The following is a 486336-nucleotide window of genomic DNA, read 5'->3' as shown; positions in this document are numbered from 1 at the left end:
AAGGAATGTATATTCACTAATAAAGCTGGTCTTGGCTGGTTGAGCATGTGCCTCATTTGTGATTAATAAAAAGAAAAATGCAATCCATTTGCCTGGATAGTATGTATAGAGCTCCCTACATAGAAAGAGACTTATGGGTTTCAAACTTGCCTCTCATTCAGTAATATATATTTTAAGCCCTACGACGTTCTTCCTTAGAAAAGAATTTAAGATGGATATAACTTGTCTAATTCCTGTCTAGGCCACCATGATAAAGCAGGGCTGCTCACCTTGATAAATTAATTCCTACTGCCCAGGGTATGTGTAGGCCTTTGTGTTCTAATCATATACAAATGTTAAATAATTTAAATTACCACTTATTTTTAACTTAGCATGATCTTCAGCTCAGTATATTATGAGAATAACTGTGGGAAAATGAAATTTCTAAGAAATGGGGTGACTGGAAAAAGTGAACAAATAATTTCTTTACCTGTCGAACCCAAACCAAACCATAGAAACCCTGTGAAGTTCTGAAACACTTCTTTGGCTCAAATAAACCAAACGGGTTTTTTTTTTAATTTTTAATTTTCATATAGTCATCATTAATGTGATAGACCATAAAGAATTCAGGATCAGGAATCTGGATAAGTTCATGGTCAGAAATGTAGACATAAGTTATGCCACAGTGTCTAACCTGACGGGTCCTGGTTTAACAAGGCCTCATAGTCACATCCCTCCATACACTCAACTTGCAATTGCCTGCTTTAAGAGACAGGGCAATTAGCGATAAAGAGAGAGTGAGAGAATTATTGCATTCTGAACACATCTGGGTAAGAGGAAAGGTCTTCCATCCTAGGATGTAGCCAGACAAAGGATGCCCACCAGAGTGAAGAATGAAACATAGTCTTGATTTACAGATTTGCAGTAAACTAATTTGAAAAGTTAAGGCATGTTATCCAAAAAAGCTTTGCAATTGCCTCACCTCTCAAGGTAAGATGAGAATTTTAGGCGAGAGGTTTCTGGCAGTTTCCACTGAACTAAGTCATAAGGTGTTTCATAATTCCTTGTCAATCGATTGTGCAACTAACTGGCTTTTATTTTTCTGAAGCACAGAAAGCACCTAACTCTGCCCTCTGATGTGTTTATCTGCTTTACAGCCAGCATTAAAAACTAAGAGTCCAGATGGACTCTAGGACCCTGCAATTACTGTTATTTGGACTTCTCAGAGAAGAATTCAGGCCAAGTGTCTATTTCAGATTATATAATTTCAATATTTTGGTCTGGAATGTTCTCATCTGAATTCTCTCTTTCATGTCAACATATTCTAACACACTAATGCTCTAATGAAGAGCCAATTGCATCACTAAAGTGGCATAGTGCTTTACTTGGCTCTCTTACAGGTATAGATTAACAGTGTTCAGGGCCATCTGGTTCTAATGGAAGTAGGTGATGTTGATTCATTTCTTAGGTACTGGAGACTGAATGTGTGCACCTCCTCCCCCAACATTCATGTTTTAATCCTAACACCCAAAGTGATGGTTATTAGGAGGTGGGAGGTGATTAGGTCATGAGCATGGAACCCTCAAGAATGGGATTAGCGCCTTTATAAAAGTGACCCCTGAGAGCTCCCTGGCCCCTTCTGCCAAGTCAGGACACACTGGAAAGATGGCCATCTATGAACAAGGAAGCTGGCCCTCACCAGAAACTATGTCCGCTAGTACTTCAATCTAGAACCTCTCAGTCTCCAGGACTATGAGTAATATATTTCTGTTGTCTCTCAGCCACCCAGGCTATGATAGTTTGTCATAGCAGCACTAATGAATTAAGACACTAGATATGAGAGGAACAAGGACCATTGCTCTTTCCTCTTATATTTGTTCTCAAGCCATAACTTACATTTAATTTCTCATTTCTGGCCCTTTGTGCACTGCTATAAAGAGAGTCCTGCATTGGAGTCAGCCCAGAAGCATCAGAGCTGGCTCAGCGTCTTCAAGGTCACTCCCCAAACCCAAGGATAAGGCCACAGGCATTTGAGAATAGACCTATTTTTCCTACATAGGGCACTCTTTCCTAGTGTCTGCCAGAGGAATAGTCAAACCTGACTGCCATTCTAGAGCCTTTGCTTCAGGTCAGGTAATTTGCTATTGTTCTGCCTCTTTGAAGCTTAAGCGTTGCCACCAGTTGTCATTTGCTCTACACCCTGTGGCTATCTGCCAGGCTTTCCCCACCGGTATGATTAGCTCCAGCTTCCTGACTCCCAAGAAGAATCAAAATTCTTACAGTAGTTTGGTAACAAGTGACAAATACACACTTCCAACAAGCTCAAGCGAAAGGGGAATACATTGACTAGTAGAATCCAAAGACAGAACCCCAGCTAGTGGAAGGACAAAGCTGTAGCTGGACCCAAGATCAACTGTAGATTTTGTTTTTAAGGCCATCTCTTTCCATTTTTTTCTGTTTCCTCTGGATGTGAAGATCATTTTCTCTTATGATTGTTCTCTATTTTATGGGGAATATGGCAGCACACAGCACCTGAATTCTATTCTTATTGCTTTTGTCACTAAATTGGATTCATTTCAACTCTTAGATCCCAAGTTCTAGAAATCCTTGTGAAATGATTCACTGATGTAACCAAATATCACACTAACCATGAGGTTTGGATGTGTAGGAGGAAAGACCACTCAGGATAAAAGGAAAATGTTGGAAGACAATCATATTATAGATATTTTTTTTTTTGCCTCACAGTGAAGTTAAGATATTAAGTCTAGTGTTTTATTTCTAGAAAAAAATATTAGAGAACCTGATGCAATCTGCCAAGCTTGGGAGGGGATAACCATTGGAGAAGACCTTCTGTTCTCTGGGCAAGAAGTATTCACCCTTTAATACTGGTATAGAAAATAATACTTTTCAATCTATGATGGGATGTATGGAGTCTTTATAGCCTCCTACAAATTGAAAATTATTACTATACAGTTTCAATTTGGATTTTTTAAATGGTATATAGAAATACTCTTTTTTAATCTAAAGATACACAAGGAAGCAGTGACGAATTGCATTTGTTCCAATTCTTTGGGTAGAAAAAGACCAAAGCACAGTCGGAAAAAATATATATAAACACGAAAAAGGGGCGATTTATTTATTAAAAAAATGGAGTGTTTCATGGACCCACAGGCCAGGAATGTGTATGTGTAACTTTTCAACATAGTGGTTCATATTGCTGCTGTGTGGATGGGTAAGTGGAAAAATATTGGCCAGACAATCTGATGAGTGGACACTATTCCAGTTCAAATTGGCCAATATTTATTGAGCACATTTTTTATGTGCAGGGCATTACACCACTCAACTTTTCATGCTTGTCAATCTATATGCTGTATTATGACACTTAAATGAATTAACTCTTTTAAAATTAAATGTGGTGCACCACTAAAAAATATACTGATACATATTAAGTTTGATTTGTAGCACACTCTGCTATCATGAAACAAAATGGTGAGTCGAGTTATAAGAATGTTGAGATGAGCACATTTCCTCCCACAGGTTTTAGTAACTATTGATTATATTCAGTAAGGGGAGAGGTCTATAGTTCACAAAATAACTATTATTCAGTAATAGAGTTGTCCCCACATACTATTAAGAAAATGGTTCTATAACCTTAGACTGTACTGAGGAGAAAAACATATCCAAGGGAAATATATGTGTGATTCTTCCAGATAATAGAAGACTTAAGGCCAGGCGCAGTGGCTCACACCTGTAATCCCAGCACTTTGGGAGGCCGAGGCGGGTGGATCACGTGGCCAGGAGATCAAGACCATCCTGACTAACATGGTGAAACCCCATCTTTACTAAAAATACAAAAAATTAGCCGGGCATGGTGGTGGGTGCCTGTAGTCCCAGCTATTCGGGAGGCTGAGGCAAGAGAATGGCATGAACCGGGGAGGTGGAGCTTGCAGTGAGCCGAGATTGCACCACTGCACTCCAGCCTGGGCGACGGAGTGAGACTGTCTCAAAAAAAACGACTTAAATAAGTTCATGGATAATACATCCAATGAGACCAGGGAGGACACTGTTTCCTGAACATAACCCTGCCCTCACCTGCCTCCAGGCCTTGGCTCAGGCTGTTGGCTCAACCCAAACGTCTTTGTTTCCAATTTGCTTATGTCTTCTATCCTTCCTTCAATATTCGACTGAAATTCTACCCACTCTTAGAAGCGCACCCCCAACAAATTTCCCAGCCAGTGTTAAGTATTCATTTGTTTACATCTGCTTAACAAAATGTTTGTACAAATACGTTTTTTTGCCTTTTCAGAGTTGGCCTTGCATCACACTGTGTGTGTATTTGTGTGTGTGTGTAGTTGTGTGTGATTTGTGTGTGTGTGTGTGTATTTGTGTGTGTATATACGTACATATATGTTGTCTCCACTAGATGCTGAGCTCATGGAAGATAAATGCCATGATGTTTTCCCCATTTATTTCTTTAATCATTAAATAAGTATTTCTGAGTGTCTATATTCACTGTGCTCAGCATTGTGAAGACACAAAAATAAATCAGTGTTTTATTCTCCAAGAATTTACAATATAGAAAATAGAAGGTAGGCAGAAAAAGAAATATAATGCAAGTCATTATAACATAAGTGACATAAGAGAGGTAGAGATGAAATGTTAGGAAAAATAGGAATGAGGAGGAGATCATTCCAACAATGATAGAAGGACAGGGACAACTGGTGAAGATGTCATGAAACAGGAAATAGTTTGAAATTGTCCACCGAATACGGATAGCTTTGGAGGTGTGGGGATGTGGGTTCCCCTGAATAAGAGAAGCAGCAGAAGGAAAGGCGTGTATAGAAAGAGCAAGAAGATCAGTTTGAGTACATCATGAAATACATAAAGAGAAACAGTAAGAAACTCTTGGAATGCTAGCTTGGAAACGAATGCCATTAATCTCACCCACAAAAGAAGTGGACAAAAAAGGAGGAGGTTGGGTGTGTTGGAGATGCAGGTAGGGAGTTGGTCAGTCAGTCTGCATCAATATTGCTAGAAAAGGATAACATGAACCAAAGCTGAGACAGTGGCAGTGGGGGCAGAGGCTCTGGATAGAGTCTTAATGAGACTTCACTGTTGGTTGCATATGGAGGGAAAGGGAGAGGAAGGAAGAGGTCCTCAAGAACCGAGGGGATGGTGATGCTGACTAAAGCAAAGAACATATGAGGATTACACAGATTAGATGGGGGCAAGAAATGATTCCCAGTAGAGGCATCAAGTACATGCTCTTCTCTTATATCTGCCTCCCATTCCAGTGCCTGACAGAATCACACATAAAATAAGTCAAAATAAGTGTTTACTGAATTCATATGGATCTACAATAAGCATTAAAAGTATATGAGGACAATGGTGAAAATAGGATGTTTAGAGACATCATTAAAACTTGAGGTTGTCATCAAGGGAGACAACACCACCATTGTCCCATGTCCCGCTATCATCATGGAAAATTCACATCCATTGGAAAGTAGCTGTTATGCACTGGGGGGCCGAGGTGGGTAAAGCATTTAGGTACTTTATGAACTATATGGCACTACATCATCCAGACTGTCTTTTACTAAAGAGGTAAACAGGATTTAGTTATCCAAGAGTTTTTAAATAGCAAGTTACAGCAAATTCTTCCCCTGGCAATGTTTCAATTCCTTTAAAATATTAAGCCTTTTACTTCTCATAACTCCAGGAACAAGAATTATCTCCATTTGGAGTATGAAGAAACCCTGGCATAGAAAGTTAAGTAATTAGTGAAAGACCACACCACAAAAAAAGTGCCAGAGGCAGAATTCAAGCTCAAGCAGGCTGGTGCTGGGGTCTCTGAGCCTCATGGTCCCCTTACACAGCCCCTGCAGACTTCAGCAGGACAGTGTGTTTGGGACCCATGTCTGGCTGGTGCCAGAACTCACTATTTCCTTCCACTTTTGCCCAGAGATAACTCTGCTGGAGAAGAAGAAAGAAGGAGAAGAAGAAAGAAGAAGGAGAAGGAGAAGGAGGAAGAAGAAGAAGAAGGAGAAGGAGAAGGAAGGAAGAAGGAAGAAGGAAGAAGAAGGAGAAGAGGAAGAGGAAGAGGAAGAAGAGGAAGAAGAAGAGGAAGAAGGAGAAGAAGAAGGAGAAGAAGGAGAAGAAGAAGGAGAAGAAGAAGGAGAAGAAGAAGAAGAAGAAGAAGAAGAAGAAGAAGAAGAAGAAGAGGAGAAGAAGAAGAAGAAGAAGAAGAAGAAGAAGAAGAAGAAGAAGAAGAAGAAGAAGAAGAAGAAGAAGAAGAAGAAGAAGAAGAAGAAGAAGAAGAAGAAGAAGAAGAAGAAGAAGAAGAAGAAGAAGAAGAAGAAGAAGAAGAAGAAGAAGAAGAAGAAGAAGAAGAAGAAGAAGAAGAAGAAGAAAATGATGATTGAATGATTGGTGCAGGATCAAGTGAAAATTAGTAGTGATGTCTGTAAGTCATGATTCCTAATATTCAATTTAGGGTTTTACCCAGTAGTTCATGTTGCCCTTTTGTCTAAGGATTAACAGTGAACAGACTATAATCATTATGTTGTCTTTATTTTAGGAATGTCTTTCAAAAGATGTAAACATGCATGTTAGATATGTATAATGAAGGAAAGCATTACACTTAAAAATCTTTGGGGCAAAGGCCAATACTTGATAAATGTAATCAGTAATTTTCTGTGATTTTTAAAAATCAAATTTTTATGGCAAATTTCTCAAAAAGGTAATTTTATTTATTTGCATTTAGATTTCTAGGTACAGTATATTATCATGAATCCCCCAATCATCCTTTAAAAACACTACAATATAGGGTTTTATTGTAGCTGTCTTTTGAGTTAGCAAATTATTAACATCTGTCTCTTAGTATTTTTTTTTTTTTTGCAATACTCTAAATACTCTAATCTCTGGTTATCCTGCTAATACCTGTAATTTTCTAGTCAGCTGCTATCTCACACAGTAGTTTAAAGGTCATTTTTTGCAATACATTAAGAAGCCTGTGAAGAAAGTGGATGTGATTTATTTTTAGCAAGTTGAACTCATGTTTGGATTTGCTTTTGTGTCCAAGAGGAAAAAATCTGCCTAGCTATTTTGCCCCTATTCCTCATTTGGTCCCAGTATGATCAATTTTGCTCTCTTTCATTACATTTTATTTCTGTTACCTGATGTTATTCCTAATAGAAAGGGAAAACAGATATTACTTTCAGGATCATAATTAAAGGATACATTTATATTGTACATTTTATATTCAAAGTACTGGATAATCCATGCATTATTTCTACAAGATAAAAACATGCTGCACTTCGCCCTGGAGAGGTATGTTTCTGAAAACTCTCTTAATCAAGATTTAGAGAATTAAATCCACTTCATTTGCTACAACACCAACCACACTTGCTACAGAAATTATGACACTTGAGTACATTTGTGTAAATGCATATATTTTCATATGGAAGGTGCCAATAAAACAATTAAAGAAGCATAAGCATATAGTGAACATACGGTGAGTTGTTTGTTTGTTTTGTCTTCTCAGCATCCACTACTTTCTTGTACAAAAAAATAAAAAGGCCTGGGTAAAACTTTCCTTTGGGTAAAATTTATCCTCATTGCACACTTGGCCTGCATCTCCAGAGCTTGACCTATTGCACACGTATAATGATTGGCTCACAGACAAATATGTGATCTCTGCTTGAACAATGGGATGCACAGTCAGGAGCCCGCAGAACTGTTTCAGAAATGAACATGCATTTTATTTCCATTGGGTTGGTGAGTATGTAGGGTATCAATACAGACCTGGCCATGTCAAATGGCTACATGGGGAAAAATTATGTCTGAAAATGCAGTCAAAGTGGGAGAAATTAGATTATGGAAGCCGAGAGAGGCAATACCCTGCTGCCATCATCTGAGGTCCCAGATCCAACCACAACTGTTGTTACATGAAATGGGCTCCTTTCAGTTGAAAAATGAATGATACCCACTTAGTATATAAGCACAATCAGTGCTTATAGGCATAAGTAAGGATCCAGTTTTACTACGATAGCAGATGGTAGGTGTGAAGGAAATTTTAGTGAAATATTTTAAATCAAAAGAACTACATAGGATTAAATAAGAAAGGCAAGACATTATAAACAATGTTTTAACTACATCAAAGAAGTAGAAAGTAATAGCTCATATATGTGCATACAGTAGGAGTTTATATAAGTGTTTGTTATGAACTGAATTGTGTCTTTCCCTCAAAGTTTATGTGTTAAACTCCAACCTCCAGTATGTCAAAATGTGACCTTACATGGAAATGGGGTTATTGAATGTAATTCCTTAAGATGACGTCACACTGGACTAGGGTGAGCCCTTAATCCAATGTGGACTGGTGTCCATAAGGGGAACCAAAGGGGAAATTGTCCCAAAGGGGAAATTTGGAAAGAGGCATGCACAGGAAGGATGCTAGGTGGAGCTTAAGAGAGGTAAAGGGTAATGCTTCTATAAGCTAAGGAATGCCAAAGATTAGCAGCAAATCACCAGAGGCTATGGGAGAAACATAGAGAAGATTCTTCCACATAGCCTCAGAAAGAATTAACCCAGCTGACACCTTGATCTTGGACTCTGGCCTCTAGAACTATGAGATTACCAATTGCTATTGTTGAAGCCACTCAGTCTGTGGTACTTCATTAAAGCTGCTCTTGCAAACTAACACAGAGTTTAAGGACAATTACAGATTAAAAATGCAAAAATTCCTTGGGATAGAAAAAAAGTTAAAATTAAATAGGAGAGCACCAATTAAGATCTAAAACAATAGGAGATAGTTTTCTCTTTTTGGATCAGAAGTAAACTAAAATTTTAGTTGGATATTGTGATGGTTAATACTGAGTGTCAACTTGACTGGATTGAAGGATACAAAGTGTGTCTGTGAGGGTGTTGCCAAATTAAATTAACATTTGAGTCAGTGGGCTGGGGAAGGCAGACCCACCGGTAATCTGGTGGGCACCATCTTATCAGCATCCAGTGAATGAAAGCAGGCAGAAAAACATGAAAAGGAGAGACTGCCTAGCCTTCCAGTCTACATCTTTCTCCCATGCTGGATGCTTCCTGCCCTCAAACATCGGACTCCAAGTTCTTCAGTTCTGGGACTCAGACTGGCTCTCCTTGCTCCTCAGTTTGCAGAGAGCCTATTGTGGGACCTTGTACACATATATATATGTATATATGTGTATATATATATACACACACACACACACACACACACATATATATATGGAAGTTTATTAAGTATTAACTTACATGGTTACGATATCTAGAGGGACAGAACTAATAGGCTATATATGTCCCTCTAGAGAACCCTGACTAATACAGATTTTGGTACCAGGAGTGGATCTAGAGGAACAGAATATTAAGGATGGAGTTATTTTGTTGGTTTTGGGGTTTCTGGAGTTGGCTGCTTAATATGATTAGACCCAAAAATGCTAAGGACTCTACTTATAATAGTATGGGGAACTCTAATAGTCCTTGGTGTGAACTGTTCAGAGAGTTATGCAAAATAAGTAAATTTGACACTCCTGATTCACCGCTTATGAGAGGCAAGGAGTTTAGTGACTCTATACATAATACCTTTGAACATATTTGGAGAACCAAGAAACATAATGAAGCTGGTTGGTTGCTCGTAATTTCAGTGGACAAAGTGATGAAGAGAATGATGAATTCAGGGATTCTGTCTCCCAGCTTCAGCTTCAAATATGCTAAGACTGCCCCAAGTGAGAGTCTTAACTCCTGTAGAGAAAGAGCTGAAATTGTGGAAAAACAGACACAAGCTCTTATCATAAGAGCGGCTGACCTGTAATGAAAAATGCATGTACAGCCTCGCCAGGTGTCTACTGTTAAATTGAAAGCACTGATTGGAAAAGAATGGGACCCTGAAACTTGGAATGGGGACATGCGGGAGGACGCTGATGAAGCTGGGGACACTGAGTTTGTAAACTCTGATGAACCTTTTTTGCCAGCAGGAGAGTTTCCCTGTCCCCAGTAGTGGCAACATCCCCTCCGCAACCCATGCTGCCATTAGTCTTTCCACTTTGTCTGAGGAGATAAACCCTGCACTGTCAGAGGCAACAATGATGGCCTCCCCTGAGGCAGTTGCCAGGCAAATAATGTTGATTCTCTTCAGGAGTCACCCTCAACATTCCTGTTTGCTTCTAGATCTATAACTAGACTAAAGTCCCAGTGGGCCCCTGGAGATGAGGTTGAGGGTGTGACCCATGAGGAGATGTGTTACACTTGAAAAGAACTGTTTGAATTCTCTAATTTATATAAACAGAAATCTGAAGGACAGGGATGGGAATGGATATTAAGGGTATAGGGTAATGGTGGAAGGAACATACAGTTGGATCAGGCTGAATTTATTGATTCGTGCCCACTAAGTGGGACTCTGCTTTTAATGTTGCAGCTCAAGGAGTTAAAAAAGGTTTTAATAGTTTATTTGCTTGGTTAGCTGAAAGATGGATTTAAAGATGGTTCACTGTGAGCAAGCTGGAAATGCCTGGTCTCCTTGATTTAATGTAGTGGAAGGGATGCAAAGGCTTAGGGAGATTAGGATGGTATAGTGAATTAGTCACTTTAGACCTACTCATCCCAGCTGAGAGGGTCCAGAAATATAATCTTGACCAATGCCTTGTGAAATAGATTTGTGAGGGTAGCACCTGCATCTTTGAAGAACCCTGTAATTGCTATTTTCTGTATGTCAGATCTAATGGTGGGAACTGCAGTCACTCAACTACAAAATTTAAATACAATGGGAATAATTGGATCCCAAACCAAGTGGCGGCACTCAACCGTCAAAGGCAAGGGGGGTGTAGCTACCGTAATGGACAGCAGAGGCAAAGCGGCAATCAGAATAGTTTGACTCATATATAGCTCTGGCATTGGCTAATTAATTATGGTGTTCCTAGAAATGAAATTGACAGGAAGCCTATTGCATTCCTATTTAATTTATACAAGCAGGAAACTTCTAAGTCGAATGGACAAAAGACTAATTTGAATTATAAAAACAGATAATCCCCCTCAATCAATTTCCAGACTTGAGCCAGTTTACAGACCTAGAACCCCTTGAATGAAGAGGAGGCTGAGTCCTCTTGAGGAAGGACCCCACTACACCACTGACAATTTATGCAGTGAATCGTTCTCCCATCCTTCCCCAAGGAGACATCCAGCCTTTCACCAGGGTAACTGTGCATTGGGGAAAGGGAAATGATTAGACATTTCAGGGACTACAGGACACTGGCTCTGAGCTGATAATGATTCCAGAGGACCCAATGTGTCACTGTGGTCCTCCAGTCAAGGTAGGGGCTCATGGAGGTCAGGTAATTAATGGAGTTTTAGCTCAGGTCTGACTTACAGTGGGTCCAGTCAGTCCCCAGACTCATTCTGTGGTCATTTCCCCAGTGCAAGAATGCATAATTGGCATAGACATACTTAGCAGCTGGCAGAACCCCCACATTGGCTCCCTGACTGGTAGGATGAGGGCTATTATAGTGGGAAAGGCCAAATGGAAGCCATTAGAGCTGCCTCTACCTAGAAAAATGGTAAATCGAAAACCATATCACATCCCTGGAGGAATTGCAGAGATTAGTGCCACCATCACGGACTTGAAAGACACAGGGTTGGAGATTCCCACCACATTCCCATTCAACTCTCCCATTTGGCCTGTGCAAAAGACAGATGGATCTTGGAGAATAACAGTGGATTTTTGTAAGCTTAACCAAGTGGTGACTCCAACTTCAGTTGCTGTACCAGATGTCGTTTCATTGCTTGAGCAAGTTAACACATCTCCTGGTACGTGGTATAACGATTGACTTGGCAAGTGCCTTTTTCTCCATTCCTGTCCATAAGGCCCACCAGAAGCAATTTGCCTTCAGCTGGCAAGGCCAGAAATATACCTTTACTGTCCTACCTCAGGGGTATATCAACTCTCTGGCTTTGTGTCATAATCTTATTTGGACAGACCTTGATCGCTTTTTACTTTCGCAAGATATCACACTGGTCCATTACACTGATGACATTATGCTGATTGGGTCCTGTGAGCAAGAAGCAGCAAACACACTGGACTTAGTAGTGAGACACTTGCATGCCAGAAGATGGAAAATAAATCCAACTAAAATTCAGGGACCTTCTACCTCAGTAAAATTTCTAGGGGTCCAGTGGTGTAGAGCCTGTCAAGACATTCCTTCTAAGGTGAAGGATAAGTTGCTGCATTTGGCCCCTCCTACAACCAAGAAAGAGGCACAATGCCTAGTGGGCCTATTTGGATTTTGGAGGCAACACATTCCTCATTTGGGTCTGTTACTGTGGCCCATTTGTTGAGTGACCTGAAAGGCTGCCAGTTTTGAGTAGGGTCCAGAACAGAAGAAGGCTCTGCAACAGGTCCAGGCTGCTGTGCAAGCTGCTCTGCCACTTGGGCCATAAGACTCAGCAGATCCAATGGTGCTTGAGGTGTCATTGGCAGATACAGATGCTGTTTGAAGCCTTTGGCAGGACCCCATAGGTGAATCACAGAACAGGATTCTAGGATTTTGGAGCAAGGCCCTGCCATCTTCTGCAGATAACTATTTTCCTCTTCAGAGACAGCTCTTGGCCCGTTACTGGGCTTTGGTGGAAACTGAACATTTGACTATGGGTCATCAAGCCACCATGTGACCTGAACTGCCTATCATAAACTGGGTGCTTTCTGACCTATCTAGCCGTGAAGTGGGTCATGCACAGCACCATTCCATCATCAAATGAACGTAGTATATACGTGGTCGGGCTCTAGCAGGTCCTGAAGGCATAAGTAAGTTACATGAGAAAGTGGCATGCCTATGGTCTCTACTCCTGCCACCTGCCTTCTCTCCCCCAGCCTGCACTGATGCCCTCATGGAGAGTTCCCTATGATCAGTTTACAGAAGAAGAGAAGACTAAGGCCTGTTTCATAGATGGTTCTGCGCAATATGCAGGCACCACCTGAAAATGGACAGATGTAGCACTACACCCCCTTTCTAGGGCATCCCTGAAGGACAGCATTGAAGGGAAATCTTCCCAGTGGGCAGAATTTCAAGCAGTGCACCTGGTTGTGCACTTTGCATGGAAAGAGAAATGGCCAGATGTGCAATTATTTACAGATTCATGGGCTGTAGCCGATGGTTTGGCTGGATGGTCAGGGACTTGGAAGAAGCATAATTGGAAAATTGGTGACAAAGATATCTGAGGAAGAGATACGTGGGTGGACCTTTCTGAGTGGTCAAAAACTGAAGTTATTGATAGGATGACCCATTCTGTGGACACTACTCAGCCTCTTTCCCCAGCCACCCCTGTCATCACCCAATGGGCCCATGAACAAAGTGGCCATGGTGGCAGGGATGGAAGTTACACATGGGCCCAGCAACATGGACTTTTACTCATCAAGGCTGACCTGGGTATGGCAGTTGCCGAGTGCCCAATTTGCCAGCAGAAGAGACCAACACTGAGCCCTCCCCTCAATATGGCACCATTCCTCGGAGTGATCAGCCAGCTACCTGGTGGCCGGTTGATTATATTGGACCTCTTCCATCATGGAAAAGGCAGAGGTTTGTCCTCACTGGAATAGACACTTACGCTGGATATGGGTTTGCCTATCCTGCACACAGTGCTTCTACCAAGACTGCCTTCTGTGAGTCATGGTATTCCACGCAGCATTGCCTCTGACCAAGGCACTCACTTTACAGCTAAAGAAGTGCAGCCATAGGCTTGTGCTCATGGAATTCACTGGTCTTACCATGTTCCCCATCATCCTGAAGCATGTGGAAGGGTCTTTTGAAGTCACAATTACAACGCCAACTAGGTGATAATACTTTGCAGGGCTGGGGCAAGGTTCTCCAGAAGGCTGTGTATGCTCTGAATCGGCATCCATATGTTTCTCCCATAGCCAGGATTCACAGGTCCAGGAATCAAAGTGTGGAAGTGGCACCACTCACCATCACCCCTAGTGATCTACTAGGAAAATTTTTGCCTCCTCTGACATTATGTTCTACTGGCCTAGAGGTCTTAGTTCCAGAGGGGGGAACACTGCCACAAGGAAACACAACAATGATTCCAGTAAAATGGAAGTTAAGATTGCCACCTGAACACTTTGGGCTCCTCCTACCTTTAAGTCAACAGGCTAAGAAGGGAGTTACAGTGTTGCCGGGGTGACTGACACAGACTATCAAGATGAAATTAGTCTACTACTCCATAATGGAGATAAGGAAAAGTATGCATGGAATACAGAAGATCCATTATGGCATCTCTTAGTATTACCATGCCTTGTGATGAAGGTCAATGGAAAACTACAACAGCCCAATCTAGGTAGGAGTACAAATGACCAGTGGCACCACTCACCATCACCCCTAGTGATCCACTAGGAAAATTTTTGCTTCCTCTGACATTACATTCTACTGGCCTAGTGGTTTTAGTTCCAGAGGGAGGAACACTGCCACAAGGAAACACAAAAACAACAATTCCAGTAAACTGGAAGTTAAGACTGCCACGTGGACACTTTGGGCTCCTCCTACCTTTAAGTCAACAGGCTAAGAAGGGAGTCACAGTGTTGGCTGGGGTGACTGACCCAGACTATCAAGATGAAATCAGTCTTCTACTCCATAATGGAGGTAAGGAAGAGTGTGTATGGAACACAGAAGATCCATTAGGGCTCTCTTAGTATTACCGTGCCTTGTGATTAAGGTCAATGGAAAACTACAACAACCCAATCTAGGCAGGAGTACAAATGACCCAGATCCTTCAGGAACGAAGGCTTGGGTCACCCCACCAGGAAAAAAACCCACGACCTGCTGAGGTGCTTCCTGAAGGCAAAGGGAATACAGAATGTGTAGTAGAAGCAGGTAGTCATCAGTACCAGCTACGACCATGTGACCAGCTGCAGAAACGAAGACTGTGACTATCATGAGTATTTCCTCCCTTCTTTTGTTAAAAATATGTTTGTGCATTTATACACTTGTACTAAGAAAATATCTTTATTTTCTTTCTTTGTCCTTTATCATGTGACATAAGATTTATTGACTTCATATCAGCATTTAAGTATTGTTAATTTTGTGTAATCGTATTTTGGGTTGGGGATTGGTGCATTTTTGGTTGGATGAAGGACAGTTGTATTATGTTAGGCATAATTATGATCTTTTTATTGTCTGTATTTAAAGATTATATATGACCTCAGGAGGTATGTATGGGTTCAAATTGACAAGGGGTAGATTTGTGATGCTTAATACTGAGTGTCAACCTGACTGGATTGAAGGATAAAAAGTATTAATCCACAGTGTGTCTGTGAGGGTGTTGCCAAAGGAGATTAACATTCAAGTCAGTGGGCTGGGAAAGGCAGACCCATCCTTAATCTGATGGGCACCATCTAATCAGCTTCCAGCGAATATAAAACAGGCAGAAAAATGTGAAAGGGCGAGACTAGACTAGCCTCCCAGCCTATATCTTTCTCCCATGCTGGATGCTTCCTGCCCTTGAACATTGGTCCAAGTTCTTCAGTTTTTGGACTCAGATTGGCTCTCCTTCCTTCTCAGCTTGCAGACAGCCTATTTTGGGACCTTGTGATTGTGTAAGTTTATACTTAATAAACTCCCCTTTATATATATTATATATTACTATATATTTATATATATATATTTTTATATATTTTATATATTATATTATATATATTATAATATATATATTATATATATATTACATATCCTATTAGTTCTGCCCCTCTAGAGAACCCTAAAACAGATATAGTAGGTGAAACTGATGAATAGCATGAAATCTCACAATTAAAGTTTAGTTTTACTTGAAAGATAATTTTCGTATCAACTACATTTAATACAAAGAATATGACCTATCAGGTTCTTACAGCTACCACATTAGCAGCTAAATATCTTTCCGAAACATTAACTTTATTATTGAATACATATAGAATGGAACCAAAAAAGGTAGAAGGTGGTGTGGTGATGGAAGATAAGAGTGTGGCCTATACATTTTTTCAGGAGTTAATAGACTAAAACTTTAAGGAATAAACTAGTATTGTGGTTGTATAACTGAGAGAAAAGAATATCACTAAAAATAATACAAAAGTGAAATTTAGGATTAGCAAGAGAACAGATTATGAGTGTGTAGGCTTAGATTAAAGGGGTTTTGCTTATTTTTGATGACTTCAAAACTATGTATCTGGAGAATTAGAAATTGATGAAGGCATTGTCAGTAAGAGAGGTGGGAAAGAATTGTGGTATGGAGAAGAAATTCTAAAATAGCTTGAGTTATATCACACTTTGAGAGTGTCATAATCTGGTAGACATCTCAACCATCTGACAAAATTAAATACCACCAACTGTGGAGTGACTGGCATTATATATCTCCTGATATGATACACTGAGAAGAACAAAATATCACCTATTTGTACTGTTCCAAAATTATTTAACCTGCATTGATTGTGAGCAAACAATCAGACAAATATAAACTGTGGAACCTTCTAAAAAACAACTTGCCTGGACTTTGCAAAACTATTAATTTCATAAAAGACAAAACGTTGACAGAACAAATCTAATGCAGGTTAGAGTGGTCTAAAGAGATATGACAACTTAATGAAATGTGCAATCTTTTATTAGATCTTGGATCCAAAAAAAAGTTCAAAAAAGCATTACTGGAATAATTTGAATATGGACTTTATATATTAGATTAATATGAGATAATAATGTTAAATTTCTTGAATGTGATCATGGTATCATGGTTATGCAGGTTATTTAGGAGACGCAGTAAAAGCAGAAGTATTTAGTGGCAAAGTGTCAAGGATGCCTACAGCTTTCTTTCAAATGGTTCACCAAAATATAAAAGTATATGTGCAGTATATGTCAACACAAACACACACACGCATAAACTTTTTTTTGACATTGTTGATACTCTGCTTATATCCTCTTAGATTCATTTTACTATTTCTGTGTGTCTATTCACCACCTCTGTGCTTTTTCTCCTAGCATTCTGCCATTGTGGTATCAGAAATCTACATAGGATTAGGGCAAGTCTCAACTCACCTGAAATCACACCCTTATTTAACTTCCTCCTGCTCCTAACAATTTTCTTTCCTTTTTCCTCTATGATCATATTTTTAACAAATCACTTTCACCCAAATCCTCATCTCAGGATCTGTTTTAGGGGAATCTAATCTGAGATATATAAATATATACACATATTACAGAGAGAGGAGATGATGTAAGATATTCTCAATAGTGAATCTAGGTGAGTTTATTTTATTATTCTTCCAGCTTTTCTGTAGGTTTCATACTGGGGAGGAAGGACTTAAAATAGTGGGTCTGTGACCTCTTTCTCTTTTCATTCCTAAAGGGTCCTTCCCCAGGGGGAAAAAAATGTTGGTAACCTTATAGTCACCCAACAGACTCTTCCTGCTTGCTGCACAGACAAAAATCAATCCATTGAGACCATGGCATTGCATTAGAGAAATAGTTTAATTGATATGAGTCTGGCCCACTGGCCCATGCAAGAGAACTGGAGTTATAACTCAAATCAGTCTCTCTGAAGTTTCAGAGGTTAGGGGTTTTGTGGACAATTTGGTGGGTAGGGGGCTAGGGAATGAGTGCTGCTGATTGGTTGGGGATAAACTCACAGGGGTGTGGAAAATGGTCTTCAGGCACTGAGTCCACATCTGGGTGGGGCCACAGATCAGTTGAGTCACAAGTCATGAGTCCAGGTGGGGTCAGTCTGAAAGATATCTTGAAAACCATTCTTAGGTTCTACAATAGTGATGTTATCTATAGGAGCAACTGGGGGAAGTCATAAATCATGCGACCTCTGGCCACATGACCCCTCAGCAGTAAGGGATTATACAAACCATGCTTATCAGAATTCAGCCCCCTCTTGTAATTTTAACCTTGAAGCCTTTTGTTAGTTTTACAAAGGGAGCTTTAGTTTTGGGAGGGGCTGTTACCATCTTTGTTTTAAGTTTAAACCATAAACTAAATTCTTCCCAAAGTTAGGTTGGCCTACACCCAGGAATGACCAAGGACAGCTTGGAGATCAGAAGCAAGATGGGGTCAACTTGCTTGTCATATGTCAAGCAATGTGTCATATTTCTTACTGTCACAATTTTGCAAAGGTGGTTTAAACCTGGTCTTATTTCCTTACAAACAAGCTGAACCTCTTGGTAAATATACTACTGATATTGCTCAGGAAGGGAGTTTGTATTGATTGCATAATATCATCTTAGTAGGATAAACCTGGTTTAGGGTTAAGGTAAACAAACCCAGGACTTATGAATTTCCTTGAAAATGTCACATAAATTAGGTGACCATCTGGGGTATAAAATGGAGATATTTTATAACCAAAATGTTTTCTGCTATGTGAGGCAACCTGCATCCTTCCATTAGAGACTTCATCTGATCATGGTGTGTGTGTGTGTGTTTGTGTGTGTGTGTGTGTGTGTGTGTGTGTGTAGAAAGTCACAGGGAGCCTCCATCAAAGTCCCAGACCTGTCCTGTGCTTTGCATGCACCTTTTGAGTGCTTATATCTTTTTGGGATTATTAATAAAGCTGGAAACTGGGGAAGATCCTTGACTTGTGAAAGTCTGACTTGACAAACTGATCTTTTGTGTTAGCTTAGTTATTTTACAAACTAAAAAGTTCTTTTGAGAACACAGAGTATCAGTTTCTAAAACGTTCTCATACAGGATTTGGACTAGATCTGTAAGTTTCTCTTCTAAGTTTATATAACAAAGTACACAAATGCTGTAGATTGGTCTTCCAAAGTGTATGTCATATTGACTCTTCAACAAGACTGTGCTACTACTGCTGTTTCTTCTGTTAAGTGAGGTCATGGAGATGTGAGTGATAAGGGACACATTCCCATGTTGAGTCAGCAGCTTCTGGGTGTCAAGGGTTAGTGGTGGCAGATGCAGCATCAGCAATGCAGTAGCGGTGTTTGGCCACTGAGCTGTCTCCTCAGTGTCCCCTGACATCCACGCCTCCAGCCTTCCCAGTAATTTTCTAAGCTCTTAATTTCCTGCATTAAATTCCTTTCTGTTTAAAATACCTAAGGCAGTTTCTGTTTCCTGCAGCAAACCTCAAATGATGTAGTTAATTACTAAGACAAATAGCTATTTCATTTTGGTTTGGAGGAGTGTTTTTCAGCAACTTGATTGATATGCACCAATATTGTTTATCTTCAATATTTTTTAAAATTTAAAATAAAAAATAAAGGGTAATAGACATATTTCTTGGGCAAGAAAAACAAAGGCAGGGGAATCATATTTTTACAACCTATATGTTTTATTTAACATATATATCTTTTTAGATAACTTTTTATGTAATTGCTGGATTTTTGTTTTTGTTCTTTATGCAAGTTTAAATATCTGATTTCTTATTAAGAAATGTAACAAATGCCTTGGGATTTTTCCTGGACATGAAAATGGTTTGAAGATTATTTGAATCTATTTTTTTAATCAACAGATATCACTGCAAACTAATCCAGAATCTAAAATTGTTAATGCCATATGTGTCATTGATTTCCATCTTGCCAATTAAATAAAGGTTACCGCCTGGGTGCCTCAAAGATTGCCTCTCTCCCTAGGCACCATCACAGTAATTCAGCTCAGCCAGGGTACTCCTGCTGGTCGTCCCCAAATTCCCTCTGCAGGGAATGAGTGGCAGAATGCCTTCTGGGAAAAACTTCACTTAGGGAATGGCAAATCTGCAGTTGACTGGAACTTCAATTTGCTCACTAGAAAGGCTCATCTTTTCTGTTTTCACAAAGGGCCACGGATTAGTTCAACATATATGTATTGTGCATCTAGGATATACCAGGCACTGGGTCAGGCACTAGGAATACTAAGAAACAAAATGTAAAGCTATGTTTCTGTCCTCTATAATGTCTGACTTTAATAGACGGCTGCATATCTAATTTTAAAACAATGTGATCCATTCCATGCATTAAATGCTTTTGGGAAACAGAGATAGGAATAGTCTAATGTCATTATGGAAGGAGAAAGAATTGAGTTCACAAGTAGAGAAGATGGTAAGGTTTGAACTCAGTTGTGAAGAATAAATAGGGCTTTTCCAGGACACAGCAGAGGAACAATGTGAATGAAGAATGAAATAATCTAAAAAAAAAAAGAAAGAAATTCAATATGAGCCAAGGCAAGAAGACACAAGAGGGCCAGCTCTGTTGAGGAAATTGCCAAGAGTCTGCTGAGCTGGCACAGAGTGTGGTTAGGAAGGTGTGATGGTTGATTTTATGTGTGTACTTGACTGGTCCACAGAGCGCCCAGATACTTGGTAAAACATTATTCTAGGGGCTTCTACGAGAGTGTTTTGAATGAGATTAGCATCTGAATTAGTAGACTAGGTGAAGCAGATTACTCCCCCTAAGGTTGGTGGGCCTCATTCAATTAGTCGAAGGCCTGAATAGAACAAAAAGGCTGACCCTCCCTTGAGTAAAAGGAACTCCATCTGCCCAAGTCTCTTCAATCTGGGACACTGGTTGTTTTCTGCTGTCAGACTCAAACTGAAATATGGATTCTTTTGGGTGTCTAGTCTGCCAGCCTTCAAACTGGAGCTATGCTATCTGCTTTATGGGGTCTCCAGCTTGCTGACTGCAGGTTTTGGCACTTTTCAGTCTCGGTAATTAGATGAGCAATTCCTTATGCAGGTTGAGTATCCTTCACCTGAAGTGCATGGGACCAGAAGTGTTTCAGATTTGGGATTTGGGTTGTTTTTTTTTTTTTTAAGTATTTGCATATACACAATGAGATATTGTGGGAATGGCAACCAAGTCTCAACATGAAATTTATTTATGTATATACACTTTATACACATAACCTGGAGGTCATTTTCTATTTTAATATTTTAATAAATAATTTTGTGCATGAAACAAATTTTTGACTGCATTTTGACTGTGACCCATCACATGAGATCAGGTGCGGAACTTGCCACTTGTGGTGTCATATTGTTCCTCAAAAAGTTTCAGAGTTGGAAGCACTTCAGATTCAGACTTTTGGAATAGGGATGCTCAACCTGTAATATATGTATTTCCCATTGGTCCCATTTCTTTGGAAAAAAAACTGACAAATACAGACAAGTTGGCATAACATGAGATTGTAACAGTAAACATGACTGGAATGTAAAAACTCCAAAGGTGCTGGGTGCAATGACTCATACTTGCAATCCCAGCAGTTTGGGAGGTTGAGGTAGGGGGATGACTTAACGCCAGAAGTTGGAGACCAGCCTGGGCAACACAGCAAAACCCTGTCTCTACAAAAATAATAATAATAATAATAATAATAATAATTAATTACCTGGGCATGGTGGCATGAGTAGTCCCAGCTACCCAGGAGGTTGAAGTAGGAGTATTGCTTGAGCCCAGGATTTCAAGTTTGCAGTAAGCTATGACTGGGCCACCGCACTTCAGCCTGAGTGACAGAGTGAGACATATTAAACACAGCCAATATTTATTTTAGATATTATAATTGCTATTATTGACAAACCATACTTTTTCTGCTATTCCATTGGTGATCAACATACTCTTCTGAGGGCTTTACAGATATCCGTTTATTTATTCTTGATGGCCCCTTTATAAGGGAGGCACTAACGTTATCCTCAATTTATAGAGGGAGGAATGAAATACAGATAAGCAACCTGCCTAAACTCCCCAAGCTAGTAAGTGGCAGAGTCCAGAAGAGTGGAACCCAGGTGGTCACATCTCCAGAGCTTGCACTTTCTTGCTGTCTTAGCAACGCTCTAATATTGGACTTAATTCTACAGGAATTTTCAAATATAGGGATATCTACCATCTTTGCCATTTTTAGAAAGGTGATTCTGTTGGTATAATAGAGAGCAAATTAGAGAATGGGAGTACAAAGTATGCGAAAAGCTAAGATGAGACGTAAGTGATAAGGACCTAGCTCAGATTAGCAGTGCTGGGAGTGGGCAGTGGGTGATGACCCACACAATGTTTTCAGGATACCAAATGTGAAGAATCAGATGTGGAGAATAAGAGAAAAGAGGTAAAACCCAGTGTGATTAAGAATTGGTGAGTGATTACCTGAACTAGGAAGCATATTGAGGGGAGGGGAGAAGGCAGCTAGTGGGGATTTGGGAATTGCAATTGAGTCACCCACAAGATAGAAATTTGAATCTCAATTCAGAAGAGAGGTCAGCATTAGAGAAATAAAGTTGGGAGTTGTATTAGTTTCCTATGGCTGCCATTATAAATTATTCCAAACTGGCTTAAAACAACAGACATTTATTCTCATAGTGCTAGAACCTGGAAGCCAGGAATTAAGGTGTTGATGGAGCTCCGCTCCCCCCAGAGGCTGCAGGGAAGCAAGCCTCTTTCAGCTTCTGGTGATTACCACTTTTCCTTGGTGTTTTTGGCTTGTGGCCACATCCCTGCAGTCTCTGTCTCCATCTTTGTATCTCTTCTTCTGTGTTGTATTGAATCTCTTCCCACAAGTATCACAAAGACACTTGTGATAACATTTAGGTCCCACCCAGATAATATAGGATAATCCCTTCATCTCAATATTCTTAATTTAATTACATCTGCAAAGACTCTTTTTACAAATAAGATAAAATTATAGGCTCCAGAAATTAGGACCTGATATATTTGGATTGCCATTATTCAGCCTACTGCAGAAGTTATCAGAATATGAATGATTAGTAAGGAAGGAGAAAAATTCCCAAGGGTGAGAGATGGTAGGAAGTCACCTTGTTATAGGGGTAGAAATCTCTGAGCTGAGATCCCACTTGGTCACTGCTTGTGTGTCCCTAACCAAATGGCCTCAGCATTTTAGACCTCATTTCTCCCGTTGTCAAATGATGGAGCTTGACTGCCTGATTTTCCTCGAGTAGAAAACCTCAAGCATGCCTTTCCTCTAAATAAGTGTGCACAGCAACTTGGAGGCTATGGCTGTTTAAAATAATATTATTTTACTTAAATAGCAATATTAAAAAGATAAATTTAAGGCAAAACTGTCCATAAACCTGTCATTTAACCAAATCAATATTTTCTTTGTAGGGCATTTTCTTTTTTTTTTTTTTTTTTTTTTTGAGACGGAGTCTCGCTCTGTCGCCCAGGCTGGAGTGCAGTGGCGGGATCTCGGCTCACTGCAAGCTCCGCCTCCCGGGTTCACGCCATTCTCCTGCCTCAGCCTCCCAAGTAGCTGGGACTACAGGCGCCCGCCACTACGCCCGGGTAATTTTTTGTATTTTTAGTAGAGACGGGGTTTCACCGTTTTAGCCGGGATGGTCTCGATCTCCTGACCTCGTGATCCGCCCGCCTCGGCCTCCCAAAGTGCTGGGATTACAGGCGTGAGCCACCGCGCCGGGCCTGTAGGGCATTTTCTAGTCGTTGAAAAAACAGACACTTAATTTTTACATATTGGCCACAATTTCATAGATAGAATTCTATAACTTGCATTTTAATTTCAACTGTCACCAAGATTACCTTTCCACTTTGCTACAACCCACTTTTTAAAATCTCCCCCTCCCTACCCTGCCCGAGCTGACACATTGAATAGCTGAAGGACATGCATTCTATGTGAGTGGCGTCCCCCTAGAGTTGTGCACTGGCAGCCCCATGAGAATGGGAATCTGCCTTCTGAAATGATGTACAGTTTCTGCCCATAGGAATACACCCAACAATATCAACACTACACAGCTTTCATTAAGGTTCTTTTCAGCTCTACATTCAGATTCTAATTCCTACCAAGGTGACAATAGATTCTAATGCAGAGACTTAAAGAAACTTCTCATAAAGCTTTTGTGTTAGGTAAAGCTTGAAACAATAGTTTAGAGAGCTAAAATAAGTCCCGTATTGAACTTGTTCAACTTTTCACTTAGGCGATATCTCAACTGTTGTTGCCCAAAGGATTAGATCCCATTCAAACATAACTACTTCAAACTGTATTGACATCATTTTCCATGACACAAAATCACTGCTACGATTCAGCTCTAGCACCAGTCATTCTCTACTCTGCGTAGAAGTGCTGAAAATAAGGCAAGACTGCCCCAGTTTTCTGTAATAAATAGCAATCTGAATATAACTGGAAAACTTCAGAAATATTCTTAGAAATCTATTTATTCTATTTAGTCTTTGCTTTTTTTTTTTTTTTTTTCCAAGCATACTCTCTCCTTAAATAACCTCATGATTCATGGGCACATGCTTGCATTCACACATTCCTCTCCCTCTCTCACACACACACAGATTGGTGGAACTATCAAAGTGTTATAATCAATTTTTGTTCAGTCTACACTAAAATTTTAAATGGTACCAAAGAGCATGAAACTAAAAGAATCGATCATCCTTTATCATCTCTGCTCAGTGTGAAGTTAATGTGAAATGGTCATTCTTGTTTCTTTCTAGTGGAATAGAAAACAAATTATACTTGCCACCTGAAACCTAGAACATTGAACACCTCCTTTGGAGGCATGAGGTGTCCTCTGTGCAGGGATTTAATGAAATTAATTTAATGATATTAAAGGTGTTACAGTTCACAGAGGTGTGCATGTCTGGTTGAAAAGGCTGTGTACAGCTCAGCACTCATAATGCTGAACAGAGTTAAACTTGCGCTTTGGGTCTCGTCTGCAATTAGCTGCTATTCTGCCTCTTCATTCACTCTGGAGGAAGCTTCCTGGGTAGGTGTGGCTTTGGGCAAGTTACTTAACCTCTCCATGCCTCAATTCTTTCCTTTGTTGGTGAGAATTGGGCTAACAGCACCTTCCTTAAATAGATGTTCAGAGGGTAAGTCAAATGATGCTTGTGAAATACAAGATAGTGCCTGAAGTATAGTAAGTGCTCAATAAATGTTTGCTACGCTATCCAACTCCTCATTTCATCAAATGGTTTAGTCATTCATTTAATCAACCCACTTTACCAGGGGGTCCATGTGGACAATTTGCAGAATTTCCATCAGACTCATTCATTTGACATATTTTTCAAATCTGATTACAGTTGCCCTGCTTCATCATGTAGTAGCAATGTGAAAATTCTATGGTCACCCAGTGGGGCCATTTTGTAACATAAAATTCTTTGAGGAACTGGAAGTCCAGTTATACCCCAGAGACTGTTGGTAAAGCTGGCTTGCCAATTCTGTGTTAGACATGAAACCCTGAATATCAGGGGGACCTAGTTTGGGAAACTGGAGTAGGTGCAAGTCTCCCAGTGAGTTAAGTGAAACCTATTGCATCTGAACCTCTAGACTGGCCTGTGATTGAAATGGCTGGGCACGATGCTGTTTGCCAGATTCCCAGGGGATACTCTGATCTTTTTATTTTCATTTTCTATTTATCTGTTATTGAATACTTTTGGACACTGTGATGCCAACATAGCAGATCTCAGTGGTAGCTTCCCTTTCTATTACAAAAAAGATCAAAGGACATTAGAGCTGTGAAAAATATCTTACTTTAAAACAACATAGGCAATAACTGTTTTTGAAAATAGTTTTTATCTTCTAAAACTCAGTGCTGGTTAAGTCTTTAAGTCTTTACATGCAATTATTTCTTTTACTCACTTAGAAAACTGAGACCCGGAAAGGTAAAATATTTTTCATCCAGGGGTACCCCTAATTATCCAACTCTGGGCTATTCTTTGAGGACTTGCTTAGATGACTGTCTGTCTACATTAATTTGATTGGCTACATCACTAGTCAAGTTCACATGTCATCCGTGCAAATGGCCAATCTTTACCAAATTGTAATCAGAGCTTACATTATATAATGCTCTGCAGTTTTGGTATGTCATCTACATTATGCTTCACAGAATACTATAATACACCTATGTTGTGTATGCCAAGATGGGGGATTATATTTCTATGTATATTAAGATGAGACATTCAGATAAAGAAAGTGTAGTTTATTTACCAGTGGTTCCATAGCTGATGAATGGTATAGTTGAGCCTTGCATGCAGGCCTCAGATTCCCTATTACATGCTCCTCCCTCCTAAGGAAATTTCCCTGGGTGTAAGGAATAGCTTGCCATAGGGAGTTATCTTAATTAGCATAGAACTAGACCACCTGGGAATGGAACACATGTTGGGATCTTGTGGTAAAGTCAGTGACACCAGGAATAAAGACAGGGTTTAGATAAATACATTTATTCATTAAATAGAACCTTTAACTCCTTACCAATATTGAGGAGACTCAGGCCTGCTTACACACAAATTTGGTAAGAAAAAGGTATTTAATTGTGTTTTCTGGACTCCTACCGTATTTCCCCATATTAGTTCATGCATATATAAAAAAATTTGAATCCTAACTCAATTACAACAGCCCCCCACACCAAAAAAGTATTTTAAATCCTAAGAATTTCATTCTTACCTGTCCTGCAGTATTGCTGTTTTTCCAGAAGCCAAATTACAAGTTGTAAAAGAGGAAAGCTTTTTATGGGAACAGCTAAACAGTGATAGAGTCATTTCCTTAAATGATACTTATCTTTTAATAATAATGCCATAAAGATAGATTAAAAGCAGTTGTTTGTTGGGGTATTAAGTTCCAGTACAGAATTAAATTGACTGTGCCTAAAAAATTCACAGCCCCACCTTTGGTGTTAACGTATCTTTACAGATTCAACTTTATAAAGATGTATTAATTGTGATTAGTTGCTACAATCTACATAATATTCTTGCTTATATCATAGCAATTTCTTTTTTAAATTTAAAGAGCTGTTTGTTCTTTCATATTTTAATTATATTGGTTAGTTAAACCAGCTGTAAGTGAAAAAAGGTAATGGCTGAGGATTTTGCACTGACACCAACTCTGTTTTGTAGTTGCAAACTAGAAACAGCCTGGTCTGACAGGGGTGGAACTGGCCACATGCGAACAAGTAGGAAACTGAGGATGACTGAGGGCCCTCTTTCTTCCCTGCCACCCTCAAACAACACCTTTATTTAGAACAACTTCAGTTCATATCCACAAGACAACTCTCAGAGATCTGTTCTACTCACTGAATTGTGCACTTAGTCCCCTGAAAATATCCTTGGAGTGTCACTTTGATTCCCAGGAGGCAAAGAAATGTGGCAAAGGATGGGAAGAAGAGAAGATGAGGACAAAAACTCCAGTATCACTCAGTTCTTCTAGTGATGGCAATAGAGAGTTAGGTATGTACATGTGTATGCATGTATGTTTGTGTCTGTGGGTCCATGTTTATATCTGTGCATTTGCCAATTATTTTATTTATTTATTTATTTAGTTAGTTAAACAGAGTCTCATTCTGTCACCCAGGCTGGAGTCCAGTGGTGCAATTTTGGGTCACTGCAACCTCCACCTCCTGGGTTTAGGTGATTCTAGTGCCTCAGCCTCCTAAGTGGCTGGGATTACAGGCGTGTGCCATCATGACCAGCCAATTTTTGTGTTTTTAGTAGAGATAAGGTTTTACCATGTTGGCCAGGCTGTTCTCAAACTCCTGACCTCAAGTGATCTGCCCACCTCCGCCTCCTGAAGTGCTGGGATTACAGGCATGAGCCACCATGGCAGCCTTATTTTAGTTTTAAAGAAAAAGCTCAGCGCACAAAGCACCTCTTGGTTTACAAAACCATTGATCTGTGCTCTATAATATGCATGTATGTATATATGTGTCAAGGAGGGGATGTTACCCTCAAGATACAATGTACTCTACTTGAGCAGATATGTACTATACCCCTAACCTAAGGATGGCAATTCAAAATCCTAAACCCATTTTTAAACTATTCCTAGACTGAGATTCTTTTTATTATACAGGGCTTCATAGTTTGGATGTCTGTACCCCTCGCCAAATCTCATGTTGAAACGTGACCCCCTACTTGGAAGGTGGGGGCTAGTGGGAGGTGTTTGGGTCATAGAGGTGGATCCCTCATGAATAGCTTTGTGCCCTCCTTGTGGTAATTGGTGAGTCCTTGCAGTATTTCACTCATATGAGAGCTGATTGTTTGAAAGAGCCTGGCACCTCCTCCCTTCTCTTGCCATATGACACATCTGCTCCCCCTTTGCCTTCCACCATGATTGTCAGCTTCCTAAGCCCTCACCAGAAGCAGGTGCTGGTGCCATGTTTCCTGTGCAGCCTGCAGAACCATGAGCCAAATAAACCTCTTTTCTTTATAAATGACTCAGCTCCAGATGTTCCTTTGTATCCATACAAAGTGGACTAACACACGGCTCCTTTATCAAAATGCCATTGCGTGGTTACCACTCATGACAATACTGAGTTCCCTAATAGGCAGGTTTCCAATCTGGGCTCATGAAGATGGATCTTAAAGAGAAAAGCCAAAGATTGATATCTTTCAAATTTAAAAAGGGATAGTCTCCCAACACCAGTAATAATCAATAACAATTGACCAAAGGTCTATCTTGTGCTGGATAGCATGTGAGGACCTTTATACAAATCACCGAGAATCCTTAAGACCATTCTGCAAGGCAGGAGTTACTCACCTATTCAATGGATAAATAAGAAGTTAGATGGTTGACTGCTTTGTCCAGGGTCACACAGAAAAAGCCAAGAAATCAAACTGGGATATGTCCAGGTCCAAAGCCCATGCCACTTCACTTGGGCAGGACTACTTGCTCTTACAAATGTCTCTTGGGGCTACTTTTTTCCCACTTATTATTATTTATTCTGAACTTCACAAAAAATACATAGCAATTGTAGAAAACTTAGAAGATATGGATTAACCAAGATATAAAAGAGAAAGAAATATTATTACCCTAATTACCAATAAATTACCACCATTAACATATTGAAGTGTATTATTCCAGATTTTTCTTACCTCTATATCTATATAGTGGTACATAGATAACTATATAGTAACTATTTTATAGGCACTATATCTATCTATTTTATATATCTATATATCTATCCAAGTAGCTTATATCTATAAGTGTTAGTCTGTTCTTGCATTGCTATAAAGAAATACCTGAGACTGGGTAATTTTGAAAAGAGGTTGAATTGGCTCACGGCTCCACAGGCTGTATAGGAAGCATAATGCTGGCATATTCTTGGCTTCTGGGGAGGCCTCAGGAAACTTACAATCATTGCAGAAGGCAAACAGGGAGCAGGCATGTCACACAGCCTGAGCAGGAGCAAGAGAACAAGGCACCACACAGTTTTAAACAGCCAAATCTCACAATAAATTACTCACAATCATGAGGACAGCACCAAGGGATGGTGCTAAACCATTTATGAAAAATTTACCTCCAGGATCCAATCACCTCCAGTCAGGCCCCATCTCCAATACTAGGCATTACAATTCAACGTGAGATTTGGGTGGGGACACACATCCAAACTATATGACTACATTTTGTGCCATCTGATCTCTTTTAAGTGTCGAACATTCCATCTAGGTATGTGTTTTTTTTTAACAAGAAATAAAAAGATTATAAATACTGCTTTTTCCTTTTTTTTTTCTTTTTCTACTCAGTACATTCTGAACTTAATATATTCTTAGGCATAATTTTTGTTACAGCAATTTGGTGAAAAAACATCAGTCTGCGTCTGTTTGTGTGACCACAATGTGCAAGTTGCCATCAATTCAGGGGCCTCATGAACATATAACAGAGCTGCACAGGATCAACTTGTGTAGCTGCAATATAATGCACTTTACCAATCTCCTGTTGTTGGACATTTAAGCAGCTCCCAATTTATTTATTAACAATGCTGCAATCAGTATCCCTATATATTTAATATATAATCTTGTACATTAATAGAATTACTTTAAGTATTTCTTTAGAATAAAATTTTAGAGCCATAATTCCTCAGCCAAATACTCTTCAACATATACTTAAGATTTGGGAAACATATTACCAAATTGCAGTATGATTGCTATTCAGTAATATTTTATCAATTTACTCCCTTACAGGTCAATGTGAATAAAGCTGTTTTCCAGGATATAGTGGCTGAGTAGAATAACAGATTTATAGCTATTCAGTCCCCATATCCATGCCAATTCAGGGAATATTATTAGCCTTTGAAGTTCAAAGAAACAACAACACAAAGGTATATTATTTTTATTTCTATTTCTTTGTTAGGCTGACCATTTTTTATATACATGTAAGTATATTCATGCACCTATTTTAGTATGTGCATGTGTGTGTGAATTGCCCAATACCTATTTTAAGTGGGTAAACTCTCAAAAATCAATTCAAAATTACATATTCATCACCTATATGAGAATAGTACCTCTTATTAACTAGTACCTCATTCAACCAAATTTCACTGAGTGCTTACTAGGACTGACATTCATGCCAGCACACAGATTGTCTATAGCCTTCTGATTGTTTGCTGCCCATGTTGAACTGGTAGTTAAATATTTTAAATATCACCCTGGTATTTACTATCTGCTAAAGTTCCATTCTGACATTGGAAATTTAGCAGTGAACAAAAACTTAAATCTCTGTATTATGACACTTACATTCTTACCTAAAGATACATGTATAAAATATATAGTATCTCTGGAGAGTATACCAAAGGTAAAATAAGGCTTAAGCTCCTTTCAGCTCACATAGAGACATGGCACATAAAATATGCAACAATTATAAGAAAAGATTATACTCAGCTTTAGGACATATTCATTTCATTGTAAGGCTATGAATACATTGATCAATCTCAGCAGAACCCTGCCCAGATCTGCCATACTTTCCATTTCTCCTATTCTCTACCTGTGGGCTGAAACGCCACATTTTCTTTCCTTGGAAGCAAGTCTTTCCCAGTAAGATTTTGGGCAGCATATTATGCCACCCCCAGGCCTGCTGGCGGCGGAGGAGGACATAGCATCTCCAATCTGCTCTTTTCTTTGAGGCATTCTAATTGGAAGTCCTGCCTGGAACACATGGTCAGAGTGAGGAGCCAAGAGCAGAACAAAGGACAACCACTCACACGCATTTCTTCTCAATCTGGTCCAGGCTTTCTGGCTCAGCAGGGAGGTCAACGCTGCAAAATACTAAATGGTGAAGGGTCAGCAGGTGGTAAGTGGTCACATCCCTGACAAGCCCTGGACATGAGAGAAGAAAGATTGGCTAGACAGATTTTTAAAGGAACTAAAATGGAGACTGGAAAATTAAGATAAAATGGAAGAGGGAAATTTAATGGGAAATTCACTACTCTAGACTTCCCTGCCTAATGCCCTTCCAGGATTTAAAACTGCTGAGAGAAGCTACAGCTTTTCTTTCCTTAAAAACTAAAAAAAAAAAAAAAAAAAAAAAAAAAAAAAAAAAATTGCTAAGGAGATATACTCCTGACATTGTGGAAAAAAAAAAAAAAATTGAGGTGGAAGTAGCTAGATTTGGATTTTAAGCCAAGCTCTTAAATAAACTTATTTTGTGGTCTTGGGGATATATTGTTGCTTCCAAGGGCCTCAGTTTTACTTAGTGTGAAATGGACTATAACCAGTGGATTGTATCAACAGCTCTAACTCTGTTGTCTAAGGACCTCTCTCACCAACCCTGTGAAATCTTTAAAAAAAAAAAAAAAAAAAAGGTGCGTGAAATACTGTGTGAATGTACAGTTTTCTTAGAATAGAAGGCTTTCCTCAGACTTGCAAAGGGATGCCCGATGGTGAGAAAGGAGACATTGGATTGATGAACCCTATGATTCTTTATAATGCTTAGAGAATAGGGTTTTACACTGTCATGTGGGTCCCGACTGTGAAATCAGAATTGTTCCAAGGAAGTTGTCTACATCAGGCAGTCTCAAGCCAATAGAACTTTACCCCAATACCGAGTCCACTCTACCTCCAGCAAGGGGAGGACTTTGCTAAGAAGTGAAGCTCAAGGTTTTGAAAATCTGGGCTGCCAACCCTTCCCCTCCCTGAAACTCACTGTCCAGCCTTCTTGCTAGCCTTCATCTTTCCCATTCCTCCTGGCCACTGGAGAAGTACAAATCCTACTCATCAACAAAGACAAGTCACCTGCTGACTCTTTCATGGCCAGAACGACAGAAGTCAGTGAGAAATAATGTATGATCTGATCTAGGAATGTCTTTACCTAATTGTTTAAGAATAAAAACAGTCAAATATCTCTCCTACAGATAATCCACATGTCAAAGACTGATAGATGGGAGTAGAAATAGAAGTCTACTTGCAAATGTTTCATGAAGCTTTTTCCAAGGCAGCCAATCCTCAGATGTTTCATTCCACATTGCCTTAAAAACTCCTGGTTCTCAGCAAAAACTTTTCTTTCTACCACCCCTATTTGAAGCACATGTGCGTGGACATGCACACACACACACCACACATAATTTTCGTTAAAAAGTAAAGTAAATATTAAAAAGACAGAAGGAACAAGAGTACATATCTGAAATTCTGGAGACGCATTTTGTTTTGTTTTGTTTTGTTTTGTTTTGTTTTGTTTTTTGAGACAGAGTCTTGCTCTGTGCCCTAGGCCAGAGTGCAGTGACACAAATCTCAGCTCACTGCAACCTCTGCCTCCCAGGTTGAAGCGAGTCTCCTGCCTCAGCCTCCCAAGTAGCTGGGACTACAGGTGTGCACCACCATGCCTGGCTAATTTTTTCTTCCTTCTTTCTTTTCTCTTTTTTTGTACTTTTAGTAGAGATGGGGTTTATCCACATTGCCCAGGCTGGTGTCAAACTCCTGACCTCAAGTTATTGCCTACCTCAGCCTTCCAAAGTGCTGAGATTACAGGCTGAGCCACCCCACACAGCCTCTTTTTTTTTTTTTTTTTTTTTTTTTGCATACAGAATTTTGAAAATTGGATTGAACAAAAAGGAAGAAAAGGAAACAAAGAAGAGGAAGAAATGGAATCCTCTAAAAGTTCCGTAACACTCTCATATGCCCTTCACAAGAAAACACTTCAATTGAGAATCTTAAAAGTAATAAATATCCTCACATTAGCACAGGTCAAGTTTTACCAAAAAGGTTTCAATCAGGAACTAAGTTACAATTTTTTAAGTGGTTAGAGCTGTTTAGATTTTGGAATTGTGGCTAATCTACTACGGGTTCCCAGTCACTCTCTCTGTTTTATTTTATTATTGGTTGGGATCTTAACCAAGATATGAGATAATTATCATAATCTATAAGTATTTATTATCATTTGTAGAAGATGGGGCACTTGCTTAAGATGACAAAGCTTTTCTCATTAGCTGTTTATAAGCCATAGACAATGCAGAAATTAGAAACACTGCATGACCATAACATTGTATAAATTCCATGTCATTCACAATATAAATTTAAAGTGCTTCTGTTTTAATGTGAAATTTGGGAGGGAGGACAAATTTGCTGCCTGTCTAATATCCACTCTTCCATTCCTTTTCTGGTTAATATTCCTTCCCTTCCTCTTCCATTCTTCACCTTGGTCATTATTTTCTCAGGGAAGTCTTCTTTGCCTGTCCTAACTAGTCCAACTTGCCTTACTAAAACTTTTCATGGTCATGGTATCATGTATGTTTCCTCCACTGAAAATACATAATTATTTGCATGATTTTTTAAAAATAGTACCTCACTCCACACGAGACTGTAAGTTCCCTGAGGCAGAGACTGATTCTTTTTTTTCTCACTATGATTTCTCCAGCAACTAGCAAACATTAGGCATACAGTAGGTACCTAATAACACAAATTGATGGGATGGGTGGACGAATGGGTGGATGGATGGATAATTGATTTACTATCAGAGAGGTCATTAGTGTCAGACTTAGATTAAAGTGAAAATAAGGCTATGTCTCATTTTACATACAGATAAGAGCAAATACATATGGGTGAGAGATTCCAAGACGTTATTTACAGTAGCTACATCCAGTGCCACAGTTCAGGTCTCCAGGTGTGCTGATAATAAGAGAAATAATTTGGAAATTTCAATCTCCATTTTGAACAGAACCAGTTTAGGAACTCCGAAAAAGAATATAATCCAAAAATGTACTAAACCTTGAAATAAAAACAAGATTAATCCAGAAAGATCCTCTTTAATCTTGGGCATATTCTCTTTCTTTTTTCTTTTTGGGGAAAATTGTAGGAAAACTGAGCTTGGGAAAGATTTATTGGCAAGTGATGATGGGTGAATTGGGTGAAGTTGTATCTCAAATGAACTCATTCAACAGCTTTAAAAAGTAGCCATTAAAAAAAAAGAACAAAAAACTTTTTCTGCAAAGAGATTTTCTATTCTTTCTCTCCTGGTCAATATCTCAAAAATAATTAAGTGCATGCAAATAAGTAAAGGAAACCAAAGAACTGGTAACTAATAGGAGTCATCCTAAGTGTATGAACAAAAAGAAACAGAGAAGAGGAGGGGATGGAATCCATTAAACTCTCCAAGTATCTAAGACCTGCCAGCAACAGCAAAAATGAGAACGAAAACCTTACCTTTTTGAAGTTCATCCATTACTAATTGAAAGGTAAGAAGTCTGATTCTCTATGCCTTAGGAAATAAAGACTTAACGGATGTCTTTATTGAAGACTCTGCTGTTCTAAGGGGAAGGAAGATGGATAACTCTTCCTAAGCCCTTTTGTCATGTCATATCCAAGTCCTGTCACCTAAACCTGATACACAATTAAACAACTGGCTGGGGTGTTGTCTTGACAGATTATTTGCCAGGCTGGAAATGAAGAGATATTTGCAGCACTATTCACCTCTCTTTCTGGAAGTGTTCCTAATGAGCAACATTACCAGCAGGAATTATTCTGTGTTTGCGAACATCTCTGTAAATGGAATGGGGAAAGTCAAGCTGAAAGCTAAACTACACAAATTAAAGGAATAAATAAGTATGCTAAAATAAGAGAATAGCATGAAAGAGGGAGATTAAATGGTTCTGTCTTTCATCTGAAAAATACTTCAAATTAATCAGATCACTATAAAGTCCATTAGAGACTAATATTTTTATTAATAATATTCCAATTTGTTCATTTAGATATTTTAATGAATTTTACTTTGCACCCATGTTTTAAACATTTCACTCAAAGCAACCATCTTTAAAAGATCATATTGCTTTGATGTGATAAAGGACTTCAACAACATATATTAATGAGGCTTAAGGACTGAAAGAAATCATGTTTGCTTCCACACATGCCTCCAACTTCAACAGATGTGAGAGTGTCATCTGATAATTTCTACTTCATTCTATGTCAAAACATCTGCATGGTATGGAATCAGCAATTATTCTCAAATGAGCATTTGAGCATTTTTATCACTATAATAAAGAGCTGCCAAGCAAGACTTTGTGCATGTACTGGTGCATGGGCATGTACAAATGTATCCATATCTAAACATTTTCATATATATAAAAGTGTGAGACATTCATACGTGTGTGTGCATATTCATATACATATATATGCATATTCATATATACGTACATATTGCATGCATCTAGAATATTATGCAAACATGGTTGTATAAATGTGTCCATATGTGTTTATATATGTAGTCTTGTCTCAGTAATTACAATTAAGACCATGTCTGCCATTTAACTTTTCTTTCTTCTCACAAGCAAAAGGGGAGAAATCTGGGAAAAGACTACCTAAATACTGAATACGTAGTTTTATAACTTTATTATACATAGGCTTAATCGGGACTACTTGTAAAATTTACTAATTTCTAAGGTATAGGATTCTGCATTGTAACAATTCCCTCAATGGTGCTAATGCCTGGTAACACACTATAAATACACTGACCTTGTGGCCAAGCCAATTTTAGGAAACATTACCATAAGGGATGTTTGCCTCTAAGAAAAGCTCAACAAACTCCAGTCTACTGTCTATTTTTGTTCAGCCTGAGAGCTGAGAATGATTTTTACATTTTCAAATGGCTGAAAAAAGTCAACGAAATAATATTTCATGACATGTGAAAACTATATGAAATGCAAGCATCCATCAATAAAGTTTTATTAGAATACAGCCACATTTGTTCTTTTATGTCTCATCTATGGAAGTTTTCTGGCTACAACACTAGAGGTGAACAGTCATAACAGAGACCATATGCCTCCACAAAGCCTGAAGTATTTGCTCTCTGGCCCTTAACGGAAAAAGTTTTCCAACCCTGTCCTAGAGCTGCCTCCCTACTCTGTCAGTGGTCTTTATGCCTACATGGGGCATACTGTTCTGCCTCTTCCAGCCTCCCCATGTTCTTAAAGAAGGAACTGACAGTATACACTCTTCATCTTCAGGAATTTTCTCATTGTATGTCTTGGCTCGTATCATCAATTTAAATATTATTTCCACTATTAAAAAAATAAAGTAAAGCTCAATGAAGAGATTAGAGAAAACAGAGATTCCCCACTGGTATCCTTGAAATAATACCATAACAGAATGAATGGCTCGATGGTACAGAGACTTCCTCCTTCTCAGAGTTACCCAAGGAAAGTTAGGGACTCCAAAACGTCAGGAGGAAGGTAGAGAAAAAAAATCAAGATTCTTTGAAATATTGACTTCAAAGTTTAGTTCAAACTCAAAATCAATGATTTATTGATTTATATTTTCTACTCTGCCTAGCTAGAAGTCTATAGAGATATCTTCCCCTGTGCCTTCTACCTGCAAAATGCATCCAAAAACCAACTTCTGACTCCAATACAGAAACAATACCTATATAAAAAGGAACTACATTTGAGGACCCTGAATCCTTCTTTTGTAGCAGTGATCAAAATGTAATCACAGTGACACTTCTGTGATTATCTCTTTAATATCTACTTCTTTCCAGGCTTTCTCATCTTGGGTCCTCATCTGAACCACAAAACCCCCAAAAATGCACAGAGATTTATTTTCTCAATTATTTCAAGAGATGTGACTCTATGCAATTGTGGGAGCTAATGATTCTGCTGATGTGAGTCTGTTATTTGTTTAACTGAAGCCTGCAGGACAGGCAATTAGCTGGAAAGGTAGGCTTGAGGTGGGTAAGCAAGGGCAAGCTAGAATCAGTCACAAGACTGACCTGGAATTCACACTGGTCTTTGATCATTTCCAAGGCTCAAACCTTGAGGACAGAGGTTCCTGCTATGGCCCATGCAGCCATACAGGGTTCTTTGCTTAGAAGAACCTCATGCTTATTTTAATGCTCTGCTATTTCTATCTTAAAATTTTAAATAACTTTTGAATAAAAGAGATCTCATTTTCACTTTACGCTGGGCTCCACAAATTATGTAACCAACCATGCCTGCTGCAGAAACTGGTATCCCTCATCATACACTTGGCTTAGGAGCTGGAGGAGCAGAAGCAGAAAATCCAACACCATCTGCAGACACTGAGGACCCAACCATCTCCCGACACCCACAAGAGAAGCCAGCAGGTAAACATGTGTGAGCTCCAGTGTGGTCTCATGCCTAGCAGTGACCTCCTCACAGAAAAGAAATATGGCTGCTCCTTCACTTCCACCTTCCAAATCCACCCCCCTCCCCGCCGCCCCCAAAGCACACACACACAAAACATCTTCAGTGGCCCACAGTAACAAGGAACTCTACAGAGAAAAGAATTCTGGGAAATGCAATTCAAGCTCAATGACATCACTCTGCTGCAAACCCACCATTCAAGCAAAGCCTTTGTGTGGACAAACCATTTCAGACAAATCCAGTGGGAGGCAGTAAGTGGAATGGAGAAAAAAAAACAAAAAAATTGGATTCAAAGCTCAGATCCACCACTTATTGACTAAAACTCTAAGCAAGTCGATCTCCCTGAGGTTCAGGTAACTCACCTCTAAAGTAAATGTTACAATACCTACTTGAAGAATCATTGTGAGAATTAGATAAAATATTTTTAACATACTTAAAACTGTTCCAGGAAATGCTGTTCAAGCTTAAGAAAAAAATTCTGCATTCACAGGTAAAACATATAGACAAATAATCAATCTAAAGAATGGTTTATGGTACTTAGTTGAGAGGATTAGGGCCCTTTTTAATCCTATTGCAGTCACCACTAGTGCAATCTCCCCAGATCTCCCTGGAATACCCCAAATGACAGAAAAAAGTAAATGTGTTCCTCCAGCAGCTTCTTGCTATAAGTGCAAAACTCCAGTAAGTCTTATTTTATCTTGAAAAATCCATGTGACTCTTATATTCTGTTATAGAATTGTATTTGTTTTAATGTAAACATTTTATGTTAAATTAGTTAGCAATTAGTTAGCAAATGCAAATATTTTAAGGATGTACTGATGAACAAAGAAGCAATGATCCCATCTACCTAGAAAATGAAAAGCACAGAGGTTCTAGAATAGGGAATTCTGCAGCCACAACTCCAGCTCTCAGTAGAGTCAAGGCGAAAGCCAATGTGAGTATGCAAATAAGCTACTTTGAACATAAAACCCTCAACAAGTACATAGGCCTCCTCCAAGAAGCCCTCTTAGAACCAGTGAATCCTGACCTCTTAGTTTCACAGCACTTTTTACCTAGGCTTCCTTCAACATAATTCATGGGCTACCACCCTCCCAAAGCCCAGATTCTGCAGCCCTGGAAGGCTAGGACAGTATTTAAAAAGTAAAATAAATTGCTGAAATCTTTTATTATTAAAGCACTGAGTGAAGCTTCACTCAGTGCTTTACTCATACAAAGCATGCTCAATAAATATGTATTAATCACCAGATGACTACTCTTCTCACCATGAATAATTGAGAAGGGCAAAAATTATCCAAACCAAAACTAAGCTTAACAACATTTCAAATCTAAGGACTGAAAGGGTGATTAAAAGCTATTGCATTATGAGAAAATGTGTTTCCAGTGTAAAAAAAAATTCATTTGCCAAGCATGCCAGGTTTATTTTGATTCAAAATGGGATTAGACAGCTAAAAAAAAAAAAAAAAAAAAACGTGATTTTTTGTTCTTTACAATTTTGGTCATCCCCAGGGGGTAGAAACTGTTCTGGTGTCACCTTTCCATCTTTATTCAGTGAGTTTTATCAGTGTGACTCAGATAGAAAATGTCCTCTAAGAGCTGGATTTACTTTGGTCTAAAAAGAGAAAATCTGTGAGACTGTGACAGTGTTGCTAAATCAAGAAAGATTTTTTTTCCTTTCTTTTAATTAACAATAAGTGATTCTATGTGTATTTTTTAGTGTACTTTTTCCCAGCCGAACACTGGTCATAAACCTTGACAACCCCTGATTTTGTTGTTTGTACTGACATTCTCTAGTCCATAGATTTTAGTAAAATTACCAACAACTTTTCTTGATTCTGTGATATTCAGTGATCACTGTATGTACAGATTGAGTTCCACAGTGGCAAATAAGTATGAATAAATATTTTAGGTACCTTAATAGGCTTATTTGTATCATTTTTTTTTCTTAATAAGAGAACATTCTTGCCACATTGGTCAACTGCAGCTACCAAAAGTGGTTTTAGATGGTTTCCACAACGCGGAATTTGAATAGCTTCACAACTGGCTCCCTTGATGCTCTGTTCACTCTGTCTTCAATGTCCTTACTCTATTTCTGAATATTCAAGTGTTGCTGCCTTTCATTTTTCAGCTTACACACTGCCGCTTCCATGAGGTCTTTCCAGACATCCCCTTCACTGTAATTGAGCCATAGACAGTAGTTAGCATTATTAATACTATTACTGTCAGCGATGTGTACCTCTAGCTTGACTGCCCTAAAACACAATTCCAAAACACTAACCCATGCACTTGGGGCCTTCCCACTGTCCCTCTCTGCACGCCCCTCTTGCACCATCACCTGCCACACATTTTGGACTCACTCTGACTCTGGTAGTGGGAATTGGAAAAGCAAAGTCTGAGAAGCCCTGGTACCACTGCCCTGATCTATCACAGTGGCTCATTGCCACCTTTGATCATCATGTGAATTTCTTGCTCAAGTTAGAGATTATAGCAATGAGCAATGCTTCCTAATTTCATTTTTCTCCCCCTTTTCAGGATCCTTGATATGCCACCATTTTCAGTCTCTGAACAGCCTAAAATCTAATTTTTGCCAGCTGATCAAATGGACTGTGAGGAGAAAATCCATAAGTAAGACCTAGATGTCAGACGAATAAACCTGCAGAGAATTGTGTTTAAATTCCATTGAGATGATACAAGTTTGCTAACTAGAATCCACGTATAATGACAGCATATTTTTCATCACTAAAATTCCATTGTCATTAACTCATTATCTGAAAGATTAGCCCATGATCACTTCAGATGAAAACTAACTGAAAATGTAAGGAGGCATTTCAACTTATTTCATTAAAAATGTTACATCATTAGGTGTTATTGATGAGGTTAATCATGATAATAAATTAGACTTTATGAAACTTTATTTAAAGAATTTAGATTGTTTTCTACAACAAAACTTGTTTGAATAATCTCCTCCTGTAATTACCAAAGAGGGCACTGACTGCTCATATTTTAAAGAGAAAAAAGGAACAAATTAGTTACATGATATACCATCTATGTTTTGGCGGAGGAAGAAAAATGGGAGACAGAAAAAAAAAAAGAAATTTGAACACAAAGCACTAGCTCTGAAATCCAAACGTACAGACCTTACCCATTTTTATCTTTACCATATTCTCCACCTTCAATGTGGCCCTTAACACAATGTAAATATAAAATTTGCTTTTTGATACAACTCATAACTAGTTTACTGAAAAATATTTCATCAGTATAATTTTCTAGGTAACTTTTTAAACCTTTATTTTATTTTTTAACTTAAAAACCTTTAAAAAAGCATTAGTGTAATTCTTAAGCTGTGTTTGTCAATACAGTATATGAAACACGTAAACTGTGATCTCAGTGAATCCATTTTTTTTACCACATTTTAACCTCCTTGATGATAAGAATATTTCATGTATCTTTTTATCCTTAAGAAACTATATCACAAAGAGTCAGTGTTTAAAATCATTTATATATTCCCTAGTTTATTTTAAGAAGGCTTAGGATGAAATTCTAAATTGGTTAACAAACAATGCAAACATCTTTAAACACTTAGTCATGGATAAACTCTATAGTATTGTTAAAATCACTGATATAAAGATAACTTTAGAATATATAATCTGAAAAATATTTTTTAAAATACCACCTTAGGAGCAGACTTTTATTATTATTATTTTTCCCTTTCTATTAATGTTGTCAATAAAAGTCTATTTACTTAAAGATTCCAAGTGGGAGACCATCAACTTTCAGATTTAGTGCTGCCAGTCTGAATATCTTCAATCCCTCACTGCTAGCCCAGCACATAGAAGGTGTTAAGAAATGTTCTTAATTAAAAATAAAGATTCACTGCATATTATATTATGTGCATGTGGGCAAAGACAAAAGTAATGATACAGGATTGTAAATTTATATTATTCCTGAAACAACTTGGTGCTTTCATCTTCATCTTTAGCAAAGACCTATACATGAATCAGCTAACTGGTATTTTGACTTGCAGTACAATTCAGAATCATGACACTCATTGGCAGGTGCAGAAAGTATGGTAAGGACTATGTATATTGGAAATCAATGCCCCTTAAGAAAATAATACAGTAAGATATAAATCCAGATATTCTGCCAGCTGACTCAAGTTCACTTAAACTGAACACTCGAATGAGGAAGGCCTGATTGAACAATCAGGAGGAGGCTGTGAATTCTGTCCCCTGCCACCAAGTTGTAAAGGTATCCCACTTTACATGTTTTCAGAGGGTCACCTTTGATGTGAGAGGGAGAGAAGGAGAAAGAGGAGAGAGGATGATAGTATGATGACTTGCTTTGGCAAGAAAAATAACTTCCTATAAACATTGGAGGTAGAAAATTCTCCCTGTATAACAGGCATAGTTTCATAACATTCCTGAAACAGACAAACCATGAATTGCAATGAATGTTTCATTCTTTCAGAATGCCATAAGTACTAGAAGTTAATTTATGGACTCGCCTGAAATGCAGATGCTCAATCTGAGTCCTCTGACAGCCTCACTATTTTAAAAGCAAGTTGGATCCAGCGCTCTTGAAGATGGAGAGGCAGCCGAGAACCACCTTCCCTAATTGCCTGATGAAGACTCCTCTTGAGTTGAGACACCAGCTTACTGGTTATTGTGTCTAATGAGTAAATTTGCAAGCCTCCCATTTTAAATGAGTTGTGTGCATTTATTTTACACAAATGAAGAGGTTGGGTAAAAGATTTTCTAATTTAGCCTTATCTTTTACACAATTTTAGACAAAGCAGAGAAAAACAACTTTTAAAAACTGGCCGATGTATTTTAATGTTTTTGTTGTTATTTTCTTTTTGGGGCAGGGAGATAAATAATAGGGCAGGGAGTTCTTTGTGAGGTTTTTCTGCCCATTAACAATTATATAACAAAGATGCCCCAATCTGCATTTTATAACTGTATGTTATTGACATTCATACTCCTAGGACCTGTCTAGCTGTCGAAGACCGGCTTTTATTTTTTTCCTAGTATTTGGAGTCTCAAATGGACAATGACAGCAGTCCCAGCCTTACTGAAGCTCATCAAACTGCCTCATTCAAAGTGATGACTGAGTTGGATTCAATCCAAGGACTCAGCTACCAGTATTAACCCATCAAATGTTGCAGCTCCTCAGATGCTCTAATCATTAGGGTGGGATTAATAGGCACGCTCTGCCACAGCCTCAATGCCTAGGAAATCATGCCGGGAGAATGCAGACGCTTAAACAGGCCGAACTTTAATCACACCAGGCAAAAAATGACAGTCTGGAAATTAACTCAGGAGGATAAAGTTGGAAAGGAGATTAAAATAGCCTGGGTGTTTATCAACAGATTGTACAATATTAGCCAAGCAGATTCCCCAAACTTCTAGTGAGAATCCCTGTGGTGGGTGCCTTCCATGTTCTTTCTTTGAAAATAAACAATGAAGCGTTTGCATAGCCCCCCCCACAAAAAAGAAAAGCAGGTAAGTAGCTAGTGGGGTAATAGGTAACAAACACAAATTTCAGAGAGAAGAAACACATAAAGACAGAATTGTAAGGTTCTTCAACAGAATTTAAAATACTTTCTGCTCCAAGTCTGCACATGTCCAAATAAATCACCATGCACTTGAGCTATGCTGGGCTACTTCTTTTTTTTTTTTTTTTCCTGGCTGTAATAAGCATGCTTGATTGTCAGGCCCTGCTGTTCTCAGGGCCAAATCAAAAATACAATATTAACTTCTTTAAAAGATGCAGCCACCAAAGCAACAGAAGAATGCAAATAAATCAATTCTGCATGCTTAAGCCCATCTCCCTTTCATGCAAGCCTAGTGATGGAGAGTGATTCTCTTTCCCCAACTCTGCCTTATCATTTTGAGGTATGAAAAATAGATTGTGTCACCGTAATGAAGCACAGGAAAAGGGAGCTTGTTATAAGCTGATTACAGTTTAGATTGAAGGACTGGTTCTCATTAGCTATTTTAGATTGGACAGCATCCTTGAGCTGTAGTAATTACTGAAAGTAATTTTTGAGAGGGAGGGTGGGGCAGCTGGTGCAAGGAGAAATTCAAACAGTTGCATGGGGGTTGGAGAGAGGAGTGGGAAAAGAGACCCGCAGCCTGCCAGGTTATTACCCCAAATGCTAGGGCACAGTGAGGCAGCTGTGCTAGCCACTTTCTTGTCAGGCTATCCAGCAATGAGGAGAGAGTGCTTTGCATGAAGAAATGAATACAGCATAAGAGGCCTATTGAAGGTTCAAGTGGCAGGGTGGCTCACTGGAGTTACGCCTTCAATATGCAGAAGCTTGGTTTTCATCCCATAATAAATGTGATGAAGGCAGGTTTCATTGCTATTTATGGAAGCAGACTTAAAAAGAAGATGCCAAGTGATAGTCAAGGTAAAATGACCGATTTTCTTGCTTCATTAAGGGGATTTGAGAGACTGACCATTTCCCTCATCACAAATAGGATGAAATATGCAACCTTGCCAGTCTTGGAGGTATGCTGAGCAAATCTCTACGTGTGTTGTGCCAAAGGCAAGTTTTTGATCCAGCATTTTCTTCAGTATAGGAGAGAAGCCTCAGGGAAGAAAGTGTGTTATTTGTTTGTTGACTTGGGGGAAACTGGGAGTTTGGGAGGCCTGGTTTCTAATTCTAGATCTGCCACTCACTAGACAGCCAGAGACCCTGCATAAACCATTTAACTTCTCAGTGTGTCTGGGAAATAAAAGAAGCAAATTAGATGTTTTCTGATGTCCCTTACAGTTATGGACGTCTCTGATTCCAGTTATTATCTCTTCTAGCTAGCTAATTTATTGACAGTGAGATAAAAAATATAAAGAGGAAAAAATTCTTCCCTTCTAAATCAAGGAACAAATTCTGCAAAAAACTAAAATGAAGGTTTCTTCTAAACATAAGAGATCTGGGTTGCACTTTGATGGGAAAAGAAGCAGCATTTACTGAGATTCTGATAATATGCCACACTTTATATGCATGTTATTTAATTTGATCCCCCAATAACTCTACAAAGGACAGATGAGGAGACCCAAAAGTGCTATGTCACATGCCCATGGTGACACAGCCCACAGTGGGAGAAAAATGACACAGCCTATGAGGCTGTCCACCCAAATGAGCAAAATAGCCATGAAACAGAAGACTGATTCAATCAAAATTAGAGGAGGCATGGACAGCCACATTTGTAGCATGATTTGAGCAGCGTCCAGAGCCTTCCTTTGCTCTAAATACCCCTTAAGCTGTCAGAATGTTGCCCGGATTCCTTCCACTAAACTCCTTCCTTTGAGTTAATGAAGCCACCATCTCCAGAAAGCCCTGATTAAAATACAAATGTGTTACCTGGGAGGAATAAATTCATTAAGCCATTAGTAAAAATTAACAGTCTTTATAAAATTAACAGGCTGAATTTATCTGATTAGCCAGCTGTCATTCAGGAGAAAACAGATACCAAGGGGAGAACACCAAGTCAAAATTTCGCCTTCAAAGAAGAGATAGAGAAAGTCTGACACTGTGGCCATGGTTGCAAGGGGTCTGGCCATGCGTGTGCCCCAGTTAGGGTTCCTTGGCAGCTAGACAGCCACAGGGAGGGCAGGAACAGATGGAGAGTGAAGATGAGAACAAAGTCGAAGAAGGGACTCCAGTGGGGGAAATGCAGGAAGAGGGGAGCACCAAAACACATTTAATCGCTTGACTGTTTGCTAAAGACTACAGGTAGCTCTCAGGATTCAGGACTTCTACATACATCATTATAGTTATAGAATTTAAAAAATAATTTAGTTCAGTGACTTTCAGATTGGAAAACCGAAAACCACTCCCACATTCAAACCTTCAAAATAGAGGAGGCCTACTTTTATCTGTGTTCTCTACTGGGCTTCTGTGTAATATATTGTTTGGAGAAAGGATTCAGTTGCTAAGAAAGAAAAATATAGAGAAGTAAGAAAGGAAGGAAGGAAGGAAGGAAGGGAGGGAGGGAGGGAGGGAGGGAGGGAGGGAGGGGAGGGAAGGAAAGGAAGGGCTGGAGGGACGGAGGGAGGGAAAAAGGAAAAAAAATGGAAGAGGGAGAGGAGAAAACAGAAGTTTAGAAACTAGTGATCTAATCCAGGAATTGGCAAATCTTTTTTAGTAAAGGGCTGGACAGTAAATATTTTAGGATTTACAGCCATTAGTCTCTGTGGCAGTTTTGTGTAAATGAATGGCTATGGCTGTAAATAAAATTTATAAAACCAGGCAGTGGCTGACCCCTGATTCTAGACCAAGGACCTATCACCTTACAGCTAAAGGCAATGGCGCCCAAAATAGTTAACTGCACAAAGCTACTGAGTGGTTCTGTTAGATGGATACTCAGATCTTCTCCAGTGTATTTTTTTTCCTACAGAATCTCAATATAGACCTATTTGAACTTAAAATATTAGTTATACCTTGAAAAGAAGGTGCTCACAGATACTTGGAGATACAGGTCTGAGTTCAGGCTTTCACTCAAGAGTAAGGTCTATTTAGGTTAAAATTGTGGTCACTACCTAGAGGCAACAGTAGAAATTGTGGGCTTGGACAAAGTCACTGAGGAAGAGCAGGAAGCAAGCATGTGTTGAGGCATGCAGGGAATGCCAGGTTTGCAGTGTCTTCACAGAAAAGGAAGCCAGTTTACACACACACACACAGAGACACACACCTGCACACACACACACGCCTGCACACACAGAGAAAAATGATACGAGAATCTGGACAAGTCATAGCCCTGAGGTACTTCTTACATTCTTATGGTGGGAGTTGACATGAACTGTCTGTTTTATTTAGAAAACGAGCTGGTATGAACTCAGCAGCAGGGCTGGGGCTCCCACCAGGCCCCTGGCTGTGAGCTCCATCAACAATGTGAAGCCTTTCCCCATTCTATCACTTTTTATTTTATTAACTTATTGTTGAAGCCAGAATTCATATTTTTCACATCAAAGCTTGGTACAAAATGTCTCAAAATATCCTTCTAAATATCCGAGAATTACCACTTGGTTTTAGGTTACTTAATCTTCTCTCCATTCCAATGTCAAATAAGGAGATGAAGAGAGATTATTCATATTCAGTGATTTTCTAGAAAAGGATAGAATAGTGGATAAACGCAACTGAGGTGTGGCCATATGGTAAAAATATTCATGACCTAGTGAGTTCACATAATACAAATATACTTGTATTCACAATGTAATAAGTACCCTGCTTTTCTAGATGAAAGAATTATGTATTAGTTTTTGGAATTTTGTTAACATGATAATAATAACAACAGTAATGTTAGTAAAGGCTAACTAAGTGCAGATCTTGAGTCGGGTACCTCACATATGTGACCCCATTCAGCTTGCAGAATAGTGTTAGCACCAGCTGGAATGAAGAAGCTGAAGGTGAGCTGTATAAGAAACTTGCCCAAATTCATGTGGTTACAAAGCGGCTGGGCCAAGCAAGATTTGAACCAGTTACATTTCATTTTTGTAGCTGTTGTGTGAAAAATGATCGAAAAGTTCTACAAACAATTTTACCTGAAGCATATATTTCTTTTTATATATTGTCCTATATTAACCACCCTGATATTAAAAGAAGAGACCACATTTTAAAATTTATTTTTATCATTATCTCAGATTTGAATAGCTAGCTCTAACTTTAAAATCCATCCTCTCAATACTTTTAATTCAGTTTTTGCTCTTTCTATCAATATATATCTCTCCTCCTCTCCTTCTCTCCCTTGCTGTCTCCCTGCCTCTCTCTCCCTCTCTTGCTCTGTCTCTCCCTCTCACACACACACATGCAACCACACAAACACACTGTCTCTTTCTGTCTCTTTTACCTTCATTATCTCTTTGTCCTCGTGTGTATGAGTGTGTGGTGTGTCCCATAAAATAATCTTCACCTAGACAAATGCTGTAGCCTGCCCACTGATGATCTCAGCCCCACTCATTTCCTTGTTTACTCTGCAACCAGAATGATGTTTTCACAATGCTTCAAGGACTTCCCTTTGCTTTGAGCTTGGCTTTAACACAGCTTCCAGCCCTGCCCCTTCCTCCCTCCTTACACTCCTGGCCTCCCCTTTCCCCGACTGCCCCTTCTCTCTGTCCTCCAGTGACAGAGACCCACTTTCATTCCTCAAAGGACTCTCAGTCTCTTTGTCCACAAGGCCTTTTAAATGTGTTGTCCCTCACAGGGGAAGCTGTTCACACCTGCACTCTGACCCACCTGCTCTGTCCCATCCCAAACCTATTCACTCTTCAGATCTCCATCAAAACAGGCACCCTAGGGGCTGCACTCCCTCATTTCCAGGCTAGGGCATTCATCCCCATGATGCATCTCATAGCAAACAATAGCACTTCCATAATTAGAAATTACATATGGATTGGCTTGATTATTTGTTTCTGAGCCTCCCAGGAGACTTAAATTTCTACAAAGGCAAAGACCATGTTTGTTTTCCCTAATCTTGCATTTTATACGGGGTCTGACATAAAATAGGCAAAAACCATTTGTTAATTAAATAATTACAACTTAATTAAACTGCACCTCTACATTTTCAATACCACTGTTGAAACTTTCTTCCCCAAATTCTGAGCTAGTTATAAAATACATTTTAAATTGTATCCTCACGTCTTAATATCAGGGTGGTTAACATATTAAAATGAACAATTAGAAAGACAATGAAAAATGCCAGGTAAAATTGCCTTATGTGCTTCGATATCTTTTTTTTGTAGAAAAACAGCGAAAAGATGAAATTTAGCTGCTTGACATATTCCCAAGCTACTAGAGAAAAATATATATTGCCCAAGAGAATCAACTTTTTTTTCCTTGCATAGCCACTGGATGTTTCCTGGGAGAATTCAAACTACTGTGCACAAAAGCACTTTTTCATGGTGCATAGCCTCCCAGGTATACAGAAATTCACAAAGCAAAAGTCAGAGATCCATTAGAGAAACCGAGAGGAGAACTTCACCAACAAACAGCCTCAGGGCCTTGGCCCCATCATTCCCATTCCATCCTGTGTCCCTTGATATGGTTTGGCTATATCCCCACCCAAATCTCATCTTGAATTGTAGCTCCCATAATTCCCACATATTGTGGGAGGGACCCGATGGGAGATAACTGAATCATGGAAGCGGTTCCCTGCCTGCCCCCCCACATCCTGTTATTGTGATAGTGAATAGGTCTCACAAGATCTGATGGTTTTATAAGGTAATCCCTTTCACTTGGCTCTCATTCTCTCTCTTGTCTGCTGCCATATAAGATGTGCCTTTTGCCTTCTGCCATGATTGTGAGACCTCCCCAGCTATGTGCAACTGTGAGTTCATTAAACCTCTTTTTCTTTATAAATTACCCAGTCTCAGGTATGTCTTTACCAGCAGCACAAGAATGGACTAATACAGCCCTAGAATTAGGCTGGTCTAGAGTTTGGTTTTAAATATCTGCACCCACTGGAACTTTCTGCAGAGATCACTGGATGGAATTACTACTCAGCATGGCCCAAACTTGCAGCTTGACTTTACAAGTTTACACATCATGTCCCCATATGATTAATTTTAGTAACTGCCTTTTCTAAACACCTACACCTGAATTAAAATGCTAACGAGAAGGCACACTCAAATCATTCCCCAATGAACAGATGGGCCCCAGTGTTTCCAGCTATGGACTGTATGAAGCAACAGATTGTGCATCTTTTCACAAATCCTCAAATTAGAATTTTTATGGCATCACGAATTCAAAGATGAAGTCTGTTTTCCTGCAAAGGAGATTTTGTGCTGACCTGATGCCAGCCTCTAAGCCTCTTCCTCTGGCAGGGCACGTTGCAAATAAAAAGTGCTTTACCATGTATTCAATTAGCTATCGCTCACAACCATTCTGGCAGTTAAGATAACTGTTATTTATGTTTTATGATTCAGTTAACTTGCTCAAAACGTACTCTGAACAATTTCTTGGTGTCTGATTTCAGACCAGTTCAACTGGGCTAGACCCATCTGCAGCAATGTATTCTACATCGTCTTAGGAACACACCTGACTATCACGGTATTAACAGTGGGCTAGGCACCTGAATGCCCCTTGGCATTTGCAAGATATGCATGCAGAGGACTTCTGCTGCGACCTCCTGCTAATCCAATCAATTAGTAAGCAGGAGATGGAAGTCTGACGGCACTCATGCAGGTGTACCTGCTCTGGCAAAGGAGGAATCACATCCAACCCAGCAGAGAATGGGAAACTTGCTTAAAGGGCTGGAAACTTCAGTTTCAGGGAGTAACCTCTCTCTCATGGCATCACTCAAACACCCTTCTGCAGGCTTCTTAAGAGGCAACTGGAGAATCTAGAATACTCACCAATATATAAAATGTGCTATATTTATTCACTGGAATGGTATTCAGAAGTTAAAATCAAATAATTAAGTTGACATAAATCAACATGGATAAATTTCAAAAATAAATTGTTGAGTAAAATACAACTTGCAGACAACATACACAGTATGATGCGATTTGTGTACCAAAAAGCACATATGCACTTCATAGTAGAAAACCTTTCATTTTCTATGCACAGGCATACCTCAGCGATTTTGAAAATTTGGTTCCAGACCACCGCAATAAAGTAAATATCATAATAAAGTGAGTCATATAAAGTTTTTGGTTTCCCAGTGTGTATAAAAGTTATGGTTAAGCTATACTGGAGTCTATTAAGTATGCAATAGCATTATGTCTTAATAATGTATACACCTTAATTAAAGAATATTTTGTGGCTAAAAAATGCTAACAATCATCTGAGCCTTAAGGGGAACATAATGTTTTTGCTGTTGGAGGGTCTTGCCTTGATATTGATGGCTGCTGACTGATCAGAATGGTGGTTGGGTTGCTGAAGGCTGGGATGTCTGTGGCATTTTCTTATAATAAAATAAGACAACAGTGGAGTATGTCACATTTGTTGAGTCTTCCTTTCACAAAGATTTCTCTGTAGCATGTGATGCTGTCTGATAGCATTGAACCCACCATAGAACTTCTTTGGAAATGAGTCAATCCTCTCAAACCCTGCTGCTGCTTTATCCAATAAGTTTATGTAATATTCTAAAGTGTGTTGTCATTTCACCAGTGTTCACAGCATCTTCACCAGGAGTAGATTCCATCTCAATAAACCACTTCCTTTGCTCATCCATAAGAAACAACTTCTCCTCCATTAAAGTTTTATTATGAGATTGCAGCGATTCAGTTACCTCCTCTGGGTCCACTTCTAACTCTAGTTCTCTTCCTACTTCCACCACATTGGCTATGACTTCAAAGTCATCCACGAGGGTTGGGATAACTTCTTCCAAACTCCTGTTAATGTTGATATTTTCACTTCCTCTAATGAATCATAAATGTTCTTAATAGTATCTAGAATGATGAATCCTTTCCTGAAGTTTTTCAGCTTATGTTGCCCAGTTCCACTAGAGGAATCACTATATTTCATGGCAGCTATAGCCTCATGAAATGTATTTCTTAAATAATAAGATAAGACTTGAAAGTCAAAATTACTCCTTGACCCGTGGACTGTGGAATGGATGTTGTGTTAGCAGGCATGAAAACCTCATTAATCTCCTTGTACATCTCCATCAGAGCTCTTGGGTGACCAGGTGCATTGTTAATGAGCAGTACTATTTTGAAAGTAATATTTTGTTCTGAGCAGTAGATCTCAATGGTGGTCTCAAAATATTCAGTAAAACACGCTGTAAAAAGATATGCTGTCATCCAGACTTTGTGGCTCCATTTATTGAGCACAGGTAGAGTAGATTTAACATAATTCTGAAGAGCTCTAGGATTTTTAGAATGGTGAATGAACATCTGCTTCAAAAAGCAGCATTGAAAGCACCAGCTGCACTAGTCCCTAACAAGAGAGTCAGCCTGTCCTTTGACTCTTTGAAGCCAGGCATTGATTTCTCCTCACCAGCTATGAAAGTCCTAGATGACATCATCTTCCAGTATAAGGCTGTTTGTCTACATGGAAAATATTTGTTTAGTGTAGCCACCTTCATCAATTATTTTACCTACATCTGGACAGCTTGCTGCAGCTTCTTAGCACTTGCTGCTTCTCCTTGCACTTTTATGTTATGGAGTCAGCTCGTTTCTTTAAACTTCATAAACCAACCTCTGCTAGCTTCAAACTTTTCTTCTGCAGCTTCCTCACCTCCCTCCTTTGTAGAATTTAATAGAGTTAGTGCTTTGCTCTGGATTAGGCTTTGACTTAAGAAAAGGTGGTGGCTGTTTTGATCATCTGTCGAGGCCACTAAATAAAACATTTTCCATAACAGCATCAAGGCTGTTTTGCTTTCCTATCATTCATGTGTTCACTATAGTAGCACGTTTACCTTCCTTCAAGAACTTTTCCTTTGCATTTATAACTTGGCTAACTGGCACAAGAGGCCCAGCTTTCAGTCTGTCTGGGATTTTGGCCATTCCTTCCTCACTAGGCTTAACCATTTCTAGCTTTTGATTTAAACTGAGATATGTGTGACTCTCCCTTTTACTTGAACACTTAGAGACCTTTGTAGGGTTACTAACTGGCCTAACTTCAATATCCTTGTGTCTCAGGGGGTAGGGAGGCTGAAGAAAAGGGAGAGATGGGGTGTAGGGTTCAGTAGAGCAGTCAGAACACATACACTTATCAATTAGGTTCATCATCTTATATTGGCACAGTTTGGGGTACTCCAAAACAATTACAATAGTAGCATCAAAGATCACTAATCACAGATCACCATGACAATAATAATTAAAAATGGTATAATAATAACGAAAAGTTTGAAATGTGAGAATTACCATAATTTGACAGAGACACACAATGTGAGCTCATGCTGTTGGAAAAATGATGCTGATAGACTTGCTCAAGGAATGGTTGGTACAAACCTTCAATCTGTAAAAAATGCAGTATCTGTGAAGAGCAATAAAACAAAGCTCAATAAAATGAGGTAGCCTGCATGTAAATACACATGTGTAAACCATAAAAAAGTGATTTTTGTGCATATTAGTTGGAAATCTTTCAAGAATATTTAGGAATATTCTAAGGGAAAAGTGTATTAATATCCCAGAAAATTAATTTTTTTCCCAGTAGCTTAGGAATAAGTCAAATGGCTAAATTTCAGCTTTTGTTTTGGACATATTATCTAAATATATACATAGGTATTATATATATTCTTATATACTATATGTATTCTTATATACTATATGTATTATATATAGTATATCCATAGGGGATTGGTTCCAGGACCCTCTGTGGATACCAAAATTGTGAATGCTCAAGTTCTGCAGTTAGCCATGTAGAATCCATAGATACAGAGGATCAACTATATATAATTATTTTAAAATCTAAAAGGACATATACTAAACTCATCAGCATAATTTTATCTGGATGGAGGGTTAAAGCTGATTGCCAAAGAGGCTATCCATATAATAAACGATTAGTAAAATTTCAAACATTAAAAAAATACAAAATGGAGTAAAATAATAATAGTAGCTAACGTGTACTAAATCTTCATCATGTCACACACTCTTTCAGCTGTTTTGCATGTTTTAATTTATTCAATCATTACACAACTCTTATGAGGCAGGCACTATCATTATATATAAACCCATTTTGTAAAAGAGGTGATCAATGCCCAAGGGTTAAGCATTCTATCCAAGAGCACCAAAAGTTGAAAGATGGTGAGTGGAGGAGCTGGGACTGAGATCCAGGCAGACTGGCTCCAGCTTTGTGTTTAACCTCTGTGCTCTGAATGGCCCCTGAAGCTCTGCTCTGACTCACCAGAGGCCCTGCCAGCTCTGTTAGGAGACAGGCAGTTCCATCATCTGAGAGCAAAAATGCTGCGACATGTGCTTCACAACACTTGACTCTGCTTCTGGTGGGAGATCAGCAGCTCTTCACAGAAAACTACTCTCAACCTAACCCACTGCTATAAAGGAAGTCAAAAGCAGAACAAAGCACTGTTAACAAGGCAGAGAAAGGCCTGCCTCTTGACATTCCGGGGAACTAGCTTCTCTTAAAATAACTGATCAAGTTTCATGAAATATGGAATGTTTTCAAGACAAAAAAATGTAAAGTAGTACTTTCTTTTTCATTCAATGCATTTTAAGATTGGCTTTAAAGATATTGATCTGGCTTATGTGTTTGTTTTTTTCTCAAGGGAAAGATTGAATCATCTAAGATGTAGAGGCATAACTTGATTGGAAACTCAAAATGTAGTTTTTATCTGATTCAAAAATGTAGATAAAATAGGATGTCTCTTTACCTTCTTTCTTTTTGTGAACAGGTTTCAGATCAAAGGTCAATGAGCTGCTAAACATGGCAAATATGCATCTATTTCCTCTCCCTCTCCAAACTGTACAAAACTGACATAAACTCTCAGAGTAAAATCTCCAGTGGGAAATGAGAATGATGTGTTTAAGCATTTTAAACATTTTGTTGATGGGCATATGATAGAGATGCTGAAGGTCTAAAAGTACACAGAAAATAAGGCAAAAAAATTAAAAAGTCATTTTTAACTCTAAGAAAAAAATTAAGAGGGTTAATTAAGAAAAAAATGGTATCTTTCTAGGTTATGACCTGGGTTAGCAGAGCATTATTTATAGCATCCAAAATGAAGAAAGCAAAGATGATGGATTTAAGCAAAAGAGAATGTGATATAACAAGAGTGGAAAAGAGATTGGAGAGGAAGTATAATGAAGAGTTGAGGGAGATATAAGTCTCCAATCTTCCTCCACCATAGTGGGAAACCAATGTCCAAAAAAGGGAGCAGCTTTCTAATCAGGCTTTCATTTCCATTCCTTTCTAGAAACTAAGACCACAATTGCCTTCCACAGAGCCAAATCCAGTGGTCAATGCCAGTTTCATCTTATGTGGCCCAATGTAACGTCTGCACATTTTGCCATGCCTCTTTCTTAGCTGGCTTTCCACCTACATCATTATCTATTTATTCATTGTGTCTCCTTTGCTGGTTTTTCCTCATTCCAGGCTCTGTACCCAGCACAACCACTTCATGAACTCCACACTCTTATGTCTCTTTGACCTCCTCAGTCAGGTGCCTGCAGCAAGGTGAACATATCATCTGAACAGGGTTAGTGTTCAGGGTGAAAGGAAGATACTGATAATCAATACAATATTGATAATTTTTCATGACAACAAAGTAAACTAAGACTTTCCTAGGCCAACCAAGCTGTGAGTCACCCTTTCCAAGAGACATTTCAAAATTAACTAGCATGCCCAACTCTCATGTCTCTCTCAAACTTGCTTTTCCTAAACTCTTACTTGCCTTTGTTAGTGGAAATCCCATTCTTCCAGTTCCTCAGGCCAAGAAGCTTGGAGTCACCCCTGTCTTCCTTCCTGCTAAGGTACTAGCATTCACTCTATCGGCTACTCCTTCCAGCTTCTACCTTCAAAATATGTTCTAAGTCCCCCCATTTTCCACCCTCTCCTTGATCAGAGCAAACATTAACTCTTGGCTGGGCTGCAGAAGCATCCTTCCTGGTTCTTTCAATCCTGCCCCCCAATCCCACCTGTTCTGATTCCAGGAAGCAGAGAGTTTCTTACTAAATCTAAGTCCTATCTTAGGATCTTGTCTCTTCCCTACTTGAAACCCTCAGAGGCTCACTCAGAGTGAAAGCTTGAGGCCTTGACAGGTGCAAGGTCTTATAAAATCTGTCCCTGTGTACACCTCACGTGTCCTGTCTGGCCACATTGTCATCTAGGCACCCCTGCTCACTCTACCCCAGCCTGTGATCCTCCTGGCTGTTCTTCATGCAACATATCCTACACATAAGGACACTGCATTTTGCGTTTTCTCTACCTGCAGTCTTCACCCTTAGATATTGTGATGGTTAATATTGAGTGTCAACTTGATTGGATTGAAGGATGCAAAGTGTTGTTCCTGGGTGTTTCTGTGAGGGTGTTGCCAAAGGAAATTACCATTTGAGTCAGTGGACTGGGAGAGGCAGACCCACCCTCATTCTGGGTGGGCACAATCTAATCAGCTGTCAGTGAGGCTAGAATAAAGCAGGCAGAAGAACATGGAAACACTAGACTGACTCAGTCTTCTGGCCTCCATCTTTCTCCCGTGCTGGATGCTTCCTGCCCTCAAACATCAGACTCCAAGTTCTTCAGCTTTTGGACTCTTGGACCTATACCAGTGGTTTGCCATGGCTCTCGGGCCTTTGGCCACAGACTGAAGGCTGCACTATTGGCTTCCCTATGTTTGAGATTTTGGGACTTGGAATGGCTTCCTTGCTCCTCAGCTTGCAGTCGGCCTATTGTGGGAACTTCACCTTGTGATCGTATGAGTCAATACTCCTTAATCAACTCCCTTTCATATATACATCTATTCTATTAGTCCTGTCCCTCTAGAGAACACTAATACAGATATGTTTACAAGTCACTCTCTCCGTTTTCTGGTATTTTTTTCAAATTCAAACATTACATTCTTCTTTTAACCTCCCTTCTCTACTGTGTTGAAAATTGTCCACCTCACTCTAACATTCCCTGTCCCTCGTGCCTGTTTTGCTCTTCACATATAATATATGGTAGCATTACCATATATTATATATTTTGCTCACTGTGCTCCTCCCACAATGAGGATGTCAGCTCCATGGGGACAGTGACTTGACAATTTGATTCACTGCTGGGAGCCTGCACCTAGAGCTGAGCCTCATTAAATATTTGTTGAAGGAATGAAATAGGAATGTAAGCATGTTATTTAAAATATGAAGGTAAATCATCGAGGACACAGCTAGAAGAATTGAAGGAGGTTGCTACTGAGGAGGCAACACTAGGCTGGGGCAGGGGATGGCTATTTTTATCATAAGCATTTTAGTACTAGCTGATTCAAAAACACAATTTTTCATTTCATTTCTTTAAAGTAAATTAATCTCATGAGCACAGGTGGATTAAGTCCCTCACAGCCCCAAACTCCTGGACTTTGTGTCAGTGACGCCAAGACGTTATCTTCAAATACTCACACTGTCCTGGAGTCACCAAGGCCACAGTCCACACCCCTCATGCTGGCGAAGGTGACAACAAGATGTGCCTTCCTTCACCTTGCCCACCCACCTCGGTCCACATCACCAACAAAGCTCTCTGGACCTCAACTACCACTGTAGCTGTTCAGAGCAACCAGGTAAAAGCCTCCAAGGTTCACACTGAGGAGAGATGAGGAGAGAGGCACGAAGATTCTTGGGGAAGATACTTTTTTTCAAAATGTATGTTAAAGAAGCAGAGAAAAGATTCATTGTGTTATTCACAAAATGCTCATCTGGTGACTGGGAAATACCCTTTTGTTGAAAATATCTGATCTAAGGAATAAAGAAAATGTTATCTGTGCAGAGACATGATTTCTGCTATGAGAAAATTAATTTGAATGTTAAAATAATCACTTCTCTTTGTCATTGTTGATGATAAGGAGAAGAGGTAAGTGTAATAATGGTCTTGGTGCCACCTCAGTGTACAGCTTTTTTTTTTTTTTTTGCAACTAACTCCTGGCATAACTAATAGCAGTTCTCTAAAATAGATTTCACAGGAGACCAGGCATTTAATTTTCTCCCCACCCTTTTGTTAACTCCGACTCTTCCCCTCAGGCTATTTGGTTAGCTGTAGAATTAGGGAAAGCCAGGGTTGAGATGTCCCCTTGAAGAAAACTGACAGAGCTAGGGTTGGGAATAATGAAAATCAAACTTGGCAAAAATGTCTTTTCAGTATATTGAAAAGAGGATTGAATCCACCACGGATCAAGAAATCCCCTCATCAAATCCAATCTTGATTTTTACCTATGAACTGATTAGTCCCACCTGTCACTCAGCCATTTTATCTCCCAGGCTCAGTGTATGAGCAATTTTGCTGTGGTTTGTCAATTTGGTGTCAGTCCACCGAGACCAGAATATTGTTCAGGGTGGTAAGAATCAAAAAGAGAGTTACTTAAATGCATTTTATATTGCCATAAGCAGATATTTAAATCATGTTTGTAAAGCCTCAACTTTTTGAAGAAATTACAGATTACAGCAAAAATGCAAAGATAATTATGAAGTCCCAGTGATGCCACTGAATACAATTTTATTTTTATAATTTTTATAGACCTCAAAGAAGGAGAAGTTTGATTTGAAAATATAGGTAACTACAAGAGTTCAGGGCCACAATATCCATACATCTTTGTAGCCTTTAAGTATCCTGCAAGTGAAACAAATTTGGAAAGACACTGCATGAGCAAATAAATCACTTTAGAAAAAAAAATAATGATTTTCTGTTTTTCATTAGCATTGTGCCTTAAAATTGTTATTTCACATCTCACATTTTATCATAATATTTTTCTCTTGTTTGTTCTGCTGATAATGATTATCTTGATTTATGAACACAGCTAGAGAAGTTGAATAAGCCAAATACCTTTCCATATTAAAGACACTAAGTAGGTATAAACCACTGGGTGAGGAAAACAGATTTTCCCAACCGAAGCACTGATTACAGTCTTGGTTTCAGAAAACAGTAAGCAATATAATGACCTCCCAGTTATCCTCTGCTGATGAGATATAATCAACATTTTCCTTTTTTTTTTTGTCTCCAGCAGAGCATTTATAAATGGTCACCCTATTTAAAGTAAGTTATTATAGAATGAGAAATAATTATAGAACATTAGGAGAGAAAGTTATACCCATAACATTAAAGTTTGTTTTCCTTTACAACACATAGGGCTATCTCAAGCTCAATCTCTTACTTATATTTTTAACATACAGTTCACACTTTACACATGAATGTCTATGTAACAGATCCACTAATTCTATTTGTAAATGCAATAGAAAGGAGTCAGCCGAAAATATTATCACTTGGCATTAACTTATTTAACTGGATGTCCAGGCTTGAATTCAGAAAAGCATATTCTATTGGCATAATTCTCCTCCGCGGAAATTTCATTGAGAGGAAAAGATACATCTTATTTTGAACTTAAGGACTAGTAAAATGATTCAACATTAATCACCAACATTAAGTGGTTACTTGATGCCAAGCACCCTGCATATATCCCATTAAATATATGCTAAACCTTGCTGTAGCCCCATTTCTCAGATGAGAAGCTTGGGTAAAAAATAGGAATACTCTGGCTACAACTAAACTAATTTGACTGACCCAAGTATATTTTATTTTCCTTTACCTAAAAAGCAGTGAAAACGCGATGCTGTCGGGATCTGGGGCAGTGGCTCAATGACATCGTCTGAGAATCTGTTGTCTTTCTGTCTCGGAATCCTCAGCATGTTGGAATATTGTGAAAGGATTGTCTGCAAGATGATGGTTGCAGGACCTGGCACCACATTTTCTGTTTGTATCAGTCAAAGCTGGTCAGGAAAATAGAAAATTTTCTAGGCATTTTAAACAGAAGAAGGATTTTACTGGAATTGAGTGCTTACGGAATTGTTGGCAGGGAGGTCTGGAAGAATGGAGGTCTGTGCAGATTACTGCTGGAGTGTTCAATACCTCACTCATGACCTAATAAGAGGAACCACTTAATTATTTCCAACAAAAGGAAGATGTTGCCCTCAAAGCATCTGGGTCTTCTGGCTCCTGGTCTGGGTCCTCTGGCTCCTGGTCTTTCATCTTGTTAATCTGTCTTTCTCTGTTCCTCGGAGCTACTCCATCAGTCAAAAGGATTTTCTACAAAGTCCTTTTAATTTTCTAAGAGAGTGTTAAGAAATAAGGAGATGTTATCTGCCTAGGTTTCTCAGCCCTCTGCTTGTGAGGTTTCCTTCTTTTTGTTTCAGTAGTTCTCCCTTTCCCTCGATGAGGAGGGGCAGAAAGAGAGACCTGTCACGTTCTAGGGCTCGCTGCTTCCTTGGAACACAGCGGAAATGGACTCTCTCTTTTATTTCAGGGCAGATTGGCAGTGATGACATCCAAGAACAGCTATCCTTTTCTCAATTTGGATCCTGAGAGTGGGGTGTTCTTTCTTCTTCAACAGAAATATTCGATGCAGCCAGCAAGCGTAATTTATCATGACATAGAGCAAAATAGAAACATTCTTGCTGAACACGCCCGGCCTTTATCTCCTCCTCTTATTGATACATACAGGGTATCCCTGGAGAATCAAAGCCAATCTTGGTGGCACATGCTCCACTGGTAGCAGTTTTATCAAGCTCATATTTTTTTCGCAGATGAAGGAATGATGACCACCTGACAAAAGGACAGCAGAAGCAGAGGTTTCCAAGGATTTCCTAGCAAACTCTTAAAACAGTGACTGACTCTGTGACTTTGGACAAGTTACTTAACATCCTTGAAGGTCCACCTACTCTAAAAATAATGGAAATATTTCCAAGCACACAGTCACTGTGAGGGCTAAATCAGGCATTTAGGAGGAGGGGTAAAGCACAGATGACAGTATTTGTATCACCTGAAGCTCTTACTCCAAGTCACAGGCAGCTTTTACTTCCCCAGGTGACACTCTTGTTTGGACTCTTGTGTAAAGGTCATTCCTTGGGAAAACAGGGCATAAATCCACGTGATTCAATGATTGTAACCTACATCTATGTAGCTTCTTTTCAAATAAAGAAACCAACCTCCAGTAACCTCACTTTTATATTTCACTGAAGTCACATTACATATCAATATTATATAAGAAAATGCAGCTACGTATGCTTGCTCCTTTTTGTACCTTAAAGGAATCTAAAGTTTCATTTTGCTATGGTGTTCTTTTATTTATTAAATATTTTTATAAGCATTACTTGGCAGTTGTATCCATACACCCAGACATAAAAAAGTATGCTGTATTTTATAGCCAAGTTAACAGTATCTTTTGACTATTTTTGATGTTTGCCCCATGCCCCAAGAACTGAATTGAAAACCTAACTCCTAATACAGATGATACTCGGCTAAATAATTGATATTCATGTGAGTGGGCTCTGAGTCCAATGGGTTGGAGTCCAAGCTCCACACCACATTGTATATTAGTTGAATTATTTAAGCTCTCTGAGCCACAGTTCCAATATCTATATGAATGATTAAAACAACGTCTGGTAATTTGTAAACACTCAATAAATATTAGCTGCTATAATATTATTATTGTTACCTTGTTATTCCTCACTGATACCTAGCAATACTTACATTACCCTAAATAGGCTCTTGGATTCTCTAAATATGTTTCTCAATAAGCATGCAGCTTTTCTGTTCCAGTTTATTATTGGTAGCTTTTTTTCCCCCTAAAGTTCTTTAAGCATGAGAAATATTAAATTCGAAAGAACTAGTTTTTTAGGACTCTGGCCTGGACATTGAGTTGGAAGACATTATTGTCACTGAAGAAGAGAATAACAAAGAGGAAAGGCTTCCTTGTGTCCTCATTTTCACTTTGATGTGCCACAAATAAAGAATAAGCTGACACTCCTAAAATATGACGACACCATATTGTTGTTACTCCGTATCCTGGCACCTCAGTTCCCCTGCATGCTGCACAGGCTGCTGAAGCCTTTGAAGTTAGAAAACACTACTGCCTGATCGCCAGCGCTCATAATGAAGACACAGTATGGTAAATCAAAAGAGACATGTCACCTCATGTCTACACTCCCTTCCCAACAGGGAGAGGCAGGAAGGAGGAAGGAGAGGAAGAGGAGGAGGGGGAAAGCAAGCTCAAAATTGTGATTATAAATCAACTGGTCCTGCCTCTCAGGAGTAAAAGACCAGCAACTTTTATATTACAACTCAATCCCATCTTGCGTCTTCAAATCAATTTCTCTTTCTTTTTTAATGTTTTATCATCTTTAAATTTTTTTAATAAATAATTTTTCTTCTAAAAAAGAAAGAGGAATGTCATTTCTTTAAAGAAAAAAAAGATGTGTCATTTGTCTTCTTCTGGGGGAAATAGATGCATTTTTTAAATTCATTTTTCTTTGTCATAAGCAATTGTTGTGTCATAAATTTAAAACAGGTTGTGCATTTGAGGTTCCATTCAAATCTGAGCAGGGGACATGTGGGATATGAAGGTTTATTAGTATAAATGGATAAATAATGCATGTTGAGCCTCAGAAACCTTGTGTTCCAGCTAGTTGACTCCAAAAACATGTCATAATATATTTTTTAAAATTCAACTAGGCAATATCGTCACAAAGATAAATTGATCTAAACTCTAATTGGAAAGGCACAGAAAACATATTGCTGTGTTCATTTCTTTACACTAAATAATCTGAGTCTATGAACTCAACTGTGATTTATTTGTAAGTATATCATAATCATCAAAATGGATACCAGACTTTTTGGAAACTCACTCTTAGATGTGTTCAGAATCAAAACCTGTTAGTCCATAGCACATTGTCTTGAGTAATACTCTGCCATTCTCCTTCTGGACTCTGACATTTCTCTTTTTACTGCAATATTATTTAAATGGAAGGATTCACCACAAATTGCATAGTGTTGCAAAAATACTTAGAGTGATCTTTAAAGTCAAAGGAAAATCCTCACTTGACAAATGACAGTAAATTCCGCTTCTTGTTTTCAAAAGAAAATTTTCAATTTGTCAAGATAACAATTTTCAAATTTCAGATTACTTGGATTATAGGACTATTGATGAATTGTCAAAATCATAGGAAGAAGTATTTTTAAAATAAATATTGAGCATTCATTGGGTGAGATTACAAAGAACCCAATTGTTTTCATGATTTCTTTGTGCAAAGCTGGGATTAGCAAAAAGCAATTCCTAGAAGACAAAACTTTGAATCATTTACAGTCCTGAGATGCCATTTTAAGCAACGAAAAAAAGCAATAGTTAGGTCTGGGTGGGATGGGAAAGAGAAAAGGGAGGCAATATAGTTACTAAGCTCCCAGGAGTCAAGTGTATGCAGACAAAAGCTGCCGTGTAACATGTGGTCTTACTAGTTTGTGTGTCATGTAATACTTGACTGTGTTTTAATCATGAAAGGGAGATGACTGAAGAATTCCAGACCTTAAATAGATTCCAGACCTTCATTGTCTATACTTCTTTATATTTGGTAAAGGAAGGAATGTTAGATGTAGCTCTAGGGACATCTTAGCCTAGTGTCAGACAGTAGTAGTAGGTATGGGCCTCCCACCAAATGAGGTTACCAGAGTAATCTGAAGACTGGGCCAAGTACAGCAGCTATGTTTATCGTTACTGCTGCTACTGTGTTTCACCTAACATTGCTCCACCCTCTTATAGCTTACCATTATACATATTTATGCATATGCAACCTCATTAGACCTTCCCAGAAGTCTACCAAATGTGGTGGTATTATCAACACATTATGAGCGATCTGAGGACAAAAAGGTCAATGATTGGGCCCAAGATGACATAGGCACCAGCAGCGGACCCTGAAACAGATCCCAGTCCCTTTGATATTCAATCTCGTATTTTCAGATAAGCTGCATCACCTTTGAAAATGCATTACTGATGAGACAAACTGTGAGGGGAGACACTCGGTTTGATGAAAGGAATATGGAGAAGCTGGAGAAATCCAGGAGAGAAAATTGTACAATCCATTTAATAACCACTTACATAGCCCGTGGTATATTTTAGGCAGTCTTAAATATGTTATAAATATTGACTCAGCAATGCACATATCAATCTTATAAGGCAAGCACTATAGCCTCATTTTAAAGATGCCAAAACTAAAACCCGAGGATGTTAAATAACCTTCCCAAGAACATGGCAAGCTGGCTTGAACCCATGCTATTAATTGGAGGGGTTTGCTGCCTCTTGTGTAATGGCTTGGTTGTTGGAAGGGTTAAATAAGGTGATATAGGTCAACTGTTTATTATAGACCTTGGAAAAACGATGTTTAAAAGAAGTGAAGTCCATCATTAGTGATGTGAAGAAGACAGATGACAGACTTATCTAGTTCAAGTGAAGAATATATACTATGGTGCTACACAAAAGGATGGAAGTTGAACAAAGTGGAATGAGAGTGGTTAAAGAGCATCCTTCACACAAGAAGTTTTCTGGATGGGTTAGCCTCAGTCAGGGTCCTTTCTACACAGATTTTGACCATCTGTTGAGCTTGGCACAGTTCATACAAGATCAGATTGCCTCAACATTTTTTTCCTCTTAGTTTCCAGTTCATCCTTACTTTAACCCAAATCTAGAACTAGTTTGCTGAGTGTCCTGAAATAATTCTACAACTCATGCAATACCAAGTTTTCAGACCCTCAAGATACAAAGATTAAGAGACACCTGCTTCACCCTTCAAGCAACAGAGTTCCTATAAAGTTATTACAGACACATAAACCAGTAATAACCGCCATTACACTAAGGGCTAAAATAAAAGTTTGCCTAAGGACCAGAGGGAACACATAAGAGGAATGTTGCTTTTGCATAAGACAGATTTCCTCAAGGAACTGGACTTAATAGGGCTTGAAAGGGAAAGAAGATAAGAAGGGAAACGAGAGTGCAGAAGATAGTCCGAGCCAATCACACAGGCCTGTGAATTATGGTGTGCTTAGGGAAACACAGATCACTTGTTATTGTTAGAAAATAAGTTTAGGGAGGGGGCAAGAAGAAACGGAAAAGGAAGCTAGGTAGGTGCCCTATCAGGAGGCTGTGTCCACCATGTGAAGCCACACAGGAGAGGTTTAGAAAGAGGTAAAGAGATGAGATCTGTATTTCAGAAAAATACAAAAAATATAACATTCCTGAAAGCACAGTTGACAAATTCATGCAGGAATAAATTAGATGCGGGAGTCTATTTCTATCTGAGAAGTGTTAAGAGTTTGGCCTAAGATAGTTCAGTTATTAGGGAAGCAGAGAAACAAAAAATCGGTTTGTAAGTTATACAGGAAGACAAAAGGAATATTGGAGCTGGCAAAGACTCTCAGATTATTGGCATGGTGACTTTGTTAGTGGGGTCACTGATGCAGATAGCGAATACAGATGGGAGAGGATTGGTGATGAAGGAGATGTGATAATAAGACTTCTGGACAGATTGAGTTTAACGTGATTGTGAAGTATTCAAATAGAGATGTCTAGTAGGCAGTGGAAAATACAAGCAAGTAATAGGTATTCAAAATATGTTTACCTGAGTGCACTGATCTCTCCTGAGATGTTAGTTGTTTGGGATATATCCACTCTACTGGAATCCGCAGTATCTGGGTGATGCTTTTCACCCCACACCTCTGTGCCTCTGAATGTCACCAAATTTATCACCAAAGTACCACCCATTGTTTTCCCTCTTAAGGTATCTAGTTGTTTGCCCTGTGTTTACTCTTCCCACTCCCAATCCCATTTAAGGATCAACTGTAATTTCCTATCTCAATATATCAGTGGTTCTTTCCAGACAAGCAACAGCACCAGCACCTAGAAACTTGCTACAAATACAAACTCTTGGTCCTCATCCCATACCTACTGAATCAGAAATGCTGGGGGTAGGATTCCACAACTTACATTTTCATAAGTCCTTCAGGTGACTCTAATGCTTGCTCACTGCCATAGAACATCCTTTCTATAACCTAAAAAGTTTAGATTGCTCTAGCCTCAAATTATTCTTGCTCAAATAAGTCATCCACTCTTCTGGGGGGGAACAATTACTGTTCTAAAATACACATATGTTAGGGCTACTCTCCAACCACATTTAATTTTTAAATACTGATTCTTTTTCTCATAGGCTGAGCTGATGTGAATGACATTTATACATTATTTTGTTTCTAAGCTGTTTTAGGTACTTTCCATGGATCAACTTCAACAAACAAATTGGGAAAAAGACTAGAATGGACAGAAGTGTGTGAGAGGGGAGAAAAAAGAAAGGGAATGAGAGAAGAAAGTCAAGAAAAAAGAAAAAAGAGAAGTAGTTAGGAGACTGATAGGAATATGAAAAGCTAAGAGGAATTACGTAGATGAAGAAGTAGAAAAGACAGAAGAGAGAAATAAATTAACGTATGTAGACAATGATTGCAGATTCTCTAGTTGGGATCTCTTGTCTCTTGCTAAGCACCTCAATAAAGATATAAGCAATAAAATCTGGGGGTGGATTCTGCTTCATATAATTCTCAGTTATTATCCTGTTAATGGCTTTCTTCACTTGGTGAGCTGAATATCCACCAGATATTTGCCCGTCTAGATCCACTACTCACCCTTCTCTATCTTGCACTGTGCCCTGGGAGACTGACTGGTACACACCAAGTCAAAAGGCTCTCTTGCCTTCTGTCTTCTGGTTGAATTTAGCAAATGGCCAAAGATTGCAAGATGAAAGAAAAGGGAGGGTGAATTACCAATTCCTTGCTCACTCCCTGCAGCATTGCTATGGATTGGCTTCTTTAAACCAAGAGCATATTTTCTCTTAGGTGACCTCTCCCCACAGTTCTCTCTTGCTTTCTCTCTCTCTCTCTCTCTCTCTCTCTGTCTCTGTCTCTCTCATCCCTTTAGACTTAGCCTTGGTAACCCCATTTTTACCCCTTGAATAACTGAAGTTCTTCCTTGAGCTTTTCCCTATACCCTGATCACACCATCACATTTCCTTTATAAGACTCTCTTCTCAGCCAGGCACAGTGGCTCGTGCCTGTAATTCTAGCTCTTTGGGAGGCTGAGGTGGGCAGATCGCTTGAGGTCAGGAGTTCAAGACCAGCCTGATCAATATGGTGAAACCCCATCTCTACTAAAAATACAAAAATTTAGCCAGGCGTAGTGGTGGGCACTTGTAATCCCAGCTACTCGGGAGGCTGAGGCAGGAGACTCACTTGAGCCTGGAAGGTGGAGGTTGCAGTAAGCCAAGATCGTGACATTGCACTCCAGCCTGGGTGCCAGAGTGAAACTCCCTCTCAAAAAAAACACAAAAACAAAAAAAATCAAAAATCCTCTCTACTCTTTCTCTCTTGACTACACAAACTTTTACTTGCCAAGACTGATAAACTTAGCTTTGAGATATCAGGCTCTCTTGATTTCCCTCCTACCTCACTAGCCACTCTTATTTTATTTTATTTTATTTTAGACTGAGTCTCACTCTGTCACCCAGGCCGGAGTGCAGTGGCGCAATCTCGGCTCGCTGCAACCTCTGCCTCCTGGGTTCAAGTGATTCTCCTACCTCAGCCTCCTGAGTAGCTGGGACTACAGGCACCCGCCACCATGCCCAGCTAGTTTTTGTATTTTTAGTAGAGATAGGGTTTCGTCATATTGGCCAGGCTGGTCTCGAACTCCTGACCTTGTGATCTGCCTGCCTCGGCCTCCCAAAGTGCTGGGATTACAGGCATGAGCCACCGCACCCGGCCCAGCCACTCTATCTTAATGTCACTTTCTGGCTTCATCTCATCTTCCCAACATTTAGATTTCAGATTGCCCTGAAACTCACTTTTCGGACTCCTTTCCTCAAGGTACCCTCAGTGCATTGACTACCTCATTCAGATGACATTAGATACCATCTATACTCTAACTGCCACATTTAGTCTACAGCCTTAAGCTTTCCCCCGAATTCCAAACTCAGCTACCTATTTGGAAGTCGAATAGACAAATAAAATTTAATTTGCACAAATCCAATTTTCTTCACCAAAACTGTCTATACCTTGGTCATTTCCATATCAACTGTGGTACCATTGTTTATCTAGTTGGTCAGTTCGAAATCCTAGAAGTTTCCTTTGATTCCTCTTTGCTGCCTGTCCTGCAGACAATACAGCAGCAAGTACTATCAACTCTACCTTCCGGATATACCCTGAAACCAACAATGTCTCACACTTGCAGCACAACTGTTTTAAACCAGCACCTTCATCTCTCACTTAACTACCTAACAGTCTCCTATCAGGTCTCTACCCTCCATTCTCTCCCCTACCAAAGCCAGAGGAAGATCTCTCTAAAGCACAAATCAAAGCGTGCCACTCACCTATCCACTCAACTTCAGTAGCGTTCTATCACAAGCCAAATGAAATCCAAACATTTTCCCACGGCTTCCAGAGTCCTCTGTCATCTGGTTCCAGTCTAGCTCTCCAACAGCTTTCTTCGTTTCCAGACAATCTGGCCTCATTATGTCCAATGCAGCAGCCACTGCCACATGTGCCTACTGAGCACTTGAAATCTGGGTAGTGAGACTGAGGGGCCAAATTTCCTATTTTATTCAATTTATGTTTAAAAATTTAAATTTAAAAACGGCCAGGCACTGTGGCTCATGCTTGTAATCCCAGCACTTTGGGAGGCCAAGGTGGGTGCATCTCCTGAGGTCAGGAGTTCGAGACCAGCCTGGCCAACATGGTGAAACCCCATCTCTACTAAAAATACAAAAATTAGCTGGGTGTGGTGGCGGGCACCTGTAATCCCAGCTACTCAGGAGGCTGAGGTGGGAGAATTGCTTGAATCCGGGAGGCAGAGTTTGCAGTGAACTGAGATCGTGCCACTACACTCCAGCTTGGGCAACAGAGCAAGACCCTGTCAAAAAAAAAAAAAAGAAAAAGAAAAAAGAAAAATTTAAAAACCAGTACTTTTTAATTATCAGAAAACTCTTAAATATGGTCAGATGACATAGATATATGAATCTATGTTATCAATGATAGATTTCATGATCAATTATTTTTATAAAAATTTAGTTTCTGGCCAGGCGCGGTGGCTTACGCCTGTAATCCCAGCACTTTGAGAGGCCGACGCAGGTGGATCATGAGGTCAGGAGATCGAGACCATCCTGGCTAACAAGGTGAAACCCCATCTCTAAGAAAAACACAAAAATTAGCCGGGCATGGTGGCGGGTGCCTGTAGTCCCAGCTACTCGGGAGGCTGAGGCAGGAGAATGGTGTGAACCCAGGAGGCGGAGCTTGCAGTGAGCAGAGATCAAGCCACTGCACTCCAGCCTGGGCCACAGAGCAAGACTCCAACTCAAAAAAAAAACCAAAAACAAAATTTAGCTTCCAAATTGAGATGTGCTTTAAGTATAATATACCTGATTTTGAATAAAAGTATAAAAATAAACTATTACATACATAATTTTTATACTGATTACATGTTTAAGTTAAAACCATATAATTAAATTTTACTTTGTTTCTTACTTTTGAATCTTATTTTATTTTCACTTCTTTAATGTGATTAATTAAAAAATGTAATTCCACATGTGGCTGTCATTGCCATATTTCTGTCTATTGTAGAACAGATAGGCTGTCTGCTCCATCTAATTCAGTCCTGCCTCCAGGGTTTTTATACTCGTTTCTTCCTATGACTAGAATGTTCTTCCAGACCTACATCTCTTGTCCATTATCACTCATTTGCAATTTTTATTCCGATCTCTGCTCAAATATCAACTCTTCAAATAGATTTCCCTGACCGTACTAAGACAGCCTCCATCCTCTTCTCCTTACCTGCTTTTGTTTTTCCACATAGCACCCATCACTACATCTATTTGCTTACTCTCTGACTCCCCTACTAGGAAGTAAGCCTTCTAAGGGCAGGGGCAGTTTTCCTGTTCAGTGCTGTATTTCAAGGGCAGAAAAAGGATTGTATAACGGGCACTCAGTATTTGTTGAATGAATGAATGAATGAATGAATGAATGAATAAATGAATGAAAGAAACCACCAATACTCAACTGTGGCACAGCACGGACAACATCTATGTGTGTACTCTACGACTCTTACCTGAATTCAGCCTTTAAACATCTCCACCACATTAGAGCTCAGTAAGCATGAAACATTTATCTCACAGAAATCCAGGACCTTGAGATGCTGATGGAAACGGCACTTCAAGCAATGGCAGAGTAGGTGGGAGGGACATAGGCCACTCTTCACACAAACTTTTCACAGACATAGCCAAGAGCCACATCCTATGCTCAATGCCAATGAGTCAATCCTATTTAAGAATCCTATCATTTTCCATTACTTCTCTTTCAAGGAATAGATATCAAAGGTGCATGGAAAAATAATACATGGAAGATACAAACTTGAAGTCTTCTACAATGTGTTTTGCCTGAGATGCCTTAAAAGTGCACTGGAACTGCTTCGCAATGTAGCTACAATTCTAAGCACATGTTATGGTATGTTCTTAATTTTCAAGAGTCAGTAGCAGGTAATTCTAAGAAGGAAGGAAATTAGAATAACAAAACAAACATATTCTAGGTTATCTCAAGTGTAAACTATAGAAGGCTCATAATTGGCACACTGCTGGGAATCACTGTGAATTTTCAACAGAAATTTCACTTTGGGTACTAAGACAACCCGCTATTTCAAATGAGAAGTTGTACATACATTTAGCGTGGAAGCCAGGGAATTTCAAATTTTTCTCTCAAATCACATCAATTTGCACCTCCTAAACTACAAAGACAGGGCTAACAGCAGCATCAGCACAAATGTCAAAGAACATGCTATCTCCTACAGTTTAGGAATTTCAGAATTGAAGGGAAGATAAATGCATCAGCATAGCGAAGAGGAAGAAAGATGCATTTTATCTTGCTTTCCAGAAGTTGCATAACTTTCTGTAATTGTGAGGTTATCATCATGGATAACTGGTAAGGAATTTTAACAGATCCAGGCAATAAATCTTCAGCAGTGGGATGAAAACATGGGGAGAGTAGAAGTAGGTCTCCCTCCAAAAGGTCACAAAAGTGGGAATGTGTATGAAGACAGCTGCCAGCGCAGCTCATGGCCAGAATCTAAAGCCATTTTGGAGTCACTATTATGTTCCTCGTTGTAGACATATGGGTAATGAGTCCACGAGGGATGGGGGTGGAAAATCACATTAACCGTCATTTCTTGTTCCCATTCTGCCAGGCATGATATTGCTGCGTTATTTTTCTCATCTGCTTTCTAATCTGCGATGAGTTTGTGAAGGGGGTTAACACTGTGTGTGAATAAGGAGAAGATGTATTTTATTTCAGGTGTTTGGATGTCTTTTCTGCACATTTCTGAAGATGAGCACTTTTTACTTGTAACCTTTGTCTAAAGGCCTTTTAGTCCCATTCAGACTTGCTACTATATTAAAAACAGAAGCGTTGAATTTGGTGAATTGTGGGTGAAAGAGGTTATAATGTTACCAATTATCCTAATTTTGGGATGGGCTTCTGGAAATCAGGCTGCAGAGGCCTGCCACAGTGTCTAGCAAAAGCAACAGTGGCCAGGTGTGGTGGTTCACACCTGTAATCCCAGCACTTTGGGAGGATGAGGTGGGCAGATCACCTGATGTTGGGAGTTCGAGACCAGCCTGGCCAACATGGTGAAACCCTATCTCTACTAAAAAAATATAGATACACACACACACACACACACACACACACACACACACACACACACACATATAACTAAAAATGCAACAGTGAGGCAAGGTGTGGCAGTTCATGCCTGTAATCCCAGTACTTTCAGAAGCCAAGGCAGGCAGATCACTTGAGGTCAGGAGTTCAAGACCAGCCTGGCCAACATGGTGAAACCCCATCTCTACTAAGAATATGAAAATTAGCCCGTTGTGGTGGCACTCACCTGTAGTCCCAGCTACTCAGCAAGCTGAGGCAGGAGAATCACTTGAACCTGGGAGGCAGAGGTTGCAGTGAGCCGGCATCGCGCCATTACACTCCAGCCTCGGCAACAGAGAAAGACTGTCTCCAAAAAAAAAAAAAAAAAAAGGCAGAAAAGAAAAAGGGACAGTGATTCTGGGTTCAAATCATGATGTTGGACAGAGGCTTCCTGTCTGCAGAATATTGCTGGATTGCCACATATCCTCTTGAACACATGTAAACTTTGGACAGACTGCTCTCAGTGGGTACAAACATTCAGGAACATAAGTAAATTCCATCTCAAACCTCTGAGATATGCATGATTTCGCAGGATTCAGCCTCAAATTACAATGCCTTCTAGATAGTCTTTCAAATCAAAAGGTTGTTTATTTGGAAATGAAAATTTTTTTTTGTTTGTTTGTTTTTTTCTTTTTTTTTGAGACGGAGTCTCGCTCTGTCGCCCAGGCCGGACTGCGGACTGCAGTGGCGCAATCTCGGCTCACTGCAAGCTCTGCTTCCCGGGTTCACGCCATTCTCCTGCCTCAGCCTCCCGAGTAGCTGGGACTACAGGCGCCCGCCACTGCGCCCGGCTAATTTTTTGTATTTTTAGTAGAGACGGGGTTTCACCTTGTTAGCCAGGATGGTCTCGATCTCCTGACCTCGTGATCCACCCGCCTCGGCCTCCCAAAGTGCTGGGATTACAGGCGTGAGCCACCGCGCCCGGCCGAAAAATTTTTTAAAAGACAAAAATATTCAAAAGTGTTTTTTTTTTTAAAAATCCCTCAAGATCTACCTTTGTTTTCTTTCTTCTTTTCCAGCTGGAAATTGCTTTTCCACCCATTTTTCATGATTACTCCACTCTTGTCCTGTGAAATCCTACACTGGGATGTCCACCTTCTACTTGAACTGATATGATAGTGGTTAAATCTGACAATACTTTCTCCTCATGAGAAAATATTCACAACTGTTTTCTATGCCAGTGATTTGTGTTACTTCTGATATCAAATAGATTTTACTTTACATCTCTGGCAGTCAAATGCATATACTGTTCCCCTTCTCAAAATTTAAAATCCAGTCAAGAGAATGAAGGAGATAACGTCTCTTTTATTACATTTTGGGGAAAATAATAAAAATCATTATGGATATTGAAATATCCCATGAAGCACTTGGATATATTTTACTCTGTGCTCGGGAAATTGTAGACAATATAGTCAAAGAAACAGATGTCAACTAAATGCTGTGTTAAAGCTATGATGCCCCTATAGTCACCCAGAAGTTTGAGGATTCTAAATTGAATCAGCGAACCACAAATAAATAAGCACAGAGAAAACTAATTGCCTAGAAAAGAGTGCTCCACTTGCTTCGTCATTTGCTACTTGAAATTCTCCACAAGTGCAACTTAACTGAAATCTAAATTGCAGAATACAGATCAGACAGATACTGAAACCAAGACCTAGGTTTCTGTCTGTCTTCTCATCTTCAATCAGGGCAGCTAGGACTCAGGAGAAACCTCATAAATGCAAAGGAAATTTACCATTGTTATGCAGTTTCTTTCAGAGAGCAGTCCTCCAAAACAGAGAGGTCTAGTTCAGGACTGCTCAAATGTTAATGTGTCTTTGAATCATGTGGGATCTTGATAAAATGCAGATGCTGATTTGGTAGGCTTGGGGCAGGACCTGAGATTATGAATATCTCACCAGTTCCCAGGTGATGCCCATATAGTGGGGTATCCACTGGTTAATAATTTCTCTTGGAAATCAAAAAACAATTCTCACTCTTCTAGTACTCCACAGTATGATTTTAGAAACATTGTCTGACCTAGCTGTGCCTCAGTTTCTCATCTATGAAGAAGAACTGCTAAGGTTAAAGAGATCATGTTGCTATAGAACCCTGAAGAGAATTAAAGATGTTATGTGAACAGGTTTGGCCAAACAAATATGTTCCAGGACATGAAAAACATCAGAAGAGAGAAGAAATAAGGGTCTTAAAGACTGAGAATAAAAAGTAAACAGATAGATCTCACTTAAAGATAAACCACAAACAAGAGAATTTTTTAAAAAGTAAGGAAAAAAATCAATAAAGCCAAGTGCCATGAAGAGAGTCAAGTGAAGGGAGGTCAGACTTCAGCAATGTAGAACAAAGAAAAATGTGAAATATGCTTTAATATCTAAAAAATCATGAGCACAGTGTTTTACAGAGGACAGATCTGTGGAGAGGTAAGGAAGAAGGTGATGTAGCATATATACGAAAAAGAAAAGATAAGAAAATCTTCAAATAAAATTAAACAAATTATTTAAAATAGATAATAAAAGTAACAAATTCAACCGCCTCTTTCCCCAAAATGGTAGATTGATTTTTAATATAATTTTTTCTTTGCTTTTTGACTTATTATTTTTTTTGAGACAGGGTTTTGCTCTGCTGCCCAGGCTGAGTGCAGCAGCCTGATCACAGCTCACTGCAGCCTCTACCTCCTGGATTCAAGTGATCCTTCCACCTCAGCCTCCCTCAGCTGGGACTACAAGCATGTGCCACCATGGCCAGCTAATTTATATTTTTTAATTTATTTATTTATTTATTTATTTTTTAGAGATGGTCTTGCTATGTTGCCCAGGCTGGTCTCAAACTCCTGGACTGAAGCAATCCTCACACCTCAGCCTCCCCAAATGCTGAGACTGCAGGCATAAGCCACGGTGCTACGCTGATATTTTTAAGTGCCTGGGGCATGCAAAACTAGCCCATCTTCCGGTAACTGCTCAGACATATCTTGCCTCAGACATGAGATGAAGTCAAGTTATGAAGTTTTCAAGTACACTAGGGGTTAATAAGGAGGCTCTCTCTCTTGATGGGCCATTCCAAGAAAAGCAGTCTGCCTTCTAAGCCCCAAAGTCTCCTTGAGACAGGGAATACCTCACAGAAATCTGGGTGGCAGAAAGAATGTAGGAACAAATATATATTTTATTTATTTTGTTTGTAGGACCCTAATTAAATGACATCAGCAAAGCTGGAAAATCCTGCCTATCAGGTTTAACACTTACTCTGGTAGTCTTCTCAAACCTTTCCAAGGTTGAAGTTACTGATGATTAACTTCTGAGAATACCCGTGGTAACTATTTCAGACCTGTGAACTATCACACCCTCTTCATGTCACACAAGGCATGTCAGCAGACACCTGCATCAAGCGAGTACCTTTTTAGAAGGCTGTAATGTTAGATTTTGTTTTTGGAAGTGACAGTGACCGTTCTAGCCACCAAATGGTAATACTTCCTCTGAGCCTTCCAAGACCTTAGCCGACTTTCTTCCAGATAAAGTCACTACCTGCATAAGACTAACATTACCAGTGAATCAGCTGTTCCTGCAGCAGAGGCTGTACCTGAAATGTAACTGGCAATTTCAGCTCATCTATAGATGAGAACAAAGGGTCACATTTAAAAGGTTTCCAGCCCAGGGAAAGCCAGTTAGAGCATGTGCAACACAATCAGCTGTACAACAGTGAAGGGAAGATGCAGTATTACTCACAGATAAAGAGTAGTCCAAAAAGAGTAACCTGGCTCTCTAAATTTACCAAGATTCACTCAAGATTCTACTGCAGTGTTCACAAGCTTTTATCTCTCTGACAACCAAACCCAAGAGGTTTGCCAAAATAGAATTCCAGTGTAGAGGGAAGGAAGCTAAAGAATTATGCATTAATAACACCTTTACCCACAGGCAGAACATATTTTCATCTGCACACATCACGAATGGGAGATCTCAGGTTATTAAAGGTGAAAGAGGCTAATAGTCTTTGGGATGGCTCCCTTGGGACAGTTATTTGCATAATGAAGGCTAATACACAGTAAACCAGCTCAGCAGTTCTTTTGGATCACCTACTTGTAGGCACACACAATATTTTAAACTCACTAACTAAATTACTTGGTGGAAGAGTTGTCCATAGCTAATCTCAAAACTATGTCTACAAAAATTCATGACCATATTTACCAATGAGGAAAAAGCCTAATTGGTAAAGATGTATGTGTTAATTAATCTCTGTTTTAGAATATCCAAAATGAATGCCTATATAAAGATCACCATTGATAAATATTCAGATGCTGCCAAGGTCATCTGCATAACTTAAACTCAGAGTCAGAGAAAGGACCTATGCCTTGCTCTGGATACCCAAAGTCCAGGACGCCTATGTCAGAAGTCATCTTAGAAACCACTTATCAAGGGAAAGAAAGCCAAAATTTGTGGGAATGATCATCTTTTCATATTTAGTCATACAACTTTATTTAAAATATTTTAAATAAAGACATCTTAATGTAAAATATTTTAAATTAATGAACCCAAACTGTAAGAAAATTTAGCACAAAAGATAGAGGCAAATGTATAACTTTGTTTTAAAAGAGATAAATGGAGTTATTTACTACATAGGAACCATTTAATATTTTGCAGTTAATGTGTTGAGTGAATTGCTCTAGTATTTTTGTTGTGCAGTATTTTTACTTTATAAAATAACTTGTGGCTTACTCCATGCCTAAAGCATCATGAATAATAACAGTATTAAAATTAATATTAAATATTTATGTACTAGCATTCTACTCTGCTAAGTGCTTTACCTAGACTAATTCTCTTATTTCTCATTTCTCTATATCATAGGTGTTCATAATATATATACTTTACAGATGAGCACAAGGAGGGTAAATATCTTGCCCATGATCACACAGCTAGTAAGGGGCTGAGCTGGGATTCAAATCCAAAGTCTAAATTACACCATCTTCCAGGAAGTCCAGCTGCAAAAGCTTTGTTTTTCCTAGTGCGCTGCTTTTTCTGAGTGCCTATTATATAGAAATGTGTGTATTTCAATCTACAGCTATATATTAGGTTGGTGCAAAAGTAATTGCGGTTTTTGCCATTGAACGTAATGGCAAAAGCATCTCAATAAATAACACACACATACTGGATATGTACTTAGTGCCATGTAACAATTTAGGAGATGAATGTAAAAAGATCAATAAAGAGGGGTCTGCTCCCCTAAGAAGCTCTGTATCTCCCTAGATTCTCTTTCCAATCCTCACATCGCAACATTCATGGGGTAGTTAGTCCATGAAATCAGTTGTTAACTCGTGAAGAGAGTTACCTCTTTATCTATTAAATCTGACTTAGACTCCTTGTTTCTTCATCAATAATTTTCTAACCCAACACACCTCATCTTTCAACTCAAAATTTGGGGAACTAGAAAAGTAAAGTAGTTGTGCTATGCCATGCCGAGTTTCATCAGAGGAAGCCAAAATCAGATGAATGCTGCTGAGAATAGATGCTGAACAGATGAAAACTGGAAAGTTTTAGAGAGTTGGTCTCAAGAAAAGGGAAAAAGGGAAGTGCATCGAAAAGGAGTAGAAAACTTAAAATAAATGTGGTCCATCTAGTGGTGGAGCTGCCTAGAATCCAAAAGGAAACAACCTTACAGGCAGAGATGAAATAGGTGAAAAGATTCTAGGTTATAGCTTAATTCTCCCTCCCCTGAGTGTGGGCTGGACTTTGTGACTCACTTTGAAGAATAGAGCATAGAAAGGGAAAAGATAGTAAATTTACAGAGAAGGAACTTGGTAAACACTAACTTAGCCAAGTAATTAAACTTGACATCATACTCCCTGAAATGATGTGACGAGAAGGACACCTCACCTTCATGACATTTTCCCCTAAACCTCAACCCAGTCTGACCATGGGAAAAATATCTGCTAAACCCACATTAGAGATGCTGTGGCCTGAATGTTTGCATCCCCATGAAATTTATATGTTAAAATCCTAACCCCTAATGTGATGGTTTTGGTGGTGGGATCTTTGGGGGTTAATTACAGGCTACATAAGGATGGAACCCTCGTGCATGAGATTAGTGTTCGTATAAGAGACACTAAAGAGATATTCTTTTCTCTTATTCATGTAAGGATACAATGAGAAAATGGTCATCTGCAAACCAGGAAGCAGACCCTCACCAGACAGCAAATTTGCTGATACCTTGATCTTGGACTTCCCAGCCTCCAGAAATAAGTGTTCATTGTTTAAGCCACCCATGCTATGGTATTCTGCTATAGAAACCCAAACAGACTAAGCAAAGGGCATTCTACAAAATGCTTGATCAGGGTTCTTCAAAACTGTCAAGATTATGAGAATTAAGAGAAATTGAAATTGTCACAGATTGACAGAGAGCATGAAGACATGCTGCAATGCAGTACCATCAGTTGAATCCTGGATGGAAAAAGGCCATCAATAGAAAACTGGTGAAATACAAATAAAGTCTGCAATTTAGTCAATAGTATCTCCAGACATTCATTTCTTAGTTTTGACAAATGCACCATGGTTATATAAGATGTTCACATTAGAGTAAATGGTATAAAAAGTATTAGAAACTTCTATGTGATATTTTTACAGCTTTTTTGTAATTTTATACTTGTTCTGAAATAAAAAGTAAATTTAAAAATAATTATTAATTCATGTTTTTATCTTATTTATAAGGCTTTAGAGCATACTTTTTTTTCCCAAATGGCTGTTTTAAAGAAGATATGTAATTTTCTCTGGGTAAGAAAGACATGAAAAAAAGGCAAACATTATAGGAGTTGAGCTTTAAGAGCATATGTGTTCAACAATAGTAGTGATTACTAGTTACAGAGAGCCTTTGTGCCAAACAGTGATAATAAGTTACATGGTGATTCAGGTTGAAAGCAAGGAATAAAGTCAAAAGCATATAGGGAGGGACTCCTGCTTATCTGAGGGTGACCGCTCCCACATCAGCCATCTTCTGCTTGTCATTGGATAATTAGGTAAATATTCTAGGCAGTCACTAAGCCTAGTTGAGATGGGAGTTCCAGAAATTAAGAATTTAATATTAAAGAATGAAGAGGAGAGGAGTAAGGCATGGATTAGGGGCCAACTCTGGGCTATAATGAGCAACAACAAAATATGAAAGCCAGTGACCCCAACGTTGGTTCCTTGTAAGCATCTCGGACTTCAAGGTGGCCAAAAAGAAATCAAGCAGAGGAGATACAGTACTTTACAAAGTTGTTTCAAGCCTGTTTCCAGCAGAGATGGCCATGAGGAGGCTGGATCATAAACAATTGTCTCCTGTATTGCTTCATTTCCTTCCCACCATTTTTCTCAACAGCATAGAGTGGAGAACAAGGCTATGGGTTCTGAGTAATGGAGATCCCAGTTCTGCCACTAATCGGATTTGTCATATTATGGAACTCTCTTAATGTCTTGAATGGATCTCAGTTTCTTCAAGTGGAAAATGAGTAAGTTACACCTGATCATTGCAAAAGTCCCTTCTGAGTTGTAAAGATTGTGTGATATGATCATCTTGTGGACCACTTTTGCTATACAATACCCCAATTTGCAACCCTTGATCATTATATACAATGACAGGTAGGAACGAATAGAGTCAACACTTACATAACTGGATCCTGTGTGCACCTGGGCTCTGTCAATCTGATCAAAGATCAGTCTCTTTGTTACCAGATGGGGACATAAGCATCAAGACCATGTTGCTACTTCCAGGGAACTCCAGTATTCTGTTATTTCAGGTCTTCAAAAGTGTGTCATAAAACTAAGCTGCTTCAACTTGAACTTCAAATCACAAAAGTATAGGCCATTGGTATAGAGATAAGAGGAATTTCCCAATGAAAATAGAAATGCAAATTATCCGGAGGTATTAATGATCATTTCATGGTCATAAACTAAACATTGAAACGAGAGCATTAAGAAGAAACTGTGTGGCCCTAGCTGCTCTCTCATAAGGTAAGACAGCAAGTAAGAGAGGTGGGTGAGAGAGAGACAGAGAGAGAGAGAGAGAGAGAGAGAGAGAGAGAGATGGAAGGGAGGGTAGTTTTAAGAAGGAAATAATAGTCTGTAGACTAACAAGAAATAGTACCTAAAAGACAGAAGAAAACGAAATTGGCCAAAGAAAAGCTAGTTGTGTTAGAATTGGAAGGTGGTCAACCATTCCAGGTTTAAAATAAATAAAATAAAATAAAATAAAATAAAATAAAATAAAATAAAATAAAATAAAACAGCAGGGGGAGGTGTCATCTGGAAAGAATTAGGAGAAAGATAAGATGACCAACTCATCCCAATTTGCCCAGGAATTTCCCAGTTTGAGCACTGAAAGTTCTGCATCTTGGGAAATCCTCCAGTTCTCAGGCAAATGGATATGGTTAGTCACCCTCAAAAAAGACTATAATCTAAGATTACATTCTTGTTTTATTTTAATATGACCCTCACATTGAAATTGTTGCATTCCCCTCTCTGTATTTAGTTAGATGCCAATTAGTTTTTGTTCTATATTTATTTTATATAGTGTGGAAATTCTTAAATAAGGAGTACAACATGTAGATATATATTCACATAAACATATATATGTATAAAACACAAACACACACACACACACACACACACACACTGCTCTTAAGAAAATGAAGTTATCTCTACCTTACTCAGCATCACCTCACATTACATGAGCCAGGAAGTAACTTAGATTTATGATCAAATCTAATCTTATGACTGAGTCTAGTTCTTAAGATTAAAAATGTATAAAATGCTTTGAAAACTTAAAAGCAGCATACATGTGAGGACATAAGCCCATGCTATTAATGATCTGATTATATTAAATACCACTAGGGAGAAACTATTTTTGTAATCACTGAACTATTTTAAATGTATAGGTCAGTTATGATAAGGACAATTGATTTCATATATGAGGGTAAATTCTAAGTTGAAAAACAGATGTAGTAAAAGTGTCAAGAGCAATACACTGGGTTATTAAAAATATAGCCATAATATTAAGATTGAGAAAGGCTTAAATTCAAGAATTCAGATAAATAAAACATCATTAACAAATAATGCAAAAGCATGAGAACTTGACTCCTATCTAAGATCACCTTTTCCATCTTCTACTTCTATCATAATGATTTTAAAACTGGAAAATGTAGGTAACAAGCACAATTATCAGGGAACCAGAAGTAAAGATGGTAGAAGATAGTTAAGTAACATCTCTCTGTTTGAAATGAATAGAAGTCATTAGACCCAAATGACTTATATACAAGGCCAACTTATGAACACATGCTTACATTGCTCTAAAAGCAAGGTGTTCTAGTAGATGAAATACATTTTAAAATAGAGAAATACAGTTAGGAACTAGTGACTACATACAGCTGAGCTTGATGTTGACCCTGGCTATATTCTGAAGCCAAAGAGCCAACATAGACAATCAACCAATCATGCTAAGCTAATTTTCATTACAAAAAAATACAGGCAAGGAGGTCAGAAAAATACCATACAAAGAATATATTTTGATATCAGCAAGTTGAAAATACTTTGTGATTTGTTTTACAGTTTCCCTGTATATCTATACACACATGCACACATGTTGTCTGTTGATAATGGATCAATAACAGACAAGTAGGGTGGAACAAGATGTCTGCAATAGATGTCATCCAGTATTTTTCTTAATTACTACAAGTCAAGATATGTCCTTGTCAAGTTTGTATTAAATACACATCTGGTGATAAAATCAGTTTTCAAAAAGAATTTGACAAACTAGAATTAAAGATTGTATTGATTCCTATTAAAGTCATGCACTTGGGCCTCAGAAAGCAACTGAGTCAGTGAAGTACAGTGGATACCTGATATCACTATGAGATTGTTTATAAAATGCTTGGGAATTTTGGTTGATATCAGTCTCTTTATGAGCCAATGGGGTGGCATGGTTGCCAAGAAAAACTAATGCCTACTTAGCTCACACCAGTAGCAGTATCATGTTCGAAACAAAGAAGACAGTGCTCGTACAGTGGCAGTCCTTGGTTTAATCCTTGTGGTAGTCCATTTAGACTTACATAACAAAGTTCTGTAGACTGGGTGGCTTATGAACAACAGTCATTTATTTCTCGCAGTTCTGTGGCTGGGAAACCCAAGATCAAAACATCTTCAGTTTCCATGTCTGGTGAGAGCCCACTTCCTGGTGTACAGACATTCCTCATGTGGTGAAAAGGGAGAGGGAGCTTTCTGGGGTCTCTTTTATAAAGGAACTAATGCCATTTATGAGGGCTCCACCCTTATGACCTGATTACCTCCCAAAGCCCCCATCTATTCATGCCATCACATTGGCGATTAGGTTTCAACATATGAATTTGGGGAGTGGGAGGTGGACAAACAGTCAGTCTATAGACGTGTGAATAAATATTCACATATACATACGTGTGTATGTCACACACTCACACATATAGCAGTCCAGATTAACTGAGGCTTATCAAGAACAGTGATACCAGAACTGTGAAGAGACTAGAAACTAGATTATAGGAGGAGTAATTATTAGAGCAAAAAAAAAAAAAATACTATAACTGGAGACAGAGCACAGTGGAGGCATGATAATTATTTTCAAATATCTGAAATTACATTTTAAAGAAGAGGAATTGAGCTTATCTCACAAATCTCCAGTGAAGGAAAGTCTGATCAATAGATTGAAGATTTGGATAGGCAAATGTCAACTCAGTTCAAGAAAGAACATTTCAAAAATTGTAGCTTTTTTAATCAAAAGAATGAAAAATCAGAATTGCTAACGGTATGAAGACATGGATATTTTCATATAATTGAAATGGGGATGGAAATTGGAGTTCTTTCTAGAGAAGCAATTTTAAAAAATATTTTTAAAACATTAAAAGCCTATATCCTTTAGTCTAGAAATTCCACGTACATTGACATGAATAATTAGAAATGCTGGAGAAAGTCTGTAAGAAAATTAATTGCAGCATTTTTTGTAGGGGGTGAGTATTTTGAAATAATCTAGCCATTATACACACATACACACACACACACACACACACACACACACACACGAAACATATAACATATGGGATACAATGTTTCTTAAAAAGCACAGAGGAGAAAAATGTTTTGTAGAGACAGAAATATTCATAATACATTATTAGTAGAAAAAGAGATTCCAATCTTTTAAATGTAGAGAGAAAAAAATTAAAATAAGCCAAAGTATTAACATTGCCATCTGTAAAATAAAGAGCTAATTTTTTTCTTATGTGTTTTACTATTTTTTCTCAATCTGTCTAAAATGAAAACATATACATTTTGCCATCAGAAACAAACAAGTGAAAAACAATGAAAGCACAGAACATGTGTTTGTGCATTTCCAATACCTGACTCATAGTAAGAGGGCTACACATTTTTGTTGAATAAATGAATAAATTAATTAAATGTTATAAATATTTTATGAAGTTAACTCTCTAAAAGAGTTAATAGCTTCCCATTACTAGAAGTGTTTAAGTAGACGCTGAATGACTCTCAGCATATTTGGAGGGCATTCTTATTTTGATTTAGATCAGTGGTTCCTAAACAGAGGCACCTGGAAAACCTAAAATACTCTCCTGTTTCACAAAATACAAATTTCTAGTCCCTGCCACAGGTTTATTGCATCAAAATCTGTAGGAATTGAATGGAATCCTTGGAAAATCTGCAGGAGTTGTTAGAATTTGCTGGGGTGGCAGTGTATTAATCTGTTCTCACACTGCTAATAAAGACCTGCCTAAGATGGGTAATTTGTAAAGGAAAGAGGTTTAATGGACTCACAGTTCTACATTGCTGGGGAGGCCTTATAATCATGGAGGAAGGCAAAGGAGAAGCAAAGGCACAACTCACATGGTGGCAGGCAACAGAACTTGTACAGGGGAATTCCTTTTTATAAAACCATCAGATCTCATAAGACTTATTCACTACAATGAGAACAGTATGGGGAAACCGCCCCCATGAGTCAATTATCTCCACTTGGTCCCACCCTTGACCATGAAGATTATTACAATTCAAAGTGAGATTTGGGTGGGGACACAGACAAGCCATATCAGAGGGAAAAATACCTTCTGAGATTATTTTCATTCAGCTTGAAAACCAACCTGTGGTGCTGAGCTGGTGGCTAAGGTGGGACCCTGTAGAGATTGCCCAAAACCTTCCTGCTTGCTGTTCTCTGGCCTGAAACATTCTTCTTCCAGGCCCAAGGAACTCACTCCCTTATGCTTCTCATCTTCATTCAGATGCCACCTCCTCAAAGAGGTTTCCTTTGACTCCCACAAATTGCAACCCCTTCCAAGGCCCTCCCACCTAGGCATCCCTGCTCTAATTTTTCTATAGCACTTATTACTTTCTATAATATAATATAATTATTTATTATCGTTTTTGTTTAGGGTTTGTCTCTCCTGCACTAGATAGTAAGCTCCATGAAGATAGACATTCTCATCTAACTTTTTGCAAACCTAAGCATCCCAAAATAGTGCCTGCCACATAGGAGGTGCTCAATAATTGTTTGCAAATGAACAAAAAGAATGAATAGATCAATGTTTACGGGTCTAGTTGTAGGTGCCCAGCTGCTGCTTCGTGATAGTTCAGTGATATTTCAGTCTATGCCTTTCTTTTCAGAAAAGCAAACATTTTCCATAAAGGACCAAATGGAAATATTTTCAGCCTTGTGAGTCATAAGGTCTCTGTGGCAACCTCTCAACTCTGCCATTGTAGCGAAAAGACAGCTACAGACAATACGTAAACAAATGAGTACAGCTACAGCTATGTTCCAATAAAACTTTGTTAAAGACAGATTTGGCCCATGGGCCATAGTTTGCTGACCTCTGCTCTGTCCACATTTCTGGAAACCTCATTAAGACAGAGCTCTCTGAGGGGGCTGTGTATCTGGCTTTGCTAACCCCATGCACAAAGCTCTTGGCTCTAAAAGATGGGATCTTGGGGCAAGTATCCTTTTATACTAACACTGGACAGGGTTCTTTAAGTTGGTCACTATGAAGACATCAAAGGATTTTGCTGATAACGGCAATAAAATTCACACCCAATAGGAAGTAAATGACATTTTATATAATTGCTTAAGGAGAATACGGTGGATGTGGATATGAACCTCCAGTCCCTCCTCACTAGTTGTGGTGGAACTTTTCCAGTCCTGCCTGCCTTCCAGAGTCTCTGTGTTTTGCCTTGTGTCCTGGCTGCTTCTCCTTTCGGGAATTCTATTACATTGATGACACAATGTCTCGAAGCAATATTTTAAAAATGATCCTCCCCAGTGGGATTTTGTGGAGCCTCTTAATGGCCTTCAATATGCCCTACTCATTACAGGTGTGTGAGGCCGCAGCACTGTGTCAAATCATCTCAGGGATTTTGTTATGGAAGTCTAGGGGTTCAGCATTTTCTGGAGAGAATGGCAAGCTAGGGTGGGGGCACATGACAGGGAACAGAGTGTGAATCCCTATGCTATGAAGAGTTTCTCTGTGTTTTGTCTGATCTTAAAACACTTACCCCACTTGGCAGAAACAATCCACTGCCTGGCAATTTCAGTATAACTGTCAGTGACAGATCCCTTGCAGGAAGTAGTGCAGGACATTGCTGTTTAATTACATTGCACCCAATATAAATATAGTGCGAGATATTTGGATGAAATCTAAAGGATTCAGTCAATTTTGTAGATATTCTCCTTAAAGAACCACAGTAATTGCTAGTTTTAAAATATTATTACAAATAATATTTGTGCAATCTAAGTTTGGGCATCACTTGAGACCTCCAGTAAAGGTGGCAATTCCATTTCCAATAGGCAGGCCAGCAATTTCTGGCATTCACCTGTTGGACCAAATAACTGGAGGTTGTGCCTGGGCAAGGGCAGTGTCTTGGTCTGCCTGCTGCAGGTCACGTTTATGACCTATGGAAAAAAGAGGTCAAAGGTTTTGGCCTCTAGATCAATCCTCCTTTCAAATATTGCAACTTGCTAAAGAAAACAATGTACTGATTTTGTCACAGAAAGTATTGTTCTTGCTATCAGACAAAAAGGAGTCAGAATGGAGAACAGACCTCAAGAAAACAGATTTATATTATCCCCAAAATGCCAGCCTTGTCCACTCATAATGGCCTCCAATTTCTCTTTAGGAGAATGAACTGAAAAGACTCTTTTCTTGGATGTTATCTTTTGGAATCTATGCGAATTTTTTGGCCATCATTCTGTGCAAAAAGACAATATGTGGTGTTCATTCTTACAGGTGTATTGCTTCTTTAAGGCAGGTACATGCCCCAGCATTTCTTTATCCTCCAGAACACGCCATCCTGGGCCCTGGCTGGGGAAACTCCTTGTTCCCACAACATGCATTGGCCTGAGGCTCCATCCAGTCAGGCTCTCAATCCTTGCTCATTCCTCCCCAAGGGAAAAGTAGCTGATTTTACTGTGTTAGCCTGTTGGCTGCTGAACCACCTCACTGATGTTTAAGGTCACCGCTCTGTACAGCCCCACTCCTCTGCTTCCTGTCCGCTGTGACAAGCCTCACGGCCCAGGACCAACTCCCTGCTCATTCATCATCTCCACTGGTGACTTACTGGGTGAGACAGGAGAAGCCATTAATACAGACACAGGTCCCAAAATATAAATCAGCCAGAAAGCGAATGGGTCTCCCTTGCCTACCAATTCCTAGCGTGCAGCCCCTCCAGCCCATTTAGAGTCAGCACTCTAAAGAAGAGGAGAAATCCCTAACCACCAAAACCTTGAACTTGAACAACTCCATTTTCAAGTTTCATTTACAACTCCATTGAGTAAATGAAGGTTCTAGTTGCCGAAATCCCTCCCTCCCTACAAAACACTATGCAGACTCTAAGTAAGCAAGGCAACATTGCTGACTATCAATCCAATCCAATCTGCCCTCTGTCTTATGTGTGTTCTTTTATTTGCTTTTATAGGAATCAATTCAAATGTCTAAACCATAACAGACATTATTTGTCTAAGGGTTATATCCAGATGCTCACTTGTTTCCTATGATTGTTGCATCAAAATCACCTATTAGTTTGGAAAGATACTATACATATTTTTGTGGTGATAAATTGGAATATACTCATCCAATTTATTCTCCAGCCTTTTTTCTTCAGGTAATATTGGCATGTGAAAACAAACAGCCTTTTATCTCTTTTAGATAGCAGCTTTTCATATCCATTTATAGATGGATTAAAAATATTCCCCAAATATTACTTGTAATTGCAGGCAAAAGGAACTCTCTTTCTTGTATACACACACACACACACACACACAGTTGCAGGCACTTATGATGGAATAGATGTTAATGCTGCTGCTGACACCAAAAACTCCAATTACCCCAGGATTTGAGTACTGACTGATTCCTGATTTATTTTAGGCAAATTAGGCAGCATAATGAGTAAAGCAAATACTTCAAGGATCAAATTTAAATGAATAAACTTAAAGAAATTCAGGTGTAAGTCTGACTTGCATAGCTATTTCTTCAATTGTGGTAAAGTCTTGGCAGCTGCAAACGTCAATTAATGATCTGCAGTTCCAACAATAACAGAGTCCTGCTCAGAATGGATTTACGGAAAATTTGGCCAATCTGATCTAAAGCTACCAAACTGGCAAGTTTACTACAAGTAGATGTAACAGATTATACTTCACAAGACAGTGATGACAAAAAAATCTGATTGTCTCTGGGAAATTGGGAAAGAAAAATAACTTCTTAGCCATTACTTGTCCAACTGGCTATAATGACCAACATGTGCCTTGTGTTTAACAGTGTAAAATCTGTTCTCACAAACATTATCTCATAAAAGTCTCACCACAACCCAGAAGTTCATGAAACACACTTGATAAAGACACAGAGGCTCTGGGCAGTTAAGTAACTTCCCTAAAGTCATGCAGATATGGTTCAAACAACTATAAAAACAGCTGAAACTATGAAATAAATAACTAAAAGCAACTGTATCAGTCTGTTCTTATGCTGCTAATAAAGGCATACTTGAGACTGGGTAATTTATAAAGGAAAGAGGTTTAATGGACTTGCAGTTCCACATGGCTGGGGAGGCCTCACAATCATGGCAGAAGCCGAAAGGCACATCTTACATGGCTACAGGCAAGACAGAACGAGAGCCAAGCAAAATGGGAAACCCCTTATAAAGCCATCAGATCTCATGAGACCAATTCACTACCAAGAGAACAGTATGAGGAAAGAGCTCCCATGATTCAATTACTTCCCACCGGGTCCCTCCCACAACACACAGGAATTATAGGAGCTACAATTTAAGATGAGATTTGGGTGGGAACACAGCCAAACCATATCAACAACCATTCATTAGAATTTGCCAGATTGTGACACAGCCTCTTTTTTTGTGGCTAAACCAGACAATCTCATTCACTGGCAGTATTTTCCCAATCAGAGATGACCGATTGGTGGCCTGTGGAAGACAGCAGACCAGTAGTGATCAAGAGCACTCTTAGGACAAGACACTCCAAGATAACAAATGCTGACGAAACCTCTTCATAGCCAGCCTGTCGTGAATTCGTCTGTTGCCAGGACTCAAACACATATAATACTTCCCTCCTCAGGTTTCCAGGGGCTCAGGGATGTGCTTTCAACAAAACAGCCTTACACACAAATTACTGGTATTGTCAAATTCTGTGTCTTGCTCCCTTTCTCACCTCTCTTCATTTCTAGACACCTGTGTCTGGGAATAGAAGCAAAACCTATTTGAAAAAATATCTGAGCAAAAAATGTTACCCTTAAAAATACAATTTTTAATTTGAATAGAGGAATTCAATATATTAGTAGTCCTCAGAACAGCAAGTCCTTCAAACACCTAATACCCAGCCAGCTTCCTACACAGCACTTCAAGTGTGGAGTTTTAGAATCACAGATGTTCAAATCTGAAGGGAATTTAGACCTGCTAGTCTAAGCCTCTCATTTTCCCAAGGAGAAAAGCCCCATGACAAGAAATACCATTCCGTAGGTCACACATAGCATTAATTCTGAGCCAAATTTAAAAACAAAAGTTCCCAGATCCATGTTTCCAGATTTTCTGATATGACTTCATACGAAAAAGATGGCTGGTCCCCTAAGCAACAATTCTTAGGATCAGTCGACTCATAGCTAGGTGGATGTTTTCCCTTTCCTAGGAACAGGGACCAAGAAAAATCTTCTCACCTATTGCCCCTGAAGTTTCTCAGGGAAAATAAACAGCTCAAAGTAAAAAAGAGGAGGGGGCTAATATACATATTTTACCAGCTCCATTTCTAGGACTAATCTTTGGTATTATCTTTAAACATACCAGATATTTTAAAACTGACCTTGCACTGGAATATTCAAGTACTGGAGACAAAGGCATGGATTATAAGAACCACGAAGCTCTACCATCCCATTATTTATAATGTGTTAAGTACTACAATAAAAGAAGTATAAAATACTAGAGAAACAAACTTGAGGGGTGCCATTAATTCCTTTTGCGGGAATTGAGAACACGTGTATGGCATGTCTAACATTTGTGATAGACCCTGAAAGTCATCCGTCACAAGCTGGACAATGGCAGAGGGCAGAGGAAACAGTGCAAGCGAAGGCACAAAATGATGTCATGGTTAGAATCAGCATATAACCTGATGTGTTGAAAAAAGTGAAAGGAGATTGTAAACATGCAGGATGGGGCCAGATCTGGAAGTGTATTAACCACCAAGCCAAGAAATATTGAAAGCCTGAAGAAGAATTATATGATCAACCCTGTGTTTCTAAACTAATTAAAGGCATATTGCAATTATTAGCTCATAAATATTCCTCTTGGATTAGGGGTGTCATAGACTGAATGTTTGTGTCCTTCTAAAATTTACATGTTGAAATTTTAACCTCCAATGTGATGCTATTAGGAGGTAATTAGATCTTGAGGGTACAGCCTTCATTATGAGATTAATGTGTTATATTATAAGGGAATAACAGACAAAAGATCTTTCCATATCCACCATGCAAGGACACCATGAGAAGACAGCCATCTGTGAACCGGGAGGAAGGCATGGTTCTCACAAGAATCCAACCATGCTGGCACCCTGATCTCAAACTTCCAGCCTCCAGAACTTTGAGAAATAAATGTGTTGTGTAAGCCACCTAATCTATGGTAATTTATTGTAGCAGCCTGAACTAAGACAATGGGCAAGAGAGAGGTTAATTCCCATTCAGTATCTAATTCTTCATGGCAGCAAAAATCCAAAATATAGTCAAAAAACAGTTCCTATTGCCAATAACAACATTCTAATTTGGTCAGATTGTAATGCTAAAAGTAGAGGGCAGGTCCCTGAGGTTCAGATTGTTATAAGCCACACACTGGGTCTTCTCTGGGGTACTTCCCAGCAGCATTTTGCTGTAGGTTCCCATGGCCCTCATCCAGTCACCCTAAGTTCCTTGGGCATTCGGAAGTCTCAGACCTAGAATAGAATGGAAATTCCCTAAGGCCACAGAAGACCTTTGAAATTTTCAAGAAGACCTGAATCTGCATCAACTGACTTGGTTTATTTTCCATTCTGGTGGTGGTGGAGGGGGTGCACCCCCCTCCCTCAAGACTCAAGTAGATCTTTGTATGTCAAGGCAGAAAATAATCTAGGACCTGAGTAGCTCGGAAGAATGAGTATTTGCTGCTCTGAAATCATTGACCTGTGAGAAACTTACTTGTGAGTCTTCATTTTGTGACAAGTGGGGATTTGTATGACTCACTGAAATCAAAGTCAAAAACAGGATTTGATGTAATTTTGTTCTTATCTTTTATATTTGAATCCCTAGATACAAAACATAATTCTTCATTTTTATGGTTTGTATGAAAGTACAAGTCTATGCAATAGATAATTCTGACTAAATTGGAATTGAATTCAAACATTTAGTATTGCTTTTTATTTTGCTGAAGTAATCTAGTTGACTAATAAACAAAATAAACATTTTGATTGAACATCATCCACCTTTATTTTTAATGTTTTGAGTGGTTATTCCAGTTATCCCATGTAGATATCCTTCAGTGACTCTGGTAAGGAATAGAATATAATTTTGTTGAAAATCATTTTCATGAGAGGATTGAAATTTCTTGTGTCTGTTTTTCTTTAAAAATATAAATGTCTCTGTTCTCATGGCTTCAGATGTTAATACTTATTTCCCTGCTAGGAAATGTATTATGATGTCCCTCAGCGGTCTGTTAGATTTACCTGAGATGACCTCATGGATCACTGGGAACTAATTTGTAACTATAAAATAGAAATACATCTAGTTCAGACTTATAAACACCTATTTTGTCTTAGAAGATCAAACATTGACTGGAATTATAAACAGAAATTACGAAATGGCTACTGAAATAATATTTCCACTTTCAGATAATTACACCATTAATGAGATTAATATTAGTTTGAGAATACTTAGGATGTAAATTTCTACAAAAGTCAACAGTATATTTTACTTTGGATAAATCAGTCACTGCAGGGTATACATATAGTTGGATTTATTTAAATCCACTTTGCATCAATGAAACCTATAAAGGAATATGCCCATTTTCTCATTTTGAACCTCTCAAAAAATAAATCTCTTCTGAATGAATTGCAATTATGTATATCTTGAATTACATCTAATTGCAACATGGAATTAGATTATGGGGAAAGATACAGCACAAGTGAACTGAAATTTCCATGGGGACTTCCCTGTTTGCTTACAGACTTTAGGTCTGTCAGTTTGAAAATTTGGACAACTCAGATTTGAAGGTCTTTGGACCTTTATGGTGCCTGTCTCCAAACAAAATTGAGACTGTTCCCACGCATACTTACCTGTCGGAAACTGGGAATTATGCTTTCCCATAAGGCCGTGGGGCAGTTCTCTAGCTGTCACCGTGTGACATGTCTGACAATGGGTATCTGCTGAAGTGCCAGCCCATGTCTGCTTTATCTCCAATCCATCTCAGTATAGATGGATGTTTGCAGGGCCTTGAGACCATACGAATCACCTCAGGCAGAATAATAATTGTTCTTGTAGCAGCAGATAGGCTATTTCATGGACATATTGGGTTGACAGAAAAGTGAATCAATTTTAAAAAGAGTGTGTAGCATTAGATAAAGCCCAAGGCCCCATGGTCTTATCTGATGGTTTAGTTTGTTTTTCAAAAGTGAGGTGCCCAGAGGTATTGGTGCTCTATTTTCAGCAGACTGCAAGTTTAATAGGAAGGTTCTGACAAGCACCTGTAAGGTCGTCAGTACACACTGCTGTGCATCTCACTGGATTGAAAGTTTGCGTCATACAACTGCATCTAGTGTAAACAGGGCTATTGTTTCAGAAGATTCTAGAACAGAGCAGCCAGCTTTGCTTCCCCAAGGTTATGCCCCTATTGTATCAAGAGGCTGAAAGTTATCTAAATCTCTCTTATCATTATTATTCCATTTTGAGAATGAATATAGCCCTCACCACTGGAACTGGGCACTAAACTGAGAACACGTAGCACCAACTGGAAGCAAAAGGAGAAACAGAGAAAATCTCTGAAGCAATATCATGACAGTGGTCAGCAGTTAAGGGAATTGAGGTTCATAAATAAAACATACAATGTACAATCTATTTTGTTCCTGAATGCATTCCTGGGGGTGAAGTAAACCAAATAGATCTAGTCTGATGGAGGAAGATTAAGAAATCCAAGGAGAGTCTCATCAACGATCATCAATGGAAGTTGCATGAAAAAATCCTATTATATAAAAGGAAAGAACCAGGGGAAATAGCAACAAGAAAAAAAAAAGAATGGTGGAACTTAATCTCTTAATTGGTCTCTTTGTTTCAATTGTCTCTCTGTTCCCATCCTTACTCCTGACCATTTCCAAAGTTAGCATTCTGAAACAAAAAACTATACATATTACCATTTTGTTTCAAGACGTCCAGTGACTCCCTGATGCCTACAGAATTTCATAATTTGGGATTCAAATGCCCCCATTACTCGGTTCCTACCCATTGTGCCAACCTTATCTCCCACGGTGCCCCCAGTGGAAAAAGTCTTTCCAAACTTCCCTTTATACATCCTGCAACTTCCTGCTCAAATCCTTTCTCCTTCACAAAGCCCCTTCTGCTTCTACTCCAGATGGCGAGATTTAAGAAAGTAGAAAATGTGTTTTAATTACAGACAATGTCTATGAGCTTTATTGGGTACAAAGCACTTTGCTAAAAGACACACTTCCATTGTCTTCTTTAATATAAACAGCATCCCTATGAAGTGATCCCTTTTTATACATGGGAAAACTTCAGGAGCGAGAGTTTAAGTAACTTGCCCAAGGTCACATAGCTAACAAATGATGGAACAGAAGCCAGATTATCTTAATGTCAGAGCCTTTGCCCTGATTCTCTTCAACAAACTATCACATCTATTTTTGTAACCAGCTCTCCACCCGCAGGCAAAATTTTTAGGTGCAATAGATCAAATAATGGTCAATAAAATGTTGTTAAACCAAAGCCTCACTACGTAATATACAGAAATAAAATAAATTGTTTTAAAGGAGAGACGAACATATTCCCAAGAAACAGAATGAAATATTGACTTCAGAGAAAAGAAATGTAATGAAAAAGGAAATACAAATCCAGGCAATTGTTACATGGGTTAGGAAGGACATCAGAAGGAGGGGTAACTTACTACCTCTGGACTAAAGGCTAGCAACACTAGCTCCTCTAGTGTTAAAGGAGGGAAGTGATGAGTGAGCTTGAGACTTAACCTAAGTGGGAAATCAAGATCCAATGCAGGACTTCAAATATTGATGAAACCTACATTCTAGTAGAAATTGAGGGGATCCCAGTGGATTTAATAATTGTCAATGAAAGGTTAAAAACTGAACACTTCCTATGTAAAATAAAATCAAAGAAGACAAGTTTAGCATGGCAAGAGATCCATTAAAATAGTGAGGACATCAAGACAAAAAGTCCAAGAGACAATACAATGCAAGTGATACAGGCCAATTGAATCAAGAGAAAGAACCCAAGCACCGGCTGGGGAGATCAGGGTTGGGTTGGAAAAGGAACTGGAGTTGCACTTATTAGAATGAATAGAGTTTGATTAAGTAGACAGAAGTGAGAGAGATTTCTCTACTAAATGTTAAAGAATAGGAGCCAGAGGCTCTTGGAGATATATCTGTCACAATGTTTACGAAATGGTATTCCAAAAACCCTGACTCCAACCAGATGTTCTGCAGAGAAAGCATTAGTGGTTAAATAAATGTTGAACAGGCTGAACTGTACAGGTCTATTCTATAGACCTATAGCACTCATTGGCAGAGTGAAGGCACTGAGAAGCCCAGTAGTGTTAGTGACGGTAACAGTAGCAGTAGCAGCAGCTTATATCTATTGAGTTTTTTCTATGTGCCAGCCACTGTACTATGATTTTACATGGTTGACTAATATGTAACTGTCCTTATGTGATAGGAGTATTACTATCCCCATCAGACAACTAAGGGGTCTAAGGTTTAGACAATAAACCAATCCCTCAATGTCATGTAGCTAGAAAGTGGTAAAACTTGGATTCTAAATCAAGCATTCTGACCCCAGAGTATATGCTCTTAAATGTCACACTATTAATGCTTCCCATTAAACACTGCTATTTAACATTTTTAATGCAAACTTTTTGAACCATAATACATCCACCTTCTTTCTCATTGTTTCCTGTAACTTCTCTTTGGCCTTAAAAATCATTCTTCATAAGTCAATTTTATCCATGAGTACTGTGCGGAGAGAAAGTGCCCTGTGTGCTTGTGTTTGCCTGTGATTTGGGTCTGGTTGTCTTCCTAGATGAGAAGTCTGCCATCCTGATTTATGAAGTATTCCACAAATTTGGAAATACCAGGCTTGAGGAAGGCCTGATTTTCATTCACAGACTACATCATCAGAGTCAAACTTACATTCCCTCATCCCTTCCCACCAACCGCCACCTCCACTGACAAAAGCAAAATGTAAAACAGCCCTTGGCTAGTACATTTATGACAAGTCTATTTAATCACCCTATCAGAAAGCTTCCTGGACTACCTAATATCTATGGCACTGTCTTTCCCTTTTTGTAGGTGTGTTATACTTCATAATTAACTTGTTTATAAAATATATCTGTAGTACAAAAATACCCTTTTGCACTGGCCAAGGATGTATGCTTTTAAAATTCCTTCCAGAAAAATGCTGACTGTTAGGCAATCTAACATTAACCTGATAATATTGGGGGCTTGCAGAACAAAGGCCTTGTGAATTCCCAGGTGAATGAAAAGTCTATTTAGAAACAATATCAGCATCGTCCCATAAACTATGCATTTGGCATTTTCATTGCACACCTGAAATTAACAGTAATGCAGCAAAGGTTTTTCTAGGAGAGGCTGGAAGATCAAGGGAGGGCAAAGGCAGGGAGTGAATTTCTGTAACAGTGATGCCTATAACCCTGCCAGGTAATGCCCTAGGTGAAAACTCAGTGGCAGCCATCAGAAGATAAGGATCTTCAGGTCAGCAGATGAGAGGGAGACTGACCCTCCTGCAGTCTAAAGAGAGAAGAGAATCCAGGCTTTCCCCAGCCTTTCATTGCTGCTCAGAACCTTCTCGCCTGTATCGCTACACTGTGTGCTCCTTTAGTGAAGGCCTTAAGGTTTCTGCCATTCCATGCATCTCGATCTGTTTGAGTAACTGAAAAAACAGACACCCCAATCAGCCTCATAATTGATTCCCAGTTGATGGAAGGCAGCTGACTTTCTGCATTTACCCAGCATTTCACTAAAAGATGAAGCAGTAAATTTCTCAGGACCTGCCAAAGGAATTATTAACTTGGTAAGCCCTCTGAGTTTCTTTCCTGTTGACAGCTGGTTTTCTTAAACAAGTTAGTACCTGCTGAGATGGGTGGGATTTCATCTGATTCACCAGAGCTGATATCTATAAAACACACCAACAGTCCCACACTTTGATTATTTGTAAGCCACCACCATGTAGTTAAATAGGTGCTCCATGAGTAAATAAAGGAAGGAATTGCAGTTCTGTTCAAGGAGCATGAAATACAGCTTGCTAAGTTGAAGTCTATTTTTCCCAGGCAAGGCACACAGTCTAATTTTTTCCTTTTGATTACATGATGTCAGTGGATACTCCATCGCCTCCTGTATAGACTTGACAGGCCTATTTCAATGTATTCCAAACCCGCCCCAGCACAGTTATTGTTTCCAAGCTCCTAAGCACAGTCACAGAAATGGGAGTGGGTTTGGTTTGATTACCAGGCTTGGAGGGAGGCTCTGAAGGAGCCAGAACTGCCTCCTTTACACAAGCCTTCACCTCAAAAGCGTCCACTTAACTGCCTTTAAAAATATCCCACCTTAGGGGGAGGTAACCTCTGTGGTTCTCAATGGTTTCAAAGAAGAAGAAACACGTATTCAATAACCATGCATCCAGAGCATAACAAATACATGCTGGTCACAATCACAGCAGATCATATTTCTAAATAGGAAATCTATAGAGTTTAATCTGTGAGTAAGAGGACTCCATTCCTGCCCAAGTTTTTTTTTAATTGATCCATATAGTTGTACATATTTACGGGGTACATATGATTTTTGATACATGCACACAATGTGTAATGATCAAATCAGGGTAATTGAGATATCCATCACCTGAAACATTTATCATTTCTTCGTGTTTAAGACATCAAAATCTCTTCCAAAGGTTTGAGCAGGTTCTTAAGACACTTAGGCACCCAAATGAAATTGGATCCTAGTTAGCTTTTTACTACCACTTATCTAGCAAGACATCTCTTCCTTCCTACCTATCACCATGTCTAGTATGGCCCAACACTCATAATTATTGCCCAGGGAATGTCACCTGTTTGGGAATTCATGAAATGGACTCCATGAACAGCATCAGAATGAGGATAACCTCTAGAATATACTCCTACAAGAAAGTTACTGTCATCACTTTATGGTTACCTGCTACTCTAAAAGTCTTTCTTGTTAACATCTTTCCAGGTCAGGACTTCCCTGAGCCTGAAGCAGAGAAAATGTTTTCATTCCAGTGACCAACTGTCAAACCATAAGACAGGGCACAGTCCTCCGTGTAGTAATCCTGTCTGGGCCATTGTCCCAAGAAGTGGGGTGTCACTTTGACTGAACAGCTTGCCAGTGAGACCACTCAGAGAGCTCAAACTACCTACAACTCCTGCAGGCTGCAGCCCCTAAGAACTCTTCTGCAAGAGTTGGGGGAGCAGAGCATAGACTTCCGAGCTACAAGCTGAGGTCTGCATTCTTTACTGACCCTTGATGGTGATCAAATCACTTAAGCTTTTGATACTTCAGTTTCCAAATCTACAAAATGAAGTTGAAAACACTCCGAGGGCTGCTGTGAGAGTTGCATGATGTAGTTTACGACTTTCTGAAACACAGTGGTTCCAAACACATAATCATCCCCACCTAGGAAACTTGGACCTAGGAGTAATCATGTTTACAAAACAGAGGATGCCTTATCAGTGGATGCTTAGGCTGGGACAACACCTAATAATTCTTACAAACAGCCTTCACTTGCCAGCAGACAGACATCTGCTTCCACCCTCTCCAGTTATTCAGAAGACCTTGCTACCTCCCTCTCAAAGGCAGACCAGCCAGCACAGCTAGCAGTTCTTTTATGGATTGTTGGGAGAACCTATGAGAGTCCGCTTTCTTTCCTCCCAGTGATATTAGCACACACACAGGTGGATTTACCTTTAATAACACTTAAGCTTCAGGGCCCTCAAATTGCAAGAGCCCATTTCAACACCTTATACCCAACTTAGAATTCATAATATTTGTATTCTTGTTCTTAGAGATGGCCTCTCAAATTGCATAATTCCTGGACCCCCAAATATATGGATTTGTCCCTGGGCTCACCACAGTGATAGTGTCCTCATTATTTTATAGCTAAATAAAGAAAGCCCTGAGATGACCAGGAATAAGATCTGCGCTTCTTTGCTCCAACTTCAAGCTTAAGCTTCTTCTTAAGTTGCATGCCTTAGACAGGCACCATCTCCCTCTGGGCCACATCAGACTGTAAAACCCACCCCCCAGACTATAAAAAACCTAATTAGGAAAAAGAAAAGTGGAGATTCTATAACCCCACATCTTACTAATAACCACAACTAAGAAGCTCATATTTTTTTGTCAGTGTAAGTGGTAGGTAATTTTCATTTAAGTATAAATATCAGATTTTGTCCCAGACTAAAGCAAACCCTGATAATTATACAGTTGCAAATTATTGTGTTAACAAAAAAGATCTAAATTATCTCCTTCCAGCACTTAATGAATTCAGCCACTTAATGAATTCCCGAAATGCATTGCTTTTCCCCATTCCACTTTCTCCTTGCAACAGCGGATTTGTATGCCTGTTGGAAAGAAGAGTGATTCCCATGTCATCCTTCCAGAGTACTATTTATTTGCCAAAAAGAAAAATAGGAAAAAACAAGGACTAAGTTGCCTTTGATCAGTGGGAATTAGTTGCAAATGCTCAATAAAAATAAAAGCTGGATTTGACTCTTAGTATGTTTAGGACTTCAATGATGCAATCACCCGAATTTAGAATTTATAAGGCTGCTTTGTTCAGCTCCTTCAGCTCAGTTCTCATGTAATGTTTGCTCTCAGGGCACAAACATGAAGCATCTGGATGGAATCTATTCTGGCTTCAGGAAGAAAAAATGCCTACCCTGTAGAAAAACTGTCCATCTTTAAATTAAATTCAAATCCAAGCAACTTGCACCCTAGCCAAAGCCTGTTTCTCTATATCTTTATAAACTGCATGATTTAAATCATCTGTGTGTGATTCTTATTTTCCTATTCTTCATAAACTTTTGGAGTAAATGTGGTGCTTGTTAACATGAAGAATTGATAGTTTGTTGCCATTTTCCATGGTCTTAACAATTGGGAACATTTGTAATCAATAAAGGGAGACACAAGGAAACAAATTTGATAACTGTTTTTAAGGAATAAAGATAGAATATTAAAACAGGATTGGAAAGAAGTGCTCCTACCCCAAATCTAATAAACCCGTGGATTGACATTTTTGATAACTATATGGCATGCCATCTAACCTCCTACATTTTTAGCAGAGCTTCTCTTCATTCATGTTTTTCCACATTACACACCCAGTATTATACTATTTAGGCATCAGTGACAAATTCATTCACTAATGTCCTTTAATTCCATTTGATACTTGGAAATGACAGCCAGCTGGTCCTCCAAAAAGTCATGATGCAGTGAAAGCCCAGTGTATGTACTACCATGGTGTGTGTTTGTTGTTGTTGTTGTTGTTGTTTGTTGCTGTCGTTGTTGTTTTTTCCTAATGGAAGTTGTCTGCACGTCTTCCTTTGGCATTTAGTTACACAGGATGCCCCATCATAGCTGCAGAATCTGCTGCCATAGACAGTATCTCCTGTTAAAGTTAAGAAAATGTTTCATACCTCTCCCCACATCAATACCTCTCTGTCTAATGCCTGATCTCACAGAATCACAGTCTACAAATCACAGTCTCACCTACGCTCAGCTTTGCTGGTGGAACAGACCTACCCCATTTCTATCTGTGTCATGAAAAAGTAGGCACTGGGCATGCAATGATAGGTTCAATTTGAATATGGTGATCATCTGAGATAAAGTTTTGTTTTCCTAACAGAAGCCCATAATAGCAGTAGTGCCAAAGAAATAATTCCAACGTGGAAGTGATAAACAAAAATAGGAGAAAAGGGTGCCTAGCAGGGCCCCATGAGGCAGAAATTGCTGGCTCTTCTCAAGCCAGATCTCCCAGGAGATTCCCTCTGTTTAAACTTTTCAAAGAATGAGGCTATTAGGATTTCAAACATATGATATTATTACTTCATCAGAGCATAATTTTTCATTTTTTTTTAGAGCTTCTAGGCTTTTACAGTGCCCAAGTAGCTTGAGCAGCAGTCTGAGAAACTACCAAGAAACAGGAAGAAGATGTGTGCTCTGAGCACCCCACCCTAGCAGCATCACCTTAGAAGGTCCACTTTTTCCTTATTTATGAATTGGGATTAATAATGTTTCATTTGTAAAAAAGTATTCGGATAAACTACCTAGAATATCCTGCTGGGCTGGGCTAAGAAAATTTATGAAGAATAAAAGGAAAATCTAATTCTGCCCCCATCACCTCTCTCTTTGTGTCTCTATCTCACTTTCTCCTTTCTGTCTCTCTTTCCCCTTCTCTGTGTCTCTGTCTCTCTCTCCCATTTCTCTCTGTCTCTCCCAGCCCCACAGTGTGTCTCACTATTTGTCTCTCTCTCTCTTCTCTGTCTACCTCCCCTTTCCCCTACATCAGCACAGTCCCTGTAGTTGTAATTATTCTGCACTGGTTCTAGAAGTGATCTTCTTGGAGAGTCAGTCTTCTTTCTCAAAGCTCAGAGGCCAGGACTTTGGAAGCTCTTTATATGTGAGGCATTCCTGTCCTCCTGTGGAAAGCTGCAGGGATTGTGATTCCAGCTCTTGTGAACTATACTTTTTAGCTAGGGATAGAAAAAAATCAGACACATAGACTAATTAGGGCACCTAATGTCAAAACTGAATCGTGATGGAAACGGCATGATCCCAATCATCCCACAATATTAACTAAACTCAAGAAAACAGAAATATCCCTTTAATGTCAAGTTTTTAAAATAATCCTGATAGATAGACAGAGGTCCTGTGAGTTCATTGTTGCCCTTGGTATCCAGAAAGGTGAAAGTGCCTTCCACCCAGTAACTCTAATGCTCACATGAAGTGGCTTCTGAGTGGGAATGACTTAATCACCTATACTTATTCCCAGCTTACTTAGGATGGATAATAAATATAGAAACCAAAGAAGAAAAGGAACCTTTTGACAATGTTGGTCTCTAAGATCCCTGTGGCCAGATGGTACCATTGTATTTGAAAATAATCTGACTCTTTCTACATGATCTGTATTTAAAAGACTATAGGGCCAGGTGTGGTGGCTCACACCTGTAATCCCAGCACTTTGGGAGGCCAAGTGGAGCAGATTGCCTGAGCTCAGGAGTTCAAGACCAGCCTGGGTAACATGGAGAAACCCCGTCTCTACTAAAATACAAAAAATTAGCTGGGCGTGGCAGCGTGTGCCTGTAGTCCCAGCTGCTCAGGAGGCTGAGGCAGGAAAATTGCTTGAACCCAGGAGGCAGAGGTTGCAGTGAGCCAAGATCGTGCCACTTGACTCCAGCCTGGGTGACACAGCAAGACTCTGTCTAAAAAAAAAAAAACAAAAACAAAACAAAAAAAAAACAACAGACTATAAACCTGATTTTTTCCAGTTGTAGAACTCTGAAGCAAGGAGCTGGAATAAATCCAGACAGAACTGCAGTAAAGCTTCTGAGGAGGAGGGCTTTTCTTGTTCTCCATTTGTGTGGGTGAAACATAGCATGGCACATATTTCTTAGCACATTCTGCCTACTCCCCATCCCTGCCTGCTTCCTTAGGAAATAGACTCCTCCAGTGATCTCTAATGGGATAGAAATGCAGGCTTCAGAACAGGCATTATTTCCCAGTATTCGATAACAAACAAAGAACAATGTAGAAAATGTTTTAAAGAAGGTGGAGCATCTCCAAACAGAAAATAAAATACAGTAAATTACCATTTTGACAGCTTGCAAACAATTACAAAAACAGAAACCAAAAGCATTTTTGCATGTTTTGTACTCTTTTATGAGAAAGAGACAAATGATAAGTAAGCTGTCATCAGGGATGTATTCAATACCCAAAACTCAATAGCAATTGGGCCCCATCTTCTGAAACAACCATGTTCCTTATGATTCTGAAATGAGTCTGTGTCCTCAGATTCTTCTAGACCTCAAACTCAATATGCACAAAATGGTTTTAGTGTCTTCTTCTTAAGTCTTTGAAATCTGGAAGTTCACATCCATAAGCATAGATACCTGTCACCTTCTCATATTGTATATGCTGATCTCTACCATGGATTAAACCATTAACCAAATATTGAACGGTTGAGTTTTCTCCCTTCCTACAGATTTTGATACTCTAGTTCTGGCAGGGAGCAAGGAAAAGGAGCATGAACATGCCTGTGTCCTCTTTCATGGTAACTCAGCCTTTTAGGGAATGGCAGGATGGTAGGTAACCAAGTAAGCCAAGATAATTAGTTGTAAGCAATGAAAACCAACTCTGACCATCTTAAGTAAAGCATAGTACTTACTGGAAGCCTGTTGGAATCTCATAGAAATGATGGAAGACTATGCATGGCGCATGGGAAGTGAACATAACATGGACAAAGCAGCATCACTTGGGGACAGTCATCACGAGCACCATTGCCCTCCTTGCCATCTTCATGGATGGTGGCATGACTTCCTATTGTCCCCATTTCCTCATGTTCCACACTTCAGCTTCAGAGCCCTAGCCAGCAGTCAGTTTGGTCAGGGTTGGATGTGTGCCCATCCACCTGCCAGCAAAGAGGTAGAAGAGGGATCTGGCACCTAATGCTGAGAGCAGCCCTGGGAGGCAGGTGCCAGGATTTCCCCTTCTTCCTAGAACAAACGCTCAGGGACAGAGGAGGAATTACTTTCAGGGAAATCCCAGGGGTTTGTGGGAAAGGGACAGGTGCTGACCGAGCTCTGGATACCTTGGGACTGCACATCTACCATCAGGGCCCTTGCAGCCCCCTCCTCTGTATTTCACTCCTGGGTTCATAAACTATTCCCTAAGCCAAACGACACATTGGCGACTCAGGCAGGTTCATGTTTTTGTGCTCTTCTAATCCAATATCCTTTATTAGCTATTTACCTTCTATTTTAAGGGGCTTTCTATTCTTAAAAGTTCTATTCATCTTTATTCATGATCAAATGAAGGGATTTTCCTGAGAATAACAAATCATTTTGATTCTTTGGAACGACATTCCATTTTACAGTTTTTCCTTCATCCATAACTGGATAGCATTAGTCACTCACACTCACTTAGGGTAGAGGTAGCTAACCTGTATATACTTCCGAAGGCTTATTCCAAATACATATAAAAGTTTCTTTCACTAGCCAACATAGGCTGAGTTCCCTAGGAAACAGACTCTGAGATTTGCATGCAGGGGGTTTATTGGGAAACACACTCACGAATAAAACTGGCAACAGATGAGAGAAGAAGGACTGGGCAGAAGAAAAAGTTGAACTGTGATCCAGTTGCAGAGGAGACCTCAGCCAATCCTATGAGGAGTTCTGGAGCTGGAATAGCCCTTCAGAACTATCCCATCTAAGACAAGGTCCAGGACTTTGTACCCCACATCAACCAGTGTGGGCTGCCACTATAGAGGGAGTGTAACACTGAACAAAGCAATTCCCCTCAAGTGGAGGATAATTCCTGAAGAGGAACTCAGCCATGGCCGTCAGTAGCTAACATTCCTGCCAGCTGGAAAATGAGTCCTTGGTCCTGAAGAGGAATCTGGATGGAATAATAGTATCCATTATCTTCTAATCTTCCACAATCTGCTTGCCTCTTACACTGAGTTCATCCCATGTGAAAACGACTGCTCCCTGACTTTGGTCTCTTTTCCTAGAGAAACTTATAGGAGGAAAATTAATGGGACAAATTTCAATTGCCACCACTGAAGCTGATTTTTAAACTGCAATTGGTATGCCTCTTCTCTCTCCTGTAGTGCCCATTCTAGACTCCTATCATCCTTCATTAGTACATTTTCTGGTCTTGGTAACTCACCTGGTGGTGTAACCAAGGCTGTCATCCTTGAAGGAGCTGAGCTTCTGTTTACCACACTCTTCTGACACAGGGCATTTGTCCAAGAAAAGTAGGCTCTCCTTATCCACAGGTTCAGCATCCTCAGATTCAAACTACTGCAGATCAAACTATCTGTAGAAGAAAAATTAAAAATACAATGAAAGGCCAGGTGCAGTGGCTCATGCCTGTAATCTAAGCACTTTGGGAGGCCAAAGCAGGTGAATCACGAGGTCAGGAGATTGAGATCCTGGCTAACACAGTGAAACCCCATCTCTACTAAAAAATACAAAAAAATTAGCTGGGCGTAGTGGCAGGCGCCTGTAGTTCCGGCTACTCGGGAGGCCGAGGCAGGAGAATGGTGTGAACCTGGGAGGTGGAGGTTGCAGTGAGCCAATATCATGCCACTGCACTCCGGCCTGGGTGACAGAGTGAGACTCCATCTCAAAAAAAAAAAAAAAAATACAATGAAAATAGTACAAATAAAATTACAGTATAACAACTATTTACATAGCATTTATATTGTATTATGTATTATAAGTAATTTAGAGACTAAAATATATGGGAAGATGTGTATAGGTTATATGCAAATACTATGGCATTTTGTATAAGGGGTTTGAACATCCTCAGACTTTGCTATGCACGGGGGTCCTGGAACCAGTGCCCTCAAAATACCGAGCGATGACTGCTCTATCAAAATGAGTAAGGGTGTGCCAAGACTTGCCCCAGTGAATCATCCGGTGCCAAACAAATTCTTCCTGCCTTCATTATGTAAAAGTGGTCTTATCTTTTTTGGATGATCAGAGTCAATTATTCCTTCCAGAACTGTAACTCCGTTTCTTGCCTGCTAGTCTTTTGGCACAAGTATCTCAAAGTAATTTGCAGGCAGCCAAGGTGTAAAGCATAATGAGATTTTCACTGTGTCCTCAGTGGAACAGCTACTGAGAGGGTGGAAGTGCTCCTTCTCAATGGCTCAGGAATTTCAAGACCCTACAGAGCCTAGAGTTGTGGAAGCAACAAATTCCCCAAGGAATCGCTAGATGTGATGATAGGCAAAGCCACTACTACCACCATCCCTTGGTCCTGGACCAAATATTCCTCATCTTTGGGGCATAGCACCATATAATTGATACTCATTGTGAGTATATACTGCAGCCTAGAGGAGGGCTACCCTCCCCTTGGGGTATCATCCCTAATCTGGTACCTCATCTTGGCCTTCAAAGGATCATTCTATCACTCTGTCAGGTCATCAGAGTTTATGGTTTAAAACAGGACCAGTGGATTCCATGACCAAGTGCCTGCTGCCACATTCCCTTTTACTGTGATGTAGGTCTCTTGGTCTGATGCAATATTATGGATCAAACTGTCTAAGCTTTCAATGCTGCTGGCTAAAGTCCTGTGAGCAGGAAAAGCAAACCCATACCCAAAATATCAGTCTACTCCTATCAGAATAGATATTTTCCACTTCCAGGGGGAAGGGGTCCAATCTTATGAAATTCCTACCAAGTAGCCACTTGGTTTCCTCAAAGAATGATGCATCTTCCCCAGATCCTTTATCCCCAATTGTTTCCCTTCCAGCCCTTGACCAACCAGCTAAGCATCACAAGTGCCTTTTCCCACCACATGTACCTCTAGTACTATAGCTTTTGCTGGATAATATGCTTTGATCACAGCCTGGACCTGCTGCAGAGCCCTGTCCTGGCTGCTCTGTGTCCCACTCAAAGCTGATAGCTTTTTATGTTATTTGGTCAATCAGAGCCAACATGATAAGGAACCAACATTGGTGTTCTTCAAACTACCAAGTACGTCCATGCCATTTATTTATTCAGGGACCCCCTGGTTACGGACTCAGAAGACTTGTGAGCCAGAAGACCTGGGCCAAAAATCGCTTTATTGCTTGGTTCTCAAATGTCCTCACTCTTTCCTGACAACTCAGATCCTATATTGAAATATCTTTAAAATGCTTTGATATTCCCCTACCTTCATGTATTAGTCTGCTTACATGCTGCTGAGAAAGACATACCCAAGACTGGGCAATTTGCAAAAGAAAAAGGTTTAATTGGACTTACAGTTCCACATGGCTGGGGAGGCCTCACAATCATGGCAGACGGCAAGGAGGAGCAAGTCACACCTTATGTGGATGGCAGCAGGCAAAGAGAGTTTGTGCAGGAAAACTCCCCCTTATAGTATCCATCAGATCTCATCAGACTTCCTCACTATCACAAGAACAGCAAGGGAAAGACCTGCCCTGATGATTCAATTACCTCTCACCGGGTCCCTCCTACAACATATGGGAATTCAAGATGAGATTTGAGTGGAGATGCAGCCAAACCATATCACTTCAATATATGAGAATTTGAGTAAACGGTTGTAGATATCTTTGAGGAAGGCTTGGAATAATCACTACTGAGAATATTTGCCACGATGTTGCAGAGTTTATCCTTGTGAGGACCCAACATCTCCCTCTTACCAATGGGTTCTGAGTTAGAGAACTGGTCAAAAGATTATGACTTTTTTATTAGAGGAGTTGGCTTCTCTCTACTGATCATACATTCTTGTTTTCTTTTCTTGTATAGACCAAGCGATATTCTTGCTGGCTGACCTTTTTATCCTGTCAGTCTTAGTTTGTTCCATGCTGCTATAACAGAATAGTTGAGACTGGACGATTTTTAAAACTAAGAAATTTGTTTCTTATGGTTCTAGGGGCTAGGAAGTCCAAGGTTGAGGGGCCAGGATCTTTCTACTGAGGGATTTCTTGCTACATCATACCATGGTGGCATGCAGAAGAGCAAGGGAATATGCATTAGTGCATTAATCCATTCATAAGGGCAGAGCACTCCCGGCCCAATCGCCCCATAAACGTCCCACCTCTCCACGCCACTGCATTAAATATTAAGTTTCTAACACATGAACTTTGAGGGACACATTCAAGCCATAACACTGTCCCAAGGAACACCATGTTCTATTCGTCATCTACATAGCTCTTTTTAGGTCAGGCTCCCTGGTTCTACATTGCTCTTCATTGTAATAAATGTACCCACTTTGCTTTTGCCAGTTAAATACCTTCAGCTAGTATCTATTCGTACAAAATCCCATCAACCACATTGCTTTCACGGAACCCAATTCTATAACAGCATCTCCCTCCATCAGTGATGATCTACAGAGGACAATCCGCTTTGTACTTGTTGAAAAATTCTGGTGCCCCTCTCATTAGCACATTGATTATTATTTGGTAAATGAAGTGTCCTCAGGTCCTTGGGAGAGGCAGCTTCCCTCAGTCAAGGGCAATTCCTGGGGAGTCAATCAAGGGTAATCAGTCAGCAGTGTTGGTCCTGGGGATGAGGGTGAGAAGTCTGATGGTACCTTGGTAGTACATTACTGCATCTACTGTTCTACCTCATGGCCAAGCCACTTTCCTTACCCTCCTTCCAAACAAAAAGCATTAAGTCCACTATTGTTTCCCATAATAGAGCCTTATATGTCGTAGGAAATGCTTGATGGTCTTGGACATTAAGATCACAAAGGTCTATGCATTCTACATGGAACAGTAAAAGAAATAACTTCTATTCCAACTGAAGCTCTAAAGATAGAGGAATATCACTACAGAAAAAAGAAAAAAAAAGGAAGGAAGGAAAAGAAAAAGGAAGTGAAGAAGGGAGGGAGGAAGGGGGAGGGAGGAAGGGAGGGGGAAAGGGGGAAGGGAGTGAAAGGGGAAGTGAGGAGGGAGGGAGGGGAGAAGGGGGGAGGAAGGGAGGGGAGAAGGAGGGAGAGGGAAGGGGGGAGGAAGGGAGGGGGGAAGGGGGCAGGGAGGGAGGGGGGAAGGGGAAGGAGGGAAAGGGGAAGGGGGAAGGGGGGAGGAAGGGAGGGGGAAGGGGCAGAGGAGGAAGGGGGCAGGGGGGAAGGAGAGAGAGAAGTGGGGAAAGAGGGAAGGAGGGAAGAAGAAAAGAGGTTAATTTTCAGTGGGTCACTGTATTAGTCTGTTTTAATGCTGCTGATAAAGACATACCAGAGACTGGGCAATTTAAAAAGGAAGAGGTTTAATGGAGAATTCACAGTTCCACGTGGCTGAGGAAGCCTCACAATCATGGCGGAAGGCAACGAGGAGCAAGTCAAATCTACTTGGATGGCGGTAGGCAAAGAGAGAGCTTCCGCAGGCAAACTCCCGTTTTTAAAGCTATCAGATGTCATGAGACTTACTCGCTGTCAGGAGAACAGCACAGGAAAGACCCGCCCCCATGATTCAGTTATCTCCCACAGGGTTCCTCCCACAACACATGGGAATTATGGGAGCTACAAGATGAGATTTGGGTGGAGACACAGAGCCAAACCATATCAGTCATGCCACTGTCTCTGTACAGATTATCATGGAGAAATATAGCACATTTCTGATTTTTTTTACCAGTAGTACTTTAGTATGTGCAGAAGATTGATGCTGAGCAGCTGTCGGCTTACCCACAGCTCCTAACCTGAGTTTGGATCCTCCCTGCACGGTGGGTGGTTGCTCTGCTGTGAGTTTGGCTTTGCTGTCATTCATTTCTTACACCTAGTGTTGCTTATACTTCTCCTTTTCTGAAGACCTCAAGAAAGCAACAGGTAGAAGTGATCAATACCAAAACTTGTTTCCACTTTTGGGAATTTAGAGATATTACAGTTTCTTTGGAAGATCCAACATTTTTTTCTTCATTTTCAAGACAGAACATAGCTCCCTTAATACTCCCTAGAATTAGCAATCTCTCCCCAAAACTGTCCTCTAAAGTTGTTTCAGGGTAAAGTGACTCACTTGTTCTAAGGCTTGACAATATCCTAAATTCTTCACATTCCACACCTTCATTTGACATGAGGGAAAGCATAAGAATTGAAATCTAGCAATAGTTCTGGGATTCCACACACTTGGCCCAGTTTTATTATTAGTATTTTTGAATCATTCAGCTTGCCTATAATATGCAGAACATTAAGTCTGCCTGCATACATCAATCCTTCTGAAGAATTAAAATGATTTAATTGTATAGATTTCATCAGGAAAAAAAAGGTACTACAAATATTTGCAGTAGATTCTTAGACTCTAAAGGAAGGGTCAGGTTTTGTAAACGTATGTAGTAACAATACGCAGTACATGGTTTTGTTTTAATGTGTTAAAACATAATCGATTCTAATATAAAAATTATATCATTATGTTTTCGTGCTTCTAGTAGCATACACATAATAGAAAATGCTCATTATAGCTCTTTGGAGGTTGTGGCAAAGTACAAAATGTTTTTTACAAGTATCTGTGAAACTATTTGATCTATAAATTGTCTGGCAAAAATACTTCTATTAGTGTTAGAAGCAAAGATTTTCTTTTAAAAAGTCTAATCAAGATGTGTTTCTTCTAAGAACCAATACCAATATAAATATGAGATAAAATTGCATTGAGTTCAACAGAATGCAATAAACAACACTGTGCCAGGCACTGATTGGACCAAAGGCATACAAAGATGACTATAATTCATTTGCTTATGGAACTCACTGTCTGTTGAAGAAGAAAGGAATATTTGATTACCACACAAGGGGTTTCTGATGGGCATTAACACTGTTTTCATTACAACCTTTTTGTCAAGGACCAGAAAAGGTGAATCATAGTACTATATGTCAGAAACTTTCACGTTTAAGGTTCCATCTGGTCCCCATTACAACCCCAGTAATAGACATTATTATTTTTATTAAGTTTACTTGAGATTATGTAGCTAGTAAGTGGCTTAAACCAACTATCTCTAAAATCTTCGATCTTTGTACAATATCAGGGGTTGGCAAGCTATAATCTGTGGGTCAAATATGATCTGCTGCCTGTTTTTATAAAGTTTTATTGAAACACAGTCATGCCTATTATTTTCTACATATTATCATCTATGGTTGCTTTCAAGCCAAAAGAGCTAATTTGAGTGGCTGCCCAACAACAAAGACCATGTCACAAGCCTGAAAATATTTACTATCTGGCCCTTTAAAGAAAAGATTTTTCTGATTCCAGCATTATATCATACCACAATAGGTCTCAAACAGAGAATTTTGGCAGTGTCTGGAGACTTTTTCTGGTGGTCTCAACTTAGGGGTGCTACTGGCATGCTAGTGCCAAACACGTTCAATGCACAAGATGGCTCCCCACAATAGCGAATTATCTGGCCCAAAATGTCAATAGTGCTTGACACCCCAAATCCTTCTCATCTGATGAAATCTGCAGTTTCATTACAAAACTTCATAAAATGTCCAATTTTAATTCTGTGGAATGGCTAAATATTTAGCAATTTTAGTATATGTTACTACATTAGTGAGTTAAACATCAGCTAGAATTTTCAAGATATTTGCATCTTCCAGAAAGTAATTTGCCGGCTGTATGTTTGGTGTTATTGCATTATGAAAATATAAATTCATAAAATAGACCATCTGAAGACTTCTGTGTAAGGATGGCTGATTGGACATAATCCTCTATTTTTACATTCTCTTAAAAGCCAACTAAAATGACAGTAAAGAGATATTTTGAAGTTATAACCTTCAAGAACAGGGATGATGGCAGTGATTGTGGCAATAACACTTTGGAAGCTGGGGAGCAGATGGACCAGTGATAAATGATAGCAGACCTCAGGAACTGCGTTTCAAGACAGAGTGAGAAAAAGCTGAGAACTAACCAGATTTTCACCAAATAATTTCTCAAAACCTCAGAAACTGGCAAAACAAGTCCTTTGGAAGGACGGCTGAAGCCAGTGGCATGGCAAACGTACAAAGGATTGAAAGTCTGGAAAAGGAAGAGTCAGAGGCTCAGATCCCCTCCCTCACTCTGAGCAAATGGGTCACCATCTCCCTCCCACCCTGCAAAGAGTTAAATGCAGATATTCTCTGGAGTAGAGCATACCAGATCATGATTAGTTGGTTAACCCTGTACTGAGAACAGAGGAGTCGGGGGAATAAAGGCATACTGGATGCTGAGGACCCATCCACAACTCCGTATCTCATCGTCACTTGATTCCCAGCATGTTGGCATAGATAGGAAAAAATACGCTAATGCTAAAGAAGAACAGAGGCATATTTTTAAAAATTCAAAAAGAAAGAGACAAAGGTTCCGAGAAATGTAAAACTATAACAGAAATGAAAAGTTCAATAGATGATTTGAAAGATAAAGTTGAAGAAAACTTCCAGCATATATACAAAGGAATCAAATGAATAAGACACACAAACAATCAGCAAATTAAGGGCCAAGTTTAGAAGGTTCAGTATCTGAGTGATAAGACTTCCAGAGAGAAAACAATGATGAAAATCAGCAATAAAATAATCCAAGAGAACTGAATGCCCAGGACAATGAATGATAGACCCAACAAAACACAAATTTATGAATTTCAGATTGAGAAAAAGAGATGATCCAAAAATCTTCAGAAATGTAAACATAAAAATCAAGTTACATAAGAGAGTTAGAAATTGATTTTAGATTTCTCAATAGCTGAAAGCTAGAAGGTAATGAAACAATGCCCTCAGGATTCTAAAGGAAAATTGTTTCCAACCTTAAATTCCATATAAAGTCAAATTCTCATCAACAGTTAGAGTAAAATAAACATGTTTTCAGCCATCAAGTTTACAAAAAAATTTACCCCCCATGTACTTTCTCTTAGGAACCACCTTTCCTCTGATACAACAAGGCAGAAAAGCAAGAAAGTAGAAGACAATGTGTCTTAGCCCATGTTATTCAGAAAGAATAGCCAGAGATGAGTAATGTGTAATTATGAGATATGATCCGGAGAATAACAGTGAGTTTCATAGAAAAAAAGTCAAGGAAAGAGGAAGAGGGATTTTTCAGAACACCTGTCCAGAAAATAATGAAGCATTTGTGGTTTCATTCCTGTTTGCTGTTGGTCAAATATCCCCCCAGGCAGCTAACTCTCCTGCCCTTCCAGGGGGCACATGTATGAGCATCTAGTGGGTTCCAGGAGTATCTGCCATTCAGATGACCAAGATGCTCAAGACCAGAAGAAAGTGGCATGCAGTGCAGGCCCAACCTTAGGTCTTACTGGACTGCTTCCTTGTGAAGCTGGTCAGAGTACTCACAGAACTTGTCATCACAGTGTGGCAGGGTTAATTAAGAAAGAGACAGTAAGAATCTGAAGCGAGGCAAGAGGAGTTCGGTAATGTAGGGCTACCCCATATTTCCTGTTTTCCTCTCTTTCAAAGTGCACATTTCTCCACACCCTGCAGTTAGGCAAGGCCATGTGTTTGCTTTGCTCAATAATTTGCTTTGGCTGCTTCTAGACTGAAGCACTTAAATGTGGGTGCACGATGCTCTATGTTCCCTTCCCCTGCCTCCACAATCACAGAAACTTGCAAGTCAATGTGGTGGCACCACACTATGAAAGTCATTATCACAAGGAAGAAAGAATGTAAGAGGGTTTAGCTCTCAAAGAGGTAGGAGACAAGAGAATTGGGGGAAGGTTGTGGAACTATTCTGTATCGTATTTGTGGTGTTGGTTCCATGGCTCTATTACTTGTCAAAACTCAGAACTGTACAACAAAGACACACACACACACACACACACACACACACAAAGAAAGTCACCCTGGATGCTGGTTCAACACAGCTGCTCTAAGGAGTCATCCAGAGCCATTTAGACCCAAGGTGAACTTTGTGCAAGAGATTAACAACTTCTGTCATGTGAATTGACTCATATCTTGGTGCTAGATTGACATGAAATAGAGGAAAAAAGAAAAATCACCATAGAAAAGACATGACTTCAATTCCCAGGATAACAGTTAGAAGATATCTTGGGATGAAAGCTACACAACGAGCAATACGAAGCACCCTGTTCACATGGGAGCAGGTCCAAAGGCTCCCAGACAGGCATAGGGAGAAAAAAAAATGAGAAAATAGCTGATGAGTCTGAATTCTGTATAAGAGTTAGGCAATAGGCAAAGATTTTGAGGTTAAATTCCTGATCAATACACTGAAAACTAACATATATAAAAGCAAGATGACTCGTAACTATAATACAAGTTTTATAATAAAAAAAGAGTTAGAATTTGCTATGGAGCTCTGCTACAAATAGCAATTATTTTGTCATTAATCTCTAAACCCTGCATATTGATCTAAGTAAAACACAACTATATTAGGAAAATGGTAGAATGGGAACCATATGCATGGGAATATGGAATATTCCCATGTTCCAGGAAAGGGAAGGATTTTTTTATTTAATTTTCCAGAGGTGAAGTAAATATAAAATGATGAAATTTTTTTTTAATTTAAATACCAATTCAAGAATGTTATTTGGAAACACGAAAGTAAAAACCAAAATAATCAGCTAACAGAATTGAAAGTAGCTGCCTTTGGAAAGGGAAAAATATGAAGAAGTAGATAGAAGAGTGCTGTTTTAATAACAAGTATTATAGAACTATTTTATTGTAAACTCTTTTCAAATATAACTTAAAATAATAAAATGAATTAAAATCAACACACTTTTTTGCTGATTCTGTTTTTTGAAAACTTCTCGTTTATCTTTCCCCAACCCATTATTGCTGTGTGTTCAGAAAATGACGATTAATGTTTAATGTAAAAATTATATATCTATGTTTGCATCACACAGTCTCAAATGATTCTCATAAAGGTAAGTGATAGGGCAGCTAAACTGTCCCAAGTTCCCAGAGTTAGCAAATATCCAGGCCAAACTGTAAATCCACATTCCTCCTCCCACAACACACTACCTGTAACATGACATGGTTTTGTGGAAAGTGGAAATGGTCAAGGAGCCTAGAAATGAGGATTTGAGTCTGACTCAATACGAGCCAAACCTAAATGTTCTGACCAAACTTGAAGGTTATGTCTTCATAAATAACTAAAGACTCTTAAAGAAAAAATAAGGACCTATTCATTTACAATCAGATAGTCAACAAGCATTAAAAGAATATGGTTGGGTAGGTACCAGGAAAAGTAAACGGAATTTTCCATTTATTGATGGAATATACTGCAGTGCTTCCAAAACTTGTTCTAATCAGTCCCTAAGGTCTTTTAAGTAGTTACAATGCTCAAGGCAGCATACAGGACACTGAGGGTCAAAGATAAATATGCCATATCCATGCATCTACAGTGAACTCATTTTTGACAAAAATGCCAACAACATGCATTGTGGAAAGGCCAGTCTCTTCAATAAATGGTACTAGGTAAATTGCATATCCATTTGCAAAAGAACAAAATTGGACCCCTATCTGTCGTCATATACAAAAATCAAATTAAAATGGATTAAAGACTTAAACTAATACCTCAAACTATGAAACTACTAAAAGAAAACAATGGGGAAACTCTGTAGGACATTGGATTGGGCAAAGATGTCTTGAGTAATACTCCCTAAACACAGGCAACCAAAACAAAAATCGACAAATAGGATCACATCAAGTTAAAAAAAGCTTTTGCACAGCAAAGCACACAATCAACAAAGTGAAGAGACAACTCACAGAATCAGAGAAAATACTTGAAAATATTTACCTGACAAGGGATTAATAACCACAATATATAAGGAGCTTGAAAAACTCAACAGGAGAAAAAAAGTAATAATGTTTAAAAATGAGCAAAAGATGGCCAGGTGCGGTGGCTCACGCCTGTAATCCCAGCACTTTGGGAGGCTGAGGCGGGCGGATCATGAGGTCAGGAGATTGCAACCATCCTGGCTAACACGGTGAAACCTGTCTCTACTAAAAATACAAAAAATCAGCTGGACCTGGTGGTGGGCACCTGGTGGCTACTCGGGTGGCTGAGGCAGGAGAATGGCGTGAACCAGGGAGTCGGAGCTTGCAGTGAGCAGAGATGGCACCACTGCACTCCACCTGGGACACAGAGCAAGACTCCGTCTGAAAAAAAAGAAAAAAAAGGCAAAAGATATACATAGACATTTCTCAAAAGAAGACATACAAATGGCAAACAGGCATATGAAAAGGTGCTCAACATCACTTATCAGAGAAATGCAAATCAAAGCTACAATGAGATATCATCTCACCCTAGTTAAAATGGTTTCCATTCAAAAGACAGGCAATAATGAATGCCTGCTGGTTGGAATGTAAATTAGTACAGCCACTATGCAGAGCAGTTTGGAGGTTTCTCAAAAAACTTAAAATAGAACTACCATATGATCCAGCAATCCCACTGCTATGTATATACCCAAAAGAGAGGAAATCAGTTTATCAAAGAGATACCTGCAGTCTCATGTTTACTGCAGGCCTGTTCACAATAGCTAAGATTTGGAAACAACCTAAGTGTCTATCAACAAACAAATAGATAAAGCAAATGTGGTACATACACACAATGGAGTACTATTCAGCCATAAAAAAGAATGGGATTCTGTTATTTACAATAACACGGATGGAACTGGAGGACATTAACTTAAGTGAAATAAGCAGGCACAAAAAGAAAAACTTCCCACGTTCTCACTTATTTGTGGGAGCTAAAAATTAAAACAATTGAACTCTTGGAAATAGAGAATAGAATGATGGTTGGCAGAGGCTGGGAAGGGTAGTGGTTGCGGGGGGAAATGGGAATGGCTAATGGGTACAAAAACATAGATAGAATGAATAAGATCTAGTATTTCATAGCAAAACAGGGTAATTACAGTCAATGAGAATTTATTACACATTCTAAAATAACTAAAAGAGTATAATGGAAATATTTGTAACACAAAGAAATGATAAATGCTAGAGGTGACGGATACTCATTTACCCTGATGTGATTACTATGCCTTGTATTCCTTTATCAAATATCTCATGTACTCCATAAATATATCCACCTACTATGTACCAGTAAAAATTAAAAATAATTTTTTAAAAAAATAAATAAGCCATACTCTTTGGCTTTATTGCTGCCTCTCTCTTCGCAGTTTTTGCCAGAATTGTGATTTAACAGATGTTGGTATAGCTTTTCATTTACTGCCAAGAATGGCATATGTTTTTACTTACTGTTATGCCCTTGTATCTAGTAAGGTACCTGAAATATACTAGTGGTCAATACACAATTGTTTAATGAATGAACAGGTGATCTAATATATAAATAAGAAGCTAAATGGTCAACAATGAACCTGAGTCAAATGAACAATGTGTAGGATTGGGACAGTGCCAATCAGACTATTTTCCATAATTCCCACCTCCAACTCATTCCTGTGATAGTTTTCTCTGTGTTTCATAAGTCATTTAATCCATATGGCTAAATTGTTAGCTCTGGGGGTAGTGACCATGTGTCAACCTCCAGATTCCTTCAGAATTGTAAGACTGAACAGAGATGAGATATGGAACTCAACGCACACTCCATGAATGAGTACAGCCAATGCAGTGGCCTTGCTGACTCACCCTCATTATTGCACGTGAAAGTTAATCTACAATACATGGTTGAATATGCAAGACTGTTCATCCTCTTTTTTTATAATCCTATCTGACATCACAAAAAACCTTGAAAGAAGTGCTAAAAATAATTTTGCCACACTTATTTAGAAAGGATTAGGCTTGGACAAACTCCCCTAAATTCATTAATTTATTCATTTTTCTCTTTGATTCCTCCGCAAAAACCTATTTATAGGTTATTGAATCAATAAATAACTATATGAATCAATGGGTCAATAAATACCTATTGAGTTGACTTAACAAATAACTGTTGAGTCAATATTTATACAAATCAAATCCTATACTATGAGTTAGCCAGGACTGAAGTCACATGTATCTTCAGGATATTATAGTAAAACACAAGGTTAATGTTGGGCTTAGAAGAACATGTATTAACAATAAAAGAATTCATCAAGAAGGAATCTTCTCCCCTACTTACTTTCTCCCAAAGAAAATTTATTTTATTACATAGCAGCATGTCACCAAGAAATACAAAGATCCCTAGAGAAAGGCCATTATTTACAGTTTCTTCTTTTGCCTTTTAAGATTATCCAACGTTAAACAACTGGTATGGTTTGCATGTAATGTGACATCCATGTGCAACCCGAATAACATCTGTTAAATAACCAGCAGAAAAGGAAAAATAATCCATCCTCTTTCCTTCAAGTACATAAAAGCAGTAAACATTGGAAAAGATTTTGTTTCTGCTGTGATTGGCAGTCACAAAGTTTTCATGAGTCATTAGCACAACCAGATGCTTCCCTAGAAATAGGTAGGGATTGCAGGAGAGAGTTCTCCTATCTGGTGATATTCCAGCTACCATTGTGAGTAGCTACTATAAGTCAAACATCATAATGGATGCTGCAGAGGCAAAAATGTAAAGAAAAAAATGTTCCTTCCTTTCAGGAACTTTCTCTCCAGGAGAAAGTCTTAAGGAGTAAACAATTACCATGGAAAGGGCTCTGTATTAGTCTGTTCTCATGCTGCTAGTAAAGATATACTCGATACTGGGTAATTTATAAAGGAAAGAGGTTTAATTGACACATAGTTAGCTCTGCAGGCCTGCGTAGGCCTCAGCAAATCATTCTGGAAAGAGAAGCAAACATGCCTCACATGGTGACAGGCAAGAGGGTATGTGCGGGGGAACTCCCCTTTATAAAACCATCAGATCTCATAGACGTACTATCACAAGAACAGCATGGGAAAGACCTGTCCCCATGATTCAATTACCTCCCACCAAGTCCCTCCTATGACACATGGAAATTATGGAAGCTACAATTCAAGATGAGACTTGGGTGGGGACACAACCAAACCATATCATGCTCGGAGCTCAAGAGATGTAGGGTTGAGTTCTATAAGGAAGCAAAGTGCCTCCTCTGATCTGAAGTGATCATTGAAATGGGCCTTGAAGGATGAGTAGGACTTTCCAGGAAAAGCAAAGATTGGGATGGAAGGGGCATTTCAAGCAGCAGAAAGCACATGCAAAGGTCCAAAGTTTAACTGAGAACTTTGAGTATTATCACATACATCCGTGAGTAGAGTGGAAATGGAATTGATAATCTTGGGAAGGAAAGTTATATCCAAATTGTGAAGAACATGCTTTTGCCATAAAAAGAAGTTTTGAATGTATGAATTTTTTGCCACAAAAAGAAGTTTTGACTGTATGAAAGGGGGCTGCACAGTGACCCTATAGCAATTGGGTATCTTCTTTAGCGAAAAATCACTGAAGTCCATCCTCAAATAAATAATAATAATTGTTCTAAAAGAAAAGGTATACAGTGTTCCCTTCTAATAACTACTTTAAAAGCCAAAGTGATCCAAATTTTGAGAACACAAATTAAATTATCTGGTTTCACTTCATATGACTACACAGCTGAATTATTAGGAAAAAGAAGACTTGAGAGGGCATAAAATTAACCGTCAGTTATGTATTTGCCATTTGGGAATTTAGTTTCCTGCTGAGCTTCAATTGTAAGATTTACCAAAACCTTCTGTTCTTCTGTGTACTTAAAATACCGTGTGGGTTTCTGAGACCAGCCAACAGGAAAAACATGGGTAGCAACACATTGGTCGCCTTTTTCCCAGAGTTTTCAAAACCAGGCACTTCCTGCATTCAAAGGTAATCCCAAGCCAACCATGACACTGAAAAATAGATCACTTCTAATCAAAATTTAAAACCTAATCTGCAAAAGACATTGTTAAAGGAATGAAAAGACAAACCCCAGACTGGGAAAAAATATTAGCAAAAGACATATCTACTAAAGAAATGTTATCCAAAATACTGTATACAAAGATTTTAAAATACTGTATACTTTTAAAAGAAAAAAAAAATGGGCAAAACATCTGAACAAACATCTCACCAAAAAAGATGTACAGGTGGAAAATAAACATACAAAAAGATGTTCAGCATATATGTCATTAGGGGATTGTAAATTAAAACAATGAGAAACCACTAGCCACTTATTAGAATGCTTGGAGTCCAAAAAAAACCTGACAATACTGGGGAGAATGTGGCGCAGAGGGAGCCCTCAGGTATTGCCTTTGGTGATGCAAAATGGCAAAGCCACCCTGTAAAAAAGCTTGGAAGTTTCTTAGAAAACTAAACACAGTCTTACCATACAATCTAGCTCTTACTATACCAATCAAATTCCCAGGTATTTATCAAGTAGGTTGAAAACTTAACATCCATACAAAAACCTGCACACAAAAGATTACAGCACCTGCCCAAACCTGGAGGTCCTTCAATAAATGAATGGAAAAACAAGCTGTGGTGTGTCCTTACGGTGGAATATTATTCAGCAATAAAAAATAAATAAGCTACTAAGCCATAAAAAAAAAACATAGAGAAACGTTGCTTCAACCATGGGACATTCTGGAAAAAGCAAAACTATGGAGACAGTAAAAAATCAGTGGTCACAAGAGGTTGGTGGGAAGGGAGGGATGAATAGGCAGAGCACAGAAGGTTTTTAGGGTGGAAAATATTCCATAGGATACTGTAATGATGGATACATGATATTATGTTGTAGTTAATAAATGGTGAGTAATAGTGTATTAAGGCTAACTCAGTTGTAACAAATGTATCACATTAAGGTAAAATGTTAATACTAGGGCAAACTGTGTGTTCAGGTGTGTGTGGCAGGGGTGGTTATAGAAGTTCTTTATACTATCTGCTCAATTCTTCTGTGCATCTGAAACTATTCTAAAAAATTAAGTCTATTAATTTTTTAAAAGGCAAGGAGAATGTAAAGAATAATATGATTAAAGAAAAAAATACTTTTAGCTCTAACATGACCCCAAACTGACTCCTTGTAAGGTGGAATTGCGCCTAAAAATAATTTGGACTGGCTCATGCAAGCCCTCCTCAAAAGCCCCCAAACACCACAAATAGCTGATAAGACACAGCAAAGAAGATGCCAGACTGCTGGGCCCATTGCCATATGTAAGCCCTGCTTATGTGCTGGTAACTGTATTATATTAGTTTTCTATGACTGTGTAACAAATTACCACACACTTAGTCACCTAAAGCTACACGCATTTATGATGTCACTGCTTTTGCAGATCAGGTTTCTGAGCATGGCTGAGGTGGGGAAGCTCTTATGGGCTACAATCAAGATGCTGACTGAACTGCAACTCATCTGGAGGCTTGATGGGGGAAGGATCTGTGTCCAGGTTCACTGAGGTTGCTGGCAACATTTATTTTGTTGTAGTGCATGGCTTTTGGCCGGCTGTTGACTGAAGGCCGCACTCACACCACAGAGGTTAGAGGCTCATAGTTCCTCATCATGCGGGCTTCCTCAATATGGCTGCTTACTTGACAAGCCAGCAAGGAGAATCTCTCTGCAACTGCACAGAAGTGGTTGTATAGCACAATGTAAACATAAACACGACATTCCATCATCTTTGCTATATTCTATTTGTTAGAAACAAGTCACAGGTCACATACAAACTCAGGAAAGGGGATTGCACAAAAGTATGGACACCAGGAGGAGGAGACTCACTGGAAGTCACCTTAGGGTCTGTCCACCACATAGGCCAATGGGAGGACTCCACAAACAAGGACAGCAACCCAAAACATAACACACTGGAACCCCATAGCCTGTGGGGAAGCTTCAGATCTATGAGAAATGGTATTCAGCCCATTAGCTGAAGTTTTGCCTGGATGGATGGAATTATCTCTCAGTGTGTACCCTCAGGTTTTTACTGAAACATAATGGTTATGCAAAATATGAGGTATTTGTACTTCTAAGCTGAACCACAGGCTTGTTATTTTTATTCTTTTTATTAAAGGATAATAATAACATCAAACATACAGTGCCTGTAACATCTATGTAGCAGGAACTGTCCTTGGTCTCAATTAAGTATTTTTAAAAACATTTTTATAATCCCCAGTTTACAAAAAGAATTGGAGACACAGCAGTTTCGGGACTGAGAAGTGACAGAGCCAGGATTCAAACCAGGGAGTCTACACTGTCTCTCCCTGATTTTATGGATGACATGAAATAGTGGAATGAGGGATGAAAGAAACTCTTTGAAAGGTCATAACATTTGAAAAGAAAAAAATGTTACCAGAAAATTATGACTCTATCACATCTAAGCCCACTCTCCCCAGTACAACTCTTTACCATCTGGTTCATTCACAGATTTTAATGAATGTTACTAGATCAAATTTCAGAGTGCTATAGTCCATCTGCTGTAACTGGGGCTGTGGAAATACAGCATTAGCATCCTACTAGTCAATAACCAAGACTTATTGTTCAATTCCTGTCTCTAATCTACAAGTCATAATCATTGATGTCTCCATGACAACAAATCTAATTTTAAAAAGAGAGAGATTGGCAATACACAGATCTCTACATAGCAAATTTCCGACATGTGAATTTAGTAAGTATGCGGTATATGTAAGACCTTGTACAAAATGTAGATGCGATGGGGTGGATAAAAATGAATATGAATTATCTTTGCCTCTAAGGAGTTTATAATCCAGTTGGAGGGGCAGGCATATAGCAAATATAATAAAAGACACAATGAATGAAATGAAATCAGTGCTTCTGAAAAAGGAATAAGCAATATGGCAGAGGAGCCCCAGAGGAAGCAGGGATGGGTATTTCAGAATGAAGCTGATATCAAACTTGCTCCCAACCTTTAACTAACCACAGCCTTCCCCATGATCTGAAAATGTCAACTTGTGAAAGTGCTGTTGTCGATTTAGAAAGCAAAAGAGGAAGCACTAGAGAGGCCATGAAACTAGAGGGCCATGAGAATCATGGGCAAAAATAATGAGAGCCGCAGGTGGATGGGCCAGACACAGCACACTCCTTCTACTGGGTTTGTTTGTCAGTCATCTGCAAGGAAAGGTTCTTTGAGAACTGACACCAAGAGACCTCCTTCTTCATGTTGAAACATTGGCAGAAAGGGAGGAGACCAGGATTCTAAGAAAAACCAGTCAGGGTTCCCAAAGTATTCAATCTGATATGGTGAACATATCAGGTACAGACCTCTGGGATAAATTTTATGCTGTGTTCCAATGGTAAGATTAGCATATTTATCTAAATTCAAAGAAATAACCAATTTCCAAATATTCTTTGTCAATCAAAAGTGCAATAGGCTTTTGGAGTAATGTTTAATGTGTATAAAAACACACGTACATCTTGTTAAAATGCAGATTCTGCTTCTATGGAGCCAGGGCTGGAAGATTCTGAATTTCTAACAAGCCCCTGGGAGATGTAAATGCTGATGATTCATGAACCACTTTGAGTAGCAAGAAATTAAAGAAAAACCTTAAATACATACTAATTGCTCAACCTGCTCACCATCATGGTACAGTTGCTGCTCAGCTTACAGACTAAATGACTATAGCCTGGATTAAGGAGAAGAATTATGAGGAAAGGAATGGAAGGGAGTCTGAGTGGATGGAGACAGTGGTTTTAACCAATCACAGTAAAAATATCAGTCACACTTTAAACCCCCAGAGCTTTGGATGGGCCCACGAATGTTGGGCCCTGAAGCCAAAGCTTTAATAGCTTTGCCGTAAATTTGTCTCTGGTTTTAGTTCAACTCTTGATTAGCTAGAGTATATCCATTGATACGTTTTTTCAAAAAAGACAAATTTGTGGTATAATTTGAAATCTCCAGTGTTTAAGTAATTTTAAAAATCATATTGTGCCAAGAAAATATACACAAAATACAGACACACATATATAATGCAATAATTCATATCTTTTTATAGCTATTGTTTTGCCTATCATGGGTAGCACCTGATTTAGAGATGGTTCCTCTCAAGAAAACCATTTATTTGGAACTTAGAACAGCCCAGCTGTTACATACTTAGCTTCTCAGAGTAGCCCACAAGAAGTCTGTTTATTCTACAACATGCATTGTATAACAATGTAGATAAAATATGTGTTAACATATTTTCTTATATCACATAGCATGAGAATTCCTCTGCTCTGGGATGTCCAGGATGTCTCTAAGGATGTGGGACTTCTCAACCTTCTGTGACCTCCCAGGCCTTCATGTTTGTGTGCAGAGGGGATTACAACCCTCCAGCCCCAGCTCAATGGCACCAGCAAACACAGATTAAGGCAAAGAAAAAAAAATCCTCTAATTTCTAGCAGAATAGCAGTCATTGCAACTTGCAAGTGTGATAGTGCTGGTACCTGCATAAGTAAAAGTATTGGAACAGTAGGGCTCTCTCTGGCACACAGAGGTCTTCGAGTAGCATACATTAAAGAGAAGAGTAAGATTTATCTCATCTTATGAGAAAAATGCAGTCTCAGACCTAGCTGTCCCTGATATATAATTACAGAAATCAAGGCCAGGTGCCAGGATGGACGAGGGGAGGGGTCCTGCAATATTATCAAAAGGTTTGAGTTGTTGGGCAGCAGCAAACCCAGAATAAGGCAGGGAAGAAAATCCTCCAATTTCTAGCAGAATAGCAGTCTTCGCAATTTCCAAGTGTGAGACTGGGGAACCTGCTGAGGACGTTAAATCTGGGATAGTGATAGCAAAGGAGAGAAAGGAGACATTGGGACTTCCCTTTTCCTCATCCCTCACCTTTAACCAGTTCTGCCATCCCAGGCACTTCCCTAGGCCTTTGTGGACTGGCAGGGAAAGAAGTGGAGAATAGAAGATGAGAGGAGGTTTATAGGCAGCTCTCCAGTGTGCCAACATTAGAGAAACAGAGAACAGGCAAAGCAGTAGTGATTGATCAAGAAGAAGGGGTATTTGTGGAACTATGTAATTAAGGAGGCTTTCTGCAAGGGCTAGTTCAACTACAGAAATGTAAATGGCAAATGTGTAGAAAGTCACATCAGACAGGTTGGAGTAAGAAGGTTAGGTGGGTTGTCTTCTTCTTTGAGGTTCAGAATCCCCTTGTAAATAGTCTTTTTATCTATGAAGTGTGATACCTTTGAAGGCTTTAACTTCTTTCCTGACTCTGTCCCTTTGTGGTTGAACAAAAACATTACTGCCTTCCACAAACACTATTGCCCAGCTAGAGAGAGTTTTTGACTCTTATCAAACTTGAACCTTGCCAAAAGAAGAAGTGTCCAAACAGCCTCTGTCTACCAAGCAACATATGTTTGTTTTATTAAAAAGCCCCAAGTTGGAAAGCTCAATCCTGACCCAGCTCTAGAATTTATTCCCGCAGCCCATGATCCAACACTTCTGTTTCATTTCCTATGGACCCTCTCCCCACTCACTGTAATTAAGAGAAAACAATTTTTCAACTGTTATTAAAAGATACAGACATTTTATCCAAGAAACTTGGTGTATTTTCCAGAGCATTAGTTGCGTCAATTAAATTTGCATTTATTGCTGCTAGTTATTTCAGTGAAATAACTGGCCAGTGAATCACATAGACTGGGTATCCCTTGCTCTGCTAACATGTTTCCAACACGTCACACACAGGTATGTAACACAAGCACATGTTTTCAAGACCCAAGGCTCTTCAGGATTTATGCAGAAACCATTTTTGATTTAGTGGACTTTCCCCTCACTCCATGTGCCCCCTACAAACACCTTATAAATTGGTTGGTTGATTTGTTGTCCCTAGGTCATTTGTTTCTGCACATAATCAAATGTGATCTGTAGATCCTCAGGCCATACTAGTCTGGGTGTAAAAATGGAGCTGGTATTTACCTAACTCTGTCCTGAACTATTAAAACAGGTTCTCCTGTCTCTTCATCCTTCTAAACTTTTCTGGGAGTCCCTGGGAGATGTATTATATGTCATCCCAAACATAGCCCATTCTACCAGAATCTGGAATCTCCCTTTTTTTTTTTTTTCTCCACCATTTCCAACTTCCTGCACTAATTTATGCCAACTAAGCTTCCAGGCCCATAAAGTACAACGAAGTTGCCTCCCTACTGCAGGAATCTTGAGAAGGACCACAGTGATAAAGCCATGGCTCAGTATCATGCTGCTTGACACCATTTGTACACAACACTGAACTGAATCTGAAAGGCTGGGAGCAGTGCTGCGAGGGTGCATCACTGTTGCTCTTCCTCCTGGTACCAGCACTGTGGTCCTAAGTTCCTCTGGTGCTAAAGTTACTGGAAGCATAGGGACCACAGTAACTGTGGTATTTAACAGGCTGGAAGTGCCCTCTGCCTCTTTCCCCACCTTGGTATCACCACTGTTACACCAAGGGGCTCCAAGCAGCCCTGACCTGGTTCCCCAGGACTGAAATTGCTTCGGCTTTTTCCACTTTTCTTTTTGTAGGGCTCAAGCACAGACTCATGGTAAAGTGCAGCCTGGAAACAATTTGAAAGAGAGATACAATGCTTTAATCATTCATTCATTCATCTGACATTTATTAAGTGCCTACTATTTTCCTGATTCAGCCCCAGGGGCTGCATTTACAGTGGCAAACAGTAAAAACAAGGCTCCGCCTCCAGATCTTGTACTCAAGTAAAAACTCAGACCAACGATGAATGCAGCGTGAAGGGTGTTAGGATCAGGGAGGAACAGGGAAGTGCTAGAGCCCAGCACCGTGGTTAGAAGCTGGGTTCTGGGGCCAGGCTACTGGAGACTGAATTCTGGGCCCAGTGCTCGCTAGGTGTGTGGCCTGGGTAACTTACTGAATCTTACTCTGCCTCATTCACCTCATCTGAAAAATTCTATCGACAGCTGGGCTGTTGGAAGTACTCGATGAAGTAAACATGTGCAAGAATTAATACTGTCATATGTAACTTTGTTAAGTGACTTCAACTAACCTGTGTTTGTTAGAAAAGTGTACAGCTTTAGTTGCTATTACAAATATATTAAAAAGTAATTATCATTACTGTGTAATTTGCAAAATGTGTGTGATTCTGTTCTCCGAAAAACAGAATATTAGAAAACAAGCATGAAAACTCATGACTTTACTTCAAAGCTGATTAGAAATTCTTGAAAATGATTTTCTCCAAAACAAAAAAAACAAACCAAAAAGATACGTTCTTTCCAGAAAAACTTAGTGCAAAGAGAACATGACCTCAGCCCTCTATTATTACTATATGGTAACAAGGGACCTGATAGATTTGGGATGGTGGATGGAGAATAATTAAACCTGATTTTGTTTGTGTTGTATATATCAACGCAACTGTTTGATTGTTTGCTTTTTGGCTGTACAGACATCTGTGGTGCTGCTGTTGAGTAGACCTATGAGGTCCATGATGACAAAGTAATTACAACTTGTATGACTGTAGCAAAACATGTTTTATAGCAGCTCATTTACTCCACAGCAATGATTTATTGCATTTGTATGTGTGCACATATAAGTTTGCCATGACAAGATGATGCGTAGTAATTAATTTGCCAACATAGTTTCATGTAATATAATCCAGCCCTACTAACTGCACCACATTTAATAAAAGAAAGTGTTTAAACAGAACTCTGTTCTGAAAAGACATTTGGTGTGATGGCGAAACATCATCAGGAAACCAAAGCAGAAACGTGAGGCAGGAAGCCGAAATCTAAAACAGTGCTACAAATCCCAAAGAGGCAGCCAGTTGGAGCTGTGAAGACTCCCCATGCCAAACTGCACTGTTCTTGCATTACATAAAACTGAGTGGTCTTCTGGGAACCAGAAGAGAAATAAATGAACACAATTTCTTATTCTTTCAGATGTCCTACAAAAATTCATACATGAAATATTAGGGGTGATCACATGGGCTGGAGACACTTGAAGTTCTGGCAGTGCTTCTGTTTTGAGCCTGGGTTCTCAGAAGCGGCATCATTGCTGGTATTGCTAACTTTACACAGGGAGCTAGCAGTTAGCATCTCAGCTCATGAGTGAAATTGTTTTCATTTAGTTCGTTTGGAAAGAAAAATTGATTTACTATTTTGTCTTTCAGTATAATATTAGTGATATGCTTTCTTGAGTGGAACTTTTCAGAACAGACCATTTTTCTCCCTGCAATTAATTGTCACTGAATTTCCGATTACCTAAATAAGCTCTTTTTTTAAATGACATTTGAAATTGAAAATAATCAAAGCATTGTCTGTATAAGGTATAAACAGTTAAATACCTGATAATCTAAAAAAGTTCTGCCTGAATATTCTGTCATGGTTAAAAGACCTCAACGTACGTATAAACAAACTCTCGTCTTTGCCCACACTGCCCTGCCTGCACAACACAGTCCCTACACACCTCATCTTATCCCCTGAATACATGTTCTCCTTCTTCAATAAATAGCAGTTGACATGGAAGATGACCTCTGTCCCTTCAGCTATTTGGCTCCCATTTCACAATGGTTCTGAAAGGATAGTAACCCACTCAAATTAGGTGGGGAAAAGACCAATGATCTCCACCTCCCCGTGGAGGTGATCTCAATCTCCCACAGAAGTTTCCCATGGTTTATGTCTCTCCTGTACCCAAATTGACTTCTTTTGTCCTCTGTTGATTTGGATTCTTTCATATGTTGATATGAAAATATTTGTTTCCTGTATTCATAGTCTTCAAATCACTCTGCATACTCTTCCAAGTATATCTCTAAGGCTAACCAAGAGATATCTGCCCTTCATTTTATCACACCACTGTCACAAGATTTTAAAATCTGGAAAGGAGCATAGATTAGTACATTTAATTTCTTCCAAAAAGTGTTTTTGTAATAAGAAAATAACAAATGATAGGCAAACATGTTTACTTCAGGAAATTTGAGACTTAAAAGTATTAAGAGAATATTGTTGTAAAGATGTTGGTGTATTTCCTTCCAGTCACTTTTTTCTAAAAGAAATAGATAGATCACTTTGTCAAGTTCTAACATCAATAAAAAATATGCTCATCCAATTAATAGAAATTGCAGCAAATCCACAATTACACTTGGAATAAATTTATATACTTAAATGTTCCATTTTTCTACATAGAAATATATCTCCATGTGTATTTAAATCCCTCAGTAAAGTTCCATAGTTTTGTTAATAAAATCTAAAAGTTCTCATACTCTTTAAAATATTCCTTAAGCATTTTCATGTTTTTTGCCCTTGTGAATGGCATCTGATACTTCCATTTTCTATACTAGTTATGGCTGGCGTATTGGAAAGCCATTATGTTTTATATATTAATTTCTTATTAAACTCTAATTAATCCTAATAGCTCTTCAGTCAAGCCCACATTTCCACAAAATGAGAACAAGGATCTTTTATGAAGCCCAAAAAACAAACAAACGAAAAAAAACAAGATAATGCGAAAAATGGTTGAAGAGCTTCCTTAGCTCTGTGTGTGTTTGTGTAGATAAAATAAAGAAAAAGTTTCAACCATTTTTTGAGCATTTGTTTCCACATGTCTTTGGATGCCCATTTATATTGTAAGTGTGTGTCATAAAGTAGGTTATCAATGTTTATTAAAGAATACCTGTAATCCCAGCACTCTGGGAGGCTGAGGCGGGTAGATCAGGAGTTCGAGACCAGCCTGGCCAACATAATGAAACCATGTCTCTACTAAAAATACAAAAATTAGCCAAGCATGGTGGGACGTGCCTATAGTCCCAGCTACTCAGGAGGCTGAGGCAGGAGAATCGATGGGACCCAGGAGGCAGAGGTTGTGGTGAACCGAGATTATGCCACTGCACTCCAGCTTGGACAACAGAGTGAGACTCTGCAAAAAAAGAAAGAAAGAGAGAAAGAGAGAGAGAGGGAGGGAGGGAGGGAGGAAAGAAGGAAGGAAGGAAGGAAGGAAGGAAGGAAGGGAGAAAGAAAGATTACAAAGCAAAATTTAAATAAATGAGAAACAATATCCATATTGTATGCATAAAAAACTAGTTGTATGTACATACAAAACAGTTATAAGGGGGAATACATGCCACAAAAGGTAAAGAAATGCTCACTTGGTCTAATTGGGACTTAATCTATGAATTCTGTCTGGTACAGTTTACAGAATTTGGATATTAGATGGTAATAGACATTAATTCAGGACTGAAAGGCAAAAGAAATTCTTATTTTGAATCAAGAAGCTCAATTCAAACAAACCTGCCAAACATTTGTGTTCTGGGGCTGGTGGTTACTGGGAAATAGGGCCAAGCACTTTGACATGGCCACAGCAGCAGTGGGGCATGTGATGAGGGTCATTTAGATCAGAGCCCACTCTTCCTCTCTTGTGTGCAAGGCTGGTCACACGGGCCTTTCTAAGATAGCTAAAGCTGACCATTCACTAACATGAAATTATATTTCTGTATGTGAAGGTTACTACTTAAATGCTGCTAGGGTCATTCTAAGGTGTTTTAGCATAATAAATAAGGGTAGAATGAGAAAACATAATGGTTATAAATTAATCAGGAATTAATTAAGCCACTCCAATCTGCTCCTTCTAATGAAGTTTGTTGCCTAATGTAGTAAAGAGGATTCCTAATAAACTCTAGGGTTGTTAATCCTCCTAAATATCTGGGATTGTAAAGGACCATGAGAAAGTAAAATCATCTCAAAATTTAACCCAAGCATTTTGTTTCCTTGGGAAAAATTTCTAATTCCTAGTTCATTAATATTGTTCAACTGTGGATGGTGTGTGTGTGTGTGTGTGTGTCTGTGCATGTGTGTGTGTGTGTGTGTGTGTGTGTGTCTGTAAGGCTCAAGGAAAAGTCCCCATCAAACGGGTTTCAAATTAATTTGTACATTAATCTGTGTAGGAAGCTTTCTTTATTTGATAAAGAAGGGGGGAAAAAGACATCACATTGACTTAAAAGTTTCTACTAATTTCTAACTATGCCTGAGGAGTTTCCACAATATTTTCCAATCAGCAAAGGATTTGTGACTCTTTTCAGTGTGCCTGAGATGGCACAGACAAATTACTTAAGAGCCCAAGGAGATTATCTCTAATTGGCATAAAAAGGATATGGCATTAAAAACAAAACTCTCTGAAACTCTGACAGTGTTTGGTGCCTAAAGGGTAAGGCAGTTCCCTCTGTGGTAACACTGTAGAAATAAACACATCAGCCTACGATAGATGGCGGCCTTTTGAGGTCTTATTTAGACTTGGAAAGCTTTATTTCTCTTGCATTATGCTTCACAAGGCTGAGTTGTACTTGCTAAATGAGGGCAAATGACAGACTCACCTTGGCAGCCCGTCTTCATGATGTTTACCTTTGTTATATACAATGAATTATCATTGTTTATAAAATACAAATACCAATGCTCACAGAAAGTCAATATGAAATACATGCTGTTTGGATTATGCAGAGATCAGAAATTGAGAGCATTTGGGAAAGCAACGGAAGGGATAGGAAGATGAGGTTCATACTAGCAGATAGGTTAAGAATAAGTAGCAGTGAGTTTTACCAGGGATGTAGTCAATGATTACAATTGCAAGTCACTGAGTTAGGTGATGGGCTGGTATCAAAGTCTCTGCTCTCAATGGGCTTAACACTTCATGGGAAAAATAAGACAGACTTATCATAAAATTAAATAATAATAGCATGCAATAGGCAATATAAAAAAAAAACCCTAGGACAAAGATCAACAAAGTTGATCTCTGATAAGTGAGCCATTAAAGACCATCCAATCCAAACTAATTCTTTTGTAGTTGAGGAAAATGAGATGAAGACAGATTAAGCAACTCATCTGTGATCACCTAGATGGTTAGTTATTCTGGCTCAGGATCAGATTGTATGTTCTTACCACCAAAAAGGAGAGATATGACTACATAACACAGTAGGCTCAAAAAGTATTACTGAGTATGTAATTTTTTTAAAAAAAGAAGGGACACAAAGAAAAGAAACAAACAAACAATGACAACAAAAACCAGGCCTTAAAAAAGGGTGCTATGGTCTAAATGTTTGTGTTCCCCTCCCAAAATTCTTATGTTGAAAACTTAGTCACCAGTGTGATGGTATTGGGGGGCCTTTGGGAGGTGATTAGGTAATCCTCATGACTGGGATTAGTATCCTTGCAAAAGATGCCACAGAGACATCTGCCTTGTTTCTTTCCACCATGTGAGGTTATCAGGAGAAAACAGCCCTCACCAGACACTGAATCTGCTAGCTGATAGCACCTTGCTCTTGGACTTCCCAGCCTCCAGAACTGTGAGCTATACATGTCTGTTGTTTATAAGCCACCCAGTTTATGGCATTTTGAGCCATCCAAATAGACTATGATAGAGGGATACAATTTCAAACAGTAGAAAGAATGAGAGTGGGCTGAGGAAAGAACATAGGGTATGGACCTGCATGGGCAGGCAGCACCACGCCCAAGCTGAAGAGACCTCACATAAGGGCAGTGGGAGTCAAAGGCAAAAGCAAACATTTTCCCTCTTGCATCTTCCAGAACAAACTTTGGTATCTAGATTTTCTTCTAGGGTTAAGACCAGCCCAGTCCAATCAGAACAATCCCCTCGCTATCTGCCAAACACCCACATTTCTTCAAAATCCTTCCCTTTCTTGATGCTGCTCCTAGGACACACCCTATCTGATTTTCAAGGTCAGATGGCAAAGACACTTCATTTAGAATCTCCCTGATCTTTGGGCCCATGGAAAGCACTGTTTCCTGAACTACATTGTAGGCAGCCTGAAATATTCATGTAATCATGTAGATTTTAAGCTTTGGATATAGAGATGTTACATCTTACACTTACTGTGTGTCACACTGTGTGCTTACAATACTAGTCATGATGTGGGCTCTTAATGATTCTTACTGACCAAATCATAAAAAGAAACCTTTCTTCCAATGGCCTGTGCATCTGTCATTGAATCCTCATCACCCATCTTCAGATCTTGACCTGAGCTAAAAAATGATGATGATGATGATGATGATGATGATGACATTTACAACAATAGCAGTTATATTTTTAAGTACTTTTGGTAAGCCAGACACTTTTCAAAGCACTACTGTGTATTATTCTATTTAATCTTTGGCACAGTTATATAAGATACACATTGTTATCATCACCATTTTTAGTAGAAGAAAATTAAACAACGAATGTTGATCATAAGAAGCCAAAAAATTTTCTGTGCAGAAAGTTTCCTTTCATGGCTATAGCATATAGGCTGATTTGTATTTTAAATAAATTCAGATTTCCATAAGATCATTAGGGGAAGATATTCCCTTATCTGTTCAAACACTAATTCCATACTTACATTGTTTCTGTCCATGTGAAAGCAGGCATGATATGTAAAAATGTTAACCTGTATGGCAGGGATATCAGCGTTTAACAATAAATACTTGACAGTTCTATATGGAGGGAGGTTCTGTTGGGTTATAACTCTGCATCCTCCCTTACCCACCCACACCTGCCCCCAAATAGGAGGAGTGAGATATCTGATTGGAGGGTTTAGAAGAAGAATCTGAGCAGGTGTAGCTTGGTGTCTGCAAGCTGTGCACATTTTGCTTGCTTCCTTCAGGAACCTACATTTAATAAAGTGAGTCCTGCTGATGAACTAGCAAGGAGCCCACAGTTGGAGTGCTGTTTGAAACTGGGTGGGTAAACCTGTGTTATCTCAACATTTAGTATTAAGGAGCACTCTGTTGCCACATACCTGAACCAAGACAAAGATCTCCATAGCTCTACCACAAATGGAACTGACATTTTGGTTGCTATGTCCCTGACTGTATCTAGCTCTAATGGTTCTGAAATTGATCATGGAAACGAGGTAGTATTTATCAGGCTTTCTAAAAACTGCACCATCAACCAAAAGGTTTTTTTTTACATTGAAAAAATTTGCAATAAGAATGCTTAAATATAAAGCTTGCATTCAGTATTTAACATATAATTTCCTAACCAATATTTTATTTAATTTTTTCATCTCAGAAATAAGGCTATCATTGACCGTACCAAATCAAATGCTTTCATAAATATTACAGAGTTGGGAAATAGTTTAGACTCTTTGGTAATGTCTTTCATCACTGTTTGTATTACTTCTTTTTATTCCAATATGATGCATATACTGTACTGTTAACTAGATTATACAAAGCAAATACCTCACAGCAACATGAAATGACAATACCTAGCACCAAAAAAAAAAAAAAGAGAGAGAGACACAGAGAGAGAGAGAGAGAGGCCTCCTAAGGAGAAAATAATGCCATTCTTAAATGTTTTCATATTAAGAAGTCACACTAGAATCTACTATATTATAGATTTTGATATGATATGTCAACCATACTGAAATCTCCACATTTTAGGAAAACTTTTTACTTTTTTTTCCCCCATAAAAAGGATAATCCCTATTTATTTCATTTAAAGGAGACATTAGCAAAATTTAACAATGTTAAATTTGGGGATTCTTTTAACGTTTTTAAGCCCCAGACTGGCAAGAACAAAGAATCACTTTGCTAACTAATGTATTAAATACATTGTCTATTTATATAGTAATTGTTTGATGGAAAATTCATCTCTTTTGTTCCTTCTTATCTTTTCTTCTCTCTTGTCCATGCAGTGTATTTATGAATTATGCATGTGAACATAATTAAAAGTAACAATTGGTGAATTGTACTCCATGGACATTGTTTCATGTTTCAAGTCTTATTTAGGCTAAACCAAATTTATGCAAAGAGAAGATCTTATAATCAAATTCATAACCATCCTTCCTGGGAAGGTTTCCTTTATGTAAAATGCATTGCTTGCTAGAGGCTGTTTTTATGACCAAAAGCTTTGCATAGTATCTTCAAAAAAAAAAAATAGTAGACAATTTAACAGCAACTCCCTGCTCCTTTCTACAATGAAGGTTTCCTATAACTATTATCTGTCTTCCTTTACCCTCTACAGCATGGTTCATTTGCAGGCCATGTAGAGCTGCTAAGAACCAGCTTCTGCAGCAGTTCTGTTATTTGCAAACTAGGAACAGGTACAATATAGCAAATGGTGGAATGAGATTAATTCCTAAAACTCTCGTCTTTGATTCCCCTCAGGAGCTCTCATGGTAATTTTTCATCTTTTGTTTGCTTGTTTATTTTTATGTTTTAAGTACAAGAATCCTGGAAAAGGAAAAAGAGAGCTGAGATACTTAGAAAGATATCACTCTATCCACAGGCATACTTACTCCATAGGGGAAGAAAAGATTACCATAAATATTACCCCAGCTCCAAGCTTCTTCCTCCCCAATTCACATTTTTCAAAGTATTCTTTCTTTAGGAAAATACATTTTATTAAATGGTTTGTTTTAAAAAACATATGATCCAAACTCTCAGCTTAGTGTCACGTGCACATTTACTGAAAATCATCTGCACTCCCTCATCTATGAAATCCTGGAATATTCTGTTCAGAACCCGTCCCTGTATTTTACTAGCACATACCTGGATAGCCTTTCTCTTACTTAACCTAGGTCATCCTTAGCAATTTCTATCTCTGGACTTCTTATTTTCCTGAAACAACAAGCTCTTCTGTAAAGATAAAACATAATGAATTTGCAGTAAGGAATCGACTATTTTTCACTGCCAACAAACCATCCTTTTTGACTGTGAGTCCATTTCTCGGCAATGTGACAATATCATAGGATGAGTAGACCTGAAAAAACTTCAGATTTCCTCTCAGACTTGGGAAAGAACGTGATGTGTGATCACTTTAGCTTGGTCTGCTTTTGTAAAATGCAGTTTGATATTCTCTCCTCTTCCTCCCTCTGCTCTCCCTTCCCCATGATTTGAAAAATGCCATGTTTAAAAGCTTTGGCTGGACCCTGATGTCATCCACTTGATCCGTCATCATCTTCTCAGCTCATCTTTCTCTCTATTAAAAATAAGATATTTATATTTCTAGATGAAATAGGAGAAACCTGGGCCTGATAAATGACTTCCTGTTGTCATGACTGCCGGGTAGTGTATTATTGGAGGGAGTTCAGCCATGATCTAGTGTTATTGCCTTCTGTTCTGCTGACTGGAAATGATCACTCATATCCACATAGTGTAAAGTTTATTTTTAAGAATCAGACCGTTAATTAAAGAGAAGAAGAATTAATACAGGAAGCATGCCATGGAAAGGTGGTGACGGATGTCACAAGCTGCAGATGTTAAAGCCTTGTTGAGGAGACACTGGATTCTCTTAAACTATCCCCTATCTCTGAATAGTGGAGTGAAGGCAATGGTTATAGAGCTTGAAGGAAAGAAAGAGTTGTTTGAAATAAGCACTCGCCCCTATTTACTACACTAACGGGGGAAGGCAGCCTCTTCACAGGCCAAAGTCATTCCCACAAGAGCCTGGAGTGCGGCCATATCATAGCCCTTTGAAGTGCCCCAGAAATTCAGGAGATGACCTTACGAGATACCCAGACATTGCATTAAATATCCTCAATCACATAGCAAGGAAAGTGTTGTTTTTATTTTTCTATATCTAAGCAAGTCTTGCGTGGGTCTGAGTATGTCTTTAACATCAGCCATCATGGGCTGAACCTTCTGGTTTAACAAAAGGTGAGAAGACTCTGAACCCTCTGAGTAGAATTTAACTTAAGAGCTCACATTTTATTTTTCTTTGCTATTACCTTCCGTTTACTGTAAGCAAAACTGGTATTTTTCACTTATGTAATAAAGTCTCTTTCGAAAATGAACTAGCTTAATGTTTTTGTTTTTTGAAAAAAGCAAGTCCATTTAAACAAAATATTATGTGCATAGTGGTAGACTTGACAATCAGATATGACAAAATAATTGAAGGAGAAAAGCCATAGGATGAATACGTGAAAAAAATTGTTAAGGTTTTGCACAAATGACTGAAGTTTGGGAAATGCTTGTTTTGGATAATACCTAAATACTGATAAGGATTCGTATAAAAAAAAAACTTTAAAAACACATAGAGAGGACTAAGGTAAGTCCCTAATGTGGTGATAAAAACATTAGAAAAACTATGGAGATACTGAAATAAAATCAGTATTAAACTCACAGGAACGATAGCCTGAGGTTTCAAAAGCTATTTTTAGGGTGTCTCGTAACACCTGTTATTAATTAAACACATCAATTTCCTTTATCCTAAAAAGCAAACAAAAAAGGAATTCAGCAAAGTCAAGTGACAAACGGGTTAACAATATTTGACTCCTTGCCTCTCACGCATTCTATTCGAAGTGGCTTATGCTCAACCTTACAAAAAATAAGTGTATTTTCACTGAAAAGTCAGAAGTCAGAGATTTATTTTAAGCTCATCGGACACTTGGCAGAGGGATGTATAAGAATGTCTGATAGGGAAAACTATGCCTAATAGAGTTCTCTTCTTTTTCTTTGAAAGCCCTGATTTTGACGGTAGAATTTCCTCCTTCCTTATGAAGACATCACCCTTGCTAGGTTGTAGTAAGACCTCAGAGGTCATGTTCACAGCGGTATCTCCAGGGACTAATCCAGTGTTTTGTTCATAGCCAACACTCATTAAGTATTGAATGAGTAATAAATGAATGAATTAACAAATGAATTTAAGGTCTTCACACAAAATCCAATCCCGTGAGACATAATAGAGAAGAGAAAACATTAACCAAACTACTGAAGTCAACATTTTGCTTCCCCTACTGTTAACTTTAAAAGTGAAGGTCATAATTGATGCAGTTCAGTCATCCACTTTACACTCAGTGCACAAGTTTTGTTCATCTTTCTGTGAAGCTGAAAAGATTATAATGAAATTGCCTAAAGAAAGAAGGGAGGGACAATTGTAAATAGTTTTCTCTGACAACTGGTATCAGCATTTTCTCATAGCCTTGCATTTATTCAGACTAAAATGACAAATGTATTACAATGAATAGATGAGATCTTTCTTTCTGGATATAGCATAAAAATAAAACAATACTGTACTGATTTTTCTCGGCGCATTGTCCTCCCCGCACAATTGCGGAACGTTGGCAGAGCTGTTAACACCATTGATAGGAAACAAACAAAACTTGGGACAGATTCTGCAGCCTGGAGCTTGTGAATGTCTAGGATTTACAGCTCAGCTTGATGCCACTGTGGGACTCCTCTGGCTTCAATATCCTGCCAGCTAGCAGGGGGGCTTTTTTCTCTTCATGAAAGTGCACCTTTTCCTCAAGGTCACGCATTTACAGTTTCTTAAAGAGATTCCTACTGATCATGGGACTCCTCTCAGTTTGAGGAGCCTCCTGGGTGCTTTGAAGCCCAGTTTCTTGAAAGCTGCCCCGCAGTCCTCCTGGAATGGAGCTAGTAGATATAGAGGCAGACTGTTTGGAATTGAAAGGACCCCCAGCATTCCACCATGAAGTTTCTGCTGTTGTCCTCACAGAGCCCAACAGTCGGCCCGCTTCACATCTGTGCTGAAAAGTTTTTACCAGCTTTTGGGAAAATATCAACCCTAGTGAAAGTTTGATGCCTGCTTAAATATATCTTAAGCAGGCATGAGAGCAATTAAATCAAGTCTGTATCATAGAGTACTCCGGATAAATAGCAAGCTCCAAATATTCCCTGGCCTGTGCCCTACATTTGAGTTTTTAATATAAGCACAGTAACTCTCCAATTCTGGAAGTGATCGGCAAGGTTCAAAGTCATCCCCCACTGCTCCACAAACCACGGGCAGGAGGGAGCTTCATTTCCTGATCAATCATCCAGACCAACCCTGGAGGGCCTTCCCAGCCAAATGAGCCAAGGCCAAGTTCTTTCAACACTCTGAGGTGGCAATCAGTCGCCCTACACAAGAGGAAGATGCTCTGTATATGATTTGAGGACAGGCTTCAGTTACCCTTCTCTTATTTTTCTTTAGTTTCTTGCTTTATCTTCTTTGGCCTGTATTGCAAAGAGACCGCAACCTTTAAGATCCATGATGCCTTCTAAAAGGAGACAGAGTGGGAGGACTCTGACAGGTGTGGCTCAAAGGTGAAGTGGCTGAAATACTGATGGAAAACAACTGGTGATAAAGCAAGGCTCCCAATTACCCTAGAGCCATGAGATGAGCATAGGCATTAGCAGCTAATATACTTGGATTTCATTCCAAGCCTTTATATTTTAGTTAAGTGTAATCTGACTGAACTTCTGTTTTCTCATTTGCACGTGAGAGGAAGAGATGTTTCAGGAGGAAGGGACGTGATGTACATAGCGTACCTTGTATATAAAATGCCAACTACCTTCAAGGGGCTTTTTCAGTTTTTATGTGTAAGAAAGGGTATTTTCTTGAAGAGGTAAAGTTTGTTCTTCTTGTCTGTTGTCTATTTGTCTGTTTTCAAAATGTACTCTGCTTGATTCTGCCTTGAGCATATTTAATTTGATTAATCCCACTAGAATTAAATTTCATGAGAGCAGTGTCCGTATTTTCCTAACTGCTGTATTACCAGCTATTAGAACATTACAGAACACAGATACTATTCTTTCTTCTACAATCAGTTTTTCAATTATGCCTTCCCAGAATGGCTCAGGCTCACATTTGAGACCACTTATCTTTTTAAGGTTGTGTCCACTATCCCTAATTAGAGTGGGGTATCTTAACAGCACGGACACTCTGTGTGTCCTGAGATACCTCCTAACTCAGCACACCAAACATAGCAAGTGCATGTTAATATTTCTTGTGAGAATCTACTGTGAATTTGGTACTGTGGATTTCATACAAGTCTTATTTCTGCCTGGGCACTTGGTTTTACTTATCTTCCATCAATCATAGTGTATATGTTTTCATTTTAATCTATCTACTTATTGGATACCATACTTTATGACATTGCCAATTCAGTCAATAAATACCTCCCCATGAAACTAAAGCTGACTTTTTAATTGGGATTCCTTTTAAAAGGCAAATAATATGCTACTTGTTATCCTCCATTTAATCTTTAGAATAACTAGCAGCATTTTTATTTTTTGCAACATGTGTCGATCACCCTTAATGCTCTGAAGAAACAATGATGCTTCTGAAAACTCAACTCTCATTCTTCTGACTCCATCAGGATGACTCTTACTAATCAGAATGGCTGTTTAAAGTCTGTATTCTTTCATAATTTATCTTTCTCCTAATGTTGCAGAGTAAAGCTGTGATGATCAGTCACTTAGAGATGAATCCACTTTTTCCCTCCTTGACTGAATATGAGGAAATAGAAATGAGCATGCATCAAATATTGACTAGAGATAAGAACTGTGTTCTGTGGAAAAATACTTTTTCAATGTTATGCTCATGGCATATTTAGGACATCTATTTCATCATTATTTGGCTGCACAAATCTCTTTCTGAAACATGCTCAGAATATCAAGACATCATTATATGTGTCTATCACATAAGTATATCTGGATAATCTATTCATGCCCATTTTCTCATGCCTTTTGAAACAGCCTCTTGTGTGTAATAGATAGCATTTCTTATACCCCTCTTCCCACAGAGATGAATATAAAGCCAAAAGAACCTTGTCAGAATCCCATTAGCTTTTTCATTCTTACCCTAATCCCTCTCAACTCTAAATCAAGGGGAAATACTGGTATTCCTCAAGGACTTTTAGGGGACACGCAGTGAGGATATTGCCTTGAATGGAAAACTCTTAGATGAAGCAAAGGGGTCACTGTCCATATCTATCTTATGAAGGGTTCTCTTTCCTCTCCCATGGATGCAATAAAAAAAAATTCTGCTGGATTGCATTTCACTATAGAACATGTTTGAGTTACAAAAGCCAATTGGGACCAGGACAAGGTGACAAGAGAAAAGAACATAGTAATGTTAAATTTTTAAAGTTAGTAGCAGGCAACTAGCAAACTCTCTTTAAGAGTTAAAGCATCAGGGTTCATAATGGTTATATTCAAACAAAAGTCTGTAGAGAACTTCTGCTTCTAGAGAAAATACCAAATTTTCATCCCTCCCACCCCCTCCAAAACAACCAAGACAAAATATATGTCTTGAAACAACAGGTTTAAAGACATTGAGTATTAGGCAACAAAGGATAGATAGCCTTGAGAAACAGGGAACAAATAAGATAAGCCCTATGATAGTCCCAGATTACAGCCTTGAGAAGGTTTCTAGGCTGTGACATGAGAAAGAAAACCCAGGAGAAGCCCAGCAAATTCTCTGAGTTAAAGAAACAGCTGAGCCTGGGGAGACCAAGATGGTGAGAGTTGACATGCAGAGTACTAGAGAGGAGAGAGTTGCACAGAGAAGGAAATCTGGAGAGCAGCAGAGAATTCCCCTTGAGTATTCAGAATAGTGCTGATCAGTGCATGGTTATGAGGATACTACCCAAAGCTGGGGGTGGGGGGACCCAAACCCTTGAAAAGATAAAGATTACAGTCCTTAGTGCTTATAAAGGGATAGAAACAGAGCCTGGTCCCAACAGCCAGAATAGAAATCTCAGAATTCACAGAGCATTGGGTAGATCACCCAGAAATGTCTTGCCTCTGTAGTAGAGAATAATTAGCCTTAAACTAAGTAATACTCAGGTCCCATCTAACAAATTTAGAAAGCAAGATTTGAAAGAATCAAACTGTTTCCAAGTAACATAACCATGTTCCATAACAAGACTAAAAAATATTTATAGAAATACAAAAATAGCCAGCATCCATGATGTAACATTTACGATACCTACTATCCAATAAAAGACAATCGGCATGCAAAGAAGAAGAAAAATAAAACCCATGATGAGAAGAGAAATCAATCATCCAAAATAAACCCCAAATGGACATGGATTTTAGAATCAGCATTAAAACAGCTATTTTAATGCTTTCTTACATGTTCCAGAAAAGTAAGTAGGAAAAGAAAAATATTTTTTAAAGACCCCAATTGAATTTCTCGTGGTGAAAACTACAATATTTGAAATGAAAAAAATATACTGGATAGAATTAATGACAGATTAAACCTTGCAGAAGAAAAAAACATGGCAAAAGAAAGAAATCCAAAATTAAAGAGAAAAACAATTAAAAAAATAAATAATCAGTAAACTGTGGGACAAATTCAAGCCCTCTTATATATGTTCAATTGGATTCACTGAAGGAGAAGAGAAAGACATGGGACAGAAAACAATTTGACTCAGTAATGGCCCAAATTTTTCTAAATACAGTGATACTATAAACTCAAGGATCTTGGGTTTAGTATAGTATCTAAGAAGTTCAATGAGTGAAGGAGAAGGAGGAGCAGAAGGAGGAGGAGAAAATGAGGGAAGGAAAGAAGAAAGGAGGGGAAGGAAGGAAGGAAGGAAAAGGAGAAGGGAGGGAAAGGAGGAGGGAAGAGGAGGAGGTGAGGACTACAGCAAGACACATTTTTAAATTACTCAAAATAAGTGACAAAAAATGTTTAAAGTAGCTAGAGAAGAAAGATACTTATGGAGGAACAAAGATAAGGATGACAGTAGATTTCTCATCAAACATAATGTAAGCGGGAAAGTGGAGCAACATCTTTAAAGTCCTGTAAAAAGTGTCAACGTGGAATTCTATATCTGGTAATAGCATCTTTCAAAAATGAAAGTGAAATAAAAACATATTTAGATATACAAAAGCTGAAAGAGCTCATCTATAGCAGACCCTCAATATAAGAAATATTAAAGGAAGTCCTCCAGGCAGAAGGAAAATAATACCAGATAGAAACATGGGTCTACACAAAGAAAGAGCGGTAGGTATGGTAACTACGTGGGTAAATACATAAGAGATGTTTTTCTTATAATTTAAATCTCTTTAGAAGATAGTTGACAATTTTTCCCAAAATTACAAAAATATAGTATAACATTCACTCTTTCCTTTGTTGGAGAGGTTCTCCTGGCTCTGTGCTGAGCCCAGACAGGCTGGTGCCCAGCTTTGCTCCTCTCTGCTCTCTTCCCTGTCTGGGCTCAGCACAGAGCCAGGAGAACCTCTCCAACCAGGAAAGGGTGAGTGAGTGAGAGCCCCCAGAGAGATTCACACTCTCCACAGAGACCTGCACAAGACTGGCAGTGGGGGAATCCCGCTGGCCTCCCCACACTGTGCTTCAGACTGAGGCAAAGAGCCACCAGGACATTTTGCGGAGGCAACTGTCTAGTCCAAGGGGACCTCTACAATCCTTGTGCCCTGTAGCAGATAAACACCAGCACCACAGCCCCAATAGAGGACACAGTTGCAGTGCCTGGGAGCAGTAAGATTATCCCACCCTAATTTTTCTAGATGGGGCTCAGCTCCAGCTTCCAACCCAGAGTCCTACTTTGGCCTGAACCAGCTGGCCACTCCACTCACCCTCACCACTAGTAGCCAGGTGGGCAACACTTGCTAGAGCTTCCAGCCCAGCAGTCTCACTTTTATGTGAACTCAGCTGGGGGGTGCAGCCTTCTGATGTCCCAGGAAATATCCAAAGGTCAGAGTATATGACCCCAACCACTCTCACCACTGGTAACCAGGCAGGCAATGTTTGCTGGAGCTTCTGGCCCAGCAGCCCCACTTCTGTGTGAACCTAGCTTGAGAACACAGCTTTCTGTTGTTACCCCAGGAAACACCCAGGCAGCAGAGCATGTGACCCCACCCACTGAAGCCACCAGAAGCAAAGTTGGCAGCTCCTGCTGGAGTTGCCAGGTTAGCGGTCCTGCTTATGCCTGAATTTGCCAAAAGGCACAACCTCCTGTTGTCCCAAGAAGCATCCAGACAGCAAAGCAGGTTTCCACATCCATGCCCACCACTGGTAGCCAGGCAAGTCATACCTGCTACAGCTTCTGGCTCAGTGGTTCAACTTCTGCCTGAATTTGCTGAGAGGCACAGCCTCCTGCTGCCCTGGAAACATCTTGACAGCAGGGCAGGCAACTCCACCAACCCCTGCCTCCTATAGCCATTGAGGCCACACTCAGAGAGCTTCCAACCCAGGGGTCCTGCTTCTACCTAAACTCTGCAGACAGGCATAACCCTGTGTTTTCCCAGGAAGCACATGGACAGCAGATTAGGTCTGGCCTGGAAAGGATATGGCTTGTCTGCCAACCACAACCTCTGTCTGAGGGAGCCCCATGGACCAGAACACCCAACAACAACAAAAGCAGGTATGTAGATAGTAATCAGAGGGGGGATTCTCCAAGACCTAGGAGTGAACTAGAATTAAAGCTAGTCAACCAAACCCACCATATAGCATAATTGAACCCCCAAGGACAACAAAAAAGAAAAAAGCAAAAAAAAAAATTGAATGAACAGCAACGTCAAAGACTGAAGAAACATCAGCTCACAAAAATGAGAAAGACTAGCACAAGAACTCTTGCAACTCAAAAAGCTGGAGTGTCTTCTTTCCTCCAAACAACTACACTAGTTCTTACCTGGGCTGAAATGACAGAAATGGAATTCAGAATATGGACAGGAATGGAGATCATCAAGATTCAGGAGAACATCAAAACCCAATCCCAGGAAGCTAAGAATCACAATAAAACAATACAGGAGCTTATGGACAAAATAATCATTAGAAAAAAGAATCAACATAATCTGATAGACCTGAAAAACACTACAAGAATTGCATAATACAATTGCAAATTTTCACAGCAGAATAGATAAAACTGAGGAAAGAATCTCAGAGTTTAAAACTGGCTCTCTGAAATAACTCAGTCAGACAAAATAGAGAAAAAAAGCATAAAAAAGAATGAACAAATCCTCTGAGAAATATGGGATTATGTAAGGAGACAAAATCTATGACCCAATAGCATCCCTGAAAGAGACAAGGAGGAAGCAAGATCTTGGAAAACATATTTTAAGACACAGCTCATTAAAACATCCACAACCTCACTAAACAGGTCATCATTCAAATCCAGAAAATGCAGAGAACCCCTGCAATATATTACACAAGAAAACCATCCCCCAGACACATTATCATTAAATTCTCCAAGGTCAAAATGAAAGAAAAATATTTAAGGCAGTTAGAGAGAAGGGGCACGTCACCTACAAAGGGAATCCCAACAGGCTAACAGCTGACCTTTCAGCAGAAACCTTACAGGCCAGAAGAGAATGGGGGCCTATATTAAGCATTCTTAAAGAAAAACATTTCCAAGCAAGAATTTCATAGCCAGCCAAATTAATTCAAAAAGGAAGGAGAAATAAGATTCTTTTCAGATAAGAAAATGCTGAGGAAATTCATGTCACCAAACCTGCCTTAGGTCCTGAAAGGAGCACTAAATATGGAAAGAACACTACCAGCCGCTACAAAAACACACTTAAATATGTAGTCCAGTGACACTATAATGCAACCACACAAACAAGTCTGCATAATAATCAGCTAATAACATGAGGACAGGATTAAATATTCACTTTCCAATACTAACCTTGAATGTAAATGGGCTAAATGTCCAAATTAAAAGACACAAAGTGGCAAGCTGGATAAAGAAGCAAGGCCCAATAGTATGCTGTCTTCAAGAGACCAATCTCACATGCAATGACTCCATAGGTTCAAAATAAAGGGATGGAGAAAAATCTACCAAGGAATGGAAAACAGGAAAAAGTAGTGGTTGCAATTCTAATGTCACACCACATGGATTTTAAACCAACAAAGATCAAAAAACATTAAAATAAAGGGCATTATATAATGGTAAAGTGTTTTTAATTCAATGAGATCTGACTATCCTAAATATACACACACTCAAGTCAGGACCACCCAGATTCATAAAGCAAGTTATTAGAGAAATTCAAAGAGACTTTGATTCCCATACAATAATAGTGGGAGATTTCAACACCCCACTGACAGTATTAGATAGGTCACTGAGATAGAAAGTTAACAAAGATATTTAGGACAAGAACTCAACACTGGACCAAATGGATCTTACAGACATCTACAGAATTCTCCGTCCAAAAATAATAGAATATACATTCTTATCATCACCACATGGCACATACTCCAAAATCAACCACAAAATTGGACATAAAACAATACCCAGCAATTTTTTTAAATGAAATTATACCAATCACTCTTTCAGACCACAGCACAATAAAAATGGAAATGAATATTAAGAAAATGACTGAGTCAAACAATTATATGGAAATTAAACAACCTGCTCCTAAGTGACTTTAGAGTAAACAACGAAATTAAGGCAGAGATTCAGAAATTCTTTGAAACTAATGAGAAGAAAGATACAGCATACCAGTATCTCTGGGACACAGCTAAGGCAGTGTTAAGAGGGAAGTTTATAGCACTAAAATCCCGTGTCAAAAACTTAGAAAGATCTCAAGTTAACAACCTAAGATCACAATGAGAAGAACTAGAGAAGCAAGAGCAAACCAACCCCAAAGCTAGCAGAAGACAAGAAATAACCAAATCAGAGCTGAACTGAAGGAAGTTGAGACGTGAGAAACCATCCAAAAGACAAACAAATAGAGGAGTTAGTTCTTTGAAAAAAATAATAGATAGACTGCTAACTAGACTAATAAAGAAAAAAGAGAAGATCCAAAGAAACACAATTAGAAATAACAAAGGCAATGTTAGCACTGACCCCACAGGAAAAAAAAAATCATCAGGAACTATTAAGAACACCTCTAGGCATACAAACCAGAAAATTTAGAAGAAATGAATAAATTCCTGAAAACATACAATCTCCCAAGACTGAACCAGGAAGAAACTGAATCACTGAACAGACCAATAATGAGTTATGAAACTGAATCAGTCATAAAAAAAAGTCTACCAATCAAAAAAAGCCCAGGACCAAATGGATTCAAAGCCACATTCTATCAGACATATAAAGAGCTGCTGCCATTCTTACTGAAACTTTTCCAAAAAAAAGTTGAGAAGAAGGGACTCTAACACAATTCATTTGATGAGGCCAGCAACATTCTCATACAAAAACCTGGCAGAAATGCAACAGAAAAAAAGAAAACTTCAGGCCAATATTTTTGATGAACATAGATGAAGAAATTCTCAACTAAATACTAGCAAACCAAATCCAGCAGCACATCAAAAAGCTAATTTACCATGATCAAGTAGGTTTTGTCCCTGGAATGCAAGGTTGGTCCAACATAGGCTAATCAATACATGTGATTCATACATGTGATTCATTACATAAACAGAGCTAAAAAACAAAAGCCACATGATTATCTCAATAGATGCAGAAATGGCTTTTGATAAAATTCAACACCCACTCATATTAAAAACCCTCAATAAACCATGCCTTGAAGAACATACTTCAAAACAATAAGAGCCATCTATGACAAGACCACAGCCAACATCATACTGAATGGGCAAAAGCTGGAAGCATTCCCCTTGAAAACTGGTACCAGACAAGGATGCCTTCTCTCATGACTACTATTAAATATATTGTTAGAAGTCTTGGCCACAGCAATCAGACAAGAGAAAGAAATGAAGGAATCTAAATAGGAAGAGAGAAAGCCAAAGTATCCCTGTTTGCAGACAACTTAATTCTATACCTTGAAAATTGATAGTGTCTGCCCAAAAGCTCCCTGATATAATAAACAACTTCAGCAAAGTTCTGTGGTACAAAATCAATGTGCAAAAAATCACTAGCATTCCTACCAACATAGCAAAGCCAAGAGCCAAATTAGGAAAACAATTCCCTTACAATTGCTACAGAAAAATCATAAAATACCTAGGAATACAACTAACCAGGAAGGTGAAAGATCTCTCCAAAGAGGATAAAAAGCACTGCTTAGAAAAATCAGAGCTGACACAAATGAATGAAAAAATTCCACACTCCTTGATAAGAAGAATAAATATGATTAAAATGGCCATACTGCCCAAAGTAGTTAACAGATTCAATGCTATTCCTATCAAACTACCAAATACATTTTTCACAAAATTAGAATGAATCTATTTTAAACATTATGGGGGACCAAAAAAAGCTAGACTAGTCAAGGCAATCCTAAAGGAAAAGAACAAAGCTGGAGGATTCACATTACCCAACTTCTAATTATACTGCAGGTCTACAGTAACCAAAACAGTGTGGTACTTGTACAAAAACAGACACATAGACCAATCAAACAGAATAGGGAGCCCAGAAGTAATGCCACACCCCTACAGCCATCTGATCTTCAGCAAAACTGACAAAAATAAGCAATGGGGAAAGGATTCCCCATTTAATAAATTGTGCTAGGATAAGGAGCTAGTCATATGCAGAAGATTGGAACTAGACTACTACCTTACACCACATAAAAAAATCAACTCAAGATTGGTTAGAGGCTTAAATATAAAACCTAAAACTATAAATACCTTGGAAAGTAACCTAGGAAATACTATTTTGGACACAGGACTGGGCAAATATTTTATGACCAAGAAGCCAAAAGCAATTGCAACAAAAACAAAAATTGACAAATGAGACCTAATTAAACTAAAGAGCTTCTGCAGAGCAAAATAAACTATCAACAGAGTAAACAGACAACCTACAGAATAGGAGAAAATATTTGCAAACTCTGCATGTGGCAAAGATCTAATATACATAATCTATAAGGAACGGAAATTTACAAGCAAAAAACAAACAACTCCATTATAAAGTGGGCAAAGGACCTTAACAGACACTTTTCAAAAGAAGATATACATGCAGCCAACAAGCATATAAAAAGTGCTCAACACCACTAATGATTAGAGAAATGCAAATCAAAACCACAGTGAGATACCATCCCATACCAGTCAAATGGGCTATTATTAAAAAGTAAAACAAACAAACAAACAAACAAAAAAACAGATGCTGGTAAGGTTGAATAGAAAAGAGAATGTTTATACACCACTTGTGAGACTTTAAATGAGTTCAGTCATTGAAAACAGTGTGGTGATTCCTCAAAAAACTTAAAACAGGGTTATCATTTGACCCAGACTGACCAACATGGAGAAACCCCAACTCTACTAAAAATACAAAAAAAAAAAAAAATTAGCTGAGTGTGGCGGTGCATGCCTGTAATTCCAGCTACTCGGGAGGCTGAGGCAGAATTGCTTGAACTCAGGAGGCGGAGGTTGCAATGAGCCAAGATGGCACCATTGCACTCCAGCCTGGACAACAAGAGTGAAACTCTGTCTCAAAAAAAAAAAAAGAAAAAAGAAAATACACACACACACACACACACACACATACATATACACCCCTTACCGGGTATATACCCAATATGGTCTGGCTTTTTGTCCCCACACAAATCTCGTCTTGAATTGTAATACCCATACGTTGTGGGAGAGACCTCATGGGAAGTGATTAGAACACGGGGCAGTTCCTCTATGTTGTTCTTGTGATAGTGAGTGAGTTCTCACGAGTTCTGATGGCTTTGTAAGGGGCTTTTTCCCCCTTAATTCTGAACTTTTCTCTCCTGCCACCATGTGAAGAAGGACATGTTTTTTCCCCTTCCACCATGATTGCAAGCTTCCTGAGGCCACCCAAGCCCTACTGAACTGTGAGCCAATTAAACTTCTTTCCTTTATAAATTACCCAGTCTTGGGTATTTCTTCATAGCACAGCAAAAGTGAACTAATACAGTAAAGTGGTACCAAGAGAGTGAGGTGCTGCTGTAATGATACCCAAAAGCAACTTTGGAACTAGGTTAACAGGCAGAGGTTAGAAGTTTGGAGGGCTCAGAAGAAGACAGGAAGATGTGGAAAAGTTTAGAACTTCCTAGAGACTTGTTTAATGGCTTTGACCAAAATGTTGATAGTGATATAGACAATGAAGTATAGGCTGAGGTGGTCTCACATAGAGATGAGAAACTTGTTCTGAACTGGAGCAAAGGGACTTTTGCTATGCTTTAGCAAAGAGACTAACAGCATTTTGCTTCTGCCCTAGAGATCTGTGGAACTTTGAATATGAGAGAGATGATAGAGGGTATCTGGTGGAAGAAATTGCTAAGCGGCAAAGCATTCAAGAGGAAGCAGAGCATAAAAGTTTGGAAAATTTGCAACTTGACAATGTCATAGAAAAGGAAAAAAATATTCTGGAGAGAAATTAAAGCCTGCTGCAGAAATTTGTGTAAGTAACAAGGAGCTGAATGTTAATCACCAAGACAATGGGGATAATGTCTCCAGGCAATGTCTGAGACCTTCATGGCAGCCCCTCCCACCACAGGCCCAGAGGTCCAGGAGGGAAAAATTGTTTCCTGTGCCAGACCGAGGGTCTTCCTGTTTTGTGCAGTCTCAGGACATGATGCCCTGCATCCCAGCTGCTTCAGCTCCAGCCATGGCTAAAAGGGGCCAAGGTACAGCTCAGGCCATTGCATCAGAGGGTATAAGCCCCAAGCCTTGGTGGTTTCCACTTGGTGTTGAGCCTGTGGGTGCACAAAAGTCAAGAATTGAGGTTTGGGAACCTCCAACTAGATTTCAGAGGATATATGGAAATGCCTCTATGTTCAGGCAAAAGTTTGCTGCAGGGGTAGAGCCCTCATGGAGAAGCCCTGCTAGGGCAGTGCAGAAGGGAAACTCTGTACAAACCCCCCACACAGAGTCCCTACTTGGGCACTGCCTAGTGGAGCTATGAGAAGAGGGCCACAGTCTTCCAGATCCCAGAATAGTAGATCCACCAACAACTTGCACCATGTGCCTCAAAAAGCCACAGACACTCAATACCAGCTTGTGAAAGCAGCCAAGGGTGGGGGGCTGTACCCTGCAAAGTCACAGAGGCAGAGCTGCCCAAGGCCAGGGAGCCCATCTCTTGCATCAGTGTGACCTGGATGTGAGACATGGAATCAAAGGAGATCATTTTGGAACTTCAAAGTTTAGTGACTGCCCTATTGGATTTTGGACTCGCATGGATCCTGTGGCCCCTTTGTTTTGGCATTTTTATCCCATTTGAAATGGATGTATTTACCCAATGCCTGCACCCGCATTATATCTAGGAAGTAACTAACTTGCTTTTGATTTTACAGGTTCATGGGCAGAAGGGACTTGTCTTGTCTCAGATGAGACTATGGACTTGGACTTTGGGTTAATGCTGAAATGAGTTAAGAATTAGGGGAATATGGGGGAAAGCATAATTGTATTATGAAATATGAGAAAGATGAGATTTGGGAGTGGGCAGGGTTGGAATGGTATATTCTGGCTCTGTGTCCCCACCCAAATCTCGTCTTGAATTGTAATCCCACCGTGTTGGGAGAGGGACCTTGAGGGAGGTGATTAGATAATGGGGGGCAGTTCCCCTATGCTGTTCTCATGATAGCGAGCGAGTTTGCATGAGATCTGATGGTTTTATATAGGGCTTTTCCTCCCTCAGTTCTGCAGTCTCTCACCTGCCACCATGTGAAGAAGGATGTTTACTTCTCCTTCTGCCATGATTGTAAGTTTTCTGAGGCCTCCCTGTCATGCAGAACTGTGAGTCAATTAAACCTCTTTTCATTATAAATTACCCATTTTTGAGTATTTCTTCAGAGCACCATGAAAACAAACTAGTACAATACCCAAAGGAATATAAAGCATTCTACCATAAAGAAACATGCACATGAATGTTCATTGCAGCACTGTTCACAATAGCAAAGACATGGAATCAACCTAAATGCCCATCAATGAAAGACTGGATAAAGAAAATTGGTACATATACACCATGGAATATTATGCAGCCATTAAAAAAAGAACAAGATGATGTATTTCATGGGAACATGGATGGAAGTAGAGGTCATCATCCTTTGCAAAGTAACCCAGGAGCAGAAAACCAAATACCACATATTCTCACTTATAAGTGAGAGCTAAATAACGAGAACATATGAATACTAGAAGGAGAACAACAAACACTGGAACCTATTTGAGGGTTGAGGGTGGGAAGAGAGAGAGGATCAGAAAAAAAATACCTATCAGGTTTTATGCTTATTACCAGAGTAATGAAATTATCTGTGCACTGAATCCCTGTGACACGCAGTTTGCCTATATAACAAACATGCACATGTACTCCTGAACATAAAATAAGTGTTAAAAAAAAGTAAGCAGAAGAGAATAAATAATGAACATCAGAAAAACAATCAATAAAACAGAAAACAGAAAAATGGTAGATAAAAATTAACGAAACCTAAAGCTAATACTTTGGGAAGATCAACAAAATTGATAAACATCTAGCCAAACTAATCGGAAAAAGAAAATAAACATTAACGTGTTATAGTTCCTTTGTGATGCTAAGGAATACCTGAATCTGGCTAATTTATTTAAACAAGAGATTTATTTGTCTCAAGTTTCTGCAGGCTATACAAGCCTGGCAGCAGGATCTGATTGGCTTCTAGTGAAGCCTCATAAAGCTTACAATTATGAAAGAAGGCAAAGGAGGAGCTAGCATATGGTGAGAGAGGGAGCAAGATAGAGAGAACAAGATAGAGAGGGAGGAGTTGCCAGGATCTCGTTGTTGTTGTTGTTGTTGTTGTTGTTGTTGTTGTTTTGAAACAGAGTCTTGCTCTGTCACTCAAGCTGAAGTGCAGTGGCATGATCTTGGCTCACTACAAACTCCGCCTCCTGGTTCAAGCAATTCACCTGTCTCCACCTCCCAAGTAGCTAGAATTACAGGCATGCACCATGCCTGGCTAATTTTTGTATTTTTAGCAGAGACAGGGTTTCACAATGTTGTCCAGGTTGGTCTCAAACTCCTGACCTCAGGTGATCCACCTGCCTTGGCCTCCCAAAATGCTGGGATTACAGGCATGAGACACCATATCTGGCTGGTGCCAGGCTCTTTTAAACAGTCAGATCTCATGTGAACTCAGAGAGTAAGAACTCACTTATGCTATGAGTACAGCACCACACCATTTAAAAGGGATCCACCCCCATGACCCAAACACCTCCCGCTAAGCCCACCTTCAACATTGGAGGTCACATTTCAGCATGAGATTTGGAGGGGATAAAACATCCAAACTATTTCACCCAGCCCTTCAAGTTTCATGTCCTTCTCACATTGCAAAATACAATCACCCCTTCCCAATAGTCCCCCAAAGTCTCAACTTATTCTAGCATCAACTCGAAAGCCCAAAATCTTATCTGAGACTCAAAGCACATTCCATGCACCTATGAGCCTGTAAGATTTTTTTTAAAAAGACATTTACTTCCCAGATACAATGGTGGTACAGGCATTCCTATTCCAAAAGGGAGACGTCAACCAAAAGAGAGGGACCATAGGCTCCATTCAAGTCTGAAATCCAGCAGGGCATTCATTAAATCTTAAAGCTCCAAATAATCGTCTTTGGCTTCATGTCCTGCATCCAGGGCATGCAGGTGCAAGGGGTGGGCTCCTAAGGTTTTGGGCAGCTTTGCAGGGTGCAGCCCCTGTGGCTGCTTTCATGGGTTGGAGTTAAGAACCTGCAGCTTCTTCAGGCTCAGAGTGCAAGCTGTTGGTAGCTCTACCTTTCTGGGATCTGGAGAGCAGCAGCCTCATCCCCATGGTTCAGCTAAGCAGTACTTCAGAGGGGATTCTGTGTGCAGGCTCCAATCCCACATTTCTCCCTCAGCACTGACCTAGTAGAAGCTCTGTGGAAGGTGGGAGGGTTGCTCTACTCCTGTGGCAGGCTTCTGCCTGAGTATACAGGCTTTCCAATACATCTTCTGAAATCAAGGCAGAAGCTGCCAAGCCTCATTCACTCTTACATTCTGCACACCTGCAGGCTTAACACCACATGAAAGCTGCCAAGGCTTACTGTTTGTGCCCTCCAGAGTGGCAGCTCAAGCTGCACCTGGGGTGCTTTGATCTGTAGCTGAAGCTTGAGAGGCAGGGTTTTGGGGAGCAGCCTCCTAAGGCAGCTCAGGGCAGCAGGACCCTGGGCCTGGGCCTGATCCCTGAAACCATTCTATCCTCCTAGGCTTCTGGGCCTGTGATTGGAGGGGCTTCCTGTAAGGTCTCTGAAATGCGTTCAAGGCTTTTTGCCCATTGTCTCGTTTATTAGCCCTTGGCTCGTTTTTAGTCACGCTAATTTATTTAGCAAGTGGTTGCTCCACAGCCCACTTGTATTCCTCTCCCGAAAATTCTGTTTCCTTCTCTACCACATGGCCAAGTTGTAAATTTTCTAAACTTTTCTGCTCTGCTTCCCTTTTAATTATAAGTTCCAACTTTCAGTCATTCCTTTGCTCTCATATCTTATTACAAGCTGTCAGAAGCAACTAGGCCACATCTTGAGTGCTGTGCTACTTTAAAATTTCTTCCACCAGCTATCCTAAGTCATCATTCTTAAGTTCCAACTTACACAGATTCCTAGGACATGAACACAATCCAGCCAAGTTCATTGCTAGGGTGTAACACAAGTGGCCTTTACTCCAGTTCCCAATAACTTCCTCATTTCCATCTAAGACTTCATCAACCTGGACTTTACTGTTCATATTTCCATCAGCATTTTGGTCACAACCATTTAACCAGTCTCTAAGAAGTTCCAAACTTTCTCTCATCTTCTTCTCTTCTGGTGAACTCTCCAAACTCTTGAATTTATGCCTATTACCCAGTTTCAAAGCCATTTTCACATCTTCAGGTATCTTTATAGCGATGCCCTATTCATCAGTGCCAATGTTCTATGTTAGTCCATTTGCATTTCCATAAAATAATCCTTAACACTGAGTAATTTATAAAGGAAAGAGATGTTTGGGGGCTCACTGTTTTGCAGGCTATACAAGAAGCATGGCACTGGCATCTGCTTCTGGTGAGGGTCTCAGTAAGCTCCTTATCATGGCAGAAGGTTATGGGGAAGCAGATAATTCACCTGGCAAGCAAGGGAGCAAGGAAGTGAGGACAAATAGCCAGGATCTTTTAAAAAACCAGATTTTGGCCAGGCGCGGTGGCTCCCGCCTGTAATCCCAGCACTTTGGGAGGCCGAGGCGGGCGGATCACGAGGTCAGGAGATCGAGACCATCCTGGCTAACACAGTGAAACCCCGTCTCTACTAAAAATACAAAAAATTAGCCGGGCGTGGTGGCGGGCGCCTGTAGTCCCAGCTACTTGGGAGGCTGAGGCAGGAGAATGGCGTGAACCCGGGAGGCGGAGCTTGCAGTGAGCCGAGATCGCGCCACTGCACTCCAGCCTGGGCGACAGAGCGAGACTCTGTCTCAAAAAAAAAAAAAAAAAAAAAAAAACCAGATTTCATATCAACTCATTACTGTGAGGAGGGCACCAAACTATTCATGAGGGATCTGCCCCCATGACACAAACACCTCCCACCAGGCCCCACATCCAATACTAGGAATTACATTTCAACATGTGATGTGGGGGGGACAAACATCCAAATTATATCAGTTGGGAATACAGTTACCATTATAGATTCTATAGCTATTAAGAGCATAATAAGGCAATGTTATGACCTTATGACGATAGATTTGAACCAGAAAAAAACAGACTAATTTTTTCAATGACACAAATTACCAAGATTCATATAAGAAGTAGACAGAATTAGTAGTCCTCTAACTATTCTTAAAATTGAACATATAATTTAAAAGCTTTCCATGTAGGAAAACCTCAGGCCCAATGACTTCACTGTAAACTTTTAATGAAGAAATAATACTAAACAAATGAAGAAATGATACTACACAAATGGAGAAATTAATACTACACAGATAATTCTACATAAACTCTTTTATACAATGTTAGAGAAGGTAATGATTTCCACCTCATTCTATAAGCAACATTTTCCCGATACCAAAAATTAGAAAATTTATTAAGGAAAAGAAAACTATAGATTGATATTTTAATGAATACAGATGCAAAAAAATAAGCAAAATTATAGCAAATTTATACTAATAATATATAAAAATGATAATACATGATGACCAAGTGAAATGTATTCCAGGAATGAAAGGTGATTTAACATTTTAAAATAAGCTGATGTAATTTACCATATTAACAAACTAAAAAAAACAAAAACATTTTATTCAGCTCTATAGATGGAGAAAGAGCATTTTAAAATCCAGTATTGATTCCTTATAGAAGCTCTCAAAATTTTATGAGTGGAAGGAAACTTCTTCAATTTGATAAGGCATATTCCATGCACCAAAAAAAAAAAAAAAACTGCAACAAATATTGTACTTAATGGTGAAAGATGGAATATCCTCCACCCAAAAGCAGGAACAAGGAAAGGATGTCAGTCCTCATCCTTCTAGTTCAATACTGTATTGGAGGCTCTAGCCAAGACAATCGGGCAAGAAAAAGGAAAAGAGAGTACTTTTTTAGAAACTTGGATGTAGGGTTGATTTATCATGGTGTGAAAGAATCAGGTATGAAAGTCTTTAAAAGATCTTTAAGATGAAGAGAATTGGAAGATAGGCTGGAAGAAAATATTTGCAAAATAATAGATTTGGTTAAAAAAAAAAAACTGTTGTCCATTAATTGATTTATGCTAGCAAAAACACTGTTTCTTTGTTTTGTCATAAAATAAAAAAAACAGAGGAACCTGGATCATAAATAAATAAATAATAAATTTTTAATATCAATGTTTAAAAAAAGCCCGTTATCCCAAATATACAAAGAACTCTTAAAACTCAACACTAAGAAAATAAACAACCTTACCCTTTTAATGGGGCAAATAATCTAAACAGACACCTCCCTGAAGAAGATATACAGATGGCAAGTAAGCATATGAACAGATGCTTCACATCATACGTCATCAGGGAAATGCAAATTAAAACAATGAGATACCACTACACAGTTATTGGAATGGCTAAAATCCAAAACACTACCAACATCAAATGCTGGCTAGCACAGATGTAAAGTCACAAGAACTCTCATTCATTTTAGCAGAAATGCAAAATGAAGACACAGCCACTTTGGAAGAGACTTTGGCAGTTTCTTAGAAAACTAAACATACTCTTACCATAGATCCAGCAAACATGCTTCTTGGTAATTTACTCAAAGGAGTTGAAAACACATCTACACAAAAACCTGCATATCCTTATATGCAGTTTATAGCAGCTTTATTCATAATTTCCAAAACGTGGAAGCAATCAAGATGTATTCCAGTAGCTGAATGGATAAACTGTGATATAGCCAGACACTGGAATATTATTCAGTGCTAAAAAGAAATGAGTTATCAAGCCATGAAAGGACATAAAAGAACATTAAATGTATATCACTAAGTAAAGGAAGCAAATCTGAAAAGGCTACATACTGTACAATTCTAACTATATGACAATCTGAAAAAGGCAAAATTATGGTAGCAATATAAAATTCAGTGGTTGTTTGGGGTTAGGGAGAGGAAAGTATAAATAGTTGGAGCACAAAAGATTTTTAGGACAGTGAAAATGACTCTGTATGATACTATAATGATATAATGATAGATGAATGTCATAATACATTTGTCAAAGCCCATGGGATGTACATTAGTGAACCCTAGTATAAACCCTGGACTTTGGGTGATAATTATGTATCAGTGTAGATTTATTGATTATAACAAATGTACCACTGTGTCTGGGACATTGATAGTGGGGGAGGCTGTGAATGTGTGGAGCAGGGAGTATTAGATAATTCTCTGTACTTTCTGTTCAATTTTGCTGTGAATCTAAAACTGCTCTAAAAATATATATATATATATATATATATATATATATATATATATATATATATATATATATATATATGTAGTGCTTTAAGGGGAAATTATATTTGCATTGAGAGAATAGGAGATGGCAGGAAGCCAGAACAGAGAATCCTGTATTCCACCAATCCCCTTTTCCCATGTGGAGGTCCTAAGAGACTTATATGCATAGAGGACAAGATCAGGGAAATATGCACTCTTTATAATTACAGGGTTTTCCTTGAGCTTTGAACTCAATGTTGAGAACCCAGGATAGAGAATTCTGCCCAGACTGGAGGCAGGCCTAGGACCTAAGAATAAACTGAATGGCTACCGCTGCCCCTTTTTCAGTAATACCACCCTGAAACAACTCAGATAATTTCTCATCTCATTAAACTTACTTCACAGCAGCCCTCCTCACTTTGAAATGTGCCATATTTTTATAGTTTTATAGACATACAACAATCATCAACTATAACGTTCGGTTACTGGCCAGTGGAAACTCACTGATATTATTGGATTTACTGAAAGGCCAAAATGAAACAAGTACATTATGAGTGCATAATTATATACCCTGGGAGGTATAAATGCGGATTTGAACTGAAGTTTGGGCAGAAGAGAGCCCATTAAGTGCTATTTGGAGTCCCATCCTCCTCCCTGTCCTGCTCACAACTAATACTTTTTTCCCTAAATGTTGCCAAGTTCTCCACCCAGTGTTTTCTTGTCTTCAAAGTCCTCGATCTATAGGATTAGCAGAAGGTACATCACGCCTCATTGTGACCCATGTCTCCCCACTGATTGTCTTGATTTGTCTGCATATTACTCACTCCACATTCTATACTGTAGAAACCACGCAAAAAGCTATCCGTGAGCTTTAAGACATTAAGTAAAGGCAATTATGGGAAGAATGAAATATAAGGAACAGTCTCAAAAATTAGAACCACAGTGGTTTTATCTACTCTTTGTTACAAATTATTTCTTAACCACATCTCCGATTCTTAAACCAAATGTATTATGGCCAACCCAAAAACCTTAATTGTGTCATCCAGGGCCTAAATTATCTGTCTATCCCTGCCTGGACTTGTTTATGTCATGCTCATTAGTCAGTTCTGGTCAATTCTCCTTCCCAAAAAAGGACAGAGCTCCTGGCCACATATTCAATGCCAACGCAAAAAGCCAGGCTCCCAGGTCCCTATCAAACCAGATAATGGCCTCCCTATTGAGCACCTCTATTCTAAGTTACCAGTAAGACACCGCTGTTATTTCACAGTCTTAGCTTGGAAGACCCACCTGCCTTCCCACAGCTTCTAACTCATTTACTAATAACCATGATTTTCTCATTTCTGTTGTCTGGTACTCACCTCTGGCTTAATATGTACAAATAACCCAGGTTCATACTCAGCATCTCACCAAGGGATAAATGTTCTAAGGTGTCCAGGGACTTTTCTGTGCCTTCTTTCATATGTTAACATGCAATATCCCTGAAGAACCTCTTTGAAAAACTACTTGGAAGTGTTGACAAAAGCTAAATATATGTGTTCATTAGGACCCAACCCTTCTACTCTTAAGTATATACATACCCATCAAAAAATGCTCACATATGTTCAGCAAAAAAATAAAAAATAAGAATATTCATAGTAACTCTCTTGGTAATATACAAAAAAGAAAAAAAAATCTGGAAACAAACCAACAAACCAAATGGTCCTCTATAATAGAACAGATAAATTGAGACATTCATACAATGGAATTATTTCCAAAAAAATAGAATGAACAAACTATAATTACACAGAAAAACATCGGTGAATCTCACGGACAATACTCAGTGAAAGAAGCCTGGTACAAAAAAGTATCTGCAGTTTGCTTCCATTTATATTAGGGGCATAAACAGGCAGTCCCACGCTATCATCCTAGAAGTTAAAATAGTAGTTACTCTTCAGGATGGGGTGAGTAAGTGACTGGAAAGGCTTGGAGCACTTCCAGGACTCTGGTAAGTTCTGTTTCTTGATCTAAGTGCTTGTTGCAGGAATATCTTTACTTTGGGAACATTCATTGAGCTGTAGTCTTATACTTTGTGCACGTTTCACTGTCACTCTTATCTGATATTTCAATGACTTATTTAAATGAATTGATAAGAACATAGTGAAATGTACTTACAAAATTTTTATTGATGACTCCATACCAGATATTAAAAGATATATAATTTTCATCAAGGAAAGGGTTGAGGGTCCCAGGGGAACAGGAATCTTTTCCAAAAATCACTTATTAATTTGGTTTTACAGATGGGAAACCCTGAAATGAAAATCTTCGGGGAAATTTTAAAAAGCTTTCTCAAGGTTACAAATCTATTTGATGATAGATTTAGACTAGAAACCAGACACCATGACTTAGCCTGGCATTATTCAACCACACAAGATTCTTCTGGATAAGAAAACATATTGAAGTTCTCTATAAAACACTTGAGGCTCTTTAACTCACTATATTATTCTTCCATGAAACATGTAGAAATGAAAAAAATTTTGCATAACAAAAAAGCTCCAGACAGTGAGTGTTCTCGTGCCAGTCCTCCTGGAGGCAAATGGTCAATCCTGGGTGAAAAGTTCAAACATTGCATCTGGACACTGGTCCTTGCACTTACAGCATCCTCCTCACTCTCCACTGACTATACACATTGCCTATAGCAATCACCTAAGCATATTCACACATTCAATATGGTCATTCTATACAATTCACCTTTGTGTACTAGATACCAAGCAATATTGCCATTGTATCTAGCAATAGTACTGGATTCGCCCCCAACCATCCAGATTTTCTTATTTAGCTTCCTGATAATCACAAGATTATTAATGTGCAAGACTGCTGATTAGAATCACTAAAATGATTGGCTTTGCTTATATCCCAAGAGTTCATCTATACAGCAGGTAAATCGACATCACTCCAAATATAGGCTCAGAAACAGACACATTCTGGCTGGGGTGGAGCAAATAAAGATGAGAAGTTCTAAAATATAACGTTCAATACATAATATGCCATAATAGTCCTACTGGGCTCTCTCTGAAGCCCTTTCTAATTTTTAGCCATCAGATCTTGGAACAAGTTGCTTAATGTCCCACGCCTCAGTTTTTTCACCTGTAAAATAGAGATGAAAATAACATCGACTGGCATTGGACTCTTGGAAGAATTAAATGGAAAACTATGTAGAAGACACTTAACACCATGCCTGGAAAATAGTGAGAATTCAGTCAAGGTTGGTTATTATTACCATGATCACTATTATCCTTGCTGTTGTAACTCTATTGCCTTGACAGTTGGTTCGCCAATTTTCTCAGGGCAGCTTCTCCCAGGAGATGCTGAGCTAAGGATTCAAATTCAAGTGACTTATTAAGGGACTGCTCCTAGGAGAAACCAGGACAGGAGTCAGGAAACCAGGATAAGATGGAAAGAAGTCAAGGAATGGTGTGATTTCAGGTCAATTTCAGACTCAGCCTGGTCTCAGAAGGAACTGTAAAGTGTAAACGGTACCTCAGAGTTTGTCCCATCTGAAAGCAACAAAGCCGGATTTTTATACTTCTGCACCCGCCTGTCATTGGTTAAAGGATGGGAGGGGGTGTGCAACTGTCCCTAGAGGGTGTAACTTCTGAACTTAGGCCCTCCATTGGGGTAAGGCAACTCCAGGTGCCTAAGGAAAATCCTCTGAAGGTTTGAGTAGAAAACCATGGGCCCATGAAACAAGTAAAAGAGATCTGAGGGGATCTGGGCAGGCTGCCAACTGTGCCTGCTACAGCTTCCTATGACTAAATTCATGAAGTCTGTTGCCAACTTTCCATGCCTACTATCTTTCTATTTGAACCTCCCCACTAACTGAGCACATTCTTTCTATTCTTGGCTCTGCTTGGCTTGAGATCCAGATCTGTCTTTTGGACCCAGACCTTCTCAGGCAAGGCCCCATGACAATGGCTTTGAGGTGTCCTTTCTGGGCTGACCCCCTGGATCTACCTGATCATGATGATCTACATGACTTTCCCCAGCCAGGTTCTACTCTTGGTTTTCTCCTGATTGCCAGGAGGGAAACTGGCATCACATCTCTCTGAATTTTGAAGTGCCAAACTCTAAAACTCTTCTTAGAGTTAATGTATTTAATTTTATTAGATATATATTTCATTCATATATGTACCTATAGCTATATTTTATGTATTAACTATATATATGACTTAATTTGAGAACATGTGCAGTCACAGGAATAAAATTGAGAACTAAATACCACTATTTGTAGAACCAGGGAAATAACTTGCAACCTAAATAAATACACTAGGAGAAAATGTGCAATATCAAATCAAACTTGGCACATACAAACAATGAAAAATGAATCAAACCTATGTAAAAAAAATCAATTCCCCTCCCCATAATTTATGTCAGTATTTTACATATAATAAAATCCTCCCTAAGCAAATAACTGATAAAGCAATAAAGCTGTCAGATGCAATAAACGGACTGTTTGCCTGGACTCTCTGGAAACACTTCCATTCAGAGGCAGATACCCTGCTATATTAAGCTACATGAAGAAAACATTTATCTATTGTGTGATAAACCTGACAAGTGCCTAAATCATCTGCCTAAGAAGACTCTCTGGAAATGCGCCTCTACAAAGGTTTATATTAATTATATCACCCTGAGTGTGAGATATAATTACACCTGTTATGTGATTGGAGTGGAAAAGAGGGAGTAGAAATTAACTTCTATTGAACAACAAAGTAATTATCCATTATTGAGGATAAAGTAGGGCATCCCCATTGTATTTTAAGATTGGATTCGTTCATTGAAGTTTCTGTTGCTCCCTCTACATCTTTTTGACCAAAAAGAAGGTCAACCCAGCAGGTGGAATATTATCTGCAGGTGAAACTTTTTGATATCTGGAAACATCTGCTGGTATGCACTTCAAAGATTTCAAACTGAAGACATTATCCTTCTTCTTATACCAGCAATTTATCCTGTGTCCACCACATCCCACCCCCACAGTTGTATAACTAGAGTATTTGGAATTATTCTTAGCTACCCTCTCATCCCTTACATCTATTTGGACATCAATTCCTATCAATTCTGTGTTCTAAACTCAGTTATGAGCCCTCCTCCCCAGTCTCTGCCTCCACTGTTTATTTTTTGAGTCCTGGCCATTTCTTGCTGGGCTTGCTGCATTGGCCCTTTGCAGGTACTGCCCCTCTCAGCCTTTATGCTTCCCAGGCAGAACACTGACGTCAAAGTCAGCTTCTAAAATATAGATCTGGTCTTGTCACTCTTCTGCCTCAAAATAAATCGCCTATGTCCAACGACACAGGGTGCAGAAAAAGGAGCCAGACAAGAAAGAATGTTCCCAAGGATTCTACTTACAGAAAGTTAAAAAAAAATAATAATAATAGTGCTTTGGGATGCAATGTTGGGTGGTATATTAGTATCCCATTGCTGCTGTAACAGGTTACCATAAATTTGGTGACTTCAAATAACAAAAACTTATTATCTTACAGTTTGGCAAGACAAAAGTCTGAAATGGGTATGATGGAGCTAAATTTAAGAGGCCACGCTGGGTGTGCCATCCACGCCTGTAATCCCAGCGCTTTGGGAGGCCGAGGCGAGCAGATCACGTGAAGTCAGGAGTTCGAGACCAGCCTGGCCAACATGGTGAAATCCCATCTCTACTAAAAATACAAAAACAACAACAACAACAACAAAAATTTAGCTGAGCATGATAGTGGGTGCCTGTAATCCCAGCTACTCGGGAGGCTGAGGCAGGAGAATCGCTTGAACACAGGAGGTGGAGGTTGCAATGAGCCAAGATTGCGTTACTGCACTCCAGCCTGGGTGAAAGAGCAAGAATCCATCTCAAAAAATAAAAATAAATAAAAATAAATAAATTTAAAAAAATAAGAGGCCAGAAGAATGGTGTTTCTTCTGGAGGTTCTAGAGGATAATCCATTCTTAGCCTTTTTCAGTTTCTTGAGGCTTCCTGTGTTCCTTCTCGTGTGGCTCCTTTCCAGCAATCAGATCACTCTGCCATCTGCTTCTGTTTTCCTGTCTCCTTCTCTGACCATCCTGCCTCCCTCTTTCACTTTTAAGGACACCTGAGATTACACTGGATCCACCTAGGTAATCGAGGGTGCTCTCCCATCTCAAGATCCTTATTTTAATCACATCTGCAAGGTCTCTTTTGTCATATAAGATAACACAGTCACAGGTTCCGGGAGACTAGGACATGGGCGCTCAGATTTGGGGAGATAATTATTCTGCCTACCATAGGTGGTGAGACCATAAAGAAAAGCCAGGATGTGACGACCATAAAATTCATTACAGAGTTTACACTTATTATGGGGGAAGGGATTGGAGTTAGAAAGAAGCTTGTGGAAGCAAGCTTCTAGGGGTCTGGAAATGTTCTGTTTTCTGACCCAGGGATGGTTACGTGAGTATTCACTTTAAAAGAATGTTTAAAGTATACATTTTTATTTTGTGAATTTTAATATATGTATTTTTTCACATTAAAAATTATTTTTAAAATCTGCCTAATAGTCTCTATCAAATTATCCTGGATACCTGGCGCTCACAATATGGTCTCAGCTTCTCCTGCAAGTCTCATCTCTAGGCACTCCCTGCCCCTCTCCCTGGTCCTCCCTCCTCCCCTGCACCCACCTCACACTCTACCTTCCAGCCACACTGACCATAAGATATTCTTTTACACCTTCGTGTCTTTTCACATGAAATTCTCTTCTCTTGGTCTGCTTTTACCTTCTTTGCCTGGTGAACGTTATTATATACAATAAAGCCCAGGCAAAGTGCCACATCCCACATTAAGCCCTCTCTTCCTCTATCCCTCTCCCTTCAAAGCCATTCAGCTGGTCCATCCTCTGTGCCGCCACTGCGCTTTGTCCATAATCCATCACATCATGGCCATGTTCAGTTGTGAACTGATACGTATGTCTCTATCTTACCAGATCTCCAAGCAGCTGCAGGGCATCTATTTCTTAGCAAAGTGCTTGACATACATTCTATACTTAATGAATATGTTTCTCTAAAAAAAATTTATTGCAGCATAATCTATTCTATCGTGTAAAAAAGGCCAGAGGATAATGTTGGGGCTGATAGAGATTGAGAAAATGGAGAGAAACCAGATTCATACCATTATATTTTAGGTCCAACAAGTTGGCTGGAAGAAATTCCAATTTTGAAATAGGCTTAAATCCAAAGTGTACAGACACTTCATATATAGTTGCTTCTCATTATTCACAGTAGTTATGTTCTATAAAGTCGCTGCTAATACTGAACAATTGTTACTAGGGGAAATATAGGTTTAGGGAACTGCAAGCCTCTGGTGACAGCATTTTCATCAATATACAACCTTGTTCTAGGTGTGTTTGTGTTCAATAATATCTTATTTAATATATAGTTGATTCATTAACCTTGAACTCACAGCCAACAGCACTATAACATATGCCTGAATGAAGCTTAGCTAACATACATATTTTCCCTGTAAGGCATGTCACAGCCTTCCTGTGCTCAGTAACACTTAGACAGCACTTCAGAACTAGGCATGGGCTATTTTAAATAGCAAAATCACCCAAAAAAGCACAAAAATGAGAAAAACATGGCACTAAATGTACCCTAAAAAATGCTTATTTACAGTATGAGAGCTGCAAAAAGAAGGCTGAGCATCATGCATGTTGTCGACACCTTGTTCTTTCTCAGCTGGGAATATGGCTTCGCATATCGGAGAATTTCCGTGGCTCTGTGCATGCACATGCCCACAAATGACCACTAAAGCACTGCTGAGTATTAATTTGGGGGCTACACATAAATTTTAGTGAGTATGTACATTTGCAAATGTGTATTCTATGAATAATAATGATTAACTGCACATTATTCTAATTTCACTATCATCCTCACTTTGGAAACAAACAAATTATCCTCAGTGTGTTAACTTGCCTAAGGTTACACAGCCACTATCTGTGAGACATCGAATTTAAACCTCTGCTGCTCTACCTGACGCCAAAGCTTGTGCTCTGCCTTCTCTGGGCTAGCCATAGACCTGCAAAATGGCTTTTGAAGAATGAGTTTTTAGGGTCTTCTTACAGTTTGGGGACTGTGTTTTTATGGTTTCTTTTGTTTCAAGTTGTTCTCTGGCCTTGGAGCATACTAAATCTGTCTCTTAACAGAATTAGACTGAGACATCATAGTTATTGTTACCATTCTTTGCTAATTTTTGGTTTGCTTTTTTGCTGCTAATAGATTATTTAAGGGAATTACTCTTTCTTACTCATGGTAAAATGTTCCACAAAAGAAAGCATTGCTTAAAAATATTCACAAACCTGACATCTGAGAGTTTATTAATCATTCTTCATTATTAACTAATAGAAACTCAGTAAAGATTCAGTGTCTTCTTTCAGTATAGTCTATTGACTTGATTAACCTTGGATCTTTAAAAGTGACAAGAGTGTATGCTTTCTTTGAGTTCATCTCACATTCCCTAGATATAGGAACCCCAGAAAAGAGAAAGCTCCTGCCCAGAAACATTCTCTGTGAAGTGACAACCCACGAGATCCAGGAGGCTTCAGGTTTTTCTATGCGCATGTCTCCAGCTGTGGCCCACTTTCCATTTAGCCACAGATCAATGAGAATTAGGCTATTTCATTATTGATTTATGATGCAAAAAATATTTTCCATAATATATATTTCAGTGTAAATGTTCATCACAAGCAAAATGTTCTTAGATACTTATTTTAGGAAATGTAATGGTCTTAAGCCAAGATGAGCACAGATCACAACTCCTGTCTAAGTAATCATTTGAACCAGAAGCTGCCTGGTTTGAATTCGATTTCCAATAAATATTATGCTGTCAACTTCTCTTTATTAATGTTTCCTTTAATGTATTATGATTATAATATTCATGTGATCAAATTCTAGAATTATACATACTGACAACCAAATAATTCTGTAATGCTCCCAGATGCTGAAATAAAATTGAATGTTCATCAAATCAATCCACCCTCTAATCTCTCTTATGTTAAATATTGGCTCCTTCTAGACAGGAAGGAAAGAAAGAAGGGAGAGGGGACCACAAAGCAACCAGAAAACAAATAACAAAATGGCAGGAGTAAGTCCTTACTTATCAATAGTGACATTAAATGTAAATGAATTAAACTTTCCAATCAAAAGACATGGAGTGACTGAATATATTTAAAAATACAAGACACAATGGTCTATTGTCTATAAGAAACACATTTCATCAATAAAGACACACATAGACTGAAAATAAAGATATGGAAAGATATTCCATGTCAATGGAAATCAAAAAAGATCAGGATTGGCTATACTTATATCAGACAAAATAGTTTTTAAGATAAAAACTATAAGAAGAGACAAAGAAGGTCACTATATAATGATAAAGGGGTCAATTCAGCAGTAGATATAGCAATTATAAATGTATATGCACCCACCACTAGAGCACCCAGATATGTAAAGCAAATATTATTAGCGCTAAAGAGAGAGACAGGCCCCAATATAATAATAGCTGGAGACTTCAACACCCTACTTTCAGCATTAGACAGATCTTCCAGACAGAAAATTAACAAAGAAACATTGGACTTAATCTGCGCTATAGACTAAATGGACCTAATAGACATTTACAGAACATTTCATCAAATGACTGCAGACTACACATTATTTTCCTCAGCACATGAATCATTCTCAAGGAAAGACCATATTTTAAATCCCAAATAAGTCTTAAAACATTGAAAAAATCTTGAAATAATATCAAGCATCTTTTCTGACCATAGTGGAATAAAACTAAAAATCAATAACAAGAGGAACTTTGAAACTATACAAATACATGGAAATTAAACAATGTGTACCTAAATGACCAGCAAGTCAATAAAGAATTAGGAAATATATTGAAAAATTTCCTGAAACAAATGATAAAGGAAACACAACATACCAAAACCTATGGAATACAGCAAAAGCAGTACTAAGAGGGGAGTTTATAACTATACGTCCCTACATAAAGAAGAAGAAAATCTTCAAATAAACAGCCTAACAATGCATCTTAAAGAACTAGAAAAGGGGGGGAAGTTCTAAGATGGCCAAATAGGAACAGCTCCAGTCTGCAGCTCCCAGCATGAGCGACGCAGAAGACAGGTGATTTCTGCATTTCCAACTGAGATACCAGGTTCATCTCACTGGGGCTTGTCAGACAGTGGGTGCAGGCCACGGAGCAGGGCAGGGCATCACCTCACCCAGGAAGCGCAAGGGGTCAGGGAATTCCCTTTCCTAGCAAAGGGAAGCCATGACAGACGGCACCTGGAAAATCGGGACACTCCCACCCTAATACTGCACTTTTCCAATGGCCTTAGCAAATGGCACACCAGGAGATTATATCCTGTGCATGGCTCAGAGGGTCCGACGCCCATGGAAGCTCGCTCACTGCTAGCGCAGCAGTCTGAGATTGAACTGCAAGGCAGCAGTGAGGCTCAAGGAGGGGCGTCCCCCATTGCTGAGACTTGAGTAGGTAAACAAAGCTGCTGGGAAGCTCGAACTGGGTGGGGCCCACCACAGCTCAAGGAAGCCTGCCTGCCTCTGTAGACTCCACCTCTGGGGACAAGGCATAGCTGAACAAAAGGCAACAGAAACTCCTGCAGACTTAAACATCCCTGTCTGACAGCTTTGAAGACAGTAGTGGTTCTCCCAGCATGGAGTTTGAGATCTGAGAATGGACAGACTGCCTCCTCAAGTGGGTCCCTGACCCCCGAGTAGCCTAACTGGGAGACATGTCCCCCTAGGGGCCAATTGACACCTCATACAGCTGGGTGCACCTCTGAGACGAAGCTTCCAGAGGGAGGATCAGGCAGCAACATCTGCCATTCTGCAATATTTGCTGTTCTGCAGCCTCCGCTGGTGATACCCAGGCAAACAGGGTCTGGAGTGGACCTCCAGCAAACTCCAACAGACATGCAGCTGAGGGTCCTGACTGTTAGGAGGAAAACTAACAAACAGAAAGGACATCCACACCAAAACTCCATCTGTACATCACCATCATCAAAGACCAAAGGTAGATAAAACCACAAAGATGGGGAGAAACCAGAGCAGAAAAGCTGAAAATTCTAAAAATCAGAGTGCCTCTTCTCCTCCAAAGGAATGCAACTCCTTGACAGCAATGGAACAAAGCTGGACGGAGAATGACTTTGATGAGTTGAGAGAAGAAGACTTCAGATGATCGGTAATAACAAACTTCTCCGAGCTAAAGGAGAATTTTCGAACCCATCGCAAAGAAGCTAAAAACCTTGAAAAAAGATTAGACAAATGGCTAACTAGAATAAACAGTGTACAGAAGTCCTTAAATGACCTGATGGAGCTGGAAACTATGGCACGAGAACTATGTGATGCATGCACAAGCTTCAGTAGCTGATTTGATCAAGTGGAAGAAAGGGTATCAGTGACTGAAGATCAAATGAATGAAATGAAGTGAGAAGAGAAGTTTAGAGAAAAAAAGAGTAAAAAGAAACAAACAAAGCCTCCAAGAAATATGGGACTATGTGAAAAGACCAAATCTATGTCTGATTGGTGTACCTGAAAGTGACGGAGAGAATGGAACCAAGTTGGAAAACACTCTCCAGCATTTTATCCAGGAGAACATCCCCAACGTAGTGAGGCAGGACAACATTCAAATTCAGGAAATACAGAGAACGTCGCAAAGATACTCCTCAAGAAGAGCAACTCCAAGACACATAATTGTCAGATTCACCAAAGTTGAAATGAAGGAAAAAATGTTAAGGGCAACCAGAGAGAAAGGTCGGGTTACCCACAAAGGGAAGCCCATCAGACTAACAGCTGATTTCTCAGCAGAAACTCTACAAGCCAGAAGAGAGTGGGGACCAATATTCAACATTCTTAAAGAAAAGAATTTTCAACCCAGAATTTCATATCCAGCCAAACTAAGCTTCATAAGTGAAGGAGAAATAAAATCCTTTACAGACAAGCAAATGCTGAGAGATTTTGTCACCACCAGGCCTGCCTTACAAGAGCTCCTGAAGGAAGCACTAAACATGGAAAGGAACAACCAGTACCAGCCACTGCAAAAACATGCCAAATTGTAAAGACCATCAATGCTAGGAAGAAACTGCATCAACTAATGAGCAAAATAACCAGCTAACATCATAATGACAGGATAAAATTCACACATAACAATATTAACCTTAAATGTAAATGGGCTAAACGCTCCAATTAAAAGACACAGACTGGCAAATTGGATAAAGAGTCAAGATCCATCAGTGTGCTGTATTCAGAAGACCCATCTCACATGCAGAGACACACGTAGGCTCAAAATAAAGGGATGGAGGAAGATCTACCAAGCAAATGGAAAACAAAAAAAAAGCAGGGGTTGCAATCCTAGTCTCTGATAAAACAGACTTTAAGCCAACAAATATCAAAAGGGACAAAGAAGGCCATTACATAATGGTAAAGGGATCAATTCAACAAGAAGAGCTAACTATCCTAAATATATATGCACCCAATACAGGAGCAACCAGATTCATAAAGCAAGTCCTTAGAGACCTACAAAGAGATTTAGACTCCCACAAAATAATAGTGGGAGACTTTAACACCCCACTGTCAATATTAGACAGATCAACGAGACAGAAAGTTAACAAGGATATCCAGGAATTGAACTCAGCTCTGCACCAAGTGGACCTAATAGACATCTACAGAACTCTCCATCCCAAATCAACAGAATATACATTCTTCTCAGCACCATATCACACTTATTGCAAAATTGACCACATAGTTGGAAGTAAAGCACTCCTCAGCAAATGTAAAAGAACAGAAATTATAACAAGCCGTCTCTCAGACCACAGTGCAATCAAACTAGAACTCATGATTAAGAAACTCACTCAAAACCACTCAACTACATGGAAACAGAACAACCTGCTCCTGAATGATTACTGGGTACATAATGAAATGAAGGCAGAAATAAAGATGTTCTTTGAAACCAATGAGAACAAAGACACAACATACCAGAATCTCTGGAACACATTTAAAGCAGTGTGTAGAGGGAAATTTATAGTACTAATGCCCACAAGAGAAAGCAGGAAAGATCCAAAATTGACACCCTAACATCACAATTAAAAGAACTAGAGAAGCAAGAGCAAACACATTGAAAAGCTAGCAGAAGTCAAGAAATAACTAAGATCACAGCAGAACTGCAGGAAATAGAGATACAAAAAACCCTTCAAAAAATCAGTGAATCCAGGAGCTGGTTTTTTGAAAAGATCAGCAAAATTGATAGACTGCTAGCAAGACTAAAAAAGAAGAAAAGAGAGAAGAATCAAATAGACACAATAAAAAATGATAAAGGGAATATCACCACCGATCCCACAGAAATACAAACTACCATCAGAGAATACTATAAACACCTCTATGCAAACAAACTAGAAAATCTAGAAGAAATGGATAAATTCCTGGACACATACACCCTCCCAAGACTAAACCAGGAAGAAGTTGAATCCCTGAATAGATCAATAACAGCTTCTGAAATTGAGGCAATAATTAATAGCCTACCAACAAAAAAAGTCCAGGACCAGATGGATTCACAGCTGAATTCTACCAGAGGTACAAAGAGTAGCTGGTACCATTCCTTCTGAAACTATTCCAATCAATAGAAAAAGAGGGAATACTCCCTAATTAATTTTATGTGGCCATCATCATCCTGATACTGAAGCCTGGCAGAGACATAACAAAAAAAGAGAATTTTAGACCAATATCCCTGATGAACATCAATGCAAAAATCGTCAATAAAATATTGGCAAACCGAATCCAGCAGCACATCAAAAAGCTTATCCACCACGATCAAGTTGGCTTCATCCCTGGGTTGTAAGGCTGGTTCAACATATGCAAATCAATAAACTTAATGCATCATATACACAGAACCAAAGAAAAACCACATGATTATCTCAATAGATGCAGAAAAGGCCTTCGACAAAATTCAACAGCCCTTCATGCTAAAAACTCTCAATAAACTAGGTATTGATGAGCTGTATCTCAAAATAATAAGAGCTATTTATGACAAACCCACAGCCAATATTATACTAAATGGGCAAAAACTGGAAGCATTCCCTTTGAAAACTGGCACAAGACAGGGATGCCCTCTCTCACCACTATTACTCAACATAGTGTTGGAAGTTCTGGACAGGGCAATCAGGCAAGAGAAAGAAATAAACGGTGTTCAGTTAGGAAAAGAGGAAGTCAAACTGTCCCTGTTTGCAGATGACATGATTGTATATTTAGAAAACCCCATCATCTCAGCCCAAAATCTCCTTAAGCTGATAAGCAACTTCAGCAAAGTCTCAGGATACAAAATCGATGTGCAAAAATCACAAGCATTCCTATACACCAATAACAGACAAACAGAGAGCCAAATCATGAGTGAACTCCCATTCACAATTGCTTCAAAGAGAATAAAATACCTAGGAATCCAACTTACAAGGGATGTGAAGGACCTCTTCAAGGAGAACTACAAACCACTGCTCAACGAAATAAAAGAGGACACAAACAAATGGAAGAACATTCCATGCTCATGGATAGGAAGAATCAATATCCTGAAAATGACCATACTGCCCAAGGTAATTTATAGATTCAATGCCATCCCCATCAAGCTACCAATGACTTTCTTCACAGAATTGGAAAAAACTACTTTAAAGTTCATATGGAACCAAAAAAGAGCCCGCCTTGCCAAGTCAATCCTAAGCCAAAAGAACAAAGCTGGAGGCATCACGCTACCTGACCTCAAACTATACTACAAGTCTACGGTAACCAAAACAGCATGGTACTGGTACCAAAACACAGATATAGACCAATGGAACAGAACAGAGCCCTCGGAAATAATACCACACATCTACAACTATCTGATCTTTGACAAACCTGAAAAAAACAAGAAATGGGGAAAGGATTCCCTATTTAATAAATGGTGCTAGGAAAACTGGCTAGCCATATGTAGAAAGCTGAAACTGGATCCCTTCCTTACACCTTACACAAAAATTAATTCAAGATGGATTAAAGACTTAAATGTTAGACCTAAAACCATAAAAACCCTAGAAGAAAACCTAGGCAATACCATTCGGCACATAGGCATCGGCAAGGACTTCATGTCTAAAACACCAAAAGCAACAATAACAAAAGCCAAAATTGACAAATGGGATCTAATTAAACTAAAGAGATTCTGCACAACAGAAGAAACTACCATCAGAGCTAACAGGCAACCTACAGAATGGGAGAAAATTTTTGCAATGTACCCATCTGACAAAGGGCTAATATCCAGAATCTACAAAGAACACAAACAAATTTACAAGAAAAAAATCAAACAACCCCATCAAAAAGTGGGCAAAGGATATGAACAGACACTTCTCAAAAGAAGACATTTATGCAGCCAACAGACACATGAAAAAATGCTCATCATCACTGGCCATCAGAGAAATGCAAATCAAAATCACAATGAGATACCACCTCACAGCAGTTAGAATGGCGATCATTAAAAAGTCAGGAAACAACAGGTGCTGGAGAGGATGGGGAGAAATAGGAACACTTTTACACTGTTGGTGGGACTGTAAACTAGTTCAACCATTGTGGAAGACAGTCTAGCAATTCCTCAAGAATCTAGAACTAGAAATATCATTTGACCCAGCCATCCCATTACTGGGCATATACCCAAAGAATTATAAATCATGCTGCTATAAAGACACATGCACACATATATTTATTGTGGCACTATTCACAATAGCAAAGACTTGGAATCAACACAAATGTCCATCAGTAATAGACTGGATTAAGAAAATGTGGCATATATACACCGTGGAATACTATGCAGCCATATAAAAGATGAGTTCATGTCCTTTGTAGGGACATGGATGAAGCTAGAAACCATCATCCTGAGCAAACTATCACAAGGACAAAAAACCAAACACTGCATGTTCTCACTCATAGGTGGGAATTGAACAATGAAAACACTTGGACACAGGGTGGGAAACATCACACACCCGGGCCTGCCATGGGGTTGGGGGAGTGGTGAGGGATAGCATTAGGAGATATACCTAATGTAAATGACAAGTTAATGGGTACAGCACACCAACATGACACATGTATACATATGTAACAAACCTGCACGTTGTGCATGCGTACCCTAGAACTTAAAGTATAATAAAAAATAAAAATAAAAGAACTAGAAAAGAAAAATCAAATCAAACCCAAAATTAGTAGAAGAAGAGAAATAATAAGATCAGAGCAAAAATAAATGAAATTGAAAAGAATACAAAAAAAATGAAACAAGAAGTTAGTTTTCTGGAAAGTTAAGCAAAATTGATGAACCTTTAGCCAGACTAACTAGGGAAAGACAAGAGGAGATCCAAATAAACAAAATCAGAAATGGAAAAGGAGACATGACTACTGATACTGCAGAAATTCAAAGGCTCATAAGTGGCTACCATGAGCAACTATATGTCAAAAATTTGGAAAATCTAGAAGAAATGGAAAAATTCCTAGACACATACAACCTACCAAGATTGAATCAGGAAGAAATCTAAAACCTGAACAGACCAATAATAAGTAAAGAGATTGAAACCATAATAAAAAGTCCCCGAGGAAAGAAAAGTCCAGGGCCTGATGGCTACACTGCTAAATTCTACCAGACATTTAAAGAACTAATACCAATGCTACTCCAACTACTCTGGAATATAGAGGAGGAGGGAACACTTCCAAACTCATTCTACAAGAACAATATTACCCTGATACTGAAAACAGATAAAGACACATCAAAGAAAGAAAACACAGGCCAATATCTCTGATGAATATTGATGCAAAAATCCTCAAAAACATACTAGCAAACCAAGTTCAACAACACATTAAAAAGATCATTCATCATGATCAACTGGGATTTATTTCAGGGATGCAAGGATGGTTCAACTTATACAAATCAATGTGATACATCATGCCCACAGAATGAAGGACAAAAACCATATGATCATTTCAATTGACATTGAAAAAGCATTTGATAAAACTCAATGTTTCTTCATGATTAAAAAAAAAAACCCTCAGAAAACTGGGTATACCACAACACAGTAAAAGCCACATAAAAAGGACTTGCAGCTAGTATCACACTCAATGGGGAAAAAATGAAAGCCTTTTCTCTAAGACCTTGTATAAGACAAGAATACCCACTTTTACCACTGTTATTCAGCATAGTACTGGAAGTCCTAAATAGAGCAATTACACAAAGGAAAGAAAGAAATGGCATTTAAATTGAAAAGGAAGAAGTCAAATTATCCTTATTTACAGATGATATGATCTTAAATTTGGAAAAACCTAAAGACTCCATTAAAAAACTATTAGAACTGATCAATAAATTCAGTAAAGTTGCAGGATACAGAGTCAACATACAAAAATCAGTAGCATTTCTGTATGCCAACAGGGAACAATCAGAAAAAGAAATTTAAAAACTTATCGCATTTATAATAGCCACAAATAAAATTAAGTACCTAGGAATTAACCAAAGAAGTGAAAAATCTCTACAGTGAAAACTATGAAACATTGCTGAAAGAAATGGAAGAAGACACAAAAAAAGGGAAAAGTGTTCTGTGTTCATGGATTGAAAGAATCAATATTGTTAAAATGTCCATACTATCTACAGCAATCTACAGATTCAATGCAATCTCTATCAAAATACCAATGACATTCTCCACAGAAACAGAAAGACCAGTCCTAAAATTTTTATGGAACCACAAAAGACCCAGAATAGCCAAAGTTATTTTGAGCAAAAAGAACAAAACTGGAGGAATCATATTACCTGACTTCAAATTATACCGCAGAGCCATAGTAATCAAAACAACATGGTACTGGCATGAAAACAGACACACAGACCAATGGAAGAGAACAGAGAATCAAGAAATAAATCCACACTCCTACAGTGAATTCATTTTTAACATACACCAAGAACATTCACTGGGCACCAAGAACACATACTTGAGAAAGAACAGTCTCTTCAATAAATGGTGCTGGGCAAACTGGATATCCATATGCAGAAGAATGAAACTAGACCCTTAACTCTCACCATAGACAAAAATAAAACGAAAATGGATTAAAAAGTTAAATCTAAGACCTCAAACTATGAAACTACTGAAAAAAAATTGGTGAAACTCTCCAGGACATTGGTCTGAGCAAAAATTTCTTGACTAATAAGATTGACGGAAACAATCAACAATGTGAAAAGTAAACCCACAGAACGGGAGAAAATATTTGCAAACTACTCATCTGACAAGAGATTAATAATCAGAATACATAAGGAGCTGAGACAACTCTATAGGAAAAAATCTAATAATCCAATTTTAAAAATGGACAAAGATTTGAATAGACATTTCTCCAAAGAAGAATACAAATAGCAAAGAGGCATTTGAAAAGGTGCTCAACATCACCGATCGTCAGAGAAATGCAAACCAACACTACAATGAGATATCATCTCACCTCAGTTAAGATGGCTTTTATCCAAAAGACAGACAATAATAAATGGTGGCAAGGATGCAGAGAAAAGGAAACCCTCATACATTCTTGGTGGGAATGTAAATTAATACAACCACTATGAAGAACAGTTTGGGCCAGGCATGGTGGCTCACACCTGTAACTCTAGCACTTTCGGAGGCTGAGGTGGGTGGATCACCTGAGTTCAGGAGTTTGAGACCAGCCTGGCCAACACGGTGAAACCCCGTCTGTACTAAAAATACAAAAAATTAGCCGGGCATGGTGGTGGACACCTATAATCCCAGCTACTTGGGAGGCTGAGTTAGGAGAATCGCTTGAACCCGGAGAGCAGAGGTTGCAGTGGGCCAAGATTGCGTCACTTCACTCCAGCCTGGGTAAAAGAGCGAAACTCCGTCTCAAATAATAAAAATAAAAAAACTAGTCTAGAGGTTCCTCAAAAAACTAATAATAGAGCTACCATGTGATCCAGCAATCCCACTGGTGGGTACACACCCAAGAGAAAGCAAATCAGCATACTGAAGAAATAGCTGCACTCCCATGTTTGTTGCAGCACTGTTCACAATAGCCACAATTTGAAGGCAACCTAAGTGTCCATCAACAGATGAATGAATAAAGAAAAGGTGGTACATATACACAATGGAGTACTATTCAGCCATAAAAAGGAATGAGATCCTGTCATTTGCAACAACATGGATGGAACCGGAGATCATTACGTTAGGTGAAATAAGGCAGGCACAGAGAGACAAACACTGCATGTTCCAACTTATTTATAGGATCTAAAAATCAAAACAATTGAACTCATAGAGATAGAGAGTAGGATGGTTACCAGAGGCTGAAAAGGGTAGAGAGCTGTTGGTGGGGAGGCAAGGATAGTTAATGGGTACAAAAAAATTAGCTAGAAAAGATGAATAAGACCTAGTATTTGATAGAACAACAGAGTATCTATAGCCAATAATAATTTAATTAGACATTTTAAAATGACTAAAGAACATAATTGGATTGTTTGTAACACAAAGAATAAAAGCTTGAGGGAAGGATACCCCATTTTCCATGACATGATTATTATACATTGCATTCCTGTATCAAAACATCTCATATACCCCATAAATATATACACCTACTATATACCCACAAAAATTAAAAATACACAAAATAAAAAACAAATAAAATATTATTTTCTTTGATTCTTAAGTAATGAAAATGAAATGGGGAATAAATAATTAGCAGCTAGTTAGAGAAGTGCTGTGCTTGAGTCCTTCACATTTTTTGTTTGTTTGTTTTGTTTTGAGACAGAGTCTCACTCTGTTGCCAAGCTGGAATGCAGTGGCGTGATCTCAGCTCATTGCAACCTCTGTTCAAGTCATTCTCCTGCCTCAGCCTCCTGAGTAACTGGGACTACAGGCGCGCACCACCACGGCCAGCTAATTTTTGTATTTTTAGTAGAGACGGGGTTTCACTATGTTGACCAGGATGGTCTTGATCTCTTGACTTCGTGCTCTGCCTGCCTCGGCCTCCCAAAGTGCTGGGCTTACAAGCATGAGCCACTGTGCCAGGCCGAGTCCCTCACATTTTTAAACAAAGTTTTCTATCCTACTATAGTTAAAATGTTCTGATCATTAACCACTTTCTCACCTTAGGTATCTTTTGAAAGTCACCCAACAAGGCAACAGGTCAACATTTTATTTTATTCTTGTTAGAATGAAAACCAAATGTCTCTGTTTTCTGTGCTTGACACTTAGCAGGTAAATTCTCCTTGTCCTCTCTGATTGATTCAAGAATTCTAATCTTAAATCGTTCTGGTGAGTCAGTCCCTGAGTTTTTACAATTGGAGTTTTATTATTCTAAAAACGATAAACATCCTTTTACTCTGAATGCTATTGTAAGTTAAGAAAATATTTATGTAATCAGCAATGAGCACAGAGAATACAAGAAGTCATTAATGACAAGTTATTTTATGTGAGGGATTACAGGAGGGTCAGATTCAGAGCTTAAGTGAAAGTATTTTCCTGTAACTTTTCTCTAAATGAGCACATTAAAGTCAGAGAAAGAACAATGCTTTCACCATAATTCATAGGTTTCTGAAAGCTAAATGACCTTTTAAAAAAATTTTTGGCCCCAAGATGTGATAAAAATGAAAGTGATATTAATACCTATAATGCAGTAATGAATTGTAAATGGCTTAGTAATCTACATCCAGTGCTCACAGATCCTGTCCAAAAGAGCATCTAATCATACAACTGAACCATCCAACAATAGCTCCTTCTACTGGTATCTGAATTCCATATAAAACTGAAAAATTATTCTGGTTATTTTTTAAAAGCTGTTTCTAGAATGAACTTAGTACATTTCTTTGCTGTTTACTGTAGCTAATTTAAAATTCATTCTAACATATCAAACAGTATGTTATAGATCAAAATAAATTCATTATATTAGTCAGGCTGCTCCATTAACTTTACATTTTAAGACAAAGTATTGAACAGTGTGCTTTTTCCTCTCTCCCAGAAGGAGTGTCTGATGGGTCTCAAATTGTGATCTGAATGGAGAATCCAGACCCTTCCAGCTTGTAAGGTATGCTGTATGTCAGTCACACTTCCGAGCACCATCCTAAAACAGACAAATCCAGGTGCTCAAATCCATACCAGAGCTCAGCAACATTCTGGTGCTTGAACTTTACGTCTCATTGCAAAGCAAGGGAGTGAGTGGCGGAATAGCAAGGCCCCTATAGGCAGGAGACTTGGGCATTCATTCTGAGGTTTTTAAGCCCTTCAATTCTTCATCCCTATTCCTCTGTAGTTATTCTGATGATTAAATAAAATCATTTTAAATGTTTTTTAATGCAGCCCAATTGGATCAGGATCTCAGGGGGTTGGACCTGGCTGTCAGCATTATATAAAGATCCCTAGGTAATGTAGGGTTGAGAATCAGTGAGTTAAAGTATCTCTTTGGAGGCTGTTCTCTCCTGTAGCGTTTTTGTCTACAAATATATAGCCACAGAACAGCATGTGGTTAGGGAGACAGACGTACTCCCAAATGGCAAGTTGAGAAAGAACAGGTTATGTGATCAGTCGCTAGGGAAGTCCTGTTCTCTCCCATCATTGCTTCAGTTGTTGCTACCTGGATTCATTATTGAACCAGGTGCTCCTCTTCCTAACTCAGTCACTCAGATACAGTAAATGTACTTTAGGAGTAGTGGCTAAGCCTTTGACGAGAAACCCATGGAAACCACGTAGAAGGGGAGTGGGATTAAGTGCCCTGCGAGTATCCCTGTGGTCCAGACAAGGTTGAGGCCCAGTAGTGGCAGTCTTGCAATTATGGGCAATATAGATTAGGCTGCATAGATGCCCATGATTCAACATGACTCCAGGTAGCAACAACTGAAGCACTGCTGGAAGACAACAGGTCTTCCCTAGCGGACAGATCACGCACTCTGGTTCTTTCACACCTTCGGATTTGGGAGCAGGTCTGTGTCCCTTTGAAATGAACTGAGTCAACCTCTACGATGCTTGGTCAGCTAATGGGCAGCAACTGGGGATAAATGGGGAAAGTGAAGGATGCAAGAGATACTAGATGGATATTTACCGTTTGTTTAATTTATTGTGTAATATATGTTTATGTGTTATATAATCTACAAATTATAATGTGTAGTATAATATACAATATTTTTAAAAGTTATTGAAAAACTTAACTCTAGATACGTTCATCCCTAAAGAATTTAAATAGCATGTCTTTATGGTAGATCTTATTCCATTTAGTAAAACATGTTGGCGGGTCTCTTGATTAGGAAAAGATAGGCCCAAAAGCATCAGCTGGATGATAAATGACTAAGACTGAAAGGAAGAAGTCACTCTGCAATGCATTCCACTTCGTGACTATATCATAATTTATTTATTTTTTCCCTGCTAGTAGACATTTTCATTGTTTCTAATTTTTTGCTGTTATAAATATCTCTCTCCCTCTCATACATACACATACACACACATGTGCTAGTGTTTCTATAGGATAGAGTCAAGCAAGTGAAATTTCAGTGTTACAGGACAGTACTTCCTAACTTTAATCAGCATATAAATGACGACGGATCTTGTTAAAATGCAGATTCCAATTCAACAGATCTAGCCTAAAATTCTCTATTTCTACTAAACTCGCAGGATGCCAATGCTGCTGATTCAAGGACCATGCTTTGAGTAGCAAGATTATAGGAAGAATTTTTATAGTTATTATAGTTATTAAAATGAGGAAGAGTGGGGAAGATTAAAAATGAAAAGTACAAGAGTGAAAAGCAATATTTTTAACACACATATTGTTGGAATTTGGTTTAATGCACATATTACTTTAGTCATTAAAAAACAGAAAATTAGGCATGGGCTGTAAGACAATTTTAATAAACAGCAAGTAGATTAAAATATTTTTTCCACTTCCAGTAATAACCAGGTGGACTTCGTTCATTCCTTTCACTATAAATGAGTTTCCCAATATTACTGTAAGATTTCTGTAGGGATTCTTATTTTTCTATTTTTCCTGCCTGTACTTTAAACTGACCTTTTCAGATTTTTTTTAACCACCCACCCACAGGCTTTTAACTTCCTTTAACCCTTGTTCTTGTTCTTTTCCTGGTGGCCCCAAGTGTGTTCAGCACTTGTAAAAGCCCCTAGAGTTTCCTCCTCTTTGTAAAATGCAAAATTCCTCAGAAGGAGGGTAAATAATAGAATTTCTTGCCTGAGACAATGCCAACTCCTTACAGGATATGTGAAAATCAGGTATGCCAGGAAGCAACCCCAGGACAACTAGGTCAGCTCCATCTTTCTGCAAAACCCTTCAGTGAACGAGCCCGCAAAAAGTGGTTCAAAGAAAGTTACAGATGTTAAATTCATCTTAGGTAACTGATTACATTTTATTCCATTTTTGTCTTTCTTTTTCGCAAATCTCTTTTGTAAATTTGTGTTCACGATTTTTTGTGTGTGTGAAACTGCAAGTTTTTGGAAACCAGGGAAGTTTCAGATAGTTGGGAAAAGTCTCACTCAACGGGCAAGTGAAAAATAGCATCTGACTTTTAGAAATGAAAATCTATGAGAAATATAAGAACCTAAGAAGGGATTTGGAAACATTTTGATATTATAGCAAATTCAGGTTCACCTTAATGACCATTATAACAGAAAAAAATATCGGTGTCAGTAACTAATTTGAAGATTTAATTAATGTACTGACTGGTGTTAGACAACCTGGAGGGATAATTCCACCTAGTTTCTTTGCTTTAAGTTTCTCACATCATTTCTGCAAAGTTGGAATCCTGCCACTCATCCGTTGGTCAGCCCAAATGGGTGACACAATTGCTCCCTCGGTCTCTAGCAAGCAAAGAGGGAGGTGGTGTTGCCAAGACAGAACTCTAACCAATGTCAAAATCAGGAATTGGCTGTTTCATTTCAAGAGTGGTTGTCATTTTATCAGCTGAATCTTGAAAGACTCCAGGAGAAGTTAATAGTTTATGGTTTATAACTGTAAACTAGAACATAGGGGTTTACTGGAACAATAGATTCCACTCATTGATCTTTTGCAAAGACAACATCCCAGCCTTTCTTTGGGCTGAGAATCAAGATTATTTCCCTGGTTTCAAAGACCCACTTATTGAGGCAAAAAGCAGGGCATATTTGTCATTATAAACAAAGATGGCAAACACCAAGCTTGCAGAGTGTGTGTGTTTGCAGATGTGTGCATATGAGTTACAAGCATTTGAAATATGCCTTGCTGGTGCCTTGAAACCTAAAGTAATATGGGAAGAGTACATTCTTTCTGTTTCTTCTCAGGCTTTCTCAATAGAGCTGTGTAACATGATAGCATCAGAACCAAGAGCAGGGTATTACAATACTAGTCAGTAAGTGCTATTATAATGATGCATGTCACAAATAGATTGTGACTGACTTCTGAATCAGTGGCCTTGGTTACACGGTCTTGGGTACTTATATACCATTTGTTTTCCTATTTTACTCCTATTTCTAGCCTCTCGTTAGAGACTGTGCTCACTCTGGCAATGTGATCACAGTTAAACAATTACTCCATGAAAGAATTATACATAGCAGCCTTTCCAGATTCACTGTGAACTCTGAAATTAGAAACTGGGTTTCACCAAAGATGCTATATGCCAGAGTGGCTGCAATAAACTGAAACGATTAGTGCTATTTGCAAACTAAGTGGATGTGTCTTTGTTAAAATTTGATGTTTATTTTTAATATGGTTGCCTGCCCTTCTCTATTTGAACAGTTCATTACACCTTAAATGTAAACCACATGCACACTAGAGCATTTGTGTAATTTTCTGGGGCAAAGAATTTGGGCTGTGATCCAATGCTAAAATATATTACTTTAATATTTATTTGCATCTGTTTGGTATTGTCATGATCCATACAAGACCGAATCATTTTGTCTTTAAAAAGTATAAAAAGTGGGGGGGAAAAGCTCTGTTCACAGACTACTTCTAGTCAAGTGGATTTGAAAATCTTCATTTGAGATTCAGTTTTTCTTCACAGATATTAGTAGCATAAGCTTTGATGAAGAATAGTGTAATGAATGATGAGTTTTAAACAATACTATGGCTGATTTGGTAAAGCTATGTTTTTGGCTTACACAATAGGATGTTTGATCAAATCAACCACAGAGAAGGAAATGGTACTGCAAAAGATGAGTTTCTAATTGAGACAGACAATGAACTGTGCATCAGAAACAGCTGCAGGGAAACATCTCATTGCATTTTTACATGTTTAATATGCTGAATTTCCACATTAGATGGTCACAATTTTGATTCCTAAGACATCCAGGTGCCTTTACATCTGTGTGGTATATTTAGAAAGTAAGAAATATCAGATGGAAAATATTTTATGTTCATAGTATGCCTTTTTTAGTTTTCCCTTATTAATTTCATTATCCTTATATGCTATGTAAATGAGAACAGCTTGTTTAGCAATGACATTTTGTATAAGTTTGGATGTCATAGTTCTTTCCCTTTTCCATGAAAAGGGACATAAACCTTTGTTCTATGGTAAATACCTATATTTACCTGTAGGCAGTATATTAAGAGAAGCCAGGAAACAAACCTTATTTCCCTAAAAATGGTATTTGTTTTAGGCAAGGTAATTCTGGTATCACATATAGACCCAAATCTCACTGACTCCACACTGTAGAGGTTAACGTGGGTGTTTACAGGATGTATCCAACACAGATCAGCAGGCTTTGCTCTATATTCAGTTAGGGCCCAGACTGAGACTACTCCATCCTCTTGTAACATCACCATGTCTTCCACACATGATGTTCAAGATTGCCACATCAGGGGAAAGGAGCATGGAGAACTCACAATCACCCCTATTCCCTTAATTCTGCAGTGAAAAGAATCACTTTCACTCCAAGGACATTGACCGGAACTGGTCTTATGACCTTACATGAAGTACAAGAGAGGCTGGGAAATGTAGAGGAGCAATCTGATATTTGGCAAAGATTACTGTTCCTGCCACAGTTTTTTTTTTTTTAATCTGTGCTCTCAAGGGATACAAAGCACAAATCGATTATCCCCTTCAACAGAACGTATTGTGTGGGGAGCCAGTGTTGTCTTTTTATACATTACCAAATACTGTGTACATAATAAATCCAGTTTTAACTTATTATGAAACTATTACAATTTGTGAGAAACTCTAATGGGAATTTACCGATCATTCACAAAAATTATTTTTCATAATGGATATTTCTCTTGGATTTTATGGGTTATTTCCAAAGTTCTTTTAAATATACATCCAGTAACCCTTTTTGTGCAGAGAGAGACAAACCATAAAATTAGTGAAATTACTGACAATTCTTCTGAACGTTCTCCATAGACACAGAACTTACTATGAGCCATCTTCATAACATGAAATAACGTATGTACTGATATCCATTCTCTCTGGAAATAACTAATTGAAACTTATTCTCCTTACATACAGCTGAAAGCAAGTGTAATCCTGCATCAATCAGTGGACTTGGTGGGAACGGATCAATAAATCCCCAAATCAAGTGACATACACACTGATGTTAGAAATGACCTGAGCTCCAGAAGATACTCAAGAAATTCTAGGCTGCAGTAGGATAAATGGGGAGAGCATGTGATTATCTGAAATGTGCCTCTGGAGGGGACATGAAAAAATAGACCAGGATAACTGAAGTCATTAGCCTGTGTTCAAAATGTTCCTCGAATAGAAAGAAAAAATAAAAACCATGGGATTGATAAAGAAACTTATACTAACCAAAAGAATAAAGAGAGGAAAGGATATGTCAGTCTTCAAGACAGATATACACATGTCACAACTTAAATCCAAATGTCTATATTCATATCTACACAAGGAAGACAAGTTTAGAATGAGGATCTTGTTTACACGTCACTTCTTTAGGCAAATGACTACTTTTTTTAAGCAAAAGGATTTTCTTGCCTTCAAAAATGTTTCAGTGCCATGGAGAGAATGTAAACTGTGTTTGAATTTCCATAACCTCTAAATTTTATGGCAGGGACCCAGATCCTATTAACAGTTTTCTGTTTCAACACCTGTTATCAAATCATAACATTTTAGTTAAACTGGCAAATGATTCTCTTTCACAATGAAACTGTAAATAAACTCTGATTTCGAATCATTTTGGTAATTATTTTCCATACTGAGGACATTAATAGCTGCTTAGTCTTCTGACATGACTTAAACACCCTTATCACATCATTCTGGAGTTGACTGAAGTAAGTTGTGCACATTCCTATCTCTGCCACTGGAACATATGCTTTTTGAAAACAAGGTTAATGCCTTATTCCTCCCTGAATTAGCTCAGCACTCCTTGAATAAAGTTGTTCTCCAGTGAATGCTTACCAAATGCATTATACACATAGTCCAAAGGTGAATAAGATTTGATTGATGTGCCATGGCCAAGTTTGGGTTCAGAATCTCTTGGTGACAGAGACTCTCAAACATCTATCTTTGGAACAAAAAAGAATATCTCAAGCCAAAGATCATTAAGCAGAGTTATGACTTTTGTTGGAAGCTGTTCCTTAGTGATTTCTCATGGGGATAGAATGCCTACCTATTCAGATTAATGTGATTATTAAATGTTATTTTTAAAATGTATAGCTCAGTGCTTGATTCTTTGTGGGTTCTGCACAAAGTAAAATAACATCTAATGAAGTGTATGTTATTCTTACCAAAAGGTATGAAAGTCACAAAGCCTTAGGGAAAATTGTCACAAAAGGGTCTCCAAAGAAAACAGACTACCAAAGCAAAAACAAAAACAAAAAATACAAAAAACAAAACTAAACAAAAAAAACCATGTTGTTAAAGGTCAGGAATCTAAATTTCAATGATCTAAAGGTAACCAAAGTTAAGAAAAGACAAAAGTCAGTTATATCACATGCTCATGCTTAGGAGATTTAAATGAAAACAGGGAGACCAGTAATGAGACGTTCCAGTGATCCAGATCTCAGATGATGGTAGCTTGGAACACAGTGATCACAGTGCAGGTGGTGAGAAGTGGGTGAGCTTGAGATATATTTGAAGGCTGCTGTGGTTTGAATGTTTGTCCCCTCCAAAACCCATGTTGAAATGTAAATTGGTATTGGGAGGTGGCACCTTTAAGAGGTGGTTAGGCTGCCCTCATTGGATGGTTTAATGCCTTTGAAAAAGGGTTTTCATGAGTGGGTTCTCTCTCTTGGCCCTTCCACCTTGTACCATGTGATGAAACAGCAAGAAAGCCCTTAACAAATACCAGCACCTTGATATTGGACTTCCCAGCCTCCAGAACTTTGAGCCAAGATGTCTCTGTTCATTATAACTTTCCCACTCTCAGGTATTTTGTTAGAGCAGCACAAAACAAAGGCAGGTAGAACCAACATGATTTGCTAATGTCTAGAACATGGGATATGAGAAAAAGTAAGGAGTCTTTTAACTTAATAAAGTTTCATTCCTTCAAATGGAAAGACTATAAGGGAAATAGATTTGCAAAGTAACTTAGAAATTCAACTGGAGTATGTTAAATTTAAGAGTTCAGATGCCTGTTCGACATCCAAGTAGAAACATTCACTAGAGAAGTGGATGCACTTTACATACTATCATTTTAATCAAAGTGACCTTGAAAGAGAACTTAATTTTTCAGGTGAATAAGGGCTCAGAGGAAGAAAACAACCGGTCCCAAACTATACAGCCATAACGTAGCAGATATTACATACACATACATAATGTGCTAATATATTTTATATGCACATTTGAGATGTATTGGTCCAATGGTTTCATGCATGTGTGTCTCACAGATCTAAATATGTAGCAAAGCTTCAAAGGCAGGAACAAGGCCTTATTCAATTCCATATCCCCAAATTAGCTAATACAAAACCTTATCAATTGTAGATACTCAATAACAATTGATTTAACTGAATAACTACACACTGTACAAAGAAGAATTTGGAGGCTAGAGGAAAATACAAGCTCTCTCCTGTGCCCCTGTCCCCGTGTAAAATTCTCTCATCACCAACAAACATGCACATACCTTAGAAGCAGACAGGGGGACTATGTGACTCTATCTCTGTGTGGAGAAACTGCTCTCTTACCTCTCTCTTCCAATCCCAGGGTTTATATTGGCTCCCCACTGTTACTTATAAGTAGCTATTCATTAAATTCTTCTCAAATCATCCTACTTGGATTGCTATGTGTTTCCTACTGAAGCCCTGCCTGATACAGGGAGACCTCTATGAAGAGGTCCGGGGGACAGGAGTTGGGTCTTCAGAGGCTACAAGGGAGGGAATTGGGAGAACACATACCCTACTCTTATTCACCATCCTTTGACCCAAATTCTTATTTTATTTTTAATTGACAAATAATAATTGTGCATATTTGTGGGATACAATGTGATGTTTTGATATCTGGATACATTGTAGAATGATTAAATCAAACACATTAGCATATCTGTCATTCCGCATACATATTTTGTGTTGTCAAAAAATTTAAAATCTACTCTGTAAGCAATTTTGAACTATATAATACATTCCATTCTGTGCAATTAATCATTAAATCTCTTTGGCATACTGGCTTCAGTTCTGTTGGATATATACCCAGTAATGGGATTACTACATCATATGTTAGTTCAATTTTAATTTTTTGAGGAACCTCCATATAGTTTTCAAAATGGCTACACCAATTTACACTCCCACCAACACTGTATGAGAGTTCCCTCTTGTCTACATTCTCACCACCACTCATTATCCTTTTGTCTTTTTTATTAGTAGCCATCCTAACAGGTATAAGGTAACATTTCACATGGTTTTAATTTGTATTTCCTTGATGATTAGTGATGTTGAGCACTCTTTTCATGTATCTGTTGGCCATTTGTATGCCTCCTTTTGAGAAATGTCTATTCAGGTCCTTTGCCCATTTTAAAAATCAGGTTGTATGTTTTCTTACTATTGTTTGAATGCTTTATATATTTTGGATACTAACCCCTTATCAGAATATGGTTTATAAATATTTTCTGCCAATCCATGGGTTGTCTCTTCACTTGTTAATTGTTTCCTTTGCTGTACAGATGCTTTCGTTTTGGTACAACTCCTTTGTCTATTTTTGCTTTTGTTGCCTATGCTTTTGGGGTCATATCTAATAAGTCATTTCCCAGGGCAATGTCTTGGAGCTTTTCTTCTATGCTTTCTTTTAATGGTTTTATACTTTCAGATCTTACATGTAAATCTTTATTCCATTTTGAGTTGATTTTTATAAAAGGTGTGAGACAAGGGTCCAATTTTATTCTTCTGCATGTAGATATCCAGTTTTCAACATAATTTATTGAAGAGGATTTCCTTCTTCCATTGTGTGTTTTTGGCACCTTTGTGGAAAATCAATTAACTGTAAATATGTGAATGTTATTTCTGGGCTCTCCTATTCAACAGATTTAGACTCAGATCCTCTCAGTGCTCTTCACAAACTCAACAGGAAGTCAGAGGATGAAAAAGTCTGATTATGGAGAGGGTGCTTAGAGAGCAAAGAAGAGACACCCCTACATACTAGAGTCATTCTTACGCTAAAGCAGAAAGCATCCATGTCTGCATACACATAACTCACTTCACCTTTCTCCCCACACCCCGACTGAGGTGGGTGCTAGAGGCTGAAACATTAACTAGGAATCAGAAAACTGGGCCTCAGTCATTCACTAGCTGTGTTTACTCAATTAATTCCCTCACCCCTATAGAAAAAAATTGGGTTTCGGTTTTCCCATCTGTGGGTCTGTAAAAATCTGTGCTTTGAAGCTTCATTCTACAGCTATCTGCCTAAAATAGCCCCTGGACACTTGAAATGGAGCTAGCACAACTGAGAAACCAAACTTTTAATGTTTAAAAATTTTAATTTTAATTAATTTAGATTAAATAGTCACCTGATGTCAATGGCTACTATATCAGGCAGCACAAATATAGAACATTTCCAAAAATGAAGAAGTTTTCAATGGATAGTGCTATACACTCAGAATGTAGGGACCAGCCCTCACTCCCTGGCCAGCTGACCATGCATCTTAAACAAAGGGCATTCTCCATTCCCCTTCATGCTGCTTCCCTTAGCCCTTCACTTGAAAATGTTAAGAGGAAATTCCCTTTTTATTTGTTTAATGCTTATGTTCCTGCCAGTATGCTTAAATTAAAAACTATATATTAGTATAACTGAATAGTTATATAAATACTTTAGTTAACAATAGTTCAGTTACACTAAAAACTGAATCCCTATAAATATTTCTCCAGTTCTATTCCCCTCCCCCTTTCCATCATGTGACCATCATCTTGACTTGATATTTATCATTTCCAGTCAAGCTTTTAATTTTTACTATATGTGTATTCATAAACAAAGACAGAATTCTTTAAGTGTGCCTACAACCGTAATGTATCTCTCAGTTGACTGGATTCTTAACTGGTAGAGAGTTTTATATCCTTATAAAACATGAATGTTTCCCCAAACCAGATGATATCTGAGCCATGTTTCCAAGTAGCCTACCAATCCAGGGATTGTAAAGTCTGTCTCTGGAGAAAACAGCAAACTTACATTTATTTAAACTCACATATGAAGATCATTCTGGGGTAGGGAAGAGGAGCAGAAAGACACACTTTCAAGAAAGAAACACCACAAGCAAAACAAATCCAGAGAACTGAGGAAATTATCCAATAACTTAGGTAAGTGTTGTTCAGAGGCCTTGCTTTAAGTGGCGCAATCTTTTCTTTGAACACCCAGACCCCTCTGATAAAAGTTTCTCTTCCTACCCCTTCTAACTTCATGGATTTAATCTTAGCCACCTCAAGTGCTCCAGACCCTTCAGCTTTCTTTTCTCTGAAAAGCTTTAATAAATCACCCACCTATTAGGTTGGGTTCCCTGGAAGCAGGTGCTATGATATATATGTCAGTGACTTATTAGGAAGGTGCTCCCAGAAGAAAACAAAAAAGGAAGAGGGAAACAAGATGGGGGCAAGGAAGGAGCCTGATCCCCTGGAGGAAGCCTGCAGAGTAAGTTACTCCTCAGAATTACCTTGATCTTACTAGAGGCTAGGAGTTGGCCTTTCAAAGCCACATCCCTAGCAGTTATTGGCTAAGGGCCATCATCTGGGAGTAGGGTGGAGGTAGGACCTAAACTCCCAGCCAGTTCTGCTCTCTGCACACTCACAAGAAGGCAAAGCAGCTCCTGAAGGATGAGTCTGAGCCATTGGAAGCAAAGACATATCAAAGCCAGGGGAGAGAAGTGCAGAAACGGTAAAAGTGATCCAAGGATGTCAGGGCAAATCTCCAGTGCTGTCTACTACATAGCACCTGCTGGAGTTGATGGATCATTGTATTTCAGTAGTGTGAGCTAATGGAATGATCTTAGAATTTCAGAAATCACCATCTTGAGTTGAAATATCTTTTAATAACTGTACTTCCCAGAAGCCCCTCAAAATCAGACTATAAAAATAGACTTTAAGTAACCATTAAATAAGTCCGGTCTTGACTCAAAACCACAGTGAGCGAGATAACTTAGGTAAAAGTTGTTCTGTCTCCTTTTTACATGTAATGACATATGGTCTCATTTCATTTATCAAGCCAATATTCATCCAGCTATATCTCAAGGTAACCTTGGTGCAATCTTCACTTAGCACTTTGGGGCCATCTCCAGTGACAGAACTGTAAACCAACAGCCTTATTTCCTTGCCTCCATGAACATGCACATGACAAGAAGGCAGCTCAGCCCAGGTTCATTCAATATTCTTTGCATGTTGCCCTAAACACGGCTTTCTCCTGGCACCAGGAAGCCCAGTGACCTAGTAAAATCCAAATGTGGTCTTTATAAAGAACAAGCCCCCATGTAATATCCAATATGTTAGGGAAGAGATCTAAGATAATAAAACTGAATGAGTACAATGAGGTATTCATCTACTTACCATCCATGGGGATGTGTGGGCTGACAGCTTTGGGCTGTTGCAAAATCCATTGAGTTAAGTGGGAGTGCCATAACAGGTTAAGTTCCAATCAAACCTCTCTGGGAATTGTCTGTGCAAATTCACAAGCTGGATTACCAATGAACGTGCATTTTCAAGATACATAAGTGAATTGGCATGCTGTAACTGGGTGCCATCTTATGGAAACTGGTATGCATCCACCCCACAAGAGTTATTTTGTCACAGACCCAAGAAATACTTCATGGTAACTTGGAGAGAAAATGTTTGCCAGGACTTGAAGCAGAGACACCTCTTAGTCATAACTCTGTCTGTAGTCTATCCCAAATGCTCTCAGCATAGTTAAAACATCATGTCCTGAGCTGAACTAAGAAGAGGCTAGAGGGAGGTATATATCGGTAGCATAAATAATACTGCAGCTGAGTGGAGGGAGAGGAAGAGAGAGGAGAAACAGAGGGTTAAAAAACAAGCTTATCTTCAGCTCTCCTGCCCTACTCTCTGTTCCACACTCCCTGAATGATTTTTAGTCTTTATTGTTTTTAATTTTTAATTGCGCATCTTGTAAAGGCATTTAAAGTATACAGAAAAGTAAGTAACAGATACCTAGGCACCCATCATCACTGTTATGCCAGTCTCCTTGCTTCTTGTTTATAGTGTTATGTATTATAAGTATTGGTTTGATGTAATTTTTATGCTTTATGTTTTTTAATCTTATTTAAGAGATCTTTTTCTATCATAATATTATAAAAAAACTTTCCTGTATTTTCTTCTAAATGCTTAACTGTCGTTCTTCTCACATTTTGGTGTTTAACCCATCTGGAATTTATTTTCATATGTTAAAAAGGGATATGGCTTGTATAATTTTGAGCAGCCTACTCTTCCTCCACTGTTTGTCATACACCTATGTCATATACTTTATCCCATGTATGAATAAGTCTGTTACTTGGTCTTCTTTTACTGTTTCTGGTCTGTTTGTGTATTTCTGTGTCATTATCATACTGTTTGTATTTCTAGACTTTACTGTAAGTTTTGTGCCAGGTAAGTCAAATGCCTGGTCTTCTTTATTTAAAAAAAAAAAAACTTTTATTTTAGATTCAGGAGGTGCATGTGCAGATTTGTTACCTGGGTATATTGCATGATGCTGAGGTTTGACGTATGAATGATCCCCTCACTTAGGTACTGAGCTTAGTACCCAATAATTAGTTTTTCACCCTTTGCTCCACTCCCCAGTACTCCCTAGTGTTTTATTGTTGCCATCTCTATGTCCATGATTACCCAATGTTTAGCTCACACTCATAAGTCAGAACATGCAGTATTTGGTTTTCTGTTCCTGCATTAATTTGCTTAGGATAATGGACTCCAGCTGCATCTCTGTTGTTGCAAAGGATATGATTTCATTCTTTTTTAATGGTTGTGTAGTATTCCATGGTGTGTATGTATATCCAGTCCACTGTTGATAGGCACCTAGGTTAATTCCATGTCTTTGCTATTGTAAATAGTGCTGCAACGAACATGTAAGTGTATGTGTCTTTTTGGTAGAAAGATTTGTTTTATTTTGGATATATACCCAGCAATGGGATTGCTGGGTCAAATGGTAGCTCTCTTCTAAGTTCTTTGAGAAATCTCCAAACTGCTTGCCACAGTAGCTGAATCTACATTCCCACGAACAGCGTATAAGCCTTCCCTTTTCTCCACAGCCCCACCAGCATCTGTCATTTTATGACTATCTTCTTAAGATTCTTATGGTTATTTTGGCCCTTTGCTTTTCAAAAAATAAAAATAGGAGTTTGTGACATTCTACTGTAAATTTGATTGGGGTTTCATTGTAATTATAGGTTAGTATGGGAAGACAATGCTGTCCATACAGCATTGATTCTATCTCTAAAGAAACAAGGTGTATTTTCCCTTTTACCCAAGTCTTCTTTTATGTGTTTCAAATATGAAACTTTAGGTTCATAATTTTCTCCATCTTTTGTTAGATTTATCCATAGGCACATTACTTTTATTTTTGTTGTTAATGGCATCTTATTTTTAATTTCTGTTGTACTTACTCACTGTCCATCCATAGAAAACAATTTTTATATATTGACCTTGTATCCAGCAACCTTAGAAACTCTTATCAGCTCAAATAGTTTATGAAACCTCTTCTATCTCCTATACAAACAATAATAAGTGAAGAATAATGACTGTTTCTTCCTCTCTAGTATTTATCTTTTTTCTTTTCTCATCTTGCTACAATGCCTCAGAGAAGGTAGATTAGAAATCGTGATAGTGAGCATAGTTTTTTGTTTATTGATTTTAATAGAATACTATTAATAATTTACCATTAACAATGATGTTTGCTGTAGATTTTTAATAGAAGTGCTTAATTAAGTTCCACACTTACTCAAAGTTTTCTAGGAGTATTTCCTAATAAACATAGTTTTGAATAGTATAAATGGTTTTTATTCATTTATTGGAATTATCATAAACTTTTTTTATTTTAAAATGTTATTGTGGTGTTTGTAATGGTAGATTTCATTGAGGCTGAAATCTTCTTATATTAATTGGATAAAAATTTCTTTGTCATGAAGATAAATTTTTGACTATACTCCTGAATTTGTCAGATTTTATCGTTTTTTCAATATTTGCAAGTAAAATTGGTTTATATTTTTTCTTATATTGTTCTTGACCATTTTTTAAATAAAATAATACTAGCTTCTTAAATTAGTTGGATATTCTCTCTTTTTCTATGTTCTGAAAGAGTTTGTGTATTACTTTTCTTGACATTTTAGTACCAATCACCTGAAAACCATCTAGGTCTAATGCGTTTGGTATCTAGAAATTTTGCTACGAATTTGATATACATGATAATTATAGATTTACTTAAGCTTTCTATTTTTTTTTTTTAGTCAATTATGGTAAATTTCCTTTTCCTAAGAAATTGTCTGGTCTATATTTTCAAATTTATTATTATAAAGTCATTCTATAGTATTATCTTACAATTCCTTTAATCTCTAATTGTAACAATATCCCCATTTTCATAACTAATATCATTTATCAGTGTAATATAATGTAGTATTTGTGCTTCCATATTTAGTTTATTTTTATTCTTTCAAAGAATGAGCTTTTGGTTTTATTAATATTCCTTTTTATTCCTGTGCTCTAATTTATTATTTTTTATTCTTATCTTGTAGTTTCCTTCATTCTGTTTTTTTGGATTTATTCTGTTTTTGTTTTTCCCATAACCCTCTTATTTGGATGTAATTATTACCTTTTAGTCTTTCTTCTCTAATACGGGCAATAATGCTGCACATTTACCTCTCAGTGCCACTTTAGCTGCATCCAACAGCTTTTATGTTCAGTGGTTTCACCGTTATTTAGTTCTCAATATTTTCTCATTTCCTGATTTATAATTTTATTTTTTCTCTCACTCATACATCATGTAGAAGTGTCTTCTTGTGTGTCCAAATGTATAGAAAAGAGGATTTGTTTTCTCTTTATCACTGTTCAGTTCTACTTTTATTTCATCTGATCAGAGTAAATGATCTATGAAATGATTTTGTTTTTTATTTGTGACCTAGTATGTGGTCATTTTTTTTTTTGGGTGAAATCATTTGATTTTTATATGCAAATGGAAAGAGGGAGAATAATTTTACATTGTTGATTTTTACCTTCATTGGAATCCCTTTAACATTTCTGTCACCATACTTTGTTCACTTTGTAAGTAAAGGAGACTTCATGGACCGCCCCTTCCCACTTTATAAAAAACTTTCCTTTTGTGAAATATAATATGCATACCGAAAAGTTCCCAAACATAAAAGTGTAACAACTAAATAGGTTGGTGCAAAAGTAATCGTGTTTTTTTGCCATATAGCAAAAACCGCAATTATTTTTGCACCAACCTATAGCAGAAGGTGACCACTTATGGAATTACTATTCCAGCCTGGTCAGGGAACTCTCTCCCATCTCCCTGGCCATCAGCATCCTGACTTTTTTTTTTATTATTATACTTTAAGTTCTAGGGTACATGTGCATAATGTGCAGGTTTGTTACATATGTACACGTGTGCCATGTTGGTGTGCTGCACCCCATCAACTCATCATTTACATTAGGTATATCTCCCAATGCTATCCCTCCCCCCTGCCCACAACCCATGACAGGCACTGGTGTGTGATGTTCCCCTTCCTGTGTCCGAGTGTTCTCATTGTTCAATTCCCACCTATGATTGAGAACATGCAGTGTTTGGTTTTTTGTCCTTGTGATGGTTTGCTGATAATGATGGTTTCTAGCTTCATCCATGTCCCCACAAAGGACATGAACTCATCCTTTTTTATGGCTGCATAGTATTCCATAGTGTATATGTGCCACATTTTCTCAATCCACTCTATCATTGATGGACATTTGGGTTGGTTCCAAATCTTTGCTATTGTGAATAGTGCCGCAATAAACATACGTGTGCATGTGTCTTTAGAGCAGCATGATTTACAATCCTTTGGGTTTAGACCCAGTAATGGGATGGCTGGGTCAAATGGTATTTCTAGTTCTAGATCCTTGAGGAATCGCCACACTGTCTTCCACAATGATTGAACTAGTTTACAGTCCCACCAACAGTGTAAAAGTGTTGCTATTTCTCCACATCCTCTCCAGCACCTGTTGTTTCCTGACTTTTTAATGATTGCCATTCTAACTGGTGTGAGATGGTATCTCATTGTGGTTTTGATTTGCATTTCTCTGATGGCTAGAGATTACGAGCATTTTTTCATGTATCTGTTGGCTGCATAAATGTCTTCTTTTGAGAAGTGTCTGTTCATATCCTTTGCCCACTTTTTGATGGGGTTGTTTGTTTTTTTCTTGTAAATTTGTTTGAGTTCTTTGTAGATTCTGGATATTAGCCCTTTGTCAGATGAGTAGATTGCAAAAATTTTCTCCCATTCTGTAGGTTGCCTGTTCACTCTGATGGTAGTTTCTTAGGCATTGATAGGACGTATCTCAAAATAATAAGAGCTATTTATGACAAACCCACAGCCAATATCATACTAAATGGGCAAAAACTGGAAGCATTCCCTTTGAAAACTGGCACAAAACAGGGATGCCCTCTCTCATCACTCCTATTCAACATAGTGTTGGAAGTTCTGGCCAGGGCAATCAGGCAGGAGAAAGAAATCAAGAGTATTCAATTAGGAAAAGAGGAAGTCAAATTGTCCCTGTTTGCAAATGACATGATTGTATATTTAGAAAAACCCCATCGTCTCAGCCGAAAATCTCCTTAAGCTGATAAGCAACTTCAGCAAAGTCTCAGGATACAAAATCGATGTGCAAAAATCACAAGCATTCCTATACACCAAAAACAGACAAACAGAGAGCCAAATCATGAGTGAACTCCCATTTACAATTGCTTCAAAGAGAATAAAATACCTAGGAATCCAACTTACAAGGGATGCGAAGGATGTCTTCAAGGAGAACTACAAACCACTGCTCAACAGAATAAAAGAGGACACAAATAAATAGAAGAACATTCCACGCTCATGGGTAGGAAGAATCAATATCGTGAAAATGGCCACACTGCCCAAGGTAATTTATAGATTCAATGCCATCCCCATCAAGCTACCAATGACTTTCTTCACAGAATTGGAAAAAACTACTTTAAAGTTCATGTGGAACCAAAAAAGAGCCCTCATTGCCAAGACAATCCTAAGCCAAAAGAACAAAGCTGGAGGCATCTCACTACCTGACTTCAAACTATACTACAAGGCTACAGTAACTAAAACAGCATGGTACTGGTACCAAAACACAGATATAGACCAATGGAACAGAACAGAGCCCTCAGAAATAATACCACACATCTACAACCATCTGATCTTTGACAAACCTGACAAAAACAAGAAATGGGGGAATGGATTCCCTATTTAATAAATGGTGCTGGGAATACTGGCTAGCCATATGTAGAAAGCTGAAACTGGATCCCTTCCTTACACCTTATACAAAAATTAATTCAAGATGGATTAAAGACTTAAATGTTAGACCTAAAACCATAAAAGCCTTAGAAGAAAACCTAGGCAATACCATTCAGGACATAGACATGAGCAAAGACTTCATGTCTAAAACACCAAAAGCAATGGCAACAAAAGCCAAAATTGACAAATGGGATCTAATTAAACTAAAGAGCTTCTGCATAGTATGTGGTCATTTTGAATTAAAGTTTTCTGTATGTTTTTGAAGAATGTACATTCTTGAATGCAGAACGCTACGTTCCATATAGATGATCTATTACCACATGGTCCATCATAATTGTATTGTTTTAAAATTCTATATTTTTTTCCTAAATGGTTCTAATTTTTTAAAATGTATTAGAGTTTTATGTGTCGAGGTATTTGTCACATTCTCCTTGTAATTCTGCTAACTTTTGGTTTATATACTAACCCCAAGCATCAAAATAAACTTATTATTACTAGCAATTATATAAGTGTTGCACTTTCTTTTCTATGAGTTCAACTCTATATTTGTGATATTCTAAATACTTTAACTTTTCTAAGTGGAAAACCAAAAGAGTTTTCATTATTTTTTTAATTTGCCATATTTTCAGAAGCAAAAAAATGTAATTGCAAAGAAGGACAGAAGGAAGGGAAAGAAGGAAAAGAAAGAAGACATTCTGAAAGATGGATGGGTCTTGTATATTCCTCTGGCCTGTCTTTGGTCTAGGTATTTTAAAAGTTCCACTGTGTTATCCCACAGTGACAAGGATATAACCGAGAATTGGGAGCCTTCCCCATCCATTTCATGTATGTCATTCCTCCTTTTCTACACTGGAACAGAGAGCCATCCCCACATAGGACTGGTGGGGGAGCAATTTCTATTACACAATAAGAGCAACTAGACTATAGGCAAAGTGTTTTGATATAGCACATGTTGGGGGCCATCTACTGTACCTGCTAACCTAATTAGTTCACATTTGAGGCTTTCAATAAAAGGACACTCTTAGGAGGCTTCTGCTGGGTTTTTCTTTTCATGTGTGCTAATTGTTATACCTACAATCACATAATCAACCTCTTGGGTTGCGAGGAAAAACAAGGGTGTAAGTGGTTAATTGCAAATGCAAGTGGCCCATTGCTTGTGCAATCAGCAGACCTCCAGCATACTAAATTGGGTGCCCAGTTGTAGCGTAAATATTCTAAGTAATAGAGGTTGTCCTTTTAAAACTGACTTCACAAGTTCACTTGCAATTTTCTCCAACTCTTCAAGCCTTTGCAACTCTCCTATAAAAGGCATACACAAAAACTGAAACAAAAAGATCATGGTCACTGGCACACTTCATGATTTTATTCCTTGGACTTTTCAAACTGTGCCTATTGTGTATTCAAACCAGAAGTTTTAAAATAAAAATGAACTGCAATAGATAAAGTTTGCATCCAGTTGTAATATTTTAATGCTGTAGTACAGTTCAATTACGTCTTTCAAGCATAAGAGCTGTTTTCAGTGTTATTTGCTAAATTTATCACACCAAATCCAAAATGAAAAACAGTAGTTAGCCATAAACACTGAGCTAATGGTATTCTTTCCACTCTAGATCTAATGAAGCTTAAACCCACACAATGGGAAATAATTTAACAACAATGTTTACTTAGATGATTAGCCTGGTGCTCTGACCCATATAGTGATGTATAGCAATGTTATAAAGTGAATATCTTCCAGATGGATATTAAAGTCCCCACCTCATTCATTCCAACAGTGAAACTGACAGATGGAGGTGGCAAAGCTGGCTTATTTCTCTTAAATTTACCCCAATAATATATGAATTCACTAAATCAGTTTTAACCTCCTCTAAAAGAAATTTTATAGGGTACCTGTAGGAAATTATTTTCAAAAATATGACACACCTGACTAATTTTTGTATTTTTAGTAGATATGGGGTTTCACCATCTTGGCCAGGCTGATCTTGAACTCCTGACCTCGTGCCTCAGCCTCCAAACGTACTGGGGTTACAGGCGTGAGATTAGCTGAGCACGGTGGCAGGCGCCTGTAATCCCAGCTACTAGGGAGCCTGAGGAAGGAGAATCGCTTGAACCCAGGGGGCAGAGGTTGCGGTGAGCCAAGATCGTGCCACTGTACTCCAGCCTGGACAACAGAGTGAGATTCCGTCTCAAAAACAAAACAAAACAAAACAAAAAACATGACATACCATACCAACAATTTGTAATTGGGTTCCAAAAATTAGTGTGATTAGCTAGGACTTGCATAAAAGTTTGGGCTCTTTTATATGAACTTGGAAAAAGCAAAATTTTATGAAGTCTCAGTTTCCCCATCTGCAATATAGGAATTGTAATCCATAGCCTAATCCTCCAGAAAGAGTGATTTTTTTGTTCACATTAAAATACTAGAAAGAATAAGTTGTTGATCTGTTATTTATGGGAATTATTTAACACGGAAGTAAAGCATGGATTGTTAGGAAACCATGCCTCAGTTAGATTGCAGTTGCATGTTTACAATGAACTTTCAGCTTATGACTTGCCTTATTTGGTTAACAATTCCAACAGCCACACGTGAAGGGACCTCGTTTGAATAGGTATGTGGACCTATTTCCCTTATATTTTTTGCAGATGTTTTAACTGGCAAAGTAAGGCATCATGGAGCCAGCAGTATAGAAATAAGCTGTGATTTTACCTGACCCAAGATCACCTAATCCCACTCTCCTTCTTTTCCTACCCAACTTCAATTTCCAGGTCAAGTTCAGAGTTTCATTCAGTGTGAAGTGGCGTGCCCAAGAGCCAAAGGGTATTAAATAGCCCAGGAAGGATCCCACTCATGAATCCTGTCTTACTGTGGGATCAATCTTTTATTTGAGCTGGAAGGCATCTTTGATTTCATATTATCTTCAGAAGTTTATGATATTAAATTCATCAAACAAATCCCAGATGATTAGAACTGACAATCTAAACGCTGCTTTTAAGAATCAATTCTCAAAATAGCTTTGCATTAAAATAAAATTGCAATTTATTTATTCAATTTTCCATCCTTTTCAAGGATTTCTTTCACCTTCACCATGACATAAATAAAGTCTTCAGGCACTAGTGTTGGAAATAAAAATCTCTTCATAAACTAAGAGGCTAAGGAGTTAATGCCTATTAAGGGGTTCTTTTAAACTGGTCACATAACGAGGTCAATACTTGACTCCAGAGGCATGAGTCATTAGTACATCAGGCTCAGGTATCATAAGAAGAAGGCTCTTGCTACTGCCCCTGGAATCACACCAGACAGGAAGGACAGGGAGCTACTTTTCATTGTGGCACTGAGAACTGGGCTCAAGACAAATCCACCAGCACCTCAAATTTTCCCTTTCTTGCAGTGTTAGTAAAAATGCATGTCCTGTGTCAAGACAGTCTTTGGGAAATCATAAAATGTGGTACAAAAACAATATGATGAATTCATTTTGATATCTCACCTTCTACTTTTAGCCCATAAATATCAGCTTGTAAACATCCCAGCATGATAAAAATCTGTTTTTGTACTTTTACAAAGTAATCTACTCAATCAGCGATCCTGGCCAGCTCCCTGCAAAAAATTCATGCTCTGATAAACTCAAAAGGGTGTATTGGCCATTAATCCTGTAGCTCTGCTTGCCCTTTGATATTTCTGTAGCAATTCTCCTTCTACTCATGAGGAAATCACCCATTTTACTGTGTTTACTACTATATGATCAATTTACAGGATCTGTTTCTAACCAGGTACCTCACATTATAGTTATTTCCTCCAAAGCTTATCTACTTGCAACATAATAGGGTTATACATTAGGAGAGAATAACTTCCTATTTTTTTCTTCCTATATCACAGAGCAAAAATAGAATATAAGCAAAGACATGTTTACAGTATAGCTTTATGTAAGAGGCTGGCTGATGTTAATGTTTTGATAGGTTTCAAAGAAGATAGAGATCAAATGCCATGTACCATGTCCCCAGCTACCCAGCATGCTCCATGAGCACTAATCTGAGATAAATCAATAATATGGAGTACAGAACATACAGGGCAGGAGAGGTGGTTCCTCTTCTCAGGGAAGAGGCAGTTCTGAGGGCATGTAGTTAAGGCTGAAATTCAACACAGACCTGCATCTGTGAGTAAGGGCCCCTCTCTGAAAGAATCTAGGAAGGACATGTTCTCAGAAGTTATGGATGGAGGCATCTAGGAAGGTCAGAAGAAAACCTGGTCATGAAGCAGGAAAGTCCTTGCGGATTGCTGCAAAGGATTTCCAGAAACCAAATCTAGGGAAGACAGAAAACAAATGCGGGAAGATCGGTCTCTCTAACCATCATCTGATGTTTTTAGAGAAAATGGCAGAGAAACATCCAATCACCAGCACCAAGTACCTGTGTTTTACAGAGGGAATGGGGAGAGCTGTTTTATGTGGAAAGTCAGTTAAATTAGAGTGGTTTAAGGATGGCTTCTTTGGATAAATGGAAAAGAGAGTTGCCTTGAAGTTTCCTAAAAATTCTCTTTGAATTCTCTCTCACCTTCTCCCAAATAGCTTCTCATTTCAACGCCTGTCCCAATTATCTCTCTCCCAAAATTCCTCCAGCCACTCCCATCTTGTCTCCCTTTCTCTGATCACTTTCTCTGTTCCTCTTCTCTTCATCACAAAGCTGCTCATATTTTCCCAGTGCATCCTTTCATTCCTTAGCTAGAAAACTGACCTTAAGTCAATTTAATCTCTTGATCCACCCCAGTAACATTCTTATATATTTCACTATTCATAAAACAAATGCTTATAGAATCTTGAACTTTTTTCAGAAAAATGAAATAGCAATGAGTTAGTCAAAACCTGCAGTCTCTCAATCATACTTTTAGAAACCTCCATTTATTCTGCCATGGTACATCTTTTTAAGAATCTTTTTTTTTCATTTATGCATTCACTGACTCACTCACTTGCTCTATCAAAAATTAATTTAACAAATATTAATATTTTTATTTACAGAGGAACTCAGAAGCCAGAAAAAATGACCAAGACACAGTCTCCATCTTCAAAAGGTCACAGTCCTTCAGAGAAGACAGACAACTAAATAAATTCCAGCTGACTATAATGTAAATATGTATAGAATCATATGGAAGCATACAAGAAAAAGCAATGATTTACTTGACAGACAATGGAAATTTCAAAGCAAAAAAGTATATTTCATATGGTTATTAGGGGATGAGCACAACTTTGTCAAGCAGACAAAGGAATAAAAAATTGCAAATAACAATTATTGAGCTCATTGGTGCCAGAAACTGTGCTAAGCCCTTTCCACAGATCATCTTATTTAATCCTCTCAATAGCCCCAATGAGGAAGATGTTTTGATTATCTTTACCCAACAGATGATGAAACAGGCTTAGAAAGATGAGTAACTTGCCCAGGAGGGCATTCCAGGCATGGAGAAACATGCATGCAAGGCACTATGTGTGAATAAGTAGGAGGAATTAGGGAAACTATAGCAGTTTAATTGCTTAGGATGCAATGCAGGAGGAATCCTATGGGAAAAAGGCAAGAAGTTGAGATAAGGACCATATGTGCAAAAGCTATATCTAGAGTTTGAAATAAATCTATTAGGCAGCATGGAATACTTGGATAATTTTCCCTCTCTTCCACCATTATGTTTATAGTATAAGGAAGAGGTGGATGCTCCCCACCTCCATAGATCTATCCTGCTGCTTCTTTGCTCTGCTAATTAATTGCTATGGTAGGATGTGAGGGCTGAAACACAGATGCCCTCCCTCTCCAGGGTGCTTGTCTTAAGCTACAATAACTATAATTTGGGTAACTCAAGCTTTCCACAGCTTTCCACTAGCACAAAACTCTGATAAAGAGAAGGGATTATAGTCACAGGGATTCCTTCAGCAGTAGAAAGTTTCCACCCTCAAGGACCACTTGAAGCCATAAGTTCAAGGCTAGCCTGGGCAACATAGTAAAACCCCATCTCTACAAAAAAATTAAAAAATACAAAAATTAGTGGAACATGGTGGTGTATGTCTGTGGTCCCAGCTACCCAGGAGGCTGAAGCAGGAGAATTGCTTCAGCTCACGAGTTGAAGGCTGCTGTGAGCTATGATTATGCCATTGCCCTCCAGCTTTAGTGACATAGTGAGACCCTGTCTCAAAAAATAAATAAATGAAAGAAAGAAAGAAAGAAAGAAAGAAAGAAAGAAAGAAAGAAAGAAAGAAGGAAAGAAAGAAAGAAAAAGAAAAAGTTCCCACCCTCTATATTCTGTTCAGAAAGAAATCCTGCTGGATGAGAATGGTTCTAGGTAACCTTCTTGCTTAAAGTCATTTGGGACATTTTCAAGAGAGAACAAGACTTCCAAAATCTAGAGATTCTTCAATGCAGTCAGCTAAATTCTGAGCAGAAGGGGTACATCATTTTCCTGGTTTGCCTTGGCTTTGACATACAAAAAGCTTTTAGGTGGCTCTTGCCTCAAGGCAATATTTGGATGTTCAAATCATTCAGCATAAAGAGAAATTTAGGTATGTCAAGCAAATATCATGGTCTCTTAATCATCTATAATAATAAATTTTAAAAACATAATTAGAAATACTTTTCAGTTAATAAATTCAGCCCTCGGAAGGCACTCCTTCAAAACAGTAAGGGAACTGATGTGAATGCCTACTATGATCTAGGCAGTAGGAGAGAGAAAGGAAGAGAATAATAAAAGGACAGTAAAACACAAACAGAAACAACTGCATTGCTGGGTGATCGGTGCATTGTGACAAGGGAGTTGCAATGTACTTTGAGAATTTAGACAAAGGAGAAAGCACTTCTCTTTGTTGAACATTTTTTCTTTCCCAGAACTTGGTAATAAATAGCAAACTGAGTGCTATTGGGATATCGCTTCTGCTTCTTCTCCACAAATGGAAGGTATATAAAATTGAAGCAAAGTAAATGAATACTCCACAAATTGAAAAGTGTGAAACTGACTGTGTGTCTGTTTCCCAGTGTATTTGGACAAATAAATGCATTACCGCCACTCTTGCATCACAATAGTTTTGGATCTATGAACAATTCATATTTTCCTGGACCTTGTTGGTCCTTGTCCCATCAGCTAAAGTATGGCCCAGGCTAAAGCAAATAATTATGACAATAAGTGTTTCCAGGAATTCCCATAGGTTGGCAAACTAATTTGGAAAAAAAAAAAAAAACTCTGTCAATCATCATATATTGGCCACTTTTTTCCTATTCTGCTCTATTTCCTCCCCTTGAGTCCTTGCTCAAAATCACATAGTTAATAAGTAATAGAGCCAAGTCAAGACTCAAATCCAATTTTGTTGGATTCTGAATCTAATGCTTTTAACCAGACTGGATTCTCATTACCTATTCTCAAGAAAGAACAGGTCTTGGTAAAATTAGTATATTTCTAACAGTAATGATCCAGAAGACATTGACCATGTCCTTATGAGTTTTTAAACCTTGAATATTCTGATGTTCAGCTAGAAAAAGGAAGTGAAAGGCCAATATGTAAGTAAACACCACTACATTCACTCATGCACGTATCTTATTTACTTACTTGATTTATTAATTCCTTTTAATTATTCATTCAACATATATTTATTGTACATCTATGAACTGAATACTGCTTTAACTGTGTATATATTGGGAAAAGGACAGACTAGCCACTTGTATTCTTGAAGTTTACAATGGAACAGAAATCAATGTCCTCTAAAAAGCATCCTTTCCTTTATCCATCCTGTAGGTCACCAGGCTCATATTACCAAAATTATCAGTGATTTGACAAAAACAGCACAATCTTTCCCATCTTTCAAGAGCCCTGGTGTGATCCTAATCTAACAAGCCATCTGTAAAGCTGTTACTGAAATAATCATGCCACTTTAAACAGAAAGTCCACTGGATAGGGAGAAAAGAGAAATATAGATTGAATCTCATCTCTGCCACTATTAACTCTGGAAACTTAAATAAGTTAACTTCTTTAAGCCCGAATTATCTCATGTACTAAATTGGGAGAGGGAATAGATTTAGATTCAATGAGTTTAAGAATTCCTCTTTGAACACCTAATATATGTCTGAATTCCACTAGGTATTTCCACATATTATATGTTATTTAAACCTTATTATAATGATCAGCAAACCGAAGGCAAATGATGTTAGCTTGAATAAAGTTACATAGCTACTAATTGGCGTAGAGTTGGTTTGAACACAGGTGTCCTGATTCCACTTCAAGACTTGACCAGATGACCACAAAGTACTCTTCCAGCTCAAAAACTCCATTCCTGTTACCTTTACAGTTTTATCTCTACTTCTCATCCACTCAGAGCCAACTCTTTAGTTAAAGTTGACTTCTGTTTCCCAAGCATGTTTTCCTTTGCTTATGTAGCCCACTTTTCTCTCTTAAAAAAAAAGTCTTATGCCATTGAGCCAGTTAAAGTCCAAAACAATTGAAGTTCAAAGGAATCCATGTCCAAATTGTATTCTTTTACCTTGTTCAGTCAAACAAAATTAAATCCTAGAATTCATCCTTGTATTAGTCTGTTTTCACACTGCTGTAAAGAATGGCCCGAGACTGGGTAATTTATAAACAAAGAAGATTTAATTGACTCACAGTTCTGCCTGGCTTGGGAGGCCTCAGGAAACTTATAATCATGACAGAAGGCAAGGGGAAGCAAAGACTTTCTTCACATGGCAGCAGGAAAGAGAAGAGCAAAGGAGAAACTTCCAGACACTTATAAAACCATCAGATCTCCTGAGAATGCACTCATTATCCTGAGAACAGTGTGGGGGAAATAGCCTCCATGATCCAATCACATCCCTTTCTCGACCCATGGGGATTACAGGTCCCTCCCTCGACACATGGGGATTATAATTTAAGATGAGATTTGGGTGGGGACACAGAGTCAAACCATAGCAACTCTCTTCCAGTTATTCTCTGTCTTCACCAATGGGGTTCCATTAGTTCCCTTTAACAGCAACAGCTTGGGATGTCTCCTTCAGACTTGAATGTGGTTCATTCAAAGCCTTTGAAGTTATATCAATCTAATGCAAAGCTTAGATGAGCTTCATGTTTTAAAGCATCCTAGGAGTTAATAAAGCTTCCAAGAAAATCCACCCACCAAACTTGGAGAGAGCCAATCTCTAACCCCTAAAGGAGCTGCCTGAGACAAAATTATGAGCTGAGAACATAGCATTGCCAAAACCATAACAGTGACTCAGTGGTATCTGAGTGAAGAAGAGCAAGGTGTAAGCATTTTTTTTTTAGCCAAAGTATGGCTATCAGTTGCCTAAAATCCACGATCTATGAAGTTCAGTGAGCAGACACCTACCAATGTGGGTTAATATTTTACGTGTTCCCTGTATCCCACACTTCTTAATTTCTCCCATACACTCTTGCCTTCTGGTACTGCCCTGAGTCTGGCCTCTATCTAATCATAACATCCACCCTCTTTTGACCAGGAATGTTCAGTCTTTGTCATATGGGCCACTTCCATGCCTCTCTTACAGAATTACTTAGCCCAAGGAAATCTGCCTGCCAGAGAAGATATTTGACTTCATTCCCACATTTGTTTCAGCTGAAGTTCCCCCTTCCCCCATGCCCCACAAATGGATCCCTGAACTGAAGCTTTAATGCTATTTTCATGCCCAGGCTCTCAGGGGCCTAGTCCAGACCCTTTGCCCCATGCGTTCTTCAAGACACTGGCTTCCTCTGACTTGAATTCCGTATTTTCTTTGGCATGGATTTTAGGATGTATGCCCACCTATAGAAACTGAATCTCCTTGAAACTCACCCATAAGTTCTTTGAATATTTTTCATTTTTGAACCTGTGGGCTACTTACATGAATTCAGGCTTAGTCTCTCTACAGCTTCCTCCCTGCTCCTGAATGCAGAGTGGGATTCAGAACAGCCAATCTAGCATTGACTGGGTTAACATCCAGGCCTAACATTAGTAAGCTAGAACTTCACCAGTGCTTTGTAAAACCCAGTTGCCTTGACCTTTAAATGCAGCTAGTATTGTTCTACCCACCAATGCCTAAAAGGCCAATGGAGAAGCTCTTGCTCAATAATCACATGTCTCAGCTTCAAGTCTATCAGCCAGACCTTTGCAAGAAACCAAGGTGTGAGCTCTCTGTCACCCCCGTGAACTAGCTGAAGTTTCCCACAGATGTTGTTCTCTCCATAAAAATAGCCTCTTGCCTATGGACAAAACCTCTATAAATTTCCATCATTCACCAAAGACAAAATATCGTGTGGCTGTCTTAAAGATCTCACCCAGGTCACAGTAGTTAAATGTCAGCTACATAACTATAAAAATGCATCTGCAGTTTTTTCAAACCTCCACAAATCACCAAAGTCAGAGGACCCTTCTCTCATACTAATTCCATGACTAAACACTGCGCATCTTGGCCCATCTTGCCACAAGTATAATTTGCTTTCCAAATTTCACTCTTTCATTTTAATTTTTCAATACCTCTGACCAATACCAAAAATACTGGAAGGTTATAAAGTCATTTACCTGAAAACTGCAGTTCCCGTCCTCCTGACAACAACTTAGCAGCAGAAGGTGCCATGGAACAAAGCAATTCAGAGCAAATACCCTGCACAGGGAGGCGGGCTCCCTGGAAAAAGGGCAGAATCAAGCCAGTTGTTCTTCCCAAGTTTCCTAGTCAATATGTCCCCCAACTTCAGCAATGGGAAGTGAGCTACAGGGTAGAGAAAAGGCAGGAGATTTACTCAGGGAAAAAAAAACATCAGGACTAGGGTGAACAATTACCCCTTCACAATGTCCTGTTCATCCCCAGCAGCACCTAACAGAGAGCTTTTCATTTAATGAATGCTCAATATATACATAGTTATTGGCATGAAATTGAGTTGGAAAGAAACCTGGATGTTTTTCCTCTTCTGTTTTACTGTCACTCCAACAGAAGACCTTTGCAGATGTGCAAGAAGCAAACCCACCTGGAATGCACATTAACTCCTAGATCCCCCCCAACTCCCAGCACATGGGGTTAGTGGAAGGATGAGATTTTTTTTTTTTAATGAATCTAAGAGGTTTAATTGGAGAGTCCCTTAAAATTAAGTTCACAATCAGTCATTTCTTACTCTGGCACAGGACATGTTTCCGACCAGCTGTTCTAGCCTGTTTTTCCCTCGTGGGCTAGTAGAAAATACTAAAAAAGCCTTTGCCTTGGAAACTTCACTGTACTTACTGTCCAGGTGGCTGTCCCAAGGCTTAGTCAAGGCCAAGCTTCCTTCATATCTGCATAATTACAGAATGTTAAACCCAGAAAGGATAACACAAACCATCTAGGATAATGCTGTCATTCCTCAGTTTGAAATAGTGAAGTCCAGAGAGAACAAGTGATATTTCCATGCTCCCTCAACAACTGCAATGGCAAAGCCAGGGCTGGAACTGAGGCTTGTGACATTGTGAATGAGAATCTCACTGCTCTGATGTCTTCTTTATAGTCTTTGGACCAGGGGCCACTGTTTTGGTTGCTCTAGACTAGTGGCTTCAATGTCATATACCAGGAAAAACGGGAACATGAACTAAAACAATTATGATTCCATTGAAATGTTTTGCATGTTTCTCTTAGGGCCAGTGATGGAGAGGTGCAGACATTCTTGGTCTAAAGCGGCTTGACCTCTATTTGATTGAAAGCAACATCTGGTCTCCAGGCTTCCAGCAGTGTTTCTCCTATGGAGAGGTAGCCAATTGCAGACAGATGTGACATTTCCTCAACACATTGTGTTGACATCAGTTGCATATACCTTATTTGAACAATGGGCAGCCAAGCTTCTCAACAACTTTAAATCTGAAGCAATTCCAGCCCAATATAGCCCAAAAGATATTCTCTGTGCAGATTTGTCCACAGAGAGATGTAGAATGAGTCCAGATCCCACACTAACCACTCCCATCTATTTTATTTTCTGCTCTGTATCCTGTCATTTAAGTCCCAATCATTCCCATTTATACCATAAATGGGAATTGCAGAACACAGAGCTAAGACATGAATAGGTGTATGGCCTATAAAAAAATGAATACACCTTCAATTCCAGCCACCCAAAAAGCCCCCAGATAGAACACTCTCTTACAGCTGTCATGTGGTGACTTCATTCTTACAGGGGGTCGACAGCCTTTCCCTAATCCACTCTCTCCTACCTATCTCTCTGTACCCTTATTACCCTATATCCCGTGAAGTAGTAGACAGGCAGATGCTATTACCTCCAACTGCCCAAAGAGGGATCTTCAGTCTAGAAAGGAAATGTGTCTGGCAGGAGATCACCTAAGTAATCTGTGGCAAAGCTACAATTAGATTCTAATTCTTATGTTTATTCTGATGGATCAAAGAGAAAAGTCATACAAACATTCAAGAGTTATTAATGTACCTTGAAAATGCCGTTGTTATTTATACTGTCAGCATTTTTATCAATTACAATAGCTAGGATTATCTTTTCTATTGTCTTTTCTCAGAAAAGTGACTGAAGTGGCTCCTTATTTTATGAATTGCAGGACATCAAGGGCATTGTTTAGGTTTCCTTCCAGGTCAATTCTATGTCTTACTGTTTCTCATTTCCCAGCTTTACCTAAAAATGGTTAATATTTCCCATTTCCTACCTTTACCTAAAAATTACCAATAAATGATATTTATTGAGTACTTACTATATGCCAGGCACTCTTTATAGTGTATTGCAAAAGTTAACTCATTTGATCCACATATGAGATGGAAATTCATTTTATCCTCATTTCACAGATAAGGAAAGCCAAGCACAGGTAGTTAGAAATAGAAACAGGACTTGAACACAGACAGCTGCCAGAGCCCATGCTTGGGATTCCTGTGCTGCACTCCCTCAAGGCACACACTAAAGCCTCTGATCCCCATTGTCAAGTTGAGTAGTTGTTTCATTAATTGAAAAGTTAGGTAAAGCAGGAAGTCATTTAAATATAAATACATATCTATATTTATTCTACACATTTAATTTAAAGCAGCATCTTTTCAGCAACTTGTCTTTTAAGTTTTTCAAAACCATTCAGCTTCATTTTTCAAGAAACAAGTCATTCTTTAAATGGGGGTGATATGGTTTGGCTCTGTGACCCCACCCAAATCTCACGTCAAATTGTAATTCCTAGTGTTGGAGGAGAGATGCGGTGGAGAGGATTGAATCATGGGGGCGGACTTCCCCCTTGCTGTTCTCCTGATCGAGTTCTCAGGAGATCTGGTTGTTTGAAATTGTGTAGCACCTCCCCTTCCTCATGTGAGGACATTCTTCCTTTTCCTTTGCCCTTCCGCCATGATTGTAGGTTTCTGGAGGCCTCCCCAGAAGCGGAAGCCTGTACAGCCCGGAGAACCATGAGTCAATTAAACCTCTTTTCTTTATAAATTACCCAGTCTCAGCTCATTCTTTATAGAAGTGCGAGAACAGACTAATCAGGGGGTTTATATTTAAATGGTCTGCATAATTTTAATAGCAAGTTTTCACGTGCATAAACAGGTTTGAGAAGAAACATAACTGGATCTTGGAAAACATACAAACCAACTAAGAGCATGCAGCAGACCATTGGTATCACTGAAAATGTTTGCAAAATGGAAAAGGAATCAGACTGATGAGCTGAGTAAATAGGGGTTAGTTAATGTAGCTTCCGCTATGTCTAATGCTGATATGCTATTGTGCTAGTAGATATGCTATTATATGGCATATCTAAGTGGCTCATAATGGCTGCCTTCTGCCATTTCTAAATGATAATTAATAAAACAAGGACTAATATAAGCACCTTAACTATTGGTTTAGAAAGAAAATGCCACATTGATTCAGGAAAACAGTAGACAAAAGGAAGAGCACAAGAGGCTTAGGAACTTACTAGCTGTGGGAAAAGGTGAAGAGAGGAGACAAAGGTAATTCTGAATTTTTATGTCCGAGTGTCTGGGAGAATGAAGAACAGCATGAAGCTCAGAATGTCTGATGCAGATGTGAGGGTGCTGTCTACATAATAACGATTATTATTAATTTGAAGACAGTGGGACATCTAAGAGTAAATACTCATTAGAACATTGGGATCAAGTATTAAACTAAGGTCAATGTTGGAGAGAAGGTTTATATATTCTGTCTACTGAGGCCATAGAAAAAAAAAAGAGAGAAAAGGGAGAATAGATTTTTTAAAAAACAATAGCAGAATCTTTTCAAAGTGTTGACGTGTACAAATTAGCATTCTGGAGGAATACAGTAGAGGGGTAGTCCACAGCTTCCCCATCATGACAACCGGCACCCCGTCAAGAGCTTAAGGTACAAAATGAAATCACTTTCTTTTAACAGTCTAATGCCAAGTAACTCTAGAAAAGCCCTTGCTCCTTCTTCTCCAGGGTCTTCCTTCCATGATAACTCCAAGACTTTGAGGAATGCCTGTTCCATCCAAGGGATCAGTTGTGAATGTCAGTACTTTGAGAAGAAAAAGTAAAACAAACAAAATAAACACTGCTCCATCCAAGAAGCCCAGTTATCTTAGAACTTCCAAGGAACAAGAAATACACAGTTTGTATATAAAGGTTAATCCAGCTTGCCTGACAGTGAGGAAAGAAGGCAAGACAAAGTAGTATAGAAAGGATTAAAAAGAGACAATTGCCAGACAGGGCACACAGGTGCCTTAGAGTATGGCTATTGAACATGGCAGACTGGCATTCCACAGGCTGATGAACTGTAGATGGATTATGCATCATCAGTGAACCTGTTAACCCAGAAAGCTGATCCAATGCCTCTCTAGGAAAGAGATGCACTTATTATCCGAGAATCACTGCCACAGTCCTCCAGTAATTTTCTTTTCACCCAGGGGCAGAAAAGGAATCTCCCCTCCCTGCAAGGTTACATTCCACTGTCAAAATTTCATTCTTTCCTTGAGTCCAGTGTTTCTGCTGTTATTATGTGTTAATCACATGCCCATGCATATACCCCCACACTCCTAGCTGAGTCTTTTAGCTATGCTATGTGCCTAAAGTACCTCTCTCAACTTTCTCATCCCAGCAAAAGAGAGAGTAAAGCAAGTTCTCTGCATCTCTGTCCCCAGATCAGATTCCATTCCTGCCTCAGAATAATTAATTTTGTTTATGCAAAAAATCCACTCAGTTTTTCTATTTCTAGCTGTCTGTGTTTCTAGCTAGAGAAAAAGAAGATCTACTACCTTACTGGTAATATGTTGAATGTATTACATACTAAAACATCATTGTTATTATCATGTATCAGAATTTTGGACAGATAAGAAAAAGCAAACAAATTAATATTTAATAGTAAAATAGTTCTACATTCCAGTTTTCTGTAGAGATTTTCCCAGCAGACCTCAAAGCCCTCTACTTAGATGGCTGTCTACTGTTTACTATGGTATTTTTTATTTATTACACTCTTGCTTCACACTTTTCAATTTTTGCACTTTTACAAAGCGAGAAGCCCAACAGAATTTTAGCACTGGAAGAAAGAAATGACCCATGTTCCCCAGAGACTGAAGTTTGAGCCGAACTCATGGGAAATTCATAAATTCTTTTATACTCAGTTCCCTAACATATCTGCTCAGGGTAACATGTATTGGTGCCACCACTGAAACAGACATCATGTTTCCAGATTTTAAATTGTAGTGCTGTTTTTCTTGAGGTGTGTTGCTTTCCTTGCTAGATAGTAACAGGAAGAAAATAAATCACAACTGTTATTTTAAAGTAATGTTGTTCACTCTATTCATTGTGAAAATCACAAAATGACTAATATAAATTAAAATTGTTTACAGTCTCACTCCTCCTTGAAGCAGGTACCATTAGCATTTGGTTATAGTCACTTACTGGTCTTTATTTTCTATTTTATTTATTTAGCTATTTTTTTGCACAAGACTGTGGTATTAGTTATACATTTGACATCTTTGATGTATATTTTATTGGAAACATTTTCTCACACCATTAAAAAATTATCAAAGTACTGCATGATCTCACTTATATGTGGAATTTGTAAGAGTTGATCTCATAGAAGTAGTGAGTAGCATCATGGTTACCAGAGGCTTGAGTGGTCAGGGGAGATGAGGGACGGGGAGATATTGGTCAAAGAATATATAATTACAGTTAGGAAGAATGTCTGAAAATATCCATAAGAGGCAAATACATAGAGGTGGAAAGTAGGGGTGATTGCCCAGGGTGGGGAGAAGAGGGGCAAAGGATAAGTGGAGGGTGGGGAGAGAAATGGCAAAGTACAACTTATTCAGTGTTTTTGAGGGGTGATGAAAATTTTCTAAAATTGATTATGATAATGATTGCACAACTCTGTGATAAAACTAAACACCATTGGACTTAACATTTTAAGCAGATTAATTGTATGATATGCAAATTATAGCTCAATAAAGCCGTTTTTTAAGAAGAAAAGAAAAGGAAAAAGTTATCAAAAACGTTTTGGTGGCTGCATAGTATTCCAATGTAAACATCTGTCATTGTCTGTTTAAACCATCCTCATTGTAGGAACACCCAGATTTTTTCCACTTCTTGTTTTCATCTATATCACTGCAATTGCCAACTTTTAAGGTTAACATTCACTCTCATTCATTGGCTGCTCGGACTCAGGCAAGTTACTCGACCTATGTGTAAGGCACCCGTTCCTTCATCTATAAAATGGGGATAATAATAATCCTGCAATCCTATGGTCGCTTGGAGGATTAAGGAGTTTGTATTTGCAAAGTTCTTAGAATAGTGACTGGAACCCAGTAAATACCATAAAAGTTTTGATGATGAAATAAGTAAATCTTTAGCTTTTATTTGTATAGGCCACATATTAACGCAGTGAAAACTTTGTTCTCAGCCTTGGGCTGGAGGTTAAGAGGAAAAAAAGAGGATGAAGTATAAGAAGCTCATGGCATTCTTCTCACCTTTAGTGAGGCATTTGGTGATCCTAGATAGAGCGCATAGCAGGTGATAATTCCATACCCAAACACAAAATGTACACATCAGTTGATCTTCAAGAAAGAAGTGGTCGTCTTTCTACAAATCAATAGCTAAATAATTGAATGCTTAGTGTCTATAATGAGAAGACGGAAATTTTACCCACTAGATTATTGCCGAAAATTTTTTCTGTTCTCAAAATACATCCTTTTTTTATTAGGATTTTATAACCTTTTATAATTTTATGACATATACGTTTAAAAATTAGGTTATATATATATTTGTTGACAAAATATATATTTTAAAAATAGGTAAAAAAGAAAAACCATCAAAAGTCTAATTATTTAAGTGTAAACAGAAATATAATTTTGTTGATTATCTTTTCATTGTATATCCTTTCAGACTGCTTTCCCATTCATGCCTAACAAATAGTTTCTATTCAATACTACACATATTATTTTATAACTACCATTATTATTTAATATGAGTGTCTTTCCTTAATGATAAATCACAGCTATATTATTTTGTGAAAATCCTATTTATGAGTGCATGATAACTGACTCAAATGAATATTCCTACTATTGCACAGTTATAAACTTCTTGCTATTATAAACAAGACTGCAGTAAGGATCTTGAGATACATATCTTTGTATACTTGTCCAATTCTTTTCCTTAGGATAAGTTCCTCAAAACAGAATTGCTGTTCCAATTATATGCATATTTCAAGACCTTTGCCAAATTGCCACCCAGAGTATCACCTCTCACCGGGACAGTATGAGAGTGTCTCCTTTCTCACACGTGTGTCAGCACTAAGAAGTTTCATCCTTGTAAACTTCACCAACATGATAAATAAAATGTAATATCTGATACACATATTTACATTGCTTTGACTACCAATAAAGTCTAAACTTTTAAAGATAATGTATTTTTAAAGGGCATATCTAATAAAGAATCTAGTAACAGGGGGCCAAAGACTAAAGATACTCATAACATAGTAATTCTTAAAGTTATTTAGGTTGTGGGCCTCTGAGAATCTGAAAAAAACCATTAAGTGTGGTACACATACCCACAAAATTTTGATATAATTTCATAAGTCTTCTATAGGCTATCAGTGGGCTTAATGATGCACAAAGGTATCTGTCTCAAATTAATGTTAAATGAGAAACCACAAATTCATCACACTTGCACCCTACTTCATTGGAACATGGCCAGCCAACTTCTGTTTCCTGGTAGCAGTACACACAATTAGAACTAATCTCATCAGCAACTTCTCTAGTTGTTCTATATTTAAACAACATCTCAACACAAGAAAGGTAAGCAAACCAGAAAGCGCCAGTTTTAGTAATGGATGATTTGGGCAGATAAGCCATTTTTTTTCAAGGCATTCGAGGCTGTGAGGTCTAAGAGAGAGCCCAGGACACCAGCAAGGAAGCACTGAGGTTGAGTCATTAATCCTCAGATAAGTCACATACAGTTCCAAGAGCTGTTAGCCCTTACAGATTTTATAAAGCTTATGGGAAGAAAATGAATACAGGCGATCTCCTTGGAGAAAATCTGCTGTAAAATAGCCAATTTCAAAGAAATACATTAGGGGATAGTTATTAACTTTTCTCACAAATTTTTCATTTGACAATAGGTTTTATTATAGGTCTTCCCTAAACAGTACCTAAGAGCATTTTAAAAAAATTCAATTTTCAAAAATGTGATTTACCACCCACTTGTTGTATAAAATGTCTTGTTCTCCTGAGACTAAAGATGTTCTACACCAATAAACTATTTCAATGCATCATCTGTGACTCCCTGGGAGACCACAATACTTGATAGATAGCAGGAGCAATCCACTGTGTTATTACAGAGGCTGTACTCAGAAGGATAATCAATAGATTGGTGTCAATCTGAGGCACACTGGGGCAACATCACTAGTGGATTTCTTTTTGACTTTGACTTAAGAATATTGGTATTCTATGTTTCTGCCAGTGATCTGCATGATGGAATAGTTAGCACAACATTAAGCTTTACAGGTGACACAAATTTAAAGTGGCTGGTATTTTGCATTGCAAGATTAAATGCCCTTTTGTATTTGAAGAGTATCCAGAAATAAAGACAATTGAACATGAAAAGGATATGTGGAGGAGAGTTTCACTGCAGAGAAACAATGTGAGCAACCAACTGAAGAAAGGGCCACAAAGAAGAGAGGCCCTACCAGTCTTTAAAAAGCATAGCAACCAAAAGACATAAACAGTCAGAATTGAAGATATGATGACATTGGACCAATAATTGTGCTTCAATTTTAAAAGATGCCATTTGCGTATTAATTTTATAATATTTATCAAGCACCCACTCAGGGCCAGCTGACATGATGCTGAGATATGCAAATATAGCCACCATTACTCTATCTATCCAACAGATCATTTTTGATAAAGGAACATGTTTTACCAGGGGCTACAATCCAGGAAGTTTTTCTCGGCGTTGGAGGAAGCATGAAGACTGGAAGCCTATTGAGGGAAAGGCACAGAACAAATAGGTTTAAAATGCAAGACTTCCATTTAAAAGATAAAGTAACTTGGGCTTTTCAGCTTCAAGGGTGATCTAATAGAGGTCTCATGGAGGTAACCAGATATTTTCCATTTACTTAGAGTGGTACTTCTTTTAAATGGGCCTAACCTACTTCATAAGGGTATATATAAAGACAATTTGGGGGATAGTCAAGTAAAAATAAGATTTAAGCAAATAATATGGGAATATGTTTTGTAAAACTCTGACAGTGCAATAATCCTTTTTGGCTAGGGTTCAACAGGGCCCTCTTAAATGAAGGATATGGTTCATGGCCTCCTATGTCCCTTCTAATTGACACTATCCATAAACACTCATGAATGTTTTTCAGATTCTCAAATTGGAAAACAGCCCATCACCTGGGCAAGAATAAACGTTTTCCAGACTTGTTTGACTCTTAGGCATTCACTCCTATTGCTTAACAGTTTATCTCAGCCACTTTCTATGAGACTCTAAAACTCTAATTGATATATGGGTGGGGGTGGGGAGGCGCCGCTAAACTGAAGCATTACAATTATTACCTTTTAACGTTCATAAATATTTCTCATTACATAGGCACAACTCTATTCTGTAGGTATTTTTCTTAACTTTTTTCATTCATTTCTGATAACTGTTTTCTAATTTAAAAAGCAATATGTACTTACTAAACATGTAGAAAATGCACTTAGAAAATTTAGTAAACTCAGGTAAGCAAAAGAAGAAAATAAAAATCACTCCACACTCTATGGCTCAAAGATTACCACTATTCACATCTTTATTTCATCTGGCCTGTGATTTCGGCATGTATTCTTTTCTCTGTGGCACACACTTCTGCATGTAGGACATTCCCATGGGTTTATCCAGGTTTGGACAACTGGGCTGCAGCATACAAAAAAATAACCTTTGGTTTATTCATAATTCCCACAGTAGCTGCATTCGTTTCTCACACCTGAAGCAGAGCAACAACATAAAATAGTGGGGGGAAATTGGCATAGTGGTCATGAGTTCAGTATCAGGCCTGCTAAATTTAAATCTACACCTTCTTATCAGTTTAATCTTCAGCAAGATAGGTAATTCCTAAGTCTGTTTCCCCGTCATTGGAATAGCTAATAAGATTGCCTACCTAAAGAGCTTATTGTGAGAATTAAATGAATATTTGTAAGGCACGCTCAGTACAATGTCTGCCACACAGAGCGGACTCAGTAAGTGTTGGCATTTGTTTTTTTTGTTTTTTGTTTTTTATTTTGAGATGGAGTCTTGCTCTGTCGCCCAGGCTGGAGTGCAATGGTGCAATCTCAGCTCACTGCGATCTCCACCTCCTGGGTTCAAGCGATTCTCCTGCCTCAGCTTCCCGAGTAGCTGGGATTACAGGTGCCCCGCACCACGTCTGGCTAATTTTCATATTTTTAGTAGAGATGGGGTTTCGCCATGTTGGCCAGGCTGGTCTTGAACTTCTGACCTCAGATGATCCATCGCCTCGGCCTCCTAAAGTGCTGGGATTACAGGCCTGAGCCACCGTGCCCGGCCAGCACTTGCTTTTTCTATTATTATTATTACAGTATTCCAAATGAGAGCTCTGTATGTGTATATGTGTGCAGTCTCTTTGTTTGGAAGTTATAGTGATCATCTGTTCACATTAATAAATGTTATTGTAAAATATAACTTTTAAATGTCTGCATAATAGTCCATTACTGCACTTATTACAAATTCTTTAACAAATATCCTACATAGGATATCCAAGAATTTGCAATTGCAAATAAACCAAAGGGTTTTTTTTTTTTAGCAATTATATTACTGCTTTATGGGAACTTGCCTCATCTTTGCCCATAGACTGAGAGTGAATAATGTGTCTTTTTACCTTTTTGTACCAAGTTCTTACCCCACAGTAAGCTAGGATGAAGGAAGGAAGGAAGGAAGGAAGGAAGGAAGGAAGGAAGGAAGGAAGGAAGGAAGTGAGTGAGTTTGAATAAATTTACCAGTTTAGGGGTAGTATTTTTTGATGTATTATGTTAAAAGATTCTGCCAGTCTGGATGCAAAGAGAAAAATATGTTCCATAAAATTTCCCAGAGGAGAAATAAAAGTAAATATGCTCTGTCGTGTGGTACAATTAAATTTTAACTTTTCATGAATGTTCTCCATCAGTCAATGATTCAAATTGTAAATAGCTTACTAGGATCAAAACAAAATCAAAAATAGGCCACAAATTCATACAAATAATTTTCTCTCTGAGGTGTTGATTGAATAAAATGGAACCTCATTGAGATCCAATTAAGAAAAACTCGCCAGGAAGCCATAAATGACCCAATGTATCTTGTGGGCTTACAAAAATAGCTCAAAAAGTGGAAGAAACTCTCTGCTGTTATTTTTGCTTTTGTGTTTGCACAGAGCATTGTTCTAAAAAAATCATCTTAGAAATCATCAGCATATTGATGTAAAGTTTTCATCAATCATTGTTAGGGGCAAAGAAGAAAGAAATACAAAAATAAGGAAGCAGACTAGTATTTTATTTGCTTTATTGTATCTCTAGACTGTCTAAGTGCTTTTCCATGTATCTCATTTAATTAAGGAAATTTGAAGTTTCAATGTATTAATATGAACTCCAAAGTAATCTACCAGGTTGTGGGTAAAGAATCAGGAAAGCGTGCTGACAAAAAGCTGATCTCATTGCTGGAACAGAGACCTAACTCAAGCCTGGAGTTAAGGGAATTCAGTTATTGCTGAATTCATGAAATATTTTTATCCCAGCAGGATTTGTTTTTTTTTAATTTTTATTCTGGAAAGAATCAAACCCAATTTCCTAAGGTGTAACCTTCCAGTTTAATTTTCAAGGAAACAAGTTAAAAAAAAACAAAAAACAGAATATCCCTCTTATGAAAAGGAAACAGACCAGCCCTGATCAACAATGATAGATAACGTATTTTGAGCATGACAGGTGGGGCTCCTCTTTTCCCCCTTGATTTCTTACGTGCAAATGTCCACCACTATCACCAAGCATCCATTGGGCATCTCAGAGAGAGTTATGCAAAGAGAATTCCACAGACACACTTCCCTGTCTGCACCTTCTTAAAGCATGCAAAATTAGCTCCCTTGGACTACAGATGTTCAGAAGATTCTGCTGGTGCCTCGTACAAGCAGTTTGTTACTTTGAGAAAAATGTGTCCAATCACAAATCATAAGAACAGATTGTCAGGCTGCCAAAACTTGCAATTCTGGGCCTTATTATCATCATTGTTATAGTCATTGTTCTGGTTATTGTTCTTAAACATTGTGCCTAACCAAGAACTATTTCCTGGAACATGAGTTTAATAAAATTAACTGTCAGGACTGTCTCTTACCTCTCTTTTCATTTTATCCATATCTCAGTATAAAAATAAGCAATTATTAGAATGACTATAAATGGCCTCTTAAGAAGAAAGGTTACCACTTTTCTCTGTAAAATTTATAAAAGTGCTAAAGTACAGTTTCAAATATTATTTATTCAGTCCCAATTGCTCACTACTGGCCACTGTACCATATGGCATCTTAGTGTTACACTTACAATAATACACTTTGTATTCACAATAATCCTATTGAGTAATTACAGTTATTGCTTTTACAGTTGAAGACACTAAGGCTTAGGGAGGCCAAGGAACATAACCAGAGTTGCACACCTCGTGAGCAGCAAAGTCATGATTGGAAGCCAGGCCTTCTGATTTAAGTCCCTTGCTCTCCCACTATCACTTAATACTTTCTACACCTCCAAAAACTCCTTTAATAAATTCAAAGCTGCAACCACTCTCCTCACTACCATTTCAACTGTTCTTTGCTATGCTTTAAGCATCAGTTTTTTCTACAAATAAAATGTACTGATTGGATTACTGAAACCACACCTGACTGACTTAGAGCTAATTTTAACAGAACGAGTCCCAGCTTATCCAAAACATTCATTGGGCAGATTGAAATTTTCAAAGCAGATAGACACAGTAAAATAAAAGTTATTAATTTGTTGCATCTCTGTAGTGAGACATAGGCTAATGATTTTTTTTCTTGTTCAAGTCATTTAAAAAAGAGAATAAGCGATAGGGAGGTAGAGCAAGATGGCCAAATAGAAGCCTCCAGTGATCATTCTCCCTCCCTGCAGGAACACCAAATTAAACAAATATCCACATTAAAAAAGGCCTTCATAAGAACCAAAAATCAAGTGAGTGATCACAGTGGTTTTAACATCATATTAAGGAAAGAGGCACTGAAGAGGGTAGAAGACATAATCTTGAATCACTGACACCACCAGCCCCATCCCCCGGCAGCAGCCCAGTGGCACAGAGAGATAATCTGTGCACTTGCGGCAGGAAGAATGTGGTAATTGTGGGACTTCGCATTGTAACTCAGTGCTGCCCTGTCAACAGCAGAAAGCTACATGGGCAGAACTCAGCTGGCCCACACAGAGGGAACATTTAGAGCAACCCTAGCCAGAGGGGAATTGTCCATCCCAGCTAAGAACCTGAGCTCCAGCAAGCCCCGCCATGGTGAGCTAAAGTGTTCTGGGTCCTAAATAAAACTGAAAGGCAGTTTAGGTCACAAGGACTACAATTCCCGGGCAAGTCCTGGTGCTGTGCTGGGCTCAGAGCCAACAGACTTGGGGAGCACAGGACCTAATGAAACACCAGCTGGGGCAACCAAGGGACTGCTTGTGTCACTCCTTCCCCAACTCCTGGCAGTGCTGCTCACAGCTCTGAAAGTGACTCCTTCGTTCTGCTTGAGGAGAGGAGAGGTGAAAGCAAAGAGGACTTTATCTTAAACTTGGATACCAGCTCAGCCACAGGAAAATTTGGCACAGCTAAGAGTCCTAAGGCCCTTATTCCATGCCCTAGCTCCTGGATAACATTTCTAGACATGCCCTGGGCCAGAAGGGAACCCATTGCCTTGAAGGGAAGGACCCAATCCTGGCAGAATTCATCACCTGCTGACTAGAGAGCCCTTGAGTTCTGAATAATGAGTAGTGGCCACAAGGCCTTACTCACCATGGGCCTTGGGTGAGACTCAGAGCCATGTTGGCTTCATGTGTGACCCAGCACATTCCCAGCTGTGGGGAGAGATCTTTTCTGCTTACGTAAAGGACAGGGAATAGTAAGAGAACTTCGTCTTACAGCTTGGGCACTAGCTCAGCCACAGTGGGGTACAGCAGTATGCAGGTTCCTAGAGTCCCTGATTCTAGGCCTCAGCTCATTTCTGGACCTCCCTGGGGCCAACAGGGAGCTCACTTCCCTGAAGGGAGAGACTGAGGACTCACAGCATTCACCACAATCTGACTGAAGAGACTTTGGGCCTTAAGTGAACATTGACAGTTTCCAGGCAGTAATCACCATGGGTCCAGGGCAGTGGTGGCCACAGAGAGAGACTCTTCTGCCTGAAAAAAGTAAAGGGAAAAATGGTGAGGGAAGAGTAGGAAGGACTTCGTCTTGCAGCTTGGGTGCCAGCTCAGCTGCAGTAGAATAGATCACCAGCTAGATTCCTAAGGTTCCCAACTCTAGGCTCTGGCCCCTTGATGGCATCTCTAAACTTGCCTAGGAACTGGGAAACTCATCACCCTGAAAGGAAGGACACAGGCTGGCTGGATTTACTGCCTTCTAATTGTAGAGTCATTGGGCCTTGAGTGAATATGGGCAGTAGCCAGGAAGTGGTCACCACAGGCCTTGGGCAAGATCCAGTGCTGCACTGGCTTTGGGTCTGATCCAATTCAGTCACAGTGGTGGTGACCACAGAGGTGTTTGTGTTACCCCTCCTTCAGCTCCAAGCACCTCAGCACAGAGAGAGACTTCATTGTTTGAGGGAGAGTAAGGAAAGAGAACAAGAGTCTCTGCCTGGTAAGCCAGGGAATTCTCCTGGTTCTTACCTAAGACTACCAAGGCAGTACTCTATGAGTCTGCAAGAGCCACAGCGTTACTGGGTAGGGTCCCCCCAATGCAGATTCCAGCTGCAGTGACCAAAGACTTAGATCACAACACCCAACTCCCTTCAAATACTTGGAAAGCCTTCCTGAGAAGGATTAATACAAACAAGCCCAGACTGTAAAGACTGCAATAAATATCTAACTCTTCAATACCCAGACACCAAGGAATACCTACAAGTATCAATACCATCTAGGAAAACACAACCTCACCAAATGAACTAAATAAGGCACTAGTGAACAATCTCAGACAGACAGAAATATGTCACTTTTCAGACAGAGAATTCAAAATAGCTGTTTTGAGGAAGCGCAATGAAAATCAAGATAACACAGAGAAGGAATTCAGAATCCCATCAGGTAAATTTAACAAAGGGATTGAAATAATTTAAAAGAATCAAGCAGAAATTCTAGAGCCAAAAAATGCAACTGACATACTGAAGAATATATTAGAGTTCCTTAACAGTAGAATTGATCAATCAGAAGAAAGAATTAGTAAGCTTGAAGAAAGGCTATTTGAAAATACAGTCAGAGAAGACAAAAGAAAAAAAAGAATAAAAAGGAATGAAGCACACCTATGAGATCTAGAAAATAGCCTCAAAAGGGCAAATCTAGGAGTTATTGGCCTTAAAGAGGAGGTAAAGAGAGAGAGAGGTCATGGTAGAAAGTTTATTAAGAGGGATAATAACAGAAAACTTCCCAAAACTAGAAAAAGATATCAATATTCAAGTACAAGTAAAAGATATCAATATTCAAGTACAAGGAGGTTATAGAACACCCAGCAGATTTAACACAGATAAGACTACCTCAATATATTTAATAATCAAACTCCCAAAGGTCAAGGATAAAGAAGGGATTCTAAAAGCAGCAAGAGAAAGGAAACAACATAAAAAGGAGTTCCAGTGCCCATGGTAGTAGACTTCTTAGTGGAAATCTTATAGGCTAAGAGAGAGTGCCATGACGTATTTAAAGTGCCAAAGGAAAAATCTTTTATCCTGATTAGTACATCTAGTGAAAATATCCTTTAAACATAAAGGAGATATAAAAACTTTCCCAGACAAACAATAGCTGAGGAATGTTATGAACACCAGACCTGTTCTACAAGAAATGCTAAAGGGAGTTCTTCACCCTGAAAGAAAAGGATGGTAATGAGTAATGAGAAATCCTCTGAAAGTACAAAACTCACTGGCAATAGTATATACACAGAAAAACACAGATTATTATAACTGTATTACTGTGGTGTATAAACTACTCAGATCTTGAATAGAAAGTCTAAAAGATGAACCTATCAAAAATAATAACTACATCAACTTTTCAAGACATAGGCAGTATAATAAGATATAAATATAAACAATAAAATGTTAAAAAGCAGTGGGATGAAGTTAAAGTGTAGAGTTTTTGTTAGTTTTCTCTTTGCCTGTTTGTTCCTTTGTTTATGCAATCAGTGTTAAGTTGTCATCAGTTTAAAAGAATTGGTTATATTATTTGCAAACCTCATGATAGCCTCAAATAAAAAATATCAACAGATACACAACAAATAAAAAGCAAGAAATTCAAATATACCACCAGAGAAAATCACCTATAGTAAAAGGAAAATAGGAAGGAAGAAGAAAGAGACCACAAAACAACCAGAAAACATAATGAAATTGCAAGAGTAAGCCCTTACTTATCAATCATAACATTAAATGTAAATGAACTAAACTCTTCAATCAAAAAACATAAAGTAGCTGAACGGATTTAAAAAAAACAAGACGCAAGTGATTTGTTGCCTACAAGAAATACACTTCACCTATAGTAAGGACAAACATACTCTGAAAATAGAGGAGTATTGAAAGATATTCCATGCAAATGGAAACCCATAAAGGGTGGAAGTAGTTATAGCTATATCAGACAAAATAGATTTCAAGACAAAAACTATAAGAAAAGACAAAGAACGTCACTATATATTGATGAAGTGGTGAATTAAGCAAGACAGCATAACAATTGTAAATATATATGCACCCAACACTGGAGCACCCAGATACTAAAAGCAAATATTAGAACTAAGGAGACAGATAGGCCCCAATACAATAATAGCTGGAGACATCAACACCCCACTTTCAGCACTGGATGCATCGTTCAGACAGAAAATCAACAGAGAAACAGTGGACTTAATCTGCACTATAGACCGAAGGGACCTAACAGATATTTGCAGAACATTTTATCCAGTGGCTGCAGAATACACATTCTTCTCCTCAGCACATGGATCATTCTCAAGGATGGATCATATGTTAGGCCACAAAATGTCTTTAAAAATTCAAAAAAAAATGAAATTATATCAAGTATCTTCTCTGACAACAGTGGACTAAAACCAGAAATCAATAACAAGAGGAATTTTGGAAACTATACAAACACATAGAAATTAAACAATATGCTCCTGAATGACCAGTGGGTCCATAAAGAAATTATGAAGGAAATTCAATTTTTTTTTTTTTTGAGACGGAGTCTCACTCTGTCGCCCAGGCTGGAGTGCAGTGGCCTGACCTCGGCTTACTGCAAGCTCCACCTCCCGGGTTCATGCCATTCTCCTGCCTCAGCCTCCCAAGTAGCTGGGACTACAGGCGCCCACCACCACGCCCAGCTAATTTTTTGTATTTTTAGTAGAGATGGGGTTTCACTGTGTTAGCCAGGATGGTCTTGATCTCCTGACCTCGTGATCTGCCTGCCTTGGCCTCCCAAAGTGCTGGGATTACAGGCGTGAACCACCACGCCCGGCCAAAAATTTTCTTGAAACAAATGATAATGGAAACACAACATACCAAATCCTCTCAAATACAGCAAAAGCAGTACTAAGAGGAAAGATTATAGCAATAAATGCTTACATCAAAGAAGTAGAAAACCTTCAAATAAACAACCCAACATACAATGCATTTTAAAGAATTAGAAAAGCAAGAGCAAATCAAACCCAAAATTTGTCAAAGAAAAGAAATGATAAAGATCAGAGTGGAAATAAATGAAATCAAAATTAAGAAAACTATACCAAAAATCAATAAAATGAAAAGTTGTTTTTTTAAAAAAGATAAACAAAATCAACAAACCTTTACCCAGACTAGGGAAAAAACAGAATATTCAAATAAATAAAATCAGAGGTGAAAAAGGATACATAACAACTGATACAACAGAAATTCAAAGGGTCATTAGTGGCTATTATGAGAAACTATATGCCAATAAGTTGGAAAACCTAGAAGAAATGGAAAAATTCTGAGACACATACAACCTACCAAGATTGAAATATGAAGAAATTCAAAACCTGAACAGACCAATAACAAATAATGAGATCAAAGCTGTAAGAAAACTCTCCCAGCAAAGAAAACCCAAGACTCAATGGCTTCATGGCTGACTTTTACCAAACATTTAAAGAAGAACTAATACCAATCTTATTCAAACTGTTCTGAAAAATAGAGGAGGAAGGAATACTTCCAAACCCATTCTACAAGGCCAGTGTTACTCTGATACTGAAAACAGACAAAATTACATCAAAAAAGAAAACTACAGCCCAATAACTCTAATAAATATTGATGCAAAAATCCTCAAAAACATACTAGAAAACCAAGCTCAACAACACATTAAAAAGATATTTCATCATGATCAAGTGGGTTTAGTCCAAGGATGCAAGGATGGTTCAACTTATACAAATCAATCAGTGTGATACATCATATCAATAGAATGAGGGACAAAAAACACATGATCATTTCAACTGATGTTAAAAAAGCATTTGATAAAATTCAACATCTCTTCATGATAAAAATAATTACTCTGAGAAAACTGGGTATAGAGGAAAGATACCTCAAAACAATAAAATCCATATACAAAGGACCTACAGCTAGTATCACACTAAATGGGGAAAAACTGAAAGCCTTTCCTCTAAGACCTCAGATAAGACAAGAATGCCCAGTTTTGCCACTGAAATTCAACATAGTACTGGAAGTCCTAGGTAGAGCAATTACACCAGAGAAAGAAATAAATGAAATTCAAATTAAAAGGTAAAAAGTCAAATTATTTTTGTTTGGCAATGATATGATCTTAAATTTGGAAAACCTAAAGACTCCACTGAAAAACTTAGAACTGATAAACAAATTCAATAAAGTTGCAGGATACAAAATCAACACAGGAAAATCAGTAGTATTTCTATATGCCAACAGTGAACAATCTGAAAAAGAAATTTTAAAAAGTAATCGCATTTAAAATTGCTACAAATAAAATATAATATCTAGGAATAAATTTAACCAAAAAAGTGAAGGATCTCTATGATGAAAACTATAAAGCACTGATGGAAGAAGTTGAAGAAGACACACACAAAAAATGGAAAGATATTTGGTGTTCATGGATAGAAAGAATAAACATTGTTAAAATGTCCATACTAGAAAAAGAATATATAAATTCAATGCAATCCTTATCAAAATACCAATGATATTCTTCACAGAAATAGAAAAAAACTATCCTAAAATTTATATGGAACCACAAACAACCCAGAATAGCCAAAACTATCTTCAGAAAAATGAACAAAACTAGAGGAATGACATTACCTGACTTCAAATTATACTACAGAGCTATAGTAACCAAAACAGCATGGTACAGGCATAAAAACAGATACATAGACCAATGAAACAGAATAGAGAACCCAGAAATAAATCCATGCATTATAGTAAACTCATTTTTGACAAAGGTGCCAAAAACACACTGGGGAAAGGACAGTCTTTTCAATAAATGGTGCTGGGAAAACTGGATATCTATAGGCAGAATGGACAAATTGGATCACAATAAGTTAAAAACCTTCTGAACAATAAAGGAAACAATCAACAAAGTGAAGAAAAAATCCACAGAATGGAATAAAGTTTTACTAACTATCCATCTCACAAGAGATTAATAACCAGAATACTTAAGGAGCTCAAACAACTCTATAGGAAAAAAATCTAATAATCTGATTTAAAAATGGGCAAAAGATCTGAATAGGCATTTCTCAAAAGAAGACATACAAATGGAAAACAGGTATATGAGAAGATGCTCTGCATCACTGATCATCAGAGAAATGTAAATTAAAATGAGAGTGAGGTGTCATCTCACCCCAGTTAAAGTGGCTTTTATTCACAAGACAGGCAATAGTGAATGCTGGTGAGGATGTGGAGAAAAGCAAACCTTCATACACTGTTGGTTGGAATGTAAATTAGTACAACCACTGTGAAGAACAGTTTGGGCATTCCTCAAAAAACTAAAAATAGAACTACCATATGATCCAGCTATCCCACTGCTAGGTATCTACCCAAAGGAAGGAAATCAGTATATCGAAGAGATATCCTCACTCCCACTTTTATTGCAGCACTATTTACAATAGCTAAGATTTAGAAACAACCTAAATGTCCATCACCAGACAAATGGATTTTTAAAATGAGGCACATATACACAATTGAGTACTAGTCAGCCATAAAAAAAGAATGAGATCCGGTCATTTGCAACAACATGGATGGAACCGGAAGTCATTATGTAAAGTGAAATAAGCCAAGCACAGAAAGACAAACTTCACATGTTCTCACTTACTTATGGGAACTAAAAATTAAAATAATTGAACTCATGGAGATAGAGAGTAGACTGATGGTTACCAGAGCCTGGGAAGGTGAATGAGGGTTGAGGGAGATGTGGGTATGGCTAATGGGTACAAAAATATAATTAGAATAAATAAGATCTAGTATTTGGTAGTACAACACTGTAATTATAGTCAAAAATAATTTATTGTATATTTCAAAATAACTAAGAGGTTATAATTGGATTGTTTATAACACAAAGAAAGGTTAAATGCTTGAAGTGATGAATGTCTCATTTACCTTGATGTGATTATTACTCATTGCATGCTAGTATCAAAATATTTCATGTACTCCATAAATATATACGCTACTATGTACCCATAAAAATTGAAAAAAGAATTAAAAAGGAAATAAGCCTCAAGTAAAATGAACAAAAATCTAAATAATGGAAAGGTGCTATATGTTTACTTCCTTCATGTTTTGCATTGGGTAGAGAGTTTACCAATTATTCATGTACTGGGTGTCATACTGTTTAAAAATATTGTATAATTCAGAAATTATGGTTCCAGCATTTATTATCTATGATACCTGAGCAAGTCATGTCATCTCACAAGATTTGTTTCCTCACCTGTAAAATGTTAATAATAGTAGTGATCACAGTTAACAGTAGTTTATAATAACAGCAAATATTATTAATAGTAACTATTAATTATAATAATAAAACTCATCATTTTGAAGCATGAATGAAAGATCATACATTAGAAGCCAACCACAGTGAAGGAGAAATGGCAAGCACTAAATAGTCACTTAAAATATTATATGGTATTTGTCTCCAGAATGTGAATAGAAGATACTAAACTTGGGCACTTATCAACTAGCTGAATTGCTTAATCAATTGTAGCCCTGTTCCCTGAGTCCTTCAAGTCATTTTTAAAACTCTTCAACAAGTTATTTATAGGCAAAGAAATACTATCAATGAAAATTATGATTAAAATTAAACCTTTTCTATACTTCCAAAAATAGTAGATGGGGGGGCAAGGATAGACCACAGGAGTTACGTGTTTTTCCAGGGTCAACTTCCACCATTTTTAGGGAAGATGGAAAATGGAAAACCTTCTATCCCCCATGGAAAAAAGAAAAAGAAATTTCCATAGAAAGGATTCCTCCGGCATTTCTATTATAAAATGAGAAAATTACATCTGAAATTTTTTACATTCCAAGATAAAAAAAAAGAGTTCTTGATAAATGGACACTAAAAGGTGAGGACTTCTTGGTTCTCCTTGAGTCCCAATTGTACAGGACTAGCCACTGTGACATATGGTACCTCATTTAGTTCTCTATATAGTGTTCCCATTGCTTCAGTACCACAAAAAATAAAAGAGAAATGCAAAAACTGCTGCACCCGCCTTCAACTCATATATTTTAGTACTTGTGAGCAGGCATCTTAGAATAATGGAAAATGCTGAAGCTAGATTCAGGGTTTAGGAGATTATGATTTCCAGATTCTAACTCAATATTTTCCCATCCTAAAAATAACATTCTGTTACTGCTTATGGCATGAGAAAATTCAGTTCAGACAACTAATGCACATAGGCAGAGGGCATGCTAACCATGTACACTGGACTCAGATGGCTTTACTACAGCCTTAAAAAAGAAACACACCTAGAATCAAAAGATCTCAGTCCAAAAAGCCTTTTCCACATTTCCTTTGGGACTCCAGAGGAAGTTTCTTTACAAAACTCATAGTATTTTCTCTAAATCCAGGGAAATTCGGCACATCTCATGACAGGGATTGAAGGTAAGCTACCTAGCACCACATATGTTAAACGTTTTAATTCCCTAGCAAAATGAGTTTTGTGTTAATGCCTCCGTAGGAGCTCCACTTGATAGAGTTTCCCTGCTTCTTCTAAGGCGGCCAATCACCAGGCTACCAACAAGCAAACATTTGATGATGCCACAGATCAATATAATTGCCATGTTTTGTGGGATGCTCTACTGGGAAGTACATTTTGGAGTAAGAATGCCTACCAATGGACCAGGAAAAGAAGGCAGTGAGTGTACTTTTATTTATAACACATTATATCAGCAAAACTGGTATTTTGTTAACCAAAATTCCCTGCACTATTCCTTTTAATATTCTTTAGGGTCAGACAGTCTGCTTTTTCATTCTTGGGCCTCCACTGAATAACTTCATCCAAAGTGTTGTAGATGGTAAAGAGTGCATTTTCGCATGACCAGTTTGGGAGTGAATAATATTACTGAGTTTTTACTGATTCATACTAGATAAAACCTTTCATTTGGCCCAGAAAAAAACTATGATTTTCAAAAATTTATAAACAGCATAACTCAATCATAAAGTTTCCACAATATTTTCATATATGTATTGCCCCAAAACACATGATTTCTACCTCATAAGCCTAATGCAAAAAGAAAGTGAGAAAGAAGAAGGGAAGAGGAAGAAACAGAGGCAGGGAGGGAAGAAGGAAGGATGGGAGAAAGGTAAGAAGAAAGTTTAAATAGTAAGCAAAAATGTGTTTAAATCTCAGCTCAAGCAAACAACCACATACACTGTGGTCACTTGATACACATTTGGTGAATGAATGAGCAAATGGATGAGAACATTCAGATTATTATCAGCAATATTAGTAAAGTAGTAACAATAATAACCAACACTTTGTTAGTCTACTTATTAGCCAGGCACCATTCCAAGCAGTTTATATGTGTTAATTCATTTAACCTGAGTAACCCTAGAAGGTTAGGCACTGTTTTCATTTTTGATTTATAAATAAGAAAACTGAGGCTCAGGAATATTAAGTAACTTGCCAAAGACCACACATCTAGTAAGCAGCAGAACAGGATTTGGACCCAGGCAGTCTGGTTCCAGAGTGCCTCTTCTAATGACTCTGCTTTCTGAAAACTTTACTCTGATTGGCTTAAACAATTAAGAAATGCATCATCAGTGCGGAGGTAGAAGAAGTTCCAAGGGTGGTACATCCAGTAATCAATATTTTCACCTCAACAGGACCCAAGTGGCCAGGCATGGTGGCTCATGCCTGTAATCCCAGCACTTTGAGAGGGCAAGATGGGCAAATCACTTGAGGTCAGAAATTCCAGACCAGCCTGGCCAACATGATGAAACCCTGTCTCTACTAAAAATACAAAAATTAGCCAGGAGTGGTGGCACATGCTTGTAGTCCCAGCTACTCGGGAGGCTGAGGCAGGAGAACCACCTGAACTCAGGAGGCATAGGTTGCAGCGAGCTAAGATCATGCCACTGCACTCCAGACTGGGAGACAAAGCGAGACTCCATCTCAAAAACAAACAAACAAACAAACAAAAAAAAAACGGACCCAAGTTCTGTCCATCTATCTGTCTTACCATATGCATTTTTTTCATGCATTTATTGATTTCACCTTTTGGATACAGGTTGCCCTTTTCTGCATCTGGGAGAAGAGGAGAGAGAAAAGAAAAAAAAACTTAGCTCTGAACATTCATTGAAATATAAGTCTCCATCCCAATCTAATTGCAGCAACCTAGGGCACATACTCCGCCCCAGACCAAAATAGCCACCAGGAAAGCGACATAAACTGATTGAGTCTTATGACTCATCTGGGATGGAATAAGTTTCGGAGAGTCACTATAATGTTTTGGTTTAGAAATTGCCCACCATATTATTGTCCACTGTAGTATTTTGGTTTAAAAATGGCTAATGTGAAACCTACAGAGAGATCAATATATTCTGTCTTCAAAATAATAAGACATGATGACTTCATCAAACATTTTATGAAATAGAACATCTCTAGGTTTACCTTTTGTTATGGCATTCTATGATCTTATAAATTCACTGAACTTTTACTAATGTTTCTCAGGATAAAAGTGTTCCTGTGGAAATATTTCCATATACCCCAATTTTTCTGATACAGCACAATTAAACTTGCATCATTTATCATATTGGTGACTTAGGAGGAAAAACATGATGAAATAAAAGGGAAATGTAAGGCACTGACTTTACTTTTTCACTATCTTAGGAGCAGATGTTTTCCATCATAATGTATGAGCTACTCATGGTTGTGCCCCTGAGTACAGCAATGGACCTTCAGCGGACCTGGCATGTGGGTCTCCTCAGAAATGCTACACCTGGGAAACCAATCTTTAATTCAGCTGGTCTGACGGTGAACACTCAAGATGGCACCAAGGTTGCTTTTGCACTGCGAACTGGCAGACAGGCTGGTGAGTCCCCATATTATCATCAACGAACAGGAGAATATGACTGTACCCCAATAATGGCAAACAGGCACTTTTTACCAAGCAAGAACTCTAACTCCATGCAGGTGGTAGCAGCAGCTGTTATATATTCCTATAGAGATTCAGGGACCTGAGAAGTCTTCTCCTGGGAGCATGGCTTATTGTCTCCTTTCTGGAGCAATCTTCATATGCTTTGCCATTAAAAAAACATTATCTTTCATAAGTGTGTCTACTGTCCTCTTACCATCAATCACATCACTCTCCCATGGAGACATTCATGCAATTATACAGGATATTGAACAAGAGCAGTTTGGGAGTCAATCATTTTCTGTAAAGTCTCTATGTATTAAGCTAGAGATGGCTGGAAGGGAATTTTTCTAAGGTATTCTACATGGTTCTGCAGGCATCTGAGAACACCCTGAAATGATCAAGGGGATCCACTGAAATTAAGAGTTTTATAGGTTAACGAGAATGCCTCTGCCTTGACACTTGGATGAATTGAGTTCTATTGAATTGAGTTCTTTAGAACTTTGCTACTCGAGACAGTAGCCCATGGACCAGGAACATCTGCTGAAATCTAGGGGTCCTCCTATCCCATATCTACTTATTTAGAATCTGAATTTTAACACGATCTCCAAGTGTTTCTCATGCAAATTAAAATTTGGGTAGCTATCACTGCTTTAAGGATCTGCCTTCTTTGGCTTATAAGAATTTACTCCCTTCTATCCCTTCGTTATATAATAAAATCATGTGGGCTCAGTCAAATACCCATTTGCAAATACTCATCCCTGGAGCCACATCTTCAAAATAATGTAGCAAATTAGGCAGACATACACAAATAACAATATGGTACCTATGTACATGCAGTACCTTGAAGATTCTAGATATTCTCAAATTAGGAACCACTGATATGAATGTATGAATTACCAATTACTAGAATTAAAGCTTGAAATTAAAAAAAACTATGTGAAATACTTGACAATCAAGCTTAATTTAACTAAAAAGGACTGTTTTGCCTGAAGTAGAGAGACTTGAGAAAACATCACTGCCTTCTTCAAATGTATGAAGGCTGGTCCCGTGAGAAGGGACTAAATCTCTGTAGGAGACAAAAGGTAAAAATAGAGCAAGAACAAAGATGTGACAGGGTAGCAGATCCCAGCTTTATTTAAAGAAGAAGTCCTTGATAGTTAGAACTATCCATGGTATTGAATATGCCACCCGGGAAATCATTACCCAAACTGCATTGAGAATAAAATCCATTCCTGTGATTATGGCCTATACAGTATCAGGCCTCTGCATCTCTGACCATCCCCCTCCTCATTCACTGCATTTGCCTCACCTTACCTTAGCTCCCTACTCTTTCTCCAACACATGGACCAAGCTCGTTTCACCCAAGTGTTCTGCACCTGCTGCTACCTCAACCTGAATGATCGTCTCATGCCGTTCTCCTAACTCATATCTTCACGCCAGTCAGGTCCCTGCTCAAATGTCTCATCACTTAATCCATGAGGCTGTTGCTGACTGCTCAATCTATCTAGAGTGATTTCAGAATAATCTCCTCCTTCCTCTCTCTCTCTCTCTCTCTCTCTCTCAACCAGTTATGTTAAGGTAATACACAATGTCCAATTCTCAGTTCTCAGAAAAACTAAGAGTTGCCTAGCATGATATCTGGAATTCTGGTTGCTGCAGATTGGCTGTGGCTGTGACTCACAGGCTTCTTCAAATGACAGAGGGGTAGAGCAAGAGTCTAAGCTGAACCATGTGATCACTATAGAGTTTCTGCCCAAAACTAAGAAAATTGTATTGTATTCAATGTCAATGTCCTGATTGTGATACTATACCATAGTCTTGCACGATGTTACCACTGGGGGAAACTGGATGGAGTCCATGGGATCTCTCTGCGTTATTTCTTACAGCTGCATATGGACTTACATCTCTCTCAAAATATTAAAAAGCTTAGTTGTGTTTGTTTGTTTGTTTGTTTGTTTGTTTTTTGAGACGGAGTCTCGCTCTGTCGCCCACGCTGGAGTGCAGTGGCGCGATCTTGGCTCACTGCAAGCTCTGCCTCCCGGGTTCACGCCATTCTCCTGCTTCAGCCTCCCATATCTGCCTTACCTAAATTTGGCATGTATCACACTCTACTCACATTCCACTGGCCAACACAAGTCACGTGAACAGGCAGGAAAATATACCTGCCACGAGAAGGCACTACAAGCCACACGGCTCTGGATGGAGGTGGACAGTTCGTGTAACAATCAGGATCCTACCTGGAAAACAGAAACCACATTAAGTTTCTTAACAGAGAGAAATAAATATGACGAAGTGTTATGTTAAAATCATGGTTGAAACCTAAAATGATAGAAAGAGAACACAAAGCTAATAAGAATAATAGCTGCAAACACCACCCAATACTAGGGAACAAAGGGAAGAAGTTGGTTTTCACAGAAATTAAAAGCTTGGAGGAGAGGCTCCAAAGAGATGAGACTCAGAAAAGAGTGGGCACTGCTCAGGTGGTGGTATTACGGAGGAATGTGAAAGACTTGCTATAGTTGTTATTTCTACAGTGGGCCACAAGACTATATTTAGTAATTATTATTTTTGTCTTTTTTTTTTTTTACCCATTCCATATTCCTTGTCCTCAGTCAGCACCTCAGGTAGTTGGGGTTCTTGGTGGGGTGACTCAAACCCTGATTCCTGAAAGGCCTGATTCTTAGTAGTCCCACCTTTGTGCTGGTTGCTATAGTTTTCCTTTGACTTTTACCAAGAGGACATGGGAACACTAAGAGATGCCCCAGAGAATCCCTTAAGCTCCAGCCATTTTGCTCCCTGCCTCGACCATATGGTAGCAACTCAATTTTCTTTGGTAATCAGGATTAATTTTCCTAATTAGCAGGGATTCCACTCTTTACCAAGATGGCTAGGAGATAGTCTCAACTGGCAATGCAATTGAACTAATGTTGTATCCCCACATAGAAGCATTCCTTCCTTGGAAACAAAGTCAGAAAAAACTGCTGATCTGAACATTCTGGGGATAAGAATTAGAAATTCTGTAGGTAGGCTATCAAAATTCATAGTGAGAAGAACAATTTTTGCTTCTATTCTTGATTCTGGGGCCCAGGCATACTGGCTGTGGGAGAAACAGCACCATATACTGACCACTAATTTTATTATTTAAGATAGAACCCAGTGTTTTCTCCTCACTGAAAAATTAATTCAACCTTTATTTGGTCATTCTGTGACTCTCTCAGGCCAGCTGCTTCTGGGTGATGGAGTATATAATAAATCATTGATGGTACAGCTAATCTCCTCAATCTCCCTTCCTACTATAAGGGACTTCACTCTACAGGTGACTATATCATGTGTCTGAGTATTTCTGTTCTAATTACATCTCTAGCAACTGGAAAAATAACCACAGGAGAGTCCATTGACTCACTTGGCCAATGGTGAGACAGACTTGGGCAAAATTTCATTGATTGCTTGGACACCATAAGGCCCTAGTTGACTAGTGGACCGTAGAATTTCTTTGGGTCCTCAGGAATAAGCATAATTTCAGAGCCAGTGTTCACTGATCCCCCATTGTCTGAGTACTTGCCTTTCTCAAGTATTTTCCTCCCTCCTTCCCCGTTTCCATAGTCACTCATAAATGGAAGAGTTAAGCGAATATTTAAAAACAGTAATACAAATCTACTCAACTCTCTTGCTTCTTTTATTTTTCTTCATAGCACTGATTGCTACTCAAATTACATCTTTTTTTTGTTGCTATTTGGTTATCTTTCATCTTCTTTCTTTCTGAGTAAAACATAAGCTCCAGGAGGATGGTATGTCTTATTCATCACTGTTTTTCCCCAGTGCTTGGAACAATGCCTGGACACCAATAAGTATTTAATAAATACTTGTTGAACAAACGAACATTTCTAGAAGGTAGTTTGGCAATATGTATCAAAAGCCTTAAAAATGCATAAAGCATATAGCCTAAACATTAGACTTCTAGAAATTTTAAACTTCTTGAAATTCATCCTTAGAAAACACTTACATTTCAGTAAAATTTAGTATTGAAAGAATTATTCATCACAGCATAAAATTTGTAAAAGTAAAATAACCTAAACATATGATCAGAGATTATTAATCCATTAATTCAACTTATACTTCTTAAGTACCACTAAATACCAGGAACACCTGGCTCGGTGCCCAGTATACTACAGTTAATAAGACAGATATGATCCCTCAAGGAGCCCAGAGAGAAAGATGTCAAGAGACTATTTTGCTTTTTATTTTTCAATGCAGCAAATACACTTATAGATACTCCACTAATAATAGCAATAATAATGAGGATACTTTACATTTGCATAGCACTCCTCGCTTTTCAAAGTAATTCTCCAGCTATTATATTTCTTAAAATTAGGTCATATTAAACTGCACTTGAACTCCATTATTAGATCTTTTCTGAGAAGAGAGTTGAGAGACTGTTGGCCCTTTTACATTAATTATGGACATATAAGATGAATTAATCAAATTCTGCTGTATTTGCTATTAAGGTCAATTGTGTGGGGAAAAAAAGTCACTCTGCAGGGTTTACAGTAGGATGCAGCAGAGAGGATTGTATAAAAAAATCAAAGGTTTTAACAATGATTTTATTTTTAAATAAACCCTGAACCCGTTGTCTGGATGAAGCCTCACTAGTAGTCTGCATGAACACCACCATTTTGGAGATTCAAGTTAACTGGCAGAGATAGTTTACAGTGAAGCTTCAAGGCCTCAAGTTTCAGGGCCCTTTCTTTGCATGGGCTGTGGGAGAGGAGTTTGCAAGGTATTCAATGGCCATATGTTTTTGTAAATTTGACAAAAAGATTTTTACCTCAATCAGTTTAGACTGACATGTGCCTTTTTTCATCAGACTTCTCCTCTTTCACTTTTATCTTTTTTTTCTTTTCTTTTCTTTTCTTTTTTTTTTTGGAGATGGAGTTTTGCTCTTGTCCCCCAGGCTGGATGGAGTGCAGTGGTGAGATCTCGGCTCACTGCAAACTCTGTCTCCCATGGTTCAAGTGATTCTCCTGCCTCAGCCTCCCAAGTAACTGGGATTACAGGCACATGCCACCATGCCCAGGTAATTTTTGTGTTTTTTGTAGAGATGGGGTTTCACCATATTGACCAGGCTGATCTCGAACTCCGGACCTCAAGTGATCCACCTTCCTCAGCCTTCCAAAGTGCTAGGATTATAGGCATAAGCTTCCGTGCCCAGCCCACATTTTTCTTTCATCAGGTGGCACTACAGGGGCCACAGCCAGAGCTTTCCATAGGGTGTGCAGAGCCCCCAAAAATATTTTTGTGAAACCCCTGTCTATATAAACAACTTTATGGAATATTACAAAATTAATGGTCCTGTAGGAGGTACAGGGATGTGTCAACAAAGACTTAGAATAATGAGTAGATGAGAAATTTATGTATACGTCTGTTGTCCTATCAAGACACATGAATATCCTTTGTAGTATCCAGGGACCATCTTTGCCCATTCTGGGCCAGAAGCCATTTCTTTTTGTTCTATACAATCAAATGTGTGGTTTCTGGCAAGCTTCATAACGCCCATCATGAGAAAAAAGTAGCATACTCATTACTCACAATGCATGGCTCAGTGTGTGTGTGGGTATGGGGGTGTGGGTGTGTGGGTATGGGGGTGTGGGTTTGTGGGTGTGTGTGTGTGCACACATGCCTGTGTATGTGTGCACATTGTTTGTTTTGAGACAGCATCTCACTCTGTTGCCCAGGCTAGAGTGCAGTGCCACAATCATAGTTAACTGTAGCTTTGAACTCCTAGGCTCTCTCAGCCTCCCCTATAGCTAGGACCACAGGTGGGGGCCATCATGCTTGGCTAATTTGTGTGTGTGTGTGTGTGTGTGTGTGTGTGTGTGTGTGTGTGTGTAGGCACAAGGTCTCACTGTGTTGCCCAGGTTAGTTTCAAACTCTGGGTCTCAACCAATCCTCCCGCCTCAGCCTCCCAAAGTACTGAGATTACAGGTGTGAGCCATTGCATCCTGCCATGGCTTTTTGAAACCTGTTTGTACTGAAACAATATTGATCCTCTAGCCTCTGCAGTCTCCTAATGCTATTTATTTAATGCTATTTACATGATTACTCATAAGCCACATCACCCATTGTGCCACCTAGGGATACTGGCTTCCAGTGACCCTCGAAGTTGTTACTGTATTTATTTGATTATGAACATAAATTCCAGTCTTACCCAAAGTATACAGGAAAATGTGAACAATGATTTATATGCTGGTCAGGTTAAATTTACCATTTGTTACTTTATAGCCTAAGTACAGAACAACATACCTACCATCTATTTCTCCTCTTAAGTTATTTAGGCCAAATCATTGTGTTTCTAGAATGTGATCGTTTACCGTTTTGACTGTACCACCCGCTTCCACACACTGGGGAGGAGAGAAAGAAGGATCACGGGAGGAGGGGGACGAGTGATCTCATTCCTACAAAGAATGCCCATTAAGCATTAAGCATGGCTTAAGAGTGACCTGGGAGAATATGACATCACCATATCTCACCATACCACCTCCCCAGGCGGCAAAAAACTGCACTAATCGGAAGGGCCCGCTGACATTACAGAGCAATAGTCTTGAGAAACCCTTGGAGGACAGAAGCACAGCCACTCTGGAGGATGCCTGACCGTTGGTGTGGAACCTGCAGAGGAGTTAGAGTGACAGCTCTGGATGCCCATGGCAAGAGTCCTACAAAGTAGACAACTGCTACCATCACTAATTGCCCTCAGGGGCTGTAGATCAGAGGCAGCCCCGCGGTTGGAGCAAGGACTGGCGAGAGCCCGTGCATAGGCCCACACCCAGAGCTTAGGCCCCAGGGTTAACAGTAGATGGTCGGTAGTTCAGAGCCCTGAACTCATCCTGTGTCACCCAAAATCAGTCCAACAACACAGGTTATCATGAAAACAAAAAAAATGCCATACTGGTCAGTGGGTACAGTGTACCCATCAGGCCTCTCAAACCCTGAGTCCTACAGATCTTTGAGGTATATGGCCAACCTGAAACATGCAGTAGAGGGTCAGAGAACATACCAGGCTGAAATGAGGACCAGGGCACATGCAGGTCCAGATCCAGGGCTGGATGTGCACCACCCAGGTGGCAATGGTAGCCCCAGCCAATCTCAGGAACCATAGAGAAACCTCAACAGTTTTGAGGAAGTCACTCCACAGTGCACGATCCCCTGAGGCTCAGTGTTTGGGGTGGGGGCCCTGATGGCTGCAGTCTAAAGGCAATACTGCAAACAGGCATTTGTGATAGGCTATTAAAGGAATGCTGACTTGGAAGACACATTTAGTTGGGGTTAATATAGTTATTTGGGTTGCCATTACTTTTGTGTATAATTAAGTTTCTGCCAGCCATCCCAATGCAAAAATGTCTTTCCAGGAATTTCTACTACCCACTGTACCAACTCACCCAATATCATGATGTGCAGGAGCAGGGCCAGATGCCACGGTAAGGTGTGACATTGCACCAGAAGAATGTGTCTCACAGGTATTGGTGAGAAACCAAGTTTAAAAGTAGGGAGCAAGAAGATAGTCTGTGGGAAGGTTTGTTGATGTTAATATCTCATGTATGAAATGAACATGATAGAAGTTTTCCCAAATTTAACAATAATTTTAATGATTTACATGAAATTACCAATAATGAGCTGTGAGATCAAAGAAGCTTCTAAACATGTCAACAGTGAGACTGAACTATTTTCTGTACAGAAAATATTACAAAATACTGTCATATAATAAGATGGCCAAAGAGTCATTAAGGTCATTTTATCAATCTGCCATGTCTTCCAGGTCTCCCGTTTAGCACGCTTGATACTCTCTGGCCCCTGACATATTTTATGCCCAAACTCCTTCCCACAGATGTTTTGTAAGACACTTGCAGTTAATTTGGTAAACTAATTTGAACTGAGGAGTTAGGCTGGTTAATAATGATTTCGAATAGTATCATCTCCCTGTTGTGGTTTGCATTTTAACCAGCATTTTTCAATGCTTTAATGCAGCATTTTCTCAATTTGGTTTCAATGAAGATCAACCAAAAATATAGGAAAAAGTATTATAGAGATATCCTAGTATATTAATAGAGCTATAATGTTTCTGACTTTTGTGCTGTTTACAGCAGTAACTTTTATATTTTGTAGCCTGCTGTAATTTCTTTTCTTACTCTAAACAAATATTAACTTTAATTCCCAATTTTGAATATACTTTTTTAAAGAAGACCCTCAAAATTGTATACATTTCTAGGTTCACAATGCCTGGATCCAACCCTGTTACTAGGGCCACATCTTACGCAGCTTCAAAATAGCTGAGTTGTCAATTGAAATTTGTTGTTAGCTATAAAAAAAGGAAGACATGTAGATTTATGAGTTCCTCTGAGTAGCAAGTACAGCATTTACTCCCCAAAAGGAGTCATTCACATATAAAATCAAATCAATACATATATTCTTATCAAATGAGACTTTCAGCAGATGTAAACATGCACACCAATAATCCCTAACCTCTTTATTCTGTCAGAAGGCTGAAAAATATTGTGCCTGGCAAAGTTTCCTATTCCTGAAAATTCATTTTTAATTCCTAAGGAAGGTTTACATTAATTTCATCTTTGTTTTCCTACCAGCTCCTACTTTCATGGAATTCTCTTGGGAGAAGCTCCTAAAGTATCCAGGACTGTTCTAGCCAGCTGTGCAGGGTTGGGCTAAGGGCCAATGTGTGTAAATATGGGAAGGCCAGGAGGTTAACAGAATTCTGGCTGGGTTCTGCCCAGGCTTCATTCTCTGAGGGGGTGGTTCTACACTTCATCACTAGGGAAACTGCCTCCCACAGCTCCATGTGCTGTATATGACCAAAAACACACCACAGTGGAATTTGAACGTTTGAGTTTAAGGTGGTCACTTTTTAATGCAGCAGATGGAAGAGAAGAGTAGAATACCAGTGGGAGATATTAGAAAGCTGGAACGCTTTAGCGTTAATCTTACATAATCTGATTTTAAAATAGTTCCCATGGGACAAGTCAGGAGTAAGGCAAGGCCCATCCTGTTGCAGTCAACATGAAAAGAATTAGTTACTAGCAATGCCTTACTCTAGATTTAGTTTCTGCAGCTATACATGTTCTTAGTGTTTGAATTTGCCTCAGTCAAGGAAATTAACATGAACTATACTCACAACCTCTCCCCCCAAAAAAGGCGAAATCTCAGTGGCTTAAAATAAAAATTTATTTCTAACCCACACAAAGTCCAGTGTGTATGCTTGTGTGACTGTACGCCATACAGTGACTCAGGAACCCAGACTGCTTTAATCATGTGACTCTTCTTATTGCCCTGATAGAATATAACTGGCAGATGGGAGAGTTGAAAAAATGCAAGAATGTGCAAGACTTTCTGTATATGTCAGGATTAGAGGTGAAGTTTGTCACCTCTGCCCACATTGCACTAGTCAGAACTCAATCACCTGGCTTCATCTAGCTGGATGAGACACTGGAAATGTCACTGAAATGTGTGCAAAGAAATGAAAGGAAACAGGTTTGGTGCCACACTAGTGGTATCACCATAAACCAGCTAAACTCCAAGTTTGAATATCAGTTCTCCATATACCAAGAAACACTTTTGCATGCTGAGGGAATTTTAAACAACTCCACTTGCTGCTGGCAATCATTTATTTGACTTTATGCTTTAAATGAATACAGAAAGATTAGAATCTGATTTGTATGATTCTTGTTGCTTAAGTAAACCCTGATTGAACATCTCTTTTCTCTTATTTGGTTCTAGGCCAATATTACCCATATGAATTGAGGTTGGTAGGATAAATATTTAATATTCAGGAACGTTCTATCTTTTTTTTTTTTTTGAGGCAGATTCTCACTCTGTCGCCCAGGCTGGAGTGCAGTGGCACAATCTCGGCTCACTGCAACCTCCATCTCCTGGGTTCAAGCAATTCTCCTACTTCAGCCTCCCGAGTAGCTGGGATTACAGGTGCCCACCACCACACCCAGCTGTTATTTGCATTTTTAGTAGAGACGGGGTTTCACTACGTTGGCCAGGCTGGTCTCAAACTCCTGACCTCAGGCAATCCGCCCACCTCGGCCTCCCAAAGTGCTGGGACTACAGGCGTGAGCCACTGCGCCCAGCCTTCTGTCTTTTTCTGCTCCACCATGTCTTCCCGGCCTCTCAATTAGCACCCTTGATACTCTCTGGCCCCTGTCATATTTTATCTCCAAGCTCCTTCTCACAAGAGTTTTGTAAGACACTTGCAGTTAATTTGATAAACTAATTGGAACTGAGGAGTTAGATTGCTTAACAATGACTTCAAGTATTATCATCTCCCTGTTCTGGTTTGCATTTTAACCAGCATTTTTCAGTGCTTTAATGCATTTCCTCAATCTGGTTTCAGTGAAGATCAGCCCCATAAAATGTTGGTGGAGGGAGGGGGCCAAATGGGTAAAATCTCCCTTTCAGCTAAGTTTGGCCATCTTTACGTGGCTACATACTGCAGCTCTTCCTTTTAAAGATGCGTAATGTACATGACAATATTACCAGTCCTGGGAAATTCTGCAGTAAAGACTTTACTGTCTTAGTTTATTCCATTTTTTTCCCAAGCTTTTTGACCATGGAATTTATTTGCTATTTTTTATTTTTTGGTTTTTGGTTTTATCATTTCTTTTTGTTTTTGTATAGCTCTTACTCAAGTCATGAAATATTTCTAATGCAGGGAACTGAAAGCCCAGGAGAGAGCCAGTAAGGGCAATAGTTGAGGTAGGGGATTTTTCACAGCTCCACGAGCTGTCTTCTCTCTGTCTGTGGGGCCATCATCGGTTTCAATTTTTTATCCTTTCTATGGCTCAATTTCACGTGTTTGTTGAGCTCCTAACTCAGTGTTTTATCTTTCTAAAACAGTGCATCTCTAGTGATAAATAAATAAGAAAGAAATAAGAATCTGAACAATCAGTCCCCTTGAGGAGAACTCCAACCTCTCTTTCATTTCAATTAAAGAAATTTTGGCATCATTGGTTTTTTTGGTTTGTTCCACATCAAAAAAAAATTAAAATCAAATTTAAAATTTTCCCACTTTGGGCTTTGCACTTAAAGAGAAAAGAACTTTGTCCTCTCAGAGGGAAGGACTTTTAGAAAAAAATTAACCAAATAAATCCAATAAGCCCCCTACCCGTGATCCCCCTTCTCCTCTGGCTTTTCCCTGCTGGGGAAAAAAAATAAACTTTCCTCTTGACTCTCTCTTGCTGACAGTCTCTTCTAACTGCATCACAAATTGAACTTTAAAATAAATAAATGAATAGAGGCAGCTGCTGTGGGATGGGAAATGCAGAGATATACGAGTAGGACTTTGTGAGAAAAGAAACCTCAGCGTCAATTGATCTGAAAACATCCAGTCAGTGTTTTTCATGTGGCTCTAATCTAAATGGGGGAAATAAAGGTGTTTTCAGCAATCATAGGTGATCACATCAAAATGAGAACTCGAAGCTTTGCATAGATGATCCACCAAAACTAGACAGTAGAAAGAAATTTGGGATGACCTTGACCAAGTCTATCTCATGCCAAGTAAGAAAGAATCCACGAAAAAGCAACCACCCAAGAGAGCAAAAGACAGCCCCAGCCTGGTTGTTGACGTTACTGGAATGACTGGAAAGGGTCACCTGTGCTCTTATGAATGGTAGCCCCTTACCTAAAAGTACTTCTCATTGACCAAACATGATAACTCCATGATACCTCCAGCCATGTGAGCTTTGAGCAAGTCACCAAGTAAGCCATAAACTCTTTGGAAACTGGGAGCATTTTTTATACTACTTTATAGCCCTCACAATGTTTGAAAAACTTACTTTTTTTTTTTTCTTTGCTGAGATGGAGTCTTGCTCTGTCACCAGGCTGGATCACAGGGGCACGATCTTGGCTCACTGCAACCTCCACCTCCCAGGTTCATGTGATTCTCATGCCTCAGCCTCCCAAGTAGCTGGGATTACAGGCGTGCACCACCATGCTTGGCTAATTTTTGTATTTTTAGTAGAGATGGGGTTTTGCCATGTTGGCCAGGCGGGTCTCAAACTCCTGAGCTCAAGTAATCTGCCCAACTCAGCTGCCCAAAGTGCTGGGATTACAGGCGTGAGTCACCACACTCAGCCTAGAACACTTGCTTTGTTCAGTAAATATAGTATACAGATTGCTGAGCACAAGCTATGATTTCCAGGTCTGTGTCTTATCGTCTCTTAGCCATGTAATTTAGGTCAGTCACAATTTCATGGAGCCTGTTTCTTCATCTGTATAGTTAATATCTTAAAAATCTTTAGTGCCTCTAGCACAGAGTTGTTAAAAGAATGGAATACAGTGCCAGGGGTGGAGGACTGGACAGAGGACGGCAGGCATTATGCAGCTTCAGGACCCCCTTCTCACTTCAGCTCCAGGAGCTCCACTTATATCTATTTCATATCTTAGAATTCCATGTAAATTTTAGTATAAAGAAAGCATTGCAATGCTTAGAAATATTTGGAAAACATTACTGTGTGACAATGTGCTTGCTAAACTGAGAAGCAGTGTAACTTATTTTTGCAGTATTGTATTGAGGTATAATTTTCCCTGTCTGTGGCTTTTCACTTTCTTAATAATGTCTTTGAAGAGCAGAATGTTTTTAATTTTTATGAAGTCTCATCTAAAATTATTTCCCTATATCAAGATAGGCAAAAAGATATTCTCTTATATTTTCTTGTAGAAGCTTTACAAATTTAGTTTTTATATTAAGCATGATCATGAGAAGTGCATATTTCAATTTGTTAGTTTCTTATTGGGTCTTAAATAAGATGTCTGAGGTTGAGAAATACCATTTGAGTAACTTGTTTCAAGACTTAGAATCTTGCAGATAGATATCCATTAACACTTGTAAGAATCAATAAGAGTATTTAAGTCTAATCTCATTCCATTTGTCCACCTGGCAAGTTGTAAAGAGTTTAAACTAGAACACCCTGACAGTGAAAAGGGGAGTGCCAGACAACATCCTTAATAATGCCAAGACAAGAGTCTTGCCAGGACTTTCCTGGCAAACTCAGGCATATTATCACTCCAGATTTGGGTCTTCTGACTCTTGGTTAAGTATCATCCTAGATATTTCCCATTAAAATAATTCAATCAACAGTTATTAACTTCTGCAGAACTGTTTATTTCAACTACTAAAACAATATTGAGGTGTCAAAAACAGTTGAATACTGGACTCTTCGGTCTTCCCTCTTAGGTCTGGGCCAAGGAACATCAGACATGGTTTGAAAATCAAGACTTGTGACTTATGCATCCTTGAAGACTCACTGTTGAGACTGAACAAAGAATTTTCAACCCTGGTGTTCTATGTCTCCTTTGGGGAGCTCCTCTAAAAAGATACATTGTTACTGCTCCAGTTTGCATCACCATTTGGTTTAATTATTATTTGTAATTGGGAAATAATTAGATAAAACGATGATGTAAACCCCAGTGGAAAATAGACATCTCTTAAGAACTCTAATGTTTTCCGTCTCTTAAAAGGAAGGGGATATGACTTACTAGAGGAAAAAACTAATTAGAAAAGCAGACACATCTTCTCCCTCTCCTCATATTTCAGGCATGCTGGCAAGTGCTCAAAAATGATCACAGAGTGGCCTATTTCTCAAGGACCCCAGGAGAGCATGATAAATTTAAATCATCATCTCAGGAAAAGTGCCTTGAGCACTTATCTTTGCCATTTTATAATCTCCAGTCAGAAGAGAGAGCTTGGCTCTCCAAACTGGCAAAGCCATACAAAATTTTGGCTGAAGGAAAGCTGAGGTAACACCCACACCAAAGCAAATCCAGGCAGGTTAGGATTCCTGCCAAAAGAAATACATTTGAGCAAAGTGAGGAGACAGAAATGTTTAAGACAATGCTGTTCTCCAGAAAAATGAAAACAAGACTTACCCAGGGACACAAATCAGGAAAGTTCAACAGTACAAGGAGATGAGAGGGAAGTGATTAGATGTTCAGATGTGGGTCTAGCAACTTCAAAACCCTAAGTAAATCTCTCTAAAACACTCTGTCTAGAATTAGATCATTGGATTTTAAAAGGTGGATTAACAATAACAACAAATAAAAATCAGGTAACTACCCAAGAAAAAAAAGTAACAATAAAGCAAATATTATGAAGATGAAATCCCAATGAAAGTCATATTTAAATATTTCCACTTTAAAATGTAAATATTTATTAATAAATTATAATGTAGTTATTTGAAGATGACAAACAGGAAGACTTGGAAAAGAAGAACTAGGATTGCAAATATACAAAAATGCTTTTAACCCTTTCTCCCAGTGGGTCCAGTTAGACATTCATCCCTCAGCAATTAGACTAAAATGTAAATCTGGGTTCCCAAGACTCAATTCTTGGCTATAAGTCAGAATTTGTTAATGATCTTAGCTTAGTCTCTCTGTAGCATAATGCTACAAAGTAAACTTATCTAGCCACAAATATTAATCCTGAATTAAAGAGTTCTGAGAATTCGACTACAATCTGATCCTGAATAGATGCCCTCTCTTCTTCACTTTCCCCTCATCCTGCAGACACACCAGACCAATCTGGTTCAACTTTTATATAACAGTGTTTTTCTTTTGCCATGGGCCTTCAGGTCATGTAAGCCGAAGATGTCCAGATGAACCAAGCATGCAACCACTGGGGGAACCTAAGTGCTGGGACCAAGGAGTGGGGACTGACTTAAGTGGACACCATAAGGTAAGATCTATTGTCCAATCAGATGGAGCTCTGGCATCACCCCCGTGGCAGGATCCAATCAGATCCTGCCTCCCTGCATCACTTCATCAGTTCATTGCAAGATCTAGTCAGACCATACCTCATTACCCTATGCTTATAAAACCTGACCCAGCCCCTAGCTTGGGTAGACACTACTTTGGGAGCTGTCCCTGGTATTCTCTTACTTGTTACAAGTAATAAAATCTCCTTGCTAAATCCTCCTTGGTTGTGATCATTGGGTTGATACCCACCAGGCAACTGAACCAACCCATTTTGTGGGTGACAATCCCTTTATTCATGAAAACAGTAAATTCCCAAACTTTTTCCAAGGTTAATGGGAACCCTTGGCTGTAGGATGTGGAGCTTACTGGGAACTGCCACTCCAAGTTGTACAAAAATATTTACTGAATCACCACTAAGTAAAGCTCTCAGTGCTTGGTAGTTTGATACATAAGTCAATGAGTATTGCAGACAAAATGAGCTACTGTGGGGAAAGGTTTCTCTGAGGAGTGTGACTTTGGTTTAGTCTTGAAGGTTAGACAGGTGGTAAAGAAGTGGGAGAACAATCTTGGCAAAGGCACTTAGATCTGTTTGCGCCCAACATGTATAACAGACTGAGAGGGAAGGAGGAGGAATCTGATAAGAGCAAGGCACTAGTGTGGTGCAGAATTGGGAGTGGCAATGCAGACAGCCTGGGGGTCCAGACCATGGGATGCCTTCTATCGCACGGTGTGCATGAACTTTCACTAAGTGGTGATGACTCCTTGGAAAATTAAAGGAGTGTCATATAAGATGTCTTGCAAACGTACCTTTTGAGAATCTTCTTTTCTGTTGGATTTTTGAAGAAAGATTAATGACTAATAAGAGTGTGTGGGAGGAAGGGGGAACTGAAGTCATATCTTTATTGAGAGCTTCATGTGAATGGTAAAGAGTCAAATCAAAAGCACTGGACCAGATTCTCCCAATTGATTCAGGTTATCCATCAAACTAGGGGTCATTTTCAACAAGGTAAATAAATGCAAATGCCTGCCTCTACTTGACATTATCTATCTGACCTCTACATTGATCCCTATTTTGATTGACATGACTTTAAAATCCATGATCCAATTCTCTTTCCACTAGTAGTGTGCTGAAAAACTGGCTCTCCAAAAAAAAAAAAAAAAAAGAGCCCTTTTTGGTTACATTTTTCAATTTCCATTGTGTAACTATCCCGACCATGACCAATTTCAAGCTTCCAACAAGAGGGAGGTCACTAAAAATAGAGTTGAAAAGAGATGCACAAAACTGACTCTTGCAAGCTGGAATAACCAGCTCTATGACACCATTACACCAACTCCTAATTTTTTCATCTTCGAAATGTACTTATCTTATACCTTTCTTCTAAGGTTTTCTTTCACTGGGCATCCCAAGGTGAATATTGCTTGAGATGAACTTGCCTGCATTCCTATAAAATTTACTGAGTTTCTGTACTTCCTCCCACAAAACATCCATAAATCTGGAAACAAGAAGGGCACATTCACTCTCTTTTCATATCTTTACTAGTCTCAAGAAGAATGGGAAATCAAAGAGTGAGTTAATTTAAATGCATCTCCTCCTTCTAAAGTAAAAACTGAAAACCCTCACCTAGCTGAGGGTGAGTTAATATTATTAGGTTCAAAATAGAAAATAGTGTGTTGCCTTTTCTATAGTATGCCAGATGTGAAAAATGGCTCCAAGTCCCATTTTGGAAATCTCCTTATTTTTAAAAATTATGTTTACAGTTTTGTTCATTTATACTATTAAGTATGGAATGTTTGGAAATAAATAGTGCAACATTTGTTTGTTTTTTCTCTTTGGTAATTTTTTTGCAATTAGTGTCATGAATTCTTTCAAAATCAGGAGGAAAAAATATATTAAGACTGTTTTGTTCTTTCTTTTTGAAACATGGTTTAATGTTTATTGTCATAATTTTGATTGCTATTGCACCACCTCGAGTGATGTATTTTTTACTCAGTGAGCTATTACTTGGCTTACATTCATGATTTGTGCATTAATACCATTCAAGGTTATACAATAACAATCAGAAATTATGATAATAAACATTGAACCACATTTCAACAAAAAGTGATAAACTCATATGAGTTTTTTTAATCTTTTCATTAGCAAAGCATCTTATGCTTCAGTGATACTTTAATTACCAAGAAATTACCCAAGAAAATATGTAATTATTTCTAGTAATTGACAGTGACTCTACATGCAACACTTCTTTATAGTAAAATAATTGCTAAAATGTGGCCTTTTTTTTCCAGACATGTGGTTTAATTGATTGCATTCTCTCTTTTGAGTAAAATGGTAGTACAAATATATATATAATCACTAAAGTACACAAGTAATTCTAGTTCAATTGAAAACTGTTTAGTAACCTCAAAAATAATTTTTGATAATGGGCCAGTATTGATAAAATTATCTTGATAAATTGAGAGAAATTGTTTAGATTTCTTATTCTACCCCAATGTACTAATACATGCTCTTTCTCAGAGTGGCTTTGCTAGTCTTTCCAAAACTGTATGTACATTGCAAAGAACATTCTCTAAAGTGGCTACTCAAAAGATCAAAATCCTTTGCTTATGTATGAACATTCATTAAAAGGAAAAGGAAAAGCTTCTTTCTCAAAATCTAAAGCCACACTTGGGAGAAAATCATTTTGATCTTTGCTACCTTTAACATTTCAATACTTTATGATTCTATAAAATCTATTCATAACGTAGACACATTCTTTAAACAAAGAAAGAAAACCAAGGGTTCAAACGTGTCCATCTCTCCACTTCCTGTTTTTTTTTTTACCTGACAGTTTGGTCTAACAAGAGCCCTCACTCAAGAGCCTTAACACAACTCTTTCCACAAATGTCTGCTGTTCTTTCCCCACTGCTTCTTTTCTTCTCCGAGTCAGGACAAAACATCTACTAAATAAGCTTTTGTCTTTACACACTGTTCCTTTTGAAACTGACCAACAGAGTGGGTTTTTTTTTAACCAAAAACAATATACAACCATGACCCAGATGATAACATTTTATCAATATAGTTTAATTTGAAGAAAAATACAGTTTTCCACACTGTAGAGAAGGACTAAAATGTTTGTAAACTCTGGGCATTGCAGAACATCCCCCTGCACATTTCTATCTTCTTTGTAAAAATCACCTTCAGGAGTCATTCTCCTACTGCAATCTTAGGAGAAGGCCCACAAATCTAAAATCACAGTAATAAAACCCTGACATTTCTGCTTCGCGATCTCTGGATTAGCGTGGGAAGCTATTTTGGGAACTATGGATCCCTAAATATTCGTACAAGCCACTTGAAGGGATGGTTAGTGGGAAGAAGCAGAAGACAAGGTGAGTGATGTGTCCCCAGTCCCTTGTCTGTTACACAACAAGTGGCTCTCTGAATTTATCTCTTGTTTATATCGGGTTTTCTGGTTGCTTATAATTTTAGGAAAACCATCATTTTCTCTCAGTTTATAGATTAGAAAATGGAGTTTTTTCGTGAATACAACAGATTTGCCCTGAGTGAAACACCTGCTTGACGGCAGTGTCAGGTCTAGAATATAGTACATGTGACTCTCAGCCCAGTGCTCATTTTCCTACATGTCTCTATCCTGAGACAGAAAAGTGCTGCAGCATTTTGTTTCATAGTCTATGGACTGCTCATGAGACTTACCACCATGTTTCTTCAGGGAGATAAATTCAGCCATTCAGCCAGAGAGAGATCCGAGGCAACAAGCATCAGTGAACTAAAATATTGGCCCTGAATCAGGACCCAGCTTAATGTAATATACCAGAGCATGTAATATAATCCTGTCTCTCTTGATCCACACTCCAGACAACTAGCCAGCCATGCCCTTGGGAGACTATTACTTGACATCTATGATGTTTAGATACAAAGTAGGGCTTACCGCTCCTTATGTAGATACTTCACTGTTCATCTGCTGAAATCTTAAGCATGACCTCTAGCACACTGTGTTTAACAAGGACAGCAACAATGCCTTAGGCCTTAAGTTCCCATACCAGTCCAATCTTCTACTATATATGCCGGGTGTCTCCTTTCATCCTATCCCATTGACTACAATATTCATCTTTTGCCCCTTGCTGATGGAGAATGTTTGTGGGTTTTTTTTTCCAATGGAATGGGAAGCCTGAAAGCGTAATGATTGCAGAATAATTTTTCCTGTGTTTGTTTTTCACTTGTCTCGATAAATTTTTAGTTTGACAGGTAGAAAGGGCTTTCTGTTTTTCTATGTGCTAAAGAGGGTCTCATCACTCAACAAATCCCACGAGCTTTTACATTCTCAGCACTGTGTCCTTCTGACCTTAAACTTTCTCATTGCCTGGAAATAAAGCTTTTCATGAGAACTCACAAAGCCCTACCAGCTGAGTTTGACAATGAGACAGGCAATACACAGGGCAGATTATCATTGGAGGAAACTGCAACTTCCTCATCAAAATCATTTGTTTAACAGAAAACCCAGGAGTCTACTGTAAGTTAACAGACTTGCTCCCTTACCTCCAGCAGCTTATAATTTCTTGGGAACATAGAACACAGTGGCACTTAGAGAATGAAATGACTTTATTTCTCTTTGCATTAGATATACCCTCCCCCATTTCTGGCATGGAAAGATCCTAAGTTTTTAGTCTCACTTCAGGGAGACCCCATCAGCTAGAGCAGAAACACTGTACCCCTTATACTACTTCTGTTGGGGATTCCATTTAAGAGGCCTCAAGAGGAGCAGGAAGAAAAGGGGGCAAGAAACTACACCAAGGAGGAGAAAAACAACTTGTCCTGAGCACCCCTGGTGGGTTCCTGAGTCACGGAGTGTAGTATTATATGGCTTGCCAATGACTCAATAAGGGAACACTGGAAAGGCCCTGAACCTGCCTAGCTGCCATTGCCTCATCTTTAAAACAGGACCAATTGCACCTGCCTGTGTGCAATTGCTGAGACTTTCAGGCAGGATAAAAAATGTGAAATGATTGGCTCAGTGCTGTTCCAAGCTTGGTGTTCAGTAAATGTTGCTGATTAATATTATTTGATTAATGTTATTTGGTGTCCTTTCATCCTCTTAAGAATTCTGTGAAGTGGGAGGCTGAGGTGGGCGGATCATGAGGTCAGGAGATGGAGACCATCCTGGCTAACACAGTGAAACCCTGTCTCTACTAAAAATAATACAAAAAAAATTAGTCGGGCGTGGTGGCAGGCGCCTATAGTCCCAGCTACTCAGGAGGCTGAGGCAGGAGAATGGTGTGAACTGGGGAGGTGGAGCTTGCAGTGGGCCGAAATTGCGCCACTGCACTCCAGCCTGGGTGACAGAGCGAGACTCCATCTCAAAAAAAAAGAATCCTGTGAAACAAGTGTTATTCCCATTGCACAGCTAAGCAAAATAAGGCAAAGAATGTAAAGGAGCTCGTACAAGACAACACACACTTTGGGAAAGTGGAGTGCCAGGGCCCAATACCATGGCCATGCCATGCATGGGAGCCCAGCAATCTTGTGGGTAGCAGACTCCATAGAAAAGTTTAGACTCCCTTGATTTTCCAATAGATGAGCAGAGAAGGAAGGCAGTTAAGCCTACATTTACCCTTGGGTTGCAGGTTCCTAACCTCTTGGCAAGAGGAAACAGCTTAGTCCAGGCATCAAAGAGAAATGTAATCCTGATAAGGAGAAGATCAGACCTTTCTCCAAACCACGTACACAGGACTGTCCCACCCAGAGGCTTGGAGGAGCATACCCTCTCACTTGCCTGTGAGATTCGGGAGCCCACTGTATAGGGAGCCAGTAGACTGTAATTGTTTCTTGTTTAATTTTCCACCTAGTATGAACTGAATCAAGATTCGGGCCACTATACTTCAAATAACACCCAAGTTATTGTTCCAGATATTGTGGTTCAGTTATTCGGTCAAGCAAGAATAGCCTACAATATTTAAGTCCCAGGTTCATTGTAAACAAAGAAAATCCATCAAAAAGGGAATCTCTCAAGAGAAATCCTTTTCAGGCTTTCATTACAGACTGCAAAGGATAAAAATCTTTCATCTTGCTGATGGTTTCATGTCCCCATACGCATTTACAGTGAGGTGATTGTTTCGCTCAGCTGAAGGCTTATCTATCCTTTGAAGAAAGCCCATCTAAACAGTGATTGTTAAATATGTGTGTGGATCCTGGAAACCCTTCAGGGTCACCCAGATTAACATCCAGACCCAGTATAGTGCCAAAGAGAGAAAATGTTGTTAAACTGTCACTCTCAGACATTCAAGCTCTCTCAGCTATCAGATGGATATTTTATCAAGCAGCTGCCTCCATTTTAAAAACTGAGTTAGAAGGAACTTGCTTCCTTCAGGTCTCACAAACTCAGTGTGGAACCTTGGATTAACTGTGTAACCGCTCCATGCCTCTCTTTAGATATCTGTAAAGTGGGAAAAGTAACTGTCCTTATCTCCCAGGGCTTGTACTAGCCAAAGTTCTTTAGCAAAATAGAACCACTAGAAGTAATAGTATGTGTGTGTATATACAAATATATATAAACACACACACACACAGAGACAGACAGACAGAGAGAGAGATATTTATTTTAAGGATAAGTTCACATAGTCATGGGGAACGGCAAGTCCAACATCTGTTTGTAAGGTCAGCAGGCTGGACATTCCAGTAAGAATTGGTGTTACTGTCTGAATTCCATAGGGCAGGAGTAGACTGGGAAGTCAAGCAGGGTTTCCAGGTGGCAATCTTGAGGCAGAATTGCTTCTTTTTTAAAAATCTTCATCTTAAGGCCTTCAACTGATTAGATAAGAACCAACCCACATTATGGATGGTAATTGGCTTTACTTAAAGTCAATTCATTGTAAAATTAATCGCATCCACAAATACCTCCAAGCAACAGTTAGACCAGTGTTGGACCAAACAGCCAGGTACCCTAACCTAGCCAAGAGGATTCATAAAACGAACTATCACAAGGCCATTTTAAAGTTCACATCAAATGAGTTCATTCATAGAAAAGGAATCTCAAAGGTACAAAGAACTGCACAAATATAGTTATTTAGTAAATATCAAACTCCTGTGTGACATGGGGCTTTGAGGAATGTAGAGATGAATAGATCAAAGATTCACCTTCAAGGGAGCATACCATCCAACTGAGATGCCAAGATTAAATGCACAGGAAGGGAACTGCTGCCCGAAGAAGTGCTGAAGGAACAGTGTGAAGACCCAGGAGGCTGTGGGACAGAGACATTGCTGGGGACTGAAGGGTCCCAAGGAACCTCTTGGAAAGAAGCTGCTTTTCTGGAAAGATCATCCCAGGCACTCACTCTACCCTCATCCCAATTATGTCTCCTCTGTCACTCGCTCTCATGAAATTTATTCTTGTTTTTTTAATAACATATTGCAATACATGACTATTCACTTATTTGCATGTCTCACTGTTTAGTAGTGTTCTGTCTCAAATTAAAATTTCACAACAGCAAAAGGGCCCTGTCTATTGTTCTCACCACTGTCTCCCTAACATTTAACATAGTACTTGGCATGTGATGGTTGTGCAAATTATAGACAGTGAATGTTTGAATAAATGAATATATATAAGTTTTTTCTACAGCAAAATTTTACCAGCTTTTAATTATTTAAGAAAATCCAAATTTACAGAAAAATTGAAAATTGTGCCATAAGCAACCAGATCTCTCTCTCTGATCCATGTGTGTGTGTTTCTCATTTCTTTATCTCTCTAGTTTTATTGCTAAATCATTTGAAAGTAAGTGACATCAGTCACTTGCTTTCTCCTTTAAATATTTCAGCACACATCTAAAAATAAGGTGTCTGCTCTACAGAACCCCAGTACCATAAGCCAGCTTAAGAAACTAGCAATAATATTCTACTCTCCTCCAATATCTAAACCACATTCAGATCGCACCAACTGATATTTAAGTCTCTTTTTACTTTCAAAGTAGCATCTAATCCAGATTCTGGACCCTTGGGAGGCTGAGGTGGATGGATCACTTGAGGTCAGGAGTTCAAGACCAGCCTGGCCAACATGGTGAAATCCCATCTCTACTAAAAAGCAAAAATTAGCTGGTTGTGGTGGTGGGCACCCGTAATCCCAGAGGTTACTGCTCCAGAGGTTGAGGCATGGCATGAGAATCACTTGAACCTGGGAGGTGGAGCTTGCAGTGAGCTAAGATCATGCCACTGCACTCCAACCTGGGCGACAGAGCGAGACTTCATCTCAATTAAAAAAAAAAAAAAAAAGATTCTGGAAGCCCCAACACATACACAAACACATTATTATTATTGTTATTATTATTTTTATTACTTTGTACTGAAATCTTGAAGTAATTCAATTGTCCTCCAGAGTGTTCCACATTCTGGATTTGTCTGCTTGTCTTCTTATGGTGTCATTTAAATTGTTCTCCCATTTCCCATATATACTGGAAACTAGAAGTCAGACCTGACACTGTGATTAGATTCAGTTAAAAATGTTTTCTAAGAATAACTGACAGGCAATGCTTCTTACTTAATATTGCATCCCAACAGGGTGCACACAGTGCCAACTTGTTCACCACTGGGAACGCCGAGGTTAACCACAAAATCAAGATGGTGACCACCTGATCTGTCTGTTATATTGGTGCATTCTCTCCCTTCATACTAGCAAGAACTCATTCAAGCAAACTTTCCAAAATTTATTTATAATTGAAATCCAAGTTAAATTCCTTTCCCTAGGACCTAATGCAATCCAAAACGCTTAGTTTATTTGTAGAACTTCTTTATCCCTTTTCTTTTTGGGTGGATGGCTGTGTGAAGGGTTCTTCAATTACCTTTGCAGGAAAATGTTGCTGAGCTTACTCAAGACTTCATGAATTTTAAAATAAAAGCACCCCTCCATATATTTAAAAAGACAGCATTTTGTACAAATCTTTATAGCATTTTTGTTCAGCATTAATTACATATATCAACTTTTCATCCTTCCTGTAAACTGATATTATTTATTAAACTCACAAGAAAAGACACAATTAATCTTTATGATTCATTGTTTCTCCTGCAAAGAACTAAAGCATCAACTGAGTTGATTTTTAAAGTATTTTTTTTTCTCCTACTGGGGCTGTATAATTGGGTTAAATCAGTACTGCTCAAACCAGAGGACCGCTGGGAATATGCAGCAGAGAGCTGGAGGTACTCCATAAACATGGAGCCTCTTTCTGAAGCATTGTTTTTCCTAGATAGTAAGTAATTTAAAAGACCTTTATGTATCAAAATAAACTCAGATATATTACAGAATAAAATGCAAAATTCACATGAATTTAAGGAGAAAACAGAAGGCCATTTTGCATAAGCCACTAATCACAACCTTCTCTACTTCCTACCACTTTCCCATGGTCTCCCACATCCCCAACCCACAGGTGGTCACTCTGCTCTGCTCTTTGAAGTCCTTGATTAAGTAAAGCACCTGGCTAACATTTAAATCAACAAAAGAAAAATTCTTCTGAAAAAATTATTGAAGCTTTCTTTTCTTTCTTTTTTTTTTTTAAATGGAATTTGCTCTGTCGCCCAGGCTGGAGTGCAATGGCATGATCTTGGCTTACTGCACCTCTGCCTCCTGGGTTCAAGCGATCCTCCTGCCTCAGCCTCCTGAGTAGCTGGGATTACAGGCATGCACCCCCATGCCTGACCAATTTTTCTATTTTTAGTAGAGAAAGGATTTCATCATGTTGGCCAGGTTGGTCTCAAACTCCTGACCTCAAGTGATCCACCTCCTCAGCCTCCCAAAGTGCTGGAATTACAGGAGTGAGCCACCGCACCCAGCCAAAAATTTACGAAGATTTCTAACAGCCAATGTCTCCAACCCTATCCTCTATATGAAAGATGTAAGTATGGGAACTAGAGATTGGGTATATAAGAACCCTTTCATTTTTAATGATTCAATAAATGTGATTGACCTTCCTGCACTTCCATATAGGAGCAAGACACCTATGACTCTCGGTTTCTGCATCCTCATATCTCCTACACACCATCTTTTCCTGAACAAACATTTATTAAGGGTTGGCTGTGAGCCAGGCACCTTTTCAAGCACTTTATTAGTGATAATTCACTTCACATCCACCTAATAAAGTAGGTACTAATGTTCTTGCCATTTTACGGATGAGGAAAGTGAGGCATGAAGAGCTAAGTGACTTGCCCAGCATAGATGGGAACCACTGAAGCCAGTATCTGAAATGAAGCAGTCTGGCATTTTAATAACACCTGGCCCAGGCTTTGCATTTAGTAAGCACTCAAATAATGTGTGTGATAATTGTGTTGATATAGCAAGCAAATTTGGAGTCACCGTTGATTCTTCCTTCTGCCTTATATTCAAGCAATCGTCAAGCTCACTAATACCTTAAAGAGTCCCTTACCTTCTTTACATTCCCACTGCTGCTGCCTTAGGTCAGGTCTTCATTCCCTCAATCCTTCTCAGCGGGACACTGTCAGAGCCCTGTATGTGGCATTTCTGGTCTTTAATCCCTTCTCTACTCTAACCCATCCTTCACGCTCTTGCCAGAGTTTCTTCCAACTCACAACTCTGATTGTGGTGATCTCTCCCCGCAAACCTCCAATGGCTCCTCTTTGCTTACAGAATGGAACCAACACTCTGTTAGTGGCAATCAAGACCGTAACCTGCCTTCCCTGGTGTATCGTGACTGACATCATATACCTGTGAAATGAAAATAAATCTTGGGACCCCAAAATCACTAAGCTAAAGGGAAAAGTCAAGCTGGGAACTGCTTAGGGCAAACTTGCCTCCCATTCTATTCCTTGAAAAGATAGCTACTAAGATTAAAAAAAAAAAAGCTACAAACCCCCTCACAGGGAATTTCCTTGTGGACAAGAACAAACAGAACTCAAAGTCATCCTTCTGCTCACTAAGAATAATGCATATCTGATTGCCTCCTTTGGAAAAGCTAATCAGAAACTAAAAAGAATGCAACCATTTGCTTCTTATCTACCTATGACCTGGAAGCCCCCTCCCCGCTTCAAGGCTTCAAGTTGCTCCACCTGTCCAGACAAAATTAATATACATTTTATGTATATTGATTGATGTCTCATGTCTCCCTAAAATGTATAAAACCAAGCTGTGAAAAATACTATTGAGGACCACAAATTCTTCCTCTCCTTTACAAAGCACAGTGTTTTCAATACTGCCAAATATGCTATTTTGACAAATAGCCAGCACTCCCTCCCCACAGTTCATGGTTGAGTGGGTTATGTCTATCAGTATTTACTCCCATTAGAAATTAAACTGAAATTTTTTAAATATTGAAGCATTAATTTAAAAAGAAGAAAAATCCATTATATATTGATATAAATAAGATGAAAAATAACCATTCTTTATGAAATAAAACAGAATATTGAGTGAAAACAGTAGTTTTATATCTCTGCAAATTTCTCTGCTGTCTGGCTTAACAGACGACAGCTAGATTCTCCTAAATGCTTCTCCATTCAGGCTCTGGCACTATCACACATCTCGGAGCCTCCAGAAAGCTCCACTGTAGGCTTATGAGAATACGAAAGTGAAAAGGCAGATAACGTCTTAGTATTATTATAAAAAGAGTTTATTTTTATCTCGTGGATGCCCTGAAAATGTTGTGGAGAACCCCTGAAATCCTTGGACCGCACTTTGAGAACCATTGCTTTATGTAAATTATGTCTTGCTTTTACACTAGTTCACCCAAGCTTGCAACATTTCCTCTCTTTAGAAAGCTCTTCCACCTTAGTTTCTGCCTGTTAATACTCAACCCATGCATCAATGCTTGAAGTGTCACATTTTTATGAAACTTCCCCCCTCTGCAGTAAGAATTCTTTCCCTGTTTTATAGCACTTTGTACCTTGATTTATATTTAAAATATTCAATTACTTGGGCAACAATTACTGAGTGCCTACTATGTTCTAAGTGTCCTACACTTTCTCTACCTACTCCCCCTACATTAAAATTTATCTTCAGCTCAGCCTCCTCAAAGAGACAATCAAAACAACATAGTAGTGGTCAAATTTTAGGCACACTGGGATACTGGGAAAGGAGTTGTTTTTTTAAAAGACTCAGAGGACCTTTCCATAGCTCTGAAATTACACCATATAAACCATCTGTTTCTGTCATTATTGAAGATGTCTACTATATTTAAGCCACACTAAAATAAATTCAATTATCTTTGGTAAGTAGAAAATTCAGAGCAATTCATCTGATAAATGTTTATAAGCAGGCATTTTTGAGCCACTCTAGCCCTTGTCCAATATACCACGGACATTCAATTTGACAGCTGTTGCTGAAGAATTTGAATTCCAAATGAGTGGCATGACCCTGTAGCCCTACATTTCTAGAATGCTAAGATTCAAATGAGTATCAAGTATTTGAGTAAAGAGATCCAAGTCTGGTACCTCTGTAGTAATGGTGTGTGTAGCTTTAGGCATGGCACTTGACGTTTCTGGAGCTCAGGGTCTTCCACTAGACTAGAATCCTCTTGAACCCAGAAACCATGTCATTTTTATCTCTGCACTTAGTAAGCACTCCATAAATTTTTGATGAACGAAGGACTCCACGATGAAGAATTATGTTAATTAAACCCCAAAGTCCTTCTCAGTTAGAAGAGCACCTAGCACAGGGCCCGCATGTCATGACCACTCATTAAATATTCAAGGTACACATGAAGACACAATTGAACAGTCTATAATTTCTGATTCTGTTATAAGCAAGATGTTGCCCTAGGCACCGCGGTGTCTCAGTAAGAGCTAAGATATTGTCCCTGCCCTCACAGAACTCAAAATTTAGCCCAATATTAGCTGCAAAGACAAACAATCAGGGAGCAAGCAAAACACCTTAGATTCATGATGTTTTATCTGCCTTGGAACACCAGGATATTTCAAGTTCCACCTCTGACTGGCAATATCACTTTTTATTTCTGCTTCTAATAGACACATAACTAAAGGCAAGGGCTAATGGGATGTCAAAGCAGTGTCATCACAGCCCCTTAATTGATGTGAAGGTGCTTGCATAACTATACAAGGCAAAATGATGTTCTCACTGATGGGAGATATAGAATGTACAATTTGCATCTCATCAGAAAAAAAATATTCATTGGTTTCCTCTACAAAGCACTAATGTTCCTCAATACTGCTGACTGTGCTATTTTGAGAAATAGCCAGCATGCCCTCTGCCGTTAGAGAGTAAAAGGAAATACTGCCTCCCCAGGTGTCAGATTTCCTTTCTATAATGGAAGGATGTGTGGGACAGCATTTCAAACACAGTCACAGAGGAAAAAGGAGGCTGACAAGTAAGATGGATGAATGAGAGGGAAAACATGTGTTGAGAAGGAAGCTGTCAGATGTAGATCCCGTTTGTGCAACAGAAGTGTCCTAATTAAAAGTGCCCATCATAAGAGTCTTTGGGGAGGAAAGAAAAAAAAGGAAGCCCACATCTTTGCAATACTAGAGATCTCAGAGAAGAGGCATGGCTCAGGGGCTCCACTGAAAAGCTGCATTCACATTGGTGGCCGTATCCTGGCATCTTGGATATTAACTGCCTCTATACCTCAACCCAGGAAATCTGCATCCTCACCAAGGAAGGCTTTAAATATAAATAATATCACAAATTTAGTTGACGTAAGGAAGTTGAAAACACTGGGGTGTTACTATGCAATTTGAGGCTCAGTTCTTCCAACTTCTCATCAATAATGATTTTTTTCTTTCCCACAATTGGAGTCCTGAACCTTCTGTGTTTACAGTGACATTCGTCAATTCCCTAGATACACCGGGTGAAATTAAATAAAGGACTGCAGGGAAATTTGTCTATAGAACATGAATCTTTAATGGGCCTTCATCCCTATAAGTCGTATACCAGAAAGAGACTTGCAGAAACAGATCTAGTATGCAGCCACCCATGACGGCTAGGTGGATGCGAACAGATAAATGAGTATCCCTATTCCTCTTTTGCTTTAGTTATAGCAAAGAGGGGCTGGATTCAATAAACTTTGAGGTCTTTCCACTCTGACCTTCAGACTCTGTCATTTTTCTCAAATTTCCCTCCTCCTTTCTAGGAAGTACATAGGGGCCACTGTTAATTTGTGGTGGATTTGTAGTGGGAGGAAAGTGGTGGTAGTTAAGAATGTGGGCTCTTATATTAGACTGCTCAGGTTCAATCTCATCTCTACCACTCACTATCTGTGTGACTTAGGACAAGTTACCTAAACTCTCTGTGTCTCCATTTCCTCATCAATAAAATGGGTCAATAATAGTACCCATACCTCACACAGTTGCTAAGATCTAATGGAAAAATCTATACAAAACAGTTATTATAGTGCCTGTTACATAGTAAACATGCAGGAAGTGTTTGCTGATGTGAGAGAATACAATCACTGCACACATGTGAGAGGATACAATCTCTGCCACACATATTGTCGGAGGCAGACCTGCAGAAGTGGAGTAACTGCAGGAATCAGGAGAGGGATCCTTTGTTACAAAATAAATAAATGCTACTTGCTGATGTCAAAATTTCTTTTACAGTGTAAAAAGAGAACAATAGCACACCAGTTTGAGTTCATATTCTGTTGTAAATAGATGTATTAGTCTGTTCTCATGCTGCTAATAAAGACATAACTGAGACTGGGTAATTTATAAAGAAAAAGATGTTTAATGGACTCACAGTTCCACATGGCTGTGGAGGCCTCACAATCATGGTGGAAGGCGGACAAGGAGCAAAGGCACGTCTTACATGGTGGCAGGCAAGAGAGTGTGTTGCAGAACTGCCCTTTATAAAACCATCAGATCTCATGAGACTCATTCACTATCATGAGAACAGCACAGGAAAAACCCACCCCCAGGATTCAATTACCTCCCACTGGGTCCCACCCACAACATGTGCGGATTATGGGAGCTACAATTCAAGATGAGATTTGGGTGGGGACACAGCTGACCCATATCAATAAGTTTTACTTATTTATTGACTGATTGAAAATAGGCTTATAAAAAAGGTATTTGATGGAAGAAAGAGAAAGAATACAAGGATAAATAAATGATCTAGCAAGGGGAAAATATATGAATGAAAGCAATTTCTGTTACCTTTAATATTGCTTGGTTTCATTGTTAATCTTATGTTTATTTATGGATCAAATGGATTTGTATCTTTATAAGCACCTTCTTCAAAATGATTCAGAAGACTCAATATGGGGAGGCTATATTCAGTCTATATTCATGATTAGGTCATATTCAAAAATTTGGTTTTATTAAAACAGATCTCATCCTGAATCGCAAGAAGGGCCTTCCATTGACAGACACCCTTGTAGATTTTTACATACTCTAAAATATTACTACTGCTAAATACAGGTGAGTCACTCAGAGTGTCCCTGAGGGTTTGACTCCACCAGCAGCCCTGCTATAAACCTGAGAACTTTGGGCCAAAGGCCATATGTTGAAAAAATACCTTAACACTGACCAGAGTGCTTTATCAGACACAGATGTCTCCAGAATTAGGCAATATCAAACCACCTTCATGGATTTCAGCCAAACACAAGCCAAAATATATTCAAAGGTACATGAGTTGTATGGCTATCTAATTTCTGGCTCCTCATTAAGAGTAACTTGATAAAATATACCTGAAAGGCATGAGGTTTGGCAGAGAAACACCAGATTAAGATTATAACTCATTAAATATTTAAAAACCCACCTGCATTAGTATTTTTCAGCTGGTAGGATCATCAATCATATTGAACTACAGTTTTTATGTATTTTACTGATGCAAAAACATCATTAACAGCACAAGCCAGAGTGACACAGGAAGCTACATAAAAAAGGAGGAAGAAGGAGAGAGGGAGTGATAAAGGAAGGACAGAAGCTTAGTTTCAAAATTAACTCAAACAAAAAGTGAACAATCCAAGAAATAGCAAAACCTGTCTACAGCCAAAGGGAGGCTTTTGTGTGCCCCTGTATGTCAAATTCATTCAGGCCATTGCTTGCCTTTTCTCATGCCTTATTGACTAAATCAGGTCAGCCAAATAGCCAATTCAATCAATTGTTTAAAAATAAGCTGATGACCTCTTTCAGTGATAGAGATATGTTTTGAAAACACCATTTTTAGTCCAGTGCAGGATGCAATATCTTCTACAAAGTGGTTATCCAATAATAATTTGTTGATAGATCCATCTAATAATGAAAAATATAGGCTGATAATCGAATTAACACCTTTAAAATCAAAAGCTACATATACAATGTGCCACCTTAACAAACTTAAACATTCTTTGAGAATATTAATTTCTAAAAACCTAAAAAAAAGAAACCACCATTTTTTTAATGTGGAGGTTGTCTTTCAATTGTTAGGTATATACAAGCACAGGAAACACTGAATATAACTACTTGGAAGGAATTTTGGCTTTTATAAGTTCTAGTAAATGACTTATAAGAGCAGTGGCAAGAGGGGGTTTACCTCCCTTCATGTTATCTATTGAAGAGTAAATGAGAACCTGCACTATTAAATTGGTCCTTTTTAATCACTGTTTAATTATGTAGGTTATAGAGAATGTACTAATGGTCCTTTTATGAATATTAAATGAGCAGAAATATTCTGTATCCTGGAGTGCAGAATAAGGAATCACTCATGAACATTACTTAGCCAGTTTGCATGAAATAGATATTTAACACTTTCACTGAAATTTAGCACATAGAATTACTTGCTACTTCTACAGAGAAAGCAGAGGCATTTGTAAAAGAATAAACTGGATGGAGGAAATAATGGAGCCAAACATTTCAGGTGTTTTTTTTTTCCTCCTTTGTAGATTTACCTAGTGCTCAAAGATAGACACCAAAATGCAGTGACTGCTGAAGTCAAATAAAGCTTGAGGCAAATTTCTTCAAACTTTCAAGGAATGCTCCTAAAATGAGTAAGAATGTCAAGAATAATCAATGATGAAAGTCAAGCAAGAAGAAATGAAAAACATGGAGATTATTAAAATAGCATCAGACAGAAAATGGCACATTTGGAAGACAAACAAAGATCCAACATATACATAATTGGTGTTTAAAGACACTACAAAATCTGGAAATAAAACTTTTTTTCCCAAAAAGATAAAAAAAAATATTCCTTAAATAAAACAGGACCAAAATGTATAGATTAAAAGACCATATCATATTCCAAAGAGGGATAACACTGACTGAAAAATGCAGACTTTCCCTGTTTAAGTTACCAGACTCTCGTGGGCATGATGTCAAGAACACCAAGTCAACTATGAGAGTAAAAAATCATCAGCTTAGCCTCAGCCTTCCTACAAGCCACATTCAATGCTAGAAACTGCTACACTTTCTACAAAGTTCTAGGGGAATAAAAGTGTGGTCTTAAAAAAGTATATAATTATATACTTGCAACTAGAAAGGCCAAAGATATATATCCTCATATATTCCAAATTTCAGGTAATATAGTTTTCATGGACACTGCTTGGGGAAACGACTTGTAAATAAACCTCAGACAATCAAGACATGAATGGAGAAGCCATAATGAAAAGACTGGTTGTGAACATTATATAAATTTAAATATAGGATTCAGGCTAAATAACTGTGAGAAGAGGATATGAGTTTTATAGACCAAAGCAATGAAGAAATATTATACCTAAAAATGTTGAGAGGTAAAGAAAGGAGGTAAGAGAATAGAGTAAATAAGGTAATCTCCTCTTCTTTCCAAGCTGGGGGTCAAAAGATACAGTTTAAAGCAGATGAATCTCAGGCTTCAGTGTAATATGTTTAAGTACAAAATAACTCCTAGAGAAATTGAAATAATATAAACAGCACAAGAAAGATAGGAAGAATCATAAATATTAATTTCCTCTTATATTAGAGATAAAAAGGAATATTTAAAGATGATAAAAAACAAGTTATAAAATATTTTTAAACAATAAAAACATAAAAATGAAATTAAAAACAACATAAGCTAAATAGTAAGAGGTAAAAAATATAAACAAAAGAAACATCCCAAATAAAAATACCAGAAATGTAGCTTGTAATAGCAAAAGTAAAGTAAATAAGGCCACCAAAAGGGAACTGATTAGATAACTTTTGCAATATTCACACAATGGAATACTATAGAATTATGTAAAAAATGAGATAGAGCTTTTTTGAAAACAACTTCCAAGGTACTTGGTAAAGGAAAAAAACAAAACAAAGTGTCAAATAGTATATAGACGATTTTTCCACTTGTGTAAAAAAAAAAAGATATTCACCATACATACACACAGACACACATACAACAAATATTTGTATAGGCAGGGCATATTTCTGGAGGTACGTAGAAGAAAGTGTTAATGATACGTCTTTCTTGGGTGGAAGAATGGTATAAAATTGAAGAAGACTTATTTTTCTTTGTCTTTCTTTGGGTACAGTTATTAGTACTTTGAAAAAGATAAAATAAAACCAGTTAGTGTGAGAAAATACATATATATATATATATATATTCACATACATATGTATACATATATAGATAAAACTATGTATTTATTAGCATTTAATAAACGTGTGTATGTAAGAGTGTGTGTGTATATTCAAAGAAGAATCACAAACTAACAGTAAATAATAAGTTGGCCAATAAATTTTGCTAAAAAAATTTTTAAAAGTCAGGTTAGATTTTTTACATTGTATTAAAATAAATTCCAAACCAATAAAAGAGATAAATGTGGAAAAAAAAAAGCCAGGCACAGTCTTGTGTTTGTGTGCCTGTATTCCCAACTACTTGGGAGGCTGAGCAGGGAGGACTGTTTGAACCCAGAGGTTTGAGAACAGCCTGAGAAACGGAAAGATCCCATATCAGAAAATAAAAAGAAAAGAAAACCAAAAGAAACTGTAAAGGAAATTTTAATTTGTATCTAGTTGAGAAGTGATTTTCTAAATATTATAAAAAGACAAAAAAATGAAGAAGCATTTGCAACAATATGCCAGTCAAACAGGTTAGTTAATATTCTTAATACTTAAAAAGCCCCTATAAAGCTGTAAGAAACACCTATTCTTATCTAAAAGAAGAATGGTCGAGAAAGTAAATATGGATAATTCAATAGATTTTTATTTAGTTAGTGAACTGGTGGTATTAGGCTTTGAGAGTTTAGAGGTGAGCTAAGAGCTCTCAGGGAGTTTACAGTTTAGTGGAGGAAGTACATTCTAGAATTAGATGAATTCTCATTTCCTAATTAGTTGGTCAAAATGATTGACTTCATAATTATAAAAGGATCCACAATTGGTTACTTTCTTTTGTGATCATTTAAAGCATTTGGGGCTGGGCGTGGTGGCTCACGCCTGTAATCCCAGCACTTTGGGAGGCCAAGCGGGGGTGGATCACCTGAGGTCAGGAGTTCGAGACCAGCCTGGCCAACATGGTGAAACCCCATCTCTACTAAAAATACAAAAATTAGCTGGGTGTGGTGGCAGGTGCCTATAATCCCAGATGCTCAGGAGACTGAGGAAGGAGAATCACTTGAACCTGGGAGGCAGAGGTTGCACTGAGCCAAGATCACGCCACTGCACTCCAGCCTGGGCAACAGTGAGACTCTGTCTCAAAAAAAAATAAATAAATAAAAATAAAACATTTGGAAGCCAGGTGTTATTCATAACTAATTAGTATGGATTTATAACAATATCAATGCATATAGCAATACCAATTCATCCCTCAGTCTCTGCCACCTACTAGGCTATAGAAGTGCATTATTTCATTTCATCTTCACAGCTATAGGAAACTGCTTTTTTATTTTTTCAGTTTTTCCTATGGGAAAACTATGGGGCCTAAAAAGATGAAGCAATTTGTTCGAACTCATTCTTTTGGTAAAAGGCATCATCTAAGTCCTTTTCAACCCCCAAATCTATGCAGTAATGTGACAATATTTGTAAAGAGCAAAATTGGTCAGAAACATAAACCTACTAGGTCAGATAATGTGTTCCATAAACATAGCTCTCTATAAAATATGAATGGTTGATTTTACAGTATAGATGAACTTACTTTATACATTTCTTGACTTTCTGTAAGATATTTTCACTATAAAATATATATACACACATATATATGTGTATGTATATATAATGTTTTCATTTTTGTTGGTTTCATTTTGCCTCTGATAGTCATTAATGCTGCAGTTTGATTAAATGATACAATTGCCCTTGAACTCTCTATATATTCCAAGGCAGCAGAGCAGGAAGAAACATATGGCACCAGTGCCGTGGCAGCACAAGTTTAGGCCTCCTCAAGAATTATGTGGCCATGGCGGTGATTTGCTATCAACAATTTCACGACTCCTAACTCAGAGCAGTGGATTCATGGCCTTAAAATGTGAACCTGTCGCTCAGCCAGGCAGCCTCTCATACCCTGAGCAGTCCAGCTTTTCAGCAGGCAGCTTCTGAGTTTCCCTGCTCATGACCACTGCACCCAGGAAAATTTGGACCAACTCAGCATTCAAGGACAATAGGACAGGCGTGTGCTCTGTAAATCGCACATCGCATGATTATCAGAACAACAGACTTTGTATGAAGCAAAAGGAAGAGGAGTGCTTTTTGTGTGTTTGTGCACGTGCACACATACACACACTTTCCATGCACAAAACAAAAAACTGTTTCATAATCATTTACAAAATCTTGTATTCATTGATTGACTAAACGATTACTTTTGCCATTGTAAAGTTTTGTGTTTGAAAAATAAAATTTCATCTCAACATTATAGTATTTGCATTGGGATTTCTTTTCAGTTAAAAATCTGAAGTGCCCACAATTCTCATCAGTATATTTCTTCCTGTTTTGTTGAATTTACTTTTTCTGGACAGCTTTGCTGTAGTAATACATTTTTATTGTATGAGGCTCTACATTCTGGCAAATTTGTAGTTGATTATCCTAAACTCATTCAGGGTCAAGTTTCCAGAGACAGTTAGCTATGACCCTGTGGAACCAAATGTGGGATGATGATTTTTTTTTTTTTTTTTTTTTTTTTTGCAAACTCACTAAACCTCTTATTATACTTGTATGAGAGGAAAAAAAGCACACTTAGGAATTAAAAGTTATGTTGTCTCATGAAAAATATATGGAGCCCTGCTTTAGATAATGCTGTTAAACATATCAGTGGTTTCCCTTTTTCTTGGACATGCTATACCCTGTAGCCCTTGAGTCCTGATAGAAAGTGTCACCACACTTATTTTCTATTACAACATATATGTGTCTCTTTGTAGAATGTATTCTGGTTTTTGAAATGGCCCCTTATCGTAGATTCTTTGTTAATCATCTGTTGAATTTCATTGTGCCAATAGACAATGGGCACCTTGCAGTCACTAAAAGGCAGGGATTGCTGGTGATAATGGCATGACCACAACCAAGCTGTTCTCCCTTGTCCTGCTCCACAACTGTTTCACTCACTCTCCTGAACCGGGATGCTACTCGAAAACCAAATGCAGTGTTTTCCCACAGGCCTGTTCTCATGAGTTATGGTAAGAAAACACAAAAGGAAGATGACATACATCCCGGTTTTAAATAAGAAAGGAGGGGAATGCCAATACTGATATTATTCAAACATCATAGAACATGAAAAAGGACAGATTGTTGAAGACAGCAATCAGGAAATTCCAAATATTGTCCTTCATCAACTCAAATGCCATAGCCTTTGACCTTGAGCACTGAGAAGCTCACTCTGACATTTACACCTGTTTAAAATCCCTCAGAGTCTCCCTCACCCACAGGGTAAGCACCAAGGGCTTTAACCGGGTACATGAGTGGTGTCTGTGACCTGGGTTCAACTCTAACTGTTTCTTGTCACTCCTTGACCATTTGTGTAAACTTTTCAGAGACCCCACATATCCCAGGCTGTTTTCACTTCTGGACCTTTGCTTAGGTTCTGCCATCTGTCTAGAATCTCCCCCACTGCCATCCCCTGGCTAACACTGGATCCTGTAATAACCATCCTCCCCGAAGACTTCCTTTGCTTCTCTTTGCTCCCATAATATCTTGCACATGGGCTTCTCATTCCAGTGAGATGAATTCCTTACTACTGCCTATTAAATTGTATGTTTCCTCGAAACACTGTGAGGTCTCCCAAGTCAAGGAGTGTGTCTTATTCATCTACACACTCTGAAGCCCTATATAGCCTCTGGTATATACTAGGAGTTTAGGAAATATGGTTTGAATAAGTCCCCAAAGTCAAGGACTATGTCTTATTCATCTACACACTCTGAAGCCCTGTATAGCCTCTGGTATATACTAGTTTAGCATATATGGGTTGAATAAGTCCCCAAGTCAAGGACTATGTCTTATTCATCTACATATTCTGAAGCCCTGTATAGCCTCTGGTGTATACCAGGAGCTTAGTAAATATGGGATGAATAAGTAAATTATCTTTAAAGGCTTCAAGTCCTTATGATGACTGTATCTTCAAATATCAATTAAGGGGAAAAACTGAGACATACAGCATTAGCCTAATCATGTTTTTGTTCTGTTACCTTGAACAAGTTACTTTTCCTTAGAAGCCCTAATTTCCTCATCTGTACAATGGGTACAATACTGCCCACCTCAAAGAGGTGTGACAATTAAATAAGAAAATGCCTTGAAAGATGCTTAGCCAAGCTACTAACATATAATAAGAATTAAATGAGTGTTAGGTACTACAAATGATTAATGTGAAAGTATCCCTTTCACTATCCCTTTGATAACCATATTTTGCAAGAGGTAAATTTTCAGAATCATTTGTTGTTTGTTCTTGCTGGGGTAATTTTTTGTCTCTTTCTGAGAGTTTTGCTCTTTGGTGTTACCCTTTTATCTGAATCATGCTTATCCTTTCCTCAATTTTCTCCCTCTCTGTATAACAAGAAATAGCCAATAAAGAAACAGCCAATAATTCAGGTGCCCAATAATTCAGGGCTGAGTAACTCACCACACATTGAGTCAACAGGGATTCCAATTTAGAACCATATCAACAGATATCATCCCCTGTAAATATTTCAAAAACTGATGGACATGGCTGTTTTCACTATTCCAAATTACCATATGTGTCCATCACTCAAATTTGTTTCCATTCACAAATAAGCTCTATGATGTTATTCCTGAAAAGAATCACAAATCCAAATTTCCATATACATCAGTTTTAGTCATGCTCATTCCCATCAAGATTTGGCAAGGGAAAGGGAGGTTTATAAACTGATGATAGGAGTAAATTATGCATAATCCCATAGGTCAGCAATGTCTTAAAGCATGTTAAAAACTAAAGGTCAAATCCCCAAAAGTCAAAGTTATTTACCAAAGGCAGCAATCTTATTTTACTTCTTTTAAGACCACAGATACTCTTATTTCCCAAAAAGTCTTGAAGATTTCCTTGTACTGTATGTAGAATTGGAAATAAAGCTAACTTTGGTCCTCTACTAATTGCAGACCACCCTGCTGTTTGTGGCAGGGTGGTCTCTTCCTCGTGCCACAAATACACCAGGCTCATTTCCATTTTCTTGCTTTTACTCGAATTTTCTCCATCCTCTAAACTACGACTCTCTCAGTTCAAATCCCGGCTGCACCATTTATTAGCTCTGAGATCTTGGAAAATGTATTTAACATTCTCTAAACCTCAATATCCTTATCTATAAAATGTAGATATTAATAAAAATAGTATCTATCTCAAATGGTTGTCATCGTGATTAAATTGGACAGTGATTTAATTTTTTAGCCCCTTTCCTGGTGTTACATAGCGTACACTTCATGACCAAAGATATTGTGGCTGCTGTTATTCTCCCTAGTCTCTTGCACCCACCTACAAAGGTTTACCCTATACCTTTCGCAGGTACTTTCTCTCTTCACTGCGTGTACTGCATGAGTTGCACTCAGCACTTGATTATATATATATAGGTGACCCATGAACAACAAGGAGTTGAACTTATGGGTACACTTACACCTGGATTTTCTTCCTCCTCTGCCAACCCTGAGACAGAAAGACCAACCCTTCCTCTTCTCTTCTTCCTCTTCCTCTGCCTACTCAGTGTGAAGATGAAAAGGATGAATACCTTTTTGATAACCCACTTCCACTTAATGAATAGTAAATATATTTTCTCTTCTTTATGATTTTCTTAATAACATTTCTTTATCTCTAGCTTGCTGTATTATAAGGACAGAGCATATAATACATCTAACATAAAAAATGTGTTAATTGACTGTTTATGTTATAGGTAAGGCTTCTGATTAACAGTGAGCTATTGGTTAAGTTTAGGGGAGTCAAAAGTTTTCTTTTCTTTTCTTTTCTTTTTTTTTCGAGATAGAGTCTCGCTTTGTCACCCAGGCTGAAGTGCAGTGGCACGATCTCGGCTCACTGCAACCTCCGCCTCCTGGGTTCAAGCCGATTTTCCTGCCTCAGCCTCCCAAGTAGCTGGGATTACAGGCGCATGCCACCACACTGGCTGATTTTTGTATTTTTAGTAAAGACAGGGTTTCACAATGTTGGCCAGGCTGGTCTCGAACTCCTGACCTCAGGTGACCCACTCACCTCGGCCTCCCAAAATGCTGGGATTACAGGTGTGAGCCATTGCACCCGGCCAAGTCAAAAGTTTTATACAGATTTTTTCACTGCATGGGGGTTCAGCACCCTTAACTCCCACATTGTTCAAGGGTTAATCTGTATCCTCTTCATACTATGGTAAATGACAATACTCTGTTCTCCTCCTTTTAGGCACACAAGGGAATTGTCCTTTTCCACCCTTCCTGCTATTTGGGGTGGGGGAAGCCCACAGGAGTAGTTCTGGCCAATGAGTTGTAGTCAGAAGTGACATATCACTTTCAGGCTACGCCATTTAATTGCTGGTGAGAGACCCTCTAGAGTCCTTTCCCCAGCGTCAGTCATCAATCCTGGAAGCATTTGTTGAGACAAGGCCCCTATCAGTCTGGATCCTAAGTGACTGTGATAAGCAGAATCTATACTACTCCAACAATAAAATGAATGAGCTACTGATACACACACTAACATGGATGAATCACAAAAGCATGTTAACTGAAAGAAGCTAGACAGAAAAAAGTATGTTCTGTATGATTGCATTTCTATGAAATTGTGGAACAGATAAAACTAATCTATGGTGACAGAAATCTGCAGTGCTGTATCAGTGGTTGCATAGGGCAGAGGATGGTGGCATCCTGTGAAAGGATACCAGGAGAATTTTTTGGGTGATGGAAATGATCTATGTATAGATTATGGTGACACGTCATAACTCATTGGATTGTACTCTTAAAATAAATCCAGTTCATTGTGTGTAAATTATACTTCAATAGAGTGATTTAAAAACAAACCACACAAGACAAAAATAAGCAGAATCTCCCTGATAATTCTTGCTTGATTTGTAATTTAATAAGAAATAAATCCTGTTTTTAAAGTTTCTGAGACTAGAAAGCAAAGTTGTTTGTTACTGCAGCCTATCCTAACTAACATGTATACATTGGTTTTATCCTCTTGACCAGAATGTAAAAATTTTATGGAGAAGGAGCAAAGTCTTCCTCTTCTTTCTACCCCACAGCACTAATCACAGGCCTAGATACACAGTATCTTCTACTTGACTTAGGCCAACCTACAAATTTCAACATTGCAACTGAGATCCAAAACCAAAAATGCTCCCAGAAACCAGTTTCTAGTCACTAAGGTGGAAATGTGTTAAGCTAAATAGCAAATAATAATAATAATAATAATAATAAATTAAATTAAATTAAAAAAATGCATACTTAAGTAGGATCCTAAGTCCTATATTCAGGTTTCTTTCAAGACAGATTCTAAGAGTATCTAATGGCAAATCCCCAAAACCAGCTATGGTAGAGCTGTAAACAAAGCTGAAGTAGGTCATGTGACTCAGGGAAGCATGGACTGAAGACGTTACTATCAGGAAAGAAAGTTCAGTAGTGGTTGCAAAGATAAGAATGTCAAGGCATCATTTTATGAGATCAATTCGTCAAGAGGGCATCTGCCTAAGAAAAGGACCATGTGCTAATGTCCCATACCAATATCCCACACCAGTCCTGAGTGGGGATGAGTCATTCACCAAGACTTAGTAGGGTGATTTCAGACATCTACAAACAAGGTAAGAGAGGGTGGACAGCCAGATGAGAGGAGACTGAGAATCATCTAAGTATGTTTCAAATTAAAAGAAAACACACATAAATAAGGTTCTCCTCCAAAGGTTCCCACACTTACTAGACAATCAGAATCGATAGGCACGCTTCTCTTTTTGGAGACAGGGTCTCACTCTGTTGCCCAGACTGGAGTGCAATGGCACAATCATGGTTCACTGGACTCTCCAATTCCCAGGCTCAAGTGCTCCTCCCCCCTCAGCCTCCAGAGTAGCCGGGACTACAGGTGCACACAACTGTACCTGGCTATTTTATTATATTTTTAATTTTTATTTTTATTTTTATTTTATTTTATTAATACGGAGTCTCACTCTGTCGCGAGGCTAGAGTGCAGTGGGGTGATCTCGGCTCACTGCAACCTCTGCCTCCCGGATTCAAGCAATTCTCCCGCCTCAGCCTCCCTAGTAGCTGGAACTACAGGCGCATGCCACCACACCCAGGTAATTTTTGTATTTTTAGTAGAGACAGGGTTTCACCAGGTTGGCAAAGATGGTCTCAATCTCCGGACCTCGTGATCCACCCACCTCGGCCTCCCAAAGTGCTGGGATTACAGGCATGAGCCACTGCGCCTAGCCTACCTGGCTATTTTTTAATATTTTTTTGTATATACAGGGTCTCACTATGTTGCTCAGGCTGATCTCAAACTCCTGGCCTCACGCAATCCTCCCATACAGGCACATTTTTAAGACTATAGATTACCAGGCAGCATCCCAAACTGACATACTCAGAATCTCCTGGGATAAGATAGAGGCTGAGAATACATGTTATTAATAATATTGCCAGTTAAGTTTGACAGTCAGTTCAATCTGGGGAACCTCAACTCTATTTTCCTGGAAAAGAATCATTCCTTCTGCAGCTGGGGATATTCTGGGTCCCAGAGAGAAAATCAAGGTGCTGCCCATCCTGTAAGGAAAGGCACCTGGAAACCTGGGAGAATAAAGAGAGAAGCTGGTAGGAACCGTTCCAACTTTCCCTCTTGCCATTGGAGACCCAAGAACTATGAGGAAGTAGGGACTCCAAGGAAACCTGGGTGATCCCCACCTTGTTTTAATTACATAACTCCACTGTCAGGTGTTTTCCTGAGGGACAGAGCCTCCGTGCGTTTACTGACAAACCTGAGAGGCATCCCTGGGAGTCTTTCAGCCTTCTGTGCTGTGTCATTTTACCTGCATCAGGAGAAATTTCAAGGCAATGTAAATAATGTATATCTTTTCTTTAAAAATCAGTGTAAATATTTCATAGACTGTACAGTAAATAATAAATACATTTGGAAAAAAACAATATAAATATTTGATAGTTTGCAGAGCAACTTGTTAAGCCTGGAATTACATTTGAATGTTCAAAAAAATCCAGTAAATCCTGAATTACATACAAATGGTTCAAAAGTGACCCAAACACAGTCATGGATGCAGTTTTAAAAATTGCTGTTTCCCTCTTCACCAGGGGAGTGTTAAATCAAGATGTCACCGTCTGTCACTGCCAGCTTGTGAATCATCTGAAATTTTGGTAACTCCCAAGTGCCTATGCCTTCTGATAATACTTGGCTTGCATCTTAAAATAATAAAAACATCCTCTACCTATGAGAGAAATTCAGGAATACCATGCTATGCAACTGCTGCTTTTAATGCAAAGAAGTTCCAATCCTGCAATGGTTGCTCCATAGAAAGATTGAATAATAAACATCAAATGCCTCTTGCAAACCAAGCAGGTAAAATTTTTCAGACCCATCATCGGTGGGTCGAATTTGGAGGAGGAAGCTTCAAACAGTTAAATTTTTTTTTTCATGTTATCAGGGACTGGTTTTATATTCATAAAATAAGGAATCCCTTCTGCCACTGGCTCCTGGTCCTTGATCTGTTCCATCTTCACATTTCTGTGCTCTTCTATAATGATATGGAACTCCACACAAGTTCATCTGTGTCCTCTTCCGTTCTATTAATTCCTGCCATGTATGCCCTTGAGACTCAGTCCCAGGAGGCCTCCCTTGGGAGATCATTCTCACTGAAACTTGCATGTGCCTCTATTGTAGCATGTGTCCTAGAGAATTCAAAGGGGAGTTTGCATTATTCACTACCATATCCTGGAACCCAGAAGAGTGTCTGGCACATAGTCAACTCCATAAATATTTGTTGAACAAATGAATGAAGGGATGCATGCATCTCTGTCTTACCTAGTGACAAAGGACAGTTTTTTTTATTTGTTTTTGTTTTTTGTTTTTTGAGACAGTCTCTCTCACTCTTTCGCCCAGGCTAGAGGGCAGTGGTGTGGTCTCGGCTCACTGCAAACTCTGCCTCCCAGGTTCAAGCAATTCTCCCGCCTCAGCCTCCTGAGTAATTGGAATTACAGGCATACATCACCACTCCCAGCTAAGTTTTTGTATTTTTAGTAAAGACAGGGTTTCACCATGTTGGCCTGGCTGGTCTCAAACTCCTGACCTCAGATGACCCACCCTCCTTGGCCTCCCAAAGTGCTGAGATTACAGGTGTGAGCCACCGCGCCCAGCCCAAGCACAGTATTTTTATACGTCATGTTCTCAGAGCCTGTTCCAGCACCTCACAGAGTAGGTGTCCAATAAAGATATCTTGAGTAGATAAACAGACCTAACCATGTAATGTGTCAGTGCGTTGTGATGGCAGATGCAGTGTGCAAAACAGAAAGGAAGAGGGAGAGAAGAAATAGGGATGTGCCAAACTCCAGCTTCACTCTTCCTATTGAAATATACATATCCCTGGGGAAGATTAATAGGCACATGCCTTAACAAAGGGTTATGAGGAGCAGGAAGGGTACATTTTATTTTCAAAACTAAATCTTTCTGGTTATACCCATATAGTATTTATATAGTAGATACTTCTAAGAAGCTCAAAGCACAGCCGTGTTTGGCACATTGGATTATGCATCAAACCACTCCTGTGTGGTTAGCTGATGGAGGTCATTTATTCATCTCATTTTCCCCTTGAAGGAAGCAAAGGCAAATTAAAGGAAAAGTTCTAAAGACTTGTCCAGAGGCGCTCAAACATGCAACAGTGGATCCAGAGTCCTTGCCACAGACCTTTGGAGCACATTTCCCCAAAAGGTTAGGTGCGTAAGTCTGGTATTAAGAAGCTCCAGCTGTCTATTATCTACTAATCAACAAAAGTTCATAGAGTCTTAGCTCTTTGGACAGTGTGGAATAAGCTGATAGATCCGTGCACTGTATGTAGGTGTTCCAACATATCCTATTGTTTGTAGGTAAAGAAAATTTTCAGTTAGGTTCAGTAAGGAGTGGTGTCAGGGAGTCACTCAGGTTTATAGTTCTTAAGTGTTTTAGCTATTTGTAATAAAATGCATCCTAGGACACTGACAGGGAGAGGCATCCAGAGAAAAATAAGATATGGTTTCTGACCTCATGGAGCAAAGAATCTAGTTGACTCATAGGATAATAGGCTAATACAATAATCTAGTTAAAGAATCTAGCTGACAAGACAAGTACTCAGGAAATGCTTAAATTTTAATGTGTAGCATTAGATGGCAGGTTTAATTAAATGAAATAAATAATGCATCATTTAGGGTTATGTTTGTTGCATGAAACAGTGACTGAAGTAGAAAAGAAACTTAGTGTAAGCACATGGAGTATCATGGGATAGAAAAGAAGGCTGAAGAGGCATGAAGCCTCAAAATGAATTAACAGTTCTTCGTGTCTTCCAAGATTCTACTCAAGATTCAAAGTCTCAGTAGAAAGAGTCCAGTGGGCTGGTCCCTTTGACCATACTGGGGCAATAATAGGAAGGATCTAATGGAAAAGAACTGTATGGATTTCTCAGCCTCTCACGTAGGAGGGCAGAGCCTCTGGGTTTATCATTTCTCTGCAACTCCACCCACTGAGTAATTCCCCCAAAGGCACTGAGGTGCTATCAGGAGGGAGGAATGCAAGAAGGGAGGCCAAAAGACGGCAAATGTTCTTTACCATGAAAGAAATTCAGCAAAGGGAGAAATCTCTGGACATGAATCAGAGAAGAATCATGGAGGAGGTGGGACTTGAGGTTGGTAGATGTGTTCCCAACACTTAATTAGATGGAGCAAGAAGAAAACTCATGACTAATACAGGAAGAGGTGAGGTTGGGACAGCAGATAATGCTGTCAAATAATAAAGTTCACTGGACTTAAATAATAATAATAAATACTTTTTTTTTTTTTTTTGAGACAGAGTCTCGCTCTGTCACCCAGGCTGGAGTGCAGTGGCTCAATCTCGGCTCACCACAAGCTCTGCCTCCCGGGTTCCCACCATTCTCCTGCCTCAGCCTCCCGAGTAGCTGGGACTACAGGCGCACGCCACCACACCTGGCTATTTTTTTTGTATTTTTAGTAGAGATGGGGTTTCACCGTGTTAGCCAGGATGGTCTCAATCTCCTGACCTCATGATCCACCCACCTCGGCCTCCCAAAGTGCTGGGATTACAGGCGTGAGCCACCGCTCCCAGCAATAATAAATACTTTGTGTGTGTGTCTGTGTGTGTGTGTGTCTGTGTGTGTGTGTCTGTGACAGAGTCTCGCTCTGTTGCCCAGGCTGGAATGCAGTGGCGCGATCTCAGCTCACGCAAGCTCCGCCTCCTGAGTTCAAGCAATTCTCCTGCCTCAGCCTCCCGAGTAGCTGGGATTATAGGCACGCATCACCATGCCCAGCTAATTTTTTGTGTTTCTTTAGTAGAGACGGGTTTTCACCATGCTGGCCAGGCTGGTCTCAAACTCCTGACCTCAAGTGATCTGCCCACCTCAGCCTCCCAAAGTGCTGGGATTATAGGCATGAGCCACTGAGCCTGGCCAATAAATACATTTTTAAAAAAAGAATGTACAAGTTTATTTGGTTGCCAGGCAAGAGAATATATTCCAATGAAGAAATGTACTGAACTAGGTTAAAGGTAAAAGTTGGGAATTTTAAGGTTGACTATTCTATATCCAAAATGCTTGCAATCAGAAGTGTTTCAGATTTTGGATCCTTTTAGATTTTGGAATATTTGCATTAGACTTGCTGATTGAGCAACCTAAATCCAAAAATCTAAAATCCTAAATGTTCCAATGAGCATATCCCTTGAGCATGATGTTAGTGCTCAAAACATTTTGGATTTTTGAGCATTTTAGTTTTTCATTTTTACATTTGGGATATTCAACCTGTATTCACAAATGAGTTGATAGTGGTTATGTCAAACTTGCTCTCTGCACAGTGTGGAACGAGCCAATAGAGCTGTGCAGTGTCCATGAGTGTTCCAACACGTCCTATTGTGTGTAGGTAAAGAAAGTTTTCAGTAAGGACTGATGTAAGGGAGTCACTCACATTCAAAGTTCTTTAGTTGTTTTAGCCAGTTGTAATAAAACACAGCATTCCATTTTGATATCTCTTGGGTAGGAGGAAAACTTTTAGAGTGCTTGGCTACAGTTTTAATCACATATAAGAATAATAATGTTTATATATGCATAACAAATAAACTTTAAACTTTAATGTTTACAAATTCTTTCACAAATGTTAACACAACTGGGCCTCACCAAACTTCTATGCCATATCTATGACCTCCGTTTCTGTTTTCATTTTACAGAAAAGAGCCAAGTTCAGAGAGGTAAATGATTTGCCCAAGATAGCAACCAGGGTCAGCCAACTAACTATGTATTTCTTTTTCCAAGTCATGCTTCACAAGGAGGCGGCAAAATATTACACCACATATGAATTTTAGTAATCCATGCTTTCCTAAGATCTAGATGAAATTAAATAACCTAATAAACATTTATATATATTTTCAAGATAAAGATAAAATTCCTCGGATTAAAAAACTAATAACAACAGCTCTTTTAATGGGAGAAAGAATCATGGAAAGCATGTGTCATCAGGTATCAAATATTTACTCAGTGCTTCACTTTGGGCAAACTCTCCTCCAAGACAAGCCAGGGCCCATGGCCAAGAACCTGGGGAAAAGCCTAGAGTCAGACTGGATGGAGAAATGAGAGAGAGGAATGACTGGCCTGCAACCAGAGTTTTAAGCACAAGGAATCCAAAGGATTTCATTGAAGGCAAAGCTGCAAACCAGAAGGAAGCAAGGGATTGAACCAAAATTTCTCTGCAAAAGCAGAAAAGGCAGAAAGAAATCAGAGAGTTACAAGACTGGAGCCAGAAACCTCAAGCAGAATGGTGGGAAAGAGGCTTTTGGAGGACAGGGAGTTTCCCAAGGCCTGCTGTAAAGAGAGAGAGATGTTGGAAAGAGGGGAAGAGGCTCCCAGAACCTGATAAAAGGGAGACATAAGAAAGCCCAAGAAGGAATCACCCTTAAATAGCTCTCAATCAAGCTGTAAAGATAAAACATAAACATTGAGGATACAGTTAATAGCACAGGACAATAAACCAATAACAAACTAAAGAAGTTAATGGGAGACACAGGAGGTCAGGAAAGGAGAAGACCATTCCAGGCTAGGTCTGCCTCCGAAAATTCCACCAAGGAATGACACAGACCTTGAGAAATGTGCTTATGGCCCATATCTCTTGCCAATTTGCTTCAAAATGCACTCCCAGGCTTAAAACTTATTTCTCAATTTATCACTCTTGGGGAGTGTAGCCCTGGCTCCCTTCATTTCTAGTTTTTCTATTCCTATGCTAGATGATTTTTCTGAAAGCCAGCCAAAGTATCAGATCACTCTGCCTTCATTTCACTGAATTTCAACAGACTTATACTGAGTACCTCCACTCTGCGCTTGGCACTGTACAATGTGTTGGACTTAGAGAAATTAATAAGGGACAGGCCCCTATCCTCAAGAAACTTGGAGTTATTCATTCAGGAAATACAGACATATACACAAATACTTATGTAGGAAGGTCTACAAAAGGAAACAGTGCAAAAGCTAAGAGCAATGAATTCTTTGTGTGTGTGTGTGTGTGTGTGTGCAACAAGGCTGTTTATTTCACCTGGGTGCAGGCGGGCTGAGTCCGAATAGAGAGTCAGCGAAGGGAGATATGGGTGGGGCCATTTTATAAGATTTGGGTAGGTAAAGGAAAATTATAGTCAAAGGGGGGTTGTTCTCTGGCGGGCAGGTGTGGGAGGAGGAAAGACTTTTTTGCATTCATTTATTCAGCATGTTTTTGAGCATTGACCAAGTGCCCAGCACTGTGATGAGCACTGAGGATCACTCACTGTTTATTTAGTAAGCCACAGTGCTTCCTGAAGAGTAGTTTATATTTTAAGTTGGGAAGAAGCCCATCTGAGTGAGAACCAAGAAGAAATGTTTTGGTCATCCTGAGACTTTAGTATGAAAGGATAAAGAGCTGCAGAATGCAGAGTGGGTCTAATACGGTGATATGGTTTGGGTCTGGATCCCCACCCAAATCTCATGTCAAATTGTAATCCCCAGTGTTGGAGTAAGGCTTGGTGGGAAGTGATTGGATCACGTGGATGAATTTCCCCTTTGGTGCTGTTCTCATTATAGTGAGTGGGCTATCTAATTGTTTAAAAGTGTGTAGCACCACCCCCTCCTCTCTTCTTCCTCCCGCTCCAGCCATGTAAGACAAGCCTGCAAGATGTGCCTGGTTTCCCGTTCACCTTCTGCCATTATTGAAAGTTTCCTGAGACCCTGCCCCCTCTGCCAGCCATGCTTCCTGTATAGCCTGCAGAACTGTGAGCCAATTAAACCTCTTTTCTATATAAATTACTCAATCTCAGGTATTTCTGTATAGCAGTGCAAGAAGAGACTAATATATTTGGTATCATCATGATGGACTTCTTGATACATGACCTGTTCCCCCATATCCCTTCCAAATCAGGCATGGTCCTCTTAGGAATTTGCCATGAGCAAAAGTAACAATCCCAAATACCTGTCATTTCAACAAGATTCCTGTATTACTCATCAAAAGGAGCATTCACTACAGCAGAAAAGTTTATGCATGGGCAGAGATGGGACACAGTTCAGGATGGCATCAACTCTGCCTTGCGCCACTCGTACGCATTCTGGCACAGGCCAAGGGGAAGCCAGCTAGAGGGTCTACAGCCCACCACCCCAGAAACCACTCCAGGTTCTTAACCTCTGCCAGACTCACAGAGTTTCTGAAGGACTGGATGACTACCACTCAGAATCATCTCTGGCCACTGATTAGTACCTACCCCATAGGGTTGTTAGGAGGATTCAATGAATTAATAAGTTGCAGGGTTTAGAACTACCTGCTACATAGGAAGTATCCTGTAAGTAATAAATATTCTACCACTATCATTCAGTAATCAGTCCAAATATGTCAAGCAATTGCTTTTTAAATTACAAGCAAACAAGGAGAGAATGGAGAAATCAGTTTATTAACTGGACTTGAGACATAGGGAAAATGTGTAATTGGCTGCAAAATTCTGATTTTTAAAAAGAACAATGATTATCTCCCTGGTTATAAAAGTAGAGTGGCCATGCCCTCCTAGTTATTAGTAATGGCAAACACCATGTGTGTATGTGTTAATACATGTGCATATATGTGTGCCATGTATGTGTGTGTGTCAACCACTTAAAGCAGCCCTAGAGACAGCTATAAAAGCAGCCTTCAAGCATCTTTTTAAATATGATAAGCAGTTTGTTTTCTCCAAAATGTATATCAAGGAATTCACCTCTTCATTTCTCCCATCCATTCCAACCTCACCTGGGTCTTCTTTTCACCTCTTATTCCGAAACTCAAAATGGGAATGACATTTTGGATATGTCTTCTGATATATTTTCCTTTTCAGTAATCTGATTCCTGCCCCCACCAAAAAAAAATAAAAATAAAAAAACTATCCCATTATTACTGCCGAAAGAAGGGGAGAGCATAAACCCCCAGGCTTGAGAAGGAAGTGGTGGGAGCTCCCAGACTGATCTGGGTGATCCCCAAAGAGGAGGATACCTGCCTCTTGCTTTTCAAGGTGCATGTTATAGAAAGCATTAGCTTCCTTGAGAAGATAAAATTTGGACATACAGCCAAATGGATGAGGTATCCAGGCAGATCTTTGTGGCCAAGTGTGGCATCTGGGAGCTCAGAAATTTCAGCAAGCCCTCTCAGCAAGGAGTGCTATGGGAACCAATGGGCTTTCATAGGATTATTGAGGTTGTAGGTCAGCCAAGGCATGGACCGTGGTCTTTAGCAAAAGCAGCCAACATGATTCCCTCAAACCAGGTGAGCCCAGCTACACTCAGTGGGCCGTAGCACCAGATGCCAGTGAATCTCTCAGAGGAATCCAGCAAGGACCCACCAACGCCTATTACCCAATCCCCACCCTCCATAGCTTATACAGACTTCCTCTTACACTATGTGCAATTAGGAAGAAGGAAGAATAGAGGAGATCTCTTCAAAGGAAGAAAACCTGCTTTGATTGGGGGGCTGAGCTTTCAAATGACGATTTGAAAGAGACTAATAGAAATGCCACTGACTGAATCATCTTTAATTGATGCAATCAAGCCCCTCCCCCATTCCACCATAAACAGAACTGAGGAGTTTAGAGCAAGGTGAGGCTCATCATAAAAATAAAGTTGCATGCTTTTACATATCTGGTTAAAAGACTACGCATAAATAGAGCAGAGTTATAGTGATGGGGTTTCCAAATTTTGGGGGACATCCAGTATTATCTATAAATAGTTTATCCCATTGTCCCCATAATCTTAACTTTAACTTAGAAAGCATGAAGATTATCCAAGGAGTATTATCATTTTGGAAATTGTTAATTTTTTTAAGGAAAGAACCATTATGCATTTCTCAACTAAAAGGAAATACTGCTAAACATGTAGAAAACATATAATGTAGGCTTCTCACAAGCAAGTGACACTTCTACTCCCACTGCCTTTGGAGAAAGAAAATTTTTCTCTTGACCTACTTTTAAATAAAAAGAAAAAAAATAAAATCTGCCATACTACATATATACTACTCCCAACTTATGAAGAGAAGGTAAGTGCCCAATATAAATATTACAGCTAAAGAAAACCAGAAAGAATGAAAATTATTATAGAATTAAAGTTAAAATGCCCACAAAAGCCAGGAGAGCAGAACCGATCTAAAAATGTAATTCTGGGTGCAAAGAAGCAGATTAAAGGGTCTCATTTCTTTACTAGATAAAGACTACAAGATCCATGCTCTTCTGTCCTCAAATGTTTCCCAAATTCCAAAGAAGCCTGGCTCTTTTCCAGGGTGGGAATTTGAATACTTTAAAGAGTGTACAACTCGAGATGCAGCAAAAGATAAACAGCCTTCTATTTACCTTAGGTCAGCCTGAGAACTTGAAATTGCCATTGCAAAAAAAAAGTAAACAGATGATAAAAGATAATTTTCCCTTTTAATGGAAAAGAAATGCAAAATAAAATAAAGTAGAGGTGTGATCTTACAGTTTCAAAATCAAGGAGCAAATATTTTTAGTGATAATATGCAATTTTGATGAGGTTTCAGTAATGCAAGGACTGCTGGAAGCCTACAACCTTTTGGTGAGCAATAGGCCAATCTATAATGAGAGCCATAGAGATGTCCCTGGTCTCTAAACAGCAACACTATTATCCAAATTCTGAGAATTAACATAAAAGAATTCAGAAGAAGCAAATGGCTATCTACACAAAGATATTTACTATAGCCTTTTCTATACTGCCAAGGCAAACAAACAAAAAACTCAAAAACTAGAAACAACCAAATGTCCAAAACAGGTTTATGACACATTAACATAATATTCTGCTTCCTTGAAATTATTTACAATGCAATCCATGTAAAAATATGAAGCTATATTTATTATATATTGTTAAATGGAAAAATAGGATATCAATATGTACCTACCCTCTTTCAAAAGACATGAAAATGCATGCAGTATAAAAATAATAAATACAGGTTTACTCTATAGCAAAGTTCCATTTTCTTTCTTACTTAAAAACACCTCAATATTATTTTTGTGATTTCAAGAAACTATTCTGTCTCTTCAAAAGTGTATTTTTTAAGAAAGTCCTTTCAAAAAGCAGTGTGTCTCTGATATAAATCCCGAGGGTAAAACTACAGTGTAAATAATTATTTTTTAAAGGTAGAAAACTTAGAGATTAACAAAGAAGAGAAGTAAAATGGTTGGAGTGAATAATATTGCCTGGGAGAATCCAGTCTCACTAGTAACCATTTCTTAACACAGGAAGGCCAGGTGGTAGAATTTTTGTATTTTGTTTCACTTTGTGTGTGTGTGTCTGAAGCTTTCTCTCTCTTAACTATGGAAGGTGAGAGATTAAAAATAATAATAATAAAATAAAAACTCTCATTGGTTAGCTACACTGCAGAACTCACTGCCAATTCTGAACAGAAAAGAAAACATCAGCTTGGACCAGAGTTAATGCTACATAAGATTCTTACACCTAAGAGATTAATGCCCCTACCGAAAGTACCCATAGGAGCTTTTAAAATCAAAGCTCAAAGTAACGTGTGGGTAGCCCTGCCTTGGACAGAGCCCAATATTTGAAGGTTAAAGTGTTTTCTAAGGAGAGAATGGAAACCAAACTCAATTAAGGAGAGATGGATAGTAAATTGAATTTAGTGCTCAAAGGTGTATTATACTTTGGGAGTTGTACTTCTTTAAATAGTCAGCACGGTAGAGCAGAAAAAGCACTACAGCAGGCGTCAGATGATTGGGTGCTAATCACCGCTTTGCCACTAACTACCTGATGGCCTCAGAGAGGAAAAATGCTTGCGTTTGGTTTTGTTTCATTTGAAAATTGAAGAAATTGGGTTAGATGGTCCAAGTCTGCTCATAGGACAGATCTGTTCCTGGTGGGACTGCTTAGGAGGCTGGTATTAGATATTTGAGAGACTGCAGATTATGTCAAGAAGTGTTGTTGTCATTGAACGACTATTTCACAGAGAATAGGTCCCCATTGCTAATGTCCTCCAGCCCAACAGCACCAGACACACACCTATATTCAACCAAATCAGGCTTATTGGCTCATTACATTGAAGGACCCACCACATTATGGAGAACCATGAAATGGGCATCTTCGTTAGAGGGTTTTAGAATGGACTTGTGTTAGGATTTGGCTTGTTAGGTAACTTAAAGGAAGGCTCAAGAAAGCAGTTTTGTTTCACATAGGGTACCATCAGAAATCAGGGCAATTCTGGCCGGGCACAGCGTTTCATGCCTGTAATCCCAGCACTTTGGGAGGCCGAGGCAGGCAGATCATGAGGTCAGGAGATTGAGAAGAGCCTGGCCAACATGGTGAAACCCTGTCTCTACTAAAAATACAAAAATTAGCTGGGTGTGATGGCACGTGCCTGTAATGCCAGCTACTCAGGAGGCTGAGGGAGGAGAATCACTTGAACCAGGGAGTCGGAGGTTGCAGTGAGCCGAGAATGCGCCACTGCACTACAGCCTGGCGACAGAGCAAGACTCTGTCTCAAAAAAAAAAAAAAAAAGAAAAAAGAAAAGAAAGAAAGAAAAAGAAAAAAGAAAGCAGGGCAATTCTATCATTGGATATCTTAATAATTTTTTTTCTAATAGGAGGAACAGTGAGGCTAAAGCTATAATTGGTAAAGAAGCAGCAATCACTCATATTAGCCCAGAAATGGAAATGTTTGGCCATTTTGGTCTGGACATGTTCTTGTCTTTGACTCTGTTCAGACATGTTTAGAGTTGTTTTGTTTTTGTCTTGCTCCATCCATGATTGGAGACAGGTATTGTCTAATATTGACATTCTGTGAAATTGTTTATGTCCTATAGAACTCTATGGTCTAGCTGTTACAACCAGACAGCTCCAAGCAGACAACAGTCAGAGGCTGCAGTTTTTTTTCTTACCACGAAGGAAATAATTAACTCCAAGGGTAAGTAATTAGCTGACAAGCCAGAAAAGGAGGCCCCAGGCTGGAAACTATTGAAAAGTACTCAATCCATAAAGCTGAAGCTCTAGGAAAATGACCCAGAAAACAAGTAAAAGGTATTGACTTGGAAGAAAAGAAAAAAAAAAAGACATATATATGAGCAGGTGACACAGGATGGATGTAGAGCTGACTCTGGAATAGAGAGCTTCCACCAGGTTGTTCCATTCATGCAGAGGCCCACAGAGTTCATTGCTGAGGCAGATTTTTAAAGAGATTAATCATGGTCAGACATAGTAACATCTCAAGTATTTTCCAGCTCTATAATTATATGAAACCTTGCTCCAAATGCTATTCTAGTTTAAACACAAAATTGATGTGTGTTGAAAATAACAGATGTTGGTTGGTCTATTTTAACAATTTACTTTATTAAAAATAGAATTAAGCCATTAGATGATGTGCTCTATTCGATCTCTCAATTGTCTATGCATGGATCACGGGGACTACCATTTACCATTTGAAAGTTACCAAAAGTATAGAAATAATATTCAAGAGGAAATAAGCTTGTAAAAGTGGGAAGAATATGCATTTCATATTATATGGAGCCTTCCTGGTTTCACAGAGTAAGTCCCACTTCCCAAATAATGTATCAGCTCATATCAGAGCGTGTACTCCGATATTTTTCTCAAATATTGGAAAGCTTGTCTTGCCAATGCAGATCTATTTAGTCATGCTAAAATTCACAGTCCGTAATGGTTAATTGGTTTCACATTCTGGTAAGTATCTGTAAGATAGGATTCTGGATAACACTGAAAATTATTTAAACAGCACATGCTGAGGCACAAGCCTCTCCACCACACATCTGTGGATCTCCTGGGGTGTATGCTTAGAATATAATGATACTATATGCCACACAGGGTTATCAGTATCCTAAGAAGCCCAAAAACAATTTTTGGAAGTTGCAGCCGTATGCATGGCTTGCAGAATGACAGACTAGAGATGGTGTTAGTTCCAGTAATTAACTTTGCAGCATCAGGGGCAGGAAACCCCCTGCTGAGGGCATCAATAACTCCATTCCTCAAGGGGAAGTCTTGCTGGTGCCTGGGTGGATCTGTGACCTTTGGCAGATGGAGTAGTATTTGAATACACAAAATCAGGAAAATAAAAACGATAAAAGGCAGGCAATTTGCTAAATGAAATGTACATAAACTGAACTGCCTGTAACAGTTCATCAGAAACTACGAGGATCACCCGGAGGGTTTTTAACCACTTCCACAACAAATGATCCTGAAATACCCTCTTTTGTTTTTCATTTCTTTCTTGAAAATATGTACAAGTAGTAAATAGAAATACACTTGGCCCCCACCCATTTCAGACATTGTCGCCTGGTCTCCATTTAGGGTGTGTGTGTGTGTATGTGTGTGTGCATGTGTGTGTGTGTGTGTGTGTGCATGCGCGTATGTATGTATGTTCATATTATATACACATATATATACATACACATATATGTTTTTACTTATTTATAATTTTACACCCATTGTAATTTTTATCCGATAACAGAAAGCAAAAGAATATGTCTCCCTTTCAGGTAAAACCTCCTTAAGAGTTTTTCTGAACAAAGTTTAGTGAAAAGAAGAAATCAGGTCATTATGAACCAACCAGCCATTCTTAGGATTCAATTTGAGCTGCTTTTATTTGTATCTCAATTCAGCCTTCGTCACCTCAGTGCTCAGTGATGGGAACACTGACCTTGGAAAAACTGCAAAAGTTTCTAGCAGCTCTCAGATGGGTAACGTGAGGCTCTTGGAGGATATTTCTCTACACTGCATGCTCACACTCATCAACCTAGATCCAAGGGTGCACATGGCCCCCAAGAAGCCCACGCGGTTTCATGGGTTAAGGCAGAAGTTCTCACACTTTACTACATGTTAGAATCACCAGAAGACCTTTGAAACTCCCAATGTGAGACCCCTAGAAAGGCATCAGTACTTTTTAAAGCCCCTTGGATCATTCTAATGTGCCACCAAGTTTGAGAAGAAATGATTTAGGGTTAAGAAAAAAAAAATCCCAAAGATCAGTAAACACCTCATTGTTGTGACTTGGTTGGAATGGGGCCAAGCTACCACCCAATGATGTTTTAGGGTGAGCCACCCCTAAGAACCAGGGAGGAAATAAAAGGACCCGGTGCAATTTGAATAGAGGCCCAGTGACTGCTACAGTTTGTTTGTACAGGATACCATACTCCACCATGAGTTGGGTAGGACTGAGTGAACCTTTCTTGCCAAGCTTAGAAAAGAGAACAAGTTGAGAGAAAATGCAGGGCGAAGATGCCTCTGTGGCTCTCAGCACTCAGGCGGAAATGATTTCCACCTTCTTGGCCTACAACTGATCAACATCCATAAAACCTTTTTTGGGGTATGAAAAGAGTCCAAGGTTACAGTTCTTACTTCCAGTTTTTCCAGGCCCTTCCCTTATTCGCTCCACTTTCCTGCTTCGGTTTGCATGCCTTTTTAAGGTACAAGGCACCTGGGAGCAAAGTCATGGTGACAAACAAGCTTTGACTTCAGAGAGCCAGGTGTGTGAATGCAGCCAGAATGCAGAAATGGGCAGCTGCGATTATTTCTGAAATTCAAGGAAATATTTTGTCATACACTATAGCCAGCTAGTAAGATTCAATTCAGAGTTGTGTATTCCACTCAATATTAAATTTACACAATCAAAGGAAAATTACTAACAAGTTTGCTTGAATACCCTGCTATTTATTGACATTCTCAAGGTCCAGAATCATACCATGTGATCCTAGTTACAGCTGCATATTGAATTCTCAGCTTTTCTGGCTCCTCCTTTTCTGATTGGATGACATAAGCACTTTATATCTTGCGCATTTGATATTTAATAATTAATAAACATTCATTGACTAGGCGAATAATTGTGTGTTAATATGGTATTTATGATGGGCCAGACACTGTTGTAAGTACTTTATAGATATTAGCTCATTTAAGCCTCAATAAGCCCTAGGAGCTCTGTACTAGTATTAGGCCCATTCTACAGTTGAAGCCACAGAAACATAAAGAGGTTAAATCAGATTTGGGATTCCAAGCCAGGCCAGCCAGCTCCAGCAGTTGCCTCTTTGTAAAGAGTGAGTGAATGATGAAGACTTTTTCTTATTACTGTGGGTTTCTTCCTTTAGACCAGGTGTCCCAACCCCAAGGCTACAGGCCAATCTGTAGCCAGTTAGGAATTGGGTAGCACAGCAGGAGGTGAGGGGCAGGCAGGCAAGCATTACAGCCTGAGCTGTACCTCCTGTCAGATCAGTGGTAGCATTATATTCTCATAGGAGTGTGAGCCCTATTGTGAACTGTGCATGTGAGGGATCCAGGTTGCACACTCCTTATGAGAATCTAATGCCTGATGATCTGAGGTGGAACAGTTTCATGCTGAAACCATCTCCAACCCCACCCTCCCAACCCACCCACCATCCATGGAAAAATTGTCTTCCACGAAACCAGTCCCTGGTGACAAAAAGACTGAGGACCACTGCTTTAGACCACGTGCTTCCTAAGGCAATGCTTACTTTTGCAGCCCAACTTATTTGTAAGACTTCCACATTGCTATAGGGAAACACAGCACATTGCTTCTGACTATTGCATTCCATCTAAAAAACAGAACAGATTTGAAAAAGCCATTCCTCTAGGGATGGAGTCCCAGGTTACTCCCAACTTTTGCTACCATAAACAGTAAGCAGGGCGCATCCTAATTTGTATCTATCTCTTGAGGACTTCTACAAGAGTTTCTAAGGTGTCTACCCAGGAGTAAAATTTCTAGGGTGTAAAGCAATCACACATTTAAGTTTATACACATTACGCCATTGTCCTCTCACCCTCCAGGAATGCTACAACAGTTCACCCTCCCGTCAATGATGTGTGAGGAAGAAGTTAGCACTTTATAGGGTCTGTGACCAAGCACAACTAAATAACTAAAAACAATTTAGAATCTCTTATTTTTAAATTGCCATGGTTCTACCTAAACCCCTTTTAGCTTATGCCAATTTTGTTAAGAATTGTTGCAATTATTTTTATTCTCACTAAAAATAGATTAATTATTACATAGTGTTAATACCACATTCCAAATTCCACTTGTGATTTTAAATATGACTTCATTCTATGAATATCTCATAATGTATAAAAGCTACCATGTGTATTTTTGTTTCCTATGGAACAATAACTCAAAATTAATATGAAAGTTATAATATACCTATTCCTACAAAATATGTACAAATATGTATTTGGCAATAGTGCAGTGCTCAAGGAAACACCTTAAGAAATATCAGTCCCACTATAAAGTATGTTGGAATTTAAAAGGGTCTGGGGGCAGCAGCGGAGAAGTAGAAAGAATAAAAAAAACTATACCCAACATTTGAACCACCAGGAATGTGCTGGCCAGATTCAGATTGTTGGCAGGAAAAGATTTTTATAATTTCTTTTCCATAATTTAGCCTAGCTGGATAATTACATTTAGAAAACTAAGAGAGTAACCACAGACGTGTATGTAATGGAATTTTAAAATGTAGATATATCCCTCAAGGAAATAAAAGGGGCAATAGAAGGCTATCATTATCAACTTTAGAACAAAAGTTGTGTTCACTCCAACCCAAAGAATAATTAAAATCAGTCAAGACGACACGGAATGCCAATCTTATACACTTGTCATTTCAGAAAGCTAGCTTGACAGTTGTACACCCACTCTGGTTGACAGTCAAATACGTTTCTAAGGAATAGATGAGCTTTTACAGGGGTGAGTAGCAAAGTCTTTCTATCCAAACCAGTTTCCCTCAAAGAGTTTGGAGGTTTGTTTGAAGCAGCAGCTTTGGCTAAAGTCATTCATGTTTCTCCATAAATAGTTGAAACCGTCACGAAGGCATTGTATAGAAAATAAAAAGGGTATAGGCTTGGGGTCATCTGGATGACAGTTGTACTAATTATATGATCCTAGGAACGTTGTTTAACTTCTCCTTCTGGAAGTGCCAGAGGAGAAATCAGTGTCCTTGCCTTTTCCAGCTCCTGGAGGTCACCTGTGTCCCCTGGCTCATGTCCCCCTTTCAGCAATCACATCACTCTGCTTCCATCCTCATGTCTCCTTCTCTTCCTCTTACCCTCCCACCTCCCTCTTTTATTTATAAGGCCCTTAGTGGTTTACATCAGGGCCCCACCCAGATAATCCAGGATAATCACCACATCTCAAGACACTTAATGTAGTCAAATCTGCTAAATCTATTTTATCCATTCACAGGTTCCAGCAGTCAGGACATGGACATCTTTAGGGGCTGCTATTCTGCTGACCAAATCAGCTGTGTACCGTTTGACAAGGTGCAGTCTTACTGGACCTCAGTTTCTTTCTATGTCAATTGAGGAATGTTCATTACTTTGAGGATTAAATGAAATAATGAGGGTCAAGTATTCAGCACAGGGCCTGGCTCACAAAGCAAGTGCTCAGTAAGTGCAACCCACAACAACACTAAAAACAAAAATAGAACAACAAGAATGATGCAAGTGGCCTGAGCACTTTATAACTAAAATTGTTTTAGTTTTTTCACTGTCCACCTGTGAAAGACATCTTTATGATCATATGGAAACAATGTCTCTTGACTTTTTTGTTAGCAGTGATCAGAACTGGAATGTGTTATAAGACAGAAAGATTGCTTAGAGCTTTAGTAACAGACTAAAAATAGAGCCTAGTAGAAAAAAATTAAATAAGCCATACCTAAGCTCAAAAGAAAGATTGAAATTGGGGAGCAGGCAACATATATCAAAACCCTTAAAACTGCACATTTCCAATAACCCATTTAGCCAACTTATTAGAGTATATCAAAAGGACACAGGAAAACTTAGGTACAAGGGTGTAACAACATTGTTTGTAAAAGGAAAAAAGAATGAAAAACACATTGTTAATCATGGAATACTTAAGATAAATTAAGTCTATATTTAAAAGAAAAAAAAAGGAAGAAACAGAAAAGAGAAGAAGCATGCCAAAATGTTTAAACTATTGCATTATGGTAAATTATGGGTAATTTTTATTTTTTTCTACTTGCTTAGCTTTATGTTCCAAATTTTCTACAGTTTTCTCCTTTGTAATAGACTCAATCTGATCTTGTTTGTCGGTGGAGTCTGTTGATTTTACATTGCAACACGGAAAGATGGAGTTCAGTTAAAATCTGCCTGAGCTGGGCCCACCCACCCACGAGCCAGTTGATCCTACAATCTGAGAGTCAGGCAAGAGACAGCGCTTTCCCAGTTCTTAAGAAATTTAAGCTACATTTAAGTCAGACATAAAAGCAAGCAGGAATCAGAGGAAGGATAGAGGGGTCTTAGATAGTCAAAAAAACTAAAAATGTTTTTTTAATCCTGGGTTGGATGCAGACAGAACTGGAGTGGTTAGAGTCCTCAGAAATAATGGGTCCTTTCAATAAAAACCTACGTTACTCATTCTATGTAATGCCATTGTTAATATTAGCATCCATTCCCCACACATGTATTTATGTGTGTGAACCAGACATTCTGTTGCATTCAGAAACATTGACTTGAGATTATATCAGGGATGTGGTAGGCGGGGGCACAGGGTATAAAGGGGAGAGGAATTTCTGATGTTATAGTCCAACACCAGAGCTGCAAATAGTGTGATCACCCTCAAGTAAGAACACCTGTGCCCTAGACTCATCATTCCATTAATTAACTATGTGACCTTGAGCAGATCAATTATCCTCTCAGAACTTATTTTCAGGGAAGATCAAACTAGAATCTATGGTTTTCTAACTACTATTCCTGGAAATAGCAGGGGGCTGGAATGAGGAGGATCAATGGGAAAAACTCTACTCCATCCACTCTTGCTTAAAACCAGAGCAATTATAGTTTTTATCTCTTTTATTCATTTATATTTCCTTGTAAGATTCGGTTTAAAGAAAGAGTCCTGCTGTCTTTAAACAACAGTTTGAAAATCCCCTAACTAGATGACTTCTAATATGTTTCCAAATTATAGCTATCTACTTATAAGGACCTCAGGTGGTGGCCAAAAGGTCAAGAAACAAAGGAGTCTCAGGCCAGATGCCTGAAGCTTGAAAAGTACAAGGTGTTGGCCAAATAACAAAGGCCAAAAGCAAGGCAACACCCATCTGGCAGCTGGGAAGCCAGTGGATCCGGTTCTGTGTCCCGTCTTTCCACGTTTCCAGTAAGTTTCTACCACCCACATTTCTTAAGAACTGGATTTGCTTTATTGTGGTTATAGAGGCCAGGTCAAATGGGGCAAATATTGGCCGTAACCGTACCATACCCCATAGATTTAGGTGTGAAAGAAAAGGACTAGAGAACATGCACGTATCTTTCCATCTGTCACTTCTAGCTCATTGGTTACCAAGAATAGAAGAAAGGCCCCAAGAAGGGCAGGAAAGTGTCTGTATTTACTCAGCCATAGCAATGAGAATAAAAGCCAGCACTCACTCCTCATGATCCTTCTTTCCCACCCTCTGAAAACCTGTACACCTAACTCCCTCTCAATGCTGGATATTAACAATAATGGCTTGTACTTAACTAGCACCACCCATGCGTCAAGAGCAGTATCAGATGTTCCCCATTCATAATGTATCATACTCCTACTTGGTAGGACCCCTTTTAAAGATGGTGAAAGCAAGGTTCGAGAAATGTAAATAACTTGCTCAGAATCTCAGATCTAGTCAAAAAAGAGTGCAGGACTCAAACCTTGACTTTCCTGGCTGCTATGCCTGTTTTTACAACTTGGATGGACCATAGGGTTTATTACATGAGCTGCTAGGCATGCAATGCAAAACTAGGGAATTCATGCGGTAGTCAAATAAGTAGCAATTTGCTCCCACTAGCTAATTATTCTTTGTAACAAATGCATTTTGAGTAATAAAAGAGCACATAATTTCTTTCTTCAGAATGTCTTCTGAAGGTCATGACTTTTAGCAGAGGTAACTATTTTCTATTTTGGTCTGGCTTTAATTTGGGTAATAGTGTGATTGAACATAGATATTTATGACATTTATTAAAAGCTTTTATTACTAATTTTCCCCAGAAAAAAAATCCTAATGGAGATGTATTGGAGAATTTCCATAAAATTAATGTCCAGACTTAATGGATGTCTAAGATATCATTATTAACGGGAATGTTCCATACACTAGGATCTTTTGATTAGAGATTAGAGTTAGATCAGAACTTATTTAAAACTGGATACATGCCAAAGTATCCAGAAACTCAATTTAAACACATTCTAGAGGCTAATGCTTTATTTAGGTTGCATCTTTATGATGCCAAATGAAAAGCTGCAGTTACAAAAAAATCAATTGTTCTGGTCAGCTGCTAGATGATCTAAAGACCATATCATGCTCAGTTTGATTCCTGCTGATGCCTACATGAAATCAGTTGGTTGAATTAAGATGAATTTTCCATCTGTAGAAATTGACTGCCACCCATCCAGAAGGGCATTCTTACTGGACCAGCAGCCTGGGTCTCACACAATCATTGATTGGCCCAAGCTACACTGATAGATTTGGTGGGATTTTCTGTCTTTCCCAAGACCTCAAACTCAGAAATTGTGATTCTGGACAATGTGGTTAAATCCCATGTCTCCTGCTTTCATCCTACAAAAAGCATAGCAAAAACACCTGGGCATGGAGGCTTCTTCCTACTACATCTTATCCTAATCTCGAAACTCTGAGAGGTCATCCCCTTTCCCAGATTGATAATCCCCTATTTAAAGCTAGTTTAAACATACACATGAAAATTGGCACATGGGTGTGTATCAACTTTAGTTCCCTCTTAGGAGTCCTATGCCATTCTCAACACCCTTAAGCAACTCAAATAGCCCAAAGGTGGCTAAAAATATTAGACAAAGTAAAAACCTCAGTATTTCTAACCCAATCAGGAACAGGATTGAGTTTCAGTCCTCTCACTACCTGCAGATAAGTTCCTGTACTGGTAGGCATGGGATCACCCATCCCTAGAAACCTTTATAAGCAAAGCGGAGGCTAAGCCACCATAGCCCAAAGTCAGCAAGTGATTTTGCTTTTGTTGAGACTTGCCCTGAGGACTCTCGTTTTACAGACCCTGGCTTCTTAACTTCCTGGACCCAAAAGGAAGCATCAAACCACAGTGGGCCATGGACGTATTTTGTTTGGCTCACAAGTAGTGGCCCAAACAATATTTAAAACAAATTGAAAAAACCTGAATTCATTCCTAGCTCTCAAAAATTGCAAGAATTCATGGAAAATGTGAATTCCCAGCTTCTCTGAAAAAATTCAGAATATATGGTACTGCCGAGCACGCATTTCCCCATGGCAGCATTCAGCAGCAGTGCTCAGTTTACCAAGTCTCCACTCCTTTCAATTGTCCCTGATGCTGAGATCAAGTTTTTCTTACACATAGCTCACTTGACATGTTACTATTACCTGCCAGGTTTCTGCAGGCGTTTGATTTTGCAACCCCACTCCAAACTGAAAAAGTCTAATGCAATCTTAGAGACCACCTTCTCCAGCCACCTCCTTCTCTAAATGAGGAATTGGAGATCTGGAGAAAGGAATTGACTTGCTCCAAATTTTCCATCTTGCGAATGTCAGAGCTGCCAGTAGATTGCAAGTCTTGCCTTAATCTATTGATTTCTTCTCCATGTAAAATCAACTCCACTGACACTCTAGCCATTAATACAAAAAATAACTAAAATGTATTGACCCTTTAATATAAACCTCAAGATGTGCTTATCTCCTTTTTTATGTGATCTCATTTCATTTTCATAACAATGCTATGAATTAGGTGCTCATGTAAATTCCATTTTGCAGATAAGGACATTGAGATTTGGAGAGATTAAAAAAACCATCCCAATGTTCGGCAGTGAGGGGCAGGCCCATAATTGAAATCTCATAGCTTAATCTTTTAGCTGTAATACGTATTGCTTCACCTTCCCCTATGTTCTGATCATTCACTCACTCATTCAGCAAATTTGTGAGTCCTACACTTTTCTAGGTGCTGGGGATACGCTAGTGAAGACCCAAAGCAGCTGCCCTCATGAAGCTTGCAGTCCACTGGTGTCACTGGCTGCATGTATCATCATTAATCTTTTAATTTCATGCCATCTCATGTGGTCATATAAGTCTTATCCATATAAAAATCTTCTGCCTATACATTCCGTTAAATTCCAGAATTTTTCTTCTCTCATATTTTCTACAGTGTCATCTAGCACAGGGATTGGCTTCTTGTAGGTGTTGTATAAATATCATTTATCCGAATACCAATGAACACAGAACAGAAAGGTTAATACAGGAAGAGAGCCAGGCTTTCATTCTTGCAGGGAGTTGGCTGGGAGGACAGAATACATGTGCACGTATTGTTTCTGTCTGCTCCCCTGAAAACAAGAACATGCCTATCTGACCTACAATACTTGCTCTGACACCTACGTATTCATAGGCCTCCTTCCTGACTTCTGCAGCCTTCCCCATGCTGCAGAATCTTGTGATTTGGCCTAAAAAATAAAAATGAAAACTGTTTCAATGCCTCATAGAAGACAATTCTGCTGTCTTCAACGGAAACACAGGTCCCCTCCCCTTGAGCCTCTCTCCAGTCAATCTGCTGATGGATGCAAAGATACCAGCTCAAAGTAACTAGAAGCACCCATGTGCAATTTGATTAGAAGAGGGTGCCTGATTACATCCTAACCAGAAGAGAGCTCTTCTTTGCCCAGGAAGTGGACAAAGTTCCAACCTCCTCTTTGTGATGAGATCATCTGATCACTTTGTGATGAGAAATCCCCTAGGCCCTCAGCTGACAGCTGCTGTCAGCCCGAAAAGCAATTGCTGAGCCTACAGACTGCAGGTGCCCTGGCCATTAGCTCGGGTGGTGTGAGAGCCAAAGCAAGACACATGGGGAAAAGCCATACAATGTTTCTTTAATCAACTCACAGTCACCTACACAAGCCATAAATTTCCTCACTTGACTGAAACATCTCTGCAGCACCAAATACACAAACATGCAAAGGGCATCAGAGAAAGAGGCCAACCTGGTTAGTCTCCTGGTTCAAAAAAAAGATGCCACGAAACAATTTATCTTCTAAATCATTGATTTATTAATAACTTCATCAATCATCCATTCTAAAGCAAACAAGGAGTACCTAGTATGGTCCTGGCACACATATATCCCCTAAACACTTCAAGTTCTTTAATACATCTTCATAGATCTGTTATCCTTTAAGTTAATATTTTCAAACTTTTCAGAAATATTTACCTGAGTGGAAAGAGCTTAGATTTTGGGATTACATAGACCTATATTTTATTTCAATTTGAATGTTATTTTTTTTCTATCACTCTCCAGCCCTGTGACATTTATTCACTGGCAACCTCTGCAGGGTTCAGTTTCTTTAAGCAACCCTCTGAGGTGTGGAATTAGAACTTTACATCCTAGCATTGTCCTGAGATTAACTCAGATCACATATGTAAAAAGCTTACACAATGCTTCATGCCCAGTAAAGCACTCAACGAATGGAGGGTTTGATTTTAATCGATTACATTATTAAATATTATTTAAAAATTGTCTTCCCAACCAAAGGAAAAAGCAGAAGCAGCCACATTTCCTTCAAATGTATATGTTAATAAAGGATTGATATTCACCTATGTCATTGAAGGCAGAAGCTCTTAAAGCCCCAGTGGAAGCTATGTAAATCCAGGAACGCAGAAGAGAGATGCTTGATCCTACTTCTATTTTATGGTTGTTAACAATTGCATATTAGAGAAAATAATACAATTATAAAGAAGCTTTTGAAACTGAGAAATCTCTTAAAACCAAGAGTCACAGAAAAATGATCTAAAGATTTCAAGATGAGTGTTATCAAAAACATGGAAGTAGTGAAGAAAATAATATATATTCAAAAGAGACAAGAATTAAAATTAAAGATTCTCCAATCTAGGTGAATGACAATAGAAAGAGAACGAAAGATAGACCATCAACAACCAGATTAATAAATTAAAAGGACAATAGAAAATAAAATCTTTAATTTGCATTACTAGGAAAAGTGAAAACAAAACATGTATGTACACTAAGTATCAGGAATAAAAACCTAATATAATAATCATAACTCCAGTCTTATCAAATATATCTTTTTTTGTGTGGTTTTTTTTTTTTTTTTTGAGATGGAGTCTTGCTCCGTCACCCAGGCTGGAGTTCAGTGGCGCGATCTCGGCTCACTGCAAGCTCTGCCTCCCGGGTTCACACGCCATTCTCCTGCCTCTGCCTCCCGAGTAGCTGGGACTACAGGCACCTGCCACCACACCCAGCTAATTTTTTGTATTTTTAGTAGAGACGGGGTTTCACCGTGTTAACCAGGATGGTCTCGATCTCCTGACCTTGTGATCCGCCCGCCTCTGCCTCCCAAAGATATCTTAAAATAAATGTAAATATATATAGTACTTTTAAAATAAGTTTCTTAAAAGAAAACAACAGATCACACTCTAATCTCAGATTTGATTTGATGATATAACATTGCATGAGATGAGATGAAATAAGATCCTTCTTCTAATCCTCTATTTCTACCAGCTTTTAAATTTCTTTGCAAAATTAAATTCAGATATTGATTCTTCCACTTGTTCAGTATTTTGTGGGATGGCTGGTATAAATGTGTAAAATGCAAATGAAAATAGGTTCAGTATCTAAATTATTCAGATACAGAGGTATTTCCCATTATTCAAAGCAATTTTCTGTTGCCTTTTCTATAACATGTAGATACAAATGTGGTATTCAGAGTATCTTCAATTTGAATTAAAAACTAGTATCTGCCTTTTTTGTACAAAAAGCAGGTGCTAACATGAAAACATATCTGACAAAGAATATCATTGCATAAATTCCTGTGATAGCCCCCTGGGTGTTTTAAACATAATAGATTTTTAAAAAGCCTTTACTAGTAGAAATTTTTGCTTTTCTCTTTAGGTTGTTTTGGTTATGAGTAGCAGAAAGGGAATGTTCATAAAGGAAGAAGTAGTATCTCACAAAACTCAAGAAAGAGTTAAACAAACCAGGCTAGGAAAAATTGGGAAATAGGAATGCTCTGGGGGAGCACCATAGGAATTTTCTCTCTAAATATACATGCTCAACAGGTGTGTGAATGCCCTCAAGTTAGCAAAGATTGATTCCTGGGGCAGAGAGCAATTCAGATGATATCTCTCCTTTTCCTTCTTCTTCTCATTCTTCTCCTTCTTCTCCTCTTCTCCTCTCCTCCTCTCCTCTTCTTCTTCCTTTCTTCTTTCCTCCCCCTCCTATTCCTCCTCCCCCCTCCCCCTCCGCCTCCTCCTCCCTCCCCCTCCGTCTCCTCCTCCTCCTCCTTCTTCTCTCTCTCTCTCTCTCTCTCTCTCTCTCTCTCCCATGTGAGAATACAAGAAGGCCACCATCTGCAAGCCAGGAAGAAAGACCTTACCATGAGTCAAACCCCACCAGAACCTTGATTTTGGACTTCCCAGCCCCCAAAACCATGAGAAAATAAATTTCTGTTATTTAGGCCATGCAGTCTATGGTATATTGTGATGGCAACCCAAGCAGGCTAAGGCAAGAGTTGTTTTTCTGTTGTTTTTAAATCTGAACATGAATCCTTTCTTGGTTATTTGTATTGCAAATATATCTATCCTGTGGCTTGCCTTTTTACTTCCTTACTAGAGTTTTTGATGAGCAGAAGCTCTTAATTTTAATGTAGCGCAATTTATAAATCTTACATTTTATGGTTAGTGCTTTTTGTGTTCTGTTTAGGAAATTTTGCCTACCCTAAGATTACAAAGACATTCTCAAATGTTATCTTCTAGCAGCTTCATTGTCTTAGCTTTTATGTTTAGGTTACTGTTCCCTCTGAATCTGACATTTTGTATGGGGTGTGAAATACGGGAAAAGATTTATTTTTTTCCCTTGTTGGTTAGAAGTGAACACGTTTATTAAAAGGGCATTCCTTTCACCACTGCAATGCACTGACACCTGTATTATAAATCAGGTGACCACAAATGTGAGAGTCTACATTTGTACACCTTATTCTGTTCTACTGCTTTATGCTTGTGCCACTATTATCACATTTTAATTCATTTTGCTTTATATTAAAATCTGATATCTGTTATTGTAAATCTATTAGCTTTGTTATTCTTCAAGATTGATCTTATTCTTGTGTCTGAATTTCTATATAAATTTTAGACACAGCTTGTCAATTTCCATGAAAAGAAAAACCTGCTGAGGTTTTTCATTGAGATTGCATTGATCTATAAATCAATTGAAATTGTTATAATTTTAAGCCTTTCAATACGTGAACATGGTATATTCCTCCATTATTTAGGTCTTCTATAATTTCTTTTAATAATCATCTTTAGTCTTCTTTTTTGGGGTTATACATATCTTGCATTAAGTTTATTTTTCGATATTTAATAGTTTTCATGTGAAAATGGTATCATTTTAAAGCGATTTCTTAATATCCCTTGCTAGATATAGGAAACACTTTGATTACTGACCTTACATTCAATGACTTTGCAAAATTCTCTGAGTGATAATATTTATTTCAAATATTCTACAAACTGAATATTTTCATCAAAGAAAATATATTAATATCTTCCATTCCAATCCATATATCTTTTATTTCATTCCTTTCCTTATTCCACTGGCTAGGCTCTTCAGTACAATGTTAAATAGGAAAAGTAATAGTAATCAACCTATTTCATTCCCTACCTCAGAGGAAAGCATTTAATATTTTATGATTAAATATGATGTTGCTCTAGATTTTCTATAGATACCTTTTAGATTGCGAAATTTCCCTCAGTTTCTAGTTGGCTAAAAGTATTTTTTAATCGTGAATGAGTATTGACTTGTATGAAGTTGATATAAGCTCTTTTTCCTTTTATTCTATTATGAATCACATTGATTAATTTTCTAATGTTAAGTTAGCCTTATATTCTCAGAATAAATTCAACTTGGTGGTAATAGTGCTGTGCGTGTGTGTGTTTGTATGCACAGCATATATATATATATATATATATATATATATATATATATATAAATTGTACTGCATTACTACTTAGTATTTTATTTAGGATTTTTGCATCTATGTTCATTTAAAACGCTGTTCTGTGACTTTGAGTTTTTTAATAATACATTTATCAAGTTTTGGCATATAAATTATGCCATCTTCATCTTCATAAAACAAGTTGGGAAGTGATGTCTCCTTTACTATCCTCTAGAAGAGTGTGTGAGAAGTTGGTGTGAATTCTTTCTTAGATATTTAGAAAAAGTTACTCCTGAGGTCACCTGAGTCCATCATTGTCTTCGGGGAATTTTCATCACACATTTTTTAAATTAAACTAGAAAATTCAGATTGTCTATTTTTTTCTTTCAGCTTTGTTAAATTTTTTTTAGGAATTTGTTCATCTTGTCAATTTTTTTGATTTATGGGGTTATTTGTTCATAATTCTCTATTATATATTTAATATCTATAGGATCTCTATGATAATTTCTTTCTTCATTCTTGATATTGGCCATTTGTGTTTGTTTGCTTTATTAGTTTTCTAGGGTTTTCTCAATTTCATTAGTATAATTAAAAAAAACAACTTTTGGTTTGTTGATTCTCTTTATTGTATTTTTGTTTTGTAGCTCATTGTTTTTTATCTTTATCATTTCCTTCCATTTTCCTAGCTTTTAATTTTCTCTTCTGTTTTTAACTTCCTGAAATGTAAGATAACGCCTTTGATTTTCAGCCTTTCCTCTTTTATACATGTTCATTTAAAGCCATATATTTCCCTCAAATCACTTGTTTAGCTTTATCCCAGAAGTTTTGCTATGTTGTGTTTTCATTATCATTCAGTGAAAAAAGTGTATTTAATTTTTATTGTGATTTCTTCTTTGACCCATAGATTTACTTGAAAGTGTATTGCTTAATTTCCAAACATTTGAGGGTTTTCTAGTTATCATTTTGCATTTATTTCTAGCTTGACTTCACTGTGACTGGAGAATATACTATGCACAATTTTAATCTTTACACATTTGTTGAGACTTACTGTATTACCCAGCATGTGGTCAATATTTGATAAATAAATGTTCTGTGGGTACTTGAAAGTAATTTATCTTACACAATTGCTGAGTGAAGAATTTTATACGTGCCAATTAAGTTGGGAGACAATGATAAACTCTTCTATATCCTTATGTATTGTTTGTCTACAGATTCTAACAGTTGTGTCGGAATTCTAACCACAATTGTATTAGAATAAGTTGTATTAGAATAATTACTTATTATTAGAATTACTTATTGTAATTATTAATTACAACTTATTGTACAACTTATTGTACAATATATTGTAACAACTTATTGTTATTATTAATTACAATTAATGTTGTATTAGAATAATTACTTATTCTAATAGTTTTGGCTATTTATTCTAACAAATCCAATTATAATTGTGGATTTGTCAACATCTCCTTTTACTTCAGCTGGATTTTGCTTTATATATTTTGAGTTTTATTATTAGGGTCATAAAAATTTGGTATTATCATATTTTTTACTTTTATTTTTTCCATAAGTTATTGGGGTACAGGTGGTATTTGGTTACATAAGTTCTTCAGTGGTGATTTGTGAGATTTTGGTGCACCCATCAATTGAGAAGCATACACTGAACCATACTTGTAGTCTTTTATCCCTCACTCCCCTCCTACCTTTCCCCGCAAGTTCCTGAAGTCCATTGTATCATTCTTAGGCCTTTGCGTCCTCATAGCTTAGCTCCCACATATCAGTGAGAACATATGATGTTTGGTTTTCCATTCCTGATTTACTTCACTTAGAATAGCAGTCTCCAATCTCATCCAGAATGCTGCAAATGCCATTAATTTATTCCTTTTCATGGCTGAGTAGTATTCCATCATATAAATATACCACAGTTTCTTTATCCACAAGTTATGTCCCTTGTATGCTGATTTTGCTGAGAGTTTTAGTCATAAAGGGATGCTGGATTTTGTCAAATGCTTTTTCTCCATCTATTGAGATGATCATGTGATTTCTGTTTTTAATTCTGTTTGTGTGGTGTATCACATTTATTGACTTGCATATGTTAAACCATCCCTGCATCCCTGGTATGAAACCCACTTGATCATGGTAGATTATCTTTTTGATATGTTGTTGGATTCAGTTAGCTAGTATTTTGTTAAGGATTTTAGCATGTATGTTCATCAAGGATATCAGTCTGTAGTTTTCTTTTTTTGTTATGTCCTTTCCCGGTTTTGGTATTAGGGTGATGCTGGCTTCATAGAATGAATTAGGGAGGGTTCCTTCCTTATCTATCTTGTGGAATAGTGTCAAAAAGATTGGTACCAATTCTTCTTTGAATGTCTGGTAGAATTCTGCTGTGAATCTGGTCCTGGACATCTTTGTTGGTAATTTTTTAACTACCATTTAAATCTATATGCTTGTTATTGGTTCATTTACGGTATCTAATTATTCCTGATTTAAGCTAGGAGGGTTTTATTTTTCCAGGAATTTATCCATCTCTTCTAGGTTTTCTAGTTTATGTGCATAAAGGTGTTCTTAGTAGCCTTTAGCAGTAGGATGATCTTTTGTATTTCAGTGGTGTCAGTTGTAATATCTCCTGTTTCATTTCTTAATGAGGTTATTTGGATTTTCTTACTCCTTTTCTTGGTTAGTCTTGCTAATGGTCTGTCAATTTTATTTATCTTTTCAAAGAACTAGTTTTTAGTTTCATTTATCTTTTGTATTTTTTTGTTTCAATTTCATTAGGTTCTGCTCTGATCTTGGTTATTTCCTTTCTTCTGCTGGATTTGGGTTTGGTTTGTTCTTGTTTCTCTAATTCCTTGAGGTGTGACCTTAGAATGTCAGTTTGTGTTCGTTCAGTCTTTTTGATGTAGGCATTTAGGGCTATGAACTGTCTTCTTAGCACTGCCTTTGCTGTATCCCAAAGGTTTTGATAGGTTGTGTCATTATTGTCATTCAGCTTGAATAATTTTTTAATTTCCATCTTGATTTTGTTTTTGACCCAATGCTCATTCAGGAGCAGGTTATTTAATTTCCTTGTATTTGCATGGTTTTGAATGTTCCTTTTGGAGTTAATTTCCAGTTTTATTCCACTGTGGTTTAAGAGTGTGCTTGATATAATTTCAGTTTTCTTAAATTTATTGAGGCTCGTTTTATGGCCTATCATATGGTCTGTCTTGGAGAACATTCCATGCACTGTTGAATAGAATGTATATTTTGTGTTTGTTGGATGCAATGTTCTGTATATATCTGTTAAGTAAATTTGTTCCAAAGTTAGGTTAAATCCATTGTTTCTTTGTTGACTTTGTCTTGATGACCTGTCTAGCGCTGTCAGTGGAGTATTGAAGTCCCCCACTATTATTGTGTTGCTGTCTATCTCATTTCTTCGGTCTATTAGTAATTGCTTTATAAATTTGGGAGATCCAGTGTTAGGCACGTGTATGTTTAGGATTGTGATATTTTTCCTGTTGGACAAGGCCTTTTACCATTATATAATGTCCCTCTTTGTCTCTTTTAACTGTTGTTGCTTTGAAGTTTGTTTTGCCTGATATAAGAATAGCTACCCCTGCTGCTTTGGTGTCCATTTGCATGAAATATCTTTTTCCACCCCTTTACTTTCAGTTTATGTGAGTCCTTACGTGTTAGGTGAGTCTCCTGAAGGCAGCAGGTAGTTGGTTGGTGAGTTCTTATCCATTTTGCAGTTCTATATCTTTTAAGTGGAGCATTTAGGCCATTTACATTCAACATTAGTATTGAGATGTGAGGTATCATTGCATTCATCATGCTATTTGTTGCCTGTGTGCCTTGTTTTTTGTTTGGCTTTTTAACTTGTATTTTTGTTTTAGAGCTCCTGTGTGATTTATGCATTAAAGAGGTTCTGTTTTGATGTGTTTCCAGGATTTGCTTCAAGATTTAGAGCTCCTATTAGCAGTTCTTATAGTGGTGGCTTGGTAGTGGCAAATTCTCCCAGCATTTGTTCGTCTGAAAAAAATTGTATCTTTCCTTCATATATGATGCTTAGTTTCACTGGATAGAAAGTTCTTAGCTGATAATTGTTTTGTTTGAGGAGGCTGAAAATAGAGCCCCAATCCCTTCTAGCTTGTAGGGTTTCTGCTGAGAAATCTGCTGTTAATCTGATAGGTTTTCCTTTATAAGTTACTTGGTGCTTCTGTCTCACAGCTCTTAAGAGTCTTTCCTTCATCTTAACTTTAGATAACCTGATGACAATATGCCTAGGTGATGATATTTTTGTGATGAACTTCCCACTTATTCTTTGTGCTTCTTATATTTGGATGTCTAGGTCTCTAGCAAGGCTGGGAGAATTCTCCTCGATTATTCCCCCAAATATGTTTTCCAAACTTTTAGATTTTTCTTTTCCTCAGGAACACCGATTATTCTTAGGTTTGGTCATTTAACATAATTCCAGACTTCTTGGAGGCTTTGTTCATATTTTCTTAATCTTTTTTCTTTGTCTTTGTTGGATTGAGTTAATTCGAAGACCTTGTCTTTGAGCTCCAAATTTCTTTCCTCTCCTTGTTCAATTCTATTGCTGAGACTTTCCAGAGCATTTTATATTTCTATAAGTGTGTCCAATGTTTCCTGAATTTTTATTGTTTTTTCTTTATGCTGTCTATTTCCTTGAATATTTCTCCCTTCACTTGTATCATTTTTTGGATTTCCTTCCATTGGGCTTCACCTTTCTCTGGTGCCTCCCTGATAAGCTTAATAACTAATCTCCTGAATTCTTTTTCAGGTAAATCAGGGACTTCTTCTTGGTTTAGATCCATTGCTGGTGAACTAGTGTGATTTTTGGGAGGCATTAAAGAGCCTTGTTTTTTCATATCACCAGAGTTGGTTTTCTGGATCCTTCTCATTTGGGTAGGCTCTATCAGAGGGAAGGTCTAGGGCTGAGGCTGTTGTTCAGATTATTTTGTCCCATGGGGTATTCCCTTGATACAGTACTCTCTCCCTTTTCCTAAGGATGTGGCTTCCTGTGACCCAAACTGCAGTGATTGATGTCTCTCCTCTGGGTCTAGCCACCCAGCAAGTCTACCTAGCTTCGGGCTGGTACTGGGGGTTGTCTACACAGAGTCCTGTGATGTAAATCGTCCATGGGTCTCTCAGCCGTGGATACCTACACAGTATTTGAGGTGTCTCCTGGGTCCTGCAGGAGCAGTCTGCTTCCTTCAGAGGGTCTGTGGGTCCTCTCTGGATTGCTGGTTTTTTCTTGCAGTCAATCTGGAGCTAAAATTCACAATGCAAGCCTCCACACGCTTCTCTGTCCATCCGAGTTGTAGCTGCAATCCAATCCTGCCTCCCACCTGCCATGATCTCTCTAGTATTATCATATTTTTTAAATTAGTCCCTTAAACAATAAATGTCCTCACTTACCTCCAGTAATACTTTTTTCTTAACATCTACTTTGTCTGATATTAGTATAGATTTACTTTTGGTTAGTGTGTGTATAGTATATATGTATTGGGTCATTCTTGTGTTGCTATAAAGAAATATCTGAGACTGGGTAAGTTATAAAGAAAAGACGTTGGCCGGGCACAGTGGTACATGCCTGTAATCCCAGCACTTTGGGACACCAAGGCTGGTGGATCACCTGAGGTCAGAGTTTGAAAGTAGCCTGCCCAACATGGTGAGACCCCATCTCTACTAAAAATACAAAAATTAGCTGGGTGTGGTGGCATGTGCCTGTAATCCCAGCTACTTAGGAGGCTGAGGCAGGAAACCCAGGAGGCAAAGTTTGCAGTGAACCGAGATAGCACCGTCGCACTCCAGTCTGGGCAACAGAGCAAGACTCTTGTCTCAAAAAAAAAAAAAAAAAAAAAAAAAGAAAAGAAAAGAAAAGAAAAAGAAAGAAAGAAAAAAAGAAAAGAAAAGAGGTTTAATTGGCTCATGGTTCTATAGGCTGTACAGGAAGCATGGTGTTGGCATCTGCTCTGCTCACCTTCTGGGGGGCCTTAGGGAGCTTTCACTCATGGCAGAAGGTGAAGCAAGAGCAGCCTCTTCACATGGTGAGAGCAGGAGCAAGAGAGTGGGGAAAAGGTGCCACACACTTAAACAACCAGATCTCATGAGAGCAGCACCAAGGCAAGCCATGAAGGATCTGACCCCATGACCCCAACACCTCCCATCAAGCCCCACCTCCAACACTGGGAATCACAACTCAACATAAGATTTGGTGGGGACATATATTCAAACTATGTCAATATCATCTTTCATTATTTTACTTTCAACTGTTCTATATCTTTATACTTAAAATATGGCTCTTGTGAGCAGCATATAATACAGCCTGGTAGGATGGGTGCCAGGAGTTAAAATTAAATCAGTTTAAAGAAAATAAAGAAAAGCAACATTTCCTGCACACCTGAGCTTATGAAATAAGATCCATACTGACTGTACCTACATGTAGGTTTCTGTGGAGGGGGGTGAGTACCTGGCTCAAGAACAAGGAACTTGGGACTAGTTATAATAGCAAAGTGGTTTAAGAGTACAGACTCCCTCCTGGCTCTTCCAGCTTCTTGCCAACAGTGGTCAGGACAGGGGTCTCACAACCTATTTGCTTAAACCAGAGGAAGTTGTATCCCTAAATAGTATGGGAATGAGGAAAAGGGAGATAGATTTTCCTAAAACTAGAGAAAGTTCTTTGCATGAGACAATGTGCACATGGTAGCAAAGAAATGTATCTAGAAGAAACAAGTGCCCCTGATACCAGTTTCTTTAAAGAGAGAGAGAGAGAAATAAAGACAAGGTCTCACCATGTTGCCCAGGCTGTTCTCAAACTCCTGGGCTCAAGGGATCCTTCATCTCAGCCTCCCAAAGTGGTGGAATTATAGGTGTGAGCCACCACACTTAGCCACAATATCAGTTTTCTTAATGGGAAAAAAATTGTTATACCTCAGCCATGCAGAATTTTTTAAATTATAAATCTCCTATCTGACTCTCTTGTTAGATTTTAAAATGAAGAGGATTCTATTCACAGTTACTACAATGTAAATAATGCAACCCGGAATTAAGCTCTGCACATGTCTCATATTTTTCACATCATCTCTAGGGATGATCAAACCTCCTAAAATAAATAACACAACAAAGTTCAGAAAATCCATCTTCCTCAAGATATGATTTGGTGTAGAAACCACCAGGAAGTGAAAGTTGTTCAGTCACAATCCACTTAGTTCAAATGATCTAGAGAGGGCCACAGAGCTAAACATTGACAAGACCACACTCTTTTTATTTCTTCACGTTAATTAAAAAGACCAGGTTCATACATATAAGGGATTTATTTTTCAAACTATTATCCCAAGAAATATTTGAATGCAGTAAGTATGTCAATGCAGCTGTATGGTTAAATGTTATAACCTCTGAAGTCAAGAAATTCAAATTTATAGTTGCCACATTAAGCATAGATGTTAAAGCATTAAAGTTAACACCATATACAGTCATATAAAATATTGCATGTGCAAAGGGGCTGAGTTATGTTCATACTGGGAGCCATAATTTAGAATTTCCTGACTTCTGAACATGTAACACGTCATAGTAATTGATCTAGCTCCTTGGAGCTAATATAAAATATCTTGTTAACATGTTTTCTATCCAATTCTTTCATCATTTACCTTTTGGCTCTTGGAGAAACAATTAATCATGCTAAATGTTTTCACGCACCTGCAAAAAACTAATATAGCAATGCATCCAGAACTGAGCCAATGCAATCAGAATTGAGTGAAAAGATTTGTAAATCATGTAAGAATTTTGGACACAACATTAGTGTAGACACAATCTGAATCATGCAAGATGACATGCCTTGAGATTTAAAGCTCTGTTTGCTTTGTCTTGTCACAACGATGGCCTCATAATTCTTATGGATACAGTGGGGTACAGGGTATCAAGGGAGCTTATGCATGCAGAATATCTATAGACTGTTAGTTCATAAAGCTAACATGGAAGAGAAAGGGAGGATAGCCTATTTCATGATGGGACATGACATGTTAATTTCCTGGCACCACAAGAGAATTACATTGTTTAAATTAATTCTCTACCAAGTACTGGGGCTCCGCGTACCTCTACCAAATTCACCCCTATTCTTGTTTTTATTTGACTGAGTCTTAAATTTACCACCTCCTAGCCCATTTTTCTTAGCGCATAGTCCCTGCTGTCTTGCTTCATGACAGGCAAGGAAAACCAATAGCCAACACTTCAGAAGAGATCACCATATTACAGGCACTGCTTAAAGCACCTTGTGGCCATTGATTCATTTAACCCAGTAGAGCAGGCCTTGGCAAAATACAGCCCACAGGCAAAATCTAGCCTGTCACCTCTTTAAGGTGTGTTTTAGGAACATGGCCATACTCATTCATCCAAGCATTGTGTGTGGCTGCTTTCATGGGATGACTGCAGAATTGAGCTGTTATCACATACATAGCTAGGAAAGCTGAAAATATTTGTTAACTGGCACGTGTAGAAAAAGTCTGCTCAACCTGCAGTTGTGTGGTCAGAAAACCTGACTCTCCAAGTCACACGTGACAAATTTAGAATTAACAGAATTATTGGTTTACAGGAAATGGAGGAAGTCTCAGTGGGGGCACAATTGTCCATGCCTAATATTTATGCCTTAAGACCTGCCAGTTGAGTGGGTACTGGAAATTCTGCTTGGCACAAGTCCTAGTCATACTTTTCATCTTTTTGCATTCTGCTTCTCACTCATTTGACTTTGTGAAGACTTTACTTACTGCAATTTTGAATCATAAATTCAACAGTGGCTACCAGTGTCTGAAAGAAGGAAGACAATTGCATACTAGCAGGGGGAGTTGCTTATTATAGACTGTTTACAGCTAAAAGAAGGGAATTATATGCTTTTCACAAATCTCCATGGGCCAATGACTTGCATGTAGAGTTCTATTACCCTCTTTCCAAAAAGAAACATGTACTTCCCCGGCACAGAAGAGAAAGAAGCTTCTTCTGGCCCCTCCTGAAATTTCTCCCTTTGCCCAGAAACTACTCCCTGGGACAGCCACAGCACATATTGGCTAACTCTTCACATTGTCAAAACATCTGGGGTGACAAATGCATTTACCCATTCAAATTATTTTCCCCTGAAGCAATGCCAAACATCTGCCTAACTAGAAACAGCTGTGTATTGGTTTGCTTGGGCTGCCATAACAAAATGCCATAGACTGGTGACTTTAGCAAAAGATGTTGATTTTCTCACAGTTCTGGAGACTGGAAGTATGGGATCAGGGTGCCAGCATGGTCAGATCCTGGGGAGGGCTCTCTTCTTGGCTTGCCAAGGGCCACCTTCTCACTCTGTCCTCATATGGAAGAGAAAGACAGCAAGCTTTCTGCTGTCTCTTCTTTTATGGGCACTAATTCCACCATGAGGGCCCCACGTTCATGACCTCACCTAAAGCTAATTACCTCCCAGAGGCCCATGTCCAAATACCATCACATTTGGGATTAGGGCTTCAATATATAATTGAGGGTGTCAAGGGATACAATTCAGTCCACAGCAGGCTGCATGTAAGCATTAAGTAGGACAGACCTTTGATGTTCATGGGGGATCCCGTAAGCAAAGATTCAGTGAACCAGAGCATCAGAAGCTGCATGACCCCTGGCTTCATTATAGCCTTCATTGCTGCTAACTGCATCCTCCTAGGAGCCTATCTCTGAGGGATGCCACACCAGGACAATACCCATGTTGGTGCCACAGTTCTTGAAAGGTTTCCCTGGGGTCAGCATAAATCCAGCTGAGCCAGGATAAAGGTGGGCCAGACACTTTTTCTGCCATTCAGAATGCAGGGACTTGGGGAATATGTAGCACAATCAGGATCACATGACTAGACACCATTATAGCCATATCTGTTGTTATTTTTGAGTAAAAAACCACTCCAAAACTCATCAGATAAAAAGAGTAAACATGCATTTGTTACTGCCCAGCTGGTTGGTTTAGCTGACCTAGGGCAGACATGGCTGACTTCTGGACTCACTCATAAGTCTGCAGCCAGGTGGCAGGTGGGCTGGGGAGTGGCTGGTCTAGGATAGCTGCAATCTGGGATGACAATGAAGGCTGGGCTATGTTGTTGCCCGGGGTTAATCTCAAGATGCTGACACATTTCCAAAAGAGAGTAGAAGCATGTAAGCCTCTTGAGGCTTAGGCTCAGAACTGGCAGAGTGAGACTTTGGTAACCTCTAAGAGTCAAAGCCAGTCTCAAGGCTAGCCTAAATTCAAGGGGTTGGCCATGGATACTGCCTCTTGATAGTGGAAGCCACAAAGTTACATAGTAAATCATATGGATACAGGATGGGGTAAAGAACTGGGGCCATCTTTGCAATCTACCACAGAAGTGGAATCTGGGAAATAGTAGTTGCTTAATAAGTAAAATTAGCTTCATATAATCATTCACTTCTTCCCCTTCATGCCTCTTCCTCACTATGGAATGAACATGGAGCATTGGATGGTGGAAAAGAAAACAAGCATCTAGGAGACCAAGAGATGGAAGGACTGTGTTGTCTGTTTGTCACCCTGACATCAATGAGCTGTGTCACCTTGAACCAGTCACTTTCTTCCTTTGAGTCTCTGATTTTTCACCCTGAAAAGGAGTGTGATAGACTGCTTAAGCTTAAAGCCTCTCGTCACTTGGAGGTCCTATAGTCAAGTCAGATTATTCCCTCTAGACCAGGGGTCACCAACCCCCAAGCCGCAGACCAATATGGGTCCCTGGCCTGTTAGGAACTGGACACACAACAGGAGGTGAGCAGCAGCTGAGCAAGCATTACTGCCTGAGCTCTGCCTCCTGTCAGATCAGCAGTGCCATTAGATTCTCATAGAAGTGCAAATCCTATTGTGAACTCTGCATGCGAGGGATCTAGGTTATGTGCTTCTTATGAGAATCTAACTAATGCCTGATGATCTGAGGTGGAACAGTTTCATCCCAAAACCATGTCCCCCGACCCCAGTCCATGGAAAAAGTGTCTTCCACAAAACCAGTCCCTGGTGCCAAAAAGGTCAGGAACCAGTGCTCTAGACTTTTCCAATTAACCACCTACCTAAAGCATGTGTTAGAAGTGCAGACATGGGTATTCTCTAGCAAAGAAATGCTTTGATCAGAGTAACACTGGATTTGATAGATTGATTCTAAGCCTGCCTCTTCCACCAAGATTGTGATTGGAACAATCAGACCTCAGAAAGATAATCCTGACTAGGGGAGTTGATGAGAACAATCTTTTTTTTTTTTTTTTGTATCTCCTTGAGATGAGTCCACACCAGCAGGACAACTCAACATTCTTAGAGCTTGGAGGGTGGAAGATGAGCCACTGGGAAGAGAGCAGTACATTTCTTTCTTGCCCTCTACTCACAAGCTTGGACTTCCTCTTTCCTTTTCTCCATTTTCTGTCCTCTAACATGTGAAAAATATGTTGATAGCTAATTGACACATTGTCCAGAACGTAATATACTGAATTTATAAATTTAAAGAGGTGTGTAATAAATACAATCTCCTTGCTTAACAGTATGAATACTTGCTATATTTGCCCCATCCATGCAATATGCATACTTCTCAGAACAGCATATACTTCATCATGGGCTCCATACTTATTAAAGCTTTCTATTCCCCTCTACTGTACCTGGCACATAGTTTGTGTTCATTAAATACTTTATGAATTTGTCTATTTGAGAAAAACAAAAGAAACTTACTTACTATATTAAGGTTGTGTTTGCATGTTACCAACCCTCTAGTTGGAAAATGAAAACTCCAATCATTTTGATGCCAAATTATGCCACACATTCAGACATCTGGGAAGCATTTGGAGCATTTTACTTTCCCCTTAAATGTTTTGGTGTCCTATAGAGACAAGCCTCAGGAAATGGCTGTGGGTGTTTGTGGTAAGGGGAGTGTGCAATGTGGGAGGTAATATTTTGAAAGTGGCTTCTGGAAGGGAATGTGATGGTAAAGTTGAATTGAAAATTGGTTCACTTCCCTATGCTGATTGTCATGTAAATTTGGGCCAGCTTTTTGGTCACAATAAGGCAATTAAAGCAAGAGTGGTCACACTGTCTATTACCCTTTACTCAAAAATCTCACACCAAAAATTCAACAGGGCATAAGGTTTAAGAGAATTATCCTATAGCAACACAATGGGATAGCTCTCATCTATTAGACATATAAAGCATGAAGGCTTTTGAAACCACATGGAAAAATATTTATAATTGGCTAACTAAAAAAACTGGAAGGTAAAATGACCTCTATACATTTTATTTATATACATATATATATACACACCCACACATATATATACAATGGACACATATTATATAATTATGAAGCTAATTCATAAGCTAATTAAGAAGGTAATTCTGCTCTCTCCCTAAACCTGTATCTAAATCCTTATAATTTTTTTGTCTTCATATCCCAACCAACCAATTATCTTTCTCATTTTGTAGTTTATATAAGAAAACCAGACTGACATACTTGTACTTTTTCCAAATTAAATATTATATACTTTCAAAATTAAACATTATAATACAAAACTATATGGACACACTGCCCCACCTGGGGATCCATCATTTCACTGTTTGCTACCAATGGAAAGTTACAGAGAACTCAAAGACCCAAGATTTATATTTAGGGAGCCTGTTGCCTACTGCATTTGGAGATCACAAGGTCCCCATGGCTGGAGATAGTAGAGAACTGAGGATTGGCCCTAAAAAGTTGCCATCAGGAATATAAGCTATACATAGGCATTAAATGTATACCATTCATCAGTTCCCCAAATGCCTTTGATAACCAAGTTCATCCCTAGAAGCTGAAGAGTCAGGGTCAACAGATTCGGGGTGTTCAGATTCAAGGGAAATCTCTCAGCAGGAACTCACTTCTCACCCTCATTTTATTTTATTTTATTTTATTTTTGAGACAGAGTGTTGCTCTGTTGCCCAGGGTGGAGTGCGGTGGTGTGGTCTCTGCTCACTGCAACCTCCGTCTCCCAGGTTCAAACGATTCTCCTGCCCCAGCCTCCTGAGTAGCTGGGATTATGCGCAACCACAACCTGCTAATTTTTGTATTTTTAGTAGAGACGGGATTTCACCATGTTGGTCAGGCTGGTCTCAAACTCCTGACACTCATTTTATTTTAAAAAATATTTTTATATAAGCTAGGTCTAGTTAAATTGATTATCAAAGGACACCAAAATGAGTTAGCATGAAGAGTGTGTAGAAGGATTCTGGAACCATAAGACAAGGTAGAACCATAGGATAAGGTAGTCTTTTGTGATTCAGTTTATACATGAGCCCAGATATTATTTACTACCAGTTGTCCTGTGCTAACTCTTCCCCTGGCAGCCCCCGTACAGTAGCCAGGCCAAGACACCACACAGGAGGCCCCAGAAGTCAGGACCCAGGAAATCATCTCAATTTGTCATATCCCAAGTTGACTTGGATGGTAATTAAATGATAATCACTTTGATATATTTTCAACTGGTAGGGGTTTTTTTTCACTTTAGGCCATGGCAGAAAAATTATGTGACAACAGTGTAGCTGCTCAAAGAATGGAAAAGTCATTTAAGGACAAAAAGAAGGTAAAAAGAACATGTGAGTAATCAATCTATTATGGGCAGGAAAAATTTGGCACATTTCAAAATGGAAAACAAAATAGTATTGAAGAAAAATACAATTTTCCATAACTTCAATTGCACTTCATTTTCCAAATCTGTGTTCTTTTAAATGATTAAGGTTTTTAACAATCCAGACTAAAAAGAGCAAAGAGTAAAAGAAAATAAATCTTTATATTTGAAATTTGCAATATTAAAACTAGCCAACAAAAACACGAGATTGCTTGAACCAGCTCTTGACCATAATTAAATTAAAATGGGTTTAAATTCTTAATGGCATGGTATTTTATACTGAGTTTGAAATATACACCTAAACACTCAAGCCATCATGAGTTATTAACATAAAGTGTCCAATAACTGGAGAAGTATTGCAGCATATTATCACTCCTCTCTGACTAATGAAACCAATCATCCTCTCTAGTGTTTTAGCCACACAAACCAGAATCACTCTCCTCCTAGCTTGAAAGGTTTCAGAAAGCATCGAAGCAGCTAAAAGGCAGCCTTTTTGCCTGATGAAATGACCCTGAAATAAATGTTGTGTTGTTTTTATTGGAGTGTGGGTATGTATTTTCTTTTAAGCATTCGACTTGTCCACTTTTCTGCATGGAATGAAAATCTATTTAGATCCCAAGAGGCACACACAGCATGACCATAGTTTACTAATTGTTATCAGGAAGCCTCTGCATGAGAGGAAGATCACAGTTTAGAGAGCTAAGCTGGCATATTTATTTATTTATTGGGCTTATTTTGACAAGGATTTGCTGAAATGTATATTCAGGTTGAGTATTCATAATCTGAAAATTAGAAATCCAAATGCTCCAAAACTCAAAACATTCTGATCACCAACATGATGCTTAAAAAAATGCTCATTGGCGTATTTAGGATTTTTAGATTAGGGATGCTCAACCAATAAGTATAATGCAAATATTTCAAAAGCCAAAAAAATATATATCAAAATGGAAACACTTCTGCTCCCAAGCATTTCAGATAAGGGATACTCAACCTGTATTAAATAGCCCTTGGTAATAGCTTATGGAAGTCTGCAGAATTCAAATGGGTAAGGAATAATATAGATATCAAGCAGCTAACTGCAGAATCAAGCTTTTAATTAAAGCTGGCTGAACCTTTTAACTAGCAGAATTCATGGGCCAGCAGCGGGACTAAGGGCTTTGGCAAGATCTTTGGTCTCTCTCTCTAGACATTTTGGCATAGACCCAGGGCAGTTTTCCCAAAAGTGTTTCAGTCTGTTCTACCCATTGGTCAATGATCCTCCTAATCATTAGACCAGGCCCTCTAGTGCTTTGAATGTGTCCCCCAAAGTACATGTGTTGGAAACTTAATCCCTAATCAATAGTGTTGAGAGGCAGAACCTTTAAGGGGCAGAGCCTTCATGAATGGAGTAACATTATTATCACAGAAGTAGGTTAATTCTCTCAGGAGTGGGCTCCTGATAAAAGTGGATTCAGCTCTCTCTTGCTCTCTCACATGCTCTTTTGCCCTTCTGTCTTCCTCCATGGGATGACACAACAAAAAGGCCCTTACCAGAGGCCAGCACCTTGATTTTGGACTTCTTAGCCTTTGGAACTATGAGAAATACAATTTCTTCTTTATAAATTACCAAGTCTGTGGTATTCTGTTACAGCAACACAAAATGGACTAAGACACCCTGTAAAGCAATCTTTGTAAAATTATGTGCCAGAGAGTGACAGAGTCAGAATCAACAAAATATTGCTAATACTATGAGCAACAGATAGCTAGCAGCTTTCTCACAATGAGGACAAGATGAATGATCCTAGAATCCTCTTACAAGCCAAATAAATCAGCAGAAATGAAGGGAGATCATCTAAAAAGTAGAATTAAGTATCCAAGATGGAATTCGGTACCAAATAAATATCTGGAAGTAATAAATTTTAAAACAATTTGATTGATCAAGGACTTTCTAATGACCAAACCCAGATCATGGCTAGATTTTGTCTAAGCCCTTGTTGGGGATCCCAGAGCCCAGCAGAGGCCAGAGGAAAGGCAGAAGTTTGTAGGAGTCAGAAGATAAGGTAAGCCATGTACACAGTCCCCAAGTTAAAACAGAAGGATCAGGCTGGCCACCTGATCGATGATCGCTAGGGACATGTATGGAGCTAGGAGTGCAAGGCCAGGCTGAGAAATCAGAAGCCAGAAGCCAAGGAACACAGCAGATATAGAAGAGCAAAAGGAAGCATGAAAATAAGAAAGTCCAAGACAACTGCTGGCATTGAGGCTGTGGGTTACAGGCTCAGCTTTGTTGGGTCTCAGCAGCTTAGGGCCTGGTTTAGTTAGGCCCCTTCATAGGTATGGCACTGGGAAGAATATTTATGTTAGTTTTAAAGGTTTCTTGTGACAATAAAAATAATCAAAATAACCATTATTACTACATACTGAGCATACACTATTCTAGACATTTTCTTAGGGGCTTTTTAAAAATACATTAGAATCAATATTAATAACAAGAAAAATAACACCATTCATTGAGCACTTACATGTAACCACAACTGTGCTAAGTGCTCTAAATGTATTCTTTGTATTTAAGCTTCTAATACCTCTTCAATGTTGTCATTTATATATTATTCCTATTTTACAGATGAAAAAGCTGAGGTTCAGAGAAGCCAAGAGACTTACCCAAGTTCACACAGTTTGAAGTAGCGAAGCCAGCCTTGAATTAGTTTTTGTCTGAAAGAACATATTATTTCTGTTGGCTGAGTGATGGTATAGACAATAGGGACATGAAGACTAATAGGTATGATATGGAAGCTCAACAGTTTTGAGGCTATCAAAGCAGTTACCCCTGTAATCATTCTCTTGTTCCATACTTTGGGCGGTATTACCAATGCCTTTCCACCTATTTCCTAAATAATAATGCTTCAAAACCCTTTAAGAGGACATATAATTTTCTCTTCATAGTGAAGGACACAGATTAAAGATAGCCCTAAGATGGACGGCAGTATGCTAAATCCATGTGAAGATATATTAAAATCTAAAGAAATCATCTCTAAGAAGTGCTTCTGATAAAGACAGAGACAAAGAACTCGAAGAAAGCAGGATGGAGGGAGGATGAACTGAGGTAAGGAAGGAAATGGTCATTCAGTCTCCAAGTATTTACTAAGCTTCTTCTATGACCCAAGCCATTTATGAGTTATCCCTATTTTCAAGTATGAAAACTGAGGCTCAGGGAGGTCACACAATTAGTAGTGGTCCAGCCAGCACCTGAGTCCAAAGCCAGTTATCCTTCTGCTTCATCTAGTGTGGTAGAAGCCAAAGGCCCCAGCAACTTCCTAAATAACCCAGTGAAAGTTCTCTGGTGGAATACCAAGGCCCTGCTCATTTAAGGATCTCCCCCCAACACCACATGTTGTAGCCCAACACCAATTTCCAGAAAAACTCTCTGGCTTCAAACTTTGATTCCTGAAGATGCCAATAGTCATTCCTGGTTCTGATCATGATCATTCATGTGGGGAACAGAAAGCTTTTTCAAGGGTGGCGACTCCACATTACTCATGGGCTGGTAAACACTCATGTACCTTGTTAGTCTCAAAGTTTTGTAACTAGCGCCTCCAAAATTTTCATGAGACGTGAATATCAATAGCCAACTGAATTCCATTTAGCAACAAATCTCTCTCCTCACCAAAGGAAAGAAAAGCCAAAACTGCGAACCGTTGAGTGAGCGTGGATCCACACAATGCCCAAAGAGAGACTTCCGAGCTTCACCGACCTGGGCCTCTCCTCTCGTTGACCGCAGCGTCTTCTTTTCATGGGCTCAGGCTGTGTCCAGGGAGAGAAGTGCTAATATCTCCTAAACAACTTGTGGCTTCACCCATGGTTGCTTCAATAGAGAAGGTGGTGCCTCTAAGCATCATGGCTACAAAATGTGCATGAAAAAAATTGACTCTTTTAACTATATACCGGAGAGAAAATGGAGAAAGCACATAATTGCAAAGTGCATCAACACCAGCTCTTGTTTGTTCTTATCACATTTCCCCCCCAAAGTTTACCTAGCTGAAGAGAAGTTAATGTATTACTCTTAAAGAGAGCACAAATCACATGAATATTAACAAGAGGTAGCCTGGTAGTCTAACAAAGGTTTAGCGAATGTGCTGAACAATCCCTTGAGGAGGCATGTAAGTCATCACAGTTGGTACTAATTATGAAAGAAAACGACATCTTTTTCTTGAAGACTTAGGAGAAATGTAACTATTTCAGCAAATGCCAGAAATAGGTTAACTGTATTCTGACTTCTATTATCAGACTTGATTCCCCAAAAACAGATTTCCTCTTAAAATCTGTTACAGAAGGAATCGCATCTCCCCAAAATGTACATGTTTACCCCTAACCACTAGTACCTCAGAATGTATTCGGAGGTAAATAAAGGTAGTCTAAGGCTGGGCACAGTAGATCACGCCTGTAATCCCAGAACTTTGGGAGGCCGAGGCAGGAGGATCACCTGAGGTCAGGAGGTTGAGACCAGCCTGGCCAACATAGCAAAATCCCATCTCTACTAAAAACACAAAAATTAGCCATGTGTGGTCGTGCACACCTGTAATCCCAGCTACTCAGGAGGCTGAGACAGGAGAATCACTTGAACCCAGGAGGTGGACGCTGCAGTGAGCTGAGATCACGCCAGTGCACTCCAGCCTGGGTGACAGAGCAAGACTGTCTCAAAAACAAAATACAAAAAAAAAAAGGCCAGGCAGGGTGGCTCACGCCTGTAATCCCAGCACTTTGGGAGGCAGAGGCAGGTGGATCATGAGGTCAGGAGATTGAGACCATCCCGGCTAACACGGTGAAACTCCACCTCTACTGAAAACACAAAAATTTAGCCAGGCGTGGTGGCACATGCCTGTAGTCCCAGCTACTCAGGAGGCTAAGGCAGGAGTGTCGCTTGAACCCGGGAGGCAGAGGTTGCAGTGAGCTGAGATCACACCACTACATTCCAGCCTGGGCGACAGAGGGAGACTCTGTCTCAAAACAAACAAATAAAAAAAGACTGAGCGCGGTGGCTCATGCCTGTAATCCCAGCAATTTGGGAGGCCGAGGCTGAGATCAGGAGTTTGAGACCAGCCTGCTCAACATGGTGAAACCCCCCATCTCTACTAAAATACAAAAAAAATTAGTCAGGCTTGGTGGCAGGCGCCTGTAATCCCAGCTACTCAGGAAGCTGAGGCAGGAGAATTGCTTGTACCCAGGAGGCAGAGGTTGCAGTGAGCCGAGATCACATCACTGCACTCCAGCCTGGGCAAGAAGAGCAAAACTCCATCTCAAAAAAAAAAAAAAAAGAGAGAGAGAGAGGTTGTTAAGGTAAGCTAAAATGAGGTGGTTAAGAGGGGCATTGGTCCAATATGATGGATATCCTTTTAAGAAGAGATTAGAGCAGACACACATGGAAAGAAGATCGTGTGAGAACACAAGGAGAAGAAGATGGTGTCTACAAGCCAGAGAAGGAGTTTCAGAAAAAACCCTAATGACACCTTGATCTTAGACTTCCAGCCTCCAGAATTGTGAGAAAATAAATTATTGTTGTTTAAGCCACCCAGTATGTGGTACTTTGTTTTGGTAGCCATAGCAAACTAACACGGAGTCTGTATTAGTACGTTCTCACACTGCTATAAAGACCTACCTGAGACTGGGTAATTTATAAACAAAGAAGGTTTAATTGACTCACAGTTCTGCAAGGTTGGGGAGTCCTCAGGAAACTTACAATCATGGCAGAAGGTGAAGGGGAAACAAACATGTCTTACATGGTGGCAGGAGAGAGAGAGATTGAGAGAGAGAGAGAGAGAGAGAGAGAGAGAGAGAGAGCACAAGGGGGGACGTGCCACACTTTTAAACCATCAGATCTCGTGAGAAAAGCATGGGGGAAATCCACCCCCATGATCCAATCACCTCCCACCTGGCCCCTCCTTCAACAAATGGGGATTACAATTCAACTTGAGATTTGGGTGGGGACACAGAGCCAAGCCATATCAGAATCCTAAACTGTAGATGTTTGACATGGATAAATCCGTGACAGATCGGTTAAAGTAAATATGTAAAACAACTGCTTAATTCCCATGATCATTTTAATTCAACTCTCAAAACTGCTGACAAAAAAGAGTACTGCCATCCTGGAACTAGATGAAATAATATCTCCTCCTCTGAACCCCTGACACCCCAGGGATGAGATGGAGTTAGGTCAGTAGAGTTTATGTGTCTGCTCTCATATCTAACAAATTCCACTGGTCATAATTAAATAAAGATTCTCTTTCTCTCTCCTGATTAATGCAACAGCCTCTTTAGTGGTTTCCTCATTTCCATTCTTATCCCTTTCAATCCATTCTCCTCAAAGCAGTAAAGTGATCTTCTCATCATTTAGAAATTACCTGGTTTACAAGCCTCCAGCGGGTTGGCATTGTACTTAGAATAAAATCCAGACTCCTTAATGTGGCCTCGCCAGCCCTCTGTCAACCAGCCCGGTTCTGTGTCTCCTCCCTGGGTTTGAGCCTAGTGCTTTCTACTCTGTTCTGCTGCAGGACCACTTAGCCACTTGATTCTTCTGCTTGGAACACTCTTCCCAATTCTGTACATAGCCAAGCCCTCTTGATCTTTTTAGGTCTCCACTTGACTATGACTGCCTCAGACACTCTCCAATCATTCTCCTAAAATTCACCCTCTGCACTCATACCTATGGTTTACCATTCTACCCTATGCTTAATTCCTTCATCAGAAGTATTATAACTTTTAAGTATTTTATTTACTCTCCTATGTATTGGTTTTTCCCTAACCACAAGGTCAGGGGCTCTAATTTAACACCATTGTAGTTCCATGGTTGAACGAATGAATGAATGATACAGAGGATGAAAGCACTTTGTGAATTCTATGATGCTATATAAACGCTAATTGTAATTATTAGATTTTTAAGGCCTATTAAAGCAGAACCCATGTATTTTCTTCCCATGCTTCATCTCAGTAAAAGATAACTGAATCGATTAATTTGTCCATTATTTGAAAATGATGTTATGAATGGATTGTCATCACAAACAACTTATGATTTATAGGAATGTATGGATTTTAAAATGGTGTCACATATCCTGGCTCACATTAATCTTCACAACCATCCCATGAGACATCCCATCGAAATTCTCATTCCCATTTGACAGAGGGGGAAACTGAGACTGAGGAATGAAGTAAACCACTCAAGTCTACACAGATAATAAGTAGTAGAGACAAAACATTTTTCATTGCCCCACTGCTGCTATCTCAGTCAAACTGCTTAGTAAATACCCTTGCAGGCCAATGGTGACAAATGAAAGGCAAGGGATACATGCGCATGTCAACAGCGATTGTCCTGTGGGTTTTTGGTAACAGAAAAGAGTTCTTTCTTTCCTTCCTCTTCTCCTTCTTCCTTACCTTCCTTTCCTTTTCTTTCTTTCTTTTCTTTCTTTCTCTTTCTTTTTCTCTCTTTCCTTTCTTTCCTTCCTTTCTTTCTCTCACTCTGCCACCCAGGCTGGAGTGCAGTAGTGTGATCTCAGCTCACAGCAACCTCCACCTCCTGGGTTCAAGCAATTCTCGTGCCTCGGCCTCCTGAGTAGCTGGGACTACCAGCACGTGCCACCACACCCAGCTAATTTTTTGTATTTTTCGTAGAGGTTGGGTTTCACTATGTTGGCCAAGCTTGTCTTCAACTCCTGACCTGAGGTGATTCGCCTGCCTCAGCCTCCCAAAGTGCTGGAATTACAGGCATGAGCCACTGTGTCTAGCCCCAAGAGTCCTTTCCTGAAATGGGTTTTTTTTTTTTTTGAGCTACTAAGGGATAATTTTCCTTAGTACTCTATTTTTTCTCCTTATATGTATCAACTCGTGAACCTGAGCATATTTTGCTATGACAGTCTAAAATATTTCCATCTTCATTCTAATTTGCAGCCCATTTCTCCAAAAATTATGTTGTTTAAGGTATATTTTTATACTCTTGGCCAATTAAAAATTATATTGTTATGTCTTCCATGGTTAGCTCTCTCATATACTGAATTAGGTATTTTTTCCCTGAAGATAGTTCTGTGAATATTGGCTCATTCATTAAACAGATGTTTATTTAATACTGTTATCAGACCAGCATTCATAACAAATTATATTGTTATAATTATTTTCATAAGTAAATTTATAATTATATAAATTACATAAATATAGCAACATAAATATAAATATAACAAATTATGTTATATTTACATAAGTAATGTATATAATTTATATAATTATAAATTATATAAATATAAAGATTATATAATATAAATTAAAGATAATTTATATAATTTATATAATTTATATAATTATAAATTATATAAATATAAATATAATGTATATAATTATAAATTATATAACTATAAACATAATGTATATAATTATGAATTATATAAATATAATTATAAATATAACATATAATTATAAAGTATATAAATATATTTATAATTATATTTATATAAAGTATATAAATATATTTATAATTATATTTATATAAAGTATATAAATATATTTATAATTATATTTATATAAAGTATATAAATATATTTATAATTATATTTATATAAAGTATATAAATATAATTATATATTTATATAAAGTATATAAATATAATAGATATAATTTATATAAAGTATATAAATATAATAGATATAATTTATATAAAGTATATAAATATAATAGATATAATTTATATAAAGTATATAAATATAATAGATATAATTTATATAAAGTATATAAATATAATAGATATAATTTATATAAAGTATATAAATATAATAGATATAATTTATATAAAGTATATAAATATAATAGATATAATTTATATAATTATACTTATGTAAATAATTAAAATTTTAGAAATAATTTTGTCAGAAAAATGGATTTTGTAGTCAAAGTTGAAAGATAAATGATAGAATATGTGAAAAAATAATTTGTAACACATACAAAGGTCAGGGTTAATCTCAAGTATAAGAAAATCTCCTACAAATGAATAAGAAAAAACCCTCAACATTAAAATGAGCAAAAAAATGAACAAGAGTTCATAGAACACATGAAATTATATAGCTAATAAGCAAACAAAAAGACACAATATTGCTAACAAATTAATACATATTAAAGTAGTACTTGTCTAGAATAGCAGTTCAAAACTTAAAAGTTGGAAACATCTATACAAGCAAAAGCATTTTGAGGGGTAAATTATTACAGTTATTATGGAGGGTAATTTTACAATATCCATTTAATTTTAAAATGTGTATACTTGTGATTCCATTTCTAGGACTTTATCTTCTTGAAGTACTAGCATAATTATATGTTAGCATAACAAACCATTATTACATTTAAATAATTTTACATTGTATTCAACAAATAAATGCCATTTATATTCATATATTTGGCAACAGGTATCTGGCCATAGTGGATTCAAGTTTTCATTTGGAAAATTTACTTAATAAAAATTGAGTAGAGGCTAAATGATAAACTCATATTGGGTGGATTGAAAAAACAATTGAACAGTCAAAGCCATAACAACAGCAACATATGTTCTACAGAAGCACTGCCCTTCCCTCGAAACAAGGTCTAATGGAAAAAATCCAGTTGGTCTTGTATGAGTCCTATGTGAGTTCTAAGTTCTAACTCTTATTCTGATGCTTTTTAGCTGTGTGACTTTAAGATGGTTTTTTCACCTTTTTCTTTTTTTCTTTCTTTTTTTTTTTTTTTTGAAATGGAGTCTAGCACTGTCACCCAGGCTGGAGTTCAGTGGCACCATCTCGGCTCACTGCAACCTCCGGCCTCCCAGGTTCAAGCGATTCTCCTGCCTCAGCCTCCCTAGTAGCTGGGATTACAAGCATGCACCACCACGCCCTGCTAATTTTTTGTATTTTTTAGCAGAGATGGGGTTCACCATGTTGGCCAGGCTGGTCTTGAACTCCTGACCTCAAATGATTCACCCGCCTTGGCCTGCCAAAGTGCTGGGATTACAGGTGTGAGCCACCGTGCCCAACCTAGGCCTTAGTTCCCATATCCATAAAATGCATGCAAAAAAACGCCTATCTTTAAGAACAAGCTCATATCTCAGTTGGCTATTGGTTGTAATAAATAAAAAATAGCAAAATTCACTGCACATAAGATGTGATCAACAAATATTAGCTTCGTATATATTTGTAGTCATACAATCTGTAGACCAAGGATCTGTGTAAAAAGGAAGGGGAAGTTGAGAGCAGATAATTCTTTACTACTCTAGGAGTTATTTATTTTCCTATATTTGCTTATTAGCTCATTGTGAGAGATATAGCATTTGGTTCTATAGGTGTAATATATAATGGACAGGTTTGCTGTCAAGTAACTATTTCAATGTATAACTTTTAACATATCTTATCATTCAGACTGGACTGGAATTCCTCAGAAATACCAATAGAGAAAACAAATGGCCTTGTAGCAAGGACAGTTGAAAACAGCAATATTGGTAAGAATAATAATATTGAGATTTTAATATCTGTCAGGTGCTGTTCCATTTACCTTATGTGGATTACCCCATTTAATTCTTCAACATTTTAATATAGGTTTCAATACTACAGGTCTTCATAGCCAATAAGAAATTTGTCAATGCAAGGCACCAAAGTGACTCAAAATTTTAGATGTGTCTAACATAGTCTAGGCCCCAGTTCAAAGCAAGCAGCTCTAAAATGGACTTATATTAGTTTCTATAAATAAAGTATATAAATCAGTGTGATCCAGGAGAAGTTCTTGATCAAGAGGAATAAAAACTACTACCTGGCAGGGCGAGGTGGCTCATGCCTGTAATCTCAGCACTTTGGGAGGCTGAGGTGGGCGGATCATGAGGTCAGGAGCTCAAGACCAGCCTGGCCAATATGGTGACACCCCGTGTCTACTAAAAATACAAAAATTAGCTGAGCATGGTGGCACATGCCTGTAGTCCCAGCTACTCAGGAGGCTGAGGCAGAAGTATTGCTTGAACCTGGGAGGCAGAGTTTGCTGTGAGCCGAGATTGCGCCACTGCACTCCAGCCTAGGAAACAGAGCAAGACTCTGTCTCAAAAAAAGAAAAACAAAACACAAAAATTACAACCTCAAGCAAAAGCAATAATTTGAACAATTTACCATGTAATGGATAACGCCTGACTTAGATCAGAGCCTGCTCACTTGGGAATCTCTACAGAGGAAATATCTGACTCACATAGGCTAATTTATATCATAGTCCAAAGTTCATCATCTGTTTATTTAATATGTATTGTGACCAACTTCTGTGCTCTAGGTGCTGTTCTGGACATTGAGAACACAGCAGTGAACAAAACAGACAAAAAAAATCTGTCCACATAGATCTTATATTCTTGCATGGATATACAGACACTAAAATTAATGAAATACACATATTAGCTGAAAAAAATGATATGAAGAAAAATAAAGGGTAGGTATCTTAGTTGATTTGTGCTGTTATAACGAAATGCCACAGATTGGGTCATTTATAAACACTAAAAATTTATTTCTCATGGTTCTGGAAGCTGGCAAGTCCAAGATCAAGGTGCTAGCAAATTTGGTGTCTGGTGAAGACCTATTTCTAATAAATGGCACCATTTAGGTGTCCGCACATGACAAAAGAGTATTATTAAAGGGCTCATTCCCTCGAGCCCTTTAATAACAGCTTCACCCTCATGACTTAACCATCTCCCAAAGACTCCATCTCTTACTACTGTCAACATTCACCATTAAATTCCAACACATGTTTTTTGGGGGTATACATTCAGATCATAACAGTAGGGATTTAGGAGCTCTGATTGAGGGAAGGGACGGGGAACAAAAATGTTAACCTGTATCCATGACATCAATAGGTCTGGGAAGGTCATCTAAATCTCCAGATGAGTAAATGTACCAAATCAATCTACCAGGTGAAAAGCAAACCAAATTAGAACAGAGATAATGAAGAAACAAATAGATATATTACCATTTTTATACCAGGTTTTCATGTAAGATTCTTGATTAGTACTATAAACACATTAATATTGTATGAGTGTTGTCTGCTTTCTAAAGTGTTTAAAACATTTACAAGAATATGATGTTAGACTTATAATTTTAATTAATATTTAGAAATCTTAGATTTAACCGGTAATTATTTACATGTTTGGGAAAATGTAATTTGTTAAATTCATCACTTTTAATTTATTTGTTGTATAAATAGTATATGAAGAGTTAGAGGAATGTTAAGCTTTTATATTTTTTAAAATACTCATTGATTAGTACATTCATAATGCTAATAAATTGGATACTGAGAAAGTGCAAAAGGAACTGAGTGCTCCTCTCCATGAACAAAAGCCCCACGAACATGTTACACATGATAAAATAGAGGCCCACTGAAGTTAAGTAACTTGCCCTCGTGAATTTCAAAGCTACCAAGGATTTGAACATGACCACTAAACTACCACTAATTATATGAAATGCTTCAAGTATGTAGCACAAAACCTGGAACAATGGAAGCACTTAATATTTCTCTCCTTCTGAATCAAACTATAGTTGACCCTTGAACCACATGAGTATGAACTGTGTGGGACAATTTATCTACAGATTTTTTTAAAATAAATATTTTGGAAAAATTTTTAAAGATTTGCAACAATTTGAAAAAACTCAAAGATGAACCACAGAGCCTAGAAAAGGTTAGGTATGTCATGAATGCATAAGACAAATGTACATACCAGTCTATTTACATGTTAATCGACTGTTTATGTTATCAGTAAGACTTCTGGTCAACAAGCTATTGGTGGTTAATTTTAGGGAGAGTCAAAGTTATATGCGGGCTTTCAACTGTGAGGGGATCAGTTTCCCTAAACCCACATTGTTCAGGGGTCAATTGTACAACTATAGTCAGAGTAATCAAAAATTCCACCAAACAGACACAGACACACACACATGCACACACACACACACTCACACTTGCAGGTTATTCAAACAGTTGTGAGGTAGACCTAACAAAGAAACTTTCTCTGCTCCCTTTGCTCCTGCAAACTTCAAATCCTTCTGAATACAAACATCTGTGATTTAGTGCGATCATTTCACCCATTAAAATGATCTGAGTAGGCAAACGAACCAACTGCTTGATGATTGTGGTCAGCAGTCTCCAAAGTGGCCCTCCAATGACCTACGCATTCCTCTACTCATGACTGTAGATAATCCCCTCCCATTGAACTTGGACTGGCCCCATGACTCACTCACAACGGACAGAATGAAGCAGAAGTGATCCTCCAGGAATTCCAAAGCCAGGCTCACAAAAGCCTTGCAGCCCCTACCTTGGTCTCTTATAGCATTTCCTCAGGAGGGAAACAAGCTGCCATATGAGAAAACGGACTACTACTTCCACTTCTTCACAACATGAGACACCCCCATGCTGTGCACAAGACCAAGCTAGCCACACATTGAGACCATTGGAGAGAGAAAGATCCAACAGCCTGCAGGTGTTCCAGCCTCAAAGCTGGACATACAAGGAATAGAAGCTTCAGATGTCTCCGCATCAGCAACTATCTGACTGCAACCACATGAGGTACCCCAATAAGCAAGAACCACCCAGCTGAGTTCATCAACCCCCAGGACACAGGAGAGGAATGAATCATTGTAATCAACGTAATGCATCGTTTTAAACCACCATGTTTTGGAGTGGTTTTTATACATTAATAGATAAGCAATGATCACTCTGCAAACACTCCATGTGATGTTTTTCTCTCATTTTAATGAACACTGTGTTTTCCTAGATATTAACTCTCTATGCCTAAATGATCAGTCAGCCATGATCTTATTCTACTCTATCTATACTCGGAATAGCAATAACATATACTTTATCTAGTATTTCAAAATTATCACCTATTATGATACCCAGACAAAGAATATTTTCTTTCTCCTTTTTTCAGGAAACAGTTGAAACCTAACTTAATAATGAACATTTTTCTAAGCAACGTTCCACTCTAAAGCTCATGGGAGTTATAAAATAACCCAAAACTAAGAGGGTAGAATGGCTCACCCTTTAAATTCTTTATATCTTGAAGTCTTTGATTTAAATCATTATTTTTAAAAAACTCAAATCACACTGTGCTCTTAATAAAGCATTATTATTTCAAGGAAAAGGATAAAACTTTCCAAAGGCAAATGTTTAGCCGGGGTAGAGTTGTAAAAGATTCCAAGACATTAGTCAGGAGATGGATTGCTTTGCTATTATAAGTCTGGGTTACAATATCACTGGAACCAAATTCCCGTCAGATTAGTCTTTACTCAAAATGAATGTTTGTAATTATGAAATGAAATAAGTTTTAATTTGAATTGCCTAAAAAGGGGAAACCAAATATTGTGTAATTACAGGAGAAGAAATTTGAGATGGAAAACAAGATAGTGTTATTTACAAGTAAAAAGGCTTTTATGGGATTATGGGGCTTTAATGTGCATATTTGTAGGATTTGGGGTGGCAGAATTTGGAACTCAAATATTTTTCATTAGCGTTTATTTACAGTGCGCATGCAAGAAATGGAATCCCAGACACATCTGATATTGGTCTTATTTAAACCTTTTATATCCCTACTAAATCTGAAAAGACTCAATGTTAGCCACACATAATGGAGGTAATCATGGAGTGTGATAAAATAAGTATTTGAAAACCACATGCAACTTTTAGGCTCAAATCCAGAACTATAAAATCCACCTAGAGACATAATGAGCCTGCCTCTTCTTCTTGAAGGGGTAAAAGTAGTATGGGGGAAACATGTCCTTATTCTTTCCCCACAGCTTGAGACACCTGAGCAGAGCCCCCAAATGGCTTGTAAGTACTTTATTGCAAAGGCCGCCCACAAGCACCATTTTGCTCCTTGGAGGGCAGCCATTTCTTATCCTTGGCAAAGTGTGAATTAGATGACTTTATGTCTCTATCTTGTATTTCTCCTGTCCTGTCCTGAAGCACTACTTCTCACATTGAGGAGTCCAGGACCGTAGGACATAGGCTTGTCCCAGCTCTCTTTCCCGCAGCTGGACTGCACTGCTCAGCTTTGATGTCCCTGAACCTTTTACCCCAACCTTTTCTAGGATAAAACCTTCCTGTTAAAGATCTCCTTTCTCTGGCAGGGACAAACTAATTTACAGTAAATCATCCTTCCCAGAGGTCTCCTTGAAAGTATGGCAAAGACAGTTCATGGTTCACAAAATATTTATGTTCCTCTTCATATATTGCACATTGTTACTAGAAAGTGCCAACCGGACATGACATTTCCCAGATCCCCTTGCAGTCTGGTGTGGTCATGTGACTGAGTTCTGGCCAATAAAATATAGACAAGAGTGATAAGTGCTGCTGTTAAGAAACCTTCCATGCAGCTCATGTTCCTTTCCCCATTCAGCTGACTGGGAGATAATCCCCAGGTGATCTGGCAAACCTCTCTTAACCTGAATTCCCTGAATTATTTAATGGAAGATAGCCATCCCATGTATTAATACATATTTTCCCTCCCAATGTGGTTAAAGAGCAAGAAATGCACATTTGGGTCTTTGTTTTTTAACTGTAGTTATACTACCCTAAATACTAGTTAATCCAGAGGAATCATTTCCTAACCAGAGAAACTGAATTAGGGGCAGATTTTCAAAGGTCAAAGAAACTTCCCATTTCCCTGCAAAATACCTAGTTCAAAAGTTACCTAAGAATAGAAGCATTTTAATAGCCCTCCAGGAAAGGTTTGTCATCAGTCAGAGACAGAAACACTTGTACATGGATGCCCACATGAGTGAGCCAGAGGCTCTGCGTTCTGGATTTCTTCCCACCCAAAGACATTCTTTCACCTAGTTCCTCGCTGTTCACACTACCAGTCATTTCTGAGCCTCAGATAATTTCAACAAGATTTCCCAGCATTTCCATTTAGAAATTCACTTATCAATAAAAATCTCTTGTCATAATCTTATCATTTGTTCATTCTTTTGTTCATTCATTCAAATAGTTATTAAGGACCCCAAATACTAAGCATTGAGCTAGGTATTGACTGAACACAGACAGCTTACTGTTCATGGTCCCAGTAGGTGGAGGAATCATCATGAGAACAGATAAGAGTTGTAAAATAATAAAATAGATAACAGGACAATGATCATCATGGAAAATTTATCGAGCACATGTTATGCACCAGACTGTGCTCAGAACTTGATATTCCTTATTTTATTTAATCATCACAGCATTTCGATCTCTATTTTATAGATAAAGAAATCAACGCTTGGCGTGGTGGCTCATGCCTGTAATCCTAGCCCTTTAGGGGGCCGAGGCTGGTGGATCACGAGGTCAAGAGATCGAGACCATCCTGGCCAACGTGGTGAAACCCCATCTCTACTAAAAATACAAAAATTAGCTGGGCATGGTGGCATATGCCTGTAGTCCCAGCTACTCGGGAGGCTGAGGTGGAAGAATTGCTTGAACCAGGAGGTGGAGGTTGCAGTGAGCCGAGATCATTCCACTGCACTCCAGCCTGGCAACACAGTGAGACTCTGTCTCAGAAACAAAAAGAAAGAAAGAAATCAAGACTCAGCAACATTAAGCAACATGCAGAAACTGCACAGATAACTAACAAGAATGGAATTTAATCCAAGTTCTATCTGATTCCAAAGTCATTTACTAACTGTATGCCTTTGGGCAAATTGGTTAAGCACCATAAATCACCATTTCTAATCTGAAATGCCATCTAGGTCCCAAGGAAAGTAATTTCTACTAAGAGTTAGATTGCATGGCTGGGATGTTTACACTCTCACTGCCCACAGTATTCTTTATGTACACTATGTGTAAAAATCTAGCCTCTTGAATAATTTGCTTCTGAAATGGCAGTGGGAGGTTGGGGGAGCTTAAATAAATATTTACAGTGTTTATATCATGGGAGAATTTTCCAAATGGTGTGCCTTGAAATGCCACTTGCTATTACACAAACTGAAACCCTCCAGTCAAGGCATCTCTAGACTTCATCTTTACATCATGAGCTAGTGATGACAAGGTGATCACCAATTATCACATGACCCAGAGGGCTCCTGTTTCCTGAGCCCACATGGGCATGACTATGGCTCTGGAAGGACCAGAAGAGAACATCTCCTGAGAAAGTCCCTGAGCTGTGCGATTCACCCTATCAGGAGCCCAGTGGGTGGCTTTGTTGCCACGTGTGTACTTGATGGGGTCCCTGTGCCCCACGTGCTTATTCAGGCTCAGCTGCGGGCTGAGAGCCAAGCATCCACTGGAGAAGTGGGAAATACACATTTGGAAGAGACACAGAAACTGTGCTGAAAAAAAGGGCCAGAGAGAAAAGCTGCTGGGCAATCAGGGAAAAAAGCCAATCTGTCCCTGTGGTCTAAGGACAAAGGCACGTCTGGGACTTTGTCTCCCAGGCTGCAGCCAGGAGTGGAGAAGTCATTCAGCTCACAGAGATGAACTAAAGTGGTCCTCCTTACAGGAGCAGTTATAGGAGTATAACCAAAACAACAACAAAAGTATTTTTTTTAATAAACCTATGACATCACTGCTATCTAAGAAGAGTGTAGTATAGTTTAAAAAAAAAAACCTTCTATTCTTTTCCTTTTTAAATCTTTCTTTTCAGCTGAGCTGGGTTGTAAGGTTGTTAAGAGTGGGACTTCTGGAGTCAGGCACCTAAGTTCAAATCGTTACTACTTCCTAGCTATGAGATGTTGGGCAAGTTTTTAAACCTCCGTAAACCTCAATTTCCTTGACTGTAAATGAGAGTAATAATTATACCTCCCTCCCAGGGTTAGCAACAATTAAGCACCTGGAATTTAGTTAATGCTCAAGCAACTTCAGATATTTGTATGGCAGAATTGGGATAGAAACTGAAGACATGAATTGCTCTTAAGTAGTAGCTCTCAAAAGTTTTAGTCTCAGGATCAATTTATACTCTTAAAATTATTGAGGATCCCATAGAGTATTTGTTTATGTAGATTATATATGTCAATATTTACCATATTTGAATTTAAAACTGTAAAAACTTTTATGTATAAATATAAACAAGCTCATTTAAAGAAAGATAAGTCCATTATGTTTATAGGACATCTTTTTATGAAAAATAACTATACTTTCCAAAACTAAATAAATAATTCCAAAAATAATTTTACACTAGATTTTTACACATACTGTACAAAAAGAATACTGTGGGCAGTGAGAGTGTAAAATTTCCAAAAATTCCAAAAATAAATAAATCATTTATTAAGAAGAGTGGCATTGTTGTACATTTTTTTCAAACCTCTTTATTGTCTACCTTAATAGTATCTGCTGGATTCTTATATCTGCTTCTGCATGCGATCAGTTGTGATGTATCAATTTCATTAACATATATGAAGAAAATCCAGCCTCATCCAGATGTTTTGTGTGAAAAGGGAAAAGTACTTTACTAGCCTTTTCAATTAATTGTGGATGCAACACTGCAGACTGCATGCACAGTCTGTGATGCAACATCAAAACTCTGCAAGTGGTGGTTTCTTAATATCTAGTTACAATGAATAATCCAAAACTATACCAATAAATTTACATTTGGATCTTTCACTTATGCATGACTTTGTAACATCATGCATTGATCACTTGGGAAGTGTGTCAACATTCATTGGTTCAACGCTCATTAATTGATTAAGAAAATAACAGCTCTGTGCACCTCAAGTTATATTAAGTTAATCTAATCGAGATCAGCCCTTAAAAATACATCTTCACCACCTAACAAGTCAAAGATTTATGAGAATGTTCTTATATGTTCTGACCTGACATCTTCCTGAAGAGGACTGGTGACACATACCCAATATTTTGCTACTCAAAGTAGTAAGCAGCTTCTTAGGAATGAGAAAGTCTGGCCCTACCCCACACCTTCTGAAAAAGAATCTACATTTTGACAAGACCTTCAGAGGATTTGTTTGCATGCCAAAGTTTGAAAAGCAAGGCCCTATTTATATACTGGGGAGAGGTTGGAGAACCATCTTCTTGATGCATAATGCTACCTAAAGAATTTCTTGTGTAAATCTGAAGATTACTTTGCATATTTGGAGTCAGTTTGGGTCTATAGGTAGTAATTACACAGACACACACACACGCACACTGAAAGAAAGGCATTATCCCTGCTCTGCAGAATTTTTCAGTCTAGTGAAGGACTGATGTGTTTCAAAAAGCAACCACCATTCATTGTGATGGTGCAATACTGTTTGTGGTTTCAGGTGTGAGAAAAGGGTAGAAGGCCGGGCACGGTGGCTCATGCCTGTATTCCCAGCACTTTGGGAGGCCAAGGCAGGTGGATTACCAGAGGCCAACATGGTGAAACCCCGTCTGTACTAAAAATACAAAAATTAGCCAGGCTGGATTACAGGTGGATGCCTGTAATCCCAGCTACTCAGAAGGTTGGGACAGGAGAATTGCTTGAACCCAGGAGGCGCAGGTTGCAGTGAGCCGAGATCACCCCATTGCACTCCAGCCTGGGGAACAAAAGTGGAACTCTGGTCTCAAAAACAAAAGGGGTCGGGGGATATAAGAAATCTCCTGGGAACTCAGAAACTTTGGCAAAAAAGACAGAATAGTCAAGGCCCTTTCTTTTTTCAGTTTTAAGACAGAAAACTCTCAAACAGGCTTAAACCAAAAAAAAAGGAATATATTGTTTCATGTAACTAAATATTCCAGAAGCAGCTGGCTTCAGGCGTAGCTGTATCCACATGCTGAAATCATGTCCTCAGAGATCTCGTTTTTTCCTTTTCTTTTGCTTTCTTCTGCTTTGGCTTCATTCTTAAACAAGTTCCCGTTAGGACATTATCACAGAAGCTTCAGGCTTACGTCCACTTTTTGGGATTCCCAAGAGAGCATCTCTTTCCAATTACTTCTAAAATCTTCCATTGGCCTGGCTTTCAGCATATGATTATCCCTGAAACAATTACTGTGGCCAATAGATCTAAGTTTAAACCTCCACTCTATTATTACTAGCTCACTTAACTAATTGGAACTGCAGTGTTCTCCCTTACAAAACAGCACGCAGTAATGTCCCATTTGCAGTAGTAAACATTGTGAATGCTCACAAGTTGGTAACTATGATTATCATCATCATTATAGGCCTGTATTTCTAAATAAATTGATTTAATTTTCAATATGAGGAACCTCTATATTTGTTACCTATGCAATCTTCCTCAGTTATAAGTTTGTGCAGCCCAGCACAGAATTCTATAAACACCTGTATCTATTCAACATAAGTCCTACAAAGGAAAAGTTGTGATCACACCAGCCGGCCCCATGTTAGACACAGGAGCCACTGGAAGAACATGAGGTGAGTCACTTTAGATTTTAAACAGATCTTAGATAGCAACTTTTAAAAAAGAAGAAAAATTTAAAATCCTCAGAGTCACAAAGATTTAAATGTCATTTGTCTGTGACTCCCATTGGCACTTCTGATTCTGATTTGAATCTTTATCCTATGGGAGAAGGTTTACAAATAATTTTTTCTCCTTCCAAGTCAGAAACTCAATGTCTATCATTTCCTCCAATTTCAGCGTCTTGTTTTCATTTTCCAAGTGGACACTAGCAACTGCACCATCGTGATGCCAGTTCCACATGGAGCTTGTCCATTTCCACTGGACAAGCACCCCTAAAAAGGCTCTTCCCAGGCTCTGTGGATTGAAACCTGGGGAGAAGGGGAGCTATAAAATGATGTGCCCTCGGTCAGCTGGAGTTGCAGAAACATGGACCCAGTCCTTGTAAATATAAATAGATTCAGAACATGTTTCTGTAGAAATAAAGTAGGACAAGAGACCATCATCAACCCAAGTAGGACAGAGTTCCAGCCAGGGCCTCCCTACACAAAGATGATCTGAGGGTGAAAAGTTTCACTATACTTCTACTGTCAGCATTAACCATTTACATGAACTTAAACCTCCTCCCTCGATAACAGTCAGACACTGCCAATGGATGGTAATGTGTTTGAATTTCACCTGAGTATTTGAGCAATTGATGGAGTCTCAACTGATATTTTCAGGGACAGATCAAGGGAAAACGACCTATCTATTTATGCTAACAAAAGGTTATCTACAGAATCCATATAAACACTGTAAGAAAACAGATCATCTAAATGACAAATACAGCCAGCCTGCTGGAGACAGATCTTTGTTCTCAGAAAATATGTGTTAAATCAAGTTTAACCTAAAGCTGCCTCCTTAGGTATTTTAAGTTTGGCCTAAAGGTTTCTCTGTACATCATGAACTATAACCTAAATGGAAGTGTAAACAGACTGTAACCTACTCTTGTGCCACTCACCGAGATTTGGTCAATCATAGGAGGCCAACTGTTGAAACTCTGTTCAAATAAGGCAAACACTGAGCTGAAACCAATCCAGCTGTTTCTGTACCTCACTTCCATTTTCTGTACATCACTTTCCTTTTTTGTCCATAAATCTTCTTCCACCACGTGCCTGGCATGGAATCTTTCTGAGCCTACTCTGGCTCAGGAGACTGCTGGATTCACGAATTGTTCTTTGCTCAATTGAACTCTGTTAAATTTAATTTGGCTAAGGATTTTAACACATGTAAAAGGTGATGTAGGAGGAGAGGGACAGAAAGAAGGAGAGCAAGAGACTGCTCCCATAAGCAGCATTACCTATGGTTTAGATCACTAGAACTCCTTCTCTTCCCAGGGTTCCATCTTTCCACTTTCAAGGAAAGTGCTTCCTGTAGGATTAGCCTAACTTTCCCATTTAATAGAAGAAAAAAAAACAAAGGAGAAACACCAAACGCATAACAATGTCGACCTTCAAATGGTTAAGCTTAGAAGTCCAGCTTTCTCTCTGTGCTTGTAGCAATCTCTCAATAACTGATTAAAGGATTAACCACCCAATTTGTTCAAAAGAACACAAGATTTATATACTTAGAAGGTCTGGGAAGACATACACCTGAATTAGCATAACAATAACCTACACCAGAGGAATCAGACAGAAAAGTAATTCACATTTATAGTTTGAATTTTAAAACTAACTATAAAGTAGAAAATAGGGTACTTTGCCACTAGCTCCAATAGCATTAAAGAATACGTGTTGGTATTATCAGTATTTCTCAAGCAAACATGTCTAAATAGAAATGAAAATTGTGCATCAATCGAATGCAGGTTAACAACTGACATATCTACACATATTTTATCTGGGGATCTTAAAGGGACTCTGTCTGATTATAACTGGCATGCAAAAGAGGTGAATTCCAGCTGCAACAGAGCAGAGGACATTAAACGCCACCCTATATATCAAAAAAGGTGGGTCAGACTAGAAGAGTGTCATTCTGAGCAGTGAGCTCACCCCAGGGAGGTTGGTGCTAGAGAAACAATATAATTCTAGGCTTTTGTTTTCTAATCTGGCCCCACCCTCTACTGTATAGAACTGTTTACTCAAAAGAACAAGAATCATATTCCCTGTGTCAGTACAAGTGAAACACACCCTTTCTGGGAGGCTTAGATGACTTGGTTCAGGTATGAGAATTGGTTTGTTGCCCTCAAAGGAAGTCACCTCAAACAAGCCAGCACAGGCAGATGTGCCCTGGGAACTGGCAGCTAACTCCAGGCTGATCTGTCTGCTGATGTCTGATAGTCCTCACTGGGAGATGAAAGGGCAGGGGAGAACCCAATACCCTACTTCTGACCTGCCACCAAAATAAAAATCTGCCTTGTGGGGATCGACCTCTAGCTGCTAGTTCTAATCCATAAGTAGGGTTTCATAATGGAAGGGAGAAAAAAAAGAGGGGAATTAGATTTTTAGTATCACAAAGTAAGACTGTACACTAAAAACCATACCTAGGAGCAAGCAAAAGGAAAAGAATCAATGTGAGTCCAGTGTTCAGGTTTGTTAACTGATCTGGTTTGACTGTGTTCCCATCCAAAATCTCATCTTGAATTGTAATAATCCCCACATGTCAAGGGCAGGACCGGGTGGATATAATTGAATCACGGGGGCAATTTCCCCCACACTGTTCTTCTGATAGTGAGTTCTCATGAGATCTGATAGTTTTATAAGGGGCTTCCCCCTTAGCTTAGGTCTCATTCTTCTTCTCCCTGCTGCCATGTGAAGAAGGGTGTGTTCGTTCACTTCCCCTTCTACCACGATTGTAAGTTTCCCAAGGCCTCCCCAGCCATGCTGAACTGTGAGCCAATTAAACCTCTTTCCTTTATAAACTACCCAGCCTTGGGTATGTCTTTATTAGCAGTGTCAGAATGGACTAATACATTGATTTTCCTTGGGGCTAGGAAATATCTTGCCCATCTTCTGAAATTTTCCTTCATCTCTTCAGCCAGGATGGTTATTTAACCAGTCCTTAACTTCATTTTAAATTTCAGCTCCTTAAGATGTCTCCTTCATAGGATTTCATCACCTTCCTCTGACCTTCTGAACCTTCCTGAATGCCCTCACCTCCTTCAGAATCCAAGTTCATATTCTCCACCTACCCACCCCAAACTGGCTGCTCCTGCCTGGGCTTCCTCCTTCTCTCCCTGAATCTATCTCTATGGCTCTGCTTATAGCCTTTCTTCCTCTAAAGGCTGCTTGAGTGGAAGATGGAAGAAGGCTTTCCAGAAATCTCTATCACACTGCTAAAGTAACTCTAACCAACTCTCCTGAGCAGCTGCTCATTTGTCTGACTCTGGGCAGGGCTCTGTTGTTTTACTGTGTCTTCCTTAGTGATTATTGTATGCCTCGTGATGGGGTACCCCACACACACCCCTCCAAGGAAAATCCCATCTCTTCGCTGTCATCTAATCGTCTTCTGTCTTCAGCACTGAGCTCTGCCTGTTAGTTCACTGGAAACCCATAAATACCCTGGCTGTGTGTCTGGGCCTAAATGGGTAGATCAAGGACACACAGAAACAAGCTAATCCAATTAGTATCAAGCCCAACAAACAATCAAACTCATCATCTAATTTCAGCCACTTATCCAATGTGAGGAGAGAACCTAAGTTAACGAGATTTTGTTGTTCTTGGTTTGGTTCTGATGAAGATACATAAACCATGTTGTTATACCACAATACTTCTTGATTTTTTTTTAACTCAGCTTGAATATTCTTTCTGTGCTATTGGACATAGGTCTATAGTCACTGGGACTCCAATTTCTGAAACCAGAATTCAGTGGCACAGTCTGATGAAGGAATTTTTCCTATGTGTAAACTGACATAAAAGGAATCGTTAGAAAAGTATCTCAATGATATAAAATTAAGTACTCTTTATTTTTACACTATCAAATTATCACCTTTTTAGATAAGAATAAATTATATTGAGAATTTGGAAAAACCAAGAACATCTGATCACTAGTAGAGCAAAGAAATTTTTTAGTTCCTATAATTTTTCTACGGTCATCTAGAAAATAAGCCTGGTCAAATGATAAATAAGAATCTGAGATTACTGAGAGATGCATTTGTAGATCTGTTTATTCTATGTCTCTGACCTGAACTCTTTGCTGCAGAAGAAAAATATGAAAGTGTGTGCATCTTTTGGAATAAATCCCTGGCACCCCATCAAAACAAACCCAAAACGAGGTTTGGGACCAGTCAGACAGTGGAGCAGAGCATGCCGAGGGGACAACCAGAATCAAGTTCAGAGCTTCAGTGAATGGGAAGTAAGCAAGAGGGAGGGACTGAAGGGACAAAGACAGCAAAGGTAATTCAGACACAGGCTGTGCCCAGCGAACAACTCTCATTCTCACAAATGCCAGAGCACCACTGGGGGCTTTACAATGTAAGAATAGCCAAAAATGATCTTTTCTGTGTGTATGTGTGCTGATCAAAGTGATTTCCCAGCAGGACTGCTTTAAAAAGCACCACAAAAGTAAAAATTTTCTCAGAACCACCTCCTTTTTGTGCTCCTGAGCAAGCTCAATCTCAAGAGTTAACTTCATGGAAGTACTCGTAATGTCTGTTTATTAACATTTATCTCAGACACAAGCAGATTTTGGCCACTGGTTTTTATACGGCAGTGGAGGAGGAGTTCTAAGGAAACACTCATGATTTATAAGATGAAACCATTTTCTGATCATTTGCCACTAAAGGGAGGAAAGAGATTAATTGGCATGAAGCAATTTCCAAGGTCGGCTCAGTGACTTTTCACTGATGGGCAAACCATATTCCTAGCATCATAGAATTTTAAAGCTAGGCAGGACCTTGGAGATCATCCCACCAACTTCCACATTTTCCAGATGAGTTACCAAAATCAGAGATAATCAGCAATTTTCACAAGGTGACACGGTGCTATTGGCAAAGCCAGAATTGAAATAAAGGTCCCGGACTCCACATATATATTCAGCTATATCCTGTTGCCTTCTTATTAGCTGAGAAGCCATCTTGGCTCATCATCTCTCGGGAAAATACAACGGCCCCTGACTTACACCACAAAGGCTGTTTAAAGGCTACCTCAGCCACTTCCCTGATATTCTCATTAGATTAATGGTTTGGCTACTTCTATTTACAAAGGCCTGAGTTTATTTTCATATCTGAAGTTACTCATTTCTGCGAAGAACACAGGCAGATTTATTGTTATTCTAAACACTGACATTATAAGCGAACCCACCTGTGGACCCCTCCGGGAGCCCTCACAAACTTCTGGAGAGCTGGCCACTTCCACCAAGCGTCTCCTGGACTAGGAAACTACCTGGAGAATGCATGCATGCTAACTTAGGCATTGAAAATCCATTTTTTACAAACACTGATCAACTCGAATAAAACACTTCATCAAAATCATCTGACTGCTGTGATCCTTTATACAACATTTCTTAAATAATTTTTCAACATTTAGGTCATTCCGTCTATTACAAAAAAAAAAAGAAAACACTTTATTATTTCAGTAAAAGGACAGACCTCTGAAGACCCAGAACCTTCAGGCATTTGGGTTCTTGGATTTCCTGAAGGTCCCAGCTTTGCTATGCTCACTGGTGCTGCCCTGCCCCTCACACACATTTCCTGACCCAGGACCAGGAACAGCTGCCACTTAACCTTGCATTAAACGTTGGTGGCAAATGCTGAAATTCCAGGCCTCTCCCTTTCATGTTGTCATTTGAGTAAAGAGACAGCTGCTCACCATTACACTCAAGATACCCTTCATCTACGTGGAGAGTGTGGTAGTGTCATTCCCACATGGCTTCCTGCGGTTCCCCCAGCATGCCTAGCACTTGGCCTGTGTAGCTGAAAGACAGCTAAAATTCCACTCAGTGAACCATGTTCATGCAGGTTAATCACCCTTTCTTTTCACACTTTTCCAGAGCTTTCCTGGTTCCCCTTTTCCAGTTCCTTGTCCCTATAGCCCCATCTTCCCCTCTGTTTTTATTTTTCGAATAAAGTGTGATGAAGGGGAAGTTTTAAAGGAGAACAGAGGAGACCAAAGCACAGAGACCATGGCTGTTCAAGCCTGCCACCATGCTCATCTCAGAGGGTTTGTGTAGCCCGGATCTTTCAATCTTCTGTCAGCATTGCGGGGGGTGTGTTTGTGTATCTGTTTTGGACATACTTTGACTTCCCCAAAGACCTGACACACAGACCACATTGAGTGAAGATTTCATTAAATTAAATAAAATCCAGTGGCATTTTCATTAACATATTTTGGGCTCAAGTCATCAGATACATTATTTACAGTTTATATTAATACTTCTCTCGACATTTTTATGACTATCCTAAGAAACTGTTTTTTGGTTCTTCACAGGCTGCAAATTCAAATTACAGGATGGAGGAATAAGTGAGAAGAAAATCAAATAAAATGGAAAGAGCTAGAGAAAAATAAAATGAAAAGGAATAAGATATATCATAGAAAAAGATATATAGAAAAGTGCTAAAATTCCTGTTCTTAATAGAGGATTCAACAAATTCTTTCAGACTCATTTTTTATCCCTAAAAATGAACATGTCATTTGAGTGTTGCTGTGGAGAACCGTGGCACAACCTACACAAATGTGCTTTAAGGGCCATAAAACACTAGCAAGTGTAAGGAATAACTGTTAAAGTGGCAGAATGGTTAAGAATGTAGTAAACTTGCCTGGGTTCATCTAATCTTACCTTTGCTTCTTGTTAGCTATGTGACCTTGGACAAATATGTTAACTTATCTTAATCTAAGCATCCTTATCTATAAAATGAGCATAATAAGAGTAGCTACTTCTTATAGGGTGTTTTAAGGACCAAATGAGATCATCCATAAACCTAGCACAGTGTTTAGAACCTATAATGTATTCAAAACTATTGGCTATTTTTATTATTGCTATCAGTTTAGTAGCCCAGTAATAATATTAATAACAAACACATAGTGCTTACCATGTGCCTGGTTCTAAGTGTTTTATACATACAAATTATTTAATATCAGATAAGTATTTTAACAGTCTCTTGGGAATGGAATCATGGCACAGAGCATTCTCAACCCTAGAACTGTCAGCCTTGCCCAGTCTTCAAAGAACATATGCATTTACCTATCACAAAACTTCTCTGCCCCTTCTCCATCAAAATCATGTTCCTACCTTTCCAGATAGGGAGAGGGTAAGGGTTGGGGAAGAGGGTATAGCCATGGAAGCTCTCTATACCTTCCAGATGATAAACAAAACCAATTCTGCAGCATTTTCCAAAATTAATAACTAATTCTCAGATTCTACAGACACCAATTGAGTATCCAATAATTCAGTCCAATTCTGACACTATTTACCTGGGTGGAGATGTATAAGGCAAGCTATGATGGGTGGTGGCGGGGAACTTCCAGACTCTCTCCAGATGCAACATCCTCCCAGCACCTCAATGTATTCACCAACCCAGAAGCCAAAATGATGTCCAAACCTACCATCAGGCACCAATTCGAGAGACCTGAGCAGCATTGCCAAAGCATGTTCCCACAGAATAGGGTTCCATAAGAAACTCCCTGAAAAAGGGATGCTGTGGAATTGAGAAATCCTGCACACAGTGGCCTTATGAATATCTACATTAACATATTAAAGGCCCCAAGAAGTAAAGACATTTGTATAACTTTGCTTACCTGAAGATTCCCAGGTTCAGTTGACCATGGAATTCTTTGTTCTGCATTAACACCTCTTAAAATAACACAGTTTGGGAAATGTTAAACTGAGGACTTCTCTGCCCCTCCAGGTAACTTGCACCTTTTTCTAAAAGTCTTTACATACTTTGCTAAACATAAAAGAGTCAATCTGGTGTTATTTCAAGACCACAACATTAGAAATAGAACAGTCAGAGTAGATGGTAGAAAAAGAGCACGCAGCCTGGCAGCAAATCACACTCTGAATTGGTCATAACAGTTGTTCACTAAATTTGTCCAAGCATAGAGTAGTGTTATACTTCTCTGTCTTTTTTTTTTTTTTTTTTTTTTTTTTTTTTGAGACAGTCTCGCTCTGTCCCCCAGGCTGTAGTACAGTGACGCAATCAATGCTTACTGCAAGCTCTGCCTCCCGGGTTCACGCCATTCTCCTTGCTCAGCCTCCCGAGTAGCTGGGACTACAGGCACTCACCACCACGCCTGGCTAATTTTTTTGGATTTTCAGTAGAGATGGGGTTTCACTGTGTTAGCCAGGATGGTCTCGATCCCCTAACCTCGTGATCTGCCCACTTCGGCCTCCCAAAGTGCTGGGATTACAGGCATGAGCCATTGCACCCGGCCTTCTCTGCCTTCTTAATGTTAGGTTTCATCACATGTCATGTGACTCTTCCAGAAAGAAGTTTAAAAGCTAGTATATAAGCTACCACATCCTTTTCCTATTGGCAAAGGGATTGCAGAAGGCTGTGTGGAGATGTAGTCTCCATCAGCCTGGTCCCTTATGGACTATGATGCAGAGTCCCTTTTATAAACCATGCTAGACATGTAGTCAGAGAGAGAAGTAGATCTTTATAAGCCACTGAGATTTAGGTATTGTGTGTTATCACAGATTAACCTAGTCCAATACCTGCCATCAATTTCACTACTTACTCTACTATATTTTTACGTGGCCCTTCCTCAATGCCTCTCTCCCTCCATCCCCACATTTAGCTGGAGAAACCATCACTATTCATAGACTGAATTCACCCCACAAAACCTGCTCTTTACAAGATTTTAGATAAGAGAATCTTTCAATACTCAGAAATTCCCTATTCTCCGTTCAATGCTTCTCCCACTGTGTGGGGAGGATCGGCCTCAATAGTTTAGAAAGATTCATGCCTAATTTTATTGAAAAGGGAAATCAGTGCATTCCCTTTGTAGATGGTGTAACTGAATAATTCATTGAAAGCTTCATTATCTATAATTGTGATAACACACACTTTAAAATAAAGTATTGCACATATCAAATATCCCTGATACATTTTTGAGCAAATATGTGCACATATGTAATCAGCTGTGGTAATCAACCGCACATCAACAAAGAATCAGAGTGTTTCAGGGGTGTAAAGATGCTGTTACAGTGAACAATCATTTGGCTGTGTGGCTTATTTTAATAGACACATCACTTTAAAATAAGTCTTCACCATCTGCTGCAGCCTCTAATTACAAATGCAACAAGAACATAATTCACAATTGCATCATTAAAAAGTAAGACATAAGGGATTTAATGCATGCCTATGTCCTTTTTTAATGCAGAAGACGTCTGTTCATCTTGTGTTTCAGGCACAAATTGGTGGTAAAACTTTCTTTCTCTCCATGCTGAAATTTCTTGGAGAGGAGAGTGCTGCAGGAGACAACAGGAAATCCATATAAGGGTACTTAGTTGTCATAAATATTCATAAGCTATAATGCTGTCGATATTAGATTTACTTGTCAACACTTTTTCACATGCAAAAAAACCTATCTTTAAACAATTTACATAAGAAGACTTTTTAAGTCTATTCAGCAAGAAGTGCAGATAAAACAACTTCATCTGACCAATGCAAATCGCTTAGAAATTCATGTCTGTCTGTAATAAACTAACCTTTTAACAGCCCACATTCCTAACGTTCAAAACTGGCTTGAAGATACAGGCTTCTCTTAGGCCCATAATTCATATAAAAATATACAGAACTAAAGCATCTTGTTTTAGGTCAATTCTCTGTGTTTTTCTTCTATATCAAACACTAATTATTCAGCGTACTATGGAAAAGAGATGCCCTGTCATAAACCATCAATTTAGAAATCTGGGCTTCTAAGACTGTCCCTCCTCGGTACTTTGCCTAAAATAAGGGTATCCTTCACTAGATAGATGAGAGTTATGGATGTAGCCTTGAGATCTAAATCACAAGATTGTTAAATAAAAAGTATAAAATACTCAGATATGCCTTTAAAAATAAAATAATAATTTTAATTACATACACTTTAATAATAAATAATAAACACACTTTATTTTAAAAAACAAAAATAAACACTCAACTTTATTACTAATCACCATAGGAAATTCAATAGGAGCACATGGAAAAAAACAAGTATATGCATGTGTGTGTGCATATTTATGTGTGTATCTGTGTGTATTCACATAGTTCTTTTAGTAATTTCTAATCCTTAGCAAAAGGCATTGATAACTTAATCCAGCCCTTGTAGATTTCCTTATCTATTGGTATCATCCCCATGAAAGTTGATATTTTTAAAAACTGGATATGTGACTATTTTCTAAGCTAAGAAAAGAGAAAAATATGCATTGCCTTCCTGGTGTCATAACATACATGTGCAAGACTTCATGATTTCATCCAGGTATTTTGTTTCGTGTTATGTTGGCAGATGGCATATATTCCATTCTCCTGCACTCCTGGAGTATTTGAAATACAAGACAAATATTCTTACCACAAAGTTATATTAACAAAATATGCTATATGATCTGTACCTAACATTAGGCTGAAGAGATGGCCAACAGTACCTTTGAATTCCTGGCACTTGGGTCTGCAAAATGCATTAACCTCCTCCACAACCACTGATGGTTTATTACTACTTTTCTGAGGAGTTAGCTTAGGGTGCACTCACTGCTATATTTGGTCTCTTAGCATTTCCCAGGATTTCATTGAACGTAATTACTGGGAAACAGCCTAGAATTTTCTTTCAGTTCCTCTTTAGTTCAGTCTCCTTCTGCATACTAGATATCTTTGCTTCTTTCTTCCTGAATACTATGGTCTCTTCTTCACAATTACTGCCTCCCCCGTGATGCCCACATGCTAGAGGAGCAGAGAAAGCAGAGTTACTCTCCCAGTCATCAGAGGGAGAGCTTTCTCTGCCTGTTACTGATGGTTGCCATCTTGGTTCTATTCATGGTAACCTTGTCCTGTTTTGATCAGAGTCACTTCCTGTCCTCTGGGATGATCCAGGGGACCTATCTTTTCATTCAGTCTCCCATCCCACCTGTTTGGTGCAACCCTTTATTACAGACTTGTAGACCTAGAAATCACAATCAGTTACATGATTGCCTGCATTTTTCATATGTACATATATGAAGCTATCATCAAAGATTCTTCATTTATACAATCTGTATATTATTTCTCCAAAAGATTGAAATTACATTTTTGCTATCACAAAGGATCATTTTTTACCTCCTCAACCTTTAGATGTTTCCTCCTTTGGAGTGAATATTTCTGTTATTCCAAATTTAAACCCATCATCCTTAGGAGTCATCACAGTGACCATTTTATTCACAGAATTGCACACATACAAAACTAATTCCTAAAAAATATTAGACTTATGAAACCTAAGTCGAAGGAACACAACAATCTTTAAACCATTTAAACAACACTAAAATTTTAATACTAAAATATAAAGCAACTTCTCAACAAAGCTTTGTCATTCCCTTTTCCAAACAGCACAATTTCACTTTCTTACCAAAGAGCAAAACAGAATTTTAAAATGTCATAGAGTCATAGAAATATGAGTCTAAAAGAGTCCTTGAGAGGGTGAAAACTCCTCATTCATCTTTGTATCTTCAGTCAGAAAGGAATGCACTTAAACCACCTCAGAATGATAGCTTCCTACTACATTTTCTTTCAGGAACTTCAGAGAGGGCTCCCCCCACCACATACACACTTTTGTAATCCCTCACTCCCCAAATTGTCTTAATGTATTTCAGGGCCTCCCAGCCCCCTGTGGATGAGAAGTTCTTCCTAAGCTCCCTTCTGTGTTCCCAGACCTTTCTTTTTGTCAGTGGAAAAGGAGAACACGATCCATTCTTCAGCACAATAGCCGTTCCCGTACTTTCAGATTTATTCATTGAGTTTCCTCCAGCCTCACCTTCTCTTGATTAAATAAGGTAAATGCTTTTATCTTGTCGTCATTTTCACTTCTTTGATATTATTTGGTCAGCATCAAACCTTTTCCTTAGAAATTTTATAAAAGTATTTTGAAAATCAGGTTTTTTTTTAGCCAGATCGAATTTTAAGTGACAGCTTCTGCCATTTTGAGTTTTCTTTACTTTGAGAAAGTTCAATTTTCCTAAATCAAATTTTGCATGTCTAAATTTTATCAAGAAGATTTAATTTTGCCATCTTTTAGCTAATAACAAATTCTACCATGAGTTGTTTTAGTCATTGTCAGTTTTATTTTGTTGCCATCAGTTCTACCAGTAATAGCTATTATGAATTTGATAAAAAGAAAGATAGCTTGTATTTATTTCTTAGCTAACCCATGAGAAAATCGTCAGCAGTTTTTGTAAGGTAGAAATAAAGTCAAAAAGCAGAATGTAAAAAAAAGGGGGGAGAGGGGGAGACAAGAGGAAAGACCCACAGATGGAGAAACAACCATAGAGTCTAAAGGGAAACCAAGAGAGAAGCTACAGCAGTCCTTGCTGTATAAATAGCTCCACTCCCAAATACACAGTGTTGTCAAAGTTTTCTCTAGCCAAAATGGTTTCAGGTTTGCAACAGGTTTTCAGTTACTGTCCAGCTTTATAAAATTATATTTTAAATCATAAGGACTGAACCTGAATATCATACTATCCAAATGGTTTGGTCTGTGCACTATGAAAAGACAAGGTTTGTCCATGGTTCGTGTTCATTCCATGTGTTTGTTCATTCACCAAAGAAATACCACATGCTTACAACATACCAGGAACCAGGCTAAGTACTGAAGATACAGGAGTATGGGAGATAGCCTAAGCCCCTGTCTGCTCGCATGGGCAAGACACACCACATATTGTGACAAATAAATGAATTAAATACATGCAAATTGTGATCAGTGCTTTGAAGGAATACATAGAGTGATGAGACAGTCAGTGGGAAAGAAAGCCTCTGGGAGGAAGTGAAATTGGAGTGAAAGCCTAAACAGTAAAACACAGAGCTAGGAAATGACAGATGGGGCAGAGAGCAAGCACCTCAAGGCAGGGAAGAGCTTGGGGAGTCTGAGGAACAGAAAAGAGGTGAGCATGTTTGGAGATTAGTGAACAAGAGAAATATTCCAAAATAAGATATCTTCTCTGACAAGTGTAAATTTGCAAACAGACAAAATGTTTATTTTTCAGTAAATTTAGAATCTAAATGTTCTACACAAATATTAGAACACTAAAGCCAGAAACATTAATTCCACTTTCAGTTTTCCACCAAACTGGTTTTCAATTCACCTTAAGTACTCAAAACCAAAAAAAATTAAAATTATGTAAGTATGCAAGTGATATTTCATATTAACAAATCTAAGATTACATTTTTTAATCTGTTTGAGGGATAATTGGAGGTCTGCTCTTGCTCAGAGTTCCTGAAACATAATTTTCTCTATTGGTTTAAACCAGTATGCAAAGCCCTGAGGAATATTGCAGCAACAAAGACCTTCCCCCATCAAACACAGGAAGAAAACTAACTTCATTTCCTCCTGTTCCTTCCTGCCACAAATCTACCTTCATATCAGAAGATAAACTGACCCCCAAACACAGGTGTAATTCAATATTCTATTTCAAATGCCATCAGATTTGAAACCCAAGTAATTAACAGCTCACCAGGGACGCTATTGAAATAAAACCAACTTTGATCCTATTCCCAAACCCCTTGCCAAATGGATGGGCAGCTCAACCCCCTCTGTTTTCAGATTAATTGAAATGAGTAACTGTATCAGAAGAATGCTGCATGTAGAAGAGCAGGTTACAAGGGGGGAGGTGTGTTTTCCAGCTTGATTATAGAGAAGCTAATTTGAGTGTTGGGATAGGATAAATATTGACATGCACAATTATTCTCCATCCTGAACTAAGCCAGCATCTTGGCTGTCTGGCATCTGGGAGGAACAGAGGCATGTGAGATGTGATACATGGTAACTTCTTTTAAGGTACAAACCTCTGGTTCTTTTATTGTACCCCAGAGAAGGGCCATATTTTATTTCTAACATTTTAATGTACAGAGAATGGCTTTCTGACCAGTGGATGACTATATACAAACTATTAAGTTGGTGCAAAAGTAATTGCAGTTTTTGCCACTACTTTGAAAGGCAAAAACCGTGGTTACTTTTGGACCACCCAATAATTTTTAATAATTTGTTCCTCTTTTGTTCAAATGCTTTGATTATTCACAGTGGTTTACATAGCATGGTCTGAATAACATATTAGCTTTATTTGTAGAAGCTACTTGGATGAGGCCAAAGGGTCCCTGATGATGAATTACTTTGAAATAGATGAACTAGGTGACATAGTTCATGGTTACCAGTACCTATCACACAATAATCATAACCATTTGTTGAAGCCCCACTTTCTTCCAGGCACTGTACTAACGACCCCAGGCTGTTTTCTTCTCTGCTCTGCTGTTAATCACTGCTTCAAGGCACCTCCCAGCTACAGCACCAGCACAAGTCAGATTCGATTGTAGGCCTCCCACTTTTTAGTCTGTGACCTTGCACAACTCACTGTGCCCTCTCTAAGCCTCACTTTCTTCTGCTACATAATAAAGGTAATAAAACCTACCTCAAAGAGCCATGGTGAGTGTCAACTGAAATTCAAAAATAAATAATTTTCAAACAGCGATGTTCTATCTGAATATAACACATACGTATTACCCAATTATTGTTATAAAATACCTACAAACTGCCAAGTAATGAGCTGGATCCTTTACAAACATTTTCTCCAATATCCACACAACCTGAAGAGTAAATTTTAGCCTCACTTTTCAGAGAGGGAAATGGATTGTGCAGAGAGGAGAACTATCTTGCCTGAGGTGGAGCCGGAATAAAATTTTCTGTCAATAATGGCAAAATATTCTGAGACTAAACCAGCAAAACATAAGACCAGTTTGAAACACCTATTGTCTTCTGAATTTTTTTCTGAAGTTCCCAGAAATAATCTCCAAATGTTGCATATATGTGATGACAACGTGTGTATAAAAAATAAATGCACATCTATAATAAATGCAGAAAGCTACCAATCACACATAAACAAAGTAAAATTTGTGCACAGAGAGTGAAAAGCCATTGAGTCAACCCATGTCTTCCTGTGCTCCCTACAGACAACTAAGTAAAATTGGCAGGTGCCAAGGTGGAGAAGGTGAGCCACTGGGGTTGTAAATTTCCCTCACATGTCAAAGGTACAGTAACTCCTGGGTGAGATATGGTACCTTCCCATCTGCTGGGGACATTCATTGCTTTCCAAATGGCCTCAGTCCTTCCTAGGCTGGGTAATGGCATAATTGAATTGGGTGACAACTTCTGCCCAGTTATTTCCATGGCCCCTGTAGAGTTTAACAACATGTTATCCTTTCTCATTCAGAATTCCCAAAGTCTAAGAGAGGTTATATCAAGGAGGAAGAGGAAAGTTGCAAATAAATTGTATGATTGTAGGAAATACATCTATAGGTATCTGGGCTGTTTATGCAATTCCATGAACTATAGGCCACTTGTCTGAGTCAAGAAAGGCTAGCCCAGGCTGGGAAAACAAACCCTAGAGGCTCTATGGCTGAAAACAGAAAATGTTTATTTCCCCTTAGGCAAACTCCTCTCCTGGTTGGAGTAACTCTCCAGAGAAGCCACCCTATTTTCTTCTTGTGGCTTTGTCATCTCAATATAAGACCTCCACAGTCATCAAAGCAGAGGAGAAAACGCTGGAGGGTCATACAAGATCTTTTCACTGCTTCAGCCTAGAAGTGACCCATGTCAACCCCATTTCATCAGCTAGACCAAAGCACATGGCCCTGCCACAAGGAACAGGGAAGTCCCATCCTATGCTACCCAAAGAGGAGGAAAGAATGAGAGGAAACATTCCCATACCCACCACCACTCCATTCCAAATGAAAAGGTGCTGGCTGGGTGCGGTGGCTCATGCCTGTAATCCCAGCACTTTGGGAGGCTGAGGCGGGCAGATCACGAGGTCAGGAGATCGAGACCATCCTGGCTAACACGGTGAAACCCCGTCTCTACTAAAAATACAAAAAATTAGCCGGGCGTGGTGGCGGGCGCCTGTAGTCCCAGCTACTACTCGGGAGGCTGAGGCAGGAGAATGGCATGAACCCAGGAGGCGGAGCTTGCCATGAGCTGAGATGGCACCACTGTACTCCAGCCTGGGCAACAGAGCAAGACTCCATCTCAAAAAAAGAAAAGAAAAGAAAAGAAAAGGTGCTGTGCTAGGTGCTGGGATTCAGAATAAATTACACCCAGTCCCTGACCATGATGCCCTCACATCGTTATAAAAGAGATAGGAACATGTGGAGTTTACCATAAAACAAGGCACACCATAATTTGTCCTATAATCCAGCAATAAATATGGGGCGTTGGAAGTGCAGAGAAAGGAGCAATTAATTACAATGGGAGCATAAGAGAAGACTTCACAGAACAAGTGGCATTTGAGTGAAAATGAAACTTTTACATGGCACTCAACAAAAGTATATTGTGACAATATCTGAAACAAGAAAGCAGCATGGGGTGCCGCCAAGCTTCTCAAGCTCTTTCCCAGAATGGTCCCCAACAGCACAAGGGAGTGAGTAGGCCCTGGAAGCAGGTCCTGAAACCTGGCCTGTCTCACCCTTGCAGGAAATGCCATGTTTATAACACAAATGTGTGCACACTAACATAGCGCTTTGGTTTAAAGCAAACAACACCATTTCCCCCATAATTAAAATTACAAGTAAAATTAATTCTGTATTAATCTTAGTTTGCTCTGATTCCTTTTCTTTTTTTTTCTTTTTTTTTTTTTTTTGAGACAGAGTCTTGCTCTATCGCCCAGGCTGAAGTGCAGCAGTACAATCTCAGCTCACTGTAAACTCCACCTCCCAGGTTCAAGTAATTCTCATGCTTCAGCCTCCCAAGTAGCTGGGACTACAGGCATGCGCCACCACGCCTAGCAGATTTTTGTATTTTTAGTAGAGACGGGATTTCGCCATGTTGGCCAGGCTGGTCTCGAACTCCTAGCCTCAAATGGTCTGCCTGCCTAGGCCTCCCAAAGTGCTGGGATTATAGGCATGAGCCACCACACCCGGCCTGATTCCCTGTACTCTTAACACAACCCTGTGTGCCTTCCTGCAAGCCCAGGGACTCCTAAGTGAAAAGTGCTGAATTGGAAATAATCTAGAGCCAAGAGGCCAGCATTATTGCCGTCTCTACCGACAATGAGCATTGTGGCTTTTAGAGGAGTCACTTCACTTCTCTGCACCTCAGTTTGTACACCTGTAAAATGAGATACCACATATGTAATTTCCAAGGTCTGTTTCTACAATATATTTTCCTATAATGATATTGTAACTCTGAAAATTAATGCAGCAGATGCATAAAAGCCATCAACAGTTGAGGTGGATGCTGTGAATTAGGTCCTTAAACCTCTGTGCTACCATCCTTTCAGTTAGAGAAGTTGAGAACCAAAAGCTATGCTTCCCAGACTCTCCTGAAGTCGGGGGCTCTACCTGAAGCCTGGATGCATTCCTGTAAGATTTCAAAGGCAGGAGTGAGGCAGTGACCACCTGCCTGCTCCTCTTGGCTGCTGTCCCCAACCAGCACAGTCCGGGAAACATGAGACTTTTCTGCAAGTGTGCAGGGTCCCTCCTCCAGCTTCCTGGGCAGTTACACAGCAGTAGCGGTGATGGCAGCTTCTTGATGGGATGTACTCTTGAATATATGAACAGTGGTAGCTACAGAGGTGGTCCTCTGGAGGGTCACCTCCATATTTTTCTGGAAATCATTCCAGAAAATGTAGCCTAGTGGTACCTGCTCAGTGGATTTTATAACCACCTTATTCCTTCTATTAAATGTCCTTTTACTTAAAATACCTGCAGTGGTTTCCACGTAATGCATTAATTAAATAGTCTTCTGTCCTCCTGACCTTTCTTTACCTAAAACTCCCCAGTCTGTAAAGGACAGTAAACTTGAAAAGGAATTAGGTCTTAGAATGTGTCTGGGCCACCTAAAGGAGCCAACCTCATGTTTCAGAGATTTTTACTTTTTTTTTTTTTTTTTTTTTTTTTTTGAGATGGAGTCTCGCTCTGTCACCCAGGCTGGAGTACATTGGTGCAATCTCAGCTCACTGCAACCTCCACCTCCCAGATTCAAGCAATTCTCCTGCCTCAGCTCCTGAGTAGATGGGATTACAGGCATGCACCACTATGACCAGCTAATTTTTGTATTTTTAGTAGAGACAGGGTTTCACCATGTTGGCCAGGCTGGTCTCAAACTCCTGACCTCAGATGACCCACCCACCTCGGCCTCCCACAGTGCTGGGATTACAGGCGTGAACCACTGCACATGGCCAGATTTGCTCTTATTTCATCAAAAGGTGTATTAGTCTGTTTTCATGCTGCTGATAAAGACATGTCACAGACCAGGTAATTTACAAAGGAAAGAGATTTCATTGGCTCACGGTTCCACCTGGCTGGGAAGCCCTCACAATCATGGCAGAAGATGAAGGTAGAGCAAAGGGACGTCTTAGATGGTGGCAGGCAAGAGAGAACTTGTGCAGGGAAACACCCCTTTATAAAACCATCAGATCCCATGAGACTTATTCACTATCATGAGAACAGCATGGGAAAGACCTGCCCCCATGATTCATTTACCTCCCACTGGGTCCCTCCCACTGGGTCCCTCCCACAACACATGGGAATTATAGGAGCTACATTTCAAGATGAGATTTGAGTGGGGACACAGCCAAACCATATCAAAAGGGATGAATAAGGAAGGGCCTTACTTAATTATGAAGAAGTGAGGACAAGAAACCCCCAAGACAGAGTTCTGGGCAAAATACCCACTCAAAATGAAAGGGAGAAGAATGCATACACCCAGGGTGAGACTGCACACAGAAGAGCATGGGTCCTAGGCTTCCCTCTCCAGCAATCAGCCTGGCCATGAGTAGTTATGGGATTGTTAGGACAGACCTTTCTCATGTTCTAAAAGTCTGGCTGCATATAAACACACCCTGGGATGGGGGAACCACCAAAGAAGCAAGAGGGCTTTCTTTTGTTTCTGGGGACAATAACTAACTTTAATTTGCTCTTCAAGAAGAAGGAAGCTGGGTATATAGGGGAATGGCAGAAGTGCTCGCAGATGAACCATGAGGAGCATGGTCTTTAAGAACATGCTGAGAAGGAAGCAACACAGACTCCATCACTGGGGGAAGCACCTGAATAGAGCACTGGTAAAGGCCAGTCTGTGGACCTGAGGCCAGAGGAGATGCCAGGGGTCCAGATTTCATGGCCCACAGAAACGGAACTGATCATATTTGGTTGCTGGCCAGTGTTCCATAGACCAAGAAGGCTGGTAGCAAGTATAGATTCCTCTACATAGCTTGACAGGAGAAGAGAAAGGGGAATGTAGCACACAGGATGCAGCAGGTGAATAAGAAAACCTCCTTTTCCCAGGTTGGTGACAGTGAGTGATCTACAGTGATACTCAAAAGATTGTGATTGTGTGGGAATTCCTGTCTCAATATGCAATCTGCCAAGAAAACACTGTGATGGTTTCTGTAAAGTAACCTCTTTTCTTATCTCTAATTTCACAAGACTCTTTAAATGAGAGTGGTGAGAAGTGTTCTTTCTCACTCACCTAAAACTGTGGTTCTGCCTGGAGAAAAGCTACATCTGCAACAGAGAATGCTGGTTAGGCCAGGTAAAGAGGAGTTGTTTGTTGCTAATCTAGCTGGCCACCATGTGGACATTGAGCACCTCCAGAAGCTTATGCATGTAGGGAAGGTGCTGGAGAACCTACAGAGGGAGAAAACTCCAAAGGTCGTTGGTTTCCGCAAGTGCCTTCCTTGCACTCTATACCTGGAATTTTGAATGCTGTTGGGGCTCGAGACTGCCACCACTGGTGCAAAGAGGTCCAGGCTTGATTCACTGTTGGTTAGGCTTCTTTCCAGGTTTTCCACCTTCTCAGGGAACATTCCTCCAGATTCCTGGTTCCATGTCATTTAGGAACTTTCCTGCTCCCACACACACAAAACTGGCCACCCAGCACTATCATCACGCTGGACTGACCCAGTCACCTGCTTGTGAAGACTGTCAATGACCTCAAAACCAGCCTTTTAGCCAGACTTTCATTCCTGGGATTCATGTAGAATTTGGTTTAACTCATTTTCCCAAATCCCTTACATGCCTGTGTTTTGCAGCTTTTCCTCTCAGTGCTAAGTGGTTCGTAATGGTCAGCTCATTTGTGTCCCATCCGGGACACCAGGCCAGAGCAGAGATGGGGTGCAGGGAGTGAACCTGCAAAGCACAGAGTCTTAGGCACCTGAGCACCACTCTGGAGCAGCACAGTGGTATCCTATAGCGGGCACTTGGCAGGGAAAAGGCTTGACTTGGCAAATCACCTAACCTCTCGGGCCCTCAGTTCCTGCACTTGAAACCCAGTTTCTTCCATTAGGACTACACGAACACAGATGTCCATTTCTGAGTCCTAGTATCCCATGTTAACAAAGTGGAGAGCAAGAAGAAGAGGAGTTTCCATATTTTCTGTGAATGGTTTATAGAAACCTGTTTATTGGGCCCAAATGTCAGATAATCACATCAGAAGAAGCATGCCCTGGTTTAAACCAGGTGAAAATAGAAGCACATCTTCTGATACAAAATAGCAATAATAGTCACTTGTCTTTCTTAAGTATCCCACCCTTTTAAAGCACTTTTGAGAACATTTATCTCACCTAGTCTACTTTATTCTGTGAGACAGATGAGGAAACAGACTACAACCTGCACTTGAGGTGCCCTGTCTCCAGTGTGCTTTAATATAGCAAGATCTTCATGATTAAAATTGTGTATCTGCTTCTACTCCAGGTTTCTGCTGGTCTCAGACCTGTCATCGAGAGTTCTCACTTTCATTGTGCATAGAAAACGATCAGAAGAAACTCACCCAGGACAGACCAAAAGCCACAGGAAGCTCTGCCCATTGGAGCCTCGCCATCTCCAACCATCAGAATGGAGATTCTCCCAGAGCAAAAGCATCCTGCAGGAGCACAAGACAGATATTGGAGGGAAGTTCACATGTTTCTGCCTGAGACTGGGGCTCTGGTAGGAAACTTCAGAGGAAGACACGCTCTGGAAGAAAGCATGCTAAACCTACTTAGACATCAAATTCACAACCAATTGCAGCCCCCAAAGGGAAGGTCTCACTCACATCTTGGGCTGAGACACAGGCTTTCCCTGGGGCAATTCCCCTCATAGTGCCCCATCTTGCTCCCTTAGGCTCCTGCATTTCTCTCTGTCACTCCCTCTCCAACCTTCTCCCCAGGATTTCCCTTTTCTTCTTTCATCCTCTTTTTTTACTGCCACTCTCTATAGCTCTTCTCCCTGTAGCTTCTCCTTTCTTCCCTTTCCCCCCCGCAAGGAGCTGATAAGCCTGTGTTTTTTGTTTGTTTGTTTCTTTGTTTGTTTTGAGATGGAGTCTCACTCTGTTGCCCAGGCTGGAGTGCAGTGGCGTGATCTCGGCTCACTGCAACCTCCGCCTCCCAGGTTCAAGCAATTCTCCTGCCTCAGCCTCCCAAGTAGCTGAAATTACAGGCGCGCACCACCACAGCCAGCTAATTTTTGTATTTTTTTAATAGAGATGGGGTTTCACCATGCTGGTCAGGCTGGTCTCGAACTCCTAACCTCGTGATCCACCTGCCTCTGCCTCCTAAAGTACTGGGATTACACGTGTGACCCACTGTGCCTGGCCAAGCCTGTGTTTTAAGTCTGGGTGGCGTTAATGGGGAATAGATGCTTAGAAAACAAAATAATTTGCAACACTAGCATCTGCCTTCCATGGGATTCTCTTGCTGATTCCTTCTTAACCGGACCTAGCTAGTGGATTATACATTTGGTTTGCTGTTTTCCTTTATCCAGGAAGTTCTTAAAGAAGTCTTGTATTACAGTGCACATTTAATTACTCACTGTTGCCTACCCTGCTATTTATGTGTTTATTTTTGCCAAATAATTCTACAGATTTCTCAGTAACTGGCTAGTTAAAACCCTTCTGCATTCTCTTCTTCTTAATGAAAGTCCAGGCCTCCCTGTATTGATAGAATCATCTTTTATACATGTGAATAAATTGGCAAACTCTATTTCTAAAATGTCCACAGATTTCCCCTTCTAACCTGCTCTCAGGGAGTTATTTCTTGGCCTTGGGCTTATCTGGAAAGGATGCTGTGTAAAAAAAAAAAAAAAAAAAAAAAAAAAAAGGACATTATTTTTGTTTTCAGAACTCTTCTGGGCAGAGAGACTTCTTTTTATTTATTTTGTAATTAGCTGTTCTGGAGCTATTTTTCAAAATCACCCATGAAAAGAGGCAGAGAACCCTAGTGTATCACAGTGAGCCTTTCATCATGTGCCCATGCAATCAAGCTGTTCTGTGACCATCCAGGAGGGCTATGAGAGACAGCATCCCCTTGTAAAGTTTTGAATTTGAACATTGCATCCCTTTCCTGGCTTCATGGTCCCTGGGGGTTTGGGGATGGCAAGATATAGCGCCTATACCATCTGACCTAATGACCAAGGGGAGTGGCAGTCTTCATGCCCAGGCAAAGTCAGTCTCCACGGCTTGCAGATTCTTAGATGATTCACAACGCTCCTGATTAATATCACAGAAGCCTCAATACTGCAGTGATTTGGCAATCTCTGTGGGTGGGTGGGAAGCGTGCGCATGTGTGTGCATGGTGTAGAGTTGCACATGCTGCAACGAGGAAAACCCGGATCCCAATTTCTCTCTTGGGAAAACATTAAAGCACAGCCAAAATAACCAACAGAACTGCCTGTGTCTACACATCAATATTGAGCTTTATGAAATTATACAATCTGAATAAACAATTCTGAATGCACCAAACCAGTAAATACATATTAGCAGTTTTTAAGCAGAACAATCTCCTCACTCACAGTGTATGCACATGCTGGCTCAATTCACAGACTTTACCTGTCCCCCAGTATAGACAAAGAGTTTTTCATTTTAAAGCTACACAAAGATTATGAACACAGAATCTTTTACCTCCTCAAACTACTAGATCCTAATAAAAATATTTTGTTCCAAAGAAACAAACTTCCGCCAGGCAGAGTTGATTTTTATTTTGTGTTATGCTTCTGGAATGTGTTACGCCTATTTAATGTATGGCATCTTAACAAGAACACTGCCTTATGTTTCAGCCACTCTCTTCCATACACAAAGTACTTTCATATTTATTATCTCATTTTTATTTTGTATCTTACAACAAGTCCATGAAGCAAGTACTACCATCTCCTTCATTTCACAGATGCTTGATCTGAGGTTTCCAAAACATAAGTAACATGCCCACTGCCTCAGAGCTAGTTAGAGCAAAGCTGAGACTCCCATCCCAGGCTCTCCAACTTGACATCCAATACTCATTCCACTCTCTGCCATCTCCCTCCCCAGTAAACATCATAATGAAGCTGTACTCTTGGCAATATGGGTGGCAAATGGGAGACCTTAAATCTCCTCAAAGGGCTCTCTCTTCTGCATTACTTTTCAATAGCTATCAAAAACGGTCACATATCTAAAAAATGAACCAGCACACAGCAGAGCAAAATCTTGCACCATCTGAAAGATAAGAGGCAATTCCTAGGGGTAGAAGCTTCCCTCAACCTTTGAATCTTCTCAACCTTGATTCACATTTTCAAGGCCACATGACAAACCTGACATCAGATCCTGAGTCTTCTGCAAAGAAGGCAACTAATCTTTACAACATGTAGTCATAAATCTGTAGAAGTCCAAGATCAGGGGAACAAAGCAAAGACTCTGATCACCAAATTATCAAAGGATCATGGCTTCTTAGTTCTCTGCATTCCTAGAGAATTAGGGGAGGCATATTTTCCCCTGCTCAAAGGTAATAGTCAACATGGCTTGGTAATAATTACCATTCTTGCATGTATATCTCAAAAGATGGGAAACAAAACTAAGAAATAGAAGCAAGAAAATAAAGAAGTGACTGTTGACAGCTGCATCTAGAAACATAAAAGGAACTGAAGGAAAAAAAAAGTCACGTCTTAAAAGCTTGAGAGCATTACAGAAGAATGTTAGGGTGTTGGTTAGGATGAAAAATTACTTGTGCCTAAGGTTGATGTGTAAATGCAACTTCTTGCCACTTCCTCTTCAGGCAGGTTAAACCCCAAGGCCATTCTATATTTTCTCTGAAACCCTGGGTCTCCCAAAAATCTGAGGCTTGTTGGTACTTCCTAGGCAAATAAGGCAGTGATTAGTGCTTAATATTAGTGCTATATATATATATACACACACACATACATATATACACTTGAGATATATATGTATATATACACACACACTTGAGATATATATTACTTTGAACCTGTACTTGAACATGACAGAAAACTAACTCAAAACCTCTAAAATGTAATGAGCACTTTAAACACGGGCGTTCAGAGGAGCTGGCTTCAAGAAAGCATGGAATATGGGCACTTAAACACTTTCCATAGTTCCCTCTCACTTGTGTGTGCTCTCACTCTTGCTATCTCTCTCTCATTCTTTCTTTCTCTCCTGCCTACTGCTTCTGTTGGTGTGTTGCCGTCATTCTCTCCCTCTTACAACATTCCCTCCATGAGTAAGGATAGTCTGAGAGGGTGCTAGGGAATGCCCTATTAGACAATCCAGACTTATAACATCTCAGGTAGCAAACAAAGAAACATATGTCCATACAAAAAATTCCATGGAAAAATTCTCATTGACTTGGTGTGAGTCTCAAATCCATCCCTGGGCTGATCACTACAACCAAGGGGATGGGGCACTAAGATTAATCTGGTCCCCACCACATGACCACTTCTATGTGCTATGCTTAATGCAGTTGTCTACACCATCAAAATCCAATAAAATAGTGTGATATGGTTTGGCTGTGTCCCCACCCAAATCTCATCTTGAATCATAGCTCCCATAATCCCCATGTATCATGGGAGGGACCCAGTGGGAGGTAATTGGATCATGGGGTGGGTTTTTCCTGTGCTGTTCTCATGATAGTGATAAGTGTCATGATATCTGATGGTTTTATAAAGAACAGCTCCCCTGCACATGCTCTCTTGCCTGCCACCATGTAAGACATGCCTTTGCTCCTCCTTCACCTTCCACCATGATTGTGAGGCCTCCCCAGCCAGGTGTAACTGTGACTCAATTAAACCTTTTTTTCTTTATAAATTACACAATCTTGGTATTTCTTCACTGCAGTATGAAAAGGGACTAATACCTGATGGAAGGGAATCTTCTCCACCCACACACGCCTATTCAAAGAAGAAGTAATACTATCAGAATAAGGGTTGCATGAAGAAATTCAGAGAAAACCTATACATATATATATAATCTACAAATCACAGTCAAAACAGTTCATCCTGGCTTTCCAATTCATGCTTCCCAATGGAAAATCAAGGAGTAAAAAACTAATGCACGTGCCTTGACCTGCCCTGCATTTTATAAGATTTATTTTCTTCATTCTCCAATAAAGAAAATCCAAGATACAATCTAACCAGGCTTCTGTTGAAAACTGAGAGTCGCTAAATTTTTATAAATCTATGTGACTTAAATTATTCCTTAGTCTACAACTCTATGTAAATGCCATTTGTGGATGCATAGGGAAAACTAACTCCGAATTTACCAATTAAGAAGCATATTTTTCTTAGAAAATGCAGGTGAGTCCTTATAATTAGGGGAGTATTATTATTCCCTAATACATTAAATCAAACCAAGCCAGCAGCAAAGCTGGGAGGTTAGGAGGACAGAGGAGTGAGAAAGCAGTTTGCTTTCTCTGATGGCATTCTTCAAAGTTGCCCTTTAAAACACTTTTAAAACTAATAAATTAGTTGAAAGACTACAATGAAAATAAAAGAGTTGAAGCAAAGCCCTAACATGCAGAAAGAAAGTAATCAAAAGGTAGCACCAAACTTACATGCTGCTTTTCCAGGGAACTAAAAGCTCAAGGCCCTTGTCCCAGGCCTGGCCTCAGGCCTCACCTCCTGCCTTTATCAGAAGATGTTTATTCCCCTGAACTAAGCTATTTGTGCCAGAAAAGTGAAATGAAGCATTAAGATCATTATTTAGATACTGAAGGCAGAACACACACCGAAAAGAAAATCAAGGAAAATTCCTGTTCACTTGAATTAACTGAGATGAGCATTTATTTTTCGTTTAAGTTGACCCTGTAATTTTTGCTACTTCTTTCCTCATGAAATATGTGGAGATAACACCTCAAGGGCTAGTCCGTTTACAGCAAGAAAGAACTCAGCACGGCTGAGATGCCCTATGTCATTCACCCATGCAGGTCATACAATTGATTCTCTTGCGGAGACCGGCCATATGGATTGATTTAACAGCATTTCACCACTGCCTAAAGACAGGCTTTAGTTATCCTGTATAAATTACTTAACTCTCCACCACAAAAAGGAAAAAAATGTTTTCTTGCACAGCAGTTGCAATTAATGTTCAACATGTTTATGGAGTTTAATAATATACAGCCCAGCACCAAGCTCCGTATGCAACACCATTATCCTGAGAGAGAGACTTAGGTGGTGTCATCAGCATACAAGACACGGATGATTGATTCATCAATAACTGGGCCTGGCCTTATTACAGCAAACAAATTAGACACCATGGAATATATTGCCATATAGACAGGACTTCCTTCTCTTCAAATATGTCATAATTGATAATGGTGACCTTTCAGCAACACTGAAAAACAGTTTGCAATTAACAGGCTTTCTCTTCTTTTAGTGTCTGCACCCGTAAGTGGGTATTCAGAGCTTGGCCCGGCTTGGTGGAGTGGAAGAAGGCCTAGACAACAGTTTCCCAGGGAAGAGTTTGCTAGGAAGGTCAGTCACTTCTTTATCTTTCTCATATTTCATTCTGAATTAATGCAAAAAGGAGAGCAGTGAGTCAGCCAACAAATATTTATGAAGTCACCTCTGTGTGCCTGGGACTGTTCTAGGCACCAAGGACAGAGCAGAAAACAAGAGAGAAGGACACCTCCCCCCACAGGAGTGCAGAATGACAATTATATAAATCCGTTCTCACATTGCTATAAAGAACTACCTGAGACTGGGTAATTTATGAAGAAAAGAGGCTTAATCGACTCACAGTTCCACAGGCTTTACAGGAAGTATTGCTGTAAGCCCTCAGAAAACTTATAGTCATGGCAGAAGGATGAAGGGGAAGCAAGCACGTCTTCACATGTCAGCAGGAGAAAGACAGAGTGAAGAGGGGAGTGCTACACACTTTTAAACCATCAGATTTTGTGAGAATTCACTCACTATCATGAGAACAGCAAGGGCGAAATCCACCCCCATGATCCAATCACCTCCCACCAAGGTCCCTGCCCCTAACATTGGGAATTACAATTCAACAAGAGATTTGGGTGGGGACACAGAGCCAAACCATATCAGCAATAAACATGTAAAAAAAATACAAATAAAAATATTAAGTTCTGATAAGTGGTATGCTGAAGATAAAATAAAGCACCTTGAATCCATGTATTTTTAAATGTCATGTAGGGATTTTAACAATAAGAAATATTTTATGTGCTCAGCATCCCCATGATTAAATAATCATCAATGTAAACAAGATTCTATTACTTTTATACTTTCTCTTCGCCAAACTTTAAAAATATAAGCAGCAATTCTGAATACAGATGTGTATTGTTCATGATTCAATAATTTTAAACATTTTCAATGTTTTAAAACAATTATTGTGGCATTTGTATAGCCAAGATTAGACAAAAATAGATGGATACCCCAATGCTTAAGAAATTATTTTATATTTTTTAAAAGCTTGCTATGCTAGTCATAATGTTCAAAAAATTGTGCTAAGCCACATTAGAATCACAAGAATAATGTACTACATTTGTGTAAGTTGAACCATTCATGGAACATGAGGTCTGTGTAACATTTTTTCCCTATAAAATTTTTTATCTCTTGCAGTATGATGTAGGTTATGTCTATACAAAGAAGTTGAAATTCATATTTAAGGCAATTGTCCAAATAATAGAACTCCATAAAAACGAATCTTTTAAGCTGAAATACTGTCACAGGATCCTTGGGAGTGTCACTTTTCCACCTCAAAACCTCTGTGACAGGTGGTGCCTTTGCATGCGTTTTGCTCAGGCCCACTGGGCTTGTTCTGCCCACTCAGTCCAGCAGGCTGTGCTCAGCTCCTGCTACCGGCCCAGATCCCACATCTGCCATGGGCAAGCCAGGTGTAGAGTAGTGAAGGATGTGTGAGTGAGCACAGGGTCTGGACTTGGGTATCTCTACCCTCTTGGGGGCCCCAGGAAGCCCCCTGCCCCCACAAGCTTGAAAGTGCCTGATTCCACTCTCCGGCCTCTCCCTGCTCCTGGTGCCCTCTCTGGAGAGGATCAAAGATGTGGCCGAGCTTGGCCCAGCTTGGTGGAGTGGAAGAAGGCCTAGACAACAGTTTCCCAGGGAAGTGTTTGCTAGGAAGGTCAGTCACTTCTTTATCTTTCTCATATTTCATTCTGAATTAATGCAAACAGGAAAGCAGTGAGTCAGCCAACAAATATTTATGAAACCACCTAGTGCCAGGCATTCTGGCTGTGGCAGGGTGGTCAGCTCCAGGTGCTGGCATAGGCGCCAGATCTTTGTGAGGCTGTGGTTGGATCATGTATACTGCAAGTGGCTTCCACTGCAGGCACCAGGGAACATGGTGGCACCCAGAAGCCTGGAGACACCAGAAGCCATAGATCCCCAAAGAGGGTGTCATAGCCCCAGCTCAGGGAGCTCCTAGGTCTGGGGCTGCAGCTCTTCTTTCCCTCTCTCTTCGAGACTTCTCATCACCTGCAACATGGTGAGCAAGGGGCATGTTTCAGCCCTGTTTGCATTACAGCTCTTTCAGTCCCACCATTCAGCAGATCCTGAGTTCTTGTCCCTCATCCAGGAAGAATGAGGTATGCAGACAACTGGAGGGTGAGCAAGGCAGAGAAGAGCTTCATTGAGCAACAGAACAGCATTCAGGAGACCAGAAGTGGGTAGCTCCTTTCCACAGGCAGGTCATCCCAATGAGTGTCCAGTTCTCAGCAGAGAGGACACCCACAGTGGGTAGCTCCTTTCCACAGGCAAGTTGTCCCAAAGAGTCGAGGAGACCCAAAGTGGGTAGCTCCTGCCTGCGGCTGATAGTGCCCACGTCTGTTCCAGTCTGGCTAAGTCTGGGGTTTTTATGGACTCAGAAGGCAGGAAGTGCATGCTGATTGGTCCATGGGTGGGCCCAAAAATAGCACCGTAAGTTTTCACTTCCAGCCGCAGACTTCAACCAGAACTGGCAGCGCAGCCCCCAGGCTTATGGTGGGGTTTCACCAGGGACTCACCCCTTTCCACGCAGGAAACTCTCTGCCTCCTGCCATCAACATTCCATCCATAGCGCCCAGGCTGTTCTTGCCGACAGGTACCTACAGACATGCCCTGAGCCACTCTCAGTCCCCATTTGGGCTCCCTCCTGTGCTTGTCAGTGCCCAAAGTCTGGAGGGTACCAAGGCACCAGGGGGCTGAGGTGTCAGCACCACCCTGAGCACATGCACACCCAGCTGGATTGCAATAGCACCCAGGCTCGGCCACATCTTTGCTCCTCTCCAGAGAGGGCACCAGGAGCAGGGAGAGGCCAGGGAGCGGGATCAGGCACTTTCAAGCCTGTGGGGGCAAGGGGCTTCCTGGGGCCCCCAAGAGGGTAGAGATACCCAAGTCCAGAGCCATTGCTGGGTGACTGCATCTGTGCCCGGGAGCATGGGGCTCTCACCCCATCAACTCGGTTGAGGGTGGGGCTCCCACCTGTTCCCAGCTCCTGCCAGCTCCATGGAGTGCACGGCCCTGGCTGCGCCTCCCCCACTGCAGTTGGCATCCCTGCAGTGGCTGCTCCAGGCAGGGTACTGCCACTATCAATACCTAAATAATTGAGATAAGTCCTTCTCACATAAAGTCTCTACAATCTTCCTTCAATGTTTTGCCCTAATTTGTAGACATCACATGGCCCATTTATACATGGAGAATCTTCTAACCATGCCTTGCAGTTCTCAGCCTCTAAGTGACGATGGTAAACTTGGACAGTTGGGTTGGTTATGAAACTTGTCTCTGTCATAGGTGATTTCTCTGTTCTTTGTCCCACAACAATGCCAGTTCTCACACCTGTGAATCCTAATGTCCTTCTCGTGTGGGGAATGAGAAGATATGTGCACTTGTAGTGGCTAATATTCCTGGGTGCGTTCGTGATATTCACGGAGATGTGATCTGCAAGTCCCCATCATCTTATCTGGATGTCACAGACAAAAACACTGTCATGAATACCTGCACTAAGTAAATACTGATTGAAGGAAGAAATGATTACACATGCCACTTTAGGTAGCTTTCCTTCCTATCTCTCTTATTTTCAGAATGAGGGGACCCCAATGAGTCCACCTGTTTGCCCTCAGACCCTTCACCACCCTTCCACTGCTCAGTTCTACATCACAGGGAACTGCTTGCCACAGGCTGCATTAGTCAGCCTAGCTGACTTCCAGGCTGGTTTCCACCAATAGGAGCAATGAGCAGGAGAATGTACAGCAGACAGCAGGGAGAACCATGGCATTTCTCTATCCGTCTCTCTTGCTTGGGCATCATCTTTCACAGTGGAGGTTCCAGCTGTCTGCAGTTAGACCCTCCTTGGTTCCAGCTTCCACTAAGCAGCCTCAGCCCTGTAGCTCTGGCAACTCTACCTCCTCCCAAGGTTGGTTGAATTTCCTGCTGTTGCTTCTTCCTGATTTGCCTCATTGTTCCATGTTTGGCTTCTCATCTCTTCCATTATTTGTGCAATTAAAGTCTTGGTATTAAATTCCTCTATTTTCAATATTGAGTGGTTTCTGCTTTTTCTTTTGGTTGTACACTAATTGATATGAAGGGTTTGCAGTAATTCAGTTTATTTTTTCTTGAGCATTTACCATATGCCAAGCATCATGTTATCCACTGGTGAGATGCATAAGACATCATATCTACTTCTGAGGTGGTCTGAATCTAGTAAAGAGATCATTTCAAGATGAGTTCTTGAAACCATGACAAAAAGACCATGGCTAGGGGCTCTATAAACACTGAGACTAGCCCATTAGCTGAATCTGGTGGTCATGGAAGGCTTCTAAGGGAAGACTATGGTTGAGCTGAACTTTTTGGGCTGAGAGTTAACCAGAAGAAAGGATACTGGAAGGGCTTTTCAAATAGAGGAAGCAGCATGAGTAACTGCACCAAAGTATCAAATTGAATGCCTTGTGTTTCCTGGGTTGGTGTCCAGGTGGGGAATGATGGGGCAGACAAAGGCAGGAAACAGGGCAGTACTACTAGACCACAGAGCATGAGGCCAGAGGAGAAGAAAGGGGGTCAGGAATATAAGCGGGTAATGGGCTTGAACTCTCTTCAGTGTGCAATTAGGAGTAAATAATGATTTTTTTAAATTATACTTTAAGTTCTGAGATACATGTACAGAATGTGCAGGTTTGTTACATAGGTATACACGTTCCACGATGGTTTGCTGCACCCATCAACCTGTCATCTACATTAGGTATTTCCCCTAATGCTGTCCCTCCCCTAGCCCTGCAGCCCCCAACAGGCCCCAGTGTGTGATATTCCCCTCCCTCTGTCCATGTGATCTCATTGTTCAACTCCCACTTATGAGTGAGAACACGCAGTGTTTGGTTTTCTGTTCCTGTGTTAGTTTGCTGAGAATGATGGCTTCCAGCTTCATCCATGTCCCTGCAAAGGACATGAACTCATCCTTTTTTATGGCTGCATAGTGTTCCATGGTGTATATGTGCCACATTTTCTTTATCCAGTCTATCATTGATAGGCATTTGGGTTGGTTCCAAGTCTTTGCTATTGTGAACAGTGCTGCAATAAACATATGTGTGCATGTGTCTTTATAGTAGAATGTTTTATAATCCTTTGGGTATATACCCAATAATGGAACTGCTGGGTCAAATGGTATTTCTGGGTCTAGATCCTTTAGGAATTGCCACACTGTCTTCCACAATGGTTGAATTAATTTACACTCCCACCAACAGTGTAAAAGCATTCCTATTTCTCCACATCCTCTCTAGCATCTGTTGTTTCCTGACTTTTTAAATCAGTAAAATAGCATGGTCACATTTATAATTTGTAATTTAGATGGATCACTTGGGCCACAAGGTAGTAAATGGTAGCTCTACAAGAGACAAGATAGAGAAAAGAACAAAAAAAATTTACCAGAGCCAGATTATACTAATAATTCAATTCAACCTACCAGCCTCTGGCCCCTGAGGGCCAGCAACTCACTGTGCTGGGAGGAAGAGAAATGTGCACTTGTGAGGGATATACGATAATCATCCCCTACATTTGTGTGGTCCTTCAAAGTTTACTGTGTAATTTTAAACACTTCTCATGATTCTCATAAAAACCCTATGAGTTAGGTATTAGAATCCCTATTTTTCAGATGAGGACACTGAGTCTCAGAAGGTGATATAATCTAAGGTCATTTAGTGAGTAAGAATTAAACTTTGCAGTTTCCTGACTACTGAACTTAATAAGATAATTTTCTTCTTCCTATTATGTAATCAGATAAATTGAGGTCACTGAAAGATGAATATTCAGTAGCTAAAGAAAGAATATGGAGACTCCCATATACACACACATCGAGCTATTTCAGAATGAACACATATCCCATCGAGGCATGGGCTCATTTTAGGGGCTTTTTTTGTTTGCTTGTTTGTTTGTTTGTTTGTTTTGATTACTACTCTCAAGGCAGATTCTAGTTCCTTAAGGAGATAAGAATGATCATAGGTAATTCACTCAATGATGAGGACTGGCAGAAGATAGCAGGTTGTAGCCTGTAGAATCTCAATAAAAGAATTCTAAGATTTGCAGTCTTTCCATTCTTCCCCCATGTATAACAGAGGCATGAAAATATGGAATATTATCCCAAAGAAAGTAATCATACCAGTTTTTGATGAACAATATACATGGAGCCTAGTGAACAACAGAAAATAATTATTTTTTCTACTGAGTGGGCTTTAAGTCCCTCCAGCAGAAGGCTGTTGGTCAATATCCTAGAAACTATCACTGCAGACTTCTTATCAGGAGGGTGGTGATGGTGATACTTCACCATTCATAGTAACTCAGCTCTTCAGAGGAGTAGACTTAGGTCCTCCTGGTTTTCCATATCATTAAACTTCCTTCTTGCTAACACCAATCCCCTTTCATAACAAAATACTAATGCATCCCAATTAGGGTTAAAAAAGAAAAACAATGAAACCAAGAGGAGGTAGATAAATCAATGCCATCGCAGCTGTAATTCCCTCTGGAAAACCTGCTTCTCAACTCACTTCTTCCTTTTCCTCAGATAGCCACTCCCAAGCCAGGAACAAAGATGTTGACACACTCAGCACCTCCTCAAGTGTGAGCTAATGATTTACAGGCTTATTTCCGCCCCAAATGACTCCCATCACTAACAGTGATTCATTTGGGCAGCCGCAATTCTGCCCACATTTGAGAATCACATTTTGACTTTTATGTGCATGCATTCATACTCCACATCTTTGTCATGAATAAATTCCCTGTCACCACAGGGGATGTGGAGGTTGGCACAGTTCTAGAACAGACTCTCTTATCTTTGGACCCCATGTGTCATGAGGCTAACCATGTGAATAAGACTCCAGTGTACCATAAGCTCTGTAAGTACAGGGATCTTTCCTATCTTGCTTACTACTGTATCCTTAGCATCTAGTATCTTCCCTGGCACATAATAGGACCTCAGTAAATGATACTAATATTTATTGAGCACATGCTATGTGCCAAGGCACTGTTCTATGCATTTCTTACAAATAAGTTCATTTGATCCTCAAACAACCCTATGAATTAGGTACTACCATCTGCACTGTAAAATATGCAATCTGTACTGCAAAATAGTTATGTAATTTGCCTTATGACATATATACAATTAAAGAATTTGGGATCTGAACTTAGGCAGTCTGGACAAAGAGCTAGTATTCATAAGCATTAAGCTACACAACCTTTAGTTGATTAAGTAGCTGGGCATCCTGGTCTATAAGGGAGATTGTGCCTATCCTTCTTTCTGACCTATCCTCATATGAGTCTGAAGAGGTGAAGATCACTGATTTAAATAGTGTATCCTGTCTAGGTGACAGTCCATCTTCAAAGGAATTTTATTCTCATGCTTTGTCAGTGGCTTGAGAGTTAAAACAACCTTGAGAGTTAAAACAAAAAAACAAAAAACAAAAAATAAACAAACAAAAAAACCTTTCAGTAGCACAGGCAGCTTTACTTTCTCTTGTATGAACCTGTAGTTTCTTCTGTCCCTAGCTTCCTTGGCTATGCACAGTGCCCATAAGTTTTCTTAAATAAAACCAGAATGCTGGATGGCAATTTGTCACCTTTAGCAAGACCAGCATCTTCTTTCACAGTGGCTATGTATTTCACAAGTTTCTTGTTAATCATGTTCAAGCTGGATTCTGATGAAAACAAAACCCTTTGGATATGAAATTTCCTCCTCTCCAAATATCTGTTCTCGCTTCTCATCAGAAAAACCAGGGGAAAAAAATAAATGCTCTCAGCTTGGGCTGAATTTACACTGAAATTTCATATCTCAGTAGCACTGTGGTCTTTAAATGTGAGTGTGTCTTTTATAATGGTTACCCAGGTGATTTTAGTCTCTCCAGAACATTTACCTTCTGATCCTGTTTTAAAAGAGATGATACCACTAAAAAGCTGCTTTAAACTTGAAAGCAGACCCTCAACACTCAGAGGAAATGCTTATAAGGAAGAAAGATGATTTTGACCTATATACGAACATTTGGGACTAAAGTGGTTATTACTCTTCAAGAGCCCTGCAAATAGCCAACTTTTCCAGAATTGAAGAAAAAATTCAGAGACATCATTCTCACTGAATGCTGGACACCTCCCTTTGTTTTCTAGCAAGGTAAATACTACATCAAGCATCATGCCTATAAATGCAGTTTGATCTCATAAATTCCTCATGCCAGAGCCAGCTAGCTAGAGTCCAGGTAACCCAGTTGGATGAATTCATTGGCCACCCAACTGCAGCATGATGAATGTGCAGAGCAGGAGGGGACTGTGAGGAGAACTAGACTTGCTTCACCTTTAAGCCCTCTCTTTCACCCATATCCCCCATCCACTCGATCAGCAAGTCTTAGCACCTTTACTAACTAAACATAGTAATGTAGTGGCCCAAATCCATTCATTTTCTCCATCTCCATAACTATCCCCCAAAGGCCAAGTCCAAGATAACCACTCATCTACTTCCTATCTTTGCCTACATATAGAATCATATAATATGTGGTCTTTTGTGACTGGACTCTTTGACAGCCTACTATTTTTGAGGTTCATCCAATTTGCAGCATGCATCAGTACTTTATTCCCTTCTCATTATCCAATGGCATTCTATTGTATGGATGTGCCACATCTTGTTTATCTATTTACAAGTTGATGGGCATTTAGGTTGTTTCCACTTTGGAGCTATTGTGAATAACCCTGCTATGAACATCTCTGTAATACAAATTTTTGTGTAGACATATGTTTTCATTTATCTTGGGTTGATACATAGAGTGGAATTCCTGGGTCATATGGCACATCTATGTTTAACATTGTGAGGAACTGATCAAACGTTTTTGCAAAGTGGCTGCACCATTTTACATTCCCAACCAGCAACGTGTGACAAACAGTTCTAATTTCTCCACATTCTCACTGATACTTACTATTATCTGTATTTTGATTATAGCCATCCTAGTGGGTATAAAGTAGTATTGCATCATGATTTTGATTTGCATTTTCCTAATTTTAATGATGTGGAACATCTTTTGTTCTTATTGGTCATTTGCATAGCTTCTTTGGAGAAATATCTGTTCAAATCCCTTGCCCATTTTATAATTGGGTTGTTCATATTTTTGAGTTGTAAGAGTTTTTCTATATTCTAGATGCTCATTTCCTATCAGATGTATAATTTGAAAATATGTTCTCTGCCAGGTGTAGTGGCTCACACATGTAATTCCAGCACTTTGGGAGGCCGAGGTGGGCAGATCACCTGAGATCAGGAGTTTGAGACCAGCCTGGTCAAGATAGTGAAACCCCCTCTCTACTAAAAATACAAAATTACCCGGGAGTGATGGTGGGGGCCTGTAATTCCAGCTACTCGGGAAGCTGAGGCAGGAGAATCACTTAAACCTGGGAGGCAGTGGTTGCAGTGAGCCAAGATGGAACCACTGCACTCCAGCCTGGGCAAAATGAGTGAAACTCCGTCTCAAAAAAAAAAAAAAAAAAAAAAGTAAAGAAAATATTTTCTCCCATTCTGCAGGTTGTCTTTTCACTTTCTTGATAGTGACATTTGAAGTATAAAAGTTTTTAATTTTGATAGTATTATTTTTTCTTTTTTTAACTTGCTCTTTTTGTGTCATATCTAAGAAATAATTGCCTAACCCAAGATTATTAAGACTTACTCCTATTCTTTACACTAAGAGTTTTATAGTCTTAGCTCTTCTATTTAGGTCAGTGATCCATTTTTAATTAATGTTTGTTGTGATATTAGGAAGGGGTCCAATTTCATTCTCTTATATGTAGACTTCCAGTTATCCATTTGTTGAGATGACTATTCCTTCCCCATTGATTTGCTTTGCCACCATTGTTGAAAATCAGTTGATGATAAATGAAAGAGTTTATTCCTGGACCATAAATTATATTCATTGATCTGTATGTCTATCTTTATGCCAGTAACACAGTCTTGACTACTGTAGCTTTGTAGTAAGTTCTGAAGTGAGTCTTCCAACTCTATTCTTCTATTTTCTGCTTCTATTCCATCAAGGAAAAAAATTATTTAATAATATTGTTGAAGCCCAGTAAGGAAGACTTTATTCAGAACCAGCGAGATAGGTATGAGGACCACTGCAATGGATCTTGCAGTGGGAGAGAAAGACTGGGCTCAACTCTGAATACGGCTTTGGCAAGCAGAAATTTATAGCCAAGGAGTAGTATGGAAGTCAGTGGACTCCTTCTAAGAAGAAACCTTAGGGTTAAGAGAGATTCTGACTAAGCCAGCCTAACAGGATTCTTGCTGAAGACAGGCCAGGGTGATTAAACATCACCTTGGGGATGGTAGAGGATTAGGAAACTGATCAGATATTAAGGATGATCAGATATCAAAGATGAGAAAGGTTTTGCTAGACTGACTTAGCAGGGCTCTTTCCTAAAACTGGATTTTACAAGGAAGTACACAGATGGGCCTGGGAGAAGATTCAGAAGCCTGACTAAAGTTTGGCCAAGCAAAGAATCTTTGTCAATTCTTGCCACACCATGGAAATTGGTGTGTGCGTGTGTGTATACCCACATATAAAATTTAGATCTTGTCAATGTTAAGAAAGTAGATATGTTTTTATATAACAATTAAAGAATATATTTTGATACTATATTCTAATATCATTGTTATCTTTTATATTTCCACTTATGCCTAGAATTTTGAGGAGGTTTTTGTACTTAAAAACCTTCCCCTAGGCCAGGCATAGTGGCTCATGCCTGTAATCCCAGCACTTTGGGAGGCCAAGGCAAGCTAGTCACCTGTGGTCAGGAGTTCGAGATCAGCCTGGCCAACATGGCAAAACCCCATCTCTACTAAAAATACAAAAATTAGCCGGGTGTGGTGGCAGGTGCCTGTAATCTCAGCTACTCAGGAGGCTGAGGCAGGAAAATCACTTGAACCCAGGAGGCAGAGATTGCAGTGAGCTGAGGTTGCACCACCACACTCCAGCCCGGGTGACAGAGTGAGACTCTGTCTCAAAAACAAAACAAAACAAAAAAACAAAAAATACCTTCCCTTAAATCCACTTTCTACTCTACTGTCTACTCTATAAGCCACCATCATATCTCTTCCCTGCTGAAACTCTCCAACTGCCTTCAGTCACACAAAGTGCAATTCACAGTCCTGCCCTGGCCCCTGTCCACTCACTGACCCATCTACGTTCACTTTTCCCATACTCTCTACTCTCAAAACTCATCAGCCTCTTTCTATTCTTAAAATCCCAGGTACTTTCTCACACAGGGGCTTTTGTTCTAACCACCTCCAACCCCTAGGCTGGCTTTTATTTCTCCTGATCACAGAAAGTGAATCTGCTAATCAGTCGGTCTCAGCTCCAGTCCAGGCTTCCTGACCTTACAGTGGCATCGATCCTGGGGGCAGTCTCAGAAAGCCTATGGGCACCTTCTCAGAATAATGTTGTTAAGCATCTAAAATAAAACACAGAGACTAATAAAGAAAACCAATATTGGAATGCAGTTATCCAAATATTAAAGAAACAAGTTATATAATATACAAGCTTCTTTATTACTACATTAAATAGTAAGATCTAGTTAGTCTAATAACTATCAATGACTTTGAGGTGATAATGAGCAGCGAAGACATTTCAAGATACCCACAAACACCATAATGTGATATGAAACTATCTATGATTTCCATGGGTGACAAGTCACAGGCATTACTAATACCACTGTGGCTTGTTGCCTATTATCATAACTGCTAATATTTCAATTAGAGATTAGAGAAAATAAAGGGCTTCTGTTTTTTGTTGCTGTTGTTTATCATCAAGTTAAAAGGCATCCTGAAACACTTTCTGGCTTAAGGCTTCAGTAAGAATGGAGTAGAGCCAGGAATCTGCCTTTGTAACAGCTCCCAGGTGGTTCCACCTGAAACGGTGCTGTGTAAGGCCCTGGGATAAACAGTGATGGAAGGAATGTCACATGCCGGGAGGTTGTTTGCCTTGCACTGAGTTTCCCCTTTGTCCCATCAAGGGGCCTACAATGCCATTATGGACTTGGGCCTCAAGGACCTTTCAAAAGAGCTAAATTAAAAAGCAGCTCTCCCTACGCATATACATCTTCTGCTAAACCTGGGGAGGAGAAGCTAAGCCACATAAACTCAGAGTGAAGCATCGTCCATCTACACAGAAATCTTACAGACCTCTGAGATACCATAGGCCTGTTTACAGAGGAGGTGCTGTGCCTGTAAGTCAGCAAAGGAACAGGCCTCATGCCTAAGACAGTGCTGAGGACAAATTAAAGAGTTGGGGCACTGAATAAAAGAAATGCATTGGCCCCAAAATACAAAAGAAAAAACACAAAAAAAAATAAGAAAAAAAAGAAATCTGTGAAATCTAAAATTAATGTATGGTTCAATTAAAAGTCTACACTGTAAAATTTAGTAAACTAGTCAACTGCAACTAAAAATAAATTAAATTACAGTCATGTGCTGCTTAATGACAGAAATACATTCTAAGAAAAGCATTGTTAGGAAATTTCATCATCATGTGAACATCATGGAGTGTACTAATGGCACACCTACATTCTAGGGTATAGGCCATGGTACCTAGGCTACAAACCTGCACAGCATGTCACTGTGCTGAATACTGTAGACCAGGGGTGTCCAATCGTTCAGCTTCCCTGGGCCACATTGGAAGAAGAAGAATTGTCTTGGGTCACATATAAAATACACTAACGCTAATGATAGCCAATGAGCTGAAAAAAAAAAAAAATCACACAAAAAAATCTCATAATGTTTTAAGAACACTTAAGAACTTGTGTTGGGCTGGATTCAAAGCCTTTCTGGGCCACATGTGGCCCGTGGGCCATGGGTTGAACAAGTTTGCTTGTAGACAATTGTAACACAATGTATTTGTGTATCTAAACATATCTAAATATAGAAAAAGCACAGTAAAAATACTGTATTATGTAATCTTATAGGTCCACCATCATTGACTGAAATGTTATTATGCGGTGTGTGACCGGACATGTAGATGATACTTTCAAAAGTGAATGTAGGCCAAGCACAGTGGCCCGCACCTGTAATCCCAGCACTTTGGGAGGCCGAGGCAGGCAGATCACCTAAGGTCAGTAATTCAAGATCAGCCTGGCCAACATGGTGAAACCCCGTCTCTACTAAAATTTTCAAAAATTAGCCAGGTGTGGTGGCACATGCCTGTAATCCCAACTGCTCGGGAGGCTGAGGCACAAGAATCGCTTCAACCTGGAAGGCAGAGGTTGCAGTGAGCCAAGATCACCCCGCTGCACTCCAGCCTGGGCAACAGAGTGAGACTCCGTATCAAAAAAAAAAAAGGGAATGTACCCAGAAACAACAAGGTCTTAAAACGTCTCTAATACCCAAAACCATCCCTTCACCACCCCTCAGCCCTACCCCACTCCAAGCTAGGAAGCACTGTGCAAGACAAGTAAGACCCAAGGCTGTCATTTAAAGAAACCTCAAATCTCAAAAACTCAAAAAGATCAGGGAAGTTACACCCTTCCTTCCACCCCAGGTCTGTGAGTCAGTGGACTTCTGCCTTATTTATTCCTTGGGACACTGCCCAGTCTCCTACAAGCTCTCTAAAATGCCAATTTGAACCTAGCTAAGGGTCAGAACTTCAAATGCCGATGGGGATCCAGGGGATCATTTGATTCCTTAAGCATTACAGCATTACAGCCACAGTATCTCAGGCCTATGTACTTTTATTTTCTTTTTTTTTTTTGAGACAGGGTCTCACTCTATTGCCCAGGCTGAATTCTAACTCCTGAGCTCAAGCAATTTTCCCCGCCTCAGCATCCCAAGTAGCTGAGTTTACAAGCACATGCCACCATGCCCAGCCTGGGCTTTTCCATGGCCTGTGATAATCGCCTGAAAACTGAAAATATATATATATGTATATGTGTATGTGTATATATATATATATGTATTCCATAATATTAAAAAAATGAAAAAATGGAAATTATTTTCAAAAATAAAATTATACAATCCTTACTAAACCATTTATGACCAAAAAAGAAATTCCATATTTAATGTGGGATGTAGATTAAATATATTTCATATGATATGAAGCAGGACCTTTTAAAGTAAGAATGCCTAGAGCCCATGAAATTCTTAAACAATCTTAGAAGCAAGCAGGAAATAAAATGAATGGAGAAAGGTATAAATTAACGATCAGCAACTGACACTGAGCTTCCATGTTGGCTCTGGAAATGTGGCAAGTACATGTTCCTTCTGAAGGAGACGCTTGTCACTTAGCTCTAGCTAATTATCTCCTGGGAGAAGGGTTTTCATGTTGCCAGTAGTCCAATTTCCAAGCAAAGTCAGGAATCCGGATTCTTGTGCAGAATTTCCAATTTCCAAATGTTGACAACTGATTCAAGATTTTAATCTACAGTCTTTTGGCCACAAGCAAAGCTGGGCCACACTGGCCTTGGAAACACGAGTGCAGATCACTAATTCTTATCCAAGATAGAAAACATAAAAAATGTCCCTCTGAGTAGTTGGAACAGGCAATTTCTCTACCATGCAGTATGGGGTTGGGGTACAGGAATGAGCAGGAGCACATACTATAAACGACTTAAACCTGTATTTATAGGTTCAGAATTAGGTTCAGCATGAATATTATAAAATTATTTGAAGAATAATTAGTTCGATAATGAGTCTGCAGGTGAAAAGCAGCTGTTTTGCCCCCGGGCTTAGGGTCACTGTCTCTGCTGTGTGAAGAGTCAGCAATAATTAGAAGAACCCACGGTGCCAAACTAAATTAAAATTTTTCAAACCATTACTCACTGTATGATATAATTTTGTTTCATGTTCCCAGGATGAGAAAACTCAAATTAAGTCTCTATTCGTTACAAAAATAGGCTAACTAATTTAAGGCTATGAACTATCTGTTTGTCGATGGTATAGAATAGTTTCTATCTACTGTAACAGATCATTTCACACTAAAATAAATGGCAGGTGATCATATGCCAATGATTTATTTAATAGCACTCAATTGTGCTGAACTCTGAAAATGTAATGGGTCTCAGTGGACCCTCCTGCTTGCTATTTTTCTGAAAATAAAATATTGATGTAATTGGATTTCCCACCCACATTGATCCTTGAATGCACAGATGAGATCAGTTTAAGCAAAAATTGGGAAATGAAGAATTTGTGATAATCACTGAATAAAGTTAGTTAACTCAAGATACTTGGGGTACATTCAATTAAGCTGCCCTGAAATCCATAGAAACCTTTGTATGACGGTTTCAAAAGTCCTAGGCATTGTTGTAGAATCCAAGATAAAAGAAAAGAAATCTACAAATGAACACTTAAAAGCAAAGAGAAGCAGCCTTCAAAAAGACTTCATAGACCATATCCCTGAGATACCAGACCAACTGGTTGGCTCAGCTGAATGAGGAAAATGTCACAAAACCAGTTGTTCAGCATCTTCTGGGAGAAAAACAAAACAGTTTATTAATTGAATCTTCCACTTTTCAACCTAGTATTTTGCTATTGTATTGACATAGCTTTAATCACACCCTATCAACGGCCAATTTCAGTGATGTGACGGTGTCAGCAAGACCACAGGGTTGAGTGTTTAATAAGATGGGCTTACTCTAATGAAAGTTCTTTTGGCCTTTCCTTTTAGTTTTTCTGTTTTCTTTAGTCATCAACCTCTGGACTAATCCTGTTGATAGAATGATTTTGCCTGATTTCTTAAACATCTTCTCTGATCCGATCCAACTTAAGCAATTGAAATACTTTCTTTCATCAGCACTCAAAAGGTAGCTTTAGCAACAATGACAATACGAAGGCTGAAATCCCTACTGAAGTTTCTCATCATTCCTAAAACGAGATAAACAACTCCCTGGAGTATTTAAGTTCTGAGCATCTGGATAATTAAATATTTTTTGTCTTGAACATAGACCACACCCTCACAAGGGTATTGGTCAAATGGTGCCACCCAAAAGTTATTTTGAGATCTACTAGTGTTTTGATATTGCAAACAAAAATGGCTCCCTTCCCTCACCTTCAGCCCTCCTGTGTGAGTGAATCTTCATGCTGGAGTTGTGTTCCTAAAGTGATATGAATAGTGGCTTGTAAATTAGACCACATTTTAAGTACACTGGAGATCCTAATCGTTTAAAGAATTTTGTTGTGAATTGTTTTGTAAAGTAAATAATATATTTTCTGTGAATTTGGATTAGATTTCCTTTAAGTAAATTTACCTAAAGAGTGTTTTCATCTGGCCCCCAACAGATAAAATGCGATTAAGAATACAAAGTGGGCCGGGCATGGTGGCTTACACCTGTAATCCCAGAACTTTGGGAGGCCGAGGCAGTTGGATCACCTGAGGTCAGGAGTTCGAGACCAGCCTGGCCAACATGGTGAAACCCCTTCTCTACTTAAAAATACAAAAAGTTAGCTGGGCATGGTGGCGTGCGCCTGTAATCCCAGCTACTTGGGAGGCTGAGGCAGGAGAATCGCTTGAACCCGGGAGGCGGAGGTTGCAGTGAGCTGAGATCATACCACTGCACTCCAGCCTGGGAGACAGAGCAAGACTCCATCCCAAAAAAATAAATAAATAAAAATACAAAGTGCAGTCCGTGCATGGTGGCTCACGCCTATAATCCCAGCACTTTGGGAGACTGAGGCTGGTGTATCACTTGAGGTCAGGAGTTTGGGACCAGCCTGGCCAACATGGTGAAACCCCGTCTCTACTAAAAATACAAAACTTAGCTGGGCATGGTGGTGTGTGCCTATAATCCCAGCTACTTGGGAGGCTGAGGCAGGAGAATCACTTGAAATCTGGGAGACAGAGGTTGCAGTGAGCTGAGATCACACCACTGCACTCCAGCCTGGGTCACAGAGCAAGACTTTGTCTCAAATATATATATATATATATATATACAAAGTCCATAATCAGATAGCCTGGGTCTTAGTCTAGCTCTTTTTCTGACTGAAACTTTCTGAGTTTCCCCATCTGTGAACAGAGGGTAACGATCATTTTTACTTCCCAGACTCTTCAAGGAATTTTTTGTAGACTATTACAGATTACTAGTGCTATACGATATAATTGTTATTAATTTGAATTTTGGTCACAGTGTGGAGGAAACACAGCGCTGGCCGGTCATCAAAGCCATGTAGGGTAGACTGAGATTTCCAACCTGATCCTTCAAACATCAATGGGAATAACCTTCTTGATTTGAAAAGATTGGTGACGGTCACTTGCCTGGCCCCCAATATTCCCTTAAAATGTCTTATCAAAAACCAATTCAGCTGGAGCCTCCCTCTGAAAGTGTATTGAGTTTCTGAATATACACATAGATGCAGACCGCTGGCATATTATTAAATTAGCTCATGAAGGAGTCCCTCGTGTTTCCTGGGGCAAACTAAAGAAAATCTAGTTTCATGTTTTTAACATTTTAGTAGTTCATTTCTTTTTCTCTGAGGAATCCTATGCACATTTTCCACAGTAAAGAGGTAATTGGTAAATATTTTAGATTTTATATTTCCCACCTGATCCATGGAGAAATGTGAAAGTGGTGGTCAGGTAGGCATCCAAATGGCAACCAGGGTAGATGGGGGAGCTTATACAAATCAGTATGCCAAGAGTCTAATATTAGTATTAGTATTAGACTCTTGCCCATAATATTACAGGCAAGCCAAATTTATTCCTCCAATTGTATTCTGAAAAAATGTACCAACACCTTGTAAAAGTCTGAATCAAGGCTGTGTAAGGGCATTTTCTGAAGCCACTTAATGGGAGAACAATGACTAGTAAAAAGAGGTCTAAAATTAGTTTCTTATACCAGGTCTCCCCCAAGAAATGGTAAAACCAAGCACTCGGGAGGTCTCCATCCTGTTCTCTATTCCACTTCCCTGAAATCTTATGTAACATGTGAGAGTTATTTAACCTACGTTTGTCTCTTTGCTCCACAATCTTTGGAGTTGAGCTTTAGTTCCAAGCCTAAAAGATACAAAAGTTGAGTTACATGCTTTAATCCAAACTAAGGCTACCAGTGAAATGCGTTAAATCACAGGATAAAGATTATCACAAAATCCAAAAAAAATAAACCACCTTAGAATGTTAATACTGGAAAGCATTTGAATAAACCATTGGTGATCTGGTGTACATCAGTCTGTTTTGAGTTTGAGTATCCTGGGTCAGTCCTCTAGGGATTGATCATTCTGAACTAACTGACAAAAATCAATCTGAGTATCTCCAAATCTGAAGACTTTAAACTTCTGAATATGGAAGACGGTGCCTCGTCAAGGTCCTGCCATCAATGAGACTCTGCCCTGGAAGGGTTTCATGCCCTGGTAGCCACATTCATGCTGTACCATCTACAACCATCCACTATTTCCATGGTGTTTTCACTCTTCTTTTCATTGCAACCAAGTCTCGTATTTGTACAGCTTTCACTGGTTTATAAGGCACCTACATACACATTATCAGAGTGGGATTATTCATTACTTACAGAGGAAGAAGTCATTTCTGAGGGCCCAGGTAATACCTCCATGGTTTACATTACAATAAAGTAGTGGAACATAGTCTAGAATCCCTCTAGAGGGGGATTTCAAGCACTGCTTAGACCACATATCTGAACATATCTGAAATTATGCGGTTTAATACTACAGAGTGCCCGAAAATGTGTCACCCACAATGCCTAAGATAATCTGGAGCAAATCATACACATTGAGCTAATACTCTCTGATTTCCTTGGACCATCTCCCAGAGCCCTCACACACCCAACAACTAAACAATCTCACCTTATTCTCTTCCTTGTGATGATTCAGAGTGTATTCTGCTGCAGACCCAAGGCTTCCCTCACAAACAGCTCCCTTCAGTGACAGAACCAGCAACTTTCAGACCCAAGACCAAGGCAGCAGACACCCTATTTAGAGGATGTGTGGCTGCTAATGTGTCTCAGAGAATTCATCCAGCCCCTTAACCTCCCTTCACCCCACCTTTGGATCTCCACTGTTGCTTATTTTTTCCATTTCTGACCTGCGGCACAAATCCTCCCATTCTGCCTTAGCCCTTGGTTTTGTCAAGGTTGTCTGCTCATTCACTGATTTTGGTCCCTCCCCTTAGTGTTGTCTCCAGTGCAACAGAGCCCCAATGTCCTGTGTGGCTAGGAAGAATTATGAGTTGTTTTTCCAGAGATGGCGTCTCTCTCTGTCACCCAGGCTGGAGTGCAGTGGCATGATTATAGCTCACGGTAGCCTCAACCTCCCTAGTAGCTAGGACCTCAGGTGCATGCCACCATGCTCAGCTAATTTTCAAATTTTTTGTAGAGATGAGATCTTACTAAGTTGCCTAGTCTGGTCTCAAACTCCTGGGCTCAGGGGATCCTCCTGCTTCAGCCTCCCAAAGTGCTGAGGTTGTAGACTGCAGCTACCACGCCTAGACAGAAATATTTTTTAAAAAGCAGGATTCTCTCTGCTCACATCAACCACAGTATCATTTTGTGTTATTTCAAGGGCCTTATCTGCATACCTCCCAAAACTCACAGATGCATGCCTGAGGCCCAGAAAGTGGCTGCTGCATAGAGCCTGCTTCCGTTGGTGCAAGAGCTGAGCCAGGAGCTAGCAACCTGGCAGGTCCTTAGGAGGTGGTGAGCACACAGCCAGCACCCAGCATCTGAAGTCTTTGAAGTCAGGCCTGGGGCCCCAGAGCCTAAAGAAGAAATGGGCAGAATTTGCCACAGCTTTAGTTCATCAATGTCTTCCCTGAATTCTAGATTTCCAAATGGATTTTCAAGTACCTGGACACCATTCTCCAACATCTTCACAGGCCTAACTTCTCCTTGCTCTGGTGTTTACTCAGATATCAAATTCTCAGGGAAGAATTCCCTAACCACACTGAATAACTGCCAAAGAGCAAGCCTGGCCTCTACCTGCATCACCTTCTAGCCAACTGCCAAGATTATGTGCTTTCTGGCATCGAATAACTTGCAGAATTGTTTATGTTTCTCTCTTTATTGTCTCTTTTCCACAACTAGACTGTGAACTCGATGAGGACAAAACCTTTGTCTATCTCATTTATAGCTGCTAGAAGAACCCCTGGCATAGATGGGGTTTTCAATAAATATTTGTTTAAATAAATGATTAAATGGATGGATGAATGGATGAATTGGTTGTGAATGAACAAATCTACCACCACTGATGCCCTTGTGTGTGCCAAGTACCATATTAAGTATTTTTCATACGTTCTCACAGTGATTTTCATAAAACCAATTTTGTATTCAGGCAAAGCCTAGTAGGAAATACAATATATGACCCAGAAAATGAACACAAATGAAAAAGCCAAAGGGAGCAATAATAGATTCCCCAGCTCTTCCTTCCCCTCCAAAGTGTCTTATTATCTCATTTAATTATCTTACCAATCTGCTGGATATGAACTATCATCAGTCCCATTTTACATATTAGAAACCTGGGGTTCAGGAAAATTAAGTGACTTGTCCAAGGTCATATAAGCCAAAAAGTCATAGGACAAGGTTATAAACCAATTTTGTCTGACTCTAAAACCCTCTTTAAAACGTGATTCTAAAGAAGCCGAACATTCTCTGAAATCCTGGGGAGCTCTTTCCAGAATAGGTTAACATTAGGCTGGTATTTTCAGTGCTTGTTTAAATAAGATTGGAACAGCTTATTGTAGTGTTTAATAATTAATTGCTGTAGGTATATGAAGAATGACTTTTTCTTAATGAAAAATTTCAGGATGATATTATAATGTTAATATTCTCAGAAAGTACTCTCACGTGACATGGACCTCAATGCTAATGGCAGAAAGTATATTCTTTTTTTTAATCACCTATAATTCTTGAAAGCCCATGTATTTAAGAATCTTTATTGAGGCAAATTCTATCATATGAGAAAAAAGCTGCTTGGCAGTTTCTAAGAATTTAATAAATCTCTCCAAGAAAATGCTGGTTTCAAAAGAAAATTTCAAAAGGGACTCAAAAATACTCCCTGTTTTCTTGTACTTGCATTTCAAATAAAGAATCTTTTTTTTTTTTTTTTTTTTTTTTTTTTTTTTTTTTTTTTTTTTTTGGCCAGCTGTGAGAAGCCAGAGAAAACAAGAATGTTCGTTTTACATTATTTGGTGAGTGGTGTTGTGTTACCTTTTTTTCCTTTTAATATGAGAAGCCCACAGATTTCATGGCGCAGATTCGCAGCTCCAGAACTCTTGCTAAAAGGTCTGTGGAATATCACTTTCACCAAGCCACATTACCTCAGAGTCATCTGTTTTTAAGATGACCTCCGTGAGAAAGGAAGACAACCAAACGAGTGGTGGCTTGCAACACCTACTCCGGGCACCTTACACTCATCTGCTTTTTACCCTTACTTTTGGCCATGCATTTCTCAGTGTGTGTGTGTGTGTGTGTGTGTGTGTGTGTGTGTGTGTGTGTGTGTGTGTTAAAATATGTATAACATCAAATTTAACACTTTAACCACTTTTAAGAATACGGTCCTGTAGCATTCAGTACATTTACAATTATTGTGCAACCATCACCACCATCCATCTCCAGAACTTTTTCATTTCCCAAACAGAATCTCTGTACCCATCAAACAATAACTCCCAGCCGGGCGCGGTAGCACACATCTGTAATCCCAGCATTTTGGAAGGCCGAGGCAGGTGGATCATTTGAGGTCAGGAGTTCGAAACGAGCCTGGCCAACATGGTGAAACCCCGCCTCTACCAAAAATACAAATATTAGGCTGGTGTGGTGGTGGCTGCCTGTAATTCCAGCTACTCAGGAGGCTGAGGCAGGAGAATTGCTCGAACCCAGGAGGCAGAGGTTGCAGTGAACAGAGATCATGCCATTGGACTCCAGCCTGGGCAACAACAAAAGTGAAACTCCATCTCAAAAGAAAAAAAAAACTCCCATTCCTTCTTCCCTTCCAGTCCCTGGTAACCACTGTTCTGCTGTCTATATGAATCTAACTATTTTGGTACCTCATATAAGGGGAATCATATAATAGTTGCCCCTTTGTCATACCATGTTCGTGATACCTTTGACCTTTACTTCCTTTGAAAAAAAAGGACATTCTCTTGTGTCCGCAGTGAAGTTATACAGAGTCCCGGCACTTTGAAAAGGTTATTTTTATTATTTAATGCTGGATTGATACTCAGTAGTAACAGTGCTAATGGGTCTGCAATATTTTGACAAACAAATGAAGATTATATCATTTAGTCTTTCCTTCATTCAAAACAAAGTTGGGGGGTGAATTAGTAAGCCCCTCTCTCAAGGATAAACAGACAATACTTGACACAAATCATCCTATAGAGCTGTCTAGAAAGTCAGGAACTGCAGTCACAGAGAATTAAAATGGGAAAAGACCAAAAGAAATAATTTTTATCCCTGCAGCCTTTGTGAGCTTCTGTAACTTTGTTCATGAGTTTTACTTTGTAACCTTGTCTGTTTCCCCTGTGATGGTTAGCAAGAAAAAAAAATTAGAGAGAAAAAGAAACTTCCTGTAGCTGGGGGTGGAGGTTAGATGTGGAGAAAAAGCTTGAGAAACAGCACAAAGTTGAGAAGCCTGGTGTTCTCATCCACTTTGCAGCCGGTCTGGGAAAATGAGAGTGCCAGAAGGAAAAGCAAGTGGTGGTAGGGAGAGGCAAGCAGGTGGCATCCCAGGGCCTTTGAGGAGGAAGAAGGCATCCCAGAGACTGTGGCCCAGGATGGAAGACAGACCTCTTGGGTGACCTAGCTGGCAGTATGTCAGCCCCTGGTCAGTTCAAGGCTGGCTCTGGCGCTCAGATCAGCACAGCCCAAGGTAAAAGCCTCTGCGAGGAGACAGAGCACGCAGTTTCCCGCGGTGCTACAGCGGATGCCAGTTTAGGAACCAAGAGATGATTCCAGTTCCGGATCTTCCTAGCATATCTGCATCGGGACACTGGTGCTTGGACAGAATTCAGCCTGCTGGTATTGGGGGCAGCAGGGAAAGGGGGCAGTGGCATTTGAAGAAAAATGCCATATCAGATTGCTTTCCAGTTTACCACCATCCCCACCACTTCTAACCGCATGGTGCTCAGGCAGCTTCTATCCCTGCATTCACCAACTCAATGCAGACAACCAAGAATGGATTCTTGGGTCTCGTTATGGGTTGACTTGTGCCCTTCAAAAGGTATGTCATAGTTCCAAATCCCGGTCGGTACCTGTGAATGTAGCCTTATTTGGAAACAGAGTCTTTGTGATGTAATTAAGTTATGATGAGGACATTAGAGTAGGTCTTAAGCCAAGATAACTAGTGTCAGCATCTCTCTGTACCATGAGCACTCCCTGAAGACTTGCGGTTGATTTCTAAGAAAATTCTATTGTGCTTCTGCCAACATGGACCTCTCTGCCTCTTTGCTCTACTATATGGATTACATAAGATGATTAACGTAAGAATGCAAAAATGGAGAAATAGAGTGAGGTATACAACCATTTTTTACATTGTGCTCCTCCTGTTCATACTTTGAGCATAGGAGTGTTTGCCCACCCAAGATGCTGATGACATGGGCAGAGGAAAGATCGGTCAGCCCTCAGGTTTATGATCAGCTAATGTAGACAAGAACTGCCTTGGTCCTCACCCTCTTCCCATTTCCCACTTCTATTGGGGGCCCCAATTTGCCACCATTCAAGGAATTGGATCGACCCATGGTTTCAGCCAGCACAGTGGGAAACATACAATGAGACTTGCCTTAGTTTCCTAGGGCTGCATAGCAAAGTACTACAAACTGGTTGGCTTAAAACAACAAATTGATTGTCTCACAATTCTGGAGGCCAGAAGTCCAAAATCAAGGTGTCAGTGGTGCCGTGCTCCCACTGAGGCTCTGGGTTGAATCGTTCCTTGCCTCTTCCTAGCCTCTGGTGGTTGGGAGGTAGACCATGGGCTTTTTTTTTTTTTTTGAGACAGAGTCTTGCTGTCAGGCAGGAGTACAGTGGCATGATCTCAGCTCACTGCAACCTCTGCCTCCTGGGTTCAAGCCATTCTCGTGTCTCAGCCTCCCGAGTACCTGGGATTACAGGCCCCCACCACGCCTGGCTAGTTTTTGTATTTTTAGTAGACACGGGGTTTCACCACGTTAGTCAGGCTGGTCTTGGACTCCTGACCTCAAGTGATCTGCCTGCCTCGGCCTCCCAAAGTGCTGGGATTGCAGGCGTGAGCCACACCCCCCCAGCCAACCCTGGCCATTCTTTGGCTTGCAGCTGCATCGCCCCAGTCTCTGCCTCTGTCCTTACATGGCATTCCCTCTGTCTGCTTGTCTTCACGCGACATTTTCCTCTTCTTATAAGGACACTAGTCATCTTGGCTTAAGACACACCCTAATGCCCTCATCTTAACTTGATAACATCACAAAAACCCTATTTCCAAATAAGGCCACATTCACAGTTCCTGGGGTTTGGGACTATGTCTTTTGAGGGGCACAATTCAACCCATGGCAAGACTCTGACCTCAAACTCTTGCCTCATTTGGGGCCCAGCTTCTCTGCCTGGCTTCTGACTTGCTGATTCCAAAATTCTTCCCAAGATTTACCTCCTGTTACTCTTTTTTGTGTTTTTGTTCTTCTTGGCTGACAAATCAGACTTGTATTCGCTGGACCCAAGCTAAAAAATCAATTGATCCTTTGGCATTGGCCTGACTACCCAGATTTTGAGGCTAATACAGTTGGTTTCAGGGAATAAGTCAGATCTGTCTGCATCACCAGGCCCCAGGCTCTGCCACAGCCACTGCCTCTAAGTCCACCCTGGATTCAGCCCTTCTCTGGCCCACCAGCTCTAGAGGCCTCCTGAGACCTCCCTTCACTGGATCCAAAACTGGCTTCTACCACCTGCCAGGCCTGGCACAGTCCAAACAGAGCATTCATTTTCCAAAAGTGAATTTTTCAAGTTTGCTTTTTATACATTTCAAATAAGGATCACATTCGTGATGATGAAAACGATAATCCCTCCACCTGTACCCCATGCAATTCTCATACAGCTTTAGGCATCCATATATAGTTACCATAGTTTCTCAAACTAATTTTGAGAGGCAGAAAAAAATTAGTTAACTTTACATTACAGCAAGGCAGGAACTAAAATAGACTAGTGGAGGGGCCAGTTATGAAAAATAAATTAATTCCTTCAAAGATGAAGTAATTAAATTAGTTCAGGTTTATACTAACAAAAGTGTAAATGGAAAGCTGCAGTAATTTTCCAAGTTTTGGATCTTAAAATAAGTCTTAGCCACAAAATACTAGATTGCAAATTTTGCTCTAATTATCAGATTAATTCTACTAATCTTCTATTTACCATTTTGACAGAGACCTGTTCTAAAGTCAGATGTGCCTATAGTAGCAACCACAGCTAATCCAATAACCCACCACCCTTGATCTAAACAATAGTGCTGGGTCAGCTTATAAAGATTTTAGTATCTCTCGGGTCCACAAAAAGGCATTTTCTAAGAAGCCATTATTTCCATTCCTTCAGCACAGAGAGATGGCCAACAGCAGAATTAAATAGGCTAAACTTGCCAGGAGTCATGTCATTTAAAAGCTGCAAAATATCCTGTTGCTTACAATTTATATAAAGATTAACAGCTTGGCCATGCTTATAGTCTACAGACATAAACTTAATGACATCATTAGAATCTTCCAATTGACCACATACATGAACCCAAGGAATAAAGCTAACAATTTTCCCGCTACTAGTCATTCTGATTATTGATATGTATGTATGTGTCTCTCATCTGCCTGATCCTCCCTTGTGAAATTTTAAAATAAATCATCTTCATTAAATAGAAAGGAACTCGGAAAGTACAACTGACCAGCATGCACACGCTTTGTTGCTGTCCAACCCAACCAATTCTCCAGCCACTATTTCTGCTCATGGGGCCACCAGAGTCTAAATGGAATATTTTCATCCCCTGCCAGGAATACATGCCAGTATTTACTAGTACTTGTGCAAAATAATTTTCCAGAATCATTTTTCAAAAGCTGAATGCTCAGTTGACTTATAAAGTCTAAAATGGATTAATAGGAAAGAAATAGACAGTCCCAGATGTACAAGTTATCAATTTTATGCACAGGATGAGTAAGCCTTATGTATTTCAACTAAGAATTACAATAACCCCATTTCTCTCAGGAGAAATGGCGGCTGCAGTAAAAATGAAGATGTGCTTTGTTTTACTTGCATAACAGGAAGTATTCTTGGCTGAATTAAAATGATTGGCATGAAGGCTTAAAGATGCTGCCTTACTAATTGATTTGCCTTACCACCAGTTCTTAGCAATGCCTACATGACTTCAGTGGGCTGAATGATGTAAGGTCTTCTTTGTATTCATTTATTTATTTGTTCATTAAACCAACACTTACTGAGCACTTATCATGTAGAAGGCATTGAACTAGGACCTCTGAAATCAAAGAAGAAAGTGTCCCTTCTTGAAAGAAACTCATCGTCTGGGCCTTTTACAATCCTCATATGTATTGCCTTTGAATCAGGCAGGGTTTTTAGGTTGTAAGCAACAGAAAGCTTCTCTACCTATCTTTAAAATATAGCAATCTTCAGAAGGATGAGGGTGAGCTCACAGAATCCAAGAACAAGGCAAAGAACGAAGTCTCAGAAAGGACAGGAGCCAGATCCCTTTTGGGTTTCTAGGTTGTAAGAAAAATGCATGGAGCCTTCAGGTTGCTTCTCCCTAGTTTAATGCTTTATTTTTTCAGCCTTTGTCATACCACTCGGGATTTTAGTCAGCTTCCGTTGTGCCACATAGCCATCCCTTTACCACATAAAGGTGGGGCACCTTGATTGACAGACTCACTAAGATTGTCTCAAAAGGAGAAGCAGCAGTTCCCCAAAGCAAACTCAGGCGCTCTTTTTAGAACAGGCAATGGATGCTGGGCAAGCAGAATAGCCCTGGCCCAGCCTTTGTCCTTCCCACATCCCAAAGTGCACTTCCCCTGTGGCTAAGGCCACTTGATCCTTTACCTGAAAGTTAATTTTTCGGGCTTTGAGAGGTGCAGCTGAATAGCTCAGAAAATTATTATTAGTTCATCTTTATGTTTGATGCATTTCCAGCACAGGGTTCCATCTTCTTTCTCTATATTGCCACCTCTGCCCTGAATACTTGTGCAGGTACTCTAGTCCCTACCAAACTAGGCCCTGCTCCTCTTCCCAGGCCTGATCTTCCTCCTTACTTTTATCTAAAAACTGGAATTCTGCACTTGAATCTGGGCTATAAAACTGGATGGGGTGCAGAGGTTCATGCCTAATCTCAGCACTTTGAGAGGCTGGGGCAGGAGGATGGCTGGAGCCCAGGAGTTTAAGAGCAGCCTGGTCAACATAGTGAGACCCTGTCTCTAAATAATAGTAATAATAATAATAATAAAGCTAGCCAGGCATGGCGGTGCCACCTATAGTCCCAGCTACTCGAGAGGCTGAGGTGGGAAGACCACTTGAACCCAGGAGTTTGAGGTTGTAATGAACCATGATCATGCCACTACACTTAGCCTGGATGATCAAACAAGATGCTGTCTCAAAAAAAAAAAAAAAGAAAAAGAAGAAGAAAAAAAACTGGTGGTTAAGAAACAACATTTTTGAGTCAGAAAAGCTACGTGATCTTGAATAAATTATACCTTGCTGAACCTCAGCTCCTCATCTGTGAACAGGTACAATAATATTTACCTTATTAGGTTGTTGTGGGTATTAAATGAGATTAGTATTTTTAATTACTTAGAAAAATGTCTGCACATAGTAAAATGCTTAATAAACCAGCCTTGATCCTTCAATCAAACATGTTTCAAAATTTTACTTATTGTCATATTCCTGCTATTTGACTCCCTGGGTTGCAGACCTCTGCTTACATTAACCACCAATCCCCAACTGCTCCCATGCTTCAACCTTCTATTTCCCACACTTTGGATTGGCCCCAGCAACTGATATCTAGACTGCCTACTGGTGGCTGTGGCCTACTCTCCCAGCACTGCACCCACTTGGTTCACCCCAGCACCTTCAAACCAAGTTCCCTTCACTGCAGCTTGATGGGCTCAAGCACAAACCTCTCTCTGTCTTCTCCCCACTTGCAGCCTGACAGACCTGACCAAAGGACTTGACCCTTCGGATTTACTCATCCTCATTAGGACTGTTGTGAAAACAGCTGGTCCTCTTCCAGAGAAACAACTCTCCTGGGACCACTCAATACTCACCACGTTGCTAAGCAAGTTCCGATATTTTATTTTTTATTTTTTTGCTACAATTATTTGGATGAATCCTTAGTTACCTAAATCCTAGAGAGGCCTTTTGCCCTCTTCAGCAAATAGTTTATCTAAACATACTGATCAGTTTATATGTGCCAAGCACTCAGGTAAGCAGCAGAGCCAGAGAGGTATGTAAGACACAGTCTTGCATCCTACTAAGAGATAATACCAAGGCAGAAGAATCACAGACAGAGATGCCATTACTAGTCATCTCCTTCCATTTTAACTGCCAAGCAACGCTGACACAGGGAGCCAAAAAAAAAAAAAAAATCCTAAACTCTAAATAAAACATCACTTAGGCTGAGTTCTGGAATATTCTTTGTAGATTACATTTGCAGAGAAGTACACCAATTGTAAATGTGCAGCTCAACGAATCTTTACATCCAGCACCCAGATGAAAAAATAGAACATTGTCAGAATGCCAGCAGCCCTCTCATCCTCTCTCCCATCCACTCCCCCCAACTAGGAGCCATTGGGCTGACGTTGCATGGATGCACACAGTGTGCGCTCCTGTGTGATTGGCTTCTTTCATTTATCATTATGGTTGTAAGGTTCATTCATGTGGTTGCATGTACTTTCGGTGTGTTCATTCTTATTTTTGAATGGTACTCCTTTCTGTGAATATTTTCCACTTTACTTATCCATTTTCCTTAAATGGATATTCTTTTTCCAATTTTTATGGTATTATGAATAGTGTTGCTATTAACATTCTAGCACAATGTGTTTTAGTTGATATAGGAACTCCTTTCTGTTAACACCTAGGAATGGAACTGCTAAGTCATAGTATATGCGTATATTCAACTTTAATAGATTGTTCCAAATGGTTTCCTCTTCTGCAGGTGTTTTTGAAGAAGATGGTGCTATTCTAGAGAAATAGCAGTTCTTTCATGGAGGTTTCACTCTGTGGGATCTAAGAAGCTGATTCTAGGACCTGCACTCATAGCTCTCAGTTCAGTTCCCCTCTTTGTGTTGGCTCTTTGTGCTCAGGGGAGACTGTTTTTATTACCTGCTGAGCAGGTGCAAAATGCCAGCATCAAATCGAGAGCTTAGGTACTCCCCGGGAAGGCTGGTGGAAATTCCCCACAGCCGAGAGGATAGTTTACCCTGGGCTTCAGGAGCCACCTGGCGTCAAGTGAGGGAGGATTTGATTGGAGATAAGGAGGGGAAGGGTGATATAAAGAGTCAGGTTAGGAAACCAGGACATGGGATCCAAAAACAGGTTTCCAAGAACTTAGAACTGCCTGGGAAAATACTGAGGAATAAGTTGAGAGTGAGCATGTAAGAGGAAACTACTGAATAGCCAAGGAGAAGGCAGCATGGGACAATACCTCAGGCCAGAGCAGCTGCCCACCAACAGCTGCCTCTTCTCTGTTTCCCACAGTGTGGTATTGGGTAGGTGATACAGTTTGGCTGTGTCCCCACCCAAGTCTCATCCTGAATTGTAGCTCCCATAATTCCCAGGTGTTGTGGGAGGGATCTGGCAGGTGATAATTGAATCCTGGGGGCTGTTTCCCCTATACTGTTCTCCTGGAAGTGAATAAGTCTCACGAAATCTGATGGTTTTATAAGAGGTTTCCCCTTTTGCTTGGCTCTCATTCTCTCTTGCCTGCCACCATATAAGATGTGCATTTCACCTTCCACCATGATTGTGAGGCCTCCCCAGCCACGTGGGACTGCGAGTCCATTAAACCACTTTTTCTTTATAAATTACCCAGTCTCGGGTATGTCTTTATCAGCAGCATGAAAACAGACAAATACAGTAGGGGAACAGCCAGTAAGGAGTGGGACAAAGCAGACATCACTTTTTCATTTCTTTGCTAAGTCCTCAAAGTGACTGCTTAAAAGACCAGACCTAGTGGCTGAATTGCCAAAATCTTTCTCCATGTTGCCAAATCTTTGAAACATCCATGTCTACTGGTGCAAGCTATTTGGAAAGCAGTATAGCAGTAGATAATTACCTATAAGGTATACATACCCTTTAATGCAGTAAGCCACTTCTGGGAATTTATTGTAAAGCTATCATTCAATACATGGGATGAAATCAAATGTATTAATCTGCTCATTATTGGTATATTTATATACTAAAAATAGAGGAATAATCTAAATATTCAAGAGTAGCCGATAGTGTATCAGTTTTATTGATTGTTACAAACCATTAAAGCTAATTAAAATTAAATTTCTGTGCAAACTTGTTTAAATTAAAATCTCAGGATACACAATTGTACAGACATTAAAATCACAATGAAATAAACATGCACATGGAAGTGAACAAAAATTTTAAAGGAACAAGGACAGTAGCTAACATTTATGCCCACTGTACACTAGTGCTGTGCTGGGTGTTTTATACAAGTGACTGCATCCTCTCAACAACTTTATGGGAATCAGTAGTAGTACCAATGCCATTTTACAGATGAGGAAACCAGCAAAAGTAAATTTTCCAAGTTAGTAAGCAACAGGACTCAAGAATTTTGTCTTCCAAGTCCTTAACACTTAAGCCTTTAACATGAAAATACAAGTAATAATAAGGAATGGGACTATTAGACTTCTCCATCTTTGTATGTCTTTTAATATCTTTATAACTAAATCAGGTAGGACAAACACTTGAGCATATATTAAGTCTCTTGTATAGAGCTAAATTCTCTCACAGGCATCGTATCACTAAATATTTACAAGAATCTAATGCCATTGGGATGGTTATCTTTATTTTAGAGATTAAAAAATAAGACAGACAGATGTTATCTAATTTTTTATTAAGACCTCAACTACAAATACAAGAGAGCAAACCTTATGAGGTTCCATAAATCAACATGGGAAGTAGAAGCACACAGAGAAAATCAGCCTTAATAGGAGGGAAATTAAGCTCCTCTTCCTGTGAGAAAGGAGTATGGCCGAATCATAGAAAAATTTCACAGCCTAACACTAAGTAGTACACACAAATTATCTGAATTTGTCCACTCCTAGAGGGAAAAAACAACAAATGGTTAACTGGGGAGTTCTGGTTTTCCTTGAGGTCACTCTGAGTCAACACTAGACAATCACAGAGCATGTGAGCTCCAGGACTATGGAAAGAGATTATACGAAGGTTCTTTGAGGATGTAAGTTTAAAAACCTTTGGTCTTGAAATTAGGCTAAGAGAGATTGTCTTAGTGCTGATACAGTAAGATTTTTTTCCAGGCCTAGAATATGGGGATTGGGCATTAGACCTAGAGTAACATGCCTCAATGAGTGTCAAAATTATTGAGATATATATATACATATATATATGTACATGCAAATAACATATATGTGTATATACACACATATGTGTGTGTATATATATAGATATATATATAGATATATATAGATATATATATAGATAGATAGATATAGATATATATAGATATATATAGATAGATATATAGATAGATAGATATAGATATAAATATAGATAGATAGATAGATAGATAGATATAGATATATATATATATAGTTTACAGATGTTAAAGTAGCAGGAGTTATAAAATTCAAAGAGCACCCCCTCCACATAGATTGCCAAGACCACCAAACCTCTGACATATCTCAATATAATTACATGAGAGACCTGGGGGAGTTTCATCACCAACCTGCATCTTCATCTCCTTTATATCTGCTATTCTAATGTGTTGGCTTAGAAGGAAACCAGAGCAAAAGTAACCTGACACTGGATCCCAGGCAAAGTTTTGCCCATCTTGGAAATCAAACTCACTTCCAGCTTCTGCCCTAACTCACATCTATCTTTCTCAATCACCACTGCATCCATCCCCAACATGCAATGCAGTACCTTAGCACATAGTAGGCATTCGCTGTTGAATAAACTACTGTCAGATGAAAATAAGAAAGAAAAGCCATAGTCCTATCTGCCAGGAGCTCATGAACACTTCAGAAAATGGTAATTGAAGTTAAGAAAGGAGCCCACTAAATTGTACTCTACGTACATGTGCCAAAGTGCATAGTGCAGACATTTTGTATACTAAAGGTCTAGCAAGGGGAACAGTTTGTGAAGAGGGATATGAGTGAGAGCATGGGCACTGCCCTGGACTCTGGAGTGCACATGCTATCCCTATGCTGCTTCCAGCCAACTCTGGGTATTTGCAAGTCTCCTCACTTCCCTAAGGTTGTCAATCAGCATCAACGAGTCACAGCAGAGACTGGAGGGCACTTAAAATCCAAGAATGTTAGAGCTGGAAAGAGATTACTTAATCTAACTCTCTTGTTTTGCAATAAGAAAACTGAGACTGTGAGGATGAAAGCATTTTTCCCAGTATCATAGGCTATTCCCATGGGAGCCAAACCTAGAACTACCTTCTTTATACCACAGAGAACATTTTACTACATCTCAGTGACAGGAGTCAGAGAGCAGCATTTGAGAGGGCAAAGATGGAGAATCAGCACAGCCAGTGCCACTAACTTGCTAGAGATGGCAAAAGAAAAAAGGAAGTCGATCTGGTTCCCCAGTGTAGCATAGCCCAAAGGCAGGCAGAATATAAAATCCTACAGGCAGACCTGGAATATATAAATCAGAACAATTGGGTATAATAATTCAGCTATCAACTGTTAGCCCAACAGAAAGACATTTCCTTGGGAGGAAAGGGGAATAGAAAGAACACTTTGTTATACATTGCACTCAAACCTGGTGGAAACATCAAAATAATCTCATTAAACAGTAACACAGTTACTCAAGACAGACAAAGGGAGTTCACAACGGTTTTAAAAATCTGTTTAAGAAATTTCACTTAATCCTGTCCTTTGGTAGACTTTTGTTGTTGTTTTTCCAAATTTGCCTGTAGGCCAATACTTACATCATTTTATTTAGGGCAAGGGCCTGTTCCTGCAGTTTTTATAATAAATGTTCCTTCCATGACTTGAAAGGACAAAAGTTGGTATTGATTGAGTCAAACCTTTCCAGTTCATCTGGTGACAACCTTTTCTGCAAACCTTAAAAGGTGACCTATCTTCTCATTCTTTAATAAGCAGTAGTTTCTTTTAGGCTAGGAGGTAATAAACAAGGTCACTTTTAACGCCAAAGAAACATTTACATAAACCAACAGCATCCAGAATGTGCAATTAAAAAAATGAATAGTTAATGAGTCTGCAAAATTATATGCACCCCTTCCCAGAGCAAATCTTACTGAGTGATGAGTGATGGAGTTTTCCATGGTTGAATCTCTTTTTTAATTGAGTAAATAAGCTAAGATGAGAATTAAAGCATAAAAACACAGACAATATGTGGAAGAATGGGGGATAAACACATTCCAGTATAACAGTAGGAGTATTTGTTTTCCGGGTTTTTAAAAATGATTGTATTTCTTTGTTATTTAACATTGTGTGTGTGTGCATGCACATGCACACAAAACAAACTGTAAAGTTGGTCTTGGGATCACATCTGTTTTGCCTAATTCCTGCACTCTCCATATTCATTCCTTACCACTCCCACCAAGAAAAAATATATATTATTATGTGAATCTGTCATCCACTAGACGTGGTGCATTGCATTCTAGGTTCCAATTCTTGACCCATCCTTGCACTCTTCATTTTATTCAGCATGGGACTCACTTTGGCCAATAGAGTGGAATAGATGTGATGGTATGGTGTGCCAGGGACTTAAAATGCCTTGCAAGTTGCTTGTCCTCTTGGGTCTCTGCTACCACCTTGCAAAGAGCTTGCCCAGGCTAACCTGCTGGCCCAAGAGGAAGATGAAGGATGCACAGAGCAGAACAAATCTGGCCATGCCCAGCCTAGTGGGACCATGTGATACAGCCAAGATCAGCAGAGCCACCCAGCCAAGTCCAGCCAAGATCAGCAGGCCTACAGCCAACCCCCAGGTTCCAGAGCTATAACAATAACATAATAATATATAATAACATAATAACTACTACATTATATTGTAACTATAATAAATGTTTTAAGCTCCTGAGTTATCGAATGTCTTATTACACAGAAATAGCCAATATCTCTACCACGCATGCAAAAGGTACAAGCAAAAATACAGTATAACAATCTTATAAGTGATCTGTTGTTGAACAGATCTTGTAAGTGAACAGATCACTTTTAAGATTATTATACTGTATAAGACTATTATTATACAACGGTGATCTCATTATAAGATTATTATACAATGATGGTCCCATAAGATTATAATACTGTATTTTTACTGTACCTTTTCTATGTTTAGATGCACAAATACTTACCATTGTATAACAATTGCCTACAGTATTTCATACAGTAACATGCTGTACAAGTTTGCAGCCTAGAAGCAGTAGGCTATATCATATAGCCTAGGTGTGTAGCAGGCTATACCATCTAAGTTTGTGTAAGTACAATCTAAGATGTTCACACAATGACATTGTCCAATGACACATTTCTCAGAACATATCCCAGTCATTAACTGACATGTGACCATACTAGATTTGTTTTAAAATTCAACAAATGAAAGACCTCATCCTAATGTATATCAAGTATGGAGAAGACATTTCCTTGTCAGTGCTTTACTTCTCCCATTTGTATGCAAAAGCTGATACTAGCTGTTACTTTCCCAAGGAACCACGAAGATTAACTGTCCCTAAGTTTCTTAAGCTAGAAAACTCACACAGCGGAACACAAAGGATTATGCTATGATACATTGAAAGGTGAAAGAAAGAAAGAAAAAGAAAAAGAAAGGGAAAAAAGAAGGGAGGTAGGAAAAGAGAAAGGGAGGAAAAAGAGGAGTAGGAGGGGGAGGAGGGAAAGGGAAGGAAAGGAGGGAGGGAGAAAGGAAGGGAGCAAAACTCTTCCACTCTAGAGGTCGTTGTATTACTTGAAAGGACACACAGTAAAGTAGTGACTAAATGCACACACCCAGGTAGATAACAGGTATTTGTTAAGATTGATGGGGATGTTGTCTCATTACAGATAATTCCTTTGCATAAGAACATATAGGTTAAATACAAAATGATGTTTAACTTTCTTCTGTTTATATAAATATGTTATTAGTATGTGTTACAAAATTGTGTAAGATTCCTATAATTCTGACGTGCCTAGGTATATGTCATCTTTAATAGTGGCTGTCCTAAGACTTTTGTCATCCATAGACAATTCGTCTTGCTTTGATCCCTTTCAAAAGGTAGTTTGTAAACAGATATAGGACTCTGACAGCTACCTTTGAAGTCAGGTCTCTGATATCTTTAAAAATTGTGCTATTGGAATAGAGGAAGAAAACAAACTTCTAGGACTCTCATGGAGAGCTGATGTGTTAAACATCGATAATCCTCTTGTTTCCAGAGTCAAGAAAACTTAACTCTTTTGAATTATTTACAACTTTTAGAAAGTGAGTAAAGTATACTCCTGGGAACAAAATTTGAAGCATATTGCTTTCTCTCTACCTGATTTCTCCAGAATTTAGAAATGATTTGTGAGTATTCTCGACTTATGGCAGCATAGTGCAATAAGAATCTGTTTTTTGTAACAGGACACAATTGGAGAAACTTGTTATTTTACCAAGGCTTTGACCAAAATGGCATGCTTTCTTTAAGGAATCAAAGTTGACTTATAGAGCCAATAAAAGTCTCTCAAGAAAGGTGGCCTCATACCTTGTCTACCCAGTCCCTCTACAGGATTCCTGACCTGTGGTAAGTAAAGAATGTCACTTTCTGACAGGCCCAGGAGCCCCAAGTTATCTTGGGACCTCAAGGTGAGAAATTCACAGGTACTTGCAGGCATAGATAAATTTGTGACTGGGTTTCAAGGCTTTTAAAAAGTACAGTCTGAGATTCCTTATAAAACAAAGTTTCAGCAAACCCAATACTAAAAATAACCTATGTAAAAATATTTAATAATTAGTCTTGCTGTGCTTTATGCAAATAACAGGCCAAGTATAACAAGAATAAAGTTCATTTTGCAAACAAATCAGTCCTATCATGATTTATTCTTAATAAAAATGGGGACTGGAGAGACAAAAAAATACGCTTCAAAAAAACTATAGTACACCTATTATTAGTTGTTTCTCAGTTTTTTTCTGCAGTTTGGACTAAATCCTAAATTCTCTGTGGACTACAAGTCCCCAAACTAATGCTTTCAAATCTTCACTTTTAAAAGTGGGAATTGCACTCCTTATCTTAGTACTCATTATTTACCTTATAATACGTTGTTCTCTTGAAGGCGGTACTAAAACTATAGATGACAATACTAATGCCTTTGTCATGCAAGCCTTGGAATCCCAACCAGGCCTGCGTGAATATGTTCAGTTGCAAAGCAGTTCCACTCCTCTCGCCTTGGGGTCAACACCTACCCCAACTACACCACGGGTCAGCAGGAAGAAGAGTGGTCCTCACCTTTTTCCCATCTCCATTAACCAACACCTTAGGATTAAGGTGTTATAAAACCCAAAGGGAGGGATTGAAACTGCCATTGCAAAATTATAACTGAGACAATGAAAGAGATCTGACCTAACCAGCTCCAACTGGCTTCTAATCTCCAAGCTGTCCTTGTTCCTTCCTGGGCATAGACCAAACTAACTTTGGGAGGAACTTAGTTTATAGTGCATAGTTTGAAACAAAGATGATAACAGCCCTTTCCCTAAACAAACCCCTTGTTTTGCCTGGGAACTAGACTGCCTTTGTAGGACTAACAAATTAGCCACAAGATTCAAATTATGGTTTAGGAGTTATGCAGCTGGAGGCTACAAGATTCTGATTCGGACCCTCCCCAAATTGCTCCTAGGGATAAAATCATTATAGTAAAACCTAAGAGGAGTGCCTTGAGATATTTTGTAGACCGTGCACTTGATGGATCAGCTGGCAACACCCAGATCAATAAACTGGCTCATCCGATCTTGTGCCCCCAACCCAGGAACTGACTCAGCACAATAAGACTGCTTCAACTCCCTATGATTTCATCTCTGACCTGACCAATCAGCACTCGCAGCTCACTGGCTTCCCTGCACCATACCCACCAAGTTGTCCTTAAAAAGTCTGTCCTTAAAAAGCTCAGGGAGACTGATTTGACTAATAATAAAACTCCTGTCTGCCTCAAAAAAAAAATATATATATATAGGTTAAAGATATATCTAAAGATACATCTGAATGTCCCAGTTGGGTAGTACTCCCTAGAAACTAGAACAGTGGCATCTGCTAAGTGAAGCCCAAATTTCTTCTTTTCTTCCAGGCAACAGCTAAGAAACCCCCACTAGGGGTCCGCCTCCAGAATGTGACTAACAACCTCAGATTGCAGTCTTGTTTGGTGAGTGACTGAGGCTGCAGTACCCTTTGCTCAGGTGTGACAGGCACAGCAGACATCTCATGCTCCACATTACGTAAGTGAAGTCGGGCTGAATCCTTAACTAATTGCTAACCTGCCCTGACCACCACCTAAGGCCTTACTGCCCAAATTGCTGATGAGATAACTGTTGGCCAGGTCCACACTGCTAAGATAAATCGTACTCGTGCAAGTAGCCATCGCCCGAACATTTAATTGACCAGAGAATGCTCCAAAAGGAGGAGTTGTGTGTCTCCCACTTGACGAATCCAAGCACAGAAAGAGGCAAGGTCAGGCATGTCTTTATCAGTCAGAAATTGGCACCATCACATCAAGCTGAGAGAGGCAAAAAGGTTGGAGATGGAGTGCCGTGGGAGCCTCTAGCCCAGTACCAATGTACACAGACATACACAGAGGACAATTTATAAGCCAGGCAAGCAATCTCCACCTGTCCACCACTGAATTCACTACTTGCTTCTGAAGTTCTTAAGTTAGGTTTCCTTGACTCTTAGACACAATTCTTCTCTCCTTCCCACCAGAAGGTAACCTCTAAGATTCTGCCCATCCTGGAACTGTTAATAAAAACAAACAGGCTACACCTTCAATCAGACATTCTCATCTACATGCAAATACATCTAAGGTGCCAGATCTATTTCACCTTGTCAACATCTTTTCTCCATGTACCATTAAGCATTCCCTATGCTGCTATCCAGCAATTAAGAGAACCTAGTGTCCACTAATAAGCTCCCAGATACAAAAACATAAGAAAGTTTACCTAGTCTGGGCTTATGGAAATATATCACACTTTATAGCTGAAAGGAGAGACAGTACACTTCTAACATTGCTGGAGAAAAGGGACTTGTTTCCCAGGTGTCCTTGTGGGATTAGTGGAGGGAGGCCTTCTTTACCAGGCAACATCACCGTGGCTCTAATATTCACTCCCTTTAGTTAACTAACCCTTCCTTCACAAGGTAAATAAACCCTTATATTGTCTTAGGAGAATAGAGAGCAAATCGTTCACAAGTAAATGTGAGTGTGATTGGGTTGTTTCTGTCCAATAGAAAAAGGTTAATGGTGACAGAATGGCCATTTGTTGGGTTGGAGGAAAAAAGGCCAGTGTGGAGCACTAGGCTATGCTGGGGAGGAGAAGAGATTTCCAAGTGTGGATTCCAGGCTTTCCAGTGTCCGTGAGGTTGGGCCTGTGTGGACCCACACACTGAAGATGCAAGGGATGAGAGCAGGAGGACAGCAAAGTGGGAGAGGGAAGCAGAGAAGTGTGGTGCCAGGGAGCCATTCACATATATCTGTGCTGGGTTTTCCATACTGGGAATGGTCACAGATGTACCCAGCATCCGTCTAGTGGGGCCTAGAGCACCCAGAGTCCTTGTGGCCATCACTAGCCACAAATAGCTGTCTCCTTTTAACCTCCTTTTACCATCCAAATAGTGCCTTTTTTTATGTGTGCCATGATGTGACAAAGGTTAGAAAGCCCTGCTGTAGCCTAATGGTGTAACGGAGTAAATGGGCTTTTAAAAATATATCTCTCCATTTTTACTATAGTTAGCCACTTGAGGGCCTTTCCTAAAGCCAGTCATCCCAGGTTTCTGCACCATCATTTGTGCCCCTATCTTCTCATCTATGAAATGAGATCATATTAGATGATCTTTAAGGTTTAAGGTTCCTGCTGGCTCAAGATCTCTGCTGTCTTCCTGACCTTCACATTCTGCAAAGCTCTACCACTCCCTTCCATGGTCCCATCCTGGGACTCAGCTTAAATGCCACCTTCTCAGAAACGCCACCTTCTCAGAAACGCCACCTTCTCAGAAACGCCACCTTCTCAGAGAGGGGTTTAACTGGATTAAACCCCTCTGCCATATTGTACTTCCCCTTTGAAAAGTCTCAGCACACTTGCAATTACTTCATCCATTCATTCATGCGGCAAGGATTTGTTGAGGGAGAATCCTGCCATACAAGTGCGTGGTCTGAGAGACTGGACTGACGGATTCCGATCCCGGTGCTGCTTACTATCTGGGTGACCTTGGGTAGGTTACTTAACTTCTGCGTGCCTCACTTAGTGACAAAATGAAATTAATAAAGGTGTCTACATCTCAGGGTTGTCGTAAGGGTTAAGTGAGTTAATGTGTGTAAGGCACAGTTCCTGGCATAAAGTAAGCACTCAATAAATCAGCATTTGTGAGTTGGATGATGATTTCTTTATACAGCACAGTACGAGGCTTCTATCCAATGGCATTCTCCTGTCAGGCCGTGATCCACATTTGCTTCTTTAGCACCTTAATCTGCAGTGCCTTGCACAAAACCTGGTATATAATCATATAACAGAGGTTTAAAATAGTGGTTAAGTGAATTAATGGACACGAATAGCATGTTTTGTTTTCAGTCCCATCAAATTTCTCTCTGTGCTAATTTTCACAGTTTAAATTTTCTGCCTCCTTAGCCAAAACTGAAGCTTTGCAGAGAGCAAGACCAAATGTAAATTTCTCTGCTCACAGGAGAAATATTACCACTTGGGGAAGTTGCATGAATAACTTTCCCCAAATCTCTTTCTCCCAGTTCCCCACTCTAATTGCTCTTTAAGGAATAACAGTTTGGGTAGCTGAGTATCATAAACCACAAAAGAGGAAAATTTTTAAATTTATGCATTGGATTTCCAGATGTGGGCAACTCTTGTTTTTGCCTAAATGCTATTGACAATTTACGGTTGTCTTCGGAAAATCATTTGATAATGATCCAACTATCTAGAACCTCTTTGTTTTATGCCTGTTAAAAGAAAAGAAAGTTATTACCCAGGAAAATTTCCAGACTGCCATAAAAGCAAAGCAATTGCTGCCAAGAACCATCTGCCATAAAAGCTCCTCTAACAGCTTCTTACCTTCATGTATCTGTAAAGCACTCCTTTTAAAAATGAGGAAAGGCCATCAATCATTCTTTTTTTTTAAGGAACAGAAGGTTTAATAGACAAAAAAAAGAAGACAGAGAGAGAGCTTCCTCATGCAGAGGAAGGGGGCGCCCAAGAGAATTTCTGGCCATCAATCATTTTTGTTAAGGCTAATTGCAGATGTTTAATACAGAAGTTAAATATTATAAAGTATGAAATAAGGTATGTGGCATTCTAGAATTAAATAGAAGCATTTCCTAGAGAAGAAAACAAGTGTGAAGGCTGTGGAACCAGAGGTGCCACTGACATGTTGCGGTAGCCTCCACAATTGTTCCCCTGGGCCGCCTTCCCTCTCAGCGCCCACAAAAGCTACAAGAGGGTGGCTGGAGGTAGTCCCAATGACTTTAAAGGGTTTTTATGAGAATCAAATGAGATAAGAGAAGTGAGAGCACTTTAAAAAATTAGATGTCATATGAAAAAAAAGATGTAAGGTTTCTTTTTCTTTTTTTTTTTTTTTTTTTTTTTTGAGATAGGGTCACACTCTGTCACCTAGGCTGGACAGCAGTGGTGCCACCGTGGCTCACTGCAGCCTCAACCTTCTGGGGTCAAGTGGTCCTCCCACCTCAGCCTCCTGAGTAGCTGGGACCACAGGCACATGTCACCAACCCTGGCTATTTTTTTTTAATTATTTGTAGACACAAGGTCTCCCTATGTTGCCCAAGCTGGTCTTGAACTCCTGATCTCAAGTGATCCTCCTGCTTCGGCTCCCAAAGTGCAGGAATTACTGGCACGAGCCACTGAACCTGGCCTAGGACTTCTTAATGAGAGTAAACAAAACAAAACAAAAAATCCTGTATTGGTAGGTTCATGTTTATATGATATTCAAAACTGCTGTAATAAAGATGCAGTAAAATAAGGGGACTGGGCTCTAGGTCAGTGTTTCCTAACCTACTTAATAAAACAGAGGTTTAAGTCCTTCCATGGGCCTACTGAATTAGAATTTCCATAGACTCATTGAATCAATGTGTGCATTGGACCTGGGAATCTGTATTTCAGCAAAATTCCCAGGAAATGCTGATGAATAAGGAAATTGCAGACATCCTGGGCTGGATGATTTCTAAGCTTCTCTGCGGCAGGAGAAAAAAGCAAACCTATTATCCGTGTTACCACCGTTGTTCATGTGTGCCGCCACCACTAATAATCCTTGTGTCAAATTGCACTCTGTATTATTGCTCTGCCTGACCCCTGCCAGTGCCCAATCAGAGGAACAGAATGCACACTGCTACAGGCACCAGCATCACCTCCCTCCACTCATGGCAGTAATAAAAAGGAAGGTACCAGTGGAAGCAGAGAGAGACAGATCCCTCTCCCTCTGCCTGCAACTGGGGTTCCAACCTGAGTGCTAGTACCCTGAATATGGGGCATTTCACATTATAGCCATTGATTAAAAGATTCTAGTGGAAACTGGAAATTTATCCAAAGCAAGTGAGCTATTGGATCTCCCTTCCTCCTTCCCTCGTTTCTTCCTTTAATGTTTATCTATGGGGTAACTACTATGTACCAGGCCGTGTGCTAAATGCTGGGGGCACCATGCTGGGCCTGGTGCAGGTACAGCCTCGTTCTGGTAGGGCAGATCCCACATGATGTCGCCCTGAGATGATGCTGTGAGGGAGGGGCACTCAGCTGCAGAGCCCATCACAGAGGAATCTGACCCCATCTGGAAAACTGACCCATGAGCTATAAAGATGAGGAGAAATTGATTAGCAAAGTCAGTTAACTGGCAAAGATAATCCAGGCAGAAGAAACAGTTTACACAAAGGTCCTACTGGACTGAGGCCAGGGTGGCCTTCCCAGAGAATGAGGGAAGAGTGAGTGACATGCAGTGATACCACAAGAGCTGATCAATGCCTAGTGGGTCATCGTTTAACATTTTAGATTTTATCACTTGAGCAATGGGAACAACATGAAAGGGTTGTAAGCAATGCAGAGAGAGGAGTTGACAAGAGCACTCTGACGCCAGGGTGGGAGTAAGCTTGGACACCAGGAGACAATTAGGGCTATTGAGTCTGCCCACGTAATGTGGCCAAGGCAACAGCTGTGGATATGGGAGGAAATGGACAGTTTTAATGGATAAAATTAGCAAGGGATGAATTAGTTTTTATTGGGAAACAAAAAGATCACAATGTATTCAGTTTGGCAGGAGAGCAGGGCACTTGTGGGAAGGAGTCAGAGGTGTCCTTGCAGTTTGAAGAAAGAAGTTTGAGAAATTGTGATCTAATCCAATACAGACGAGGAAGTTCTGACCCAGAGACGTTAAGCAACTTGTTTAAGATCACAGTTTGGTTGGGTTACAGAGTGAGGGCTCGAACACGCTGGGCCCCAGGATCAGCATGGGTGATAATCAAGGTGGAGAAATGAAACCAACTGGGGCCAGATTCAGAGTGGGGCTAATACTAGGCTCTGCAAAACTGTTGCAAAGAAAAGAAATATATTCAGTGGCCCTAGGGCCCACAGCTGGCCTGGACCTGATAAAGCTCCATGCTACAGCACACCACTATGAAAACAAAGATTGTGTGAAGAAGGAAGCCAATGGCACTGTCTCCAAATATGAGGACTACAACCCCCCTCCTTTCACCTAGCCAGAGTCAAACAGCATCCATTGTGTACAGGACAAATGCAAGTCAACCAGATCTTGCTCTTGCTCCCTCATGACACTGTAACCCCCCTTCCCATCCACTCATGGGGGCCTCTCACACCTACTTTCCCAGATGTGTTCATGGGGCTGATGGAGCACAGCTGGGTGCACAAGACCCCCCACCCCACCCATGCAAGTCTTGGGGCTTTGCAGACAATTGCAGAAGTGGAAGCAAGAGGCTTCCCCTGGTGTGTATTACACTCACCTTCAGCCAAAAAGATGAGCACAGTCAAAGGAGTTAGAGATCCCAGTGATATCTGAAACAACTCGCCCCTCATATGGATTGATATCATGGCTGCCACAAGATTAATTGTATTTTTCCTGGAACAAAGCTGGAAATCACTCAAAGAGCAATAAATGCTGAAATCTGTCTATGCTCTGCCAAAATTTCAGACAAAAAGCCAATAAGACAAATTTTACCTTATGTGCTTGAATGGATTTTTTAAAAAACAGATCCACGCTGAATGCAATGGACTAGATCAGCCCAGGAGCTCAAAAAAGGCTGCTCACTTTGGTTTGAAAAGTGAATTCTCCTGGGTCAGCAGTACTTCAAACCACATATTGGCATATACCACCCAAGAGAATCCTTAGTCTATACATCCTTATTAAATTTCATGCAGAAACAATGGCTTACCAGGTGTGTGAACAACACAGAGTTTCCTAAGATCACCTCTTCTTAAAGTAAAGCCTCACACCTGTAATCCCAGCACTTTGGGAGGCCAAGATGGGCGGATCGCGAGGTCAGGAGTTTGAGACCAACTTGGCCAGCATGGTAAAACACTGCCTGTACTAAAAATCCAAAAAAAAGATTGGATACCATGGTGGTGCACACCTGTAGTCCCAGCTACTCGGGAGGCTGAGGCAGGAGACTTGCTTGAACCCGGGAGACGAAGGTTTCAGTGAGCCGAGATAAAGTGCCACTGCACTCCAGCCTGGGTGACAGAGCGAGACTCTTGTCTCAAAAAAAAATAAAAAATAAAAATAGTAAAGCCAAGAATGTAAAGTTTATGGTAGCAGGGTGAAGAAACCTGTTAGCAACAGCTACTTTGGGGTTTTGAAAACATTTCAAGGTTTGATATTGCAAAACTTCATCCTGGAACCAGACCAAAGGCTTTCAGCTCCTTCAAGGTTAAGTAGATGGTGGTAATAACCTATGTCTTACATGTATAAGTCAATTTACAGGTTATAAAGAATTTTCATACATTATCACATTTATCCTCCCAGCTACTGTTTAGATATTATTAATGTCACTTTACAGGTGAGAGAACTAAGGATCAGCTATTTTAAACTGGCTTGTAGAAATGTATTAATATTAGATAGAAGGAATGATAAGACAAATATGTAAAGACTGCCAAACATACAACTGTGTATACAATGTATAAACACATTCAGGGCTCCAGCAGGAAGTAGATGGCAAGCTCAAAATGGAATAATTTTAAGAGGTTTCATAAGGAATTATTTACAGAAGTCGGGGGCAGGTGTAAAAAGCACACAAGGGATTGACTGGTACTCCAGAACTCACAGTGTGGCTGTTAAATTCACAGTCTGAAAGTGTATGGAGAGGAAGCAGGTGCTAGAATCTACAGAGAAAGAGCTGTAAGAAGGCGGCCATCTTAGGAAGTTCTGTGACCTTCTCTCAAAGCAGGCAGCAAGCTGACAAAATAGATATACCAATTGCCTGGGTCCCAAATGGGCCAAAACCAAGAGTAAGTCAGAGGGCAAAAGCACAATTGAGGAAAACCAGATTCTGGGCCCCCTGGAGCAGAAAGCGGGATGGAGAAAGGTAAGGAATGGATCTAGAGAGGCAAAAGGAAGACACCCAACCCAGAGGTCTTCAAAGTATTATTTATAATGAAAAACCAACCCATACACCCAGCATTTGGAGAACAATTAAATATACAATCATTCTTACTAACAATAGAATATTTGTGTAGCCATGACTAACCATTACTATTCTTAATGAATAATGATAATACAAGTATGCTCATAATATAATAAAAATTCAGGAAATCTAAGTTTTTTTAAAAAAATCTGCACACATAGTATGATTCTGAATATGCTTGAAAGAAAGGCTGGAAGGAAAGACACAGAAACGTGAACGTCACTGGGTATTATTTCTGGGTTGCGGAATTATAGTTTATGGTTATGTTTTATTATTTTTGTGTTGTGTGTTTATTTTTTCAAATATTCTATAAGAGCATATATTATCATTATAACCTGGAAAATATATATATTTGGCAGATTATCTTAAATTCTTCAGAAATTCTTCAGAATAAAATGTTAAAAATCCTTGGCTCTATGTAACTCTGGAATCCTCAACACAAGGAAAAACAGGAAACAAAAAAATCATCTATTCTATTGATATCAAATTACGTGTTGGTTAATCTCAGGACAGCTCAAGGTCAGTTGTTTGTTTTATAATGTATCTTCATGGCAATCCTGTGACAAAGGAATCATCACCTCCTTTTACAGACAATATGACCAAGGCTTAGAGAAAGTGTATCACCTATACAAGTTCATGCTACTAGAAAGTGACAGACCTAGGACTTGAACCAGATTGTCTGATTCCAAAGTCAACACTTGTTCTGAGGAGGGGCTGGGCCATCTCCCAAACACCCCTGTCCTCCAGAAACAATCTCTCCTTGACTAATTAGGACTCTAAAGAACTGTACTCCAACAAACATTTCCCAAACACTTCCTAGGCATTCTGAACTAACAATTAAGATCTAGAAATTCCATGGAGCACACAAGAACAAGTCTTATCTGGGGTTCTGTTCATAAAGTCTTCAGAACAAGAAGTCTGGTGATATCAGGCCGGGCACAGTGACTCATGCCTGCAATCTCAACACTTTGGGAGGCTGAGGCGGGGAGATCGCTTGAGGCCAGGAGGTTGAGACCAGGCTGGCCAACATGGTGAAACCCCATCTCTACTAAAAATACAAAACTTAACCAGGTTTGGTGATGGGTGCCTGTAATCCCAGCTACTCAGGAGGCTGACGCAGGAGAATCGCTTGAACCCGGGAGGCAGAGGTTTTGGTGAGCTGAGATTGCGCCACTACACTCCAGCCTGGACAACAAGAACAAAACTCCGTGTCAAAAATAAAACAAAGAAGTTTGCTGCTCTCAGTGTCACACAGCCAAAGATGTATTGAGCACTGACTCTGTGCCAAGCACTGAGCAACATGCTTTTCTACTCATCTCATTTCATCCTCAAAACCTTCTGGGGAAAGCCTATTACTATCTCTGTCGTATCCAAAAAGACATCAAGTCCCAGATAATTTAAGTATAATAATGCTTGCCCAAGATCAAACAGCTAAGTAAGTGGCAAACTGGGATGTGAGTGCAGATTTGTCTAACCACAAAACCCAGTCACTTGGGGCTTCTTAATCAGCTGGGGAGCTAGACCATGCTTATTTGAGAAAGTCATAGAATAATAAATCAGCCATACTTATTAGTACTTAATAATAATGTCTCCCACTGGCTTTCATGATACTCAAAATCCTACTGCAAGGACATCATTCTACGGTGTAGCTCCTTTCCCCAGCGTGAATTAGATGCCTCTCCTCCATGCCGAAATGTCATCTGCCCTTGTCCGCAAGAAGAAGAGAGGGGCATAGACGTTGGTGAGCATTCATAGTGTCTACAACAGACAGAATAGTAGCTCCTTCCCTGAGTCCTCAATCCCAGAGCTCATCCCTAAGAAACAGAAGGAGCAGAGGTTTCTAAAATGGTTCAGCAAGAGACTTAAAATTAGCCTTCACTCAAACCCCTTCCCTCTGCTCTCAGTACCATTTCAGAATAGCCCCACAAAGAGGCTGGCCTCCAGTGCCACGCACAGCCTAGTACTAGGCAAGACACTAAAGCCTCTTAAAGAGGTGCAGCCACAGAATCTCAACTTTGTCTTTCCTAGTTTCAGGAGTTCACAAGAATTAACCAGTAGACATGTGTTCTGCCCTTCACATGTCTACACCCTGGGGAATGGCAGCAAGGCTCACTGGAAGCATCTCTCATTCCAGCTTCTCCAGCTTCCTCTCTCACCCCTCCACTCCAAGTCCATAGCCAGAGTTTACTCTTCTCCCCACAGGGCCTCTGTACATTAAGATTCCATTTCACAGTGGGGTGAAAGGATAAGATGTATCTTAATTTACCTGGTGTTCTGCCTGCCTAGCTTATTTAGATTTTCAGCCTGCTGAGAAGGAATCGGGTCTAGCTTAATGATCAGCTCAACACTTAACCTGTTGCTGACACTTGGTGTTCTAACTCAGGTGAAAATTCAGGGACAGCATTTAAGCAGGTAGCCCAAGCATAGGAGATTCTCCCTGGCTCTCTGTCATTACTTCATTTTCTGCCAAGCAAAATCAAGAAAATAGGACTTGGAATGAGATTAAGTCCGAACTTCAATAAGGTCATTCCTTGAATTCCAACTACTGGTTTTAATGCTTTTTGGCATGGGTGAGGCCTCATATTTCTAGCCTGACACCCGAGCTTTGCGGTCCCTACAGCTTCCAGGAGCTTGGTGGTTTCTCTGCTGCCTACCCTCTACAAATTATTAGAAATTAATTTGACTTGGTTCAGCATTATCTGACAATTGCACTGACCCCCCTGTGAACCTTTCTGGCTAATTTACATCCCCGCCACGTGGCTTAATGTCTCCAATGCCAGCTCACATTATTTAAAGCTCATGCCAATTATAATTTTTTAATACAGTCTGAAAATCATGCTGTTACTTAGCAACAAAGGTCACTCCAATAAATAATAATATCTTGTGAGCCTATTGATACCCCCGATTCTTTTTCATGGGGATTGAGAGTTAGCAGTGAGACCTTTCCCAGCTATTGCCAATGCTTGAACTTTTGACAGGTGTCCACTTCCTGTGGTTCCTTCAACATGTGTAGGCTCAGCTGCCCTTCTCCTCACTCCAGCCCCTTTAGGGCAGTGACTGGGTGGGCCTGGAGAAGATCCCATCCTCCCATACCCCTTTCTTCAGTATCCCTTATGCCTGTGGGCCTGTATTAGTCCTTCTCACACTGCTACAAAGAACTACCTGAGACTGGGTAATTTATGAAGAAAAGAGGTTTAATTGACTTGCAGTTCTGCAGGCTGTCTAGGAAGCATGGCTGGGGGAGGTGAGCAGGCTCAGGAAACTTACAATCATGGTGGAAGGTGAAGAGGAAGCCAGCACGTCTTATCATGGTGGAGGAGGATAGAGAGAAAAGGAGGAGATGCTACACACTTTTAAACAACCAGATCTCATGAGCATTCCCTATCATGAGAAAAGCAAGTAGGAAATCTGTCCCCAAGATCCAACCACCTCCCTACAGACCCCTCCTCCAACGTGGAAGATCATAATTCAACATGAGATTTGGGTGAGGACACAGAGCCAAACCGTATCAGGGCCACAATAGAAAAAGTGGTTAATATGCAGATCCAAAGGGGAGTGGGATTTACAGACATCAGACTAAAGTCCCAGAAAACTTATTTCAGAACTCAAAGCCTGGATATCATTATTGATATGGAAGACCATGACTTTTTTCTCCTTGTAGACTCTCATTTTCCTCTGGGAAATGATCTTAGCTACAGGCACATTGCATGGGTGAACCTCTAGTGGACAACCCCAGGGGTAATCAGGGATTTGAGATTCCACACCATATCTGAACCCCAGACTTAAACTCCAAGGGCATCTCCCCTTGGTGTCTCCCAGGCCCCTACAGGACTCCCTGCCCTCCCTTTTCTGTTGGGAAAGAAGAAGGCTCCTTCCTCCCTGGGCAACAGGGAGCTGAAAGTCTCCATTGCAACTTGGGAAGCTCACCACACAGGGTCGTTACGAAACTGTAAAGTACTGTATATGCAGAAAGAAATCCTTGTTATGAGCACACAAAGAAGATCCAGCAAATCTTCACGAAGCCTGGCAGTCCCTAGGGAAGGAAAGGTCCAACTACTCTCTCTGCCGTCTTCCCACTACCCAACATACGTTATTCCGCAGGTCAGTCTCAGACAAAAAGCCATTGACTTTTGGTTTACTCCTCCCCATCAGGAGCCTCCATTCTTAGAGAGCCAGACTAGGATTTTCTTCTTAGGGTTTGACCTTCTTAGGGTTTGAGGTCTCTCAGCGACCTGCACAAAGAGGACATGGTTTTACACTACCAATTCATCTTCTTTGTTCTGTAGAAATCAAGCCTGATGTTATTAGTTCACATTAATTCATTGTCAAGTACTAAGCCAACCACCTTACATACCTATTTAATCTAAGGGCATAGGTGCCACTGTTATTCCCATCCTACAAACGAGGAGCTGAGACACAAAAGAATTCTGTATTATTTGGCTAGTATGTATCAGAGACAAGATTTGTAAGCAGAGATTTTGCCTCCTAAAATCCATGCTTGTAACCATTTCCCTTAACTGCAAGTATACTATGAAATCACTCTCTTCCTCTCACTAGCGATAATACATATTTTAAGGGCCAAGAACTCAGACCAGACTGGAAAATTTGGGGTGGTCCTACCTTCTATAGCTAAGCTATGAAACAAAATTACAGGAGATCTTGTCCTTTCAGTTTCCTTATCCCAAATGAATCCCAGCAAACTGGACCTGCTAAATTTCTCACTCCATGGCCATTTTTTCTGTTGTAAGGATCCAGCCTTAGTAGCACAATTCACTGAACACTGTTCATTTGCCAGGCACTGTACTAGGCATTAGAAGGCAGGATGATAACCAGACAGAAAGTCTGTTATCATCCAAACCTATGTATTCTTGTCGGGAAACATCATAGCAGGATAAAGAATCTAACTGAGCAGGATCTTAGCACCATTTAACTTTATCTTTCCTATAACTATCACTCCACTTCATTCCCAGGGGCTGTAGGGAAATGCAGCTATCACACAAACAAGTTTCTTTCCAAACCAGCACTTTTCATATCCAGGTCAACGGTCTGTAGAGGAAGGGCTCACTTCAACAAGTGCCTGCAGGACCTTCCCAGATTCACCCTCAGCCCTAAACCACCAGCCTTGAGGCCAGGCCAGAATGTTCCATCGTACAGGGGAATTTTCCTCCATTATTTCATTTGAATTAAAAATTATTTGAGATTCTATTCTAAAGCCAGTGTAGCCTGGGGCCTCTAAAAAAGACAGCTGTTTCAACCTGTTCACCATCTTACAGCTTCTGTAGCACATCACTCAGAAACAGAGTGAAGCCCACAGCCCGCTAGCTCACCCTCTGGCAGGACACATCTTCCTACAGTCATCCATGGGACCAAAGCCAGCCACGCCATCAGGAACCACCAAGAGGCCAAAAGGCAGGCAGTCATCCTCTCATATACAATTCATTTCAGTATCTCTGCCTCCCAGTCCTGCTTTCTCTTCCTGCCCTGTTAGAGTCCTGCATCCTATTTAACCTGATTTCTAAAATGTGTTCATTATGCCTCAGCAGTTTGCATGTTTTCTTAATCTTTACCTTACCCTCACTCATTGGCATATAAGAGCTATCATAAAACAGGGTGTCCATGTTCTCAGCTTGTCCATTCATTCATTTACCCACTCGTTCACCAAATATTTATTGGGAGCTATTTATGTCACACTGTACAAGATGTTGAAGACAAAATGAATAAAATACCACCTTTGTACTTGAGGAAGTAGAGTCAAGTAAAGAGGCAGACAGACATGTAAATCAATCATTGTAATATATACAATGAGTTTGTTCAAAATTCAGAAATAACACAGAAAAAGGTGGGACAGACTGGGGAGGAATGAAGATACCTACACAGAGGAGGGAGAGAAGTGGGGTGCTAAACTTTAAGGACTAGAGAGAGGAGGGTTCCAGAAAGAGGAAGTGATATAATCAAAAGCAAAAGGACATAAAAGAGTCAGATGGGTGGCCAGGCACAGTGGCTCAGGCCTGTAATCCCAGCACTTTGGGAGGCCAAGGCGAGCAGATCACCTGAGGTCAGGAGTTTGAGACCAGCCAGGCTAACATGGTGAAACCCCGTTTCTACTAAAAATACAAAAAATAGCCAGGCGTGGTGACACGTGCATGTAATCCCAGCTACTCGGGAGACTGAGGCAGGAGATTCGCTTGAACCTGGGAGGTGGAGGTTGCAGTGAGCCAAGATCACACCATTGCCCTCCAGCTTGGGCAACAAGAGTGAAACTCCATCTCAAAAAAAAAAAAAGTCAGATGGGTTTAGGAAACTGCAGTAAGGGCTACATTGTCAAAGTGCAGTATATAAAGTACAAAGCACAAAGGAATGTGAGGGGAGACAGGAAACAGGGACGAAGTTTCAGAAGGCCTTGTGTGACTCACCAGGGACTTTGTTAAGCAATAGTAATGGCTATTTTTCAAGTTTACTATAGGCCAGCCCCTGCACAATGCATTGCACTGGCACTACTTCATCAGGTCCTTATCACCCTTCATGAGGTAGGTATTAGATTGAACCATAAGAAGTTCAGCAACATTCCACCATTTTGACCTATAGACATGAAAATCCCATGATCTAACCCAATGCTCTTATTATCGTCATTTAAGAGATGAAAAACCACATGACATGTTTCAACAAGATCATACAGGCTACTGGGTAAGGATAGACTGCAGAAGGGCAAGGCCAAAGGTAAGAGGGCCAGTGAGAAGGCAAAAGATGATGGTAGTTTGGACCAAGGTGGCAGCAGTTGAGGAAGAGAAGCCATCAGGGTTTGTTGATGGTCTGGATAAAAAAGATCTCAAACAAACAACCTAATGGTACCCCTGAGGGAACTAGGAGAAAAGAACAAACTAAGCCAAAAGTTAGCAGAAGGAAAGGAATAACAAAGATCAGAGCAGAAATAAATTAAATGGAGACTAGAAAAACAATAGAAAAGATAAACAAAATTAAGTTTGTTTTTGAAAAGCTAAAAAAATGGACAAACGCTTAGCTACACTAATTAAGAAAAAAAAGAGAAGACAAATAATAAAATCACAAATGAAAAACGAAACAACACAGAAATACAAAGGATCATAAGAGACTACTATGAACAATTACATGCCAACAAATTGGACAACCTAGAAGAAATGGATAAATTCCTAGAAACATGTAATCTATCAAGACTAACCCATGAAGAAACTAGAAATCTGAACAGAGCAATAATGAGTAAATAGATTGAATAAGTAACTAAAAGTATGTCATCAAAGAAAAGCCCAGGACTGGATGACTTCATGGCCAAATTCTACCAAACATTTAAAGAACTAATACCAATCTTTCTGAAACTCTTCTGAAAAATTAAAGAGGAGGGAATACTTCTAAACTCATTTTATAAAGCCAGTGTTACCCTGATACCAAAGCCAAACAAAGACAGTACAAGAAAAGGAAACTACAGGCCAACATCTCTAATAAACATAGAGTAAAAATTCTCAACAAAATACTATCAAACCATACTCAACAGTACATTAAAAGGGTATCATCATAATCAAGTGGGATTTATCCCTGGGAGGCAAGGTTGGTTCAACATACACAAATCAATAAATTATTGCCAGAATGAAGAAAAAACATATGATTATTTCAATAGATACAGAAAAAAGCATTTAATAACATTCAACATCCTTTCATTATAAAAACTCTCAACAAAGTGGTTATAGAAGGAATGTTTCAAAACACAACAAAGACCATATATAATAAGGCCACAGCTAACATCATACTCAACATGAAAAGTTGAAAGCTTTTCCTTTAAGAACAGAAACAAGACAAGGATACCTACTCCCATAACTTCTGTTCAACATACTACTGGAAGTCCTAGCCAGAGCAATTAGGCAAGAGAAATAAATAAAAAGGCATCCAAAAGGAAAGAATAAAGTGAAATTGTCTCTGTTGCTGACGACAAGATCTTATATATAGAAAATACTAAAGACTCCACCAAAAAACCGTTAAAACTCAAACAAATTCAGTAAAGTTGCAAGATACAAAATGAATTTAACAAAAATCAGTAGCATTTCTATACACTAACAATGTAATCCCAGCACTTTGGGAGGCCAAGGTGGGTGGATCACGAAGTCAGGAGTTCAAGACCAGCCTGGCCAAGATGGTGAAACCCTGTCTCTTCTAAAAATACAGAAATTAGCCGGGCGTGGTAGCAGGTGCCTGTAATCTGAGCCACACGGGAGGCTGAGGCAGACAGTTGCTTGAACCCGGAAAGTGGAAGTTTCAGTGAGCTGAGATGGCACCACTACACTCCAGCCTGGGCGACAGAGTGAGGTTCCATCTCAGAAAAAAAAAAAAAAAATTAAGAAGACAATCCCATTTATAATAGCACCAGAAAAAAAATATTTAAAAGTAAATTTAACTAAGGAAATGAAAGATCTGTATACCGAAAACTATAAAACATTGATGAAAGAAACTGAAGATGACACAAATAAATGGAAAGGTATCTGTGTTCATGAACTGGAAGAACTAGTATTATTAAAATGTTCATACGACCCAAAGCAATCTACAGATTCAATGCAATCCCTATCAAAATTTCAATGTCATTCTTCAAAGAAATAGAAAAAGCAATTCTGAAATTCATATGGACCCACAAAACACCCCTAATAGCTGAAGCAACCTGGACTAAAACAAAGCTAGAGGTATTACACTACCAGATTTCAAAATACATTACAAAGATATGGTAATCAAAACAACATGCAATGGTACAAAAACAGACACACTGACCAGTGGAACAGGATATAGAGCCCAGAAAAAAAAAATAAAACACATCCCTAGACAATTGATTTGACAAGGGTGCCAAGATCACACAATGGGGAAAGGACTGCGTCTTTTAATAAATGGTACTGAGGAAACTGGATATTGACATATAGAGTAACAAAAATGAACTCTTATCTCGCCTTTTTTACATGAATCAACTCAAAATAAATTAAACACTTAAATATTAAGACCTGAAACTATAAAACTACTAGAAGAAAACATAAGGGAAAAGTTTTATGACATTGGTCTGGACAATGATTTCTGGAGTACAACCCCAAAAGCACAGGCAATAAAAGCAAAAATAGACAAATGGGATTGCATCAAACTAAAAATCTTCTGCACTGCAAAGGAAACAATAAATAGAATGAAGAGACAACCCACTGACTGAGAAAATATTTGCAAATTATACATTGGTTCTAATATCCACAATAAACAAGGAACCCAAACTATTTAGTAACAAGAAAACAAATTACTCAGTTAAAAAATGGGCAAAGGGGCTGGGCGCGGTGGCTCACGCTTGTAATCCCAGCACTTTGGGAGGCCGAGGCGGGCGGATCACGAGGTCAGGAGATCGAGACCATCCTGGCTAACACGGTGAAACCCCGTCTCTACTAAAAATACAAAAAAATTAGCCGGGCGTGATGGTGGGCGCCTGTAGTCCTAGCTACTCGGGAGGCTGAGGCAGGAGAATGGCGTGAACCCGGGAGGCGGAGCTTGCAGTGAGTCGAGATTGCGCCACTGCACTCCCGCCTGGGCCACAGAGCGAGACTCCGTCTCAAAAAAAAAAAAAATTGGGCAAAGGACTTGAACAGACATTTGTCAAAAGAAGACATATAAATGGCCAACAGATAAATTTTTAAATGCTCAACATTTCTAATCATAAGAGAAATGCAAATTAAAATCACAATGAGATACCACCTCACATCTCTTAGATTGGCTATTATCAAAAAATAAAGGGGTTGTCAAGGATGCAAAGAATGGGGAACCCTTCCTTATACACTGTTGATGGTATTGTAAATTACTATAGCCATTTTGGAAAACTGTATGAACGTTCCTCAAAAAACTAAAAATAGAGTTACCATATGATTCTACAATCCCACTACTGGGTATTTATTTACCCAAAGGAATTGAAATCAGTTTGTCAAAGAGATGTCTGCACTCCCATGTTCATTGCAGCACTATTCACTATAGCCAAGATATGGAAACAACTTAAGTGCCCATTTGGATGAATGGATTTTCTATTCAGCCTTAAAAAAAAAAAGAAAAAAAGAAAGAAAAACAGAAAATTCTGTCATGTGTGACAACATGGGTAAACCTAGAAGACATTAAATGAAACAAGATATTAAATGAAGATATTAACGATATTAAATGAAATAAGAAAGGCACAGAGACACCAAAACCATATGATCTCACTTATGTGTGGAACCTACAAATGTTGAACTCCTAGAAGTAGAGAGTAGAATGGTGATTACCAGAGGCCAGAGATGAACGTGAGGGGTCAGAAAGGGAAGATCTTGGTCAATGGTTACAAAATTTCAGCTGGATAAGAGGAATAAGTTCTGGTTTTCTACTGCATAGCACATGACTGTTAACAGTTAACAATTTAGTTATAATTAATTAATAATAATGCGTATTTCAAAATAACTAAGAGAGGATTTTAAGTCTTCTCACCACAAAGAAATAATAAATATTTGTGACAGATATGCTAATTAGCCTGATTTGATCATTCCACAATGCATACATGTATCATAACATCATGTTGTACTCCATAAATATGTACAAATATTATTTGTCCATTAAAAATAAAACTTTAATAAAAGGACAGTGCCAAGATTTTAAAAGAAAGAGATTGCATTAACCAAGATGAGGAAGTTTCTGGTAGAGTTGTTTAGCAAAGATTATCAGAAGCTCAGGTTTGGAAATGTCAAGTTTGAGATGCTTACTGGACCATCTGAAATGACCAAGTAGGCAACTGGAAATATGGGTCTGTGGTTCAGGGGAGATGTTCAAGCTGGAAGATCTATTTGGAAGCCATCAGCAGACAGATGGTATAAAAGCCATGTAACTGGATAATATCACCTAGGGAATGCATACTGATTGGGAATGAACCATGGGGCCCTCGAGTTTTTAGAGGTCAGAAACCTGCAAAGGAACCAGCAAATGAGATTGTGAAAGAGTGATCAGAAAAGTGAAAACCAAGAGGTAGGCATTGATTTTAGCAAAAGAAACATCGGGAGAGGAAGAAGGAAGAAGAAAAGGAGGAGAAGAACTGTTATCACTTCCCAGGTCACTTTCTTGTCTCAGGCACCAGTTTCCCATCTGCCCAGTGTTGCCAGCCAAGGCCCAGACCTCAGTGCAGCCATGACTATCTGAACTACCAGGGCACTTAATTACCGGTGGTTGCTTAATTGTTCCAATATCAGTATGTTTTTTTTGAGTTAATAAGAAGACTTCATTGCCTGAATTATGTAATTGCATACTCTTTGTAGTCAGAGAATTCTCTAAAAGTAGGAATAATTTTATTTGTTTTTGAAATCCGGGCACTTACCATGAAAATAATTTCTGAAAATTTTGGTATTTTTTATCTAATTTCCTAAAACTATCCATTTTAACATCTGTAAAAGGACTCTCTTAATTCATTGTTAAGCCAATGAATTAACAAAGCTGGTAGCTCCTAAACAGACATAAATCTCACCTATTAGATGCTGATGCAAAAGCAAACTTTCATCAACAGAACATCAAATTGGCAGTCCAAACACAGAGAAGTATAATCAAAGGCAAAATCCTATTTCTAAAATTTGCCCCTTGGGTTCTAGCTTTTATTAAAAGTTTTCTATCCAATGTAGAAATACAGGTCACTGTCATGATCCTCAATTCACTCACACACACTTTCATTTCCTTTCCCATTCATAACATTCTGCTCTAAGCAGCATTTTCTCTTCCAGATCTGTTGTAAAAGAAATGATGACATTTCACTGAACACAGAGTCAAAGATCTATATGAACAGATATGTGTAATATAAGCATGAATGAGTTCCATATGTCTTCTGAAAAGCAAGGTTCTACTAGAGCAAGAGGTCATCCAATATTAATCATACACACATGAATTTTACTTAACGATCTGCCAGTGGCTTTGATTTCTGAGAAAATTAACACTTTAGTCTATGTAAATAATCTTTGACTTTGAAAGAAACAAGAGAAAATGATGTTTTTCCTTTCCTACAACAAAATGTTCTCCTTCTGGTTAGAATGCACCAACTAAGGTCAATAGGAAAATCTTCTACTACCATCAAACACTCACCTTCACTTGACCTTGGTTAATATCTGGAACAGTTGACAACCTATGCTCTGACTGTCCAAGTCTTACTCCATACCTAAAGGAAAGGAGAAAGCATTTCTGCACAATGCAATGGACCTTTTGCATTCATTCAAGTAGTTATACAACGAGAACTGCCACAAACTACGTTCCAGCAGGTGGTACTTTCCTGGCAATCCCCAGATCATACGGATATGCTGAACCTTTATTTGATCTTCTGAAGATTTTAATGCATCATTACATGATCTCATTGCCTTTTACCTGTGTTAGTGTTAATGTATGTGTTACACTTTCAAACAAGCACTGTTGCAAACATACTCCCATTCCAAAACAAGGGGAAAAAGACTTTGATGATCCTCTGGAACCATCCTAACGTGGCATGATAATTCCCACTATGATCTTCAGAAGAGTGTAAACCCCAAGGGATTCGGTGTTGTTGTCCCATTTTCACCTAGGAAACAAACTCCCAAACAAAATCAAAATCACCTCATTTTAAGAAATCATGGATGCGGGCCGGGCGCAGTGGCTCACATCTGTAATCCCACCACTTTGGGAGGCCAAGGTAGGCGGATCACGAGGTCAGGAGTTTGAGACCAGCCTGGCCAATATGGCGAAACCCTGTCTCTACTAAAAATACAAAAAAAAATTAGCCAGCCATGGTGATGTGCACCTGTAGTCCCAGCTACTCGGGAGGCTGAAGCAGGAGAATCACTTGAACCCAGCAGGTGGAGGTTGCAGTGAGCCGAGATCGCGCCACTGACTCCAGCCTGGGTGACAGAGTGTGACTCCATCCCAAAAAAATAAAAAAGAAAAGAAAAAAAAAAAGAAATCATGGGTGCTTGTAATACATCATTTCAGGAAGAAAAGCTTCCGTCACTTTTTTATAAAACTATGTATACATCTCTGGCAGCTATTTGGTTAGAAGTCTTTTGATGTGTGATCTTGACACCAATTAGTTTTGCCAGAGGAATTGTTGCAGATGACCTCAAGTTCCTTGTGGAGTCCCACAGAGTGGCTTCAGCCACGGCCTTCCTCAGCTGTAAGGCAGCTTTGGGAAATGGACAGGGTGGGAGAATCCTGACACCTGGCTCGGAAGTGCTCCACCTTAATAACTAGCTGTGCAAATGACATAGCTCACTGCTCCCTTATGGAGCTATACCTTCTTAGTTCAAAACTGAGGTTATCGTTCCAGGTAAGACAATCTAAATATTCAAAAATAGAGGAAAGACTAAGTAGCCATAGCACATCCAATAGAGGGAATACTCTAGCGCTGGGATAAAACATGAGGGAGATCTATTAGTGCAAGCATAGAAAGATTTTCAAGACACACTGACAACTGCAAAGGAAAAAAGAGCAAATCAAAGAGCCAAAACTGACAAGATTTTCCCACTTATAGAAAAAGCAAATTCCATGTAGAAAACTGTAAATTTCCATATGTTTATGGAAAAATATATATGAATACGTGTATGTATTTATAGATATATACAGGTTGAGTATCCTTTATCTAAGATGCTTGGGACCAGAAGTGTCTCAAATTTCAGATTTTTTTCATATTCTGGAATGTTTCCAAATACATAATGAGATATCTTGGGAATGGAACCCAAATCTCAACATAAAATATATTTATGTTTCATATATTCCTTATACAGAGAGATTGAATGTGATTTTATGCAGGTTTTTTTTTATAATTTTGTGCAGGAAACACATGACTCACCACACAAGGTCAGGTGTGGGATTTTTCACTTGTGACTTCATGTCAGCACTCAAAATGTTTTGGATTTTGGAACATTTCAGATTTCAGATGTTGGATTAGGGATGCTCAACCTGTGTATACATATGTGCATGTGACGTACCTGTCCATGCTTACACATAGGGGTGAAGGGATAGTTATGTATCATATGGAAACAGCAGTAATTCTCTCCAGGGAAGGGCGTATGGTTGGGGTGAGTTAAGAGTGGAATTTTCTTTTTATCCTGCATTTTTTGGCACTCTGGATTGTTTTTTTTAACAATGAGAATGCATTTAAGTGTTACTTGCATTATATTTTAACGACAGCATAAAATGTGTGAGATTATAGGAAGGAATGATATCTAGAATATAAATAATAAAATATAGAATATAAAGAATAAGTTAAGAGTGCCCAATTTTTCATAGGAGTGTGGAGTCAGATAAATAAGACACTATGTATGAAAGTCGTTTATAAATGGGATAATAGTATGCAGACAAGGACTGATATTTTGCATATTGGTCAAGGTGTGCTATGAATAGTGGCTAAAATTTCACACTCTGGAGTCAGATCACAGGATTTAAAGTCTCAGCACACCACATATATGGGCTATGGGTCTCAGGAAAATGATGAAAGTTCTCTGTACCTCAGTTTCCTAATCTGTAAAATTGGAATCATGATAGTAATTACTCCCATAGGACTATGGTAAGGATTAAAACAGTATTACATTAGAGGGTTCAGCACACAGCCTGGTGCGTGGTAGCCCACAGGATGAGTGAGTCACAGTTATTAACACACAACTTAAAGGACATCTGAAGGCCTCTACATGCCAAAATATACCCTTCCGCTGCCTCCCCATTCATCAGAAAAAGTCCACAATAGTCACGTTTGGCTTAGAGCCTCAGAGACGACTGTTATGAAAGAAATGTAGTGCTCACCTGAGGAAGGTTAAATCTTGATATTATAGAAATATTTATAGGACAGCTGTGACATGCAAGCAAGGCACTGAGGAGGATAAAAAAGAATGCCAAAGAGATGCTCTGTGATCTCAGGGAACTCAAAGAGGTAAGACATAAATGCAAGAAAAGTGAAAGAATATACAAGAGATAACAGCTCAATGCTGTACAAGAAGTGTCACAACCCAGTGCATGATTAATTGCCAAACAGTGATGCAGGGGAGGATTAGAGCCATGCAAAGACCAGAGAGAGAGCTGAGGGGAAACGACCCAGGACTGCTTAAGGAGAAAAGGAAATCTGCACCAAGAATGGGATGGCTTTAGATGAGCAGAGAGGAGCTGGCAGCAGAGGGTCGGGGGGAGTCCTCCCAGGGTGAAGGTGAAACATAAGCCAAGTCAGGAAAACAAGAAACCTCTGAGCATTATTAGGGGAAGACACAGGGATGGAGACCATAAATGAGGGAGTGAGTCTGACCAAAGCAAAGGAGTTAAGCAAGGAGCGAGCTATGAGCAGGAGGAATGCAAGGATAGCCTGGAATCTGTATATGGAAGACTTGAGATAGATCAAGAAGTCTGAGATGCAGCCTGTGACGGCGGAGGGTCACAGAGGTTCCAAATGAGCAAAAATGATGACAGCCATGTTTTGACACTAGTCAGGAAGCAAGGCGCAAGATTCCAGGGCTGAGAGAGTGAATCACAGGAGAAAAGAGACTGAGGCCTGTTGTAGTGACACAAATAGGCCATCTTGGTGAAGATCCTGAACTAGGATGTGTCAGAGGGAAAAACAAAACCATTGATCCATTTAGCAGTCAAGGAACCCACAAACAAATGGTAAATCTTTTCTGATTCTTTTACTATGATCACCTTCACTGACATTAGTTTATAAGGTTAGTTACTGTAAGGAGTGAGACTGTAAGGAAAAAGAGCAGGACAGGTAAGTTTGGAGGTGTCAAAAGAGAAAGGAAAGCTCAGGAGCCAGGCATAGTGCCTCTGAAGGCAAAGTGTGCATGGAAGTGCTGGGCTCCAAGGGAGACAGAGAGAAGCACAGAAGAGACAGATCTGTTGTAATAGGTTTGACCCATCTTGGCCAATAGATAGTCTGGGCTCAGCTGAGGTCAAGTAAGCAGAATCTCCCAAATATTGGGACAGCTATGCCTGTGTGCATAACCTCTATGCTCAGTGAGGTTAGAGTCTAGCAGGTCTCAGTGATGTGCTCAAATATCTGTAATGCAGAACCCAGGGTTTACCGCCATCAAAAACAACCAAGTGCTTTGTGAGCTCAGACAAAGAAAGGGCTACCGTGGATGGACTGGGGAAGGGGTCTTATACAAAGTGAGGTGGGGTGGAGGAGGTAAACTTTAGATGGTCTTTGAAAGTAAATAGGCTTGTAGGCCAGGCACGGTGGCTCAGCCTGTAATCCTAGCATTTTGGGAGGCCGAGGCAGGTGGATCACTTGAGGTCAGGAGTTCGAGGCTGGCCTGGGCAAAATGGTGAAACCCCGTCTCTATTAAAAATACAAAAATTAGCAGGGTATGGTGGCAGGTGCCTGTAATCCCAGCTCCTCCAGAGGCTGAGGCATGAGAATCACTTGAACCAGGGAGGCGGAGTTTGCAGTGAGGCAAGATAGCACCACTGCACTCCAGCCTGGGCAACAAAGCAAGACTCTATCTCAAGAAAAAGAAAGAAAGAAAGAAAGAAAGTAAATAGTCTCTCAGAAAAGAGAGGAATTCTAGAGAAAGAAACCTCACAAACAAGTCCTATCTGCAGAAAAGCCTTGCACTTGCTTGAAAACAAAGTAGCCCAGCTCTGCTGTAGTAAAGAGCAGAATGAGACATGAAGCTGAACACACAAAGATCCTGGTGAATTGTCTGTCTTAATGAAGAGTGGAGAGTCACCAAAGGGTCTCCCCATCAGTAGCGGCATTGGTGGCTACATATCTGGAGTCTAAATCTGACCATTAATGCTAATCCACGGTGGGTAGCATGGAGAGGAGAGAGGAATTTCAAGAGAAGTACCTTATGATTAAGCCTCCATCTAAGGTAATGGCAGTAGCAATGGAATGGAGAAGGTAGGTATGAGCAGACCAGAGGGCTGGTTAGATACAAGAGTGAAAAGACAAAAAGGGGAGGAAAATATGTAAAGGCCAGTCCAAGGTATAAATCTTAGTTGACTAGGAGAGAGATCATTTCTTTGTTAATGTAGGATTTGAGAGGTCCACAGGAGGTCCAAGAGGGTAGTACAGCAGGCAGCTGGAGATGTGAATACTGAGCTCAGGAGAGCCACCACATCTCTGATCTAGCATGGTGAAACCTACTAAAATATAAAAATTAGCTGGGCATGGTGGCATGTGCCTGTAATCCCAGCTACTCGGGAGGCTGAGGAAGGAGAATCACTTGAACCTGGGAGGCAGAGGTTGCAGTGAGCCAATACGCCATTGTACTCCAGCCTGGGTGACAAGAGCAAAACTCTGTCTCAAAAAAAAAAAAAAAAAGAAAGAAAAGAAAAGAAATTTTGCAAGCAAAGCAAAATAATTCGTTGCACCTGACATGTGATCATGAGCTCATTGTTTATACCATGGGGAAGGGAGTGCAGAAAAGTCCCACTTGTGGGGAGAGGAAGGAGCAGAGGGAAAACAAAGCAAAATGTTACTGAATTTATTCCTTCTGAATGCAGAAAAATTCCTTTGGGAAGCTACAGAGGACTTCATGGGAGCACCAGGTCTTGGCACAGAACATGAGGGCATCTCAGGAACTAAGGAAGGTTGACTTGGAAAAACCAGAGGGAGCAGAGCAGCCAATTGGCTCAACATGAAGATCATCACCAGAGACAAGCTGAGAGTCAGAGTTGGAGAGTTTCAGAGTCAGCCAAGTTCAAGGCCAAAAGTAGGTCTGTGAGGGTTGTTTGAAGAACTAAGCATGCCTCCCCACGGACTAATACATTGACATAGGACACAGAGCTTCCTTAGCACAGGGGCAAGGCATCCTCAGCCTCATGTGGTACATCTTCAAGATCCGCATCTTCAAGAATCCACATGTAAAGGCTGAGCCAATTTTGAAATTCTGAAAGGGGTGCATAGTGGGCAGGAAGGTGAATAGAGACCAAGGTTATCTTTGGAGTGTCTGGGGAAATCAGATCCTGTGGAATCAGCCTAAACCTTATAGTTTATGCCCTAATTTCTGCCTCTGTGTCACTTTTTCTCTGGGAAGTTTGGGTCTGACTCTTCTTCAGGACAAATATGGGGGTCCTCAAATGCAAGGGTGCAAATGTGAGGAAAGAGTGAAGCACAGCTTATTAAAATCCAAAGCACATTTATTGAGCACACACTATGTGCTCATCATTGGACTTGGCTGGGGAATCAAAGATGGACCAAACACTGAGTGTTCCAACAATCAACAGCTGCCTAACAAGCCACCCCAAAATATGTGGCCCAAAACAACCGCTGTTTTAACATGCTCATGGTTCTGGGGGAATCAAGAAATTAGTGAGAATACAAAGGAATAGATCAAACATCTTGAGAAGACTGGGATAGCCTTGCCAGAACCATATGTGTGTGGCATAGTTTCTGGCTATCTGTTAGATTCTTCAGTTCTTCCCTGACACATCCTCTTCAAGTGGCTTCCTCACAGCATGGAAGTCGCAGGGTAGTTAGACTTCTTAAATGACTAGCCACAGATCCAGAGAAATGGAAATAAAGAAAGCAGAACCTATTAGTCCCCTTAAAGGCCAGGCCCCGAACTGGTATAACATCACTTCCACCATGTTCTGGTGGTCAAAGCAGTGACATTTGAGTAAAGGGAGGGAAGGGATTGATGGCAGCCATCTTGTGAACAAACTCCCACACCACACTTGCCTGTGAGGAGGTGAGAGGCTGGGAGCTCTGTGAGGGCACGGCCCACATCTGTCTGATTTACTGCTGCATACCCCAATGCCTACTACACTTCCCGACACATAACACATGCACAATAACTACTTACTAAATGAACGAATAAGATGTGATGTGTCCAGCAAGACTTCATACCCCAGTTTATCCCTCGGCAAAATACGTGTGTACCCTCAAAGAGATGTACTTTTAAAAAAACACTGTGGAAATGTGGGTAGGAACATAGCCCTGACTTCTCTAGTTTGGTATTAATAGGCCATATTTATCAGAAATTAACCAACTTTCCACACCATGTGGTCAGATGTGGTCTTGTTACCTATCTACAATTCTACAACTACATACTATCTTCAAGATATAAAACCAAAATGCTGTTCCATTGAATTCATGATACTCCTGACAGAGCTCCTGCTCTACTATTTTTCTGTGATACCCAGCTGAGATGGACAATACAGAAACTTCGTGGTTTCCTTCACCCCTCTCACACCTCAATATCCCATCAGAGTCAGCACTAAACAGACAGAAATGTCCTTCCTTATACTTTGGTCGCACCCTTGGCTTACTCAGTCCTCCAGAGCCAAAGGTGCCTCCCAAGCAAAAGACACCAGGCTGCATCTCACCATTGTGAGCAGGGAGTGCACACTTCCTACAGAAATGAGAAGGAAATCAAAGAAAGGCAAACTTCCAACACTCAACCAGGGAGTCCCCTTCTGCCTTTGCCATGTAACATTCTTCAGGCCTAGAGGTTAAGAGATGGCTTGAGTTGCCTAAACATGTCTTTGGTGCGTGCATGCGTGCGTGCATGCATGTGTGTGTGTGTCACAAAATCTTGCTCTGTTGCCCAGTCTGGAGCGCAGTGACATGATCTTGGCTCACTGCAACATCCAACTCCCAGGCTCAAGTGTTCCTCCCGCTCTACCTCAGGAGTAGCTGGGACTACAGGCACGTGTCACCACACTCAGCTAATTTTTGTATTATTTTTGGTATAGATGGTTTTGCCATGTTACCCAGGCTGGTCTCAAGCTGCTAGGCTCAAGTGATCCACCCACGTAGGCCTTCTGAAGTGCTGGGATTACAGGCATGAGCCACCATGTCTGGCCCATATAGGATGTTTTTCATGCATGGCAACATCTCTTTAAAAAAAAAAAAAAGTCAACATTTACTAAGCATTTAGTATGGGTCAGACACTGTGCAAATTTCTGTTCACAAGTGATCTTCCTGAAGCCCCACAATCCTATGAGATACATTGTAGTTTTGTGCCCATTTTGTAGCTAGGGAAACTGAGATTTTAAATAATGAGAAATTTGCTCAACTCACATCGCTGGTGGACAGCAAAAATAACATTTGTACACAGGCAATCTAAACCCAAGATGCTGGTTGATGACTGAGATCACTACTAATAAACGGAGGGCCGACTGGACTCTTGGAATTAGGGTTGATAATTAGGATGCAGAGTTAATGACAAATCAAGCTGCTTGGCCAATGAGATCCTGCTGAGGCCCCCGAGGCTCTTCAGACAATCCAACCCTCTATTTAGCCTACCAGATAGATAATGCTGTTCCCACACAGGGAGGGAGGGTGCCCTCCATGAAAGTTAATCTCTACGTGAGAAGGGAAAATTCAACTCCCTGCCAAAAACTCAGCCCTGGCTTCTTTTCCATCACGATGCTTGAACGAATCCACCATAGGCTTTTTCTTTCTTGTCAGGAAGCCAAGAGTGGCATTTCAAAGGACACGTTTACCCCCTAGCAATTTCTCTCTTCCACCACCATGCGCTTTCTTCTCATAAAATCAGCCCAGACAATGAAGCTGTAAACCCAGCTGGTGAGATTGATGTCCTGTTTCTCCTCCCTCCCTCCGGTGGGTATGGCTCAGGAGCTGTGCATCATGAACAATAAACATTTAAGTGAAAATGCTTCAAGACAGAGACAATCACAGTTTAACAACAACAACCCCCCACCGCCACCCCCCCCAAAAAAAAAGAGAAAGTAAAAGATTTTAATTGATATAGCAGAAGGGTGAATTTGAGAGAACCTATGGCATACGAATAACAGGATGGACAAACCTGCAAGGAAAAATCTCAACCTCGGGTTCCTGAAAAGCTCTGCCTTAATGCTCTCCAACATCTGGAGCAAATACATGGGGAATGGACTGTCCCTGTGAAATGTACCAAACAAATCGGCTCCTCTGCTCTTTAGTTCAAACACTTGCATTTTTACAATGAATGGGAAATCCACAGCAATCACTGTTATACCACTTACGTTTTAAAAAATCATCAGGTAGACAGATTACATAAAGTAAAACAGAGTTTCACATATTCTACAATCCCATCATCTCTGCCAAAAATGAACCGCTAAAGGAAATCCCAGAAGTTTTATATTTGTCTGCCATCTTTTGTTCTCTTACCCCTCTATAGGACTGCAAAGGATAGAACTTCAGTGGGACCTAAGACAAGCTGACTTCACCAGACTTGAGATATGGCAAATTTTAAGAGACATTAAAAGTCATGTATGGGTTTCTCGTTCCCTCTATTTTCTGTGACAATGGACAGAATAACTTTTCCATTCCCCAAATTCCAAAAATGAAACATAAAGTTGCTAAGTGTTTTAATTGTCAAAATAAATGTACAAAAACTATAGCACATCTAGTGGTGGTGGGCTACTTGCCAACAAAAAAAAAAAAAGATGTACTGGTAGCTTAAAATGAAAGAAAAAAAATTTTAATTGTTTTCCTTCAACTTCTCCATAGAACTTAAACACATGCCCATTTTCAGGAACTGAGGTTAATTTTTCACACCTATAAAATGAAAGTATTGGATTAGATGAACACACAGCTGCCTTCCCAAGTGAAACAAATTCTATAATTTTAAATATGTATGTATACATATATACATGTATGTGTATATACACATGTATGTATATATAAATATATCACATATACACAATATATAAAATGCATACATAAGCATACATATATGTGTATATATGTGTGTATACATATATGTGTATTTACACATATATAAGAAAAGAGTTACTATGCTGACATGTCAACATAATTTTGATATGAAAATGTATTTTCCCTTGCATCTGATAAGCATTTAGTCGCTCTGGGCTTCAGTCTTTGAATCCGAACAAAAATAAAGACTTGGACTCATGGGTGGAAAATGGGTTTCGACCTGCTTGCCAAATCTTATCCTTTGCCAGGGTCATTATGTTGAAAAGCGTCAGTGAAGCTATGCCTGGGCTCAGCATAAAAGGGTGCTTATATTTATAATGAGTACTTACAATGAGTATTTATATATAGTGAGCATTTATGATGAGTAATTATAATAAGCCATATCACAAGGCAGATCATACACGATATTTCTATTGCTCTCATTCAGCCTATTAAAGTCTAAATTCTGTTCCCTTTGTGAGAGAGTTATTGTGGGGACAAAGAGAAGTCGAGAATGGGTCTACACATTGGAGGTTCACAGAGGCCCAAAGAAATGAAATTCCTTGCCTGTAGTCAAAACTCGAATTCCAGCATTTTGAGTCCAGAGCCATTATACTACACCACCCCACCTTCCTTAAATGCTATCAAGCTCTATGCAAGGGAGTGCCTACCTGTGATCAGTGAATCAATCAAGACCCAGCCAGGAAGCAGAAACCTCTCCTCTCTAGGTATTTTAAGCAGAGGAAATTAATTAGGGAATTTGTAACACGTAACTGGAGAGCTAAGAAGCAAAACCAGTGAAGCAACCCAGGGATTAGTAACAGCAGAAAGTTGCTGTCATTCTTAGACTGAAAGAACACAAGGAGAAGGTAATGTTCCCTAAACCAGTTCAGCAGCTTTCTGGTAAAAGTTGGAACTATGGAGGGAGAAACCGTGGGGAGCTAGAATCATAGAAGAGGTATAGCCACGATGAAAAAATGAAGGCTTCTCCCTGCTCCCCTACCTCTAGTTTTCTGTAAGTGTCTCCATTGACCAAACCACTCATATGTCAGTTACCAAGAAAGCCTGGGAAATATAGCCACATGATTGTAACAGCAGCAGTAACAGACCAAATAATGTATTGCTAGATAAATAGATAAATATAGACATGATTTCAGACCATGAGGTTTCTTTTTTTATTATTATTATACTTTAAGTTTTAGGGTACATGTGCACAATGTGCAGGTTTGTTACATATGTATACATGTGCAAAACAAAAAAAGGCTAGGCTATATCCATATCCTAAGGATAGGCCCAGTTTTTTCTCCCTAATCCATTAACATTTTCCTATTAATATACGAAAACATCTCCCCTCTCTCAAATGGAACAGGAAAGAATATTTTCTCTGTACTTGAGTCTCTTGCCTCTAGCCTCACAGTCAAGGGGCACAGACTGGCACATTACCTATAGAACTCTTGATGGAATTTTGCATGGATGCCAAACTAAAAACAATCTCCTATTCAGATCACTCCAACTCTTGAATGAAGGTTTAAGGCATTGAGAGAAGAGGAAAATTACGAGAGAGGGAGGCCGAAGAAAATTAGCTGTCCTCAGAGACTCATAAGTTAAATGAAAATGTCTTCAAAGCTATAGATTGAAGGGAGTTCTGTAGCTGCAATACCCCCAACCTCAGAGTCAGAGACAATGACTGTCAAAACATGATCCTGGCTGTCTAGATCAGAACCACTTTGAGACTTGTTAAACACCTAAACTCCATACCCATAGAACTAGTAAATCTAGACGTGGAAACTGAGTATTATATCTTTGGCAGAGGCTCTAAGATATTTTTGGAATAAGGGTGCCAGGAGTAGGAAATCGTTGGCATCAACCAAGAATTCAGGGTGTAGCTACCAGCATTCCTTCCAAGGTGACCCAGTGATGCTGTCTATCGATTCACGTCAACTATAGCTGTCAAGGGTGTATTGCTGTTTGATCATCCGCAAGAAGTCCTGCCCACTGCCCAGTCCTATTCCTAGGGATCTATTCCTCCTCTTGACTGTGTATTTGTAGTTCCTTCCTTCCCTTTTCCCCTTCCCTGGGGAAAAAGTATGGGGCCTGACAATTCAGAAAGCTCGCTTCCCTTCTTCCCTGCAGTCCTCCTCCTGTCTCCCTCTTTTTTGCTTCACAATGATCTCCCCAAGAGATCTCTTCTCCTGAAGCTGCGGGACCCAACCTGCCAGCTCATTTCCCATGTCACCCTAAAGTGACAGAGGAGGTGGATGTAGTAGATCTGACTGCCCCAGCTGCTGGTCTGGGAGGCTTGTCCATCACAAGTGGGGAGGTCCTGTCCCCTCTGGGGTTGACTGGGGTTAAAGGGCCTCAGTCAACCCCAGAGGCTGGTGCCATGTGGCTCTTGATACTGGGAGGCAAGGTCCCCCCAGAGATAAGCCTCCACTCCACAGACTGACAACCGCCCTATTTTCCTCTCTACAGGAAAGGGATCGGGATGCAGCATTGTTATTTGTGCCTCATGTAACAGTGTTTCTTTTCCTTTAAACAATCGACAGGGGCCACCTTCCAGGGAATGGAAGATGAAAAGATGGTGAGATTACCTGCCGGGACCATTTAGGCTTTAATGATTTTCACGTGAGTGCTCCCGGAGAAGCTGTACAGCAACCGAATCATTGGATGCTGTTGTAATAAAATTAAAATTACTAAAATAAACTGCTGGGCATCTGGAAAGCACCGAGAACACAACATATTATGTAAACTGACATCAAAACATTGTACATCTACATGGCCCTTGAGTTACAACAAAGGCATTATGCATGCTAAAGAGTTCTTTTTTAAATTTTAATTTCCTGGTAAGTGGATTTTTATCACTAGGTAGCCAAATCATATTCAATATCAATATTCTTTATGTGGTCCAGTGTTTTATAGTTTCTTTATGTCAAATTCTCAAATTCACATTTACACACATTCTAGAGCTGCAAATACCAAACAAGAACTATTCAAATGAAAAGTAAAGGTGTTTACATGTATCCAAATAATAGATTGCCCTCCTCCTCCTTTTTTTCACTAGCTATGTTTGGAATCCATTAGAAACAGACTTAAGATAGGATTAAAGATCTAAATATGAATACTTGGTGACGATGAAAATCAAGTTCTGTGTATCACTCTTTAAAAAAAACACTAAACACCAAATGACATTCAGTTTGATCATGAATATTGATAATATTATATTTATTTTAAATATAATATATTCATCGGTACTCAACCAAAAGTAAAATTAAACTCATCAGGATCAGAATAACTGTTTGGTTTTGCAAAAGTCAAGGACCCTCGTTGGGTGGCTTAATGACTTCTTGTTTGTGTTCTGTTTGCATAAATTATCCATCAAGTGCAGCCATTACCCCGGATGCAGCATGGCACTTGCAGAGGAATGAGAGCTGCATCAGGATCCTCATTAAAGGGAAATGCGATTGGAATGGAGTCATCATTCCATGTCTGGCAAGGATCTGCTGTCTCCATCCCTTTGCACCAATTCCATTTGAAGTTGGAACTGGGCTCACAGACCTGGATTTTTAAAAGCAACGGATGCAATCAAACAATAGATGTTGTAAGAGACAGCCGCTGCGCCCGTAGCCAAATGCAATAAAGAAGGGGGAGAAAAACAATATAATGGGTTTCAAGGCAATCAGATGAGTCTCTGAGAATACAGGTGCTGGATAATTCTCTCTCCGTTCATCTAATTGTTTATGTACCACAAAAAAAAAATTCTTTTCTCAATTTCTACAGACGCTCTTTCTACCTCATGGTGTTACACCCAATAAGCAGGGTAGGGATTGGACCCCAGTCATGCTGTGTGTGTACTAATTAAGCAAGACAGGCAAAAATAACGGCAACCCTGTTTCACATAGCACAAGCATCATGTTCCAGTCTGGACACATCCTGCAGCTATTCCAATGTAATTGTATTACTTAACTCAGGAAAGCCTCTGAGAATGTTGTTTTCTAGAACAAGATGAGCAAAATGAAGTTGTAGAGCACAAGAGAAGCCACATAATAGGAAAAGAGTAACTTCCCCACAGAGTGATAAGATGTTGTGTTTCTGAGATGTACAGAGCTGAGCATATGTTGTATTGGAATAAAAAATGCAGGTGAATCCAAGGGAAGTGAGAAACACATTACTTCTTATTGCAATCTTAAATAAAATTGCCTGTGTACCTAGAGACAGTTCTGGTTTGGTTCACAGACATTCAGCTCTGAAATAAGAAATTGAAAAGCATTATCAAATGATGATCATAACTGTAAACTGGCCTTGGCTAAACCTGCCCTCAAGGCTGGGACACCATTACCAGCAGCTTAAGGTTGTCACAAATGTTACATGCAAGACAGCATATCCGTGCAAGATCCACACAGCTGGGACTCAGAGTCAGACTATAACTGGCTCAGACTGGTCTTTAATACTCTAAACTGATACCAAAAACAGCTGAGATGTGATGTACTTAGTTATAAGTACATCCTCAGGCCTAGTAATACCTCATAATACGACCTTACAGATAGGTTCAAGTACATGAAGGGACACTGTACACACAGGTGACAGGAAACAGCTGTGTTCCATTTATACAGGGGACAGGAAAAGAGGGAATGACATTTGAATTACAATAGGCAGGTGTGACAGGTATAAAAAAACAGAAATGAGGACAACTAAGTTATTAAATAGGAGCCACATAATTAGAACAGTGCAGGAGGAATGGACCTCAAAATCTCAAATGTTAGCATATGCATATGTGACGAAATGACATGTTGATTAGAGCAACCTGTACTCAAAATTTTTTTCATAAAATATTGTCTTGAACAATATGAAATGGCCACTGTTGTAAACCACAAATGGTCAAATATCAGCAATTTGATGTGATTCAATTCAATATTCCTGCCTTAAATAAGAACTTTGAACAACACCTAATGCATATTATGGTTATCAATAAATATTTGTAGGGTAGACGACTGATAAATGAATTTTCAAATATTTTAAATGAGAATGTTAAACTGAAGGAACAAGAGTTTTCTTGGTTGCTTTGCATAGAGAGCATTCTTGTATGAATTTCTTTATTGCACCTGCATTGATTATTTTTCTGTCCAAGGCATCTTCTAGTTTATCTTTGAAGTTACACTTGCTAGTGTCAGGGACTTTGACCCTTTGTAGACACTGCTAATAATCATCTTCTTCATTATTTTAGGTTGTCAATAATGATGGTTAGTAAAAATAATCAAGCCCATGTTTTTTCCTAAAGTTTTTAAATATTAATTGGAAAAACAGACACCAGGGATTTCAATAATCATCGTTTGCTTTTGGGTCTCTGTGCTGGCTTAAAAATGTTAAAGGAAAAATGGTCACCTTCACTGAAGAAGCCTGAATTCACTTTGTGCGGCAAGCTTATCTAGACGTATGGTAATTTCTTAGCATCTTAACATATGCCAACTCCATTCTTTCAGTTGCACAAGACAAAACCCTTGCAAATGATCCTTATTTTTATTTTTGTATTTCACTCACATCCCATATCTAATTGATCAGCAAATCTAGAAGCACTACCTACAAAATATGTCCCGAATCCAGCCATTCCTGACTATGTCTTCTGCTATTCACTCTCACCCATACCCCAACCCTGACTTCAACCTCCTAAGAGATCCTGAACCAGAAACACGCAGCTAAGCTACTCTCAGATTCCTGACTCACAGAAACTTTGAGGAAATAAATTATTATGGTTTCAAGCATCTAAGTTTTGAGATAATTTGTTACATGGCAATAGCTAACTAATACAGCCCTTATCACCATCTAGGTATATAAATCTTACTTAATTATCTTGTTTATTGACTGTCTCCCTCAAGGACTGTAAGTTCTGTGAGAGCAAAGATACTTGTCTATTTGTGTTCATTACTATGATTGCCACACCTAAAAAATAAATTAATATGTTACTTAAAATAATAAATGAGGTGGGTATCTAAGATACCCACACATTAGTGGATCAGGGATCAGCAAAAACAGGACATTCAAACACATACTTACAGTGGTAGCAAGAATATATATTACTTGGGCTCAGGTAGTACAGACAATGATTACATTTGGCAGTACAGCAGACACCTGCCACAGGTATGCACAGGAATAATGACTACAAAGGGGATCCTATTTTCCTACTGGATACCAAAGATGTGTTTTCACAGAAAAGAAAATCAACCAGTAGATAATTTGTGAGTTGTTCATTCTTCATTCAGGCAGACAATGGAATCATCAGCAGAACTTTCTACAACCACACATGCCCAGACTTCACATCCCAATGTCCTGACTCAGGAGGTCTGAAGTGAGGCCTTGGCATCTTTAGCTGTAAAGAAGTCCTCTAAATTATTCCGCTGCACAACCAACACTTAGAACACTTTCACTGGGTGGTAAATAACTAAAGAAGGTAGGCAACTCCACAGCCCCCTAGTCCTGGAAGCATTTCACATCAGTGCAGCAACCCTGAAATCCCCTTCTTCATTCATCCATTTGTTGATTATATATCAAGATGCTGGGCTTTTTGCTAGGCCCTGAAGAAATGCAGAGCCTGGGCTGGGCGCGGTGGCTCACGCCTGTAATCCCAGCACTTTGGGAGGCCGAGGCAGGCAGATCACGAGGTCATGAGATCGAGACCATCCTGGCTAACACGGTGAAACCCCGTCTCCACTAAAAATACAAAAAATTAGCCAGGCATGGTGGTGGGTGCCTGTAGTCCCAGCTACCTGGGAGGCTGAGGCAGGAGAATGGTGAGAACCTGGGAGGCGGAGCTTGCAGTGAGCCAAGATTGCACCACTGCACTCCAGCCTGGGCGACAGAACAAGACTCCGTCTCAAAAAAAAGACAGAAAGAAAGAAAGAAAAGAAAGAGAGAGAGAGAGAGACAGAAAGAAAGAAAGAAAGAAAGAAAGAAAGAAAGAAAGAAAGAAAGAAAGAAAGAAAGAAAGAAAGAAAGAAAGAAGGAAGGAAGGAAGGAAAAGAAAGAAAGAAAGAAAGAAAGAAAGAAAGAAAGAAAGAAAGAAAGAAAGAAAGAAAGAAAGAAAGAAAAAAGAAAGAAAAGAAAAGAAAAGAAAAAAAGAAAAAGAAAAGAAATGCAGAGCCTGGTGGAGCTCAGGATCTGGTGAGAGATTAGACTCTCACCCAATGAGACGTACATCCCACAAAGCCTGTTGTTAGCCTCCTAGCTACATCCCTGCCCTTCCCCACAGAGGCTGGACTCACCCCATCCATACCCTGGGGTGAGGACAGATTGGGCACAAGTCATCAAAGAGACATAAGCTGGGCAGCAACTAATGACAAGGGAGAGCTGAGGTTATCCCAGGAGAATATGTCAAGTGCAAAAGAAAAGAGCTCCCAAGCATCCTAAGGAACCCCAGAAGTTAAGGACTGCCAGAGAAAGAAGGGCCTGCCTGCCAAGGAGACTAGAAAGCAGGTTTCCTAGAGCTAAGAGGAAAACCAGACAGTAAAAAGTGTTTTAAGTCAAAGGCACGGCATACCAAAGCATGAGGTGGCCAGGACTCATGTCTCTGTAATAAGGATTGATGTCCATATTGATGTTCAAATCTGTAAACTGAACATTTTGTAAAATGCGTTTCATCTAAACAAGGGATAACTTTATCCTAGTAACTGATAGTTTATTTAACCCTTGGATAGCGGAGCTAGCTCACAGCTAGGAGTCCTCTAGACCACAGTACTAGTCCTGGTCTTCTATTAACTCTGGAGTCTTAGAATATAATTTAAATCATTTCAGGATCTGTTTCCTCATCTGCTAAGTAATAGTGAAGGAAGAAATAATCTTTAAAGAGTTGTTTTTCTTTCTCATTCTACTAAAAATTTTAACATTCTATTAAAAATTATGTATGTGAAGATGTGTGTGGGTCCATTTGTAACCCAATATTATTCTCTGAGAACTGGAAGGCACTGTGTACCAGAGAGAAATTGTGATTTGACTGTATTGGTAAGGGAAGCAAACACTGGCAGGCATATGCTAATGTTCAGAGTAGTGGCTGACAGCCTTATCCTTCATTTGGAAAGTATTTCAATACCAATTGGATGAGTTAGAACAAATATCCCTGGGCATTCTAGCAGTACCAGAGAACTGTGAAGACGGAGATTAGACTCAGGAGTTCATTTGGGTTACACAATGCCCTGGGCATCTAGGCAACTGACAACATAGAGTGCTGGCCCTCCTACCTCCATGTTCACCAGCTCATCCCTGGTTTAGGGAGGGCATTTGAAGTCTGCAGACCCTCAGCAGCAGCACAACACGGTGGCTCTCCACCTCCAGGCTTGGCATACGCAGGAACGTGACTGATGCTACAGCAGGTGGCAAGCTGATGGCTGTGGAAGTTTGCAACTCCTTTTTCCCTTTGCCAATTAATTCCCAAGAAGGAATCATTTTAAAGAGAGATTTTCAGCCCACTTTCTACTCCTTATGAAGGAAAAGAACTAGAGATCCAGAAAAAACAGAACAAGATGGGGACCAGGAACAGTCATTCCCAGCATACTCTAAAGCAAGGTTTCTCAATCTCAGCATCATTGATATTTTAGGTTGAATAATTTTTTATTATGGGCTGTCCTATGCATTGTAGGATGTATAGCAGCATCCCTGACCTTTACCTACAATGTCAGTAGCACCCCTGTCTCCAGCTGTGACAACAAAAATGTTTCCAGACATTGCCAAATGTCCCCCAGATTTGTCCCATTGAGAAACACAACTCTAAAGAATGTCACCCTCAAAAGGTCCTAGATGAGCCAGGCTGGCTAAAGGCAATATTACCCACTCTTCGAAGTGAAACTTCAATCAAATTTCTCTGCATATGGCCAGGCACGGTAGTTCACACCTGTAATCCTAGCACTTTGGGGGGCCAAGGCAGGCAGATCACCTGAGGTCAAGAGTTCGAGACCAGCCTGGCCAACATGGTGAAACCCTGCCTCTACTAAAATTACAAAAATTAGCCAGGTGTAGTGGCGCGTGCCTGTAATCCCAGCTTCTCAGGAGGCTGAGGCAGGAGAATCACTTGAACCCAGGAGGTGGAGATTGCAGTGAGCTGAGATAGCACCACTGCACTACAGCCTGGGTGACAGAGCAAGACTCTGTCTCAAAAAAAAAAAAATACATATTATATACATTATATATATATTTTTTATATATCCATAACTTTATGTTTTTTATGCAATTAAGAATAAATAAATAACAAAACTTCTGCAGACAGCTCCATCCTGCTCTGTTCTGAAAATCTACATCTTGATGTTGAAAGCTCCAGCTTACAGCTTGCCTTTAGGGAATCCCACAGCACAAGGGGAACCTCCACTCTTATGTTTCTAGCCTCTGTGCCTCATCCCTGCCATTCTGTCTTGAACTTCCTTGATGTGGCTCTCAAGAACAGCCTGTATATTAAAGGAAGTCCTTGTGACAGAGAAGAACAAACTAACAATCAGAATGCCTAAGCTGAGGATCCATCTACATCATTTCCTAGCTGTGTGACCTCCAGCATACCACCTAAGTTTTCTGAAGCTGTTTACACATCTGCAAAATGAGAGTAATGCTATCTGCCTTGCCTTTCTCAAATCGTGAAGCTCAAATATAAAGCATGCAACGTCTGTAGAACACTATACAGTAGTTAGGAATCAATTCCTTGCTATTTATGATTATTTTGTTGTCATTACAGCATCCCGAGTCTGTGTTAACGCTGCAGGAACTTGAGGAATCTCTGAAATACCAGTCTTCTTTCATTTTAGTGCTAACTTGACTAGAAGTCCTCTCAGCTTAATGTCCCAAAACATGAAATATCTCCAGGCAATTTCTTCATGAAAGATTGTCCATGAATTCCAACAAATGTCAACAAATATTCATGTAAAGGCTCTATATGCTGTTAGGATACATCAGTGAACAAAATAGACTAGGATTCCTGCCCTCAAAAGGCTTACTTTTTACATGGGGGGATATAAACAATAAACAAACAAAAACATGTAATAAATAAGTGAGTTACATAGTATGTTAGAAGATGATAAATACTCGGAAGGAAAGGCAAGTAAAGTAAAAGATGTAGTATCAACGTGTGAGTGAGGAGTGGGAGGCAGGTTGCAGTTTTAAATGAGGTAGCATGGTTGGGAAGTGAGATCTGGGCAGAGGTGAGGAATTAGCCATGGGGTCTCTGGGGAAGAGCATTCTGAGCATAGGGAACAGTCAATGCAAAGTCCCTCAAACTGGAGTATGCTTGGTGAATTCAAATGCCTACAAGGAGGAGATCATCATGACAGATTCAGAGTGAGGAAGGAAACAAGGAGTAGAAAATAGGGTCAGATGAATCGGAGGGAGTAGCTGAGGCAGTGGACAAATACAGAGGGAGCTCAGCTTTAACCCAGCCATTGTACTAGGCACTGAGGATGCAAATCCAGCAACTGTGTTCCTGCTGCAGGGAGCTCGCAAACCACCAGAGGAAGGTGTTACCAGAGGGGAGGAACAAAGGGGCTCTGTGCAAGCCCAGCTGAATTCTTGGATGCTGGCCTTATAGAGGAGTTCTTTATAAGGAATGAAGGGGTTAATGTCTGTGTCATAGTTCTTTGTTCAACTAGAGATCACTGGGGCATCTCAGATGCTGTCTGTGCCACACACTGCTCCACCACTACCCTCACAAAATGGTGACATGTCTTATACATGGGATACTTGGTGGCCAACTCAGAAAGGGAAATATTCATCTCAAGTGACTTCCCCTGCTCCTTGGCAGATGTTCAGTCTGACAGAAGGCAAAAGGCAAAGGCTCTGGCTCAAGGAGAACAGGAAGCCCTGACACCAAGTTCACCTTTATGATGTTGGTCCACTGACACTTCTACTCCCAAGCAACATCTGAAGGGGCCTGTGCTGTGCACTGATGGGGAGCCAGAAGCTCACCTCCTGGCTCACACCATTTTTCCCCAGTCTCCTATGCCCCGCAGGAGGAAGCCAAGGGCCTTGAACTGTAGCTTCCATGCTGGATGCAACTATCTCAACCCTGTATCTTCTTTCCTAAGTTATTTGCAAAGAGGCAGCTGCATTAGAACGCACAGTTGGCTTTGTGCCCGAGGGAGAGGCAGTCTATAGCAGCAGGGGATGTGCCTCTCCCAATAAAAATTAATGGAACAAAACCCCCCTGTGTGCTACATGAGTTTTATCTCCCAGGGAGTTTACATTTCCATCGTTCTCCCACCAATCCTCCTCCTGGGTTCTCCTGTCCCCTGGGTGTCTTTGGCATAGGTCACAGGACGATTACTAAAGGGAAAGGGGCCAAGAGTAAACCAGACAGGGCATTCTCACACATGCAACACACATGCACATATACACATTCACATATGTGAATACACACACACTTGTACACATATGTACCTTTTCAGTTTTTGTTTAACAAGTGAAATCATTAGCAATCTCATGGAGGAAAAGAATAATACAAACAAGGCAACAGGAGATAATTATATGGAAGGATAGAAGAAAGCCTACTAAGAGTTTGCAAAAAAAAGTCAAGAGACTCTGATTTCCTTTTTGTCTTGGTTTCCACACACAAGCAGTCCATGTGAGCATTTTTGTCGTGAAGGATTCAGGAAAGTGTGAAGCATAGTGGACAAGTAACCCTTGACCTCCTAGCTCTCACTCCCTTCCTCAGAGGTAAAAACCCTATTGCGCTGAATTATTCTACTGTCAACTTGGTTACTTTGGGAACAATATTTCCCAGAATCGCCTTCCTTTTATGGGCTAGAGTTGGCCAAAAGTAAAGTTTCTTGAGATTTGGGAGACAAAAGTGAAGCAGCAGTCATTACGTTCTAAAGGTTGTCATTGGTCAAAGGTGATGAAAGACAGAGCAGAGACGCCAGCCAAGTCCAGTTTATCATTGTCTTCCCCTTTCCATTTCCAGCTTTCCTTTCCAACTGTCAAGCTCTTGACCAATAGTGACTCTAGACAACCTCTAGATGCTTCATTGTAAACATACAGAGCTGGAAGCCATGAACAGTTGACAATCTTACCCAAACCCCCTTTGCATCCTGCTGCAGCAGCTGGACATGCTAGCTTCTAGATTTCCCTGTATACTCTTACCCATTTGCTGTACCAGAGCAGGGGAATAACTGTTCTCTGATCCTTCAACTTCCTTTTTTGGACCCTTTCCTGCTCAGCTCTTCCCATAATGTGCAAGGACCAATTTCTACAATAAAATCCTTATTCCATAATACATTGTATTTCTGCTTCCCTGATTGACTCTGACTGATACAGCTATCGGCAGTTTGGTGTGCATCCTGTCACTTCATTTTCAATACAGAGGTATATACCCAGATATTTCTCTGTCATTTTTCTTTAGATGTGATCAGATTTTAAGAGAGAGAGAGAGAGAGAGAGAGAGTGTGTGTGTGTGTGTATGTGTGTGTGTTTTAAACTTAACAACACCTTGGTGAGATTTCTGTGGCAAGACACATAAATTAACCTCATTTTTATGGCTATATAATATTCCATTATATGTAAGATTCATTTAACCATCCCCATATTGATAAACAGCTAAGTTGTATCCAATTTTCTACAACAACAAATAACACTGCAATGAACTTTTTAGATATACTTCTTTATGGATATTATGCAAACCTTTAGGGTTAGGGTTGATTCCTAGTGGTGGAATAATCAGTTGTATATATTTTTAATGTCTATAGATATTACCAAATTGCTTTCCAAAAGACTGCATTTTCCAAAATGTTCTTGCCATGGCAACAATTTTGCCCTTGTTCACTAAAAAGGGCTCTTCACTCTGGTTTCCCTGGAGATCCATGGCTTGACAGTGCTCTGCTTGAAGGGCAGAGGGCAGTGGACACTTCAAGGCAAGGTTGTGGACATTTGGAAAGCAAGAGGTATGATCGTGAAAAGCATCATGCTTAGAAGAACTATACAACTGGCTGGTTAAAGACTAAAAGAAGAAAACCCAAGAGAACTGGCATCCACGTGAAATGGGTAGAATGAAGTTAATAGTAGGAGGACAGGACTGCTTTCTTTGTGTGATTTCAGAGATTTCCCAGCTTCCCCCAAATCACTGCTCATGCATGCATCCACGGATATCCATGCACACAGACACATACATACAAGCATGCACCAGAATCTGCTGCTGCAGCTTAAACTTTTTTCAAATATTTTCATCCCACAAATAGACCTAAGGTTCAAATAAAAATAATCCATGTCAATAAGTAGTAGTTACGTGTGGGAACTTTGCTAAGTATTTTACATGCCTTATGTCAACCAAGGTAGGTGCTATTTCCATTTCACAAAGGAGAAAACTGAGGTTCAGAAAGACGAAGCCAAAGAACTAATGAGTTGCAGAGTATGGATTTGAAGTCAGCTCTGCCTGAGCAAACGATCTTTTACCACCGCACTGCCTCCCTGGAAAAAGGTAATGAAGCCTCAACTCCACAGCGAGGTATAGATCGCTTCTGCAGGACTCCTTTCTGAGAGCAGCTTTTCCTGGGGGAAAGGGCATTGGGTGTTGCAAAAGACCAGCTAGAGAAAGAAGAGAAGGTAGACAAAGAGGACACTGAGGGCATAAGTCCAAGAGTCTTCTACTTCCTGGGCCAGTGAAAAGGAGACAAAGTTAGATGAGCTCCAAGAGGAATGAGGGAGATGACCTGAGCAAGTGGAAGGTTGACTTTCCCAATTGGAGTGGCAACTGCTGATTCTTGTTTTAAGAGCATGGCAGAAAACTGGAAGTGGTACCAATGAGTCATTTCTGCCAACTCCCTCCTCCTAGTTATCGTATTGCTCCAGGACACATGGGGCCTACCCCATGGCAGGTGATTTACATACTGGAAAATAATGTGATCCCCACACAATTAGATGATTCCAGAGGCCAAGACTGACAGCCTTGGAACAAAGAGCTGGGGAAGAAGCACAGGGGCTAATGGATGATGAGGTGCCAGCTCAGGGGCAGGGCAGAGCAGGGTGGGTTGTGGGATCATCAAGGAAACTAGCGACATGGACGAGAGGCTTCAGGAGGAAGCACAGGGTACAACACAGGGAAGAGTGCCAAGGAAAAATGCACCACCTCCCCCTTGCAGATCCAACAAAAGATTGTGTGTTCGGGGCCAGGGACAGCAAGGAACACTGTACAAATTCCTGAGAACCATGGAAATCCTAAGAAAATCACTTAAGCAGTCTACCCTTTCCAGGAGGCCCACAGAATAAATTGCTTCACAGGGTTCTATCCCACTCTAAAAAGTCCTGCCCGTTTCAAGATAAAGAGATAACATGCCCCCTGGGAATTTATTATGGGACAAAGAGGGAAAGCAAAAGTGTAAACACAGCATCAAGGGCTTTGAAGTGCCAGCAACAGGGTACCACTGCACTGGGGTGCTGTGGGCATGGCAGCACACTCAGGGAGGTGACGTGAAAGAGCTGGCTCATGGCATTTTAACTGGAGTGGCGGCCTGTCCTGTTGCTGTCCACCTCAGGGCCCATGCAAGGCCTTGATGAAGGGCTGAAACGGGAGGCAGATGAATTAGCCAACCAAGCCTTCATCTCTACAGAGACCTGTCGATGCCAAGAGATGAGCCGTTCCAGCCACAGCCACAGCCACAATTATTTGCGCTAAACTCGGAGTTAAAGAAGACAAAGGGGACCGGGCCTGATGGAATGGAGAATATTAGGAGTGGTGCTATTTATCATACAGAATGCTCAAAAGCCACCTAACTAGAAGTAATGATACAGCGCTGATGGAATATTATACAGCTATTAAGGCTGAGAGTTATGAAGACTAAGTAGCAATTTAACATGGAAAGTTATCATAAGATGTAGCATCCACTGATGAGTACAAATACACTCTCACACTCATGTGGATAAATATCACAAGAGAAGATCTCAAAGTGGCAGCAGTCAGACCCAGGGGACTGTAGGATTAGGGGTGATTTTTTTCCTCTACTTTCAATGTTTTCCATATGTCAATAGACTGTCATTACTATAATGTGGGAAAATGAAGACAGAAAGTGATCTGGCCATGCACTGGGGTACCCAGGATGAACCTAGATCTCTATACAGTGTTGGTCCAAAGTGAATGTGAGTACCAGATGCCACACAGGCACCCAGCATGAACAAATACACACAACACAAACACACGTACCACACACAACACACATACCTAATCACACAACACACATATAACATAGATGCCACATGCAACACACACATATACATGCCATACATACACACAACACACACCATACATGCAATACACACAGACACACAACACACACATACCACATGCACCACAGACCCAATACACTCAACACACATCATACATACAACACACACATACCACATACACCCCCAACATACCCCACAGGGGCATATTCATGTGCTTTTTTTGCCAAGTGCATTCCACATGGCTGTCAGTTCCTGTAAGAATTTTGCTCTCAGGGATTCTGGTTAGCCAGAAGTTTCCTATCCAAGTAGGGCATGCCGTGAACCAACAGGGAGCCCTAAGCCACTTCCCACTCCACAGATTATTTACTTGAGCACAGTGTCCCGGACTTGCCAATGGACTGGGCATATAGTGAGAATCCTGACGACTACTTCTAGAAAAGCCACGTCCTTGGTTTGGGAAGACCCAGCCCTCACGTGTGCAATGCAGGAGAACACTCCTTGTTTCCCTTGCACAGACTGACTCCCACAGCTTTATTTGCTCCAAGCAGGTGAGCTTATACATGTGAAGTCAGTTCGTAATGGTAGTGTCTCATTTATGTGGCTGGTATCAGGCTTGCTGGAGTCTTCCAACATTCAACATTAGGCATGGTACATTGCATGTATATAAATCAAATTAACATACACTGTCACTGCCCGGTTGAGCAGCTGTATTCTTTGTGTTAAATTTCATAGTTAAAATGAAACACTTTTCCATTACTAGATTGCAGCTCCGCTGGGCAACTGCAACGGTTACCTGCCAGAATTAAGCCCCGTAATGCCAGCTCTGTCTCAAAATGGCAACTGCAAAGTGGATTTACAAAGTGACTGAGGAGTTGCTAATTGCCTCCAGAATAAAACATTGATGTTGATTCAAATCACTGAAGCTGAAGTTTCTATAAACTCAACACTGTAAGTAAGAATATGCCTGGCTCAGTTGGTTAGAGCAGGATGCTGTGAAGGCCAAGATTAAAGTTCAACGTGTGGCCTAATTAACTGGCTCCATTTATGGTCAGAAAGTCCCCACTCTCTTGCATATGCGTGCCATGCTGACCTACATTGTGCACCTACTGCATGCAGTGCACGTTACAGCATTCCATGCATTCATTTTCAAAAATAAGCCATAATGGATGTTATTAGTCCCATGATACATAAGAGGAAATTGAGACCCAGGAAGACTGTGACATAGTGGCACAACTAATAAATGACATGATCAGAGCTCAAACCAGGATCTGACTGAATCCAAAATCTCTGTTCCTTCCTCTTTGTCAAACTGTCGCGGATGGTACAGTGTAGACCCATGACCGCTGGAAAAAGCAAAACCACTCAAAGCACATGCTTTGCTGGTGATGGATTAATAGTGGCATCTTCCTGCAGAACATGTAGCATGGTTATTGTTAGCACACTGAGTGCCTGCCCTTAGGACCCCAGACATCCTTTTGCCTGTCACGTGTGGTAAATATGGTCCATGTACAAGGCCCAAGTAACAAGAGGCAAAGCTTCTACTCCACTGCCCCATCAAGCCCAGATGTCAGAAACATCCCTTGTCTTCTGCCAGCATGATGCTTAACAGTCAGGTTCTAGTTGCGTGTTCCCTCAATTCTTGGCATTTCACCTCTAGGTGGGCTCCCAGGCCCACAAAAGCAACCTCCACCCCACCCCACCCATACCAGCCAGAACTGATTTTAATCTCTGTTCAATAACAGATATGCTTTCTGTCTCCTAACCAGACCCTGACCACTACACCCATAGCATTCACAGCTCCTTGGACCTGCCTAAGACTCGAGCCTCAAATCGTGTGTAGATTTCTGTATTTTGAGAGTGTTGACACTGTGAAAGAAAGGAAAAGCAATCAATCCAACCTACACTGAGTCTGTAGGACATAAAACTCTATTCTTATGAGGGCAGCACACATTTCTGTTTCCAGGGCCAAGAGCTGTAAATCTCTTTATATGCACGCAGAGTCTACGCAGCTACAGAAGAACCACCATGGGTGAGGAAGCCTAAGATTGGACAGCTCTAGCTAAAGCAATTACCCAAATATTTTGGTAGGCCACAGAGTAAAAGAATTATTCATTTTGGACCAGAGATGTTTTTCTCTGCCAAATAGCCATTTTACTGCAGAGTGGTAGTACACATTTTCCACTCCAGAGAGATCAATGTGGCAATTAAGATGTTCAGCAGAGCTGACCATTTCAAGTGTAACCTCAGTGGGTGACCGCATCTTGTGGCGGAGGGTGGGTGTTGTTTAGGAAGGCTCATGGTCTGACCCTCAGCATGGTGAGTTTATGGAACGATCAGACCCTGAATGTTGACTCAGGTGTTCAGAAACTTGACTGATACGGTCAATGTAAGCTTTCTCTCAGCAGAAAATACACAAGCTTTAGGAGCAGAGAAATCTGGGCTTTGCCAGTGGATGTGGCAGTTGTGTGGTTTGGGCAAGTCACTTCCCTTGTGCACTAGGCAGCCCAGCGTGATAGCAAAGATCACAGACCCTGGAGTCAAGTGTGTTCTAATCCCAGCTCTGTCATTACTATCTGTCTAACCGTGGGCAAGTTACATGACCCTCTCTTTGCCTGAGTTTCCTCCTCTGTGAACTGGGTTTAAAAGTAGTACCCTTGTTTGCTTTTGGGGTGATAAAAATGTTTTGGAACCAGGGAGAGGTGGTGGTTGTACAACATGGTGAAGGTATTAAATGCCACCGAATTGCTCACTTCAAAAAGGTTAATTGTATACTATGTCCATTTCATCTCAACAAAATACAATTTAAGTAGTACTTACATCATAAGATTGTTTTAAAGATTTAAAGTTAATATATGTAAAGTTCTTAGGGCAATACCTGGCCCATAGTAAGTCCTATGTAAACACTGGATTATTATTTTCCAGGAAGTACACTGAGCAATTTGTGCACATCAAATTCTCACAACCACCATGAGACAGATACTGCTGTTACTCCCATTTTGCAGACAAGGACACTAAGATGCCAAAAAGTATCTTAAGTACTGTTCCAGTTACTATATCTGTGCAGAAAATTACCCCAAACTTGTGCTCTAAAGAAGTCATTTATTAGCGTATGGATTCTGGGGCCCAGAAGTACGGATAGAACATAGCAAGGATGGTTCATCTCAGCTCCACCATGTCTGGGGCCTCAACTGGGAGACTCAAAGGCAGGGGGCGGGAATCATCTCAAGTCGTATTCACTCACGTGTCTGGAGTTCGATGCTGGGAGCTTCAGTTCCTCTCCACAGCGGTCTCTCTGTGAGGGTTTCCTCCCAGCATGGTGGCAGTTTCCAAGGGAAAAGGCCCCCAGAGAAGGAGAGCCTGGTGGAAACCGCATCAACTTTACAGTCTACCCTCAGAAGCCAGGCAGCATCACTTCCACCTCGTTGTATTCATGGAGGTAGTTATGAAGTCTTGCCTAGGTTCAAGAGGAGGGAAAACAGACTCTACCCCTTGAAAGGCTAGATTCTAGAAGAGCACGTGGGAGCAGAAATGTTGCTGTGGCTATTGTCGGGCAAGACACTCTGCCACAGGTATCTTCCTAAGGCCACCAGGCAGTGAGTGATGGAGCTTGGGATACAAGACTTTGACTCCAGAGCCAGGTTCTTATCCACTGTGTGTTGAGCTGCAGTGTTTTTATCTGTCAAATGGAAACAATAACATCTTCTATGCCAAAACCCTTTAAACACAAGTTAACATATCGGGGGCTTTAGTTTCCTACTCTTTAAAATTAGGTTAATAAGAGTTCCTATTTCTTTGGGTTTCTGTGAGGATTAACCTACTGTTAATAAGTAACAGTGATAAGCAGGCTGGAATATTCATATCAATTGCCAGTGCATTCTATTCCCAATGGGAAATCTACCTGGGAAACCAAATGAGGATCAGAAGTTTCTTTGCTTAGTATGATCTGGAAGGACTACGCCTGCTCACCCAGATTTTTTTTTTCAAATACATTCATCATTAAATTTCACCTATTTCTAAAATGAATTTTACTGAGATTCTTTTGCTATATCCAATCTCAGTATATGAAATGCTGTATTATAAATCCTCAGAAGCAAAACTTCCAGTTTCAGAAAGTATTAGATTTAAGAAAGTATACGTAGCGTGTGGGAGAAAAACAAAAAACAAACAAACAAAAAAAAAAACACATAACAATCTAGACCAGAAGTCAGAAGACTTGAGCCCTAATCTTAATTCTGGTTAATTTGATGTTGGTTTAGCCTGAATTTACTAAAGTGTAAAACAAAGATAATAAGTCTTCCACAAATTTGCCTTATACTCTTAGGTTCTTTTTCACACAATACATTTTATTTTATAAACTACTTTGTACATTTTATACCATTATGACTATTTTCCATGCCTTAAGTTTCTAACCTTATCATTTGCAATGGCTACATTAGAATGGGTGAACTAGCATTTATTTAACCAGTCCTCTCTTTTTTTTTTTTTTTTTTTGAGATGGAGTCTTATTCTATCACCCAAACTGGAGTGCAGTGGCGCAATCTCAGCTCACTGCAACCTCCACCGCCTGGGTTTAAGCGATTCTCCTGCCTCAGCCTCCCAAGTAGCTGAGATCATAGGCAAATGCCAGTAGCTGGGATTACAGGTGCAAACACCATGGCCGGCTAATTTTTGTACTTTTAGTAGAGACAGGTTTCGCCATGTTGGCCAGTTTGGTCTCAAGCTCCTGACCTCGGGTGATCTACCTGCCTCAGCCTGCCAAAGTGCTGGGATTACAGGCGTGAGCCACTGTGCCCGGCCCCAGTCCTCTCTTGTTAGATATTGAAGGTTTTCCATTTCTTTACTATAAATAACCTTGATGAGTATCTCCACAGATAAGTCTCTAAGTGTATCTATTGTTATTTTTTTTCAACTTTTAAGTTCAGGGGTACATGTGTAGGATGTGCACATTTGTTACATAGGTAAACACGTGGCATAGTCTGTTGCACAGATCATCCTATCACCTAGTTATTAAGCCCAGCATCCATCAGCTATTCTTCCTGATGCTCTCTCTCCCACTGCCCCACTTCCTCCAACAGGTTCCAGTGTGTGCTGTTCTCCCCACATGTGTCCATTGTTCTCATCACCCAGCTCCCACTTATAAGTGAGAACATGCTCACTCAGATTTGGACCTACCAAGAGGAACAGAATTTTCATTTCTGCCCCATACTCTGTAGACAGAATGGCTACTCTAATTCTTTTCTTTCAACCTTATTGCCACCTTACTTCATGTGAAAATTGGATGACTGCTCATCTTATATTAATTATTGTACAATATTGTCTCCCCAGTAAGGTTTTTAAAAACACCCTGGACATAAGCAAATTTTTTTAACTTCTATTAGCAAAGATTAATTTCCAGGAAGAGTTCTGCACACAGCGAACCTCCCCCATTTTTCATGAACTCATGTTAGTTTCCCTTCCAGCCAAGAATGCTTCCGGGTCTTGCTTCTTAATTCTGGAGGTTGTACTTTATTTGGGCCCTGTAGCTCATGTACAGGCAACATTCTACTTCAGTCAGATCACTAAATGAGGCAATTGAGTCACCGCCACCCACAGTAATAACACATTCTGACAAAAACATGAAAGATAGTGTATCTCTGCCTTAACTCATGTGGGTATCAGTAGAGGGGAGAAAGTAAATTCTTTTAAAATACAGACAGAATCTTTTATCAATGAAAAACTGTCATCCGGTCTTTCTTATCTCTTTGTGCAGTGACAGCAGGATTTATCTTTCTTAGAAGCAAGCCTCCAAATGAATATCATGCCTGTTTTGTCAAGGTGAATAGTTTTTCATCACGGGGCAAGTAGACTTGTTTTACATGGGTGTTGTGGTGCACACATACATTTGTTATCGGTCCCTGTGCCCTCCAAGGTGTCCTGAAGCCCATAACACTAGTCCATTTCTCTCACCAACAGGAGAGCCCCCACGTGCTCAAAGTCTGCTCAACAGACCCCAGGTGAGCAAAAATCTCATGATTCTAGGGCAAACTCCTCTGTATGCTATTATAATGGTATAATAGACACATAGTATAAATTTCTGCAAATCCATAGAATGCATTTATAAATTTCTGCAAACCCAAAAAGTGAACTCTAATGTAAACTGTGGACTTTGGCTGATAATGATGTGTCAGCGTGGGTTCATCCATTGTAACAAATGCACCACTCTGGAGAGGGATATTGGAAATGGGGGAGGCTGCATTTGGGGATGAAGAGGTACATGGGAAATCGCTGTATCTTATGCTCAATTTTGCTGTGAACCTAAAATGTATCTAAAATCAAAGTCTTTTTTAAAATGTGATACAATCTCTGCACTTGGCCATATTAGCTCCCTTGTAGCTTCTAGCCTAACTGCTGAGAGAAAGCTGGGCTAGAAACCTCTCCTTTATTGGATGAACAGTCCAGTCTGGAGTCAAGAGTATGAAGAAGTTTTTCCTCCAGGCAGGAGAACTCTGCCATTAGCATGTCTCTCTAGGCACCAGCAAAAAGCAATTCATTGTTTCCATTTTTTTTATTTTTAAAAATGCTTTTATTTTCCTATTAACCCAACTTGAGATTTTCTTCTATATGTTTACTCTCATGGTAATAACAGAAGAATGTCCAGTATCAGGATAATACTAACAGCTAACATTTATTGAGCATTTACTGCATACCAAGGACCATTCTCGGCATGATATGTGTTTTAAGTCATTTAATTATTACAATAGCCTGTGAAGTCATATTATCATTGTCCCCATTTTACAGAGGAAGAAACTAAAACACAGTAGCCTGGGAGGTCACATGGCTGGTAAGCAGGAGAGCCAGGATATGAAGCCAGGTAAACTGGTTCAAGAACCTGTGATCTCAACCACCTCTTTGTTTTGCCCATCAAGAAGCTCCACCGTGGTATTGCCTCATAACATGACTACTTTCCAAACATCCCAGAAGAGTTACACCCTGATAGCAAGGACTTCCCCGGAGACCTCCACTGTGTCTCTTCTCTTTTGCTCAAAGTGGAAGGCATTGTTCCTATGAAGCCCAAAGTGAGACCAAACCCAATGTGACAGGGAAAACTTCTCCCACTCAGGCCAACTCAGTGTCCTCCATGGAGAGTTTCTAGTTGAGAAAGCTTAGAAGTGCTATCATTTAGGACTTGGGGCTAACTTAAGCCAAACAAGGGAATATATTAGAAGAATACCCGAGAGACTTACAGAACTGAAGGAAGATGGAATCTCAGACCTCAGGAAGAATGGGAGCCACAGCAGCTCTGGGGACCCAGCAAAAGGGGCTCAGAGACAGCCTTGTGGGGCAGTTCCAGGAAAATCGCTGTGCTCTCACTGCAAGCTTCCCTGTTCTCATGTGGCTCATACACAGATGTAAATTTCCGGGACAGGGCATCTTGCTGGCTGACCTTGGGTCATGTGCCCAAGCTTGGGGGTCCTTTAGAGGGGCCTCCAGAGGAGCTGTGTGGCTAATTATGGTCACAGAATTACTCCCAGGGGACAGTCAGCTCACACTCCAAGAGATACTACAGCTCACCTTGTTACTTTTAAGTTTATTTTATAAACTGGACAATACAAAGAATAGCTGTCATTAGAAGTTCAGGCTATTCTGGAAATGTAGGACAAGTATTGTTTTCTATTCTACAGATCAAGACTCTGAGACACGGAAAGATTAATTTCCAGGAGATGCTTGAGTTTGTGTTGAATCTCAGATCTTCTAATTCCTGAATGCCATTTTTCCACCTACTTTGTGTCCTGCAGAGCTAAGTGCAAATGCAGAAAACTTTTTATCTCTTCATGGTTTGGCATCTCGAGGCTTTATTTCCCCTCCTTCCTCTCTCCACCCAGCATACGCAGGCATGCCTGCAAACATACTCATTCGCTAGCCCACACACTGCCAGGAAGGAGATAAGCTACACAGTGCAAGGACCCCCCCTGTAGGGAAAGGAGGAGAAGATTAAACCACTGAACGTTTGTGCCCGTGGCTTTGTCAATGGTGATGGATCCTGAGCTGCAGGATCTGCTCTCTCTTGGCAGAGATGCCCAGGAATGTGATTGCCAGCCTCTTCTGCACATGGCTGCCAGCCATCCTGGGCCATGGGCAGGCTCTCATCACTCACATTAGTGTCTGTTTTCCTAGAGCAGGACTGGGGGAGAAAGATTTTATTAGATGCAGCAGAGTGCGTGGCTCACGCAACACTTGAGTGGTTCTCAGTCAGGCATGAACCGTCTGCAGCTGAAGGTTCTGGGATGGTGGCAGGGAAGGAGCCAGGCAGCACTCTCCCTTTCACATCTGGGAGAGCACCTGGGTGCACCCTCCAAAATGCAGTGCCGGTGGGAGAATCAGCGCTGATTAGGACCCCATCAGAGTTAACAAAATAACATTCACTTATGCTAATGGACGTCGAGGGTTAGTTCATCATTACTAGGGAAGCAGATTGGCCTAAGAGAAGCTCAAGTCATAAAACACACTTAAAATCTCTGTCTTGAAATAAGCAAGGGAAGAGACAATTTTTTATTATTGTTTCTCAGTCACAAAAAGAGAGAGAGAGAGTAAAAATGAGTGAAGGTCACCATTCCATTCACAGCTGATCGACTTACATTTCTCTTGGTTCCTGTGCCTATACAGTAAATTGAAGTTGGAAACAGAGGCACATACTAGACGATTTTCTGTTCCTACTTTCATTTTCCCCAAGAGGAGAAGGGACAGTCCTTTTAAAACAACTGAGCTCTTATATCACAGTGATCCTTGTTTAAAATTCGAACGTCATTGGAAACATGTTTCAGCAGAACTAACACAAAACAAGGATTGTGAGAACCACATTATCTCAAAAATAAAAATCCCAAATATACACGCAGTTCAGTGCTTCAGTTTTCCAAAATGTATATGTATAATAAGATTTTGGTATGCTTACATATATACTATCTACATGTATATAATATATAAATACACACAGATAATACCATGTATATATGTGTGTCAATTATATATTACAGGCACGAATATTATACCTCTTTGCATAGGTAAGATATACGTAAAATGTTTGACCCTTGCTCAAACTCTGGGAGGTAGATGGATGAAATTGAGATTCACCATTCGACTGACTTGCCCCAAGACATAAAGCTAGAAATGGCAGAGCCATTCAAGTTGGCTTTTCTGATTCAAGACCAAGTATCTTTCCCCTACTTCATTTTTTTCCATTTTTTCATATATTAGCCCAAGACATATTAAGATGTCTCAAAAAATTATCCTGTGGCATGCACACCTAAGTGCATTGGTGCCACTTGCCCCATGGTGTTATTGGACAATCGGCAACAAAATGTCTACAATAAAACAGCATGTAAACAAACCCCAGATTGGTATAGATCCCTCAGGAGCAGGAAGTTCAGGGTCAATAGCTCTGGAAACATGGATAAATATTTAAACCAACAGAGGAATTTTCCCCTCTGGGAAGGTGCTTAGCTTTGAGAGTGCTTAGAGTGTGCAAGAATGTGCCGATAGGAGCCCAACCTCATCCCAGGACTGATCTGGGAAGTGGAGGGTGAGAGGAGGTGGAGGGGTCTTCATCTGGGCCCCTCACCCATACCTGGGTCTTCCCTCTGGCCTCATCCAGGCTTGTCCTTCATTCTAAATAAGTCACATTCCTACAGCTCTCTCAAAAAGAGTTTAAGCACCAATGACGTCTGCCTTAGTATTAATATCCAAATTTGTAGAGCTCTGAGCCCATATCTGTTCTCACAGCACTGCAGTCTTTCCTCCAAACCTCCCTTGGTTATTTTCGGGAGGCCCTGGGGATGTTCCCGTGCTCCTGAATAAGTCTGTGGAGTTTCTTTCCTCTGGCCTCCTGGGCAAGGGCTGCGCCTCCATCTGTGTGGCTAGTAACTTCACTGAGATTCTGCAGGGCTCGTTCTATAGGGCTCACTGGGGCTACCCACATGGGAACTCCCAGTGCCAGAACTACATGGAGATCTGTGAGGAGTTTGGAGAAAAGAGCCCTGTCCCCATTTCTGTATCTCTGGGCCCTAAATTCCCCTGTGTGTATGCCCAGGATCTCACAAGTCAGCAGAGACCAGTTTGTCAGGCCCTCTATTCAGGTTATGTAGAGAGATAGCCAGTCTTCTTATCTCAGAGAATTCCCTCTCCATGGTAAAAGTCCTACTTCGCCTTCCAACCCAATACCCACCCATCCCAATAATAATTCATGTCAGATCCGCAAGCAGCAACGGTTCAAGCTGAAGCTACCCCTTCCTGTCATGCACACTCTGAGAGGTCTGAGAAAGCTGCCATTAGGGAGGCCGGAGTATTCCTGGAGGGCTTCCTGGTGGAGGTAGCAGTACTTTCAATTCTTAAAGGAAAGACCCGGACAAAAAGGTAAAATAGAACATTTCAGGCCCAAGAACCACTTGATCCTGATTTGTTCACAGGAGATCAATTGAACATACACCTTGAAACCATATGTGAGCAGGCAAAAGCAAGCCATCAGAAGAAAAAAAATAACATTCACTGTTGGAAAACCAAGGCCCTCTCCATATTGACCAGCTTTCCTCCCGCTGCCAGGGTATTTTCCTTTCCTAAGCACAATTCCATTTCCTCTTATATTTGCTCAATGCATTTTCTGACTGCACAACCCCACTCCTCTCAGAAAACACAAAAGAAAATACTGAATCTAATATAATATGTCCTCACCTCCCTTGTGGTCCCTTCACTTTTCTGCTTTGGATATCAACTTCAAATAGTGAATCAGGACGGAGAGGATACACTTTGGAATATGAAACTCTAGAAAGCTTACCCTTTGGATAGATGCAGAATCTGCCCCTCAAATCTCCTGGCCATTGGCTGTATCAGCGTCACAAGGTCCCTAGGGAGATAAGAGATAAGCCTGAACCCCAGCATGCTGACTGCAGTGCGGGTCGGGACTCCAGAGCTGAGGTTTCACAATAGCCAGGCCCTTTCTCTGGGCCCCGAACACACATTCTCACATGTTAAAGCTTCCCATGACTTTAATGCAAGTTCCATGCATGTACGGCTTGCAGGATTGGACCCTATGGGAGTGTAAAGTGACAACATAATAGAGAAAAATCACTTTAGCAGGCAACAGTGACAGCTGGGCATGCATTAAAAAAAAAAAAAAGGAAAAGGCCTCGGTTTAGACAAATTACTGAATGAAATGATCACATGAAAATCCCTTTTTACAGCTGCCACTAAGAAATCCAGAAAATATAAAACATGTGAAAAAGTAAATAAAGGAATTTTTGAACCTTTTTTTCTCATTAAAAGTGTGGTAAATAGTTAAAATCCTCTAAAAAGATCCTCGGTGTTCTGAACCATGGGCTCAAATGGAAAAATATGGCTATTTGGGCTTTTCATGTCAATTACTATACAACCGAGAAAATATAAACAATAAAAGTGCTCCAAAAATCCTGGAAAATTCCAAAGCCTATTTCAGAGTCTCCACGATTATACTCAGATCCTCTCATTTCCATGACTTTTGACATCTCATTACCCTGCATTATACTTTTACAGACTCATTTTCCAGCATATATAAAAATGACTTAATGTATCCTCAGAACCATCTCAATTACCTAATTGATGAATTCTATCAGCCACTTAAAAATAAAACAGGCATCCTTAATAAAAATCCTTAGCGAGGAAGAGAGGATAAAGCCCATGTTACAAAAAAAAAAAAAATTTAAAATATACGAGGCAGCATGATGTACCAGGGTAGCAGCACCCAACTGGGAGTTGAGAGATCTGTTTTCTGGGATTGATTCTGCCGCTAATTTGCTGTGTGATTTGGGGCGAATATGAACCCTCCTTGGGCCTTGGTTGCCAGATCTCTAAAATGAGGGAGTGTGAAAGGATGTTCTCAAGGCCGCTTCATGCGCTGACAGGCTATGATTTTGAAAGCTTCCCAGAGGAAGACCCCTTTAAACTATGTGCTCATGACCTAGTCATTTTCAAATTTAAAGACAAAAACCTTTCTAAATTCTCCCTTTTTCTGTCTACAAACTCAGTTACAAAATTAAGAGGGGCCCCAAAGAGGGCCAAATATTACAGTGATGCTCTTCTGAGCAGAACTCAATTTTATAAATTCTCAGGACTATCTCAAATGAAGTCCAAAGGTATTTTCAAAACAGAAAAGAGAATTTTGGGAATTCCTTAGTTTGCAAGATGGAGGCACCTAATCCAAGGGCCTCTATAGTACATGTTTAGCTCCAAGAGCCAGGCTAGTATTAGGAAAAAAAGTGCTTGAGCCAGCCTATAGCCTAGCAAGGGACACACACTTCAGGAAGAAAGGAAATTATGACAAGTGATTAGCATATGCATACTTAGACTGTCATAAAATTGATATACAAGAAATACATTATCCAATGTGAGGGCATTTTTAAAGCTCTTTCTTCTCCCTGAGTTTGGAGAGATGGAGAAGCAAAAGATGTGGTCAGGTAGAAACACTTTCAGCTCATTAACGTTCCCTTTCCCTAGGACCTAGGCCAGTGATTCTCAACTTTGGCTGCTCATTGGTATCACATGGGGAGCTTTTAAAAAATACTGATGGGTGCAGCAAACCAACATGGCACATGTATACCTGTGTATCAAACCTGTACTTTGTGCACATGTACCCTAGAACTTAAAGTATAATTAAAAAAAAAAAAAAGAAAAAAAATACTGATGACTGGGTTCCATCCTCAGAGATTTCAATTTAATTATTCTGGGTTGCCACCTGGAGAATTGAGATTTCTAACCACTTTCCCAGATAACTCAGTAATTTAATCAGGCAGCCAACTTTGAGAGTCCCTGGTCAAGTCCCTTGAATTCAGTGGTTCTCAAACTTTGCCAGGCATCAGAATCACCTGGAGGACTCATTAGATGATCATTGCTATGGCCCGGTGCGGTGGCTTATGCCTATAATCCCAGCACTTTGGGAGGTTAAGGCAGGCAGATCATGTGAAGCCAGGAGTTCGAGACCAGCCTGGCCAACATGGCAAAACCCAGTCTGTACTAAAAATACAAAAATTAGCCAGGCATGGTGGTGTATACCGTAATCCCAACTACTCGGGTGGCTGAGGCACAAGAATCACTTGAACCTGGAAGGTAGAGGTTGCAGTGAGCCAAGATCACATCACTGCCCTCCAGCCTGGGTAACAGAGCGAGACCTTATCTTAAAAAAAAAAAAAAAAAAAAAAGATTGCTAGATAGATCTCACCCCCAGAGTTTCTGATTAAGTAGCTATGGTGCAATGCCCCCAAACTGCATTTCTAACATGGTCCCAGGTGAGGTGCATCTGAGGGTCTGGGGCCCACACTTTAAGAAGTGGTGTCCTAATCTATCAACTTCACTCAGAGTGATGGGAGTTCTGCTCACACAATGCAATTCATCATCTTCTCTATCCTTGATCTTCTCCCAAACCACTCATCTGTGGCCAAGCCAGCCCTATTGCTATGGGCAACCTATCAAGATTCAGGACCTAGGTGTAACTAGAGAACAACAGAAAATCACTGTCTGCTTTATCCACTTTTACATGAACCAAAGGAAAGAGTTTCACTCTCCTGAGAAGATCATTCCTCATGAACATCACACGATGCAATTCTAAAGACGTAAAATAGAAGATAGCATGAGAAGAAACCCAAATGCCAGAAGCACAGCCCTTGATCAGTGGGTGAAGAAGCCTTGTTTGGCTGGAGGCCCAGAACCTCTTCCTTTTGGAACCTTCATCTGCTTAACCATGAATGATGGCTAACCTTGTCTTCTTCCATGGCCTGGGTTAACCTCTGTGCTCATAAAAACATAGTCCTGCTGTTGGGCCTGTGACTTCTTCCCAGTCACTTGAGGTCCATGCTCACCCCCATCTGCATGATGATTCCTCCTGCAGGGGACTGAACACCTGTCCCTGCTAAGCAAAGATTCAACACTAATCTAGGTCAGAGCAAGTTCAATGGTAAGTTGGGAAAGCCTTTGGTTTCAATAGCACCTTAAGAGTAGTCCTGGAGATAGCCATAAGGACTGCAGGGCTAAGACGTCAACTCTTCTTCTCCATGTGCTTCTTCATCTGTTCAACATCCCAGCCCAGGGAAGGGCAGCAGTCACGTGGAGGGTAAGGGTCTCTGCCAGTGGGAGTGTCACCCTCATTATCTGAATAAGTCACCATCCAAAGAGGATGGGCTGAACAGGGAATGCCAGGCACAAGTTGGCAGAAGTGATCTGGGGTTCATAGCAGAGGATGGGAGGCCAAAACTAGAGTCCTTATGTGAGGCAATGAGGATAACCACTCCCAGGTTCTGATCCTCCAGGTAGGGGGCTGGGAGCAGTTAAATGTGCCAGTCTAGCCTAGCTAAGCTAAGAGCTGGGCTTTTTCTGAGACTTGGCCATAAAAGTGGCTTCATATTCCTTTTCACTCTCTGCTTGGAACTGCTTGGGACTTTTCCTCCTGAGAAAGGATACTCAGTTGGCTGTCAGAAACCCACATGGGGATGTGAGAAGCAAACAAATATTTTGGATGGTAATAGAGGGCCCAGAGGTTTTTACATCTGTCTTATTTCTACCAGTGGAGATTGGAGGTAGTGGGTGTGGAGGGAACTCAGGACAGAAGCCAGGAGGGAGTGACAGAGCACATGCACTGGAAACATGGTGGAAGGTGATCGGGGATGTAGCAGGTATCATGGCTCCATGATATGAGATCAAGCATTGACCCTCTAGAGGGTCAGAGATACCCAGGGCACTGAGCTCCTAGCCACAGGAAGGATGAGAAAGAGAAAGAGAAACAAGAGGAAAAAAAGGAGCAGAAATGGAAGAAAGAGAATTATGAAAATAAAATATATACCAGAAAATCCAAATGGTCCTTTTATATTTAGATGCATTCATTATTGAGGGAAAATTTGCTACAGTGTAAGAAGACAATTGCATGGTGAGAACAAACACCAAAAACATCAATTAGCCTTTTAAAAAGCCCTTTGAGCAAGAAGCCAAAGCCCAATGGTATCTCTATCTCTCACCATCATCATTGACTCTGGTCACAAGTTAAGCATGCTGACATGATTATTCTCCAGCAAGGCCTATGGTGGCAGATATTTCAGCTTGATTGAATTGCTTTGTCCAAAAAGACATGGAACACACATTTTCTTGCCCAGTTCCTTCTGCAAACATGGTGAAGACATGTTCACAACACGGTTAAGCCTATGACATGGCGTGGAGGTCTAAATAGACTAAGTCCTGACGTTGTCCTTCCAGCCACCACTTCTAATAAACCCACTTGCAGGAAAGGATAACCCCTTCGTCCTGGGATTGACTTGATTCCCTGCCCATCACAAAGAAGAGCCTGAGACACAAGCTCACATGCCAGTGGTTTATTTTTAGAGGTGTTCCCAAGGAATAGGAGAAAGGGATTGAAGAATGAAACTGGGAAGAAAGGCAGGTCAATACATTATATCCTTGAGCTGGGCACAACTACAGAAACTAGGGCTTACTCTGTGAAGAATGTCCCTCAGAACTGTCCACCTGAGGGACAAAAGACAGTACTTAACAGCAGCGCCTGACCCCCATTGGCAAGGATCTCCCCATCAGACAATAACTCACGCACATTTCCAGGCAATACATGCCTAAATGTTGAGTGGGCTCCTAGAGTGTCCTAAACCTCATCATCAGAGAAGCTCCAGAGAAGCAAATGAGAAATGCACAGGGTATCTGGGCAAGGTTCTCTCAGGGCACACCTCCATGAAGCTGTGCCACAGCAGTATATGGTGGGCAAGGAGGAATGGGGCCAGGCATGAGGGGTGTCCTAGCCTTCACACCTCAATGGAAATGTAAGCCAATATGTTACTTCTTCCAAACATTTTTGCTTTTTTGTTGATCATTCATGTCAATTTATCCATCAGCATTTAGGACTTGGATGTAATTAGCAGCTAAAGAAGACCTCTAAGAGTCTCTGACATTAAGTGCCCCTACTCTGCTTTTAGGTATAGAGTTAATGTAAAGATATTATCAGGGTTCTGCAGTCACCAAAGTTGAGAGGTAGAGCTCATCTCACGTGAGGATGGCATTAGCTTACACTATCCACATTTGAGCAGTTGAAGCCTATACATCAAGCCTAATTGTGGATGTTGTCTTCATGCCCAGTGAGATGTGAATTTGAGTGAAGAAGTCCTGCTGATCACAAAATTCTTGTTAGCCTCAATATAAAACAATGTATCTCCATCTCGAATTAGGAGGAAAGGTCACCCATCCTCAGGTGAGTCACCCTCTCCTCAGATGCAAACTTCAGCTCTATCCTCCTCACTCCTGACTCTGCTTTGCTTTGGAGAGCCAGCAGTCATAAGCTCACCCTGGAAGAGCTCTAAAGCAGCCCAAAGACATGGGCCACTGATAAAATATTTCAAGGCATGTCAAACATTTCACAGAGTCCATATTAGATACAGCCTGATGATCAGGACAAACTCTGTAAGGCCTTGTCTTCCATTCCTACTGACACTTCTGCACTTTAGATTCCTATCAGATCATCCCTAGTCTATCCCAGTCATCCTCAAACTAGTCTCCTGCTTGCACTCTCCCCAGCATCAAACCAGCCGCATAGGGCTAATTAGTGTCCCAAAGTGCTTTTTGCAGTGTGTCAATCCCAAGTGAGTGCCTTTGGGATTATGTCATTTCCAGGTTCAAACAACATTTGGCATTCCTCATTGCAGAGAGAGTAGCAAAAATGCCTTAGTCTGGCGTTTGAGACCTCAACCTAACTTTCCAGGCTTATTTCTCTTAACTCTTGTGCACAAACCCTAGGGTTCAGACGATGAGAACTCTCCCTCGCTCTCTCTCACACACACACACACACACACACACACGCACACGCACACCTGCATACGCACTGACCACTCAGAGTCAAGCCCAGCCTGTCCTAAGCCATCACTGTGCTCCTCATCCCAGAGCCCACTTCAAGTCTTTGCCCCTGGAGTGAGTATGTGGAATCTCATTCCTAGCCCTTATTTCGGGTCCCAGCATCATGATTAGGAACACATTCATCTATGTAAATACTTGTTGACCACCTTTGCTGCACCGAGACCTCAAGATTCAAATGAGTAAGAATAGTTCCTGGCTTCGAGGAGCTCCACATCCAACTGGGGAGAGAAACATACAATCAAATAAGTGCAAGACACTGGGATGATGCTTACAGAAGAGAAACAGATGACTCCCAGGAGTGGGAAGATTAACTGAGAAAGAGAGAACTCCTGATTGAAATTCTGAAGAAAAGCAATCTCCAAACAGCCGAGGGAAGGATGGGTGTTCCGAGAAGAGGAGCGACATGAGCAAAGGTACAAACCCAAGGCCTGAAGGAGCAGAGCAGATGCAGGGAGCCACAGAAGAAAGAGCAAGGCGAAGTAGACTCACTCAAAAGGTGAGTGACACAGCAACCATGCAGACCCTGAATCCCGATTAGGAGTCTACTCTCACTCTGCAGGCAACAAGGAACCATTGGCTGAGTTTGGGGGAGTGAGGGGTGTGGGGCGGTAATCAGATTTGCATTTTAGAAATCTCATTCTAGGTGGCTGTGATACAGATGAGGTACCTAGGACAGAGGCAAAAAAGACCAGTGAGGACGTTATTGGGGGGATGCAGGTAAGAGAGAGGAGATCGTGAACCAGAACAACGGCTGAGGGAATGATCTTGAGGGGGAATGCCTTTGGACACTGTTAGGCATTGGCTAGGTTTCAGAGTGCAACTGGGCAACCTGGACAACTTATTAAGTATTCTCTGAGTTAACCAGTGGTTTGTGGTTAGGGTCAAGATACAACGCCACAGGACCCGTGTTCACAGGACATACCCAGCCTCCTTAACAACTCTCTTACAAATGACCATTTAGTCCCAGCGCATCCTTAGAGAGGTCGCTGTTTGTATTCATCAGGTACTGTCCTCTGTGCTGACAGAACACAAGATCTTTCTTCCAACATACATTTTTGTTTACTGGACTCATGATTAGCATCTCTTAATGTTGTGAAACTCAGCTGGATTTTTCATTTTATTTTTTAGTAAATGTAATTTTTTGTATTTGTTTGTGAACGGCTCTAGCAAAAAACTAAATAAAATCCTTCTGAATAGCCTTTGACAGATTGCAAACCTTGAGCAATGACCAGGACAAGAGAAGGTGGCGATGAAGAGGGGTTTCCCTGTTGGGAAACATGGAGAAGAAGGGAGTATGTTATTCCTCCCATTATCTTTCAGCTTTTGAAGGATAGGGAGGAAATAGGACATCCTCAGATGTAATGCAAAAGAAGAAATGTTTGGAGTCTAAGCTCCGTGGGGGTAAGGACTATGCTGACCAGTGTGCTCCCTTAGCAATGTGCCCAGCACATCAAAAATATTAAATATAGGCAGGGAGGGAGGAAGAAAGGGAGGGAGGAAGAAAGGGAGGGAGGAAGAAAGGGAGGGAGGAAGAAAGGGAGGGAGGGAGAAAGGGAGGGAGGAAGAAAGGGAGGGAGGGAGGAAGAAAGAGGGGAGGAAGAAAGCGGGGGAGGAAGAAAGGGAAGGAGGGAAGGACAGAAAAAGAAGAACCATTCATTGTGATCAAGGAAGAGTGTTTGACAACTCAATGACTGTCCCGTGGCTGCTGCCTATTGTCCACTCATACCCACACCTCACATCAAGCCCAGGAAAGGACACAAAGGACCAAAGCAGCTCAAAGTACATCAGAGTGTATTTAACCACTCCTGCCTCAGGGGTTCACCACTCACTCAATGGGTTACCAAGTTCTGCTTCTGAACATATAAGTCTTTTGTAAACACCACACTGCTTTACCCTCTGCCTGGAATGATCTTCCCCCAGGTCACAACTCAAATATGACCTCCTTAGAGCAACCTTGACCCATCCCCACATCTACTGTAGACCTGCAGGCATCATCATCTCCCCATCTTTTATTCTGTTCACAGTGATTATTCTGATCACTCCCCAAAATTATACTGTTTGTGTGTTAACTTGTTTATTGTCTGTTTCTTCCCGGTAAAATGTAGGTTCCAAGAGAGTAAAGATCTTATTTTCAGAGTTCATCACTGTATCTTCCAGTTAAGAACAGTTCCTGGCACATAGTATATTCTCAATGAATATTTTACTGAATGAATATCAAATCAAAAAGATGAAGACACACAGCAATAAGGGTGGATCTGTATAGTGCTTGGTGAATAAAAATACAAGGAACAGGCTGGGCATCGTGGCTCACACTGTACTTCCAGCACTTCGGGAGGCCAAGGTGGGCAGATCACTCGAGGCCAGGAGTTTGAGACTACCCTGGGTAACATGGCAAAACCCTGTCTCTACTAAAAATACAAAAATTAGCCAGGAGTAATGGTGCACGACTGTAGTCCAGCTGCTAGGGAAGCTGAGGCATGAGAATCGCTTGAACCCAGGAGGTGAAGGTTACAGTGAGCCAAGATCACACCACTGCACTCCAGCCTGGGTGATAGAAAGAGACTCAATCTGGAAAAAAAAAAAAAAAAGCAAGAAACAGAATGAGATCTATAAAAAAATCCATTTATGTAGATTAGAAATGCTGGTATGTAAGGCATTAATACATTTGCAAGGCATTAAACCATTGACTGTGTTGAGGACAGGAGAGGACTGAAACATAGGAATTTTTTAAGTGACACACATACAAGCAAGAAAGAAGTCACTACTCATCATGCATTGATTTTGATCATAGCCATGACCTGAGATATAGAAAAAAAGAAGAGGGAATATTAGAGGTACTTAATATCAGACTCACACTGGGTTACTAATTTATATATAAGTTTAGATAAATAGATGACAGATATTGGATGGTATAGATAATAAATAGAAAGATAAATAGATGAAAAGATAGATTAGCTAGACAAACAGACAATAGAGAGAGAGAGAGAGAGAGAGAGAAATAGGTAGGTAGGTAGGTAGACAGACAGACAGACTACTTGGTAAACTGTTTATGCCATGATATGGATTTGCTTCTCCTCCCTTGACATTTTGGTAGTTATAACAGAGTTCCAAATAAAATTCTTCCTCCAGGTACCATAGAGGAGAGAAAAACAAAATGCTTGAACAAGTGGGCATGAAAGTCAAGATTCTGCTCCCCAGAGAGAGCAACCCAGAGAAACCACCCTCCTAGGGGAGGAACAGAGCCTCGTCCTGCTTTGGTTCCACACCCAGATCACTGCGTGCCCTTCAGGAACTTATTCAGACCTACGTTCCTTTATTTATCAAACTGTTTCAACTGATTTCTTTTTATGGTGCCCAAATGTTAGGGAGCATTTTAGGAACATGAAACCAAAATGGTGTGCAGGGATCCCCGGGACACAGTGTTAGGAAGCGGATGGGAGCCGATGATTAGACATGATGTGCAAACCACACAGGGGTCCCTGTAAGCCACAGCTGGCTGTGTAGCATAGATACAAATAACCCCAGACTCAAAGAATGTTAGAGCAAGATGAAGTCTTTAGCAATCTAGGCAGACCCCCCTCCCCTCCTGGTTTGCACAGTCTTAGAGAAACTTGCATTTACACTGAGTAAATGGCAAAGCCAGGGTGGGAACTCTATTCTCCTGACTGCTTCTCTCCAGTGCTCATTCCTGGAGCCTGAGGATAACCCTGTGTTTCCACATAGTCCCACTGCTGATGTGCGTAACGAGGATGAGAAGCCAGTTTGCCTCGCCCGCCCCAAAGGAAGTTGTGTGCTATACTTTTGAAATACATTAAGTTTTTTTCACCTGAAGTGAGTCCTTTCCTTTTTTATCTATTTCCCAATGTTCTAGACATGCAATATTTTTACTAGTAATATATACTGGCTTATGTACAGTGACTCTCAAAATATATTTCTTGGTTCTACTTTTTGATTCTAAAAGTATTAACAAGTAAATATACATATATATGTCTACACACATATGGGCATCTATATCTATATAAATGCATATACTTTCAAATTTCCACATTTATATACAGTGCAATCAGGACTGCATTCTATAGTTATTACCGCCCCACGCTCTCAACCATCCTTATTTACTTTTGATGTAGAAAGGAAAGGAAACAAAAAGGAAACTCTCCACTCTTAAGATAACTTGCTGGTGACCCCGGGTAAATGACAGCCAAGCAAGACTTCAAGGAACTTGTTACTTACAGCTTGAATTTCAGGCAAACATCTTCCTGCATTTCTAATGAAAACCGGATTCTTCTCCCTTCTTTTGAAGTGCTCTTTGGGAATTGTTTGAGTGTTCTTTGCAATCTTTTATACCCAGCCTAAGGACTCTGACAAACTCTCTCTTTCCCTTCAAAGGCTTGTTAACTATGTGATGAATACACCTGTCACTTCCAATTCTAACCTTACTTTCTGTTGTGATGGCTGTAGAATTTGGTATCTATGGCAACTTTTCAGTGGCTCAACATCGATTAAAAAATGATTGGCTTATCAGGGTTGCTTGGTTGATTGATGGAAATGATCAGTTGCTCAAAATAATCATGACAGATAAAGTCTCCTAATTAGCTAGTATTTGCAAGATTCAGAAATTTTAGATTTCTTTTTTTTTTTTATTATTTCCATGCAAAAGTAACTGGGATCTAATTCTACTAAAGTAGTTACAAGTTAATTTGGACTGCCTCAATGAAGGGAACTTGATTCAATTCACATATTTTATTTCGCAGCCAAATGGCACATTTTGTCTATTTTAGAAAATTTACTCCTTGATTTTCTAATATCTCAAGGTCAGAGGCCAATTTATGTGTTTTAAAAAAATTAACTTTGGTACTAAAAAAAAAAAATAGCCAGGTTTAGAGCATTTGCAAATGAATTCTAAAGATTTTTATTCTAATCCTTACCCAAGTGCGTAAAACAAGGAAAGACAGTATTGTATGGGAGAAATGTTAACTACAGCCTGACCTTCCCAGGAAATTTAAATGCTTTATCTTTGAATAGAACATTTTAAATCAACATCTTCAAAAGTATAGTGATATATCAGTGATTGTATACAAGATAAATTTAGGTAGTCCACAAACTTTCTTAATAACCAAGTAGTTATTTATTTTACTGTGACACTGCTGTTGTTCAAACATTTTTTAAAAAGTGGCAACTTCATATGGTTTTGCTTAATATTTTATCTTTAAAAATAACTGTATTCACTTTCTAGGACTGCTATGAAAATGTACCACAAATTAGGCAGCTCAAATAAACAAAAATCTATTGGTTCACAGGTCTGGATGCTAAGAATTTGAAATCAAGGTGACAGCAGGCCATGCTTCCTCTGAAACCTGAAGGGGAATCTTTCCTTGTCTTTTCCAGGCTTTGGCATCTGCCTGCAATCTTTGGCATTAATTGGCTCACAGATGCGTAACTCTAAATCTCTGACTTTGTCATCACATGGCATTCTCCGTCTTCTTATAAGGGCACCAGTCACATTGGATCGGGGACCCATCCTACTTCAGTATGACCCCATCTTAACTAATTACATCTACAATGACCCTACTTCCAAATAAAGTCAAATTTGGAGGTAGTGGAGGTTAGGACTTCAACATATAAATTTTGGGGGGACACCATTCAACTAATTAACAATAACTAGCCCATTAAGTCTGTGATTTCACAGATAATATTGCTTAGTATGAGGCTAGAACGGCTTTTGTTTTTAAGTTACAGTTGATGCTTTTAAAACTAAATAGGGATGGTATGTGAACATGGCAAAATTTGTCCACATCGCACTGAGAATGACAGAAGCTGGAGGGTGAGCTTAACCGTAAAACCAGCCATAAATGATCCCCTCCCTGTTTCCTCATCCCTTTACAATGTTCCCTTGCAGCAATTCCCATCAAGAAGTGGAGTCTGTTTCTCTACCCCTTAATTCTGGCTGCCCTCATAGTTTGCTTTGGCCAGATTAGCAAGTGTGCCCTAAGGGGAAGTTTGAAAAATGCTTGCTCATTGGGCTTGCCTTCTCTCCCAGGCTGCCCTGCTGAAAGATGAGAGAGATGACACGAAGCAGAATTGAGACAACGAGCAAATGATCAGCAGCCCCTAAGCTGACCCAGCTGCAGACTCCAGACACAGACTTTTGCCCCAGACAAGACTAGCCAGCCCCGTGTCCACATATAGCAGAGCCATCTAGCTGAACCCAGCTGAAATTGTCAATCTACAGAATCTTAAGCTTAAAAAGGAAAGAAAAACGTGCGCTCTTTAAAACTACCCATCAAACTTTCTAATCAATTTTCTGCTTATTTTACCTAGTGATTACAATAGATAGCAGTTACACCAATTTTATAGGTAATTTTTTCATCAAAGTTGCTTTTAGGGTATCAGAAATGTTGGTTGGGGATGAAACACTGTATTGCTCAGGGTTCTCTTAAAGGGACAGAATTAATAGGAGATACACATATACGTGTGTGTGTGTGTGTGTGTATATATATATATATATATATATATATATATATATAAAGGGGAGTTTATTAAGTATGAACTTACATGATCACAAGGTCCCACAATAGGCTGTCTGCAAGCTGAGGGGCCAGGAGAGCCAGGCTGGGTCCCAAAACTGAAGAACTTGGAGTCCAGGGTTGAGGGCAGGAAGCATCCAGCTCGGGAGAAAGACGTTGGCTGGGAGGCTATGCCCATCTTTCCTTTTCATGTTTTTCTGCCTGCTTTATATTCGCTGGATGCAGATTAGATTGTGCCCACCAGATCAAGGGTGGATCTACTTTCCCCAGCCCACTGACTCCAATTTTAATCTCTTTAGGCAACACCCACACAGACATACCCAGGATTAATACTTTGTATCCTTCAATCCAATCAAGATGATACTCAGTATTAACCATCACAAACACTGAGATAGCTGGAAAGAAGGTGGGACGGCTGGACAAGGAAGGTATCTTGCAGCAATTCTGCTTTGAAGTCCATTTACTTTTCTCCCCTTCTCTTACTGGTCTGTGAATTCAACCAAAAATAACCTCAGAGGCAGAGAGAAAGGAGCCAGGCCTACCAGGAGCACTGCAGATGAGGCACATTTTCACCAACATCCCCTGTCTTCCTGTGAGATGTTTTCTGCCTGGTCTGATATGAGAGAAGCCAAGGAAGAGATTTCCATAAACTACAGGAGCCATTATTGGTGACCACACCATGGGGCTTTACGCTCATTTTTGATCATTTGTCCCGGAATCCACCCTGGAAGAGATGTTTGAGACCCAACTCTGAACAGCATAATGGAAAGAGAAATAGACTCCAAATTGGTTTTTCTGAGATTTTTTTTCACCCCATAAGGACCCACATTTTCTCTGATTTCCTCCCAATTGCTTTTTCATACTCTTGCCAGAGTAATCTTTCCAAAATACAAAACTGATCACGCTACCTCTGTTTAAAAACCATCCAGACACACGCCTGTAATCCCAGCACTTTGGGAGGCCGAGGCGGGCAGATCACGAGGTCAGGAGATCGAGACTATCCTTGCTAAGAGGGTGAAACCCCCTCTCTACTAAAATATACAAAAAAAATAGCCAGGCGTGGTAGCGGGCGCCTATAGTCCCAGCTACTCTGGAGGCTGAGGCAGGAGAATGGCGTGAACCCGGGAGGCGGAGCTTGCAGTGAGCTGAGATCTGAGACCGCGCCACTGCACTCCAGCCTGAGCAAGAGGAAGGGGAACATCACACACCCGGGCCTGTTGTGGGGTGGGGGGAGGGGGGAGGGACAGCATTAGGAGATATACCTAATGTAAATGATGAGTTAATGGGTGCAGCACACCAACGTGGCACATGTATACATATGTAACAAACCTGCACATTGTGCACATGTACCCTAGAACTTAAAGTATAATAAATAAATAAATAAATAAATATATATATATATATATATATATAAACCTTCCAGAATTTTCCAATTACTCTTGGAGTAGCAACCAGATTCCTTAAGATGCCTATGTGGCTATATTTGTCTGCCCCTTGTGCCATAACAAACACCACACACTGGATGGCTTAAACCACATAAATTTCTTTTCTCACAGTTCTGGAGGCTGGAAGTCCAAGATAAAGGGGCAGCAGGGTTGGTGTCTGGTGAGGGTTCTTTTCTTGGCTGGCAGATGACCAACTTCTGTGTCCTCACATAAATTCCTGTGTGTGTGTGTGTGTGTGTGTGTGTGTGTGTGTGTGCATCCAGATGTCTCTCTCTCTTCTTATAAGGACACCAGTCCTGTTGAATTAATGACCTGATGACCTCATCTAATCTTAGTTATCTCCATAAAGACCCTGTCTTCATATACAGCCACATTGAGAGGGCTTCAAGATATGAATTTGAGGGGCACATAATTCAGTCCATACAATGGCTTTGTTGGGCCTGTACTCGGACCACCTCTCCAGAACCCTCACATGCCATTAACACTTACCCTCTACCCTCCACCACTCTAGTTTGTCCCTTTCTTAAATTGCACCAGTGACTTAACAGTTGTGATTTTATTCTTATCCAGGTGATGGCTTGCCCTCATAAGAATGAAATCTCCAAGAGAGCAAAGAAGAATTATACCTGGTTTTGCTCATCAATTTATCCCCAGGTTCAGTACTTGGCATATGGGCCCTTGATAATAGTTTGTGGAACAAATGAAAAGTTTAACAAAGGGCTTAAGATGTATTGTAACCATGCAGGTCAACATGAAGATATAAAAATTTTCCTACCTAGTCACTTATTCAGGCAATCAACATTTATTCAGCACCTACTGTGTGCTAGGACCAGAGAACACAAGGATAAATAAGACAGGTAGGTATCAATGCAACCCCTCTGCAGATTATTATCTTATTGTACAATATTTCCTTTTCCCTTTATATTCAATCTTCAATCTATTTTTGACTAGGTATAAACAAAATATCAAAATGCTGAGCCCTTTTTTAATTATGTAATACTTATTTAGCTTTGCTGTTTTATTACATATACTATTTGAAAACCCTAATGTTAGAAATAAAAATTATTCCACATCATTAAAAGTTTCAAAGGCAATTATCATGTTTTCAGAGATGTGTCCTAATTGCAGTCCCAGGAAAATGACTGTCAATAAAATAAAATCTTTATGGTTTTATGGGTAGCTAAAGAGAGAAAATATAATACAAGTAAAGATTTTTAAATATAAAAATAATTGAAAGATACATACTAATTTTAAAAAGCATTCTCCAGGATTAATGTGACTATTAGATGAGTCACATTTTTTTCATAATATTATAATATGAAATGAATTAGGAGGAAGCAAAAACAAAACACATATATCAAATACACACCAATGCTTCTAAAAGCCTTGCAAAACCTAATAAATTTAATAAGGGCAGAGTTTAGGAGAATTTACTGGCCCCAAAACTTGACTTCGGGCTGGGTGTGGTGGCTCAGGCCTGTAATCCCAGTACTTTGGGAGGCCAAGGTGGGCAGATCACTTAAGCTCAAGAGTTCGAGACCAGCCTGGCCAACATGGTGAAACCCTGTCTCTACTAAAAATATAAAAATTAGCCGAGTGTGGTGGCGGGTGCCTGTAATCACAGCTACTCGGGAGGCTGTTAGGCAGGAGAATTGCTTGAACCTGGGAGGCAGAGACTGCAATGAACTGAGATTGCAAAACAAAAAACTTGACTTTGCAAATTCCTTTAAATTGAAAATTGTAGCTACAGTTTTGATGTTTATCTGAGATCTGCCAGACTCTCAGTTGGACACTTTACACATATTATTCTAATCCTCCCGGTCCGACATATAGACTAGCAATCCTCACCTCCATTTTACAGAAGGGAAAATTTTGGATCAGAAAGCTTAAAACACAAAAAGAAGTAGAGCTGGGGTTCAAGGACAACTATATTCAAGACAAGTCAAACTCCAGCCAGTCTGACCTCAGACGTTCTCTGCACAATCCCAGGCTGCCTCAAAGCTATTAAAAATAGGTTCTAGCTGACTCCCTTTGTGGAAAATCTGAGATATAAATAAGTAAATTAAATGAATTAAAGTAGGTTTTTGTCTCTATTTTGAGACTGGGAATGTGATTCCTAAATGCTTCCTGGAGCCCAGGAGAAAGCAAAAGTCCTAAAGCCATTCGTCCATCTCCATGAAGCAATTCAGACAATTTCCCCTGTAAGAGTTATTTTCACCTAGGCAGAGAGTGATACAAGCATAGCCTCAAGCAAGGCCAAATGTCTTCACCTAGGAGAGTTGGGGACTGATCTTCTCTGATGTGACATCAGGAAGGGTGAGGTCACACTGTGAATCTTTCCCCCCCCGCCTGCTACAGACCCTGGTATTTCCACAAGGAGAGCTATCCTTTTAGTTAAGCAGTATCCACCAGGAATCCTTTTAAAATGCATAGGACCCTAGTAGAATACTTAAGTCATTAATTCCTTAGCTCATTTGGTTTGAGAGCAGTTAGCCAATTGCCTGTCAGTCCTTAGAGGAAGACAAATTCAGCGTGTAATTGGCTTTCCTTTTCTTACAAAGTTGTCAGGGACCAACCCTAGCTATGATGCAAATAGATCTTCCTCATTTTGCTACCAGGAGTTCTGTATTTTGATGTTCCCTTCTGTAAAATGGGGATAAAGATAATAACCACCTCATAGGGTTGCTTCAAGGTGAAATGAATCAAGCAAGCAGCAGACACTGTTCTGCACACTAAGCAGAGTGCTGAAAACCGTGCCTGGTAGGCAGTGATCACTCAATGTACATGAGTGTTTTAACCTCCTTAGACCTTAGTTATCTCCTTTCTAAAATGAAAGTAATAATGCTGTAAATTGGAAATGCCTGGCTTTCCTTGATTTATCCAATAAATATCTATTGAGTGCCTACTATGTGACAGCCAAGATGCAACAATGACTATCATGTACCCATTTCCTGCTTTCATTGAGCTTGCACTGTAGAAGGAGAGATGGATATTATTGACAATTATGAACAGTCAGTGACAATCAGCAGACAAACATTTAGCCGCATTGTTACAAGTGCTTTGAAGAAAAAGAACTGGACCAGTGGGACTTCGGAAAGGTCTTTCTGGGGAAGTGGCCTTCAAATTAAGTTGAAGGTGAGCAGCTGGGCACATGAAGAGTTGAGGGAAGAGAGCCCCAGGCAGAGAGACCATTGTGTGTAAAGCCTTGAGACTGAAGCTGAGCATCCCAGCAATGGTGAGAAAACCAGTAGGAGTTGGGAAGAGAATGGCTGAGGGTGAGAAGAAGGTGAAGGCAAGACAAGGTCATGTGCAATCAGGGCTTAGAAGGTCATATTAAAGATTCTGAACTTTATCCTGCAAGAAATAGAAAGCTCTAGGGTTGTGAGCACAGAGGGATATGATCTGATTTTTCAACCTAACATTACTCCTACTGCTCCGGAGAGACTGGGTTAGCTGGAGAGAAGGACTCTTAGGGACAAGGAAGATGGGCTCAAAAGCCACTGTAATCACCCAAGAGAGGGATGGTGGTGGCCAGGAGTGGGGTGGTGGTAGCAGGAGTGAAGAGTGGGCACAATTGGGAATTATTTTGGAAGTGGAATCAGCAGGACAGGCACATAGAGAAAGGGCCCTGTTGTATCTCCTCCCATTTCTTCTTTGTGAACAGCCCCATCCAAATCACATGGAGTGACCAGAGTGGCCCTGGGGTCCCAGGGGAGGGACTGTGCTGTGGGACTCTAGTTCGCTCACTTCTGCAGACTACAAGGACAACTATATTCAAGACCAGCCTGGATTTGTGTTTCCAGAAACAAGGATCAGTTTTCCATGGTGAAAGGAGTTGTCTTGGGCAAAGGGACTGCAGACTACTTGGGGTCCATTCTGAGCATGCGCCAGTCTCCACTTCTAACATTATTCATCAACAGAGATCATGAACACCTAATCACAGGGAAGTGTACGAAACCTTCAGTGAGGAAGGAAAAGCAGATTCAAGCTAAGCCTCAGGACAGCAAAAAGCATTGTTCTTGTGAGAGCAAGCACATGTTGGCCTCTTCTATGGACAGAGGCAACTGTGGACAACTCATGGGGACACAGTTACCTTGGATCACTCCTCAACCACACAGCAAGAGGCCACATGGCTTGTGAATGCAGCAGAAGTGAGGTGAGCTGGCAAATGCTTTCAGGAATACCTGTTCTTACTGGCCTTAATCTTGCCTCTCATTCCCCAGAAGGTACCAATACCTCCAGAACAATTATTTTATCCTTCCCTTCTCTTTCCACCCCTCTGCTCTTTCCTATTCCCTCTTTAGATTCTTCTTTTACAGTAGTAGATTAATGTGAATCCCAAGTTTTAAGGTTTTCTTGTCAGATTGGCAGAAGTTTAAAAGACTAATAATATCAAATGCTGAAATGGATGCCAGGAAATGCAACACTATCATTCATTTAGGGAATGTGTAACTTAGTGATGCCTTTTTGAAGAACAATTTGGCAGCATCTATGAAAAATTTTAAGTGTACATCTTTTGGCTGAGCAATCCACTTTCAGGAATCATGCGCTAAAAAGTACTTGCTCATGTGCACAGAGGAGGATGTTAAAAGTTGTTTATAGCTATTTATCGTACAGTACAATATAATACAAAGCTGGAGACAATTCAAATGGCCATCAATTGAGAGCAATTTAAATAAATTGTGGTATTATGGAATACTATGAAAACAATAAAAGAGGGAATTTTGAACTTAAATGATTTCCAAGACATATTACATAAAAACAGCAAATTGCAGAGCAGTTAGAATACTGAGTGCCCATTGATTTTTTTTTTAAGAAATGTGTATAAGGAGGGATACAAGGATGTAAATGCATGAAAGGAAGCTGGAAGGCGACGCCACACTACTGGCAGTGGACATCTCTAAGGAGAGAAGCAGTGATTAAATGGGGGTAAAAGGGGGATATCCATGATCTCCCAGATATATGAAATACCTGGAACAAATTCATAGAGACAGCAAGTAGTATAAGTGGCTACCTTGAGCTGCAGGGAAGAGAGAATGGGAGTTACTGTTTAATAAGCATAGAGCTTCTGTATGGGATGATGAAAAAGATTTAGAGATGGATGGTGGCAATAGTTGCAGAACAATGTGTATGTACTTAATGCCACTGAACTGCACATTTTTAATGGTTGAAGTGGTAACTTATGTTAAGTATATTTCATCACAATAAAAAAATGATTAATACAAATAATTTCATCAGGATTTATTTCCAGTGCCGGCATCTGAAGACAAGGAAAGACTCTTCATTCCTAACTAATGGCACTTAATGCCAGGAGGTCGCCGAGGGATCAACACATAGACCTTCCACTCATCAGACTCCATAATCAGAATGCTAACAAGGTATTTATAGGCTGAGCTTCGGCCCAAACTCCCAGGCTCAAGACCCTTTGATATGGTCTGCTTTACTGATACAACCTTCCAAACCCCCTACATCAAATGGTACAAACTGAGAGACAGACTCATAACTGTCATTTAAGAAAAAACTAAAGAAAGACCACAATGATTTAACTCAGTTCTCAAATGCTCCTACTTGGAGTCTATAGCTAAGTGAATGCTCCAGCATTTTTATAGCATGCATTTGCCTCATTGCCGAGCAGTGGCTGGCTTTCTCTTTCTGTCAGCTGGCTTCTTGGAGACAAAGCCCCTAATGATAGCAAGTCATCTCTGCAAATGAGACTAGAATTAAACTACCTTGTCCCCAGACATGTCACATTTGGCATCTGCACATCATTACTCGAAGCTCATTCAACAAAGCAGAGGAATAACATTGATTATATTCAGCCAGACCACTTTGCAGAGAGAACCAAACAAACACAAAGAAACCCAAGTCTTGTAGTGTTTCACTGTTCTTCTATAGGCGTCTGTCAGAATTAAAAAGAGGAGATGTTTATGCTGGGACAGGAAGACCAGGTCAAAGGTGAAGGGAGAAAGGCTCCAGTACTTACAAAGAACCCAGGGCAGGAAGGCAAATGTCATTGATAGAAAGGCCATCATTGCCACAGGTAACCAAATATTGTCAGCCTTTGATTTTTACAGGCAGGTGATTTATGAATCATGACAAAACAGAAGGGACATACCTTGAGCTAATGCCCATTTAGATGAGAGGATAAAACCCTGGTGTTTACTCTCGGCACTCTTAATATCTCAAATGAATACTAATCGGAGATGTTTATTGAAAATGAGAACAATGCCATTTTTCTGCTGTATCTCATGTCATCTGAACGACCTTGCACTTGAGAACTGCAAGGCAGGAATTTATTCGGTCTCCAGGAAATTGTGAAAGTCTAAATTAGCAAATTTGAGCTATCCAAGCACCACTTGAAAAATATAGAACAAAGCACTGAGGAAGAAGCAAAAAATAGCGTTTGGCAGGAAAAGGGGCACAGCCGAAACTTTCTTAAAAACCTGATATTGCTTTCACAACACAAAAGAGTAAAGGAAAACTGCATTTTCTGTTAAAAATATAGGTTGACTTCAACTCCACATTATAGGATGACCTCCCCCCGACAACTGGTCCGAGAAGTACTTAGAGTTCCAGAGGCCTTAATGTGTCCCGCCCTGCCTCCCCACTCACTGCAAGAATGCCCTCCACAGCCATGCCAGGGTCTCGGAGCTCACTGCCTCACCTTGTGGGGGACCCTTCCCACTCATGAGCTCAGACGAAATCTCTCCCCTTAGAGTTTACATCCCCAGCTCCCTCCACTCGGTGCAGTGCACCAACACCAAAGTCATCTCCCTCGTATCTGTTACTGTCTTTAAAGGTAGCTCTCATTTTTCCCTTTCGCAAACACTTCTCCAGGTAAAACATCCTCCGGTGGTTGGGCAAAGTGACTTTTCCAAGCACTAGACCTCTGCCATGAAATCCTAGTCAACATTTCCACCCCTTGCAGCTGAAGAGTCTCTTTGAAGCATAAACTTAAAATAGCAAAGATCTCCCTTTCCCCCACTAATACCACCCTGAGCTGTTAATGGTCAATTACCCTTGGTATGCAGGAGAGTGCCTAAGGCAGACTTGAAGAGAAAGGTTAGAGGAGAGAGGGAGAAGAGCAATCAAATATCGGAGTCTCCTGCTAGGAGGGAGAAGCAGTGAAAATACAAAAAGGAAGAGGAAGGAATGATGAGAAATAGCCTCAATCACAATTTTACCTAAACTGGCTATGATGCATGCATGTGCATAAACACACACACACACACACACACACACACACACACACACACACACACCCCACTCATTAAGTATCCCAGACAAGCAGCCAAATAGCTCAGTACACCACCTGACATCTTCCTTCTGACCATTAACAGATCCTGCATTTCCTCCATTTTAACATCTTAATCGCTTACCCATCATCTTCTTTCCATATGGGTTTAGAGACAGTGTTTGGTTAAAGAGCTTCAATCTCTTTACGAGCAGCCCAATAAAGATAAGTGGAATTATCAAAATTCTCTGTGAACTAAAACCTCAGACTGCAGAGATTTCTCACATTGAATACTTTCTAATTGTGACCAGGAGCCAGATGGAATAACCTAATAAAAGTTCAAACCAGGGGCAGGCAAAGCTATAATGCATATGGTCAAGTGGTCTGTTCTGATATGGAAATTTCCTTGGCAGAATTGAATAGGTTCTATAGGCATTTTCCAGACTTTAATCTCTCTGGCTGATTTTTCAATTGCAAGCCTCCATCACCATCCCCCTCCCTAACCCCGAATCTGTGCTATAACCCATCAAATCAGCTAATTTTTTTTCAAGTCATTTTGTTTTTGCATTATTAGGAAAAAGCAAAGCCCACTTCTGACCGCAAATGTCAAACACAAATTCATCATTTATTTACCTTTTGTCTAATATAATTAAGATGGGAACCTTTTTTCTCTTGCATGGTGATAAGTCTTCTAAATATCTCATCACTTCAACTGGTTTTCTTATATAGCACTAAATAGCACAATGCCCCCTTCCTCAAGTAAGTGGTGATAAGGAGAATGAAAGGGGAGTATTAAAAAGGATAGAAGGAAGTCAGCTATGGATTACTCTGTCATCTCCTTTAGTAAGAAAATATTACGAATTTGTTTCACTTACATAAGCAACTTTACAAAACACTTTCATACAAATGACCTTGAGTCTCCCGACACACTGCAGAATGAGCAGAGAAGTAGTCATTATCCCCTTTTAAACACAAGAAAACTAAGGATCAGAGAAGTCGAGGAATTTTTCCTATGTCATGATGACTCTCAAACCCAAACACGTAAGTCCAACTTGTATTTGGGATCCACCTGTCACTTTTTTGAAAAACTACTAGGACACCTGCCTGGCTCTAGCTTTCTTGCAAAATTAGAGATCTCAAGAAATTCCAGAAACTCTGGCTATGCCAACTGTCCTGACTGTGCCCCTCTCCTACTACCCAAGGTCAATGCCAACACCATCAATATTTACCAAAGTGTTTCATTGTGTTCCCTTTCCCACCTCTTCATCCAACCCTCATATGGGCAAGTCACGTGACAAATCAGTTTCCACCAAAGCATTCTCAGTGAAGCTCAAGGAGATTGAGTAACTTGCCAAAGTCCCAAAACTAGTCTGTGGTGGCACCAGGATATGAATTTAAAATTGGTGTAATTCCAAGTCTTATTATAGGCATGATAAAGTGGGATTCAGGGATTCCTAGAAATCCCTGATGCTACAATTGGGAAGTTACATTCTCTGTGTACATCATACTGGAGTTGAGAATTCTCAGCATGAAAGAGTCTCATGAACTTTATAATCCTGCCATGCAAGATCCCCAGGGAGAAGTAGTTTTGCACTAGGAGTGGCCCCTGTCCCAGGTGATATACTTTGGAAACAAAGATCCCTGGGCAGAAGTAGTTTTGCACCTCGAGTGGTCCCTGTCACAGGTCCTCACTGTGAACCAAATGATTGACCCCTCCCTCCCCATGCCTACCACCCTGCCTCTCCGATGATGTGTTCAGCTTGAAGCCAGTTCATCACCAGCAGGTACAGCCTGGTATGCCCAGACTCTGCTTCGGCCAAGATCCTTCCAAAGTAGCTAGAGAAAATTAAACTTATAGCTATATCCTCAAACAAATGGAAAAAAAAATTCTAGATTACTCTATGAAAGCCCCTAATTCAGGTTAACATTGTGTTAAGCACAGATGTATGTCAAGACCTGGTGCATGACTACAACTGGATGACAATGCCAATCACCGCTTACTGCCCTCTAACTGCATGCCACACACTGTGGTAACCCCCTGAGTAACATTATCTTATTTACCCCTCATTAACCCCCAGGAGATGTATATTATTATTATCATTATTATTCCTATTGTCAGTGAGAACATCAGAGCCTATAGTGATTAAGAAATTTGCCCATGGTTAAGTAGCAGTCCAGCCAGGATTCTTACCTGCGGTATTATCATTAAATCAATTGGGCCTAGCCAATGAAAAAAACTCAAATGCTTGAGCTGGGCTGGAACAAAACATAAATATTCAAGTGCTTATTTCAAACTCCAAATCTCCCCAAAGATGCTGAGTCCTGGCAAACAGACACTGAAAACAAACTCCTTTCCAAAGTAGTTTCTGCTCTGGGGCCAACTCTAAATACCAGATAACCAGACTTTCTCTGTGTATTTTTGGAACTTTCTCAGGCATAACAGGAATGAAAACACTCATCCACTGTAGGGGGAAATGGAGATGGAGTGTGGAAGAGATGCTTAGCAAGCAGTGCTGGCGTCAGGGTGGGTAAAGAGAAGGGCAGCAGGGCTCTTCCTCCCTGTTTTGGGTGCAGTGAAACCCGCCCCAGCTGGCCCAGCCATTTCCCCAGGCTCCTTCTCTTCTTCCTCTAAACCTTTCTTAATCCTTCATTTTCTACCTCTGTCTTCTTAAAGCAATGCTCCTTTTCCCTTGACCATGACAATCGATGAACTGCAAGGAGACACAGATAGGAGGGTACCCAGAGGAGGGGGAATTGCATTCACAAGATGGGGTTGGGGTACATCTGTACTCATTTGTAAATCTCCACTAATAAAATAACAAGGCAGTGGCAGGAGACAGAAAGCCCCTCTGGCCTGGAAATATGTAGCTCTGGATTCTAATCCTGACCAACTGGGTAAAACAGCTTAAGCCTCTGTTTCTTTGACCGTAAAATGGGAGGACATGAAATTATCTTTCAAGTTCCTCCTCAATTCTGCACCCTAGAATTTCATTATGTGAACTATGACCTAAAACATTATCACAAAATAATTGGTCCTTTCTGATGAAATTATTCCTACGTGAGACCCAAACACCATTAACGACCCTCCCCCATGGTAATTGCTGATTTGGTGACTTGTTTAACTTGATCGCTATTAAATCAGGCTAGACGATTTAGGTCTTCCAAGGTGGATATTTTTTTCCTCTTGATATCCCACTTAATCAAAGGAATCCCATCATTGCCAAACTTCTGCTTTGAGTGGCAGGGACGTACCTCATGATGACGATATTTTCCCATTTGGGAAGGGTTTCCAAGCAACAAGAGTGAATCATGTTTTCCATCTGGGTGTAAAATCCACCCCTGCTGGAGAACGTTTTGGCTTTACGTTATTTCCACACTAATGTTGATTTTGTCAGACTTCTCAGGCAGAGACAGTAAAGACAAATAAGAACAAAGTTTAGGTGCTAGGCATTAAGTATTTTCCTTTCAATCCATCTTCAGGGTCAACAGCTTCTCTTCCCAGGAGGGACAAGTCGTCTCGCTTTTAGGAGCTTATCTCCCCATCCTGGGCAAAGTTACAATCTGTTAACAAAGAACTATTGTAATCAAAGGAATTTAACAGAAAGATTTCTTTTGCTGCTTGCCTGGGAAAGAAAGTTTTTCTTTCCTTAACTAGTTATTAAAGCACTTACGTTTAAACCAGGGATATTTCAATGACAACAGAATACAACCGACCTAAGCCTTTGTGAAAACTAAAATTGCCACTTGAAAATATTCTGTTAACTTTCCATTTTCTTGCATTTCCATTTTTTAAAAATATGTTGCGACATTCTCTTAGTGGCTATCTTGATTCAATTAACCGAAGGAACTGTTTTTGTTTTTTAAAGAAGGAACATGGGAACAATAATATTCTTTGAATTTAGTTGAAGGTAGCTATTTAGAATTTGCTAAATTAGACAGACTGAACGTTTCAGTTCTATTGGACGCACTCATCTGATAAGTCTGATGCATATCTCCGTCGGTTTGTGGTAAGGGCAAAAATTAAAGGCAGGTGGGGAAAGCAAACGGAGTGCCTAAGAGGCAAATCTAGAACATGTTACAACATTGTTATTATTGGCTGGAGTCAGAGCTCTGCATCTTTCCCCTGCATCAGGAGTTTGTTTGGTGACACAGAGGGAGGCCCCTTATTGGATTCATGTCGGGCTGACAGTGGGCAGAAAAGAACGGCTCAAGATGAGAGGAGGCAGAGAAAGAGCGTATCCTGGTGGCCAGAGAACAGCGTCAAAGAGAGGAGGGTTGTACAGACAAAACTTCCCGGTTTGTTTGAACACTGTAACAACCTGTGCCTTAAATATAAGAAAAGCTATCATTATTGGTGTTTAAATTAACAGCCCACCTTGAAGGTCAAAGTAATTGTTTTTCTGCTACTTGGGAGATATTTATAAAGTTGGATCCCAAGACTGAAAGGTAACTTTAGAAATTCAAAATATGATTAAAATCAGAGATTTATCCCCAAAAAGACAATTCCTTGCTCTGCTCTTGTGTTTGTTCCCTTCCTCCTTATCATCTCGTGGAAGTAAGCGGTTGGAGAAAAGAGAAAAAGGATGCAGGGAAAGGGAAAACGGATCGGTAAGTTTCGAGAGCCGACTTTCTCCTCCTCTCCATCATCAATGTCGGGAGGTATCAGCAGCTAGACTGACTACCTTGATTTTTCTGTCTTCCATACAGGAAAATTCCCCCTTATTTTACTCTTCAAATTTATTCGTATTTCCTTGTCAGCAGACTTTACCACTGACTGAAACAAAACATTGTTAAGAGCTCAAAAAGGCTCAATTCATGCTCTGAAACTCAGACACATCACTGGGGAGAAGGGTTTGCTGTCTCTGTCAAAGTCAAGGTACAGGGCTTTTGCATACAGGAAAACGATATGGAATTTATTTCACATACCTCATGCCTGCACTGTTTGTGCACAAATTTTGATAGGCACCTGGAAAAAACTAGAGCATATGTGTTGGCTCCAGAGCAATCTACTAACAAAGCCCTGCTGGCCCTCTGGAAGCAACAACCCCTTGTTTGCTGAGTCACTCCCAGAAAGCCATTTCTAGGAGGCATTAGCCAACACCCCAAGTGCTGGGGGCTGCCCAGGGGCTGGTGTGTTGAGAACAGCCCAGGATATAGTTAAGGTGGACTTGGAGATGGGACACCTGGCTATGAGTTCCATTATGTCACCAGGTGCCCTCAAATGCTCAGAAACTTGACATTGAGTCACCTCCATCGTGTGCATGCCAAGCTGAGAACCACTTTTCTCTCCTGCTCAGGCTCCAAGCTTTGGACCCCACCCCCATGTGACATTTGACTTTTACTGCCACTCAGGGCACCAGGGAGCCACAGAAGTTGGCCTGGGACAGGATGGGATATCTTTCACCCCTGTCATCTGCAACCCTTGGGATCCAAGCTCCACTTGTTTTTCTGTTCTCCACAGCAGCTACACCGTTTTACACTCCCACAAACAAGGGTTGTGCACAAAGCTTCCAATATTTTGACATACTCACCTACACTTGTTACTTTCTGTGTACAAACTTCACTTTCACCATGCCTCCCATATCCTAACTCCTACCACCATAATAAGAGCTAACTTTTGTTGAATGCTTACCTCAACCCAGGGGCTTTCTATGGATTATTTTAACAACGAGGAGGTCGAGACAGGAAGGTTATCTAATACAAGCAACCTGCCTATATTAGTCTGTTTTCATGCTGTTACAAAGGAAAGAGCTTTAATTGACTCACAGTTCAGCATGGATGGGCAGGCCGCAGGGAACTTACAATCACGGTGGAACGAGAAGGGGAAGCAAAGCACCTTCTTCACAAGGCAGCAGGAAGAAGTGCCAAGTGAAGCCGGGGAAGAGCCCCTTATAAAACCATCAGATCTCGTAAGAACTCACTAACACGAGAACAGCACGGGGGAAACTGCCCCCATGATTCAATTACTTCCACCAGGTCTCTCCCTTGGCACATGCGGATTGTGGGAATTATGAGGATTGCAATTCAAGATGAAATTTGGGTGGGGACACAAAGCCTAACCATATTACTGCCCAATGTCACAAAGCTAGCAAACAGGGATTTAAAGATAGATTTTTGAACTTCTCCAACTATGCCCTTAAATTGTATCCTACCCTCTGTTGTTGAGATACTGATCACATCAGGGTTGCCCTTGATATTAATCTGAAACCTGAGTGAAAATTGGGCAGGGGTGGAGGTTCATGCCACCACCCTCAGGATGGGCCTGGATAGAGACTGCATCACCTACCTTCCCTCAGTGCAGGATCCTGGATGGTGGTCTTAAACCATCAGTATCAAAACCACCTGGGAACCTCATAAAAGACCCACGCTCCCGGACCCTGTCCCACACCTGTGCAATCAGATTACTGAGGCTGAGACAAGGATCTTCGTGTTTAGCAAGCTTTCCAGGTGAGTCTTATACACACCACCATTTGAAAATCACAGATTAGAGAACCACAAAACTTCCCCCAAATCATCTATGGAACGATACTTGTTGACACTTTTTTTTGGTGGGGGGAGGAGTTTGGGGAGGAATTTCTCATGTTGATCTATGAAGCATCCCTATAGTGGCAGCAAATGCATTTTAATAGAATACCTCATCTGTTCCCTGACAAAACGTTTTTAGGAAAGAAAAACATTCCCCCACCAAAAAAAAAAAAAAAAAAATTGAAAAAGTGGAGAAAATTCAGTTAACTACAAGGCTATTTGGTTTGTTTTGGTTTTCACTAGCTTTGTTTTGTTTCATTTCGTTTTGTTTTGTTTTGCTCTTAAAATATTTTGATGTTTTAGCCTGCAGGGCCCACATTCCTTAAAATGTTTTTGCCCTCCAATTTCTGAGGAAATCTGGAGCTGGTGGTCCCACAGAAATAATGCCAGGGTTAGTCCCTGGGAGCTGCCCACAAGCTCCCAGCAGCCAGTGGCAGCAGAGAGGGTGGCAGCATGACCCCTTGTCAATAACCAGATATGATCAGTCTTCCGGGAAGGGGTTGTATTTTAGAAATATTGTCATGGAAATGTAGTATTTCAGACCTGAAAAGAAATTTAAAGATTGTTAGGTGGAGACCCCAACAGTTATTGTGATAGTCTAGAGACAGGAGGAGCCCACCAGCACTGGGAACCTTGACCGGGGTTTCCGACTTCTAGTCCAGATTCTGGAGAGACCCCACCAGTGTTTCCTGAGGGTCATTTATTTGTACAGCCTGTCACAGATCCATTTTCCTTCTGCCTCCCCTTTCCATCTGTGCTATTATTAACCTTCTCTTAAAACTAACGTTTTCAGTCAAGTTTATTCAAGAAGCAAATTTATAGAAGGTCCCAATCCTCCCTATCTGAACCCCCCAGAGGGGAAGGGCCAGATGGATTTAGACAAGGCAGGGGATGTCCTATTACTAAATTCTAACTAGATAATGTTAGCCACCTGGGGCTCTAAGCCTGGGGATCCTGCTGCTTCTTTGTCAAAAGGGAAGATTGTTGGGAGGCCGAGGCGGGTGGATCACTTGAGGTCAGGAGTTCAAGACCAGCCTGGCCAACATGGTGAAACCCCCATCTCTACTAAAAATACAAAAATTAGCCAGGCATGGTGGCATGCACCTGTAGTCCTAGATACTCTGGAGGATGAGGCAGGAGAATCGTTTGAACCTTGGAGGCCAAGGTTGCAGTGAGCCGATATTGCACCACTGCGCTCCAGCCTGGGTGACAGAGCAAGACTCCATCTCAAAAAAAAAAAAAAAAAAAAAAAGGAAGATTGGCAAATACCAGAGAACCATTAAAACCATGAACCATGCTACTGATTAACTGAGGCTTGCCTTGATTCTTCTGAGGATTAAAAGAATTGAAAAGAGGATGTAATTTAAAACATAATTTTAAATCCACCCTGCCTGCAGTCCTCTCCAGCCCACCAGTGTGGCCTGTCCTTTGGTTAAGGATGCCTGCACTTCGGTGACAACCACACCATACCACCCTGCGGCCTCGGGTTGTATTCCACCTCTCCCCCTTGACTGTTTCTGTTTATGCTGTGCAGAGACACTAGATCCTGTCACACGACGGAATTGGCAGTGGTCACCCTTTCCAGATAAACGCATGAATGAAGAGGCAGTTTTCTCTTTTCTTCCTCGGTGGTGGCTCTCATGCCCTAAAACAATGAAATGTACAAAGGTGAGACATGTTAAACTACTCTTCAGCTCAAACATCTTACTTGTTTCCTGCTCCCTATAAAACAAGATGTGATATAAATCATTCTAACATTTAAGGCCCTTCACCACCTGATTTCAGCACGCTTTTTACAGAATCAAAGTCCTTCAGAGTTAGGATTAGATCTGGAGACCTTCCATTCCCATGGAGTCTCCAGCCAGGCCTCCAGTACTTTGGAATCAACCAGGGGCACCAAATCCACCAGAGATAAGTGCTTCTCAGCCTAGCTGCCCCTGGGAATCACTTGGTGAGCCTTGCAAATTCCCAAAGCCTACATTGCTCCCAAGACCCATCGAATCAGAATCTCTGGAGTTGGAACTGAGGCATTCCTAGTTTTAAAAACAAGTCAAATAATTCCACTGTGCAGCAAGAGAACCATGACCCTGGGACCACACTTCATATCTACGGAAACATGACATTCACAGGATGGACCCAGGAGTCTGTATTTTAAATAAACACTCGGGGAATTGTCATATAAGATCAGATTTGAGAACTAGGACTAGTTCAGCTCCCATAGTCTATAGATTAAGAATCAGAAGCCCCATACTAAATCACAGAGCCTGCATCGAAAACTAGTTAGTAGCAAAACTAAAAGCAGAATCCATATGTCCAGATTCCCTGTCCCATGCTCCTTCCATGATGCTATTCTGCTTTCTAACCTTTCCTCACTCCAAGTTTCCCATATATCTTCTGCTCCAGCCAGGCCCATCTGTCCATTGACCCCTAAATACATTGTGGCTTCTGTCATGTTGGTACCACTGACCCCACCTGGAATAGTCTCACCATTCCTTCCAGCCTAACTCGGTTCTAGGCTTGGCTTTCTGTAAGGTTGGTTCCATTTCCTGTGTAAGCTTTCTTAGCTGCCACTGCTGCACACTCCACCTCTCCCTTCCCTCGATCCCTGTAGCACTTACAGTCACAGCTTAGCATTGAGTTATTATGTGGTAACACAGGCTAGAAACTGCCAGAGGCAAGAGACCATGGCTTATTCCCTTCTCACATCCGCCCAGTGCACTCAGAATAAACACTCAGCAAATGCTCCTCCATTCCCAGACAGAAAGGCTCAAGACTCATTCACGTATACCTTGTTGAAAATCACCTTTTAGGCCCCTTTCACATATCTGTTGCAAAGAGCAAAAAAGAATTACTTTCCGGGTTTCCTTTCTCCTATTTCCTCTTAAAAGAATGGCCTTGGGTTTATGTGAATTTGATGTAAATTTGATGCCCAGTAAATTGATGCCCAGAGTACCTAACATTTCAAGAGATCAGCATGACATATGCATAGATATTATGCGTCTTTTGTGTGTTGTCATTCAGCAAATGTCAATGGCTTTTCAGAATAATAGACAATCCTGAGCTATTGCCACACCTGCATATGTACTGCCAAAAACCACTCAGTTCTAGAAATATGCAGAAAATCTCCCTAATGCCTCAGGAAATGAAGGGACATACAAATATGGCAGCTCTCATCATTTACCTCATCAGCACTTAGCTCAATTACCATCTTCAAATCAAAAGGCACTGAAGCTTCCAAACCTGGAGTTCGACTTTAAGGTTCCTCATCAAGAAAATTCTCCAGTTTCTCAATGGTTTTTATTAGAGCCATAGTAAGCTAATGGATATTTTGTGTGCATAAAAAGTGACCAACCACGCCTGTAATCTCAGCACTTTGGGAGGCCGAGGCAGGCGGATCACGAGGTCAGGAGATCGAGACCATCCTGGCTAACACGGTGAAACCCCGTCTCTATTTAAAAAAATACAAAAAATGAGCCGGGAGTGGTAGTGGGCACCTGTAGTCCCAGCTACTCGGAAGGCTAAGCCAGGAGAATCATTTGAACCTGGGAAGCGGAGGTTGCAGTGAGCCGAGATTGCGCCACTGCACTCCAGCCTGGGCGACAGAGCGAGACTCTGTCTCAAAAAAAAAGAGAAAGAAAAAGTGATCAAGATATAAATGACCTTGTGAGTGGTTTACATGGAAGATTCTATGCTGGTAGAAATCTATAATGGTGCGGTCACTTTGAAAAATAATCTGTCAGTTCTTCAAAAGGTTAAACATAGAGTTACCCTATGATCCAGCAAGTCCATTCCTAGGTATAACCCAGGAGAAATAAAAACATACGCCTACAGAAAAAAAAATACATAAATATTCATAGCAGCATTATTCATAATAGCAAAAAAATGAAAACAACATAAATTTCCATCAACTGATGAATGGTTAAGTAACATGTGGTATAGCCATACAATAGAATATTCAGCCATAGTAAGAAATGAAGTACAGACACATGCTGTAATATGGATGAACTTTGAAAGCATTATGCTAAGTGAAAGAAGCCAGTGACAAAGGGCTGCCTGTTATATTATTCCATTCATATGAAATAGGCAAACTCACATAGGCAGAAAGTTTATTAGTGGTTGTCTAGGGCTGAAGGGGAGCAAGGGGTTGGGGAGAACTAGGGAGTGGCTGCTATGGGTACAGAGTTTCTTTTGGGGGAGATGAGAATTTTCTAAAAATTGTGGTAACAGTTGCATACCTGAATATGCTAAAAACCATTGAATTATATCCTTTAAAGGAGTGAATTGTAATGTATATGAGTTATGTCTTAATAGAGTTGTTACTTTTTTTTTTTTTTGAGATAGAGTTTTGCTTTTCTTGCCCAGGCTGGAGTGCAGTGGCACTATCTCGGCTCACTGCAACCTCTGCCTCCCCAGTTCAAGCAATTCTCCTGCCTCAGCCTCCCGAGTAGCTGGGACTACAGGTGCGCACCACGACACCCAGCTAATTTATATATATACATATTATTATTATTATTTATTTATTTTTTTTAGTAGAGATGGGGTTTCACCATGTTGGGCAGGATGGTCTCAATCTCTTGACCTCATGATCCGCCCACCTCAGCCTCCCAAAGTGCTGGAATTACAGACATAAGCCACCACGCCTGGGCCCCAAAGTTGTTACATTTTTTAAAGTTTAAAGAAAATTGAAAATTCCAATTCTTCTTTGAACCTCTTAGTAGCAATATAATCTCGAGCAACTTGTTTAACCTCTCTAGGCTTCTATTTCCTCATCAGTAAAATGTACCTGCATATTGTAAGGATTAAATAAAATAATCCATATGGAGGGTTTAAACTTATAGAAAGCCCTCCATAACTGTAGCTATTTTTTCTGTGATTCCCTAATTCCTGGAGGAAGAGTGTAAATCTAGGAGCCTCCTGCCACAAATCTAACTGAATTCTATATATATATAAAAAAAAAAGCAGCAGCCATAACATCAGAAAAGGACTCAGAAATTAGAGGAAATCTTCCCCAGAATCATTCTTTCCCTTGGTCCGATGGCCCAACCCCACCTTCTCCTTGCCTCCACCCCCATCACCAATGTGAAAAAAAAAAAGACTTAAAAGATCCCTTTCCCTGTCTGCATCATTTCCACTCAGTGAACTGCCATTTCAGCTGCTGCAGTGACATTCCACAACTTCTGGAGTCTTGGAAGAACTAACCAGGAGAAGCAATGTGCATTTAATTAAAGCAACGGGTGGAAGGCAAATGGAAGAATGCTTACCTGCTGGGTACACCTCACACATCTTCACAGGCTCAGGAAAATTCCACTCTGAAGGGCACTGAAGCTATTACTATCTGGAGCAGCCAGCCAGTGAGAAATTATGCTCTGGGTTTTTGCTCAGCCAGCTTTCATTACTGTTGAGAAATATCACCATATAATTCAACTTAGCTCAAGTCTTACCTCCCCTCTGAAGACGTTCTGGCCATCCCAATCCACAGCGATTACTCCCACCACTGAGTTCCTGGAGGATTCATGTGATAACATGAAATCACCCAGGACTGAGGCCAGCACATTAGCAGCTGCTCAAAAACCATCTCCCAGCCATCCTATAGCACTTATTATTGGCACTGGTCCTTTGGCTCCTAGCAAACTCCACCCTGTGTTATCATTTATCTTTTTATATATCCATGCTCCATCTCCCCAGTCCCTCTGTAAGTCTGGGGAGAACAGGGATCCTATGGTATGCTTTCCCATTTCCCAGCATCATGAGCTCCTCTGGAATAAGGTGCTCAATAAACATTTGTTTATGATGATAACACCCATCCCCCATTTTTTGCAGGATAACGACTGCAAATATGTGGGGGAAAGTAGTACCGTAATATTTACACAATTTAAATGCACGTTTTGCCACTGAGACTTCCAATCAAAGTTGCATGAATCAATGGGAGGATTTTCTTAAAACAGTGGAAGGAAGAAAGTTGTACTTAATTATGACAAACTGTACTCAAAATGTACTTATAGCTAACCTAGTTGACCTAATCCTCCCCAAACCTCCATCCAGTTGCTATTACAAATTCAGGGCTGAATCTGAGGAGACAAGGTAAGAAGCATTATAGAAGTTTGGCCAAAGATAGGTTATTGAGTCTGAAAGAAATTCATTTGCATCCTAGTCCAACCTTGTTCTTGTTGGACACACAGAACAACACTGAGCCTCAGTTTTCTTGCCTAGCTCTTCTAGGATAATAAAATATACATTTTACTATCATTGTGAAGTAAAGGCACAATGCTCTGGCTGGGTGTAGTGGCTCACGCCTGTAATCCCAGCACTTTGGGAGACTGAGGCAGACAGATCACTTGAGTCCAGAGTTCAAGACCAGCTTGGGCAACATGGCAAAACCCTGTCTCCACTGAAAATACGAAAATTAGCCAGGCACAGTGTCAAGAACCTCGTGGTCCCAGCTACTTGGGAGGCTGAGGTGGGAGGATCATTTGAGCCTGGGAGGTCAGGGCTGCAGTGAGTGGGGATCGGGCCACTGCACTTCAACCTGGGCAACAGAATGAAACCCTGTCTCAAAAAAAAAAAAAAAAGCACAATGCTCAATAAATAGCAATTATAATTACTGCAGTGCCTTAATCATTAATTTTTGGAGGTCCCAGGGCTCCCTGTACCCCCAAATCCTTTCTCTTCCTAGCTGAGTTATCTTGGACAAGTTATAGCTTCCTTACCTGTTAAATGGGAATCATACTTTCTATAGTCTGGTGTCTGTGACAAAGACCGCAAGCTATCCATCAGACATTCCATTCCTTTTCTTCCTGACTTTCAGCTAGGCTACATTTACCAGTCAACCCTGAAGTCCTGGGTGTCTCTGAGACTCAGTTCTAGTCAACGAAATGGGTACAGAAATAATCACATGTAACTTCTAAGCCAGAATTATAAAACTTCCCAAACTCACTTCTCCATGCTCTTTTCACTCCCTCCCTCTGGATGTTGACATCAGAGGTATACTTGGAAGCTGTATGTTGTAGAAGTCTTCCATCAGCCTGGGTCCCTGAATCTCCATGTGGAACAGAGGCCCCACCTCTGTCACTCACCCCATCCTTGATATCATTGTCCTGAAACCAAACTGAGCTATGTTGTAAAGGAAAATTATTGTGTTAAGCTACTGAAATTCAGGGATTTATTTGTAATAGCAGTTTAACGCTAATCCTAATATTTGTCCATAAAAACTTTTGATATTTTGATAAAAAATAAAGATACATATCTATGATATTGAACTGTTATGACTCAGGAGTTTATATATTTATAAATATACATAAATTTGAGCTATCATCATAGCTCAATATCCTCCTGAGTCCTGAGTCATAATAGCTCAATAATGGTTTATTCCCTTCTATTCATAAGTCTGCTACCCACCTGAAAATACACCAATAAAATAAAGTGGGAATTTTTGCTTTGGAGAAAGAGTTTCCTAGGAATATATAAATGTACAAATTAGAGGTAACTCTTGTAAGTTTATCATCAGGCAACATTTTTAGGAGAGTTGTGACCATTTACAATCTCAAATCTCTCTGTGATCTGGGATATGATGCTTGAAACTTGACTTGAAGCTGAGAGAGGTAGAGGTTCTAACACAAAGACTCCCACCTCACTCTCTGCACAGCAGAACCTTTCAAGTTTTCCGGAGCAGGTCAAACTTGTCTGTAACTTACCAGACATTCTGTAATCATGTATAACGCATCCTTTTATTGTGGCTAATTTGGAACTGTTTGTTTTCTAAGCTTCTTTTACAATGGAAATTTTTTTTCACTCTAACACCTTCTTATTAAGGTCTGGATATAGTTCTTTTAAAAACTAATCCTGACTGAAGTCAGCCAGCCATGCTCCATTCCACACCCACGCTCATCCTACCCACTGGCAGGGCATCTGTGGAGGCTGGCACCAGGTAGTGGAGTGAGGTGGGCACAGGGAGAAATTGGGAGGGTGGGGCTGGAGGATGGGAGGATGGGATTAATAGAGGTGGGGAGAGAGAAGCCAGGAGCAAGGCCAATGTTGTGAACACAGACTATGACTTTGCAAGTCACTTATTTCAGGCAGAAACAGGAAATCCATTTGCAAGAAATAATAATATTAGTCATTGTTATTTAATGGGGAAATAATTGCAGATGGACTGGACTAACATTTGTGGGAGGCAGGGATTAGGGCCAAGAGTTCATTATGGACACGACCAAGAAGTGCTGTGCTGCCATGTCTCCTACTCTGGGCACTCCTGGGCTGCCCATCACTTGTGACAGGCAGTGGTCAGAAAAGTGAGTGACCGCACCGAGTGGCCCTGGCCACAG

The 486336-nt window shown here is 39.6% G+C and overlaps 2 long non-coding RNA genes across 4 annotated transcripts, besides 3 other annotated features; one reads left to right on the top strand and one right to left on the bottom strand.

The window, feature by feature from the left end:
• Window positions 1-37436: 37436 nt before the first annotated feature.
• On the top strand, window positions 37437-41937 carry LOC105373894 (uncharacterized). 2 transcript variants are annotated; one of them, XR_923934.3, is made up of 3 exons: window positions 37437-37601; window positions 39778-40060; window positions 41713-41937. It is a non-coding gene; the product is annotated as an uncharacterized LOC105373894 (long non-coding RNA). The 2 variants fall into 2 exon arrangements; XR_923935.2 differs by having other exon boundaries at window positions 39778-39870; window positions 41713-41924.
• Window positions 41938-56606: 14669 nt separating this feature from the next.
• LOC105373893 (uncharacterized) lies at window positions 56607-484861 on the bottom strand. Of its 2 annotated transcripts, XR_001739889.2 has the most exons (5): window positions 484723-484861; window positions 483277-483410; window positions 230352-230472; window positions 102125-102274; window positions 56607-59428 (listed from the first exon to the last, which is right to left on the bottom strand). It is a non-coding gene; the product is annotated as an uncharacterized LOC105373893 (long non-coding RNA). The 2 variants fall into 2 exon arrangements; XR_923931.3 differs by lacking the exons at window positions 56607-59428; window positions 102125-102274; window positions 230352-230472 and adding an exon at window positions 478797-479660.
• Window positions 134561-135238: an enhancer, noted in NCBI's record as "OCT4-NANOG hESC enhancer chr2:221282056-221282733 (GRCh37/hg19 assembly coordinates)". NCBI's record gives its function as "activates a minimal SCP1, AML or CMV promoter by ChIP-STARR-seq in naive H9 embryonic stem cells {active_cell/tissue: H9 hESC(naive)}" and the evidence as "EXISTENCE:reporter gene assay evidence [ECO:0000049][PMID:30033119]".
• Window positions 282656-283223: an enhancer, noted in NCBI's record as "OCT4-NANOG hESC enhancer chr2:221134071-221134638 (GRCh37/hg19 assembly coordinates)". NCBI's record gives its function as "activates a minimal SCP1, AML or CMV promoter by ChIP-STARR-seq in naive H9 embryonic stem cells {active_cell/tissue: H9 hESC(naive)}" and the evidence as "EXISTENCE:reporter gene assay evidence [ECO:0000049][PMID:30033119]".
• Window positions 470927-471467: an enhancer, noted in NCBI's record as "NANOG-H3K4me1 hESC enhancer chr2:220945827-220946367 (GRCh37/hg19 assembly coordinates)". NCBI's record gives its function as "activates a minimal SCP1, AML or CMV promoter by ChIP-STARR-seq in naive H9 embryonic stem cells {active_cell/tissue: H9 hESC(naive)}" and the evidence as "EXISTENCE:reporter gene assay evidence [ECO:0000049][PMID:30033119]".
• Window positions 484862-486336: the final 1475 nt, after the last annotated feature.

This window comes from Homo sapiens, chromosome 2, assembly GCF_000001405.40.
Source record: "Homo sapiens chromosome 2, GRCh38.p14 Primary Assembly".
In the NCBI taxonomy this organism is placed as follows: Eukaryota; Metazoa; Chordata; class Mammalia; order Primates; family Hominidae; genus Homo; species Homo sapiens.
Note: the sequence above shows the minus strand (reverse complement) of the source record. Positions and strands in the feature narration are given on the sequence as shown.